This window comes from Symphodus melops (assembly GCF_947650265.1).
Source record: "Symphodus melops genome assembly, chromosome: 1".
NCBI classification, from domain to species: Eukaryota; Metazoa; Chordata; class Actinopteri; order Labriformes; family Labridae; genus Symphodus; species Symphodus melops.
Genome location: NC_136691.1, coordinates 11560787 through 12105786, shown reverse-complemented (window position 1 = coordinate 12105786; position 545000 = coordinate 11560787). Strand labels below are relative to the sequence as shown.

The window sequence follows — 545000 nt, the reverse complement described above, 5'->3', positions numbered from 1 at the left end:
ATAGGCTATCTGACCAGGCCTATCTATCTGTCCGTCAAGTCATTTAATTTCGATTTCTTTTTTTTTTTTTTTTAAACTCTTAACTGATGTATTTTTCTTTGCAGACTTGGCCGTTCATGGTTGCAGGGAAGCCGGAGACCGATTTAAAGGAGATGCTGAACACAACAAGGTTATGTGGAACAACAGCTTCCTGACGAAACCACGCTGACGTCTCTATTTTGTAATAGACCAATGGTTTTCTAAATAAGAAAGAATAAGACTCTCATCTTCGCAGACTTTGACTGGGAATAACGGGGAGTTTCCTCTCTCTTTCGTTCCTATACACGTTTATTTAAATGCTTTTTGTCAATGTTGTCTTTGCTGGTTCAAAGATAAATTGCGTTCTTTTATAGCCTAAATTGCAATTTTTTTTTTTTTTTTTTGTACTTTGCAGATACATTTTTACTCATGGAGGTTTTGGCGGTTGCCTTATGATGATGTCTATTGTTGTACAGATTATGTGTAGGCTTCATAAAATATATTTGTGTAACATCTACAATAGGCTATGTTTATTATTTGTGAAACTCGGTTTTGATCCCGTGTGTGGGCCAGTGCTTTGACCTGTTCACCTTTGTTATCACTGCTCTCCTTCAGAAGAGCAGCACGTGAGCACACCGACGCGTCAGAGCAGATAACTGGCTGTTGTTTCTAGAAGATAGCCTAACTGTGCACGTGGTTGTCATTACATAAACAAACTAATTGCCTTCAAAGATTACTTAGGACTCTAAAAGAAATTCTCTTGTACTTTAAACATGTCAAATTGCAGTTTGTCTTCCTGCCAATACCAATGATAAATTAGCCTAAAGACGACCGTAACGAACATGTGCAATAATACGGATTAATGAGCCTATATAGTTAGTTCATTTTTAGGCCTATAATTCAATAGGCCTAGGCTATCAGAGATAGTTAGCCTATAAACCCTTCAAGAAATCCAAAATGACGTTATTCAATGTAAACAGCACGACCCAATTCATTTTGAGATATCACTCCAATTTGAGTGTCATTGTGTAGCCCTACGTTTGCTTGACAACATTAGGTTCATTAACTATCACGCACCTACCCGAGATCACTGGTTGGTTGGATAAACTTTTTTTTTTTTTTTAAACAGCCAATTAGAACAAGTGTGGATGATTACTGGGGTCAGAGATCATGTAGACATGTTTTACAGGTTTTACAAAACCTATAGGCCTACGCTTTGCTGTAATCCCGCCCACAGTCGTTGTTTTAATTCTCTCGGGTTATGACCGCTGTGTTTACATTATGCGGACAGTTATTTATGCGGTCTGAAACGCCCCCCCCCCCCCCCCCCCTTTCTGTGTAAAGGGGGCTGCTGCTTCACAAGCGTTCACATTGTAAATCACCTTTTCTTTTCTTCTTCTTTTTTTTTTACACGGGATCCCTTCATGTTTATCCTCACTAATAGAATGCTCTGCATAAATGCATAGGCCAGCCCCTCATACTTACTATCTTTTAAAAAGGACTTTCATAAAGTTAGACTAGCCTGCAATAGAATCTATTTGCATTACTGGCAACTTAAAGGAGTGCAAGTGACTAGGACATCATCAGGAGAAATGTGACTGGTTCAAATTTAATGTGCTAATAAATGATCCAATGACCTGAATGGTGAGCACAAAAAAAGAGAGGTTTATTATCACACTGTCAGGGTCACATTTTTGGGAAACAGAAGGAAAAAAGCAATTTTACACATAAAAACATTTTTCAACTTAGAGGATATTAAGTTGTCTCACAGTTGTTTGCATTATTGATAAGGCCAATATTACTGTTCTACTGTACATTCAGAGACTAGTAGTGTTGATATAGTTGAGCGTCATCTCACTTATTACTTCACCTAGTCACTGCAAAAGGACAGTACCAGCTTTCCTTCCACATGAACAATTGAGTGCTTTAGTAATAAAAGAGTCTCACCGACATCTCTTCAAGGACCTTCACCTAATACATCAGTGGTGCTGAGCCAGGGGCCTCGCCGCCACCTCAAAGGGACCACCGTGGAGAAAATAAACTTGGCCGTCCCTCTCCTGGGTCCAGCTGCAGAGAGCGAGCAAGCTGGAGAAGGAGAGAGGAGGGTGGGAGGGGTCTGTATGAGAGCAGGACCGGGATTCCCATAGTGGCTAATTGTTTTGTTGGACCACTGCCCAAACTGCGATGTGAAAAAGGAGGAAATAAATCACATAGAGTTCCAGCTGATCCCATCATGTTTCCAGTCTGCCCAAATGGCTCCCTGAGATCACTTTATATCAGCCTGACTGTTGGAAGAGTTTTCGAAAAATCTAAATCTGTGCAGTTTATGCTTTAGTAACATTTCAAAATCTCCAGCTGTCTATCAATATATAATATATATATATATATATATATATACATAAATGTGAATTTTAGAACAGTCCATCAGTCGATCAAGAGTTCAATATTTAACATATTTATGGGCTTGCTGATGAAAACTTTAAATCTCCTTCTGTGTTACATTACTTCATACATACTGTGCATCTAACTGTATTTCAAGTCTTAAAGGCCCCACAGAGCCTCTCTTGAACACATTTATCTGTATGTCCCAACGCTGCCATCTTATGGACAAAATCAAAAGTCCTCTTAGTAACATCTTTGAATAAGATAATAATAATAATATATATAATATATAATATATATAATAATAATAACATCAGCTCTTAGAATCCCTGGCGTTTTGTCAATTTCAGTTTCAGTCAATACTGTAAAATATGTCCTTCATAAAAGCCTATCTTTGCATGTTTTGTGGAAACACACTGTCTGAAATGAACATGTTTTTGTGAAAACTAAAATAATTATTACATTGGATAAAAGAAATAATGTTTCTTTGCTGAAATCATTATAAAAGGGCCACTCTTTTAAACTGAGTAAAGTATCATGAAATACCGCTAACAGTGACCATTTACTTTAATTTTCCTTTTATTTATTTGTGTGTGTGTTGTTACATATGCCAAAGAACTAATACTTATTGATAACTTCTGGGAGGAATAACTTAATTTGAAAGGTACCCAAAGTACTCACCATGCCTGATTTATATTACATTTTATCGATGCAATAGTTGCACTTCCATGTTGCCTTCATACACATTTTCTGAATCTGAAATTGTTCACAACATGTGTGCAGACTTAATGTTGAAACCTTGATGAATTTGAAGATTGTTGGAGAATGTATGACCCCACACCCTTTGTTTTCGTTAAAGCAGCCTAAAATGCTTTAATGTTTAGAAGAGTATCAGTTCACATTCAAAAACATTCATTCTTTCTATGGACAAAAATATCAGCTGTGTTTTTTTAAGACCAATTCTCAGCTCCATGTTCAATTTAATAGTTTTGCCACTTTTTCAATAGTTCTCCCTATTTTGCTCATGGTAGTGTAAGCCCTCTTTAGCTGTTCCAGCTCACGATAAGCAATGAGATTGAACTTCTGCTTACTGTATCTGTCTTATCTGCTCCTCAGACCCACCATCATTCTGCTCCAAAACACCATCCGTCTCTCTGTATTCTCTCCTTGTTATAAATGTCAGGATTTGAGCTAGTTTATTCCTTGGGCTCAAGTTCACATTTCTGTTGGTTTTTAACGGTTCTGCTTCGAGACTTTGTGCAAGTAGTGTTTGCCGATCAATACTTTTTATACTCCCTTGTCTCTCTTGCTGTGTGATAGTTTTAACTGTTGAAGAACTGTTTCCTCTGACAAAGGCCACACTTGAATCAGAAAACTTGGCCTGATGTTTTGACCAGAAGATGGCAGCATCGCAATACTAATGTGTTACAGTTTGCTGTTTTATTAGTTGGACACCTGCCTGTCCTTGGAGGGATTCAATGTAATTGATTAATGGCTGATTTTTTTTTTGGAAATGAGCCATGGTGGAGTTGGTCGACTCTCAACTGTAAGGTCAGGGAGAAGCTTCTTCAGTCACCCCTGAAAGTTTCCTTAAGCAAGAGACACTAAGTCCAAAAATTCCTGCTGTTGTGAGTGTGTATGAATAGTCAATACTCAGGGCCACTTTACAGTACATAATATACATATGGCGTGAATGGCTGAATGTAACATTATTAACATTCATTAGTCAGATGATTTGAAAAGTGCTATGCAAACTTAAGGCCATTTATAATTTACTATATGTAGCTTTTCAGAATTCCAACCATATTATATTATTATATTCAAGATGTCCTATTAAATGATGTTCTTTAAGGAGAAATAGTGTTTCTCACAATTTTAAAGTTTATGCTTACAGTTTCTATTTCAACCAATAGATGGCAGCAGAGGATCCCCTTTGGTGATATAGTGACTGTCAAAAAGGCAATAAGAAACAAAGACCATATTTTAAAGAAGTAGTAACTGGATAATATTGATATTGGAGAAGTGAGGAAATGTCTTAACAAAAGTCAAAATTATATGCAGATTTTTTGACACATTAGCCTCTTGCCATATAGCACTTGACATCAGTGCATCAGATAAAGTTATGTAAGGCCATACCCTTTCATGGTATGGTGTATTTAAAAAATAGTAAACTATACAACATGACTGAGAGTAGAGAACAGCTGGTGTTGGTGTCAGTTCAATTTGTGTCAAAAGGCATGGCAGCCTGGCACAGCACAGGAGATGCCAAAGATAGCTGGGGCCTGCCCAGATCACCTACCCATGTTTAATGGCATGTGTTTGAGTGTGTGTGTGGTGTGTGTGAGAGAGAGAGTGTGTGATTGTTGGCACCAGTTAGTGATTATTAAAAGGACCACAGCAGGTGTCTGACATGCAACCTTTGGCCTTTTCGTCAATGCTGCAGCAATGTATGCAATTAGAAGCCTTTCTCTCTAGTATTGTTCTTGTCTCAGAAAATCACATCTAGCCACCCAAAACTTGGGGTAAGTTAAGACAAATGATAATACATACTGACCAAATATATGTGTAACACTAATCATTTAAAGTTATGGATCTTAACTTTCTATTGCAGATATTCCAAAATATAAAATTAAAAGCTTTAGAATATCTTTAAACTTAAATTAGATAAAATAAATCCCCCCCCCCCCCCCACACACACACACACCCACACACACACACACACACACCCACAAACACACACACACACACACACACACACTAAACCTGTTAGGTTGAAAAGACATCTATCCACCCCTGCACGAGTGCTTTCGACTTCTTCTCCTTTTTTACAGGACATCAATGAAAAGCTATAAATTCCCCAGTGGAACTGAAACAATAAGTACCTCTTGCTCGAACACACTGATTTATGTAGCCTGAAGTACTTCAGATGCAGCAGACTGCAAAGGAATTTGACATGAGCAGGATGACTGTCACCTTGTGGTTTGTGTTTAGTAATTAGGTTACAGAAAGTTAAATCACTAAAAAAGCTACCCTTTTTGTTTTCCTGCCTGGTGACCTGGTTACATATCCACAGTGCATCAAGCTTGGCAAACGTTAGCATTACTCATTTGGGTGATTTTTTTAAATAATACTGCGGAGACATCTTTTTTTTTTTTTAACTACGTTTACCTATCTGGTTAAACATTGATGCAAGTTCAGTTTAGCTTCGGCCATAATTTACTGATCTACCTTTAGATTTGATGCACAGAAGCAGCAATTTTGAAATAAAAAGCCAATTATACAATTCAATTTTATTGTAAATAACTTTTACACAATCTGTCATCTTCAGTGAAGAGCTGATGTTATCCAACTAGATTAACTCTTTCTTGCACGAAGTGAACAGAGCTAATGTGTAAATACATGTAAATCAAATATTTTTATTACAACAAATGAAAAGGTTTTCCATGCAAATAAAGTTTTTAACATGAACTTATGGGTTCAACAATACCTAGAAAATGCCATGTGGATGGATTCTGCTGGCACTTAAGATGAATAACAGGGGGCGTTTATTTCCCCTGAAGCCTTGAACTGCTAAGCTAATAAAATTCAGTTTTGTAATTGGGTGGTTTAGGGCTTAGAGAGTGTTGATAGTCACATGCAATTTGGGATCAAAAAGCACACAATGAGTAAAAGAGGTCACTCTTACACGCACACTCACAAACACACATCCATGCTGTAGGAGCGTAAGCAGAAGGAAGGGGCGCCTGCCTAAATTATGTTTTCCCAGGTGGGCACAATTACCTGCATGTGGAGTGTGTATGTCCACGAGAGTGTGTCTGTGTGTGCATAAGAATTATCCACATGTTGTTTTTAGGGGATTCAGGTCTATTACTATTAGGAAGGCATGAATCAAAGTCAGACTACCCCAGTTCTCCATAGACCATCCCCAACACAGCTGAGTCCAGACAGTTTCCTGATGATTTTTTTTTTTTTTTAATTTCCACATAGAATTGTGCAGAGCAAGTGTGATACCTAAGCTGTGTCCTGGGTTTGTTAACTAGTAGCTTTTCATTCAGGGCACTCACAAAGCCAGAGGGAGCAGGATGATGATGGGTCACTGCATGTAGGGGCAGAACACAGGCTCTCACTGTTGAGTCATGGAGTTTATGAGGGGCCAAGGTAATCCTCTGTTTGTCTGTCTGTGCGCATGTGTGTGTGTGGATAAGAGGTTAAACACTCATTCAATAGTGTTTTCCAGGGTGCTTTTTGGAAGCATACAGCATGTGCATAATGTCACTGAGGAGTGATACAAACACCTGCGTTAGTGCTCATCTAGTTAGGAGGAAAGTGTGTAAGTGCACATACGGCCTTGTGGCTGTGCACATTTTAACCAGCTAACACGTGTCTCATTATGCACTGAAATCACTCACAGGTGCCTTTGTTTATTTGATCTTAATTAAGAATCTGCCTCTTCCCAGATGGAAATCTGTCCAAAGACTCGGAGAAAAAAAATCCCCTTTTTCGATTAATTCCAAACAACGTTCCAAGCATTGCGGTGAAAACCCCTGAAGAAGAGGAGGAGGAGGAAGAAAGAAAAACAAAACAGATTAGTCAAAGCCATTCCCGCCCTGATGGTTGTAACAACGGGTCGTTCTTATTCACCAAAAAATGGGAACACCTCAGAATACCGAGCACACATGGGCTCAATTATCATCCCATGGAATTCTGCAAAAAAGTAAATTCGGCAATAAGGAAAATATTCCGCTAATCTGGGGTCTTCCTCAAGCTGGGTGTGAAGGAAACTTAGGGGGTCCCTGTTTTAATTGGGTCCAGACTCGACCACCCTATTGAAACAGAGACGGGACAGTTGTTTTAGCGGGGTTATTTTGTTGGAAAAAAAAGGAACTATTTTGGTTGTACGTGAATAAATGTCAGACTTTTTGGAGGGGGTTTCTGCAAACCAGATCAGACTGCCCCAGTGTTATAGGAAGCAGATGGACATGACCAAGGAAAGAAAACATTGACTCCCATTGGAGAGGAAGAGAGAGGTTTACAAAGAAATATAGGGTTATGTGTTATGAGAATATATAAAATGTGAAAGAAAAACAGAACGGTTTAAAATTCAATATAGTATTATGTTAATGCAATAATGAAACCGATGTAAACTAGACAGTAACAGATTACAGGGGATACCAAAATAACCTCATTTTGCAAGACACAAATTTAACACAATGAAAACCCATTAATCTAATCGTGGTCTCACGCACGATCACACACCTGTATTTTGACAGATTTATCTGGTGAGTAAAATGACGCAACTTTTGACAGTACTTTTCTCCAATGACAACTGCGCGCACACACACACACACACACACACACCCACAGACACACACACACACACAGACACACACACACCCACACACACAGACACACACACACCCACAGACACACACACACACACACACAGACACACACAGACCCACACACACACACCTACACACACCCACACACACACACACACACACACAGACACACACCCACACACACAGACACACACACACCCACAGACACACACCCACACACACAGACACACACACACCCACAGACACACACACACACACACAGACACACACAGACCCACACACACACACCTACACACACCCACACACAGGGAAAGAAGGGAAGTGAGAGAAGGAGCATTGTAAATGTACCCAACTGTTTGCAAAATGTAAGATTCTAGTTACATTTGCCAATACAATTTGTTTATTGGCAAATGTTTATTTAAAGTAACAGATGTGATGAGTGACTTCAAAAGGAAAGGACCACAAAATGAGAGGTCTGGGATATATTTATGATAAGGACAGTAACACACTTTCAATAGACCCCACAAGTTGAGTTCTACCAGCATGTTAGGAAAAAAACAACACCCACTAACTCACCCATTGACTTCACCCTCGTTCTCCCTCTCCACTCTGTTCTTTCTCTGTCTTGATGCCATTTGTCCACCTTGGTACTCTGATGCCCTTCCGGAGAGTCAGGTATCACTTTTCTTCCCCAGTGGCCCCCAGCTCCCTTCACCATGCATTTTTAATGGACACACTCGTGCAGCGGACAAATGATTTTTATTTTTGACAGGGGAGGGTTGGCTCTGGTTACATAGGGATGGGGAGTGAGTGAACGTGCACACACTTTAGCGAGCATGGTGGACAATGCACAAACACATATACCAAACCATTGACAACACCAAGAAAGAAAGTCAAGAGTGAAACATCGATCCTTTAAGTGCCATACATTTCCCAAAACAAATCAGAGAGATTCTAACTGTAAATACAATATTTATTTCTAAAGCTCTAAAAACAGATGTAGATCCTAACCGTGACAATAAAGTGGATGATTATTTCACCACTTGGATTATGATGGGCTGAAGTCCAGGATGATGAAAGAAGGCCACCAAGGCCTTCATTAAACCAGGATTAGAGCCAGTCTAAACCCATTAACTCTGGCTTAAAACCACATTAATTCCAATAAAATTAGAATTTAAATTCACACTGTGAGACTGTTTGCACCCTCCACATTATTATAGTATGCTGTGTGCTAACTGTGTGTGTGTGTGTGTGTGTGTGTGTGTGTGTATGGGTGTGTGTGTGTGTGTGTGTGTGTGTGTGTGTGTGTGTGTGTGTGTGTGTGTGTGTGTGTGTGTGTCAGAAAGGTCACTTTACATTATTGTCTCCCGTGGACTGGTTTTACCCCTAGATGTTTAAATCTGTTAATTAAGGTTGGAGAGATTTAACTGAGAATTGAAAAAAAAAGAAGACAATTACCACAACAAGTCTTATTTATGGTGGTGGTGAAGGGGAATATGATTATAAAGATACAAGTCAGCATTTCAAAATTTTATTTGAATCAATACTTGGATTGTTTACTCATCACTAGGAAATCCATTTTAACACAATCAAAAATCTAAAAAACATTGAATTTAGTTTAAAGAACAAACAAACATGAGTTAAGTAAATGTAATTGGCTACTTTCCACCTCTGGAGAGAAAATGATCGAGAGAGAAAATATTAGGAAGGTTGGCTGAGAGAGCATTTGCAGGTGTGACCACAGCATTCCCTCCATACACTTTAGCAAACCACTGTGTGTGCGTGTGCGTGTGCGTGACCACATGTGTGCGTGTGAGCGTGTGTCTGTCTAACTCACTCAGGTTTTTAGCCCGTAGCCAAACTGGAGCTGAAACTCTGTCCTGCGGCCAATATCAACAACATCCAACTTAAGTGCACACACACACATACACACAAACACTGGCTTGGTTAAACACATTTGCACTCAGAGAGGTGACAAGTGAGGCCAAAATCATTTTCATTTGAATGTGCAATTTTTTCTAAAATATTTGATGAAAAAGTTATTTCGTCCAAGGTGACAAAATTACTGTGTCCTTGAAATAACTCTGTCAGAGTACATTGCTGGAGAATGAATGTGTTCTGTGGATTGTGTAAGCAACTGTTGTAATGTGTGAGCGGCCTTAAAGATTTCATGTCCTGCAAGAACATGAGCTCAGTTTCACTTTTTCTCCCTTCCCTTAATCCTCTCTCTCTCTCTGGTTATAAGCCTGTACTGAAAAAGAGTAAAACTCTGTGTGTGTGTGTGTGTAGGTGTACGTGTAGGTGTGTAGGTGTAGGTGTGTGTGTGTGTGTGTGTGTGTGTGTGTGTGTGTGTGTGTGTGTGTGTGTGTGTGTGTGTACGTGTGTGTGTGTCTAAAGTGAGCCTCTTTGTTACTTTGTTACACAGCAGTTGGCAGATAGAGAGGACTTAGTTACCCAAGCCCCCTTGGGGCATCCACATTGTGGAGGGCTGTCTGGGGAACCACAGTGTAGGTGCGGCTGTACCTTTTTGTGTGTGTGTGTGCCTCTTAGTGTGCGTGCGTATGTCCTCTAAAAACAAAAAATAATGGTTCATGGATAACATGAAAAGAAGAGATGTACGTTGAAATTAGGTTGTTTTGTTTTGAAGTGATAAGAATGAGAGGGATGGAGAAACAGTTGAAAAGTTCCTAAAAGATCAGTGACAAAAGTCAACTATGGGAGAGGTTAGAAAAAGATGTGGGATTGAAACAGAAGAGATACATTTGAAAATAAAACTTGACTTTTTAACCACTATTATCTACAACCATTTATAACATCATATAAATATGGAGAGTACTTTATTTTGAAATGAATTCTTGAACTTGTTTGAACTCTTAAATTACACACATTCACTTGAAGCTGTTTTAAAATCTGTCAATCATGACCACTGAGCTTCAACCTTCAAAAGTTGTCGATAAATTAGAATTTAAAGAGGGTAAGTAGACCTGGATGAGGAGTTCAGGTGAGCAGGAGCTGTTTTGTTGCTGTTTAAATGTGGAACAGCTGCTTACAGCATTTGCTGTAATTTGCTGTAAGCAGCAACTGGAAGCCAGTTAAGAACTTGAAGCTCCAGAGTGACATACAGTATGCTTTGGTTGACTAAAGACCAGTCACGCTGCTGCGTTCTGGATCAGCTGCAGATATTTGAATGTTCAAGCTCCAGCAGTCACTGCATCATACTCTGAGGGCCGGTGCCTGGAGTTGTTTTAGATACTCTGACAGGTAGGGTCTGACCTCCTTGATATCAGCCATTTCAACACAACTGAGCTATCAAGTTCATGTCAACCTTAAAGGTAAGCTGGTCATCAAACACAGATTCCAGGTTGAATGATAATGTAAGGAGGTACTTATAGTGACAAACCCCCAAAAAACTATCCCCCAACTCCACTTGAACGCAGCTCTATATTAAAACACCTTTCAGCGTCTAGTTTTGGGCAGAGCGGTCGTTTCAACAAATCAAATGATAGAAAAATAACTATACACTATCTAGTCAGCACCAAGAGAATCACATATTGTGTGATAGGGATTGGTGACTACTTGCTACATTCCTGATTGAAATTTACATCCAGGTTGATAAATAAACTACAAATGGCAAAAAAGGGTTGTTATAGCTAATTTCAAATAAAAAAAGACTTTATTTTAAAGCTCTTAAAACATTTTATTTACTGCCTCCTTTCCATAACTTTAATTATTGTCTATCATACATTTAGTCCTTTTATTCTAAAAAAGTAATCATATCATTATTATATTTTTTCTATTTTTCATAGTGCTTTAGGCCTAATTAAATCACGATTTATGCTAATTTTCTGACAATGTCTTGGTAGAAAGGTAAAGAAAAGGTGAAACTGAAGAGTTGGAAAAGGTCGTTTTTAAGCACCTGGATAATGAGGCACAGGGTTTGTTTTTTGTTGTATTCCATGTGCAGTGTAGAGAGATTTTATAACATGAGCATGTGTAAACTGTAGTCTTGTCAAAAAGTAAATAGCATTCATCAAAAATTATGACACATGGACTGAATTGAGGAATGAAGTGTGCATTGTGTTTGAACTTTATGAAGTGTACTTAAAAAAATAAGCTTATAATGCATTTTGTTATACTAGATTTTTTAAGATAAACTAGCATGAAGCGCTCTTTTTAGGTTGGTCAATATACAACTATATATCGTATAAATAATGTGCTTCATGTCAAACTCGTGATTGAAGACATTTAAAGGGTTTAGTGATACATTGTGTGAGATGATACTTGATGAGTTGATACTTTGCTTTTTTTCAACCAAGGAACATTTTGCAGTTCAGAGTAAGCCCTGTTACTGTTGGTTGAAACAGTAGCAGCTGCAGGATGTGACCAACCAGATCGCACACACAAACACATGATTTATGATGCAAACTTTTTTTTTTTTACGTAAAATATGACTGAACAACGCTTTTTGGCTGTTTTAATGAACCTGTGATCTACTTTCTCTCTCTCCATCCTCTTCCTAAGTCTTCTTCTCTCTGAATCTCCCCCTCTCATCGCCAGCTCCATTCAGCCCGAGCTTGTTGTTTGAATGAGAGGAGCGGACCACCCTTGGGAGAAATGGGGGAGATCACATTACCCCAAAAATGTAGAGGGCCTACAAAAGGGCCATGAGACGTGAGGGTGAGGCGGCGAGGGTGGTGGAGAGAGAGGGAGAAATAGGAGAGCACATGAAAGAGTGCATTAGTGAGGGGGAGGGAGAGATTGATTGGGATGGAGAGATGAGGGAAGGGATAAAGAGAGGCGGAGGTGAAGGAAAGGAGGGGTAGAACTGGCTGAAACACTTTTCTTTCTTATTATAATGATGGAATACAACATTGTGTGCAGTGCTGTATTTATTTCACCAACTTTATAACCTAGGTTCAACATCTCTGTTTTCATTTCACCCACTCCCCTCCCTTTCTCTTTAGGGTTTACCTTTATGTTTAAGAGGGAAAATGGGTTCATGCAATATCAGGTGATCATTTTCTTGCTTTTATAATAATTCCTTCTAAAACTGGTAACAGGGAAGCCACACATTTAGTTGATGAGGAAATGATTGTGGGCACTTTGCTACAGGGAAGTCACATGTCACAAAAAAAAACAGATATTAAAAAGACATATTCATGAAAAATCAGAGTTCAGAGTTTACAGGCTACCTTAATGGTCATATTACGCATAAACAAATAGTGAGGGATGCACTGACCTGACTTTTTAATCCAGAACATTTTTGCAAATTATGATATCAAGAATAGATCTCAAACAGTGTATAATCATTAAACTGCATTGAGTTTCTGTGTGGAAGAGACTCTGATAATTATTTAATCCATAAAGCATCATCAGGCCTGATTTAAACGTTGCTGTCCTAACTTTGTAAGCAAAGAGAAAAAAGTTCATCTGTTCTGAATCGATTCATTTGAAGACTTGAGATTTTCTCATACCCAGGAAGTCAAAGACAGATGCTTTACAACTCTTTCATATTTTCAATGTGTTTCAAAGGTGTCAGGGGAGATAGAGACTGAAAATCTGGGTATGAGTACAGACTACAGACCTTTCATAGAAAATCAGTGTGTACAAAATCAAGCCATTTAATTGGTATACTGTTCTTGTCGTATGTATGCAAAGAATATCCTCATTGTTGAAAAAATGACTCCTTTTAGCTAGAGATTGTCTGACCGTCCTTCAGTTGACCTTGCTTACAAGTTAGCAGACAGCAAAGTGGTGGTTGTTTGTCTGACGGTGAAAATATGGACACATTTAAGATAACTACTAAACTAAATTTGCACATATTTCCTGTCACATCAAATTTGCATATACCAACTGAAATCATGAAAGGACACATAGCTACTGGATGGATTGTTTATGCAAAGGTCTTTTGGTAAGAACAAGGTGTAGGCCTATTCTGTTGGGATTTTATCAATGAAAAGTTTTTTTTATGTGATTTTAGATTTATGTTCATTTCTGTCAGTCCAATTACTATTGAGTCCTGTGGGGTCCTATCTTTTCTTCGATTTAAGTAAGGGGGCTCCCAGTAAAAAAAGGTTGGGAAACATTGCTCCAAACAACCAATATCACTGAATGCTGGAGTATCTATTCAAATGAATCAAATGAGTCTACTTTTTGAATCAGCAAACAGACGTATGTGTATAATGTGTTAACTCTTCTGTATGGATCAGAATTTTTAACGTAGATGGGAAATATCTACATTTAAAGTGTCTCACTTTGCAGGACAATAAAGGGAATTTTGATCTTTAAATAAAAGGGGGATGTAGCAATGAAAAGCCGACTTATTATTCAAGTTACACCTTGTGATTCAAAAGGAAGTGATATACACAAAGTGTTGCTTTTGAAAAATGAAATAAGTAACATTATATGTAACTGAAGTAAATAGATCCTGGACTGGAGCTGTAATTTCCAACAATGTCCTTAGGAGGCGCTTTGAGTCAGGGCTTTGGGGATTTATCTGAAGTCTAGCTCATCTTATCACCTTCATTGACATTTAATGATAATTATAACTTGGGTCACACCAGGGACACACACACACACACACACACACACACACACACACACACACACACACACACACACACTGCCTGGTTAAAAACATGAAGACATTAGCCGTAACTTGATGCTGAGTGAGTATTGATCTACTCTCAGGGGGCTTAGAGAGTGAGAGAACACTAGACAGCACTTTATCACAGCACTTGACCATCGAAGCTGGCCAGGGCGTGTGTGTGTGTGTGTGCATGTGTGTGTGTGTGTGTGTGTGTGTGTGTTAGAGAGAGGAAGCGGGTGCTCTAACAAAAGGCCTCAATTTAGAGATATTTTGTAAAACACAAGAGCAGGTCTCTCAAACCTTCCTTAAAAAAAACGTGTGCACCTCTCAATCTTGAACATCATCCATCACTTCTCTTTTCCTTCCTTCCTTTCTTCCTTCCTTCACCATCTCCTCCTGTGAGGTCCTGACTGACACATTCAATCTGCATCCATAGCATTATACAGACCAGACTGAGTAGCAATCAGGCCTGAGTGTGTGTGTATGTGTGCGTGTGTGTGTGTGAGAGACCAGTAGGGATTTCATGATTATGATTGCCGAGGACACGTGCTGCTCAAATTCTTCAATGATTGCCTCCAAACGAAACATAAATGCCAAACAAAACAATAAACCCTCGGAGAGAGAGAAATGACAACATCATATAGAGTGCTTTGAGTCTGTTTCTTGAAGATATCCAGACCGCAATAATATGCACAAAAAGTGACCAAAAGGGACCTGAAAACAAGGAGCAGATGGAAAAACAAGCACATTAAAGCGCAGATGTGTGTTTCATTGTGTGTGTGTTCTTGCATCTATATATTCACCTTGTTGAATCACTTGACAGTACTAATACAACTAAATTATACTTTTAACAAAGTTCTTTAAATGGCTGGCACCATGGGTTTAATAGTTTCTTTTAAGAAAAAGAAAGGGGGAATACTACATTGTATTGTTGTTTTCACTAATAATAGATACAGTAAAACAAAAAGCTATTCACCATTAAGTCTATACTTAATGACACACTGTTATTTACACCCTTAACATACACATACATCTACAGATACAGACACATATCCTGTCCTCAGAAGCCTCGCCAAGTCTGGTGACAGATGGACCGGTCCAGACAGACAGTGACGTGTACGTCTTCTGTCTCAGAGCTTCAGGCTGTTGGCACATCACTCTTTTCCTGCTGTTTATCGCTCACGTATTGTTTCTAATGGTTTTTTCACTTGATAGCTACTCACTCTTTTGGCTCCAGATCACAGCCATATTGGTAGGCTCTCTGATCTATTTGTTCTGATTTATTCATTTTTGCCTGGTAAAGGTCGAAAAGGCCTACCGAAACGTTTCCCATACATTTTTGTTTGTAAGTGAGACAGTGTGCAGAGTGTACATTTAAGTGTCTTTCTCTTTCACACTTGATTTATGAGTTCCACGCTCACATTAACACACATAAACGTGTGCTACACATAAATAGCTTAATTGAGTCTTTAGTTTATAAAGACATAAAATGACATTACATGATTGACTTTTCTTGTAATGTTTGGGGAGAGAAATAATTTCCCCGAGGTAACAAAAACAATGCCCAGCACTTTGAAATTCCTCAGATTAATGTGTTTATTTCATCTGATTAGTAGAAAAATGGGACTTTTGGTAAAATAACATCTGACGCATTTTACTCCTTTGTGCTCTGAGGACATCATCGAATGATTGATCATTCAAAAGGCTTTTTTTGGGGGGGGGGGCTGGATACACTGCTTGGCCGCCATTCCTTTGAGATAAAGTAATGGTTTATACTGGGAGAATGATGATTTGTTGAGAGAAAAGCTACAAAATAAAACAGCAAAGAAGAAGGTTTTTACTCCAAGATTTAAAATACACACATCATTGCTCAGTTGAGAGAAACATGGCTTAGGATCAGGTTTCCCTTTAGAAATATTTTAAAGTACATAAAAATACACCGCTTTGATTGATCTTTTATTTAACATGCTGTTCTCTAATAAAAAAAACGGTGGTGACCGCTGGTGCTTGCATGTATCCGATGAAAGATACCAACCTTCGCCTACATAGAGTCTCAGTCAGACAGAAAATAATGCTGTCAACATTTTGTAGCGCTGTATTTCAGGTTTGCAGATATATAAACATTGAACATTTATGAACAATAATCAATTCACTGCTTCAAGATTGATCACCAATTTTAAAGTTGATTGTGACCATTATTTTTTAAGTAAAAAAAGCCTATTTGATCATTTGTATTGACTAGCATTGGACAACTATTATTAGAATCCAACCAGTTCCAAACAAGAAGTATTATTTAACTGTACAATGAAGTTGTAAATGCCTAGCTAAGTGTTCCATGTTAGCTAGGAACTGGTCTTTAGCCTACCATTAGCAAAATGTCATAGAAAAATGAATACCGTTTGTTAATGGAAGATATTATCTTATCTGTTCAAATATTACACAGTTTGGTCATAGTTTCAGTGTTAGAAGGAAGGTGTAAGCTCATACAGCCAAAAAAAAAAAAACGGTACCCTTTATCATAGATGTACAAATGCTAACCATTGCTAACAAATTTGCTCTGTATCTGGTGAAGGTAGACAGTGGTTTGAGGTCATTGGATTAAACAGTAGTTGAGGGTTTGTTTGAATCTCAGGTTGAAGGAAAGTGCAAAGACATCTCTCCTTTCAAATCAAAATATTCAACTTCAAGTCAGCATAGATGAGGTGACACTTTAAAGGGTACATAGAATACTTTCTGAGTGTGCTTGAACATTACGTGAACATTATAAAGAAGCCGGATTGTAAATAGATATACTTTATGAAAGATGAAAGTTATCCCATACATTTTCAAAAAAATGTTGAATAGCCTACATGATATTTAAACTTTTGAAAGTGAAACTTACATGTTAAAGCTTAGAAGTTCACAGCCCTTAACGAACAATGGCCTTTCAAACAGGTGACATGCAATTTAAAATTAATCTTTTATTAATTTTATTTTTTTTACAATATTCGAGCCAACACGTTACCCATCTCCATCAGCCTCAACAATTAGAATGAGCATGGTCTTTTTACCTGCTATTTTGTTATATTAATAGACAGAGTAAGATCCTTTACCTGCTGTTTGTAAAGTGTCTTGAGATAACACTTGTTATGAATTGGCGCTAGACAAATAAAGATTGATTGATTGATTGAACAGGACTCTTAAGCAGCCATTATGTAAAAAAAAAAAAAAAGGAGATGATTACAAAATAAATGAAAAACAATCATTTTCTCCTTTCTTCCTCTATTTCCTTTTCTCCCTTAGTGTCTTTTGTGCTCCCAATTTTTTCCCTTTTAATTTTGGCCCCTTCGTTTGTTTTTCTTCATTCTTTCATTAGTTGAAAAAACATAGCAGGAATTCCAGCTGTAATACCGCTGAGATTCAGTGTCAGTGTGGTGACTCAAACTCGTGTGTGAGTGTCAGTGGAGATGGAGAGAAAGAGAGAGAGAGAGAGAGAGAGAGAGAGAGAGAGAGAGCTAGCAGTACACTGAAGGCAAAGCCTCATAATGATTCATCACTATGATATGTATATGCAGAGGAATCAGCTACAATGAGCATTAGAGGAATACAGAACTGTAAAGAAAACTTTTAACAAAATGTAGTCTGCATTTATGTCTATTTTTTCTTAAATAACATTCCTGGACTGATGATTGGTAATTATCTCAAACAGCTCTGCAAATAAGCTGCTTTGACTATTTCCTTCACTGCACAAATGTTAAGCTGATTGATTTTTATTGCAGAAAAAAAAAAAAAAAAAACTTGGGCATAATAAGTTGATTAAAAACATTTGACTTGGCACTGACCTTCCTTTTTGGCTGATATTGAAGCACGCACAAAGGGCTTTTCAGACTTCCAACCTCTGTCAGGTCGAAGTATGAGGTCCCTCTGTGTCTCTAACCCTTTGTTAAAGTCCATACAACAGAATTGATAACCTATGATTCAGACCCCATTCTTTTATGTATGAATTCAGTTTTACAAATTGCTATGCATGGGTTAAGTATTCTAGCATTAGATGCCAAAATTATGCCATTTGGATTGTTTTTCCTAATGCTATCAGTATGCCACCATGAGAAAATTGGAACCAAGCTGAACCAGAGTACAGTATGCGCTCAGTTACATAATCCATGGTCTCACTTCCAGTCCTTACCTTTTCCTTCACTGGTGTAGGGCTGGGGATACTGTTGCGGGGGTGGATTCTTGTGAGACTGTTCCTACACTTAAATATTATGTTCATAACCATAAAACATTCAATCCACATAAAGCCAAGTGTTCTGGATCTGGCCACAGTAGCCTCCCCAGGGTGGTGAAATAAAACCGCCCTGAGACGCCATTAGGTGGAGGGAGCTGGAAGAAATACTGGACAGAGGCTGGGACCGAATGAGAGCCAGAGCACAGCTGATGGTAAACTAATTTTGTCAGCCTGACCTAAAAAAAAAAAAAGAAAAAAAGAAAAGGAAACACACACACACATGCAGTTCATGTTGTGTTCACACAAACAGTGTGCACATCTTTACTTGGCTGGAGTCTCCATAGGACGCTTATTGAGGGACAAGCTCATACCTGTCTCTCTCTATTTTTATCTGCTCTCTTCACTGCTCTCACACACTCAGGCTGCTCACTTGACCACAGACTCACCGTGCAGGGCATCTGCTCCATCAGTTGCCTTGTGGGACAAAAGACTGAAAAGTAATTCAAAGAGACGTAGCAGTTCTGTGCAGAAAGTAGAAATACTGAGGTTCAAATAAGGACTTAAAAGGCAGTGAAAAAACATAGACGCGGAATAGCTGGAGTTTGGTCTGAAATGTGTTGCATGTTAATGCTTAGGCTTAATTTACTATTTAAACATATTTCCTGTCTCATCAAAATTGGATGCCCTTCTATGATAAGTCTTTTCATCCAGAGAATATGGGGAGGATTTGATTTCAGTTTGAGCAGAAGGCCACACAAAAAGCAAATGTTGTAATATATAAATATCATAAATAAAATCTAGCTTTAACTGTCCTTTTTTTACTGTAATATGTTTGTCTTTTTCCATCACTGGAGACTAATAAAGGGTCAGCAGAAAAGAAGGTGTAAGTGTAACCGGAGTGGCAGCTCCTCGGCAGGACATTAGAGGAATTTACGATGTGTTAAATGTTTCCTTTGTTCGTCCCTGTGGCAGCTCGCTCTGGCAATTAGGGGAGGCAGCGGTGTGCAATGAGTTCATTACCCCATCTTTAAGTCATCATATGCCTTATGTTTTTGCAGTTCTATCGTGTTCATTCAAAAATTACTGTAACACGTCCATTTCAGAAAATGAATTATTACGCAGAAACACTTCCATCTTCATTTTAATTGTCGGAAAAGCTGAACTTTTAAGCTTAATGATTTTCAGTTGGTAAATGTGAAACTCAACTAAACTGAGGCACTTTGCCAAAGTCTAAAATGCCAGCAGAGTTTTTGCCTTACAATCAGCCCCTGAAATAAATCCCATGCGCTATTCCATTTGGCAAACCAATTTGGGATGGATGGTGGGGGCAGGAAAGGCAGAGGTATAGGTTAGCTGTAGTAATAATCATAAATCACCTCTGAAATGCTGCCATGTCACATGCCAGACTGGGCCACTAATGACCAGGCCCATCTTTCACTGGGTATTTTTATCTGTGTGCCCTGACACTCGACTTCTGGAAGCGTCCTCTCGTTTTACGTCGTCAGCACCTCGGCCTCGGCCTGAGCACAAGTTCCTCACATATCTATAAATACCAGCCAGCTAAATGGCATTTTCTCTCAGCCACCCCCTCCGCTGGCAAGAACCAGAGGCTCTGTGACTTGGCAAAGAGACGTGAAGTCCTGCACCTCTGAACATCTTAGGTCTTAGCCCCCCATCCAATCCCAGCATCACCCTCCCAACAACAGCTGGCCAAAGAAATAGATTCATCTGCCACTGTCTTCTGATTCCAATGTGGCTCTAGTTTAATTGCACAAGTTGGAAATTGTTTTTCCTATAAGAGAAAGTAAAGGGAAGCAGACATTGGCACCTTTTCTGAGTTAAATACAAGCTCAAGGATTTGTTTCTCACATTGCATGAACAAAGATTATTCAAAGACACATGTACACACACACAAACACCTGTACATGCTTTCTTTGAGCAGAATGTTCTGCCAAGTTTTTGAAGCTGGCTGACATGTGGCACAGAGTCTGCAGGTCAGCCACAGCTTCCTGCTATTTTGAGCTCTGTCACAGCTTGAGGTTTTAATTTATTCTGCCAGAATGTGTCAATCACTGAGCACAGGCCTGTGTATGCTGCGTGAAGGGAGAGGAAAAACAATAGGACACAGCAGGGGGGATCTTTTTGAAAGAGTTAAAGAGGACTCAAAGCATACCAGCACCATGACAGAAAGTAATGAAGCCTCCCTGTCCTTGAGTTCATGCATCACACACATTAGTAAACCCAGAAAAGTTTGTTGTCTACACAAAAAAAATAACTTTCAATGTTGTGTGACCCCAAAGTGGGATTATGCCAAAAAAAAAAAGCCTTTTTAACACCTGTTGGTTGTCTCTGTCTCTCAATTGAAAAAGGGGTATGAAAATGAGGTGTATTGCTATTCCATTTTACAAAGAAATGTGTCCTAGGGTGGGTCACACTGCAACACAGTGATCATGTGACCTCAGGCCTGTGCTGTCCCATTCATTTGGCAGTTAAGGGCTCAGTTTTGTCACTGTGGCTTCATTCTCTGCTCATTCTGTGGTGAAGATAGTCCTCCCTTTTTTTAAATACTTGGGTCTCCTCAAAAAGTCGTTATGTAATGAGAATATTTTCAAATGACTTGTTTTCTTTTTTTTGCTTATGAGACAATATCCTCGTCTGTTGTGCTCCTCTACCCAGGGCTAGAATCAGAAATCACTGTTAATGTTTCTCATGAAAGCTGATACACAAGTGTCCGCTCACATACTTTCTGTGATGACTGCAGAAACAAGTTGCTGTGCTCGCATATTCCAGCTTTATATTTAGAAACAGGCTCCAAAGCAAAAACAGTATGTCCCACATGACGAGATACCTGGGCGGTGGAGTCTATGCCTGGGATGTTAAAGGGTTGACATACTTTAAAAAAATAAAATAAAAATATCTTATTTTAGGGTATATTTTATGATGTGTATTTATATCAAATGTGATTTTTTCTCGTCTAAATTAATTTAGTCTTTGCAACAAACAACTATAGTCTGCTCTTTTCGCATGTGGTCGCATGCTCTTTTGATTTCGCTGATTCTTATCTCTCCACAGGAGTCGTGAGGGAATTTATTTTTAAATGGGAGTTTTGTTTTGTTGCACTCCAGCGTATTCAGGGTCTACTCCGGGGTCTCCTCCCAATTGAGCCTTCACTCTCAGCTCCCTCTTTGCCACAACGGTCCAGCACAACGCCCTGCATTACTGCTGATGCCTAGCCAACCCATCTGTCAATCTCCCATTCCATCCTACCCTCACTCGTGAACAACACCCAGAGACACTTAAACTCATTAACTTGGGGAAAAGACTCACTCCCCAATCCACTGTTTTCTGGCAGAGAACCTCGGACTTGGAGGTGCTAACCCTGATCTCAGCCGCTTTGCACTTGGTCGCAAACCGCCCAAATACCTGCTGGAGATTCCAGCATGAAGAAGCAGACATAACCACATCATCTGCAAAAAGGAGAGATCCTGCTCATGAAAAGCACAAACAGGACCAGTGACATGGGGCAACCCTGGCGAAGGTCAACACAAACTGATAACGTGTCTGACTTTGTGCCGAGGATGCGGACACAGCTCCCACTTTGATCATACAGGGAATGGGTGGATGTACAGACCCGGGGCCCCATATTCCCACAGTGACCCCAACATGATTCTCTGAGGGACACTGTTATAAGCCTTCTCCAAATCCACAAAACACATGAAGACTGAATGAGCAAATTGACATGCCCCCCCTCCCCAACATTAAAATATTAGTCTATATTGAGAAAAGAATTTTGGGTTATATGAACAACCTGAACAATTTCTGGAAATAAAAAAATAAAGTACATTGCACACTGAATTCTGTCACATTATACAAACAAAAGTTGGTGGGAAACCAGAGAAGAATCAGGTCTATATTGCTGTCACTGCCACAGGAAACTACTGCTGCTTGTTTCCTTAGTTTCCAGACTGTAAACAAATATAAACAAATATAATATAATACAATATAAACAAATAAACAAATATATCACAATAGTACGAATAGTTAAGATTTAAGTTGTAGCTGTTGTAGATACTCTGAATTATTTTATTTGTGTGTTTAAAGTTGTGTTTTGTACTGTAGGGCTCTCTAAGGTTCCTTTCCAGCGGAGAACATCTAGCAGCCAAATAAATGTCAGATCCTTATCCAGCCTGAGCATCACCCATTCTTGATTTTCTAGCACCTTGAAACTGACAATAAATGGCAGAACGACAACCCCAAGACTGCATCTCATAAACATGCAGCCACTATTGTGTATGTGACATCACAACGCTGCATTTACATCTCTTTCTGCTGCATCAAAAAACAATAATGGGACTCTTCTTGTTTCTCTCTTTGCTCTCATTCTTTTTGGTTTGTCAGTCTGTCAGTGGCTTTCTCTTTCTTTGTCCGCAACTGCTGTGCCAGCCAATGCCACAAAGACCAGAACTCTTGTTTTTTAATGTTTGTGTGTGGGATGCCAGGAAACTGTGGTTCTTTTAATTCTACATAAAGCGTTTAGAATCATGTAAACAACTTACATTAGTTTGCGTGCAAGGGACGGCAAAGCAGGAAAAATGATGGAAGATGTGTTTGCATGGTTATTGTGTGCTTGTGTTTGTGTATGTGTGTGTGTGTGTGTATATGTGTCCATGTGGAAGTCAGACGAATCTTAAAACCAACAATTAGGGGATCGACAGGCTGCTGACATCATCATCACAAATAAATGACAGCATGGCAAAGGAGCATCTCTCTGATCCAGCAGTCATAGAATCCATAAACCACAACAAACCTCAATTTTTCAAACAAACTTAACTTCATCGCCAAATCTGTCATCTACTTGATGCCACTGTGGAACTCTACAGTCTGATGGGGTTTTTTGTTGTATGCTTTACATGTTTTGTATCTTTTCTTGCAGACTATATCTGCATTCCTCTGTTTTTAATTGTACACAGCAGCATGTTTCCCTCAGTTTGCCTTTGGTTTTTGCATGTCGCTGCTCTTCTATGTATATTATTAAATGTTTCAATAGGTTCACTTAACTCTCTGTTATGAGGGCAGGATTGTCTATGCATCAGGAAATTCTTCTAGCTCAGAAGCTATACTTATATCTAAATCTTTCAAATGTATGATACAAATGACAAAGTCTGACTTATTAACTTGACAAGAATTTAGAAGTACAATCATTTTTGCCTGTATGAAGGCCTAAAACTAATCATTTTTGTTCTATATAACAACAGAACCTTGACACAAAAAAAGAATACTAGAGATTTTACTGTAAATTAAACTTTAACTCTTTATCTCAGTCTTCCTGACATTCTGGTACAGAGCTCTGGTAGCAACCAGACTCGAGAGTGAGAATATTTTTGGTTAAAGTAAATAATAATAATAAAAAAACCTTCAGAAATTACAGCCATTAACAACCATAGAAATGTATTTCTATGGTACATTACTGCTTAAAAGGCAACAGTGAATTAAGAAGCTTCTGGTTCTCAGCATGCATTCAAAAAAAAAAAAAAAAAAGAATCAAGCTGCAAATTGCTGTACTTCACCATCATTGAGGAAAATGCTTTGATCCAGAGAAAGGGGATTACTTTCTTATCTCAAGAAAATACAGTTTTCTTAAGATATGAAGCTAATGACTCTGTAATCAAAATAAAACCAAATGCTAGATAGATAGATAGATAGATAGATAGATAGATAGATAGATAGATAGATAGATAGATAGATAGATAGATAGATAGATAGATAGTCTGGTGCATCGTGCTGTTTTGCTCTGATGGCTTAAATAAAACTGAGCACGTCATTTGTTCAAACTATTAATAAGAATGTCAGTGTGGTATCCCCCTCCCCCCTCTGAACCCCATTAGTCCATTAGAGTCTTGCCCAACACTGTCCACAGCATGGCAGCTGGGCGCATGCGCAGTGGCGCGGTTAGTAATAATGAAGTTTAGTGTAATGCGTGTGAACAGCCTGGTGATCAAAGTTGGACGCGAAGTGAAAATAATACAGTTTCCCGCTGAAGTGAGCGGACAGGTCACCGGGACAGAGACTCGGGACACTTCTTTGAGTTTGTAAACGTGTTAAATCGAGTGTGAATGACTCCTCGGGCTTTGTTTTTGGACTCCGGCTCGTAATGGGCAGCAGTGGCTGAGGTGTTTTGATCCAGTCAGTGACAGGCTGCAGACAGCAGGGAGAGCTGTGCTGAGAGCACTCTGTGTTTGATTATGAAAGTTAGTGAGGAGTGAAGGAAAACTGGGAGCTTTGTTGGGACGAAAATAATCTGATAACAGCAGGTAGGCTATGTTCATTTTGTTTCTCCATTTGCAGACAGATGCAGAGCTGAGCTTTGATATGTCAGCTCAGTAAAGTAAAGGTGGCTGCAGATATCCCTCTGTTATTAACTGTCATGTACTTTGATTCAGTCAAGCAATTAACCGTTTTTCATTCAGGCTATTTAACGCCATGTCCCTAGATGCCTGTTTCATGACACTAAACATAAAGAACATGCAGGTCTCCAGTTTAGTGTCGGTGTTTTCACTAAAAGAGACCCATTATGTATCCCACATATAAGCAGTATGCACCAGGGTCAAGGAACACTTGTTATCAACTGTCAAAAACTTCCACCAGATCTTGATTTATTGTTGCAGCCAGATCTGCCTTAAGAAATCCTGATTCATTTGATTAAATCTTGACATAAAGGAAGCACACTCAATTGAATTATGCTATGGTTATTTTGAGTGATTTATGCTCAGTATGCTTGAGATGATTTATTCAAAATGAAAAGTAATGGTCACCGTTAATATTTGTTGTGTCAATTGTTGTCATCAATGCCATCCCTGCTATATCAGGCCTCCGTTTATAATGGATGTGAAATGCGAATCATTTGTTGATTTGTTCAATGAGCCGGGATAGTGTTCTGTCTGGGTCCCGGTTGTAACCTTAATCATAATAGCCAATTTGTTTTCCTGGTAAATTTACTTTAACAGCAATATTAATGTTATTTTATTGAGGCTTCCAGGGGGAAAAAAACGGTAAATTTATTGACACCATCTATTCTTGTCAAGCTGCTGTGACGTGAAGATTTGTATTGTTTAAAACTTTAAAATGTTTTGATCTTGACGTCTATGAGGATGTCTGAAAGCAGGTCAATCTTTCTTTTCATCACCCCACGTGGAGGCGTTCAGCTGCTCCGGCTTCCTCTCTTTGCTCCGCCAGCATCCCTCCGCGTGTCCACTGTTTTTTCTCCCCATCTCTGCCCTCGTCCCACGTGGAGTTTGTGTTTATATTTGATATGTAGGAAAGGGGGAATCTTAAACCACGGTCAGGCTCTCGGGGTTTGAATGGCCCCTGGTTATTGGCCTGCCCCTTACAACCTGACAAATTACACATGCGACTCAAAATCTGATAGGCCGTCTGCGTCTTAATCCGTGCAGATTACATTTCACATTAAGGGCTCATATTCAACCAACGATTATGAAAGCGATGAGTTTAGATTTAAGGAAAAATAATCATAAACAAAGCACAAAGACAAAAAAAAAGTTCTGTATTAACCCAATTTTTTCAGTTAAATTAAAATCATGCATAGCCTATTGGCACTCTAATGCAACTATTAAATGTGCATGTTTATAAACTTGTCGTCTGGGGGTTTCTTTCCGATATGTTTTCTTTTTTAAATATTTTGAACAGGCTTTATGATTTTCTGTTTTATTCCAGAAATTTCTGTATAGGGCCTACGGCGTTTGTGGGGAATAATGTGTAATTTTAATTAAACACGATGTAGGCCTTTTGTTGTTGTTATGTTTATTTTTATCTTGAACAGTAAGGCCACAAAACACTCCCGAAGAATACGTTAAAAATAAATACAGAAACAAAACCCAGAATGACCCTTGTGATATTAGCAAAGTTTTTTAAATGCCTACCTTGATAAAATAAATAAAATAAGAAAGAACCCTTCACAATGTTATTTTCCTTAAATTGTGGTCGCATACGTTGGATTATAAATAGGCAGGCTATTGTAAAACTCGGAATAATGTGCTCGTCATTTATCTTTCCATCTATTCCATATTGGTTTAATAAATTACTCTGCATGTCCTCAATATTGCTCCTTGATATAAATTCGGTCCATTAAAAGCAGAAATCAGAGTAGTGAGCGTGTCTACATACACACATTTGTAAAAAAAATTATAATTAATGAAAGCATTTCAGGAAGTAGCTTTTTAAAAGTATCACAAAAACCTCGCATGGCATAACTGTTAATAAGAAAATAATGTGACGTTAAATAGCAGTGTGCGGTTTGTTCAGCCTCTTCACTGGAACATTCCCGCGCTGTGTCTGCCCTACTATTCCACTTTGAACCCTCCGTCGTCTCGTGTGTTTCTTACGTCGCCGTCAAAACTCCTGGACTGAAATATAATTCTCTCTGCTGGGATGCTAAAGGAAATGGCAGCATTATTGATTCCCTGCGCAGTGTCAGGTAACTACGGGGTGGATTAAGGGCCACGCGAGGCAACGTGGAGTGGGACGTGGATAAACACGAGGTCGACACTTACATTAATGAAAGGATATTGCAAGCATCATACTGAGGACTAGTTTTCTTATATATTCTCAAGCAAAGGTTGCAACACTTACATTCTTCTAACAAAAAAGTGAAATTAGCTGTAAAGGTTTCACAATTTTTTTTTTATCGTAATAGGTAATGATTGTCCAATAAATATTGGCATATTCTAAAAAAAGATTAAAACATGAATCCCAGTGTACAGACAGGCACCAGGTTGATTCTGTCCTCCACAAAGGTGAGAGGAAGGGAGAGAGAGAGAGAGAGGAGAGGGAGGGCAGGGGGTGAGGGAGGGCAGGGGGTGAGGGAGACTGGTGTACAAATCAATTCACCTGAGAGACGCATTATTGTCTTGGGTTTCAGGCGAGGAGGAGCTGAACGCTATGAAAAATTAAAAGGATGCCAGTTAGTTTAAAGGATCGAGCCAAACAACTCACACGCACACGCACGCACTACACAAACACACACAAATACACTAACAATACTGTAAAAAGTCATATAATGCTTGTACTTGATTTAGACATCTATTTACATTTAACCTTATTTTAGATGAATTTATATGGCGCTATATGAATAAAACTTGATTGACTTTTTAATATATATGTATATTTGTGTGTGTGTGTGTGTGTGTGTGTGTGTGTTTAAAGTTGAAGAGAGTCAGGGGTTGTGGGGAGGGAAGAGTGCAAGAAAGGGCCGATGCCAGGAGTCGGACCTGTACACGATGCGCCAGCGTCTGTAACCCATGCACTGTATATACGTATGGGCGTCTGCTGTACCAACTGAGTTTAACTGGAAAATCTGACTGTTTGCTGATTGAAAACATGCTCAAGGTCAATATAAAACTGCAAGAAGTAGAGCTTTACAACTTCTGTTGAGTAAACTGGAGTTACATGAAGTGTAAAAAAAAAAGCACATCTAGAAGAAGAAGAGCCTAGTTTGTCATTATTAAGATCAGCCCAGCTGCACTCACTCGAGTATCGGGGGGAAAGCCCATCTAATGACAATGAAGTGTTTTCCTTGTGAGTGCAGATTTTCGCAGCCTTCTCTTTTGTTCAACGGTCCAACTCAACAGCAGAGACGAGCCATTTTAAGCCGGGGCGCAGTTGCATTGTTTTCCATTCATTCAGCCTTCCTTTTTTCAACAGCATGACAGTACAACACAAGGTCCGAGAACAACATGCAAATCTCTGTCAACATTTTCTGATCACTGTACGTTCAACCTCACTGGAGTTGTAGACAATCACCTCGGTCGCCGCAGACTCCTGCGCCAACCTGTCTCCTGTCTCGTATTAACAGGGTCACTCTCTGTCTTGGTGAGCTCACCAGCCTCTGTGTCTGTGGTGCAGAGCCAGCCAAGCAGCCGGATCATTTACGCTTCTCCTTTTTCATTGTTGATATTTACTTCTGCAATTATCTCTCAGCTTCACCCTCGGCTGAAGATGATATGGCGAAGTTAGCGCTCCTGCTTCCCTGATTCGGTCTCCTGTTGCTCACACATAAACACACTGACAGGAGGCTGGACAGACAAACGCAGATGTAAAAAAAAAAAGAAAAAAAAAAAGAAAAGAAAAGTACATCATGATTCAAACCACAATAGAGGCTTTCAAGCAACATCCCTGAGATGATTGCCTTTCATAGACCTTTAGTGAGCAGTAAACGTTTTTTTTTAATGACCCACATTTTATTTTTCTCTTTTTGTCCCTAAAGTGTGTGTCGGAGGACAAACCAAACCACCATGGAGGCCTCACAGGACCTCAGCGAACAGATGGTGAGTTAAATGCTACTGTAAGCATTCAATTGTGTGTGTGTGTGTGTGTGTGTGTGTGTGTGTGTGAGAGTATACCTTGTATAGGCCACACAAGTCAGAGGAATGGGTGCATATGAGAGAGATGTGTATATGTGAGTGTAGGTTAACACACAGCAGATGTGGTTCAGTGAGTGTACAGTAACCAGATGGCAGCAGTCAGAGTGAATGAGGCTTCATGAGAAACAATGCTGAACGAGGACTTCAATAGGAACTCTTGTGTTTTCATGCAACATTATCTGTGAATGCGGCTGAGTGTATTCATCACCATTTATCCTTATAACACCCTTTCATACTATGCATCTCAAATAGAAACACACAGATGGACAGGAGGATTTCAAATGTTTTAATCACCGAGCGCTATTTGATTGAATAACTGCTAATTATTAAATAAATTGTTGATTGATTAAACCTTATGTTTTCATGCAGTTGGCTTTTTGCACTCCCATCATCCTGCATGTTCTAGCACATACTGTGCAACTCTATGTCGTGCTTCATTTGTGTTGCAGATAGCTTTGATTTGTGTCATTCATTTTGTCTTATTGAAGTATTTTAACGGCAGAAGCACTTCTTTTTTTTTGCGGCTCTCTATTCTCTCCAAATAAATGTCCTCTTTCTTTAAACTTTGGCATAAAGCTATTTTTGATTAATTTGAGCTGAACCATCGATAAAATGTAACGAGTCAAAAACTAAATTCAGGAATATAGCACAAGCGAAGGCAAAGAGAGAAAGAATTTAAAATGACGGACTTCAGAACCTGCACTTACGCACCCACACATATCACTCACACACTCTCACACACACACACACACACACACACACACACACACACACACACACACACACACACACACACACACACACACTGCGCCTCAGGGTTAGTTAGTGTCTCAGCACAGCATGGCGATTTTGCGTCACATCAGCGCAGCGTCCCGCTCCTGCTTGTTTAAAGATCAGGCAGTATTGTTGGGAAAATGATTTTGGCGGAGAGCGAGGTCCACTCGCATTTCAAAGTTGTTAGTCAGCCACCAGAACAGGTGTAATTTCATCTCCTCCTCCTCCTCCTTCTCCATCAGGCTCCCTCCTCTCTGCCTCACTCTCCCTCTGACCTGCCAGCCTGCTCTGTAATAATAGCGCAAAGTGGGACAGAGCGCATGAACTATGTTGTTTTTCCCCCCACTTTTTGTGTTGCTCTGTCAGACTCGCCTAGGGTTTGAATTACACTCCGGCCCCAGCGGAGCTCTGTCACTCATACATACTGTACAAAACATGAACGCAACACAACCAGAGAGAGGGAGGGAGCGAGAAAGAAAGAAAGAAAGAAAAAATGAAAGGAAGGAAGAAGAAAAGAGGGGCGCATCCATCTTCTCTTTCTGCCATCAAAATATCAAATATTGATGTCCACATCCCACAATTACTTCACCTGCTTTAAATAGGAGCTGATATCATTTATAATGTGAATATGAGCTGCGGCTCAGAGGCATTGATTAATTGTTCAGGTTGGAGATGAGACCTCAGAGCAGGGTCACAGATTGTAATCTTACAGAGCTAAAAGGCTCATAGAGCAACATCACATGACATGTTGACCTTTCTGCTTTAATGTTAGATATTTTGGGAGATGGAAAATGGGGATTTAAAATAGTGTGTCAGTGAAACACTTCTTGTTTTGAGTGTTGTTGTTGTTGTTGCAGCTTTTCAAGTTGGAGGTTGTAGCTTGAGTTGGTATTAAACCATGATGTGTGTCAGCTGTCATTGGTAACAGTTAAGAGGACAAAGTGTAGTTTAGATTAATATTTGGTTTGGAAGAAATCATAATGACAAAAATGTAATGTTGTCCAAGCAGAAACAGCCACCACGTCTGCAATTAACTTTGATTTTTCTAGTTCATTAATAGTGTGATTTATTGATATTTCATTCTTGTCATTTTGAAAAAATAAATTGTGAAAAAACACGCTCCTCCGAAATATCCAAGTTGACCCTTCCTCACCTTGACTTTTGTTCCACTTCAAATATGATATGAGACGTGTTTGTTAAAGTACAATTAATGATAAACTAAACCTGAAACGGTCGCAAGATCAACAGGATGAAATAAATCACTTTAGAAAATTCTGCGTTAAATTGTATTTGAAATGCAGTCATTCAAAATGTATGACAATTGCTGACATTGTCTTTTTGTTTGATCACAAGTCAACACTAAAGAGTGTAAGCTTAAAATGTTTGATTTCAATTTGATGCTCAATAGTTGAATAAAAAGTAAGTTTCCAATATGTTAATATAATCTTAAATTTAAACGGCTGATGTTGCTCCGTCTTCCTTTGACCTGAAAGTGGCTAATTCTTTCTTCTAGTTTAATTGAAATAGGCGTGTCTCGGTTTGCGAACAAAACAGCAAAGACCTCACACATAAAGTTTCGGGGATTTGATACCTGATACCCTGCCCCTCCCCTCTACCCTTTAAAGCCCCCACCCCCACCCCACCTGACCCTTAACTTCTTACCCCCACCTCACACTTTTCCCACCACATCCATCGCGCGTCATCTGGGTTATGGTCAGGCGTCCTCTCTGGCCGCCTGCCTGCCGAGGGCCTGCCTGCCGTCTGGGATCCTCTGGGAGCGCTGGAAGTAGCCCAAGGCAGCAGGGCCAGCAGTGTTAGCCCTTAATGCTACTTTTAGCTTGTTTAAGTGTGTCGCTCCACCTGTTCTCACATACTTGTTTAGCTTGAGAGAGAAGGTGCTAAGTGTTTTTTTGTTCCTGGTTTTAGAGGGATGAGGATTTACAGACAATGATGATTCTATTTTGACCAACTATTTTATTCTTCATTTAATTAAACTCTAGTTTGCTGAAGCATTAAGAAGCTATTTGGTCAAAATAATGCTAAAATCCTAAAGACACACAAACTCACACACAGAGAGCCTAGAGTTCTGATTGGAGTCTCCAGTCTGCTGGCAGTGGAGGAGGTGGAGGGGGAGCAATGGTGTTTGTTGACCCCGGGGAGCCTTGCAGGATTTAAACGTAAGACCACCAGAAGAAAAAAGTGACATGAAGGAGGAGGAAAAAAGAAGAGAAAAAAGGTTCTTTTAGCCATAGCCTTTTCCTCTGGTGCGCTGGGAGAGGCCCAGAGTATGGCAGCTGTCCCAGTCTGTGTGTATGTGTTTGAGTGAGAGACCAACTTAGAGGAGGAAAGGGGGTCAGGTTGCACCCCTCTTTCACCCCTACAACCCCATACAGACACATCCACACAAACTTACATGCAGCAGCAGTAGCTAAATGCGAGCGTGGCCCAGCCCTGATTGCCAAGATTGCATCGTCGTCTTAGACGGTCATTTTGAAATCTGCCCGACGACAACGCCAGTGGACGAATCATTGGAGTGTAGAGTGTAATAGCTACCCTTCCTGGCATCCCTCTACTAGGCTGGCATCCTGGTTTGTGGCACCAAGATGCACTTGAGTTTCAGTGGGGTGTACAGTGATTCTTGTAAGATTTATGTTTGGATGACAGCTGAGTGTTGAGACTGACTTACATGTACCTCCCTATGAGCTCTATAGAGGGAAGAAACATCAAATAAAAACCTTCATTTGTGATTGAAAGCACTGAGATAGGAAGTAGTTTTGGGGGTTTTTTACCACGAAAAAAACGGTGTTTTTACTCTGACTTTTTTCTGTCCTCTCATGCACTCAGGGAAAGTTCAACGTTTTTTATGCCAATGACAATTCCAGTGTTGTTAATAGCATCTGACTAAAAAGTATCTGTGTACTGTATTGAACAGGTTTTCAAGAGGGATAGCCTCAGGACCCTCCACCAATGAATGTATTTAAAAAATCCTGATCCAGGTTTCGGATATTTTCCAACCACTGAAATTTGTGTCATGATAAATGTTGCAATTTGGATCTCAGGTAATAAAAAAAACAACCTGTGACTAATCAAAAGAAAAGGAAAACAGCTTTTCTAAGCACACGTTTGTTTCTTACTATACACTACATTACTCAGTCTGGTGAGGTCACTCATGATGGCGATTTTAGTTTTAGACTGACAAGAGATTTGAGTTAGTTTTGACCGAAAGAACAAACTGCTTTAAGTCTTCACGCTAAGCTATGCTAATTTTGTTTTTACAGACTTAAGGCTGACACCTACATTCAACAAGACAATGAAGAAGCAGGATTTCCCACACACTGAACTATGAGAAATCTTGATGTTAAATCTGAGTTTTAGAGCTGGGGAAACTATTTTGGATAAAGGATCCTTTTATTCATGTGAATGATTTCAAAACAACCTCTACAGCCCCTTCATTTTAGTTCTCTTTAAGATATTTGCCAAAGCTCGAACATCTGTCTTTACCCAAGCTGATTCAGATCTTGCTTTGGTTCAGATAACTAATAATGTATTTACAAGAGAGTTGACAGAGAGGCTGGCTGACCAAAGAAAGCGAGCTAGGTGTGAGGTGAGCAGGTCACAGACAGCCTGTGAGCCAATCACAGTCTGACCGAGTCAAACCCCCCAAACAGACTGGAGAATCAATCTAGAAACCCAGAGCGACCAGCGTGGGCTTTCTACAAGAACGCACCAGACAGGAAACCACATGATGTGTGTGCTTGTGTGTCTGATGTGTGTCCGTGTGAAAGTACATGTAATTGTGTGTGTGTGTGTGTAGGTGTGTCTTTTCTCTGTTATACACATATTCTCTCTGCGGTGTGGGACGGCTGAGGTCATTTGAGTGGAGAGTGTCTCATATTGTGACCATGCTTGTTTAATGTATCAGGCCAAGATTCCTCTCTTTATTGATTATTCAAGAAGTAAAATCGTGTCATAGCCAGATGTTTGATCATTTAACTAACGTAAGACTTGATAAAGTAGCACCATATCTTTATTTCTTTTAAAATAGAGTCCTCCTGATTGCATAGCCCACCGTCTGTTCAGCCTGATCTCCTGGCTAAACACTCATCTGCCATTGGTTACAAAAAAAGGAGCATATTTCCTAGTTTTGCTGGGAAGGAAATGAAATTGCAACAGTTGTGCTTTGGTTTCAGAGGAACCTGCCCGCAGTGAGAACTTCCTCTGCTGCTGCTGCGGGGGGAGATTGTGTTTCTGTCTGTGCACTGAGAAATCAAAGAGGTAGCACAGGGGGCAGGGAGGCTGTGACCTGGGGCTCCAGATCTGAAACTAATGATTATTTCATTATGATTGAATCTCTGGATGAGTTTTATTCTTCCACAACTTGTTGCCTTTGTTTTTCTGTCTTTGACGAGAACTAATGGCGGAACTGACCAATCATGTTTAAGCGGGCTTTGGCGCATGAAGGAAATACAGTTTGTAAAGAGAATGAAGCTACCAAACTGTTGAAAATCAAACAATTTAACTCGCGTAGCTATTCTGATGTGTCGTGAAAGTCAAACGGCGTCTAGATATCCTGACTTTCTATGATGCACCAAAGACCGTGTGACCTCCATTCAACAAACACATCACAACCTATCTGTTCAAGAGGAGAAAAAAATAAACAATATTCAAAATTGTGACCTGTCATTCAGAAATCAATTTATTTTTGCCAATCTGTATTATGATGCAAAATGTAACACCTGCTAATTGAAAGTAGATCTCAAGAAATTTGTTTAGTTTTTCCTCATGCTCATACATCTCCAGTAAGCTGAAAATAAACCCTTTGTGTAACTCGCTAATTACAGTTCAACTGAGACTCACCACATGATGAATGGGAGGGGAAGTAATGAACTAAGGAATGATGTCGTTGAACGTTGCAGATACATCTGGAGGTGAATTTCGCTTCACTTTTGATCCAAACCCATTTGTTGCTTCTCAAGATGCAAGTTGGCCCCGAAACAGTTCAGTTAATGGAAAAGGAAGTCTTTGCTGGAAGTTGTTGAACCCTAAACACTGGTTGCATTGAAGTTACCAAAACAAAGTTCTCAATCATGTGTTCTAAATGAAAATAAATATTTATTTTAGGGATGTCAAGTGATTACATTTTTTATCGCTATTCATCAAATTTCCATTATTTCTCATTCAAAACACTAACTTAGGCTTTTATCTTGCATTTCTGTACCAGCTTAAGATGAAAAGTACTTTTTGTTTGAATTCAACCCTGCTTTTATTTTGAAAGTAAGGATCGAAGGTTACAGCATTAACTTAACTGCAGAAAAAGGAACTCAATACGTATCAAAACTAAATAAAAACGGCGAAACGGAATGATGAACACTGGAAATGTTTTATGTCATGAGGAAAATATAAATTCTTGTTTCTTTAATTGAGCTGTCTGGTTGTTGTTGGGTTTTTTTTAGGTGAAATGAGACATTCAAAGATACAGCAGTGTTTTTCTTGCCATCGTTGTGACTACAGGAGGGAGACACTGTGGAGGCTTATCCATTAGGTGCATATAGAAATAGACAAAATATTATACTATTGAATCGTGATCTAAAAAAAGAAATACGTTAATTTCAGACTGTAATTAATTGTGATTTACTTGTTAATGCTGGCTTCTTTTTTTTTATTGTGTCGGCAGCATGTCAGTTGTACACAGTATAGCATCTTTGGAGGTGGAACAGTGAACGTTTTGAAGCTACATTACACCACGTTTATTTGTAATCTGACTGAAGAAGGCATGCTGCAGACATTATATAAGTAGCTTTTAATGTGTTTCTTGTACATTTTTATATTTGGATGATTTCTAACTCTTGTCAGCATTGAAACGCAAAGACATTTGATTCTGTCTGTCTGTCTGTCTGTCTGTCTGTCTGTCTGTCTGTCTGTCTGTCTGTCTGTCTGTCTGTCTGTCTGTCTGTCTGTCTGTCTGTCTGTCTGTCTGTCTGTCTGTCCCACCCTCTCTTTCTCCTCAGGCCTGCCCGCCTCTCTGTCTCTGGCTGTGTCTCTCTGGCTATATAGTGATGATTCAGGGCCTATTGTGAAGTCAGCAATCCGATACAGAGGCAGCCAGAGAGCAAGGAAGGGAGGTATAGAGGGAGTGAGAAAGAAAGAGAAAGAGGGATAGCGAAAAAACAGAAAGGGACTATGGGTGTTCTCATAGCCAGGTCCATCCTGTCTGCAGCCCCCGGGGCTGTTTTTGGCACTCTAACCTGTCCTCAGCTTTACCTGTTGCTCTCATTCTCTTTTTGTCTTCCTTCATTTTCATCTTCCTCACACCCCCGAGCTTCCTACTGTCCCTTTTTTTAGCCTCCCTCCCCTCCGCCCTTTTCTATTTCACACTTACGTACGTCCTTCTCTCCCTCTCCCTCACCCTGCCTGCTTTCTTTGCAGACATATGGTTTTGTAGGTGATTTTATTAGAAAGATGATATGAAGTGTTTCACGGTCCGGTTTGATGGAACAGCTTGAGACATTCAACTCCTGTTCAGCAGTGACTTCTCTAATAATCATCTGCACAGTCTGACAGCAGATGGCATGTGTGTGTGTGTGTGTGTGTGTGTGTGTGTGTGTGTGTGTGTGTGTGCGCGTGTGTGTGTGTGTGTGTGATAGAGCATACCTGTCTGTGTCTGCATGTGTCTCTTTTTGAAGGATATCTACCTTATGTCGTACCTCTCGCACGCACACACGCTGTGATGTCATGAGCAGCATTATTTAACAGGCAGCTGGGAGGCCATTCATCATTTAATTAAAAGCGTCTGAAAGGGATCTGAGGCCTAATGAGATTAGCTTTAATTATTCATGCTGCTGCTGCAGCCACACACACGCACTTACACACACTTACACACACACTCACTCACTCTAGGTATGACCACCACTCAGACTCTCCTTAGACTCTCTGTAGCAACACAAAGACAATTTCATGTGCTTTTATGCTTTTAAAGTCGTTGCTAACTTGAATTAACTTTTTGTATGACTCACACAAACACACACATCTCATTGATTCAGCTCCGCGGTGGGATGTGGAGCGGGTTTGTGGGGAAAAGATGTGGTATGGGGGCAGAGCAGGGGTGCAGTAGCTGTGGTCAGGTTGGGGGGGGGTTATAGAAGGATGGTGTTGTGTTTCTTCAGAGCTCACAAAGCAGCAGAGAGAAGCTTTTTTACTCTCGCTGTTCAGCCACTTGGATCTTTATTTAATCCAGATAAATTCTGCTGCACAACATGAACTCAACACAACTGTGTTTGGACAACCTGTCTTAAGTATCAGTAAACTCTTTACATCCAAATGATACTTTTTACTTTCATACAGTCGATCCAACAGATCATTTCTACCAACAACACATTCCATGTCTTCCCCCAACTATTAAAGGACACTATCCAGTCTTCTGCACGGGGACTATATACAGTACATGGACATCCATCTCTCTCTCTCTCTCTCTCTCTCTCTCTCTATACACACATGCATACATGTATGCTGTATTTATATTTAAGCGTATTGCTTTTGTCATTATCATATTAAATATAAGCTATAAACACAATTTTTGGCTCTTTGTAAATACTATGACAAAGAGAATACTCAGTCCAGACCTGCACTTTTTGGTGAAGTATCTTGGGGTAACATTTGCTATGAATTGGAGCTCTTCAAAGAAAGATTGATTGATTGGTTCATGTACCTATTGAATATTGAATGCAAATATACAGTTATACCTATTAGTGTGAGGACATGTCTGTGGTATAAAACTGTCTTTATTTCACTGCGTCCTCCTTTATGACTAATCTGTGACTGAGCTCCTGCTGTGACTCACCTACAGGACGTTTCTGGGAGTCACTGACTCATGCATTGAATCATTGTGATCAATTATTTTTGCATACTGATCTTCAATTCGTTGATTAATCGTTTTTTTCTAGAAAAATAAATGTTGTAAACAAAGTGTAGATTAATCAGTTATTTTGAACACATGAATGTCTCCGTTCAGTGATATTTGGGCATTCCGTACTCTATGTGTGTTCTTTGTGTGCTTCTTGGATAGGGTGGCTATAGCATGTGTATACATGTGTGTGTGTGTGTGTGTGTGTGTGCGTGTGTGTGTTTGGTCAGCCGTGGACTGGTTTAGGTTTCTCCCAGTTGTTTTTTTAATCACTCTCATCAGATTAGCTGAGCAGGGGCAGTCAAGGCCAAACGCTTTACAATTAACAGCGCAGAACCAGCCCACACACAAACACACACACACACGCGCGCACATATCCATCAGTGACTTTTCATTTGTGTCCATTGAGTAAAGCTGCATTAAATCACGTCTGTGATCCCCTCACTCTCTGAGACAATGAGGAGCCGATTTGAACTGCAGAAATGAAGACCACCAGGGCGAGGAGGAGGAGAAGGAGAAGGAGGGCGAGGAGGAGAAGGAGGAGGAGGGTGAGGAGGAGGAGGAGGAGGAGGGCGAGGAGGAGAAGGAGGAGGAGGAGGAGGAGGAGAGGAGAAGGAGTAGAAGGAGGAGGAGGAGGAGGAGAAAAGCCACGTTTCCAAGACGAGTTGATTACATTACATTAAATCATATTGGGGATTCTCAACTTTGTTGTGGACATTGACCAATCTTGCAGCTTTATTTGACCAAATTTAAGCAGAGAAGAAAAAAAGATAACAATATACACTGCATGAATGCATTCATTTTTGAAATCATGCCGGGCAGAAATTATTTTCTGGTATTTCTTATCTTCGAATATGGAGAAATGTGTTACTTAATTGTCTTAATTGTGCTGTCAAAAGAAATATGGCTCCACATATCATCCCAGGCATGAGCCCTGTGGTCACAAGCTGGCAAAGGTCATCCTTGGTTTGCAATCCATCAAGCATGTGATTAACTTCGAGGAAATTAATTAGAAAAAACGGTGAGGCCGCATCAGTATATTCAATTTGAAAAGTGCTCTGTGTTAGTTCGTGCAGGGCCACAGGAGAGGTCACACTCTGAGCTACAATGGGTTAATTGACAAGTTGAGTGTTATACTAAAGATATATTGGATTGCTGTCATAATGTATGAACATTTAGTGAGCAGCTATGTATTTATCCTTTAAGGGATGAACTCAGGCAAATAAGGCAATTTCAATTTCACTATCTCTATTGATGCCACAACCTTGTGCTATAAAGCTAGTAGCCTCAATGCTTGAATCTAAATATAGGTTGGTAGGTAGGTATGTTCAGAGGAGACGACAGGCTCAAGTGTTGACTTTATTTTGATATTTCTCTCTCTGTCTGGGCCACTGTGTACACAAACTGTATATTGAAACTTTATATTGCTAGCAACACTAGCAGCTCTTGGAAAATGTGAGCAGGTAAAAGAGTTACACCTGACCAGAGAGAAAGATGTTTTTGGAGTGTACCTTTTTCACGAAACACCTCCTCCTCCTCCTCCTCCTCTCTGCTCCACAAACTCGCCCTATTCTTCTCTTTCACTCCCTCACCCTTTTTTTTTTCTTTTATAGCTTCCTACTACACCTGAAAAAGGGGCATTTTTGGAGGTATAAAGAGAGGGATAGTTTTACATCTCCCCAGGCTGGGGGGGTTGTAGAGGAGGGGTGGGAGGAGGGGGGGGGGGGGGGTGCTCAACACAATGTATTTTACATGAAAGGAAGGGAGTAGAGTTACCACGCTGATAGCCACTCATACAAATGGGGAGAGCAGGGAGCTATGGGCAGGGGACAGGTAAATGTGTGAGACTCTGTGTGTGTGTGTGTGTGTGTGTGTGTGTGTCTGTGTGTGTGTGTGTGTGTGTGTGTGTGTGTGTGTGTGTGTTGGAGAGAGAGAGAGAGAGAGAGAGATGTCAAGCTATAGAGATGGAGGCTGTGTTTGTGTGGTGAGTAACATCCTTCATGAGCTTTGTGGTCGACACGAAGTCACAGACAGGGATAGCTGAATGATCATGTTGCACAGGTGTGTGTGTGTGTGTGTGTGTGTGTGTGTGAGAGAGAGAGAGAGAGAGAAAGATGTGTGTGTACTTGTGTGTGTTTGAAAGTCTTTTTTTTATATTCAATCACTCAATAAATCCGGCAGCAGTGGTTATGAAAGGGAAATTCTTTAAAGACCTTCACATTTTTACATATTTCTGTGAACATATTTTTTTTCTTCTTTTTTTTTTCTAAAATGAGAAGACTGAGACCACTTCTATGTCCGTTAAATAATGCGACACTCACTTAGTTTAACTCAGCACGGCAGAGGGAAAACACCAGCAGTTATTGAGGTTTAAAGAAACACATATGGCACTGTCTCCCCTTGTTTTCCAGTTTTCATCAGCTACGCTAACTTTGTTAAGCTAACCTTGTTAAGCTAACCTCAAGTTTCCTGTTGTAATTGTTCAATTTAAGTCTCAGTCAGACAACAAGTGAACGCATTCCCCCCAAGTTGCGAATTGCTCTTTCACCCCAGACTCAAAACATTTATTACATTGATTAATTAAGAAAGCATAAAACACTTCATAGTAATTTAACCAAGACAATAGATATAATTGCAGGCTTTGAGATATGCAATCAAGAAGCTTTTTAATAGTTCTGCATGAAAATAAAGCAAAACAACGTTATAATTTACACTTTATTAATCCCACGAGGGGAAATTCGGTTTACACTCTGTCTAACACACACATAGGCCGAGATACACACTCATGCACAAACAGGGTTCTAGTGACATGCATTAATGGAAAGATCTCAGAGTGAGGGGGCTGCCCACAGCGAGCGCTCCAGAGCAGTTTTTTGGGGTTCGGTGCCTTGCTCAGGGGCACCTCGGCAGTGCTCAGGAAATGGACTGGCACCTCTCCAGCTACCAGACCAGTTTCCGGACTTGGTCCGTGCCGGGACTTGAACCGGCGACCCTCCGGTTCCCAACCCAAGTCCCTACAGACTGAGCTACTGCCTTAGAGACAAAGAGCAGCAGAGTCTGTCTCCGTCTGTCTCACTGGCTCCTGAAGGGAAGATGAACTACTGTTGTTCCACTTGAAGAACAAAGTTCTTTCTCGAGGGCCTCTTGAAAGGGAGCGAGGCTCCTCCGTCACACATTTAAAACCCTCCTAAAGTCAACAGAAACTCTTTAATACACTACCAGCTTCCTCTCCTCAGTTCACTGCCCTGGAGTGCCTGTGCAACACCGCTCTTGACTTTTCCTGTCTTTTTTTTTTCTTTTTTCTTTTGATTTGTATTTCACCAGGCGTCTTTTAGGACACCTCCCTGGCTCCCTTCTCCGCTTGCTGTGAAAATATTTCATCGGGGATGTTTTTGGACGACCCCCTCCTCATGGGGGTCCTGCCTGGCTAATAATAAAATGCTTGAGTTGTCAAGCGCTTCGGCAACACCCTAATCTGTTCTGACAACTTGTTCTGCACACGCACACACACACACACACACACACACACACACACACACACACACACACACACACAATGCCATGTTGGTATGCAGGTATCACACACTTTAAACAGAGGTTTGCCCCCCCCATGTATGCACACACAGGTCTACAGACAGTCTATCAATCAAGGTGTTTATTAGGGTGGGGGGGGTGGGGGGTAATGCTGTGGGACGGGTCAGCAAGCTGTCACCATGGCGAGTGAGCTAAAGGTGGCTTGTGTACAGCTGGAAACGGTTGCCCTGATCCAAATGAGTCTCTCGGCCTGTATACATTAAGCTCCATCTCAGCTGTTTCTGTACAGTAACATTTAAACAAGTGTGTGTGTGTGTGTGTCGCTAGCTCCACCCTGGTTAGGAAATCTCTTTGGTCCATGTTGGAGTTTCAAGATCTTGGCTGCGAGACTTCCATTAAAATCTGGGACATTTTGTTAATCAACAAAGTTTAACATAGCATTGTGAGTATGAGTTGATATGTAAACTATGTTTTCTTTCTTTATCAGAGAACAAGGCTTTTTTTTAATATCAAAGCCAGCGGGTATTTGTCAATTAAGTTCACCGCATTTCAGCACCATGTTCTATAGTAACACCAGGCTGGACAAACCCAACACTGATTGTAAAAAGAGCTTTCCACTCTTTTTTTTTTTTTTTTTTAATAAGTGGGGCAATTAAACGTTGTCTGCAAACTTACTTTAAATATTTGCTTCACAGCCATTTAGTGTGGTTTCACTCAAAGTCTGGTTCATTTAATCAGTGTAAACGCAAACATACCGTACTCATCTGTGCTTGAACCATGCTGAGTCCGCTTGAAGACGTGGTCTCCGCAGCACGATTCATGTGTACTCGAATATGTCCCATGAGAGATGTGAATGAAACCGTGCTCAAATAAATGGTCCGCTACATGGCGTAACTAGAAATGGCTCACCTTTGTATCCTCACAGCACGAGCACATTTCATCCTCCAGGCTGAACGAGTGATGTGCACGTAGCAAAAGGGACTTTGTTGGCATCTCTGAAATAACAAAAGCATCAACAGTTAGCAGAAAAGGACTCCATGAGTGGTTTTCTGATTTTTGGTGGATTTCCAAACCCACGATGTTCATACTGCCACCTGCTGTATCAAACTGTGTACACGTTCAGTATACTGGAGTACAGAACGATGTTATTAATTTGAACGCAGACCTGCGGGGGAGAGGGGAGCAATCGTGCTTGGGCAGAGGCATTCATTACTTCAAAAAAATAAATATTTGGAACATTAAAAATGTTTGCCCAGTATCCTGATATACCGTCACTGGCCTCTTTATCAAGTAAATCAACTCCTCATTAACCCAAATATCTAATTGGCCAATCATATGGGAGCACCTCAAAGCATTTAGGCATGTAGACATGGTCAAGACGATCTGCTGAAGTTTAAACCGATCGAATAGACTTTGAATGTGGCTGCCCGACGGGCTAGTCTGAGTATTTCAACAACTGCCAATTTACTGGGATCTTTAAGCACAGCCGTCTCAAGTTATTACAGAGTGATCTGAAAAAGACAAAGATTTTCTCTGGGTGAAAATGCTAAATCTAGCCAGACTGGTTCAAGCTGAGAGAATATGACCCCTTTACATTACATTTCCCCCTTTTTGTGTTCTTTTTCTCACGAGCAGGGTCAGAAGCTGGTGATGGCTTACGGCGGTCACTTAAGCCCTTGTGTGTTTGTGGCTGCCCTGCAAAAAATATCCATATTGAAAAAGTGCCATCTTCAGACTGAGGCAGCCCGGTTAGCAGCTACTGCTGCTTCTCCTCCACTGAACTCCCCAAATGACACACATACAGCCAGTGTGGTTCCAATTAACGCAGACTGAGTGTGTGTGTGTGTGTGTGTGTGTGTGTGTGTGTGTGTGTGTGCTCAGGTGTAGATGGAAGTTTCTGTGTGGTTGGTGGTGAGATGGGGGAGGGTGTATGTGAGGAGGAAGGTCAATTTCACGGTGTGAAGTTTATGGTCCTGCCTTTACTTTCTTCTGCACAGCCAGAAGTTGAGATTAAAACCACTCCATGTCTGCGCTTTAGCTACGAGGCAATAATCAAGCCAGAGTTCTTAAATACGGCTGTTTTTAGTTTTAGGGGCTCACTGGTATGATTTGAAGTTTCTCATTTCATTTTTCTTGAAACAGCACAGAGCTTTGTCTCGACCTTCACAGAAAGAAAAACTATCTAGATTTTTATTTTTTTTTTAGATGTAAGCTTGACTGAGTCTGTAGCATCTGACAGCTGAGAGAACGCAAGAGGGGAAAGAGAGAGGGGAGGAGGGGGTGGAGGAGGAGAAGAGAGCGAGGGGGGGAGGAGGAGGCAGAGGAGGTGGGAGATGGGACGACTGAAATGTTCCTCATTACTAGAGTGGAAGAAGACGGGAGCTGTGCATGGATTGACTTCAAGAAAGACAGCAAGAAAGACAGGGAGAGAGAGAGAAAAGGGTAGTGTGTGTGAAGCTTGAGTCGTCTATCTGCTGCTTCATGTTTTATCAGAGTTAGAGACAGAGGCAAAGAAAAGGGAAAAGAGAGAGAGGGGAAAAGACGGGCATTTTTGACGGTAGAGCAAAAAAAGAAGAAAAACTTGACACCTGGAGTACAAAGTGAAAGAGAGGCAGATAAAGGCAAAGTGTCCGTGTTGGAGGAGTGTGTGTTTGTATACGTGAGACCAGTACGGCTTTTATCTGAGGGACAAAAGTGGATCGTACATCTCTGTTTGGCTTTCTGAAGCTGCAGATGAACTGACTGAACAAATTACAGCCTGAGGTAAGACGGCATCTCGAACTCACAGTGTGAGAGAGTGTGTCTTAAATTGTCATAGAGAAAATACCACATTTTATATATTTTTAATATTTTTAAATGTTTATTTTTACTATTAAATAAAACAGTTTTAGCACTATTTATCATGCTAATCCATAATATGTTCTCACAGCTTAATTCATTGTTTCTTTTTACGTCTTTGTAGCGAATGTATTCGTCTTATTTGCTAGCCGCACTTCTGAAAATGCTTGTAGTAATGATGTTTGTAAAGGACAAGTGAAAAGTGTTGTTCAAGATGTTATTCTGCTTGACTCTGGCTGAATAGGTGCAATTAGCTTTTCAAAATAAAACAGGGTTAGTAGGTTACAGTATGTTGACAGCACTGCGGTCCATTCAGAATAAGTTCTGTTAGTTTGTGTTGAATATTTTTCAGAACACTCCATAGAATCTGAAAGGATGTTTTTATGTTGTGTAAATTGAAGGGTTTTTGTTATCCATACTATAATGAATTGTGATTGTTAAGGATTCTTAGATATTCTGCCACTTTTAAAAAGATTTTTTAATTATTTTTTACTACAGGTTTGTTGACATTATGTATGTAAAAAAAATGTCCCTTGTAGTTGGACTATTCATTTTCTTTCATTAATTAGTTTATTTTTAGTTTATAAGTTTATTTGGGGGACAGTGTACCAAAAAAATAAAGTCTAAGAAGAGATGCTTTTACACCAGATTTAGCTATTCGTATTTTTTTTTTATTTTTTTTTCAAAAAATTAAATATTTGAAGAAACGTTTAGGTCTGTGGTTATGTATCAGAATTTCATTTCATTAGTATGTTAAACAGAATTTCTACAAATAGACTTGAGGGTGTCTGTGTGCGGATGAACAAATCCATGGTATCAGATGTCCCAGTGCAGATGGGTTGGGTTATAACCAGAAAGACACAACTATTCTTCTTTCTCTGTCATCAGCCCCCTTTTCACTTCCTGCGTGAGGGTGACACAGTTTAGCCAGGTGGAAAAAAAAACACAAACCTAGTTGGCACACCTTTTACATCAAATTTGAGATATTATATTAACGTCATTAAAAGCACAATATTTTGATTGAGAAACAAAAGAAAGCATACCAGGATTTAAAACAGCATCACCAACTATTTAAATCTGCAACGCTTTAGTATCAAATAAACTGCATGTTAATACACCCATTCGATGATAACTAACATCAATAAGTTACCATACAAATGCAGCATTGTGCAAGTCCCTTAAATAAATAATTGTTATTATTGCTTATCGCTTTAGGTACCTGTGCATTTATCCCTTAGGGAGTCCTCGGCCCGACAGGTTGTGTTTCAGACCGGTCACCCAGCCAACCAGGTCAGAGGTCACCTATTTAAGAGGCTCAGGTGACACAAATGGGTCCTTCAGGCGTTCTGGCCACCTAAGAGTACAAGGAGAGGCTCTTACTTTCATCACTAGAATGAATTACATTGCGATGGAGAGAGAAAAATAGCATTGAATTTTTAAAGCTTTATTCATATTCATAAATTTTAAGTCGGGTGGGTTTAGTACAACATAAGTGTCTTTTAAAACAAAGTGAAACAAGATTTTCAAGCAAAATGTATGGAGTTGAAAATGGAACAAAATCATAAACGTAAAGACATTCTGAGACGTGAGAGACTCCAACAGGTCGACAACAGAGCGAAAGTGTGCAACGGATTAAAGTCTGCTGATAAAAGCTTTTCAGGATCAAAGCCTGTGTGTGCTTGTGTTTTCACAGATCATGTTGAGACAGAAACAGGGACAGGATAGCGTATGTGTGTCACTGTGTGTGTGTGTGTGTGTGTGTGTGTGTGTGTGTGTGTGTGTGTGTGTGTGTGTGTGTGTGTGTGTGTGTGTGTGTACGTGCACATGTCCTGTGTACGCCCTCGCGTCTGTACTTCAGCCTGAGTGTGCGTTACATGTGGATTGCCGTTTCTCACGGCCATGCTGCTGATGTCGTGACTGACAGCCTTGTTAAATTTCAGCAAAGCATGAAACGTGACATGAAAGTGGCTTGTGTGTGTGTGTGTGTGTGTGAGTGTGTGTGTGAGGGCGAGTGTGTGTGTGCTTAAAGTGAGTGTGTGTGTGCGTAAAGTGATCCATACGGAGGGCACTGGCTAACCTTTGAACTCTGTCTTAAACGGCTAAGTGCTGCTTCATATACACTCTCTGCAGGATCCTCTAATCAGAACCATAACACACACACACACACACACACGCACACAATCGTTCCAGTTTCCACATACCTGCAGTTTAGCGTCTGATTTCTTGAGCTGGTCCAGAACTTTCTCCATACACTTACCTGTGATTGCGATAATGTGTAAATGACATGAATATTTGCTGCCTGCGTGAATTTCGAGTGTGTGTGTTTGCATCCGTACGTGCGGTTATGTGTGTGTTTGGCACCTCGCGCGTGCCCTGCACCTCAACAGTGTGTTGACACAGTGATTACAGGGCAGCTGGTACACATTGGCCCTCACTCCGCCCTGCATTTACTGTTCTAATTAGTTCCTGTTCCAAATAAGAGCTAGGAATTTTAATAGGGAACCGCTGCTCTGTAGTCCAGCTCCGCATACCCTCACACACGCATTAAAAAGCAGCCTGTGTGTGTGTGCGGTGAGCAGACCGAGACCGAACTGCTGGAACTTTTGTTCTTGCAATGATGAAGAAAATCTTAAAGCAAGCAGTGATACAACCCAATGTGTCCGAAGAATCAGGGCTCTATTTAGTGTGCCCACAGTGTGGCACAGTGTGACCTGCTTAAAGGTTGAAGACGGAGCGCTGTGACCTAACATGACCCTGCTGTGACTTTTGAACTCTTGAAGGGGTTGAGGAAGGGGTTGGCGCTGGAGCCGCGGAGGGAGTAGGGTCATGGGTGAACAAGAGAAAGTTAATATCTGTCACTTACACGCCAGTTAGCGCTTCTGTCACGGCGGTGGCTACAAGCACAGACATTTCTTTATTTTGATCTGCAAGGTTAAGCAAAACTTCAGGGAAATGAAAACTTTATAAGAAATATCATTTAGCAATTTTCTGTTTACCTTGGGATTATTTCAAATCAGATTTAAATTCTGGCAGCATGTTTCTCTTTCCTCTTCCTTAAACTGTAAAAACCAGGAATTCATTTCGTTGTTATGCACAACATCCATGATGCTAATAGAATTTGTCTCATTCATAAACACTGGTTTATGAGGCTGCTTTATGCCACAAAACTCTGGTTCTTATTAAATGTGTGTGTGCATGTGATTTAATGTGTGTGTAGTAATGTTTAGTTACATTTTCCTCTGCTCTGGTTTCTCTGAAGGTAAAGAAATCACACAGTGAATCTCATGTTCCAGACCCATCGGACACCAGGTATGCTTCACACGTGTCTGTTGGTATAATACGACAAGCGACATTCTCAGAAGAGTTTGTTGTTGTTGTTGTTGTTGTTGTGTGCGTGTGTGTGTGTGTGTGTGTGTGTGTGTGTGTTGTTTCCTGATCATGGCCATGGTGCAGAGAGGTGAGGTTTCACTGCAGATGCAAGTTTTGAGGAGGTCATCAACACTTTCTCAAAACCCGCACACAAAACAATAATAAGATATATATTGATACTGTTGGAGGGCAAGCAAAGGAGTCATGCTGTTCTCTGTCTTTCATTTAGCACACACATTAAGCAAATGAATCATTTTAGACATTTGTGATTTCAAAAAAGTACCCACAGTATTTTATCGGTTCAGCAACTTTAATGAGATGATTTGCTTGGCTCGTAAAATTAGTTCGTCTAGAGTTATTTTGTTTGGGGACTTTTGTTGGGAGCAAACCAGATATTCAAAGCATTCAGTTTTGGCTTGAGAAAAGTGAGGTGTACTTTCTTCAAAACTTCTTTTACGATTCATGAATTTAAAGATAAATTATATTGATGAAAAAGGAAAAGCAGAGAAATAATGCAAGAGGAACAATCCTTCAGCTGCTTATATTTAAATGTGCTTCACACACCACATCACACACTCTTTATTGTAGTAAGATGCAGCATTTTGCAGACATAATGGGAAAACCAGAAAAGAGTTTATGAAACACCAACTCCTGCCATCGCCTCCTGAGAGGAGCGAAACAGAGAGGGATAAAGAAAAAAAAAAAAAAAGAGGCAAGACTGAATCATTTCCTTCTGTGTAGAGACAAAAGAAAATGATGGACCAAGAGTGTTGAAGCACACGATGGAGAAAAAAAGTTTATAATAAAAAAAAGGAGAAGAAAATAATCTGTAAAAACACTTAGCTTTTATTTGCAAAATAACACGATATATTCCCGGCTTTGAAAACGACGCTTGGCTCAATATCTCACCCTGCATGACTTGTTGTTGATGTTTAAACAGCGCTCTGTGTTTTCACTTCAGCAGAGCAGGAGAAGCATTTAGCTGTAATTAGAAAAGAAAGCATCAGGAGAGAGTTCATTTAGTATGTTTATCTCTTCTATGCTCTCGTTTTATCAACCCTGAAGTGGTGTCTGTCCCGTCTACTGAAAGCTATATTTTTATACCTGTCAGTCATGACTGTGGTTTGCAGTCATGTGTGGTGAAGCTATCTGCCCACAGCATTTAGATGGACTGCTTCCAGGCCCTGACACAGATGTATCACGCACATACACACACACACACACACGTGTTCATTCAGAGCAGTAGACCGCGTTTGTTTTACTATCCCTACATCTCTCTCATTTCTCACTTTGATGTCTCACACAAAAGCACAAGCGAGACCAACCTGCGGGCAGCATGAATCAGGACAAACACACACACAAATACACACTTTGAAGAAGGAACTGCTCGTACTCACTGATTCATATGTCATCCACAAAACAACACAGCTAAATATGGGTTAAGTGGCAACAGTACGCTTTTCTCAGCAAGCATTTCTGAAAAGCATAGACGGTGGATGCAGCAACAATGATGTCACTGATTTACCAAACTCGCATAACGACCATTGTGCTCTGACATCACACTCAGACGAGGGAGCTAGAATTGCTAAGTTTTACAACATTTTAAATGAAGAAAAGTTGCCACCAGTTCTGTCTAGGTCTGTTTAACAACAATAGTGAAAACAAAGAAGATAGCATGGCCATATTTATTAAAAAAAAATTTGATAACCAATTTGTTTGCTTCAGAAAACTGCTAATGTGAGCATCGCAACACTTCCTTGCTAATGTTAGCATGAGCTAGGAGTTTGGCCCATCTTGTGATTTCGAACTCCTGCAGTATTGAAGTTAGCTAAAAAGTGGTTGGATGCGAACATTACCTGTTGTCCTACAGCAGCTAAATGGTTATCGGATGTTTGGTGTTACCTTATATGACTCAATCTCCCTTCAACTATCTGTTCTGTCTTTGTCTTTGATTTGCTGATGAACAATAGCATTTTGTCTTTTTCCTTACATTCAGAGCCACAGCAGTAGGACGTTATAACAGCATCTGAGCTTCCAGCCTGACCTTGACACCAAGTCATTATGGTCAAATGCTTTGTTAAAAAACATGGTGAGATTGGAATTTGAGGCCGATGTGATCATATTTGGCTGAGGGGATGTGAAGGCAATGATTTCCCCTCATTGGTGAAAGATTACTTTGGCAGCACCTTGTCAATCACAGGTGGCCTCACCTTAAAGATTTATTATCTATTTTACTGCCCATGGGACCTTCTTTTCCCAAAACTGCCATCATACTGTATTAAAGGTAACTTGAAAAGAGAAATGTAAACTGAGATATTAGGATGGTCATTTTCTATTTTTGTTTTTTACAATCAGATGTATTTTGCAAAAGTGCAGTCTCCTACTGCTGGCTGGTACAAAAAAATCCAGGTTTTAGGAAGTTCGGCATTGGCTAAACTCCAAGGTTTAGCAAGGAGGCTACATCCACGTCTTATATAGCATTAGTGTTGAAGGTGCTATAACTCTATAACCTCCTTATGGTAATGGAAATAGGTACCAAAATACTCAGGCAACAATTTATATTGATGTGCATCTTCACTCTGTTCATGAGAAAACAGATTTATCACCTGGTTTGCTTCTTCAACACAGCAACATATGTGGAACACCTTGTAAAGCTAAATCATGCTGGCAGGCTGTGGGTTTGCATAGAAGTCCTGAAGTGCCCCCACAACACACGCCACACACACTATAAAAGAGCGAGCAGGCCCGCAGACAATGTCTAACGCCTCTGAACACATGCTTGTTTAGGTTAACTGGTATGAACAAGCATGACGTTTATGACTCTGCGTTTGTTTGTGTGTGTGGACATGTCAGATCTCAGTGTAATATATAGAGGTGGGAGATTCTCAGCTGTGAGAACATATTATTGTTGATCTGCTATTTATTCAGCAGAATTTGAAAATCTGAATTCTTCTGATTTTCTTTCCCCTTCCATCCTCCTCCTCCCTCCTCCTCATCTCCCTGCAGGTCTATGGAAATGCAGGACCTAGCCAGTCCTCATAACCGCGTGGAAGGTGGAGATTCAACAGGCTCAAAGCTGGACAAAAACAACATTGGCAGCCCCTCCATTACCACCAATGGGACAGGAGGTGAGGTGTTGTGTGAATGCGATATTGTGTCTAAGAAGGGGGAAGTCAATTTAGTGTTTAAAAATAATTCACAAAATTGGGAAAAAAAAAAAAAAAGACACCAGGGGTTGAATGAAATGTTTTGTTACTCACCCGTTTGGAGAAAGAATGATTCATGCATACTTAAGGGCGTAACTAATATGACTGCAAGCAACTGAGTTGTAGCAGTTTGTCAGGAGGCTTAAGGCCGGCCTCAGCTCCAGCTCATTACCTCACGTTAGGGTGACCAACATTTTGAAAAAGTTAGCATTTCAATATGGTGACTGCTATGGATGAGATTACAAACATTAACGTCACCCACAGGTTTCTTAAGGGGCCGAGACTTTATACAGTCTGCGAGTATTTCACCACCTGTGACGTTTCTGGCCCTTATTGGACATGATGCCTGATAATGGGATACGGCCTGAAACATCAAAGCTGGCCATATGATTAATTAAATGGGATTTGGAGCAGCCTCTGGTGTTCGGACTCCGTTTTAGTTTTGTATTTGTATTTCTGACCAGGATCCAGTACTTAACATGCTAGTATGTTTGTGCGCTTTACTTTTTTTTAATATACTTTTGGCCATAGCCAGGCTAACCATTTCCAAATGTTTTTTTAGCCTTAATTCTAAAATAAGCTAGCTTTCTGCTACAGATTAATTCTTAACCTCCACACTTCAAAGTGGTATCTGTCTTCTTAACATCCTCGCTGAAAAAGAAAATATGGTTTGTGGCCAAAATGTTGTAATATTCTATTTATAGCAAAATAATGAATTAAATTTGCTATTCATCCCTTTGCTTACTAAGGGCCAGATTTACTAAAGGTTTGCGTGTCTTAAAACGTATGCAAACTTGATACCACCAGCAAAAAATGTGCTAACTGATCTACTAACAGCGTGCAGTGAGGATTGCATCTTTCATATGAGCAAAACAACACGTATTTTCCATTTAGTATGTTTGCCTTAATGAATATGCAATATGAGGCGTTTGTCTCCCAGCTTACAAAATACTGGGCGGAGAAAAATGCATTTGCCTCTCCTACTGATACCTATTTTGCGCTTGCAGTTAAAACTTGTCCAAACTCGCCGTAAACCAGTAGAACACGCAAAAGCCTGAATTAAATACTACTGCCTCCACAAGGTTTGCACCTGTTATCATTCAGGCAAATATTCTTAGGAGATCACCTGACAAACACAAACCGAACGTGCAATCTTTTGCAGTGAACATGCGATTTAGTACTCTTTAATTGGGATCTTCTTAAATCAGGCCCAACGTGTTTAAGATTGCACCGTAACTTGTCGTGATGGCGCCTGATTAATGTCTCCTTTAAGCTTAATAAGAACATATGTTAAAGAGCTTACCTGTACAAATTGTGAGATGTTTGCTTCAGAGAGAGTCGTGACATTAAGTTCTCTTTACAGCGAGAGGTTTTACATGAACATTGTAAGCTGCTCTTGAAATGTCATGTAATGAAATGTATTGCAAAGTCATCAGTCAGAAGGTTTTCAACATGCAGAGATAAGTACTTTTTGAGGGATTTATAAAGATGGAAAGTGAACCGCACATGCAGACACACTTACACACATACTCCCCCATGTTGGCGTGAGGACCTGGGTATACCGCCGGAGAATGTGTGTAAACACACGGTGAAGCACTTCTACTCTCCTCCGCTAACCGCTTGGCAAAGTGTGTGTGTGTGTTTGAGTGTATGAGGGAGAGTCCAAAGTCCCACTGGAAACTATTTCCTCTACAAGAGCATTAAAGCATCACTGCACTCTAAGCTGTCAACACCAACAAGCCCTCTCCTCTCTGTCGTCTCCTCTCTTTATATTCTTTTCCTTTCCTTCTTCTCATCTTTTTTTCTTCTTTACCCCTTGGTCTTTCGTCTTTCATCTGCTGTCGACTGCTTTTTTTGGGGGGGGGGCCACATCCATTTTATGTAAAAGATGGATGTCAGTACGTTTGTTGCAGATTTATTATTTATGTAAAGGGCCCATTTTTTATAATAGAAATGTAATTGAAAAAGTAAGATCCTCCATTGTAGTCACATTGATGTGTGGACACTCACACAGTCACAGACACAGCCAGGCTCAGACTGGACTTACCGGAGAGTTCAGACCATATTAGCGCACATGAAATCATTTCTGATGAGCTCACATTTAATGGTTAAAGCAGGCAGAGCTGGGACTACATACGCACAGCCAAAACAAACTACATACCCAGCATTCCCCTCACCTGACATCAGTCGGAGCTCGGGCCCACGGGCCATCTCCATAGCAACTCATTTGTCTTCATTAAGGCTTGTCAGATGAGTTGTATTGCTGCCCGAGGGAGCTAATGAGGTTGTCCTGACTTAATAGAGTTTTCAGATGTTCACTGATGATGAGTTTGAATTATATTGAGAGAAAACAACAAAAGTAACTGAAAAACATGATGTGGGATGTTTACTGTAAATTGTTTGCAGGTCGACTCTCTTTTTTTAAAGGTTTTTTACATGGACACTACTTCAACATCACTTTTAAAACATTATTATACTGTATCTGTTTTTATAACTGAGGATAAATATGACAAGAACGTTTGATTAAATCTAGTTTGTCTCCTATTTGAGCCACAGATAACTTTCATAACCTTCTCTCTCACTCTCCGCTCACTGAAAGCTACAGTACCTGTCCCACACTAAAGTAACAGTTTAACGTTAGCAAGTAGCTCATGAACATAGCAGTTAGCTGCTCAAGGGCCCCAATATACCCATCAGAAGTTGGAGTAGAGAAAATCAGAGACCAAAGTAGAGTATTCACTGGAATATTTATCAGCTGAACAAATGTGTTGTCTCTGAATGAAAGCCTATGTCCTCTGGTTGTGTAAAGAGGGAAACAATGCAAAAAGAAGTCATTCGTTAGAACTTTATCAAACATATTAGCATCGTCTTTGTAGTTCTCTGTCTGAAACAGCCTTTGATGTTTACAGGTTACTTTTAAGCCCCAAAGAGAAATACATTGGTTTGTGTTGAATTTTATTGATAAAACAAAAGCAAAACTTGTGTTTTAGTCATGATAAGATGTAAAAGGAAGATTTAAATCGTAAACTGAGTTTGGTTTGAAAAAATATATTTTTAATTATTGACAATTTTTTTCAAGCCATATCGCCCAGCCATATATCAAACTTGTTCTTCAAAATAAAACAATTCTGCTTTTAAAAAATGATCAACACCATGAACTGCATACCTGAGAATGGTGTTTGGTTCTCAAAACCTTCCATCCTCACCAACCTCCCACCTTGCACCCCTTCAGGTGAAAACATGACAGTTTTAAACACGGCTGATTGGCTGTTGGGCTGCAGCAGCCCGCCTCCTGCCCCGGGCTCCAAGGACTATGGTACAGAGATGCATGTGTGTGAAACTAAGGCCAGAAGCCTTACATTGTTCCCTTAATTGCAAAAACAATGAGTTTCTATAGTTTGGGCTGATCCTAGATCGGATGTCTTGTGTGCTAGAGTTGCAGTGACTTTTATGTGCTGTTCAGTTTACTCTTTGAATGCAATTTTATCCCAGTGTTTGTGGAGTTTTATACCTGCAGGGTTACCACCAGTCAACCATTGGGGGAAAAAAATAAACCAAAAAACCCAAGGAGGACCCTTGGGATTTTGCTGACTTAAAAAAAAATATATAGTGGGAAACCTGCATGCAACATTTGTTCCCATACTCAGACTGCATGGTAGTTTTCTGCTCTTTATTAATAGGATTTTCTTTTTGAGTGTGTGGTGATACGTTCTTACTGCTCACTGCTAACACTGACATTTCTCATCTCCTTTTAGTGAAATCAGAGCCTATGAACAACAGCGATACAGTCACCACAACAGGCGACACAGTATTGGACACATACACAGGCTCAGGTAACACACATCTTCTCACACAAAGAGTGGCACTCATGTACATTTGGAAGGGAAGAAACACAAATGTCTGTGTAACTCCCACACACACACACACACTCACAAACAACATCATCAATTTCAGCCGAGCAGTAGGCTCGCTGAAAGCTTCAATCCCATGAAGCATTGCCTGTCCTTGGATTGCGTCATCAAAGGCTGGCAGAGGAGTGAGAGCGAGGGAGAGACATCTTTACACTTGTCTTTTTTTACACTCACACACTGATGACCTCTGTGCTCCTTTCAAATGTGCACACACTGACACACAAAACCATTAAGCAATGCACACAGCGAAGGTTTAGAAGCAGCAGGCGGTTTGTCAGTGTTGAGCTCTGACATCTCAATGACCACAAACAGACATTGTGTTTTACTAAGAGGCCTGCTGCAAGGGGGAGAAGTTGGCTCGCCTCCATTCAAATAGCTGCAAATTATGTTAACTGTAGCAGCATTTCTACTTAAACATGAAGAGGCCCTGAATTGTGTGGCTCAGTTCTGTTCCATGTGAAGGAGGTAGAAGGTTTAAGTTGTTCACGTTTAACTTTGTTGTGTTCTATTATTGTGCTGTCTCTAGTCATCACCAGCAGCGGATACAGCCCTCGCTCGGCCAGCCAGTACTCCCCCCCGCTCTACCCATCCAAGTGAGTCGGATTTGTTTGACAAAACATATACTGCTTTTCAAGAATCCTCATCTGTAGAACTGTTCCAATCCTTTTTGTATCATTTTGTTCCTGCCATGTCATCACCTGTCACGTATCTCCCATCGCAGGCCATACCCTCACATCCTCTCCACACCGGCAGCTCCTCCCATGCCCACATACGCCGGTCAGTCCCAGTTCAGCGGCATGCAGCAGTCCACCGTCTACACTGCTTACTCGCAGACAGGACAGGCGTATGGACTGTCCACCTATGGTAACAATAAACACACACACACACACACACACACACACACACAGTGACTCACATTTGAGCAGAAGGGGCTTTCAATAATCCACACTAAAAAAAAGAAAAATTCCAGGTGAACCATTATTCCAAAATAGACAACGGCACTGACTCTTTTTATAGATAAAATATGAATGTGGTAGGTATAATAATAAAACAAAACACTGAATCCATAGGTAAAATAAGCATCGTAATATAATTTAAATTGGATTATTTTTCAATGTTATGTTATTGGCCTATTTAAATATACATGTAGTCAGAGGACCTTAAGATGTTGAACAGTTTATAACTTTAAGAATGTCAATTCTTAGAGTTAAAACCATTTTAAAGCTTCTGTGAGGTCATTTTGGCTGTGTTGATTTTGGCGCCCCCCTGTGGAAAGCAGGGGCTCTTAGTTTAATACGTTATTTTAACTTGTACATGTGTAAGTAATGTTGTTTTTTTTTCAAACAAATATCTCATCCTGCCTTCTTTTAAAGGTCAAATGTATAACTCCTTATAAGGACCTTTACTGTGGGGAAAAAAACATGCTGTTTATTAGATATGTAAAGTTTGTTGAAGCTGTAAAACATTTAAAGGCAGGGTAGATCATTTTCTTCAAGATACACTTTTTAAGATTTTGGTTGAAATTGTCTTTAGGTCCTGATAGTAATTAATAATTAATGTGCTCTGAAAAAGAAACAAAAAAAATCTGTCATCTGTGGTTGAGTAAAAACTCAACCACATTTTATTAAACCAATCAAGCCTCTCTACCCCATGCATCCACGAGCCCACTCTAAAAGCACGAGCTGAAATCCGCTTCTGGATCAATGGCGCAAGTGTATGTAAGTGAGGGGCGTGGCTTATGAGGGAGCACAGAGGGGAGAGGATGCTTCCTACAAAATCATGCTAGTTTTTGAAAGTTACCTACCCTGCCTTTAAATGTTGGTGAAGACTTTTTCGTGTCTCGTGTCAGACCTGGGTGTAATGCTGCCGGGCATTAAGACAGAGAGCGGCCTGGCTCAGAGTCAGTCTCCTCTGCAGACGGGCCTCAGCTACAGCCCAGGCTTCACCACACCGCAGCCTGGACAAACTGCATACTCGCCCTACCAGATGCCAGGTCAGTGCAACACAAGTATCCTTCCTATTATGAACTCTAACTGAAGTTAACTGTCTCTCTTTTTTCCTTTTTTTTGTGGCCTAATTCATCGTCCTCTTTGTGTCCCAAGGCTCCAGCTTCACTCCTTCCTCAGGCCTCTACGCCACAAACAACTCAGTGTCCAACCCCGCCAACTACACTGCCACACAGCAGGTAGGTACCTCACAGTCTGTATACTGGTGGAGCCCTCTGCCTAAAGCTGGACCGCTGCTATAGTTGAATTAGAAGTAACATATTTTCCCAGGCTATAAGAAAGATCTTCAGATGAACCATGCTGTATATTTTCTTTGAGTGACCAAGTCAAGTGATTCACTTATTTATGCCTGTTCAAACTAAACAAGACCGTTTAATGTGGTGGTTTTGTAATAGTGTTTGAGAGCAGAAGTGGTTTTACAGTCACTCCCACACACTTCTCCTCATTCAGAGCTGCTCGAAAAATCTCATAAGACCCTGTCGTTGCACCAGAGACGGTATAGACACAGATGATTAGTCTCTGTGAAAGAGTGTTACGTTCCGAAAAATTCTCTTTATGATGAATTGTATTGGGGTATTAAAAGACTTAAAGGGGATTTGAATGTCCTGCAGTGATAGATTTGGCTGTTTACAGGAAGACAGTCAAAGTGTGGCTTGTGTGGGTGGATTAAGGGGAATAAAGTGTGTGTATGAGTGAGTATGAGTTTTAATAGAAAAGACAGAAAAGGGAGAGCGGGATGGATGCACAGCGTGGCTTTGTGTGTGCCGTTTTTTTGTGTGTATGCATTGCAACTACACACAAACTGACTGTGCATTCAGTTTACAAGGACTTCTAGAGATGGAAGTAGTGACAGGTTTAGAGAGCGGACTCGTAAAAGCCCCTCCATCTCCACTGGGTCAGTTAAAAAGCAGAGACACAAGGCTTTAATTGTTTCTGAGGTATAAAATGCAGAATTTGGGAAATAAAAGAAGAAAGAAATGAGAGGGGAACTCTTGTAAAAAGTCATTCTGAATCATTCCAGGAAGTGAAGCATCTTGATTTTTTCCTTTAGTTTTCCGTTTCTTTTTTCTCTGCTTTTACACTGTTTGCCTTTTGCAGGACTATCCCTCATATACAACGTTCGGCCAAAACCAGTATGCCCAGTATTATTCCGCCTCCACTTATGGGACTTATATGAGCTCAAACAGCGTGGACGGCACAGTCTCCACAGCAGCCTATCAGCTGCAAGATCCAGCTCCGGCCATGACCGGACAGGCTGCTGAACTTCACCCAGGTACGTGTTATAAAAACACACACACATGTACTACCACTATACTGCCTTCTTATGTAAATACACCTCAGATGGTTTCATTGATTATTTTTTCCTGAAAACTGTCTCAATCATTTAGTTTTTTTCTTTAGAAAAAAAAAAAAGTCATTTGGATAACTGAGTTCAGAACTCTGTTTCAGCCATGATGAAGCACAGGAAGTAACTTCAGACTGTTGCCATAGTGACCTGGCATGGTGGGAGAATTGGCCCACGTTTACATTATTAGCATCTGAGGCTTTAATAAGACAGAAGTGATGTTACTTTTGATCAAATGTCAAAGAGGGCGATGAAAAATCCTAAAGGCTTGACATCTGCCAACATACAGAAACATCCTTTTTTGTCACTCACATGCTCTTTTTGTGTTCTCATCCTCCCCCTCCACCCGCTGTCTGATTGAGACATAACAATATGCGAGCTGAAGCTTAGCGTCTGGTTCTAGTTACCACACAGCAGTGGGAGCATATGGCATTAAGAGTGTGTGTGTGTGTGTGTGTGTGTCTGCTCCTGCAGAACTCTGTACGTACAGTATATTTGTGTGAAGCATCAGATTTCGTAACTTTCTGTAATTTATTTCACTGCTCCTCTATTAAATCTTGATAGAGTGCGTTATCATGAATCTGTCAGAAAACCAGGGGTACTGTTGTTCATTTTCTTGGTAGTGTTTCAGTTGATCTGCAGTGCCAATTACCTTGACTTATTAAACCTGACAAGATGGCTTATTATTGTGCAGAGTTTGAGTTATTGCTTTTCCTGAGGTGAACATAACTCCAGAGCACCTGTGGGATCAGCTCAAACCACGCCATTACTGATGCCCCAATGCAGAAATTGTATTTTTGAAGAATAATATGTCATCATTTTTTTACCTTTGAATGACTCAAAAAAATCTTTTGCTCGCATGCACTCTCAGGGGACTTTGACACCGTACAGAGCCCCTCCACGCCCATCAAAGAGCTGGACGACCGGGCATGCAGGAGCGGGGGATCCAAGTCTCGAGGCAGGGGTCGCAAGAACAACCCGTCCCCTCCACCTGATAGTGACCTGGAAGTAAGGACACTGAGCACCCACTGAGATGATCAATTCAAATCTCAATGAATATGTGTTATTCTCTTTGAGAGTCTCAGAATTACAGCAGAGAAAAGGCTCAAAGAGAGCAGCAACACACACAGTACCTTTGTCTGTTTGTGAGCAAAAATTGATTCAAAAATGGACATGCTAGTGTTTCTCATTTTTTTCCCTCTTCCCCCCCCTCCAGAGGGTGTTTGTATGGGACCTAGACGAGACGATCATCGTCTTCCATTCACTGCTGACTGGCTCGTACGCACAGAAATACGGAAAGGTAAGATCATCTTCCTGCCTTCACTGGTTGTTTGTCTTCAGTGTGTTTTAAGTCACCTGACATCCTCTTTTTGCCTGCAAAAGTGGAATACCAGATTATTATGGTTTTGATCATGTGGAGGGTGATGAATCTTAAGATCCTGTTCTAACTTTTTTTTTTTAAAGCCAGAGCTGCCAAATGATGGAATGATAAATGAGGCATTGTGTTATTAATAATAAGTATTGCTTCAGTCTCACTGTCGGTACCCTGAATTGGGCTCCATCTAGGAACCTGTGATCAGGGTCTAAGGAGTAGAGCTGCAGACACCATTCAGCTCTATGTTTGATCAGTAAAACATGTTATTATTATTTATTGAGAAAGTATTATTTCATGCAACACCACTTAAAACTGTTCATTAAAGATGCTGCACAAGATCATCTCAATTTATAATGCCATGATGACTAAGTTGAACTGTTTTTTATAAATTTAATATTAAATTTAAAATTGAATGGACCTTATCATTCATACAGGTTTGGTTTTTGCACACATCTATACGAACTTAACATCAAACAACACCAGCAATGGTATGGGCGATTTATATAGATGACCACATACCTAAAAGTGTCTTTAAAAAATATGACACAAAAAAAATAGGTTGTGCGCATATTCGTAAATCACATTGAAATAGAATTATTCCTCACAAAGACGGATGTTTATTCAGATCTGTACTTTTGACTAATATGGTGGTCCTTCTCACATAACAGCCACACAGTTTATAGCTCCCTTTGTTTAATAGCTCTTGACTCTGATCTGAGATCATCATATGTGGCCAAGGCCACAGATTTTTATTAAGTGATGTCGTTTCCTGTGGGCACCACCAGCCTGCCTTGTACGTGCTCTGCATCCCACTCTGCAGCCTGCAGAGTCCATTCTGATACTCTTGTTTGGCAGGCGAACAAGAGCTGGCACTGCACACACACACCACTGTAAGCCCAGGCGTTTTACAGATCGGGTTTGTGGGCACTGATGCACTTCCTATTTGAGCTGCAGTCGTGGAATTTAATGTTTAACAATCAGTATTTAATGGCCATAAGAAAGGCTCTGGTGAGTTGTAAATTTCTCTGTGTGTGAAAACGAGAAAGCAGTCAGCCTTTTTGGTTGGTTTTCTTCACAGTTAAAAAGTACTTAAACAACAATTCTCCAAATTAAGTGAAGAAATTACGGCATTAGTTCTTTTTCTTTTTAAACAAACAATGACATATTTTGCTAAGTGCTCATGTTTCCTGTCTAATAAAATATTTTGGGGGTAATCTGAGGTCGCTTAGGTTTGTGTAATCTGACCAATTACAAGATAAAACGAGCGTAAGAATATCTGCCTCGAAATAATTTTACAAGCATTTTTTCACATCATCTGCCACCGATGCCCTCGAGAAATACAGTGGCAGCTGTTTCTGTTCACACCTTGCCAAAAATAGTGTTTACAATGTTGACATAGCAACCACGAGATGAAGGTACGGCGAGGGTCGGTTTTATATGATGTTCCCTCTTTTTTATTGATAATACTAATCTGTTTCACAGGGAATCTCACCTGTTGCAGTTATCATAATAATCACTATATCATCAGTTCTTAAATTATGTGTAGGAGTTGAATTGTTTCAGGCTTCTATTTTAATATTTGACATTATCTGTGATTGGTTCAAATATGACGTAAAAAAGTTTACCCTTTAAAAAAAGGTCACCCTTTTTTTGGAGCTAAAAGCAGATCCAAATAAAACTAAGCAAAGGGAATTAATAAGTTTCAGGTCACACCGCTCCTCTGGATGTCTGCCAACATAATCATTACCTGACAGACAAACTGTCCGCTCTCAGAGATGGAGAAGGGTTAAAGAGAGAAGAAATGGCTCATTTTTAGTCCTTTTTTTCGGTAATGTTAGGGAGCATTCACTCTCTGATCTTTCTTTCTTTTTTTTCACTGAGGAATGCTGTCACTGTCACTCTCTCACTGTCTCTGCCTTGCTCGCTCACTTTCACTCTCCTTCCTCTTACTTGCTATCTATTCTGGTTGCCTGACGGTGTCAGCGGATTGTGCGGCTAGCTGTCATCCCTCTCTGACCTATCACAGATGATGGTTTTTGCAGCTGAGCCCTTGGCTGGCACCACAAATACACACAGACACATACACACAAACCATTCACATACCACATACACTCCGAGTGTCTGTCTTTGAGGTTACACACTCTCTGTAATACGCACACACGAAGACACACACATACACACACACACACACACACACACACACACACACACACACACCCCAAACACCCACCAATACCAAGCACAAGGAATGTTGATGGGACTGAACAAGTGCAACCTGTCTGTCAGCATCTGTTCTGATGAGCGGAGTGAACCACCGGGCTGTTTGTGGGGGGGGGGGGGGGGGGGGGGGGGGGGGGGGCATATTTAAAAAGAATTGGGATGTTGTATATAAATAAAAATAAAAAACAGAATATGATGAAAAAATATTGAAACCCATATTTTGATTGAAAACAGAACAAAAGCAATCAGCATCAGCTGTGGAAACAATACATGCCCAATTTGAATATGATGCTAACAAAACCTTTCAAAGAAGTTAGGACATTGGAAATAAAAGATGCAAATTGTTTTTAAAGAAATCCTAATGGGATATATCACAATGAATAAAGCAAACTGGCCGCAGAGAAGTAATTTGGTGTAAAAAGAGCATTCCAGAAAGGCAGAGTCCATCTGTAGTAAGGAGTGAGAGAGGGGTTCACCAAAGTGTCACAGCTCAAGGAAACGTTTCTCAATGTAAAATTGCAAAGAATCTAATCACATTACATCATCTACAGTACATAACATCAGTAGGAGATTTAGAGAGAATTGTAAAGAATCTTGGCATTAAGTCAAAGTCATTTTTCAACACATGCTGGACATACATGTAGGCTTACATCGTCTACAGAACAAAATACCAATCAGAGATTTAGAGAGTCGTTCAATGATGTTGTAAGAGGGCTGAGGCCAACAGGAAAACTGTCCTGAGGTCTGACGATGCAAAATTTAAAATTTGAAATAATGTACACCTCGTCCTCTGGAGTAAAAAGGGGAGGGACTCAGTTTAAAAGCTGTGATGGGATGGGGGTGCATTAGTGCACATGGCGCTTAACTGGCCTGCCGGCAATCATGACTTGTCACCCATTAAACATATGGTGCACTAAAAAACTTAAAATACCAAACATAAACTTAAAATACCAAACATAAACTTAAAATACCAAACATCAGAGACGCTTAACTGTTGAAGAGCTGAAATCCTACATAAACCAAGAATCGTACAAGCTGTAATTATTTATTGGGGGAAGGGTGAGGGGCATGCGGGGAAGCAAATCAATTGAGAGTAATTCATGAAAATGACCCGTTATAGCCACGATGTCATGGTGATAACGATGATGTCATCTTCTTCCGTCAGGATCCTCCGATGGCAGTAACGCTGGGTCTGAGGATGGAGGAGATGATCTTCAACTTGGCTGACACACACTTATTCTTTAATGACCTGGAGGTGAGACACAGATCAGACGCACACACACACAAACACACAATGTGAAATGTTCGATTTTAAAAGACTACATGTTAATTCTTCTCAACTGAACTCCATATTTACTTCAGCACTTATCCAGTTAATGGTCACCGTTAGTTCTGGAGCCGATCCCGGCAGTCATTCACAGAACTGAAAAAGTCAACATAAAGACCTTTAAAAGTTTCTTGAGCAAAGCTGTTATTCATTTAAAAAGTACTACTGCCCTCTAGTGGTGACAATTTAAGCTATACACTACTTATTTAAAGAGATTCCACATACTGAATGTTCTAGTTTTTAAATGATGATCTGCTGTTGTTACATTCAATCACATAGAATCAGTGAAGTTTAATATTTTATTCAACCTTTGGTGTGTGTGTCTGTGGGTGTGTGTGTGTGTGTGTGTGTGTGTGTGGGTGTGGGTGTGTGTGGGTGTGTGTGTGTGTGTGTGTGTTGAATAGGAGTGTGATCAAGTACACATCGATGATGTTTCATCTGACGACAATGGCCAGGATTTAGGGTGAGGATTTAACAGTTCAATAAACTTTTGACATGAGAAAGTAAATGTTGATGTTTTGAGGGTAATACCTTTCAAATAAAAAAAGTTTGCTGACCATGGATTTTTTACAAGGTATTTAATATATAAATATATTAGAAACAAACATGGAAATGCATATTGTACAGTGTGATGTGTATTTAAGTTTTCATTTTCAACCTGATTATTATTCTGAATCTTACACATACATCCTTGCAGTTATGTTTCTGGTGCTGAATAAAAAATAAAATTTGACCATTTGATTTATTTGTTTTACCAGAGCAGATTTAAAAGAATAAAACATATCATTATTATTGACAGTACTTACAGTTTTGCAACTGATGGCTTCCATGCAGCTGCAACCAGCGCCAACCTGTGCCTGGCTACGGGCGTCCGCGGCGGGGTCGACTGGATGAGGAAGCTGGCCTTCCGCTACAGACGGGTCAAAGAGTTGTATAGCACGTACAAAAACAATGTGGGGGGTAAGCCAATGTGACGGCTGTTTACTGGAAACAAAGAGTGGGATTATTTGTTCAGTTGTGCTTGTCAATTTACTGTCATTCATTCAAAAAGTAGTAATTGAGAGAAGAAGCTCGTTTCATTGGTCAATAAGAGCAAGCTGCAGCAGAATCGACCAATCATTTTTGACAATTCTAGATATGTAAGTTATTTTAATTTGGCCATAAATAAATCCTCCTGCCTTTGTCTTCACTGGATGTAAAGCTATAATGGAAGGTTGTATTGTTAGGATAACTTTCAATCATTTTTCTTTAATCCCAACATTAGAATGAAACATTTTCTCGTCACCTTGCCTGTTTTCTTCTTTATATGTTATGTCATGAGGGCTCACTAATACCCTGCTGTGTTGTAGGTCTGCTGGGTCCTGCTAAAAGAGACGCCTGGCTGCAGCTCAGAGCCGAGGTGGAGGCTTTGACCGACTCTTGGCTGACCCACGCACTAAAGTCCCTGTCCATTATCAGCTCCAGGTGACGTTTTGTGTTTCGCCTGTTCCTACAAAGCCCTTTCTTAACTGATAGGTTCACTGTCCTGATTTATTGAAGCCTAATCCATATTCAGCATCCATGGGAAATGAATGTACAATTCATTCATTGCCTCTGTCACCCATTCACATGCTCTGTGCCTGTGTCACTCAGGAGTAACTGTGTAAACGTGTTGGTGACCACGACACAGCTCATACCAGCGCTGGCTAAAGTTCTCTTATACAGTCTGGGATCTGTGTTTCCCGTCGAGAACATCTACAGTGCAACAAAAATAGGTATGACATAAACCTTCACACACACCACCTTACACACTTGTCATTAATAAACCATAATATATGGCTTTTTATAATATAGTCTGAAGTACAAGTAATTATAGTCATTTCACCACCAGGTCAGAAGTAGCATTAGTTATCAGTCATGTGTTTTTAATCTAACCCATGTGTGACTTATTTCCTGTTACTTGGTGACGGTAAAATCTTTGCTTTAGTTTGGCTCAGAATCTGAACAATAACTAGAGGACATCTGAGTTACAGTTTGGTTTATTATATTCATCGGTGTGTATGTATTAGAGCCCGACTGATTTATCAGCTAGCCGATAATATCGGCAGATTTTAGCACATTAAGTGGCTATTGGTATTGGCAAATGTTATGCCAGATATATGCCGATATTACCAGATGTATTCACCAGTCTAATAACATTTATTTGGTTATCGTTGAATTACGCACATACTAGAGGTCTGCAACCCGGCCCGAGCCCTACAGAACCCGGTTATGCATTGTTTCTAAATACATAATGCTGCACTCGCATCGGGCCAGTCGCCGTGATTTTTGGGAGGGGTTTGTGTGTCTTTTGATTTTATTTTTTGGGTACTCTTAAATTTTTTCTGCTTGCTGAAGCACTAACCCTGCCAATGTGACACACCTCCCTCGTCAATCCTGACCTGTCAGTCAGGTTGTACACAGCGGAACACTAGACACTCGAGCTGAGCGGACAGAACGAGTGTGTGGAGCGGGAGTAACATGCTACCATGTAGCAGCTGCTAGGGGACATGTTCCACAAAGCAGCAGGTTCGGCAACAGCAGAGCAGTCCGTATCAGCCAAGTACCTGACAGAGAAGGGCAGAAGCCTGGTCGGAACCAGGCGGAGGCTCGGAAAGACAAACACTGTGCAGACATGCTCGGGGAAAAGGGAGTAACAACACAGACAGTCACGGACTGATGGATCAGAATTAACAACTTGGAATTGTAGTTGAAAACAGCAGTTAAAACGGCCCACTTATTAAAAAAATCTCAGTCCTCAACATTATATCAGTCGGGCCCTAGTATGTATAGTTGTCTGAGAGAAATAAAGCAAATGACACTTTAGCCAGTTAAGACAAAATCTTAACTTATTAAAACAGAGTATTTTACATTGTGCAGCGTAAACCGAGACAATTAAATATATAAATATCACATGCACTGCTCTTGACCCCAAACAGACATTATGGCTGCACTATCATTTCTAAACAATTTAACTGCTAGAAAAAGAGTTCAAGCATTAGCTTTGTAACTGAGTCACGCACATACAGTAGTAGGTTCATAAGACCGGCTGCAGGATGTACTGAAATGTAAAAGAAAAGTAAGTATTCTAAAAGAAATCAGGTAACCTCTATAAACCTGAACCACAGCCGTTCACACCGATGTGACTCAATGTGATAGACCACAGGTTTTTTTTTTTTTATGGTTTTGTATGTGTATGTGAAACTTCACTTGAACCTACTCAACACACACAGCTGGTCATGTTTCATTTCCTCCTAAAGAAACGAGTGAAAACTCTGTGAAAGCTGTTTGTTTGTCTCCAGGCAAAGAGAGCTGTTTTGAGCGTATAGTCTCCCGCTTTGGCACTAACATTACATATGTTGTGATTGGCGATGGGAAGGATGAAGAGCATGCGGCTGGCCAGGTAAACAAACATCCCCAGAACTAAAACCCCTCTGACCTTGTGACCCTCCTTCCTCCCCCTGTTTATTTGTTTTTTTGCAGGAAAAGAGAGTTGCTTTGAACGCATAATGCAAAGGTTTGGCAGGAAAGTAGTGTATGTTGTAGTTGGTGACGGTGTGGAAGAGGAGCAGGCGGCCAAAAAGGTAATGGATCCTCAACCTCACTGTGAACCTGCCTCCTCCTCACAGTGTGAGCTCTGATTGGTCGAAGCCTGCCTTTCTTTGCTGTAGAGGTTTTGAGTTGGTCTTTAACTTTTTTTTTCCTGTTCTACTTGCTTTTTCATTTTGAAGTAGAAGCAAGAAACGTTTGATCGCAACTCTGTTGAATTTAAGATTGAAATGTACATTTTGCACCAACTATTAACTCCAAAAGAAACCAAACTTGTGTGCAAACTGCAGCTACATTTTTTTTTAACTGAGCTTCAGTGATTTGGAAAATATGGTTGAAAATAAACCTGATCTCATCAAATGAGAAGTTTTCAAACAAAAAGGCTGCTTAAATGTACACAGTGATAAAGCTTCAAATAATCTTTGTTTAGAGCAACAATGATGGTTTGTATCAAGTTTGCTGTGTGTACTCCTAGTTTTCATTGATTATGTCGTCTTTGCAAAACAAAAAGTAACAATGTAACAAAACAAAAAAAATGACAAGCACTGATCTGCTCCATTTTTACAACAAAGTGTCTATATATCCCCATCTTTTTCCAGATTTGGGTTTCATCCTTAATACTGGGTGCTGGGATAGTCAAAGGAAAATTGACATTTTGAAAAAATCTATTTTTTTGCTTCTTTGCCGAGTTCAATTAGTCGGATTATACCACTCTCTCATCTGTCTGTTAAACATGAAACCAGCTGGTTTAGTTAATAAACTAGAAGCAGTGGGCAACACGTGTAGTCTCTATCCAAAGCTTACAAGACCCCGGGGATCTGGTTACATTTCATACATAAATACATATAAATACATATTGCCTTTAGCTCTAAATGTGCCTTTCCATGCATTTTATCCTCTACTTTTATAGATCAAATCACAAACACTGCAGTGACAACAACAGATACTTCTGGATAGAAAACAGAAATAGCTTAAAACGTAATTAATGAAATGTTAAACCATGGAACTTGTTATATATTTTTTGCTGAAGGAGTCTTGTTATGATAATCTGTTAAACACGATGCTCTACACTTTGTAAAGTGTCTGCTGTCTGTTTCTTAGCTCGCATCTTTTAGCCAAATGTGAAAAACTGCAAAATTTCCCCTCTGGTCTGACTTCACTTGAATGTTCATTTCTTAATAGGCAACATCAGCTAGCTGTTATGCTAACTGGTTATACATCTTGATGTGTCCACAGGTGCAAATGTCAAGTTAAAGAGCACCAGCTCAAAGTGTTAGCCTTGCTCCCCCTCAACTTTTCAGAACTTAACCCAGAGCACACGCATACAAATAAAACTTATTAATTTTCTCTATTTATCTTGCAGTATTTTCTCTGAGCCACTTAATACTTTGTACATGAGGGTCTTTCTGACGAGGAGTTAATGAATATAATAACCAAACTTTTACAACAAGCTAGGCTAACTGCTCATTGGTTCTGCATTATTGAAGCGGTAGATAAGAGAGCGATATCTTCCCACCATAAACATCTCAGCACAGCAGCAGAAAGCTGAATTTTTACAAAATGTTTAACTCTTCTTCAAGCTTAAAGATTGCATGGATTTTGTTTGCAGTGCTTTTGCCAAGCAAGCAAGCAAGCTGCAATCTCCCGTAGTGTAGCTTGCATGACTTGAGGTGGTGGTGTGCAGCATGAAACTGTCCATTTGTGTGTTAACGTGTGTATTTGTTCACTCTGCAGCACAACATGCCTTTCTGGAGGATATCCAGTCACTCTGACCTACTGGCACTTCACCAAGCACTGGAGTTTGAGTACCTGTAACTACTTAAGCAATATGGACTCATGCAATGTTACCCTGGACATGGTCAGAGCCAGGCAGCCCCCTTCTTTTGTATAACTATTTAAGAACAAACAATACACTGCAACTGTTTTTGTGATTTTTTTTTTCTTCTTTTGGTCTTGTTTTTCGAACCTCTGGATTTACAAACCCTGAATGGTCTTAAGAAGCAAAGTAGAGGTGAAAGATGAAGAAAAAGACATTGAGAGGGTAAAAAGATGATTACCTGACTCAGCCCGCCTGGTTTTGATTCTGGGAATGGCCCGCTGTGAAAACGACCGTCCTTGCAGCTGTAGCAGACTGTAAGCCTGAAAGCGGCTGAAGCCCTTCCTGGCCCAGGAGGACGTTTGATTTGTTCTCGAGAACAAATGATCTTCAAAAAAAAAAGAAAGACGGTCTCTCTGTACAGGCAGCATTGTGTGCGAGGAAACGGCTGCTTCTTCTTTTTTTTAGTGTTTTCTTCCTGATGGTATAATCACGACACATCAATGCAGTCTGTGGCAAAACTTGTGTAAATTATTTACAGTAAACTTAAAGGGAAGTGGTGGATATTATGTCCAAGAGGTGGAAAATATACTTTTGGTGTCTTTTTTTTTTTTTGTTCTGATTTTTTTTGTAATTTTGGGTGGGGGGACGGAGAATGTGCATCATGATGTGTTGTGCCTTAATGTGTTTGAATGTCTTTTCTTTAATCAGAAATGTTTATGTAGATATAAAGGAATAATCCTATCCTAACCACATGCTTACTGTCTTCACTGATTATTCAGCTCATCAAACTTCAGATATTAAAACATATCATGCTTCTTATTGAAATTATTTTTTTTAGATTTATCATGTTATTTTATGAGAAAGATCTACAATATCCTCTTATAACTAGCACGACTAATATTCCCTCAGTGCCTTATTACTTGAATTTCCCTCGGGATCAATAATCTATATTATTCCGAAGCAGCAGTTCTTATTATTTTAGTTTACAGGAGCAGATCTAATTAGCATCTAACAAGGTAAATAACCGGTTAAGCTCAAGATCTTTTTTGATAAAGACCGAGCCAAGAGGGCAGAACAAGTCGGTCTTAAATGCAGGGTTCATCATTGTAACTAGCACGACTAGTATTCCCTCAGTGCCATGTGTGCCTCCGCCCCTCTCCCCTCTGTGCTGCCTCAAAAGCGCCATTGGTCCAGAAACAGACCCAACAGTTCCTCCAGGATTTCGCGGACTGTTTGGGGGATCGTTGCGGCCTAAAATGCCTGATTTCGCGGCAGCTTCTCAAAAAAAATTCAATGCATGTTGCGATGTTTGTAGCCGTTTTTGCAATAAAATTGCAGCAGGAAGCAAAAATTGCAAAACCAGTTGCAATTTGTTTCATGTCAATTATTTTCTCTCACTTTGATGGGATCGAGTGATAGTTTGACCATTGTGGCGTATATTCCTCTTCCTCACTCAGTGATGTTTTAAGTACCAGATCAGCTCAGGTTGGTGCTTAGCACCTTTACAAATTTTTGCAAGCCAACTTATTTTACCAGAACATACCACAGGTTGCCAGAAATACCGAACTCTAAATATACCAATATGCTGTGCCCCAACCCTTAGGCCAAAAAATGGGACTAGAATTTCATTTTCCTACATTTGACATTGATCTCCACTTAGTGAACGTCGTACTAAATATTTTTTGTGCTAAATAAATGCGTTAAAAGGACGACAGCAGGATATTAGACTCCTCAAAAAAAAAAAAAAAATTCACACCAAACTTAGGTGAAATAATGAATCCTGCTCTTCATCTTTTTTAGAGGCATGTTGCATCTTTCAGTTTGTTTCATTAGTCTGCATCACAATTGTCTTGCAGAAGTTACTGAATCATTGTCTTATTGAGGGTCATTGTTCGTTTCCCTGCGGTTCCATTTCCTTGAAATCTTAATATTTTATTTACTCAACTCGTGACACAGCTGAAGACAACACAACAGCAGCTTCATTTTCACTTTTTATTGACACCTCATTTCTTGCCCTTGAAGTATTCCTCAATCACATCCTTGGCTTGAGACTCCTTGCCATAGTCCTGTAGAGAGAAGAAACTCATTTGTCAAATCTAATTGATCGTCCAATAGCACAATAACTGATTACAGCCACAGTTTAGTCAAGCAGAAAAATTAATGTCCTCTTCTTGAACAGAGTTTAATCACTTCTGTAAACACTGAGGGGGAATCCTCCTTTAACAGTTTCATAAAAATTAATTAGACCACCAGATTTCTAGTCCCTGCCATTTTCACGATGACTGCAATGTGTAGCCGTTCTTAGGGACCCCAAACACCACAGGTAGGCGATGGGGCTCGTACCCTGGCTGTAATCTTGCCAAGTGTTTTTCAACTACAGCTGCATGGCACAAAGCACAGCAGCTGGACTTGACTGGCAGATCTAGTCGTCCAATTTCTACTCTAACAAGTCGTTTCATCTTTCTATTGTGCTTTAAGAATAAACAAGGACTGACTTGTCGACTTCTTTAGTTTTGATATGAAATTAAAAAGCATAGGGAGCCTGGGTGACGGCGTTTTTTTTTACCTTGACCACGACGCAGCTGCAGCCCACCACCTTGCGTGGTTTGCCCTCACGGTCGATCTTGCACAGACCAACCCACTCGCCCAGCTTCTTGTTGTCGTCAACCTTGAATGAAAATCCAAAGCATCATAAGGTGAGTAATATGTATATACATTGACTACTGTCAGAAGATAATGTTTGTCAACTTGAGAGAAAAAAAAAAAAAAAAAAAAAAAAAAGAGAGTGCTGATAACATGTACCACAGCTCCAAATTTACATTTACATCTTTCAACGACTGAGCCACAGACGTTAAATCTTATCATGGGTGCTGTAGGCTGGATCTCAGACAGAAAATTGGGTAACAATGGCAGTCTCCTCATAATATTCAGTAGAGGGAGCCAAATTATCATCATCGATACAGCAACACATGACCCAACAGAACACTATCCCTTAGCCGTTTAGTTTGTACTTGATCATTCTGATGCATCAGGATTAGTGTTAGCGAACATTTCACTGTTACCTTGATCAGGTTGATCTGATGCTCAGCGCAGAGCGCCTCCACCAGCTTGACGTACATGGGCTCGTCACAGTTCGCTGCGAGGGCGCAGAGATGGGCCTGACGTCTGCAGAAGAACAGACTTTAACTTTCAGGAAGCGCGTACACATTACTTTGCCATTTACAAACGTTAAGGCACATCTCAGACAGAAATTGGGTAACAGTGGCGATCTCCTCAGGGTATTCAGTAGAGGGAGCCAAATTATCATCAGTGATACACCTGCTAATTACTAAAACACTGAAAGAGCAAGATAATTTCACGCACTTGTCCAGGGCTTTGGCGGACTCTCGGATACCACGGGCAAGTCCGTCGTGGATGAGTGCGGTCTTGAGCACTTCAGGGAGTGCGGTGTTAACATCCATGACACCTCCAGCAGCAGTGCTAAAAAAACAGATCGGCAAAATAAAAGAAACCGTTACAGTTTTGTTAAAGGTACACATGACAAATGTGGATTCAAGGAAAGCTTCTGGCATGTCAGAGTACGGATCTCACTCATTGTAGAGTGAAGGGGTATCCGACAAAAGAATTAGAAGTCATCATTCAAACACCAGAGAGCTCACGTGAAAAGAAATGACCCATTTCAAATAGAACAAAAGCTTTTGACATTCATTTCGCGTCACCTGCAGCAGCCAACTCAAATGTTAGGAAGACAACCTGAGCAACATTTTGTAGACTTCAGTGTAACCCTGCTTTCTTGACAGATAGCGGTCCAAGTATAATTTTGGTGAAGTTCACATTCATATATGCAGCTTTTACTCAAAGATTTCAATTCAGCACATTAAACAGCTTTCATATCAAAAGACAATGTTTAACACTCCTGCAGAACCAAATTAGAAACTGTTCCCAGGAGGCACTAAAACCTGACTGACAAAAATCCAAACTAAATTCATATTAGCTACAAGTGAAAAAAAGACTAAAACCTACTCTAAAAAAAGATATTAAAATCCCTTAATTTAAAATGCATTTTCTAATAACTCAGTGATAAGTAAATTCTAACATGCTGTATTTCTACTTCCAGCATTACAGGCACAAAGCAGCATCAATCACTAACTCATAAGTATGGAAAAATGTGTTCACTACATTTCAGTCTAAGAATATATGAAAGTATAATACGTATGAAAATAATGCTCAATATCTGGCCATTTTAACAATATTATTCTCAAATAACGAATGTGTGCGGTTTATAGCGTGCCGTTGCAGCTTTATTTAGAATAATTTAAAATGAATCTACAAAAACACCACAGAGGCTAAATCAGATCTTTCTTCATGTGGGATCTCTCCTGTCCCTCACACTGAGACCAGCATTAGTATTAAAATATATCCCCCTTCAAGGGAGGCAGATATACTAAACACATGTGGGTTCACACCAAATTCGTTTTCACAAATTTTTTGTGCGCCGTATCTGTAATTGTTCCCGGTAAAATGTTGAGTTAGCATGGAGACATGTCGCGGCGTCATGCTCACCCTTCCTCGGCCATCGTTGATTATTGATGGATGTTGGACTTAAAGGTCTGAAATAAAGAACAGATACAAAAGGAGCAATATAATCAACCATAAAACGTAATAATAGTGGATGTAAATATTGAGATGTTTAAAATATCCAGCGGATTGTATGAGAGTTGAAGAAACACACCAAAGCGTCCTCTAGGGCAGCGGATAAAGAGGACGTCATAAGCCTGCGACATTGCTTTAATACCGCCAGGCCCCATCCGCTGCTTAAAGTGTCGTCCAGTGAGCTGCCTGTTGACTAGTTTGTTGCTGTTTTAAAAGTTTATTCCATATCTCTAAGGATATTTCCTGTGTCCCTCTTCCCTTTTTTTACTCATGTTTAGTGTCCATTATGAAAATCCAAAGTGTTCAATCACTAATTGAGTCATCATAAAAGTGTTATAGGTTTACATGAATATTTAAATTAAATGAGTCGGCCTAACATAACTTCTAAAGTTTAGAAAACAATGTTTTTTAATTTAGCCTGAATATACATGTCATTTTATGTAATTACCTTTTTGATATGTCGTAAAGCATCTTCCGTGTCATGTATCATTTCTATTCTGTTCTTATTGTTGCTAAAAGGAAAACATTCATTGAATGCTGACCTTTGAGACACGCACCTTACTGGATGTGCTACGTTTGCTAAAAGGAAAACAAAATCTTATTATGCCATGTCAATTTATTTTTGTATTTCAAATATGCATTTATTGCCTCCCTTGTTCCAGATTTGAAGAACTCCCTATGCAATCAAGTATTCTTTTTACAAGCGTGTTCTAGTCCCTTAGTTATCCAGGGCTTGTCTTTATATTCATTCATCGTTACAGTTGTGTACTATAGGAGAGTGTTTGTAATATAGGGGTTGTTAGAAATTGCCATAAATTCATTATGAGCTTTGTTTAGAATATTATTGAAATAAAAAGCCACCATCTTTGATGTCTTAATTCCCCTTGCTTTATTGGGGATATAATGTTGAATCTGAAAGATATTTAAATGTATGTTCGTACTTTCAGAAAGGTCACTTTGGAGAGCAGTGTACACAATCCTGTCAACAACATGTTGTTAAAAGTATTAACTATTATCATTCATATTTTTTATACCATTTCACCTCTAAGAAGCCTATGCACTGTGGGTACAGGGATAATGTTAGTCTCTCTTTGAGATGTTCGTATTCTACATTGTGTGCTGGTGCGTTCTCATCATTTCATTGTTTTATGTTATGGTCGTTTCAATCTGTGTTGAGGGAAAATATTGTCAGTTGACTGTAAGTGTGATTCTGTTTGGTGACCCTTCATGGTAAACAGGCCATGTTGACTCTGTCATTGATAACACTTCAGATATACATCACATACAAGCCTGTCTCAAATATAACAAATGCAAAAACTGTCATGTATGTCTAAAAGGAAGCGAGATGAGAAAGTTGATTTCGCTGAAATTTTATATTTACTTCTTTTTGAGCAACATTAATCAATCATGAATTAAAAAACAACATTTTAATATAGTAATTTATCAATTCATTCATTTGATTGAATGTCAATTAATTTGTTTTCATTTGTGTCAAATTCAGCTTTCTAATTCTATTCTGTAAATCTGTGCAATACAGCCAATGCTTTTAAGAAAATGCTCCTTTTCAAATGTTTTCAAATCCTGTCTTGAGAGTCGAGGTATCAGTTCTCTTAAAATACCATTAAAAACTCTTCAGAGTAGGATGAACTTGATATGATGATATAGCCGTTAGTGCAGGAATGTGATTTGTGAGATATCCAATAGCTGGTCTCCATTGTTTAAATTTTGAGAAATTCCTCTAATTGTTCCATCTCAATGGCATTCTCAAAAGCAGCAAAGTCCTGAAAGAGAGACAAAAATGTTTTAGTTAAGAGGGCACAGAAAAAACACAGTGAGAGAGAAAGAAAAACAAAAACAGTTATCATACACATTAAAAGAAAAAACAAAACCAATGTTGTATTTTGATATTGCTAGTAGTCAGATGGGGGGGGGGGGGGGCAGAGATTTTGGAATGACAGTAAGGAGCCACTAATGCCTCTGTACATGGGGTGCATCCTAACTGTTTCCATCGACACCCAAAAATGTATACATTTTAAAAATTGATACAGATTTCATTTCCTTTTTTTAATTCACAATGTAACTTATTAATAAGTCCAGTACTAATTGGTTCATTTGAGCATATCCCTGTGTTTACAGGTGATGCAGAGCTATCTTGAGTGATGATGCTAAGCACAGAGTTGTCCTACTCTAAGCATTTAAGGGAAAGTCAGATGAGCATAAAGACATAAGGATGTATCCCTTAATTGTATCAACAAACATTGTAGTAAATCTTGCAAAAAGGTTTTTGAGATATTTCAGCCTGACAAATAAGCTTTGGCGATACCGTTGAGAAAAATGATATAAATGTCACTCCACATAATCAGTAATTAAGAAATAAAATTGGAACGTTGAACTGATGAAATGTAAATGTGAGTGTTCATTCTGTCGAACAGGGTGAGAGCAAGTTTTAAAAAGGTTTCACACTAATACATGTGTTTCTATTGGCTGGTATACTGTTAATATTTATTTTATCTCTGAGTCTACGCCCTTGACCATCAAAGCGTTTTTTTTCTCAGTGACGTGCGGAACAAAAGTGTCAATGATTTACACTGAATAATAACCCACTTTGTTTTGAGGGCGTGTTACATTTTCAACACACATGACACTGTTCATTTTGCAGACATACCCCACAGTAGTTGTCTCCATTGCATATTTGAGGGGGCAATGCAGTCAGGTCTCCTGCTTTCTTTCTCATTAAATCCTTGACATCAGAACACTGAGTGATGTCCAGTTTTTCGTATTGGATGCTCATTGAGTCCAGGACAGAGAAAATTCTCTCCTGGTTTTTCTTCATCTTAAGAGGAGAGATGGTCAAACATCAGTTATGTTTACAAGATTATCTATCTAATCTTTTCCTAGTCCACAATAAAGGCAACAGTTTGCATCAAGAAAAAACAATGTTAACACAGTGCAGACAGTATGATTTTTTGGCACACACATTCCCTTTTAACAGTTTACCAGTATAGAGACAAAAACAAACAAACGGAAAATAAGTACGAAATAAAAAGCATATACTTTACCATCATGTTCCCACTCACGCTGGCATAATACACTTGGAGTGACATATCTGTTATTTAACAATGAAATCTTATTTTAGGCAGAAATACGGCAGTTTATAGAGACAGAGTTTGAGAACAATGGAGGAGCGGTAAAAGTTTCAGTATCCTTGATGCAGGTATGTACCGCACTGCTGGTTTAAAGCAGTAGACAAGGTGAGCAGGTTTGGACAGGGCTGCATGGGCACACCCACTCGTCTGACTGCCATTCCAGTCATAACATGCCTCAGTATGTTGTGAAAGAGCATTCGTACAATATAGTGGTACCTTTCACTTCTTAGTTCAAAGTGCCCCACTGGCCCTGTGCATTCAGGTTCTCCTCAGAATACACTGGCTTTCTCCCACAAACACTAACACAGGTTAGGATAATTGGTGACTCTGAATAGTGATGTTAAAGTGATTGTGAATGCTGGTCTCAATGAACGTTTTTCAACCTGATGTAAGCATGCGTCCTTGGAGGAAATGTGAAAAGCTCTAAGTACAACTAATAAACCTTCTATGAGAATATATCTTCATATGTCCTCCACTTTACCACTCTATTATGCAAAAAGATGCAGAGAAAATCGCACGTGATTGTATAATAATGGGAAATAAAAAACAAAAGACACAGGGTAAGTGTTAGAAATATAAATGTATTGAAGAGCACTTACATTGAGGAAGAAAAAAAAGACAAATGACCATGCAATACAAAGACAGTGTAATCAGTATTTCCCAACATTTCGGGGGACTTAATTTCTCTGTGATTCTTTCAACCTCCCAGGAAAATAAAAAGGCTTTCCCAGATTAGGTGTGGGAAAAAAAGAAAAGGAACTTTTTTTTCTGTTGACATGAGCATCATGTCTGCAACTTAAAATTGAATTATAAACTCCAACTGATCACTTCACAAAATCTTTCAAAGCATGTAAAAACAAATCAGTTTACATTAAAACAGGTGTAAAAACATTGTCACAAGTCCTTCACTTACTGTTTTCTATCTTAAAACATAACTTCAACATATTATTGAAAATATATTGATGCTTTTGATCCTCAAACTTCTCATTGTGTTGCCCTGATGTAGAATTCTTTGTTGGTACATTATTACATCTCTTTTTGGTGTGGTTACAGGGGAGACACCTCTTTTCAGCCCGCTGTTATGTTACTTCTTACATCAAGTGTAATCATGAAAGACAGTCAATTGACCTATCACGAGAAAACAAGTGGTTCAAGCTCATAACACACTCTCCCAGCCAAGTCCTCAGGGACACTCTCGACAGAGTTATCAACCTCCACGTTCTTGTCATCTGGGACTTGACTGTGGGCTGGTTCACTCACTTGGGTGTTGCGGGCTCTGAGAAAGAGAAACAGAGTTGCAATTGAAATCACTATGTTCCTCCACGATTTTCTAAATCCAAAACAAAAGGAATTAAAATAATAATAAATTATTAAAAGACAACATATACAGCTATGTTGTCTTTGTTTTGATTAATACCTTGCATCATATGCTCCATTGATTCTTTCGTCCACATCTTGTTTTATTCCTCCTCCAAACCGGTTAGTGAACTGTACCAAAGTATCTGCAAAAGCCAACATAAAATCACCATGACAACTGCTGTCATACCTCCAATAAAAAGGGTAAAGAGCTTCTTAAATGAAGAAGATAACCAGTACATCTTGGCCTATGTAATATTCAAACTTCAAACAGTTTTTCTCCACTTGGGGGAAGCAAAAACACTATAAAAACAAAGGGGTCATTACTTGCAACTTGCAACTCGCAACTTTCAATGACATTTAAACAACTTTATTAATCCTTTGAAGGGCAATTGGTCTGGACACATGAGAAGGAAACACAAACAGAGACAAGTTGAACAGGTTACACAAGGAGGAGTAAGACCTCAAGGAGACACTGGCTGGATATTAGGCAGACTGATTAAAGGTCAGCCAGGCTGAAAATGAAAACACTGGAGTGATCTGTCAAAAAAAAGGAGTAAAGGATCTGTGGTGCTAAAATAAAAATCGTTAACATAAGGAGAATTCAGTAATGTGATCGCAGAGTGGATGAGCGATTTCGAGTTGTCAAAGTTGAGCTCAAACTTTAGCATTGGAATTCCGTGGAAGTGTTTTTGAGTGTCTTTCAGATATGTTAAATATCCTGTAAGGAGTTTTAGGGTAGTTATAAAACAGACTTAAACTAATATTGATTCCTCTTTTACAGCATCTACAGTAAACTAGAGGATTAGCACAGAGATTGACTATTTTTATGTTGTGATAATATGGTTTGGATGTCAGAAGAAATGATGACAGCACACAGCAAGTCTGTTTGTCTTGAATTTCCCTCGGGATCAATAAAGTATCTATCTATCTATCTATCTATCTATCTATCTATCTATCTATCTATCTAGCATATATTGACTTTTTCTTATTGTGATATTTTTGAAGATTCTGGAGTAATACATACAACTGTTAAGGAAAAGCAGAATGATGTTTTTTTTGTGTTATAACACCACTTTAGGGCATGACTGTATATAGTGGTTAGTGTGTTCACCCCTTGTGTAGAGGCTACAGTCCTTAAGCAGCTAGCATGGGTTCGAATCCAATCTGTGGCTCTTTCCATTCCCTACTCTCTCTTCCTGCTTAATGTCAGTAAAGAAACAAATCATATTTTCCTTTATTTCGCAGAAAAATAATTGTTGAAGCAGTTTTCCTCTCAGTTGTGGATTACGGCCATGTCATTTATAGGCATGCTGCCGCTTTAACTCTGAAGCCTCTGGACGCCATCTTTCACTCCGCTCTCAGGTTTTATCACTGGCACCGGTGACCTGTATGAGAGGGTCGTTTGGCCTTCTCTTGAAGAGAGGTGCAACAAGTAAAGTACCTATTTTTATGTTTGTAGGGCTCTTATTGGATAAAATTCCACCTTACTTATCAGACCTGTACAGACCATGTCCATGGAATGCCCTCCAGCAGACTCTGAGGATCAGAGTCATTTCCTCTCTTCCAGAGTTTAGAAATTTGATTGCAAGCCATTTTGTTTCAAATTGTAACTGGTCTCAGTGGTTTTTGTTACTGATTCTAAGTGTTTGTTGTGTTTTGCTTGTTTTACTGCGTTTGTAATCAAAGAAAAAGTGTGAAGATATGCTGCTTACCAGAAAGCCGCCACTGCCTCCTCCACAGCAGATAACCTGCAACCACAACAAGAAGCACCACCACAAGCCCCACCAAAACTCCTGTGACAACTGCGGAAGATGACGCTGCTGAAGGGATGAAAAGATTGTGCAGTAAAGTTAGCAAAGGAGAAGTCAAGCTTTTATTCCTAAAAAAAAACTAAAGAATCTTGGGGTCTTACCAATGACAGTGATTTGGAGAGACTTTGAGGGAACTGAACAGAAAGATTCGGTAGAGATGTTAACCCCGTAGACACATTTATAGTCTCCTTGGTGTTCATTCTTTATTTCAGGGAATTCAAAGGATGCCAGGTAATAGATGGTGTGGCCAAATGCTGCCTTAGGTTCAGTTGAGTTTGTGTCGGACTTTGTCAGATAGAAGTAACCTCCAGTGTATTTTGAATGAGTAGAGCAAGTGATAGAGAAGCTGCTTCCTTCTTTGACTGATATTTTGTCAGGGCTGTAGACCACCATAGCATGAGGAGACGTCAGGGAGATGCTGGGCGTTTCCAGTTTCACTGCAGAAAGGAGACCGATTTTTACATTCTCACCTAACATTTTGCAATTTTGAATAGTTACATTTCCAAAAGAAATGTTGTTTCTAAGTAGGCTAAAATGTGACTGACCTGTGACAGAGAGCTCAGCAATGTTTCCTTGAGGGTAATTGATGACTTGATTTGACAATCTTTTTTGATATTCACAGAAGTATGACCCCTTGTTTGGAAAGTCCACACTAAGGAAACTAAAGGTTGCAGCTTCATTTTCAGAGTATTTTTCCATTTTAAAAGTTCCTGGGGTCTTTTTCAGAAAAAATGTCCCACCTAAATGTTCTGTCAGTACAGTGCAGGTGATATCAACTCTGTCTCCCCAGTTTACCTCTGAACCTGGACTTAACGTAATTTGGGGCTTTTCTAGGCCACCTGAAACACATAAAACATCAATTTAAGTGTATTCATCCCAAACAGCCTTCAATCACAGGGCAGTTAGGAGATAGAGACTTCAAAAACAGATTTAAATATGCAAGACATCTTACCTAAACAGATCACACCAGCATCTTCACCATGCCCACAGTTATTTTCTCCAAATCCGGGATGCTGACATTGTGTGAGAGCAGACTCTTGCCCATTACAATTCACATTGTCCAGCCATATTGGACCACTGCCTCTACCAAAATGGGCACTTGTTGGAGCAGAAACGGCATGACCACAGCCAAGCTGTTTACATACCACATCAGCATTCTGCATTTCCCATTCATCGTCACAAACAGTTCCCCACTGGCCTTTATAGAGGACCTCCACTCTGCCTGAGCATTGACCTGCGCCACCAACCAACTGAATCTTTGCTGCAAACGAAATCAGAAATAATATGTGCATAAAATTAGTGAAAGGTGCTAAAGATATAATACACATGTATTTTCACTCAAAGCTCACTGATCAACACTTTTATACAGTGAAGTTCAGTCTTCATTACTTGACTATTTACCTTATAAACATGTATATTCTTATAATTCTTGACAACAAAAGTATACTCCTATATTTCTTATTATCTTGAAAGATTTATTTAAGTATGATTGAGCACATGATTGACTATTTAAACCAAATAAAAAATCTAGGCTTTTTGTCATGGTAAGTGTTCACGGAAACACTTGTTAAACAATGAGAGATAATATCATGTTTGCCAAATGCATATGAGAATTTTGATCATAATTTTTGAAATGCAAGAGAGGCAAAAGTGTTACCTGCACAGACAGCTCCAGCATCTTTTTCATGCCCACATGTTGAAGCCCTGAAACCTCTGAGTGAGCATTGTTGAATAGATGTCACATTGTCAAAACATGAATTGCTTGCCTCCACAACGGATCCGTTGCCTTGAGAAAAATGGGCACCAATGGGGGCGTCCACTACATCTCCACATTCCAGCTGACTACACACCACTGCAGCTTTACTTTGAGTCCACTCTGTGTCACACACAGTGGACCACTCCTCACCATAACGGACTTCTACTCTGCCAGAACACTCATCCTTACCATTAGCCAAGCGGACCTCCAAAGCTCCTGTGAGAAAAGTATACGAAAATGAATTTACAGTTTCAATATTTCATCATCACCCTCAAGCAATTTGTACATTTTTCTAAATAAAATGTAGAAACAAGTTGTTTTAAACTTAGCGAAAAGGCGAAGACCGGAAAGACTATGATAAAAGTGAAAATGCAAACAACACTGTAAAATATTTTTTCATTATTTAATTATTCTTCTTACCAGTGCACAAAACACCAGCAACAGAAGTGACGTTGCAAGTTTTGTCTCTGAATGGTCTTTGCGGGCACTGGGTCAGGGTTGACTCCAATCCATTGCATTCAATTTGCTCAATCCAGGTCTCTCCGGTGCCATGGCCATAATCAGCAATGGTGGATATTTTATGTGCACCCCCGCAGTCTAGCTGTCTGCAAACCACCTTTGCGTCGTTTATATCCCAGGCATCACCACATACAGTGCCCCACTGGCCTTTGTCATAGAACTCCACTCTTCCGACGCAACGACTGTGCCCACCAGCCAACCTTACATTGCCTGAAATTGAAAGTTGTTGTGTGAAAGCAAGTTGGGTCAACTTGCTTAGCCTGCTGCCTCCTGGGAAATCTGAAGATCACCCAAAGCCAGAAGGGATAAAAGATTTCTAGCGAGTTCTGGGTCTTTACTGGGGCCTCCTTCCAGTTAGATGTGCCTTGAAGACCTCCACTAAGACCTAACCCTAACCCTAACCCAGTCAACCAGAGGCATCTTAATCAGAGCTACATAACTAGATAAAAAAAATGTCTTCCCATAGAAGTCACCCTGACTGTTAGTTTAAAAGAGAAATTGATTTCAGACTCCTAGTTTCGTCCTGTGTTTCATTATTCTAAACTTCAGACCTAAGGGGAACTTTGTGCTTTATATTCAGAGGATCTCATACCAGTGTCCGGATATGATGATTCAGGGTTACCCAACTATTGGTTACCCAAAATTGGAAACCGTATGGTGAGAATGGGCTTGTTAGATGATGTTACTGATGGGCCTTACAATTAAGTAATTCTCCAGTACAAGAAAAACTTTAGAGGACGAGAGCACGAGAGTCAAGATGTACATTTTTGAGAATTTGTGTCCCTTATGAGTCAGTTTGGCGATTGCAAGTTATTTTCATTCCATGCCGTGATCTGCTTTAAGGTTACATGCCAAATTAAATGTACTGGAGATATCTTTAACATTAAAAGAGACAAAGCTAGAGAAATCACATTTAACTCAAAACTTGATTTGGCAGGTGCTGAAATAAGAGAAATGAATACAAATGCCCTATAGGAATTATGTAACTTTTACAAGTTGGGTCACTGAATCTAACTTGTTACTTTCAATTTTTAAGAACAGATGGTAATGTATGAAGCATACTACTTAATGAAGAATGTTGGAAAGAGACAGATTTGTTTGTAACACATAAATCAGCAACAAGTGGCTTGATGAATTCAATTCTTAGAGATAAAATCTTACCTGAACATTCAACTCCTGCCTCTTCAACACTATCGCTGCTGGTCCTCACATAATCTCTCAGGGTGCACTGTGTGAGAGAGCTCTCTCTACCACTACAGTTGATCTTATATCCTCTTGTTTCTTTGCCACGACCGAATGATCCTGAGACCTTGACAGGATCTCCACAATTCATCATTCTGCACACCACTTCAGCTTCACTTATTCCCCAGTTGATATAGTATGCTGGTGACCAGCGACCAGCATGATAAAACTCTACCCTGCCTGAGCACTGGCCAGTCCCATTAATCAGTCGTATATCGGCTGCAAAGCAAACAAAAGAGAATAAGTTATAAGTTATTTGTAATCAGACACAATTCTTTGAATTGACCTCCGGGGACAAATAACTTCTTTTTTTTTATTTGAATTGAAAGAAAAATGGGTTTGATGGATAAAAAGATACCTGAGCACACAACACCAGCATCTTCGCCATGCCCACAGTTATTTTCTCCAAGAGTTGGATGTCGGCAATGCAACAGGGATGTTTCATTACCAACACAACGAACGTCATCCAGCCAGATGCTTCCTTGGCCTTGACCAAAAAAGGAACCAGATTTGGCTGTCTGGGCTGTTCCACAGTCCATGGCTCTGCACACCACCTGAGCATCTTTGATGTCCCACTCATCATCACAAACTGTTCCCCACTGGCCATCATGCAGAACCTCGACTCTCCCAGAGCAACGGTCGGTACCATTGATGAGCCTGATCTGTGCACTATCTGAAGAAAGGTTCACTCATGTAAAACAATAATGCCAATAAAAGTCGGTGTTTCATAAGGTCTACAGCTATTATAAATCCTGTCAATAGTTAGAGCACAAATTCAAAAAGATAGGACTTTGCTTCATAGCAATGAAGCATGACATGCTTATTGAGGGTGGAAGTAGCTCATTCCCTATAGGACTTGGGTTGGGATCTGAGGTGTCATGAGTTCATGTCCTGGTATGTATTATAGAACTTCTGTAATTACTTAATGTTTAATTTTAATTCACTTTTTGATGTGTTATGCTACACAGATGATTGACATCATTTAAGAATTATTTTTTTGTAACCATGTCAAGGAAAGGTTCAAAACCAATAATTGATCATTTCAATGAGTGCTCACAACCTCATTAAGGAACAATGTTATTTATGATAATTACATACAGTATATACATTTGGTCCACCCTAAATACTAAATATTGGAAAAAAATAAAAAATGCCAATCAGTTTTTTATCATCATATGGCCTTTTCTTTTCTAACAGTGTAGTAATCCATCACTATAATTGGTGTCTTACCTTCACATGTAAGCGAAACACCTGTGCATCTTCCTGCGAAGTCTTGAATCCCACACTGGGCAATAGAGCTCACATTGCCAGAGCATCTACCAGTAAATCCTCTCAGTGCGCTTTCGCCAAAATTGTCTTGATATTTTTTCGGAGTTCCACAATTGATTTCTTTACACACCACTGCAGCCTCTTCAGGGCCCCAGTTATTATTACACATTTTCCCCCATCGACCATCATGGTAGACTTCCAGTCTACCGGAGCAGGGGTTGGTCCCATTGGACAATTTGACTGTTTCTGTAAAGCGAAGAGTTAGAGAGAAAGTATTTTAAATGTGCCAGAAAATGTTACTATTTTGAGCAATGATAAACATTTTTTTTTTTTTTTACTTCATATCATCCTGTTTTTAAGATGGTATGGTATGTGTCGAACAGAACCAAATCTACTTCTTATAAAGACACAACAAGGGATATTGCGTCAAAGAACAGACATAAAAAGGAACAGCCAATGATGATTGTGACATGCTACAGGAGGATTTTCTTACACTGCAGAGATGTGGAAATGGTTCTTCAGCTAGAAATTCAGCATTTATAGGAAGTTAGAGGAAGTAAGTTTATTCCCCAGTAAATACTATAAGCACATATAAACTGCTAAAACTGGAGAGTCATTGTGTCAACTGCAGACATGCTTGGAAAAACAATATATTTTTTTCTTAAGATTTGCTCTAAACACAACATCATTGCACAAACAAAAACATATGGAAATGACTTTTTTAGCGAATAAGCATGGTAGTTCTTGTTCTGCTTTTAATGTCAGTACAAAATCAGTTTGTCGCTAAATTGCTTTGGCCCTAAAAATGTGGGTGTTATTGAAATTTCACAGATATATGGCAACAGTTAAGTTAAGCATGTGTTACCTGAGCAAACAACTCCAGCATCTTCACTGTGGTCACAGTCATGCTCTCCAAAACCTCTGTGAGGGCAATCAGCGATGGACTTCTCATGACCAGTACACTCAACGTCATCTAACCAAACCTGATCGTGACCCACGCCAAAGAAGGCTTTGTACTTCACATATAGAGCATGCCCACAGTTCATCTCACGACACGCCACAGCTGCTTCCGGCATGCCCCATCTGTCGTCACATATAGTCCCCCACTGTCCATCGTGGTAGACCTCAACTCGGCCTGAACATCGATTTGTCCCATTCATGAACCGGATTGGTTTACTATCTGTCGAATGAAGGAAAAAATCAAGGGCATCTTAATCAGCCAGTAAAATAACAGTGTGAGGTTATTTGATATGGTGTGAGAACATGGATGGCTTACGTGTACAGAGAGTTGTAGCGTCAACGCAGTTTTCCTTGACTTGTTCGATTGCACACTTAGAGATAGAGCTCTCATTTCCAAAACAGTGGATTTTTACCCCACCCAAAATGTTTGCTTCTCCAAAATGAGGCACCTCTGTCTGCACAGCAGGAGTGCCGCAGTTAATCTCTCTGCATAGGACTTCAGCTTCTTTCGTTTGCCAATCCATGTTGCACACTCGGTTCCAGCGGCCATCATGGTAGACCTCCACCTTGCCATTACAGCGGTTGCTCCCGTTGATGGCCTTAACATGATCTGCAAAAGTGCAGAGAAATGTCAAATGAAAGGACAAGTATGCAACAAGCCAATTATATTTCAAAAGTAATTCTAATTAGGACACCCAATTGATTAAAGCAACAATGATGTTTTAAAAAGGTAGTTGACGAAAAAGGTTTTCAGAGCCTTTAAATCTTTTAATTGTACATGAGCAAGTCCTAACAAATAAATATCACAAATCTGTCCTATACAAAAATAGTCCTTATTGTATCATTTCAAACTAAGGCTAAAAAACATTAAACAATTTACACAAGTTCAGTTCACAAAGAAAAAATATTCAACCTCTCAAAACAACTTTAAAGATGTTTTTTTTTTATTCTGAGGATGTTATCATGGATATAAAACAAATTTCTACTATGTGTAAACGTTAACCAAACATACAAATGATCAAAATAAGTTCAGCTTAGACTGCAAAAGGCTTTGTTTACATCCCATCTCGGCATGCTGCACTTTGTACTTTACAATTGAGGGAGTTGGTCAGGTGTTGACATGAGCTGTTGTGTCACTGCAACAGTACTACCACAACAGGGGACAACAACTTGTGCATTGGTGGTATTATCTCCAATTGTTTTTAACACAAGATGCAATAATATGATGAATTTCGAACTGAAATGCTGAGTTAGCTGCTTTTGTCCGTACTTCCTTATTTTTCATGACGGTTTCCTGCCATGAGAACAATTTCTGTTCTCAGTATAAATTGAGGAAGGTACTTGCAAAATGGCTAAATCAACAAACACCATTTCAGGAGTCATGTTTAGGAAATCAGGTTCAGAAGTACATAGCTGAACTAGAATTTAGAGAAAAGAGTTTGGCTCGGGCCAAAGGTGGCAAAAAGAAGAAGACCTCTGACTAATTTACACCTTTTATTATGTATTAAAACTTGTCAACAATTTTCATTCCAAATGTTTGCAGTCTTTGAGTTAAGCTATGCTAAGCAACTTTAGCATTATATGAAATTATCAAAAGCTTTATCACACTCGAGGTAGAGATCTTGTTCTGGATATCAGCACTGCTGTGATTGTCTTTGCAGCAGTTCTTACATTCAGTACAACATCTCAACCTTTCTGAGAGATTTCCTTCCAGATATTCAACCTATTGTTGTTTCTGTTGCTGACACTCTCTGAAAGTAAAGCATTTCCCTTTTTTTATGCAATACTATGAAAGAACCCATAACAGCGCGAGACACATTACACCAAAAACAGAACCTCCAACTCTATATTTCTATATTTTTGTTTTGTGTCTTTGTCTAGTTGTACTGTCTTAAGTCTTGCACATGCTTTCCAATGTCTATTTTTTTTTTACTACAAATAAACTGAACTAAACTGAACTGTGTGACATCAGAAGAAAATAGCCACTATATTAATACTCCAAATGATCCTGCAGTGTTTGAAAATGATTAAAAGTAAGCTCATATCACTGTTGTTTCACAGAAGAAAAAAAAAGAACCATTAAAGTAAAACTAAATGAATGAATATGAATGAAATGAATAAACTCCTACCTGAACAAATAACCCCAGCATCTTCGCCATGACCACAGTTATTTTCCCCAATTGGTCTGTGTGTGCACTTAAGGATGGATGCCTCTGTACCAGCACATTGTACATCATCCAACCAGATCTCATTCTTTCCCTCTCCGAAAAAGGCAGATTTTTTGGCCTCAAGGGCCGTCCCACAGTCTAACTCTCGACAAACCACGTCAGCATTGGCAAGGCTCCACTGATCATCACACACTGTCCCCCAACTGTCTCTGTGGAAGACTTCCACTCTGCCCGAGCAACGTGATGGTCCAACCAGCTGGATTTTATCACATTCTGGAAAATAAAAATGAGCACAACAGCTGTGACTGATGCACCATAACCTTTACAATTCATAAGGGCGTAAACATACCTAAATAATGGGTTGATGAAATGAAAAAAACATGAATCTAACTGACCTGTTAGCAGTGAAAGGCTCAGTAGAGCTACAAGAGAAAGATACAATTACACCTTAAAATTATGCCCAGAGAGTTGCCATCAATACCTACAGAATAACAACAGCATAGCAATAATTGCTGTAATTTTTCAGATTTCTTAGAAATAGGACAAGGAACTTCAGATGTACCATTTAATTCAAACATTAACCTTGTCAATAAATACAAAGAATAGCCATTTAGCTCTTTCAGAAATATAATCTAATTAAATAAGATTTTATAAAGCATCTCTTACAGGATTTATTTGAAGTTGAATTGGGAAAAAAAATAACTTACCTATTGAGAGATAAATAAAATGTTGTTTTTCCATGGGAATAAAACTCATAATGTGTGGTGGGAACAGATCAGTGCTGTCAAATAAAAACAAAAGTTAATAAAAAAGCAGTTACTGTGTAATTTCCACCTCTGTCCTCGGGCAGAACATGTAGAGCTTGTCGAGTTTTGGACAACTTTTCTAACCAATATTTGCCAAATGAGACCATGAGAGCATTCTTACCTTTCACATTCAAATATCTTTAGCTAATACAATGAAACTTGAAATTTTAAAGAAGAAATTAATTACAAAAGAAACATCTGAAGGATAGACTCCCCATGTACAGCTCCAGTAATTGTTTTGAATAAAAGGGGCTGCCTGGACTTGGACTGCAACCTGGATGGATGTTGACATTTTGATCAATCATTAAAGGCAGACGATGAGGTGAAATTTTGTTTTACACAATATGTACATCACCATTTCAAAAAGACGGTAACAGTTCAACAGTAAAAACACACCTAAAAGGCATAATACTGGGAAACAGCTATACACACGAGCAACACACGTTTGGACATATGTCTCAGGGGGGTGAAAGAAAAATCCAAGCTATCCAAAACTGAGTTACTGTCAAGAGGTGGACTTGACCATTGACTTCCAATGCCTGAGCTTGCAACGTGTTACCTCCCTCTTCTGGTTATCCAATTTGTTACCAAGTCAGAACAAATTACACATATTGCTTGTGTTTTGTATCACATGTTGTATCTCCAATTTCAAAATATTAATTGAAAATGTATTTTCACTCATTCTCAAGCTTTGCAGTTGACCCAATATTTTGCAGGGTCCAACATTATCCTGGCACTCATTATTCCGCATTAAAGATGAAAAAAACAATTGAGTTTTGGATTTTGAATTTGTTTTTTAAACAAAGAAAGAGTGTTGTTGTGAATAAAGAAGGTATACCACCAAGGATCAGATTTCTCATCTGTTGATACATCAATGTGGCACCCAAAAAATTTATGAATGTGGCTGCCAAAGTTAGCCATGGATGAAATCCCTTTTTAGCATTACGTCTTAAAGATCAGTTGCAAGCAGAAACCAACCTGTTATATTCTATAGAAATAAATCTGTTTCATATCATACAAATATGTGTCTTACCTCAAAGCAGGAACTGGGGAGTTTTTTCCTGATTGAAGCAACAGAACAGCTGTGATAAGAGGCAACAGACCTCAATCCATTAACGTCTGCTCACTCATAAATGCTTGACTTGACAGAACCAGTTTTTATCCTAACCCTCTAAATGTTGACATGACTCACAGGGCCTAGGAGTGATGGACACTTCCTCTTCTCTTTAATTCTGAGCACCTCTTAGGATCAATTGTTTTTTTTTTTTGCCTTTATTCTTTTCCTGTGATTCATCTCTTTTTTTGGGGTATATATTTTTAGCCGAACTCTGTGTGTAGTACTGTTACATTTTAAATTATTGAATGTGATCCGTACTATTGTCTTATATTTATAATTTTAAGTTAGAATAAGTCTGTTCTTTACATTTTTTTGCAGCCAATTTCAGTTTTTGCATCATTAATATCCTTGTTAAATCAAGTATGACAATAGATTACATTTTAAATGTAAAATTCACTTCTCCTTTTGCTCATGGTTGTGCAACTGTTTTTTTTTTTTTTAAATTGAATATAATTGCATTTTTACTGCTTTTGCTTTTGTGATGTTCTGATTGATTTCAGAGATTTTCTAAAAATCAACGCTGTACACCGCTGGCTAAAGTGTTTCTTCTGGTCTGTGACGTTCTTACCTCGTTTGCTGAGTCGCGATCCTTTTTGTTCCTAAGAACAAACTGTCAGATTACATTGAGGCTGTACACGATATTGCATAACTAAACTGTCAATTCAGCATTTTATGGGCGCCTGTTTTGACCATCTGCTTGCAAATGCTGAATTTCCTTAATTTACCTCCGGTTACAGTTGTACACAATTTCACCACACTAAGTTACTTTCTAATAAATGTATTCTACTAAAAACATTTTGCCACAAAAGAGCAAGCACTTGGCAACAGTGGCAGGGGGAAACTTCATTTTAACAGGTGAAGACCTTGAGCAGAACCAGACTCATTAGTGAACAGCCACTTGGGTCATAGAGAAGGTAGAAAGAGAGACAGAAAAACAACAAAAGATGATAGAGATATAATTTGCAACAATTCACAGGAAGCAACGAGAAAAGGGAAGTTAAGAACTCCCAAAAGATGTAGGCCAGAGTTAATAACATGCAATCAATACTGCATGCATCCTGCACCCCAGAGCTCAGCCTTTTTCAGGAAAACTTCAAGTCATCAGGTATTGCATTTATTCATTTTTTTCAGTTTCAGTTTATTTAACATGGACATACAGCAACATTAGTGCTGCAACATTTAACTACGCATGAAATCCAAGATGCACTGCTCTTTTTGTTTATGGCAAAATGCTGATTTGCTACACCTGTCCAAGGGAGGCCTTTAGAAGTAACAGATAAAGAAATAAAAAAGAAAATCAAAACAGTGTAGTTATGAATACAGTGCAGTTATGACTGTGAAAAACAGATAAAATACAGTAACAAAAGAGACGTGAGCTTTTTTTAACTTGTGGGAACACCACTTTTTCTTTGACTTTAAAGCATCAAAGGTCAGGAATCAGTCCTCTTGACTTTTAAAAGTGTGGAATAGACCCACTAACCTCAGTGGTCTCTAATGACAGAACTGGGGAAAGAGAGGTTTGGAGAGGACCGCAGGTTAAACACATATTGATGTCAGGGTAAATCATTACACACAAAGATATGCAACATCTGATGGGAAATGACAGTTACAACTCACTATGGCGGGGCCAAACAGGATGATCACAATAAATAATGATAGTGTGTGCATGCCTAACAACATGACCAAATGCACTGCAATTATAAAGTTTGATATGAAGCGTGATTTGACTGACTTCAAGTATAAAAATAGTTTTTCTAATATCTGTAAATATAATTCTTCCCATGCACCCATAAAGTTAGTAATGGCATACGCCAATCAATACACTGATTTAAACCCCAGTACAATTAGTTTCTCTTTCTGTCTCGCTTTAGTCTTAAAACCCGGAAGTGACCCCACAGCATTTAAACACTGTGGGTCTCTTCTCTAAAAGTCAAGTGCAAATTTGAATGGGTTAGTTAGACTCCCATAATAAGGTGATTACACATAATAAATAATAATAAAGTGTTACTGAGCCGTTTCCAAGCCGGAAAGACCACAATTAATTAGAAAAGAGTCTCAGGCAAAGAGGTGTAACAAACTGCATTTAGTCACTTTGTCCAACGGATTGTCACATGATTTCACAATAAATGAGGATACAACTCAGCAAAAATGTAAAGTGCCTAATTTTGACAGCAACAGATGCATGTTTAATATTTGCCATACATGATAATTGAAATTACATAATGTATCTGTTCACATAGTGGAACTAACTTTAGGAAGGAATTGATACTGCAGGTCAATATGTGTGTTTGTAGTCTTTATTCATCTGGAAACAATTTAAAAATTGAATTTATGAACCGTCAACCCAAAATCATTTCACATGGATTAGATTATTAGGGTTTACAGAGATTCAGTGCTGGTTCAAAGGAGAGAGGACAAAGATTCAAAGATTTGGAAATTAGTTGAGTTAATTAAAGCTACTAAATCATCGGTGTACTACAACAACTTTTGGACGTAAAGTATTAAAAGTGAAAGTGAGAGGCACCGCAGGAAAAGCAGAGGAGCTTCAGCACTAGTTCATCTCTGAGCAATAAACTATTATTTCTTATCCCCCATGCTCTGACGTTTAAAATCTGGATTAATAATCTGTAAAGAGTACTGGCTCTTCTATGAAGTGTTCTCACATAATCCTGATTGTATTTGTGATTTAGTGGTCTTGGTCAGAGGATAAAGTTGGTGATTATTTATATTTTTCATGTTTTCAACAAATCCCATGAAAAGACCAACCAGAAATATCTTAAATCACATTTCTCTGTCACAGGGTTCTATGATTGAACATAAACACATGGACAACTAACAACAATACTCTGGGTGGCTTTTCCCCCCATTATAATAAACCCAGGCAATGTTGTTTATTTTGAGTCAATCCCACAAAAACAGTCCTGCTGCTACACCAACTGTGGATTAATCCACAGCTTAAAATAGTTCCTACAAATGCTCCATTTATTCTCGTTTGAGCTACATTGCACACTAAAATACCATCAGTGCATCCTGATTAGAGTGCTTTGGTGGTTTTGGTCTGTTCTATGACTTTTCAGACGGTAAAAAATATGTAGAAAAACGCCACCTTTGTCGTGTGATTGAACTAGCTTGGCAGTGAGAAAATACAAAAACAAGGTTAGTTGGATTTTTCGTGTCGACTGTCAAACATAAGTGCTGGTGATGTTTTTAGCTCGCATGTGCTGCAGCATTGTTAGCATTTGGTCCCATCTACTTTATGGTGAGCTGCAGTGTCACTATCACCTCGAGGAAAGCTCTCCACCACAATGGTAAATAACAATAACAATAATACACACAAGCACACAAAAACCTAGCCAGGCAATAAGGCTTGTCCTCATGTTGTTTCAGTTTGCGTTAAGTGCTGCCTCTCAGGTCCCCTCTTTTAACACAGCCTTCATTTACAGCTGCTGATTGAACAGACTAACGGCACATTCACACACACACGCATGCCAAACACACACACAGGATACAAATGTGTATTCATTTAGTTTGACCTAAATCAACTGACACAAAAGCTGCTACATACTTCTTTTAGTTTGCACAGAATCGATGCTACGGACAGTGTTTGTCCAAGTGCGTTAAATATGGGTAGGGAACACAAAAAAAGTCAATCTTCTTCTACTTCTTCTCTGATGACGTCACTTCTCTCAAGGATCCACACTTCTGGAGAAGTGGGTGATGGGGTAATGCTGTAAAGTCAGGAGAGGGGGACATCTGTTGGTGTCTGCAGTTTGGCAATATGCTGGCAAGGTAGCAGAAAGAACACAAGAGGTGGGTTTTTTTGGACATCTTGTGCCAGCAGTTTAATCCAGGCTATGATTCAGAGTCCTAGAGATATGGGGAGGACAGATGGAACATATTGTTAATTATATTTTTCTTTTTGGAAAACACATTATGTAACAAAAGGTTACGTGTAAGACGTGATCATTTCAAACTCAATCTATTGGCGATTTACTGCACAATCAGATGTCTTGTAACTTAGTTATCCAATCATACTCTAGCAGAGAGACATGAGAGGGATGTGACTGGAGGAAAATCTAATGAAACTTAATAGTGATCAATGGATACAAGTTCCTTGCTCCCTCCTAATGTTGATCATGAAATGGTCAGTGTATATTTCATTTTTCACCAACACAGACCGAGTCCAGCTTCCATGAGGATATATTATATGGATTTTCTAATTTCTAGGAGGATCTAAGAGGGAGCTAAAGAGCATGAACTACCTTCAAGTTTACATTTCTCAGAGACCTGAGCCGTTTATCCAGCAGAGGGGAGAAGTGATGCAGGGTTTAGAGTTTTAGGAAGTAAGAACAGACAGGAAACCTTGTGGCCCATGTGATGCATGCGGACAAATCAGAGACCGCGGTGGTGTGTTTCTGTCTTTAATCGTCAATGCATTTTTATACAGGAGTGTATGGAGCAACAGCTCTTATAAATTCTCCCTTACTTTGACTGAGTGTTGAGAGCTGAGCCCAAGAAATGCAAACACTGTGTTGTCCTCCTTTGATTGGAAGAAATCTTCATAGTCCTGAGAGAGAGAGAGAGAGAGAGAGAGAGAGAGAGAGAGAGAGAGAGAGAGAGAGAGAGAGAGAGAGAGAGAGAGAGAGAGAGAGAGAGAGAGAGAGAGAGAGAGAGAGAGAGAGAGAGAGAGAGAGAGAGAGAGAGAGAGAGAGAGAGAGAGAGAGAGAGAGAAAAGACGACGTTACACAATCTTTACAAGTTTAAAGGATGGGACTAAACATCTGTGCCACATACTGTTACTTTAAATATAATTCAATGACTTGACTCTGACATTGGGGAGTAATGTTGGATTACCTTGGCCATTGAGAGTGACGGGCAGGAAGAGCAGATAATCTGCCCCATCCATGAAACGGGATTAGGACAGGATTACAGAGGAGCATGCAAACTCACTGGAGAACATTAACTGGCATGCTCTGACTAAATGAACTCATTCAGCAGCATATTTAGGTCCACCTTATGTGACCATACTTCACAATTAGAGCCACACTTGGTGATAAAACTAACAAACATGATCTTAGACATCGTTGTCAGAGTGTATGAATGTACCTAACAGTACTTTTATTAGAAGCCTTCAGAAACAGTTGTCATCGTACCCCACAGTAGTGATCCTCATTGAAGATCTGTGGAGGCAGTGGGTTGCCTTTCTCCGGCTGCTTGTCTTTTGGGATGTTTCGGTACATCCACAGCCTCTGCTCCTCCAGCATTGTGATGTCAACTTCATGGAAACTGATTCGATTGGCCTCCAGGAAACCCACGACTGCCTGCTGGTGCTTTTTGACCTTTAAGAAGGAAAATGCTGTAAACAGTTTTAAAAAAACACAGGCGACCAATCACACTGTACTATGTGAGTTTGCCATATGACGTGTCTGTATACTGTGCATAGCCAATAAGGCTCCTAAATACTCTCATGTAATATTAGACTGTAAACTGATATCCACTGAAGCAGAGAGTCTCTTTCACTCTCACACATGTATAGTGTACTGTATGTATTCTGTGTAGTGCTTCCTTTGGTAATTGTTACAAGGAAGCACTACACAATAATCTTTCTTACATTACATTACGAAGGATTATTGATTAGTGGAGGAGCTTAATCAAAAGGCGGACGTCCTTTAATCTGCACAGACTGCCATGACCCTTCACATCACATCATTACAGTTGATGATGAGATCTCAGACTTCACAAAAATCGTTGGCTGAATCCATCGTTTTTTCTACAGCTTACCTTTCATAAAGAAAAGTAAGGATGCACCAATGTATTGATTCAATATCAGCTGCGTTGACAAATATCGGCCCACAGGCAAACAATGTGGCATGCAGCGTGTCCTCATGTAGCAGATGTGCAACTGCCGTGTTGCACCATCATTTATTGGGGAGAAGGACTGACTCTGATCTGTTTTCATGGTATTGTAGTTGTCTTACCCCGTCTCTGGGGAAGATCAGCAACATGCAGTTTGTAAGACATGTTCACATGATCCTGAGACATTTCAAGAGGGGCGACTACGAACTTTAATTTAAACACATCGAATCTCAAAGCGGATTATGAAAACAAATGTGAAGAATTACAAAGAAGTTGTAAAAAAAACATTCACATTGGAATCCGGCAATTCCTTTTTATTTATTTTTTTAGTAAACATTGTGATCAGGCCTGATTTTCACAATCAGTACATCTCTGTTTTAAAGTAATGAATCATGAGTTTTGGCGTTGTTGTTCCTACTTGTGGTTTCTGGGATGGCTGCAATAGCTCCCTGTAGTATTGTTGTACGTGCTCTTGGACACTGTCTGTGTGTGTGCGTGCATGTGTGAGTTAAAGTGCCTGACAGTGTCTTTAAATGCTGAGAAAAACGAATCGTCCCAGGATAATTTTAGAACACAGAAAAACTCCCATGGATGGGAAGACTGTAAACAACAACACACAGTCCTGTAACTACTGAGTGTCCCCATCTACAGTTTACTGCAGGAACACGTGTTCAAGGATGATTTGCACAGTTTAAAAGGTCAGGTAATGTGTGATTAATTCACTTGTAGCTTTTCATTATCTCTTAATATTTTATTTATTTTTTGCACCAATCAACCACGACAAATTCCTTGTATTTAAATATGTAAAATATTATGTAAAAAAAACATAATTCTGATTCTACTTTTTAAACGTCATGTCATTGTATTGACGCAACAGAAGGCCACAATGGAGCTATTGTTTCACCTTAAAGACAGTAAGGGATTGTTATAGACACACACAAACACACACACCTCTTTCTAACAGTGATTTTCTGTTTGTGTGGCATTATAGGAGCTGTATCTGGACTGTGGACAAGAAAGTAAATGAATTTCAAGGACACTGAGTGGTCAAAAATCCTAAACTCTGCTCAGAATCACTGTAAGAGTCTGTACTGTCCGTCTCATTGCTGTTCTCCAACATACTCTGAACACTACGACCTTCCTCTGAGCTGACTGGCAGGCAGTGGGAGTCTAAATAATGTAATAGGTGCCCCTAGTGAGGGTGAGCCAGAGTGTGTGTCAGGGGATGGATGATTACAGATTTTGTGTGCGTGTGTGTATGTCAGATTAGAGACAATACAAACGCTCATTACAGTATATGATTTTAGAGCACTTTCCAAAATGTAGGGATTCATTTGAGGTTAATCCTTTAGTCTCAGACAGGGATAGAGCGTGTAGAAAGACAGGGCTCGAGATAGGAGATTAAATAAATTACACTTGTCCTGAGGAAAACAATAATGGCAAATTGTTTTTGATGGCACAACAACAGACGAAAATGCTACTCCCACGAAAACCACGACAACCTAATTCCAACTTGTTTTGTTTTCTTTGTCAGGGAGAAAATGACTGTGCCTTTTGAGAATGCGATCATGTCTTAGGTCAGATATTTCAAAGTAAATCTATTGTAAACAATATTTTTAACTAAATGATACCTAGACGGGCATTAAAAGTTGGGGGAAAAAAAGTGAGAACATGTTGAATCTCAACCTACATAACTGATGGGAAAAGGGGGGTTAACCTCATTTTCACTTCATTCATTCTGTGCCGATGATTTCCGCCCCACTAATCTGCTGTTGTTAGGCTGTGAACTGCTCATTTTGGTGGGGACAGTGAAGGTTTTAGATGATTACTCTCCTCCTGACTCTGTCTTTTCCTGCTCACAGTTCTGCTGTATATTTCATTTAGGACATTCTTGAGGCTCCTGTGTTTCGTAGCTGCACACATCATTTAAACTCATAAGCATTCCAGCGCCACCTTTCTTATTTATTTAATCACTTGTAACTCAATTGGATGGATTCAGATTGAATTACATTCACATGAGCTCTACACTCTCATAACTGACCCGAATGATCGGCCCATTCAAGCACGCAGGACTGTGCTCCTTGTGTGTGTGTGTGTGTGCGCGCATTTTAAATGTATGTGTCATGAGTTAAAAATAACTGCTATGTAAACGCTAAAAGATTGAGCAGCTCTTCTCGAGAGCATCATAAAATAAATAAATTACTCATTTGTCCCATTGCCTAAGAGTTTTAGCATCCATGTAGGAGTATTTTGTGATAATACTCATTATGAGCAGGGTCTTTTAAAACATGTGCATCCCAAGAGAAACAGTAGGTCATTAGGTCATTTCACATGTAAATTTATTTAATAGAGCACAAGACAAACAATAACATACCTTACTTACTAATTACTCACACAGAAATATATAAGTATTGTAAGCAGCTCACATAAGAGTGAATTATAGCTTTAAGCTAAAGGAATGGCCCTTCTATTTGAGACAACATTGCTTTTACTGATGTGTACTAATGGAGAATCTCACTGCTGTGAGATAACGTTGATGGTTCTTTATGAATTCTGATTTTACATTTAATAAAGCATAAAAAGCTGTTATTCCGTCCACCTCCTCAGGTCCTTTGGCAACGGATGCAAATGAAAGTCTCATGGCTTCGTTTGCACGCCAAACACTTTTTACTCATTGTTGGCACCATATAAAAGTGATTGAAGGGTGAAAGTGATTGTTAAAGCTTCTAAACAATGAAAACCCATGAGGCGCTTCAGACCAGGTGGTATGTTATCAAACAAAATACAATCCTTAATATGACAATGCATCAACGATTTTCTGGTTTTACCAAAAATAAATAAATAAATACGAAGAAGAAGTCAACCTTTCAAATAAAAAACAGCATCTCAGTCAATGAGTAACTATCCTGCCAGCATGTCTGAGTGATGCTGATTACTTTCACTGCTTAAGAACAGTCCAACAGCCTCACTCACAGTCCAGTTACATAATACGAATAAACACTGTTCGGGTTTTTATGATCATTAAGTGCTTTAAAAAAATATACAATATTTATGCATCATAAATCAAAAGACATTAGGAAAAACTCACCGCGACCGAGGCAGTGGAGGAGGCGATGTAAACCTTGATGACCATTTTAATCCCAATTTTACTGTCAGACTGACTCTCGATAAACAGATTTTTCAGTCACAGAGAGTCCCGTTTTTCCTCGAAAATAAGTCCAGACTTAGAACTTCGGTCTGTGATATTAAACAAGTGAAGAGACGCGTCTCCAGTGTTTAAACTAAGCCATAATAATAAAACAGCGTGAGTCTCTACTGCTGACTGTCGCGCTCAACAAATTCCCATTGCACAGAAGCGCATGACAAAATGTAATCACTGAGCTTCCGCTTGTTATTTTCAAAATAAAAACCACAGTTTGAAAAGCCTAAAACTGAAATTTAGAGCACGAAAAAAAAAACTTAGGTAGCAATAAATATAGAAGCTTAGGCTACGAATTCTGCTGATGCTTTGAGAATTTTTTTCCCCGTCCACATTTCTAAACCAAGGACAATGAATTATCTTTATTAAAGGCCGGCAAAGTTATGAGTAATACGTTTTTATTTTGAAAAAATAAACATGTCTTTCTGTGGTGACGTTCAGTAGCTTGAAACAGGTAACCTCAAACATTTTCAGATCAGGTAGCTGCAAAATATAATAAGAAATAAAATTGATTATATGACAATATAATCAATTTTAATAATATATAAACAATGAGTGCATATATATATATATATATATATATATATATATATATATAATGCGTATTATTTTTCAATATAAATAGGCAGTTTACTGTCACTTAGCAGCATATCTTCATTATTGTTTGATGAATGTGTGGAATCAGTTTTAGTTGCAATGAAAATTATAGTCCTGAAACATTTATCTTTTAGCTCCATATGAAGATGGAAATGCAGATAGGTGTATTATATCATAAAAATGGCCTAATTAGAGGTATATAGCCTCCTTTTGCTCATCATTTAGTACTGCTGTGAATACAATTATTGTCAATTCGTGTATGTATGGGCTTAAAAAAAACAAAAACCTTTTTTTATATGAATTGCTCAGCGTTGAAAATAATAAACTATGCCTTATGGCCAGAAATGACTTGTTAGTCATTTTTTTCTGATTAAACACCATTAACTTAACATTTCAACACGTTTTTATTTATTTATTTATTTCATTTATTATTGTATTTATTAATAGATTTTACATTTACACTTTTTGAAAAGTATTTTTTCATAAACTGTGTAGCATGTACTACAGCGCCCCTCTGGTGGTGGAGTGGAGCTGCAGAAAGAGCGTGAGATGTGGTTGCCATGGTACAGCGTCAGCGGTGTAGTTTTAGAAAACCTCAAGGCGTGGACAAAATAGAATCTGGACGCCCTTAACTGATCTGCGTTGGTTTTTTAAAAGATGTATAGCGACAGGATAACGCAATTTAAATATTAAAAGTTGCTTCTGTTCCCCTAAATGGACGTAGGGCCATGTCGGTGCATATCAAACGATAGCATACTGAGCTTAAGTTCATGCTAGCTTGTGTGCTAGTAGCTTAAGCTAACAGTAGCCGACTAAGTCTGAACCAGAAGCTGCTATTTCTACAAAACGTAGGATCTATAGGACAACGTAGCAAGACGTTGTGGAGTGAAGGCAGGAATCGGACAGGTTAGTGCCAACAGACCACGATGGGTTACGTTGACACACAGCCCCACCTGTTGATTCTGGGATTGTGTTGCTATGTTAGCATAATAAACTGTCATCCATAAGTCAGTCCGTCCATCACCGTTAGCTGTACGCCTCTCGAAGGCTAACATATGCTTATGTAAGTACACTGATGTGCTTTTTGGGACACTATCTGCGCTATTGTTGGCAAAAAAATGATTGTGTGTATGTGGCTATGGCAAACCACACTATGACGTGGCTCGTTCTGCATTTTGCTGTTTTGACTTTGCTGGTTGTCTCCGAACAATACATCTGTCAACAACAGACGGTTCATTGTAATCCAACCTGTTCGTGTCACATAGAGCAGTAATGTAGGCCTTGATTTTCTTTACATATAGAGCTTCCGACCTGACAGTAATAAGATTTAGTGGAGACTCCAGAAACACGAGACACGACGTAGAAGAAGATATGAAGGATGGTGACAGCACAAATCATGTAGATGTGATGGTGAGTGAAAAGATTATTATTCTTTATATTCTGTAGTATGAAGTTTTTTCATGTACGTTTTAATGTATGGTGAAAATGAATTTATTAAAGATTTATTAAAGATAATCCTTTATTTGTCCACTGTTGGGAAATTCAAGTGTTGCAGCTGTAAAGGAGATGAAGAAAGCATGCACAAGAGTGTAAATAAAAAAGAATAGTTTATATAAAATAAAATATACTATTACTATTGACTAGTAAGTATAATGTAATAAATACATTTTTTAGGCATAAACAATCATAATAATCATATAATAACAATAATTGACTGATATTTTGACCTTAATGAGAATAAAAGAACAGCCTCACGATTGTGTTTACTCGTGTATATTCCTGGTCATGATTATGCGTTAGAGACAATAATACTGTGTAAGTCTGCATGTGCAAACCTTTTCAACTACAGAAACACTTGGTTTTCAGATCACTTCTCATCAGGTTCGCTCAGTTAATCGTGACGCTGCTGTGTATTCTCGTGTTGCCACAGAAACATGTTCATCAAGTGCTATTGTCAGGGCGGATTAAAGGACCAGATGACTACTTGACATTTGCATGCCACTAACTATTCTTATTCAGTGTCATTCTTAGAATAAATAAACAATACATGTTTTATATGACACTGATTCTACAACCAGCAGAGCAGAAACATAGTTATTTTTCTTTATTCTGTTTAGATCTGTATGCATATCTCATTGCAATGAGGATGATTATGTGTCAGTTGTTTTTAAGTCATAAGTGCAGATTACTGTTTAACAGCAGTGGGGCAGATTGGTGATATCATTTAGCTCCATGGAAAATTCCATCTCAAGTGTGTTGTTGCTTAGTGACCAAAATACACAAAACGGATGATGTGAGAAAAACCAGTCGTCCTTGCCTTTGCTCACTGTTTTTGAGTTATAAGAATTTTCATCTTGTATTTCCTGCACAGCTATGCCTTTGTTATATTTGACTCGAGACTCTAAGATAAACTTTATGTGATTCAAAGTCTCACGTTTCTTTTCTCAATTTCTTGTTTGAATATTCATCATAGAATTCCTAATCCAGGTGACAAGATGGAATCAGAAAACAAAACAGACTCGTATGAAGACAACAGAAATGTCAACCAAAGTCGCCAGTCGATCCTGAGTACGAAGAAATATTCCCCAGAATCAACCCCCCAAAAACACCAAAAAAACTCGGGAGAGAATCACCAGGATAAGGAAGACAAACATGACAGTGTGGAAAGTCGATCCAAAACCAGAACCTGGCGTTCAGATCCGGATCGGGATGAGATGTCAGACAGAGGAGGACAAAGGAGTAGTCGGTCCTTTTACTCCGAGGACTATGAGAATGACTCTCGTTCAGATGGCTCGCTCTCATCGTACTCCCGGTCCCGGACTCCATCCCCTGCTCATCAAAGAGGTGTGAGGGCAAAGAGGATTACTGGCAGCCATCTCTACAAGACGGGTATGTAGAGCAGGAAAACTTATCGATTGTGGACTGATGAATCCTGATCAAATGTGCTTTACTGTCCAGGTGATGGCAGTGTTAGGCTGTTTTTGTAACAAGCAGATGTACAAACAGATTGACAAATCTGTTTTTAAAAAGCAGAAAAATGTACCTACTGAAGTGATCTTTTAATATGAGCGATATCTTAACAACAAGCTTATTATGTCATGAGTAAGGTTTGATTTTCAGCAGACTAGTTTATACTCACCACTAATGTTCTTCACCACATGTTGCAGTGTTGACCTGTTGAACAGTGTGTTGATGTTTTCTGTACTTCTTGTTTATCTCTTTGTCTAGCAGCTGGCGTGCCTCGCCGGGGTGTGTCTCGCCCACTGCGCCTAGGTGGTCAGCCTCTGACCCAGCAGCATCGCAGGGGAGTGCGTTCACAAAGCAAGGAGTCGACACTACCTAAAGACCTGGACCTGGTGACCAAGAGGATGCTTTCAGCCCGCCTTTTAAAGATCAATGACTTGCGCAACTCGCTAGCTGAGCTTCAACAGCGAACTGACGAGCTGCAGAAGGAGAATCGAACCCTCAGACAGGTAGAGCTGATCCTGAAGTTAAGCTTGGGGTGGACACAGGAATGGGATAAAGTCTTCACTGAACAAAAACAGATTTTAGTCGTCAATACTGATACTTAAAGGACATATACGTGAATCTTTGAAGAATTAATTGAGAAGGGTCTAGCTGCAGCCGCAGTCGCTACAAGCCACGCCCCCTACAAACCACGCCCCCTATCGGTCCCCTCTGATCCAATCCAATCTAATCTAACCCTAACCCATTGGATGGGCGTGGTTTGTACTGCACCCACATTATTGAATTATTATCCTCATAATCTATTACTTTCTTTTAATTTCTTGTAATGAACACGTGTGGCATTCTAAACTTTTGAATTGTTCTTTTTCGGGGGCTGCAGCTTCAGGTGCGCCAAGAGAAAGCCCTGCAGCGCTACGACGACACGGAAAGTGAGATCTCGCAGCTGCTGTCACGCCACTCCAACGAGACTCACGTCCTCCGGGAGCGGCTCAGGCGGACCCAGGAGCGGGAGCGAGCGGTCGAGCGGCGGTTGAAGGACAGCGAGGAGCAGCTGCAAAGGAGCCACGCGACCATTGCAAAACTGAAGAAGCTGGTCAACCAGCGAGAGCTCGGAGCCAGAGACGAGCTGAGCCGCAAGCTAGAAGAAGAGAAGACTCGTGCCCAAGAGGCAGAACGAAAGATAAAAGTACACTTATTTGACATTTTATTTAGAGTTAGATTTGTTGAGAATTAAGCACTTCTATTTGATCTGATTTAACTATAGTTTTAGGTTTTCTTTGCTTGAGATATAGCTTACAGATTTGTCAACTTGGCTGCAGGTTGTTGGTGTCAGGGTACGCTATTGCTTGATAAACAGCGTCACTACTTATTTAAAAACACGCTTATTCTCATACAATTTATACAAAGTTGTACGAATAAATATGTTTCAATCTTCAGACTAGGTTTCCTTTTAGACCTGTTTCAGGAAACTTTGATTGATGGTGTGTGTGTTTTAAGGAGCTGGAGCGTAGCATGGAGCTGAGTAACGGCAGTTTCCAGAGGCAGCTGGCTGCAGAGAGAAAGAAGACCATCAGTGCCCAGGAAGACATCGGGACTTTGCAAGAGGAGCTCGAGCGTTTGACTAACAAACTTAAGGTCTGTTTCCTAAAAAAACAATCAAAACATAGCACTCTTTATGTTCAAGCATAACACAATCTGAGCGCTCATGGTACGCCATTTTAATAATGATTTTTATTTTTATTAACCAGGAGAAGGAGAGAGAACTAGACACTAGGAACATCTATGCAAACCGCATGGTGAAACCCTCACTAAAGAAAGATATGGAGAATGGCTCAAAACGGAAAGGTAAAGTCTTATAGTCTCATTTATTTTTTCTATCAGTCATCGATTAAAGAGCGGTTTGGAGTAGGAGTGGCCTTATGACTCTGCTTTTGTTTCAAACGTTTTAAAAGCACCTAGCAGGAACAGCAGCAAGGTGGCGCAGGCTAGAGACAGGTCGTCCAGTCTGGATTTCCCCACACCTCCCCCTGCGTTCACTGAGGCCAACGAGTGCAGCGAACAAGCACCTGATGACTACATATCCCTCAAGGTAAAGTGACCCTACATCACTTCAAGCGGAATTCTTGATTATTATTATTTTTTAAATCTGGGCCCTTTAGTCACATTTAAAGACAAAAAAAAAAGAAAAGAAAAGAAGAGCTTTCAAATGTATCGATGAGAAAGCTTCCAGCAGCACCGTTTTCAACAGGCTGTAATAGCTCCATTGGATCTTGAAGCCAAGAACAGACTTATTGTTATTCTAAGAGTCTGGCAACAATACAGAAGGGATTCATACAGAGATATACTTTTTTTCCCCTGCAAACAGGAAACAACCTAAACCCTGGAAGCAGTGGTAGGTAACGTTTCAGTTTTGTGACGTTAAAGTGATGTTTTTGTTCATGGAGTCCGGTGGCTTTGAAGAGGGCAATGGAGTGGCTGTCTTTGGTATAGAAATGTGATCTTACTCTTTTCTTTACGACAACAAAAAAAACGAACAGCTTTTCCACTGTAGCATCCCCCTTTGTCTTGTTTATGTATTAACATATCAATATCAGCCGATCAGTTGTGCACACAACAATAAAAAGGCTTTCAGTGCACATGCTTGGATCAGATGTGTTTGCCTCCAAGGATTGCATTGTATACATTATAACCTGTTTTGCTGCTGCCTTTGACTTGATTGAGAAGAGTTTGTATCATTAAGTCATTCAAACGTTAAAAATGTGTGAAAAATACAGCTCAGGTTTAAAATACGGGGATTCCCTTTAGCCAAAATGTCCACACTTCATCATCTGTTAATTGCTCTTATGCCTCTTCCGCTAAATCAATTTATGTCAGCAGGAGCTTGGCAGTGTGGACAGACGGGCAGAAACAGAAGATCATCAAAGTGGTGAACAGCAGAAGGCGAGAGACGTAGGAAAAGAAAGAGACCAGGAGAAGGAGAGAAAGGAGAAACGGCAACTCAACCAGGAGGTAAACGGGCCTGAGGTGAAGTCAGAGAGACTCACAAGAGGGTGGGGAAAAGAAAAAGAGGAGGACGACAGAACAGAGAACTTCCCGGTTAGCGAGAAGGAAGACAGCATCAGGAAGCACGGCCATGTCCAGGAAAAGGTGGACAGATGGAACCACGAGGCTCTGGCCAGTCGGCAAGCGGAAGAAGAAGTGCGGCGCAAAAAAGAAATGCTGCTGGCTAAGATGCATGAAATAGACCGCTCCATAAAAGGAGCCCAGGACGCCATGTTCTCCACCTCTGAATCCAATAGGGGTACCAGTGAACATTCCTCTCCTCATCCTCCTGAAAAGAGGAGCAGTAACTCGTCCATCTTCCAACTTACAGATCCTGATGAGCGTGCTGGAAGCAGGGAAGGAGGAAGGAGAAGATCAGTCGTAGAGGGTGGAGTGGTCACAACAGGAATTGGGAGGAGAGCGCTACGACTCCAAAACTCGGGCGACGACTTAGCATTCGGAAGCTACGCACCTTCTTTTGGAAATCCAGCTTCCAGAGGTTCCTCAGGTTTCCCTCCACCTCCTCCTGCAGAAGAAAGAGACTCCGCATTAGAAGCAATCGGTGTTTTCAGTCTCAGAGGGGTGGACGCCGAGAAGGAGACTGAAAAAGGCATCAGTAGGGATAGAAAGTCTAGCCTGATGCAACAGCTGTTTGGTGCCCTGGCAACACCTGTAGGTGACAGAGTGAGCCCCCCAAATAAAATGGATGTGCTCAGCAGTCCTCCTGCAGCCAATGGGGTGCGTTCAAGAAGGGAAGGACTGTTCAGCTTCAGCTCAGGGTCACCCACTCCTCCAGCCTCCTCTCTGAACACAATACATGTGGCAGAGAGCAGACCTGCAATACGTGCCATCAGCTCCTTTAATGAAGACGACATAGAGGAACTGACCTTATAGGATAAGTGAATTATACTTGATGTCGTCAGTCTCATAGCAGGCCATCGCATCAATCAGTCAGTAACAAAGTCAAGACAGCATGAGGTGTTTTTAAGCTCTCAAAGAGTCACAAACGTTCTTCAGAACATTATAAATGGAAGGAAACAGATGCAATAAAAATAAAAAAAATAAAAAGTATAGGATAGTTTATAGTTTGATGCTAGGTGGAATATTACCTGAGACTGTGGCTTTTATTAGTGACAAATGGCAGGACATTCCTCAGGTGGTATTCCAGTTATTGTGTTAAATCACAGGTGTCAAACTCCAGTCCTCGAGGGTCGGCTTCCTCAGACTTTTAGATGTCTCCCTGCTCTAACACACCTGCTTTAAACCAATGTGTTGTCATCAAGCGCTGCAGAAGCCTGATAACGAGTCACTCATTGGATTCAGCTGCGTCCGAGCAGGGAGACATCTAACATCTAACAGTCTGAGGAAGCCGGCCCTCCAGGACTGGAGTTTGACACTCCTGAATCATTTAACAGTTAAATGATCATCAGACCAAAGGAAGGCTAGCAGAGCCTTAACACAACAACCAGCAAGAAACCAAACTAAGCAACAAAAGTCACATTGAAACAGGTGTCATCACATTCTAAATCCCATTTCTCTGAGATTCACGATTAACCACTTTTTCATACAGCATTTAACGCACAACTAGCATGACATCTCTGTTATTGTTGGTTAGTTTCAGATTCTCTAATTCAATGAATCACAAAACAATGCCACAATCACAATGTGTTTAAACTGCTTGCTGAATGTCTGACACTTAAATACGAGTTGTGGAGAGTACCATTTCACATATCCTGAGTACTGTTGTATTATGGTTATTTATAAAACCCCACTAGATTTCAAAGGGACAAATTGTACTTTTTTTGCCCATCACTTTTTGTGAAACTTTTACAGCATTAGACGTGTGAATGTTAACCACACCAATCAATAACTTTTGGCAGTTAAATATCTTATTGTGATATTGGTCTCTATACAGTGAGCATTTTTCACTTTTAATATAATTTGTTATAGTTGTGTGTTCCTTTTTTTAAAGTAATATTTAAATGCAAGACCTGTATTTGTTTTTAGAGCACTGTTTTGTTGCTTTAACCAAACCAAGTCCAAGCAACTTTTGTTATTAAAAAAATAACTAATTTCTGTATATAGCCTATATAAAAAAAGAAATGCCTGAGTTTAGCTGGTACTGTTTTAATGTTCCATATAAAAATTGCATTTACATCATGAACACCCGTTGAATGCCCAGTAAAAAATATTAATGGAAAATAAATAAAGTAAATGTTCCGTCTGAGCGACTTAGGACAATCAGTGCTAAAACAAACCACTAGGGGCTGCAAAAAGAGTGAACTATTGCAGCTTTTCTATTTCAGTCCCTGTTTATGTTGGGCACACGTTGAGTCGTTATAGACTTCAATCACGTTATAAAAGTTGCATTAAATGAAACCCCTAGTAGGCTAATGATAATGCATTGGTCAGGAAAAAAAAAGTCGTACTTTTTCAGATTTTTATGTTTGAAGAGCTCTTTGTATTTATTCTAGTATATTATTGTAACATTATTGACAGACTGTGTGATGTTAATTAGTCAGCTGGCTGCTTGTGTTTGAAACGTTTTCCACATTTTGTTCTTTTAGACTTAATGTTTTGTTGTTTTTGTTGGATGAAATAAATTATCGCTTTTGTTATCTATGGCGCACTTGCATTATTATTCATGCGGCGGGAAGATAGAGATTCCTGGGGCGTCTCCAAGCAACCACAACCTGACGCAGAGACTCCCCGCCCCTCCTCCGGTGGCTTCCTGCTCAAAAACAAGTGGACAGTGGAGCTGTTTGGGGACGATTTAAGAAGAGGGAGAGGTAGTGGGCTCGCGATGGTGTTCACAGATGCTGCTGCTGCTTGGATTCAGGGTGGTTGACTACAAGTTGGACTGCTGCAGAAAAGTCTCACAAGGTAAATGAGCCGCACGCATTTTGAAATGACGCCAGTTTAAACGTAACACCTTGCTGCATGACAGCAGAGGAGCAAGAGGAACTTAATGTCTACTCACGTGCTGGAGACATCAATTATTGCGCGTGACATCAACTCTGCCCTTTATGTTTATACTGGTGCAGAAATTGTGCTTTTGTTGTGAAGAGAACAAGGGGAAAGACAACTAAGTTAGCTGCATGAACAAATGATTAGAAACTATGAATTAAGACAACTTGAACACAACTTTGGTATATTTTAATGTCAATGTTAATGTTAGAATACGTAAAGTAATAAACCAGATATTTGTAGGAAAGACTGAATTGTGATTATAACTGTATTATTACGCAATCATTATGTTGTGCTCCTTTTGTAAAGTTTTCTTTCTTCAAATATGGTAGTGTAATGTCTGCTAAAAGTTAACCCAACCTACGTGCATTCAAAATGATATTTCAGCTTGTATTTTACAAACATAGAAGACGCCTATTTAACTGTATGTGTAAAATCATTAAATGCATGTGAATGTCAATCCTGATGGCAGACACGGTGTTGTTGGTTTATCTAATCCCCTCTAAATAGGCTCTTTATGTAATGTGTTCCTCTTTCTGAAAATGCAGCCTGGAAAACGAAACCTCTTCATCCTGCAGTCTGTGGTTAGGCTGAAGAATGTATTGAACCAACAGCTGTTTCATTAGGTTTCTGTTGCCATAACAAGGTAGTCCAATCTACCAGGATAATTGGACGTTTTCCTATATCAATAGTGTTTGTGTCAGGCCCCTTAACCTTTGAAGACACTTCAGATCCTTTTGATGACTTGTGTATTATTTATATTCTTGCCCATAATACTGTTAATAATATTACTGTTTATTTTTAAACAGTTATTCCAGTGGTTTAACGTGTACCATCTTTAAATGGAAATGACTCAAAGGTGGGTTATGTTATAGATTGAAGAGATACATGCTCAAGCCTGATTAGTTTCCCTGAAGCTATGTTTGTTATGCAGACATGACTTTATGTCCCAGAGGAGAGCCAGACTTCATAAGTCAGACCAGGTTTTGGCATTTCATAGTCTAACACCACAAAATCAAATCTGTTGGTGTGGCAGCACTGAAACTCAAGTCTCCTGCCTAGAGGAATGTTCTGTTGAGATGCTCGGTGGTTTAGACAAGTTTGAAAATTCAAATAGTCAGTGAATATTTTTGTTTTACCGACAAAATACTTCTTAGTGTTTTTATTTACTTAATAAAAAAAATGAAATCCACAAATGTATCCTGCAGATCTATCTGAAAAAAATGGCAGGGTTCACCAGAAATGCCTCTTTAATGATGAAACAGCCAACAAGAGGCTGGTTTGGTCTTGATGATTTTTAAACTTTTTGTTTGGACGGTAACACCTTGTAAATGTGTATTATATGCGTTAATGCAATTCTCCTAAAAGTTCCTCTTCACCTCTTGGTGCTACTGTTTCTATACACAATTTAAATCACTTCTTTACTCTAAGTACAGGGTCTTCACGGTCTTCACAAAGTCGTTAAAAATGCATGTGCCATGGATTTTTTCTCCTCCTGTATCGGTCTTCTGTGACGATGTGGTCCCTAGAGATACACTGATTCCTTTTAAGAATAAGTAGAGGATTCATTCCACTTTTTTCCTAATTCAGCTCGTATGCACAGTCAGCGCAGAGGTCTTTTTGTACCTTGCATTGCAGCCAAACCTATCATTAAATACAAGGGCAAATACTTCTCTGCTGGCCTGCTGTGCCCATTATGGAATAAATGAGCACTAACCACTTACTGCAGGAAGACTTTTGTAAGAGGATGCTGGAACAGCCCTTTTTTTTTGCTGCTCCTGGTATGAGTGCGTGCTACATCATTAAAGACATGTTTAAGGTTCACATGGTGACTTGGTCTTTATGAAGGGGATTAAAAAAGATAAAGATTAGGATGCTGTCTAATGTCGTTTAACTACAATTGTGTTTGAATTTGCAATAGGATAATAAATTAATTAATTTAGTCCAGATATATAAACAACTTTAAAAACGTTTGGATGGATACCTTAACATTTTCCTAAAACACCTCAAATGAAATGAAATCACTTAGAACCTGCTTAATGACACTATTAATAGAATGAGCTTTTGCTTCTTTAGCTTTAGCGTTTTTGTCAAATTAAAATATGCTACACTAAATAAAGTTCCCGACCTGCTGAGTTCGTCTTTGAGTAGTTTAGCATTCAGATGTTAGCATTGAGCTTGACGCAGTTAGCAACATTCTTCTTGTTTGTGTAAGAAATGTGTACATATCTAATAAGGAACATTTTATCATGACAATAATATAGGCATGATCTGATTCATTATTCTTTTTAGAAATGTGTTTAATCTTTACTGAATGAATGTTGGCGTTTAGAGAAAACATCACTCAACCAGAACTTTAAGAGAAAGTTTGTTAGCTAGCATACTAAATTAAATACTGAGCGACTTTGTTTTCATTCATTCGGCTCCAAGGAGAAACATATTGCACGTCTATATTATCTTTGTAAAATTATGTATGGTTAAAAGTGTCATTATACTTATTATTATTATCATTACTTATTATGAATATGATCAATTAAAGTATGGAACATTTTATTTTATTTTAAAAAATACATCTCTTATGAGTAGGCTGAGCAATTAGAAGTAGGTATACGCAACTGTTAGTTAGCGAGCACACTAAACTAAGATGGGGCCTGTAGTTGTGTTAATTGTGAGTATGTTAGCGTTCATCCCAAAGCAGACTTCGAACATTCTCGGGTTGTGTGTTTGCTCAAAAATATGTAACCAGTTGTGTTGAGGATTCATAAAAAACAAGTCAAAGATGTTTTTGTCCCATTCTGTGTCTTGCTGTGAAAGAGCAAACCTATCTGCCAATCATTTAAGACTGCCAGTAAGAGCAATAAGCCCTGAGGACATGAGGTGGGAAAATTCTGATTCATTGACAGTCCCTGTCGTTGTTTCTATGGTAACAGTTTATTCCTGCTAAATTAAAATCCTGGAGATGTTTCCTCAGTGTGCTGATACTTCATTATTTGATATGACAGAAACCACAGTGTACTGTAAATCTTAATCAGTGTACAGAATAAACTCGTGTGCACAAACTCACCGTTCATTATTACTGTTTAATCTGACCTGTCATTAAAGCTGAAACCATCGTGCCAAATTAGACGTGTCACATTGCTGTCAGATGTCGCGTAACCTTTAGATCTTGTCATTTAGGAAAGGGTTGCCAGTGGTCACTAAATCTATCATGCTTTCCTTCTTCTCTCCTCTGCAGTTCTTAAGAAACTCTTCCTTCAAAACATCAGTGGACCCTTTATAATCCTTTGAAGATCAACGTCCCTGACAATAAAAAAACCCCCAAAAAACTTAACAGCAAATGAGGCCAACAACTAAGAACAGTTATCTATTTTTATTTTGACACATTTATCAGGAATCTGTAAGTGCTTAGCGGATTAAATGGACACCTCCAAAACTCCTGAGATAACACTGGACAGGGCTTGTGTCCTGGAGGAACCAGAATTTGAGGAAGATGTGGACGTGCCTGCAGATGACCATCTCATGAGCCTGAAAGCCTTGACTGAGAAGTTAAGACTGGAGACCAGGAGACCTTCTTACCTTGAGTGGAAGGCCCGGCTTGAGTCAGAAGGCTCGGAAAATGGAAAAGGCCTGAGTGCAGTTGAGCTTGAAAAGGAAGTGGTCACTCCCAAAGAGGCTGTAGTGAACTCTGATGGGATTCAGTGCAAGTTGCCATCAGGTGTCCTGAAGGGATTTGGAAACATTGACGAAGCTCTTAGTTGGCTGAGGAGAGAACTGGTGAGACAATGTTTTAAGTTGTCATCGATGTCTGCTAACAGTTTGCATCTCCAAAATGTTTTATTCTTTACCTTGAAATGTCAACCGATGTTCTCTGCTAATTCAAATGCACACTTTATAACTTGACTAGCTTTTCAATTTAACAAATGACGGCCATAAAAGACAAAACATTTCGCCTACTAAGCTATTAAGAATTTAACAATGAACACAACGTGTAATTACTGGCTGGAAGAAACCCTTTCACATTGGTGAGCGAGATTGATTTGGATTGGGCAATTGCATCAGATGTTCACTTTCTGCAAGTGTAATCATTTGTACTCCAGTCCAGTTGCCTTGAACATTCGCCCACAGTTCACAGGCTATAACTGAGCACGCAATGAGGTGCTGCCACATGCAGAATCACACTCGCACAGTATGTGGGGACAAATGTTACTGCACGAGAACAGAGGACAAGAGAGATGATTATGATCCTTGCAAAATGGGTATCTCAACATGAAGACTGGATTCGGGATTAGAGCGGCTCTGTAACGCACAAAGAAATCTACCTTTAACAGTGAAAAAAAATCTAGCTTTAACAATCTAAAAAACTCATTAACAACAGTAACACCACATCGATCAAACCATTTGTATTGATTTCTTTGTGAAAAATCACAACCAGAGTTTTCTCATAGCATAAGCTTGACGAGGTATAGATCTTTTTGTTATTTTATGGACCAAACATCAATCCATCCATCATGGGGCGGTAGTAGCTCAGTCTGTTGGGACTTGGTAGGAACCAGAGGATCTTCTTCTTCAATGAGCATGTAGTGTCCTTTTTGACAGAAAGAAAATTAAGAAGAGAAATTCATAAATACAGACAAACGACCTGACAGACCAATGTACAGGGAGCAATTACAATATTTACATGAAATAAAAATGACCACAGTTGGAAGAACAAAAACAACCACTTTAAACTTCATCACTGTGAAATTTTGAGTTGATTAACTTACGTATCAGTTAGCTGTAGTTTCAGCTCTACTCTCTTTTGCCTCCCTCAATCAGACAGACATGCGTCTGCAGGATCAGCAGCTGGCGAGGCAGCTCATGCGGCTCCGGAACGACATCAACAAGCTGAAGATAGAGCAGACGTGCCACCTGCATCGGCGGATGCTCAATGATGCTACCTTTGGCATCGAGGAGCGCGACGAGCTGTCTGACCTGCTGTACGAATGTCCCGTCACCCCAGGGCTCGGCCTCTCCGCCCCGCTGAGACTCATTGGTGTTACAAAGATGAACATTAACTCTCGCCGTTTCTCACTCTGCTAGGGGCAGTGGTACGACCTCAGGCAGGAAATATTTCAATCAAAACAGCCTGCCTAATATTATCTTTTCTGCAGTCAGACATTGGTTAAAGTCCTTTGTGTATTTCAGGCTTTGACACAACACTGTAAAAATGACTAAATAATAGTTTTACAGTGTAATGAAAGAGAAAGATTTAGGTCTTGTAAATAATTCAGAAAGACGATTTAGAGTGAAGCGGGGACATTTTTTAGCATACTATAGATGCGTGCTATAAGAAACCTTCCAACAGAGTACTTGCAGTTCCACTCGCAGTAGAAAGTTTTTAAGAAATCTGAAGCTTGTTTTTATTAACTTTTTAAACATTTCAGTTAAATAATTACATTTTATATTACTATATATTCTGTGGTTGTTTGCTGGAGCTTTTGTATCTCCAAGCAAGATCTATCACTTAGCATAGATATTTAAACTGATTTTACTACGCACTCTACTCTGTGATTCAAGGACATCCTTTTACTTGGCCCATATTGTTTTGCTTTTAAAAAAGCCTTTATATTGGGCTACTAGCCTAGTAATGAGTATGTGCGCCTCTTTCCCCACTCTCTCTTTCTTATTCTTTCTGATCTATCAACTGTCTCATCTCTAAAATAAAGCCAAAAAATAAACCTTTCAAAAAAATCCTTAATATTAAAACAAGTGATGCACCATACTATGCGTAAAACATTTTAGATTTAGCATGAAGTAATAGTATCACTTTTTTAAACATTGTTTTTTTTTTATTCATGAATGATTCTTTTAAAATGACTGCACTAGTTTGATTGAATTCCTGCTCTGAAGTTTGCCTGTACAATTAAGGGTATGTTTTACTGTTGGTTGTACCTTTGTACATTTTGTGCTCCAATTGTTGAGTTCCAGCCTGAAAGTAACCTTTGGAGATGACACTGTCTGTTTGAAACAAAAACAAGGTTACATTTCATGAATAAACATCATTATCATTCATGTAGATCTCTGCCTGTACTGACTGATATGATCATGTGGACCTTGTTAGGAGTCTATTGTTATGCAGACAGTTATAATGGTCTTTACCATAAAAGTTAACCTTTTTTTATTGACTTGTTTTTCTTTTGTTTATGACGACAGTCTGTAAAGCAACTTATTACATAATAACCAATGATACAATAATAGGTTGAGATTTGCTTTGACTATACTACCTAGACAGTTTAGCTATATGTACAAATGCAATATTATAACATACCATAAAACTGGTTTGGGTCAATGAAATACAGTAATATCATTTCACAAATGAACTCTAAATAAATCATTCATAAAGAAGATGGATATTTGGCTTTTTGAACTTCAATTTTGCTGGCATCACAACAAAATGTCCCCAATGGTTTCACAGTGCTCATCAAACACCTTGCATGGAAAATGAGTTGAAACATTTAAACTGTTAATTTAACCTCTGGAAATTAACATGAACTTGGTATCTGAAATGACATTCTCTGACACGTTCGTGCCAATGCTTTTGTTCTGTTGAATAGCCGTCTTCTGTTCACAACAACTGTGCAAACACTCAGCCTCTATGGTTTTTGGTACGTGTGAAGACAAGAACATTGGGGTCATAAGGTCTTGCATGTGAGTGTCAATGTAACCCACTCAGTGATCCCTGTGTTCCTCTCCATCTGCAGGGTGGAAGTGGCACCTCATGAATGACTCTGCTGAGCCTGAGATTTTCATGCATGAGCTCCAGCTTTATGTTGGCTTATCGCTGCTGAAAGACCACAACTCCTTTGGACTGAGAGGCTGCCAAAGGGGCCATCGCATAGTCTTTTTCCAACAAGTTATGATCAAGCAGTTTTATTCATTTATTGTTTTGTACGAGAGACATATTACTGTAGAAATAAACCTATGCAACAATTACATTCAAGACAGCATTTGTTCCAGAGAAAATGAAAAACAAAGTACCAGTAGGTTATTTTGTGGTTGACTGGCTTCCATTTCTGCCCAACAGCTGTTTTCAGAGTTTGCAGTTTTTTCATGCCTAAACCATCTCATTAGCATGACAAAATGACTTGACAGGCACAAAATCAGGCCCCATCTCTGCTGCTTAAGTATGATGATAAGATGATGTGTCCAAAGCCATTTTCCTGTTGCAAATATGAGACATCACATTAAGAGCCTAAATAAGCACTTTTGGGTTATTTGTGCAAACATGTAAACAAAAGTACAGCATCCAATTTAACAGAAATTACAACATCGAAGAACTTTCCCACACTTGGATTTTATGGATTCTCAATGAGGGCTGAAATGAATTAGTTGAAATCCTAATCTTTGTCTTCAGGGCACTTCCTGCTTCCACTGTTTTCCAGCAGGGAAATGTAAAAAAATAAAGACCACAGATAAAAAGTTTGTTCTATAACTGGGCTGCAAACTATGGCATGAAAGGCAGTCAGACAGAGACCACCAAGGTGAACCACAGACTGAAACTGGCGAGAATCCCAGATTGTATGTCACGCCGAGCCTTTGTGTTGTAGCCTCTCGGCACATTCTGAACACCCAAGAACTGGGAAAACACATGTCTTGAGTCTTGAGTCCTGTCCTCTGGTGTGTGTGTTTGCAACGCAGCTTAATTTCAAAAGCTTACTATGCTTTTAATTTTAAAAGTTAATTGACGATTTAGTGGAAAACATTTAACCAATAATGATTATTTAAATGTTTACTGCTCTGGTAATAAAAGCCTAATCATCATTTTAAAGGTGACAAAAATGCACTGTGTTGACCACTGAGGCCACACAAATAGACCCTGAGAAGTGTTGAGACTCTGTTTCTGGCTGTTTTAGTTGGTGGAAAATTGATTTATAAGGTCACTTGAACAGTTGGAACAACTCCATGATGCTTATTAAACGTATCTAAGGCCTAAAAATAGCCTTTTCAAACTTCTGGTAAAAGCCACTTGCAATTGCTTATGTGCCATTTGCCTGCTGCTTTGATTCCAACCTGAGCTGACGATCAACTCAAATGCCAACTCACATCGAATTAACTGAGCACACCAGGATTATTATACTTTTGTTCCTTGTTTTAAAGACACAACCTACAAAAATGTGTTTCCTGTTTGTTGCAGTCAAAGCACAAGTGTGTTGTTGTTGACAACAGAACATGTAAGGGTGAACTTAGTATCTCTATAGTGATTTATTTAAGTGTCTATGAGACATAATAATAATGAAGGTAATACATTACAAGATAGAAACAAAGGATTTGTTGGGGGTATTGTAGCTATAGCTCAATATATTTTATACATCTAACTGTATCATAGTGATGTATCTCACATGTGGCAATTAAAACAGATAACAATTTCTCTTTACATTACAGCTTGTCTAATGAATGTAATTCATTTTTGACAAATTAGAGTCTATCATGGCAACCAGCTTTAAAGTTTTGATGATGTTTTGTCACAAATCACTTCAAAGTTTGAACATAAGGAAAAGGCATCTTGATGGATGAGGATGGCGGAGGGTTCTAATTTGATTCTGAAAAACTGTAACCTTTGCAGCTGGTTTCAATGTTTGTGAAGAAACATGCACTCTGACAGGGTCAAGTAGTTTTTAAATATGCATAAGAAAACCTGAACTTTGTTGGACTGTATTCTAGCCGCATAGAACTTGTTGACCATGCGTGTAGTGACTATTCTATTATTACAATGCTTTTGATCAATAATGTAATGGAAAACGAATACAACTGAACAGATGAATGCTGCGAGGAGGCGCGTGAGTGTTGTGGTTAGCACTGCCACTTCACATCAATGCTCTTCTTGGGTTTTAATACCTTTTCTTGTGGAGGACTGAACGTTTTGATATTTTAACCGCACTTTTAAACTAACATTATGTACTGAAAGGTGAATAGACTTGAATAAGCAAGCAGTCCGAGGCAACATATTAGTGCACCAATTTTACTTCCTGACACCCGACTCTTCATGAGCCTCATTCAAGGCGACAGAGTCTCACCATAGAGCCCCCGGGCGGGTCGAAAGGATAACTGGCAAACTCTTTTCAAAACAGCATGAGACCTCTCAATGATTTAATTGAAACAACTGATCTATTTAATAATGACTTGCTGTAATGCGCTATGCTCTTTAATTGGATTAAGGTGAGACGTTTTTATTTAGACGTTTTTATTTGTCCAGGCTTTTGGTTGGTCTCTTTTAGGGCTGCTATGGTCTCTGTACTGTCTGTTTGTTGCTTGTGATGATTTAAACCCTGTTTGTAAAGCACTTTGTGGCCCCTGCCTGTGAAAAGTGCTATATAAATAAATTTTACTTTACTTACTTTACTTACTTTACCTTACAGGAGGCCAATTAGAATTCCACCGAGGAATGTTAGAAAGCAAAAATGACGTTTGCTTTTGTAGCAAAACCGTGAGACAACTTCATCGCACAAGGAGCACAAATAAAAGAAGAGTTTGTTTGTGGGATGAGAGAGAATCAGTGTTTTTGCTGGGTGAGATCATGGACGTCTTGATTATTTCATCCTTTTGTTCAGAGGCAGACAGTGTCTCGAGCCAAAGTTGCCATTTAAACCAAAGGTGTAGTGTTCCAGTCTGCATTCCTTTGCGTCTGCTGCATGTCCACAAACAACCTAAACAAAAAGGCAAACACTTCATTTTGGTTTTTGTTTGTCTTTAAAAACGTGATGACAAATCATTTTTAAATAAGTCTTTAATGAAAATGTTTTGAACGCCTGGTGAGTGATTTGACAGCAAGGAATGTTCTCCACTCAGAAACTGTCCTGCCAGTTTCTCTTCCCTCAGACTCACAAAACTAATCCCTAACTTTGAGCGCTTTGATGAAACTCAGGCTGAAGTTACCCAAGCAGCTTAGGGGCATCCAAGCAGATGATCAGTCAGAGAGGATCACAATCATCACAAACACCCTCACCTCTTGTGTCACTTCTGGTGTATGAAAGTCAGATTAGATAAAACAAACTGCAGTCAGGTGTAAAGGATTATAACCATGTATTTTTAAGAGGTAATACATCTTATAACTTTACAAGAAAAAAAAGGGACAGTTAGTGTAAAGTAGTTGTTATTTAATAACCAACAATTTACTCAACAACTGTAGTTACAGTTCAGAACTTCCTGTCTGTGTGTGCAGACGGTTGGCAGCAGTACTGCAGTGTAAAGGCACAAAGATATATGAATGTAAAGGTCGTGCAGGACAGGACAAAACTCAAATCATAAATTTACATCAGCCGTAATCTAACAGGCTTTGTCAAAGTGTCCACACTCGTTCGCTTAAACTGAGTGAGGATTTTTGTTTTTACAGCATTTTCTTGGTCAGTTAGAATAACGCAAAAACCCCGCACATATACATATGTATATGTATATAAATGAGTAAACACTGATGACAAACGATAGTGTAAAAACAAAGTGGTACACAAATCTTCTTGTAAAAATATTTATAGATATAGTATAGCAAAAATGTTTCACTCTCACAGCAACACACACATTTAAAATATATGATGCAAAGTTGTCCTGGTGGATGAAGCTGGTTGACCAAAAGTTATAAAAAAAAAGAAAAAAAAAAAGAAAGCAGTACAGTCTCATTCTTTACCTTCTAAAGACAAGACTCTGATTGACCCTCCAGAGTCTATGCAGGTATTCTAATCCGCCTGTCAAAGACTCTGGAGATTGTTGCTACATTGGTGACAGCAGTGGCAGATACTGCCAATAAACAAAGTACAAAATTCAAAGCAGTTTAAAAATATATCAGAGGCTATGAATCCCTCGGAGTGTAAAAATAGCCAACTGACTGCGTTTCCTCTCCAGCGTTTGCATAAGTGCATTTTGTTGACTTCATGATGTCTGGGTGATGGGTTGAGGTTTGTAGGGAATATAGAAAAGTCCTCTTGACAATTAGAGGAAAATACAATGAATCAAATCTTCGGTCAGTGCTGAGGACCTCCTTCATCTGGTCCCTTTAAGCTCAGGCCTTCTGTTCAGTTAAGGATCGACTGCCACGCTGCGTCTTTCTCGCCATTAAACGTGTCCCTTCCCTCCTCCTGTCAAGGTGTCACTCCCTCTTGGTCCATACTGCAGCCCAGAGCTTCGATGTCATTGCTGATGTCCGTGATCATGCGGTCCCACTCGTCTCCCTCCGAGGCCTCCTGGCCCTCGTCAGACGCCACGCTCCCTCCGGCTGCTCCGTTGCCGTTGGTGGTAGAATCAGAGGCGGAGCTGGCTGTGCGCTTGTAGCGGCCGAAGCTGTCCGTGATGATGCCGCGGCCGTCCTTCACACCGATGGTCTCGAGGAAATTCTCGAAGTGTTGGCTGTCCTTCTCTGGTATGAAGGGACGCAGGCCTAGAGAAGCAGATTGCAGGGCGTTTTGTGTCACGTGTACCGTCAAAATAAAAGCTGGCCAATTGATTGGCAGGAAGTCGGTCTGAAAGTGTTCTTACAAAAACACTGGAACTAACTGTAAGGTTACGATTTTATGAACAAAGAGAAAGAACGGAAGTGGCATTCAAAACATTTTTTATCTGAAAAACAGCCAACTGTTTCATAATTTATTATTTGTACTTGACCATCGTAATTATTTGTTTAGCTTGATAACAAGGAGTATCACCATAACGGATCTCTAGATTCACTTATGGGGAAATCAAGTAATCATACCAAGTAGAAGGAACTTTCTGCTGTCGCCGTAGAGTTGTCGCAGGTTGATGCAGAACTCATGGATGGAGGCACCGTTGCGGTATTCATGGAGCAGGGTGGCAAACTGCTGGATCTCCTGTGATGATAGCTTTGTCCGCAGCTAGGGGAGAAATAAAAAAAAAAAAAAAATCAAAAATACATATATGTATATATATATATATATATACACACACACACACATACACAGAAAAAGTCTTATCTAGAAATATCAAAACAGGAGGAAGAAGCAGACAGGAAAATGTTCATACTGTGGTCATGTAGTCCTGCAGCAGCTCTGCAGCGGTGGTGCTTAGCTCTCCTTCACTTGCCGTCTTCGTCTGAGGGGATGCTGGGGAGGAAGCTGACTGAGAGTTTTCTTCAGCCTCCAAGGAGCCCTGGAAAGGACTGAGAGAGGAATGCATCTCTTGTAAATGACATGCATAGATTAGATAAAACCACTTTGGGTCAATGTCGGTCTCCCATCACTTTCTTTAAAAACAGAGAAAGCACCATAGAGGTAGAAGTCTTACAATGTGCCAGCTTCAGCGTCAAAGGCCTCCTTAACATCCACTTTGCTTGAGGAGTCATCTGTAAAAAGGTAGCAGAAAAAAAGCGCGTACGTACATCAGGCATTTGAGAATGTATTTACACTTTTTGATACCAACGCGCCCTTTAAAAAACACATTTTCTTAACACGTTTAAAAAGATCAAACAGGCCACATGTAAAAGAGCCGAAGTGTTTTCTCCTCACCACTGTATAAAGAAAGGTGTCTGGTAGGTGTCGTGGCTCCATCAAAGATGGCTCTGTCTAAGAAGTCGATTGTTGATTCTGTGTAAACGATCTGAAAGACCTGACTGAGCAGGAGACACAGCTCCTCTGCTGCAGCCTGCAGAGAGAAATGGCTGTCATCAGTGCACTCTAACCATCATGCTTTCCTGTTAAATAAAGGTGTCATGCATTTTAAAAGAACAAGGCTACAGTTACATAAAGTCAATATTGCCAAAATCAATGAAACTGAAAATGTTGGATTCAACTTCAATATTGACAATAAATCTTTATAGTTAACATTTAAAGGGAGCGCTGAAAGCCTCGTGGTTATGAACACAGAGGCTATACTCCTCATTGCACCGGCTGTGAGTTTGAATCCGAGAGATGATACCTTGTTGTCAACAGCCAGCACGAGCAGACAGCAGACTTCTACAAGCACAGCTCCGCTCTCTGACAAAGAGCTCAGGGTCTGAGACTTGTTGAGGTCAGGACACGAGCTGGGACAAGGAGAACCTCCTGACTCCTGGGCTGAAAAACACAAGCAAATAGAAACCCCTCATATTTCCATTCACAAATGTTGCAGACACACTTTTGGACATTTTATTAGATGAATTAACCCATCATCTTATTTTCTTCATTGAGTCATTATGGGTAGGAGGAAGTCTGTGTAAGCTCTTAACATAGGGATGGATAACGTTAGGATTTTCATCAGTACATTACTGCTTATGGATAACAATGCTTCTCAGTACTTTTAGAGGCAGGGTAGGTCATTTCTTTTAGAAATTTTTTTTAAGATTTTGGGTTGAAATTGTCCTAAAGTAAGTCCTGACAGAAAGTAATAATTCAAGTGCTCTGAAAAAGAAACGCAGCTGTAAACACTTTGACCAATGTCTGCGCTCCATGTACGCCTCCCTCTCTCCCTGCTCGCTCTCTCTCCCCCCTGAATACACACTCAAAAGGATGAGCTGAAATCCGCTTCTGGACCAAAGGTGCAGGTCCATGTAAGTGAGGGGGCTTTTGTGGGAGCACAGAGGGGGAGGGGGGAGGGTGAAGACGGAGCACGGAGAGAATGCTACTTTCAAAATCCCGCTAGTTTTTCGAAAATGACCAACCCTGCCTTTAAACCTATTCTATTTCTACAGATGTGCCTTTTTTATTCACTCCCAGTGCACTTTAAATTATCCTGGAAACTCTGAAGGAAGCAAAGGAACTCCTATGGTTTTACTATTTCGTGTACACAGGGATCGCTACAAAAAGAAAACGCCAATAAATATTCGGGCGGGACGAATATTTTTGGTCACCTGTTTTGATCACCACGAGGTGCAAAGAGTCGTCTCTGATGTAGGAGACAGCAGCAATGTCATGGATGGGCACCCTGAGGATGATGTCTTCTCCGTCGCGCCAAACGAGCTTGATGTTGTACGCCGATAAGCTCACCACTGCGTCCTGCTCCGTGGTCAGCTGGCCCGCCAACTGATGGGACTTCTGACAGTCACAGAAGCACACAGTCAGCTCCTTTTAAATCACTTCATCAGATCACTCCCGACTCCCCAGTGAAAAGCTTTTCATGGAGCTCTTTAGATGAAGCCAACGTGTAAACATACCCTGGCAGAGTCGATGAGCTGCAGCACTTCTGTGCGACTTGAGGGATTCAAGTATCCTGGAACGGATGTCAGCTGCCCCAAGTACTGAACAGAACATGCACCATGATTTTTAAACACTTTACTTCAATGTGACAGCATTTTTTTTTTTTTTAAAAGGAACTCTGCATTTCAGCGTATTGCACTCACTTTGACCTCCTTCTCGATGTAGTCATTGAGGAGGATGTCGGGGTCGATGCGGTGGTCGGGCTGAGAGAGCGAGAAGGTGTGGAGGGCCCTGCGCTCGGTGGCTTTCTCCTGAGCCTTCTTGTCTCTCCCCTTCTCTCCTTTCAGGAAGACTCGCTTGAACGGGGACACGATACCAGGCTGGTGAATGGAGACAAAGGAGAGAAATTAGAAGATCGCCATTCTGGCTTTAAAACACAGCAAGAGACCGAGATCCATTTGTTTGGGTATGTGGCATTCCAGGCTCTAGACCACTTGCAGGCAGATTCAGATCAATGGCACACGTATAGAGGGTTGATGCAATGAACGTTGAAGAAACTGGAATGCTTTTTACCACTATGAAAACCACGTCAGGCTGCGTTTGAATGTGGTTCTTGAACACTCTGATCCGTCTTGCGGATCCTGTAGAGTACGTGCAGGAAGGTGCAGACACAACAGATGGGCTCTGTGACAGTACAGAGTGCAAGCCTTCTGTGTAACCTAATATGTGTTGCTCAAATGTCAACCATTGCACGTCTGAAGGGAAACTCGGCATTTTGCAACACTTGTGCCGTTGCGGTTGAAGTCTGAGTTAAAAAAATTTTTTTTTTAAAAAACCTGCCAAAGAATCCCTTTTATAAGACATCTCGACCCAGCAGCTGCTACAGACTCTCACGGCAGAAAATGACGTTTGTTCTGCACTCAAACAGGTTGAAGCATTCACTTTTATCTTTTCGATTTGGTTTGCTTGCGCACCAGCTGATTTACGTCAAGGGTCTCGAAAAAAGAAAACTGAAAACACAGCACATATTGCTTTAGCATAATACATCGCGCGTCTGTATCTGCAGATCATAATAAAAAGGCCTACCTCGTTCTCCATGAAACCGAGCACTAGAAGAGTTCTCTATTGAACAGCAAGGAGCTGCTCAATCGAAGCGAGGACCGCGGATCCTGCTACACCCAAACTAGTCACCTATCGCCTCCACTCACACACAGCGACAGCTGCCAACCGGTGACAGACAAGCAGCATCAAACACAACCTGTGTGTGTGTGTGTGTGTGTGTGTGTGTGAGGGGTGTGACCCCTAACAGAGGAAGTGTCTGTCTTTGTACTCAGGCCTAAGAACAGGAAGAGGACTAGCCACAATTTCCTGTGATGACACGTGCAGTTAAACTTTCAATTAAGAAGTCGAACAATCTACAGCGGAGTGCTGACATTGTTTTAGAAACAATCTTCAGATGTTGAAGTTCGACGAATGACAGTGACGGGGAGAGTTTAACTTGACTTGTTGGCTGCGACACCTCATCGCTCACTCAGATCTAACACCACATATGCAACATTGCTCTTTCTGCTCTGTGGTTTAGCACTGTTGCATTTAAGCTTTTGGTTGTGGAGTGCTGCTGAGTGAGAGACTGTATTCTTTAATAGCAACCACAGCACTGACAGCTGCAGTATAAACAGCATTCAAAATGTAATGAGATGAAAAGTTGAAGCATTCTTTTTGTGCGTGTGATTATTTTTGTTTTTGTGTGTATGGGACTATTAAAATATGGATGTTTTCTTTTTTAAAGGTAAATTGTATTTCTGTAACTCGAAGTATTGTTTTGTGTTTTTTTCCCATAAAAATATTTTTGAAAAAAAAAACCAAAAACCCAATAATAATAATAATAATAAAAATTAAGGGGCTCCGTACAACACAAACTATAACCAGTGCATTATTTATCTGTACATAGACGGTGAAGACAAGCACATTAACATTTTATGGCTTCTTCTTGTGCAATTTGAGACAAGAACTACTGTAAGTGACCCGAGTGTAAGATGAACTACTGTGGCGGTCTGTTCACTAAGAAACACCACTGGCTTCTGATGCCAAACTGACCGACCCACAACTTAACTGGACTCTCTCTCACTCAAGAATAACGAAGGAAACTTTGAGTGAGAGCGGTCCGAATCATCATCATCACCACAGTTTCACTTACGAATGAGTTATTTATTTATTTACACAGAAACAGAAACACTATCACAACTTTTTCTGCTGTGACCCAGATGTGAGATGCTCGAACCGTCACAGCTGTTATTTTAATATCTGAGATGAACAATTTGGTAATAAAAGGACATTCACTTGGTCTTGCTGCAAGCTAATATTAGGGACATAAGATGTGTCACTTTGTATTGATTTCAGGTAATTAAGATGTAAATTCCTGACACTGTCCAGACTGTCAATAAAGTTTCTGTTAAAAAAAAAATCGACTTTATAGCTGAGCTATATCTTATTACTGCTTGTCTCTATCTTTATATTCTAACCTCTCCTTTTTCTGGGAGCTCCTGAGCTCTCTTAGGTTCCTTGGGACCCCCCCCCCCCAAATCTGTCCTATCCTATTCTTCTTTCTGCATCTTGTCCCATCTCCCCCATCCCATTTTCGAGCCCAGCACAGTTTAGCAGATGGCTGTTCCGTCATGTTCCGGGTCTGCTGAAGATTTCTGCCTGTTAAAAGGAAGTTTTTTCTTGCCACGCTATGACGGATTAAGCTGGGCTCTTGTAATATAGCCATAAGTAAGGTCCTTTACCTGCTTTTGTAAAGTGTCTCGAGATAACGCCTGTTATGAATTGACGCTATATAAATAAAGATTGATTGATTGATTGATTGAGATAATAGAAAATGAGTAAGCAGTAAAAGCATGGGTCGACATTGTTCTTTAAGGGTTCTGAGTCTTTACTTCAGTTGGTACAGGGTCTCTACAGTTTGGCAAAATGCTGTTCAGTGTCACCACCCAGTGGTGCAAACAGAAAATACAAGTCTGTGACAAGTTCATATAAGAAAAGACTGATAAACTAAAGCAACCACAGTGCAAATACATCAATAACACATAAATAACCATTTTCTACACCAGGATATCAATGTAATTTCATCCAAAGATCAAAAGAAGATGGAAGTCGGGAGCAACCTCCGAGTTTTTATCTTAAAAATAAATAAATAAATGAGAGCAAATCTAAGTCATGTCCTGCCCTTCATTTTCCTCATGTGAGCAGGAAGAGAGACACAACCGACATTTGTTTTTATATATTGTCAAGGCACTGACTGGGAACCTTCCACCATACATAGCAGACCCGTCAGAGTGGAGTTCAGGCGCACACATGACTTTTGCTGAACTCTGTAAATCTGCATTTTCTTTCGATGCCTCAAACTAAATGAACACCTTCCACCAAACTCTGAGGATCAGAGTTCTCCTCTCTCTTCCAGAGTTTAGGAAATGGATTTCGAGCCGTTGTGTCTCCAATTGTAACTGTTTTTAATAGATGACAGTGGTTTTCCACTGACTATTTGTTTTGCTTTTTTTTTTACTTGTAATCTCGATTGCATTGGAAATGAGGGAAACCTCAGTGTCCTTTTGAGAATAAATGAAGGTTTTAATTGAATTTAATTGAATGTGCCAACCATAGCAATAGAAGGAAATTATCCCTTGTGTCTGAGAGATGTCTTCATATCAAACAGGATAATATAGTGTGAACAAGCCAGGAGTGACACTGATGACTGCTGCCTCTGAGAGCTGATGTCGACAACACAGATCTCCCATGATCCACAAAACAACCAAAGTTATTAGAGTTTTCACTGTCTCTCTGTCAGACTTAGACTTAGACTGAACTTTATTGATCCTTTTGGGATGACTCCCTCAAGGAAATTTAGGTATAAAACTTGTGTCAGGAGTGGGGTCACTGCAGCAGGGCAACAACAAACCTCACAGATAAAAAAAACAATAACACCAGGTATAACACATTAAAGAAAACAAGACAAGTTTAGTAGAGCTACAGTTATGAGCACACCATGTTATCTGAACACATTGAATTAAGTAAACATGAACATTTGACAGAGCTACAACAGTCAACATATACCCAAACTTCTTACCAACTTTTAACATTTATCATCCTCCTTTTAAATCCTTCCTGGCAACATGAACCTAACTTTATTCTAATTATTTAGATTAACCCAGAGGTAGTACATTAGTGTCTTATACAGTGATTTATCCGGTTAATATTTAATAAACAGTTACCAAAGTTAGCTGGCTAAAAAAAAGCTGGCCTGGATTGTGCAGCTAGTGTGTTAGCATGCTAGCTAGTTTACTTGCAGTTTTAAAGTGATGTCAATTACCCGGCTTACCTTTTTCACTTTTTTCACATCATCCTCCATTTCTATTTGAAGGTCACCTTCTTCATATTCAGGTCACAGCGTGGAGATCCAAGTGAGACAAAGCACAGGTACAGAAACTCTTCAAACCAGCACTCATCTGAAAACTAGTTAGCCTAGCTTAGCCTAAACTAGCATTTGGTAAAGTGATGCCATGAAATGTTAGCAGAGGGGGAAAAACGTCATCCTGATTTTGGTCCAAGCCCACGAAACGTCAATTAAATGCCCGCGTGCCAACGGTGTGTAAACGATACGTCCACGTGCTGCTAAAACAACTAAAAAAGTTATCTGTAAGGAGGACAAACATGGATAAAACTGGGAAAACTTTTCAACCGTGCCGCCATTTTGGGCGTAAAACTGAAGTCCAGCATGCTTTGCTCAAACCAAAACAGTTGCTGCTCTGTAATGATAATAACCTGTAATCATAATAATACTGTCTGTAATCATAATAATACTGTTTGTAATAGAGATATAAATGTGGACACTGATTTCACAGTGAGCTTTAAATGTCATATTACTTCTGTAAGTTTGTTCTTTGTTCTTTTCTCTTTATATATAGTATATATATATATAGTATACAATATTATTACAATGTTATTATGTTACCTTTATTATTATATTATATCTATACTATACTATCTATATTATATATTACATTATTACAATACACTCTTATATTCTTATAACTATATATCTATACTCCAGTCAAACTGCACTATATTTATTATGCTTATAACTTATTACTATAACTGTCAATACTGTTTACATAACCCTCTGATCACAATGCCACTTTAAATTCTTTCACTGGTCACTTTAACTTTAACATGCCATTCACTGCACAGTATTATTAATATCTTTTCCATTGCCCTGCTGAGTCCACCGTGCTATAGTCCTCTGTATATATCCCCCCCTTACTACCTGGATTGTATTTATGTTTATGTTGTTATTTTTTATTCGATTTTTGACTTTTGTTTTTGATTCTGCACTGCTGCTGCTGCTGTAACGCCCGAATTTCCCCATTGGGGATCAATAAAGTTATATCCTATCCTATCCTATCCTATCCTTTATCTGCTCACACGACACACTGTGTTGGATAACTTCGAAAAGGAAGTTGTTATATTTAACATTTCTTTGGAAGTGACTCAGTCATTTTATTTCGGAAAGCAACATATAATATTTTTCTTCACTTAATGCCAAGTCTTGAAACACAACCTTCATTATAGAGCCTCAGCCAGACCCGTCGCCAGACCTTAGTCTGAGGGGGGGCATATGAAATGGGGAGGGGGGAGGTCACAATTATTATCAGCCAGTACGCATATTTTAATAATTCTATACTGTATTCGCGCAGCACGCAAACATCACGTTAAACATAACCAACAGCAATATGACCCGGTACACTAATAAAAGATTATGTAGTCATGTACATTTAACTTAATATGTCTGATAAAATGTATTCAGTGCACCATTGATTTTGTGGCAATTATTTAAGTAACTTTCAAACAAAAATGTTTAAGATAGTATCTGATTATTTTGGTTGCATTGAATATAATCGTTATGTTTATGTAATTCTAAATTAAGAGAATTTTTAATGAATCTAATTCAATAGAATTAGCCAGTTTTTAGCTGACGAGCACATCATATTATTTTGCGCCTTTTTTCTGCTTTTGAATTCAGCAGCCATCGTCTGGTCACAAGACATAAAGAAAGTGCGAATAATTTAACTCAACAATTTCAGTTGGTTGACAAAGGAGAGCTTTTTTTATATTGTAATGTTAATGACAACCTGTGGGTGCATGCTGCGCGTGATACTTACAGTCTATGATGCTACAAAACAAAATTAGGAAGCAAAGTAATCCAGAGAGACAGAGACATGTTATGTTAATGTAGGCTAAAGTGTGATGCTATTGCACCACGATATCAGAAAGATATCTCGAGTATTTGCACTAAGAGAACAATAAGCTTTATTTGAAAGTTGCTCTATTTGAAAGTTGCATTGAAAGCAATTGCTGTTAATCTACGGCCTATTTTCAACAATAAAATACAGTTTTGATCTAAAACAGTTAAGAACCATAGTTAGCAATGCATTGTGATGCTCACCCTGAAGCAAACTGACAAAGGCCATAAACAGTATACTGATGTTTTAAATTACAGGACACTACAGTTTTTTCTTCTTTTTTTCTTAAAGAGGGTGTTGCCTTGAGAACTTGGAGCGTGATCATTAGTGTGTTATGATAGGTTGTTTGTTTCTAAAAATTTGCTACTGCTTATTTTTCTCAGTTTTCTTTATTAAACTACCCAAAGCCATCAATTCCTGAATGGAGAATCTCTGGAGGATCATTTGAATTGCAGTTTTCAGAGAAGGAAAAACAATATGGAGGACATGTGCTTCACACCAACGAGACCTGCTTCATCATCATACATCGGATTTTAAAACTACAAATTAGACTGTTATTGATATCTTATTTCATTGATATTGCAGAGGATACAGACGGATTGTATTGATTTTAACAAGTAATTTATGAGTGAGGCTTAGATTTACATTGTGTAAAAATAGGTCGCCCCAAAAAAAACAGAGGGGTATCATCATTCTTGCCACAATCATCCTTCGACTGGTTGACATCTTTTATCCAGATCAAGACAAATGCATGATATACATGTATTTGTGGCGTCCCTGCTGAAAGCTCTTTACCGTGACATCTACTTAATATTTTTGTTTAAATTTGGTTAGTTTGTTTGTGTTTTATTTTAATCTACTTAATTTAAACAGGTTATTCTTTAGCAACTGATTTGAGTTATATTAACTCAACCTTTAACAAGGTTAGATGTAATTAATAATAATGTGTGCAATCTGCTGCCTCAGTTTTATTGAGTAGTTAATGTGTATCTCTTTTTACATTGTAGCCTAGAGCCTACACCACATAAGCAATGTTATGATGAATATCCATAACACACTTGACTATACAACATATTAGATGTAACACCAGAAGCATCTCTCAAAAATTGCACTTTAAAGCAGTGAACAGAGGGATATGCATTGACATGTGACACATACAAACACGTACACACACACACACACACACACACACACACACACACACACACACACACACACACACACACACACACACACACACACACACAGACTTTGAAACTACCAGTACTTTGAGTGGCAGCAGCACAGCGCTGTCCTCTCGCCAGTCCGCCTGTCAGTACAGCTGGATGCAGCGTTAGAGATCCTTCTCATCCTTCCATCCGGACTTAAACTTGTTTAAGGTTCTTTTTAAAAGAAAGCTGAATCAGCTGGGCCTTGCTTCCGAGCAGCATACTGCGCTGATGCTCTGAGAAGACGCTTTGGAACACGGAAAATGGGTTTTCACACATGACTATAGAAGCTCCTAAAGTTAGGGCAAAGGTGTGTGCTGTGAGAACAGTCGGCATAGCCTGGATTTATACGGATATCCATGGCGAAATTAAGTGAGTAAACCGGCAAAAACTCATCCAGCTTTCAAAAATCTGCGGTAACGTCGAGTGGTTACAGTGACGTAGACTACATCACGTACGTAGCTTAACTGTTGGCTGTTACAGTGTAAATTCCCATCAAACACAATCAGACCTTTGTTTCTTTATATTTTTGATGGTTTACTGATAAAGAATGCAACATCAATGCAACATAATTTGCATCTATGATAATATAAGTTTAAAAATAAAAAGATCTGTGCTTCAAGTGGGGTGGGGTGGGGGGTGGGGACATAACAGTTGTTTGGAAAGGTGTTTTACAAATTGATTTGACTTGTGCACCTAGTTGTAAGCTTTAACATGGCCAGAGTCCAGGGGACTTCGAATTTCTGTTGGGGCCCAATCGGGGCCCCTCAAACCAGCATCCATTGTTATTTCACAGCAATAATGCACGCAACACTTAGCAGGGCATTGAGAGTGAGTGCCTCATGGGGCCTCATTAGGGAGGTTTCCTACTAGCATTGCAAAATGTGTACCGTACATTTTGAACCAATGCTGTGGTTTAAGTTTGCCAGTGTTTCCACTTGTTGTCTTGTATTGATTGTCCTCTGTTTCACTTTACAGTTCAGGTCTAAAACTCTGACCTAACATACTGTATTGTTATATATGTTTTGAAAGATTACATGCAGGTATTCTCCACTACTCAAACACAGAACCTTCACCCTGCATTGATCCAATCAGATTAGAAAACATTGACAGGATTTAGCAAGCATCTGACTATCTCAATTTTAAGATTACTAATAACACACATTTCTAATCTTTTTCCAACAATTAGTCCAACTCTAGTGAGGCATGCATTTGTATATTGAAAATATTGCTAATGCTTTGACATGTGAAACAAGCATGTAAATAGAAGTACTACTAAATTGCACTTTCAAATACTATGTTTATTTTTCTCTTCTGGGATGAACAGTCTGATATATGAATCTACAGTAAGGCTTAACATTACATTTTTAGCATAATATTTCTCTTTTCTTCTAAAAACCAAAACATACAAAAAGAACTTTAGCACCATATGTTATTAATAATATTCATATTGTTCCCCAAAATAGGACATCAGTTTTGCTTTTTTTTTTTGTTTAAAGAAAAGGGATCCCATGGAACAATTTAGTTACATTTTATAGTGAACAGTAACAAACAAAATCATTCCTAATATGTTCTCAGACATAGGTTGTATGAGTACACTTTCGTAAAGATGCTACAGACTGTAGCAGATTTGCTAACTGACATTGTGCCAACTTTTGGAATACCCCAGATAACTCATATACTTTTAGGGAGCATCCTGATAGAGCTGTGTAAATACACCAACAAGCTAACACAATCTAGAAATTGTTTGAATATAAACAAAGCAATATTTCCCAACAACTTTGATAACAATTTCAAACAAATCAGCAGCAATTAATATGACCACCATAGTTGCGTCATTGGAATAACAGTTTCATTTTTAAACAAAATATTACAGCCAATTCCACAATAACAACAAAAGATAGATACACACAGATTTAAGACATATAGATGACAGGAATTACAACACAGCAATCACGTTCTATATATATACTTTTTTTTCTCATTTTCCAGTAGAAGTACATTTGTGCTCCTATGCCCCAAAATGTGCATTTACTCATCCTTCAGCTTCAGTCTCTTAGAGAAAATCATTAAAACAAATCCTAGTGCAGTGTAAATTAAAATGAAAATAAAAAATACTTCATCCTGAATCCAGTATGATAAACATTATACAAGTAGTACTGTTTTGTTTTCTGGTGTGTGTATTGGAAATTAAAATGGCACCATTGAAAGTTGATTTTGGCTGTAAACGGTGTGGATTTAAGGTGTGAGCTCTTGAACATTTTAAGACTGCCAGTTTTCAGTCAACTGAAAGGCTTTGCTCTCACAAAGCCAACAAGTGGACTCTGCAGTCCACAGTGGTAGCACCTATTAAATGTATTTATTCAGCACCAGGTAATAACTAACATTAAAGTAAAGGAAAAATGCACCTTTATCATCTGAACACACTGCTGCAATAGTCAAACAGAAGGACATGACTCCAAGGTACAGACCAAAACCAAGTCAAAATCTACAAAACCTGCTGCTACACATTGTTGCAGAAATTAGAGGGTTAGCTGTGCAGTTGAAAGCACTAACATGCTAAATGTCAAGGGTCACTTCACAATGAGTTCTGAAGGCATGCTGGGAAATAGTGGTAAAACCAGGAAATGAGGTTATCCAATCGATCCGATCATTCCATTGAAAGAAAATGCAGTAGAAGGTTGTTGTTGTTTTTTGTTTTTTTTAGCACATTTTATCATCATTGACACCTTCCATGTTTCATTACAACTGCAGGCATTATTGTTTGGCTAGAGGATGTGTTGTTCACACGAGACTGACAACACAAACATTTTACGTCTTGGCACAACAAATCATTCATCATTGCAAGACAAAGGACAATGTACTGTAAAGGCATAGACAAAAGTAGAAAACAATCATTGAGTAAATCGTTCTGTATCGTGGCTGGCATCTGTTAAGACTATCAATTAAGAAGTCCAAAACTAACATTTTCGAGTTAGTCCAAACTGCTTTTTCTAACTTGCTGAATCATTTTGGGCTTCTGTGATTGAGCTTACTCCAATGTAAATCAGATGAGGTAACCAACGTTCAAGTGATAAAAATGTTCAGTATTGCCTTACTTTCTACTTCGTATTTTTTTAGCAGAACCAATAACTTGGTGTCATGCTCTTAGTCAGTTTGTTTCGAACACTTTATCTAGGAAATGTTACGGTCCTGTAAAGGAAAACTGGAAGAATTATAAGATTCAACATGCTGTTGACTGAGGTGTAAGCTGACAGAATAGAGATCTTGGCTTGATATTGTTTAGGGAAACAGACAGGAAATGCGGTTCCATGTTGTCATAGTCTTGGTGAATGTGCTGGCACGTGAAACAAGTAAATAAAGACCTTGACGTTGTTTGCGGACCTGGCTGCCATGGCTGGATTGAAGCATCCAAAGTAACAAGGCACAACAAGTACTGAGAAGAACAAGCCTTCTGTTCAAGCGCTCTTGCTGTGTGCTGTAGCCTTTTATAATTGTGGAGGTTGGCAGGTAACAGCAGAAATAATTCTCTGTAAGGGATTTCTTGGTGACTTGGTTATAAATTGGGGAAACAGTTTCCTTCTGCGCTCTCGTGTTGTTAGCTTTGAATCCTTGTATAATTTAAAGATAAAACATAAAAACTAAGTTGTTTAACAATCTTGTGGTGGATAATTTTACTAGAAATAGAATGTGGCAAAATGGTAATTGAACTTAAATACTTCGAAAAAAAATATATATACTGATTTTTTTTAAAAAAAAACATAACTAGACAAAAAGACTCTAAAAAAAGATGACTCTTGTATACTGCCATTACTACTACTCTAAAGACAGTTAAGCAAGCATAAATACTCTGCGTTTCACGACATTAAGCACCACTAGATGAAATACACCCCAGTTGTACATAGTCTTGTTTATGTTCAGACCCTCACAGAAATAAAAATGAATGAATCACAGTGTATTTGCACCTGATTTGGACAAGTGTCTGTGTCTGGGAAGGTTCAGCAGAGGTTAGAAAGGATGCAGGATATGCCAGGCAGCCAACTACCACAAAAAACTGCTCCTACTCCCCCCAACCCCCAGTAATAAGAATGACAGAGTATCATTCCCACTAAAAACAAATCATGCAAACAATATTTTAGTGGTCCCAGCCGAGGAGTGGTCCAGAATGCAGTATGTTAAGGAAAAAATGGAGACCCTTGAGGACATGCCTGGGGATGAGAACTGCATTGAGACACCCCTGAGTCAGCTGGTTCAGTGGTCTTGGTTGTTGGTCCTGAGGAACCCCTGTATTGGCTGTTTTGCTTAGGTTTTCTTAAAAAGTTTAACAATACGTATTTATTTATCAACTAACTATTAACATGGCTGTTCATTCACTACAACAGAGAGGAACTATGCTGACTACTATGGTACACGGTTAACAAGTTGTAACAAGTTGGTTGTTTGCATACTCATGTGTATCTATAAATGGTGTGTTGGATGGTTGCTCTACCCTAGCTGACCCAACAGTTCTCAATCACTCAGGGCTGAACATCGCTCTTAAGCTGAAGGGTGGCAGACCCTGGATTTTGAAGCTCTTTGTTATGGCAGTGTACCTCATTGCATGTTCTCATGTCAGGATCTCCAGTTGTTCAGCCTCAACCTTGTTGTTCAGTTACCAGAGAGTATTTATTTGGGAGTGCACCAAGGCCCAGCAACACAGAGACAGGGTAGAGGGTGGAGCAGCAACCAAGGAAGGAGCTGAACAATCGGCAAAAAAACAGAACCATGGGAAAGGGCTGAAGAGAAACACAGACAAGAAAGTAAACTTATCACCGTGTAAGCAATCTTGGATCCTCTAATAACACAAAGTTCTTCTGGGATTGGTATCATTGATTGCATTATTGGTATACCCATACCAGTATTAGGTAAAGGTATACCAAGGGAATAAGATATCCGTCAGTACTGCTTAAAATCCAGTTCATTCTATTTGCAAGTATGGTAGATCTGTCATGACTAATTAGGTAAACAATAGGAAAAAAAAGATCAAGTTACATTGATGCTCAACTGGTTCTAGCAGAGACTTCAATGTCAGTTAAAGCCTGAAAAATGTCGACTATCAGTGTTTTTCAGCAAGTTATTCATGTTGTTTTTAGCTACTATATATGTTTTGCTACTATTGGCCAATACGGAAATCTAGGTGTCAAACTCAGTTTTATCATTTTCTTATTTCATGCCCTTTTCCACATTCTGTCAACATGTTCATTTCCAACCCTAGCAAAACCTCCCTCTTACCTTTAACCTGGACTTACACAGTTCCTGCCATTTTACAGTACGATGTTAGCAGGCACATGTAGCCACAGCTAAGCAAAGAGCCAGTGAGCCAGGAGAAAGGAATCTCTGTTTGATGCAGTGTTCTTGGGCATCCCCTGTTGGACGCATTTGTACTAATGCCTTAAACTAACATCATGCCAAACACTGCAATGTAAAAAAAACACACATTATATATTCAGATGAGTTATTGAGTAAATAGGTAAAAGTGGAGTATGAAATGCATTCATTTTTCTATTGTACTTTTCAGTAGCCCTCTGGAATATTTCATCAAGCTCCTTTGACTTAGAAGGCATGTTGTTGTATTTTCTGTCATGTGTGCAGACGGTGGCTGTCCTGTTGTTGAGATCTTCTGCAGGTTCAGCAGGTAGATGTATCAGTACAACTGTTGCACAGCAGGCCTATAGATGGCACACATTTTGCAGGGTCTTGTTCTACTGGTTCAAAAGGGGGAGATAAATAATGGACACCATACTCTAAGATGTGATTTGGCTTTTTCTCATTTACACTAGCAGGTATTAGAACAGTTGTACACCCTTATAAGAGTATAACCTCTTTGAGGGCACACTGATTTTGAGGAGTTTTACCTTTTAACACTGCACGGCACAACATTTTTGTTATGTAAAAATAATGTGTTCTGACAAAATATCGTTATGTCAAGGACTATAAATAGAGACACAAATATTCACTGAAGTATCATAGAATAGAAATTTCTTGTTAGATTTGAAATCATTTGAGTTTTTTCGAGGGCTTCGTACAAGTCTTTGCACCCAATAAGCATATATTGTTCAAACTAAAAAAATTTCTGACAAGAAAAGAAACTAAGGAGGTTTGATATAGGATTATCTCTTCTTATTTATGGGATTCAGAAGGGAATGGTGGAGGATTCCCTGAAGGCTGTCTTTGCACTTGAAGAAAAGGTTTGTTTTTGCACATTTTTCTTCTGCTTATACATCCTTCATTCAACTTTTTACAAGATGCCTATACAATCTTTCGACTAAGTCTTTGGAATGTTTTTCAAACTATGACTTTCTAACAACCAATTTAGAAAAGTTGTGCTCATTTTAACTACATTCTTTCTTTCATCCATTATTGTGTTTATTAACCTATATATATTTATATTTTGTGCTGTCATACCATTGGGCAAAAATGACCAAGCAAGGCATGCTGTTATAGCTTCCTTCCACTGGAGGGCTCTCTACACTGTACACATTTATTATATGGGTGGAACTGATTGAAGGTCAGTGCTTCTTTTTTCTTCCATACATGATACGATTAAGGATTTTACCAAAAATAGTACAGCCGGGATACAGTTGAGCCATGTAAGCTCATAAAGGGAAAATCCATTTAAAATTGCTTCTCTTGGACAGATGTATGATTGTATTCCTCTATTATAGTATTGTGATATACATTTCAGTGCTTTCTTTCTATTTATGGGCTAGGTTCTTGGTAAACATCATCATTTATTTCAATAATATACATAAGAATGGCAGTAAATGTTTGGATGTGCAAAGACCTCCTCCATCATTCCCATCAGGCTTTGCACCAGTCCCCTGTCACAGGGACATACAATATGCCCTTCACAAGTATTCACAGGTTGAGTCACCAATACAGTATAATGTATTAAACACATTTCATAATGAAACATTCATATGTTATCTACATACTCATACAGAACCATCCTCTATCGATGCAGAGGGATTTATATGAGACTTCTGAATATATCACATAAGATACTGTAGGTTCATGATTTCCTCTCTGTGCTGTATGGTTTTTCAAAAAATAAATCATGACTATGTATTTTGAGTGTCTTGACAGACACAGATTTTTCAGTAGACAAAAAACACTTCTGCTTCAGAGAAACTGAATGGTCAAGTAGGAGAGAAGAGAAGTATGTCAAATGAAGAGGGATAAAATCTTGAGGATAGAGGAAACAGAATGAAAGAAAGGTAATGCAAGTGCATTGCTGTGTCTAAGAGGAGGTTACAGAAGATGCCTTCAGAAGGAGGATTCATACTGCAGGAGCTCAAAAAGAAGAGGACCGTCCCTATACCTGATGCCCACCGCATTCGGGCTAATATACTGTAGCACGTTAATGGTCCTGCGCAAGCGCCGATCCACAAAGTGTGCATCCCAGGCAGGGTATCGTTTTCTGGGCATGTCTATCTTGATGAGAGGACCCTCAGGACGGATGGGTCTTCCAGCTGCATCCACAGGTTCCGTGGACCTCACCTGGAAAACTGGAAGGCAGGTGTCCGTGGCTGTTTCATCTGACTCCACATATTCTGCCAGACCCCGTGTCGGAGTGGCCTGAGAGCCACGAGGACCAGGTGTGGGAGCCATAGGCTCGGCTTCAGGGGGTAATGGAAGACCCCACAGCAACTCAGCACAGCAGGAACTGGCCAGCACCCTCAGCCGGGGGCCCATTGGGTGCAGCACCCCGTAATAGAGAACCATACAGGCCACACCTGAAGCAAAGCACAGGAAGACTCCACAAAGAGCTAAAGAGGCATAGGCGTCGGTGGTGGCTGGGTCTCGATACGCATACCAAAGGGAGCTGAGGATGGCGTTCTCTAACAGTACCACTGTGTAATAGGCCACCATTCTGTACCGCGTCCGGCCCTCACGCACATTGAACCAACAGAAGACGTATACCACCCCGACAACCATGTTGAACAGTACCTCTTCCCATTTGGACATGCAGAAGTCGGTGCCACCATGGATGACCCAGAAAGCCATGGCACACCAATGGAGCACCACAAAAATGCCAAAGTAGATGTGGAAAACAGAGGCAAACAGGGCAAGGGAGAGCACCCGGGACGAAATGGTAAAAAGGCGCCAGAACAGGTGCACCAGGGCACCTCGGTAACTCATGCTCTTCTTATCGTCCCGTGAATCACGCAGTAGTTTGTGATAAGAGGCTAGCACCCAGGCCAGGGACAGTAGGGAGGTCATGGCAGAAAAACCTGAAAAGAAGAGACAAAAGGTAAGTCAGGGAAGAACAAGAATGGCAAGAATGAAAGACACTGCAGAAAATATTAGAAATTAAAAGAAAAATACACTTTCATAGTATAACTGAAAAGAAATGTGGTTTTATCTTGACTTTGCTGCAACTCTACTTGCTACAGTACATACATTCCAGCCAAGCAATCCATCACATATTTGAAAGGAATTTTATTTCAGAGATTATCATGGGTCATTCAGTCAACACAGTCTCCGTTTACTGCAACAATTCAGTTTCCTTAAGACTGGTATTATAGTGGAGACAGCAGATATGTCAGAGCAGCAACTTGCTACATGAAAAATGATACAGAGTAATCTGCAGAGCAGCAGCATGGGGCCTCTCAGCAAATGTATTGATGGCATTTCTTTAGACACCCAGACAGGGGAGGGGATCACTTCTTAGGATTCAATTACCTCATTCCGTTGGGAGCTTTAATAGATGAGGAAACTGCAAGAGTAAAAAAGGGTTTCAAATACAAGAGTGTGACGTGTTAGAAATTGGAAACTGAGGTGGGGGTCCTGCTAAATGTACTGTAAATATGGTGATATGGGAACTTGACAAAAAATGGAAGAAAGCCAATCCAAAAAAAAAAAAAAAGACAACAGAAACAAAATCACACTCTCCAGTTGCATGATAAAGACTTAAAGAGTCCCTTACACTGCAGCCACTCAGCCTTGTTGCTCTGGATCATGATGCAGAGCTGCAGCACCAGCTGAGGGGCACTTTCTAAGAAGGTCTCCAGCAGTCGCAGCATGTTGACATCGGCATACTCGTACATCATGGCCCAGTAAAAGCGCCGCTGGTTCTCCTTCTGCCGGTGACTTTGTATACCGAGGTACATGGTGCGGATGTACCTGCAGAGAGGAAAAAGAAAGACTGTTAGACAACCCTGACATTCTGGAATCCACTAAAGCTGCCTGCATTTACAGAACTAAATCAATTTAGTATCTATGCTCATCAAAGAAATACAAACATTCTCTGTTCAGTGTATCTGAGCATGGAGCTCCAGCAACACTAGAGGGCATACTAAGCTACACTATGTACCCTGCAGTAAAATATTAAAATCTGCATTCATGAGGAGTGAGTCTTGGGATTCTAAATAGTTTCAAGGGACTAGCACTCCTGAACTTATGCTGACATTTGTCAACCCAAACAGTTTGTGCTTTTAGATGCTGTACTGTTCAAAATGACTAGAGAGAGAGTCTCATCATCAAAATCATTGCTTCCCTAGGAACAAGTTAAAAATGATGATTTATATATCTGAGCATCTTTACAGAGTATCACTGCCTTGCCTTAAGAAACAATCTCGGGACCCATTGTCAATTGTGTCATCATTTCTTGTGTGTGTGTGTGTGTGTGTGTGTGTGTGGGGGGTCTTTTGCTTTGTGCGCTACAACTTCAGAGGCAACAATATAGTTGTCGTTAGAACGAACACCTATGACCAGATTGTTAAGTGGCTCATATGCAGATGTGCGTTTTTACTAATTAATTTAAAATGTAATCATTATCAGATCACTCATGGATTCTTCTCTTTACATGGAATGTTTATCTGCATTCAATTAAACTTCCAACACATCAATTACAGTTTTTGTATTTTCTGCAGGATCTCTTCATGCATTACAAATGTAAAAAAAAAAAAGAATGCATTTTGCAGTTGTTTCTTTGGCCTGAGGGTAAGGAAGCCAACGACCGTTTAAATCTTACTGCATTATCATGTTAGACACTGGACTGGCTTTCAATGAATGCTTTATAAGGGTGACATGATTCTTGTGTAGCCAGAGAGATTTTAGGTAATGCAGCTGAGAAGTGGCAGCTAATTCAATCAAGCTCCTGTTACAATCAAGGCCGAACCCCTGCTTTTTTCTTGAAAGAACGAGACATCAGAGGTCTTTAGGCACTGCTGAGCAAAAATGTTACATGCTCAGTTTTGTGATATAGCTAATTAAGATCTTAATCTTCCTTTGGTATGGATCTTAGAATTGGAGTGCAGCAGCTGGAGTTGCCAGTTAATGTTTGCAGGGGATGATGAGTAAGCAACAAAGAAAAAAAACATTCAAAGATTGAAGCCTTGTTACAAAAAAAAAACCTCACGTCCAACAAAAGAAAATCTAGGCAACAAAAAAGGAAAACAGCAGTCTTGTTTGCTAGAATCTCAAAAATCTGTCTTAAATATGTTAACTCATTCTGCCTGTAAGGAATCAATCACTAAAGCCAGCATGACGGTTATATTTGGTTAAAGTTATCTAAACAGAAATTTTATCCCATTGCATATTGCGTGGTGGCTGCAGGGCCTAAGCTGCCAGTGTGGCCAAATAAATCCAGCACTTGATGTGAAGGCAGTCAAGCAAGGACAATAGTGTAGCAAGGACAGAAATAGACTAGACAGTAGCACTCCTCCAACAAATTGAGAGTCCATCGATCTAAATTCAGTCTTCTCAAAGTGAGACACAAATTCACAACAGCATAACAAACAAATCCCAAAAAATGCTTATGAGTGGCTTTCAATATAATTAGCTTCTGCATGAGCTGTTGGGGAAGAGATTACTGCTTAATGTGAAATGAGCTTGACAACAGTGCACTCTAAAGAAAGCAGTGTATAGGTTTTGATTGCTTTTGGTTATTGTTTTGCAAGATTGGAGCATTGAAATTCTCTCTAGTCTCCTTACTTTACAACAAACCAGACCTTTGGTTAAATGTGATTAAAGGGAACATGAAATATGTGTGGTTCATGTTGATGACCTCAGTTTTTGTTTACTTGTGCTCACAAAAGACTTTATTTTCATTCTTCCTTTCCTTCCCTTTTAGACTTAACTTTGATAACAAACTTTGTGTGATCTTCAGGAAATGGATTCAAGGTGATCTTACTTGCATCATTTTTTTGTTCATGCTATTCAGACAATTGTGTTTTAAACACTTTATGGTCATTTCATGGCTATGGACATTTGCATGTGATGATGGGGGGGGGGGGGCTGATTAAAACGCCAATAATTTGAAAAAATGTTACAGAAGCATTACATCTCAAAGAAAATAAAAGAAGTAAAAATGTGAGTAGTCTTTTTTTTCCAGCACTTTTTCTGCTTGACTTTTATTTTTCTGACAGAGTTGGCGAACCTCTGCATGCTGCAGTCTGTCACTTAGTCAGTCGATTAGTCAACCTGAAGAGACAGCCAGTTTCCCAAAAGGTGGGAAAACAACAAAGAAAAAAACAATGGGATAAGAAAACATTCACACAACAATAGAAGACGCAATATTTGTATGAAGACAAAAGCCCTGGAATAAAATTGTTGCAACTGTGTAACATTATAAAAGATCTTACAAAATGTGACCTATGCAGTGATACTTTCAAACCAACATTTTGCAGTCATAGAGTAAACATGTTGTTAACATACTCCATGCTTGTGGGTTATAATGAAGTTCACAAAGTATTGTCTTTTACTCTGGCATCCCATTAATACTGAGTTGAGGCTGCCAATGCATTGCAGTGGCTAAAGAGGTTAATTTTGGAGCATAGGGATGGTGGTCTTTCTTGGGACAGAGGACAGGCGAAACAAGCAGAGGTTCAAAATGTACACGTTTTTTGGGGTTGTTTTTTTTGGGGGGGGGGGATCAATAGCTCTGGGCTATAAGAGTTAGCATTATATCCAACAGTAAAGGCTGGCATTCCGTGACATTTTCAGTCAGACTGGTAAATGTCAGAGGGAACAAGTCAACCCGTCTCCCTCACTAATGACATGCCACCGAGACCTACACAGGCCCTTTGTCTCCATCCCCCAATTTCCATTAGTCTGTGTTCCACTGATCCGTCTCACTGGTCTGTAGAGCCTCCATCAGAAACAGTAATCTTCATCGCCGTCGTGCTCACTTTGAAAAAAACAAAAAAAAACAAGACTCTATCGCCTTGCTACCAACTCTTTGAAGCTGTACACCAGCACAGCAGTGATTTAAGAAAATTCTGATAGAAGCATGCTCACAGTGACAAAACTAACATATTGCAGGTTTTATGTAAGCATTTGTTTGTATAATGCAAAAAAGGCTAAATGGAAATTAGTTGACATGCAAGCAAGGCACGCAAAGTATCACTGAATAAATTTGTGGTTGATTTGTTTTGGGTTTTTTTTGCCCTTTTTAGATTCTATTTTTTGCAATGTAGCCCAGTTTGTATTTAAGCTTCGGGCATTGCAGAAGCATGACGTGTAAAGAAACACCAGGGGCTTTATTAACGCACTCTCGGATATGCACACACTGACTCTGTCAGTACTAGTAATGGGTTACTGTTACTGTGCAAATGTGTTGCTATTATCAAAAAGCAACTGAGTTACAGCATTTTGAAAAAGAAACTACTTACTTGTGACAGTAACCACCTACTACTGCAGTATGTACTGAAAGGTAAAAGTGTGTACTGTATACTGTATACTATGTTCAATAGTAGTATGACTTCCAGTGGGTGGTTATGTTGCAGTATGACAGGCTGGTTTCAGGTCTTGGGATATGTAAACAGCAGCCCAGTTGACGACAAATGCCGCTACAGTATAGTATCCTCTTACAGTCTGGTGACAATTAAGTGTTTCTTCCAGGAAACTTAATGAAAATAATAAAACCTTTTTCAAAAAATGAACATTTCTTCTAAACATGTTGAACTTATAACAACAAATGGAAATCGGTCAGTAGTGGTTGAGATATTTCAGTCTACACCGATGGAATGCAATACCAATAAAAACACCTTTGTTATCTATCTCTGTATCTAGTGCTCCATCCATAATATTGTCTGCCTTCATTGAAAACTGGCAATTCAGCTCTTTCATTAATATAATAAAAGTTCTCACTGTACACACTCACAGCAATCCCTTTCCTCTCAGATAATACACTTTGTTAGCTCATATCCTCCAATTCAGAAAAAAAAAGAACAAAAAAAAACACTTTACAGTTACACACTTTGGGTTTGCCGGCTGTCAGAAGAATCAGATCTTACTCCATCACGTCTCCAGCACAAGCACACGTGCCTTCACGAGTCTCACATACAACCCGGGATTGTGATGCACACTGTTAACTCTCCCACTGTGCCTTTTTCAGATGTAGTAACACAAATGGCTCTCTAAAAATAAACACGCAGACACACACACGAGTGCACAGGCGTACTTGTCAGTGCTGTAGGTAATGGGGGATTTCCTCTCTATTTCAGACACATTTGTCAGATGGATCTCTCTTTCTCTCTCTCTCTCTCTCTCTCTGACTTCCTCCCCTTCACTCCTGCTCTCACTCCACTTAGCCTGTGGTCCACTCCTTGATGCTTCCTTCCTTTCTCATCCCCCCCCACTCTCCTTCCCTTCTAGCTCAATAGCTCCTCTCTTGGACGCCTCATGAATTATTTGCAGCAAGATCATAGCAATCGCTCACAGCTCGTTAGGCAGCGTATGCACGGTCTAACAGCTCGACGCTGTGTCCGGGTCGTGTTCCAAGCTCAGACGTCTGCCCCTATGCCGTCGAGACATGGTCATCCATTAGCATCAAAAACAGCCACAAATGCAATTTTAAACTGTTTCTGACCATGAGAAGCAATGAGACTGAAAGAAACACAAGAGCTGTGTGATATGACAGATGTACTGATCTATATTAAACAACACTTGAATATTTTAAATAAATAAAACATGCACAATTATTTTACTAAAGTAATCGACATACTTTAGGACTGTATTCTTTTTGTCAAAGAAAAAAAAAGGTTAAATTAATGAACTTTGAATCAACTGTTTCATGTTTAATATACATGTTTGTGTTTTTGATGCTCTCCTGTGAAGGGCCAACTTAGATTCAGAATCAGAACTCACTCTGAGTTAGCATTCCTCAAGTCTAAATCAGTCCCAAGGTTGTTTTTTTCTTTTTTCTTTTTTCTTTTTTAACCGGAAGCAAATTATTTCTAGAGTTCATATCAATTTCAAAAAGTAAGTTCCAGGTGGTTTAAAAAGGGTTGAAACAGTTAAAGGTTAAGTCCTCCACCTTCTTCTGCAGGTTCTCGTTGGTTGCCTCTTGTGCTGCCAGTTTGGAGGACGGCTCCTGACACCTGCTCGTCATTTCCTTCAGCTGGTTCTTTAAGGTCAGAGTTTGCGTGGAGGTCTTGATGCCGCTGCTGAAGGATTCTTGCAGCTTTGGGCCACTTGAGTCTTTCTCCTGGAGTGCAGAGATGACACTGATGAGCTCCTCCTTGGTTTTAGAAGAGAAATCAAGCATGTCTGGTTGTATCTCTGAGGACAGCTTCAGGTGCTTCATTTTGTCTTTCAGTGTCCTGTTCTCTCCAGCCGTCGTGACTTCTCCTTTTTCAGATGGGTTTCCATGTGATTCAGTTCGATCTTCAGGTCTGCGACCATCTGCAAGTCTATTGGGTTTCCCAGAATTGATGGGGGATGGGGATCACACTGGTTTTCCCAGCTCTCTCCTTCCCTCCTTTGACGGGAAGTTTGAGCTTCCCTGCGCTGGGATCTGTAGTACTGCATGACTGTTTGTAGGTGAAACAGGGTCTTGGATATAGTACTCTGTAGCTGTTGATGAGTCTATTCGACAATGCTGTGTCTCAGAATGAGTGTGTGAGCTGTTTGTCTCAGAATGAGTGTGTGCACTTTGTCAACAAACTGTTGTCATGGAGACAGGACAGACCTGCAGCACTTCACGCTCACTCTCCTGAGTGCAGATAAACAGGAAGTGAGTTTGGTCCGTGGTCACTAAACTTTGGTGACGTATAGCTCGCTGTTTTTCGCGGGGGACTACTCTGATTGGAAAAGTTGCGGGGTTGCGGGGAAAATTATTTTGATTGTACAAATTTGCAGAAAAGTTGCGGTGATTGGACAAAATTGCACGGTCGCTAAGAAATCACGGGGATTGGTCGAATTTGTGTGAATTGTTGCGATCGCAACATCGCGATTTCCTGGAGGGACTGAATAGTGATTAGCTCATGTCTCCATCCACACACACTGTTTTGTGGAGTATTTAAACAAAGCTCAGCTTCCAAAGATTTTCTGAACAAAGTACTTTCAACATTCTTAGCCAAGCGTTTCCGTGTTTGTCAGAAGGTACTGGACTTATCTTTTAAGCAAAGCAGAAGTAGTCAACACATTTACTTTTCAGTACTGGTTAAATATCTTTCTTTTCTATTTAACAGATGCCATATACGTCTCCATCACAAGCACGTCTTTGAAGCATGTGTACTTGTGCATGTACTTCAAATACAGGCAAACACCTCATACACATACACCATGTGGACTCCTTGTCTATGTTGTTTTGCTTTCTCCTCCAAAGTCATTGACCAGTGAGTCATCAGACCACCCCTACACTAATCCCTCGAGTGGGTGGTTAGAAAGAACACACACCCACACACACACCCACACACACACACACACACACACACACACCGAGCCAAGTTTAACAGCATTTGTCTTCTCATGTCATGTCCGTGGGAGGGCCCAGGGGTTCAGACTGCATTCATCTCGTCATGAGCTGATTCACAAGAACATCATAACTATTACAACAGAGCTTGCGCATCTCATGCTAACAGGTGGAATATAACAAGACGCTAAGCACGGGGGACACATAGCATAGGCAAAGCCTGAGGGTTTTTGAAAAGGTGTGTGTGTGTGTGAGAGAGAGTTTGTGTGGATCTGCGTGTGTGTAAGGTGTAGGCAATGCCAGCTGCAGTGAGTCACCCCCTGAGTCACTCTGAGGGGCCGCCTCTGACTCTCAATGAGGTTTAAACCTCCTTTATCAGGCAGATTGCAATTTCTCCACCTCTTTATCTTTACTTGTCTGTGTCTTTCTCACTTCGTGTAACTCTCACAAACAGCCAAACTTTCTCCTGAGACAATTTCATTTCTATGTGTTCATTTTTGTCCTTTTTTTCAGTGCTAATTATTTCTCATGGAAAGCAGGGGTGGGTGTATGTGGGAGTTGTGGGTATAGCAGGTACTTGCCTATTGATGCTATTGCAGTCTCCTCTCTTCCTGTACAGTTTCAGTTGGTCTCCACTCTTCAGCTGCTTTTCAACTTCACCACTAACTCACTAACCCAGGCCGCCCGCGAAAGGACTATAGCCTCAATATGTGGGGACGCAACACTAGCCACTACGCCACCAGCACCCCCGGAACCTGTGTTGTGATTACTTTCTGAGGCATTTAGCCCCATAATTAGAGTTAGGTGGAGTTCATGTTTACTGATTTTGAATACAATACTTTCAGCGTGTCCATTGCATTTAGAACTGCTCCTTTCATCCTTAAGGATGCAAGTATAAAATTGTTTACAACATACAACGTACATGTCATGCATCAAAATCCATAAAGTGAATGAACCTTTTCCTAAGCTTTTTTTCATTTAATTCTTTTAACTTCTACTGTGAACAAACAAGCACAGCACCATGCATGATTTTAAAGACAGTTTGTCTTATTGCATGCATTCTGGTCTCTGGATTCCAGATCTCATTATTTTAGTTTAAAGTTGGAAACATATAGCATAATATCATGTCTCAAGCTAATGTGCAGCCATTATAGACAACATATTTGTAAAAAAAAAAAAAAAAAAAAAAAAAAACGGTGTTGTTTCCTGTCAAAGTTTGTAAGAGGAAAACTCTTTTATCTCACTTGGACAGCAGCAGAAGCCACACACAGAAAACTGTATGAATGGAAAATAAATGATTTCCAGTGAAACCTTGATTTTCAAAAGGATTAAAGTCATCTTTTCACACAGACAGTGAGTTAGAAAGCACCAGACAAGCATAAAAATAAACAAGGATTCAGTCTCCTGCTCAAGGACACTTAAGAATGCCGACTCACAATGTTTTTACCCTTTACTGTTAAAAAAAAAAAAAAAAAAAGTAACACAGCACAGGCGGGAGACGAGCATTGCGGGTGCTGAGTTATTCATTATCAAGCTATTAAGGGTGTCAGAGAAAACTGTTATAGCAAATGAAATCATGTCATGAAAGACAAAATCTGAAATAGAGATATGTGTTTCTTATGTTGCATTTTATGTATGTCAAGCATAAGGATTTCAACACTTACTCAAAACTTTTTGAAGCTCAATTGAATTCCCCTGTATTAACTGTGTAACGATGCCACATCAGGTATCTCTTTGTCCTCCTTTTTGGGCGAGATGAGCCTCAGATAAATGTCAAGCTGATCTTAGATCTGAGTCCCATGGCCCAGATACACTTATAGACAAACACACACCGCTCTGTGACCAGTACCTTTGGGCAATTTCCTACACAGAGAGCTGCTGGATGTTGAATGGAAAGCGGGTTGACATGATTCAAGCTGAAAGCAAAGGGGAGCAGCAAGCCGAGACGAGTGATGCTGTGTCAGTTACGCTCCATCCTGTCAGTTCTTGGAGCACTTACTGGTTAACCACCTCTGACGTCTTGACTAAATATTATCTCTGTAATTATAACACTTCATTTGTATAAATCACTCCATGCGGACTGTTAAATGAGGTGATTTGTGATGGAGACATTTTTCAACTGTCACTGTGACTGGTGGGAATTTTACTGGTTAAAAATGTTTTATTATAGGTCAAAAGCTTCATACGTCAGCTAACATTAACCTGTTTGCATTCAGCAGCGTTGTCAGCTTACATTTGTAGTTCTATTGAAAAGAGCTTGCAAGGTAAAGTTTATTAATAAGGGTTGAGCACCTCCTTTGTCATTTTGCCATGCAGCTAACATTTTTGTATCCATGCGTTTAATATCCACGTGTGACGATAGCAAATGTTAACATTTTGTTGACTTCCTTCAGAAACCTTCTCAACCACTGACGTTTCTGATTTCCCACAACTGAACCTAACACTATGAGAATGGTTGGATTGATTTAAATTATATTAAAGTTTAAATCTGAACATATTGTAGATTAATCAAACTGATGTCATTTAATATTTCATATGGCACTGTTTATCTTTGCACAGAGCATAAACAGTGACCCCCCCCCCCCCAGTTCCTCTCTCCTCTGCTGTACTCTTTCTCTTTTTCCTATCTGCACAGCCAGTCATTTGTCACCATTAGCAACGGTCCTCAGGTACCCAAACTCATTGCACTGTGATCACGTAACATTATGCCACCACTAACATGGGTGGAAAGCAAAGAGAAAGAGGGGGGAAAGGGAAATGAGAAGACAAGATTGTTGATGAGAGAGCGTTGAATGCATAAGGTTAAGGATGTAAGATAAAGAGATGAAAAAGTGACATGATCAAGGCCTATTTGCCTCCAGATGGACAACAGCCAGAGATTCAGGCTGATTTAAATAATCTGGGGTCATTCTCCAATAATGGACTCCAGCAGATGAGGAGGTGCAGATTCTTTATCAGTGCTAAAGAGATGCCCTGCCTTTTGCTATTGATCAGTTCAGCTGGGCATCAGCAGCTCAACAGCACCAGGGCTGCATTATCCAAAGTCCAGATTCATAGTCCAATGAAGTGCAGGCTTAATTACATAATTAATTTGATTAAATAATAACAATCAGAACTATTATCAAACAGAGAATTAAAGTATGAAACCTGCAGTCACCTTAAAGTGAAGTCTGAACTGAGAGGTTTAACCTGTCAGTCAAACTCGATTTATATCTCAAGCACAATATTACATACAAAAGTTTCTACATTTTATACAGAAATATTTTTTCTTTTTTGAATTTTCTCAAAAGCAGTGTATGTGTTGTTTGCTCATCTTACTCAGTTATGTTGACACTGCTGTTGCTTAGAAGCCTGAGCTGTTGTTTTACTACTGAATCTCCTACTGATACGTATAATATATGATAAAGAAAGAATGCTAAAATGGCTGTCCCAGTTTACTTAAAGCTCCTGTGTAAAGTTTGTAACTTGGTCATGAAACAGACAGATATGAATATGATGCCTCTGGACGACACACCAAAGCAAATGACACCAACAGCATAAAGATAGGCTGGTTGTATAAAGTAATTTTTAATGCCTTTAACCTCTGCCGCAGGGTAGCTGTCAGACAAGACGATTTTTAATATGTTGACAAAGAATGCCTTATTTCAGATTCTACTGCAAGGTTTTACAATGGAGTGGATTTGACATTAAGAAGAGAGCAGGAAGACATTTTTTTCTCAGCAAACTACAAGATGAGCAAACATATACCTCTATCCCCACAGGGGGCGCCATAATCTATCAAAACCGAAAGTGCCTTACAGAAGCTTTAAGTCTTCAAGTATCTTATATCTGACGAAACCTTGAATCCCAAATATATTGAATCGAATATTAACACGTGCATTTCTTTTAGATATCTATAAAGACCTATAACTTGAATTTCCCTCGGGATCAATAAAGTATCTATCTATCTATCTATCTATCTATCTATCTATCTATAAGGAGCATATCCTCACTATTTAACTTTTAAGATTTTCTAAGCTTAAAATCCTCAATTATGATCCTCTGCATGCTTTGTTTTCACACTCAATTTGTATTCCTTTTGATTGTAGTTTCTGGAGGACACAGCTTGCTATATTTTTATGGTTTCTTTGGATTTTTTAAAGGTGAAAATGTCAGATGCAGTGATATTTCCAAATTACCTTCTCACACACGTGACACATCACAGCTGGTTTCCCAGCTCTATATAGGATTATTTTACCCAAGGCACACACACATGAAACATGCTGCTGTATGAACCCTGACGAAAAAAAAATAAAAAATGACAGAATGAGCTTAACTCTTAGGACAGGTGGTTATTACAAAGACAGCAATTTGTTCTCCTGTGGCCTCTGCTACCTTGAAAATATTTTTTCTTTTTTTGGAGAGAAATAACCAGACAGCCTAAAGAGAAATCCTCTTTTTTTCCTCTTGTCTGTCTATCATGTCTCCCTTTTTGCCTCCTCCTCCCCCTTTTGTTGTTTTTGTAGCTGCTCTTCAAATAAAGGAAGGGGCAGATTGTGTCAGGATTAAGAAGAAAAGGCTTGACCCACTTGCTTTTCAAAGAGCAGCAAACCAAAAAGGAGTGTGTGGAGGCTTGCTTCCAACCAGTGTCAGCACTTCTGTTGTTCTGCGTGCACGACACATGAAGCTCATGTTTATTACTCTTAAGACTATAATTAGCAGGGCTGGCTTATGGGGTTTAAACGCTTCCCCGACTGACTGACTGATTGAAAGTTCTCTGTGTAAATCTCCTCTGTGCATGTGAGTTTTTTTACCATCGCATAGCCAACATTTTTTTCCCCCCAAAGCTTTGATGGTTTTGCTTGCAGGTTAGTTAGCATTATGCATAATCAACCTGTGCAGATATCTCAAGGATGGAGGTGAGAGCCAAGTCAGCACAGGAAGAAAGTGTGTGTGTGTGTGTGTGTGTGTGTGTGTGTGTGTTTGTGTGAGGGGGGTAGACAGAAGAGGCAGTGGAGATAACTGCCAAGAAAGTGAATGAGAGGAGAAGTGACAGTGTGATTTAGTGACAGAGGAAACAAAAGAAGGAGGCAGAAGTGTCGAGACTAAAACACAGGGAAGAAAAGCCACGAGAGGTGAAGAAGAAACCCGGGGAGTGAGAGGAGAGTGAGAGGAGGGGAGTGAGACAGAATGAGACCCAGGAGGTAAACTAATCACCGAGCACGCAATGCAATTTTCTGGCTCTGTGCCTCCACTCCACCATACTCCTCCCTCCTTCGCTCTCGCTTCCCTCCCTACACCCCCCCTCCACCACCACCACCACCACCCATCCCTCGTCTCGGGGGCTCTTTTTACTATTCCGCTCACACACACTGTCTCTTGCTCCTCTATCTATCAGGTTGTACCATTTCAGAGAGCCCCTCTCTTGTTTGGTACTGCCCAGTGATCCCCTCTGGCTCCCTGAAATGGATCGAGTCATTCTGGCCATCAGTGTTCAAAAAAACATGATGGAAATGAAGGCAAAGGAAGGGAGAATATAAGGCGTCTTTTAAACTGTGTTGGCAGGTGTTTTTCCTCAGGTGCTCGTATACATGTCTTTGTGATACAGTTTGTGTGTGTGATGAAGTAAATTATGGGAAATAACAGCTCAAGAAAATTATAATTGAACCTTTTTTTTGCATCTATGCTTGTGTCTGTGTGTTTGCCTTTGCCCCGAGGTGAAGGCATTTAGGAAACGTTTTCTAACGCTGCGTTAAAGGTTTGAAAGTGTTCCGTCTCTCTCCCGAGAGCGTCGGCGACGCCTGCCTGCCTGCCTTGCTGTTTTGCAGCGCCTTGATGATGATGATAGATGTTCACTCCAGACATGCAAATAAAGGAGGAAGCTCCCTAGAAGTGTGCACACGCTCCTAACTCACAGTTCCACACAGATACACATACACACAACACCATCAAACTGAGCATGGGTATGTTTGACTATGATCAAGTCATCCATTGATATATTAATCTTCCTCTTTAGGGAATATACCCATGGGAACATGCAGTAAGCTCCCAAACACAGCAGTATGAAGAGTGGCCTATTTTCTCAGACTGGAGAGAGGAAGATCAGTGGCATAACACGCTAATTTGAAAGATAGGAGTTTTTCTCTCAGAGCAAAGTGAGAATGTATGAGAGTGAAAGTGAGCTAGCTCATTATTGACATGCAGTATATGTCACCTCATCCATCATAAGTGACAGTGCTGCTGCAGCTCAAGCTTGAAGGGATACAAATACACACAGACACACACACAGACACACACACACACAGACACACACACACACACACACACACACACACGCACATACACATACAGTGATGCGCGGGCTATCACAATCAGATCCTTTGAGGACTTCATTCTGATATTTACATTATTTATTACAAAATTGGAATCACAAACTCCTATTATTAAGATATTCTAAAAAATACCATCATTCTACTGATGTAGTGCTAAAAATGAAAATAGTAGGTAGATAAACTCAGAAATGCACATTTGTATTTTAAGTTACATCTCAAACAGTTTAGGCAAAGGGTCTTTGAGTGGGCCAAATTAAAAAAAAAAATGTAAATACAAACTTGAAAACCTTTTGTTGTTATTATTTCATAATCAACTTCTGTTTTAGGTTTAAAACGTTGCATGTAAGGTGTATAAATGTCTGCCTTCTTGACCTTTTGTCTTTCAACGATGGCCATTAAGACAATACATTCAAAAGGTCTGTACCATAGGATACATTCAAACAAGCTTTTTCAAATATGACCTCTGATACAACAGTACCGGTGCATATTCTCTCTTTCTTACTCAATGTGAAAAAACACCCATGTTCAAAATATACAGTGGGATGAAACTGGATTAGGCATCAGCCCACTACAGCTATGTCTTTCCCTGAACGACGAATATACTTAAAACTACAAAAAAAAAAAACTTATAATTTACATTATTATTCAATGATATTAATAATTCCCATAGAAATTGTGATATAGACAGATGCAGGTATACACACAATCATATTCACATACCACTCATATTTACACTATCAGGCAGTGTCACTAAAGGAAAGCCCCGAGCCTCATGCTAACCTGAGGGGATCCGTTGACACAAAGCATATGTGTGAGCCTCAAACTGTTAGTCTGTGACAGGCGTGCTGAGCAAAACCTGTTGTGACAGATCAAAATATCAGCCTGGCAGGCGCAGGGAAGAAGAGAAAGACAGACACTGAGAGCGAGCGAGGGAGAGAGGTGGAGAGAAAGAGGAGCACATCAAGTGGGCACCTTTAAAAAACGAATCCAGAGATGCTTCAGCGATGCAGGGTACTTTAAGGTCACAGACGGGCGGTAGTGCAGTCGGGCTGCACAGTAGACTGAGAGAGAGTTACTGACAATGAGGGAAAAAATTAAGAGTCATCATAGTTTCCTCGAGATGCACACAGACACACACTCTGCCTCTCTCTCTTTCTCTCTCTCTCTCTCTCTCTCTCTCTCTTCTGCCCATTGTAGCATTTTTCAGCACCATAAACAGCTTCCTTTCATCACCCACACACCGACTAACACAATGTGATATAAATCCTCTGAGACAGTAGCCTGGAATAATGGTGTCAGCTTTTCCAGCTCTTAAAAACATGCGCACACACACAGACACAACATGCCAGCAGTGCACACGCAGCGAGCAGACACAACACAAGTACAGACTAAGCCAGGCTGAGATCTCCCGCTCTACCTTTCCTGGCTGGGGGATGGTGAGATGGTAGACAGCGAAAGGGGAAAAGAGACGTCGGGGGATGGGGCAAGATCAGATCGATAGAGGTATCCTGGGATCCCTTCCTTTCTTTTATGAATCTGTGCAGGAGAGATCAGATGCTGACAGGGCAAAGCACCACTCTGGACACCTGATCTAGGCTTCTTCCCCTCCTTTGAGGGGGCTTCATCAGTGCTGGAGTAAATGATTGGCTGTAGCTAGGGCATACATCCCTCATGCTACTTGTCCTATCAATAAAAGAAGAAAGTGTATGATAGCTACTATATCTTCTTGTATGTGCCTCAGGGAGATAAGAAAAGGGCTGTGATATGATATATACTGCCTTTTGGAAGAAAATAACGGAGAATAGCGGCGCAGCTGATGTATTGACAATGTGACAAGAGAGGTGTGTGTTTTGATAGAAACGTGTAAGAGAAAGGTGTTATCTTCACAGGCTGTCAGAAAACACTCAGTTTGACAGGTACAAATCTTGAACATTTACAGTTTGAAACATGCTGAACCACAGGCCTGTGATGTCTACATTTAAAGCTGCAGTATTTGAGATTATTGTGTACAGTGTTGGTCTTCCATGATGATATTGAAATCAAAGGGTCTTAATGGGCAAGATAAACCGGTCCAAAGTACATAATGGAGCTCTGCGCAATATCATGAAATCGAGATGAAAGAAAAAGACTCAGCAAAGAAACTTCAATCACCGTATGTATAGGATACAACGCTCACCACTCTTCACAATAAGTTCTGACTTTGGAATAAACAGTTGATATCCTCCAGCCAATTTCAGAGATTTCTTTGTAATGATGGATGCTACAACACCAGGGTTTAAAAAAACAAAAAAACAATTTTTTTTTTAACATACTTGAATAAAACAAGTCTAAAGATGTAGTTTAATTCTGAAGCCACAGGCTGTAGAGTGAAGGATTGCTGAATCTAGCCTAAAAATAGTCTAGCACATAATAAAAATAAACAAAAGAACATGTAAAGATTGATGAAACAGTCTAAGTATAATGTGTTGATTTGTGAGTTCATTAGGCTGGCCGTGTCTTGTAAAATGACTGTAAAGCTTCATATTTTGACTCCAAGTTAAGTTCTTAAAGGGTCGATTAAACATCGACTATTATTATCTTGTTACAGTCTGAACAGAGTTTGTATTTTAAATCTAAGCCCTGTTTTTCAAAGAAATCTATTTTGTTGTACATAGTTGTTAAGGGATTGTAATTTGACAAATATAAATGAGGATTCAGAGAAGCAGTTTGGCAGTTCATTGAAAAGGTTTTAAATTAGAGTTCATTGTTTTGTTTAGCTATTATATCAAAGTCACAAGTCCTCAATATAGTTGAATTTACTTTGATCATACGTTTCCCCAAACTGAGAAGACTACGTACGTCACTTGTGATCCCGGATCGATCTGAGTATGTCTCCATTAGCGCTTGTTCCACTTGTCATGTGACATATTGAAACACAGGTTGGCTATTACTGCTACAAAGCACTTAAAGTTCAGCAGGTGGACAGAGAGAGAGAGAGAGAGAGAGAGAGAGAGAGAGAGAGAGAGAGTAGAGGAAAGAAAGAGGAGATGGACCATGGTTGTTTGGAGGAGAGTTTAAATGAGGTTGTGTTTTATGTGCGTGTGTTTGTCTTTAAATGTGGGCTGAGTAAGTAAATGAATCAGTAAGCAATGGTCAGAGTGGAGAAGATACATCCCAGAAAGAATTGATTTCATATTTTTAAAGCTCAAAATTCACACAATGTGTGTTGCAAAAAACAAATTGAAATAAATATATTCTTCTTTCTTTCTTCTTTGTTTTCAAGGAGACAAAATGCTGTAGAAATATAATGGCTGTATCGACATTACCTCATGTAATGCATAGTGAATACAATATGAAGCAACTAACATATATGACATCCTAAATTATACATAGAGCTAATGTTGAAACACTATTATTTAAAGTCTGTGTACAACAATAAACATGTCTATGTTGGGGTGGTTGTGTTGGGTTGTGTTGTGGTTATGTTGTGAGCACCATGAACAGAGGCTGCAGTCCTCGACACAGCGGCCGTGGGTTCCTTGATTCTGATCTTGGCCCTTCGCTGTATGTCATCCTCCCCTCTCCCTCTCCCAACATTTCCTTTCTTTCTTCAGCTTTCCTATCCATTAAAGGCCAACATGCTATAGTTTAACTCATTATTGATGAGTAAGCACAACATCCAGTACACTGCTTAAACTGAACTGTATCTAAGTGAAGCTGATTTGAAGTGTATTTAGACAAATGGAAAGCAAGTCAGAGCAAGAGAGAGTTGAGCGAGTGAGCATCAGAGGAAGCTGTTGACTCATGGGAGTTGCTAAGTGATGGTAACTGGACTCCAACATGTTGCTGTCTGGGAAGCCTCCTGATGAATAGGGAGGGAGAGAGGACAGCGGATAGGAAGAAAGACGGGAGAAAAGCTAGCTGTGTAATGTACTGGCACAGTGCCAAGGCGTCCATTTCATTCACAAAACCCCTGAGCATGTCCGACTTCAGGCTGAACAACTCGCTCGCACTCAGCCCGGGGGAAAACGACAGGAAGCCTCTCTCCTTCCTCCTCCTCGCTCACTTTGATCCTCTTCTGTTACTCCTCGGCTTCGCTCTTCTTTTTATTTCATGAAAGTCATAAAATATGACTATTAATGTAACATCGCTTTGGATGTATGGACAAGATGAACAAACCATGCCAATGTTCCCCCGGGACTCCCACACTGACTTTCATATGGTGTTTTCCAAATGTGTTTAATGAATCATTTTGCATCTTTTGATTCTTTTAAAACAATGAGATAGAATATTAATATATCCAAAGACAGGCCATCAGTTTAAAACATCGTGTCTCCTTAACACTGCTCTGCTTAAATGCACAAAATGCACAGAGGGTGCATACCAGTATTGATTTCTGCTAAAGTTACACAAGACTCACTGAAGAGGTGAAGATATGGTTTTAAATTTTTCATAAAAAGCATCCCACGTGTAGCAGCTCAACTCAGCCTGACCATGCTGTAATCTGAGCAGCTTCAGTCTGTCTGCTGATCAATTCGACAGAAAAAAAGAAAGAAGTGCACAGATATATGTGACTGGCTAACCCCAAACCAGCAAATAGGTCTAAAGAACTTTCTGTGCTTTTAACTGCAGTATATTATTGGCTTATATTAACATGACTAAAAAAGCTATAACAATTATGTTGGTAGCTGGTCAAGTATAGTTTGAACGGGTGCACCATGTGCAGAGGCATGTGGCTGTCCTGGGTTCAAGTCCACAGGAAAAATTAATACATGGAAATAGAACGATAATCGTCTTTTTAATGATTAATACGTTTGTAGGTGCGTACCTAGATTAACCAGTTTTGGAAAGCAAACCTCGGAAACGTCTGCCCCAAGAGTTACCATAGGTCGGCCTGTGTACATGTAAGTGTTGCTTGTTGATTTTTTTTATACATGCTGAAAATGCTTCAGATCTTCTCAAAGGATCAGAATTTATCAGTTGGGTGTCAACCAAGAGAGGTTTTCAAAAAATTGGAGCAGGGATCAACAACAAATATGGTACGCATAGTGATTTTGTGATTCTTAAGCAGCGGCTTGGAGCATGACTTTTGGAGGTGGTGGTGAGCTGCGCAGAGAGAAAGATCAGGAGGAGACGAAGAGAAAGTAGGACAGAGATGTGTGGGCCTGGGTCTATAAGGACGGTGGCTCTAATCAGGACTGAGCAGCTGCTATTACTCCAGCGCTCTCTCAGGGAGGGAAGGCAAAACCCTACTCATGCTTTAACAGCAAGTGGGGAAAACTAAATCACAAAAGGAACTGTCAGAAGAAGCACACAGCTTTGGGGAAAAAAGGTATTTTCTCTTGTCTTGCTACCTTAAGACATTGGGAAAGAAGTAAATTATTCACTTGAATTGAACTGCAGATGAAAATAATCCAGGAGGGACCTGAGTAACTTTTAGCATGTCTTGAATGCTTCCATAAAGTAGACAATTTTACTGAGTTCTCAAATAAGCCTGTTAAAACAATAAAAGCCAATCAGAGAGGTTTTCCTCGTCAGACAGCATCTCGTAGAGAGAGAAGACGATTTTTCCAGTGTTTCAAAAACCTTTTGGGTTTCATGAGCATATCCTTTTTTATTCAGGGAGGGTGGAGCCCTCACTGAATATGAGAATGAAATAGTTGCACATCTCTTGCTAAAAATACATACATGTCTTCACACACACACACACACACACACACACACACACACACACACACACACACACACACACACACACACACACACACACACACACATAAAAACGCATTTTTCATTCTAACTCTTTCACTCTAACTTTAAACAGCAAACAAATTCTGTATATGCAAGTCACTGACGCCTCAATCCCTGTGGCAGACCCTGTAGCAACAACTCCCAGTAACACCGCACGCTGAAATATTAAATAGAAAATAGGAAGTGACAGTCTCTTGAAATGTTTGCACATTGTGGGGGGGAAAAAACAAACTGTCAATACCAACGCACCCTGGGAACACTTGGAACGTAAAAGAGACAGAGACGGGGATGTGATGGAGATTCAAAAAGAGAAAGGACATGTTGAGGTCTTTTTCTCCTTCATTGTGGGCTAAGGCGCTTGTGTCTGACACCTAGAATGTCATTCTGCATCTTAACAGCTGAACCAAAGAGTATGGTATGGCTTTGAAGGCCATGGATGGTGAATATCCTGCTAAGCTTCGGCCTCTTTGCTCCCGACTAAATATTTGGAAAGTTCAAACAAGTTAATCATGAAGATTTTGAAGCCAATAAATTGTAAATTGTGGCTGTATTGCAAGGTTTCTCTTCCTACCAAGAAGGAAAAAAATGCACTGCCCACAGGAAACAAAGTAAATAACATCCACACACTGTTGTTTAACATACCCAAGCAGCTAACTACTTGAAATTGTGTCATTATTTGCTATCACACTGCAGCCATGTGTTATACAGACAACATTTAGTATGAGTCAGTCTTTTTGTAAAGTTACATGCTCTCGATTTGAGCTGACGACTACTTATGAAGCTGACCAAATTTCAGCCCAATCATACGTCATAAGTCGTGCAGTTTACACAGAGGCATAACGGCCAATCACGGCCTGATCTTCTGCTCCTGATGGGTGATTAATGATTTTCTCGCAGGTTTGATATTTTGGTCATACTACTGCACACACTTGCAGAGTGAGAGCAGAGCCACAAGCCAGTTCCCAGCTCCTTTCTGATTGTGCCTGCACAAACCGTCCAAAATCACCATGGCAGCAGCAAGCATGCCTGTTGAACCTGTCTGCCCCCTCCAATCACAGAAGAAATGATGCTGACAGGGCACTTTGTTGTGAGTTAGTAGCTTGTATAAGTAAGCTTGTGTTTAATAGTGATGCAGATTGTGAGTGTTTTTGCCAACGTGTGTATTTGAGCGGCAACTGAAGTACACATAAATCTGACTCCAACCTTTGTCTTCGTCAACCTTCAGGGGTTTGCTATTGACAATTGTAAATGCTATGTCCTGACTTCACTCGCACAGTGTGAGCACATACATTACGGGTTTTGGTAGGAGGTCGTAAACGATTCAGTCGTACAGTGTGCGCTGAAATTCCACCATAACTTTTCCACAATACTACAGAGTACAAGGGTTTAAGAGAGATAATGGGATTATTTATATCAATAGGCAGAGGGACATCACTCATTTTTCTTGACAGTTGCATTTCATTCATGAAAAACTCCCCGTTTATCAAATTTAACCATTTTCATTCTCTTAATTGCCACTTGAAAATGTTACCAATCACAACATCAGACCAATCCCTGTAGTTTTCTATGAATAGAATAGTGTGATGATATTTAATCACTTCAGTTGGCAGCTCATTAGGTGTGGTTGCATGTTGACAATAGGTCAATGGTAAATGGGCTGCAGCTTGTTAAGCACAGTCTTCTGATTACTTAAAGCATTTTTAACACCACAGGTCACATTTAGCCATTCACACATGTCCATCAGTATTAACTAATCCATTCATACACATTCACACCCCATTAAAGCAGCAGCAGGAACAATTTGGGGTGCAGTGTCTTGCCCAAGGACACTTCAAAATGTAAGTGCAGGAACTGGGATCCAACCCCTGACCTTCTGTTTGAGAAGCGATTGACTCCCAGAGGTGATCATCGAAAATGAATGAATTTACGTATAATTGACAAATTACATTTGAAAGGGGAGAGACAAGGCTATTTTCATAAAAGATGCAACAGTTACAGTAAATGTTAAATGTTGTCTCTACAGTATGAGATGGGCATCTGCAGTTATCTAGATACTTGAGGACCCCCATCACCTGAAGTGCTTGCTGATTACATGCTCTATACCCTAAAAAGTTGGACACAGATCTCTTTGTAGCCTGCTTTGTTTCCTGCAGTGTGTCACTGATCAGTTGTGTTTACACTGGAGGTCTTCAAACCTCAGTCCTGAATAAAATGACAGGGGATGGTAACATCACAGGTTCATCTTCTCTGCTAATGCACATGTGCATGTTGAATAAAGCTGAGGCTGTGGCTGGAGAAGTAATACACTACAGTTAGTGTACCATTCATAATTTGTTTATTATTCACATGTAATGCTAACTGAGTGGAATTATTTAAGTAGAGTACTGATACCTACTATGGTCCAGCTCTTTCCATGTCTTTGTTGTATCTGATTAAATAACCATACAGAAAAGGCCAGGGAGTATTTTGCACTAAACGTATAGATGCAGGAAGGAATTGGAGCAATAGAGAGGCCCAGTTAATGAAAAGGCTAATTCATGTAACCTGATTTCGTTGGTGTTGTCCCGTTAGATGTATTCCCTCTGTGCCATGGTTGCAACACATCCAAAAACTAAACATCTGGGAGTAGATAATTAGCAAGTTTGTGTGTGCATGCTTATCAGTGCACCCAGGTGGCCCTCCTAGTTCACATCGGACCACATCAAACGGCTGCATCTGAAGTCTGTGACACACTTCCATCAAAGGCTGCACACGAGAGAGAGGAACACCCTCAGAAAGGCTCAATATGTCACAGTTGGTTTGCTTCCCTAAAGAAAGCTGGGGTATGAGCAGCTCTATAAAGAACACACCATGGTCACTCACAAGTACAAGCTGTAAATGGAGCCAAGTCTGAAAGAAAAGAAACACATACTCTGCATTCAGTAAACAGTACGGAACACAAAGTAAGTGACACATGGACTTATATACTTAGTCTTAGGCTAAGTATATATGCATCTCAAAATGTACTTGTTTTCAACAGAAATCTTTGCACACATCGGCTCCGTGACAGAATACTCAGCTCAAAGGTGTCTATTTTTACCCCATGCTCCGCTGCGTTCGTCTGTGTCAGAGTGCAAGACAAGGCAGAGTTGACTTCAAACAGTCTTGTCCCATCGAACAACACATCATAGCCCTGCAGCTCTACCTTTGAAGCACCCTCGATGGAGCATGCTCAGTGGCACGCAGTCAATAAGTCATTAGTGGAGGCTTTAATGCCAGTTGCTCACCTTGTAAAGCTGTGCAGTGACCCTGAGTCAGACCAGGGAACACCAATGTACCACCCTGCACACAGTTATCCTATAGATCCGAAGAACAAACAAGAATGAGAAACATATTTGGGGAAATGTGTTGAAGTAATGTTTTGACCTTATGATTGAATAAAGTATGAAGCTGTGATTTACAGCATAAATGAAAATACAATTATAAGATCAACCTATTTTTGGCTAACTCTTAGCTTAGCATCGCATTACGCAACAGTTGCGATTTCCTGAATATAAAACTCTCCAATGATCATTCGATTAAAAAAAGCCCCCCTTGAAGTCGGAATTCAGACTTGGAAATATGGAGGACCTTCAGTAGCCTGAGCTAAAATCCAACATGGCTGCTACATGTATCAACAGTAATGTTTAAACTCTAACTATTGTGTTTAATTAGTTAATCACACCGACAGTTATGACCTACTTCTCTCTGTAGACTTGTCATTTTCACACTTATATTGCATAGTGTGTTATTGCCAAGTATTAGCTAACAAAACAAGTCTACTCCTGGAGGCGTCCATGTTTCTTGTTTGAGTTGTTGCAAATATGCAACAGGAACCCAGTTAACTCGGACATGACGTCATTCCCAGATCCAAGTTCAGAGGTGAATGGAACACTGCATTAGTTTGTGGCTAAATCTGGTTTTATTGTTTAATCTCTCTCAAATCATTTCTAATAATTAGCGTTGTAAACACAGTCTTAACCAAATTTCAAATGATCTGAACACATATGTGATGGAAAACACAAGTTGATTTGCATTTGATATCACTCCGTATGTCTTTTAAATATTAGCCAGCAACAGCTAAACCAAGAAATTCTAACAACAAGCCCCCTTAAAAAACAGGATTGTCATTTTTACACTTGTTTCTTAATGTATTTTGCAGAAAGCATTTTAAACAGGACTAAACCAGCTATTTCCCAATTTATTCGTATGCAAAACTATAAGATATCCTTGATGGCTTGTAGCTTCATAGTTAAGTTTAAGAAAATAGAATCAACATTTAGGTCTGAAAGCAGACTTTCATTTTTTCCTTAATATGTCAAGAAGTTAAAAGTTTTGGTAAGATCAAAAGTCACATCCACAGAGGCATTTGTTGGAAAAGTGCCAACTCATCCTTAACCAGTTACAATATTGCAATGCTTAATCTGCTGCTGTAAAGTCATCCTTTAAGGCTTGAACTACTTCACTACATCGTAGATTTGAAAAGCTTTAACCAGGTCATGTCTTACTGTGTAGACATTGTAAAAGATGTGAAGGCAGGCTTTAAAAGAAAGATCAGCAGTCATTCATGAGCCCTGCAGACAGAGATCAAAACCATTTTGCATAGTATATAGGCAGAGAGGCTTTTCAAAGTCTCTTTCATGGGTCCTTTGGTTGAGACCCACTCAATAGTCATCTCTTTTATTACCTTCAGTTTCTTATTTCATCCCTGTTCACTCTCAGTCTGTGAGTTTTCCTCGTTTTTTAATCTCCTGTGTTGCTCCTTTATCTTTCTTCTCTCAGTCTTTTTAACCACTTTTGTTCACTCTTTTTTATGAAAAACGTTGAAAAAAGAAGCTTCCAGAGTGTTAAAATCTGCTCTGTTACATGACTTTCCTTGATGTTTCGTCAATGGGAAAAAGTCCTTTTTTTGACTGGCACCTGCCTGACGATTTATTCTGCACGCGTCTGGTGGTTGAAATGTGTTATACAGTACAGTGTTAATAAACCTTGAGTTGCTTTGCTGAATGTTTAGCAGGAACAATGTCTGCCATTCTCATCATTTGAGTTCAACCATGCTAGAGTTAGCTAGAGACCTTGCGCAAAGTTTTTAACACGTTCCAATTAGATCTTAACACTGAAAGTATTGCCTGAGAAAAAAAATCCTCTTCACTTTATTTGTGTGCAAATATTAGGTCAGGGTTTTAATTTGTTTTACTTTCAAATAAAGCAGGTGCCAGACATTGTGTCGTAAATCCACCATAATCCCTCCTAATTTTGGATCCTTCCATCCTTTGTCAATTTCCTCTGTCTCCAGCAGGCAGTGTGTGACTGAGAGAATGAGAGAAACTGTAATTTCCTGGCAGAAGAGGAGAACTGGCTCAGTAGCGGCCCCGCCTCGGGCCTTACACACAGCTCCTTTACTCAATTCTCAGAGGAGCTGCCAGCAACCAGAATGATACCTGACAGCCAAGGAGAAGAAAAAAGAGGCCATGAAATGGTGGGAGGAGCCAAAAAGTAAGTGCCTTGTCAGAAGATATGCTCATACACCTTCTGCACTTGAGATCTGTTTGTTGGTACTTTAGGACAATAACACAAGACACAACTGCTTGGATATTTTAAATAAGTAATTAATACAGCCTGCCATCCTCTTTGCGTCGATGTACAAAACAAACACCATTAAGAGGCCATCATCTCAACTTAAAACTTCCTGTATTTTAATTTTTAGGATTTTTAACTCTCCCTGCCACCAACATTCAAAGGAACCATAGTTGGGAATAACTAAGAATTGACAATTGAAATTTAGAGCTTTGTAACTCCATATCTTTCCCATCTTTGCTATCTGTTAAAATGTGAGAAATGTCATACAGAGTAGCAAATAAAATGAGTCCCTGAAAACCACATGACATTGTAATGCAGAGCAAATCTGTAGCCCTCAAGCAGAACACAGAGCAGCTTTGCGGGAGGCTCTTTTCTCTCATCACCCTGCAAAATAGGCAGACTAAGACAAAACATCTTGTGCAAAACCAGGAATCCGCCCACCCCAGATCCAATATGTTGAGTGGACCCCTGCTGTGTGGCGCTTTGGAATGACACAATCTGCAGAGGGTTCGATACGCCCCCACACTTGGACCGCAGCAGGGGGGGGTTTGAGCTTACAAATGGATGCTATGGTAACTAGATGTGACTTTTGTGTAAATGTTTCAACACCCGTATCAAATGATACCTGCAAATGAAATGGAACTGAAGGAAGATTAAGTTTGCTTAAGAAATCCTGGTGTGCACATAGCAAATGTGGAAAACAAACACCGTGTTAAGGCTCTGATTCAAAGGGATTCCCCGTCCACTCCACCACCCACCTTTCTCTTTTCTTCCATGCACAAACATAAGAGCGACGGCTCATATCGCTGTTTGTTCAACAGCTCACACAGATTCTTCACTTTCTGCAAAGCTTGCAAGGAGACAAGTGTCAGAGTGGAGAGAGAAATTCAGAAACAGTAACAATGAGGGATAGGCAGAGGTTCAGTCCAGGCAATATGAGACAGTGTGATTAGTCACTGTACCAAACGAGATCACAGCACAGAGACAAACACCATCTGGGAGTGACACAGTGTTAACTCAACATGTTGCAAGCCTGAACCCAAGACCGACCATAGAACCTTGTTATCAACATCACAGTGCTGCTGAACACTACAGTTCAACTGGGAAAGAAGAAACAATAGTAATGTCACCTCAAATGCTGCTGCAACTTTTGTGCCAGTTCAGTAAAATCTGTAAATTAACATCTGTGAGAAAATTCATCAGAACACAGTGGGAAATATAAATATAAACAAAGGACCATGAAAAATAATTGGATTGATTAGGATAATATAGGAGATTTAATATAAACAAAATCCGTTTTTATTTACCAAAGAATCGTACAAAAAGAGACGGGACCTGAACCACAGTCCAGCAAAACATACTGGAGTTTTTGGTGGTCTTGAAAGACACTGCTAATAAGCTATTTTCTAGAAGAAATTGTGTAATTATAACAACAAGACAGTAAGACATAAAGGTGCATAAACATACAAACATAATAAAGACTTACTGCTACATTTAAATAAAGGCTCGTTAGCTACTCTTCAACGATTTGAACATCTGCATCGGGGTTAACAGGGTACATTTCTGCTCCAGAGTCCAGCTCTAGAAATGTCATAAGGCTTCAATTAGAACCTCTTCAGTCCCTTTCTTTCCTCCTTGCAACCAAGCGACTAAAAGCTCTCGGGAGAGCAGTCGCTCTCGGCCCACTCGTTGCCATGACGATTGAATGTCAATCAAGACACGTAGGGGTCCTCTCCATTAGATTTTTAACTCCCACACGAAGTCTGTCTGTAACCTTAGACAAGCTAAAAGGACAGTAAATAAACATAAACATGCGTAGGTGGAGTTCAGCGATCATGTCACAAAAATCATCCACACCGCAAGGGTTTGGGTTATTTTCTTTCCTTTTTGCACAGTAGGAAATAAAACATTGAGTGCACTTGAGATTAATGTATTCACCTTATTTTACCTCTGGTACCTTCTTCAGATTTGATTTCACTCATAACTCTGTTTCATTACTAGTCCCATTTTTATCCCGTTGTTCTCTCTCTCTTTATATCGAGTATATGATATAATGGTCTCAGTTTACAATATACTACTTTCTCTGTTTTTCAGTATTTTCCATTTACCACCCCCTCTCTCTTTGTTTCTGTGGCTTAGACAGTGCTGTTGAGTCTCAGTGGGGCTGAGCCAAAGTGACCTCGCAATCGACTGTTAATACAACTGTCATCGCCTGCTGCCCGCCGAGGCCCACCGGGGTAAGTCTGGGAAAAAAAAAAAAAAAAACAGCAGAGGAATGGGAGCTAGTGAGAGAAAGAATGACATGACTGTGTGAGCAGAAATGTGAGGGGAAAAACGTCAAAGCTGTAAAGGAAAAAAAACAAAAAAAAAACACAAGATGCCCCAGGGAGGGAAAGCAGCAGAAATGTGAAGAAGAGTGAGAGTGGCGTGGATGAACAGAAGGATTGAAGACAAGCACATTAAGACAAAACTTCACAGAGGCAGACTGCTCAGGCTGGTGTGAGTCACCAAGGTCGCCCTGTGACACGGCTTCCCATGTAGCAGCCGGTTCAGCAGGTCAGACAGGTGGATGTCTGAGAGCACACAAGGTTTTTTACTTGACTGGACACAAGTGCATTGTGTAGAACACATTCACCTGGATGTGTAGATCGATTCATCCTGACCTTGTTTTCACTAACAATTCACATTTTGATACTCTGACAAACTTGAGTGGCTGAGCCCCTGATTCTTAAACTGCTTGTTTTTTTATGGATCTTTATAGTAAAATAGAAAATCATTCTCTGATTCAGAATCACATATCGAGGCATGCAGGTAGTGTTGGTTATATTTGTTTTGGTTTCAGAAAATATTTTTCTGTATTTCAGCTTAGAGTTTAAAATAGCTGCATTTCACACTTTCTCACTCATGACGACACTTTTACCATTGCATACTTTCCCCTAAATTAACTTTTTTTTTTTTTAACAGTCATTCCTGCATCATGCAGGCTTTTTTTTTTGCACATCATTATCTACCTGAAAAACCTATACAATTTCCCTGACCTTTGTTTATTTCTACCAGAATATATTTTAAGTAGTGAGGTAATACTGCAAAAATCTGGGAACATATTCCTGAACAAGACATTTATTCACGTGTTCATAAAGATGTTTTATCAGATATGTATATACCAAGATTTAATTCAACACCTGTAGAGAAATCAATGAGAGCGGCTCAAAGTTGAGATACCTGGCACCTTACTGGTGAACATTTTAAAATTCTAACCTCTGCTTTAGGCAGCTTGTGAGGGGTCCAACTAGTATTTTAATTTCATGATTCTGAATCTATTGCAATTATGTTTCGCACAAAATCCATTACTCCTTTCCTTGGTGGAAAAAAGCCAATGCCTTCTCTTTTTCCCAGCATGGCCAAATATCTGATAAAATTCACTAATTGTCAGCCTGTCCAACCTTTTCTCTTTATATAAACTATCATTGAAGAACCCTTTATTTCTACTCTAATCATTTCTCTGTTGCTACCATCAGTAAATACTCTTGCACGCTTCAAATACGTTTTTCTTATCAAAATATATATTTGAGTTTAAATACAGGCAAAGAAAGGGTTTTTTTTCTCCATTTGCTCTGTATAATTAGAGCTGGAATGATAGCCATGCTCTGCCACTATACAGCAGCAGTGGTTTGACTGGTCAGTGCTGGACTAGACTATAAATCTAGGTCACAGTTTGCAGCAGGGCATTACCTCATTAACAGTTCTCGATACACACGGCTCCCTGACCACAGGCCAAACACAGAGAAGTATCTATGTCAAAACATAGTTGGAAAGATCGAAACTTTTGTCCCAAATCAGATTCTAAAATATGCACATTTTGAGTATGACTATATTTAGGCAGAAAAACTCCACACAAGTAAATATGCACTCTGTAATAACACTCTGGTTTAAATATCTCCTTTTTATGAAGGAATTTCAGGACACGTTTTTTCACTTCTTCACCCAGATCAGTTGTGTTCTTACCCAAACAATTTACAGCCAAACCTCTGTGAGCCAATCATCTTGTTGGTGTCAAACTCAAACAGCTTCTCCATTATCTGCTGCTTTCAGCTGTCGTTGTGACCAAATGATGCAAACCTCATACAACCCTATTCCATCAACAAGATCTGTGCATTGTTTACATCCAGTGAGCCCGACAGGAATCCAGTTTTTGATCACTTCTATTCAGATTCCCGTAAGGACTTGGTCTTTATTTTGTCACATTTCGAATAAAGATTTCCTGTAAACCACTAACTTGGCTTTTCCTGATTCACAACCAAATGCAAAATGGATTGGACTGATGTTACATTTCGTCAATTCACAAGGGCTGTTATTCACAGGAACAGACCAAAGTGGCTGTAGATACGACGATCATTAAAAACAACCATGCTAACAAGCAAACGAGATGTGATGCTGCAGCAGTTCTAACTTTTAGCCAACACTTTTTAACACAATATGAACCATTCCACAGTTTGGGTAAGACCGACCTGTTAGCAGAGCAGTGGTGATTCTCGAGTCTTTAAGGGCCTTAACAAAAATCATTTGGGGGGCCCCACATACAGTGTTCATCACCATTATTTCTGCCAGTGTCCCCACACTTACTCCTCTTCCTCTTTCTTCCTGTTCCTTTTTTCTCTCCTAAAGACAGATAACTTCTCTGTCACGGAGTAGCAGGCAGGAAACAGGGAGGACCCAAGTGCAGAATACATTAATTTATTTTAACAAAAAAAAGGCAAAAACAAAAACTTACTTAGAAAAACCAAAAATCCAAAAACCACGACGAGGAGAAACACATGGAGCAGGGAGAGGAAACAACAGGCCACGACAACTGACATCCGACAAGACAATACACGACAAGAAACTGAGGCAAACACAGAGACTAAATAGATCAGATAGGTAATCAGAAAGGCGGGAAACACAAGGAACAAAGAACACAAGACCAGAACACTGAGGACAAGTACAAAGTAAAACCCAACACTGATACCACCACCAAAACCAGATCTACAAAATATAACAGGAAACACTAAAGACTAGACTTAAAACACAAGACAGGAAATAAACTAACAGGCAACATAGAAGAACACAAGGACACAGGGAAACACACTACGGACTAAAGTAAACACACTAGGAACATACATACACCGAACACTAGGGAAATAATAAACTAAAACAAGATTAAATACAGAACAAAAACCAAACCATGACATTCTCTTCATCTTTCTTTATTGACTTTCATCGACGAAATGTAGTTTTCACCACAATAGTGAGTGTGACGCATGAGACTGAGTGCTGGCAGTTGCCTGCCTTGCCTGTTGACAAGCAGCGCCTCTGTAGCTGAGTCAGCATGTTTCACCGAAGTTGCAGCCGTCTTGCTTGGCCATAACGGTGATAAAACCTGCCCTTTTGGAGATTATAGTAGTGATTGTCTTGATCTACATCTGGTGAACTAGGAATCTGTCTGAATGGGAGGGGCAAGTGGCAGAGCAAATAAAGCTTGCAGACTTGTTTGTTCCCTTAAGTGTAAATCCTCCCAATGTGTCTTAAAGTCCAGATACTTTTTTTCTCAACAGCTTTACTGTATTTACACAACATATGCTTTCCACCAACGCTGATGATGAATTCCACAGCAAGTGCGACACTTGGAAAATGGAGTGCGAGATTTTAATATTGTAATACTGATGGGCAGATGCTGTGCAAAGAGCTAATTAAAACTGTTCAGGGAGTTCAGTGTGAAATAATTAATTGCATTATTACTGTACTGTCAGATGGACTATTAAATAATACTCACTACAGAACAAATGAATTCTCTCTTTAAAAGAAGCACACAGACCACTTTTAAAACTTATAATCAACATCCTCTGCAGCACTGCAGCTCATATGATGTTTTTGTACGTCCATCTTTGCTTCTCTCTCTCAAGTATGCACACATACACACATCGTGTGGTTTGATCTGGAAAAAAAGAAAAAAACTCCCCGAGCTTTGATGCGAAGCATGTTAATGACTGCTCGGACATTTTGAGAAACCTTAGGCAAATTGATGTTTGGCTCAATTACTTTCATTGAGACTCTGTCAAGGACAGGTGTAAATGAAACCTGACACATGAAGTAATCATCAACAACCAGGAACGCACAAACACGTATGCCTGCATGTACGCACGGACACACGCAGTCAGCCGAAGTGTGAAAATGACTGTAACATTTTAACAACATTCGGTATGGTATATTCATGTAATAATGCATATGTTGGAGCCAGCCTCCACTCCTTACACTGATAATTATTCAGGTGATTAGTATGTGCCTTGTAATAGTATACACTGTTATGTAATATAATGGTGTAATTGCAAGTGCAGTTGATTTACAAGGTTGAGATGTTTCTCAGTTAAACTGTGATGACAGATTTTATCAGTTTATAAGTGTATATACAGTATAAAAACCTTCTTGGTTAATTTAATCATGAATTTATTTACTGTGTACTTGCTTTTATGAAAGTAATTCTGTAAGTATGAAATAATGTTTTTTTAAACCTTCAAGCCACCTGAGAATGACATTTGTTGGAATAGAAAAGCCTATTTACTAGTTAGCACAAGCTAATCTTTGGTTTTTGGTAAATGCCTGTCCAACAGAAGAAAAAAGACAAACTCCATATATACAGGTAAAAGCCCACCCAAGGTTCAGCCGTGTTTTTGAACCAGTTTTATCCACGTGGGGTTTTGTCTTACTTATATTTTCTTTCCTCTGCCGCTAGGTCTGCAATCTGTAATACTCACCAGTTTGAATGGCATTCATTCCTGAATTGTATTTCTTCCAATCTCACCTGTACACTGTCATTGGCTGGGAGAACAACATCAACTCCCCAATCCAGAAACATCCCAAAACCAATCAAAACCTCTAAATCCAGTCCAAAGGACACAGTCATTACACACACACACACACGCACACACACACACACACACACACACGCACACACACACACACACACACACACACACACACACAGATGATGATTGAGCGTCATTCTTTCATATAAGTCAATACTTTATTTTAAGTAAAAAAAACAGTGACTCAAATGTTTTGTTGCATTAACTTGTCTTCAAAGAGCAGAGATTGGTGCCCAGTGGGAAGGTGAGAGGGAGGAGAGCTCGACCATGCCAAAAAAGACAAAGACCAGTTTGTAGTCTCTTGTGACTATGAGGCAAAAATGCCAGACAGGACAAAAAAAACCCAAAAACCTTTCTCTCTCTTGGACCTAAACGGTTTTGGACAATCCTCAAAGTATTTTACTGAAATCAGAATATCAAAAAAAGACCAGAATAAATCAATAAACAGACATTGAAACATTTGTCAGTGTTGCTTGATTTTGTGTTATTAAGGACCTTTGTCCTCGGCACACACCAAAAGAATTCCATGCCGGTATTATGCCCAGTACTCAGATACATTTTAAGCTTATTTCAAACGGCTTCATGATTAAACTTCCCACTAATCTTGATCCTTTCTCCATCATAACTTCAGAGAACTTAAATATATTTATTGCCAAATGTGAGGAGAGGCAAATATAGAAAGATTGATTGCCATCCACTTTTGGGTAATTCAATACGAAACATTACATTATTGTCATTACATTTGTGTTTGTGAGAACATTTGTTTGGCAGTCATTATAAATGTACTTGTTTAGGTTAAGATATAATTTCAATGTGCCATATTGATGATAAAGGAAGATGAATGGGTGGTGAGAGAAGACAGACAGATAAAGAAAGAAAGACAAAAACAGTGGGGGGAAAGATGAAGATTATGAGAATGAAATTGTTTGGTTTGTATGTCCTGTCCATGCATGAAGGCTCCATGATATACTGTAAAAAAAATGACAGCTAATTTCCTTTGTTAAATTTGAGATGAGATGCAAGCCATCTGCTCTTTTGTGTTCTTTTTAGTTGTAATGTGTGTGGGAAATAACGAAACAGCCTTTGCTCTGACAGATATTCATGGTCGACTTTTTGCTGTTTCTTCCAAACCTGTAATCCATATGGAGGAAAGGGAGTCACAGTAGCAGTTTTTAAATGTCCCTTAGAGGAATACAGAACTAATCCACTTAGACACAGTGGCTGGAAATATCTCACTGGCTACATTTCATCCTGAAACCACTGCAGTGGAACGATATGTTACAAATCTTGAGCCCAATTTTTTTAAAGGTTGATTTGGTTTTCGAATATGTTTGAATACAAGAAATGTGTTTGGCTTGTATGAATGTATCATGTCATTCAGAACATTTCTTTAATTAGGATGTGTCTGTCTTTGTGCTTAGGCATGCATTCACACATTGCTGCACTGAATCAAAGCAGCAGGCTCATGTGTACAACACTGTTGGGAGTAAGGTCTTATTATAAAGCCACTACTATTTGTGGTAACTTGTCGTGCTTGTAGTTACTTCTCAAATTTATTGAGATAATAAGATAATAAATCTTTAATTTAAGCAGATACAGTACAAACAAGTCTTTGGAAACATAAAAAAAAGTCATCACCTTTACAAAATTCAGTCTATGTAAAGTTGTTTTGTCTCCATCATCTCACTCTTCATTGACATTACCTTGTCATTTCTGTTCTGTTTCCTTGGATTCAATACGTCTGTCCCTTAACACTGTGTTTGACTAACAAGATTCTTAAACTGTAATAATCTAATCAACGGCGTAACATATCGTCTTGCAGAGACAAACTTAACTGCAACGCGTCAGATGTTTTACACTACCATATGAAATGCGTCATGAGCCTCTCAACACTGTAGCATAAGGCTGAAGAACATTCACACCTCCTGTGCTCAAACTCACACATTTGCATACTTTACATGTACACATTTTAACATATGGAGGACGAGCGCAAGGCAGGTGGCTGAAGTCATAAGTGTACTTTCTTTCTTGTGAGTACATCATGTATTTACGAGCGGTGACATAAGAGTGACATCAGTGAGGCCTTTTTACTTTTGCCTGAGCTCATAAGTAAACTTTACAGGGTGTATGTGGACAGGCTCTTGTTAGTGTGCCCACTCGGAGTGCAAAGATCCAGAAAGGGAGGACGGTTAGAAAAAATAAACAGATGTGAGAAGAAAAAGGGGCGATATAGGCAAAAAAAGGGAAGATGCACGGGAAAGGTGGGAAAGGAGAAAGTACCAACAGTAACAGAAGGTGATTGAAGGGGCATGAAGAGGTGCGGGAGTCACAGAGAAAAGAAATAACAAGGAAGCGATAAAAATAGGTCTGAGCAGCATCTCAAGCACACTTGTTGTAGACCCATTCCTTTGCAGGCCTGAAGAAGTGCTGATATTTGACATCAGCTTGATCACTGTTGGACTCTGGAGCTGATGATCTCTTTGCTGTGTTCCTCTCAGGTCAGCCCTCAAGAACCCAATTTAGCTCTCCTGGCATACCATGTTCACCCGTACCAAGGTGAGAGCCACCCTAGCCACAGTTATGAGGAGGAGAGAGGAAGGACAGAGAAAGGACAGTGATGGACTGCTGAGCAGGAGGCCTGAATATGAGCCGTCCTAAATATGATGAGGCTCCTTACACTATATGGGACAGAACACATTTTCTGTGTTGTGTTTAAGTTTTCAAGAGCGTTAGACATTTGTGATATATACTTATAAGTGTTTATGAATGTGAGTTAGATAGAAATAAGAGATCAGTGATGGGCAAGTTACTGAAAATTATAAACTATATACTAATTAGTCTGCTGATAATCAATAGTTGTTAGAGAATCCTGATGTCAACAACATACCTTGCTATCAGTGTCTTTAGTCACAGCTTACAAAGGAGCTGGCAGTGGTTTGAAAATTAAGCCATGTCTGTTTCGATGGAGTGGCTCCGCCTTAATGTCCTGACACACCAAGCAGACAGCAAAGATAAATGCCAACGAAGGCGTTGTGTGGCGTTACCACACAACGTCCTTTGTCTTGGCCAAAAAGTTGCACTAGAACACAGCAAAGACTACAACCAAGGAGAGGCAAAAACTCTCCATGCCAGCAGGCGGCGGCGGTCTGTAATTGTCATTCCAAAAGGGGGAAACCGGAAGAGGACAAGGAAGAATGCGGATAAACTGTTTCGATGCGAGAAAAGGATTTTCTCAGTCGCTCATCACTCGTAATTTACTGCAGGTACTTTTAATCGAGAATAATGTCTGATAAAAAGTTGAAAATTGCATTGCCTTTGTCAGCCCTTGGTCGTCTATTAGTGGAGCAAGCGCAGAAGAGGTGCTTCCGTTATTCCTCTTCTTGTACCATTGGCTCTCTTGTTTTACAAGGCTGAACAGCCAATCAGAGAGATTCCAACCCCCAACCGCGCCGGCAACTGCTGTGCAGATCTCACCGAGCTGGCGACTGCTGGTAGCGACGGAGCAGGACACACTGCAAAAACTAGGGCAACGACCGCTCACCACAGCCTTGGTGTGTCACGGCCTTTAGTCTGCCAAGCTATGTGAGCTGCACCTGGGTCTCTGGTGTTTTAGAAAAATAATCAGGATGCTGACACTTTTCATACAATAGATGTTTTTGAGCATCTTTTAGATTCTGTTTCAGCGGTAACAACTTTGTGTGTTCATGCTTGCATTTAAACACATTTTGGAAACAGTTTTTGGGTGTATTCGACTCTTGAGTGCGATGCAGGATTTTGTTGACATAATTTCTCATTTTCGTGCTAGCACATTGGCACCTTGCTTAGTGAGCTGTGACAGAATGCACACTCTGCACAACAGCACTGATTTGGTGAAAGGATTTTGCTCTTTTGACTTTGCATGCAACGCTCCTACATACAGCTCATTTCTCAGCGTAACAGCACACTAAGCAGGGTATCACCATGCAAATATGAGAGTGAGACGAGATGACTGAGAAACCCTGCTAGTGTGACACCGTGAGAATGAACGGGCCTGTTCAATTATTTATAAGCAGAGATTGTCTGTTTATCAAACTGACGCCTGGAGCATCGACCATGATTAGACTCGAACAATGGTGGTCTTCTCCAAACTCCGCTGATGCAGCTTTCAAGAGACAGCCGAGATATGAATAAGATACTGACAGCATCAAAAGAAACCAGGAAGAGAGAGGGTGTGTGTGCGTTTGCGTGCATGCGTGTGCGTGTATGAAGACATCATAAAAGGAATTCCGTAAAACTTCAAATTTGGACTCCCTTGAAAAAGAGGTTTTTAACCTCAATGGGACTGTCCTGGATAAATTAAGGTTAAATTAAAAAAAATATTCTTGTGTGAAAATAAGACAAAGTAGTTGGAGATCCCTCACTGGCTTCCCACTAACAGCAGCATGGACTTAATCATGAAGCAGCTCGCTAAAGAGTAAATACTGTATAAGCATCAAATCATTTATCCACCATCTTTGATGCAAGTTCTTTTACTTCCTTTACCTCCCCTAAACAGTCCTTAAACGGTTTTACTTGTAATTGCCTCGAACAATCTTGCGTTTAATTCCTTATCCTTATTTCTTTGTTACTTTTGAAATATAATAATGCCATAAAAACAAACTTTCATGTTATCCTTGTTTGTTTTTTTGTAGTTTTCCAACAAATGCCTGCCTCTTTGGCTTTCAACTTGTTGGAGTTTCTTTCCCTGCCACTTGTTTCCTTCCATTTCACACTGCAGGTTGTGTACAACCAGCTTTTATTTAACTCCTGGGCTAAGTGCAGCTTCTCCCAAGTTGTATGTGAACATTGTTTTCACTTGAGCTGACAAGTGTCTGACAGCTGCTCAGCCAAGAGAGGATTCTCGATGAGATCTACACTGCAGACCTTCACAAAAAGACTAATTTGATTCAGTTGTAGTGTCAAAATTGAATTTAAAGCACCTTTGAAGACCAGTTTAGTGCTGGTTACAACCTTCCTGCTTTTACAATGTTTTGTATTGGCTAGCTCTGACTTGTGTTGTCTTTTCAACAGGGCATAAACAAGTTTGACAAGCTGCAAATCCACATAGATGGTATTTAGTGTAAGAGGATAGCACTGAGCCATAGGATGACTCTTCGAGGTGTTGCTATTTCCTAGAGGAAATGCACGCTTTGTCAGAGAGCTAAAGCAGAAATAAAGAACTGAAGGTGCAGAGGTATGTGGGAGTTCTGAAAATTGGCTCTGAGGGGAGTAAACGATGGGTGGTATTGCAAGGTAAAGAAAGTCAGGGAGGGAGAGAGGGAGGGAGGGAGGAGATGTTGAGTTGGGGCAGGAGGCAGATGCTCCAGTTTCCTTGACAGAAATGGAGGTCAAGTGCAGCTTTATGTGAAGGCAACACAGGGAGAGAGGAGCGGACATAAAGAGAAAGATGGAGGGGAGGAAGGGAGCATTATGACTTTAACTTGTGGTGAGGGACACAGGATTTCAGCTCACACTGTAGAAAGTGCAATCCTTCCAACTCAAATAATAATGAGAGGATAAGAGAAACACAGTGTGGTGTCTCCTTTAGGATAGATGGAAGTGGATAAAAGGCTTTGCAAGGAGCCTAAGAACATTAATAGGTGTAAGTGATAGGAGGGATAAAAATAAAAAAACATATGTTAACTTCCCAAGGAGCACAGATGGTAATGTGGTGACTCGAGCATATGAGGACTGCTAATGGATAGAGAGGCTATACAGGGAGAACACATGATGATCTCAAATAGTACATCAGGGAGAATAGACCTCACTATTTCAAGAGGAAGGGAAGCACAATATATATATTAGGGGTTTAACTATTAGGCTGGGGAATCCAGATGAAAAATAGCCTTTGTGTGTGATCTTCTTAACCCCCTCTAGGCACAGGTAATGATAATCTCTGAATGGAGTAATATGAAAAATATACATCACACAACATGCACAATTTGTTTGCTGTGAGTGCTTTTAAATGGGCTCAAAGGAAAACAGTTGCAGCAGGGCAGATTCAGCTTTTAGTCCAGATCCGAGTGGAAATAATAGACAGTTGTAGGGAGGATGGAGAATTAAACTAATGCAGCCAATATGGTTGCTAAACAGAATGACGAACACACACACACACACACACACACACACACACACACACACACACACACAGAGCACCGCACATTGAACAAACAGCAGACTTCAGTCAATAAATCGGACATCATCATCAGCAAGTGCCAAGTTCCACAAGCATGCAAGCTACAACTGTAGCAGGCAGGATAGATGAGTGTAAACATGTTAGCATACACAGAGGCAAACACATGTCTAATTTACAACATAAAGCTTGCTCTGAATGTAAATAACAAAACTAACAATGCCCCTCAATAATTATAGTGTGTGAATTTGCCCTAAGCCCACTGATACATAATAAAGACTGACACATTTAATGCTACCGATGCTAACTGTAGTTTAGCAAACACATTAATGTGCAAATACTGCTTAAATAGTAGACGTCGCGAACATTGCTTTGACTGGTTGTCAAATGTCATTTTGAACCTTTGAGTTAGGCATTTTGAACAAATATTTTCAACACCATAACTTTTGAAGCCAGGCGTTACAATAATGGGGCTGCAGGGTTGGAGCTGAAGAGAAGTTAGATGACACTAAGTTATCGGTGGCTGTTATCTGACTAAAAAACAACAACTAACAAGTTAGAGAACCAGCTAACAAGTTAAATATGGTGAGCAAAAACACTAATACCTGCTACTGTAAGTGCTAACAATAAGTGTAAACATGAATATTATAGTCAGTCTGTCATCAAATTGAAAAAACAAAGAGGACCCAAGTGCAGAACTAACAAAAAAATGTCTTCAAACTCTAAAAGGCAAAACAAGGGTTCCTTGAAAAATGTACAAACTGAAAAACACAGAAAAAATACAAAACACACAGAACCACAAGGACAATGGACACTGAGAAAATGTGACATAGGCTGACAACTAACACCCTACATAGACTGACTTGAGGATACGAAATTGCAAAATAACACAGGAACATTAAAGAGTACACTGGGAAACACACGTGAAACAAACCAGGGAACAATGACACAAAAAACAACAAGACAATCTTAACTCTGAAAATCTACAAAATATAAAACCAAATCACATCACAGCAGAGGTGAAGTTCAATATATGGACTGTGTTGTTTTTTTTTTTCTAATTTGGCTTCAAAATTGGGCGTTTTAACATGAAGCCTGAACAGGAATAGCTCACTTTTGACATCGACCTCAAGCAGCCATCAGTGGATAAATAAGTCAGTATTGTATATAATTGGTAAGTGTTAGATTAATACAATCAAGTTTAGCACTTATAATCTTCAAATTAAAAAAAAAAAATCAGTGCCCTGGTGAACTACTTTTGGTGTTATAATAAAACAAGGGTGCTCTGCTTTTGAAAGCAAGCAGCAGGAGGTTACATTTTTTTAAAGCCAGAGAAGCTTTGGAGGAGTTCATTGTCAACAAGCAGCACCACCTCTCTCTGATCTAAGCGCCTTCAGAAACAGGACATTGAAATGTGTAGTCTGCCAAGGTGTGTGTGTTCTCTATTTCCCTGAGCAAAGGGGAGGCCGTGATGTGAGACTGCATATAAGCAGGTGTTTAAAAAAAGAGCTCCTCTCAACTCCTTGAGGTGTGGTATTATGTATGCGGTTTTACACACCTGCATGTGATGCACATACAAATCCCAGTCAGGTAACCCGCCTGCCTTTGTCTTTATTATTCCTCCATAAGTCCCAGCCTGTTTCTGTCTGGTGACCAGTTTTTAAGAAGCAGGGCCTTCAGGCTTCTATTACAAAATATTGTTTGCTCAGGAGGCAAGCCTAAGGCAGTTAAATCAAGCATCATCATAGCCTCTTTATTCCTAGTCATTCTCTCCACACTGAACTCAACAGCTTTCAGTCGGTGTCATTGGCTGTTGAAATGGGATTGCAATCGGCTCACATGTGAGCTACTGGTTTATTTTAGGTTTTAAAGCTTTATACATGTATACAATCACCTTTTATAATTTCATTAAACTATGGGAGAATATTTACAATTACATTTGAGTATTTTTCAGAAGAACACCATCAAGGAACATGCTAAATAAAACATTTTTACAGCAATACTCTCTAATTCAATAACCCAGCTTGAAAACAAACCATGATGACACTGAACCAAAACAGCAATTCACTCTCTCTTTTTTTTCCTGAACCCGCTCTCTTCCTCTGCTACTTGAAAAACTGAAGCACATATTTCTGCCTCGTTTACGGTTTTCCGTCTCTTTTACCCCCGGCTGTGAAAGTGGGGTCTTTTCTTGCATTTTGACAGGCTCCTCTGTCACGTAATTGGTGGGTTTTCTTGGAGGGCTGGCTTTAAAGGGTTTGTCCCCTGTTATCAGTGCTAATGAGAAAATGAGTAGAGTAACAAGGAGCTATTCCAGAGCAGCAATGGTGGTTTAATGTGCTGTCTGTAAATAAAAAAACACAGCACAGTCAGATGTGTCTTTTAATAAAGAGGAGTATTCCCTCTATAGCTTTCTACTGTTTTCCATTTTTTGTCTCAGCAGAATTAACAGTTTCTTGAAAAATAAAGTGCCATAGTGACAAAACACTTTTCCTTTTACAACAATAGAAACTGTTGATTTTTTTTAAAGCTCATATTTATTTGGACACTGAAAAGACAGGCTAATACTATATGAGCCAGTCATCCTTCAGTCTCTACCCTTCACTCCAAAAATACTCCACTTTCCTCCACTGTGGCGGGTACAAGATGTTCCCATCTTTCGCCATTTTAAACTCCCAATACATCATTATATGGATTGTAACCAATTTATCTGAGCGTTCATCTCTTCCCCTCTTTTACCCCTTCAGCTGTTTTTTTTCTCTTGACAGGGCAGCTGGTTGCATTGTATCATCTCAATGACTTGCTTCGCCACATGTACAAACCTTTTTTGGCAACTACAAGCAGCCCAGCCAGCCAACAGAGGCTTTTGTCGACTCCTTTCCCAGTCTGCATTAATATTTACCAGGATGGGAAACAGAGGCAGATGTCAACCATGAGGCGATTTCTTCGTGTTGCTCGCTGGTGAGCAAACACTTGTTCGGGATTAAAGTGTAATCCAAGCATCAGATTTGTAGTGTTTAAACATTTTGTACAGTTGCAAAGGAAAAGCGGGGAGTACCCACTTCTCTGCCTGTTCCAGAAGCAGAGAGTTCCTGGATGGCAAAAATAAGTGGATAATTTTGTTACCTTTTCAGCACACTTTTCATTCTCGTTGTTCCCTAATTTTATTCTTACACAAGTGTAATAAATTGTATGAATTATGCTATTTTGGGATACTGAACTGGAATGTATAATGTCTATATACACTCTTCACCAAGCAGTGATACAATCCTCACACTCAGTCTACTAGTTCATACCAAAGTAAGTCACACACATCTTTTTCAGTATTTTTCTAAATCACCTCTACCTGCTCCATCTATTGTTTAACGGACATACTGCACTTACTCATGGCCAACATTTCAGCACTGTTTGACACAGCTGTAATGCAAGTCCTTTCTACAGTGTAATTTCAATCTCACATAGCCGAGTCTTCAGCAAGACTAACAAAAATACAGACCCAGAAATCATCTGGGTTTTGGTAAGGATGGTGTGCAACACAATGTTGTCTATTTTTTCATGGTACAAGAAGGGGAAAGAATCAGAATTTAAACATCGGAATTTAAATTTGAAAGGTTATCCAGGGCAAACAGGGGCAACAGAGTTAAATAGGGTATATTTTATTTTGAAAATTCACTGGTGTTTTAAAGGGGACCCGCAACAATCTTGTCACTATACCTCCACTAAACACACAGTCTAAAATCCGCCGCCCAGTACACTTTCTTGACTTTAGCACACTTTGGAGAGGTGTGCTTGGGCACGGCACACTTCATGCATGAGCACAAGCACGCAGGTGAACAACGCTGACAGGCTTCATTATGGAGAAATCCAGAGTTTTATGGCTGTGTCTGACTAAACTGACTCAAATATGTCACCAAGTCGCTGTCATGTTCTCCATGTTGTTCTCCGATGACCAAACAGAGACTCGACCCTGCGTCTCTTTTTTTCTCGTGTCCGTCTGTTTGTAAACTGAGCACGCTTCATAATACATGAAGCATATGTGCTGTTTTAAAACGTTATGTCAGAGAGGGAATCGTGCTTGGGCACGGTTAGTCCTGATGCAGTGTGACCGCGGGCCGTGCTGGCCAGCAGGGGAATTGTGCATCGTATTTGAAAACGATGGCACTGTACGGATGGCCAGTGTCTACGCGCCCTTAGTCAAAACAACAACAAAAGATGACGTTGAGGCTGGTGCGGCATTATGGGCCTATAACTGCCTATTACTAGTTTCTGTTTTCTGTTAGAAGGTTTATTGACGTCTTAAACTCTAAGGCAACCAACACAATGTTTTTCAAATGCTTACTGCTTACTGGGATGGTTTAAATGTTCAGCTTGTGGGGGCGCTGGTGGCACAGTAGTTATTCCGTGCATCCCCATATATGAAGGCTATAGTCGTCAGCGTGGGCGGCCCAGGTTCGACCCCAGCCTGTGGCTCCTTTCCCGCATGTCAATGGGAGCTTGTGGGAAGCAACTGAAAATTGTCCGATATTTCCATCACCAACAATGACAATTTCAGAGAGAAGATAATGACTACACCACACCCTATTCTGCAGGGATTTCCCAGCTACAAAGAGCTCTCAAAACTTCCTTCGTGGATTTCCTAAGGGAGGGCGGGAGATGGATGCACCTCTTTCTCAGTTGGACGCTAATTTGGGTTTACACTGATTAAGCTGTCCATCGTAGAGACAGGAGACTCCTGTGTCTGCTAGATCCTCTGTGTGCTCGAGCGTATGTGAGCAGAATCTCTAAAGCTTAAAGGGACACACTGATGGAGGTGCTGCTGGTGAATCACAGGGAGGACGACATGATAGAGCCGGTGGGAGCGGAACACTCCCTGTTCAGTCAACAATTAACGAGGGGATAACAGCAAAAAAAAACAAGCTTGGAGATTCTGTCATCGTCTTGGTCCTCAGGTGCTCAGAGGGAAAGTGGCTAATTGAATGCAGAGCTGAAAATGGGATCGAGTAATGAGACATGATGAGACAGTGTTTTTGACTCCTGTCAGCATTTCATTTTGTTTTCTCACATTAATGAAGACAAAATATTCCACAAACTGAAACTGTAGCATCTCATTTGGGATGCTTTGATAGCTGCTTTGAAAACCAGTCACATAAAGTTATCATTTACTCAGAATATGATCACAAAATACCAGAATTTCATTGGTTTAGACATAGCCCCATCTATCAGAAGTAAAGCTGAAAATGAGCAATGTCAAGGACAGATTAAAAAGCTTTTCACTCATGGCCAACAATCCAATGTGAAATGCTAACATATGCTACCTATTAGCATGCACTCTGGCCTCTCACATTGGAGAATAATCTCCATATCAAGAGTTAGTCCTGTGGGTGTGAGGTTGTGAACTCACACTAAGCTGACAAGACCAGCTTTTGACCCTCAACGCTCCCTCTCCCCCTACCAAAAAAAGGCAGGCAGATCATGTCCGAGGGGAGACAGTGTCCTGATAAAGATGCCTTGCCCTAGGCTTTGCGCTGTCACATACACACTAACATACTGTTTACTCGAGTTCACTCAAAGCACATCTTGATTTACTATAGATACTTTTGCAGTTGATTTTGTGATTTTACTGATCAATGTTTTTCTTACTGACTATATAACTGAACGTACAAGTGACAACTGAATGGCATCTTTTTAAACAATAAACCCCCTTAAATACTTCAATCTAACCTAAAAATCTCATTTGACCACAGAAATGAATGTGAATTAACATATACAATTTTAAACGGATAATTGATAATAATGTACATTATAAAGTACAATAAGACGCAGATTCTTGCTGGCGGTGAATTAGATGAGATTATTGCTACCACTCTATTCCCATAATAAAGTTAATACAGTTTGCATCTTCTTAACTTTCCACCATTGAAATGTCATTGTCTAGCTTCATTTAAAAAAAATCCTCCCACAAACATCTCTGAAGCTCACAAATGAACATGTTGTATATTGTTTATTTAATATGTACAAAAACATCATGTGCCGGCAGGGCAGGCTATAAACCTCAGGGTCTTTGAATACAGAAACAGGCAATGAGAAAAAATTGAAACTATCATTCAAAAGATATTTGGTAGCAGGCAGACTATAGCATCTTCTAGTCAACCAGCAAAGACTCCAGGGATAAATATTGAGATAACCTTCAGCGAAACAAAAAATTTTGCTCTTGCAAGGATGAAAAACAAGATAAATGTTATTTTTTAGTGACTTTTACAGGTGTTGGTAGAACAAGGCTAGCTGTTACCTTCTATTTTCAGTTTTTGTACTAAACTAGGATAAGTTAGCTGCAGCTTAAGAGTCGGGCTGTTGTACAGGCTCAAGAGTGCTGTCAGTCTTCTCATCTAACTCTTTCCCATAAGCTATTGCTCATTAGTTTTATTTTGTGAGAATGTTGATCCATTTTTATGATCTCTCCAAAACCAGAGTTACACAACAACATTCACTTACACAATGTCATATTTCTTCACTTCCCCAAAGGCACACTTTGTGAGCAAGAAAAGTGACAAAACATTTTGAACTATTTGCCTGACAACACATAGTACAGGGTTTACACATACACCACTGTTACTTACTTGTATAAATAAGGTGAAGCACCTTGAGATGCTCGCAGTCACTTTACTTCTAATGTACTTAACGCTATAACTAAAACTAATGACTTTGACTTTGCAACATCGCCCCCTCTGTGTTTTCTTCCCACTACAGATATGACCAAAACAATCGATTGAAGCGCTCGAGAAGAGTAAATAGAACTGAGCGAACACGTCTGCAGCTAATCAATATAAGAGCCTTTAGGTGTTTCAGGAGCTCAAAATGAGTCTGATGAGGAATACAGAATGCACTGTCTCTGGGAAAACCCATCTTGACAGAAGATGTGCTAGTATATGCACTGAACATAAATGAGGATGTTCTTTTCAGCAACATGAAAAAGAAACAAGGCTTGTTTTTGCACTAATTTGACCAAATTTATGGCTTGTGGCAATATATGATTTCAAAAAGGTCAGTGAGATTCCAATCCGATTTTACTCCCACTCTCAGCATGTGAGTAATTCGGCCTGGAGCACAAATGTTCTCGTGCATTTGATTACAACACATTGGTTTAGACAATTAATTCGTCTGATGAGGAGGGAAGGCAGCTGTCAAACACAAACAGTCTGTCATAATTAATGTTCAAGTTTTGCATTTGATCCACAAAAACACCAAAAGCATTGACAGACAGGCAGAAAGGATTAAATGATTTGACCCTTGCATTGTACATTTTCCCAGCCACTGGCAGACCTCTCAGAGCAGCCGTCATGCGTTACTTTTTTTTTTTTTCTTCCATTAAATGCCAGCCACTGCGTCTGTCTGCACCAAAAACAACTCGCCTCTCACGAGCTCACACTGAATAGCCGAAATAGAGAAGATGTGCGCGCACAAGTGTCAACATTTACTACAACTGAAGCCGCTACTACAGCTCACAGATTACGCACAGAGATGTACACCTTGAGCATTCACGCGTTTCCCCAGACGCGGCATTTTGTGTGGCCAAAAGGCGGATTTGGGGGACCAAAGATGTGGAGCGTCGCAGAGGAATCGATGACATCATGTCTGTGGGGGGAAGAAGATGTAGTTTTGTGAGCAGTGAAACAGATGCTCGTCTGGCCTCTAGTTGCAGAGTTGGAGCTTTTAATGCGGGGAGGGGGGGGGAAGGGTGAATCGAGGCGACGGTGTGTCATGCACTGTGGCGCAAACGGCGCGTCTGACACTCACAGACACACACGCACACATACACATACACGTTTTCGGCTACTAGGCTACCTGTTCGACTTTGAACAAACGGTCCTCCCTTCACACAAGCGAAATGGCGCACTGTGAAGAAATAATCACAGTGGCGCAATGTCTGTGCAGCTGGAGGAGTTGTTGTATTCATTTGGTTAAGCGCAAGATATTTGTGGCGAAAGAGTGCATGACTACATGTATTGGATATGCAAAGTGAGTGCGTAATGGCATCACCACGGTGCTGATTCTCACCCCAGTCATGTACACACGGGTTATACCAGGTGACAGTCAGAGAGGTGAGAAGGAGTGAATAGAGAGCTGGGAGATAGGAGCGCAGGGCTTTGGGGGGGTTTAACTGATTATTTCAAAGGAAAACCTAAAGTTTTTCTTACCGCCACACTTGTCCCATCTGGAAGATGTGGATGATGGTCTGCCAGACCCAGACAGACAGGCGGCAGCACCTGTCCCTCTGCAGACAGGCTGTAGCTCTCCGACTACTCAGCCCCTCCACGGAGCCCAGTCCGCCCCCAGTGAAATCCTGCACAAACCACCTGAAGCTCAGGATCTGGACCAGCACCGAGGGCACCAGCACGAAGAACAGGGTCAGGCCAGACCACAGGAAGTCCTGCTTGTGGTAATAGTCGACAGCCAGCCACAAATCAGTCCCCACATCCCAGAAGAACACCAGCAGCGCCAGGATGATCCACAGGCAGTCCAGCCAGAGGCGCTGCTCCTGCGGTGGCCGCACCGTCTCTCTCCCCTTCCCCTTCCCCCGGAGGTAATGCAGGCACGCGCTCCGGCAGCCCCAGTAGCACGACGAGGTGTTGCAGCAATGGCAGATGTGGAACGAACTGCCATCCCGCGCGTCGTCCTCTCCAGTCCCCACCACCTCGTCCAGGTTGTGCAGCTGGGCGAAACCGGTGACGACCCCGCGACCATCGGATTTCGCTGCCATCTTTCCCTCTGATGTTCCCACCTCCTCCGGCTTCCGGGGTTCGTGACGACACTTCCCTGACACCTGTTTTGCACCCCAAATATTGGAGCCATCTAAAAGCGGGTTGTCAGCGCGTGGCCGTCGTCTGTGTCCCCAGAGAGCGCACGAGAGGCGCCACGAACGCAGCACATCTTTTGTTCCTTTCCCTCCACTTCAAATCCTATCCAAACTGTTTTCAAAAATCTAATCTACAAGTTTGAGCAATTTAATTTGGGCTGCAACGCGAGCATCCAATCGTGGTCTACCGGTTTCTACATGTGCATTAATCTCTCACGCCGCTTTTCAGTTGTTTCCCCTCTCTGCAGCTCTCCTCCAGCTGCAAGCACAGAGCATCCCTCCACTGTCCCACACCGACGTAATTCACCCCCTCCTCCCTTCTCTCTCTCTCTCTCTCTCTCTCTCTCTCTCTCACACACACACACACATACACACACACACGCACGCACACACGTACACTCACCGTTTCTCCCTTTCAACGTGGTTGCCATCTAGTGTCTCATTTAAACCCCCCAAATACGCAGGAGAGGACTGCATGATGTAATTAAATACTGCTGGACACCAAAACTGTTTCCCTGTATTTGAACGATTGAATCAGTCACGGTCGGAGACACAGTTAGGGGGTCATGTTTTCAAGTAGAAAAGGAAGATTTCTTACTAACAAAATAGATGTTTTTTTTTTTTTTGTGAATTTCAGCCTAATTACCTTTTAAAGGGGTTGAAAACCCCTTTAAAAGGTCAAAACCTGACTTATAACATGTAATTCCTTAGATACTCATGATATTGTTTGCTTGTGAAGTTTCTTTATTCTTTTTTTTTGACAAATATTTAGCACCAAGGAAACCATTGACTTATGGGAAAATCAAAGGCATACGTTCATTCATCCTGAGCTGTTGCTTAGAGACATGTAAGGTAGGCCTACCCTATGGTTTTCATGCCTTTTGCAGCATTCCCCCTCTCAGTAGGCTACTGAGTCAGTACTTCTCCTGAAAGTGGTGTTTTCCCCTCTGGTAGCATGTTCAAGCAAAGAGCTGGTGATTCCGCTGTAAGGTCCACGGCCCAGTGATTAGGCTGAGCCCGCTGAGCTGCCTCGCGGGGTCACATTCAGCGCGTGACGCTGATTGGATCTTGGCCGCTTCTACTACTGCCTGCTGCGCGCACGAAGGATTTGGTGGGAGCTGTCCAGTGCTGAAATAGGGCTTAAAAGTCAAAAGTGTCTCTTTCTTTCTCTTTGCTTATTTCTTTAACCCTTAAACACAGTTTTTTTTCTTATTCTCATGAACACACTTCAAGTCATTTCCACGCTAATTTAACCCCAAGTTACTGTATGTGGCATATTTCCTTCAGAGGCCAAATCTTTAAGTTTTCATATGTTAAAATATTTCCAATTAAAACCGTGTTCATAGATTTTTGTTTTGTTTTATGATAGATCATGTGCTTTTTTGCTTGTTTGCTATTGCTGTCCCTTAATTTCGTTGTGCGAATATAGGTAACATCTATCTATCTATCTATCTATCTATCTATCTATCTATCTATCTATCTATCTATCTATCTATCTATCTATCTATCTATCTATATCTTTCTGTCTGTCTGTCTGTCTGCCTGTCTGTCTGTCTGTCTGTCTGTCTGTCTGTCATCTATCTGATTATTTTTTCAATAAAACAATTCTAGTATCAGACAAAAAAAGTTTTAAAAAAGTTCATATATAATGTTTAAGGAAAAGCTCCCTCATTTTGTGGATGAATGTCTAAACAGTCTTCTGCAAAATCATCATCATCTACAGTTCAATCAAAGTCTCTCAAAGACTTGGTTTAATGGTCATATCTATCTATACTGCTCATGTAATCTTGTAGCCCGGGAACTGGATGAGAGTTCACATTGGAACATTACAGAACACGACATAAGTTGCCAGGCTTTTCTCCTTTTGCTTTTTGCTAGACTTGGTGATAACAACAGACCAGTGAGATGGAAAGTGGAGCTACAGTTATTCCTCCAATGAAATCTGATTGGGTAAAACACTCTTTGCATCGTTTGTATTTGTTGAAACAAAACTAGGTCAACTAAAGATTTTGCCATGGAAGGGTTTAATGTGATTGAAAGCCATCATTATTATGACCATATGTTCCAACATGCTTACAAACACACAATTGTTTGTAGTTTACTGGGTGTGTCACACTGGATTGTGACTTTTTAAAATCTATTCCGCATAGGCAATAGAATCAGAATCAGACTTCTCAGGGAGACATTCGGAAAAGAGGAGAGTCCAGTATTTTAGAAAGCAGGAGAGGTCAAAGTGATGTTGCAGTAAAAGCTCCAAGAAATAATCCATTCCTGAGGGTCAAGATAACTTGAGAAAGAATTTCTTTGCATGTGAAAAACTGAACACAAGAGAGTATGATCTTGTGCACATCATGCCATCTGTTCCATCTGAGTAGGCTTCTTCTTCTCCTATTGCTCAGGGCTTTGAGGCCTTCACAATGAGCTGCACACCATTCACACACGCGCGCGCACACACACACACACACACACACACACACACACTGAGTGTTCATGTCCACTGGAATTATGAGGCAGTTAAATGAGGCTATAAAAAAAACAATCAAATTACAGGACATCCATTCAAACTACAAAGTTGTTCTAAACCACAAAGTGCTTAACAGGGCACCAAGCTGGCATATTAAACAAACAAAACAAAAATATAGCCTACATGAGTGTGTTTGAGACAGATATAGTGCATGACCATTAAAGCAGACAAAAAAAAAGAAAAGAAACGAGGCATAGGGAGCCAAAAAAACTGAAGGGCCAATTAATGAAGAAATCCGAGCGAAGGCACGGATGGTCTATGTGCGTGTGTGTTCATGTGGGTGTTAGAAATAACACAGAACTTGAAGAAAGAGCGAGAAGTCATATTTTGTGGCCAGTTGTACTCAGATATACAATCATGCATCTTGGATGTGAAGTGCATGTGGAGAAAATCAATGTGCATTGTGGGATATTGCACCATTTTTTGTGTGTATTATTTTATATGATTTTTTTTGGATTTCTTACTCATTTTTGTTCTTTTGTCCTCAGGGGTGTAAAGCAATGAAAGGATAGACACTGGTGACAGGTCACCTTGGGTGAGTATTCCTGCTGAGGCTGACACATAACATAACATAACACATGACTTACCATGCCACAAAAATGTAGCACTTTTGTAGAATTTTGACTGAAGAGGAAAGAGAATGTCATTTAAGTTTTAAAGCATACCATTTTCAGCTTTCACTAGAGCTTCATTTAAACTAAGAAATGTGTTAAGCTGCTCACGTTACTTTCATCTAATTTATTTCATTGCAATCTGAAAGACTGAGGTCTCTGTTTTCAAATCCTTCTTTGATTTTTGGTGACAATGTGTCATTTAATAATCGCAATATAGGATCTGTTTTGTCATATTGCCATAAACCAAGGAAGCAGGACAAGGAAAAGAAAACAACCAGCTCTCACAGGCATGAACATTTAATGAAAGAAAATCAGGATGCATTGAGTATAGCTCAGGCTTACACAGTTTATACATCAGCATGCATGTAACATGTATTATAGACACTAAATAATGCAAAAAATGCAATGAGAGATGAATCCTCAGGCTGTACAAACCAGGAAAAGCAAGAGCTTTGATTAACCAAAGTTAAAGACAGAGTTTTTTCACAACCAATGCAGCTACTGAACTTTTAAATGCAGAACAATGATTGAAGGCTTTTGATTGGAGACATTTATCACAGAGCTTCAAAAATATCTGATATAAGACTCTGCATCCAAGTCGTCATCATTATCTGCAGTACTGCTCTGATTCACTGGCCATGCCTGAAATAACCAAACAGAATCACCTAGCAGAACAAATACCCCCCATCACCCCAACACCCCCCCCCCCCCCCCCCCAACCCCCTTTTTAAGATATGATAAAAAAAAATGCTTAGCACAGAAGAGAGGAGGAGGCATCTTTATCACACACTGAATAAAAAGCTGAGCAATGGTGTAGGTGTGGGCACAAACAGTCAATCCCTACAATTACCCAGACGATGTTCCAAAAATGTTCCATGTTCATCAATAAATGTCAAAATATGATGCATGCACTGATTCAGTGATAACAACTTGCTCACAGTTTGCCATTTTTATTCAACCCTGTCAATTCATGTTCTTTTAATTAAACATTGTGAGTCAGACAAGTTTATTTAAAAATGCCTTCTTGATTTCTCCAAGGCAGAGCAAGCAAGAAAGTGATTCATCAAGTTTACTGCCTTAAAGTCAACATTTTATGACAGAAGAAAATCAACACCTCTGCACCCACACATTTGTCTGAGCATCCTGTTAAATAAAACATGGAGCCCAGGTTACTCTGTTATATCCTGTAAAGAGCTGTGAAGGGAATATTTGCTTTGAAAGCAATTTTTAACATTTAATAATCTTTCAAAGAAGAAAATCTGCAGTAAAGCATCTTTTTCCTCACAGGAAGAACGGATATTTGGTTTGTAAAGCAACGCTGGGTTTCAAATTCAATTGAGCCTGGGTATCTGTACCAACTACTACCGTGTGATGTTAGCTGGAGGAAACCATCTATCGTAAAAAGACAGAGACAGGCTGCAAGGGAAGCAAATACTGCACTGATTTGAGATGCATCACATACACTCTCACAGAATAAAAAAATACCAACACACGCACATTTTGACACCAACATAGATTGGCCTCTTAACAATGTGTCAAAATGAAACAAGTTTGTTCATTATAACCTCAATTAAACATTTTGTATCTCCCAGCGATGACTTGAGATAACTTCTCTCTTACGATCTTTAAATCTTCATTTGAATTTTATTTATCATTACTGTTTCACGTGGATCAGGATTATAGGATTGTTCTTTTGTTTTCATTGTGAGCTTGACTTCTGTCTTTGCTTCAGTAAGTTGAAAAAAAAAAAACATGTTATATAACACATTCTCCAACGTTTTCCATCAGCTGACCTCCCTATTAACCTACTACACAAGCCTGACGCTGCCTGATGTGGAAAAACTGACCGGACTATTGTCCGTGTGCACTCTTTACTAGAGCCATTCCCTAGGTTGAAGATTTAAGTCTTTGTCACTTCATTGTAATTGCCATTTTTCCATATGGCTCCTAATCAATCCAACAAGGAATGAGTCTGTCTTTGAAACCCCCTCTCTTGGGATTTCTTCTTTTTTTCCCTCCCTCTTGTGTTGATCTGTAATTGCTTGTTAGTCTTGTCATACTGTATAGACAGTATGGATGCCAATTTACTGGCCCTTTTGTAGGATTTTCCAAGCTGCTGTCTTTGAGTTTCTAGCCCTCCTAGATACCAGCTCGCTGCCTCTTCGTTATTAACAGGTTGATATTACCATGTCAGAAATCGAACTGACTGACCATGGTTTACTATCACAATGCTATACATAATAACGTATTTATTTTTTCAGCTATTACAATTGGAATGAATCTTAATAATGCTAAATATAACCTGCAGTGTTCTTAAATCCTGTTTGTATTGAATAATGGGTTAATTCAGTTCAGTTTTCTTTCTCAATGTCACCACCTGGTGTCAATTTCTGATAATGTGGCTGTTTATATAGTTAGGTTTAAGTTTTGTTATTTTGGCTGTTAACCAAAATATATTGAAGTCAAAGTTAAATTATGGATACGTGCTTAAAGTGCAGTCTCTCAGCTTTAATTTGAGTGTATTTACATCCAAATATGAGGAAGGGTTTAGGAATAACAACTCTTTAATAACCGCCTCTTTTTCAAGGGACCAAAAGTAATTGGACAATTGACTCAAAAGCTGTTTCATGGACAGGTGTGTCCTATTCCTTTGTTATTTCTTCATCAATTAGGAAGGTGATCATTATCCAAGTCTACCATAAAATGAAGACTTCACGAGAGCAAACAGATGGGTTCACCAGAAGAAGCAAATCATTCATAAGCCTCAAGAATAGAAAGGCCAGATTTGACTTTGCCAGAAACCATCTAACAAAGCCAGCCCTTAATGGCACTGGGTCACTTGTGTTTATTGATGATGTGACAGAAGACAAAGCAGCCTGATACATTTTCTTAAGTGTATAGTGATATATTGTCTGCTCAGATTCAGCCAAATTCAGCGAAGCTGATAGGACTTACGAGGAAGACGTGGAATATTCTGCAATGGCCAAACCAATCACCTGATCTCAACCCGATCAAGCATGCATTTAACTTGCTGAAGACAAAACTTAAGGCAGAAAGACCCACCAACAAACAACTGAAGACAGCTGCAGTAAAAGCCTGGCAAAGCATCACAAGGACATTTGGTTATGGGTTAGTCTTCGAGCAGTCATTGCTTGCAAAGAATTCTCGACAAAGTATTAAGAATGAACAGGAGGGGACTGTGTATAAAAATGGTTGTAATTCCTAAACGTTTCATGTGATATTGTTGTTCAACCCCTGAAATTAAAGCTGAAAGTCCACACTTAAATTGCATTTCGGTTGTTAATTTCGGTTGGTCATTTCAAATCCATTGTGCTGGGGTACAGAGCCAAAATTGTGTCAGTGTCCAAATATTTGTTAACTATAAATCAAGATTTATCAAGATTTATGACAGATACACAGGTATTCAAAAAGTACTTCATTCAACAGAAATGCTATTTGAGAAATAAGTATATGTTTCTTGTCATCATAATGTAAAAGTAAACAAATAGAAAGGTTTTACCGTTCATCTGCATTTACAGAGACAGGCTGGGCTTTAAAACCTGCAGGATTCATAGTTGTAGTTCTCTGCTTCCTGGTCTTCCTTTAAAAAAAGACCCAAATACAATGACTGCAAAACTAAGCTCTTCGTTGTTTTTGGCCATTTATCTGATATTCCAACTGATTAACCTCTGGAACTTTAGATCTTGGCATTTTTATTATCACTCAAGTAAGAATAAACCACTCCTTTTTTCTTTTCTTTTTTTAACTCCACAACGATGTTTGTCCTCTCGTATTTTCCCGTAGTGTGAAATGTCACTAAGTCCTAAATTGTTAAAGAGTTTTCATATAATTGATAAGAACTATTTTCCGATCAGTGTCCGGAACCAAAATGACCAAGTCTGTTGTTTCCAGTCGGCTTGTTTTTATAAACGCACCAGTCTCGCCCAACAACGAATTCAACGGTAAGAATAATGGGTAGTTGTGTGATAAATTGTTTAAGCACCCATTTCGCTTTAATTATATGTGCTTTAATGGAAGTATGGCGTGTTTATAAAATAATGACTTGACACTTTTTTTTATCGTCTGTCTCGATTAGCTAGTTGAAAAATGTTAGCCACTTCATTTCCTGAATGAAGCTAACGAGCTATCTGATCATACACTGTCGCTGTGTAAGATGCATGACATCGACTTTGTTTCCTTATCTTTATTTAAAAGCAGCACAGCAGAGCGTCAAGACTTAAGTCATTCGAAACTGTGATGTTGTAAACAAACCCCTTAAACCCTGATCTTGAACCCATCTCCGTCTCCTCCTCTTCAGGTCAGGAAGGTGATGGAGTTTGCAGAGTTAATAAAGACCCCCAGGGTGGACGGGGTCGTCTTACATCGTCCCTTTATGCCCACTGTGGAGGGGACCCTGTGTCTGACTGGTCATCACCTGATCCTGTCCTCCAGACAGGACAACACAGAGGAGCTGTGGCTGCTTCACTCAAACATCGACTCCATAGAGAAAAGGTCACCTGCGCTTCTTGTCTGGACCGAGCTTAAAATGCAGCCTCACCTGTGCACCTGTAACTCCACCTTTTTTTTTTTAAGATGCTTGCATTTTTATATGCGTTTGCACGATTGATTGCATCTTAAAATATGAAGGGGATGGTTTCACTATTGCAGCATATTGATGCACTTTGATGGACGTGTGAGTGTGAGTGTTTTTTTTTTTTTGGAAGACAGCTCCCCTGCTCTTGTTGTAACATTCCTGATGGTGGCATTCGATGATAATTCACAGGATTAAAAGTGCGTTCCTTCAGACCACAGTGTTAAATGCAGCTTCTCTCCAGTCGAAAGAATCCACCCTCGCTTTGGTATTACTTTGTAGATATCGATTTCCAAAATGTGCCAGTGTTAATGAAAGAATCGTGGTTATGACTTGCTGATTATAACATATATATATCGCAGAAGCTTTAGTCTTATTAATACTGGTAAGCCTACTAGCACGCCGCCATTGTGAATCAAAGAAACAGCAGAGGAGGTCAGTGCGTTATTCAAATAGCAGCTTCTTGATGACAGTTTAAATGACTATAAATCACACCGAGTTGAGTTCATTATCTCTGACAGCTGTTGATTTGTTAAACACGGCCCAACCCAACTGTAATTAAAAAAAAACGTTGTTTAAAGGAGTCCATTACATGTTAAACGATCAAAGACTTTTGACAGTAGAATTATGAAGTTATGAAGGTCACTGTCGTCTGATAGGGGGAAACTCCTGTTTTTGTGAGAACCAGATGGAAGCGTTTCACTGCCGTGTTTCTGGATCGTTCTCTCACTCTTGTCTTGAGAGTGAAGAGAGGATCTGAAACTGTTTGGCAGGAAGTTGGATTCCGACCGTGCTCTGTTGCAACAGAGTTTTCCCACAGGTCGGGTATCCAAATGTGTTGTGGTTAAGAAGGGTGTGAAAGCAATTGGCAGCTCTGAGAATGCCGCTGTTACGCCACGTGTATTCAAATCTGGGCCGACGATGTTTTCTCACGAGCTCGTCCACTTGCTTATAAAACTGTTATGGAATAGTAGACCGTCTTTACTCGTTGTGTTAAAAACCTTTTTCTGTGTAGTCGTAGGGGGGTCTGGCTGTGCTCTGACGCTTGTGTTTGGCTGAATACAGGCAGGAGGAGCGCTAACAGAAAAGCAACACATGACGTGAACATGCAAAATCCACTGTATAGAAATGTCACCGCAGGAGGCAACAATGAAAACTTATGTTTGACTTCTTTTTTTTTTTCCAGATTTGTTGGCTCTCTGGGAAGCATCATCGTGAAATGCAAAGACCTGAGGGTGATTCAGCTCGACATCCCGGGCATGGAGGAGTGCCTCAACATCGCCAGCTCTATTGAGGTCAGGTTTATGTTTTTTAGTGTCAAAGAATCCTACATGCTTTCAACTGATGTTAATGAATATTTCCTTTCTAGGCTCTATCCACGCTTGATTCAGTCTCCCTGATGTATCCTTTCTTCTACCGGCCCATGTTTGAAGTCATAGAAGATGGCTGGAACTTATTTCTTCCAGAGGACATCTTTAAAGATTTAGAGTCTATGGTACGGACACGGCTAATGAAGAAATAATAATAATAAAAAAACATTCTCTGTGCTCCCTTATCACCCTTTCGCTGAACTGCCTTTATCTCTTTTTTTCAGACAGACGAGTGGAGACTGAGTGACGTCAACAAGGACTTCAGCGTGTGTCCGTCATACCCCCCTCTAGTGGCCGTACCCAAAGATGTTGACGATGAAACGCTGAAGAAAGTAGCTACCTTCCGACATAGTGGCCGTTTTCCAGTCCTGAGCTACTACCACAAGAAGAATGGCATGGTGAGCTCCTTGGAAATTATTTTTTTTATAGTTTGTGGATTAGAATTGTCTTTGTGAAATCAAACTGTGCGTAAATGTGGTCTAGTCATTTTTATGTGAAAGTCGTATTTGAATCACTTTCAGGTAATGATGCGAGCAGGGCAGCCTCTGACCGGCACAAACGGGCGACGGTGTAAGGAAGACGAGAAGCTCATCAACGCCACCCTGCGGCCAGGCAAACGTGGCTACATCATCGACACACGCACCATCAACGTCGCCCAGCAGGCCAAAGCTCGAGGCGGAGGCTTTGAGACCGAGGCAAACTACCCACAGTGGAGGAGGATCCACAAGACGATCGAGAGGTGAGGTCACCGAGGGCTTTCTTAAAATGTGTATACCCGTTAGTTAAAACCTCTTTTAGAAATGATGCCCGAACCTTTCTGTCATTTCAGGTCGAACATCCTTCAGGAAAGTCTGATCAAGCTCGTCGAGGCGTGTAACGACCAGTCGCACAATATGGACCGCTGGTTAAGTAAGCTAGAAGCTTCCAACTGGCAGACTCACGTCAAGGAAATCCTCACAACGGCCTGCCTGGCTGCCCAGTGTATCGACAGGTCAGAGAACACAACGTTTCTTTTTGTCTGCTATGAACTCATTTTCTTTTTTTCTTTTTTTTTTTACTCTGTAAAGTTTTCCGATGTTTGTGAAGCAGTTTTGGTCAGTTCATGTTATTTTAAAAGTACTTTATCAATAAATTTGACGACTTCAGGAATAGTAGTATTAACAGGCAAAGCATCAGATTTTTTTGCTAACGGTAGCAGAGTAACAGTTGGCACTGTGAATGTAATCCTGTGTGTTTGTCGCAGAGAGGGAGCCTCAGTGCTCGTTCATGGCACGGAGGGAACAGACTCCACCTTGCAGGTGACCTCTTTGGCACAGATAATCCTTGATCCTGCCTGCAGGACCATCAGAGGCTTCCAAGGCCTGGTGGAGAGAGAGTGGCTCCAGGTTAGCCTCTAACCTTTGAATCACAGCCCACATGTTAGCAGCTATCATGAATATCTATTTTTTTTCTAAGCTTGAAATGTTCACACACATTAGTTATAAGATTGATATTTAGATGTTGGCCATACAAGGAAAATAATAGTGCATACACTGATACTTAGTAAAGTGCCTCTTTGCATCCCAGGCGGGCCACCCGTTCCAGCAGCGCTGCGCCCAGTCTGCGTACTCCAACAGCAAGCCTCGGCAAGAGGCGCCGGTCTTCCTGCTCTTCTTGGACTGTGTTTGGCAGATCCTTCGGCAGTTCCCTTGCTCCTTTGAATTTACCGAGAGCTTTCTGGTGCTTCTCTTCGAACACGCCTATGCTTCTCAGTTTGGCACCTTCTTGGGCAACGGCACAGCAGAGAGGTAATACGTCTGTCAATGAATTAATAAGATACATCATCTGATGCGCTCAGACTTATTTTGCATACCATGCAAACTTTATAAAGCTACATCACAGTATTTAGGTCATTAGTGTGCCAGCTAAATATGGAGCCTTGTCCTTCACATTCTTAATCACCGCTCTCTAAGCAGCTTTACTACAAACTGGTATGGAAGTGACTTTTCTAAAGTCAATGCTAAAGTTTTAGAGTAAGGAGATATTTTCAATATCAATGACAACATCCAGCTTAGTTTCATTGTAAAGAAGCCTATTTTGACAACCTGTAAGTAACGACCGTTCTGATTGGTTAACCCCACATCATCTCCCATTTCAAAGAACCAAACTGTCTCTGCCTGAGAAGACCGTGTCCCTGTGGTCGTGGGTGAATCGGCCCCAGGAACTGGAGCGATTAACCAACCCGCTGTTCGAGGCCAACAGTCTTGTGATCTGGCCCTCTGTGGCCCCTCAGAGTCTGCTGCTGTGGGAAGGTAAGAGACGCACACACACACGACAACGTGCAGCGTCAGAACTGAAGCATGTACTGCACAGTCAGCGATAACAAAAAGTGTCCGTATCAGAGAGAGGATGGTCAGTGGGTCACATTTCTATCACTCTGTATTGAACAATTCAACCCTAAAAAAAACCCATTAGGTTCAGTTTTAATTAATAGGTAGAAGACTAAATGGTTTTTGATCTACATTATTAAACCCTTAACATCTTTATCCCTCAGTACCTCAGATGAAAAGTCAGCAGGTGATGACAAATAACGTATGAAAATTCATCCGGAGGTGTAAATCAAAACCCATCAGCAACACATACAGTTAACTTTAAAGGTCCCATATTCTTCTTTATCTGGTTTTATTTGCTCTGTATTTGTGTTTTTGTATGTGTCTTTTGCACTTTTCTCCCTTTGACTTTATTTAAAGATCTTCCTCTTCTGATAGATTGCCTCAGCTGACAATTTGCAAAACCGGCTGCGGAGCGGTGGCTTCATCAGAATGTGTCGAATTTAAAGCGCTTGGTTTCTCAATTAGCTTTGGCGTTGTTTTCTGATGAACCCTGAGCTCTTACTCATCATGCCTCTGTCATTTTCCTGGAACACCTCTCATCTCAACTGTGTGATTTCACAATGAGGCTCCTTCACGGAGGGAGATTTTGATCCTGCATTGAATAAGATGGAGCCTGAGAGATATTTATCTGTCGAGAGGTTGCAGCACAGTTGCCTGCAGGCATAACATTGCGACAAATGTGGCTTGTTTCATGGCTTCCTGCAGGCGTCAGGTTAGAAAATAAAGAATCTTCAGCTTTCATTTTGATAGGCTCGCACAGACGAGCAGAGAGTAAATACTGTACATTAGAGGTGCCTTAAAGTGGTGCTCAAAGTCCCACTAAGATGGACATACTCTATTTGAATTCTCAAACACTTAATGTAAGCTTTTTTTTCATCATCATTCAGAAGAATTGGAACGTGTTACTTGTACATACAGTAGTTACATGCTTTTAAGTACCCGAGTATATAAACACTGCATGTGCTGTCAAAGAAACCTGGGCATCGTCTTGAGTCAGTTTTTGACACAGATTGATTTAGCGTGCCTAACCCAGCAGGACTACATGTTTGACTGAAGACAGGCCTGAAACCAGTCCAGCAAGGGTTGGGCAAAGTGCTGTGATGGCCACAGGAATGCAGCCAATTATGGTTTGTTTTATTATCTGCAATTACATTTTTGCCCGGACAGACAATTCATCATGTTACCAGAGGGGGGCGCCATTGATTACAAAGTTTGCTGACCAGATGAACTGAGTGACCCTCGGAGCCTATGCTAAACATTCTAACCCATAGGAATGCAGGGGTGCATACACATATTTCACTAGAAAAAGGTAGCATTACCAGGGAAGCCCATTTAGTGCACTGCTGCCCTCGTGACCAGGTCAGCCTTGTAAAAGAGATCCTGATCTTATTGGGTTAATAACCTGGTTATATAAAGGCAGAACAATTAAATAAATAGAATCCATTTATCTTGATGTTGAGTCCAGTATTCCAAACGCATGACCTTTTGACAAAACATGGCATCATAACCAGAGGAAATGCACATCCCCCCCCCACCCCCCCACCACCAAACAAAACAACACAGGTATAACACATGAATACGAAATAACAAAAAAGCTTAAATCATCAGTGTAAACAAAGCATTGTGTGACCTCCGTCCAGCTCTAACAGCACATTACAAGCACCATGTTACAGGACAGGTCCCTACGCTGTGTTGCCATTGACTCGTGCGACTTGACACGGCACCTTTACATATTCAGCATTCCTTCTTGGGCTACTTCAGGATGTGTTTGGCTGATGTGTCGGTCTTATTTTAGGCTGCACAGAGGGTTCTGTATCTTTACTGAAACTAGAAACCTGCTGCGTGATGGTGACGGTCAACTGTTAGTTAGCAGTTAGCAGTGAGTGCTAACAGAAGTCCCGGGGCTCGCTTTATTCTAGTCGAGAGCGAAGGTCTCTTCTTACGAATGAACACATTGAGAGCTCGAGTTCCACCGCAGAAAATGTAGCAAAATGATCAAATGATGATGAGGAATAATAATAAAACAAACTTGAGCCACTTAATTCAGTTGTCCTTACAATTTATTTTCCTTTGTGTTTATTTGAAACAAGCGGCGTACACAGTGAGCTCTGATTTTATGATCTTGATCAAACCTGTGTGGGTGCATTCTGCTCTTCCAGATGCATTGTGAACGTAGGATTGTATCAGAGTACCTAAAATATGTCAACATGAAACACAGTTCTGTTGTTGAAATGTCATCGTTCTAAATGTGTGAATCAGAAATGCCCATGACTTGATCTAAAGCCACAATAAGTATCTGCTACTGGATGTTTAAGACCCAACATATCGTGAATCCTGGGGATTGACGTGTTGTTTCCACACAGCGGTTCAGTTCGGTTCGTCTCTGGACGGTGCGCATTTTGCATCGTTTCCATTTATTAAAGCCAAGAAAGATTCCCAGCTATTAGCTGCTATCATGTGACTCTATTACATAGCTATATATAAATAAAGTTATTATTATTTTTAGCTGACGTGGCTATCGGCATCCGGCTTACACGCTGCCTACCAAATAGTGCACGGTTGGCTGTGGAAACGGGATCAGACTTTACCGAACCAAACAGTACCAAACTGTACTGATCCGTACCGGACCGCTATGTGGACACGGAGCTTAAGGGCGCGTGACAAAAACATTCAGGTGATAGTCTGAATAGTCTGAGATAGTCAGGCGTTTGGCAAAAATGATGTCTGAGTAATCGTTTCATTGTTTAAAATCAAAACTATTTAAATTTTTGTAGGCTGAGGGACTCGTAAAAACCGGTGTGTGTGTGTGTGTGTGTGTGTGTGTGTGTGTGTGTGTGTGTGTGTGTGTGTGTGTGTGTGTGTGTGTGTGTGTGTGTGTGTGTGTGTGTGTGTGTGTGTGTGTGTGTGTGTGTGTGTGTGTGTGTGTGTGTGTGTGTGTGTGTGTGTGTGTGTGTGTGTGTGTGTGTGTGTGTGTGTGTGTGTGTGTGTGTGTTGGGGAGGGGGATTGTCTGTGTTTGAACTTGCAGACTGTCAAATCAGCTCAAAAGCATTCAGACGCCACGTTAAGTATCTTCTGTTGGATGTTAAATGTCCTGCACAAAGTGAATCCCAGGAATTAAAACGAGCGAGTTAATAGTAACAAACAATTAGTCGCTCTGAGTTGCTTCGGTAAAATAATGTCTCCGAAATTGTCAGAAAAAGTAATAAAAAAAAACGTTATCCCAATAATCGGGGTTTGACTGACTATTAAAAAGTCCCCTGAGGGGGATGGGGAGGGGGATGGGGAGGGGGATTGTCTGTGCTTGAACTTGCAGAGTGTCGAATCAGCTCAAAGCATTCAGATGCCATACATAATGAAAAGTTGGGGGATGGGTCTAGACAAACGAGGGGGTCATTAGGTTTAACGTGGCCTTCCTATGTGATGGGGGGGGGGGGGCGTCCTGCCTGCCTGCCTGCCTGCCTGCCTTTGGCCTCGGAGCCCCTCCCTCTTCCTGTTTGAACGTATGTGAATCAGAGCACGTGACGAGCAGCAGACCTCCCGCTTATGCAACCTTTTCAAAGAGTGACGCAGACTCCTTGGAGCGCTGTAGAGGCCCCCGTGGACGTCCACATCTCGTTGTTGATGTTGACACCAACTGGGACTTACGTGTGTGAATCGTGTCTTTTATAGAACAGCAACCAACATATAAGTTTTGACTTTTAACACCGTGCCAAAAGTTGCTGAGTCACTTGGAATGAAGATCGGCAAGCACGTGTTGGAGGATTTAATCTGTAGCTCAGGAACAAAGAACCTGTCAAAAAAAAAACAACCTTTGATTCAATCTCATCCACCTGCCCCTTCACTCCAGTCATGCAGCACAGCTTGATGGGAACATTTCAAGATTATCAGTCTCATACATACAGTCTGTTTAAGTCCTCCACCCACTTGGAGATTCAAAGAGTGAGAGGGGGGGGGGGGTGTTTCACTGTCAACGCAAACAATCAGGGATCTCTTCAGAACTGTGAAACCTCACAGAGTTTACGTTCAGACTCGTTTTCTGTGCAACGATGACACTCACACTCGTCGCTGCCACAGCCGCAGTGCAGCTTCATTGTCCAGATGTCTTTGTTGCAGTTATGAGCTGCATTAGTAAACGTGTCCGTCCATGGTTCCGACATGGTTTTCTAGGTAGTTTGGGGATTTCCTCTTGAACACTTTGCCACCATGAGGTTAATAAAAGATGATCTATCCGTACAACCACGAGATGTTGGTACGATATGTTTAACAGAAACTGTGATTTGTTCCCCTCAGGTTTAATGACCAAATATACCCCTAAAAGCAAATATCATGCTCATCCGCCTAAAGTTGTTGAAATTAAGCGTCAGGTAGCATGAGGAAATGTCAGGCTTCCAGCATGCTGATTATAAGGCTGACCGTGATTTACATCATTCATGCTGTATCACCATTTTGCAGTGTGATTGGAATCATTTTTGCGCTCGGCTGCTCGCTCGCTATAAAACATTGAGGACAAAAATAGGATGTGGTTTGTTTTGTAATTCCTGTAACTCCTTTGGTTACAGGAGTGTTCCTTCGCTGGAACCGGTCCTCCAAGTGCTTCGATGAGGCCTATGATGAAATGGTCCACATCATCGAATACAACAAGGAACTTCAGAGCAAAGTAAACAGCCTGCGCAGGCAGCTGGCCGAGCTCGAAACCGAAGATCCTCTGCTGCAGGCGCCATAGACGGAGAAAGAGAGAGAGAGAGAGAGAGAGAGAGAGAGAGAGGAAGCTGGGAAAGGAAAGAAGCGGGAAGATCCAGGTAGAACGTGTGACGTTACATAGAAATACACATAAAGATCAACGTCAACCTGATTTGAGGCTTTGCTCCAGTCTGATTTTTTTCTTAAATATACAACACACAGGTTTTTTTTAATTTTTGATTTCCTGCACTGACAAAAAAATGCAAATTGAACGACCATAAGCCCAGTATACCTTCAAAATCGGCCACGCAGCTATCATTCCCATACCTTCAATGCTTAAGATGGTACAACAGTTTACAAAAAGGGGTTAGTTGTGTCCCTACTCTAATATCTGTGTTGCATTCGGACCTTTACCATTAAGCCTCATCTAGTATCACACCGATGTTTTAAAAGTCAGATGATGTGAAATGATTTTCATAGATTACCATAAATGTGGGAGCATTGATCTCGTTTAGAAAAGAAAAACTGCTACTTTGAATCTTAATTTGCATGGTACCACACTTTTCCCTCATACATCCTATATATATGACACAGAAGCACTGCAGAGTAACCATGGCAACATATAGGGTGCTATGAGAAAGCGTGTGACTTTGCTGCACGTTGAGATGACATAATCAGCGTAGGAAGGGTCAGCGCCTACTGTTCTGTAGAATGAGATGGTTTAATAAGAATCTGACCAAAATATCCTGATGTGTATCAGGTGCTAACTTGACATTCCAGTGTGTGATGTAGCCAGAGGCACGAAGCAAGATCTGTAAAACACAACATGATATAAAGAGTCAATGTGCCGGCCCGGTAATCTCTGGTCAAAACAATGTCACTATGTGAAATAGTGAAGGAAAGCTATTTTGTTAGTGACTCAAAAAAAATGCATATCTGCCTTTTTTTTTTAAACGAAAGATTTAAATTCATTGCACTTTGTTATTAAGGCATTATCAATATGAGAAACGTACAAATTGTCATTCTTGTACCACTTTTGCTGTTCATAGTCACCAGCTGCTGCGGGTTAAGACAAAAAAACAGTACACATGTCCCACTGACTGATACTCAGACTAAGTTAGTTCAGTGACACAGACAGTGTGTCATGAGAACGTCGACATCGGTGTCAAAGGACACAAAAACACGTTTGACGTTTCTTTAATAAATCACCCACGTTGTGTTTGCATACTGACAGCACAGGTCGTCTGTAACTATCGGAGCTCTCACAAGCATCATATACTCTTGAGAAAGCACTTTAAATAAATATATATAAATGGAAAGGTGAGGGAAAAAATGAAATCCAGTGTTAATCCTTTGATAATTGTTTGTTTAGCCTGTAAAGCTGCGTTTTCTCTGCTTGTTACAGTGTACTCTAAAACACTTGATCTGCTTCAGAATGACGTCATAATCACACTAAACTAAGCCGAGTTCAGCCACTACAATTAACTTTTCTTAAAGAGATAGTTGCAAACAGCTCTACTATATACATTTGATTTCTTTTTTTTTCCCCCAAAAGGACATCCCGTCTGTTATTGGTGTGCATGATCGACACGATTAGTTGAGTCAGTGTAAAGATGTGAGTTGCAGTAGTACTTGTTTCCTGTATTTGCATAATGCATTAGATTATCGTTATATAAGCGCTGCTGCTGCTGCTGCTGTGTTATGAGCTTTATGCAATGCCTTACAGCATAAAACATGATCAGTTCTACTGTCACTTCAGATGCCTGTAAAGTTACTTCATTGTTAAAAAAAGCAACCTTTTTTTCATGCCAATAAAGATTATAGCACAAAATTCATTTTTTGTAATCATTGATGAACTTGTTCTTCTCGCATAAATGTTACTTTAAATGAATGTCCCCTTTTTTTCCACACATCATATTAATGACCCAACATTTGATTAACTTTGCTTGTGTATAAATAGTCAGTGTTTTAAAAAGAAAATCAATCGATAACATTGCCATATGAAACGAATCACTGGTTTTATTGTCTTTCATCTCATTGTTTTGGTTGTACATTCGGAACTTACATTTTACTGTTTGGATTTTTTTCCCCCCACTGCTCTTGTCAACCCATGTTTTACAGAAAGCTTGAAAACCTCATGCTTCTTTCCCAACACCAACATGGCGGACAGATAGAACAGGTGACTAGCTTGTGTTTAGCAACTAATGAGCTAGATATGCTAAAAGGTTCTCCGTAACATCTCTAAAAGAAGCTAATATGATCGACCTTCTCTGATTTGGCTAACCATAAGTAATCCTGCTGTAAACATATCAGGATTGTTCCCTTTTTATAACAAAAATACATTCTTAAAGGGTTTAACATAGATAGTCAACTTAAAGTCTCCTATTATTGTCCCGGCTCTAGTGACGTCAATCACTGCCCGTGACCAAGGTCAATGTTTCCATTACAATGGCAGGTGACTTTGTTTTCCACTCCTCCCAAACACAACCCCATATAGCTCGTCCAAGGGTTAATAAACATCGTCCTCATGAAGTATGTTACTCGTGGCTGAGGCGAGAGGATCATCTGCTAAGGTGATCGGGGCATAGAGCCAGGGATCAGATGTTTCATAGAGGCATGTTGGCAGCCAAGTCTTTTCAGTGCTCCTGTCCACTCATCGGTCATGTGTGTGTAATAATGTGGCCTTGGATTTGTCACAGTCCTAACTACGTGCGTGAGAGCCTTGCTTAACACAACCCTCCTGGGACAATGGAGGACTGCATGTACCTTCAGTTAGGTGTCATGTGGAAATAAGATTTTCGCTTCGTACGGTTCTTATTTGAATCCAGTCTGTGATATTTGGGAGCGTATTAAATCAGGGTTTCCTGAAAGGTATCCGGGTTTTGTTTTTGGCAGACATGTATCAGTTTACATATTAACTTGTGTTTGTGCAGGTCATTTGCTCACCAGTGTTGACAGACGTTGGGGTGTGCGCCGGTCCTCCACTCACAGTTCAGCACACGGGTCTTTTACACACCCTTTGCTCAGTCCACTCCTACATTTTCAACCTCTTTGGCCCTCCCTCCTTTTACTACAAACAAACCTCAAAGTCAAATAGAGGCTGCTTATATTCTCACATCAAATCTATCCCTTAATAAACATGAATGGATTAGACATTCAAGAGTTTCAACATCCGTGCTAACTTACACGTCACAAAAACCTGAAGTGCAGTGATTTCATCTAAAGCGCCTTCTCAAACAACACGCCAACCTTGTTTGATTACAGAGGTTTGAGACATGTTTGTTTTGTGTCATGTGTAATCAACCTCTTTATATTACTCACAGACCCGTGTTACTTTTTGTATCCTTTATGTCAATAGTTAAGACACGTAAGTTTATTTTGGCCTGTTGTGCGTCAGACATTGTCAAGCTCAGTGTGTGCTGCCAAATAATCAAACCGACAGAAACGTCACGTATACAAGGTAATGTAAGTTACTCATTGTGTTGGACTGTGTTGAACAAGATAAACAAAAGGAATTACTTCCATTATTTCTTGCTGTAGATGAATACATAGAAGCCACCAGTCATAAACATGACATGAACATAAACATGGCTGTCATCTGCATAACAATGAACAATGGTATGACAAGATAAACAGGTTTATATTCTTTCCTTGTTCCTTATTCAAAGCACATGTATTATTAATTTCTGTCAGTACCAGGCCTTCAACATGGATCCATTAAAAAAAATGCAACGCTTGGAGTGATATAGTTTTGTGCTTGTGAAAAAAAAAAAAAAAAGTCTTTTAGTTGAGTTTTGAGCAGACTGATGACAATAGCTGGACTTGTAACCTGAGCCTTGGTAAGAGGAAAGCGTTAATGTGATTATAGTCAACAGGTTTTTTTTTGTTTTCTACAATAGTGTTCAGTTGGAGAAAGCATTGTAACATTTCTGTCGTGATTTGTATGTGAAAGTAACTCTTCGAGTCAAAGATCCCATCCAGATTTCAAGCAGAATGTGCCCTGTTAGAGGAAATGTGTTCTTTTAGACTGAGGTCAGGTTTCAGAATCAGATTTAGATTCAAATCAGGAAGATATTTGAAGAATCCAGCATTTGATAAACAACGACAGATTAAGGAAATTTAAATAAAAAATAAAGATTTGAGAAAAGATGTTTAAATGGTTGTTTAACCTTCTTCAAGTCAACCTGGTTAATACACCTAAACAAGGATGTATTTATATTTTCAAGTTTTTATAATAAATGTTGATGTAGGCTATACAAAATATACTGGAATGATATTTAAATGTGCATGCTGGAGTTTTGGTCTAGAAATGTGAAAGTTGGAGAAGTATACAGATTCTGTGGCATTGTGTTCATAACTCTATACACAATCTGTCCTCAGAGTAAAATGTGGTCCCTGGAACAAAATGTAAAGATAAAAATGATCAGACGTTATGGTGGGGGCCCACACAGAAACTTTAAATCTAGCTTTTCAAACTTTCACATTCCAGTTCCAAATATACATAGTGCACATTTAAGTACAGTGTAATGTCTATGTCATTTGGCAATGTATTGATCAGTTAATGACAGAAATAGATCAGCATTTATTTGTTTCTCACGAGTCTTTTGTAATAGTCAAATATCATCAGAGATGTATAATATGATACACTTAGTGCAGGTTTTTTTATATTGCTATGATATCGTGTCTCCTCTTTAGTCTTGGCCACATCATCAGTGAGTAAATCACAGACTGGTGTTCATCCAATTTGAACGACTGCTGGCACATGGCGCCATTGATGTGCATGTGTAGAGAGTCAGTTTATGGACACGACACGTTGAACTGAGATTTGATCGGCAGTGGGAGTGAATGGACACCGGTCTCCCTGCTGGGTGGAGATGACGATGCAGTAGGGCGTGGTCTGCGAGGGAGGACCGCACCTCCGAGGTTCAGCCAATCCGAGAGACACCCGGCTTCCCCCTTGAAGCCAGATGGCCCCGGATATATAGCTTGAGGAGGCAGCTGATGCAATACTAGACGAAGATAACACACGCATCAAGTCTAAGCTGCAGGCGACAGGACCAGCTCAGAGGACGAAGACTCATCATATTCCCATTTAACTGAGTCACACAGGAGATTTTGCTGCTTTTGTTCCTGTAGATACACCGGTGAGTAACGACCTCCTCCTTGTTTCCTGCTCCTGTTGGAATGTTACATTAGTTTTATATTATATAGCTATTTAATTGTGTTTAGTTTATAACGAACAAGTGGTACTTTTTTATAGTGCACCAGTTAAATTAAATTACACTGAGCTTCTTCAGAAATTATTCACCGTTATTTCTCAATGAATGTGCACATTTGAAGCAATTTAAGGGCCTGTCTTTCAAGTTGCGACTGTTTCTTTTAATTCCTAAAGCCCAGATTCCTTTTTATGAATTAAAGCAGTCTGTCAGTGCCAGGAGGCTGTTACGTATTAGTCTGTGGCTGTGTGCCAGTACAACTCCGCTACAGCGCACTGGCCTGGTTTCATTTGTCTGGTTGGCTGACTGTGTCTCAAAGACCCCCCGCCCTCCCCCTAGTATATCAGTTTTCTGAAAAAGTGTCGTTCACAGCTCTTTGGCGGCCTGTTCTCTGTGGGGAAAAAAACTGCCACACGTGCATTGGTGACTGTTCTTAAAAGGTTCTCCGTGACGCGCGGCATCAGGTCCGAAAGGGAAGGGGTGAAATGTTCCCCCGTTACACAATCCGCACATCCGTGTTGGCACAACAGTAGCGGAGGATAGCACATGTTGTGTGCGTGTGTGCGCGCAAAATAGTGAGCAGCGTTCACTTTTCAAGCTCTCACTTGCACATCTAACTCAACGCTGACAGACAAAAGAAATGGGGGGGAAGGCAAACTAACTAAAGTAAAAAAATAAAATAAAAAAAAAGTCAAATTAAAATTTGTCAGGGTGATGGTCGCCCTGATCTTGGCACTGTTGATGTACGCCCTCTCTCCCTGATTGGCTCTCGGTGTGGGCTGGGGAGTATAAATACTGTCAAGTTACTCTCCTCCTTCCTTTTTTGGGAAGCTTACTGCGCTCTCGGTAAGTACATCTAACTCTAAAAATGATGCAAGAACTGTGAGCGGTTTAGTGATGAACCAACATGAAGAGACGCGCATACAGGTCGCTTTCCATTAAACTAAACTTGCTACGCTGACAACGTCTTCAAAAAAAAAAAAAAAAGGTAGAACAGGCGAGAGGTCTTATTTCACTGAGCTGACTGGTACATTTTTTTTTTGTCGTTTTATAGAAAATTAAATGCATGTTTTAAGACACTCTTGCGTTGTCTTTCACCATTGAGTTTGATGAAAGTTAACTCGATGAACTCGGCTGTTTGAGTTGCTGTGCGCTCTTCTCTCTCCGCTGCGCCTCTTAGGAACAATAGTCTATCATTTGCATTTGAGAGTGGCCGAAATTTCTCCCCTGCTGGCATAGTTTCCCCCAACTCAGACAGTTTTCATGTCCATGCAGCTCTAATTGAATGAGCTTGAATTAACATCACCCCTCTCGGTGCCAGTTTAATAGTTCTCTTTCTGTCTGTCCTTGGGAGCCCAAAGTCTTGAACCAGGACTTCATGCTTTGGCCAAAAAACAAAACCACAAGCCACCAGATGATGGCAGTCAAAGACATTCAAATACTTTAAACTAGTTCTAAAGTGCAGTTTATTTAAGTGGGGAGATTTCTAAAACGAGTAGATTTTTTTTCTGCTGTTAAATCAAAATGTTTTTTGCTGACACATTTGTCTTCTTGACAGATACCAGAATGCCTGTCATCAGAACTCTCAACAAGGTGGCCCAGCAGGTCCTGCTCAGCACCCCAGGGTGCGGCTGCCAGCCCCTTACAGTGGGTGTGCGCAACATCAGCTTCTCGCCTCGTCAGGTGACGTCTGATGCCAGCTTCCACTCTGTGTCCTTCTCTGAAACAGACCACCCCAAGGTGCTCATTACAGGTATGCAGCAGCTCTCTCTTTTTTTTTTTTTTTTTTTTTTTTTTTTTTTTTTTTTTTTTTACTATACATAGAGGAAGAAATCAGAGCAAGATGAGAGTTAAGAACAAAGTGTAGGCGGTCAGTGCTATGACCTTTTTTCTTATGGCCCACTCTCCTTAGTTTTTTCAGTCGCCATAGAAACCAGCTCTGATGATTAGTATGCCTCGCTGATTCAATGTTGCAGCACCCTCTGACATCTTGTGTTTCTGTCCATGTGTTCTAGGTGGACTGGGTCAACTCGGAGTTGGACTTGCCAAAATGTTGAGGTAAGATTTAGTATTTTATTTTTACCCTAAAACTTCACAAAAGTCAGTGATGCATTTTGTAATTTTATAACACTGACTTCTTGCTTCACAGGAAGCGATTCGGAAAGAACAATGTCATCCTGTCTGACATCAGAAAACCACCAAGCAATGTTTTCCACAGCGGTGAGTCAACTTGTATCCCCATTTTTAGAATAGAGTCAGACACAGACATGAACAAGAAAGCTTTTTACAGTGTTTAGATGGTCTTAAACTGTGTGTGTAATTGTCTTCTGGTCTTGCATAGAATGAAATAAACGTTAAAATGTCTTCCATATGAATTTAGTATTACATGTCCGTGTAGGGTGTGGACGCGTATATCACCTTTCAGGGAAAGAAAACAAAACATACCTGCCACTCACACGTTAACCGTAGCTCCTCCCCTCCTTATGTATACAAAAAATTAACAAATGTTTAAATGGATTGACGCTGCTCTGTATCTGGTTTATACTCGTCTGGTGATGTTACTGGCTGTATAAGTACACCAGCTATGCTTGCATTTGTAAAATTCTTAGTTTTTTATGTAAAGATTAATTTAGATCTTACTAATGCATATCTTGGCTTTTAATTCCACACACACATTTATCATCATATTCTTCCTCCTGTTACCATTTATTGCTGCAACTCTGGAATTAAAGGTAATTTTGAGTCTTAGAAAGTCTTGATTTAACTTGGAGAGTCTGTGGAATAGTCTATATTGAATTACAAGACCGATTTAGGTGTGTCTGACAACATTAGTCTTTAGATCCAAACAAGAAACACTAAGTAGATTTAATCAGCAATGAAACAAAATGACATCATCCCTCATAGGTCCACACAGGTTTTTGACTCATCAAAAAGTTGATTGTTAGGTAAGTTACAAGTGTAGCATTGACTAAAAACTCCACCCTTTTTTTGAAAGAAAAAATTCCATTGGCAAAGGAAGTTGGTAATGTCAAATGTACCAGAACTTACAACCAAATAAAGTCAGGTCATTTAGATTTATTATTACAGAGGAAGTTGTGAAGTCTTAAAAAAGCCCTTTTTAACTTAACACAATAGTTAATTAATAAAATCTTCCCTATGTCCTCTCTTAGGCCCATTCATCTACTCGGACATCCTGGACTACAAGAACCTGCGGGAAATTGTGGTAAACAACCGCATCACTTGGCTAGTTCACTACAGCGCCCTCCTCAGTGCTGTTGGAGAGGCGAACGTTTCCCTTGCTCGTTCTGTTAACATCACTGGTAAGGAAAAAGTGTGACCTCTTTGTATCTCTGTGGAATGATGCGTTGGAAACATCACAGCAGCAATAATTTGCCATCCTAACGGTGGGGTTTGTGCTCTGAATCTTAGGGCTTCACAACATCTTGGACATCGCAGCTGAGCACGGCCTGCGTCTGTTCGTCCCCAGTACCATTGGCGCCTTCGGGCCAACTTCTCCTCGTAACCCTACGCCAGATCTGTGTGTGCAGAGACCTCGCACCATCTATGGTGTCTCCAAAGTCCACGCTGAGCTCATGGGAGAGGTAGGAAGGCCGAATTTTTTCTTTCTTGTCATTCCAAAACACAAAAACCATAAAAGCCAGTGGACCACAAATATTCTTCATTTTCAAATTGAAGTTGTATTTTCTTTGCAGTACTACCACCACCGTTATGGACTGGACTTCCGCTGCCTCCGCTACCCAGGAATCATCTCTGCTGACTCAATGCCAGGAGGTGGAACAACAGGTGAGAGAGATGACATTCAATAAACGGTCTCAATTTTAATGAAGGACAGCTCGTGCACTGCCACCGTAATGTCACAAGTTGTTATGTAACTGACTTATACAAGACCAACTGATACCTTCATGCATCACCTCCCTATTTTTACATGTCTGAACAGCTCCCGACACCCTGAGGCTGTCATTTTATAGCTGCAGTATGATTACGGTTTTATTTTTAAACCAAATACTAGATTGCACCCGTCTCATTTGATCGGTGTGGTTGATCAAAATGTTTTCATTTCTGTCTCCGACCAGACTACGCAGTCCAGATTTTTCACGATGCCATTAAAACTGGCAAATTTGAATGCAACCTGAAACCCAACACACGGCTGCCTATGATGTACATCGACGACTGTCTGCGCGCCACGCTGGAGGTGTTGGAGGCGCCGGCTGACACACTGAGCATGAGGACCTACAACATCAATGCCATGAGCTTCACCCCCGAGGAGCTGGCCCAGGAGCTACAGAAACAGATGCCTGAGCTGGAGGTTACTTATGACGTCGACCACGTACGACAGGCTATTGGTATGTAAACATTTCTTAGCGCTGCCACCGTTTTTGATGCTTACTTGTGATTTACTTATTTACAGACGTGTATCACTTTGGACAAAGGCGTCAGCTAAATTAAATAATATCCAAACATGAAAAATGCTCACAAGTACACCTATTAATTTCCTTAATGTAGAATTTGAAGGCCTAACTTGTGCCATGTTAAACTACATGTTAACAGGATTACATGTAGACTGGAAAGTCAACAACCTTTTTCTATTTAAAGTAACAGTATCTGTTTTAAGTGGCCTGACATTAGCCACCATACCAGACCAAGTAGGGCTGCAACAGAACAACCCCTGAGTGTATTCAATGAAGCATGGGTGCTTTTTATTTTTCTCAATTGTAATTATTTGCAATAGAAAAATTGTGATTTTTCTTAACCAAAGAGTTTCATATCTTGCTTTGATTTAAAGAACCTATTTTGAAACAGATTTTAGCCAGTTAAACAACTTGTTAACATCCTTGGGATTAAACACAGAATCACAATCCGATCAAAAGCAACACGATGTTGTTCTTAAAATTAAAGGTTGTCTCTGTTTCTTTTTATTTCAAGCTGACACATGGCCAATGGACTTCGACGACACTAACGCACGGAACGACTGGGGCTGGAAACACGACTACGACCTGCCAGAGCTCGTCCAGACAATGCTCAACTACTTTGGTGCAGAACGGCTCATGGCTCGTGCTAACTGAGGCTGCACAGAATCAGTGCTGTTTGCTGAGCATTCTTTGTACATAGTGTAAAGACTGACCAAAGAGAATAGAGAAACGTGGCCTGTACATAGTCGTTCTCTCACTTCTCTGTAAACTCAAAAGGGCTCTGCTTGCCTGGCACAAGGCTTCCGTGTCTCCAGAATGTAAAGATCGGTGCGGGCCTGACAATCCTCCCCATACCTGTGTTACTACCCCTGCTTTCCCCCTTTTTTTTCTCATGGGAGTTGTGGTGAAGAGTTCAGAAAAGGTTGTCATCAGTATCAGGGATTACATGGTTGGTGAAAAAGATGACTTGCATGTGCAAAATTTTGCAAATTTTTCTTGGCAAAAATGACTTTAACAAATGAGGAATGTTGCATTGTGTAATTGTGAACTTTTCACCCATTATTTTGTTTGAAATCTGTCGGGGTTTCATTTTCTGTAAAAAATCTCCAAGGATTTTCAGAATTCAGGTATTGGGGGCTGAAAGCCTCCAGGGGGTAAAACAAATCAAGTTTCTTTGAGTGTACAAATACACAAGTTGTGTCTTTTGATGCACTTTCGATGCATTCTTTCTTAAAACAACATTAAATGAGCCTAATCATCTGCAGGGGCGATTTCTGATACAGTGCGTCTGTATTTGGAGCAGTGCGGAGCGATAATTCATGAGAATTGTTCTTCTGTTTATTCCACGTTGTGTTATTTATTCTGTCTGTCGGTGTTAAACATATGGAAGCATTAAGAAAATGCTCCCAGGCATTTGTTAATACACTTTATTTCTAAGTGTTCCTTTCCACTTTTATTTTTTTATTTTTTTTTCATCAGTTCTGGGAATTGTATGTCACAGATTCAGTCAGTCATTTTTTTTTTTTTTTCTGTATTTCAATATTTAGCTAAAGCAATGCTGGCCTAGAACTAGTTTATATCCGAAAGTTTTGGCAGGATCTCTTGTCTGTTCTTTCTACCACACATCAAGCTTTGGCAATAAAAGCATTTTCCTAATAACCTGTTTGAAGAGTCAATCAATCAATCAATCAATCTTTATTTATATAGCGTCAATTCATAACAGGCGTTATCTCAAGACACTTTAGAAAAGCAGGTAAAGGACCTTACTGTTTGTCTGTTAACATTAACAAAAGAGCAGGTAACAAGACCATGCTCATTGTTATGTTTACATAAAGCAGGTAAAGGACCTTACTGATGGCTATATTACAAGAGCCCAGCTTAATCCGTCATAGCGTGGCAAGAAAAAACTTCCTTTTAACAGGCAGAAATCTTCAGCAGACCCGGGCTCATGACGGAACAGCCATCTGCTAAACTGTGCTGGGCTTGAAAATGGGATGGGGGAGATGGGACAAGATGCAGAAAGAAGAATAGGATGGGATAGGTTGGGGGGGGGGGGGGGGGGGGGGGGTTGTTTGGGCAGGCCATCCTCACCAACAGTCCCAAGGAACCTAAGAGAGCTCAAGGAACCTAAGAGAGCTCAAAAGGAGAGGTTAGAATACAAAGATAGTGACAAGCTACTGCTTGTCACTATAGCCATATCTTATTACTATAAGATAAGAAAGCTGGGAGAGAAAGAGGGAGAGAGAGATAAGAGATCCTGGTGCCAGTTCCCCCGGTAGTCTAGGCCTATAGCAGCATAACTATGAGCTGGTCCTAAGCCAGCCCTAACTATAAGATTTATCAAAAAGAAAAGTTTTAAGTCTATTCTTAAAAGTACCTAGTGTGTCTGCCTCCCGGACCCCGACTGGCAGACGATTCCAAAGGAGCGGTGCCTGATAACTAAAGGCTCTACCTCCCATAGTACTTTTAGAGACTATAGGCACCACAAGCAGGCCTGCATTCTGGGAACGTAATGTTCTTGTCGGATAGTACGGTACAATTAACTCTTTAAGATACGATGGTGCCTGACCGTTTAGAGCTTTGTAGGTGAGCAGAAGGATTTTAAATTCTATTCTAGATTTTATAGGGAGCCAATGGAGAGAAGCCAATACAGGAGTAATGTGGTCCCTTTTCCTCGTTCTAGTAAGAACACGAGCTGCAGCGTTTTGGACGAGTTGGAGGGTCTTTAGAGATTTACCATAGCACCCTGCTAAAATAGAATTACAGTAATCTAACCTGGAGGTAACAAATGCATGAACTAATTTTTCAGCATCATTTTGTGACAGGATCTGCCTGATCTTAGAGATATTACGAAGGTGAAAATAAGCTGTCCTTGAAATTTGTTTAATGTAGGAATCAAAGGACATATCCTGATCAAACAGAACTCCTAGGTTCCTAACAGTGGTACTAGAGGCTACGCTAATACTACTAAGGGCCGTCATATCGGCAGAGAAAGTCTCTCTAAGGTTCTTAGGACCAATCACTATAACTTCAGTCTTGTCTGAGTTGAGCAGTAAGAAGTTTCTGGTCATCCAGGTCCTGATGTCCTTGACGCAGGCTTCTAGTTTACGAAGCTGGTTGGTGTCTTCTGGCTTCATTGCTATGTAGAGCTGAGTATCGTCTGCATAGCAATGAAAGTTCATGGAGTGTTTTCTCATAATACTACCTAGAGGAAGCATATATAATGTAAATAAAATCGGACCAAGCACTGATCCTTGAGGCACTCCATGGCTAACTTTGGTGTACAAAGAGGACTCATCATGAACATGCACAAACTGAGATCTGTCTGATAAATAGGATCTAAACCAACTTAAAGCAGTCCCTGTAACTCCAAGCAATTGTTCTAGTCTCTGTAACAGAATCTGATGGTCAATTGTGTCAAAAGCAGCACTAAGATCTAACAGGACAAGCACAGATAGAAGTCCCCTGTCTGAGGCTAACAGAAGATCATTTGTTACTCTAACTAGTGCAGTCTCAGTGCTATGGTAAGCTCTAAATCCCGACTGGAACTCCTCAAACAAGCTGTTGTTGTGGAGAAAATCACACAACTGATTAGCTACCACTTTCTCTAAGATCTTGGAGATAAAAGGAAGGTTAGATATAGGTCTATAGTTAGCTAGAGTTCCTGAATCAAGAGTAGGCTTTTTAAGGAGCGGTTTAATTACAGCTACTTTAAATGACTGGGGTACATAACCTGCCGCTAAAGATAAATTGATCATACCTAGTATGGAGCTGCTAACTAGAGGAAAGACTTCCTTAAACAACTTGGTTGGGATTGGATCTAAAAGACAAGTTGACGGTTTAGACGCAGAAATAATCGAATTTAGTTCTGCGAGGTTAATTGGAAAAAAACAATCGAGGTTAGTATCAGAATTTGGAGCCGTTTCTGCCGAATCAAAAATATAGGAGGAATCTGCACTAAGTAAAGGTAGTAAGTTGCTAATTTTGTCTCTAATGTTTAGAATTTTATCATTAAAAAAGCTCATGAAATCATTACTGCTAAGGGCTAAAGGAATAGATGGCTCAAATGAACTATGACTCTCTGTCAGCCTGGCTACAGTGCTGAAGAGGTATCTAGGGTTGTTTTTATTTTCTTCGATAAGAGACGAGTAATAGGCAGTGCGGGCCTGCCGTAGAGCTTTCATATATCTATTATGACTATCTTGCCAAATTAAACGCGATTCTATCGTTTTGGTGGAGCGCCAAATTCCTTCACATTTACGTGACGTTAGTTTTAGAGTACAGGTTTCTAAGTTATACCATGGAGCTGATCTCTGTCGTTTGAAGAGTCAATTTTATCAGAGTTTCTTATCCAAACAAAGTTACGTATGTTCTTGCTGTCAGGGTGGTGGGGAAATGCCACGACAAACATTTGAGAACAGAATGTTCTCACACTCCTGCTGTGATCACTTCATCCCCCCCTGACCATGGATCCGTCTTTTTTAACTAAATAAGCTTCAGGTTTCTTTTTTTTGAAGAAGAAGAAGAAGAAATAGTTGATCCAAAGTAGTAACTGATAGCAGAAATCAAACAGTTGTGAGTTATGTAATTCTATAAGCTTTAGATAAATATCAGTTACATTTCTGGGGTGTGTAACACCACAAATATGATGAGTCAGCCTGCATTAAGATCTGTTGATGGGCACACTAGAGATTTATGCGCAGTAAAGTGCAAAATCACGATGCCGTTTAAACATCCTGCACCTTTTTGACAAGGATGGTTAAAAAAGGACAGTCAAGCTGTATTGTTTAAGAACAGGTTGAAACACGTGTTGTCTGGATGCAGATATTAGCAAAAACGCAGGTATGTAGAGAGACATTTATTTTCAGCTCAGCGTGTGAAGACATGAGCTTCTGCTCCTGGCAGGTAAAACCTCTTAATCTGTTTTAAATATAGCTTTAGCTGAGGTCACAACACGTGACAATATCATGTAACCTGGAGAAGAACCAAAGAGTTGAATGTGAATGTTAGATTTGACTACCAGGTGTCAGAACACCTTGTGAATGCCATAACTCAAATTTATCAATAAAGTGTAAATTTCCCCTTAATACATTTCAAGTACATATCAATATGAAAACCCCTCGAACGCCATCCCAACTGACTGTGTTGTTGTTTAAAAGCTACCATTACACAAGAGGTATTAAAAACCTTATTTTGGGTCTGTTATTTTCTATTAGTCAGTTTACAGAGCAGGGTTTTAAAATTGTAAAGTTTATACAAGTTTTCCAGTCTTGGAACCATTCAGTTATGGTTGGCTTGACATTTGTGGATCAAGCAGTTAAAAACCTTCTGTCATTATTTCCTTTTTGTGTGTCTTTTCCCCCCCAATATCAATTGTTTTCACTGACACACCTGTAAGGGATATTACTACTATAATACTGGTTCCACAAGCAAATCCAGAAGACTTCTAATATCTAAATCTTGTCTCCTGCCCTTATATTATATTTATGCAGAATCTGGAAATAGAAATGGCATGTGTTTGTATGGGATGTAAATAGGGTAATAGCCAGACGTTTCATTCATTGTTTTAATAAGGATTAGGGTATTTAAACCTAACCCAAGAATCATTCAAATGTTAAAATCATGGTAAAGTTGGCCGAAGAGATGCAATAAAACAGACACATTCTTGGCTTTACGTCTTACTGAACCGTCTTTTTGTTCCTTTGTTCACGATTTATACTGACGCGTTTTGGCTTGTGGTCTTCATCATGACACTGATGAAGGCCACCTCTTCTTAGCCTTTCACTCTTTGTACACTTTGTCAGTTGGTAAAACTTGTGCCAGAGAATCCTCTGCTTTTTTGGTTCCTTTGTTAATTTTCTTTTACAGTGTGTAAAATATAAAAAGTGTTTCCCATAAATTATTGAAAACAGTGAAACAGGGTTCATTTTGCAAGTGCGCAGACACTAAATACCGATGACAGTGTTGATGCTGTTGTGTAAAAGCCTTCCTCAGCACATCGATAAATGCAACAAACCGAAGCTGATGGGATCATAAAGTGTAACCACTGACACAGCAGTGTCCTTCACCACACGCCTGATGGCCCTATTTCAATTTCTCTGTAACAGTAATTGTAGCTCTTCCAGGTGACCTTGTTTGGTTTTGTTTTGCAGTCTTGCTGCAGAGAGGGAAAGAACACAGAGGGCAGACACGACCAGCAGACTTCGTTCATCCAGCAAAACTTGAGGGCATTTTCAGGTCAATCTCCGGCACGTGCCTCTGACCAGAGAGAATGCTCGCTTTATCTCTAATCATCATCTGACAATGTATGCGAGTAAAAGTGCTGGTTTACAGTCCAGTTGGAATGAAAAATGATTATCTCTTTGCACACCTAACCAAACCTTTAGACACTGAATGCAGCTGAGCTTCATACAGTAGGAGCGATTTCATACAGTTCTCACAACCAAGAGAAGTTCTGTAAACCATGTCTTTATTTTAAGCAGATTTTACATCTTATATAACAGGAGAAAACCAAACAATGTTCATAGTCCTTAGACATTTCTCAAAAGTATCTTAGCCCAAAAAGAAGAGTGGCCCGTTTGTTTAAATGACAAAAAAGATGCAGTTTTCAGTGTTTTATTAACCATGTAAGCACACAATAATTGCCAAGCAGGTCTTTTTAAGAAAGAAGTTTCTGTATTGCAAATGTAATCATTTCAACAGCTAAACCTGTTTTGAATAGGTCCTAGTAAATTCTCATTGGGAATGCAAGTCCTCCTGTTCATTACCTTTGCAAGCCTGTAACTCTTGAAAGTGAGTGTTTACTCTGGATTCCTTACCAGTGTCAACATGTCACATTTAACATGTACAGTATTTTCATGTTAGATTGTTTCCATTCCAAAATATTGCCACATATGATCACATAACATGTGATTATGTTTTGGGGTTTTTTGAATTCTGTCCAAGCCAAACTGAAACAAAGAGGTCTGTGAAATGTAGCTCCCCCCCCCCACCCATTTTTCTCTGCCTCAATTAAAGGAGCTTTGTTATGTAAGAAGTCTCGATGGGTGTGTTCCCGCACTTGCAGTCCCGCCTCCCATCGACCAATCAGGGAGCTCCCTCAGTGGCCTGGGCCCCAGTGTTTTGTTCGTCCTCGTGTAATAAGATTCACACAGTGTGCAGCAAGCAGCTTACATTAGGTCAGAGTAGAAAGTGAAGGCTGAGACAAGAAAGATAGGGGGGAACAGCGGGTAAGGGGCTAAGGGGGGCTGGGCGGTGCTCCAGAAATGCCACAACACTCTGTCTCACAGCTGTTACTACACATGGAGAGGTGTTGCCATGGCAACAACAAGGCCTCTGACCTTCCTCCTCCCACCTTCTAGCCTCAAGAATAATGTGAGGGTCGTCTCTATATCATTCCTTACAGTAGAAATACTTTTTTTCCTAACTGCTGTTACATAATGACAGAAAAAAAACCACGCCACTTCTTATATGAAGGTTCCAAACTTGAAATATGTACTATTGTAAAATTGGGGTGTCTTTGTTTTTGTTTTTTTTAGATTTTTTGTTTCATGCAGTATAAATGTGTACCTTTTGAAGGACACAAAAAGAAGCTGTTCACCTTCTTTAGTTGAATAATAAATGCTTTTGCATACCATTCAATGGCCTCCAAGATGCTTCAATCGTCAAGAGAAGCTCTTACTGTGCTGGCAGAAAAATCTATTCTAGTCAAAATAATGAGCTTTGAGATTCAATCATCCACAAGCCATTGATCTTGAGTAACATTTGACCTTTACATACGTTGAGTTCAGACCCCTGACCTGTGCATTTTCAATCTGTAATAGCTGTAACTTAAAAAAAAATAAAAAATCAGTCTGTCACGTATGTGAGGTAGAAAACAGGGGAGGAGGACCCAAGTGCACAAATATTTATTAAACAAAAAGGCAAAACAAAACTTACTTAAAATAAATCCAAAACTTTCAAAGAAACCAAGTCAAGCAAAAACAAAGAAAATCCAAAAACGAGGAGCAGAGAGACAAACCACTACAAAAGACAAACGGACGACAAAAGACATTGAACCAACAACAGACTCAGGGAAAACACAGAGACTAAATAGACAAGGGGTAATCAGACGCAGGTGAGACTAACGAGACAGGTGAGGACAATCAGGGTAATCAGACAGGAGGGAAACACAAGGAACAAAGAACACAAGACCATAACACTGAGGACAAGTACAAAGTAAAACCCAACACTGACAACACAACCAAAACCAGATATACAAAATAAAACAAGAAACACCTAAGACTAGACTTAAAACACAACACAGGAAATAACTAACAGGCAACATAGGAGGACACAGGGAAACACAAGACTATGAAACATTAAAGCACACAAGGGAAACAATCAACACTAGGAAAGAAATAGAACACTAAGGGCAGAACGAAAACTAAAACAAGATGAAACAGAACCAAACCATGACATAGTCAGGGCTAGTGAAAAAGAAGATATTGAAAAAAACCTTAATGGCAAGATGATACCAGCCAATATTGTAAACTGTATTGTCAGCGTCTTTCACTGATCCCTCTCAGGCTTCTGACACTGCTACACAACGTCACTTTAATCCCATGCTGCAGGTGGTAACTTTAACCACAGATTTGGGGTCAGATTAGGCTGCTCACAATTCATCCTTTGACTTTTATAGAAACTCACTCTTATCTGACTCTAGGGCAGCAGCTCACTTTAATCCCTTTGGAAAAAGAACAAGACTTAGTGGTGGTGTACAGTCAAAGATTTCAGTGTCTTAGCGTATACGCTTCAGGGTTCCCTGGCATGTGTATGCAAAAAGTGAATAGTGGTTTATATATTCAATGTCTATAGCGGATGGAGGGGTTGACCGCTGTCAATACTTAATAAAACCACACACACATATAAAATGTTACAATTTGGTTCTAACCCTTAAAACCTCCAAGCTGAGAATGGATGTAGCAATTTAAAATGCTTATGATTAGTGTTAAATCCTTTCTGTTATCCCTAACTTGATTTTATGACTTGACTTATTAAACTTTAACCATTTTTTTGGACAACTTGTATATAAATGAAAAATGTCTTCCATGTTTTGGCCATAAGCAAAAACAATTGTAAACTCATAGTCTCATATCAAGTATATTTTTATGTTTGTTTTGATGATGTTTGGATGTAATGTATTTTGCTTAACTTCCTGTACAGCATTTTGGTCCACCTTGGCTGTTATAAATGTGCTATATAAATAAAGTTGACTTCATTGGACTTGACTCTTTTTCTTCCTCTTAATAGAACTGGCAAATGTTCCTGGAATGCTTTTATAACGCATACGCAACTCAAGGACACTCATTCTTACAACTGCAAAACAACCACACATAACCAGAAATGTTCCATTGAACTTTGAACACTTTTACTTATCAAAAATAGAAATTAATTGTTCATTGAAAAACGTGTTGTTACTGGGTCTTTTTAAGTCATGCCACTGTTCCTTATTACTTTAAGTTACATAAGAAGTCTCCAAAAATGATGTTGATCCAGTTGGTCAACATTTCACTGTTCCCTTTGTGGTTGCTGAAGCTTCTGCCTTTGAGTTTTGCACATATGTTTAAGTTTAAAAGTGTATTTTTCTGGGAGTGGAAGAAATACATTTAATTTTAATGTAAGAATTTGGAGCACTAGTTTGAAATGAGCGAAGGATGCTTGTCAATTATTTAATGTAATTAACGTTTCACTTTTCTGCATTATGTAGAGATGTTTTTAAGTAAATGTGTCGCAGCACCTTTTGTCAGTAGAAGGGTTTAAATCTTAAAACTGTTAGACAGCTGGAGGTAGGAGTATTACACGCTCCATGGAAAACGTTCAAAACATTATGACATCGGATTGGAGAAAAGCACAACTTGTGAAATGCCTTGGTTGGGCTGGCTAAATATTTGCTTAGCTTTGGATGAAGACTGATAAGTTAGTGGGCTCACATTTGCTGATAATGGATACATAATAGGTGGAAATGTGAAAATAAACCTCAGGAATTAAACTTGATTTATTCTTTAAATTACATTAAAGTCTACTGTATTATATTTAATTAATATTAAAGTCTATCCTTGTTTCAAAGGTAATACACGTTTTGTAATTTATGTTGTTATACACTATAGGCTTATTGTAATGGCTACATTGCAGATAGATACTTGTTATGTCTTAAAGTGAAAATATAAAATATAACATAGGATTTTATACTCATATAATTCTACAACCTCTCACAACTCAAAATTGTAATAAGGCTGACCCTGTCTTAAGAGTTCATCATATATTTTAAATAGATATGATATTTACTTCACATCAATTCATCAGCATCAAACCTTGTACAGTCGGGATGAAGTGTGGGGTTCATAGATGTATCTATGGTGACCCTGCACGTTTACACGTGTTCAAGCTTTTGTTGTATGGTGAGAGGGCGCCCTCTACTGACGAGTATAATCATTTAATTCAATTTTGAATTCTTTTTTCCAAAATAAATAAATAAAAATAAATAACATAAAGCTGCAAACAAAACAAACACAAATGGCAGAATGATTTCTGCAATAAAGTATCTCGTCTTTCTGAACTCGTTCGAAAAAGGATGTAAGGTGAAGTGAAAACACATTATCCACACATTCTTACCCTTTCTCGCTTTTAAGCTTCCTAAATTAATCCAAGACCGAAGTGTTCAGACTGAAGTCAAATAATATACACAAATTAGAGCCTAGTTACACCACAATAGGCCTAATTACAGCAGTTAACTAAATTATACAATCATGTTGATGGTATACATTTAAAATAATAACACAATACAGCATCCATGTGAATGACTTTTTTTTATTTTTACAAAACATATTTAAAAGCGGCTTTTACGATTAAAACACTCAGGCACTGTTTGGATACCTGTCTCAACTTCCGTCAAGCTGTTTAAGGACCCCAAGATGTCCATGCTTGCTGAACGTGAGTGCATTTGTCGTTTTTATTGTCTAAATATTTCCTTTTTTCACAAATGTTAAAACGTGAATTACTGTGTATTGGCTTCGCAAAGGAACTCCACGGCCAACTGTGAAGAAAGTTTCTCTTGAAGATTTCCAGTTATTTGTAGGTTTTAAAGGTTTTGGTCAGCTAGCAGTAGCATCGTCGTTAGCTCTGTCAGTCGCTAAACACGTGTCGTTGCTTTATTTAACTGCAGTCACTTGACAGGAGTTTACGTTTAGCCTCCTGTTTTGCCCAAAATGTCATCATATGTGTGTATCCAGTGAGCGTCTCTTGTAATAAACTGTTATAGGATTAGATCAATCATATGATTCTTTGGTTTTATTTTATTGTTTGATCTAATCGTGTGATATTATTTGTATATATTCGCATATATATGCCTGTCTACCTACTGTCATTGTTGTGTAGGCCTCCAGAGGATCATTTGAAGTTGATCAATCACATGTAAAGATTTGTGTTTAGAATAACCGTTAAAAGAACATTTTTTAATACTATGTCATTCACATGTTTTGCTGTTTATTAAGTTATAATGTTGATACACTTGTGTATTAAGTAGATTGGTGTTCTTATTTTGAGGTCATAGCTGTAATGAAATGGCTGGCCTCTATAATTAGAGTTATATTTGAGGCTACTAAAAATAACAACGGACACTGAAGCTTGATTAGAGAGACCTGTCCTCATGCTTTACTGATTGGGTGGTGAAAGCTTACATGAATTGTGTAGAGATTTAAATCCAATCAAGTAACAAAGACTGATACATTATTCATCACTTTATTTCACTCTGGATACTGGCACATGTCAACTTGTTAAAAAACAAAACAAAAAAAACCTGAAGTTTGCACAACTTCAAGCTGTGAAATCTTATTGGATCATTTTAACAAGAAAGTCAGACTTTCAGTTTTTTATTTAAAGAAAAGCATCACTCTGCAGGCTAATTCTCATGTGTGTGTCTGCACAGAAGAACCTGAGTAAACTATGGAAATGTAACGACACTGCTGCTCTCTTTCTCCAGCCAAGAGGAAACAGAAGTGGTCTGTGGACCCCAGGAACAGCGCCTGGAGCAAAGATGACTCCAAGTTTGGCCAAAAGATGCTGGAGCGTATGGGCTGGTCAAAGGGCAAAGTAAGTGTGTAACCTCGTCTCTGATATCCAAGTAATCCATGATCCACATCCATGTCATAATGGGGGTTTTTTTCTTTCTCTCTTTTCATTATTCAGGGTCTTGGAAGAAGTGAGCAGGGCTCCACTGACCACATCAAAGTGAAAGTTAAAAACAATAACTATGGTCTTGGGACTAGTGCCAGCTATGAGGTGAGCGCACATTCCTCACAGAGAATTATTTTTGATCCAGAGGTGTTTTTATTTATTCTGTTGTGTTGAGATGTGATGTGTTGACAGGATAACTGGATTGCCCACCAAGATGATTTCAATGAGCTCCTCGCTCAGCTGAACAACTGCCATGGTCAAAACAACAGCCCTGGTATGTACAGACATTTATACAGTGTATTTTGCACTGTTCAATCAGGTTAAGAACTTGTGTGGTAGGTGTTTTAGTATTAGTTTATTTAAAAGGGGACAGTTTCATAAAAAACATGATTACACATGGTTTAAAAAAAAAGACAGAAGGCTAGTTTTCCCTGGTCATGATGTCAAAAAGGCAATAAAATTAGAATTTGAAAAAGAGGAAAAAAAGCACACAATACACTTACGATAGAATACAAAATACATATGCAAACACTTACTATACTTTATTTGAGTGCTATTGTGCCCTGTTAAAGCCCGAAATGTAACAACTACCTGAAATGTTATAAATAATAACAAAACCCAAAATGTAATAACTGGTCGTTAATATAACAAATGCTGACCCCAAAACATAATCATGTTTTGCCCCAAAATGTAACAAGTTGTTCCATGTAAAAAGTGCTTACATTTTGGGTCAGTTATTACATTATGGGGCAGGCAGAATATTTTTCTCCTAATAATGTAACAACTTGTTCAATGTTTTGGGCTCAGGATTCTGTTACATTATCGTCCTGTTATTACATTTTGGGTTTTGTTTTTCTTTTTTTCATAACATTTTGGGTAGATTTTATATTTCGGGCTTTACCAAGCCCTTTAAACGGCATCACAAGAAACTAACCTTACTCGTCATATTTAAGACAATACCTTCATTGATTTAAGTTTGTTGTAAACTGTAACCTTAACAATACTGGTTGATTCTTCTATTGGTCAGTAGAGGGGGCTGCACTGCAACGTTCAGATTCAGTCGCTGCCATACAATAAGCACCTTCATCATCGCTGATCTCAAAGATAACTGTTCTATCTGAGTCAACAAAGAGAAATTCTGAGCATCTATTTTAAGTGACCAAGTTGTGTTACTTGTTCTGTTTTCTTTTTCAGCGAAAGAACCGTCATCAGAGGAGCAGAAAGGATTCAGCCTGGAAGCAAAGTCCAAAACGTCCAAAAAGAGGGTCCATTACATGAAGTTCACTAAAGGTGGGTTCATGTTTTCGGCAGGTTAAACTTTGCCGAGTGTGGCGATAATCATGCACACTGCGCGTTTGCTTTTCCATTTTTATTTCCAGAAAACGTTTTTGCATGGTTCAAGGCTACAAAGAAAAACGTGCATCAAGAGGAAAAGACGCAAACTATATTGCAAATTCAAATCCATATAAGCACTCAGCTTGCATGGTGATATTTTAACATGTCACCAACTGCATGCAGCTCTTCTCCCAGACTTACCCTGCAATCATTCACTCTGAAGCCATGTCAAAAATATCATTTTTTCTTTCTAACATGTGTCCATCTGTTTGAATGAGCTTGTGTCAGGACAGATCACTATTTATTATGCTCTGCACCTTTTGCATGAACAACTCCTGCATGGGCATTCTTCTTTGAAGTGTTGAGGCTTTCATACAGTCCGAAGAGACGGACGGACAGACAGCCTCCCCTTTTGAGCGTTTGGATCAGAAGACAGATGTTGATCAGAGGGTCTGTCAGCCTGCTGGGTCAGTCGGCCCGGTCACTGCCAGGGCAGGTTATTAATAACTCTTCCTTCGGCTTTCATTACTTCTTTAGACGTCATGAACGCCAAGATCTGCTGGTCAAGGTCAAGGCCTTGATAATGAAGCAGGAATTTAGTGTTCAGGACCACTGGATCCAGATGAATAACCAACTAGCTCATATTTTACTGCTGATTTGCTGTGGAACAGAAGCAACGTTAAGTAAATAACAGAACACATTTGAAATACGACCGTTAGATTATTTATTAGGAGAGGTGGGGGAAAAAAACATTATTTATGTAAAAAGAGATTCTTCAGAGGTTTTTTTTTTTTTTTTAACAGATTCACGACTTCCAAAAAGAGTTAGTTTTTTTATGCTAATTAGTCTCTCCGTGCTAAGTGCTAAAGCTAGCTCTTTAAGTAAGTAAGACTGGAGTAGATCCTGAAGTATACAACTGTTCAAAAATAGACTTTGAATCCAGAATCTCAGTCGAATCGCGTCCCCAAGAATCAAATGAGACACCCAAAGATTCCCTGCCCTTTTTATAATTCACTTGGCTTGTTTAAGATTTAGATTTAATCCGATCTTTAGCTTCTCAATTTTTTATAATTAATTTTTTTTTTTTTTAACAAATACAGCAGTTGGAAAGTCGTTTCTTTTTAAGAAAGTTTTGCAATTTGTCAAAGTAATAAATCCATAATAGTTTTAGCGTTTGAGATTAAACGTACTTCTTCAAGTCTGCATACTCTGTAAAAACAACATGTCTTAACTTTTACCTCACCTGGAACAGACTTTGACATTTTACGTCATTCAATAGCAACTTCCCTTTTCCTGTTTGGGGCATCTGGCATGTCCATCTACTGGCCCCCCAAAAATAACAACCTCCCAGTGTCTGTGTGACCCCCCTCAGATGACCTTTTCTGATAAAACGTGTCGTCACGCTCTAACCCAGCTCCTCTCACCGTGTTGTTGTGAGCTTAAATTGGCAGGAGCCAAAAAGAGACACAGTCCCTGATGGATGAGGCGCACCTCACTGCGTACTTAAGACACAAAGTATGGACATGAGGGGTGTGTGATGAGAACTCCTTCCTGCCCTCTCTGTTCACAGTTTATTGAGGCCACACAACTTCAGTGTAACAACACATTTTTACTCGAGTTAAAACTTTTGGCCGCGTTAAGAGTCTGCATCATTTAACCACTTTTATATGAGAGGTTAAATCACACTTGGCTCTCTTTCATACTGTTATCAGGAACATTTACAACACTTGCTTTGGAAAGTTGGATTTGTTTGCCTGCAGAGCAGTTTTGTAAAGTTCATTTCAATAATAGATTTTTTTTCCCAGCTGTGGATCAGTGGTTTAGTTGGATGTCTCTCTAGTACTGGAGTCCATTTATATAGTCATGATGAAAATGTCAAATAAAACTTTACCCTGAATGTGTCAGTATTCTTGAGTGCTTCATAATTCTGACCATGTTTTGGCCATCTTAATGAAGTGACATGAACTTATCTACACCTCATCTATGACCTGTGTATGTCCTTCCTTGAACTTCTAACGTCAGAAACAAAATCAGCTTGATTCATTATTTTATTTAAAAAAAAATTATTTCCTATTGGAGGATCTCAACTTCCCGCGAGCAAGGCAGCGTGATGCAGCACACTTTTTTTTCCTTCTTTTTTTTACCCCGCTTCTATCTTCCTCTCTGTCACTTGCATAGCCGGACGAGGTACAAGGGGGTCTACAACGCCCTGACACTCGCTTGTCTCACTTCAGCTTGTTAAGCACTGTGGGTATAACGGCACATTCTTAATACCCATATCTGTGAATGAAGTCTATGAGCCTCTTGAGTATTATGATTTCATTTGAACAGCTTGTTCACATTCTGTACACGAGCAAATGTGGTGTACTGTTTACAAGGGGCAACTGAAATTCATAATAATTATACATGTAGTTTTATAAAGCACTACATCAAGAAAAGCAGTAAATATATAATGGATGCAGCTTGCGATAATATGAGACGCAATATCTAACACTCGTGTGCAGATAGGACCAGTGTAACAACGCCGCTCCCTTTCAAAACTTCAGCTCAAAATACCTCATTTGTGCAGCCGTGTTGTCTGCTTTACATCTGAGGATGTACTGCATGTGTTGGTCGAGCTGAGGAATTCGAGCCTCTTTTGCCCTCTATGCATTTGGACCTCTGACCTGTACCTTTTGTGGCGTGAACTAATAAGACCTGATCCGGTTGGACTTTAAGTTCTAATCCATTTGAAGAGATCCTTCCCATTATCACCAGCAGCTGCTTAAAGATCAGGGCCGACTAGAAAGAGGGTAGCATCTGATGCTACTTGAGAGGATATGCTCTCTCTCTTCATGTTCAGACTGTGTTTAATGTGTAATGGAATGTTTTGGAGTTGAATCTCAGGACAGTGCGTGATGGTGTTCATGTATCTATTCAACTGTCTTTGGCAACATGACACCGCTGTAACCCTGTTTGTCTTCTTGTTGTCATGTAACTGACACAACGTTGGTACTTTCTGTCTGAACTTAATCGGAAACTTGAGAATAAGTGCTCCTCCTGCCTAAAGTTTTCTGACGGGCCTCGACTTTGCAAACTGTCAGCTCTGAAATATTTAAATTTGGAAACGTTTGTGTCATTTAAAAAAAAAAAGAGATGGACAAACATCGACATGTTTTTTTTGTTTGTTTTTTTCCTCTAATATTGTGTTCATCTTCTCCTCCTGTTGTGTCCAGCTTGTGGTCTGGATTGACATGGGCGAGCGAGGAGTTACCTGGAAACATGTATCCTGCCCCGCCTGTTTGCAGGCTGCCACTGGGCTGCTAGGGAGCAAGTTTCTCTCCCTGTGAAGCCGTTGCCAAGTTAAGGCTTGGTAATAGATTTAGTGTTGCTAAGCTCGTTATATGAGAGTTTGAACAAGTCAGGAACGACTCCCATAACGCGGGATGTCAAGAGTGCAGGCAAAGGTGAACCCTAGGATCGTATAGGAAATAAAGTAATTTAACTTATGCGCCAGATAATCCAAGCGAGAGTTTAGAATGAAATGATTTGATTGGTTATTAGCCCTGAGCGCTCGTGAATGGATTTTTTAATAGTCATTAATTTGAGCTAAATTGCATTATCACGTCAGGAGTCATGGCCACAGGAGCATTTTAAAGAACCTCTGAAACATCTCAGGTCCTCCTTGTTATGCTCCTGCATGCTTCTTTTTAATCGATATCCCGTTCATGCTGGCTCCCTCACTGCCAGCGCTGAGGATTGATGGCCTTTGTTTGTAGGGAAAGGCACCAAAATCTCTGCTGCGTAGGTCCAGAGCCCACAGCATAAACCAGTAACCCAGTTTTAATTGCTGCCGCTATCTATCACCTGTCACTGAAGCAAGGGCGGCTGCTGCAGAATTGAACTACAGCTCCGTCTGCTGCTGTGTGTGGTTGGCTTTGGTGATTTATATAAAAAAAAAAATTATAAATAAAATAAAAACAAATGATAACATTACATTTAGTTCTGTTTTATATTAAAATGTAACTTTTATGAATGTCTTTTCTCCAGAGAATCTCCAGGATTGTTTGTTGTTCTTGTTTTTAATGGTAATTATCTGTACTGACGGTTTGTTGCCATTTCAACTGTGTCCTTGGAAACCGGTGTGTATTCACTAACACGTTAGCCTCACGGTATCCAGGCACCTTTGAAGGTTTATGGGAAAAGTGGCGTTAGGCTCCTTTTTATCACAACCCTGGTGTTTGCACTTTCACCCAAAGGCCTGAGAATTCTGACAGGTACTTCCTCTCACAAACAGAGGAAAGGTCAGTTTGGACATAATTTTACATTTGACCTTAGTTCACTGCTCGATAAACACCACAGACACCCCCCCTCATTTGTTGGAGTTTTGAACATACTTTCTTGGTTTATTTCTTAGACCTGCCCGTGCAGCGACTTTCAAAGCCAAGAGCAGGGGAGATAGAGGTTTAAAAGCAATAAATAACCAAATGTTATCAGAGCCGCGCTGAAGGAAGAGGATGCAGCTGTACGAACAGGACCCAGGCTCGAGACGGGCCACTGTGTGCTGGAGGAGTCTTTGAGGCCGGCTTGAAAATGGGAATCCGGAGGCGTGGTGGACCTTTTAGTCCGTTTATTTATCTTTGCTGTTTTATCCTAGGATCAAGACCCAAACCTCCCTTTTCTTTTACTCAATACACGGTCACCCTTTATCCCCTACCTCAACACACACACAAGCGCACGCATGCAGCTACAACAGGATTCCTGGTCAAAACATTTCTCCATAAGTTTTGTTTATATAAAATCTTGGACAGGAAGTGTCTTAAAGAAGGTGCCTTGGTCACATTTTCGGTACATTTGCAAAAGTAAAGGGCATTAGTGCGACCAAGTAATGAGTGTTTTTATTTGATCTTTTTTAGCATTTTTTCTCTATCTCTGAGAGTAATGAATCCTTAAAGAAATTTGGTGCTTGGTTATAAAAGTAATGTTGTTTTTCTGGTTTTGGTTTGCCTCTTTCAGGAAAGGATCTGTCCTCCCGGACTGAAACAGACCTCAACTGTATCTTTGGGAAGAGGGGAAGATCTGCCAAAGACCAAGAGCAGGTATGAGACCTCTAGTTTCATCAATGAAGAGAAAAGCTTTTACATTTTAAAAAAAACAAAAACATTTTATTGGTCATACATTTTTGTACAAATAAGACTGAAATAATCAGACTGATCCAAAAGACCCTGACATGGACATGTAAAAAAAAAACAAAAAACAACCCCGCATAAGACAATTGGTTTAGAATCTAAACGACAAAAACAGTCTTTCATGTTGGTTAGGAAGGACAGGATGAAAAGCCCTAAAGTGGAACTAATCTCCATATTTCCAGAGTTCTCTTCATAGACAGATTTATAATCAAACTTTAGGACCGTCTATATGATTGTGAGGTAAACGAATATCCGTCATACCACATCAGTTTATCCAGGTACAAAGGATGTGTGCGGTCCATATTTCTGATCAAAGGTTTAAATAAGTCTTTACTCAGTGAAGCAGTGCTTTGATAGACTGAGATAAAGGCCGGTGCTCTGTAATCACCCAGTCAATGTCAAGTTTGCACAGGAGGGGAGGTGACACTCCTCTGGCCATGTGGCTTGAGCTTATCGCCTCTGTGTTGATAATTAAAGATGACCACTTGTGCTGACGCCTCCATCAGTGGCTGCAGCATCATGTGACCCTGCTGCTCCTTCAGGACTCCTACGGTCCTGAGCAGCCCGTGGCCTTAAATTAGCCATGTCACAGCGTGCGGCCTTAACAACGCCAACAGGCAACTGTTGGTGGCAAGAGCACCTAAATCCAGTTAAAGGATTTGCACTCTTACCCTCTCTTTGCACTTCTCCTCCTCTGTACCGGTGTCTCGGAGCGCTCTCATCAGGTAGTTAGGATGCCACAGGGCATTATTAAGGGCAAATCCAAATTGGGGTGAGATGTGCAGAAACTTGAAATGATGACACATGCAGTTAAGTTGTCTTTTTTTTTTTTGCTTTTGGCATCAGCAGTCAGTCACTTCAAACGGCAATGTGCCATTTGGCGTTATGCTGCCTCTCATGCTTTTGTAGCTTCCAGGCCGAGGCAGGTGCAAGCTGTATTTCAGGTCAGCCTAGTTCTTTGGCTTACTTATCCAAAACAAAAACCTGGAAAACTCAAAGTACAGAGTTAGTCTCTGCGCTTTATTTTCTTTTTCTGTAACATGTTTTGGTTGTGATTGATTCATACAACCAGTTCTGATTGTAAATCAGATGAAAATAATGTCAAATCAGGAGTAATGTAATTTTAAGAACTCATTAGTACACACAAGAACATTTTAAGATATCAGAGGTTTTTGAATAACAGATGTTTTCTACATTATCATCGTCATCAACATAATATAAAGACATGGAAGGAAGCACAATGAAACACTATACAATTTGAAAGGCCTTCTTTACAAAGTGTTGTTTTTGGTGTTACAAGTTTTGCTGATCCTACACAGACCTCAGCAGCACAATGATGACTGGACTTTGAGACACAGAAAAACCTCTCGCTGACTTTCTCGGTTTATCTCGAGCATGAAGCTTGAAGAAATTGGCATCTTAAAATCCATAAATTGCACACAAAAAAAAGCTCTCTCTATTCCCCCCAAAGGTGCCGAGCCATAACATCACAATGGCTACTGCTGCTTCCCAGCTGATTAACATTGGAAATGCAAGCAATACACACCGTCATTTTCTCCCTAATCGTTTGGTTATGGGTTGTTATTTTTCAGCCAGGAGGGACACCATTGAGCGTATCGAAAACACTGAACACAATCACAATGGCTTCCCATGAGGCCTTGCTGGGAAGAGGTAAAGAGGGTGATGGACCAATCAAGCTCTATGCATTGAGCGTGATCTCCTGTGTGTGTGTGTGTGTGTGTGTGTGTGTGTGTGTGTGTGTGTGTGTGTGTGTGTGTGTGTGTGTGTGTGTGTGTGTGTGTGTGTGTGTGTGTGTGTGTGTGTGTGTGTGTGTGTGTGTGTGTGTGTGTGTGTGTGTGTGTGTGTGTGTGTGTGTGTGTGTGTGTGTGTGTGTCACACTGGCAGTGACCCTTTGTGCACCCTGATCTGTGCTTACCGTACGGTTATAGCACAATCACACCTTAAGATGCACACATGCAAACATCGCAATACCCAAAAGAGCTGTATTCTTAGCCATTGGCTAAATCGACATTAGGGACTGTACAGGGGTGTACACATGTCCCCTTATCACATATCTGCATCCTGACAAGGTTAGGCCGGGAGACTTGACCAAATCTGGACCTGCTCCTCCTTCCCACTCATGAATCTTCCACCACCCACTGCTGTCTCTCCAGCCTCCCTTCCACTGGTCCCCCTCTGCTGGGGTTTTCCTTCCTCAGCAGTGATGTGCTTCCTGCTCGCCTCTTATCGCTGCTCACAACGCTCCCTGAAACCCAGACAGGCAGAGAGCGCGCACACACACACACACACACACACACACACACACACACTTGTGTCCTACATGCCTCTTTGCATCAAAGGCAGCACGAGATGGTAAAGAGCATATCAGTACATGTGAAATATGATCAACTTCCTAATTAATATGCCATTAAATCTCACCCATTGTGGTTTTACCTAAACAGCTGTCCTTTAGAGATAGCCCTCTTTTCCCAACTTTAGCTGTGTTGCAGGTGGAGCTTCCAAGTAAACATTCCAATGGGGAAAATATATGTAGGATATAAATTGCACTCAAGAAAGTTAAGGTGAAACTAAAATCGATGATAGCTTCAGATGTTTGTTTCATATCAATGTAAAGAAGCCAACCACCATTGAGCAGTAAATGCAAACAAAAGGTTATTTTAAGAACATTTTTTAGATTTTAATCAGAAGTGGGGCTGCCTTCAATCTCAGCTCTGTAAAAGTTAAGCTAAGATGAGACATATGGCATATGGAACCAGAAGCCTCCGTAGCTTCCAAAGATGCGTTTATACTCAGGAGTAAGATAACTAACTGAAGCCTAGAAACAACCTCTGCCACTGAATCCCTGCACATCACAAGAGGATTAAAGACAACACCTCATATTCACTAAACAAAGTTAAACCGGACAACAAAAAAACAACAACATACGGAGTGGGAACGGGGACGATGGTTACGCACTGAAACAGGAACAGCTCCTGATGATCTAAGAGGAATAAAATCACCTGAAACATAATATACAAAGCACTCAATACTGACTGAGTCATAAAGGTCCCATGATGGGAGTTAAGAGTATTGTTCCTGCCAAATGCTCTTCAGTACATGTTGGATCTAATCAAAGGGGGGACAACAGAACCCATGTGCTATTAGGCTACAATATAGAATGTCTGCTCACGATTGGCCGATCATTAATCAATGATTAAAACAGAAAATCAAAGCATTAATTTTACTTGTTCCTTTTTTCCATCTATAATGCAGATGATCCTCTATAAGAGCACATGGTAGGTCTTTGTTAACAGTAGTGTTGTATGATTGTTAAATACAGAACATTATCTACAAACAAATAAATGACCACCATTTCACCTCCAGCCTCATTCCACCTCGCCCTGTCTCCACCTGAAAATGTATGCTTCAACCCATTATTTACACTCCCTGACCAGTGGCGGTTATCAGGTGGTGGTGGAGCACCTGTCCATCTACACGGCTCTCTGTTATCCATCACCCATCCCACGCACTCGGCCCCCCTCCGTCTCCTGCCTCCTCCTGTGCCCCTCAACACAATTACTCACAGCATGACAAACGACAGGCCCTCTCAGCCGACATATCAAAAAGCCCCGGCCACTTCTAAATGAAGGCACTTTGGCAGCCCCGTGCTCCCTGTGCTTATCGGCGGGCGAGCAGTGCCCCTGGCCGTCCTGCGTCCCCCTCCCCTCCCCCTGCTCCTCCACCACCGTGCCCTCCTCAGGGGGTTTAGTTAGGGGAGCCACATGGAGGGCCAGCCCGGCTTGATTTATCTCCCTTGCCCCTCTGCCCGGCCACTCAGGCAGGCTGAAAGAGCCGACGAGGCTCCAACGGGCCTCTGCTCGAAAGCTCGGCATTAGCTGAAATAAACCATTCTGCCGCCCAGTGAAAAATGTCCTCTGATTGGCTAATTAATCAGTCAAAGGGGAGCGACGCGGCTTGTGACTTGAGGGACCCAAGCGGGCGACCGCAGAGGGCCTGCTGATAAATAGACTCCCCGCCGATTCATACATCAACAAAAGTTAGTCATTTTTTAAAGCCGCCAGCCCCGATGAAAGGTGGAAACAAACCGTAGCTGTATTTCTCCACGTTTCCTTCTACATTCCTTTTTGGGCTGTTTGTATAATTTGAAGATACAATTCTTTTGTTCCTTTTTTTTTTTCTTTTTTCTTTACAGTATATAAAGGTCTATTTCAAAACAGTTTTCCTTATATTAGTCTTATGTTATCTTAGTGCTGATATTATGACTATAAAATTAATCGGTGCATGTTAAAATATCACCAAAAAAATCAAAAATCTTTTAATCTTTTATTTTGTTAAGTCTCAGGAATTAATTTATCTTCTTTTTACCTCGGCTTAATGACATCACCTTTGTTTATTTTCAGTTTACCCATTCAGCCTTTTAATCAGCCCTTTAAAATCTTTTAATATCTTAAAACAATTTAGTTTCAGAGCTGTTTCTCATGTATGACGACTTGACAGTTTAAAACATCAATCTCTTTGAATATTTACCTGTTCATTAAATCTTGACTCCTTAAAGTTGTCAGAGAAGAAAAATGGTTGAGTATAATTTGAATCGAGGATTGTTTTGACATCTGAACCCTCCAGTCAGACGGTCGGTATGGCGCACCCTTCTCCTGGGTCAGCGTGACCCCCAGCGCCCTCTCCCACTCCCACTCCCGCTCGGGCACAAAGAGCCGAGGATCAGGCTTCGTCGGATGGCACCTGTTGCGAATGCTTCCTGCCCACGCGTCATCCACATGAAGGATCGCACGTCAGCGGGGGGCTCCCCCGGTGCTATCATCTAAGGAATATGGGACAGGGGCCGTGCAGGTTGGGGGCTCTAGCGATTTACAGATGAGCCTACAAAGGGCTGTGAGCCGATGGGCAGAGTTGAGCGGCGAACTTTGCTGACGGCGCAGAAGCAAAATGTTTTTTCAAAAAAGACATTTTCTGCAACTTTACAATATCTTTGACAGGTTGAAACTGAAGCCTGCATGTGAACGGAGAAGTCAGTGTCAAAATGTAAAAAAAAAAAAACCATGACGTTAATGTGGATAAAGCTCAAATTGTTAACATTGTTCAGGTCTTTAGTTCCTATCATGTAGGAATAGATGTTGATGCTCTTTGGGATGGGAAATCTATTTGATGTAAATGGTTTCCTGTGAGAACAGGGTCAAGATTCAGTCCTATTAAAACACTAACAGGATTTTCTTTCCTCAAAGCTTTGTTCCGTTGCTTTGTTTAACTAACAATATAATTAGATGAGTTTAATACAGCACCAAGGAGAACCAGAGAACGACTCCCTGGCTGGCTTGTCCATCAACTCACGGGGTTGATCTGTTGACAGGGGATGCTGGAGGAGACGTGCGTTGCTGCAGTGTCGATTGCCCTCTGTGTTCTTGCAGGCCGCCGGGCTTATTGTTAAGCTGAAGAGCTGCATTTCATTCTCGGATAACATCTAATTACCTCAACTAAAAGCTCTTCTTTTCTTAAGCACGTTTGTTGACAGGCCCTTTTTGCTTCTACCGCCGAAATTAACAAGACCCGCCAACGTACCCCCCCCCCCCCCCTCCTGCTGAAGACGCATGCACCACACGTCTACCACCTACCTCCCTGGCAGTTGTGTAGGCTGCTCCCTCCCCGCTATGCCAGCTCGCTGACACTTACAGATTAGCGCAGGACAAAAAAGAAAAAGAGGACGTCCGTCTCTTAGTTACTGGCCTAAAGTAGAATACACAGGGCCGGGGTAATTACCGCCCGCTGAAGCTAACCGCCCAAAGATTTCAAGCCTCTCTGCTGTTTATGGCCACAGCCTCTTGTTTAATCACTGCCTCTTTAATCTAATAAATCACAGCTCGGAAAAATAATCACTGTTTCTCCCCTCTGTGGGGTTAGGTGGGAGTAACCCTCTGCTCTTGAGGGGGGCATTGTCGGCAAACGTTAGCAATGTTGAACAAGCACAGGGCCGTCACGCTGCATGCATAATGTTGTCTTCATTTGCTACTTATGATAAACGTTCCTGCATCTGGAACAAAGTGTAATTTTTCAAAACCCATTTTTTCCATGTTTTGTATCAACTACACAGAAAAAGTCGGCCTTTAGCAAAACTAGTGCTCCATGTTAGCTTTCATGTTTAACTGAGATGTGCTTTTATACTTCTTGACTTTGTTACTCTGCTGTATGTAAAGTAATGATTTCTTCAGAGGACACAGATAAATATACATTTCTTTAGAGACTGGGACATTACTTGTAAACTATTGATAGTCAAGCGAAGGGTTTGCTTATTTACTAGGGAATAAAGGTATCCACCTGTTTTTCTGTCCACCCACGTCATGCTCATGAAGGATGGGCTGCTGGACTCTGGTGCTCATCAGGGAGAGACAGCTGGCTAATCAGGGCCTGATCCATAGACCCGGACTATCGCCAAATTTATTATTGTGGCAGGACAATGAGGGCACACTCATGCAATTACAGACCCAACCAATATTGGCTGGAAATTATCGAAAGAGGAAAACTGCAAATAATGCAAACGGGCATTTTTTTTTTAAAGGACAATTAATGAGCAACTGCAGCTTTGTCAAATGCTAATTAACATGTTAGGCTAAAGGAGGTGACTCTATACCTCCTGAAAAATGAATCAATAATACACAACTCATGGTATTAACCAGCTATATTTACTGTATTTAGCAAATCTAAACCAATTAAACTTCCTGACCGCTCTGGTTCAGTCTAGCAGCATAACCTGAAAACATTTTAACGATATCTCCAATATACTATGAATTATCCAACACACTCTGAAGGTCTGAAGAGGCTTGCTACAGTTTGATTTATGTCAGCAGCAATACAAAAAACCCTCATTTTAAAAAGCCACATTTTTAAGCAATACAATTTGATCCAAAACATGTATTGTTAAATCTTTTCAACAAGATGTAATGCGTTACATGTCATTTGGATGATGCACTGGAAACAGATCTGGATGTCCTAGTTAACAAACCTTTAGTATGTAAGCCCCAGCCTTGTCGTATCAGTGATTCAGGGAATTGCTTACAAAGATACTCGTGCACATTTTGGACGTCCTCTGTGTTTGTGATTACAATTGGATTATGTGCGATTAGGAATTGCTGGATTTGTGACGCGATAAATTGAGGTCACACATCGAATGTGTTCTTCATTTCTTCATGTATCTGTTATTGTCAGTGACTCAGTCCACAGGTCTATTGTGTGTCTTTAAAGTCAAACACCACGACGAATGTGTATTAGGAGTCTCTGGATGCCTTAAGATGTCTTATATTTCTGTAACCTTAAAACACCCAACAATGAATGATCGGGTTTTGATGTGAATCAGGGAAGAGAATACATCCTAATATTTAGAAAAGACGTACACAAAGATTCTTTGATGTCCAGCCAAGGAATTTCCTGTGCCAATCTGCCGTGCGGGACAAAGACCAAACCAGACATTGAAAAAGCCTTTTATATATATTTTTTTAACTCGGCACAGCAAATATTCTTAAGCTACAAATGTCTAGTTGCACATCAAAGTATGTGTATAACAGTTCGTCAGACCCATCTGTTTGTTTAAGATCACGGTTTAGTGTCAGATCAGCGAACTTCTAACCACAACAGAGGTGAGAAAATGTAGCAAAGTAACTGGTGAAATCCTCAACTTTTTCGGATGGAAAACTAAAAAATGTACCGTTCTCTGAGAGTCCAGTCATAAGCACATTAAGACAGCTTTTTTTTTTATTATCATATTAGCAATCTGCATTGCTTTGTCGTGACTCCATGTGCTCTGAACCCAGCATGGAAATATTCAACAGAGTTCAGTGATTGACATGTACCGTGTGCTGCTGATTGAGTGCTGTGTCAACACCTTGTGCAAACTGAGCTGTTTGAAGGTTGGTCTTATCTCAAGAGATCTACACATCTTCAGTGCGAATTCACACAACTCCGTAAAGGTTTAAGAGGCATTTAGCAAAGGGCGGTATTTACATAATGCAGATCAATTTAGCTCTGTCGAAATCCTAAACCATTTGATTTAGAATTTAGGGATGGCAACTGTTGCATACTTAAGTACTTCATTGGATTCCAGTGAAATAATGGATGGATTGGGCTTCAGTAATTAGCAGAGGCTTAGACTTCGTCAACAGATTTGAAGAGGGCAACCTTATAAGAATTGGACACAAGGCGTTAAGGTTATTTTCTTGTTCTGTAAAGGTTCAAAATCGACTCTGCATCCAGTGGAATCCATCAGCATTCCTGCTAATCTTGTGTCAGAAAAGTTTCACATGCACTCAGGCGAACCTTTCCCATCATCCCACTGCTGGCTCGACTGACTCTCCTCCTGAATGTGTTGGCCTCGGTATCTCGGCACCTTGGCACACGTCTTCCTGTTGGCTTTCCATTGGCCACATTAGCAGGGACAGATAGAACTGGAGTGTCTTGAAGGAGGCGGCCTGTTGAATGTCTTCCCACCCTCTTCTGTTCTCTGGGACCCTCTGTGGGCCCTCCCTGTGTTCCCTGCCCAGCCCCGGCCCCCGCCAGGGGAGAGCGCGGAGCAGGAAGGGCCCGATAGCCAGCCAGACCGCTCCTCCGCCGAAGGAGCCTTATCTCAAAACTGCACGCAGCGCACTGAGCGCATCCTTTTCCTGGGGTTGTGGGTCCAGGAGGAGGAGGAGGAGTAGACATGGCTACATATAGGTGTGTTCTACAACCCCACGCTGTTTTAGCCTGGGACTGCTGCTGCAATCACTATTGACTTGTTCCAGCAATTATGTAAGCTGATTTTATCGATCATAAATTGAACATGTCCCTTCTGAAGGTGTCTTCTGCATATCTGGCTGAAGGATTCATTTTGTAATTGGTTTTACAGTTATAATTTATAAAATGCATAATTTCCCCTCTGGCGATCTACAAAGTATTATCTTTTTCTTTATCTGTTCTTATAAAAAAAAAAAGAGTGTAGGTTCTCCACTCTTTTATGGATGTCATTACATTGAACTACAGGTAGCATTGATACAAAGACAAATATTGTCATTATAGCATCTTCCCGCAGACTCTGTGGCTTCATCCGCTTCTTCGGCGTTGTTGTTTTTTTTACGTCTTACCTCAGGAGACCCCGCCCCCCCTTCTCGCCGTCAGGAATAGTCTCCCGCTGTGAGGAGCATATGTTAACCGCCAGTTAACGGCTTTAATGTCTGAATACAGTACAAAACAGAGTAGATGAAGTCTGATCAATAATGTATTTATAAGGGTTTACATTTTCATATATTCCAGCTAATTAAATGTTGCTTGTATAGTTAGTCTAATGTTAAAGTGTTATCCTGAAGGCTGAAGCTCTTTTTTCCTGGGTGCCACAGACAGAAAAACAAAACAGTCCAACATAAAATAAAAAAATAAAAAATGTTTGATGTGGAAACAAGATCTCAAACATTGACGTTGAGTTGTTCCTTATCTACATGTTACCCCTCAAAATACACCAACAAAAATCTCCAGGGCTGAGCGGACCTGTTGGTTTTTATCTACATATTCCGTGTGTGAGTGTGAGTATCGGCGTTTTTGTGTGTCCAGTCTTTGCCCAGCACAGCATTTTCCCTCCTGTTGGATCAGGGTCTAATAAAGATCCCCAGGCAGTGAGGACAACCAACTCGCACACCAACTTTGAGCCACTTTCCCTTGATGGAGGAGATGTTTCTCTCTCAGTCACTGTCCTCTCTCTATCTCTATCTCTCCCTCGCTCACTCACTCGCCCACCCTCTCTCCCTCTCCGGAGAGTAATTTCACAGGCAGCTCTAAAGTGGCCCCCAGCCATCTTCCCAAATCCCAGTTACACGTTGTTTGGCGCTGTCAGCTCTAAGCCCCTTCTCCTCTCTCCCAAGAAGCATGGAGGATGCAATTGTGCAGTTACAGGGAGTATAGATTTTCTTTGGGAAGTTAGAAAGTTATTTTTTTTTTTTAATTATTTTTAATGGCACCTCACTTTAAGGGGCTGTATCCCCTTTTGTTAGAAGTTAGGGGTCCCTCTAGTCCAGGTCTTTCTGCTTTGTCATTTAGCATCGATCAGATGCTCTAGACCCGCGTTAGGCTTCTAGAAAAAATTGGCTCGCTGATGGTTAAGGATGAGCATATTACACCATCATTTATATTTCTTTTTGTTTTCTTAAAATTCACTAAATAACATGGTAAGAAGAGCCACGTCTGCAGCAGTGTTTAGCTTTTCCTCCATGCTGAGCTGACCAGCATCTCCTGCTGATAAAATGTTTACCACACAGATTTCCCCGCCATCTTGAATGACCGCATCGCTCCTTCATGACTGCTTGCACTGGGACTAATGACATGTATGAGGGAAACGTGAATGTGTAATTATCCAATAGTGATGTTATCATCATGGTCCAATCACTGTCCATTGAATCATACGTTACGATACCGTGAGATTTCCTCCCATTCCTATTGCTACTTATTTTAATAACCGCACCTTTCATTTTTATCGCGCTATTCTTGACCAGGTTACAAGATTAAAAAGCTTCACATAAAACGGAAAGTATAACAAAAAGATAAACTCTAAACAATGCAACAAAAAAAACCCTCTGCAAATAATTAGGTAATCACAAGAACCTTTGTCTAGAAAAAAAAAGAAAAAGATTACGGAGCAAATCCACATTTGTATAATTTTAAGCCCACGAACGGAACATTTAAAACTTGGGTGTATTTGCTGAGCAATAATTTTGAACAATACACATCAATATACTGTATATAAGTCAAGCAAAGCGCTGGATGTTTCCTTTCTGGAAATGTATTGACTGTGAAGAGCTGAAGACTAATAACATGTAGGGCTTTAAAGGAAGCTTCTTCTCGAACACAAATCTATATACATTTATAAAAAGAAAGCGTAAGCTCCCATAGATGCCCAGCTCATTTGTAGGTCCATATTTCAGTTTATCAGATCCCTTAAGACCCATTTGGATGTCGAGCCGCATCATTTCCCAGCCCATCAGTGAACTCGTCTCAGTCATGAGGTTCAAGCACTGTAATCTGAATTTAAAGGCTCAAAGGTCAAACTATAAGAAGAGCCGACACCGCCCTTTGTTTGCGCTTCATCTCTAATCCTTGTGCTTTAAAAAAAAAAAAAGGCGTCCACTTCCCCCGTCTGAGGTAACCTGCGGAGCGACAGTATTGTTTAGTGCGATCCTCTGGAGGAGCTTCTGTATTCTTCTGGACGAATCATTATGCATTGAGTAGGCCATTAGGAAAATGAAGACGAATGGTTCGCAGGGCTGAGGTGACAAATAGTTTGTGCTGTAGAGGTAAAATGTCGACGGTGTTGTAATTCTCAGATGTAAAGTTTTCTCTGTTTAATAATGTCAGCTAAAGGCTGTAGATGGTAGTTTGTGACACTCTTTTTGCCAGAATTACCAAAACACATCTACACTATCACTCTCTCCATCGTCTTAACTAATAGGATCTGCCCTTCCTGATTCGTGCCCCTTCAGGGTCATAGGATAATACTTTATTGATCCCCAGAGGGGAAATCCAGGTAAATGTATCCCTGGGCACCATTAAGAGTCAGAACCTCATCTCTGCCCTGTGCTCTTATATTGAGAGACACTATACTTTAGGCCTGTAGATGTGAAAGGTGACAACATTTGGGAGATAACAAGCTTGTGTTAGAGTTTCCGTACAGCAGACCAATACAGCCTCAGGAAACCAACATCCAACCCCCCTGAAAGTTTGTTTGACGAGTTTGAGTCCTCCATTCCATGTTTAGACACGGTACGCTTCCTTGGCCCTGGCACAGATGAAAGATTGTTGAGAAAATCCCAGAGTGTTCTGGATGTTTCTGAATAAAATAAGTGAGTGAGTGGGTGAAGTTGCTCTCTTGTTCTCCGTGTTAACTTAACCCAGCGTTCCTTTTTTATTATACTTTATGAGTCCGTCTGTCGCGTAACGTAAACACAGCGAGGGAAAAAAAAAAGACTAATGAAGTTGTTTTTTAATTTTGTGGGAAAAAAGTCAGTTTGCTTTACATAGAAATAATTGTCTCCAGATTAGATAAAACATAAATGTGTTTATACTTCTAGTTGTTGCATAACCCACAGGCCAAACACAAGAAATCTGCATGAGCTCACACACATTATGGATTGTCAGGAGAGGAGAGACGCCTGGCAGATGTTGAAGGTGTCGCTGTGGATTAAAGGCCAAATACAAAGAAAGAGATGAGTAGCACAAAAGACGTGATGTTTTGTTAAAATATCCACTGACACAATGAAGAGAAGTGTTTTAATGCTTTACTTTAAAATCTGAACGATTAAAGTGACAAATGTGTCATTTATTAAAAATAGAGACGGTGCACATAATGAACATGAACGTAAAATATGCCAGATTATAGCCGTTGGTTCATTTCTATCTGTAGGTTGGTGGTAAAATGAAATCATAATTTAAGCCCAAAGAGATGAATCCATATAGTTAAACCAAGGTTAAGACTACTTTCTACAAGTGTTGTGTTAAAGCTTTTTATATCTTTATCGGCCCAGTTTTACACAAACGAGCAGCCAATCATACAAATACATGAAACACACAACTGCTTCATTTCATTTGAATATTCAATGAGTTGAATCACGAGGAACAACTTCCTTCAAATGTTTTGAAAAAATGCGGGGGAAAAAACAATATTATATAATTAGTAGACTTTGCCACTCTTTATTGACATTGATGATGTCTTTTGGTCAGACCATCTTCATCAGGCACAAACACTATTGTTTAAACATTCGAATGTTGTACAACTGAGGAGCTTTTTAAAAAAGGGGGGGCTGTTAAGGAGACGACAGTTCAAGGACACACAGCTGGATGTGAGTAGCTACATATTGTTGTAAGAAAAGGATGATAAATGTCAGATATGTCTTATTTTAAGTCCATCCCTTAACACCTATTGTCACATCAGCATCCTATTTTGGGCTCTTTTCACTCAGCGAGAAATCTGCCTGCTTAATCTCTGTGTGATGATAGACGGTCACTTAAAAATCCTCTGTTCACTATTGTGTCTATTTCTGTGTAGATTGTTTAAATGCTGAATGACATCCTCACCTTCCTCTCCTTTTGTTTTTTTTTGATCTAGGGGAACAGCAGCGATTCTCAGGGCGAGACACAGGAGAGCGTCACTCTTGCACCTTCTGAACTGGATACGGAGTCCATCGCCAACACTGTGACCAGCACTCTCAGTATGCAGGAGTACTTTGCCCAGAGAATGGCTCAGCTGAAAAAGGCTCGAGGACAGGCCCAGATTGCCGAACCTTTAGAAACTGAAGAGGCTAACGAAACGACAAGTCCTTCTGATGAACCAGATCCCATCTTGGGCAGCCACGACGACTCGGAAGAGCCCAAAAAGAAGAAGAAGAAAAAGAAGAAGAGCAAAAAGTCAGATGAGCTAGAGGTGGTGGTGGAAAACTTTTTGCCTCCAATTGTTATAGAGGATGATGTGAGCCAAGAGCAGGAGCATCCAGTGAAAAGTAAGAAGAAGAGGAAAGTGGTAGAAAGCAAAGAAGCTACGAATGAGACCCCCTCTGGTGAGGAACAGAACTGTGAGGAGCTGCCTCCGTCCAAGAAGAAGAAAAAGCATAAAAAACACAGTAAAGATACTGAGCTAACAAACGGACATGCACAAACTGAGGATCCACCTGTAGCGTGCGTCACTGCTCACAAAAAGAAGAGGAAACACAGAGAGGACGAAGACTGTATAATAATAGAAAACAACGAGGAGCTTGTAGAGAAGAAATCCAAAAAGGACAAGAAAAAGAAGAAGAAACATCAAGAATAGGAGCATAATAAGTCGCTCCTTTTACTGGACCTAAAGAGTTTGACATTTCCTGTATTTCCTTGTTGCTCTGAGTTATGAGAAGATGAATCCCACTCAGATGTCTGTACTGTTAAATGACGTTCAGACTCGGTACATAACTTTCCACAGGAAACAATTAAATGTCCTTTTTAAATTCTGTTTAATGTTCACATTAAACAAACAAAATGAAATGTGATAATCTGAGCTAAGCCTGAAGTGTTCTAGTATCAAGGTTACATGCTAAGCTGAATTTACCAGCTGCTAGCATCAAACTATGCATACTGTACATACGAGAGGTTTTGACTCCAGGCCAGACTGTGTCCCTTCGACCTGTTAGATATTTTATTTTCCCTTTTTCTGACTCCAAACTGTCTGAAATGTGTTCGCGGCCATCAAAGCTTACATTTATCTTTTCATGATTCTGTTATTCCTTCAAGTTTTCAGCTGGCACGAGTCGGTCACATGACTTCATTGTTAACTGGAACAAATTCTTGCTCAACTCTTAAATACTAAAACTTGATGGTATTGCAGTTTGTTTCCAAACACATGTCCCCTCCCAATCCTATCTTCATCAGGATTCTTTTTATTTACAGAATATTTTACTCTTCTTCATGCCCATCAAAGTCAATTTTATTTGGCTTGAGAAAAAAAGACGCTCAGATCTGCGTCATCTCTTTCGTGATGTGTGACACGACAAAACTGAACGGAAGCAATGTGATGGTTCGCAAAGAAAATCAATAAAGAAGTCCACACCTTGTATGATAACAATTGTTGACAATTTAATGGATGCAAAAAACACTTCTTGAATAAATCTGATAGTTTTTCAGGAATATTTTGTTTGGCTGTGTTCTTTCTTCATAGGTCAGGTGAAATATGTGAAGAGATTTCTGTCGGGTAATTGTTTCAGAGAACGGTGATCTCATCAGCTCAAAATGATGACAGTCAGCCTTTCCTCCACCAAATCTTGTTCACAAGGTTACAAAAGATGCGACAGTTCGAAGTTCAAACAAGTCGGTCTAGTTCAGCGATGACAGTGGGTGGAATGAGTCAAAGGAGGAAAAAGGAAACTACAGCTGTCCAGTCTCACACGTCAAAACATTGCAGCCTTCCTCATCACTATTCTGGGTTTGTAAGACTCTGAACCTGGATTGGCTCATTTCTTTACATTCTGTTGAGACTGTGAGCACATCCACGGTGCTGCTCTGGTCTTTTCTCTGTTTCCATACATTGCTTACATCGCATCACTATCAAGTTTATATCCAGTTATATTACAAGTCCCCTTATGTCATTTTTAATTTTAATTTAGGAGAGATGAATTAAAATTGCATGTTAAGAAGGTAAAAATATAAGTATATGCTTTAGTATATGCTCTATCATTTTTTGCTAAGTTCCTTTAAGGTTACATGAAAAAAAAAAATTTGAGAACGGATTCTCTCTTTTTTTAAAGGGCTCTCCAAGTTAGAAATACACGTTTAAATAAATGACACCCCCCCCCTTTCAAAAGTCTCACATTAAAGTGTGAAAAAAAACTATACTCTGCCTTTATCAGTTACTGATGTGAACATAATGATGCTGCTCACAATAACTTGGTACAATAGACTAAAAGTTAGGACTTGCCCCCTAATGATCAACAATAGAATTTGTAATTGAACTGTTATTGATGTGTAAATTATATATATAAAAAAAAGTTATGTCACCATGGTGAAATCTGTTTCAGTCCAAACCCCTCCTCAAGTCTCCAGCAGCCACGTCTTTGACTCTGAAAGGGTGAACAACAGCAGGCTGATACTGCTCCCACCCACACAGTGGATTACACACACACAGCCATTACTCATTTCATGAACTAAGAGTGTTCTTAATTTGACTGAATATGTTGTGAAACGGGCGTCTCACACTTTGTCAGTCTGCTGTCTTACACACACGCTGTGTGTCTGATTTTCACTGACTTCACATCAGCGCAGCGTAAATTACAACAGCAGAGTGACTACAGCCCAATATATTACTGATGTGTCTGCGCCGTGCACAATCTGTGGCTTCAGGTGCTGTATCCTGTTCCTGTAAGGGGGTGAAGGGGGGGGGGGGGGGGGGGGGGGGGGGGGGTAAGTTACACATAAAACTAGAGCTGACATGTCAGTTTGATGCTTGAGAAGAACTAGTTCCTATGCAAGAAAAAAAAAAAAGTTGGCGACTTTTAGATTTAAAATTTAAACCACAAAAGATGTTTTGAATTCTGCAAACAAAGATGGATCTAATATTTGTTGAGGTGTGTGTGTGTGTGTGTGTGTGTGTGTGTGTGTGTGTGTGTGTGTGTGTGTGTGTGTGTGTGTGTGTGTGTGTGCTTCCTTGTAGTTGAGTATGAGCCACTTCATGGCTGCAGCCCAAGAGTATCCTGTCAACAGGAACTGCTGGATTTGATATGCACCCGCTCCTGAGCACAGAAGGAAACTGATTTGTTTGTAGTGAGTGTCACTGGTTTTATCACTGCCCTAACACACAGATATGTTGAGTCTTATTCTGCAACCAAACAAAGAAAAGCTTTAGCCTCTCTTGGTGAACAGAAGTGTAATGTTTGCATTTAAATGTATTTGTTGATTAAAATATAGGAAAGGTGGTCTAACGTGACCCTTGTGTGGGATTTTTTTCCCCCAAAGATTTTCACACCTGATTCTTGCATGCTTATAAGGTCAGAGGACATGAAAACATGATTTAACTATTACAGTTATACCTGCATGATGTCTGCGTTTACTGCTGAACAGGTTGGATAAGTTTGCCTGGTGATGGTTTCCTTGTTGACAAGAAAAGTTGCCAAATCCCTGTTTGAGATGACAACAGAGTTGAGGCTAAATAAGAAATATATTTCAAATTTATAAAACGACTTTTTGTCTCATGTGAATAAAAGCCTTTCACATCTGAAAAGAAACAATGAGCTGCACATTTGCTTCATGTTAAGCAAAGCTGAACAGAAAGTACATTAAGTGTCAGTGGAAAGTTGTTTTGTTGTGGGGTCGTTTTTAAGTTGTTAGTGGTGTTGAAATGCTGCTCTCTCCCTCTCTCCTTTTTTTTTTCACGGGGCTCAACATGCAATCAAGGAGGAGCCGAGAGTCCTCCGGGGCTTCTCCTGGAACCTGCTCCTCAAATATAAAGCGCTCCCCCCATCCAGCAGGAAACACGGAATCATAAGTCAGAGGCAGGAGCCGCTGCATGCGCACATCTGTCCTGTCTCCTAAACCTGAAGGGACACCTAACTGCTGTACTGATCTGTCCGAGTGATACACTACAGGAGTTTATTTTTTAAAAGATAGTTTATAGCATTTTTTTTCTCTAGATTTTAAATTCGACAACACAACTTTGAGACGAAGATCTGAAGTTTGGACAGGAGAGCGCGCGCACATGGCAGCCCTCATTAGCGCGTACTCGTCGTGGCCGGAGTCCTTCGAGTGCACTCCAGGAGACGGGGACGTGTCTGACGGACATGGCCCGCACAGGAGCCCCGCGGACAAAGCTCCGGAACCGCGGATCAGACGGCCCATGAACGCATTCATGGTGTGGGCTAAAGATGAGCGCAAACGGCTGGCGGTGCAAAACCCAGACCTGCACAACGCCGAGCTCAGCAAGATGTTAGGTGAGAAAAGAAGAAAAAAAGTTGTTCAAAGTTTTAAGATGTATTGAAAAAATAAATAGCCTATTTTAAATTACATCATGGTTATAATTAAAGCGAGCATACATTTCTTCTTTTACATTCCAAATACTCTCAATTTACTTCAGGCCTCAATTTATTATACGTTTTTTTTTTTCTTTAAAAAGTTGACTCCGAAGGAAAACAAAACTTAAACGGACAGTTATAGTGTTGAAAGAAAACATGACAAAAGGCCCTAATTGAACTTTGGTTCTAGTTTAAAGAGATGAAATAATCACATCACTTTACAGCCGACAGTAAGTTCAAAGCCATTGTTTCCTGCATTTTCACAGGCCTCATTTTCGTTCAGACGACCTGCGCAGAAAAAAAATGGAGACTATTTAGGATGTTCCGTTTAGTGTATTTGTAAAACCCAAAATCTGGCAGCATGGCAAATCGTTTTAACGCCAGTTCGAGACTAGCATTTGTGTTCAATGCTTTCGTAAAATATGGGAAAGTGTTCCCTTTGTGTCTCATATAATGTGCACTTCAATACACTACTGATGCATTTCTTTTAACAAGTAAAAACAAGAGAGGAAGTTGAGTTAAGAGTTGTAATTTAGGGGAGGCGAAATTTCCCACAATTTTTGCCAACAGAAAAAAAAACGATCTGATTTTTCTTTTGAGTGTTAAGTGTTTTTAAACACCTTAAACAATGTTGTTTAAAATGTAATGCATTGATATTTTTATAATAATAATAATAATTATTATTATTATGAATTGTAACATTTAAAACATATTTGTGAAGTATTAATGGCTATTTCAAAAGTTGAAGAAATGATAAGAGTGTGAGAGAACATAATCAGCCTCTTTAATATGGTTAATGTTTCACTTTTACACAACTTGCAATTTTATTACTAAAAAATCAGTTTAACAATTATTCATGATGCATTTATTTGTGAATAATAAAAAAAATAAAAAAATAACTCTTTTTGCAGGAAAGTCCTGGAAGGCCCTGACCCCCCCTCAGAAGAGGCCCTATGTGGAGGAAGCAGAACGGCTCCGGGTGCAGCACATGCAGGACTACCCCAACTACAAGTATCGCCCTCGCCGGAAGAAACAGCTGAAACGCATCTGCAAGCGCGTAGACCCCGGCTTCCTGCTGAGCGGCCTGGCCCCTGATCAGAACGCCCTGCCTGAGCAGAGAGTACTCTGCCATCCCCTCAACAAAGATGAGGGCAGCCCTAACCCTGTCGATGGCAGGTTCTCCAATCCTAGCCCGGCTCTGCCCAGCGTTCGGAGCTTCAGGGACCCAGCTGGATCAAACAGCAGCTTCGACACCTATCCCTATGGCCTGCCCACCCCTCCTGAGATGTCCCCCTTAGACGCCATGGACCATGAGCATGTTCCCCCCTCTTATTATTCTGGTAGCTCCTCTGTCTCCTGCTCCTCCTCAGCTACCGGTCCAGACGACCACCACCAGAATCACACCCACATGGGCAGCCCGCCCCCGTACCACAATGACTACATTCAGACCCAAATCCACTGTGGGGGCTCACACATAGGTCACATCCCCCACATGCCCCAAACCACATCTGGTGCTGGACTCATCCCTGGTCCCCCTCCGCTTTCCTACTACAGTACTTCATCTTTCCCCCAGATCCACCATGGGCTGCACCAGGGCCACCTGGGTCAGCTTTCCCCCCCACCAGAGACTCAGGCTCACCTGGAGACTTTGGACCAGCTGAGTCAGACAGAGCTGCTGGGTGAGGTCGACCGCGATGAGTTTGACCAGTACCTGAACTCAACTGGGAGTGGCTTTCACCCCGAGCACAGCAGCAGCATGACCATCACTGGACACATCCAGGTAGCATCCACCGCTACAAATTCTTCATGTCCCAGCAGCACTGCAGAAACCAGTCTCATTTCAGTACTTGCGGATGCTACAGCGGCCTATTACAACAATTATGGCATCTCATAAGCGAGGTCATTGCACCCATTAGACTTAAGACACTACAAAGTAGGGGAGGAAATGTTAGATGATAACAGATAAGAGATGGGAGTTTGTAAAGAAAAGATTCTGCGGTCTTGTCTGTAATTTTAAATTTCTGTAGCATCTCTCACAGGAGGCTGACTACTATCAAAACCACGACATCTCGTAAGCTAGGTCAAAGCACCCTTTACACTGGGGACTCATCAGAGACACTACAGGGTGAGAACATTTTGAATGATCCTGCATTTGGGTGCTAGTAAGGAAAGATTTCTGCGCTCTCATCTGTCATTTCTAACTCAAATAAGCATCTTAAAACAACCTCGTCCCTGGACTGATAACTGAGCAATATGATTGTCTGGAGCCGAGGGAAGAACAAAGAGGATGGTGAGGAAAGGGAGATGGACAACTCAGGGACAAAAAAAAACTCTAGTGTTCACCACCTCCAGTTGTGATGACATTTCTATACCAGAAGAACAATCGTGAAGGACTTGTTGTCCACTTGTAAATGTTTCTGTAGCCACGGCGGCATGTACAGACGCTCCCTAGAAGCTAATTTAAAAGCCCTTTGATGTTTCACCTAAATGCTAACTGTAATGCTTTCTTGACGCTTTCCATTCAAATGTTTGTATTCTATGTTCTCACTCTCATTAGTTTGGGAGTTTTACCTCAGTAGTTGTAATTGGATGAGGTTTTAGTCGGACATTTCTTATGCAATTTAACAAAAACGGTGTATTATGATGAAAAAAAAAGGCGTTTATACTTCCTCTCACCTACTTAATAATATATAATCATAACCTCTACGATGAAAAATAATAATGGTAACTATAACTGTATGCTGATCTAGGTTTGTGAAAGAATAATTTAAATAAAGTTCAATTTTTATATAAATACAGTTGCCTATTGTTATATACTTTTATCATTTAAAAAAAAGCTGATCTGACACTTTTTAGTAGAAGATTAACACACCATAAGACTAATATATAGCACATTATCGATGTAAGTAGATTCCTGAATAATAAAATAAAAAGACTCCTGTAATGAATTTTTTTGTAACACAAATATTTTCATATTCTGGCGTAAGCCACTTGTCCATCCATCTCCTAATTTTTTCTCATATTGTATTCCATATGTTACGCTCGGTGTAGTTGTTTTAGAACAAGGGTCCTATTCTGACACCCACTTCCCTTCTCGCTTTTTCCAACCCTCCATCTCCTCATGCCTTCGTTTCATCCCAGTTCAGAGGATTAGTGTAAAACAGGCACAGCCGTCGCCACCCGCCTCCATCTCAACCATCCTTTGTTTCCTTGGAGTCTTATTCTTGGTGCCATTCTTAGGCACTCTAGAACCCCCTCCACCCCATCCCCCCACCCCCTCACCACCTATTCTATCTTGCTGATGCAGGCCTTTTCGTAATCTGTGCAAAATAAATAAAAAAAATAAATCCCAGGGCCTCGTTCACTGTTTTACACCCTCCTTGGTTTTTCTCTCCGTTTCTCCCCCTCCCTCTCCCGTTCTCCGCTCACCCTCTGTGTTCTCTTGAATTTTTCTTTTTTCGATAAAAGGAATTCAGGGGGCTTTTGACAAATCCTGGAGTCTGGCTGGTCTTCCTGCATTTTTTGGGAACCGTTGAGTCGTGTTTCTTGTAAAGAGGATGTGGCGGAGAAGCGGTGTTTCCTGACTGATAAGGGAAAAGCCTCTCTCCGTCAGGATGTTTGGGCCTGGCTGGGCCCGGCATTAAAGAGCCAGTGAGAGGGAAGGGAACCCACTGTTCAGCAAGCGGGAGGAAACACTGCTGTGCTGATTAGCATCTTACTTGCCCATCTTTACTTACCCACATTTTCCAGGAGAGGCTTCGTCAACCTGGCCTGTGGTACCTCAGCCATGGAAACATTAAAATATCAATAAAACAAGCATGTCACAGAAAATCTACAGAATAACTATTGTGTTGAACATGTGTACCAATAATGACCTTTTCTCTATATCCATAACTTTTTTTTTGTACCTTTATGGGAGAGTGGATAGAATCTGAAATTTGGGAGGGTGACATGCAGGTAAGGAGCTACAGGTCAGATTCAAATGTGGGCTGCAGCCAACGTACATGGGGCATGCGCACTTACCACTGCACCACCAGCGTCCCCCTACTTTCGCTTTTGACACAATTTACTGTGAATGTGATGAAACTGAAAAGACGGACAACATTTATCAGTGTTCCAGTGTTTGCAGTTCGCCGGTCGTGTGTTTGTTTCTTCAGGGTTAAATCATTACCTTCCATGCTTGCAGTGGCGAGGTCTGCAGAGGGCCCATATGAGGGCAACCATATTTTGGACGGGTGGCGCCCGAGGCATACGGGTTGAGAAAGTAGTCCTTAGTGCAGAATCAGTCCCACAGTTGTCAGGGTCAGCTCAGGGTGCTGCTGCAGACTCCCCTGACAAAGACACCCGGCAATGTTTCAGCAATCACATCCACCACCTCAGGGTAGGACATTGTGACACGCACAAGGACAAAGACTCACACGTCAACAAAGAATTATCACATAACACTCACTGAAAGACTTCTTCAGAAGAGCAGGTTTTCATTAAAAAAATGTCTTCTATAGATTTCCGTATGCTGTGATATTTTTATAATTTAATTGCTACCTAAAGTATCTCACAAAAAAAATCACCTGGAAGAAAATGCAATGAAATTGAAATACAGTTTTGACAAATTCTTCATGGCATATATATTTCACTGTGACTATAAAGATACAATATTTTTTCTGCATTTTGGACTCAGCTATTCACAATACCTAAAAAAAAAGTGTCACCTTACAAGTCCCTGCAGTGATTATTACACAACAGCAGGACAAAAATGCTGAGTCTCAACTTTAGATAATATCAACTATCTTTGACAACAGCACTAAAAAAAAAAATGCGCTGCAGGAAAATACACACAGACCTGGGGATCCTGTGACTTTTAATTTTTCAAGTCGCAAAATACTGAACTTTTTCTGAAACCTTTCCTCTGTTTAGAATTTGCCTTATCGACATATAACCTTTAGTCTAAATATTCTGCTGGAAACCAGAGGCAGCCATCACTGCTGTTTTAGCTGTAATAAATCAACAAAGGGAAAGAGAAAATACAGTGTCAACACCAGTGTGACACTTTTGTTAGCAGCGTTCACTTTGTACTCATTCACTCACATGAACTGTCATTGCTTCTATCTCGTAACTATTTAGGTTATTCTCATAGTTGCAGGATCTTAATATTTAGAATATGTGTAACGTAAGAATAAAAGCTGAACAAACAAGAATCTCCACTTGTTATTTCTCTCTGATTGCTGATTGGCTCAGTTCCAGTCTCAGGTCAAGCCCGTGGAATGAGACTGTCAGGTAGTCTGTTGTGTTTCCTATTTCCTTCACTACCGTCATGTCACTTCCTTGGGCAAACAAACAACTTTTCAGTCTAACTCAACATAAACTGTCAAGGTGACTGCGTATGGCTCAGTATGTGGACCCTGCGTGAAGCTCGCACAGCTGTGTAAAGTATTATCCATCTGCTGGGGCTGAGGTGAGCAGGGATCACTTTAAATATCGTGTCCTCCGGAGGCACGCAGGAGGCTGACTGTCTGGTTGGTCCAGCAGTCTATTGTGTTTTCAGCAAGGGAGCATCCAATCAGGTTTGAGCTATATGACGTACTTTGTGTATTAACTGTAGGTCAAGAGGAAGTGGCTGATTTGAACTACGTGACTAAGGTATATCGTTCGTCTGAGAATGAGATGACATACAAACCCTGTAATTATAGATTGATTATGACATGTTTGAGTTTGAATTTGCACTGCATGCCGAAAGTTTCAACAAGACCGGCATCTCCTCTATGCAACTATATATCATTAATTTATTGTAGTCACAGGCTGCCATTTTCCTCTGACTGAATGTGCAAAGCTCAATTACTACTAGCGCTGAGTTTGGTAGAATCGTCATGTAACTCCTTCATGCTAATAAATACACAATGGATATAAAAAAAAAAAGTGACCACATCTCACCATATTTAAGAACCCCTTAGCAACATACAAAAGCTACGTAATATGACAAACTTCCTAACATTAACAGTCACAAGAAATGTCGACCCTTCCTCTGATATTGTGGAATATGTCTATATGGACATGCTAGCTATAGTAAGTGGTTGAATACAACTGATGCTAATAACTTTTCAAACGTGGGTTTACATTGAAATATAGCCTGATATCCCTTTCAAATTTCCAACATATCTTGCCCTTTTTATATGCTTATTAATTCTCAAAGCAGTGAAACGATAAGGAGCTTTTTCCTACCCTGAGTGTGATGTCAGAGGAAAATGGCCGGCGTGTGAATTCTGCCAATTATTTGCAATAATTGAATGAGACAAAGTTTCTATTCTAAGAGATTCTGTTGGAATAATTATGTCGTTCCTGTTAAGCCTTGCAAACGGAAAACAACAAACCCATTACAACATCCTCATCACAGTAAACACAGTGAACTCTACACCAAATTAAACTTGTCTGTGCGATGGATAAAGACACACTTCCATCAGTAAACACAAAATGTTGACAGAGTGCATTTCCAGTTGGAGTGTGTTACAGCAGAATAATAACCTGTTTACAATTTGTACTTGGCCCTAAATCTGGCCAAAGGAGGAAAAGAAGGAAGAAAAAAAAAAAACAGACACACACATCTCACAGCAAGGGATTATGGGTGCAGCTATTCTTCATCTCATTGTGGCTCAACAACAGGCGGAGTGTGGGGTGGCAGGCAGGCGTGTACATCGCCGGACGAAGAATGGACCAGACTCGTCGAGGGACAGGTGCCATGTGGCAGAGGATGTGCGGGGACACAGATGGGGACCCCTGGAAAACTTGGGGGACTGTACGAGCAGCCAAGGGCCTCCCACCCGTACCTGCGCTGTGAATGCTGCAGCTGAACAGGATCCGGCACCTGTTCTAAGCAGATACAGGCACAGAGGGAGGCCAGCACATGGCTGCCAACCCAGGAAAGGAGAAGGCTAGATTTCCATTTACCCATAAACGCGGCCTGATTAGCAAATCGGCACAGGCTCTGCTGCAGAATGTGCGAGAAAGGATAGAGAAATGTGGTCTCCCAAAACTATGTGCAAAGTCTAGACTTTAATATTAGCATTCATGTAAATTCTGCAGCATCTTTGTAATGCTGCTGCTGTAAATATTCGTAATTTGCTATGGATGCGATTTGGCTTCGTCCTCCCCCACCTTCATATGTATCTATATCTTTAAATGTATCAGTTTTCTTTTGTAAGATAGTTTTTATTTATTGTTGAGCTTTTTTCTTCTTCTTCTTCAGTTCCTATTATAGTTATATTTTTTATTAGTGCTTTCTTTTTGTCCATGACTTGAGTCATTTCCTGGAATATTTACCCGAGATAGAGATGGGAATAAAAGTCAAAACTTATGATGCAAAGATTTATGATTTTTTTTTAACTCAATGCTGTGGATGTCCAACTTTCTCCGCCTGGCCTGCATTGGTCTCTCCCTCTCTCTCTTCACATGCATGGCTCTCACTGGTCTGTGTATGCTGCAGCGCTATCTGGCTTGTTTTTGACGCTGCAGATTGTCCCAGGGGTGGTGTAACTCTTCACCTCAATGTGAAGGAGGATGTTCCTATTGTGCTTCCTAATTGCAATGTGGTTGTTCCATTTAAGGGATAGAACATCCTTATCTGATTAGTGTGTGATCTCCTATTGTGGAGATTTATCTCAATATATTCCTATAAATGGAAGAAACTTCACGTATTGATTGATGTTTTAATGTAGATGAATATGACAGTCTAAAAGGCTAAACCTAATCTAGACCTCTGGCGTGATTTGCAGTTTAACACAAAGTGAGGCAACTCTTTCCTGCAAATCTCACTATTGGTTGTTTTTGCATGTTATTGGCTTTAAAAACACAAATCAGCAAATACCATGACTAAACATTCAATAAATTCAAACTAAAAACTGCATTTCTTTGATCTCAGTCAACTCATGTATTTTCCATGTTATAGGGCTCACACTGAACTCTGCCATCGTGGCTGGTGCCCTGTTATCCTACAGCAACAGAGCTTACTCAGACTGCATCCTGCAGAGCAGACGCTCTAATGATTTAGATGAGTGATGTTATAAGTTCAGCAGTGTGAGGGAGCCCCTTTTAACAGCTACTGGGGAGGATAGACAAAGCAAACCAGCAGCTTGCCTGATGACAGCTGGCAAGATACAATGAGGACCTGCTAGTTTAAAATGTTTCAAAGATTTTATTTTAAACAGTTACAAATGACACATTGTGTTTGAATGATGATTTGATTTGAAATATTAACTTAGAAAGCTTTAAACGTTTATCATTCATGAAATACCTCATCAATTTTAGATTTAAACAGTATTTTTGAAATATAAGAGTATTTATTTGTTTAAAGAATATTGATTGATTATATAGATACGTCTTCAATTAAGACAACATCTGTTTTTAAATAATTTTGTTTCTCTTTTCTTTAATCAAAAGAATATATAATACATATAAATCATAATTATTCATCATATAATAATAATAATAATGTTTTTTAAGTTTCGAGGGAGGGCTTTAGTGCCTACCTTCGATTAAAAAAAAAAAAAGACAGCCACACGAATCTTAGATTACAAGGAAAAACTCCTTGAAGGAAAAACCTTCGGAGGGTCTCCTCAAAGAGGAATACCTCTCGGTGATCAGCTGGTGGGTGTCTGGAGTGGTGATCACAAGGCGCCCTCATACTAGGCCCAGTTTTCCCGTTTTGGGCTGAAGCTTGATTGCCCCAATCCCCTGTTGGCCTGCACTCACATTGCTCCAGGCCTATACATATATATATATAAAATCTCTGTATCTGTAAATCTTGATACACTGTGTAATCCCACCAGTCACTGTTGTTTCCATCAACATGTTTACTCATTCTGTGAACAGGTCAGCCATGTGTTGCCTCTGAAGAAAGTTGGTGCTCACCGGTTCAAGGACAAGGAAATGCTTGATGCCTGAAGAGGAAGAAATGTGGCATGACATTTTGTCGGTCTTCTCGTCTGATCATCTTTTCTGGGAAGTGACGGAAACAAATAGCTGATAAGAGGCATACGTTTAATCTGTTAAGAAAAGAAATTGGGTTGTACATATAAACATTCGAGTTAGAATCTTTAACATTATTCATCGCTACCAACAACATATCAAAGGAAATCAAATAAAAAGCTAATATCAAGGTGGGGTTATGTACATTCGGAAGGCAGGAGGAGGCAACAACCTGTATTGATTATTAACAGCTTTAGAAAAAGTAATCTCCACGGCCAGTGAACTAAAAACACATACCTGAGTGGAAAAATCTGAAAAAGATCTGATATCATTAGACAGAATGAATTTAAGGTTGTTAAAATAAAAAGCAACTTGCAGATTTTTGACAAAATGATTCAATGATAGCACATCACATTTTTTGCTACAGCCGAAATTAATATCAAATGTGATATTAGTTAAGACAGTACTTTATGTTTAAAGAACGTTCACCCAATGCGTAATATAATAACTGTAGTCTCCATCATCCAGGGGCCTATAAGTACAGGAACAACAAACATCAGGTAATGCTGCTCATTTGGAGATGAAGTGCGTCAGTCATGACACATGGCATTTCCTTTACCTTGATGTGGAACATTTACACTCAGATTTTCAGGGTAAGCGAGCTCCTAACTGGCCTTGACTAAGGGTTACTCCAGCATCATCCTCACTCCCACTCCTCCGACCTTACGTTATGGCTGTAATACTCGGGATGTTGTTGATGTCTGAAGTTGTAGGAATCCCTTCCTGCTGGATGCTCGGCCTCATTTCCTTTAAGACTCAACATCAAAAATGAGACACATGGAAATGACTCACACAGTTGTCCCCAGAGTTCAGTCACATCAACTAAAGTACCAAGTTGACAGGTTCAAAGCAGAAAACAGGATATGAGCTATAGGTCTATGTTTATTACAGATGGCAGTTAAGGGCATTGATAACAGATAGCTCTGATAAGTCAATACAGCAACAGTCATGCATCTACCGTATCCAACAAGTGGTAGACTGCATACAGTTTATGGCTCACACATAGACCAAGCTCTGAACGCAATGTAAAGACTACCGGGTACTTTTCCAACATGCAAAGACGCCATCATAAAACACCTTATCACTGCAACACGATTGATATAACTAAGGGTATAGTATTTATGCGTTTTGTTTTCTGGGGCACGAAGAAATATACACAGCAATACATTGGATAAGGCAAACAAAGTGATATCGAGGTGTGAGGTCTAAACCTCACTCTGACTTGATCCAGAATTTTCTAAATTCTGCTTCTGCAAAAATAACATTTGGGCATGACGATAAATCAAAACAGTTTAATAGAATAGTCAATTATTTTATAGACAATTGATTATCTTCTGTATAGTAGGATAATAGCCTAATTCTACAGGTGAAGGTGCTTCAATAGTCAGTTATCAGGGGACATGTGGGCAACAAATGAACAATAGGCTAACATTACTTTTAATACACTCTTTTTTCTCCAAAAGCAAAACGCCAAAGCAAGTCTAATAAATCCATGTAAAAGGTCGCTTCAGTGTCTCTTAACTGCTTTAAGAAAACAAACAGGAATTCACTGACTGTCGTTTACCAGCTTTTCATATCGCTAGTTTAGATTAAATTACTTTAACTGTTCCAATCGTTGGCTTGGGTGCATCTCTAATAATCTAATAATCTGTCGATAACTATGTATGTTACGTCAGGATGGCCGAGCGGTCTAAGGCGCTGCGTTCAGGTCGCAGTCTCCCCTGGAGGCGTGGGTTCGAATCCCACTTCTGACATCAACATTTTCTCCTGGGAAAAACATTCAGCCACTTATTCTATTATAAACAAACCAAGTGCAAATATTACATTTCATTGTAATATTTCACCGCGCATAAACAGTTTTAGTTTTATGATATTAAGTAATTCTCAATCCCAGACATTAAAATGAATTATGTGGCATGTAGTATTTTTTATAATACAATTTTAAATATATATCCTTTTTTTAAAACCACATTAAGATGATGGAAGAAAAAATGCTGACAGCTTACAGCTTTGTTAATCTTTATGTTATTTAAGGCTGTATGTTTTTATGTTGACCATCTGCAAAAATAAATTAAAAAAAACACTGGTGATGAACATTTCCATGCCGTGTATTTCTGGTGGTGAGGTATAAAGGGCTGAAGAACACTACATTAACCTTTTTCCTCTTGAGATAAGTCAAATAGTGAATCTGTGACTCCTGCTTTTCAGAACGCAAAACACGTTTTTTGAACATCTTTGAAATACAAGCAAAACTACAGAGGGATACATGCAGCCAAGTTAAAATTAACATTCTCCAGAGGTTTTCTTTAAGTACCGATGCAGGATTTGTCCACTGTGTGAGCCTGCTGTGTAGGATTCTGTAAAGTGCTTTGAGTCTGAATGTGCAGCCAAGGCTGCTTCTCGTGGATATATTTATACTCCCTGCCTGTGATCCTCACTGTGACCTTACTGCGACCTGTAAAGGTTAAAGTGTGAACAGGGCCTGTCTCGTCACTTGTTATCATGAGACTGACACAGCTTCTTAATCGTATAGATTAAACTCTCTTGACAAAGGCTTGTTTCCTGACATCGTCTCTCGGTTAACTTAAATGTATTATCCTCTTATATTAACAGGGTTTGGCAGGTGACCCTTTCTGGGTGTGTTCTTGTTCGTCCTCGGGCTGGAGGGATAGATGAAGGTATAGAGGAATAAATAGATTGACAGCTGTCATGTTCACAAGAGTTGCAATTCTTGATCGTCTCATTAATATCAAATAGATACCTACACAAAACTTAGAAAATTCATTTCATATACATTTTAACTACTTTTTAGAAATCATCCCCATCCAAGAAACTTTAACTGCTTGTATTTATTTGTATTATTCTATTTTAAAAAATCCTGAATTTAATGATGCCTTTATATTCTGAATGCCTTTGTTTTATCCTTATCCAAATCTTAACATTGAAATATAAGATTTTAATTTAAGCACAACATTTGTCCTTTTAACTGAAGAAATTACAGTTGATCTGAATGTAATAACTTTACATGTTTGTATTTGTTAACATCAGTTTATTATTTTGCTAAAAGTATTCATTACACTCTTGATTCAACAACCTGAGTTCAAACCTGCAAGTGTAAGGCTTTTCAAAGGGTCATTTCCCAAGGCTTTACATTTGTGGATGTATAACTTTCTTAGGACTGTGACTTTACCTACTAGGACTCCTGCTGCACAGCAGGTTGTACACTAATTAGACCTGATATTTAAACTGGATCTAGGACAGTGGAGGGCTAAGCCTTAGAGTCAGTGCACACGTGCAGGCTTGCTGGTTGTTGGCCGGATACAAAATGCATCTGCGTCTGCAAAACAGCTAAAGGATTGCTAATTATATTTAATTCAAATTAATTCGGACTACAGGTTCTCGGTATTGATTTCTTTGTGGTGTTTAAACTGTTAAGATTGTGTGCGGGAGGAGTTAGATTCACTCATCCTAGAACCATACAGCGCCCATCTGAGGGAGAAAGAATCAGACATTTAATGAAAAGATAAATCATATCTTCACAATGACTCCTTACAGACCTGCTTCATAAAACTTAGAACTGAGGGGAAGTGCCTTCCTCGCACAGGAAAGCGCACAGTTAAGATGACTAAACCTGGTTCTCGGCAGTTCTCCAGAATCACTCACTCACTGTCATGACTCAGCAGGGGGCTCTTTTAGCTGTTTTCTCCCATGAGTCAGGATACAATAAATCCCACCCAACCCATCAAGCTCCTTAAGACCAGAGACAGATGGCAGCACAAGAGCTTGCCCTTCTGTATGTGTTCTTGTGTACGCTTTGTGGGAGTGGGTGCTCCTGTGATGAAGCACTTCTTGACACTACCGGCATCACAGGGAGGGGTCGGCACGCCGCCTGTGGACCTCTGATAAGGGTTACCCCTCACGTATTCTGTGGCAGTTCCTTTGTTCTTGAAAAGCGTGAGCTGACCCCCGTTGATATTTAGACAAGGAAAGTGTGCTCTCAAAAATAGATTCAGGCACTTTAACCTTTTACACATATGAAGTGAAACATGTAAACATGTTCAGTCACAGCAGTCTGTCAGGACACTGTGCCAACCAGGCAGCTGGGTTTAAGGAGGCCCATTAGACTTCAGCTAAGATTTCAGTGCAATGGAAAGACAATGGTTATATAAATGACAACATTTGTCTTGGTATGAACCTTGACGCTGCTCTTCTCATTGATGATGATTACAGAGCTCGCACTTTAGTGGAGCTGGTGCCAATAGGGGAAAGGGCATTTTAGCTGAGTATCACTTAAAATGTCAGGTTACCAACTGAAGCACACAAAGAAAGACATGAGGAAGGAGGGCAACAATTCAACAACCAAATCAGTTTACATCACTTGAAATAGCTATTTTCAAATAAAAATTCATTTAACAATTAAAATACTAAAAGAAAAAATACACATGCAGTATTTTCTAATTGACACTTATAAAAATAGCTACTTCCGAAGTTTGAAACTGGAAACACAACATCTCTCTTATGTGCTCTTCAAAATAAGAGAAATCATCAAAGAGAGGACGTTAAACACAAAGCTGATGTTTTTATTTATTTATTTATTTATTTTTAAATGTATTATAGGAATACAACTTATTGCCTTCCTGTAACGCTTTAAGTTAGGCATGGTTTAAATGTAAATATGAAGTATTGACCTTAAAGCCTTCCCAGTCAATCTGAAGAAATATTCCTTCTTCATGATATTTTAGCTTTGTTCTAAATGTTAGTCTTATTTATATGTTGAATCGTGTCTATTTTACACAGGTCTAACAAATAATCCAGTGTTTAAAATAATATATGTTGCTAAAGAAAAATCATGTAATCTGCATCCACTGAAGGGTGACAGAGGGCAAAAGTTGTCAGATAAAGACGGGAACATTATGCCTAGTCATTGTCACTGAGCCTTCAGCTGCTTTCTTAAGGCGTGTTAAACTCCCTTTATGCAATGGTGAAGTACAAGTCATGTGTCCAAAGCCTCAGCAGATTTCAGTCCAATCTCAGAGTGATTAGCAAGGCTTTTCATTCTATCCTTAGCGTCCCATAGATGTGATTAGCAGGTAGGCCCGCTTCTGGAGGGAGGCTTTTGAACTGGTTTCTTGTTCTCTCTGCGTGCATGAGCTTGGTTGTTTCTTTGGGAGTTTACATCTTACACGCTGCAGCTTTGGAACTATTTACTTTCAGTTTGGTCCTTTCAAGATGGTGGATCCTGTGAGTATATAAGTACTTTATTTGTATATTATATTCTGTCTTGAATTTAGCAAATATGCATTAAATTGTTTAAGTGTAATACCTTCCAATAATAAAAAATAAACCTATGACTGTACTTGCAAAATGAATATAATATCAAATTTTTGTAGGGTATAGGCCTAGTACTTTGTTTGAGTTTCACAAAGACCAAACACACTACTTTGTGTTCAACTGGATGAACCCAGGTCGAATCTGTGTGGAGGATGGGATTTGGATTTTTCTTGTTTGAACTTTCTGAGGTGCCTCAGTATGCGAACACAACACCTTAGGAATAAAACAGTATGAGTGTGGGGATACCAGCCATACATATGTATAAAGATAAATACTTTTTGCATTTGTAATCCTACAATTCTACAATTTTACAATTCACTTAGCAGATGCTTTTGTCCAAAGTGACGTAGATCAGGCAGTAGGTACAACAAAAGCAAGGACAAAGAAAAGAGGAAGTGATCAGCAGCTCAGCAAAACACAGCATAAAAAAAGTTTGTATGTTTTATAATCATACATCAAATAACTCCTATGTACCTTTGTTGTTACAGTGTCTTGCTGCACTTACAAACATGTCTGTGAATGTTGACATCATGCATAATGGATCTTTAAACTTTAATTTTTTCAAAAAAAAATTCTATCAGGTCTATTCTGAAATACTCTGCTTGTTCTCAAAAGTCATGAAACATGATTAGTAATATCAGCATTCTTTACTGTAGGAGACATATTATGTTGTCGATATTATAACTGCACCGCCTGTGGTAAAAATAAGTCCAATACAACCAGCAGAAATAGAGTTGGCCTTCATAATCCTGGATTATAGAGGACAGACAAAAGCATCTACTCAGCTTATATATTAAGAGGACCAAAATTGTCTTTTTGGGGCTGAAAACGACAATATTGTAGGTTCAACCTCAAGACTGTAAAGCTAATGTTGGCAACAGGACATGCAAGATTATTTACAACAATTAATCACTTCTTCCTGCCAACATTTGGAGCCTGCAGAATCACTTGCTACTTCAGCCGGCATCTACAACATTGCTAATACAAGAACAAGGACAACGGCCAAACCTGTTCTTTCTGTGTGTCAGTCAAGCTTAGCCAGTTTTTGAGTCACACAATTTGATTCATTTAGAAAAAAAACCCACACTTTTATTTCATACACATTCCTTTCCATCACGCATCAATGAATTGTCTCTGCTTGCTGTGTTGTCACTGTATAAATACATAGTGCTTATTGCAGATATTGCTTTTTATAGGTAATCCTTTATATTTCTGAGAGCAGATCAAGCTAGCTGAGATTGTATTGTTGTTGCATATATTCTTTAATGACAATCACAGTGACAATCACTGAGGTGATGTCCACTTTTACCCCTCACAGAGACTTAAGCATGTTATTTAAAGTCACTTTGTGGGATTTATTTGTGGTTCCATCCTCATTATCCCTGTCTCTATTTACTCTTTGATCCTCTGAGCAGTCTGTACATATCGTTTTAAACAACTGTGTCACGTGCACCCTGCTCTATGTTGGGAGATATTTGCAATGGTTAGAGATTTTCAACATGCTACACTGTGAAGACACCATTTCTTGTTCTTTATTTAGTGTTTTGAGTTAAAAAAAAAAAAATGTAAAAAATATATATACATACAGCATAAAATATAGAGGAAGTTTAGAAAGTAAATTAAAATGTGTTGGAGAGTATGTTAAGTGTGTCACCATATCTCAACAATTGAACCTACATCAGGATATATGTTCCACAAAGATTCCCAGAAGATGTAAGACCGCATTAGGCTGCTTACTCCCTCAGCCAGAAGTGTTTCTTTGCAGGGATTTTCAGATTCAGGTGAGCCTGAAGTAAACCCAGAGAAAACATGTTTACAAACTACTTGAGATTTAAAGACTTTAGCCACATTGGATTACCAAGAAACACTAAAATGGGCACATAAGTGAAAGAGCAAATTCATGGTATGCACACAGATTAACGAAAGTAAAAAAAAAAAAACTGCACGGGAGGAAAGCAGGTTGTCTAACATGTATTTGTTTCTCTGCTTTGCAAAATGCAGTAATTTCTTGTTAATCACCCTCTATTTGAATTTCTCTTTCAGCCTGCGACGCGTGGGAACCATGCAGAGGTGGAGTGCAAGCACGAGAAACATGCTAACCCCTTTTAGCTGTTTACCCAAGCTTACCTGCCATTTCCTTCTGCTCACCTAAGACCATCCTTCATCCAGAGCAAAAGGACCACCGTCCAAAATGCCTTCCCACAAACGCAACTTCCAATGCTTCAATGCTTTAGGAAGCGAAGGCTCTCATATGTCCTCTCTTCCCTTTAAACATCACACCACCCGCCTGCCCAGGATCTCCCACCATGGCATGGTGGCCCGCCAGGACCATCTGGAGGAATGCTACCTTTGCTCTGACTACAGACACGCCCAAGCGCTAGAGACTCAGGTCCCACCTTTTTGTCACACTCACCACCCCTATCCACACCACCATCCACACCAGTATGCTCTCAGGGGGCCCACCAGGCCAGAGGAGCACCCCTTGGCCCATTCAGGCCATGACCACCACATTCATCACAGCAGACACAAGAGGGTTATTCTGGTGAAGAACAGTGATCCTGCATTCAGGAAAACCATCGTCCTGCACCGCAGGAGTCTACGCAGCTTTGGGCTTTTCTTAGAGGAAGTTTCTGAGCTTATGCAGTACCACGTCAGGAAGCTATACACGCAAGAGGGACGCAAGGTAAGAACACCAACACCTGAAAGTCAAGATTATTTAAAGATTATTTCAAGTTTTCTCTAACACAACCTGTAGAGAACTATAGAGTTTATTAATAGTTTATTGATTATGTTTAGGAAGGCTGAATGAATCATTAATTGACAAAGGTCAAAAGGTTTAGATTATTGTTGCTTTGTTTTATTAACTTGACTTTTAAAAATCCATCAAAAAGTAAGTTGATTTGAATGCTGTCATTCAGGCGTCAGATTCATAAAAAGAGTGAAAGAGAGGCCTCTAGTGACAGGAATGACTTTGCTCTAAATCCCAGCTGAGAGCTCTGTAAACTATCAGACAGACTGCAAACGTTGAAAAAAAAAGGATTTATAACACCATGAACTGGTGCTGTACTATAGCTTATCAAGCATTACAAATTGTGATATGGTTTGCAGAAAATCAATGGCAAAAGCAACGTCCATGTTGACAAATCCAAAAGCATCAAACAACCAAACTAGATTTGTTTATTGCTTTTACACAAATCCCTTGTCATGCAAATAAAAATGTATGCAAATTGCTCTTCTGGCTTTATATTAAGAACAACCCTTAATTCAAACCTTTCATCTACACTGTCATATTTTGTCATGTACATTTTTTATTTGTGACCAACTACTCAGTTGGCTCTTACAGGATGGTACTTTGTAAGGTAAAATAATCCCTACTATCACCATGTAAATTTATCGACATTTATATTAGTTTCAATTACTCTGCACTTGTTTTTATAATCTAGGTTTACAGGGGCAAATACTTTGAGGTTGTGTATAAAGGAGGAAAAACAGGGATATTCCCTCACACACACAGTACGATTGTGGGTTTCTCTCCAAACCCCATTAATCTTGTTCAAATCAGAGCTATTTTTGAGAAAGGAAAACAGGTCAATGTTGAAACTCTACTCCCGCCACTTTGATACCAGAGGTATCTCAGAAATGTGTCTTCCACAGGGGCAATAAATTATCTTCACTTTGGCTTCGTGTGACTGCAGAGGAAGCCATTCATCTGCCTTTACCAACGGCAGATTTCAAATTGTAAACTGCAAACTCATCAAACTGAGTGTTCACAAGCAGATAAAATCAACAAAAGTCTCAATATTAAAGTCTACCTGTTCTCTTTTGAAGCTTTCAGACGTAAACAGTAGAGCAGCAGCACTTGATATGAGGGGTTTTAAAATTGTTAAAGTGCAATTGCATAATATTAAATATATCTAGACATCGCAGTATAGCATCAAATCCATTAGATCAGTGTATCCCAACCTTTTTTTTCCAGAAGTCCCCACTAATTGTATATTCAGAAAAACCCACCAGGATCCACACACAAAAGTAGTACATAATAGAAAGACAAAAGTTGATAAAAATCCTAACACAATACAGGCCCACACACTTTTTCTTATCAAAAGACTGAGAAACTATCCTGTAAAATATTATTGTGTTTTTAGTAAACAAATCCGACTTTGACAACCCCGGAGGAGACAAAGCCCAGATGCTATGTCATTGGATTAAATTATGCTTATTTGATCTACAACTTTCACACACTCAGCAACCATGTACAACTGCAGATCAATTCAATGGCTATTAAAAGTGGCAGTCGCAGCTCAATAATTCAAGAACCCATCATCTGTCATTTATGTGAGATCATCCTGGATTAAGATTTCTAACCAGTGACTCACTGCTCAACTAAGAGCCTTCTGTTAAAGGATTTGGATCGTTCCGTGGCATAAAGAGGAAACCAGTGGATTCAATCAGATGTTCTCTTTCTCCTTACACTTGCTTCTCGAATGTAAGCCCATATTTTTTCCCTAGTTTTATATATTATCAAAAAACAGAAAAATACTAAACCCTGAAAACCAAGTGGCATGAAATTCACATTTTAGTAACATAAAACCCTGACTTGACTTTTGAATAATAAAGAATTAATATAGAGATTGACCTCAGAAGCCTCATTCCTCATCAAACAAGAGCTTTGTTTAACCGTTTCATAGCTTAGTGGGTAGGATTGTTTTTATGACATTAACCTTAATAGGGTTCAGCAATATAAATTAATCTGTAGTAATACTTTTTTCCCCTCTATTTCAGATTGACACTGTTCAGAGTCTCATTCAGTGCCCTAGTGTCATTGTCTGTGTAGGACGTGAGCCCTCTCACTCTTCCATCATAGACAACTTCCGGAAAACTTCGGATGACAAACTCCCAAAGCTGAGGTCGCACATCAGTGGCTGCAATGACCGACATCAGGGTAAGAGGACAATTTATATACATTTTATCCACTACCTTCTACAATATGATGGAAAGATCAAGTGAAAAATACTAATTTCATCCCCCCCTTTATTTATTTTTTCTGTCTTTTTTTCTGGTCATGATGGTAAACCAAGAACCGCCAACAACGCAAAGTGTCACCAGTCCAAAACTGGAATCTGTCAACACACCTACCAGGCATTCAGAGTCATCTGACAAGTCCTTGCCAGATGGAACTGACTCAGGAGATAATGTGGATTCTGGCCAATTTACTGGTGAAGGAATAAGGGAGGATGATATTGAGAAAAGCGTTCATGTGAATGAAGATGGCAGTTTGTCTATGGAAATGAAAGTACGCTTCCGTCTACAAAATGACGACACTTTACATTGGTCGACGCAAGTTAGAAAGACAACAGGCAGGAGCTGTGATTACCTCCAAGGACATAACAATCCTTATTTTGTTAGTGATAGAAACTATTCAGAATCTGAAATCATCTCTGCTGATGAACAAGAAGAGGCGTACATCCACAGACACCATCAAAGACATGTAGAGGAACCTCACTGTCCTCAGTGCTGCAGTCACTGTCAGGATTATGACATCTGGAAAAACACTAAAGGAGCAAATCGCCACATTCAAACCTCCAGCTCAAGTGCATCCTCACATACAGTGGTCTCTAGAAAGACTGTGGTCGAAAGACAAACTACGTCAAGGTCAAGTGATGAAAATTCCGAACAATTTGTGGAGAGAGAAACTTGTGTGAAGCAGACTGTTGAGGAAGCTGAAACTATAGAGTATTGCACTACCAGAAGTCAAACTTGCTCACCAAAATGCAAGGCGCAATCCCCTGAACTGGAAAACTCTGAGATATGTGTTGACAGTTCTCCAAATGATCAGGCCAATGACAAAACTGCTACTTCTGAAGTTTTAACTGGCATTGAGGAGGATGAAAATGACGATGTCTCACTTAGTGTTTCAAGAGCATCTTCTCAGAGAAGTAGACCTGGCGGGGAAGAGAGAATTGGGAGTGCAGAGATGGAAACAGGATCACCATTGCATCATTCATCCTTGAGCTCGACCAGTAAGGCATCAAATGTCTCAGGGATTTCGAGCAGGTCAAAAAGATCCAAGAAATCCTACACTTGTAAATGTGTAGTGTCTAGTGATCCTGAGGGTGATATTAAAGGAAATGTCCATGCTGAAGAAGAACAAGAGATTCAAAGAGATCGATCAAGTGCCATGTCTGTCAATTCAAATGCCACTGGCAGATCAGATAAGTCTGACATACAGATTACAAATTCTGAAGACCCAGAGGAGAAAAGACCCAAAAGTGCCACATCAGTTCATTCAAATGCCTCTACAAAATCTAATTCTGATGTTCTGGAGGTTACAGCTGAAGAATTGCAAACATTTGACAACGAAGAAACCCCAAAAAGGCTATTAAGTAACATGTCAGTTAAATCCTCTCAATCTGAGAAATCAGTGAAGTCAGAAGTAGCAGCTGAACAACATGAATCAGAGAAGGAGGTTGCCGAAGAAAGAGTCTTAAGCTCAATGTCTTCAAAATCCAAATCATCAATTAAGTCAAAGGGATCAAGAGTTTTGTCTTGCATAGATACAGAACAAGATGAGAAGGAAACAGAACAAAGGACACCTAGCTCAATGTCAGCTACATCAGTATCTGCACAAGAAAGCATTCAGAATCCAGCTCAAGAAAGTGACACAGAGGCCGAGCAGAGAGCACAAAGCTCAATGTCTGTGAGGTCAAATGTGTCTGTAAAATCAACAACATCTGAATCTCCACCTCAAGAAACATCAGAGGAAAAAAGTGCAGCATTAGAGTCACAAACTGCTGATGAAAATGTTGAGCAAGAAGAATCTGAAGAGTCTGGAGAAAATCCGAATAGAGTGCCAAGTGTTATGTCAACTAAATCCAATACCTCTGGAAGATCAAATCGTTCAAATGTGTCTAATATTCAAGATGAAGAACAGGCTAATGGATCTACTCAAGAGAGAGCATCTACTGCCATGTCAGCAAAATCATCAAAGTCTAAAGCCTCTGAAATTGAATTGCAACAACATTCTGACGAAGTGCAAGATATCAACGCAAGACCGCCCAGTGCTTTGTCAGATGTGACATCAGATAAAGCTGACAGTGAAGAGGAGGAAGTGGCTACTGTTGAAAGGGCTGCAAGTATCAAGTCAGTAAAATCAGCATCTGAAGAATCAAGAGGCTCTGAGGGCTCTGATGGCGCTGAGGATAAAGAGGCTGAAAATGACGAAAGTAGAAGAGCATCTAGTGCCATGTCAACAAGGTCTATCAAATCAGATGCATCTGCGACCTCCAGAAAGTCCAAATGCTGTGATGATATTAAAGGAAATGCAGAGGAAGAACAAACGGAGAGAACAACTAGTGCTATGTCAGTTAAATCTGAAGCATCTGTAAGATCAAGACAATCAAAGATGTCTGACCGTCACGCTACAACAGGCCTTGACATTTCGGATGATGGGATTGTCGAAGGGGAAAGTGAAGAAAGACCACAAAGTAAAATGTCAATTAAATCAGAAAAGTCAAATATTTCTGCAAAATCTGGCAAATCTAAATCATCCGAAATCCCTAATGAGGAAAGTCCCGAAGAGCAAACTGGAGACAATGGAGCAAGTTGCAAAGATGATGTAGAGGAAACAGTAAGCTCCTGTGATGTTTCCGCTGAGGAAAATCCTGTTGAACATGATGAAACTGAAGAGAGAGCATCGAGTGTGATTTCAGAAAAATCATGTAAATCAAAATCCTCTCATGTATCTAGTAAGTCTGAACAGTCTAAAGGCAAGTCTGAGGAAAACAGTGATGATGAGGAGATTACAGAAAGACCGCAAAGTGAAATGTCAGCACAAAGTGCAAAGTCAAAAGCTTCTGCAGTGTCTACAAAATCTAAGGCTTCCGATATTCCTCCCCAACATGATGATGACGTTTGTGGTGAAGGAGATACTGAACAGAAAAACAGTGATCACCAAAGATCGGTGAGTTGCATGTCAGATAAATCTCACAAATCAACCATTTCAGCAAGATCAAGTAGGTCAAAATGCTGCAGTGTTTCAGACAGAGAAAATGTAACTAAAAATGAGGAAGACAGAGTACCTAGTGCAATGTCAATAAAGTCAAATGTGTCAGCCCGATCAACACATTCAATTATTTCTGCCAAGTCGGACACGTCAAAACACAGCTGTGTTTTAGCTGAAGAAAATTCTGCTGCTCATACAGAACATGGCGACATACCTTCCAGCAATATGTCAACTGCCTCTGCAAAATCTATGAAGTCCAATGCTTCAATATCTGGGAAATCAAGAAGCTCTGCAAAACCTTCTGACAAGTGTAGTGAGGCTTCTGAAGAAGTTATTGAAGAAGACACTGAAGGAAGATCAATGAGCTCAATGTCAATACGTTCAGTTCAGTCAAGCGTTTCTATAAGATCCAATAGGTCAAAATGTTCTGCTCGAGTCCTAGCTGAAGACAGCACTGAAAGCCCTAATGATGAAAATGACAAAGAGCAACCTGAAGGAAGAGCACCAAGCTGCATTTCTGCCAAGTCAGTCCTGTCACGTGTTTCAGAAATATCGTCAGCCAAATCAGGAAAGTCAAATGCTTCTATCAAATCAATTAAATCTGAAGGTTCAGAAATGTGTTCTGACAATCATACTAATATTCCAGATGAAGAGAAAGCCCAAGAGAGAACACAGAGTGCCATGTCATCCAAAACGGCAAAGTCAAATATATCTTCAAAATCTTCTAAGTTAAAAAGGGTTGATGGTACAGCTGAAGAAAATACAGCTGACAACAAGGAAGATGCAGAGAGGACTCCCAGTAATATGTCAGTCAGATCATGCAAATCAGTTAAATCAAATGTTTCCCAGACATCTAAAAAATCCAAAGTTTCTGAAGTGCCCTTGGAGGACTGTGCTGACAATCCTGAGGAAGAAATTGCTGAAGGGGAAGTCGAAGGGAGAGTAATGAGCTCAATGTCAGCCCGGTCAGTGCAGTCTAATGCTTCAGCACTTTCAAAAAAGTCAAAGTGTTCTGCTAATGCTTCAGAAGGGAAAAGTTGTCCCAATGAAGTAAGCCCCGAAAGTCCCGATGAAGTAAATGACAATGAGCAAATTGAAGAAAGAGCGCCAAGCTGCATGTCTGCCAAATCGGTCCAATCACATGTTTCTGAAATGTCTAGTAAGTCTAAAGAGAGAGTCCCGAGTGCTTTGTCTGAAAAATCAGCAAAGTCAAAAGCTTCTGCAAAATCTATCAGATCAGAAGCTCCTGAAGATCACTGTGACCAAACTTCTGACATTTCTAATGCAGAAGCTGAAGAAAAAACTCAAGAGAGAACACCAAGCTCTCTGTCAGCTAAGTCAGCAAAGTCACACGCATCAAAGAAATCAATCAAATCAAATGCTTCTGATGTATGTTCTGGCAAAGCTACTCCAACTCCAGACAGAGGAGACGATGAAGAGCAAACTCAGGAGAGGGTACAAAGCGCACTGTCAGACAAAACTGAGCGGTCAGCTATCTCTGCAAAATCCCGTAGTTCAAAAGGGGTTGATGGTCCAGCTGAAGAAAATCAGTGTGATCATGAGGAAGATGCAGTGAGGACTCCCAGTAATTTGTCTGTCAGATCATGCAAATCAGTCAAATCAAATGTTTCAAAGGCATCAAAGAGATCCAAAGTTTCAGAAGTGAACTTGGAAGACTGTGTTGACAATCGTGAAGAAAGAATAGCTGAGCCTGAGGCTGATGGAAGATCCATGACCCCAATGTCAGCTCGATCAGCACAGTCAAATATTTCCACAAGATCAAATAAGTCAAAATGTTCTGCTGGTCAGCCAGCAGAGGAGCATTTTGAGAGTCATGATGAGGTAAATGACCCACAGCAAAATGAGGAAAGAGCAGCAAGCTGCATGTCATCCAAATCAGATCAGTCACATGTTTCTGAAATGTCTATTAAGTCTGGCGAGAGAGCACAAAGTGCTTTGTCAACTAAATCTGTAAAGTCCCATGCTTCCACAAAATCAATCAAATTAGAAGCTTCTGAAGTTTGTTCAGACCAAACTACTGACATTCCCGATGAAGTAGATGCTGAAGAGGAAACTGAAGAGAGAGCACCTAGTGCTTTGTCAGCTAAATCAGCAAAGTCACGCGGATCCACAAAATCAATCAAATCACACGCTTCGGAAGTTTGTTCTGGCAAAGCTGCATCTGATCCTGGTGAAATAGATGATGGAGACCAAACTCAGGAGAGAGCGCAGAGCACCATGTCAGCCAAAAGCAGAATGTCAACTAGATCTTCAAAAGCTTCTACATCAAAAGGGATGGATGAGCCAGCTGAAGAAAATACAGCTGATTCTGAGAGGACTCCAAGTAATATGTCAGTCAGATCAAGAAGATCTGTGAAGTCAAATGTTTCATCGGTATCTAACAGATCCAAAGTTTCAGAGGCACCCTTAGAAGGTTGTGTTGACAATCCAGAGGAAGGAATTGCTGAAGGGGAGGCTGAGGGGAGAGCGGCAAGCTCAATGTCAGCCCACTCAGTGCAGTCAAATGTTTCTGCAGGATCGAAAAAGTCAGAATGTACTGATATGCCAGCAGAAGTAAATCTTGAAAGTCCAAATGAAAGAAAAGACAATGAGCAAATAGAGGAAAGAGCACCGAGCTGCATGTCAGGCAAATCTGTCCAATCACATGTTTCTAAAATTTCTAGTAAGTATGAAGAGAGAGCACCTAGTGCTTTGTCAGCAAAATCAGCGAAGTCACAGGCTTCTACAAAATCTATCAGATCAGAACCCGTAGAAGTAAGATTGAAAAAACCCACTCATGTTTCTAATGCAGAAGATGGTGACGAAGGAACTGAAGAGAGAACACAGAGTGCCATGTCATCCAAAACTGCAAAGTCAACTATTTCTAAAAAATCAAGCAATTCAAAAGATATAGATTTTTCAGCAGAAGAAAACACAGAAGATCATGAACAGGATACAGAGAGCGCTTCTTGCAATCTGTCAATCAGATCAGCAAAGTCAAATATGTCAGCAGTATCGAAGAAATCAACAGCCTCAAAAAAAAGCCATCACAATGCTGATACCTTTGCAAATGCCGATGATGACGAGCAAAGCAGATCAAAAAGTTCACTATCAGTACACTCAGTCAAGTCAAATGGTTCTGCTTCAAAGGATGCATACCTTGATATTCCTAATGGTAGAAATGATGAAGAGGAAGGTCAGGATAGGGCAGAAAGTGCAATGTCTATGAAGTCAAATATTTCTGCCAAAACAAACAAATCAAAATTATCAGTTTCCTTTTATGATGTGAATACCGTTGCAGAAAATGAAGGGAGAGTGAGTTCAATGTCAACTCAGTCTGTCAAGTCAGGTCTTTCAGACAAATCAAAAAAGGCCAAATGCTCTGACGGTCCAGCAAATGAAAGCATGGAGGATCCAAATGAAGATGAACAGAAAATTGAAGAAAGATCATCAAGCTCCAAATCAGTCACATCAATACAGTCTCATGTTTCTGAAAGATCTAGTAAGTCACAAACCTCTGGTGCTTCCACTCATAATGAGGATGAACATGACGAAATTACAAGAAGAGCCCCTAGTGCACGTTCAGCTAAATCAGCACAGTCCAAAGCTTCGGCACAATCCAAAAAATCCAATGTTTCTGAGGTATGTTCAGCCAAATCTACTGACATTTCAGGTGAAGAAGATACTCAAGAGAGAGCACAAAGTGCAATGTCAGCTATATCCACCATGTCATTAAAATCAAATATGTCAACAGTTATGGTTGAGGAATATGTTGCAGAAGATGACGAAACTGTCGAGAGAACAGGCAGTGCTTTGTCACAAAGATCTTCAAAGTCAGATGATTCCATACAACATGAAGAAAGTAAAGATAGAGCACCGAGCTGCATGTCCATTAAATCAGTCAAATCCAATGTATCTGGGAAATCTCTGACTGTCAAAGAAGAAACTGCAAATGCCGAAGAAACAGTTGAGCGAGTATCAAGTGCAATGTCTGAGAAATCAAATGCTGAAAAGGATCCAGAGGAACCTGCTAAGGCAGAAACTGAGGAGAGATCCCCAAGTAACATGTCTTCCAAATCAGGCAGATCAAATATTTCTGTATCGTCAAATAGTACCAAATCCTGTGAAGTCCCTTCTGAAAAAAACACCACAAATGATAGACAGGAATCAGAACAGAGACCACGAAGCACCCTTTCAGCTAAATCAGCTAGCTCTGCCAAATCAATACAGTCAAATGTTTCAGCTAAGTCTAGTAATTCAAACATGTCTATTGCCCCCAAAGAAGATCATGAGGAGCCAGTGAAGCGGGCACCAAGCACTACTTCAGTCAGATCAGCCAAATCAGATGCTTCAGCAGTTTCAAAGAAATCAAAGGCTTCTGATGTACCTGCAGAAGATGGTGCGAACACTCCTAATGAAAACATGGAGGAAGATGCTGAGACAACAGCAGGTAGCGCAGTGTCTGTGAAATCTGGGAAGTCAAATTTAACATCTGCATCTACAAAATCTAAAGCATCTAAAAATTCTCATAATTTATTCAATGAGGATGATGATGGAAATGACACTGACAGAAGAGCACAAAGTGATGTGTCCAATACTTCACTGGTGTCCACTGGAAAGTCAAGTCAAAAAAACACTGACATTTCAGCAGAAGAAAGTGTAGTCGATTTTGAGAAGATTGACGATAGAGCACCAAGTACCATGTCAATTCAATCAACAAAGTCAAATACATCTAGAAAATCTGAGAAATCAAAGGCATCTGGGAAGGAGAAGAGAACACTTACCCCTGTGTCAGCAAAATCAGATAATTCTGAAATGTTAGTCAGGTCTGAAGTCCCAGAAGTGACTGTTGAGGAAATCGAAGACCGAGCACCAACTGGGATGTCCTCGAAGTCTAAGGTTTCAGCACGTTCAAATAAGTCAACAACTTCAATGACTAAAGAAAGCACTAAAGAAGCCCGGCCAAAAAGTTCTCTATCTGTCAAGTCAAATCTGTCTATGAAATCTCGAAAATCAAAAGGCACAGACAATTTAATGAATGCAAACGAGGACACAGGTATTAATATTCTGGCAACAATTGAAGCAGTGAACAATGAAGATGACAGTAAACCCACATCTAGTTTGCATGAAGAGGAAGAACAGCAAGATACTACTGATAAGAGAAGTTATAATTCTAAAAAGTCAAGCAGGAAAGAAATACAAAATACAATTTCAGAGGTTATTTCCAAGCCAAATTCTGGGGCAAATTCTTCTGTTTCAGAAACATGCCAGAGTGCACAACAACCAAAAGGTAACAAACATCATGTGATTAGTCACAGAGAGTCACATGAAAGTGATATGTCACAAACGCTTTCCAGTTCAGATGTGGTCAAAGACGTCTGTGAGACTCCAGCGGACTCCAATGGAGGAAATAGTGTTTCTAAGAGGAAAACAAACACTTCATTGAAAGCTGCAGAAATCAGTGAAAGTGTTACTGGTAACAAAAGTGACAAAAGCAGCAAATGCATACACAAGGCCACAAATATGGATGAATTAGAGCTGGTCCCCTCTAGCCTACCAAATTCATCTCCTACAGAGGTTGTGAATGAATGGCTGAAAACAATACCTGCAGATAGTAATATGTATGACATGGATGAATTTCCTGAAAACTGTGATGAACAAAAAAATGGCCACACAACAGAGGATTTTATCAGAAGTGAAGATAATGAAAATAATGCCAAATCTGCAGCTGAAAATGTAAATGACACAAATGAAGGAGATGTGATGAGCTGCATTGCTGATGATAACTGCCAACAAAGTAAAGATATGACAAATGCTGATACTACCTGTCCTCAGAGAGATGATGCCTCAAAAATATTTTCCTCCTCTGTTCAAGTGATGAAAGTACTACTTAGTCCAAAGCTTGACAGATGTAACAGTTTACCAGAAATTTCTCAAGTGTATGGGCGTAAACTCAGCACTTCAGCCAGAGGTCTTCTGGATTGCCTAGTGAAGTTGCAGTTAATCGACCATAATCCTCAAAATGCAGATGAAAATGATGAAAGATACCAAGAGCTTATGAATATTCTTAAGTCTCTTTGGCTTTGTGATCTTCCTGAACATAAACATGTGTTAAAGAAGAATGATCATCAATCTGTGGATGGAGATTTCAATCATACATCGTCCTCTGGCGTTGACGTGAACAGTGGCTCCACAGGCTCTGGGAAGAGTAGTGATGGTGTGAATGGGGATGTCTCCAAACCACATACCACTGCAGATATGTTAAACAAAGTACAAGAAGTCTGTGAAGATGAAGCAAATGAAGATGCTCAATGTACATGTGAGAAAGAGGAAGAACTGTGTGAGGAGCAACAACATGATGATGGCCCAGCAACAGATGAAACCATCAGAAGCAATGATAGTCCAAGGGAACTACCTGAAACACCACCCTCCTCAAACAAGAGTTCAGGACATGACAGCAATGGCCCAAAACTTCCAGAAGACGTTGAAATCCAAGCAGACATTAAGTCTAACTCTCCTCCCCTTATTCAAAGGGCACAGTTAGCCAAAAGGATTTCTCAAGATCCGGATCCTGTCTGGGTCTTACACTTACTGACAAAAATTGAAAAGCAGTTCATGGCTCATTATATCAATGCCATGAATGAGTTCAAAGTTAAATGGAACTTGGATGATAATGAACAGCTTGACATGATGATAAGTGAACTTAAAATTGAGGTCCAAAAAAGAATCCAAACCAGCATAGATAGAGAACTGAGAAAAATTCAAGGTCGAGCAGGTCTACCGAGACCTCCTAGAGAAGCGATGACCCGTGCTTCAACAACACAAACTGAAGAGAGAAGAATGAGGCTGAAGGTAATGCTCAAGCAATCAATTGATCCCCAAGCAGAAAAAAGTTATGACAGCTATGAATCATTTAGTGACCAGCGCAGTGAAAATGATGATTACTGTCCATGTGAAACATGTGTAAAGAAAAAAATAGCATCTCGGCCAGATCCTACACATACGAGTACTGCACCTGTTGTAATGGCCTTCGATCTGAAAAGAATTTTACTGATGAAGAATGAAGACCCTTGCAATACACAGGAAAATGACAACACAAAGATGGCAGAAACACTAGTAGGAGAAGTCATTGTCAACGCTGTAAGAGAAGTGGAAGGGGATGAAGTACACTTAAATGATTATGATCTTGATGTTGCAGAAGATAAAAAAGAAGAGACTGTTGCTGATCAATCAGGTGATGAAGAAGCTTCAAAGGAGAATGATGCCACCACCACATGCCAGGAAAGTCAGGAAGACATTTCAGTTGAGGATTTGGATGAGTGTAAGGAACAGACCTGTACAGCCTTCACTGCTGAACATATCAATGGGGCTGAAGAGAATTATGGGGACGCCACACTTGAAAACAAATCTGGTGAAGATGAGACTTTGGAAATAGGGACAGTTGATATGGAAGAAGTGATTGCTGCCACCAGTAAAGAAGAAACGAAAGAAGAGATTTCTGAAGACGAAATAGCAATGGAAGATAATCCTGTGCTGACTCTAGCTAAGCATGAGACAGACAAAGATGAAGGTGTACAAGAAGGGTCATTCTGTGATGAGGAGATTGCTGCCACAACTGCTGATGACTTTGCAAATGAAGACGACAACCTAGCTTCAGCTGATGGATCATCAAATGAGCAGGTTGAAGAAACAACAATTGAAGACAAGAGTGCTGTAGAAGAGATTGATGTCACCAACGAAAATGACTCAACAGCAGAGGCAGCTTTGGAAGCCATAACTGACCATGAATCAGACAAAGCTGAGGATATGGAGACAGAGGCAGTTGAACAAGAAGAAGAGATTTCTGCAACTAGTGAAAATGAAATGGAGGATGAGCCCTGTGAAGCCACCATGACAAAATGTGATCTCGTATCCACTGCAACACATGACACTGATACAGAAATGGCTGAAAATGTAGATGCAATTTATGATGAAGAAGGGCTTGCTTCCACTGTTGCAGATGAATCTACCAATGAGAAAAATGCGACAACAGCTGAAGATTCATTGAATGAAGAAACTGATAAGACAACTGAATTTGAAATTGCTGTAGATAATGAGATTAAATGTGAAGATGAATCAAAGGAAGACACAACTGAGGATGAAAATGCAGCAGAAATTGTGGCAGACACAACAGAACATGAATCCAAAGGAGAAGGAGAATCTGTAGAGGAAGAGGCTATGGAAGCAAAGGCAGCTGAGGACCTTGGCGAGACTGCGCCAACCAGTCCTAATGGGTCTGCTGATAGTCCACATGAAACCAGAAATGAAGAAGAAACAGCAGAGGAAAATGATGCCACCTCTGTTAAAGTGTCAAGTAAAGGTTCTGAAGAAGCAACACTAGAAGATGAGCTTGAAAATACACCTGCTGATACTAATGAGAATAAACTTGAGGAAAAGGCAGCTGAAACCACTACAGCTGAAGATGACAATGCAGAGGTCGCAATTACAGGTGAACATGAATCAGACAAAGAGGCTTCTGAAGAAGGGATAAGCAATGACCAAGGTACGCTTGCCTCCCTCAGTTTAGATGAATGTGAAGATGATAATGATGAGGCCATAGCCAAAGAATCATCAGACCTGGCAGACGAAGACACATCAAACGCAGATGTTGGAGCTACATCTGGAGAAGAATCTGAAAAAGATACGTTGGAAAACACCAGTGCAGATGAGTCTGGCGCTAATGACACAGAAACATTTGAAAAAGCCACAACTGAAGATGAGGTTATTGAAGGTAAGGAGATTGCTGCCACCAGCTATGTTGAAGTCACCCCAGCTGCAGTGGAAAGTGAAGAAGAAGGGGTAGCTACAACTGAAAATGAGTCAGATGTAGAGGAAGCTCCAGAAGCAGGGATGGCTGACGATAATGAAGAGACCGCTGCCACCAGTGATAATGATTCAACTGAAGCAGCAACAACAGATGGTGAGACTGCTACAGAAAACGAGATGGATGTCACAAGTGAAGATGACTTAAAAGAAGAAACAGCAGAAGTCACCAAAGTTGAAGAAGGAAACACTGCAGAGGAGTCTGATGTGGCAGCCAAAACTCAAGGTGAATCAAGCAATGATGAGGTTGCTGAGGAAGGGTTTGGCGAGGATGTTGCCACTAATGATGAAAGTGAAACTGCCGATAAAGATAATGCATCAACAGCAGGAGATGAAAGTGCTGTGGAAAAGGGTATTAGTGCTACAAGTGAAGATGAAACTGAAAATAATAGTGCTTCAGAGGAGGCTGATGCTGGAACTACTGAACAGGAATCTGAAAAAGATTCTGCTGTGGATGGAACCAGTGCAGATGAGTCTGCGGCAAATGACTTAGAATCTGAAAAAGCCACAACTGAAGATGATGTTACTGAAAGTAAAGAGATTACCTCCACCAGTGAAGATGAAATTGGAGAAAACAGTGCAGAAGATGAGGATGAGGTTGGAGATACAACTGAACAGGAATCTGAGAAAGATGCTGCAGTGGAAGGCACCAGTGCAGATGAGTCTGGGGCAGAGGACATTGAAACATCTGAAAAAGCCACAGCTGAAGATGAAATTGCTGAATGTAAGGAGATTGCTGATGAAGCTGGAGAGAACAGTGGAGGAGAGGGGGCTGAAGTTGTAGCTACATCTGAACAGGAATCTGAAGAAGATGTGTTGGAAAACACCATTGCAGATAATTCTGGCGCAAAAGCCACAACTGAAGATGAGGTTACTGAAGATAAGGAGTTTGCTGGCACCAGCGAAGATGAGTCTGGGGCAGATGACATAGAAACATCTGAAAAAGCCACAACTGAAGATGAGACTGCTGAATGTAAGGAGGTAGCTGCCACCAGTGAAAATGAAACCAGAGATAACAGTGTTGCAGAAGATGAGGCTGATGTTACAGCTACATCTGAACAGGAATCTAAAAAAGATTCTGCTTTGGAAGGTACCAGTGCAGATGAGTCTGAGGCAAATTATATAGAATCTTCTGAAAAAGCCACAACTGAAGATGATGTTCCCAAAATCAAAGAGATTTCTGCCATCAGTGAAGATGAAATTGGAGAAAACACTGCAGAAGAGCAGACTGATGATGTTACATCTGAAGATGATGCTACTGTGGATGGACCCAGTGCTGATGAGCCTGAGGCAAATGACATAGGAATATCTGAAAAAGCCACATCTGAAGAAGAAACTGCTGAATGTAAGGAGACTGCTGATGAAGCTGGAGAAGAAAGTGCAGCAGAGGAGGCTGATGTTGGAGGAGCATCTGAACAAGAATCTGAAAAAGATGCGTTGGAAAACACCAGTGCAGATGAGTCTGGCACAAATGACATAGAAACTACTGAAAAAGCCACAAATGAAGATGAGGTTATTGAAGAGATGGCTGCCACCAGCGAAGATCAAGCTGCTGTAGAAGGCACAAGTGCAGATGAGTCTGGGGCAGATGAGGCCCTGGAAACCGGGACAACTGAAGATGAGACTGCTGGGGGTGAGGAGATTGCTGCCACAAGCGAAGGAGAAATGGAAGAAGGAGATGTTGAAGCCACCCAAGCTGGGGAAAGTGAAGAAGATGTTGCAGAAACAACTGAACATGGATCTGATGAAGAGGAGGCCCTGGAAGAAGGGACAGTTGCAGACGATAAGGAGATATCTGCCATAAGTGAAGAGGAACTGAAGGAAGAAGATGGTGAGGCCATTGCAGCTGGAATGGAAGGTGAAGGAGAACATTTGGCAGAAACAACTGACCAAGAATCGGAAAAGGCAGAGATAACTGAAGATTTGGAAGAAACTGCTGCTAGCACAGATGATGATTCAGCAGAAGGCACTGATGCCACCACAAATAATGGAGAAACCACAGAGGAGAATGATCACACAGACGAAGCTAGCCATTTTTCACAAGAAAAATCTGAGGAGGCAGCAACTGAAGATGAGGTTTCTATGGAAAAAGCTGTAAGCTCTGAAGAGGACAACTCCAAGGAAGATACTGATGAGGTTAGTCCGGTCGCAGAAAAAGAAAATTCAGCTGAAGAGGAAATCAATACGCCTGAAAATGAAGCATGTGAAGATGACATAACCACAGATGGAGAAGTACTTATGGAAAAGGGAGCTAATGTAAAAGTGGTTCCTGAATTAGCAATAGAAGAAAGCTCCAAAGCTGCCACTGAAAATGAATCAGCAGATGAGAAGGACGAATCAGATGAAAATGATTCTGAAAACAATGCAACAACAGACGCAAAAGACACTGCAGGAGAAGTGGATTCTTCACAATATACAAATGATGATGAGGGAGAGGGATTGGTGGAAGCTGAAAATGATCAGGAGGAATCTGCAGAAAATGAAAGCGATGGGGAGTCAGATGAAGATTGCACAGAGTCTGCAACAACAGGAGATGAGACTGAAGAGAGAAAAATAGCACAAGAAACATCTGTAGGATCTGAAATGACAGGAAATGAGGTAACTGAAGGGGAAGACTCCAGTGATAACCCAGGAGATGAATCTGCAGAAGATAGCAGACAGAAACTTTCTGATGGGGAGGATGAAAAGGTTGTTGAGAATGCTGTAAGTGAATCAGAGACTGATCCTGACCAAACTGACCAAAAATACGAAGAAAGCGATATTATTGACAAACATGAAGAAGATGCTTTGCTTGAGACAAACAATGAAACTGAAGGCCCTGATGATGTGGTGGAGCTTAAACCAGATAACGATGAGGAAGATGAGGGGGAAGCATCAGAAAGTAATGAAGAAATAAGTGATAACGTACCAATGGGAGATGGAGATACTGGGACAAATGTAACACAATGTGAATATATTTCCATTCCAAATGGAACCCATGATAATGATGAAGATACTGAAGCCTCTAAAATAGAGGAGGACACTAAGACATCCACTGAAGGCTGGCATGGAAACCAGGGAGAGTCAGCTGATGGAGAAGATGAGGCAGAGGAAGATTCAGAAGAACTAGAGGACGAAACGGATGATGGAGAGAAAGAGTTTGTTCCGAGAAAGACTGATACTCAAGAAGCAGCTATAAAAGCAGCAAAAATGACAACATTGATCCCACTTGATTTAATACAAAAAGTAAATGAGGAATCTGAGGAAGGTGCTTATGCTGATGTTGAAGACTCTGAGACCGACGTCAACAGCCAAGAAGAAGCTTCAAGCCTTGAGTCCAGAAGTTTGCAAAAGTCAGAAAACTGATTGACTCTGCAAAGGTTCTAGGCATTTTTTCAGACTGAAGTCACCCTTGTCATTTTAAGTTACAATGTCAAGTTTCCAAGATGTGAAAAAAACAAGAACTGTTAAGAAAAAAGATAGATTTTTGTCTTCTCATTTTAAGTTTGTTAAACTAGCACTACAGAAATGCACTTTCTCCTGGCATTGAATGCTGATATTGTACACAAGAACAAACAGTACTGTTCATACAGTTGTATGAAAAGATAATCTTTAATACTTGAATGTATATATTTTATGTAGGTGGTTTGAATTTGTTCATGATTTATTTTTATGCAATATAGGTCATAGGGTATTGGTTACATGTTACCTGATTCAACACTGTAGTACTGTAGTTTTTCTTCCAAATTACTTACTTATTAACACCTTTTGTGCTGCCCAAAATTGTTTTGCAGGACTAAGCCAGTCTGTGAATGTATTGTATTTAATCAAAAGCATTATTTAAAGACTCTTGGTTCTCAGGGTAAAGTTAAAAATAATATATTTTTTGAGTTAATATTGTCTTATTTCTTCAAAGTTAGAAAATGCTGATATTATTGTGCAGAAACCATGTTTGTCATGACTGATTTAAGTGCTGGATCTAAAGAGCGAAACTGGTTGATGGTTACCATCATTGTATGCGCGCTTATATTTCCATCAGTTAGCGTAATAGAGTAATTTGTTTCTATAGCAGGTTACAAACATCTCTGAAAGGCTTAAAGCCTTTGCTGAATGTACTGTACTTATTTCTCTGTTATTAAACTAACTTTAAACCAGTTCTTGTTTTCATGGACAAATTATGAATGCAAATCAAAACAGTACAGGTACAGTTTGTGATCAATATGTGCCACATAGGTGACACTGAACACTTCCTCTACTGTCTGACAGTGTCTTCTTAAAGAGTTTCTTCTGCTTAAATTACTGAAAATCAGAAGGTTTCTGGCCAATAATGGCTTTTTTAAAGGACTACGTAACATCACATACACAGTTTTAAGCTGTTTTGAATACACACATCTTTGATTATTTCCATCTTAATCACAAACTCTAGTTTGATTAGTCTGAGTGTAAAGTTATAGTGAATGAGTGTGCTAGTCTATTGAGAATTAATTCATTCTCTACTCACTCTACTGTGAACCTCCTTACACCGAGCTGATGGATGTCCCTCTCTATGACTTTCCATTTGTGGTCTCTTGTGCTCATGTGACATACATAATTGGTGTCACTCTGATTGACTGCGTTACATCAGTGTGGGGAGCAGAGGCCTACAGCGCCACTTTCTCAACTTCTGTTATTGAGACATGAAAAAATCATACAACCTTTAATTTTTCTTGACTATAATTTATGCAAAAGTAGGCTACACTCCACTTATATTGAGTAGGCTTATTTTGGATAGCATGGTTATTTATTCTTATGTTAAGTTTAGCTTCACAAAAACATGTAGTGGGGAAAAGAAATTAACAATATGAAGCTTTAAATATGATGAAGCTTTACAAAGATGTAATTCTGTCTCACAGTTATGATCTAACCTCTTTGCCAGCAAGATACCAATGGAAATATGTAAGTTCTATTCTAGAGGCTAAAAATGGTGGTTTGAAATGGTTGGTTGAAAATGTGGATCCTCTAGGACTGCTCGATTAGTCACTAAGCTAAAATGCTAGCTTTAACAACTGTGCTGGCTATAGCTAAAACGTTTTTTCATTAACCTCCCCCCTTGCGGAAAAATCCCACACAAGCACATTTTGGGGATTTAAAAAAAAAAAGTATTTAGTCACTGTCTCACAGCTTGTTCTCTACCCCTTGTGTGCGTTAGCCCATACTCAAAGTGCGTTACTGATAACAGAGTTTATACTTGGAGTTTGTTTTTGGTCGTTGTGAGTCGTAGTCATGCAATATGAGCTGAGGTTAGCTTCTGGAGCAACAGAGCTTGTGCATGTAAGTGATGGGTGTGGCTTTTGATGGAGCACAGAGAGGAGGGGGGCAGTGTAGATGGAGCACTAAGTGAATGATACTTTGAACATTATGCTAGTCTTTTTAAAAATGACCAACACTGCCTTGAAGGAATAAAATCAAAAATAGGATATTGACGAAGTCTTATCAGACAATATGACTGATACCTGTATAAGTCAGGTCAGGCCAAGATGCTGGCTGATCACAATCATGTTAAAGTAGATCTACCATGAACAGATTTAATATTTTGCTCAACAAAAAGATGTGCACACTGTGCTTAGGCCATTAATATATATATATATATATATATGTTTTTTTTTTTTATTAAATATGTATAACTCCTCTAATGAACTCTCTAGCACAACTGTTTTAATAAAGCAGCAATGATATTTTGTGGAATTAAATCTTCTGGAGAAGGCAAGAATGTTAGAGGAAGCACCTGCCTGCTGGCACAGAGCTATTTCCACAGTAAACACTGGAGGAGTGAGGAACGTCATCCGGAGCACAATAATAAGGGGCTTTCCCACAACCATGTTTACCTCATTGCAACTTGCCCCTGGAACAGCTGCATAACATTGCTCTGAGATACATTTCTTTACAACCAACTGCAGGAATCCTTTTTACTGCAATTTTGTGTTACTCAAAATAACATTGTTATCGATCAAAACTATGATTGATTATGGAGTTGTCATCTTTGTTTGTAATGAAATACATATAAATGAAAACAGGCACTCCAAAACAACAACACTGTGTTCGCATACAGTAATTCATTTCAAGGCGTGTTTGAAGTCTGCTGTGTTGAGGAAAAGAAGCTCATAAAACATATGAACATCTCAGGGACCGGCAGCAGTGCTCGCTGAATGAATTGGAGAGTTCAATTGTTCCTTGTTTATTGACAGTCACTTTGTCTTTTAATGCTAATCCAGAAGCAAGTCCTTCTCTCAATCCATGTGTGACAAAGGACAGAAATGGTTCCCACACGGACAGGAAGCTATACAGGGTCCTCTTGTGATGAAGGGGAGGGGTTGGGGGAATCAAAAATTGAGGAACGTGTGTGTCTGTGTTTTAATTTGTGCCTGTGCTACCTCATCACATCAGAGATTTGTTGTGTTTGACGGTACACATTTATGTCTCTACTATATTTGTAATTTGATTTCAAATAATGAATTCACAATTTTAATCAAAAGCACACATTAGCACGTAATGAGACATTTTGAACACCCAGATTGATGAAGAAAGTTCAAAGCGCTCTTTGGCAGCATGTATGCTTTTTAGCACAGTGGTGGTCAGGACTGGGTTTCTTAACAGGATTAGACCCACGCTCCTGGTCTTTCCCACCGTTGTTCAGGTTATCCTGTGGGGCCACTTATGACCCTCATGCAGGCAGGATGCAATGTCTGGGGACCCCAACAGAGCTGTACACAAGCATCCGCCGAGGCCCTGGGAAGAAAACAAGAGGCTGATGGAAAACCAGGAGAAGGGGAGTATAAAGAGAAACAGCAGTTAGTAACCAGGACGCACTCAATAACACTCACTGTGCACCTGCAGCCTCTGTGTGTGTTTGTGTGTGTTAGTGTCTGTGAAGTGTGGTTGCTCGTTCAGAGAAATACAGCACAGTCCCCACACACAGCACAGGTGGTCCAAACAAAAACCTGTGAAGTGTTGCCCAGAGAGTAATATCCCCACGTTGCGTGTTGTATAAAGCCCCCCATAGGAAACAAACACTTCCGGTGCTGTAAGATTTATTGTTCACTGCCTACATCACACTCTGAATGATACCTTCCTTACAAGATTTTTTTTTTTTTTTTTTTTTTCAAATCCTTTTTAATAATATTTAATCATAAGTTATCATGCAGCCTAGAAACAAAAGGGTGACAATAAATGCTAGGTAACTCAAGTACACATTGTTTTTTGTTCATGGTTCCCATCGCTGAAGAAGAGAGGTGAACTCCCTCCTCAGCGCATTGTGCGGTGAGAATAGGAAAGAGCTGGTTAACTGTAGTGTATGGTGTGAAAAACCAGAGCATTGTTACACTTTGATAGATTGACCGCACATCAGCATGCATTTTTTTTTTTTCTTTCAATGTGACTGACTTTGCATCTGTATTCACATCCGCACAATGCCCCTCTGCACCAGTTACAGATATACAAGCATTACGCAACAGAAAGCCCCGAAAGTTCAACACTCAGCTGAATCATTTCAATGTAAGGGTTATCTTAAGTCATGTATTTAGGGAAAGGCTGACAGTATCTTCAAATGGACCCACATGAGGAGAAACAGGTTTAAAACGTGCCTTTCTATGCCCTCTAGTGTTGACATGGAACAGCAGCAAGCAGGCCACAGGACAACTAACCTCAGCTATAGAAAGTAAATTCGAGGTGAATACAAAATCACTTCAAAGACCTTCAATACATGCCTGATACAATTGTAATGTTAGCTGAATAAGAAAAGAACATATACCTAAAACACACACCTTGGCAAATTGTGTGATTACAGCAAATACTGTATTATCCGTTGCATCTATATAATAATGCATTTGTTTAAATAGCATTTAGACAAATATAAAAAAATATTTATTTGAGATATTTATTTTATATTTTAAAGGGAGCACAAGAAGAAAAAGAAAAAAAGCAGGCCTACAGTAGCTGTGTTTTACAGTAATATATTTACCTGCCAGTATTAAACGTAAAAGGATGGTTAAAAGGATCTATCTGTCTATCTATCTATCTATCTATCTATCTATCTATCTATCTATCTACAGAGATAGAGCTCGAAATCTGATTTCTAACCAGCTCAGAGGTCCATCTTGTGGTAAAAATGTGTACTGCAAACAGTAAATGTGTTCCACACTTGGTTGTGTTGCTTTGTTGAATTGTATACTGATACATCAACTTAGCTGTGTTGTACACCACAAGAGGAACTGAGAATTGTGTCATGAAAACCAAACGCTTTAGCATGAGTACCCAATACTCAAGCACTTAAAATTAACCCTGGAAAGAGAAGATAATACTTTCTTTATTTTAGAAGGGATATTTTTCACACTGTCGTGTAATCATTTTGCACACACTCTCTCACTCTCACTATGCCACTATGGATCTCATTTGATTGTGACTTGAGAAATTTTTGTGACATTGCAGTAACATTTTAACATTAATCTTTTTTTTATTTGAGCAATAAACCTGTCCTCGTTTAGCATACAAATCTAGAAAGAGTTGCACTTCCCAACTTTTATCCCTCATTGAGTAAAGTTTACTTATTGAGGCTTCACAAGCATTTGAGATTTTCTTTGTACTGTTTTTAGAAAATCTGCCAAAGAGGCAACAGGGGGACAAAAATAAACAGACAAACTGTTATCTGTTACAGTAAACTGTTTGTGGTCCCAGAGGGGAGACCGTGGTCTTTACAGAGTGGAAAAAGAAAGCAAGAGAGAGAGAGTGAGAGAGAGAGAGAGAGAGAGAGAGAGCGGCTTTTAGAAACACAATGGGCGAGTGAGAGTGACACACTGACAAGCTGTCAGTTCTCAATGAGGAAATTGAAACATTTTTCATCTGGAGGACCTCTGAAGACACAAGCCTTGGAGACAAGTTCAAGGTATTATCTGCTGTTATTTAACATGACAATACTGACACAATTGTTCGCACTGTATCAAAATGATCATTGAAATAACAATGTATATATAAAAATGAAGTGCCAATTTGACAAAGGTCAGTCAACATAGTTTTCTTTAAAGCTGTCAGTTTTCTACTCATGTAAACAGATTTGCGACAAACTTAAGCTTAGAAGGGTTGTCTAAAATACTAGCATAGTATTGGTAAGGCAAGTTTATTTATATAGCACATTTTAATTCAAAGTGCTTCACACAAGAAATCAGAAGTATCACGACGGGGGAAAAAAGAAACTTTAAAATAAAAAATAAAAAATCAGTAATTTACTGTATTTTAAAATAAAACTAAAATCATTTCAATAAAATGAATTGAAATAAATAGCATGTAAAGATAAATACAGTTATACACTAAGTGTAAAAGTTAGAGTGCAGAGTTAAAGTTTAAAAGCATATTGTTTGATGAAAAGGCAGCTGGAAACAGGTGAGTCTTAGTACGAGCTCCACAGCTTGTATTATACATCGAAGGATATTTTGAAGTAAAGAAAAACTTCAAAGATTGTATTAAAACATTTTATGCCACAATTTAATATTTTATTTCTGGTAAACTACTAGCAAAAAGCTGAATTACCTCAAAACGCATAAAATTAGTCGCATATATATATATATATATATATATATAAAACTCTGAACTCTAAATTCCCATGCTTCAAGGCTTTTGAGTGTGAAGGACACTGTCAGTGTAAAGGTATTGCACTTGATCAACAATAAACTCCATAAACTCCACCATAAGCTTTAGTGATACGCAAAGTTCATAAATTCACTTTGACATCATTTGTAATGTAGGCTTAACTTGCCTTTCTACTGCTCTTACGTCTTTGGTCTCTTCATTTTTAAAAATCTATCCTGTAGTTTGAATATACACATCTCGTAATGTTTTCTCGAAAGACGCTCAGAAGCAGCAGCAAAGATACACCAGAAAATAAAAACATGCTAAACAGGGAGAGGTCAGTTTTCTTTTCTGCTCGTTTCTCTAATCAGCTATTTATGGATTTTTTTCCCCCTGACACTACAGCTATATCTCAGCTGTAAATGCAAATACTGATATAGACGACGGAAATATGTTTTACATTTCCTCCTATGAGGATTAATTCATTTTAAGATTGTTTGTAACGAAGATAAAACACTGAATAGAGTTCTTAAGTGATGGAAATTACAAGGTTTTTTTTTTGGTTGTTGTTTTAGATTTGGGCATGAAGTCACAGAGAAGGCCGATCAGCAGGGGGAGTGGAGACTAAAAACATCTTCAGTAAAGCTCATCTGCTTTATCAGGTAGGACTATAGAATAAACGTACCCTGACTGTAAGATGATTGGTGGTATTTGATGAAGTATTCCTGTTGGTTACAAACAGTATGGCTGAAGGAGGTTTCACTTGTTCACGCAGGATGGGCTGTGTTTGCAGTGACCAGAAACAAGTGAGTGAAGAGTTCTATAAAGGAAAGCAAAACGCTTACTCCTCCAAGCCCTCCAATCAGGTAAGTACACAGCTGAGAGGAAAATACTATACGTTTAACTTACTATAGTGGTGTACTTTTGATTCCTTACATGAATATTTCAAATTGAGCCGTGAATGATTGACAGTTATTTACAGATCGATTACTTATACATATTGTTCCATCCTCTAGGGGCTGAGTGGAGACTTAGATAACGGTAATTACTGAATTAAACCCGTACATCAAACACTATAAAAAATATATCTATATTGTTTTCTTTGATGTAGTCATGCGTAATATGAATCCAGTCATTTAATTGTGTCCTCTGTGGGAGACATGCATCTCCAAAGGATATCTATAAAACCCGGTGTGCCATGTAGCGGACATCCTGGCCTTTCCAATGAGCTGTCAATCAAAACAGCTTCATGAGTGCGAGAGAGATTAAATAAGCTGTTTTCATAGCTGTTCTTGGATTTTAGATGTAACTTGTAAACTAGCTTTTAGAGCTTTTTGTTGAGGTGCACTACAATATAACCACATTAGTGTGTCCTCCTGTGTGACATTAGTACTCACTTATAGCATACAGTACCCGTGTGCTATTAAAATGGCACTTGTATTGCTTTCTTTTTTTGTTTTCTTTTTGCTTTCTCTTATGGTTGTTGTTGATTTATTTTCTGAAATTTTCTGTATTTAAGCCCATATAGGGTTTTTTAACTTCTCCTGCACTAATTGTTTAATGTTTTTTTTTTGTGTGTTTTCATATGGCGGCTTTCTATATTTTTTGAAGCAAAACTCCTGAGCACCTGTAACAGAGGAATTTGTACATTTTAAATCACAGAGAAAAATGCTTTCGTAGTTGCAATATCATAGAATTAATTTATCTTGAATGACTGAAATTCTTGAACTTATAATTTGAGGCGAGGACGATATATTGACTTGAAAGGCCGGAATGGCAAAATGTCACCTGTTGAACATCTGCAATCGCTGATTCTAACTGTTACCATGGGTGATCAATCTGTTCTGACTAACTCTACATGTACGAAGATGAAGCTGTGTTTGTGGCACTGCACGACTTCAAAGGGACCAATAACAGCGATCTACCTTTCAAAACGGGCGACAAACTGAAGATTTTGCAGGCGTAAGTAACCTCGTCTTATCCTCAAGTGCACAGCAATGTATTCAACAAATGACCCAGGGCTTCTAACCTGACAATTGATCTGGCATGTTTGTAGAAACGGTGAATGGTGGGTGGCTCAGTCGTTGAAAACTGGTGACGAAGGCTTCATACCGTGTAACTATATAGCCCGAGCAGATACACTGGAGGTGGAGAAGTGAGAGAAAATTACATGCTTATTACAAACTACATTACTGAAAGTCTGCTGAATTAACTGTACTTTTTTTTTTTTTTTTTACAAAGCCGTGTTTTTTGTTTTCTTCAGGTGGTTTTTCAAGGACTTGAGTAGGAGGGAAACTGAGCGGCTGCTTTTAGCCCCTGGAAATAAAGCGGGTGCCTTTCTTGTCCGAGAGAGCGAGACCAGTAAAGGTGACCACTGCACCAACAGAACCTCTTTATGATCGCAGCTGAAAAAAAAAAAAAAGTCGGAGTTTTCTGTGTCGTGTTTATGAGGAAGCACATTCAGAAATGTATCAGGGCGTTGTCATATCTATTTGTTTTTCCTTTCAGGGTCTTTCTCGTTGTCAATCAGGGATTATGAATCAGAACAGGGAGATGTGGTGAAACACTATAAAATCCGCTGTCTAGACAAAGGAGGCTACTACATCTCGCCCTCCAAAACATTCCCATCCCTACAGGACCTGGTTAAATACTACAGCCGTAAGCTCAACACTGCACACATTTTAAACATTCAACATTGTATTGATTGATTTGATCTAAACAGATTTATCATTTCAAAAAGTTACGACTCTGTGAGGGTCTCCAAATGCTTCACAACTCAACCTTATTCAGATTTGTTACCTGTTTTGTATTACATTTGCACTGATGTTGACTGAGAGGAAGAAGTCAGACCCTCTGTGGTGCATTATGCATTTCCTGTTTGAGAGACTTGATAGTCTTTCCCCTCCTCTGACAAAACCACAAGATAAGCAGCAAAATGTCTAACATCATGGCTGCCAACGCACGGAAACCAAAAAGACAAGTTTTAACAAACAAGCATACACAAACCCGCTTACAATAAGATTTAAAAGAGCAAAACTCATTAACCCTGCAATGTCTTAGTAAGTACTCTGAAAAATCATTTGTTTGGGTGCAGGGACATCAGACGGCTTGTGTCAGCGGCTCTACGCTCCCTGTAAGCCCAAAGCCCCGCTGCAGCCATGGGCACAGGACGAATGGGAGATTCCCAGAGAGACCCTGAAAATGGTGAAGAAACTTGGGGCCGGGCAGTTTGGAGAAGTATGGATGGGTAAGAGAAAGATAATCCTACTATTGGCCACATTTTATATGCTTAGGGTACCAGAGAACGCTAAATGAGGCCGTTGTTTAAATACCTAGGTTTTTACAAGAACACACAGAAAGTTGCTGTTAAGACGTTAAAGGAGGGAACGATGGAGCCTGAGGCCTTCCTCCAGGAGGCTAACCTGATGAAGAAGCTGCAGCACGAGCGACTTGTGCGCCTCCACGCCGTGGTCACAAGGGAGCCCATTCTCATCGTCACTGAGTTCATGATCAATGGTAAGACACAGAGAGTGATGGACGGAGATTGTTGGTAAATATAGACTCTCAAAGAAGAGGCAATAATTAGTGCTATACATGGCTGTGAGAAAGGGAAATATGGATGACTGTTAAATTTGGCAGTGATTTTTTATTTATTTTTTTACTTTCAGTTTCTTTTATTAAGAAATTGTCAAAAATTTAAAAACAGAAATGATCATATTCTTTGTTCAAAAGAGACGTTATCAATTCTTTTTTTTTTTGGTCCGATCAAATCCTTAATACTGCAAATAATATTCACAGTGATATTATGAACACAGAGAAGGAGACAAGATCACGATTTGAGGAGCTAAAATAAGCATGATTGTCATCTTTGGTGAAAAATAAATGATGAATTTGTCATCCTTTCAGGTCAATAAAATAATCACAAATGGTGACCTCGCAAGTCATCTCTTAATATACGTTTTACCTGTAGATGTTTTTCATATATTTTAAAACAAAATCATGACTTCTCATTTCATACAAATTTGAAGACGCATGAAAATAATCGTGTTGCCTCCAAAGACAGCTGCTTTGGTTTATGGTGATGACACAGTTGTACTTCTTATTTACAGGATGTCTTCTGGAGTTTCTTAAAACAGATGAAGGGAGAAAGCAGAATCTACATAAACTAATCGACATGTCAGCGCAGGTAAAAAAATTGTTTAAAAAAAGTTTACAGTATAACCTCTTTGCATATTCTGAATCCGAACCTCTATGTTACAGTGTATCCCATTAAAAACTCAATTCTCTTCATTTAAGGTTTTTCATTGAACTAAGTTGAATGCAGACGGGGCTCTGATGGCCTAGCTGTTAGCTAGCGCCCCATGAACTCAAACTGTAGTCCTCCAAACTAGCAGGCCAGGTTCAAGTCTGACCTGAGGTTCCATTCCTGCAAGTCATTCCCCATTTTGTCATGATATCCTCCTATATCTATTGTCCATTTTAAGATGAAGGCACTTCTGTTCCCTTCGCCTCACTCTGCACTTTTACAAATATCTTACTGCTGAAGCTTTTGTTTACAACAAACAATGTGTGTTTACAGAGTATGTCATCCTCTGCTACAAACGGACACACTGGCCTTTAAACGAGACCTCAGAGTCTATTTATACACACGAGCTGCTCCTCAGTGGCACTTTGTATGTCTGTTAATGCTGGAATGTGCTTTAACACCACGGTTGACAAAAATGTGAAGACACGTGGAAACTGTCAGCAGTAGCTGTGTGGTTTCTGTGGTGGAGCTTTTGCTCAGCAGGCCCAACCCTACGTCAATTATTAACATCCGGACAGGAAGTAGTGTTATTTTCCATCCAAAGTCTCCACCCCCCCCCCCCCCCCCCCCACCCACCCACCCGCCCACCCACTTACACACACACACACACACACACACACACACACACACACACACACACACACCCGCCGAAAGAAGCTTTTTTTCACTTCCTGAGAATTTGGCACATCCTGGTTTTAACCCCCTTTGCTGCTGATATCATACACGGAAACACAAGTTTACACACTTACTGCAGCTTCACATTTGCATATGCTCCACCAAAACAACTGTACCCATTAACAGGGGAAACAAACCCATACTGTCTGTCTGAACATTTTCAATTAATGCTATTGATTCATGGATTCATTTATATGGTAAAAGAAAAAGGAACTAGTAGATTCGGATTCAGTTTCCAATAATCTACTTCCCTTTTTTATCTGGCAGATCGCTGAAGGCATGGCGTACATCGAAAAGAACAACTACATCCACAGAGACCTGCGTGCGGCCAACATCCTGGTCAATGAGACGCTGCATTGTAAAATAGCAGACTTTGGCCTGGCAAGGATCATCGAGTCAGAATACACAGCTCAGGAAGGTGCAGTATGAGCAGTGTTCGTCCATACCAGAGAATACAGGCCTTTAGGGCTGCAGCCAGGACTAATCATAGTTTACTTCCCCTAACAAATCCCATAACTGCCCCTAAATGTCTGCAGACTTAATCTTATCTGATATCTTTCTGCTTAATGTATTAAGTCAAAATTGACTTTTCTACAATATTGTTCGTTTCTAGCAACCTGGAAGTTAACATTACGTTTATAAAAGTGCCTTTAAATTAAAGGGAACAAAAGATGTATGCCTGAAGTGCAAATGATTAACAATTATTTTTTTCTAAGTAATATAGCACTAGCACAAGGCAAAATAAGGCATCTTATGTCTTAAAATACCAATCAATAAAACAACCCTTTTATCTAATAGCCAATATGTTCCAAAAAGGGAAAAAGAAACCAGAAAAATAACTTTAATGCAGGAGGCTGTGGCCCTGAACGCATCATTTCTCATTTTAGAGGCACATCATCTCTAACACTATCTCTAACATATTTCCACAGTAAACATTAGTAACAATTGAGAGCCCATTTTTAAATGCATCTTTTTTACGTGATATTTGAATTGTCTGCTGCTGAAGCAGCGGCACTAAAAAAGAAGATACTTTTAGAAGTGTTTTTTTTAAACAGTTACTGGGAAAGTGACAGGTACAACCACAGATATCAAAATAAGTGCAGAGTTGCTAGGAACGCCTATCTGCCACACAAATCTCTTTCACCTCCGGACTCATGCTGTCATATCACGCCACGTTGAGAGGAATTATCAAACACAAATAGCAACACACTCACAAATTCTCAGTAGTCACCACCCATCGTAACAAAGCTCAATAACATCACCTCTTTTTTTTTTTTTTTCCTCGCCCATTCTCTGAATACTAGGTGCAAAATTCCCCATTAAATGGACAGCTCCAGAGGCCATTAACTTTGGCACTTTCAGCATCAAATCCGATGTGTGGTCCTTTGGGATCCTGCTCACGGAGATATGCACTTATGGAAGAATCCCCTACCCAGGTATGGAAATAAATAAAAAGGACAGCAAACATACTTAAGCCCACTACACTTAATCTCACACTGTCTGCTTTGCACTCCTCAACAGGGATGACTAATCCAGAGGTGATCAGGTGTCTGGACAGGATGTACAGGATGCCATGTCCTGATGGATGCCCTGAGGAACTTTTTGAAATTATGATGATGTGCTGGAGGCAGAGGCCTGAGGACCGGCCGACTTTTGAATTCCTTCAGAACACTCTTAATGACTTCTTTATCGCCACGGAGGGACAATATGAGATGCAGCCGTGAATAAAGAAAACATTTCCTGTCGATAGCACGGTATGTGCCTTGAATGGAAGAGGCACAAGACCAACAAGATACCCTCTTTATGAACTGTTTAATCTCTTTTTTTATAAATATATATTTTATATGGAAACATTTTTACACCTATCCTCTGGAATGTAGAAGACATTCATGACTGCAGCAGTCGAAGCGCAAGCATGACGTTTAAAAAGCCTTTGGACCGAGAGAAGTCTACAGAGGTAATGTAACATTTTCTTGGTACAGAAACAAGCATCCTGAGATTTTATGCACAATATTTTTGCACTAATTCACATTCACTGGAATGAATAGGTGCGCTTCCTAAAAATAATTAACATATGCACAAATGTTTTTCTGTAAATAAATGTCTGCATTACTCAAAACGTTGTTTTGTGCCTGTGCTTCTTTAAAGTTAGTTTGAGTGCAGGACCTTACGTAGGCTATTATTATTTCAAGTCAGAGATTAATTTGTTAAATAAAAAATGGTTGCCATTTACACCTGAGACTGACAAGACAAAACATGACAAAACAGGAAAGTACACCGATCATCTTTGAAGGTGTTCATCAGGTTTGTCTTTAAAAGCAGAGCGTTTCATTCATTCTTTCTTAATCCTTCTTAATCATTCTTAAGCTTCAGTTTAATGGCTTCATGGGTGTCAGCACTTTGCTGCACAAAACACATTGAGGTTTTTTCAACATTTTTGTCCTTGATGTCCGAAAACTCAACTTCTTATATTCAACGTCGAATTTGCATTTCATGGCAGGTGATAACAAAGTGCATTATTCATACCCTACAGCTGTACTGAATCAGTCTTTTTTCCAAGGCACAATATTGAGATATGGCATTACTTATATTGTAGATCTCATAAGCAAGCTTTACATAAAGCTTTACATAAAGGCCTCTTGCTCCACAGCTTTTTTGTGTTAACAAGTTAGACGTTAAAATGCAGATGGCACTCCGATTGAAAGAATAATGAGAGTTTGTACAAACAGGACGTCCAATACAAACCTAACAAGTTCACTACTTGACCCAACCCTAACGCACTAACTTTACATGGTGAAATTCTCCCCCAGTATGTGATTCTGTAAGACAACAGTAGCCTACAGGAAGCCTTTAAAGACACAGACTGAACTAAATTGCTCTGGTTTTGATCCTTGAGCTAAATGGCTCCTGGGGGGCCCAGACAGAATCAGGAAGATAAGAGTGAAATGGCCATGACAGTCAGGGGTTAAACCCTGCCACTTCCTGAGTGGACAGGAAAAAGGAAGTGTGAGTAAGCATTCCTCAAATGCCACACAGCTAGCACAATTCCATGGGGCAGATTGTTTAAATACATTATTTTTCTGCTTATAAAAATGTGTTTGGATCTGGGTGTTTGAAAAAAAAACTTCCTGAGAAGAGATTTTTTTTTTCATTACACTAATTATATTCTGCCATACATCTCACAGTGATGATCAGGTACTGGATTTTTTTTTATGTTTATGGACCACTTGCCAGATATTTCCTGTTACATCATCAAAACAGCCAGTAACAGCGATTGATTGGATGTTATATCAGTGGGCTCAGCGCTTTCTCTACAAGCAGAGATTGACATCAATTTTGGCAGGTTTCCATATGGCACACAATTAGATTACAGAAACAACAGCATCTTCAATTTCCCACCAAAAATCACATATTCCATTCAAATGTATCAAATGAATATTTAAAGGCTTACACGTGTTCATTGGCTGCCAAAATTAGGAGATGATATCCATATTTTTACAAATACTAGAAAAGTCAGCTTCACTTCAATTTACTGCATGCAAACATCTAAGACACTATAGAGAGCATGTCAAACGTACCGTACGTGATGCCCAGAGACACCCTGGCCTGCGGAGGAGTCAGGATGGAGGACCTCATTGAGTCATCATCAAAGACGGCCTCACCGTTTCATAGGGCAAATTGTTTAGGAATGTAAGCTGGTCACTATAGTGTCTTAGATGTTTATTCAATTATTCAATGTGGAAATGAAAAATCCTCAGAAATCAGCCTTTGCTGACAATTAAAATCAAATGTAAATCATTAAATGTTAGTTAAAAAATACTGAAGTAGTTTCAAATGGATATGACTGAAAAGGTGAACAAAGCTCATTGACAGCAGTCACAATACTCTTGTTATCCTACAGGGGTCAGTGTCATACAATTTTTATTGCTGTACTGCTTTAAACTGCCATCAATAATGACAGCATAATACTGGAGCTCTATATCAAATTAGACCAGAAGATACCATTTGGATTACATTCAAGAAAGGGGAACTGAAAAATGTTCTTAAACCTTCCCCCATTTGTGAAATCCACTTTGATGTCTGATAATGAAAAAAAATAAAATAATAATAATAAAGTGAAAGAAAGATGATGATTCAAATATTATTACAGTAAGGGGGGAGTTTAAATGCTGTTAAACAGAGTTGGCTCAAAGAGATGATCCAGGGGCTGACCAGCAATTATAGCCATGGCCTCCCATAAAATCTCAGTTGCCACCCAAAAGTTCTTAATGATTTGCCTTGCCAGGCGGTGGGATTTATGTTGCCATCAACTAATTGGGCTTTGTTGCAGGTTACAAGTAGCTTTCTTTACATTTCTGTGTGACACATTTCTTTTATTAGTATTTGGGGTTTTGACTTTGGACACACAAAAAATCATGAAGTAAAAAACCTTTGAAACTCAGTTGCTTTACTTCAAAGAAAAAAAAAAGTAATATCTTCATGATACTGTAATGTTAGTAGATAAAGTAGAGGTGAAAAATGTAAATGTAATAATGATGGGTCAACAAATAGCTATGCAGTACCATTATAATGCTTTCCAGTAGCTCAGCTACAAAATAGAAAGGTTAGTGAATTCCAGACAGACAACAGTAACAAAGTAAACACGTGGCCACCTATTAGCTGTGACACAAAAACTAACTAACTAATTAACATCAATTACCAGTTACAATGAGTTGGTGTTAAAAAAAAATAATGTCAGACCTATGTTAAATAGATGACAACAGACAGACAACGGTGTTCACTCAAATGTTAGATCAAGGTAATGTAAGCTTGGTAACTCTGTTTGCAAACAGTAACTTAAGCTGGTAAATATTAATTTTAACCAACAAAAATATGATCTAGTAAAATAAATCTTAGCCACGTTTGAGCTTGGTAAAGGGGAAGTTAGTCAAGCTATCTAAACGTTAGCAAACAGCTACGTGAGCTTTAACTGTAGTTTTAGCTAAAAGTAACATTGGATATGGATTTGTTTCAAACTTATGCTAGCTCTTTTGACTGCGCTGTCAGTACTGAGTCATTTTCAATGAATTAATTTCAAATTCCCTACATTTCCAAAGATTTCCAACACAGCACAGCAGTATGACATTAAAACAACATTTGAGCTTACTATCTCAATCAGGGAGGGGAAAATGGCTTATCTTCAATTGTTCTGTGCAGAAGCAGACTCACTTTTTTTTTAAAGCTATATCACAACATTAATCCCAATAACACCAATCTTTCAGCTGATGAAGCAAGTTAACTACCATTAATAATTCTCACACTTTAGTATGATTGATAAGCAGCCTCACCTTTAAGTGAGCCATGATGTTAACACAAGATGACAAGACATGTGGGGTAAAGGTTGGCAGGCCTAATCACCCTCTCCCCTCCTCCTGTTCATCACTGCAGCCTTTCATGGATAATGACGGGAAACGGCAGCTCAGACACAGATTGATGACTGATCAGTGCAGAAGGCAACATCACGTCATTAGCATTTTGTAGTATAACCCTGCTCTGTCCTGTGGGATGATAAAACAAAGAGCATAACCACAGATGAAAAGAGATGTGCTTTCATCCTACAATAATGTTGCTGTTGTCAATGGCAAATTTGGATTGTGCTCCTTATAAACATGCTTTTTTTCTGGGCTTTGATGTCCATTAAATGGATTAATGGAGTCCATCAATCAAAAGTGTTTGGTCCATTGGTTCTGAGGGCCCTTGAAACGGTGACAAAAGAGGTGTAAAGAACATTTTGCTAAATGAAAAAAAGAAGAAAAAGAACAGAAAAAAAGACGGATTATTGGAGAGGGAAACTATACTGTAATGTTCATATAGCCTACATAATCAATTCGTTTTTTTTAAATAGTCTTTCAATACTTTTTGGGGCCTTTTATCTCCTTATATTGAATATATATATCAGTCCCAGCACTTTTTCAAGGCAACGCACCAAGCAGCTAGCAGAGGTAGCTAGGCCTACTGGCCAGGGAACACTTGCTGCTAAATAATTCAGCATTAAATTGACAGGAGTTGGTTAAGACAAAATAATTAAAAGCAGTATTATTATAATGTATTGCAATATTGTAGTTATCTTTGCAAAAAAAACTAACCCCTTTTTTAAAAAAAAGGCATTGCAAACATTCCTCTCTAAAGTAAATTATTATCATATCATCAATTGATCACAAGGTCAGATTCAGCGCTTTACATGAACGCTACCTGAACTCTATTGTTGCTCCCTTGAGATCTAAATGTATCTAATTCTTAAAGCACGGTACCTAAATGTCACTGCATAATAAGATAACCATCACAGAGTTGCATATACAGTGCATGTTTGCAGATGTCAATTGGCTCAAAAAAATTAATTGATAACTTCCTCATCAATTTGAGAAGAAGCCACCTCTCTTACTGCTAGTGCATTCTAGCCCCAACATATATCCACATTTTTAGGTTGAGATCAATAAAGAAGAATTTCATCCATCCGAAGAAAAAAAAGATAAATACAAAAAAAGAAGAAAGAAAGCACTTCCTTCTTGGCATTAGTTGTAGATGTAGATCTATACAGTAGGAAGATTATACTCGCTATTTTCTGACCAAAATCAAGTCTTATTCAGACGCCTTTCTTGCTAATGGAATTTTCTTTGATGAAGCCAATACAAAAGAATTGTGCATACAGGGCACTTTTTACAGAAGCCTGCTTCCTTTGCTCAGGTTGATTGGGTAGGATTTAAGAAACCATCTGCTCGATTGATATTTCCTCTTGATATATGAGTCTATATCCATTCATTTACCGCAGGATGCCTTAAAGACCTGAGTAGCAGAAACCAACCCCCACACACACACTCACCCGACCCCTCACAAATGTATCTGGTGATTGAACACCTCCGTTGTGCGCAATGATGAGTCAAGGGCACCAGTAACTACAAGGAAATTTAATTATATGTGCTCTAGTGCAGTAAAAAGTACTGATGGCCTACATGCAATGTTGGCTCAGAAGTGACCATTCAAGATTATGTACTGTAGATTTTATATCCCAACATTGATGCATTGAGCAACAAAGATATGTGTTTAAAAGAATAATGAAGAATCTGACTGATTAGTGAATTGTAGTTTTCGAGCAAGAGTCCATCTTTCAGCTAAATGTAACACATACAATCACAAAAACCTTTCAGTGGACAGTAAAACACAAGGCTACAGCTGCAGACTTACATAACAGTGTCATGGAGTCTTTTGTTAGCTCAAAAACAAGACGGCTGATCATTCGTGATCAGTATGCAGTACCACCTCTACATGTTTTAAGATCCCTGCTGTCACCATCTCCCTTCACCTAGTGGTTTGTGCAGCAAATGTCAAAGTAAATATTCATATGTGTGGCTTTGACCTTGGATGTTCATCTGCTCAACTATATGTTGTCGACGATGCTCTTTACTCCTTTTTTTCTTTAAATTCAATGTCAAAAAGATAAAAATCAAGAACAGTTAAAGTGGAGATAAAGTGGAACCTGTTTTATTTCTGGCTTTGATGGGACATTAAGGTACCTAAAACCAAATAACTGATTATTGCCTGAATCATTCACGTGTACAGGGCACGTGGACATGCATTAGTGGAGAGATGTCAGAGTGGGGCTGCTACAGGGAGCACACCAGAGTGGTTAGGGGTTTGGTATCTTGCCCAAGGGCACCTCGGCAATTTAAAGTTTTTAGACATTTTATTACAGGTGAATTGTGGCGGTTGCCATGAGAAAATCCTTTTTGTTATACCAGAATATAAAATGTATCTGTCATACAAAAGCAATCATGCCCTCTGCAAGAGTATTAGACAGTTATGACATTGTCAGGACTGATCGCCCTAAACTGTTATCCAGTTTGTTTACAAATCATTTTATCCATATTAACATAGCTAATTTGTTGTCCGTAGTAATGTGTTTTTATACCTTTATGCACAAGCGGCTCGAGCCAATTGCCCTTGGTTGGATTAATGAAGTGGATTAGGGGTTTGATTGATTTATTTGATTGATTGACTTTCAGTGTAGAGAGAAACACAGAAAGAACTTGACGTTTATGCCATTTGTGTAACTCCTGAGGACAATTTCTGTATCGTAATCAAAGATAGTAAACAATGGGAGGTACATACACAAAGTTTATTTATGCCATTTTACCGAACAGTGACTGATACGAGCCAAAACACTCCTCCAGCATATTGTTTCCGACTTCAAAACGTTAATCACCTGAGTCATCAAGAGGATGGACAATAATGAACCATAAAACAGTCTGCAGTCACTTATTAAATCTCTGCCATCCTCCTCCCTTCTCATTTCATATAAAGTTCCTTTACTGGGCACTGAACACCAAGCAATTAACATTTTGAGTCTGTCCTCCAGCCAGGGGAAGTTCTTTTAGGTATTTTTAACCCTGTCCTCCTGAGATCTGGTTAGAAAGTTTTCGAAGTGAACGAAGTGATGACGAAGCATTACGGGGGAGAATGAGAAGTAAAGAAAGGTAATTGGTGTAAATTGGGTTCAAAACCCAGAAGAGATTTGAAGGTGACCCTCGTCACTGCATGCCTTTTAGCGGTCTTTTGCACTTTTACTTTTTAAATGTATTCATTTAAACAAGCTCTTTAGGCTACCACCTGTATGCCTACAATTACCCAATATAAGATTGTTTGACGTTAATTCAACAGTCCAATAATGTGAAGGTGACATTGTTTAATGTAGGCAAACACACACACACACACACACACACACACACACACACACACACACACACACACACACACTATCACAGCATCACTGTCTATGTGTTTAATGTAAGAATAACTCTTTAACATAATTAATTAAACCAATAAATACATGACAGATACTATGAATGGGTTCCTTACATTTACCGTATAATGAGCAACACCATTTCTGTGGCAGTCTGTTTAAAGTGTTTGTTTCAATTCTGAAATTCTGCAGAGGTGTGTGCATAATAACTTTGACTGAGCGTCCCACAATTCATCAGTCATAAGTGGCGCTCCTACACTGAGAGCAATAATTCAAGCCATTCTGGTGAACTGTGTATTTTTGAAAAGAGCTTTACTTAATCACGACCCCAGTTACACACAAAACAATAAGTACTCGGATATATACTGCTTAATGCTATCGCAACTGAGCGAGAGGGGCTTCTTTTGCAATCACACAATTATGTTAAAAACAAACAACTCTGCATTGAATTAGGAGCTATATATGTGCCAATACTGTCAAACGTGTCAAAGAATGGTGAAAACTCAGCACCGTCTTCGTAGATCAGACATTACTGTTAAATATTCGAGTCTCATGCTGACACAAGCTCATCATATCTCAATACTCTAATATGTTATTTTGCAATGAAAAAAGGCTCTGAACCCTTGCAACTGCTCTGACATGTACTGTTTTTACTGTTAGAAACTATTTGATTTTGTTGGGCTCAATAAATTACTGGGGGAGTGTGTGTGTGGGGGGGGGGGGGTGAGCAAGCTGAGAAGAAAAAGAGTCTGAATCACTTAAAAACCAGAGTGCTTACTACACGTTTCGTTAAAAAAAGCTTGGATTGAGTTAAATACCATCAGCTACAAATAGACAGCTGTCATGGTAACTCCAACATCTCATATACGTGTATACAAAAGCTCCCTCTCTCTACTTCAGCTCACTAAAGGACCGCATGAGCTCATAGAAACAATGGCAACACCTGAGACAGAACAATTTCGGAGCACTAAAAGCTTTCAAGAGGTTAATTTAGACGACAAAGATGTAGACATAAAGTTTGAAAGGACACACAGGCACATCTGTCTTTGGAGGGTTTTTTTTCCTATTTAAAAATTGGAATTGAAAATTTGGTCTGATCGGATTTCCCCCATAAGACGTAATAACCCCTCCGAACAACCACACACAGATGAATGTCTTTTTATGTGCCTTCATGATGATAAAGACTGGCCTGCATGTGCTGGTAGCGGATTTTTTTTTTTTTTTTTTTGAGCATCTAACGTGAACCGTTTGTCCCACGAGGCAATGCACTCATCTTATCAACGTGATCTATCGCTCTGATAACGTGCAGTGCGTCTACAAGGTGCTGCATGCGCGCGCGGTGTGCTGGATGACAAGCATAGTATATGTCGACCTCCTGCTACTGCTGGGGGTGACAGCACGAGGGACTTAAAGAAAAGCCTACAACACTTCAGGCTTATTAAGTTTCTCACAAAGTTCAGTGTAGGAAAACTAAGTTGGGGCGTCTTTTTTACGTTGTGTCATATAGGCTACTTTAAGGAACGTCAGTGAACAAAACATAAACACTCTAAAAATAGCCTCCTAGGAGGTTAATATTAGCTTTTAGTATTGCTACTGAAATATTTAAAGAGTAGAAGTATGCTGTAGTGTGAGTGGCGGCTGTATCACAGGTAGGCGTATTTTTACCTGGCACACGGATGATTAATCATGTTGTGCTGCGCGTGCACTTGAGTTGAAACGCTAACTGTTCTGGACCTGGGGGGTGTACTTTCGATTAGCTTTAAACCGGTGAGGACTGCAGGGATGATCGACACCGTGTCCGTGAATGTTAAAGCATCCTTCAGGTCTGAGCCGTATAATCAGTGAGCCTCGGACTGATCGCGAGGACGTTCCGAAAACTTACAGGCGCTGCCCATGGCGTCTCCTCTGTGCGCGAGGGAACCAACGAGCCGACTGTGAGCGTCATCATTTTCTTTTCCCCACGACCTGTTAATACCTGAGCGCTTGTGCCAGCCCAGAAATAATGGAAGATTCACTGGGACGTCAGGTTGGATCAATCTGCACGAGGACATGGATGAAGGACTCGTGGATTTAAACCCTAAATGGAGAAAAGCCGCTCGGCAAAATGTTTCTGAAGACAACATTTGATACGTGCTTTCACTGGCTATCGACGTATTGACCAGCTTGAGACCGATTGAAGCAGTCAAATACAATTATTGATTCATTAGAGGAATTCCAACAAAACAAACAAAAATGAACCGCTGTGTTTTAGTTACCCTTGAAGCATAGGAGATCCGCGTTTTAACCTGAGACGATCATCGATACCCACTGAGAAATGGCTCGTCTGATGTTTTTGGTCAACTCCGTCGTCCTGTTGCTTTTGGGCAGCGACATGTTCCTAGTAGGGGCAAGTAAGTATAAACCTTTACAGCAAAGGAGTCGCATCAATTAAGCTATTCTGTGCACAAGTAGCCTTGTAAAATGCACCATTACGCACCTTTGTATTACAAAGGTAGTAGTATTTCAACCTGATCTTGCACATTCCACATTAAAATCAGGTTCACTAAATAAGCATTTTGTGTGTATGATAAAAAAAAAAACACTCAGCACCTGTTTGACAAGACATAGAACATTTTGCAACCATGTTAAAAAGGTTGTTAAAGGCTCGTCACTATTTTAAATCATTCATGAAACAATACAAATATTTAGGTTTTACGTTCACAGTTTCATATATTGTTGTAAGAATATCCTTGTCATTTCATCCTGTGATGTCAATAAATGTTTGCATTTATTGTTGACAGTTTTTTTTTTTAGTAATTCACCTGCAGGTTACTAAAGAAAAGAGGACTGTGAATCTGCAGCCATACTCAGCTTTGACTTTGAGCATGCTATTTGGAATGCACTATATCGCTTACAACTTCAGTTGGCCAATCCTTCTTAAATCAGCGAATTACAAAATATCCAAGGGAGTTAAAGAGTCTACAGGTACATTGCTTCCAATCAAGATTAACACTTCTATTCTAAAATGGTGCATTTACAGCTCGTATGTAATATCCATTTTTTCCAATGCGAGCAGCATCTTATATGAATTTTTAAGTCTGTGACGTGTGCATCTACAGTATCTCTCTCCACCTGTCTCACTTCATCACTTCCTCCCTTGCCTTTCAAGGGGACTGAGTCCTATATGCGATAGCGCCTTGAGACAATCAGATTGACACCACAGCGTTTCTGTGCGTGTCTGCCTGATACAGATATCCAGAGCTTTTGCTGTGCTCTGCACTGACATGTGGAGCGCAGGGGCAGCTCAGATCTTAGTGGAGTTGTGAGGGGTCTCTCAGGAGCAGGAAAATCCTTCTATTAAAATAAGGAATGCAGCACTCAGAAATATAAACTTGGCTCCTGCAAATGAGCTTCAAAGTGAATGAAAATAAAAGTGGAATTCATTACTGCCTGCCCTTTGCATGCCAGGAGACTGTGGGAATTACTGTGACACGTCATTCAGAGGACGGTTTAAATTAGTTGTGAGCCTCTTTATTCTACACGGTAGTTCCTATAAAAAATTAAACAATAACAACATAGGAAAGGGAGCATTTCAGGTTCTACAAGGAGTAAGATCTAGAACCAGAGTGATGCAATCTCCCAAAGCAAAACAAATATTCGTCTAAACTGACAAAAAAAGAAATAAAATAGAATGCCCGTACCCATATTTACACAGTCTGAAAAACAAGCAAGCTACAAAATGAATCCTACAGTACATAAGGCTCAGCTGGGGCTGTAATCCCTCTACAAACGTGAATTAAAATGAATTGGTTTTATTTAGAGCACCAGGCTCATATCGTTCTTCAAATTGGCAATCTGTTCACAAATCTGGTGACACATTCCTGACAAATAGATATTCTTTATTAGAGCTGAATCCATCACAGCGAAGGCCGAGGTTTGATTCACTGGCAAGGACCACGCCACAACCATATACGTTTTAGATATTTAGTGATAGATCATATGAACGATGAGGCAAATGAATATATGCTAAGGTAATGATTTTGATGGAGTGTAATTCTGCCCAAGCTGATCATGGCCCAGACTAGATTTAGATGAACAAGATAGAGGGATGAGGAAAGAGGTGAGATGGATGGAATGGACAACAAAGTGGAAGGGAGGGTGGGTCATCGAAGAACTGAGACAAACGGGATGGAGTAGGATGGCTCTTGTCATGTGACTAGAGGTGTGTTTTGGGTGTAGTTCCCGAACCTAATTTAATAGTTAACTTTATTTATTTTGTTATTGTCACATCTGCTGTTGGATAGTGAACATTTAAAGGGATACTTCACCCATTTACATGAAGCTGTGTATCATTAGAAACATGGCAGTAGTGTTGAATGGTTGTGAATCCAACCCTCATTTTGCCCTGAGACGAGAAAAATGTGTTTTTCTTTGCTTGAAAGTTTTCTTCATGTGATGCAAAAAGCATCATATTGCATCACATGAAGAAAACGTTCATAGATTTTATGTCAGTGTTTTTTTCCGTATCATTCACACTTGTTCCCAGCTAATAGCTGGCTAAATGAAGCCAGGAAACTTGGCGGCAAAACAAATTGAGCTACAAACTCTGATTCTGTTCACACCACCGTATGGTAGCCTTTACAGTTTTTTTTTTAATGAAGTAGTGTTCACTCCCAGCATAAAGATCACTGATCACTGATTCTCAAAGTGGGGTCCCAGGACCCCCAGTGGCCCGCAAACCATAGCTTGGGGGTCTGCAGAATAATTTACAAAAATGCACTATTGTAAAAGCATATCTACAAACTAGGACCTCTTGCACCAATAAAATCCACTATTTTGTCCAATACTCCTGTCCACTTTAGTTGTGTGCCACTAGCCAGTGGATAGAACTCTGATATGATTCTGACATGTCTGTCACTTCATAGTGTGCAACAATAAAAATAAAAAAAAACTCTAAATGAAAAACACCTTGGAGCCAACATTTTCTAAAGGTTTATAAAATAAATTACTCTGGTATATAAGTATAAATGTAGCCTAATTCTATCGTTGAAAAGTGCTCCATTGTACATGAATGCTTTATATTAATATAATTACGCTTATCAACTTTACAATAATAAGGGGGTCCTTGGAAACATTTCTCACATAAAAAGGGTCTATGAGCTAAAAAAGTTTGATAAGTTATTACATTTAACTTAGACTGACACCTGCTCTCATACGGTCCTATAGTCTGTCACAGGCTCAAAGGGTGAGTGGGGAGGAGAGAAGATAGTGAGCTCCTAACTATTTCAAGGCTTGAAAATATAGGAAAAGCTGAGGACTAGGCCTGGCCTGACTAGTGTTTCCATCTGTTGACAGCTAAACCCCTTCATGATGTGAAGAGATTTAAGCAAACAGCAAAAACAGCCACTCCACCCACATGACATTAAATGTAAAATCAGGAGGGAATGGTGTTTGGAGATGAAACAAGAAAATGGTCTCAAATGGTTATACAGTATGTAGGCTGGCCGAGACAGCGGCTTAAGAGCTCAACGAGCAGGTGATTTGCAACATGAGCTGTGTGACAAACTCTCGTGGTGCAGAGAAGTAGACTCCCACGACACATCCAGATAAAGCTGTTTGGCGAGTGCCCGGGCAATGCATCAAAATTTAAGGCACCTGTTATGAGCCATTTCCTTTATTTATGAGAGGTTGGCGATTCTGTTATCTCACCAGGGAACAAGACTTTATTAGAATTATAACAGGATTACATTTTAAACAGCACTTCATCCTGTCACTTGCTGAGAGGCAAAAATATGATTGACAACACAACGGGTCGATAACCACAGTAAACCAAAGTGTTTGCTTTGTGAATGAGGTCAAAGCCATATGAATTATGTAGCTTTGGGTGTTTTATGTAGCTAATGCATCCATCAATCCATCTGAAGGTTAATATTAAGTCTTATTCATATCTGACTTGATAGTGTTTGTAAAACCGACTAATAGTAACTTTTTAGTTTATGGGAGTTCTTCTGAATGTAATACGAAGTTCTCTCTTTTTTATTTGGATAAACTGACAACAGAAACAAAGAGGTTATAGAAGTACAGTGGCCTTTTCAAAGAAGTTCGGATTGACCTCAAGATTTAACTTGAATAGCTTTAAAATGTTAAGGCTTTCAATCAGCCATTTCAATTAGAATTATATCATGAGGCTCAATCATTGCTTTTTTCCAGGGAGATCAGCTGAACACAGAATTTGCTCCTAAAAAACCAAAATGAAAATGCCATGTCACCTGTCAAATTATGTTTCCAGGTAATCCGACAGGAATTATAACCTCCATTTTTTTTTCATTTTTGGTCTTATTTTTCCATTTCATTTTAATCATGGTTAGGAAAGGTGATTGGTTGTCATGAATCTCTACGTTCTTATTCTATGACTACAATAAAGATCCCCCATACATGTAGTGATGATGTATAGTATGAACAACCATAAACAAAAGCCAGGTGTAAATCAAGATTAGTCACGTGCTTTTGCACGGAAATATAGAGGACAAAAGTTAAGATGCTATGTCCGTCCCTCGCTCTAACAAATCCAAACTGGGCTCCTTTCCACGTGGCTCCTAAGCCATTCAGATGCCGGGCTGCATTTTCACTATCTCTGTGTGCACTCAGGTTTGATGGCGAGTAGCTAATGTGCTTGGCTTTGTCTTTACACTTTGATTCATGCTGGCAGTGGGCCCACATCCCAAGAGGGTCTTACCATTTGTTTGCACTGACACACGCCTCGGACATTGTGACCTTTTACTGTTTGATTTTGCATCTGACGTAACCCGTTAGATGGAGTGGGGCTTGCTCAGGACACGTAGCCAACAACAAATATTGAAGTGTCCACAATGACACCTACAGTACGGTTGTCGAGGGGAAAGTCAAATAAACTGAACATGCACATTTTGAAGGTGATTGGAGCATCAGACTTGTATTTGTAGTAGAAAATCATCTGAGCCAACTCATGAGCCAACAGTGGTTCCAAACATTTGGAACTTGTTCTCTTATTCATCACAAGTTTCTTCAACATCAATAGGATAAATACAACAGTGTTAGTTTGCGGTACAGAAGCATATTCCTCCCAGAAGAAAAGAAGTAAATAATGGATCAGTAACATGTCATAAAAGAGTGTATTTCCCTCAAGCATGAGGTTGGTGTGAGGCGAACTGATACATATTCGGTCAGTTTTCCTACCAAGTTTGCCATTATATTAATATTAATGACATTATAAGGTGAAACGTTTAAAGTCACAAAAAAATTACTGAAAATAAAGGGAAACAATGAGTAACCTGAAACCTAGAAATGACACATCTTTTGAATAGATCGTTAAAATCTGCTTAAAATGCCTTGAATTAAAAATAGAATCCTGTTATGTGATAACATTTTGTGAGGATGTGGAAAACATCTTGCATCGATCAACTTCTTGCATAACAATGTGATACTGATGAGGTTTTGTTTCTCTGTAATGGCAACAGCAATCCTCCCACCAAGACCCTTCGTATTGAAAATGAACTTGTCCTGTTAGACCTGCTGGAATAGAAACAACATGTAGAAAGAGAGAACATATACATCAGTGATGATTCATGGCCTACTTCAACCAAAGTGTCACTTGCTCCATCGCCAGTAAACGACCTGCAGACGATACATCATGGTTACTGGCTGCTTTTCTGCCCATGCGTGTCTCCCTGTAACCCCCATTACCTAAAGGACAATGAGCTGCAAGAGGAATGAAAGTGTCCCGTTTCAGATAAATGCTGTAGCGTGTGAGCTGTACAACACACACTGACAGCAATGAAGCCCAATGGATTAGCTTGCTAACTAATAAGATTCATCCTATCCAAGCAATTAAATATGCCTGTTGTTTTTGCCAAGCTGTTTTATTTATTTATTTATATAAATAAAACAGGAGGGGTTGCAGCTGCTAGAGTATTATCTTCTGTACGGCTTTTGAATTTCTAAAGATTATGAGAAGATATTTAGAAGAATCATTCTCTCGCATGTAACATCTGAGGGTTTGTCATGAGCATTGTCCCAGCGTGTTGTGATACTGATAACACATCCAATTACAATCTCATTGGCATAACTATAAAACGTTCGTGACATGAAATTAGGAGTCATTTAGACACGAGACAGAAGGACACAGAAACCATTATTGTAAATATATGTATGACTCATTCGCCACAGCTCTCCAAAGATCAAGGACAAAATATACGATCTGTAACTTGCCCTCGCTCTTAACCTATACCTTACGTCTATCTTTACACATTACAGCACCCGCGTCCATAAAAAGATCCTCATTAAATAGATAAAATGACATAGAGGAACCTCTTAACCTCTTGATACCAACGTGATCAACAGCAGAGCCCACTTTTCTCTCTGCTCTCTACAGTGCCATCAGCATCCATTAGAAAAGGCCTGGCGTTAGCCTGCGCTCTCGTTCATCTCGTGCACTCTCCTCTGCAGCCTTTTAGCAAGCAAGTGAACGCCATGCCTGTGTTCGACCTCGACCCCCCTGTGGTTTATAATGCCTGTACCAGGGCTCAGAGAAAGAGACCAATAGCCTTGTGTGTGACCCGAGGGGTCTTGGGCTCCACCCCGGTGTCATCCTATGCTCCCAACACGAAGGCCATCATTGATTGTCTGAGTGATAAAACAGAGAGAAGTGCACAAGGCAAAGAGAGAGTAGAAGAGAGAGAGACAAGAGTGAGGGAGGGATAAAAGGGGAGATTTGGGCAGATGATAGAAGAGGGGATGTGAGAGGGACAGATATAGAAAACAGCAAATCATTTGAAATCGCTCCCAATTGCACCATTTTGTCGTTCATCTTTCTCTCTCAAGAGCAATTTTTGGATGAAATATTGTCGTTCTGTAGCACAAGGCCTTTGGCTGTTATCTCAACAAAACTGTGTTATGTCTTATTAGATCCATGCCCTGTGAGTTAATAAAAATGTTTAAGATTCAAATGGACTGTACAACTGTCAATTAGTACTTTATATCTTTCAAATGAAGTGCTACAGAGAGCTTTATGTAGAAATCCTTGATAGAGACATGTTTGTCTTTTCAGATGTAACACACATCAGAAACTAGTTCTAAATAATTACCTTCCTTTCCTTTATCTCTGTTGAACACTCCTCATTGGTCCGTTACTGCACTTTAACTCTGCTTTTTATCTAGAAGTAGCAAAGCTCTGATCAGAGCCTTTAGAGGGTAAACTTTATATACAGTACGTCTGTAGAAAATTAATTTGAATCGGTTTGGTATGTAATGTGACAAAAAAAAATAATTAAAAAGTGGAACTAAAGAAATGGGAAAGACCAAAAGAAAATACCACTAAACTTTGACAGTAACAAGGAAGATAATCGGTGTCTCTGCTGTGCACAAATTTTAAGTACAGGTTAAAGGGACTACTTTTTAAGCCAAAGACTTCAGAAATATTTTAAAAAGGTTAGTCATTTTCAAGTTAAATGTCCTGCCACATGATTCTCTCTCTCAAATTTATATTTGACAATTTTCGAATTCTATTTCATATATTGGTAATTTCTTCTATTTTATTTTATTTAAGTACTTCTTATTTTATTTTGCACCAAAACACCAAGACAAATTCATGTAAATGTGTCCATGTAAATGTACTTGGCAATAAAAAAACGATTCTGATTCCGTAATAATGGACGAAGCCTGTGTGACATCAGCCATCTGTTACTGCAGGGGGCTCGTCTTGACGAACCATTACATCGCTCCCACCTAATGTCAGCTAAATATGGATGACAAGTATCATTTTCAAATTCAAAACGGAGCTGTTTTATTTTTTAAAATTCATCCCCGTACAGTGTTTGCCAGTAATAATGACAAGAACTAATCAGACCTATTTGGTCCACTCCACGAACTGCAGAATTTTACACTTCCACATTGGCTTCATTATTTCATGAATGGCGGTTGCTGCTTGATCATAACCTCTATATTGTGAGATAACCTGCATTACATAAATTTCATTATGCTTTAAAAAAAAAAAAAAAAACACCTCACTTTACGTTATCCCACACATATCATGAGGCTGAAGACAATTTCCACTCTCTTTACCTGCCCAACATTGCATCTGTGACTTTCTCTAACAACACAAAAGTCCATTAGACCCCTCTGCCCAGACAATCCCATCTTACCTTTCATTTGGACAGAGCGATTGCTTCAGTGTGACGGTGAAGCCGTTCAGGACCCTCTATTAGGTCTGTCGCCTTCTTTTTATTTTCCTGGCTTTTCGCCTCCCAAGCTTGTGTCTCCATTTTGCAATCAATGTGTCCACCAGCAACAAAATCATGATAGATGGCTGCAAAGATACAGGGTGATGAGATGTAACCCTGTCAGAGTGAGGAGGACAAGAAATAGACAGTGTGGTTATTTTAAAAGGACAGACTGTCAGGTTGACACGGCTGTTATAGCGAAAGAGGAAAAATCTAAAACATGCATGGTTGAAAAAAAAAAGTTTTTTTATACAGTTACTAAGTAGATGAATTGGCTGGTCAATACAGTATCACATGTCAGAAACGCACATTGTACATGCTGCAGGTCTAGTTGTTGAGGCTGTGTTTCATTTTGTGTTTTTCACCCCTTGGGACACCAAACCTACATCCCTGTTTAGACAAGAATTGTTTTGTAGTTCAAAGTACTGAATTAATCTTAAAGTAATGAGTGATAGAAAGTATTCAAAAACACTATTGTAATTGTGTTATATGGCAGTTGAGATGGCAGGGATTATTTTTTTTATTTGACTGAGTAAAGTAAATCAGAAAACAGTCATGAAAGAAGAGCTGAAGTGCATATGCGAATGTCTAATTCAAAGTAAAAGAAATGAGAGAGTAAACCTTACTAATTCACTTTCAGCAAAAAACAAACGTGTGGTGTGTTCAAGGTGCAAACACTGAGCTTCGAACTTTCCAGGTGAATACAGAAGGTGTAGTTCATTTAAAATCAAGAGAAGAAAAAAAAAAAGTTTTCTGTTTCCTCTTTTCCAGATCGTCCACCAGCTCCTGTCAACGTGTCTGTCATGCACCTGCGTGCTGACTCGGCTACTGTATCCTGGGAGGTTCCTGAGGGAGATATCATTATTGGCTTCTCAATCTCGCAACAGGTAAGTTCTGAACTTCAGAGAGGCCATGGGAAGGTATACAAGTACATAAAACCCTGGCAATCAGGAGGAGAAGTTCAGAAAATAATTTCACAAGTATAGGAACTTTAATTCAGAGTTCTGCTTTGTTATCTGTTAGACTTTACGCACACAAAAACCATGAACACAAATCAAATAGGGAACTTACTTGAAAGAGTGATCCAAAGCCAACTGAAAAAAAGACTGTGAGGGTCAAACAATTGTGGATACTTCCTGGTAGAACCACATTTCTAAAAGCAAAGGTAAAATCTAACAGACTCTTAAGGATGAAAGAAATCATTAACATTTTATTCAGGGATTAGAATTTACAGTGACTATTGACAGTTTACACAAAGTTCATTTTACTATGGTGATTGCATTTATTTTTTCAAAGGAAAGAAAGAAATCCCCCCACCTTCTCCCTTCATTTCTTTATTAATAAATACTAAGATAGAAATGAATTCTTAGATTTTGGCTGGTTATAACGTCACTTTAAAATCAACTAAATATTCAATTGTTAATAAATATAAAGAGTAATGATCACAGCTGGAATAGCTCAGCAGAACACAAAAAAACCCAAAACTTTTTTTGGAGGGACACACACATACATACATACAATGTGTGTGTGTGTGTGTGTGTGTGTGTGTGTGTGTGTGTGTGTGTGTGTGTGTGTGTGTGTGTGTGTGTGTGTGTGTGTCTGTCTGTCCAACACTGTAATGATAACATCCTCCCTAACAGGAGTCCATACCCTACATTTTGTGTATCAAGCTAAAAGGTTCAAGCTATATTCTTCAGAACCTCCTGAAAGCTTTGCTGAGCATGCGGGAGGCTGACTAAGTCTTTCTTCAAGCCTCAAGTAAGAAATTAAACCTGGCATGGATGATGTATCAAGAGACAAGAAGGATACAACATGAATTGGCCCTACATAAGTGCGTGAAGCTGCCAAACAGCATTTCTTCGGATGAAAAGATTTCAATGACTTAAAATAAGAAAACCATTGAATGTTAAAACGAACTGACAGGGTGCCATATGCTGCTGTAATCATGTTTATGCTTTTGCAAATCCCAACGTTATGCAAGCATTTAACTTTGCTTTTCACTCTGAGTGGCTGCAAAACGCCTGAAGGCCTCTTCTCCGGGTTTGTCATCATGTTTTGCTACTAAAATTAAACATGAATGGTAATTACTTTGAGTGAATATGGCTGTTAAATCACTACATTATTCATTGTTTACAAAGAGTTACAAGCTGATTTTAAGTCAGCTCCAGTCAGGCAGGGCCATAAAAACACAGAAGACGACGCGTCCTAAAGCAGGTCCATATGTAGACCTACATGATAAAAGGAACGCCCTGCATGAAAGAACAATGAATAGATCCCACAATCGTCCTGGTCTTGATTTCTCCAATAACATTCTGAATTTTCAAAACAAGTGTGAGACTTTGAAAGCTTGTATCTCTACGCTCGTGGTCTAAATTAATCACACTTCAACAACTTTTCAATTTGCAGACAAGACTCCATATGGTGAAAATTAAGTGCCAACTGTTAACGAAATAAAGTCCTCAGCATGACACTTCCAACCACCTTGAATATTTTCTGGTTGGTCACCTCCGTCTCACATAGAGCAACATTATTGACTTTCACTGTTTTTAAAGCCTTGAGAGTAAAACAAATATTTTTGTATTGCACTGGAAAGACAGAGTTCCTTAAGTAAAAAGACTATCTGTTTATAGAGTGTCTTCCTAAGGGAAACATTTGCAGGTGTGGTATTACTGTTCTGTCATCATGATCACCTCTGTGTCCGCCATATTGATTATTGTGTTATTTATTGACTTGTTTATCGAAGTCAAAGATCCATTCTGTGGTTTTCTGTCCCTCCCAGAGGCAGGAGGGACACATGCAGCGATTCATTCGGGAGGTCAACACCACCAGCCGCTCATGTGTCCTTTGGGACCTTGAGGAGGAGACAGACTACATCATCCAGGTCCAGTCCATTGGCCTCTATGGGGAAAGCCAAGCCAGTAAGAAGGTCCATTTTCGCACCCTTAAGAAGACTGACCGCTTCCCCTCCAACAGCTCCAATCAAGGTAAGCGGCTCTGAGGTCTTATTAGGATAGTATCAACTGTGTTAGCACAATTTAAAGCTCCCTGTTCTCAAAGATGAAGCATTTACTACATAAGGTGTACGAAGGTCAGCATCCTTACTCAAAATGGCAATGCTAACACGCCAGTGTTAAGAGGATACTGCAGATTAGGCTTATTTCTCTATGAAATAAGATTAGACTTTTCCTTTGAAAATAACACTTTCATGTAAAGTCAGGGAAACACTAGGTCATTTGGACCAATAATAATTGTGTCCAGGCTCATGACAATCCATTGTTGAGATATTTTAATCTGTGCCTAAATGGTGAACCAGCTAAAAGATAGACCAACATGTCAGACTTCGTGAGGCCTAATTAGTACAGCAGAGCCAACAAGGAATTTGTGATAATGAATGTTCGAGCCGTATGGATTTGTCATTAGAAATATTAAAATGTATTTGCATTGTTTCAAAATGAACACTCACTGTAATGAAGACAAATTGTGTCCCGTTAAGTGCTTTGAATACTTTTGGAGTGATAATTCAGCTCTATGGGTTAGGGTACGAATAAAGAAGACGACTTAGATCAGTGTTTGTTTTGGTGTTACTATTGGAGCTGGTGAAATTCACAACATGATCACTCAACTGTTAGGTATTGTGTAAATTCAAAATCTCTCTTCAAGTCTACAAGATGCTATAAAGTTTGTCAAAATGCAGTAAAAAAAAAAAGATTAGGTCACCATAGCTCAATGCAGCAAGACTTTCATCTCACTCTGTTATATAACCTCAAGTTCTGCTTTACACTTTACAGTATAGGATCTGACACAGGCCTTTTTCCCCAAGGCACGGACAAGAGCAAAAACATTACAGATACTTTTCCTGTTTTTGCTCTGAAGAATCCTCTGGCTGTTGAATGCTTTTAAGCCTGATGTTAAAAATGAGGTATAGAGTAAGGCCAGAGCCGACATAAGTGGAAGTAACCTGAAGCCTCCTCTTGGAGCGTCTCTCTGGGGGGGGCGCGCTTCTTACGGGTTTATTTTCTCCTTGGAAACCAATTCATTATTGACAGACTCTTCAAGCATGGCTGCAAGCAAGTTCCTCTGAATTTATGCAACTCTATATCACTCCGGGTGTCTGATCAGGATTCTGACATGCACTCTGAAACACATTGGATTCACTGTCTGGGCTCAGCTCATTGGCTGGAAGAATTATGAAGAGTGTGACCAACAAAGAATGGGTTCAGTAGCTCTCAATTTTCTGCAGCACAGATGAAGAGGAAAACCTATCTGGTTTATATAACAAGCCAAATCTGCATATTAGAAGTAACCATTCTGCTAATCTTCTCTGCATTAGTTTTGCTCTGCTTTGGGGAGGAGGCAATATGGTAACTCTTAAAATGAAGTCCCCTTGCATTTGACATTGGTCTAAGACACAGGCCTCATAGCTCAAATTAATTTCCTCTCTTATCTTGTGGTCTGGTTAAGGTTGTTATTGCAGAAATTGCTGATGCAAGTGAATCATAGACATTTCTCTTTTGCTGACTCAGTTTTGGTACCATAATTCAAGGTGGGAAGATCAGTGAAAGAGAAGAAATAACCATGCTCAAGTTCAACTCAAGGGCCCCACTGATGTCCGTTTTGTCATTTTAGGACGGGCCATTAAACTCTTTGCATGTTTCCGAAAATCAAAACCCCAGGAAACCATTTTATGTGCTAATGTTCAAAGTTTAAAGCAATGGATTTACTGTAAGAGAGTTAGCCTAATATTATAAAAGCAAAGCACTGAGCATGACAAGGCTTAAAGCCAGTGATGTGCTACTTTTTCAAGGCTCATGGAAAAGTTTTGCTGTGCAACATTAATTCTCTTTCAGTCGTCCAAGTGGGTCAGAAAAAAAAGCCCATTCAGTGGATGGACTTCATTTGTGAGAGTTTGTTTTTTGTAAGTGTAGAGCCAATCAGTGTCAGCTCTCTGTAAATCTATTGCTGTCTGATGCTGACTTCTCCTGCCCCAGATTCAAAGTCCAATCACTTCTGTTTAGTCCACTACTCAGCTTGTCTTTTTCTGTTTAGCCCTGTGGCATTGTATATTTGAACTGTGATATTAACGATTTATTGTGGACTGTTCACATTGGACAACGACACAACCTCAATAAGCTGGCAAAAAAAAAAAACATTCATAGCAATAATACTAATACTGACAGATTCTAAAAAAGGATTCACCACAAACAAAAACCTAATTAGCTTTGCTGGTGAAATCAGTGCAAACACTGATGAAAAACAACTCAAATGAGTCACATTTGCCCTCAAAGCAGAATTACATAACTTTATCTTTAAAAGAGCAGCGTCCAAATGATGGTGTAGTTGGGAGAAGTGTGGCCTTTTCCCTGCCACTTCTCTTGTTCTTTTTATTGGCTGTTTTTGAGCCTGATCGTGGTTGATCTCTCAAGAGAAGGGGGTTAACGGTTTACAACTTCGCATTCGGGAACAAAATCTTAACAGTAAAACTTTCATGTCTTAGCTCATAATTCATACAGACATTCTTGCCAAGGCTAAAAGATTGAGTGACTGAGAAAGAATTTGGACAGAATTTCACCCTGACTGGTACTGGTCATCGTTGACAATTATAAATCAGAACAAGATCTCCTATATATTCTGAAAGGATGTCTATGATGCTTCCTCTGAAAATAACATGTACATCCTTTATAAAACTTGCACCATAATCTAATGTGACGTTTTTTGTATAGGATCTTGTAGATAACCCTTTTTCCCTAAAAGCCTTTTTTAATCTAGCTGACTCCTCCCTCACAGAGCCATTTCAGAGATCTTTTGTCACAGCCAAGTGCCTCCTATTGAAACTAAATTGATTTGCGGTCTATACTTGCAGCTATTTCTCAAAGCCGCAGCTTTGATATCCATGAATCAATAATGCTTTTATTTTTTTTTTCCTTCAATGCATTTCCCTTTGATAATGTAATTACATATCAGTGCTACTGAATGTACACCTGGTCCAGCCTGATTTAGATTCCATGTATTTCATATAAAGCAATCCTGGCAGTATACATGCCACGTGATTCAGATGAATTTGAATTTAAATAGGCTTTAGTGGATTCTTTCTTCCTCGGATCAATACCAAAGTCTATTCCATTAGCTCCATGGAAAGCTTTTAATCAGAGTCTATGTTTGTGTGCTTTACCTGTCATTCAAAAGTGATGCATGTGTTGTGATAAGGTTCTGAGTTTAAGATTGTTGTATAGGTTGTTTTTTGAGCATTACCTTTAATTCCTCCATTATGAATGTGAGATATACCACACTTTAGGAGATTCTCTTCTGGCATACATTTTACGTTTGTTAACATGCCCGGAGATGCTCGATTAAATAAGAAAAGAAATGATATTATGTCATCAAAATAATTTCCAGACAAATTAACACACTGACAGTGTTACCTGAGCCACTTCAAGTGTATCACGGTGGCAGCTGTCAAAGTCTTTTACACTCGGAAGAAACAAAAGAATCATTTCAAAGGATAAACGCTTGAGCGGCGAAACCTAACGAGGGAGGAGGTCCCTTTAGACACAATTACTGCGTGATACTTCAAAGACACGTCAAGCTGTCTTTGCTGAGTCAGAAAACACACCTCAACTCTCTCATTAACAGAATGAGACAAAGAGATACCACACATTGCTTGATGTCTGTTAAATATCCTTTGAGCTTTATCACAACTGCTCACTTTATAAACTTGAAGGCCTTGAGTTCATTCACTTTAGATCATGTTGGTTTGCTGATAGTGTGGTATGTGTTGTTTTTAATGGATATATATATATATTTTTTATTACAACTATAAAGTTGTCAGTCAGTGGTGTATGAACCCCTCCAACACACACACTTAGACGTCCTTTATTATCAGTCAAATTTGAACTTAACAGTACAGATAAGAATGACATTTCATTGCATTAGCTCGTTGTAGTGCAGGATAGAAGAGCAGCATCAAGTATTTACATAATTATATGTGTGAGTGTGTGCTATGGTGTCTCCCTGCCTGTACAGCTGTGAAAATCAATATCCCCACGGGGACAATAAAGTACCTAACTAACGAACATAAAGAATGTTGTATTTACAACATGCAGAACTCTTCATGTTAATGTTGGAATGTAATCTGCTTAAGTCCAAGGGCGTAGCCTTGTATTATTTTGTACAAATTCTGGTGCTTAATGTGTCATCAACGCTGTTCTTTCTTTGTGGGAATTAAAGAACTAAATTATCAAAATAAACTAATACTTCCACTTCCGCCTCTTTATGCATTCAGCGACCTCCAGCCCCATGTATTGTGATATTTCCTTCCAGGAATTATTCACCATTTGGCAGTCATTATAGTGTTTTGATGATGAGTTACGGAGATGGTTGTATTTTCTGACCTCTTCGATTACTCGTTTTGTTGTGACTGGAAAGCAACTGCCGGAAATGACATTCGGAGTGGACCAATCACAGTCCTTGCGGTCCGCGTCAACGCGACGGGGAAGCATGAACTAGGCTTAAGTGTGACTGAACAGTTGAATGTAAACCCTAGTTCAGTAAACATAACCCAGCTGGTTTTACATTTCCAATGATTTATGTGAAGTCTTAAATATACTGTAATTCAAGGGTATTACTCAAATTACTCATTACTCATTACTTTAAATGGTCCAACTTTCAGAATTGTTTTTATTCCTTAAAGGTTTTGAAGATTTGTATTTGGTCTCAAAACCCAGAATACACTGCTTAGACGTATAACTTATATGATAACTATAATATAATAAATAGTAACATTAGCTAACATCATCTGAAGTCATTTTATGAGATTTGTGATCAATGCAACATACTGTTCTCAAAATTCACTTAACAAATCATGAATCAAACACATTTCAAGCTACGCAGATCATCAACAGAAAATGAAAACTCTACAATGTACACAACAACTCCCATGATTTCTATCTCCTGGACAAAGTCAACAAACTGTGTGTTTTATATCAGAGCTCCCATATGACAAATATCTTCTCTTGTTTGATACGCAGCAGGGATAATAGTTGATTCAGTTAAAAATGTTTTACAGTGTAATGAAACCTAAAACAACACAATTTGTCCGTCTCAAGGAGAACTGAATGTGTCTTTATGGCCTCAGTGCAGCAGCCCTGGTGAGTTGTTAAATGGTTTCTCGACACGGTTCACAGCCACAAACAACAACATGGGATGTGGAGAGTAGAGGGAAGGTCGACTAATTATCTTAAAACTTTGCTGTTCTGTGCAGGAAAGAAATACAATCTGCTCATTCTCCTCCAGCAGAGAATCACACAGCATATTGGAGTGGGTTAACAGCATGAAATATGTATGAAACAGAAGAGCAGGACATATATCCAGGTCAACATATATCCAGGTCACTCGCTCTGAGCTGTTGAATCACTGCGTCAAATTTGAACATACACATCTTGTTTATCAGCACGCTGCACAGTCGGCATAAACACAAAACATTCTTAAAAATGTAGTTTCAATAGATCGAATCTTGTACCAATCTGTTTGAAAGTCGAAGAAACTAGGATACAAAAGCCTCTAAGAATGTATTCATAACTGACAGATCCTGTCATGTGCTGTCATCATTCCAACACTTCTCACTTCAGTTTTTCAATACCTAGATATAACTTACACAACAAGAAGGAAAACAACCGTTCCTCAAAGATGAAAAATGTAGTTACAAGTTTGTTACAGGAGCAGTAACACACAAAGAGGAAATAAGGCTCGGCTATCTGGGAAGACCAAAATAAAGCGTGTTTTTCATATATGCAGCAGACAAAAGTTTATTGTTGAGTGGGTTGGGTTCAGACAGAAAACCGCAGTTGTGGGATTAATAAACTGGAGGAAAACTCACAGCAGCTCTGACCTGAGTCTTGACTTGACATTTTAGTTTGCATCCTGATATCACAGCCATGGCTCACTGATTGATGATGGTGACATATCTTATTTGCTGGGAGATATTCCTTTGTCTGGAAAAGAATACATTATATGTTAAGTTTCAGAGTTGTAATCATTTATTGTTCTAAAACTGGTTTTAAAGAGATACCAAACCAAATGTTCATCACACCAAACTTCTAACGTTTAAATTCCACTTTTTATTCTGTTACCACTTCCATCTCTCCCCTGACATGCTCTGAAAACATTACTCTGGTGACTAAAAACAGTGGTATCATAGTTGACTGCCCACGGCTTTCATGTAAAGAGACAGTCTGGTGTAAGGGGCCAGTTTCTTGACAACTTGATTCACTAAAAGAGGCAATTGGGATGAGTGGTGCGTTGGAAGAGTTCCATCTATGCGGGTAAAGAGAGATAGTTTGAAGAGTGGAAATCAGTCCAATATTCAATTCACTTAAAAGAGGATTAATGCTTCAGGGTCAGGCAGGAAGGCCCACCACATTTTCTTTCTATGCCAGTTTTTTTTTTTTTTTTCTTTTTTTTTTTAATGGCAAAAAAGTCACAGGAGAAATATTGAACATCCAAAGTTATAGATCTCACTACTTCCTTTGTAGGTTTTTACAGCGACTTGTTAATGTCATTTATACTCCATGCCAATGATTTAGTGCTATGTTTTAATTTCATCTCAATGTCTTATGTTCCGATATTTTCTGCTTTTCATGTCGGCTAAATAAAAAAAGGAAGGCCATACTATCCAGGATTTTGTCCTCAGTGTTTTCTAGTTTATATTTACAGCATGATAACTGTCCTCTCTGTTCTCTGTCCTAGATGACCCCACTGTGCAGGGCCTGGATAAATCCCGGCACCTACAAACAGGAGAGATGATCATAATCGTGGTGGTCCTGCTCATGTGGGCAGGTAGGTTTGTAAATCTTTGTGTGGACTGGATGTGGTTTAGAAGATTAGAAAAGAAGCAGATAACCATGGAGTAGGAAAAACGTCATAAAGGCTCAACAGATATTTCAATCATAGTCTTACTTTTGAGCGATGCCATACATGACCTCAGTATTTTATAATTGGACAGTTTAAATATCTCTAATCACAGATTTCAGGGTTCTTTTTTTGAACTGGTCACATATTCCCATGCAACAATACTAATCCAGCAACGATTCATTAAAATGCCAAAACAGTTAAGGTTTTCATTTTTTGAGCTTATGTGGACGAGCCGCTGTTGAAAAAATATGAGTTATGAGTGTCAAAAACAAACAGGAATCATATGCAGAAAAACTAGATTTTTGAATTAAACAAAAAGGCAAAAACCAGGCTTACGTCTTGAAAGTCTGAAAAGAACAACAACAAGGAGTCACAAGAAAAAGAGTGGACTTACTGTGAGTTTAGATTTATGGACCGACGACAAGAAGGAAGGACCACTGAGACTAACTAGACACTGAGATATTCTGACTAACGACACAGGTGAAGACAATCAGGGAAATCAACATGGAGTAAAAAGAAGACAAAGGGAGGAAGTAAGACAAGACAGGAAACAGTGGGGACAAAAACTACAAAATAAAACAGGAAACAGTAAAGACACAGAGAACTCAAGAACGAACGAGGATAAGGCATTTCAAAATGAAACAGGAAACAGTAAAGATTAAACTTGAAAATAAAGCAATACAAAATACACACTAGGGAGTTTATTTTACACTGAAGAAGCTTTGAGCACAGAACAGTTTAGTCTATAAATATTAATGTGATATTATCTAAATAACAACCACAACCTCCTGGTCATTCAGCTTAACACAATGTCATCCTTTAAAGGTAACTAATAGGCAAAGTGTGAATCCAGTTAAGTCTCATATCTATAAATCTAATGCCAAGTGTCAGATGCTATTGATGAGTCGTTACTTTTAGTGAAATTAGATTTAGATCCTGCCCAACAAGCTGAATGATTGTTGGACTTATTCCATGGTTCTGCAAAATGTTCAAGATTTCCTGTCAGCCTCAATGCAGAGTAATGGTGCACATCTAAATGGTTTTTCACACCTTACACTGTCTTGTAGCTGTATGATCAATACATCGACACACCAATCAATATGCCACTAATCAATACACCGTCTTCCAGCAAACGACCCGCAGGTTTAGGATCCCTATTAAGGTGACGTTACAAGTCTATAAAACTAAGTTACACACACTCAAAAATAAATCAATGTCTGACATCCTGTCCCTTTAAGGCTTATTTCAAAACGACACGCTCCTCTGAGCTATTCTCTGCCAGGAAGCCCCTCTACTCATAGGAGCACAAGTTTCCTTTGAAGAAATGTGCGGATTAATGAAGTGTTGAGGCACAATGAGAGGTGGCACATCTGACGGGCTGCCAAGAGCAGGGCTTCCCTCCCACGAGCACCAGAGTGAGATGTTAAATAATACTAATGAGAGAAACTGAAGTAAGACGGAGGCTGCACGGAGTGGGAGTGAAAGATTAAAAATAGCTCACGCTGCTTTTCCACAATGAACTTTTCAATTAGGGCCAACCTAGTGTTGTGCATCAAACACCTCCACAAGTGAATAATCTGCATAACATCATTGTGTCGTTGAAGATCTGCAAACATATAAAAGGAACACACTGACACACATGAAAATCCATTAAAGTTTGCTTTTCTGATCAGTTACATGCTGTTCTCTGTTTAACTGTAGTTCAGTTGACCTTTTAACTGCTGCATCTCTGGAAATACAACAGAAAATAACATGTACAGTGTAATTTAGAAAAAACATTTTGTTAAAAACACTCCATTATCTGTCCTCCCTGCATTTCTCTGAGTAATGTAGGCCTTAGAGTGTAACATGTGTTTCTTCCACTTCTACAGGGCCAACATAAGGGACATTAGTTATAGAGTAAGTGGGTTATTTTTAAAAAAAAGATGCTCATTGCTATGGGGATTGTTAGCTCCTTCTTTGGAATTTGAGAAATAGTTTTCTTTGAACTGAAAAAGTCTCTGATTACCTTATGATGTCCATTTGGCTGCACAGAAGAAAGTGGGTTAAAAAAAACAAACAAAAAAAAAACGTAGAAAGTGGGTAAAATGAGATTAAAAGGAAGATTGTGCTTCATTCTAAACATAAATGTAGCAGAAATCAAGAACATCCTATCTAAATATCTTTCCCAGTCATGAGTCCAATGAGTGAGAAGCTTGAGTCCCGCTCGGCTATGTTTTTGTAGGAGCTTTGTTTATGGGATGGACGTCTACTGCCCCTGCAGATAAAAGCTGTTTTAGTCGAGGACTGGAGAAAAGAAGCATCGATTACTCACTGCTTTTTTTGAATGTCAAGCACGTGTTTTTAGATCACAGCCATCCTGTGTAAATTTACATGAAATGTGAAGCTACGAGCTGACAAAAGTATGCTAACAAGCCACGGGCAATTGCAGCACGAGTCGAGGACAATTTAGTCTGCTGCCTGCGCTTGACTCCTTTGTACGAATGCGAGAGGAGATGGTTTGGAGGGGTGTTGCCGGAGGAGAGTGGAGCCTTCTATAGTGGAGGAGCTTTGTTTTGGTTTCATGCTATCGCTCAAGGGCGACATCTTCTGGATCAAAAAGTCAAACTTTCTTCCTTTAATGTAGTAAAGACTTAAAAAAAAACAACATTTTAAATCTACAGAGCTAACTTTTTTATTGACCACCTGAGGAAAGTTGAACAATTTCTTTGAACTGAACTGTGAAAGTTCCTGCTATGAAAGTGCTTCTGCTAGAATGCAGAGCACAAACACCGCGTACGGATAATAATTTGTAAATTAAATGAATTAGGCCATGCATCTGAGTATTTCTCTGAGCTCTGTGCCTGTCATTACCAGGACAGTTTTTGAATATCAAATGATATCATTCTCATAGAAATTCATAACTTCAGTGAAGCAGGGAAGTTAATTGTAAGCTCAGAGCATTCATCCAAACTTGAAGCGGTACTGATTCTGGCAAATTGCAAATGCTAACAAAGCAAATCCCACAGAGAATTACTGTCTCCAGGCTTGCAGATGAAGGCTCTGCCACCACACTCTCATGGGAGCAGAATTCCATTATCCACATGGCCTTTCAATGTGCGCTCTGAGAGGAAGCTGTGACATGATCAGAGATTGACAGTGACTGAATTCCTGTCCTCTCTTGTGTGTGTGTGTGTGTGTGTGTGTGTGTGTGTGTGTGTGTGTCACCTTCTGCCAGCTGTTATTGCCCTGTTCTGTCGGCAGTATGACATCATCAAGGACAACGACTCGAGCAACAACAAGGAGAAGGCCAAGCCGTCGTCGGAGAGGAGCACGCCAGAGCACCACAGCGGAGGGCTGCTGAGGAGCAAGGTGAGCTGTAACAATGACTCCCTCTGAATACACACAGGCCTATGTCGCCATCACTTTGAATGGATGATTCTCTTGCTGAAAAACCCCCCGAAAAAAAACATTGTCGCTGTCTGTGTGACACAAGATCCTGTGCTTCTTTTAATCCTCCTCGAAGAATCCTTTCAGCAGCTGTTTGTGAACACAAACACAGACAGATGTGTCACCATCCATTTCGATCACTCTGCTGTGTTGTTCTCACCAAACAGGCATCTAACAGAGGAAAAAAACAAACAGATGCTTTAACAATGCAGCAATCCCAAAAATAGTAAAACGACAACACTGAAGCTGAAATTTTAGGATGTATTTGTTTTATTTACCAGGGCAGCTGTACATCAAAGATACGTACACAAATGTTTTTATTAGCACTGTACAGTGATTATGTGATAATGCAAATCTCTTCCTCCAGTGACTGTACTGTGGACTTAATGTGAAACAAAGCTTCATGACTAACACAGAAAAACAAAAACAAAAAAAAAGGATGTTGGCCTTAGGCTTAGCCTCAGGAGAAACTACATGAATCCTCTCTCCTGTGATCCATGTTTATTGTCTCATTTAAAAAGATTATCAGCAAGTAAGTGACAGTGGTAAGACAGTGTCTATACCATAGCTTTCAGCGACATTGCTCTACGTTCTGTCATGCTTTGTCTTCCGCACTTTTTGCCTCTCCATACTGCCCTTTAAAGACATTTCTGAGGCTGAAAGTGTACAAAGTTCAGTATCAGAGGCCATGACTAATCTATGATTGAGTTCATTTACAATGAGCTTTGACCTCTTGCTATGATCTCATACAGCGACATATGGCGTTCTTTTTCTTTTTTTCTAGTGTCTCTCAGCAGTATCAGCGCTGGTGTTTGTTGGTCAAAAGTATGTCTTTGATCCTGATCTTCATTCATCTTGTTGCAGTTTCATCCCTCTGTGCCGTCCATCAACATCATTGAAGTTTGACAGGATGGAAGCTGAAGTCTAACCCCCTCCCTCTGTCTCCTACCATCAGTTCCCCCCGACCTTTCTCACCGATGAAGAAGCGAGATAAAAGGATTTAAAGTTTCTGTGGGTTATCATCAGAGAATAAGGTCGATCGATGCTGTCTTTAAGACACACATGCATGCAACCAGTATTCGAAGGGAAACACAGAACTTCAGGATGAGTCAAGAGAGCATTAGCTTAGTGTTGAACTCAGTCAGCTGTGAATTGACATTGTAAATCAAACCTAGAAGTTAAATCGGTTGCACCATCTGGGTTTAAGCCTTGTTCTTGCAAAAACTTGACACTAAATCAGGATCAGGTAAAAGTTGCTGACTTCTATAAAACATCCCTCTTTGAATTGGAAAGCCTTTTCCCCGTTGTGTCAACCATCTCTGAGTAAGGCGACTAAATTGGGAAGAATCATGTATGGGATAAAGTAGTTCTCTCCAAGTTGTTCGCTTACTCCTGTTTGATTTTATTGTTTACTTTGTTGGTAACCAGTGTTTAAACGTGCTGGCTGGACATGTCTGCGTATTCTCTCCTAAAGTTGCCTTTCTTTAAAGGCCCGCCGTAATGCCAAAAATGTAAGATTACCTCCAAATTAGCAACGCAGCAAAGGATTAAACACTGTATTCTAGCTTCATTGCAGGCAGAGAAAAGCTAAAGTGGTGTTTGAGTTCACATGTAAACACAAATCTGAGTGGAGTGAAGTTAAAATGAAGGTTGCACAATAAACCTCAGTTTCATTTCTGCTGCAATTTGAACTTACACGATGCACATACTGCTTAAAACTGCACGACTCACCGTTAACGGAAGAAAATAAAAGCGAAAGTTTCATGCATTTACACTCGTCAATGTTTGGCCAATCAAAGGAAACCTGCTGGCTATTCTCCAGCCTCAGAGTAGTTAATGACAGTATTGTGAGGTTCCCTGCAAGCTAGCTGGGAAAGAAGAACAAATATGGTGGTCAATATGTGGTGTGGTGAATATGAACAGCAACTTTCTTGGATGCAGGTCTGAACAGCAGAAAGTTCCAGCTGATATTTACGGTTCAGTATTTTTGTTTTTGCTCACCCTAATTATCGCCATATTGTGCAGCCTTACATAGGACTAGGCTAGATTTTGGTTAGTGCAATTGAAGTGACGTCTCGTCCAAAGACTAGTCTTAACCCACATTGATGTTACGCGCAGACTTGACCAGTTTGAGCGTTTCAGTCAAGATCCATGAGCCCGAACACTTCTACATGTACACACCTTGATCCCCCACAATCCCTTCTTACAGTACAGTAGCTCCTGCAGGTTTAATTGAACATGAATTAATGTTAACATGTGCTGCAGTTAACATTGAGGGGTTTGCCAGGTGCTTGGTATGTTATTGCAATACAGAAAACACACAATACAACATATCATCTCTGGGAATCCTGTCTTCATGGCTTTAAATAGGCAGTGTATTTTTGATATCAGCATGTGCAGTTAGACACTACGTTCACCTGTTGTAGAAAACTCGGCTTTACAATCAATCTACATCTCTTCACTGCAGCTAGTGTTCACATATTGTCTCATCATCCTCGTGTATTATTATGTGACAGCTGCGGGCAGATTGTTAATAAGCAGAGAAGAGAATACATGAATACAAACTTTATTTGTAAGAAAACACTTTCCTATAGTTACTCATACTAAAATGCCATTCTCTGCCTAACTCCACATTGTATTTTTTCACATTTCATACATTAAAAAAACGTGTGTGTAGATATTTCATGCATTTGCTACATGAAGTTGCATGCAGGTCATTTGCCTGTAGAATAACATTTGATGTGCAATCAAAGTTAGATGCCAAAAATAGAGAAATAAAGATATTTGAAGTACTGTGAAGATGTGTTTTCTGCTGTTTTACCTGCTTTAGATCAGGACACTTCATATTAGATCTTGTAAATATCCTGATGATTGTAACTCCTGCCATGTAAAATAAACCTTCTTTTGAATGTCCCAACTTAGTTACACATGTGATGGGTTTTCTCTCACTGAAAGATTTCGATTTTCTTCTCTGGGGACAAAAGCGCACATCAACTGTCACGCAGGTGCATTTGTGTATTAAACTCTGGCTGTGACTTATGGTAGGATAGAAAACTGCTTGCCAAAAAAAAAATGTTTGCCAAGGCGCATCACAAAAAGTATTTTAACCACGGTAACACATTCCAAATGCTACAAATTTACCTGGAAGTGATAGTGCTTGAGTTAGTGTAAAGTCACAGCACTTCATTAAGAGATACAAAATGCGTATAGTGCATGAAGGTGGTTCATTAAACCCTGACATCAACAGTATTTTCTGCACAGCTGCCTCTTTAACTCGGACTGTATTTTGTACATGTGACACTTCCCATAAAGAACTTTATGAGGAACATTTTTTAAAAATATATTCCCACTATGGTGAACACATCAGCAAAATGTATATCTCAAACAATAAAACCACAACGTGCATTAAATAAATCGAAATTTCTACCAATGTCACATCATGCTTCAGTCTATTTAAAATGTAGGGAAAAAAATATGCTTTTAATATTTGGCTAATTTAAACTAGCTTAGGACTGACTTTACCATGTAGATTCAAAATCTTAAATGTTCTTATTCATTAAGGAACAAAATGGGAAATTTCTTGATAAGAAAATCTGAATTGTGTTATAATAGTTATAATAAGTAATAATAGTTAGACACCAATTTCGAGACGATAGGCTCATGTCTTGTGGAAGCCCTTGACGCTAAGGGCTTCCAAGATGTGTGGCAAGCTGAATGCTTTGAGTAATGACACTATGACAGATTATTTGACCAGGAGAAAGCTGAATACACTACCAGACAATGTATCCTAGAGTGTACAAAACTCTACTCTACCTTAACTATCTGCAGAACTTATCAGGGCACATTCGCATTCCCCACAATCAAGAGTAATCACTGTAAAGCATCTAAGAACAAAGCTCATCTCAGAATAGAAAGTGATTACAGCGTTCCTGTGATTAATAATTAATATCTTGTTTCTAAGTCGCCCTCAGCAGCACTGCAGCCCTTTTCCCATTAGTTGTTCGGGTGATTTATTGTCTGTTGTTGTGGCAGAGATAAGATTTGGTTTGATCTAAGATGTGTTTCAGAGATCCAAGTGTATATTGCAACTATAAATAAATAAGTAGAATTGTATATGGTCTTGGCATGGAAGCCTGCTTTCATTATTGTAGCACTTGGTCCCTTGTTTCCATTTGCAGGAATATATTAGGAGCCTCTGTTTTCCATTTGATTAAATGCATTTCCATTTGAAAATGGAGCAGAACTACATGGAAAAGAAGACCAGACATGTCAATTGAAAGTTCAAAAGTGTAACTATTAAAACACAAGGCTTCTTTACTCTGTTTTTAAGAGATAAAGGCTGAGGATGGAAAAAAGATGCCGCCTATTCAGAAATCCCACTTTTTTGTAAATAAATATAATAAATATATAATAAACCTATAGAACATAGAGCATGTTTAATATTAATTTGACAATGCAAATAAAACGTAACCCTGCAGAAATGAACATGAACATGCGTTACTACTCATTCAAAAAGTAACCTTCACAGTGACATTTCTGAGTACAATTTGAAACATTGGAATTGATGTCTATTATCTTTTCTAAATCCCAGTAGTTCATGCTAATCTTTCCTCCACACGCCCATCTCAATACATTCTCAATATCAAACTGTAAAGCCATTATTAACACACCATTAAGCCATCAGTGCAATGTGAAACATTTTATCAGCAGCTAATTAGCCTTTCTTGAATTACATCTGATAGCCTGTTAGCAATTAATGACACACTGATGAATACAGAAAGAGCTTCATTAGCAGATTGAAGGACAGCAAGGCGATAATAGACATTGTTTAATGTACACGACACAAAGCGATTCCTAAAATATGATAAAGTGACAAATTAGTCCTTCTACTTGTGTGGGTTCTATTCTCCATCTATCAAACCTAAATGTAATGTCTCAAAGTGGTTTGTTTCACTGCCACACAGTAACAGTGCAGCCTGTAACCGCTAATTATACCATCCGCTGTTCTAACAATATTTTATACATTGAACCACAATATGTTCTACAAAGCAGGATTAACTCAAGTCCCGCTTTATTAAAGGTGTACTAGGAGTGTTGGTAGAGAAATGTAAAAGTCGGTGAAGTGTCCAGATTCTGTGGTAAATTTTCAGAACTCTACACACAAGCTATCCTCAGAGGAAAATGTGGTTGCTGGAACAAAGTTTGAAAATAAAATGCTACATGAGAAGTTATGGTGGTGGGCCCACAACAGTGAAAGTGTAACAGCTTTTCAGCACCAATCTTATTTTTTTTCTTTACATAAAGTTTGTGTATTAAGTTCAGAAAATATAGCAGAGCATTGTTTCATTTCACCAACTTTCAAATGTCCCTGATTCCCTTTAAAGGCAGATCAAGATGTTATTCAGTTTCATTTAAAAAGGCCCAGAGAGTTCGCTGGTCTGATGTCAAGGGCCAGTGAGTTCCAAACTTTAGGAAAATAAAAACAAAAACAAACTGTCCAAAATAAACAAGGACACATTATGGTGTTCACTATATGGGGAGACGAGCAGAAGGCATTTTTATCTTTCACTCTGAAGATTTAGTGTGGGTCTCCTACAGATTTTTCCGAATAAAGAAATAGATTAAAAACTAACTTTGCAAATCCTAAAACGTGTTAATTGATTTACAAAGCTGCTTAGGTAACAACAGCTTACTGTGATGTTGATCATTTTAAAGCGCTTTAATTGAGAATTGTCATCACACTATCGTAAAGCAGAAGAAGAGTGAAAGTAGCAACAACGGCATAAATGTGAATGAACATGGAGGAGCCTCTTGGTCTCCAGTGAGTTCTCTGAAAATATCAAAGTACAGATTTCTTGCAGCTTTTCTTTGATGCTCCCTGCAGGCCTGATCCCAGAGAGACTGCTGCACCACAGTCTTTGATACGTGACAGGACGGTCACATTGAGTTTTTCTGGACGGTCCTCCAGGATTAGAGACCAAACTTCTGAGGGCAGGAGAGCTGCTGAAGCTGCAGCTCACCTCTCTTCCACCCTCAGGCTGCTTAAAGTGCAAGGGATGATAAAAACTGAACAAAAAAACTACTGTATTATAAAACTTTCTATTTGAATAGTTATTTCATAATTCTGACTCTGCAGGATCCCTAAATGTAATCTTACAAAGGCAGTGTTTTGTTTTTCTCCTCTGTTGGTGCTGCACCATCTGATGAGTTTGGAAACACCCTGCAGCGATGCACCCACTCACATCTTTAGAAATTAAAATGATATTTGCATAGCTCCTCAAACAGTCATCAGACTGAACAAACACTCACATGTGGCATTGCCAACTCTGATCTGTGCACAGGATTTGATCAGATCAGATTCAAGCAAGAAAAAAAAATGGAGGAAAGACAACCTCATCTGAACCAGAATCATAGAAAATGAAGTGATCCAGGATCCAGGATTTGTTAAAAAATAAATAATTCAGTTCCTTCTTCCGAAAAATGCTTGCTTTTTGAAAATTCTTTATCCCTGTCTCAGTCACGTCCCTCGTCCTCTGGGCCATGCTCGTTGTCTACAGATCAAAGATTTATTAGGCTCACACTGATCAATATTTCAAACAAGTAACAGGTGCAGCAACACAAACATTCTTCCCACAAGCTTCCCTCAGTGTGCAAATGTGAGATCGCTTGTATAAATACAACTATTTCATATCATTTCTCTAGATAGCGTTCAAATACTGTACTGGATTCTGGAATTAAAGTGTGCAAGGACTTTTTCAAACAATAACAGTGTGCTGCATTTGTTTTCTGCACTTGGTACACCACACTATGAGGTTTACATCACGAGCAGAGGGCTGGATGAACACACATCGATGTGATTGTGTCAGTTCGAGAGACAAACAACAGAGTGACCTTGCCTTGCATCGACAACAGAGCGCTGCAAAATGTTGGAGAGAAAAAGAGTTATGGATTAGTTCAATTGGAATGTCTGAAAGGACCATGATAGATCAAATTCAGGCACAGTGAAGTGTTTGATTTTTTCAGAGGTGAGGTTGTTTTAACTGAAGATTTGTTCAAACTCTTTCTGATCAAAAGGTGGAACAATTTTGGATTTAAATCAAATTTTCAACAAAAACAAATACTGCATTTTATTGTCTGACTTTTCTTAATTCTAAACTGTATGTTTACAATAAACTGTTTGAAAAAGACACTTTCTTGGAGTTCAACTAAACCAGATCTTTGTGATCTACAGAGATTGAAATCATTCCAGTTGAGTGCAGTAAAAGTTTAGTACAAACTCTTTTATTATGCATAAATACATTACAAACCAGAACGGTTTACAAATTCTGTACACTTTTTATTACGCTTATGACGATCACTTGTGGTTTCTATATCAATTGCTTTTATAATAACATCACAACACTGTTGGAAACCCACCGATTGCATAGATAAAACAAATAAGCACCTTGATTGAAAAGCAAACCTACAGTGTAAACGTTAGTATGTTTAAGGTAATGACAGCTCATCTGACAATTCTCCATTTTTTTTTTTTTTCAGTTGAATTCGCGCCTCAGTTGGTTTCTAGCCTCAAACCCCGCACACACTCATTTGTATTCAGTTCACTCCAGATTCCAATTGGCATGTTGTACCTTCGAGTGCAGGTCTGACACCCTCTCCCAGAAGGAAAACTGTCAGCTGCTCCCAAGAGCTGCAACTACAGTACTGGAGATATGCAGGGAATCTGAAAGTGCTGCATACAGTAAGGTGGCTACATAAGCAGAAACTATCTGTGTCGTTTTGAAGACTGAAAGGTGCCATAATGTCATTAAAAGACGCATTGATTTTTCTAAATTGAGATCGACAGAGGTTGCAGAATCAAATTAGACCTTGACTTTTTTTTTTTGCTTGAAAATCAACTTAAAATGCGAAAAGTCTGGATGAAGACTAAATTCACGAGTATTAACCTTCAGTACCATGTAGACATCTCTGCATTTCATCCGAATCCAGTTTGTTGTAAGCTGTTAAGAAATTCCTGCATTAATCTCAAGATGAAATGTATTTCAATAATGCTTTTTTGTTGCATTAACACGTCTCCAAAATACCACTCAATATCTCTGATTCAGCAGATGCTTCAGTATCTTCACATGAATAAATTGCTCAGTCAATGATGGAGCAAAAAAGGTGAGAAAATGTTCGGTCGGTCACACATCTTCACTCGTGAAAAGATGCTGAGAGAGGAAAGGAAGGCAGAACAAACAATAGACTGTAGTTTGACCTTGAACTTCACAGTCAATGTTAAAAAACAAAAACTGGCTAACAGACACACTGGGAGCTATCTATGATATCCCCAGAGAGGATGTAGCACTGTCTTTTAAATATGCAGCAGAGCGGGTATTTCAGCCAGGCAGAGAGAAAACAATGCAATTAAGCTTCATGGCGTAACCTGATAAGCCTACCAATTATTTGGCAGTGGGTGTCATGACAACACAGACCCCACATGATGCTAAGTCTGCAGAGAGAGGGACCTTTCAGACGGATGGGTGGGACAATATAATATCCTCTTGATGGTGAATGTTATCATAGTGGGGGATAAAATCATTTGCTGAGTCGGAGCAGCATTTGGTCTGTAATGAGATTTTAGACAAAAGATGTAGTTCTACACATTACAGTGTTACAGAACATTAAAGGAATAGCGGAGCTGGGTCAGTCCATGTAAAGTCAAATGCATTTGTCCTATTCTCTCTGCATGGGATGATAATTAGTAAAAAAAAAAAAAAATAAATAAATCCTTAATATAAAACATACTATTATATTTGTACAAACTGTCTAACCATAATGCAAAACATACAAGCATCGACACAATCATAAATCAATTCTAAGAGTCATAGTTATTTAATACAACCTGTGTGACGCCCTGATCTATTCCTCCTCCTCCTGATTTTATAATGATACAATCTACACACATAAATGGCACAGCTTTGACATTGAAAAAATACGGCGTATGGAAATATCTTTCTTTACTCTAATAGTATGGCCTTACTCTACAGTCATGGTTATAACCTCACATCATTATTTTCTCAGAGTAACATCATCTCTATGTACAGTGACAGCTGGCTGCATGAGGAGGTGACTGAGTGGAGAGTGGTTGTTACAGTATGTTACGTGAGCTACGTTCAAGTATGACAGTGAAAGTGATTGTTACAGAAATATCAGGGTGGTTCTGTGAAAGAAAGGTTTGCCGTTGTGCTCGGGGAGGAAGGGTTGTGTTTTCCTTCATATTATAATCACAATGCTGCATAAAAGTGGGTCTTATTCACAAAAAGCAGGCGAGTTCAGGGTTAGCAATTTCTTCACATTTTGAAAACAGATTCTATTATTGGCTCGGAGAATTGTGTGGAGTATTTATCACACACCTATTTTGCTGTGTGAATTGTTTTTCCATTCCAGAGTTGATATATAAATCGTATCCATGGCAAAAATATAAAACATTTTAAAACCTTAAATATAACCTTAATAATGTCATAGTGATATTAGGTTTCTTTATCTTATTTGTGCTAAAATCATGCTTAATACAAAAGCTGACATAAAAATCTAAGAGGATGGAGCTTGAGATACAGATATGTTGGATGAGGTCAGTCAATGTCCAACAAAAGACACCATCAAGTTGCATAATGGGAAATGTAGGAACCTGTGGATTTATTGTTTTGGGTTGCTTTTTTGCAGGCGAGCATGCGTTACCACTAGAGTTTGTCCAGTCAAATAGATTAAGTGCACACTTAACCATGTGGGTTTTTAAAAAAAAAACATGTGTCCCTAGCCTGTCTACAAACCTACCTAATGATAAGATTTCCATCCTGTTTTCACATGCGCCACTTTTCAGAAAAAATGTGCTCAAACAGGCAGATTTTTGCCTTCATGACATCACAAAGGGCAGTCACCCCTCTTTCAGGTGGGTGACACTCCCACAGCTAGTTTTGTTCTCCCCTCTGCCTTCTCACCTTAAACAATTGGACATGGTGGAAGAAAGCCCGAGCCAACCAAGCCCTTCCAGAGGAGCGTGGTCACAACCAGCTCATCTACATTTAAAGCTACAGAAACAGCCTGTTCTGAGCAAGGGCTGAAATAGAGCCGTATATAGGCATGATGAAACACAGAATGGGATTTTTAGTAAGAAACTTCATGTACGCATTTGCTCTGAGACTTATTTAAACTGGTTAAAAAAGGAGGATAACATGTGACCTTTAAGGTGTATGATTAACTCAGAGGAGTACTGCCTTGAACGTGTAATTCTAGCTAAGCTTTTGAAGTAATATTGAACAGGTATTGGTGAAGTCTTTGAGTCACAAAAAGAAAGCTGTCCTTGTAGTTATGCATATTGTCTTGGCTAAGAAAAAACAAGCGTTTGTATGCTTTCTTACACGATCTATGCCATCATCTTTTGGAAACCTCACTGTAGTGTTGAGCCTCGCCTGTGACACAGTTATGGCTCAGTCAATAAAAAAATGACAAACACATGCAATATGACTGTAGGACTTTCATTTCTTATCACCATCATGATTGATCAAAGTTTCCAGATCTTTTTGAAGACTTTCCAGTGAATGGATGGCAGCTGTTTCTCCATCAAGCAAAACACGAAACGAGACAACTCTTGGGATTTCAGGAGGGAATGACTTATTTACACACAAGTTGATATCCTGATGTACATAAACAGGGAATATTTTTGTACAAACTTTGTGTTATTGGTTATGGTCTGCTGTCGCTCTCCTCCATCTCTGTTGCAGGTTGGTGCCGTGACTGGGTACATTGGTCTTACCTGCGTTAATCAGGCTGCAGGAGTATAAGTGCAGTGTAGCTGGTGTTAGAGGGAGAGGACTTGTTTCGTGCGCTGGAGCTGGAGGCTACAAGACAGAAAGCTGCTCAGTGTGTTGTGAATTGACAGTGCTTTATTGAAGAGTTGTTTCTTTGTTTAGTTTTAACAGTTTTTTTCTCGAATCATCTTTCTTGTTGTTTTTTTTGTTAGTTATTCATTATTATAAATAAATCCATACTTTATTTTTGTTACAATATCAAGTCTCCATTCTTCAAATGCTCCTGATTTACTGATTATCGTTCGTCCCCGCATCCCCTAGAGATTTGGGGAACGTGAACATTTGATTAAAGAAGGATATTCTAAAGTCGGCATTCGTCCTGGTCTTTACATCTCTGAGTAGACGTATGCATTTCTTCTTGTCTTGCAGTGTTGTTGTCACAAATGATTCATCTTTCATCAGGCAGTTTTTGGGTATGTGAAAATGGCAGGAGACGGCTGTCGACTCTGAATGGAGTGTGTGTGTTGACAAGAAGGCATTCACAGAGAAAGCAGTTTATAATATCAGGGTTTCCATTCGGGCTCCTCTGTAGCAGCCACAGAATATCAAACAGCCTCTCTGGTTCAGGTTTGTGCACAGGGGAGTGTGATGTGTTTCCTCCTTGTTACAGTGTTGAATGTTTTTTTCTGATTTTTCTTGCTGATCTTGGGACCTGTGCTAGATTTCTGTCTAATTTCAGTGGTGCTGTAAGTTGGGCAGTCATTGCTGGCTTCTGTTATTCCAAGTCTTTGCTGTGGTTTGACAAAGGACTGTAATTGGAGAACTCCTGAGGGGCTCATAGCTGCATTGTCAGAGACGGGTTCGGCGCAGGACTTGGCCAGTCTGAAAAAAAAAAAAAAAAAAAAAAGAGGAAGAGAGAAAAGTCACATTTCGACAGAGGTCATAGACAGTAAGTACTGAGTTGTTATAAAAAAGGGCAAAACGTTGCATGAGCTGTGAGGATTACATTCATCATATTTTCTGAAATGACTGAACATGTTGCAGGCTAATGTGACGAGCGGAGCAGGCGCAAAGAAACTTTCAAAGGTAGGCAAGGTTTAAAAATCAGTTTCTCCCTCACAGAAACCACATTAGATTATAATGTAAATATTCTGTTTATTTAAAGTCTGCCTTCTATCATCTAAAGAATCATGTTCAGACAACAGAGACATCTCAGCCTTTCTGTGCATTTAAAGCATCTGGCCTGTTTTGTTGATATTCTAAGTATATTTGAAAGGCTTAATAACTTGGATGTGTATTTAAAAAAAAAAAACGGTTTCTAAAGATGATGCACTTCAGACATCAACACAATGTGCTTTTTCTTATTCGTCAGTTTCATTGATGAGATGGGACTGTACAGGACTGAGTGTTGTTGTTTTTAATCAGGCCTCAGGCAACATGCAGTGCAAAGCATGACAATAAGACTTTGATTGTGTCGACTTACCAGTGTCCATCTCTTCTACCTCCATGTTGCTGCATTTCAGATAGAGAAAGAGGACATCATGACTGGAGAAAACACAGTTAAACTGCAAAGGTGTGATTATTTGGAAATACTCAGCTTCGGGGCGTAATAGAGGAAAGACACAAAGAACGGTCAGAGTGTGCAGTCCGTGTCTCCATATCGGGCATACAGAAGCACTCAGAGAAGGTTAAAATGACAAAAAAAAAAGAACTCATAACATTTAGATGAGGTTAAATTATTTAAACACCTCAGCACCGAGCTGCCACTTACATAATAGTCCTCTTTCCTCAAAGGTCTCCTTTGATTTAGAAATCCATAATACAAATCAACCGTTTAATTAAGTCCAGGTGTAAAGGTTGTTCTCACAGAGCTTCTGTTTGAATCATTTTCTACTACTCTTACAATTACATTCCTCACAAAGGCCTAAACCCTGACCCATGCTCAAAGTCCTCATTAAAAATGAGTCTACTGTTGCGGTTTGACTGCTTTTGTTCAAGCTCAATTCAGGAACCAATATAAGAGCAGCTATTTTCCAAAGAAGAAGATCCGTAAAGAAATTCAGTTAACACCCACGCAAGGCAATGAGAATTGGCCAATGAGGGAACTTTAAATTCACACACTTCATTAAGCTAAAACAAAGCAGGAGAGAGAGAAAGGCGTACACATAATTTTACATTTTCTCTCCAAAAATAGGACACAGTAAATATCAGGTAGTGAGAGAAGAATCCGACAATTCTTCCTTTGGTAGAAAGAGGTAATTATTTTAGCTCCCTTCTTAGAACCAAATAATTATTTTATTTTGCTTTGCATTTTAGCTTTTTCTTTGAATCTGTTATCAAGTTGTCAAAGATGTTTCCGACCGACTACTGGGAAAGGTTTCCTGGGACAAAGACTGAAAACTGAAAGCGCTCCCAAATGTATTATGCAACACCAAAGGAGTGTCACAGCGAGCCATGACAACTCAATGTCATCCTGAGTCTATGTTGCTTCAGGACGGATCTTCTCTAACACTTGTGCATCTTCACAGCTGAGCTTCACATCATGCTGACCTCTGCAGAGCAACTCTGCTCTAACACGTCTCGAGCACTTCCGAAATCGACTTTCTCTTCAGCGTTCCACAAATCCACAACTATCCACACTCCTGACTCGAGGTCAGCATCTCCTAGTCCCTGCTGAGAACATTGCGGGTGATGATTGGCCTTTCTCGTTTGATCTCCATTTTTAATCTCTGCCTCTCATTTACTTTAACTTAAGTGTTTATACTCCAGGCTAACACCACGATCAGTGAGCCTCAGACAAGACAAGCTAATGAACATCCCACTGCGGCTCTTCCCTCTTCTTTTCGATGGGATAATACTGCTCTGCAGGAGACACACACACACACACACACACACACCAGGTCTTATTAAGACACTACAGGGCCGTGGAGAAGGCTCACACACTCTTTATAAGTCTCGTGTTTGTCTGTGTTAGAAATAAACTACACCACAAAACACTTCCTCTAACTGCTCGTGTGTGTGTGCATGAGAAGCTAAAATGCAAAAGGAGTTGTTGTCATCACACCTTTATGAGTCGAGTCTCGCACTGCAGCCTCTCTCTGCAGGAATCTCACAGTCATGAAATGACAATTTCACACACAGTCACACTTGAAAAGAAAATGGAAGTTGTTGCACTGTGATATCAGTTCTGTGATCAAGTGTTGATGCAGTGAGCTTCATGGCTTCTCCGTCAGGAGAGGTGGCCATCATGTCGGCAGCGACGGGAAGGGCGCGTCGCGTCCATTTCCTTCACTGGTTCAAAGTGTTAGAGTGAGTTAACGAGAGTCCAGACTCTGTAAATTAGCTTAGCTTAGGTGTGCTAGCTTGTGTTCATTGTTTTGTAACGCAGCCAAATTTAACAACCTAAACTAACTCATGAATAAACGAGCCTTGTAAAGAAAAGAGGTAAGTCGAGAGCATCATGAAAAAAAACACAAGTGTGCACCAGAAAATGCTGCAGCAAGAGTTCACTGAAAAGGATTACAGCAATCTCAATTAATTCATGGAATATCAACTATTTGATAAAATACAGACAGAATAATGATCTTTGCCACATGATTCTGTTCTCAGCTTATTTTTCCACATTCTCTCTTTTTAACTCCAAAATCTGTCCACAGAAAGTAACACACTCATCACTTTTTAATCAATCATTTCTTTCAAATTATTCTTACTACTCAATCAGTCGTTGATGAATTCGTTTTTACCATCATCAAATTAAGTTACCCAATCAATAATAGAGTGTTGATTCATCTGTAACCTTCAGACAGTTTCCATGTTCATGGATTACTCTGAGAAATGGAGACTGCTGCATGTCCCTGTGTGTCTGTTTCTAAGTGTGAATTTTAATAAAAAATACTGTCAGTCACTGTGTCCAATGTCGGTTCTGTTATTCAAAATAGTGTGAAAGGTTTCTGACAGCTGACCATCACCCTCAGTGTGACTGACAGCCAATCAAAGTGCTTGACAGGACACAAACAGTGGGGCAGTCCTCTACTTGAGTCAATTCTAACATAAATGTGTTTATTTGTTTTGAAGGAAATATTTGAGAATTCAGTGCACAGTAAAAATCTGGTTTTACATTAAAGAGTGAATTCCCAAAGTTCAGCAGACATGCAGTCATTTGTAAAGGTTACCTCGAGAAGGCATCATCCAGTCCATCATCCACGTCCTGTTGGGATATAAACAATAAAAATCAATGCATGCATAAATTATTTTAAATTACAAACTTGACGTATAGTGCCATTTCAGCCGAATCAGCTGTTTCTCACGACTAATTTAATCAAAGCAGCAGACAGATTACTTAATGAGCTGAAGGGTCAGACATTTCAAAATGTATTTATGATGTGTTCACGGTTTAGATGAAAAGGTAAAAAAATGGTAAAAATGGTGAAAGACTTACATTACATGGGAGGTGTTTGAAAAAATAAGAATTAGGATTTTTCTTTTCTTGGAGCAGTAAATCCCAGCAAATCAGCCCAATTTAACTCTTTGTGCAATGTCCTAATGTATGACTTTAATCTGTCCAGTGTATTCTTGAACTACCATGTCACTGAATCTGTTCTCCAGCTCTCTGTAAGGCTAACACGACAAGCTAAGTCAAAGAGGTGAGCATTTAGAATCAACAGACAAGCTGATGATATCTGATCTAAAAAAGCTTAATTCCAATCATATCAGGGAAAACTATGTAAAAAACAAAACAAAAAAAAAGGTCGATGAATGGGTGTGAGATTGTTCTTTAGGAAAGGTATTCTTAATGACAAGGCGACATCTAGTGTTAGGTTTATGTATTTGCACACCATGCTGGAGAATGAGAAGACTGGGCAGTGCAAACATTTTAGATTCCTACAATAGAATGAAAGTTGTAGTGTAGACGTTTCTTATAATCAAAACTTCCTGCATCATGTGCTTGTGAGACTCTGTGTCTAATTAAATCTGACTTCTTTCATCACTGTAAGAAATCTGTCAACACAATAAAGGTCTAACTCTTCTTTTGGTCAATATTGGCTTGAAGTGAAAATGACAACCAGATTATATATAATGTCCTAAATTCCTCAAACGACGAGCTGTGCAGGTTTCATTTAACTTACAACTTAAAAATTCACTTTGTGTTTTAATTATTGTTGAAGATACTATACTTCTTATCTGTGTTTGTATTATTGCATTTTAACTTTTTCAATAAATAAATAAAAAAAAAAAGATAATGTGATAGTTGTATTTTGATAGAAAACAAAGTAAAATAAGAGCATGAAGGCTTTTCCATACAAAGAGAAAGACAAAAATAGTGTGATTTATAAAATAATACAAAAACCCTAAAACGGGTTTGAGAACACAATTTTGAATCCAGTCAGCAGTTTGAATGCAGATGGCGCGACGTACCCAGGAGTCGTGCTTGATCGGTCTCCTTCTTGTCGGGTTACTTCGAGGTGAAGGCGAGCTGAGGGAGGCGGAGAAGAAGGGCCTCCGCAGCTTCTCCTCCATCCCGACAGGCTTGTGCGTTTCTGGATCTGACCGAGTTGTCGGGGTTGCAGGCGAGTTGACGGAGGAGTGAGGTAACACAGAACGGAGACGAGAAAAGAGGAGACGTGTCAGTTTTCAACCTGTTGCACTCCCTGCTTCTCTGAATGTAAATCTTTTCATCCATCCCTCAGTGTGGGATTACTCCTGAGGTCCTCGAGGGTTTCACATCTTTCTGTCCCTTTCACTCCACTGCAGGAAGCGGAGTACAGTTTCATGGGAAGAATTAGGAAAAGACAGCTAATAACTAACAACAACCTGAGTGGTTGATTAAGCCCCATTTTGTGGAGCCTTTGACACCAAAAAGGAGCAGAAAAACATTTTGACCTATAAATGTCAGGCCATTGGAGGGTGCTTAAAAAAACTCCTGCTCCCCTGAATGACTAATGAGTGGTGAATAATTGCCCGATTTGTCCTCGACGTGATTGACAACCGTTTAATTGTTGTGTCAGAGGGTTCAGAGTCAAACTATAAAATGACTGGTCTGGCTGTGGAGTGCACACAAGGGCCAGAAAGGTCACTTAAATGATTATCATTATGCAGATGAATACAGAAGCTTTAATTTAGCATGCTTGTGTAAAACTATTAAAGAGGATTATTACATCTGGAGAAATTTAGAAGAAACTGCAAGTACATACTCTAAATGTGCAGCAGATAACCGTTCACATTTTGAAACCTATAGAACCAGTTTAACTTGATTTCTTTATTTATTAGTATCTAACTAATTATTTTAGAAACTATTGTGGTCAAGAGTTTTTGGTCACAGTATTGATTGTAACCAAGACATCCACCTAGCTACAGTTACACAGGATTAGCTGGGGAATGTCAGATTTTGATCTTGAACCATCTTTCAACATGTTTGCTAACAACCAGCACCATAACCTTCATGTCAGTGGATATATAAAACATACTGTGGCACACTGTGGTTAAACACAATCAGACATACACACCTGCTGGAACACACTGAGCGTCAGTCGTCTCCGTCTGCCCGTTGTTTGTAGCACAAGAACAGCAGGTCCGAGCCTTCTTACTTTTGTCTGTAAACATGGAAAAAAAACCCCTCTAGTAAGAACAGGTTTCATCTTTGTTATCCGTCACCCTTTCTTTGTTGACTCACCTTCCTGAGCAACCTCCCACAGATCAAGGGCTACTTTAAATGCCTGAGCTACAGTTAACGTCACAGCCTGAGCCTGCAGGGGAAAAGGGGAAATAAACACAAAGGGGCAACATTTAAAACATGACATTTGGTCAAGAATGTTTGCTTCAATGTCTCGCACGGATTATTTGACCATTTACTGTGATAATGACACAAGTCAATGAAAAACGAACGGTATTTAATCTCTTTTGGTTAGTATTCATGTAGATTATCGACAAAGCTTACACTAACATACAGATCAATCATGTGCGCTGTGGGATAATCAGCCACAAGATGGAGCCACACACCATCTACAGTCAGGCATGTTGCAGGTACCATTCCTTGTATTGTATGCACACAGTCCAAAAAAATAAAAAAGGCGAGCTTTTACTCCCCATATTAAGAAAATAAAAACATGAATACATGCATTTTAAAGTGTCTGATCACATACCATCTTCTTCTTCTGGCAGAGGAACGCGTGGCACTCCAGGGTCTCATTGAACTGACTCTGGGAGACGTAGGCGAAGACCTTGTCCTGAGTTTTATCTGCTGTGCAGTACGAGATTCTGGAAAAGCAAACAGGGTAAAAACAAAGAAGCATTATTGCATTCAGCAACACTATTAATCCCACTGACATAATTATGTTTAGGATGATAAATGAGACTCTGCAGCGGACAGAAACCAATTTATGACATAAACATCTTAAGGCAAACCTCCTATTTATACATGTGACATGCATGCAAACAAAGACAAATCCTGTTCTGTGCATTAGCTGGCTGCCTGCGCTCTCCATCATCAAAAGGAAGCAACACAGCGTATATGTCAATACAGGGCCATAACTTTTCAACCCCCAACCTCTTGCATATGCATAAGCTAACTAATCATGGCTGGATGAAAGCAGTTGTTATGAGTATTATGCTGATGAAGTCCCACAGCTGGGGATGGTGGAGAAAGAGACACAAGAGCGACGGTGACATCCATGAGAGATGTTTGAAGCTTTGACTGGGCTCTTCAGTCTTCCATTTTTCCCACATAAAGTGTATTTGATACTACATTTTTCACAAATGCAGACGCAATTTCTGTGTGGATTGGAGTTCTCAACATAGTCATCTGATCTGAAACGTCCAAGTGTTGTGATATTGGAGGACAATGCCAAAGAACTAAAGATGCTTCCTTTGGAATGTGGCATTCAAATGCTCTCTCGCCATCAAATAATCAAATATAAACACAATTTGTGATTGGGCTATGCTAAATTTTGTTTCATTTATTAACTTTTTTTCACTTGCAACATCTACACAAAGTCCTTTGATACTGCAGGAAATCAGATGTCTGAAATAAACTCCCTGATAGTCACGTAATATATTGCTACTCGTGCTGAAATGTCCGCATTTCTTGTGTCGACAGGAAATGAAAAAATCTTTGAGCTACAAATCGATCTCCGCTGTGACTTCAAAGCACTTCAGAAATCATTCTAAGCAGTCACACTGAATCTCACCTGGATCTTATTTCCAGTTTCAAGAGACCTGAATGACTGCCTTCCATACCCTATTACATTCAATGTTTATCCCTCGAAAAAAAAGGACCGTGTGGGTTTGCTGAAGCGACAGGCATAGATCCGCCGGATTTGTTTTGCCAGATTTTATCCAAGCTGTTAGAAGCCGTATTGATCTGGAGTCAGCCTGTGTGTCAGTCTGAGGCTGCTACCTGAACCAGCAGAGCGCATCATGTTTGTGGCTTTAAATAGACATGTGAATGAGCCACAGACTGACACCTTTGTCACTCTAATTAAACACACAACCTTTATAATGAACAAGGACAAAAACAAGATTGGGTGCATTTGACCCTCATTTCGTTTGGTATAAAATTCTGCTGCACTGACATAAGTCATTGTTTGTCTCTTAATCACCTGGTATCGATTGGATTCAGACACCTATTGCATGTGATCGGCAGTGATTGAAGACTCCACAGGACTGCTATAACTGTCATGTTGACGTCTAAACTGTCTTTCAAAATTCTAGGCTGTATCCCAAAATAAATAAATAAATAAATCTGCAGCTGGCAGCCACTCATCAGCAGCCCCGCTTCAATGACGAGCACTAAAAAGTGCAGCAATTTATTCCATCAAAAAAGCATGAAAATACAAGCCTTCACATTTTCCTCTCAGAGTGTTTGCTGGCTGATGCATGACCCACATTGTAATGCCCCTGACACCAGCCTCTGCATTACCCCCTTATTTCCTCCCTGATACAGCTTCTATATGGACCTTAATTGCAGAGAAATGAGCGGAGAAAAGTTGAAAGGGTTGGCCTATTTAACTTCAGACAACAAATGTGATATAACCAAGGTGCTTAATATAAACTTAATTATCCTCTTATTGAGATTTTTCATTTACTTTCTCTCCATTATATCCTTCAAAAACTTGAAACTGAGTTCTCCCTGTGGATAGTCAAAGATTTTCATCTTTGCAGAGATTATGCACTAAATTGATTGATTTTGTGCTTGCATTGTTATAATAAGATAACAATTTATATACAGTACAACAGTTCAGTCTCATTGGGAGCAGCACAATTTCTATCAAAATGAAGTCAGATACTGAAGCAGTGGTTAAGCATTTGTGGGCTTGTCCCAAAGATTATAGAGCGATGATGGGCAAAAAGTTAATATGTTTTGGGCTCAGCATTTTGTTACAATATCGATCAGTTATTACATTTTGGGTTTTGTTACATTTTTTAAGTGTATTTTTTTTATAACATTTCAGGTCGTTGTTACATTTCGGGCTTAAACAGGGATAATCAATGCTTTGGGACGTAAAAATAAAGAATATCTGTTTTTTCAGTTGTTAAAAAAGTTACACTGATGACATTTTTTTATCTTCTATTCAAAAGTTCCATCTTTCAACATTTTCTGCAAAGTTAGTTTAAAGTATCCATAAAGGTTTTTACTAGTAATCACAGACAGATGAACAATGCAGCCAAAAGAGCTGGGTATGAGTTTTGGAATGAGCAGACTCTTCCCTCTTATTCTCAATAAAGAGACACAAGAGAGTTCTGAGGCAGAGTTATACTTATGCATCCATCCATTCTCCACTCAATGTTGTTAGATGTCCCACAACATACAGCAGCAGGCAGAAGATAAATAGGCAAATAGGTCAGTGCACTTCAGCGCCTGTGAGGATAAAACTTCAACAGGAATTGTCTTCATTGAACTGTGTTTACATCAAACAATTACATGTGAAAATGATGTTTCCTCCTTTCAGCAGGAGCTGGAATGTCAATGGCATTAAAGGGTCATACAGTATTGGATTGTTTTTAGGAATCCATGTGACAATTATTTTACCCTGAATGAATGTTTCATTGGGGTGAATTCACATACAAGATTTTATTCAAGAACTGCTATAGACTCACAAGATTTTTCATTGAGAGAGAAAGTGTGTGTTTCTGTGTGTGTGTGTGTGTGTGTGTGTGTATGTGTGTAAAGAACTCATCAAAACCCCTGTTTTTGCAGATTCAACTCCTCACAAGACAATTAGAATACAAGAAAAAAAAATTGACTGCCAACCAAACAATGGATCATATTCACGAAACAATCCTCAAGCTCGAAACAAAAGCCGAAGAAAATAATTGACAGCGTGGCGACGTTTTCACAAAGCATGAACAACAGAAGCTGAGCTGTCAGTCTGCATCATATCTCCAAAAAGGCTCTGTGGACTCGAGCCTTTGATCTCCTCCCTGTGTCGAGCACCGCTGTTTGTGCAGCAGCGAGGGAATATCAATGGAAATATTTAAATATTTACAGTACAAAGCCTCAGTGGAACGTCGCACATCAAAGCCTGTGCGAACATTGAATAAAGCAGGTATATGCTGTTTAACAGTGCACTATGTTTGTTTAACTTTTCTCTCTATCTTAAGTTCAAATATGGAAAAGAACCATGAGAACAATTAGAAAAATTCAAACGGAATATTTTCCATTCATGTTCAGAAACACTGTTGAAGAATCTGCTGGACACATCTCACAGATCTAACAAAGTGTCAGAACATGGAGCCTCATTACCAGGTGGACTGTCAGTTATCTTTGAGCTGTTTGCGTTACTCGGATTGAAATGCTGTTTGGACTCTCAGAGCTCCCGTCAGAAAATGAGTTAGTAACACGAGTCCAGATGGAGACGTGCTGCTGATAGGGATAGGTAAAGATCACTGCATCTATGGTTATTCAGGATGAAGAAATAGTTAAACTAACCATGAGCCTTATGAGATGAGTTATTTTCAACTTAAAAATCCAGTCAATATTGAAAACCAAACAAATCACTGTCTACTGATCCAGTTAGTCGCAAATCTATGAATATATATTATTACCAAAAAACTATATATTATATATTCAGAGCTAAGACATGTTGAGATTGTTCATATACACTTAAACACTCATTAGTAAAAGATAAATGAGACAATACCACTATCATGTCCGTGAGTGGAGCTAGTGCTATGGGCGAGCTTAGCTTTAATAGCTTAGCTTAAAGAATGGCAGAAGTGGGGAAACAGCGTGCCTAAGTCCATGACAAAAATACAGCTACAGTAGCACAAGCTGTAACAAAAATGGGTAAATCTCTTTTTTAAGGAATGCACCCATTTTTGATTGGATAACACAAACATAATCTCACCTATTCTTTTTTGGCCCATACCAATACTTATTCAAGAATTTACAAATATTTGTTTACATACAGGATGATAAGAAGGCTGAGATGTAGGGAGGAATGGTGATGAGACTTCTTGCCAAAGCATTGCTTTCAATAACGTCTAAGCAAACAACAATTTTCTCAATACTCCAATTCCTCAAGCATCTTTTTTTATGAAGTCAACATATAGATATATAGATGTTTATTTTTTCCATAACAAGTCTAAATGTCACTTTCCGTGTGTTATAACTTAACTACATGTGCCAGCTCTGACATATTTCCACTCTTTTTTGTGTTTTGCCACCCTGTGAGTAAAAACATCTCTTGATGTAGCTCTGAGGTTAATCCCTGCCAACAGTTTGACCTGCAGCAGTGCTACAAGGAAGCGACGCTTATGTTGGAAGGTCAAGCTGATAATACAACTATTTCAAAGTCTGTTGCTGCAAACTGTAAACTGAAGTGTGCTGTCTGGAGCATAGTGGTTTTAAAGTCTGCTGATGATATAAAAGTGTGAAAACTTTAATGTTAATAACAGGATCATAATGCAGTGTGGGAGTATGCATGTGTGTGTGTGGTTGAGGATGGAGGGGGGGTGGGGGGGTCATGCCTGAGAGGATCCCATTCCCAATACGACTCAAAAAATCTTCTGACTGTTTTCTATCCTCACTAAGCTTCCCCCTGAGGGAAACAGCCCGACCTCCACTGACTGTGTATCCACAATTAACTCGACAATAACACACATTTACATACACACTCTGTGTGTGAGGTCCCCACTTAGAAGCTCATGAGTCCATCCATGTATGGACAGGCAGAATGTGCAAACAGAAGCACACACACCTTTTGTGTCTCTCTTTTATTTGTCATGCACAATCAGCAGTCCAGTTGATCCATTCTCCGAGAATCCACAGTCTTTCACACTTCACTTGTTTTCTTGGCCAATAAACGGATTATGTGCAACTAAAATAAGACACGAGAAAGGAGGGGCAAAAGGGGAGACGGTCTACAAGGAGGGTGGGGGTGGGGTCTCATAAAAGGAGAAAAAAAAAATCAATCCTCAGTAAACCCAAGCTCTGCATGTGGCCCCTCAATCTCTCCACTACCAGTGCTCTGGAGTATATACGGCACAAGTTTTAAAGTGGCCAATTAGTGGCGGGTATTCCTGGGTTCATAACTCTGTTTATGTTAATAGGAGCAGAAAAGAAAGATCTATTATAGTACGTAAAAATGAAAGGGGGTTAGGAGATGAGGGGAAGCGAAGGCGAGAAGAGGAGGAGATCAAAGACGAGGCAGATTCCTCTTCGCCTGTGGCCTGTAAGCACTGATAAGGTGGATCAGAAGAGGATGTGAACAAATGCACACACACCGATTCACTCAAATGACTTATCCCTGTTTATATCACAGCCTGTTTGGTAATCAGAGTCCAGCCATATGATATTTGGACTGTAATCCTCGATGACAAGACGCCAGGGCAAAATAAGAGGATGCTTTCCACGGAGAGGAAAGCAGCCAAACGTATCCCAATCAAAACACACTTCACTGATTTGGAAGCGAGAGCTGAGCATGTAACTGAAGGGGGTTAGCTTTCATTGACGCTGAGAGACAATAACAGATCCCCCCCGCCACACACACACACACACACACACACACACACACACACACACACACACACACACACACACACACACACACACACACACACACACACACACACACACACACACACACACACACACACACACACACACACACACACACACACACACACACACACACACACACACACACACACACACACACACACACACACACACACACACACACACACACACACACACACACACGACGAACCCCTCCTGCCCTAACATTATTGTCTCCCAGTGAATTGATCGAACATGAGACTCACAACAGCTCTGAGCTGATCGTTGTTTAATCGCGCCAAGGGAGCCGAAGCGATGGACAGAGGGGAGAGTGACCTAGATAGAGGATATCATGCATCAGATGAAGCTGATTTCTTAGTTTTAAGGACTTCAGGCATAGGTGATGACCGTTTCAATCAAAAAAATAAATAAATAAAAATGAATAGAATAGTAATACATGTTTCTGGAACAACCCATTTAATCAACTCACGTTGACTGACTATGATTGGCTCAACCATTTTTAAATTTAAAATGAAAATTTTTAATAAAAGTAACTTTAATAACACTTTGAGTTACACTGAATTCCGTGAATGGAATTCTTAATGTTCTGCAATAAAATGTTCAATTATCTGCATGAAGCCAGCGCTCCTCTGTAAACGAGGTCAGTGGGACTCTCACTGTGACATACTAAGAACACTCTTTTTTTATAATAGACTATCTATCGAGTAACAATGAGCTTGAAATCACATTTCGAAAAAGACTTCTTGAAATGGAGTGAACTGTGAGCATTAAAAATGGAGATGTAATTGACAGCATAGCTTTTCCATATTGGGCTACAATATTTCCAATATCAAGGTCAATAATTACTCTATTATCAGAAGCACTGTTACTTTCTAACTTGGTTGTTACAGTGTGATGTTGCAGTTTCCCAAATACTATCGTCACTTTACTTTATCATTGAAAATGTTGTTCAATATCATATATCAAACATTCACTGGATCTGGTGGAATCATTGTTTCATACCTTTGAATATCACTATCAATACAACAGCATTACATTTGAACTAAACATACTTTGCTACTTCACTTTTACATCAGGCATGGTCTCAATTAACAATCCAATCAACACTTGTATATCTCTTGTATTTGATGCTCTTTTGTGTTACTACTATTAATCGTGTTGTTCTGTAATGTTGGAGCAAATTGGCACCAGAATTTCCTTTACAATGAATAAAGTTATGTCTAACCTTATCTTATCGGAAGTCATTCACATCTGCAACATAAAAAAGTCTAATAAGTGCCCCCACATTGCATGCTTCCCTGTCAGCCTTATAAAAAGGTCATAGTGACAATGCTAACATGCTAATGTTAAGCAAGAGTGATGTGACCATGGGCAACATACTCTGACTTTTTGCCAACAGTACATTTAAACCCAATCTTGGTGCTGGAGAAATGGGTCAGTGGGCCGTCGACTTGAGAGATTTTTAATTTGGAACAGACATGAATGCCTGTTCCAAAATTGTATAATCTAGCCAAGCCATACCAAGATTTTTCACCTAAAATAAAAACAGTGACCTTTAACTGGTTTTAACATGAGAACAGAAGATCTTAAAATGTCAGTAGGATTCATCGTCTGGGAACAATGAGTGTCTGCATATAATTTTCATCCTGTTCATAATGAGTTACTTTATTCAGACCAACAATACTGGCAGACTGAAAGACAGCAGGACAGATGGAGCAATGAACAGAATGCTTCTCTGTAACATGGTACTATGCAAATGGCATGTCAAAAAAATATCTCAATTCAACCAGAATCTGAGCGCAGTCTGGTAAGGTACAAATTCTTTGTCTGGTCAACTTTGCACTCTGCTGGAGTGTTAGTCCCAATCAGAAAAAAACCACTGTGCAAGTTTCCATTTGAAATTTGTTCTAATTTAGCACTTTTATTCACCTGTATATGGAGACATTCTCTATGAGGTCTGTCGTCTCCGAGTCTGTGATGATGATGCCTTTCGGTGAGACCGTCAAAGTTACTTTCCGAAACTTTTTTGCACTGGCTCTGGCCTGTGGAAAGGAAATACAAAAGAGAACACACACACACAAATCAGACTGAGAAAATGTTGCCACAGGTGAAGTCAGATCTTGCCCGTCACTCTGACATAAATAAAAGATTATCTTACATCTGATTAAACACCAAGAGCCCTCAAGGTTGACAGTTTGCTGTGCAGAACTAAGCAGCTTGAATGAGTTCTCCACAGAAATGTGGGGAATTTATAAAAGGTGACAGAACAGAATGGAGGGTGGGGGGGGGGCTGCTATGTGTAGGCCAGAATGAGTCCTTGAGGTCGGGTTGGCAGCCATTCACTCCCCCTGCAGCTCTGCTCCATCTGGAGTTTCAGAAAAAAGGGCCATATAGTGCTGAGCTTGCGGACTGCGAGAGCGCCCGTTGACAATGACAATGACCTCCTTACTGTGCAATTAGCTGGCAAATGAGAGCTGTTTAGTTTCACAGCCAGATGATACCAGGTTAAGAATCAATAGAGTGACGGTGAGAGAAAAGCAGAGGGGAAAGACGAGATGGGGAATATAGAAAGCAAATATTGCATCATCTATTTCTACATTCGTGTTGCATCAGAGCCCTTATATTTTGACGGAGGAGGTGAACTAAAAGCTAAGAGTGAAGAGGCTTTGAAGATGAAAAGGAGAGTGGTCTGTGCTGAAACAAAAGCTAAAGGACTTTTGAAGGACAACAGGTAAAGTGCTGAGAATGTGTCGCAGCCTAAACGCCCAGGATAACAACACACACTCACTACATGGAAAACCATCATTATGATAAGAGGGGCAGAGTGTGCGGTGGATGACGGTGGCAGCTCATTCATGTAGGAAGTGCTAACAATCACATTTTCTTCTGTCATGTTACTCGTGTTGTGCCACAAGGCAAAAGGCAATCTGTCAGCCTGAGATACGCCAAGTTCAGCGTCTCACATATACAGTACGTACATCAGGTCCCCTCTGGTCTTGTCTTATCATTTACTGACTGAAGCATGTCGGAAATGGAAAAATTCATAAATGTATTCAGTAATCCCATTCAGGTTGATTGGTTTCCAAGGGAACAGACAGAGACAACAGTGTCTTTTTTTCCCCCTGTTGTAAATCAAGTGAATCTTAATCTTGCCATTAGGTTTAGTCCAGTTTGTAATGAAGAAGCAGGAGATTTGTGATTATCTGCCCGTGCCACGCTTTTCTTTCTGCAGAAAAAGCCAAGCGAATAGACTTTTATTGTTGGCAGGATTCACTGAAAAGGGGTGTGCATGTGTGTGAGAATGTAAGCATGAAAATGTCTCAATTAATTGGAGTTTTTGTTCATCTAGAATCTGAAGGGTTTCAGAAAACTGTCAATCGATTTCAATCTAAGCTGGAAAAAATGTGCAGCATTCTGATTGGATGCAGAAAACTGTGTTCAGTTAAATCCCGTTTGGCTCCTTGTTGTTAAGTAAACCTCGTATGTGATTCAATTGATAATCCTGGATTTAACAGCTGGGTTTTAATAACAACTTAAAGTAAGGCAGGAAGTGGAGTGGTTTAGGAGTCTAAACTTTTTCCTTGGACTGAAGTGTTTGTCCTGCATGCTACAGCACAACTTTAAAGTACACACTGACACACCGACATGAACACTAAACTGGATTATTCGACAATCATTTTCAGCCCTTGAGAATACTTTTTCTGAGCGTAAGTAAATGAGCCATAAACAACATTATATGAAAATTCAGGCATAGGTAGGTAAGGTTAGGTAAGGTTGCAATGTACATATTCATGTGGGAAGATACACGTTTTCCTGGTTCAAAAGAAAAAAGTATTGAAATCTTTTTGATAATGTGCACTCTCGTTTGAGGCGTTAATTTCCCAAATCCACAGGAGAATTTCTATAAAAAGCCTCACAGTAATTGAAAGCGTCACAATGTCACTTGTGTCTTGAAATTTCACGCTGCAACACAGACGCTGACCTTGCAGACTGAAATGTATGCAATGTTGCTAACATCACTATTCACACATACAAGTTCAAGTTCATTATGCAAAACTTGTCAAACAGTCTTTCTCAAATGTCGGTTAATGTATTTCCCATTTTATTAGGCTGTGTGAGTCTTAAGCGGACCTGACTGTGACTCACCGTGGCAACGATTCTGCGAATAGCAGCTGAGGCCATATCCTCTCCTTTAGGCTGGCCCACCAGAGTCATACCCAGGTACTTCACGTTGAACACCATCCCCTCCAGCAGGGTCTCCTTCGTGTCTGTCCAGTTCTCTGGCAGCTCTGCTCACACAAAAGACAGGAGATAGGAAAGATAGAAAATCACCCAAATGCTCCAGGTGTGGCAGAACAAAAGGTCCATATCATTTTTTTTATTTGCGAAAAGGTTTGAACTTCCTACAATAAGAGCCCAAGGTATTCAAGACGACTAGCATCTAGTCTATATTGTGAATGATTTCTTGTATGATGAATAAAAATGCAACAAAAATGTCGATTAAAGCACAACATCCTGTGGCGCCGGCCGTGTAGTGGTTAGTGCGTGTGCCCAATATACAGAGGCTGTAGTCCGTCTTGCCGGCAGCCCAACAGGAGCCACATGTTTGAATCCAACATGTGGCTCCTGTCTTGCATGTCATTACGTACAGTCTCTGCTGTCCAATCTAAAAAAAACAAAAAAGTACAAAAATTCCCAAAATAAAACCATAAAAAACCCACCCATCCTACTCTAATGTTACCCTCAAAAGCTATGACAATGTCTGCTGCAGTGTCCCAGTTTTGCTAATATTCAAGATGAAAGGAGTGTGACAAACTGGGATCATTTCAACACCTGATAGTGGATTAGATACTAACAATAGCTGGATGGACCGCAGACCACATATTCTGTGAAAATATAAGATTCCCACTCGACCCGAAGACAATAGCTGATATTAGCATTCAACCACGGCTGTATTATAAAAGTTTCACATTGACAGGCATGTGATAGCAAGATGAAAATTCCTTGCTAATGGCATTGGTAGCTAATCACATTTAGTTTGCTAAAAAGGAAAATTGATACAGTAATGTAAACAAACTTTTATAATTGATTTAGTTGACAGTCAAAAATGATTGTCAAATTTTCCTCTATCCCTTACATTTCGAAAAGCTGTTAAAAATCGAGAATGTTGATGCAATTTTTAATCGCAACATCAACTTTCTCCTCCTCAGCATGACTTCAGAAAACAATGGCCACTGAGTAAATAGGATGGTTAGTGTTCTGCTCCTTGCAGAGACATTTCTGTTCATTACATATACACTGAAATAAGAGGTTTAGATTGAAAAGAGTATGGAAAAAGAAGAGCATGTGAGAAACAATCAGTGTCCAACACTCTGCAATACTGGCACCAAACTCTCCACATGGGCTGATGGAGCCATCTGTCGCTGGCAGGCCCCATGCAGCTGTGAAGGCGACCAGCAGAGAACACCATCCCCTCACGACGCTTCCAACAACTCTGAATTATTAACTATCTCTAGTCGGACTGAAGGGGCTGCTTTAAATCCAATGAATACATTTGATTATATTAAATGTGACTGCTGAAGTTCATGGTGAACAGTAAGGTTATTTCTTTTTTGGTCAAAGAGCAGCGCTATGTGAGGGTAAAGATTAAAGATGTAATTTTAAGAGTGATTGAGAGTGCTTCTCTAAAGGTTTATTGATCCAGGAGGAAGAAACTCATTATTTTATTTTCCATCTGAGGCCAGAGGTCAAGTTCAGTCACAGACCAGCACACATGGTGTCTGTCTTTGGCACTGAACCCTAAAAGAACACAAATAAAAGGCTATGATTTCTAAAGGGGGTTATACTGTTGAATGTATCTTAAGGATTTTAAGTTTTAATGTTTAAGATTTATTTTAGGGATTTTTGTGCAGGATAGGACAGTGGATAGAGTCAGAAATCAGAGAGCGAGTAAGAAAGGAGTCACAGGTCGGATTCAAACCTGGGCTGCCTGCTTGGAGGACTAAAGTCTCCTTACATACAGTACATGGGGGGCGCAAACTAACAACCAGGTTCCACCAGTACCCCTAGGTACTGATCCCACCCTATGTATCAGGGTGGGATTGGGTTTACATCACTTACAGGACATGAGCTTACAAATCAAGAAAACAATTTTTTTTGTCCAATACCACCCTTTTAAAAACAGTCAATTCTTACCTTCAAAGGATGATGCAAACATAACCTTATCATCCAAAAATGACTTATGTGGAGCTCAAGCACCTGGTGACACAAGCCAGAGTTCAGCCTTCACAAAACCGGAATAGTTAGGGGGAAATTTTACTAACTGAAATTTTTTTGTATCATTTTTTTAATTCACTTTAAGATATTTGCTACTCTCAGACTAACAAGCTTACAATCAACTGCTATGGCCAAGGAGCAGTGTACAGTAGCTGATATTGCTACACTATTCAGCCTTTTGGTATCACATTAGATTTGATGGTTTGTGGAGAGCATACTGCACCACGTCGAAGCCAGGATGCTTCTTACTGCACAGAGCTTACTGGAGTATAGCAGCTACTTAGCAGCTGTTCATTATTTAGTTTACAGAAGTTTCATGCTAGCAATCAGAGGTCAAATGTTCCTTGAGGTTGTGTTACTCATGGCTAGCGGTTTAATTTTATGATAAGTGGTGATAACTTTTTACTTTTTACCTGGGAAAACTTTTCACAAGGTTTGAAAACCAACTTGTTGAACTACAACTTAGCTAGGAAGTTGCAGCTTAGAAAATCTATTGTCAGCATTCATCTTCTCAGTTGACTTCACTGATGATTATTATCATTATCCCTGAAGTGATTGTTTTCTACAACGTCACATCAAAGACCCATTCAGATCCATTAGGGCTGGCTGTGGTTCAGTGGTAGAGTCGGTGGACTCTGGAGTTCGATCACCAGCTCCTGCAGTCTCATGTGGAGGCGTCCTTGGTCAAGACACTAAACCCTAAATTGCTCCCACTGATGCGTCAGCGTCATGTAAATGTGTGTGAATGGATTAATGTGTGAATGGGTAGGAGTGGCATGCGGTGTAAAAAACACTATACAAGGCTCAAATCTATTTAACCTTGAAATTAAGTTTTATTTGAGCCGTAGGTCTTCTGTTGGAGAATCAAAATCAATGTAGTGACTGGACTTACCAAAGAGTGAACTCTTAACAACAAAAATATAGTGTGCTTAACCCTGAACCAGTATGGTCTTGGTCATCCAAAGATTTACTGCATGGGTGCACCCTTCAAAATGTCACAGCACCACAAAGCCGAAGTGTTACAGACCATGTCTTCAGTCGGCCGCACACTTGAATTATTAAAGAGCTTCATGTTGATGCTGTAGGGTTTCCAATATATTATCCCCCTAAAAGAGGAGCGCTTAAATTTTTAATAAATCCTGTGCGTGTGTCTTCAGAGTGGCTGGGACTGATAAGAGTGACAGGAACAAGCAGAGGGAGGCTAATTGGATTTTAACATGTTGAGGGAAATACTGAGGAAGAATGAAATTGTGCAATATGAGCTTTTATTATTAGTATCCTGTGTGTTTGAGTGTGTACCAGGGTGATCTCATTTAAAATTGCACAAAACAAGATTAGGAAAGGCCGGGACGTTTGCATCTTTATTAAACTGATGCCTGGCAACACTTTGACACACTGGCTGTTGCAGCAAGTGCTCTGATTCCATTATGTTCACACAAGAGCCTCACAGTCGGGAGTCGGGACGCACTAAAGGAATCAATGCAATGAAACAAACGAACAGAGCAATTGAACATTCTGCTGCACTGGGCCTCTAGCAAGACACATCATAATACCATTGCCCTGAGATGTTAAGCATTGTAAAATATTTGAAGTCTGTTGAATGAGCATTTGTTAAGTGTAGCACTTCACAGTTGCTGATCCGGGCTGTTGTAGTTAAACAAGTACCATGTGCTCTGCACGCCTTCAGCTACATGCAGCGTTCACCAGCTGTCTCTTTGAGCTCCATGCTCAGTAATTGAATTTGCACTAAGACGTCAAAAACATACCCGGGTGAATTGTGCTCCAGCTGAACACCTCCATCGACTGTTAATTAATAAAACAAACACGAGCGGGCAGATGAACACAAGCAAGTCAGGGCATATGCGCTGTGGGCACACATGATTATTCCCAGGATAATCGCAGACACTGTTTGAGCTTCAGGGTCAAACTGCAAAAGAATTTAGAATTTGCTCTCAGATCAGTGAATATTTTTACAAGGCGGTTTCACACTCTATCTTTAGATCTAATGAAATAAAAAGAGCATCAATATGTCAGTATAAGGACACACTCAGCCTGCTTTTAAGACCCAAGTGACGCCCCCATCCTCCACCATCCTTCTTGATCTAATCTCTGTGCCATACTTTTTTACTCATCCGATAGAACTTTGAATCTAGGACACCACCTTGACAGAGAAAATAGGCCGCACATTCAGGGATGATAGGCTAGCATGGTGTGTGTGTGTGTGTGTGCGCGCGCGTATGTATACGTGTGTGTGTGAGTATATCTGCTTTACTGATTCTGCCCTGGTTGGGGGTTGGGGGGCACGTAAAGCCTACCTCTCAAGCTTTTTCTTCTTCTTCCATTCTCCAAATTCTATCCCTCCGCTCAACTCACTCACCTCACTTCGTCTGGCTCAGATTGATCATCAAAAATAGCAAAGATGGAGTCCAAATGACTTTGTTACTAAGCAACCACAGATTCACTAACAGCCCAGCAGCAGCCAGAAGGCGGTCCCTGATAATGACGATACTGAACACCTTGGCTAGGCATCAAAAGAAGTGTACAAACCATAGAAAGGAATCTGATAACAGAGGAATTACCCTGAAGTACCAAATAATGCTCCCACCTCTGAAATCCAATAAACCTCCAATGAGCAAGAATACAAAAGCTGTGTCGTGATTTTACCATACACCACTTCGCCTTAACACAGTCCTCTCAGTGATTGTAATCTTTTGCAGCACTCTGTTAAGGTGGCACACTTTCAAAGCAAGTTTTATAGTGATAAACTGCAGCAATGCTTTTTCTGTCCAGTACTTGTGCACCATTAATCACACTTTGAATGTTATTGCAATATGAGCATTTACATGAAACTCACCACTGATGGAATTTTTGTAACGCATAAGGAAAATAATGTATGTAAAGAAGCAATGATTCCTCATTCGGTATGTGTACATTTTATCCACTGGATGACAGCTTGAGTATAACAGCCACACCGTCACACCATTTTGGTGCAGTCAGAGCTGAAGCTAGCTCTCAGGCAGCTTGACTCAAAATTATATGGTGCCAATTTAGTGGTGAACCACAGGCTGCTTTGATTTATTTTGGATTCAGGAGAAACAAGTTGCTAACAGAGGTACTGTTTAAACATGATGCACAGCATATTAGCAGAGGAACACCGGAGTTACAGCGAATGTCTACTGTTTTTGTTCATAGCGCTTCATAACCTCATATTGACCAATGTAATTAAATATTTTACTCATGTTGTGCGATCCAAAGATCTCCAAATTATACAGTAAGTTTAAAAAAATAGCAAATCCTTCAAATGTATCAGGCTAAACAGAGGAAGTTTTGCTTAAAAAGAAAAATTACAAAAGACAACTTTCCGCCTATCTGCGAATCAGGTCAGCTTAATTGTTTTAGTGACAATTAATATATTAGTATGACAATTTCATAGAAAGGGAGAATGTTAAAATGAAAATGTGATTAATTCAGGTCCCTTCCTTCATTATGATCACTAACCCCAGAGCAGCCATCTGCTTTTTTACCATTGAACTTCTATTAACTATATTTCCTGTATGGTTTGAAGCTCATTTTAAATGGAGATTTCACTGAGCTCAATGTGACATTTTCATTTTCTGCTGCCAAAATCTGTCAGACATAAGACGCATTTGCAAAATCAATAACATAGATAGATTAATATGCGTCTACTCACAAAAAAAACATTCAAAGCACATTGGAGTCGTCAGGGCTCTGCACACAGAAAACAATTTCCTTCAGGGTTTTATTTCATTTTCACTGACAGGAAAATACCTCATGGGTAAAACAATCCAGATTTATAAATGAACTGTTTGCACCAGAGACTCCCAATGAATCAGTTCTTATGTCAATGTTTCAGCATTATCCCCTTTTCACTGATTTGCTTTCCATTCTCATTTCATATCTGCCGTTAATCAGAATGATGATGATTTGGGTTATCAGTCTGAGTAAATGAAGACAATGGGAGCTGTTTAGGACAGTCTTGGAATATGAAGAAAGAAAGAAAAATGTCTAACGACCACATTGGGTCCCTTTATACTTCATGTTAACAAGTCAATCAAAAGCTAGCTTTAATAGGCTAACTGTAGCCAATAATTATCCTTTTTTTTTTTTTACAGGGACAGTGCATATTAATAAACATTTCTGTAAATATGCCAGAGTTAGCCAAAAGGCTAATTTTCATCTGTTGTCCCTGGCCAGATTTAACATAAACATTTCTCAGTAAAAGAAGTTGTTTTTTTTAATTTGCCTTTGTAAAGAGATCAGTTCATACAGCCTTATAGAGATAACCCAACAAATCAAGTTTTAATTTAACTTAGGAATGTCATACACTGATATTTGGGGTAAAAAATGCAATTCTTATTGACACTTGTATCAAGTACAAACATAATGATCTTATGCGCACCAGATATAATCTTTTTACTTTTTGGGACTAAAGGGGCTCCGTAGATACTAAACTTGGTATTGTATCAAAGTCAAATAATTGGTATCATGACGACACTACTGTTTAATTATTCATTAACAAAACTGCATTTACATATTAAGTGTAGCTTGAAGCATAAAAGATAAACCGTATGATAACCAAAGTATTAAAAAAGATAATAAAGAACACAATTACAACTTGATGAAAGACTGTCTTATAATGGTCTTGAATGCAAATTGCCCTTGACAGCAGTTATGATGCAAAACATAAACATAAACCCCCGCCCCCAACCTCCCTTCAAACAGGAAGTGTCCTCCATGGACTCCTTAATTAGAGAGGATCAAACCCATTTTTATATTCCATACTAAACGGTCTTATCTTCTTGAATCTATAAGAAACATGTTTTGTCCTCAGAAGTGTTCAAAGAATGAAATGTGATTAGCACCGGGGTTATTATGTGGACAGCCATTATTACATACATCAAATTAAAAAGTCAACACAGACACTGAGTTATGTTTCTAAATGACTTCCTGTACTCTATCTATAGCAGGCACCCGACAGGGGATAATTGTGTTAACATTTGCTCGACAGTCAGTGACAGTTGGTCGTTAGATATTGGCAGGAGGACTGAGCCCAATAAACAATCTTTGTTTTTAGTGTCCAGGATGCAAAATTCACATTAAACGGTGGTCCCACAGTTACATTCACTTTAAGCCAGAAATGTCGCCCCCCCCCCCACTGAATTTGAACGGTTAATAGCCTCTAAATCCAATGTTTAAAATTCCTTATTTGACATTTCAAACAGTTAAGTCAAGCCAATATTAACTATGTAAAGGAATTATTACCAGTGTTTTGATTAGAGGCTAAATGAAATCTTAAAGAAATGTACTTTAAGATGATACACTAGTCAGAAACTTTTTACAAAATGACTCACTGAGGTTTAATGAGTCTTAGTTATTATGACTGTAATTTTTCCAGGAGTTCCACTGAAGTGTCTTGCTTTGATTAATACAGGTCCTGTATGTCTGAAACTACTTTCCCTGGGATGGCGAGGAATAAAACTGGTCACAATATGCATCTTGAGGGACTTGGACTGTAGCTGATCTTTTCGATTTAGTTTCATCCACAGCTCTATAAGAGAGCTCTTCTGGATTTAGTGATGTGGTAGCTTGCTGTCATCAGTCTGATAAGCTGTACATTTAGCTGGTAGCTTAAACTTTAAATGACTTAAGTAATATTTCAATTTCCAACACAAAGTGAATAACAGTGTTGACTTATTGGTCTGGAAGTAAAATGAAACATGCAACTGTTCAGTGGTATTGTTATTTCTAATCACTGCAGCTGCAAGAAGACGAGAAGTTTGTGACATGTTCAATGTTGTGTCTGAGCTCGTTGCAGTGGCCAAAAGATCAACTGCATTTTTAAAAGTAGTGAGTAAAACTTCCCAGCAAGGAGCCTCTTAAATGATGACTGCTCTCCAAAGATCCAAAATTACAAGTTATGCGACATTACTTAGCTGTGTTGGTGGCTTGCAGGTTTTGTTTTGGTTAAGTAGACCAGATCTGTCCTTACACCAGTCACTTCAGACTGCCTTAACACCTGACCATGATAACATGCTTTTATTAACCACATAACCCGTTTAAAGGCAACTACTAAGAACTATAATAAATCATTTTTGAATGATTCTTCATTCGGGAGTGTTTGAATAACACTATGAGAACAAGTTTACCCCGTTCTCGTTAAGCCATTTAAATGCTCAGGTATCTGCTTCAACATGTGCCAATTAATCAAACAGCAGTGCAGGAAGGCAGATTGTGTGTTACAGGCGGTTTGTAATCTACTGACAGTTGTAGTTTATCATTGACTAAAGGGCATTAAAAATGGAGAGTCACACAGTAAATGTCCACTGAAGGAGCTTTGGATCAGTTTCATTGGATCAGCATCCACTGTTTGTCTACACTAACATGCTGTCAGTTAAATTAAGATTTTCAAAGGTCAAATAAAGCAATAAAGGATACATAGGTATAATTCATCAGAGAATAAATAATTCAGGTTTCAAATACGCGTCTATAATGTGTATTTTTAATATCCATTTGTTTAATATTAGAAGGGGGGGGGGATTAAAGTGTCAATTCAAAAAATACATGGGGAAAAAGATTACTAAGACATATGAAAGGAACAGTCAAGTTCACTTGGGGATAAAATTCAAGCCAAAAATAATATAACATCATCTACAATGCAGACAGAGAGGGAAATCTTTCCTCACATATTTCTTCATAAAGAATAATCGCTGAACTCCGTGGAAGGATTGTTTCCATTAGCAATTCAAACAGGGTATGATTTTCTCTTTACTGATACTGATCTGTTCTCCCTGGAGTCTTTTGGCTCCCATTTCAGCATCTTCATCATCTATAAATAGCTCTCATGACAGGGATCCACCCATTGAAGAAAAGAAAAAAAACACTGTATTTTTAATAGTTTATTTTTCATTCAAGTGTAAAACTGTGGCTAACAAAACCCCGCAGAAACCTCAGGTGTCCCAATCCCAATTTCCCATCCATTATCACACTGGAGCAAAACAAGTGACCTTGGAGAGAAGCTGCTGATCTAATCTGAGACAGTGTATCTCGGCAAACCTTTATCAGCTGAGGGCTTCCCACAGGAATCCCCTCTAATGCAGTAAAACACTTTAGACCCTTCCAGCTGAGTGATGGAAGGGGGTCTGACACAGGCGGATACCATACCAGACTCTCAGGGGAATCACAGCGATTAGAGGAGGAATCAATGTTAGTGCTTGAGCTGAGATGTACAGTTTAAAAACGACTCGCTCAAAATAAATGATACCTACAGTATTTTCTTGGTAACTTTTTCATTCACTTCCTTTAAAAATGATATGGTGTGCATTATGAGATTCTGGGTTGCTTTTGGTTTGAGAAAGTTGCTCTACAGCTCTATTGATCTACAGTCAGTGATTAAACAAATAAGCTATGCTACCAGGGTTTCAAGGCTAAACGTTAACATTCTCACAATGACAATGTTGCTGTTGTTTCCAACATATATCATGGTGAATGGCATCTATAGTGCAAGAATGTCCCCATAAACCAAATTATTAGACACGGCTGTATTTTGATAGAATGATCAAATGTAGATAAAAAGTGAAATATTTAACTAAATGCTGCAGTGGCCATAAAGAACAACTGTTCAATATGTAATGGACTACCAACCAGAAGTTGTCATAGAAACTTCTTGTTGGTGTAAGAGGAAAGAATATAGATATAAGTAGTATGAGAGCAATAAAGTAAGCTTCAACCTGTGAGCATTTCTGTTCAAATCTGATAAGCAAAAGGTGGACTGGTTAACATGCTGTTGTAAATGCACCTTTTGTTTAATTATCAAAAGAGACTTCATACCTTATAAGAACTCTTCATTTGCATGCTGCTTACTGAGATACGCACTGTGAATATATTATAAGTAACCACAGGTCAAATTAGTTTGAGCCTTTTCTTCCAGCATGTCAGAGGTGGACTGACAGATGAAAAAAAATATATAAACAAGACATCTCTTATTACTTATTTGAAGATAGAACGTTACAGCTGATTGCTTTACTCAGATGGACATCTACAGTCAGCATTTATCACCTTAAAGGCTTTTTTTCCCCCTGACGTTTTCAAAAGCTTGACTAAAACTGGACACGAGAGGAATCAACAGTGGAAATGAGGTCTTTGTCCTCACAGTCTGAGCCCATTTAGCCCCACAAAAAAAATAAACACTTGAAGCAATAAGATGTGAATGATTAAGACAAATATGGAGCAGAAAGCTGCACCTTCTGACATTTTCATCTGATTTCATGTCACTCATCTTGCTCAATAATGTATCTTGATAATCAGAGGAACGTGTTAAAGCTCATTCAAATATTGTGGTTATCAGACGCAGCTCTGCTCCTGCTCTTTGACAGCCATGAACCCCACTGCAGCTTCTTAAGTGAATGTGTCTGCTTTGTTTTTCACCAGAATTCACACAAACCCTGTTTTTATAAAAGACCTTACAGTAACAGCACAAGTTTTCCATTCTACCTGAGTGATATAAAGTTATTTTTAGGAGTAGGGGCTCCTCGGTGCTCGAGATGCTGAGCTCAGATTGGGACATGATGTGTCACAGACTGTGAGTGGAGTCTGAATTTTTCAGGAGTACAGAACAGGGAGATGGGATTTAGCTCTCCAGTGGAGGAGGAGGTTCAGATGATATGCACACACACACACGACACACACATATTCACAGGCATCTGCAGTGAAAAAAATCTGCCTCTCACACAGTGACAGAATAATGATGGATAAGAAGCTCAAAAACAGTCTTACACCTCAATGACAGCATCAGTCTAACAGACAGCTGGCAGATATCAGACAGTCAAAGTACCTGGATGGTAGGACCTCACTACCCACTAAACAAGAGGGGTGTCTAAGCGCGTGTACGTGTGTGTGTGTGTGTGTGTGTGTGTGTGTGTGGGATGCTGCAGCTGTACAAAGATAGGGCCCCTCCGTTTCCTGGTGTTGCATAATTCACTTCACTCCAGGCCAGGGGAACTTGTTGGTGCTAAAAACAGCCCAGAGAGAGAGAGCCTGCACAGAGCAGCAGAATAATGATGAGCAGTATATAAGTTGGAGTCATGTGTTTATAGAAGTGAAACAGGGAGCCAGACAGGTTTACATCTGAGTTAGGCTGTCAGAGTGAACGTTGCCTTCGTGGCGTTCAAATCCATATCCGCGTCACGTGATCAAAATTAAACGCAGATATCCTGGACGGCTTCAAGAACATAAACGTAACCACACGTTGAACCACTTACAGCAAACACTACGTATGTTGTTCATGACAACATTTTACACACTTCCCATAAAAAGAGCTCACAGGAGTCTCACAAAGACAATCGATATAAAATATGATGTGTGGAGCAGTTTTCTTTTAATAACATGAGGCCAAGGCTGAAAAATCAATATTTGTGGAGTGCAGCGATGAAGAAAATCGCTCGCAGTTGCAAATGTTACAAGCATAAGACAGCATGTGGAAAGAAGAAAAAGGTACCCTTGTGAAAAACTGCATTCAGAATGTGAATTTCGAGTTCAAACGAAGATGCGACTAAAATCAATACGTGAGTTAATTATTGCCCCAGGAGGGACACCAACATTTACCAAGCAAAACAGAAAAGGGATATTAAAAGTTTTAACATAACCCTGATACTCCAGCAGTAGCAACACAAACATCAACGCGATCCATAACATCCTTTGTTCTGACTACAGAGCAATGTAGGAGCCACAGTTTCTAAATATCTTTGGCTTAAACATCTCCTGTTTACCTTAAAGCACGTGGAAGAATTAAGGTGAATCTCCTCAACACTTTGAGGATATTTAATACCAAAATGTGAGCCGTGGAATAAAGGACAGATACGCACCCCGCCAAGTTTCAACTACACCAAGACCTAGGACAGAAAAACAAATTAAAGCATTATAACGTTTCAAAACAGCGATGGCAACCGCAGGATTATAGCACAAGACGACAAGTGCAACAAGAAGAGCGTTTAGTAGAGTGGAGTACTCGCTGTCCCAGCGTGGGTCATAGTGCTGTGTTCACCTGCTCAGACAAACTATAAACAATGTTAATGAGTTTCATGTAACCTAATCCAAACAAGGTTTGTCTGACAACATCCGAAATACACATGTTCTATATATTTACACAAACAGAATCGGAATACGTTTTTACATCATCTCTCTCTCTCTGATGATTCTGCTCGAGGTTGCTGTGGACGAATCATGTGGACGGCTCCGAGAGTACTTTTATTTTGTGAGCTAAAAACCACAGTACTTGTTTGTGAGCGAAATACAATGTTTTGCGTGTGATTGATTTAACCACACTAAAAGACGACAAAGGTTTACAGCTTCAAGTATTGGTGCCCATAGCCGCCATGTTGGATTTTAACTGGTACTACAGACGTTGATTTGAGTTTCTGAAAAAAAAAATTCAGACTTCAGGAGGGCTGATGACGTGACAGACAGGGAAGTCAAAATTTCCGACTTTCTTGATCAAATGGAACACGTCATAATATTACTGTTTAGGCAATATGATTTAAAAAGAGGGGTGTACATTTTTGGCCGACCCTTACTTTACTTTCTAGCCAACATAAAACAGTAAGTATGGTTCAATGTCAATCCAGATTTTCACCATCAGGTTACTCGTGTTTACTTGACCTGCAAACCTGCAGTTCAATGCTAAGACTTTAGCTTCCAAACCAAAGCGATATCAGAAGAAAACTGCTGCTATACTATTATACTGAACTGGAGGATTACATATATTGTATGTCAGAGTAATCAATTCATTAATTACCTACATGTTTCAGTCTGAACAGCATTGTTCAGTAAAACCCACTTTGTGAGCCCTTATTCTAGCATGGCTCAAAACGACACAATATGCTTTATATGGGACAGGCATAACGCTTCATCTGATGTCACAAACAGTGGGAAGAAGACTGTCATCTAAAGTACATAAAGTTCCCCAGACAAGAAAACTTATTGGAGAAAAGTGGGAAGGCCGTCTGTGCAGAGCTGTCACAGAGTTAGTGCTTTTGACAGTAATCCAACTAATCACACTGTCGGAGGATTTAGCTCATGTAGTTTGTTTTTGACAAACTTGAAAGAGATAAAAAAAAAGTCATACACTCAAACATAAACCCTTCTTGGTGTTACTCTTTATGCTAAATAACATTAGAAGGTAATACTTCTGTGTTCCTGGTTATTTATTGATAAATTCATTAAACTATTCACTGTCCATGAAATGGACAATCCTTAAGGAGTGCTTTTCCGAGCTGAAAATACAAAATCTGTTTCAGGCAAATTAACCACGAACACAGAATGCAGAGGAGTTAATGTTTCCTCTCTGGTCAATAGTAGGCTGCAGAAATCCTGATAATCTAATCTGAAATGGGAGCTTTTTGAATCTGTGAAATGAGAAACCCTGAGGGCTACACGATGGGTTTTAATAACTCAAATCATAAATCTGATGCAAGCAGAACCTCACAACTTTGGACAGCCTCTGATCTTAGAATTACAAAATCCATTAGACAGGTAACTTTCCTCAAAGCACGTTCCATGAAAGCTCATTAGTAGCACTTTATCATCTTATCTGTGCTCAGACTGTGACTGCAGTGTGCCAGCGTGAATTATGCAGACTATAGGTTGGAAATCTGCTCGCTTAAATCATTGGATGACACACTGAGCACATATTGGCTTGACAGGTTTTTATGAATGACTTGATTGTGTTAGATATCAGATCTGGATCTGTGTAAGTGCAAGGTTAAATAAATGGACTTCTACTTTAAACAACAATAGATGATGGACCATGAAGTGATAAAAACAACTAAAAGTATTTCTTTGAAAATACTCACTAACCCCCGATACGCACATACTCCCTGCACGCTGCAGTTTTGCTCCGTCGGACGGCGCGTGACCGTCCTCAACTGCAAGATCACACAGCAATAAAGAGAAAAGCGTGCAAACATGTTGCTTCGTCTCTCTGACGATGACGATGATGTTGTTCATTCTGTGCCGTTCAACGTAATGTTGAAAAATACGATCATGTTGAAATTAATCGGACGCTCTGTGCGTTTCCTTGTCCGACTTTGCACAGAGCATGTGTGAATAAGGGGTTAGGGTTCAAAGTGTGGCATCATGCTTTGATCATTTACGTAGGACCATCCAGCTTTAAAGCTAAAAGTGAAACCTCAAACAGTTGTCTGAACTATTTATCAGGGACCGTAGAACGCAGGCTCCTCAAGCAAACAAAAGATTAAAGCTTGCTCTCTTTAAATACATCAGATGTTCTCTGAAAACCATTTCTAAAAATAAAACACTAAGAACACTTTATATCTAAAGAACACTTCCTGTATCTTCAGCCCTGCTGAAGTTGTGTTCTCTCTTATTCTAATTCTTGGTGCTTCAGTGTGTGTGTGTGTGTGTGTGTGTGTGTGTGTGCGTGAGTTTCTTTAAACAGAAGCTTGCTGTAAAGGTCATTTACTAACCTTTACTGTAGACATCATCTTAGATAAATCATGCCCTTAACCCCTGGAGAGAGAGCATTCAGACACTGTAAAGGTTTAGCGAACTAGTCCCACTAGTTTCATAAAGTTTACTGAGGTGTAAATTAGGGCTGCAAAAAAACGGGGAAAAAAAAAACGAAAAAAAAAAAACGCAACGTCATCGTTTTTCTCAAACACAGAAAAGTCTGAAATAATGTGACAAAGAAAATAATTTCACCACAAACTGAATTTTACAATACATGATACAAACATTTTATATCAAAAAGAAATATGTCAACTGTTGGAAGCAGAAATGAGTATTATGAACCATGCTTTCACTACATGTTCATTCTGTCAGATGAAGTTCAAGCTAGCTATCAGCTACCCTTAGATTAATTGCTGCCAATTGTGTGATACAAAACACGAATGACAGCAGAGAGGCACAGAAACTGAGGTCATAGCTAACATGCAATCTTGTACATTTCTTTATTTTCTACACTTCATTTGGTCATTGACATATTGAACACAATATGTGTGTATTTTTTACGGTTCTGGTTCCATTTTTTACATTTTTTTTAAAAATCCTGTCAGTAATATGGTGAGCGTCAGCAGCTAGAGCAGAGGTGGTTGGTTGTAACAAGCAGGCGTTACCATGGTACCTACAAAGACTACAAGCAGGTTTGTAGCCCCACTCACCCAAACTAGTTTAAGAGCCAAAGAGATTACGAGGTGGACTGGTGTTTTCATTAAAAATTAGAGGAATCTTTTTTTAGTCATAATTTTTCTTCAGAAAGAAGAATCGTATCGTGAACCCAGTATCGTGTATCGCAAGTTGAGTGAATTGTTACATCCCTACTTCTCACATCAAATCTGCATCATAACACAGAAAACGCATCTCCATCAGACCCCAATTATCAACTCCTCATGTGGAAGCAAATGATCCCAAATTAATTTTTCAAACACTAATCCTCGTCTTCGTCCCTCTCTATTACACTGTACTGCTGACAGTCGCGTGATCATCACCCTGTACGTTCCCATCATGTCCTCCCTTAGCCTCTGCACATCCCCTTCACTGCTTATCCCCTGACTCATGGGTAACTGAGTCTTAACGAGCCATTGAGAGATAATTGCTCCTCCAGGGTCAGTGCGAACTGACACCACTGCCTCCTGAATGCCATTCAGACGAGACCCTGTCAGCTGTAATACGAGTGCAGGCCTGGACTCACTGCCTTGTTTGTGCAGTTCACTTGTTTCAAATGAAGCGCTTTAAAAAAAAAAAAAAAAAAAAAAAAAAAAAAAAAAAAAAAAGGACTGCAGAGCGCACCATCAAAAACTACATGTTCGGATTTACCTCAGAGCTTAGAAGCTTTCAAAGAAAACCAGTCTTTTTTCTATTTTCCTTTGCTATTGATCAAAGTGTGGTGCAGCTGAAGCCAGGTCTGATGTTTACAACCGTAACAACATTAAAGAAAACAAGGACAAACTCTTACTGGATTTAATGGAGTCTGTCCCAAAGCTACAGCGTGAACGTCCTTGGGCCAAGGGCAAGTGTGTGTGACTTCTGAGATACGGAAAGGTCTTTTCTGCTTCTTCGTGACGTGATCCAAAGGGGCGGCTTGTACTCCAGGCACATGCTGTGTTCTCTGCCATTCTGCCAGGAGCTCTGACCTCAACAGACGATGACTAGCGGCCACGAGGGGCAACGGGAAAGGGCTGTACATGTCAGTGCTGTGCTGGCAAGGGAACTGAAGACTGGCTACGTACCAGTCCAGAAATAGTTTATTTTATGGTAGTAAGCAGGGAAGAAAATTCGATAAACTAATTGAAAGAGTGACTCCTTACGCTGCTGGTGTAACTCGCTACAGTATCCGATCATCCTGGACTCGACTTGATTATTATGCAGACACAGTAGTTCATGTGACTTTAAAAAAATAGGGCACTCCCCAGTTATGCTCCAACACACTTTATTTGGCAAAAAATGCAGGATAATAATAAAAAATAATTACACTCCAAACACCGGAATACAGTAGAAAGTTCTTAAAGAAGCAACATCACAGCTCACAGACTCTACCATATAGGCTTCGGCCAGCATGTTCACATTGTCCAACTGCAATGCAACAGATAATTTCTTGATCTCCCATACATTCACATCTTCTGGTGGGAGATTATAAGCACTTTCCTCTTCAATCTCCCCGCATTCCCGAGAACTCCTCTGAGAACACCTGCACCCCCCCTTTATGCAAATGTCGTCCACACGTCGTGCTTCACCAATGTCTCACATCGGTTTGTAAAGTGTGACTCTATTTGATATCTTTTGTATCATATATAGTGAAATATTTACCCGCTTATCAAAGGTACAGATGAAGTAGTGACTGCGTGCGTTTTTGTTAGGCTTGTTAGACTTTACAGGACCATTATGAGAGGATCTACAATACTTGTGCTGAGTTTGGCACATGATACAACAGACGGGGAACAGTCACAATAGAACAATGTCTTTTGTTCTCTGAAATCACAAGGTGTTTTTTTTTATTTCTTTCTTGTTGTAGCTGTTGGTTTCAACCTCTCTTTTGATAGTTAGCTCTAACTCTATATAGAATACATGTGGCATGATTCAAATAATACAATTAGAAGGGAGAACTGGTGCAGATAACATCAGAGGTTGTCGGTTTCTTTTGGGTAATTGACTTGCAAAGAACCTTCTTAATAACTCTAAATTGTCTTATTAAAAGTGTTCAACCACAGTCTGCAGAAGAACAAGTTAAAGCAGGTACAATATGCTTTTAGCCCTTTTTTTCCCCTCAAGATTTCCTCTTCCTGCTGCAGCCTGAGCGTTGACCTCACCAGACTATTACTTTATAGGTATGTTCCTTTATCTTTCCCAGTGAGATGGCTCTCACGACTTCTACGTGTGGCTCATTCAGTCATCGTCTAGGCATTAAACTGACGGCTAAATTGCAAATAAAATGAGAAGCCGTTAAACTGGTGTTTAAGGCCAAGCGCTAAAACAAAATGTATCTAACCCGAGTGTTTAGCAAAGGTTTTTTTTATTTTTTTTATTGTGCTTCCCTGTCTGCACCTTTCTATTCAATCAAATACTTCTGTCTCACCTCACCGTTAAAACAATGTGAATTTATAGTGATATTGATTTTCCATTCAATTACACAGTACTTTCAATAAGCGAGGTTACTGAACTAATTCCACTTTACAATGTGCTTGAAATGGACCTCAGCCAGTAGACAGGACACAAAGACTGAATCCTCTTTATTACACTTTACTCACACCTCATTTGCAGCTGCACTGTTGCCTTATTTGCATTCCTTCAGCCAGCTTTGTCGCATTGCCACATGCTGGCATACAGATGCTGTCCTCTCTCCAAATTGCCTGCACAGTAGCTTCTGGACATCAGCAGCCTCCCCGTCTGTGCATGCCCTTTGTGACTGCTGTGTTCACGTTTTTCCAGCCTGATTCCTCTGGTGTCTCTCAGACACAAACTGCTTCTGTCATCAGGCAGCTGGATTCTGCTGTGATCATCCTGCTCTTTTGTTCCTCCCCTACGTTTGTCTTTCTGACATCAACAACAGTCAACGAAGAAGAACACGAAGCAGAGACTCTTGCTAACAATCTGATTCAACAATCTGTTAAGGGTTTGTTTGTCAGCTTTTGTTATCGTGAATGTTCCCATGCCCAAAACAGAAAGCAGAAAGTTTACTGGAAAAAATATCAGAAGATTAGGTTTGTCAACCATCAATCTCATAAATCATTTAAGATAATTTGTCCTTTAACGCTCACATTTCCTTCTAAAAAGGTAGAAGTTGTGACATTTGACGTATAAAACCAGCAGAAATCCAGTACTGTATATCCTCAGTAAATACCTCTCAGAGTCATCACCGTCTACAATAAGTGAGAAGCTCGACTCCCACCAGTTGTATTGTTGTCGGAGCCATGTTTACATGGATGGGCAATTTAAATGAATGACTGTAGAGAAAAGAAGAACAGTTTACTCACTGCTTATTTGGATGTCACACAAGTGTTTTTAGATCACGATCATTCCATGTCAATTTATGTGCCATATGAAGCTACGAGTAAACCAAAGTGTGCTAACGCAACAACTCAGGCCACAGGCGATTTCAGCTCGAGCAAATGATCATTTCGTCCGCTTGCTGCGCTTAATGGCGCTTCATTAAAGTGCGTTCTATTTGATAACTCCTTCTTGCGAACGCGAGTGGAGAGGAGTTAGTGGTGGTGGAGGAGAGCGGAGGCTACAGAATGGCGATGGCGTCGCCAAAAACAGCAGTTTGTTTTGGTTTTGTTCTGGTGCTCAAAGGCGACATCTACTGGGTCAAAATGTCACACACTGTGCCTTTAAATTCAGAAACATAGCATCTTCACTAATCCAGGAGGGATATTCAGTAAAAAATGCATCAACGCCACTTTTAGAGACTCATTAAATTCACAATCCTGGAGAAAACTTTAGAGTCCCACAGCCTAAAACTCTTTCCTACTCACATTCATAAAGTATGAAATTATTTCAGATTCAATATAATTTATGTAGAACATTTCTTAAAGAGAGTGAAGACACGGAGCACACTCTCCCGGCTGTGAAATTAATCAGTCATGTTTAATGGAAGCTGGCATGGACGTCTGATTACTCGCTAAGCAGGAATCCAGGATGAGGCAAAAGCAGCATGCTAGCATTTAAGGCAGTGAAGGGCTCACGGGCAAAGTAGCTGCAGGGAGGGAGCGTTCAAGACGACGCTTCACACATCGGTGAGACAGCAGAGCTGCAGGCAGCAGGGCAGCCCCACGCTCTCTGCTGTCACTGAGGGTGTGACAAGGTTCAATGCTCTGACCCTTCAGTCAGCGCTCACAGCCTCCTGTACTTCACTAGTTACCCAGGAGCAAGCATGCACATATCATATGACACAGCTTCCATTATTTGAATAACCAGGAACAAAAGATACAGTCCTTTCAAGTATGGCTACTGACAGTGTTTTTTTAATTCATTGACAGTTCTCTTTAAGGTCATTTGAATTGTCTTCTGAGGATATTAACAGTCAGCTGCACCATGTCAACCCGGACATGAAAAATACTGGGAATATAAATTAAATAGTTGATTTGGTAGCACTACAGAAGGCACGCATCAGGCTTGAGTGGCATCACTGTATTAAGGCATACCAGAGTATTTGGAAATCCTGATGATATGGCTTTTCAAAGCGTTGAAAATACAAACGCTACTTTTTCCGTTAAACTGATGCAAATACAGATTAATGTTTCGAGGTGAGGGGTTGTAGGTCACAGCACGCTAGCAAAGGTCAGCTCCGATGTAGACTGCTGTTACCATGGCTGCACAGCTGACAGCCCTGGGAAGGTAACCGGCAATCACAGTGAAGGAGGGAGACTTTTTCACATCTTTTCTTCCTCATGAGATCACAATCGTGTGTTTACAGAAACGGGGGTATTCTGTTAGATTAAGAAACTTTGTCGAGTGTTTTACTATATTAAAGTTAAAGAGTGGCCAACAGAGTGGGGAAGAGAGCTTGTAAACTAGGAGTCTGTGCTTTACAACTTTCACTGAAGTTCAACTGCAGTATAAACTCCCGAAAGTGAAAACAAACAAAACTAAAAGAGCAACACAAACTGCACATTGTTGATGTTACTGAACAAAATAGAAATCATCACGCAGGAAGACAGGAAGTTTAAACTTGTTTTTCTCTCTGATAGACCTTCAAAAAGAAGGTGTGTCTAATATACCGATGCAACTTAGATTCCAGATTTCATAATAAATAAACTCACCTACCGTTGTTGTGGTGTCAGCGCTACAAATAAAGTATAATTGCAAGACAGTGTGAAGATGTGAAGAAATTGATACATCCCAAGCCTAACACACAACAATATTTTAATTCAACATAAACTATATCAATATTCAATTATTTTATCTTCCCTTATACATCTTGTTTTAAAATATATTGACAAATCATAAAAGCTCGATCTATCACCCAACCCTAAATAACATGGAGAGTTCATCTTAAGGTACAGTGTTATGTTTTAATCTACCTCATGTTTATGTATCATGAGATAAAAAAGTAACTAACCTGTCAATAATTACTTAAGAGCTATGTGATTTGTTTTTATTCAACCAAAGTTATTTCAATCCCCTGTATTCATCTTTCATTACTTAAAGATGTGATTGCACAACTCGAATTGTACAGTAATTAGCAGGGCATTACAAATAATGGCGTCATCTTTGATGGATTGTTTTTTCGCATATATACCCTTGTTTATGCTATATACACGTTAGATGTGGAAGTAATACAATTATTCAAATACAGCCAGATCTAAACGTTTCTTGTTTTTGTTTTTTTTAAACAGTAAAAATGCGTTTGCTTTTTCAAATTAGAAATTCTACTACAACACATATCAATCTCTCTGGAAAGTTCACATTTTATTGGAATTTTCCTAAATAAACAATTAGAGCTGTTTAAAAAAAAAAAAAAAAAAAAAAAACCTAGTCTTAGTTTTATGCCATAGCTGTTGAAATTGTAATGGAACAACCTAGAGTGGGAACAGCTCACATGGAAGTAAAATAAACCATTAGCAATGGAGACAAAACTACACAACACACCAGAAGAAGACACAGCTTGTAATTGTACTGTTTGTTACTGATACATTGTAGGTCCACATGGAGCTTGGACAGATTTGGCAACAGGACAAACAAAAGCTCTCGAGGAAGAAAACACCAACAGCCCGTGAGCAGCCAGAGGCACAGAGTGTCCTTCTTTTCGCTCTCTACATTTTACTGCCTCTGTTTCATCGCCAAATTCACAACAACACTGTAACAAATCCAAACATTACCACACTTGTCGTCTTACTCACTTTCGTGCTTTGAAGTTCCCCATGTGTGCCGCGGGACTCCGGGGCTCTTGATAATCGCTCTGCCGGCTGATTTGAGGGCATCCATCCCCGAGGTGTGTCTGCTCTCCGGCAGGTGAATTCCCCAGTCTCCGGACCACGAGGAGTGCAGATACAGCAAGCTGAAATCGACGGTCGATGCACCAACAGAGAGGAAAAGACTAAAAAGGAAGCTCCAATAATACAAGTTCCCACCCTGGATGACTGTCGTTTGCTCTCCACGCACAGGACTGAGGAGCCCAGCACGTGCACCTTACTGCACCGCTGCCAAAGTTAAGGGCGTGTCCTTCCAACCTTGATCAGCTCATAGTCACCGAGAGCCCTTTAAAGTGCTCCAGTCTGAAGTCCTGAGGGAAAAATCATTGGAGATTCACTGAATGGTTAATGAGTTCATTGTTTTTAATTTCACAGGAGTTCTGTGTGGTTTATTCACTATTAAGGGATACACTGTCTTTCGCTAAGTTTTGATCTAACAAATGCTGCACTATCCCTTTAAGTGACCTGCACCAGAAACAATACACTGTTGTTGTTGTTTTTTTATTAAGTTATTATGAAGTAGGTTAAGCTTTTCCCTGCCATTTTCTCCAACATTCCCCTGGTTGTTAAGGTGGGTGAAAAATGTCGGCTAAAAACACATGGTGAGAATATTTAATCAAGTAGCTTGTTTCCAATTTTATGTTATATGGTACTATAGGGATATAGTCATATAATGTCTATACCTCTAAACTACATTTCAATGGCTGGAAGAGAACTGCATATGCCTTTTGGCTTCTAGTTAGTTCAAACTCTCCAGTGAATCTTACAATACATAAGGGTGTATTATTATGAGGTAAAATAGTGTTAAGAAATCAAACTTGGGACCAGCTTCTCTAGTTCAAAAAATAAAGTGATGTTTACTTTTTCTCAATGGGTACCTTGATTTAAATTTAAGCCCAGTAACAAATGATACAGTAAGAATGAAAAATAATGCTTTAAACTCTTGTATGTTGGCGCCCTCTTTTGATTAAAGCTTGTCATTACAAGCTTGTTTTCCCCCCTAATCTTTTCAGTACACACTCGTAATATTTAAAATACGTTACGTGTACTGTTCCAAAAGAATGCGGTGAATTACTTTTGTTAATAAATGATCCCTGAAATAGTACAAACACATGTTTGAGCATCATTGTCAACCTCATGTGTTTTTTGTAATGGATCATTGTAGTTATTTATGTTACAAGTAACAGGTGGTTAACATTTTTTGAATTTGACATTTGATTGTAAAGATTTCAAATCATTTAAAAAAAAAATAGTCTGCAACATCTCCAGATCTGTTTCCAAGAGAAAATAAGTTCATGACAGACACAAAACATGCATTGCAATTTGGTCCTTCATGGTGAAATCTTTATTTAAATTCTCTCCACAACTCAGCTTGTGTTCTCAAGTCACGTCCGAGTTCAGATCCTACAAATATTTCACACTCAGGAAGCTAAGCAGCACATGTAAAGTCATGTATTTCTCATAAATCATCTAAAAGGGGTTGTTAGAGTTTAGCCCGAGGTGGCATGCTGCTGTTGTAATTTGGTGCTCTGTGATCATTTCAGAGGGTCTTGAGTTTATATTTAATGCTCTTAGCTGCACACACTACTGCAACTACGCTGACTGCTGTGCATGTGGGCATATACAGTATGTGGGTGTGAGTGTGCATGTTTGAATCTGCTTCTGTGTGTTTATCCTGCACACACAGCAAGTAGCAGAATCATGCAGCCACTTTTGGATTTAAAATTGCCAGAAAAACACTGCAGTATTGCTGCCCTGTTGTTGCCTTAACTGCAATAGAAAAAACATTTTAACAATCTATAGCAATGTCTCCCTCTTTCTTACAGCTGCACTAAAACAATGCAAATGTGTCATTTCCCTCTGACTGCGCCCTTGGAAGACTGTGGATCTGAAATTAAATGTTATCATTTATGGTGTTTATAAACCTTCTAGTTATTTAAAAAAAAAAAACTTCCATAATGTCACAGAGCACTTTTTACTCTAAAAGAAAACAACAGGTTCGGGCTTCAACAGTTCCAGATGTCATTGTCAACTGGAATGAACAGACAGTGAAGCATGCGTCATTTGTTTATGGTTCCCCAATTTAGGTTTAACCACTACATCGTAAAATCCTTGGAGGGAGGTGAGGTCACTAAAATAAGTGTAAGAGTGGACAGAAAGAGGGCTTCATGTAGTAGATGTATGACAGAGGGGGAGTAAAATAGATCCTAGCAGATCAGACAACATGGAAAAACAAAAGCGTGGACTAGTCAGCTAACATGCTCTCAGCCACTTCTGTTTTAGATGCTATCGGGATGTCTGCAAAACAGATTTTCCCTTCTCAATATTTCTGTCATTGTCTCATGCTTTATGTCTCATACAAACACTCTCACACCCTCATGTTTTCATTTGCTTTCTCTTATCTGCATCTTTCTTATAGGCTGGAGCGTGAAGGCATCTGGTGGGAGGGCCTGTCTTAGAAGCAGGAAGTGGCCTTGGACAACAATTCTCAGGTCAATCCAGCTGAAATGTCAGCTTATGGACTTGTTTTTATCCACAACACCTGCCTAATCTTCAACCAAGCACAAAGCCAGCATCAGAGGACCTCATACACCATCTATTTGAAAGACTGGATAAACTGTCCCTTCAGATGCTTCTCCTTCATCCCCTCCTGGTTTCTCTCTTCCCTCCTGCTCCTCTCCTCCTCCCTCTTGTCTTTCTTCTGGTTCAGAGGCACACAGGTAGTCTTGGGACTGGGACTGGGACTGGGACTGCGAGTGTCCCAGGGACTCCGCTGACAAGCTTCGGCTAGACAGGATGCTACTGAGGCTGGACTGGCGGGCGCCTCTTGGATGGGTCTCAATTTCAACACGGACCTCAATATTGGTTCCTTCCCTGCAGGGACATAAAAACACAAAATAACATCCATCTAAAGCTGCCTGGCAATCATAATGTTAATTACTTAAGTAGGTTTATGTAATAAAAATGACATTTAATAAATATCTGCCACAGTCACATGCAAAAGAAACAACAGGCTTATACACTAACAGTATCTCTTAGGATATGAACTACAGTTTTAGATGATGTCTCTTTCTAAAAGCACCAAAAGAAAAAATAATGGATGCCCAAAGTTATTACGGTACAAATTATCTTTAGGAAACACTTTCGCAATCCATCCAAAAGTGATTAAGTTATTTCAAACTTGACCCAAAGTGTCGGATGGAATAACACTGCACTCTCCAAAGCAATGCTTTAGCAAGGCTAAAACTTGCCCAAACCAAATTTACCTTAAAGCAAGCGCTTGCGTGGCATCGAGCGTTCCATCAGGCACAATTACAACCTCACAGTCTGATTGGCTGTTCTGCTGGGTGTACTGGGATTTAGAGGCGTCCTCAAACACCTCATAGCTATCTAAATCTGGGGGTGTGATGCTCGTACTGGGGAGAACACCAACTTCCTGTACGCTGACTCTGACTTCCTGGACACTAGTGTCACTGGACGTTGGGTTGTTGTGACCTGTCCAGTGGTCGCTGACCACATGAGAGAATAGTAGATCTATAAGAGAAGGTGAGAGTTCATCAGATCAAGCTGCACAACAACATTAAAATGTACAAGTTACTTGTGTTAAGAGTTCTTCACCTAGTTTAACAAGCAAAAGCCTGGAGACAATTCATTTAGCTGAACAAAGAGATAAAGAGATGGAAAAATCAAAAAAAAAATGCCTTACAGCAATTCCAAGGCACAAGGGTGTTTGTTTGAACCTAAAACAGCATGTTTCTTAAATCTCATTGTTGTTGCTAGGCAACCAGCAAGATGACAGGCATTTGCAGTGCCTTGTTGTTGCTCATCAATAAATATTTCCAGCACTCAAGTCCCCATAAAATCCTAGCTTGTAGTTTTTATAGTACTGTTTGTGTACTTATAATTCAACCAAGATGTCACTAAATCATCACTAAGTTTTATTGGTCCTGGATGTTTTTTTTAGCCAAAAGTCAGGTTAACTGCTTCATGCTGCTTCCAGTCTTGTTGCTAAGCTAGGCTAGTAATCTCCTGGAATCAACTCCATAACTTATATTGAAATCCGGCTGGTAGAAATATCCTCATTTAACTGTTGAAATGAAAGCGAGTAAATCATTTCTAAAAGTATTTCTTAAAAATTTGTAGACATACTCACAGCTGGCTAAATCCTCTAGTTGGATTTTGTGTGTTTCAGGGGGCTCGCTCTGCGGTCGACACCATCCATTTCTACAAAGCGACATGGGGACCACCCCATAGACATAAGTCAACATTAGCGGCACCCCAACACCTGCAGTGAAACAGGAACGTATGAGAATTAAAAAAGCATTTCTTGCAAACATATTGCTAGGGTTTCGGACAAAAAGTTCCTTCCAACAATTTGATTTCAGACACTGGTATCTGACAGACTCCTTACACACTGGATTATAGGCTTCCCATAATTCAAGAGCACATCATCTATTCCTAGACCATCCATGCCTGAACGATTCTTTCACCTTTTAATAGCTTTCATCTTCAATTTCCACTACAATGCAAATTTGAAAAAAGCTTTTTCACATTACTGTCTAATTCAAATGAGCCACAAGAGGGCGCCCCTTCTGCTTCACTGGGGACCCCAAACAGAACACATTATGCTGAGACAAACTTGTTGACAATTTAGACTTCATAGTTTTGCAATTTTGTTGTTACGAATAATGTCGATACAATTTTTGTATGCAACCTTTTGTAATTGGGGGACACCTGGAGGAACATTAATTATCACTTGTACACATGTATTTACATTTTCTGAAATGATTTCTGTTCATATTAGTTGCAATAATATATCAATTGCTATTACTTCACCAATCTAATTTAATCAGCCTGATCTTTCTGTGCTTTGGAAATTTGTTATGCTATTCATTTTTGATTTAAATCATTGGAAGTCTGTTGATTTGTTTTTCCATTCATCAACCGATGCTGCTGTGTTATCCATTTTTTAAATTTCACTTAGGATATCTCCTGGTTGATTAAAGTATATAAATACATGTAGTGTATTATAATGGCAGATGGAAAGACAAGGTCTTCCGAGTACAGTTTTGACAATACATGCAAGTATACAATACAATAAATAAAGTAAAATATGAAGTAGTCACTGATAAATCATCTGCTTTAATGTAAACTCTACTATACATAATAAGCACATTTTTATTTCTCCCCGCTTTCCTTCATAATCTTCCAAAAACGCTTTTGAAAAGGTCACCAAGGACGATGGGCAACAGCCCCCCTGTGCTGTGTGATTATGCAACCTGTGATTGAGATAGGAATTTGGGAACACAAAGCAGAGTGACGACCAAACAAAGGGACATCATTAACACAGCGGGAACTTGGACGCTATTGACACAGCGACAGGGTGAAACCAGGGCAAGAGGATGAGCCTGCCAGCCTGTGAGAGCCTGTGTGTGTATGTTTGTGTGTGTCTGAAACGACAGGGCAGTGAGCTCAGCTGTGATGGAACAATGAGAAACTAAATCTCAACTGTAGGATGGTGAAAGCACCAAAAATAACCCAACATATTATAACGAAAGTGATTCCAAAATAGCAAACAGTGAAACATGAAAATGGGGATTATGATGTTAGCAGCAAGCAGTGGTGATTCTAGAGTCTGTTGGCTCGAGGCAAAAATCAATTGGGGGGCCTGCAGCCAGCGTTCATACAGTAAGCATCATGTCTGCCAGCCAATGCTTACTCCTCTTCCTCTTATTTTTTCCATTTTGTTCTTTGTCTCCTGTAGACAGTTACTTGTTCTTCGTTTTACTCTGTTGACTTCCATTGAAAAACTTGACAAAAGTACGCTAAATTAAGCTGCTTGGATCTAAGAAAAGATACATTCAAATTATACATGCAGCTACAAGAGTTGTGTCAATTTTCTGGTAATAAAATATAACTATGCAGAACTGCTTTTGATGTTCCGGTTTAACATTTGTGTGTAAAATTGTTTTGTTTTTTTCCCTCATAACCATGAAAGGAATGACTGTATCTTAGACACTCTGCTGAGCAAAACCAAATGGATCACCTTTATCTTGGATGACTTTTTTTTTTTTTTTTTATCCAGATGAGTTCTCGGCTGAGATATTAAAACAGAGCTCTATAATTAAAGCTATGTTTCAGGAAGAACTGGTGGTTTTAACTACTGATTTGTTTAAAAAAGATGTGTTACACAAAACAGTTTATCATTTTAATTATCAGACTGAAGGACTGAGGGCAGCCATATTGTTGGTCGTTTCTTACCCACAGTGACAGCTGCTATGACCGGCGACACAAACACTGACATCATCACTCCGCTCGCTACAGTCAAGTAGTGCTTACTTCCTGAGATACTGTTTTTCTTGCAGCGACCATGGACCTGTAAGGTAAGTTAAACATAAATTAGATCATAGAGTGTGATTTTTTTCTTTTAAAGTGTAACTTTACTTGTTGTTGTTGTTGTTGTTGTTGTTGTATATGCTAGTTGTTTCCCGTGTGCGTTTCCTAGTTTAATCTTTGGTGTTTGGTGTGATCTGTTTTCCTTGTGATTCTCTATGTTCTAGTGTGTATTGTTATTGTTACATTCCTAAATTCTCTGTCTTTAGTGTTTTTTTAAGTTACAGTATGTTCTAGTTCGAGTCCTTAGTGTCTCTTGTGTTCATTGCTGCCTCTGTGTTTCCCTCCATGGAGATTGCCCTCATTGTCTTTGCCTGTCTCTTTAGTCTCGCCTGTGTTTGATTACCCCATGTCTAGCTAGTCTCAGTGTTCCTTCCCTCTCGTCGTCAGTTCATTGTCTTACGTTGGATGTTAGTTGTTGTCAGAGTTCCCCAGTGTTAGTTATTCTTGTGCGATCCCTCGTGGCTTTTTCTTTTCCTTTTTTGGTTTGAACAAAGTAGGTTTTTGTTTTTTACCATTTTTTTGTAAAATGAATTTACTTTGTTTTTCATCTGTACTTGGGTTCAATTCCCTTTTTCATTAGGAATGAAACGTCCCCATTGTTGTTTCCTACTCTGCAGCCACTTATCCATGTCCATCAGTGAATGTGTTCTGGCTCGACAAGGGGGAATGAGGATGTGTCCAAGTTATCACAGAGCAATCACATTTGGATGGGTTTTTTTTTCATTAACGTTTTAACATTGTTTTTAGTATAATTTTTTTTTTTTCAATTTAAACTGTTTATTTAGCTCATAGTTCCAAATGAAACACCCAGGAGATTCAGGATTTACATGCTGTTTTGTACCTTTCGGCCCATGTAGATTGGTATGCCCACAATGATGACTGGAATGGCGATGCCCGCTATAAGGGAAATAACCACAGGTGCTCCAAGCAACATGCCCACCTGCCACAGAACCTTGCGGGTTTGAGACCATGGCTTCTTCCCCCAGAAAGTACATCCTGAGGGACTGAGACACACAGAAGACACAGCAGAGGGGAAACTCTTATCATGCAAAGTGTTTAGAAAATAAAACCCAGAGCCTTTTGAAACCTGTAATCTCCTGACTCTTCCTCTAGTTCACCAAGAGGTGGACATTGTTTTTATTTGAATCTTGCATCGTAATCATGTGAGTTACTGTGTGATTTAAGTTTCCAAGGAAAATATCTTCATCTTAAAGCAACATTTTGGTGACCCCTGTGGATAAAGTGGTATCAGTCTTCTTTTTGCTGATTTTACTCTATTCATATAAAACAACATCATTAAATGGGTTAAGGTTAGGATTATTTCTTTTTCATAAATAAAATAATTTTTACTTTTTTATCCAGTAAAATGTATTAAACAGAGATAATCTTTTTATGGAGAAAAAAATAATAGATTTTCAGCAGTGTGCTGCAGAAGCTGTTATTCATTGTTTGTGCTAATTAAGTACTGTTAGCGTGTCAACATGTTACCTAAGGATAAGGAGGCCTGTTGAATGGCATCCAAACAAATTTAGCCCATAGCACTGCTGTACCTTTAAGTCCCTCAGAGCCCCGAGCATGACCATCCTCTTATTTGTTAGGCCCTTATGTTTCAATGTTCCTAAATGCTTAAATTGTTGCTGCTCAAAATGCATGGAAATATGAGGATGGAGGTTGAAAAAGCAGTTTGAGTGGTAAATAAGCGTACTATGACTATGTTCTTTTCTAAAGTAAATCCTTCTGTCTGCAATATTCAGCAGAGAAAGTTTAAAAAGCATAATCTAAATGCAACATTTAAGGAAAGTGCATCAAAGAGAACATATACATGTACCTAGTAGCTCCTAAATATTTGAAATTAAGTAGATTTTGAAATGGGAACATAAATGAATTATTGTTTGTTAAGAAACAGCTGAAATGAATGTGCAGTGACAACAACACAACACTATTATCTGTCTGTCTGATAGCTGTCATTGCATCATTAGCCAAAATCGATGACCTCATCTGCCTTGTCTCTTCTCCTCATATTACTATTGTTTACAGCTACCAATCAAATCTTACAAACTGCTATTAGATAAATAGAAAGGCAGGTTATTTACGTCGGTTTATGTGAAGTCAAATATCCTTCACTAACTTATTGCACCAAACAATGCAGTGTCGCCTTAATGTTCTTCTTTCATCTAATGTTGGACTTTGTATTGTAATTGTAACTGCCAACTAACGCATTACAACGCTGACTGATGCTGTTTGCTCCTAATGAAGCAGCAATTACATTGTAGGAGCAGCAGTGACAGTAAACAACACAAATAGCACCTGAGGTCTATTCAAGTTTTCAAAGCATGCATTTATTTTACCACAGCAAATGTCACCTTGAGGTTGTGAAAGCCTGAGTGTGGGGAATTATATGGAGATATTAAGGTTGCGCTCTGTTGCTCTGACATGGTAGATTTGCAGTCAGATGCTAAAAGCTTTGTCCTTCTGTAGGACACTCAAGTGTAATATTTAGTGTGAAAGACACACAGGGATTAGAGGAGGGGAAAATTGCAGAGTCAGGGGGGCTGTAAAAAGACATAAAAGATGGGAAAAAAAACACATTTACAGCCACCCGTTCGGTAGTTACACTTTCCTCAAACAGAGGAGGGGTTAAACTTTGACATAAATTTGAACATTAATAGATCACATTCTGCTGCGTGAAAACACAGAGGCAGATAAAAATGATATATTGATGACAAGACAGTACTGACTCCCTTTCAGGACTGAATGAATCAATGAAACCCCAGATGGACAGTTTGAAGCCATGCAGCTTGTAATCAATGACATAATGCCTGAGTCTTCCTGAGTGACATCGGAAAATTAAATATACAAATTAAATATTAGTATGCATGAAAGTGCCTTTACAATGATGCTAGTATATTATGTGTTTTTTTTTCCTCTGGAGGAACTGAAGAAAATGTTCAGTGGCTTGCATTTCAAACTTTTGCCACCAAGCATTTTCTGTGCTAAAAGCTGCTGCTACACTAGGATCAAATTCTGCTTCTCTTTCTTTTGTATTTACGTGCAGCACTTGCCCTGTAGACACAAGTACCTACATATATTATTACAGGATTCCAATTATTGATTTTTAATTCCTGTACATTGTAATTACACATCCTAATTGCTATTCATAATCCAGCCACAATAATCCAACAGTGTTGTCGGCACTTTCAATTGATTTCTATTGCAGAGCACTGAAGGTAAGGTAAACAGCACGTTAAGCCCTTCTTTACAGGTGAGCTGAGTGTGGGCTGAGTACCTGAGGTAGTGCACGTCGGTGATCTCCTGCATACACAGCCAGCAGAACTGACAGGCACACACAGTGCAGTTCATACGGTTACAGCTGCCATCATTAGTCTTCATGATGTAGGCACCACAGCGAGGACATGCTTTGATCTCCTCTGCATCTTCGGCAACAGAGTAAATATGTAAGCAGTGGTGACATTGTCTTGCAATATTTACATTGCACTTTCTTATATGTGATAAGAAATCCAGGAAAAAAAAGTGAGAAAGAAAAACAGGGATTTTTTGGCACTTAGCGGTTTGAAAGAAGGACAAAAAGGAGGCAACAAGAGCTTCTGCTGGTCTCACCTCCTCCAGGTTCTTCATTGAAGACGTACAGTGTGGAGGCATCATTGCTTCCCGAGGTGTGGCGTGCTCGCTGACGACGGGCCTGGTCACACGTCTGGTTTGGGTGCCACAGCTGCCGACAGTGGTAGCAGAACTCGGTGTCACATCCCTCACGGCCACAGCTCAGCTTGGGACACTCTGCACAGCCGTAGGCAATGACTGCATAGCTGAAAAGAGAGCAAAAATGCAGATGAACATGAAGTTAATTGATCCCTACGGAGAATCCACTGCTGTTAGTGTACTGCAACATCTTAAACATGCTACAGTAAGTTCTGATATTGCATGATTGCCCTGTAACATCATCTGTTCAGCATGGTGAAGCACACTGAATTATTCATTGTCGTCTTTCTTCTTAAACATTTCTTTTGCATTGTGCCTCAAGAATCACTTTTCAGCGAGCGATACTGTACGACCATCAGTGGGATACGAGTTCAACACCTGACGCTGCAAAAATCCTATCCCAGATCTTGAACAGTCATTATGATGATAACAAGGAAAACTGACGCACATGGACCTAATCCTTATGCCTCAGAACTGACATTAAAATATTTAATATTTAAAAGATCATGTGATTTCCATTAAACACAACTGCAAGTGATTCATGGGGCCTTGGGGATTAAGGCAGTGCTGCTTGACTGTAAAGTGCTTAAAAAAAGCTCCTTCAAACCTTTCCATTCAGCATCTCAAGCCCTGTGTTGTTATCAAATCGATCAGAAAGGTAAAAGAATCAGACAGACTGAAGGCTACACAAAAGAAGATAATTAGGCTGCTGCCTGGTTCCCACTCAAGTGTCAGTCTAGATTTTAAATGGTGTCTGATTCTGTGTCAACACTTTTGACTGAACAACAAAGATAGCGGGGACCAGCTTTCAAAACATTCCCAGGTACCTACCTTTTTTTTTTAAAAACCTGCAGTTACTTGACTATTTTGCCTTAAAGCTCTGCCCTGCTATAACTTGTATACTAAACACATTGCTAAAAACATACAGCACCAGAGTGGACAGCTTTGGAAGGCTCACATTAAAAGCATGCAATATAACACCATACATTTAATCAGCAACACTATAATACATCCACTGATACTTCTGTTTTAGTATGCGTTTTGTATCTTGTGCACAAGAATGCATGTGCATGGAAAACTTGGGTATAGGCGTACAGACAGTTTTACTGATTCCATTAATTAAGTTGGTTAGTGTGCCAAGAAACACAATATTGTGTTGAAATTTTAGGTAGCCTACACATTATACCCAAAAAATCAAACCAAAAACATTTCATGTCAGAGAATAAGAGTCCTCTCAAGCTCATCAAACTCTACACATGATGAACATTATAGTAATTTCATATCAAAACAGACACTCACTGTGGATTCTGTTTGTGTGCAGTTTCTTTTGAAACCATCGACAGTAGAACCAATCGCAAAAAAAACATGACCAAATGTGCACACGTAGATACAAGTGTGTAGACACAGAGCACACTTTCTCAGAGCCGACATAATCTCTCACTAAGCTTCTGTCACTAAGACCTCAAGGAATGTGTGTATGTTGGGAACATAAGAATACACAAACCATAACGGCAAATGACCAGTTTACATAATGGGTCAACTCTTCTAAGGCTCTTTTGTGGGAACCAATACAATTTAGAACACGCTGACCTCTACTTGTAAACATTTTTTAACGGTTACTTTATACAATTTTACTGATTTGTTTCGGATACTTTTAAAAGCTAAACTCTAGTTTCCCTGTGTTACATTTCATTCACCACAGCAGCAGACAGATTGGCGTATTGATTTTTGCTCCAGTCGTTCATCATGGCCAGGCTGTGAGCACTGACAGTCAGGGAGACAGACAGTCTACCAGTCCTTGTGCATGTGCATGTGCTTTTCACCACAGATATTCACCCAACACCCAGAACAACGTGTACACACACTTTATTATTTCCCAACAGCAGCCCTATCATATTACTCATCCATGAATGTTAAGCCAAGGATCATTGTCTGTACTTGTTGCAAACAGCAGCAGAAACACGAGAGTTAACTCAGAACATGTTTTGTGGTTGTGTTTCATTGTGGTCTACCAATGCCGCTAACTCTCATTCACTGTATTTAATCAGAAGCTGTCCGAAATGCTCAAGGTACAGCTCAAATGCTTTCATGATGTTGTACAGCTTAAACTTCTATGTCATTGTTGCCTGTTTGATCCATATCTGAAAACATAATGGATGTTTGGAGACATAGAGCTATAGCTTTACCTCCGCTTCCTCATAACTACCTTATAGTTAGCCTAATGGTAGTGCCAGCTTATCGACAGTAGTGTTAGCTAGGAGTTAGTTAAATAGTGTAGCTGTTTGGACCTTGATGGTGGTTTTGAGTGACCAAAACAACATACAGTATTAAACTCATTAGGACAGCTAAATCACAACAACTAACATTGTCATATATCCAGTTTCTGGCTAATATCTTCAGCAGAAAACATTGTTGTCTTGGAATCCTTGCAATTGTAATTATTAAACTTTAATTGCAAGTAAGTACTTGGTAACAATCAAATTATAATTTAATGGACTCCGTGGTATCATGCAGAATCCAAAGAAAGTACTGGAGCACAATAATTACTTATTTGTTTTGGTGCAAAGAGCTAGCATGTCGACACATTGTGTCTTATTCAAGAGTCAAAGACAAACAACACTTCTCCTTTTCTATTTGAAAACAATGTTCCTAACAGTGCCTGATACAATCTATCATCAACAAAACCTCATTATGATGATTTGTTAATATGTATAACATGTTATATATTATAAGTCTTTTTTGTTTTACTACATTTAGCTAAAACAGTTCCTAGCTAACGTAACCGAACTGTTATTTTCTTCCTTACACCAACAAGATTGATTGTGCAATGAAACCTGAAATACTAAATATAATCCCAAATATATCAGGCACACCAAATGACAAACTGATTAACAGCGATTCTTCTTTAAAATCCCAACACAACAAGGTTGGTGTGTACTTCATACCCAGATTAGCCTTACAAGAACGAGTATTTCTTTATTATTCACTTGAGTCTGTTCTCTTTCAGGATCTAAAAAATGTGTTGGTTGCAACTCAATTTTACAATGATTTCAGCCTTGAGATTTATGCAGACTTAAAAGGAGTTATCGCTCGCTGACAGTTCATCCTTTGAAAGCTCTGTCAGTCATTCTGACAGGGGAAAACTGCACCAGTTGTGTCTTCAGCCAGCTGGTTGTGGGTTTGACAGGAGCTGCCATATTGTAACACAGGAATACAGTAGGGTTCTTTTAAGGGGCGACAGAACTGTTAATTATTACTATGTGACTTGAGATGTCGGTAAATGTTATTGTTATTTTAAACATGAAAATCTAGAGATGCTGTTATTTGCATGATTTCTGCCGTTCCTTTTCTTTCCTTTCCTCTAATCAATGATTTTCTACTTAATTGTTATAATAAAGCTTTTTTACAACAAGGGAGGTAAGAAACCTTTTTTTTAAATAAGTCTGATTCTCACCTGCAGTCAGGAGCAGGACACCAGCGAGTATCTGGATCAGAAGCCAGGAAACGTCTCAGCTGGTACTCCTCAAACCTCTCCAGCAGTGCCTGATCATCCAGGATGGCCCGAACATCCAGTGGCGCGAGTGTCTCAGGGCACTGCGGGCACGCAATGCATACCCTGCTCTCTGATATTTCTATGCGCAGGTACTGGCGGAGACAGTCGGAGCATGTTCGGTGAGAGCAGGAAGAAAGACGTGGAAAGTGGCAGCGTGGTTGGCTGAGCAGGCACAGAGGGCACTCTTCCAGGTGTTCATCCAGGAGTTGCTCTTGGGAAGAGGAGGAGAGTGACAAGACGCCAGTGGAGCCACTGCCGGCCCCACCCACGCACTCAGCTGTAGCAGCACCATCCTCGCCGGCTTCAGCAGCTGCTGCTGCTGCTGCTGACTGACCTCCTCCTTCTCCTCTTTCTCCTCCAGAAGCTCCTGATTCTCCAGCCTCCTCTGCTGTGAGTTCTAGTTCCTTTTGATTGAACAATTACAAAGATCCAAACATGCATTAGAAATGTCTCTATACATTTGAAAAAGTTAACCCTGTGAAAAGAGAAATGCTCTCTCAATTGGAGCATCACAACTAAAGATCAGTGAAGGGGAGTGTGTATGTTGCCAGATACTTCTTCTATTTGGTATAACTTGGTTTCTTGGCAACATAATTTACCAATGTATTAAATAAACACTTTAATGGATTTGGGCTATAACAGTATGTGAGTTGGAGGAAGCAAGCAGGCACTAATACATCAGGAGTTAATCATCGACAGCCTCTCCTCAGGTTCTTTTTTCCTTACGCAACATAACTGTTTGGACATCTGGATTTTTGCAACGGAACAAGACAACTATGTTTCAGTCTTAACAGTAACCAGAATAAGAATTACAACTGAATGACAAAAAAGTCAGTTTTTATTCTCTGACTTTATATATGGAAGGCTTAAAACTAGCAATATTCTTACTCCTAAATTTCAAAAGAGGATCACTGGTTGAGAATATAATGTTTAAACTCATGAAACATGAAACTGAGAAAAAGTCCTAAAAATGTGTTTGACCGGTTGAAATATTTTGGAATAAATATAATTTAGATTGACACTGACATCATTTTTTGTGACCTTAAAAAAAAAAAAAAAAAAGTGAAAGAAAAATTGCTGCAGAAGCTTTCCAAATCCAGACATCTCGTTTCTCAGTGTTATTTTTAATTCCCCCACTTCTGTACAATATCAATTCATTGAACTCTTTTAAAAGACACAGGAGTTTAGGCAACAGCTTACCTAAAAATAAGTCAAAAAGGATTGTGAAAAAAACCCCCAGAATGGCACTATGTTTACAAAAGTCATGGACACGCCAAAAACACCGAACAGTGCTATTAAAAGACTTGACTGAAACATTACATTGAAACTACTAAACCTATTTGACTAGATGCAAAAACAAAACAAGGAGAAAAAATACAATATGGACATTCTCCCGGGCTCCGACTACTTCTCAGTCAACAAAAACAGACAGAATCCTTCTGTGTTACCTGCTCTGGGTGCTCGCTCGGGGTCAGGGTGATGGCCACCTCCTCTCTGGGCCGGGCCTCCACAGACTTCTCGGGCATTGCCTCTGATTTGGGCTTTCTGCTGAAGAAGCTGAGGAAGCTGAGTGGCCCCGTCTGCTGCTTGGGCCTTTTCATGGTGTTGGAGTGGAGTGGGAGCAGCAGCTGAGGAGGGCAGGCCAACGACCATGAGCAGGATGCAAAAGTGTGTGTGTTTGAGTTTGTGTGTACGTGTGGGCGGGTGAATTCAGCGAGCTCTCACAAGCTGGGCGGCTGCTCTGCTGAATGTAGGAGAAAGAGCGGGAGAGATGGACGAGTAGACAGCGGAGAGGAGGAGGTAATCCCTGCCTGAGGGGGGCATCGCCGATATGGAGCCTGTCCGAGGCTGGGTCATGTGACAAACACTCTCTTCTGTGCCTTATGTCCCTCCTCCTCTTCCTCCTCCACCTCTTACTGCAGTTCCCTCAGTCCGAGCTAGTCCTTGACAGGCCAACAGTGCTTCATCTTTTTTGGGCCTTTTTCTTCAGTCCTTTACCCTGAAACCAAACATCACAATCATGACTAAATGACCGTGAAACAGAAATGAAAGGATGTGGAATTGGCCGAATATTTTGTTCTACAGAAGTCTACTCTTGAAAAGTGGGGCTTATGAATACATCACAGGCTGTGGAGGTGATACAATAGATATGGGAAACAAAACAATTTTTTACAATTTTTTACAATTGTCAGCGTTTGGTTTAAATACAATATAATGAACATGAAACAAATACTGTGTTCACAACTATGATTTAAGTTTATACTCAAAATGTTGAGGAGTGTTTATTCTCCTTCAAAACAAATTTTAAGAAAGCAATAAAAGGGAAATTCTTTCTGCTAGACAAATGCACCCAGTGACAAACAGTTGCAAGAAGCAAGCAGATAATTATTTGTTTTAAAAGGTTAAAATATTCCCCTGCCCTTCATGGATGCCATACACATTATCAGATGGATTTAGTTTAAGCTAAAGCAACAAAATAAATAATAAAAACAAAACTGCTTCAGCCATGGCTTGCTCAAAACGTATTCTATTCTAGTCCTATTTCTTTTCTTCTGGATGTTTATGATGTAAGAAAACCTCTCCGTAAACCTCTCATAGATAAATAAAAATGTGTTATAAATTAATGTTTTCTTTCATGGAGTTGCATTACACAGAACAAAAGACGTCGACACATCAACGGCTTAATCAGCTCTGTTTCTGGCTTGTTTTACTTCATCATCATTAGCAACTTATTAATATTTAACTACTGCAGAACAACTGCACGTAAATACAAGATATATTATGTATGAAATTGTGTGCTCAGTCTCCTACATTAAATGGAAACCTGAGCGGACACAAAACCAGAACCTTCAAACCTGACCTTTTAAAAAAACGTTCCAAAAACAGACAGAAAAAAAACAAAAAAACAAAAACACATTTTTCCTCATGAATCTTTTTTTTTATCCATAACACAAACCGAGGGTGTTTAAGTCCCTGCGACCTGGCTGCAGATATGAGCAGTAAGGTCACAGCCGTAAAACACAGCCAGCAGATGGATGAGGGAGTTGTGACTGTTTGGGGGAGACAGAGGGTGAGGAAAAAGAGAGGCAGTGAATGACAGCACAGACGACTCATTCTGTCTCTATTAGGTCTCAGCCAGATTTCATAATCAGACCCAGAGAGCAAAGAGAGCGCAACAGGATGCATGCAGGCCTAAACCAATTAAAAAATCTGTCTCCATATTGCCACTACTTCAAATTGGACCATGGAAACCACATCAGGTACACTATCATGATGAATAATCTTTCTAAGTATGAAAAAGACTTCATAATAATATCCCATATTTCAGAGGTAGGCAGTAACTACTGTATACACTCCTATTTCTTTAAACAGACATTGTAGAGTCTAACCTGCCTTCTTACACAGAGAAGCGGAGTTAGAGTTGGAGTTATACTCCAGTCCGGTGGATATGTACAAATCGATATGAATAGCATGCTGTCCTTCCAGTAGCACATCATTATATATAATAATTTGAGAGTATAGAAAATACATCCTCTGCCCTTTGGCAGCATAAACTGATAATTAGTGTAGATATTCTGGATGCGAGTTCGTTTTTTTTCATTGTTGAGCAGCTGGAAGTTCTGTAGCTGTGCATTCAGCTGAAAAAACATGAAGTCCAGCACACATCAAGAACAAATCAGAACTACTGAAACCAAGGCGTGTTTGGTGTACAGTTTCTGCTGTTGTGTTAAATGCAACGATTATCTGTTCAAAGTGGCCTCCACATTTGGTGTCAACAAATAACTCTTAAATGCAATCAGTGAAACATGAAACTACTTCTCCAACAGAAAGGCATACTCATTAATTTCATTATCTACATATTGTTATAATATGATTGTTGTTTTGGTTTAGAAAATGTAGGAGAATAATGTAAAACATCTAATCCAGTTTCTTGAGAGTCCAATAGGAAGTCTTTGAAATAATAAGTCCTGTTTTTTTTCAGTCCAAACCCCAAAAAATTCAGTTTCAGATCTAAAACAGATCTCAACAGTTTAGATACAGAAAGTAATACTTTTGGGATTAAGCGATTATTTAACAGGCTGTTGATTGTGTTTTAGTTAATCGATGAATCGGTTGGTAAGTTGTTGCAGCTAAATTCCTTACAACATATTTACTGAGTTTTGCTCAAACAAATTTGTTAACAAGTCTCAAAGGGTGAGATAACACTCCTGACAGATAATCTGCTCCTGACAATACAAAAAAAAGACCAAACTTTTATTTTTCCAAAGTTTAATTTAAGATCAAATAGTTACATTTGGAAAGAGTTCAGTCCTGCTGTTTCTGCATTTAGGTCATTTTCGATCCATGATCATAAAATCTTGATTTGGTATTTGCTCATTTCAGAAGGAGCTTTCAGACTTTTACATTCCCATTCTTTTCAAGGGAAACCTTTTTTGCAGACAGGAAAGGAGCATGTGTTGAGTAAGTCATCCCTTTCATAAATGGAAAAACTTAATTCCCAGTTTGTTATTTTTTGGGGTTTTTAGCAAGAGTATCTTTTCTGCATCCAATTCCCAGTATCTGTTTCTGCAACAACCATATCCCATTGGGACTGACTTACTTAGCCAAAGCACACAAAAGCACTTCCAAAGCAGCAAACTCTGTGATGAACACATCACTGTGCTGCTGCTTATTTATAGAAATTATTCCCACACATGAAGACATTAAACACACATATAACACATTCAAAGGAGCTTTGCTTGCATGCAGCATATATATATATATACCATCTCTACATTCAAATAGACACGCTCAAAAACAGACACGCACACCGATGCATGTACAGGGAAACACTCTCAAGACTGAGTGTTTTTTTTATGTTTTTGATTGCTCATCACTGTACTCTAAAAACACAGATATAATTCACTGTTTTTATTTCAGCGAGAAATGTTCCATCACCATGTTCATTATAAAAAATGTTGATCTGCACAAACCTTGTTGTAGTTGTTGTTTTTAACAGTAAAGATGAACTATAAGAAGACAGATTGAATGCTGAGAAAAATCAAGTGCTGCATGGGTAAAGAACTTTTGTATAGCTTTATTTTTTTTCTCTCTCTTCCACATTTGTCTAAATCTTGTTTTTATAATAGATCCTATTCTTTCTCCACATGAATCCTGTGCAAAGCGGCTTTTGCATTTTTAAAAATCATCGTCTCGAATCAGATCATCCATCAATCAAAGATCCTGACATGCAAACGCACATTGTAAATATGTGGATGAACAGACAGGAATAACAGAAAAGGGTCTCGGTAATGATATGCTGTTTTTTTTTACCTTTGGATTTTCAAAAATGTAATTGAAGTTAAAGTAGGCTGACTCAAAGTGAAAAGGACTGAATATAACAAGCAAAAATGTACAAAAATAACAAGTGGTCTGGAAACATCAATAGTTTTCATTTAACATTTTTAAAACTAAATGTCCCAGCACAATGTTTTAATCAAAAATGTGATTTCAATAAAAACATGTTTTTGTTTGACTGTTCATGATAGAAACCAAATATAGTGCAAACATATTTGAAAATGAGGATAACATTTTTTGGAAGTAATGGTGGAGCATTTAAAAGTAGTTTTTCCTCACAGATTTAGCTTTTTACCTTCAACCCTTCAACCCTCAGAAGTGGGCCTCCGCTTTTAAGTGAAGCCAATATGAACTTTATTATTTGACTTGTTTATTTGGTGCAGAGGATCCTGAGGGTCCTGTTTATTTTTGCTTTGTTTGTGCCTTCTTTATTTCTTATAAGGAATAAAATATTATATATATTATAACCACAAAATATTAAGTGCAATATTTTGTGGTTGTATTATTTTAACATGTCCAATAAATGATATATCTATATCAATCAATCTGTCGACAGATACACTCATTAAAGGGTTATTTACCAGCCATGCAAAGAGGAACTACAGAGGATGTGCCAATAAGGCATTTAGGCTAGCTGAGCTAAAAAGAAACATCCTCTTGTGTAATGCATCATGCACGATTAGATTTTTTTCTTTGAAACTGTAATGTTAAACAAAATTCATGACCGCTCTTTAAAAAACGTGATAATGAGACGAGGGGACTCCCGCACTAAACTCAAGAGACAACACATCTTACATCACGAGGCCTGGACACAGATGTTGCTGGGAAAGAGAGGGAGCACATCTTCAGTTTACAGTTTAATGCCTTTCTTCTCTTGAATGTGTGTGTGTGTGTGTGTGTGTGTGTGTGTGTGTGTGTGTGTGTGTGTGTGTGTGTGTGTGTGTACAGTATGCTGTAAAATGCTCCAGAGGCTAAAGAAACTTGAAGACTTGACCTCTCTCTTTCCACTGTATCCCTTGCTTTGGTGTTTCACTTGACTCACTCACACAGAATGAACAGTAGCGACACTAACAGTTTACACACAAAGTCAAATTCTTAAGGCATCATTGGGGATTATGGGGAAATACAAAATCTGGCATACAACTTGTTTTGTGTGCTCAGAGTACAAAGAACTCAAACACTGATTTTTTTTTTTTCCTTTTTCAATTACCGTAAATTCCGGACTATAAGCCGCTACTTTTTTCCCACACTTCGAGCACTGCGGCTTCTACTCCGGTGCGGCTAATGCATGGATTTTTTATGGGGGACAATGAGCTTCTGCCGCAAAAACATTTGACTTCGTCACGTCGGATCTTAATATCAGTCATTTTGCGCTTCATGCACGCACCCTCATGATGGAAAACACACGGAGAAATGCATATGATGCAGCTTTCAAGTTAAAGGCGATCGAGCTGGCTGTCAAAGAAGCTAACAGAGCTGCTGCACGTTAAGATGACACTGACAGCGACAACAGAGACTGAGGAAGTGAGTAATGAAGTCATTCTGAGGCAGTGAATGGATGGACTTTTTCTTGTGAAATATATTACGGTCATCTTTTTCATCAGCCGTGTTACAGACACCGTCGGCTAGGCTTCGTATTGTAACGGTTCATGTTTAAAGTCAGTAGTTGATAATGTGTTCATAATTCCGATTATGTGGAGAGTCAGTGAATGCAACAGCGAGAACGTGTTGAGTGGCTGTATGAGAGAACGCTGGGGGAGAGAGTTGGATTGTTACAGCAAGTTATGTGTTGCTCTCTGCTGTAAACGGCGTGGTCACGGCCGACAGTGATCGGGTGAAATAGCTTTTGTTATAGCGTGGACACCTGCGGCTTATAATCAAGTGCGGCTTATATATGTACAAATACATTTATTTACTTATTTTTAGCCGGTGCGGCTTATATCCAGGTGCGCTCAATAGTACGGAATTTACGGTACATGTTTTTGGCCAAGTCATGTGTCACATGAGACCTGCTTTGTATGTGCATAACTGCAACATGGATAATAACCTGCTACTACATGCTTGAGAAACTCCTATAGTTCTTCTGAGAGTTAAGTTGCACCACTGCAGAGGGGAAAAAAAATCAATACTGTTGAAGTGAGCCTCATGGGAGACAAATAACCCACTTTAGTCCTGAAAGAGAAATCCTCAGTAGAGTAACTCTCACTGCAGTGTTTCCAGTGAAGGAGCTAATTCTTAACAGATGTAATCATTATAAATTAAAGTAATACAGACCATCCTTTCTGAATTTGCCCACTGAATTTAAAATAACATTAAACTTAACAGTGGCTTTTTTTTCTCACTAAGGCAATCTATCCAAATGTTCAGATTCTGTTTCCGTCAGCAGGAAGTGGATGCTCCCTGTCTACCTATGGGGGACTTGAACAAGATGGCTGCTTGACCTTGTGACCTTACAAGTGAATGACACCATCTTGCAGCATCAGCTTGAAAAAAAAAAACCGAAGCTTCAGCCCCACACCTCAGTCTTAATTTACGGCAGCGCACCCTCATTTTTAATTCATTTCTAACAGGCAGAAGGAAAGTGATCCTTTGGCCAGCAGCTTCACCACAGATCATTACATAATGCACTAAGCCTTTGGCTGGAGTCGTGTTTTCTTTCACTAACATGATTCAGCAGGCTAATTCACATTTATTTCAATCAAACAACAAATGCAGCAGCAGCAGCACACATTTTAACACACTTCATCATAGAATAACATTCAGGTAAAAAGTTCAGGCGTTTTTAAACTTTCAAGGAGAATTACACCTGTTTTCCCATGAAATAGGCCTAATGATGTCACCAAGGTTATCGAAGTTCAACATGAGCAGATGAGTCAATTGTCCATTGAGCACAGACATATAAAAGACCCCCGGGCCCGCAGCCCTGCTACATAACAGAGGATGACTTACAGATGCTTTAGTTAGGCATGTTTCAAAAGATAAATAGGTTTTCATTTGAGGTTTCTTTTACATAGTATGTGACTTTAAGTATGTTTACAATCTTCAGTATCTTCTTCACATCCATTTATCTCTCTCTTTGTAGTTGTATACATCTCTCCATTCAATCTGTCTATTCGTAGCCGTTTCATCTTTACGTATACTCTTTATGTCTCTCCTATAGTCGAAATCTGTCTCTTTGTAGCTGTCTGCATCTCTCTGTAGCCATTCTGTGTCTCAGTGAAGCTGCAGCGTCTCGTTCTGTTGTCAGTCTGAGGCTCCTTGCGGTCTTCCACGTCTTTTTATACCGTCTCTAACACAATTATCAAGAGTCTCTTTGTTTCTCCCTTTAATATTTTGTTATCATTATCTGTCACATATGTCTCTCGGTTCTCAAACTGGACATGTCTCTAGTTGTTTAGTGTCTCTCTGTTGTTGTTTTCTTCTGTGTATTTCTGATAAGAAATGTAGGCAGAAGCTTTAAGCTGAAGTCTAAGTCTAAGGCACTCTGATCTATTTGATCCCTGGGCCCGTGTCCATTGTAGGAGTTGTTGGAATAAACAAAAAAGTCTCTAAATTGCGAGATAAGCTACGTGTGTGTTCGAAAAGTCACGTCAAAGGTTTGAGAAAACTTGGACATTTCCCAGGCAAAAAGGTCAAATAAAATGAGGCTATAGGTTTCAAAGGTTGTATTTAGTGGTTGACCCACACGTGTGACAGACGTGTTTATCTTTGCCTCTAAAGGTTAACAATTCCTTTTTCTACTTTTCTACTATAGTGCTCTGATCACGATCTTATTGGTTCCCAAATAGCTTGTAACACTTTCAGTGGATGAGTGAGGAGCTGTTACTTTTACATTTGACCTGCACAGATGGTTGGCTTTGTATCAACACAATATTTTATGGAAATTTAAATCATTTTCAAATCGCTAAAGGCAGCTCTGAATGTTTTCTTCCCCCAGCACATTCCTCTACTGCATTCAATAAATCTGGACAAAATGTTCAGCAAGTAATCCATTGCATGCTGAATTATTTTTGATTAAATTGCTTCCTGCGAGATGTCAGACAACATTGTCAATGTGTTTAAACAAATCGTGGGACATCAGATCTGCCTCTTGATGAGTGATGACAGATAGAATGACAATGACAGATGGGTTTATTACACAACCAGCAACATCTGCCTGAATCATTTCCCCTCATTTTGAAAAAAAAACAAACAAAAACAAACAGAAAAGAAATAGGACACACTTTCCCCTAAATTGTGTCCTTGGCATGAACCATATTATAATTTCATTACTTAACTTTAGGGTGTTGGAGGACACTTGTTAAGAAGCTGTTGCTATGCACTCAGTGAACAGAGAAGGAGGTCAGTTTTCTAGTCTGATGAGCTGAGTTGTGCCTTTAGCGGAGGGAAACCTGATGATACACCCTATTAAATATCTGTTCATTGGACACAAGCCCACATCAGCAATGCGGGTTTCAGAGTCATAGAGTGACCTCAGCACAGACACAAACACACACGCACACGCACACACACACACACACACACACGCACGCACCCACACACACCTGTACTCCGCCATCCTTCACCAAATGATGCTGTTACCATGTGGCGCTTAACACTAAGTCTTATTGACCTCTTATTTATCCTACTTAATTCAATAACCACGATATGAATGATCCAACTTCACACGACATTTTATCATTGCAACTAGTCTCAGCTTGGCATGTTATTACCGTGCATATCTTCTGAGTGAATTGTCCTGACGTAAAGATAAAATAAAAGGCGTGTTATTTAACCGAATATTCGATGAGGGCAGGCCTGCAGGTTACACACTGTGTAGGGATGATGCATTTGTACAATTTAAAGCGCTATAATGCGCTAAAGAAATGCAGCTTTGCATAAGCTCCACTAAAATAAAACACAATATTTCAATTCCTTTAAACAAAATTAAAGACAGGTCTGTCTAGGTCGGACATCAGTGTGCTATTACAGGGAGTGGCATGTTAAATAGACTACGTATTCGAATAGAACTCCATCTCGTTATATCATCAGAGACGCGAGAACATTAGAGGTCAACATGCGCGTTTAAAAGTCTGCGGATAAAACACAATCATTTCTATTACGTAAACGGTGTCTTACCTATGTGTGCGGCGCCTTCTCTTTGCAGCGTAGAAATCAACAACTGGCTCCTCCCCTCACACTAAAGAGTAGCAGAGAAATCTCCTCCTCTTAAATGCCGCACAGACAACACGCCGTTATGTCGCCGTCAAAGCTGCACAGAGGATGGGAATGAGTGGTCCATGCAGGTCTGGTTTTGGCGCAGGGGTAGACCCGGGCTGACGCTGAGGAGAGTCCTCCTCAAGGTTCACAGCTGCTGACTGACGGCCGAGCTGTGCGGCGGCCTGAGGGGAGGCACACTGCAGTGACACGAACCAATGAGATGACGCAGAGACCCAGGATCTCCTATTCATAAATGCCCAGTCCCATAAAAAAACAAACAAACAGGGGCTTTCACATATTGTCAATGCCAAATGTTCACACTTGTGATACTATTTATTGCAACACAATTTTTTGTTTAATTCAGGGGTTTCCTCCTAAAGCTCCTTAACAAATCTTTGGTATAAACACAGACTCTGTGTACACACATTTTTAGACACAAATTTAAGAAGCTTGGATAATTTTTGGAAATAAATATGATGTTTGTGTTAAGAAATGAACAATTAAAACATGTTGTGTGTTTTAAGTTAGAATTTCCTGCACTTGCTTGTGCACTTTTACATGGCAAAGCAAAACTATCAGATAGGAAGCTATTGTGTTTTGTTTCAGGAAGATAGACTGGATAGAGTTTGCGCTACATGAATACTCACAATGTCCTTTTTAAAAAGGTCAACCACTATCTATTTTCTACTTGGCTATTATAATGTATATGTTTTGTATGGGAAGGTGAAGTTGGGGAAGTTAAAGGGGATGAATTCATTATGCTGTTTGAGCAGAGCAATGGAAAAGGTCAGTTCCTATCATGACAAATCCTCTGAAATGTACTCAACGAAATGGGCTAAAACATTTTTTGAAAGAATTTAAAAACAAAGCAGGACCTTAAAATGTAGAAATTTAAAATAAATGTAAAAAGCTAAAACTACTGAACTAAACAGCAGTGCAGAAGCTTTCTTAGAGGGGAAAAATGTAGCACCAGCAAGTTGAAATATTTATATCAGCCAGAAGCTAAACTGAAATACTGTAATGTTAAGTTTACTGCCATTAAAGACTGAAAAGAGGACAGTTCGTTTAATACCAGAGGAGTGAATTATTGCTTTGATTGCAATTAGAAATCCTTTAATTGTTTTAGAAATTTTGTCCAGTTTAAATTTGTCCATGACATTAACAACTTACAACTAACTATTTTAGCTTATTATGAGGCTGACATCAATATATCCAACCCCTAGAGATCTATTTTTTGAGTTGAGACACTGAGTCAGAAATGCCTAATTTTTAATCTTCTATAAATTAAGGGGCAAATTAAAGTCGTAAGAATGCTTCAAGAGGAATATAATAAGGTAAAACGTATAGTTCATATAGTTCGTATTTCCGGAAACGGAAATACGAACTATACGTAAATGGTAAAGGTGCATGCGATGCATCTCTATGAGACATCCGGTATGCACAAACTCGCCTTCAAAATAGAGGCACATAATTAAAATAATTTATAAAAGGGTAGATGAATTTTTTTGTCTGTGGCGTATGCTGTTCAGTGTATACAGCATAAATCATAATTACATTTTTAAAAATGAATGTTCTACCTGGAATAGGCCACACAAAGCACACAGTAGTGTTTTGAGATGATAACCTGTGTCATTGCAGACTTGCATTAGGGATGTAAGGATCTATTGTTTGAAAATTAATTATATCGGCTGACATTGGCACTCTTGTCAAACATCAGCCTACCTGCGAAATAATAAAGAACGCACCATTGTTAGTAGCTGATTTGTATCACTATCTGTTGTGTCACGTTAAGTTAATGATGGCCAGCAATAATATAAACTACCAAAACTCTGATTCAGATAATAGTTTTTTATTTGGAAGAAGAAGTCGGCTGTTCATCAAATCATGTTTGTACCTACTGGGGAAATGTGAAACAATATGTTGGCAGTGCAGGAATCTTAAATAATCTGTGATATATATCCACAACATGATCCAGTTACATTTCAAGAGGAGTGACTACTAACTACAATTCAAATGCATCCAGCACAAACAATTTCTAACAAAGAGTGAAACAAACACTGGGATCAGCCCTGATTTTCATAATCATCTCCATGATGTATAAATTTGAACTCAGACAAATGTTACATACATCTTACTATGATAAAGCCATCCAACAAAGTAAAGCTGAATCAAATATTCCTTTTACAGAGCAAACATTTTGTTCATTCAACTTCACTTTTAGAGAGATTACACGTATTGTTTTTAATCTGAAGGTTTCGGACCGGAAGTAGTGTTGTTGTTGCTGCTGTCGAATCTCAGACGGATCAGAAAAATCAATTAAGTTATGAAAAATACCATTAATTGCCTTTCTTTGTCGCCGCAGCTCAAGAGGAAATGGCGGATCTCTAGACTTTGTACATTTGCTGCGTCTAATGGCTCATTTACGCGCGAAAGAGACCTTCTCAATCGACAGGAACATTTACGTCTTTCAGGTAAGTTAGCTTGACAGCTACTCGGCTAGTTTAGCTTCAGGCTGTAGGTTAACATGTTTATCTACGGATACTATGTACTGAAGATGGCACCTGCCCATCATTAGCTATGAACGTGTCTGTGAGGAGGCGTTTTGTTTCGCTTCTTCTTTTGAAGGGGGGGCAGCTTCGGTCACCAAACATGTTACAGACAGTTCTTCTTGTTGTTACAGTGACAACATGAGCTAACTGTGTATGCTATGAGGACATGTTTCTGTTTAAGAAGCTGACTCGGTTCATTGCTCTCTTATCGGATTGCAGTACGAGAGCTAATGTGTTAGCCTGCCATGTCGCTTCAGTAAGGATAGATAGTGAAGTGTACATGTTGTGTTTGTTAAAACATCATCGATTCATCACTTACTCTCCTGTGACTTAAATGTTTCACCAACCTCTTCGTGAGTTAGAAAGTGAGGGGAAAAAACTGCTCAGCTGCAGTGTGTCATCCTCCAGCCTGCTTCACCTGGAGATCTAAAGAATATAAGAGATAAAAAAAAGACTTTAAAGAGGTGAAGCAGCTCGAAAACTTACCTTTAGTTACTATAACTATCTAACAGTGACAACACTATGAAGGTTTCTGTTGAGTAAGGTTAGATCCTCCATGCTCTCTGAAGAGCAGAAGACCAAATGTTGCAAATGTTTCATGTGAGCCCTTTATTTGAATAAAAAATTTACTGATCCAAGCTTGTTAAATGTAATGATCTTCATACTGATGTCTGTGCGGAGTTTTGACTGGAGGGAGACACATTACACATAAAATAATTAGGACACTTATCAGATGCCTTTTTAAAATGGTTTTTCCATCTTTAACAAACATCACAAATTTACAAATCATGAACACATATCAAAGCAAGTCAAAAGAAACAAGACAAAAAACAAAAGCAAGACAACAAAACCTAAAAACAAATAACGAAAAAATAACAAAACATATATAGATGTATGAAAAAGTTAGAAAAATGAAAGAAAGGTATTCACATAAATGTTATCAATTGTACCGTACTTATTACAGATTGTTCTCTCAAAATGATATTTCATAGTCCTTCACTAAGCATGCAGTATGTTATGGAAACAGAAGAGGACTAGCATTAAACATCAAATAATAATAATACCACTATGATCATCTCTGCCAATCATTTCCAGGTAGGGACCCCAAACAGATCTAAAAACCTTTGTATTACTGTAAATGTTGTATATTAGCTGTTCAAAGGAAGCCATAGCCATCTCATCTCTCCACTCCCTGAAGCTGACTTTCTCTTTTGACTTCCAGTGCGTTAACACAATCCTACACCCACACGATAATTGATTTAGATTTGTTTCTTTTGTCTTACATGTAAAGAAATACTGAAGACTATCTTTCTGTCCAACAAGAATGAGCTGATGGTTGTGGAAGTCTGCAAGAAGACGTTCCAAAAAAGAGAGAGGCTGACCGGAAGATGCCAAGAAAAAAACAACAGAATCCACAGCCAGTCAAGTGTAAGTACCAGGACTTCAAGGCCCTGTTCTAGTGTCCACAGCTACACACGCCAGTTTCCTGCATCTGTATTCAAACTACAAGCAGTTACCGTGGCGTGGCTTTGTAGTTCAAATTCTTTAAAAAAAAAGAAAAGAAAAAAGTCCTCCAGATGCGAGGGTCGTTCGCTACATGCGTCCTGTTTCTGTGCTCACATCTGAACACAGGGTGCTGCTTATGTTTCACATCCATCATACTGACCTTCATTTCTGTGACAAGCAATGTTGTTTGAGCCAACATTAAATCTCACGTTTATCAGATTAAATGTAAACGTGGAATCTTGTGGTTACTCCAAAAAATGTTAAAGACATGACAGTGAGAAGCGTTCACGTCCACGACATTCATTTAGAATCTGTCGTATGAACCTGACGTCATACGAAACCTTTGTTCTCATCTATTCTTCCACATTTAGATATGAAAGCTTGATTATTATTGGCATTATGTCAAACCCTTTAATGACCAGCAGATGGCAGCATTGATGGGTTTCTTGAGGATTTCTCATTAAGGGCTTAAAGAGCACAATGTCCTTGAGTTGGCCTCTTGGTAGTTTCTCTGAACAGTGACATCTGTGTGATAGTTGTTTTAGATTCCATCAAGCTTGAGGAGCCAAGAGCAAAACTTTCAGGCATCATTAGCTGTGACTGCAGCATCTGTCAACTCCTAGCGTTTCACTTTAGTTTAGAAAATGACATTTTCTCTACTTTACCAGAGTACATTTTACCATCACGCTCGATAATGTTGGACTTTTAATTTTTCCTGCCACATTAAAACTGAATGGAAACTGTTGCGAAGGATTGAAGGAACTTAAGGCCGCTCTGAAACTTGTTTTTACCTGCAGAAATACCAACTCAGAACTGACGCAAACTTTACATGTAAGAGTAACATGTTAAGAGTCTGTTTGTTTTGATTTTTTAAATTTAAGTCAAATTGTGTGACGTGTTTTAATGCATCGTTTTGAAATCCTCCAAACAAAGTTGTATAATGAATTAAGTTATTTTCTTGCTGATTTCATTGTGATTGGAGCTTATAATAGCAGCTAATTAATATTTCTGAATGGAGAGGCAGATATTTATGGATACACTCGTGCTGTTCTGAGACATTAGTTAAATGATAGTAGTTAAATGTTGTCCATTTTCTCCTCTCTGCAGTGGATTCTGAAGATGGTGTAGCATTTGAAGCTCCAGAGAACCTCATCTTAGACACTGACTTCCTTCTAGGAGAAAACATTGAGTTTGATGATCCTGATCATGAAGACAGGATTCTAGCCCTGGAAAAGTTTTCCGGTATGTAACCCCCTCTATAAACTCATGCTCTAGTATTCAATTTCTCGACTGTATAAGAGTTCAGTTAAGGTTGATTGGGCAACATCAGAAATCAGCATTGTTACAGCCACTGTTTGAGTAACGACAGCAGGAGAAGAAGCCGGTTTATCAGTCAACAGGGATCGCAGCCGTCATCTGATTTTCATGCTAACTTGTTTGCATGCTGATCAGTAATGCTGAAAAAGACCACTGAACTTATTGTGACCCATAATATTATTTCTGCATTGGTTGTAGATATGTAAGTCTTTGTCAAGGTACTTTTTGTCTCCTGTGGTTGCGTCACAATTAAAGGTTTCATGATAGCCTCCTTTTCAACAAGTTTAAAAAAGTCTTAGAGCACGCCAGAACATCTCTGTAAAGTTTCTTCTTCTAAATCCACTCTGATCCTGGATTTGATCGTGCCCATAAAGCCCTCTATTTCAGCCCTGCTCAGAACAGGCTGTTTCCGTTCCTGTAGCTTTAAATCTAAGCGAGCCGTGTCTGACCACGCCTCTCCCTGGAAGGCAACGTAGCTCGGATTTTCACGCATTATTCTTTCTTGTTTACGGTGAGGAGGCAGACTCAGTCCGCTCCGTTTCGTTCACATGGCTGCGATACACCCCCCCGTATCAGTTTCGCTCCACCCTGGAGGTCGAATTCAAAAGCTTGCGTTGCGTGAAACACCGACGCCGCGTGAACGAAAGGCCAATCCGCTACTCAACGGTTTCGTTTTACTGTCACAGCGTCTCCGTGTAAACGGGGCCTCAGAGGGCAGAACAAACACCTAGCTGTGGGAGTGTCACCCACTTGGGGGGATGGTTTAACCCTAACCCTAATAAAGAGAAACTTTGGGATGCTATTGCAGGAAAAAGCTAATTTAAATAAGCATAATAATCTGTTTAAAGTCTTAATGGGAGTATTTTAAGAGGTTGCCTTTTAAACAGTCTTCTCATCTACTTCTATGTTTCTCTTTTTTTTAAGTGTCTCACTGCTTTCAAATGTTGTGTGTTTGTGTTCTGTGTTCGGAAAACTCACGAGCGTCTTATCCCACATCCTGCAAATGTGTCTGTTGATGACATAATTAAGATAGCAGGAGGAACACACTGTTATCATCAGAGTGCTTTTTTTTTTTTTGAATGGATTCCACAGATGGGTCTGCATGTGTTCAGTGAAAGGATGATGGAATCGTTTTCATTCCTTGCCAATCGAACGCAGAATGAAGATGTGATGTTGAGTTATTTTTGATGGTTTCACCTCTGAAGGACTTGTAGCAGCAGAGGGGGTTTCATCAGTACCACAAAGAAGGACTGGTAGGTTTGTTTTTGAGGATGAAGAGTGCCCCCCCCCCTTGCCACAGTAAGAGAAATGGAACTAGCAGCTCATATTTCCCAGCATGCCTCTTTGTCAGAGAGAGTGGTCTGAAAAATGGGAAAGTAGAGAAAGGAGCTGAGACGCCATTATTATATAATGGTCATAAAAATAGGACTATTACCATCAAGGACACCATTATAAGAGGGTATGTATTCATCATCATCATCATCATCATCATCATCATCATCAGCCCTGGCTCCCACCACCATTACCGTTTCCCCCTCCTCCTCATCATCATCATCATCATCATCATCATCATCATCATCATCATTATCATCATCATCAGCTGCAGCCTCACCATTATAGTCATTATCATTAGGCTGGTAATCATCCGCAAGGGGTTTCCAGGGGGCAGATAAAAGGGCGACGTCGACCCTCGCCTTCCTCACATCCCGCCTCAGCGTTTGAGGAGCGAGGCGCTTTTCTTTGAGCTCCCCGGCTCTCACTCGAGCCGACCGAAAAACAGAGTGAACATGGTCCGAGGTCCCCTTCAGGGAAAAGCATCGCTCCCTTTTTTTTTTGTTTTTTTTGTTTTTTTCCCCCCTTTCTTTTTTGTCTGAAAGCTTCGGATGGCACGTGATCTTGCTGGCAGCTCTGTGAGTATCAAATGTTTCTCTCTGAACGGTTACCTTTCCCTTTCCTGTGGCGAGAGATCACATCTGGGCTGAGAGCCACTTTGCTCGGGCTGCTTGTTCTTCCTTGATCAGAGAGTGTTGATCCGTTCAGCAGGAGAAGCGTTTGGATCGGACCTGTTACCTTCAGGTGTCTCGTCTTTTTAAAGCGTCTTTCATGAAGACAAAGTGTGTAAGAAGTTTCTTTGGAAGTCTCGGGTTTTTTTCCCCTCTTTTTAAGCTCTCTCTCTCTTTTTTTTTTTTTTTTTTTTTTTTTTTTTCTCTCGGATGTTCTTTTATCTTTGTATAGATGAGTCTGCTTCCGCTCCAGGATACGGGGCTTTCTAACTGGTGGATAAAGTTGGGTCTCTACAAATAATATAGCAAAGACCTGTCTAGACCTGCACTGTATGTTACATTTAAAATTATGAAATTACAGTTTATCATTGTATTTGGGGTATTGAATTTGTCCACAATGCATTGCTTCAGGGATATATTTACATCAGAAAACACACACGAGGTAGTTCTAAGGTGTTGTACATTTAATAATAGCAGGACAGATATATTCTGGAGTGACGTACAGACTGTCTTACTGCTCGCGTTAGGTACGTTTACCATTGTGTAGTGCTGTCTGAAGGATGAGTTAGATAAGAAGAAAAGTATGGCACAATGCATGGTGTAAAGAAGTATTCATCCGCTGGTGATGTATCCAGTTCAATATCACCTACCCTCACTCATTGTGCTCATGTTCATCTATCAGACAGGAGTAGTGACAGAGGTAGATTTGGGACACAACCTGAGACTGCGTTTTTTTTTTTTTTAGATCAAATGTGCAGTGTTTGAAAACGTCCTTTGCCTTCTGTGCAGAAGTAGCAGCAGAGATCGGTTTCTCCGTGTATCCTCTGGCTGATGAAGAGAGCCCTGCCTACAGCCAGCTCAGCATGGAGAGTGATCCAGAAAACTCACAAGGTGCCACCGACAACGGGAGGGAAGACGATGGCAGATCGTCCCAGTCAGAGTCCGGCTTTCCTCCCTACCTGTCTTGCAGGGGCTGCGGTCAGCTCCGCGACGAACCTTTAGGACCGGGCATAGACCTTTTGGGTCCGTACTGCCTCAGGTGCTGCAAAGCCTCAAGGGAAGCCAAGAGCGCGGACTTCTGCTCACCTTTTGGGAGCATGAGCGGGATTCGCTCAGGTTTGCAGCTGGACGGCGACGGCGTGGGGAACGGCATGGTCGACAAAGAGCTGACGGGCGACGACAAGTTCCCCAAGCTGCACTCGTGTCACATCTGCGGCTTCGCGTCGCGCTACGCCAACCACGTGAAGCGTCACATGAAGACGCACAACGGGGAGAAGCCGTATAACTGCCCTCTGTGCACGTACGCCTCGGCCCAGCTGGTGAACCTGCAGAGACACCTGCGCATTCATACCGGCGAGAAACCGTACAAGTGCGACAGCTGCACCTTTGCCTGCAGTTCTCTGGGCAACCTGAAGAGGCACCAGCGCATGCATGTTCCCACTTTGGGAGCGGTACAGGAAGCGCCACAACAAGCTGCCAGTGGACAGAACATCCTCAAGAGGCATTTGGCCGGGCAGAGAGCCAACGAGGAAGTGTCTGGTGTTTCGACCAAGGGTAAGAACCATTTCCTCAAACACTCATGAAATTCCTCTGGTCTAAAAAGATGCGTTTTTCAGAACTATTCTTTGTATACATAATGTGATCTGTCTTGCTCTTTTTTTTTTGTGAATTCTCAGAAGTTGTGAGGCCGACTTCCAACCTAAGTCTGGGCACCCAAAACGACTACATGCCAGCCTTTGATGGCCTAAAGGGTGCGTCACCACCACCCGTACCGGCGTCTAATCCGGCACCGAGCCACCAACCTCCGTCCCTGCTGGAGAACATGGGAAGTATAGGCAGCCGAGTGAGCAGAGGGGGCGTAGCAGACAACGCTCCCCTCCCCTCTTCACTTTTCCCTTTCACCTGCCGGTTGTGCGGCGTCGTCCTTGAGGACGAGGACGGCTCCTCGGCACAGATCTGCGCCAAGTGCACCCTCGAAATGCTGACTAAAGACTCCTCCTCGTCTCCCAACAGCCCAGGAGAGCGCAGCGACAAGGTTTACACCTGCGCCTCGTGCCCTTTCCTCACACACTACCCCAATCACCTGGCACGCCACATGAAAACACACAGCGGTGAGAAACCGTACAAGTGCCCTCAGTGCGACTACGCCTCGGCGCACTTCGACAACCTCAAGCGGCACCACAGGGTGCACACAGGAGAGAAACCTTACAAGTGCCATTTGTGCGACTATGCCTGCGGGAACCTGGCCAACCTTAAGCGCCACCAGCGTGTGCACTCGGGCCTCAAGCCATTCCAGTGCGCCGTGTGCAGCTACAGCTGCAACCAGAGTATGAATCTGAAGCGCCACATGCTGCGGCACACGGGAGAGAAACCGTACAAATGCGCCGAGTGCGGCTACACCACGGGCCACTGGGACAACTACAAGAGACACCAGAAGAAGCACGGCCTGGCCACAGACGGCTGGGTCAAAGTCCCGGCGACGGGCAATGATGAAGAACAGGAAGCGAGGAAAGGGATGGGAGCAGTCAGTCAGACTCACAGAAAAGAAACGGGGGTTGATATGCAGTTCATGTCCAGAGAGGGAGGACAGACGATGCCGTCGTGTTACAAACTGGAGATTGTATAAAAGGAAAAACTCAGCAAAACTAAGCTACCAGCAACTTGTTTTATTTTTGTTTACTTCACAGAGCCTTTATATTGTTTCATTGTGTGTCATTCTTTAAGTGTATGTCAGATGTCTTCAATGGCTGCTAATTGTTTATTTGTAGAATCTCGCACATTATGAAAAACTATTATTCTGAATCTCAACATCCCTTTTCTGGTTAAGAAAGGTGGATGGGCGTGTTCGAGTCAAGATAAAGGGAATTTTTCTTCTTTACCAGTTGACTGTCTCATTGTGTAAGTTAGCCCACACTAGTCTATTACAACATGTATCCCTCATTTTAACACATATATGCCACTTTTCATCCCATGACAGAGAACACTACCAAATACACCTCCGTTAAAGGCAGGGTTGGTCGTTTTTTAAAAGCTAGCTTGATTTGGAAAGTCGCATTCCCTCAGTGCCCCATAAACACCCACCCCCTTCCCCCAAAAGCCCCGCCCCTTTTCTTGCATGCACCAGCGCCTTGAACTAGACGCTAAGCTCAGCTCATTGCGTGCGTTGTGTTTAAATTACGTCGTCTCATTCAGCGGTAAATAAACGCCTTAATAAAAGGCCTGTTTTACGACTCACAGCAGCCAACGACTAATCTTAATGGCCGTCATCGGTGACGTTGAGTGAGTGACGCGAGTGTGGGCTCGAGCAGGGAGACGTGATTGGTTCATCAGATTGGTACCTCCTTCAGTTTTTTTTACAGGCTTATAACCGCTACAGATGACGGATTTTCTTTGTTCTGTTTTCAGAGCACATGAATTTTTACTTTCTGTCAGGATCCAAAGACAAATTCAACCAACATCTTAAAAAGTGCATCCAGAGAAAATGACCAGCCCTACCTTTAACTGAACTAGTGCACAATTGTTGCTGAGCTGTTGAGTTGCACTGTGTAGTTTGTTTGAGTTTTTACTTTTACATAAAGACAGACCTGCCGTCCTTTTTGTGTACCAATAAATACCATGATTTATTACTCAGCCGTCGTCTCTCCTCCACCACATTATTTACCCCTGTCAGGTATTTTAAAGACAGAGTTTGATTACATTTTCCGGCAAGTTCTCCGGAACTACACAGTGCAGCAGTAAAGTAAGTAAAGATGAACGATATAGTGTTCTGTTTGCATTGGAGCATGTGCCTGTATACTGTATGAACTACTAGCAAAGTGCTATTCAGTAGTACTGGAAATGTTTTACACTTATTGTTATTGTTTCATTTGTTTGTGTTTGCGAGTCAAAAAAAATCTGCAGTGTCTTCAAATATAAAGTCACTTTTGCCAAATCCCTCAGGATTACAAAATGTGGTGTGGCCCTCTTAACATTGTAAAGAAAGGTGGGGAAAAAAAAAAAAAAAAAAAAAAAGTCCTGTTTAAAGTCTTAGATTGCATGCGTAGCATTTTGAAAGACCCAAGTCTTCTTTGTTTTTGTTTAAAGAAAAAGCACAGTGATTCATTTACAGGTGTGTTTGGAAAGTTTACAAAAAAAGCTGTAAAGGGAATCATGTGTTGACATCACTTATGTGTGATTTGGCGTGTGGCCAATTTGTGTCCTCAATCTTTTTTTTTTGTTACGTCTACATACAAACATTACAATTTAAATGTGCAAGACATTAATGTGTTCATTTCGCTGCCTTACGCAAACCACCTTTTATTTTGAACACTGCTGACTGTGAAAGGACACCCTTTCTTGTGTTTTTACTTTGAGAAAATAAGATGACATTAGTGAGCATCATTCTCTTATTCTTCTAATACGACTGTAACACACTGCACACTAGACGTTCATCCTTAAATATATAGATTTGTCTTTTTCGTTTTCAATGTGTGATGTGTCATTTATGTATCATGGGAAATAATAGGGACTGATTTATTTGGAGTCTTTCTGAATTATTATATGCAAGTGAGAGATTTTTTTTCAGGTCGCCAACTTCCTGTGACACGGTGGAGCACCCGTTAATTAGTACAGACACCCCCTCCTTAAGTGTCCATTTTCTGTCATTATGCAGTGTCTCATAAATGCCTTAAGCGAGGGTTTTGAAATAAACGTGGAATTTATGTCATTGAATGTCAGAGCAGACTGAATCTTGTGTTTTTCTTAAAACCAGCATGTTTTGTTAGCATACTGACGTTAGCATTAAGCTCAGTGTTCATGGCTGCAGCAGTCAGATCAGCAACTGTGGATCTCATACTAAAGATTGTTAACAGTGTAATTACTGGAGTCAGATTAAATCATTGGTGAAGCAAAAATATTGGCTCATTTGCTTTGCACGGACAACTCACTTATCACTTTACGATGTCAAATGTCTAAATTCAAAATTGTCACGAGATATTAAGTTCCATCTAACTACTGTTTCAGGTAAGTTCTTGTTCACGTGTACACATGCAGTGAGGCTTTCCTACAACTGCTGAGATGATCTGGTTTTATTGCTGTTTGCAGAATAAGAGTCATTGCATGACACATCTGAAAACCAAAGCTTCATAATGATGAAAAGAAAACATGGACCATAAACAAAGCAAAGACCGCAGTATGATCAAATTTCAGAGTTTATTGTAGCATCATCATTCCCGTCTCGGACCTGAACACTTCAAATTAAAATGAAACAGCGAAATGAATGAAGTCGATACAACCTTCGTAAAATCGGACATTTGTTGTTAAAAGTGATGCTGGTGAGAAATGCACTTTAAATTTGGCACCTAACGCATTAGTGGACAAGCTGGACCGTGCAGCTTCCACATACATGGAATTAGACATATTAAAAAATAAAAAAAAAAGATTGAAAATGTCAGAACGAGACAATATTGAGAACATTTTGACCGACAGTTCAGGCTACCAGTGAGATTAAAGCTGCTGATAGGTTGGTATCCATTTACATGCAGAGGCTTCAAAAACACAGATGTCAGATGCTAACAGTTAGAAAAATGGAATGATGTTTTAAAAAAAAAAAAAAAACAGCGGGAAATGTTCATTTTGTTGCTTGCTCACTAAAAACTTTGTTCTCCAGCACTTGTGATCACATGAGCATCTTCATCGAAGCGCCTCATCTTCTATATCCTCTGAGATGATTGGCACAATGTACAAACTAATTACAAAGAAATGAAGCCTGCAGGAACGCTCCTACGACACCATCACTCGCCCAAAGACAAGACAAAGAAAGTCTGAATTCGTAAACACTTTACATTTTACCTAAAAAAAAAAAAAAAAAAGCCTCTACACATTATGTAAACAATGATATATGTTAGTCCATCTCAACTTTCTGTGCTCTAGACAGCTTAGATTACATTTGATCTATTGGATTACAACAAGCTATTGATGAGAAAGATATTAGTAAATGTTCAGAATACTTAATTGCATGTACATAATATAAAAAGTGACATTGTCATAATTTTCTGTTTATTTTGTGCAAAATGCTTTAGTAAACTATAATTTGGCATTTATGAGAAACCTTTAAAAAATGGTCTTTAAAAAAAAAAAAAAAAAAAAAAAAAAAAGATTCGATGGAATTCGAGAGCCACACACAATGTTTAAAGTCAACGCCCAAGCTTTCGCTCAAACATTCATCTCCACCTGTAATACTGTGCAAAATGATGGCTTCAGCAAGTGCAAGCAGCTCCCTCCCAAATCCACCATCCAACAAGTCCTGCGAGACTTAGGAAACACTGGCTGACACTGGCGCTTATTTGTGGTTTCAACCAATGTCTTGTTGAATGATACGGTGGCCCGCGAGGCAAAATTAAAAGTACAAGTTAAGGCTTAAAGACTATTTCTGAAGGCAGTATGAGTGACCGTGCCTCTACAAACATTACTCTTTATCATCTGCTGAGATATTTACCGACTTGGCACATGAAGAGCATGACACACTAGCAGTATAAAAACATGACATTTTGGTATTTAGCCAAGCCAAACGTTGATCGTACATAGAAGTAAGCGGTTGCTGTGAAACGTCTACAGTTTTAAAGTCAATTTCAACACATTCACTGGACTTGTGATTATCTGGAGAGACCCCAAACACCCAGCTCTGCTGTTTTCTCACTAGTGCCAGGTCCTACTCAAAGTTTGGATTTCTGCTTCAAAAGGGAACATGCAGCCACTAAGAGATGATCTAGGTTTTGTTTTTCTTCATGTGGTTTATATTTTAAATAGATGTTGTACCTTAAGAATGTAACTGCCTAAGAGAACTTCTGTTCTGCTGTAAATGACGTCAATGAATCTGAAGTGAGACATTTTCAGACCTTAATGTACTGGAAGCGTCCCTATGCCAGGATCTGTAACTTTACATGCTAGTTATTATATGGCCACAAGTTCAACAACAAAGGGACTTTAAAATGAAACGATTGAAGCTGGAATTTAAATCTAGAGTAATATAAATGAATCTGTTAAAGATTAAATGAGAGCTTAAGGCTGCAAATTTTCCAGGAAGAAGCTACAATCTCGCAGACTTGGACACCTGTGTGGTTCACATGGCTCGGCTCAGCTCAGCTTGTAATCTTTGTCGTCCCAGTTTGCTGAGAGTGGGAAGAAGAGGGGCGCAGGGCGGATCGTGGGTTACAGGTCATCGTCCCCGATTCCCTCGAAAGCGTAGTTTCCATGGAAGTCATTGCCGCTGATGTCGTTGGCGGAGTTGGAGGCGCTGATCCCTCGGAGCGACACCGAGCTCAGCTTGGTCTAAAGAAAAAAACAAACAAACAAACAATGATTTATTTCATGGTGACGGTGATGTATTCGAGCTTCTGTCAATAGATTCTGTCACACCATCAAAAAAAAGTAAGAATCGAAAAGCTACTCACTGAGAGTTTAACAATTTGTTCCCGGTTCTGGTCAGGAGATTCCTGCAGCAAAAGAACAACAGAAGTAAAATTATTCTGTACTTAAAAATCTATCAAAAGTCAAAAAGTTAGAGCATGCAGTTCCTGTTCTCACCAGTAGAGGGGGGGATTTCACAGCTTGCTGACTGTCTGTCCTGTGGATGGAGCCATTGTGTCTTTTCCTCAGCATCTAGAGGATGGAGACAGCAGCAGAAGTGACCAAGTAGAAAAAAAAAAAAAGAGTTAAGTTTAGTTATTTTAGCACTATAAAACAATGACCTACTATTCCCATAATCACCCCATTTAAAAAAAGAAAGACATAATCCTAATTTTTTCTGCTTAAAAATAGGCTCCATGTGTTACCATTAGCAAATCTATCATAAAAAAGTCACATCTAATGGAAGGAAGCACGTGTAACATACTATGCAGATAAGAGTATCTTGATATACAGAAGGACGTGGACCTGAACTTTTTAAATAGATATGTTCTAAGTACCTTTTTTATGCTGCCGCCTGACTTCTTCACCATTAATTCGTCCACCATCGACTGAAGACAGATACTCATCATGATGGCCTGAAATCACACAATTAACAAAGAAACTGTGATTTGATGAGGAGAGTTCATTTCAGTGTGCTTTGACATCTTTTTGAAAATACATAGCGGCCTAGTTTGGAGTGCGGCTTCAATGCATGGACCGTAACAGTCACAGCAACTTCATGCTCTCCTTAGCTCCACGCTGGTCGCCGCGCACGCTGACCCCGTGTGACTGTTCACCTGTTGACTGGTGATGGTGACCCACTGCAGGCGGTCCTTGCTCATCAGATACTCGAAGGCCAGCTCCAGCTTGACTTCACACTTGGATGAGCTGCAGGGATTTGTCGTGCCGTTTGTCGTCGGGACTTGCTGCAGAGCGGGACGCAAAGATAAAGATGGGAGAGTGAGGATTCGGTCATCATCATTATCATCTTTTTTAATTTCACAAATGCAACTGCTGACATCAACAGCTTGAGATTTAATATTTCATTTTTATTCTACAATTTCCAGTCTTTATTTCAGTCAAATATATCTTAATGTGCGTTTTCCCCAGCTTGAATTCTAAAGCTTGCAATTCAACATCACGACCAGAGGGGTTGTGTAAGCAGCTCGATCACATCTGCTACCCTTTATCTCAAGGTGTAAGCTGCCATTCTTAAGCTGCTGCATCACCAACCGCAGGCACCCAGATCTAAAGGAGACGAGGCGTAACGTGGGTGCCAAGAGAGAAAGACAGAAGTATGTAGAATCTGAAATGCTTCCACGAAAATGTTAGACACACACACACACACACACACACACACACACACACACACACACACACACACACACACACACACACACACACACACACACACACACACACACACACACACACACACACACACACACACACACACACACACACACACACACACACACACACACACACACACACACGGAGCCTCTGGGTTTCCTCTGGGTCAGAGACCGTCTGCCCCTCCCGTAGTTACAACACACACGAGGAAAACATGCGAAATCAAAGCTCTGACACGCTCACTGTTTATACTGTGCACGATCTGCCGGATGCAATTTGAGATGAGTATGGAGGAGGGGGGGGGGGCTATGGCACTGCCATGAACATGATGTTTTGAATAGTTAGTCGGAGAGGAAAGGCCTCATTAAAATGACTTTGACCTCTTACAGTAGAATGTGTTCAGAATTTAAACGCAGCGAGCGCGCTCAGTCCATAATCAGGCGAGCCAAGATGTATTCTCATTTCAGATGTGCTGCCGTGTGTCCACGTCTCAGTGCCAACGTACTTCTGGAGAAGCACACGAGCTTCTGGGAATCACAGAACGACTCTGCTGCGCTCTCCCACCTCCATTTAAATGAGGTCTTACGACTGTAAATGTTCGTCTTTCTTTCAGGCTGGCTGGAATGATGTGGCACGCCGCGCTCGTCTCAGCGTTTTAACAGTGGTGAAAACAGACGATCACGCTGCCTCTTTTTAAGATTAACTGTCTGGAAGCAGGAGAGAAACGTGCAGATTAAAGATGGGTCGGGTGTGTGGTGCATGATGGAAATTTAAATTGAATCTGTAATTATAGAGATTTATAAGAAGACGTGTGTTGTTGAAAAGGCATTAAAACAAGGCAACAGAGGAGTTAAAGTGGGAATCGCTCATGACAAAAAAGATGGATCTGTAATTGTCATTTCTTTTAAATGTGCCCGTTCTTAACATAGTATGGACTTTTTACAGTCAAATGACTTCCTGTGTGGCACGTTTTTCTCACCATCAGCCTCCAACAATTCTTGAAAAATAACAAAAAAAAAAAAAGGATTCATCTCTCGCTCAGTGACTTGCATTGACGAATTACAGTGAAGCAGTCCTGATGAATCAATCAGTGTCCAACAGCATCTCATGTGCACGGATCAATTGGAACGCAGCCTCTTGTGTTTTCATCCTCTGGTCGATTTAGCGTCCGTCTTTCTCTAAAGGGTTGTTAGCGCAGGATGTAAACAGCGAAGCATCGTAGCTGTTCGCACTACAGACTGAATGCCAGCACTATTCCTTCTCACAGACAGACAATTATCAGCTGTGTGTGTGTGTGTGTGTGTGTGTGTGCGCATGTGTGTGCGTGGTTGCTGGTGGATCGATGCAGCACCATCCCGTGTGTGTGGGTCATTGGGCTGATGAGGACGGATGGTGTGGAGGTCAGCACTTTAGCGAGAAGTAGGAGTAAAAACTACTGCTTGGCAGAACTGAAGACATTTGTTACTGCAGCAGCGGCGAGAGGAGCTTTGTGAACAAACAGCCAGAAGCATCTCATACTCAGCCAGCTCACAGTTTCATAACAGTATGGAGAGACTCCGGTTGGATTATCACTGCTATTGATGAGATACACACAAGCCTTAAGGCGAGCCCACTCCCCCCTCCCTCCCCCCCCCCCGCCCCCCCGTTCATGCTTCCACTTACAGACGACGTGACTCGCCAACACCTCATGCGCGTGACCTTGAAGCTCCCCTCCTTCATCTGTTCGTTGGGCAGCTTGACGTGGAAGTTGAGCTCGTTGTTGCCGGCGCTGACGATGACTTGGCAGCCCTTCTCCGGGAAGTCGGTGACACAAGGGTCAAACTTTATAAAGCCGTAATATTTGAGAGTCTGACCCAGGTGGATAAACTGGGAGAAGAAAAAAAAAAACATTATTCAATGAAATGACAAAAAAAATAATAATAATAAAAAAAAAAATCTGTCTTCGTGTAATCCCCAGTGAGAATATGTTTGAATTCTCAGCTGAATTATTTAAAATTCTCATCAGGGGGAAAAGAGGCTAACGGCATCACACATCGCACTTGAGGCTGAGAATTGTCCTCTGTGTAACAGCTGTATCCATGACAGTGTGAAGAGGCTAAATCATCTGGAAGAGATGCCCTTCCTTACTTCTTTCTTGGAGCCTTTCTCCTGCAGTGATTTGAGCTGCCTGTGCTGGTCTTTGTTGACGAGTATCCAGCCTCTCTCAATGTCAGATACTGTCTGAAAATACAAAAAAAAAAAAAAAGGAAGAAAGAAAGGAGGAGATCATCTTTCTGCAAGGGCTGACGAAACAAAGCAGGTTTGTGTGTTTCTTTAGGTACACATGGGAGACATCACACCCTCAAGCTTTGATGTGAACAGTGCAAGGTCAGCGAATAATTACGCAGAAACATGCACACCCCTGCACACTCTGTTTATTTGTCTTTGATTTTCCTTTAAGAAACCTTTCCCATTAGACGTGCAGGAGGCAATTTTCAGATTTTAAATCGAGCTTGCGGCCCTGAAAAGAAGTGCTCGACGCGTCAGATCACCGTTGTGGCGTTGAAAGCGATGTGCTGCTAACAGGATCACAGAGGAGCACACAGACGAAGGAGAGTCGAGGTGCTGCAAAGTGAGAACAAGCTGACATCGCAAACGGAGAACAGAGGGACTCAGGGGACGGACAAAAGCGTTTGGAGGCTCGGAGCGATGCTTGGTTTTCGGCTCTCTTCTTGTTGCTGCCGAGGCGAACGCGCAATAAAAATCGACAGAAGCTAAATGAAAACAAATGCAATCACGCCTAGGAGTGATTTCGATTTGGTTCCACGTCCCGAGGTGACACTCATCTTAAAAAAATAAAAAAAAGAAGGTATTTTTGAGTGCACTTTAGCTGCTGAAAATAAACAGTGTCTGGATCAGCTCAGTCATGTAGTCTGTTACCTGGGCATAGAGCAGATTCAGGCCCACTCTGTTGTCCATGACGTCGCCATCGTACGCCATGTCCCAGTAGCTGCAGAACAAAAAAAAAAAGGACACAATCTTTATTCATCTGTTTTCCATCATAAATTACATTCAACAAAGAGGCAACAGCTACAATTCCACATTTATTTAAAAAGTCTCAAACAGCTTCTTGTCACTATATATATATATATATATATATATATATATATATATATATCTCTTCTGCTGTGATCGTCTGCATACATGAGAGAAACGATGACTCTGCAGATGTGCTGCTAATCACACACACACCTCAAAGAAATCCTCATCTTCTAATGAGTTTTCATCAAGGTCACAATGCATTTTTTTTTAATAAGAAGTTACAGAATCATCTGAACTCATGAGATGAGAAACACGCTCCTTTCCACGTGACTGTGGTGTAAACATCTGTCGTTTCTCCTCCACCCTTGGTGATCTGAAGGGCAGCACTGTGGATGTATTAGAGAGGTTGTTTTCTTTTTTTCTTTCCTTCTGTTAAATCTGTGCACAGGGAGAGATGTGTGGGTGCTGAAGGGCACTCTGAAGAGTGGAGCGTGACGTTAGGAAAACGCATCAATTCAGTTTAAGGAGAGAGAATCACATCTGTGATTACATATGAACACGGCCAAAAAAATTATAATGTGCTAAAAAAAGAAGAAGAGAGGAACCAAAAAAAAAAAAAAAAAACCCAGCAAGCCAAACACTTTTTCGACTTTGAATTTAAAATGCTCACGGGCAAAAATCTCATTACACTTAAGTGTACACCACTTCGCTGGGAGGCATGGAACATTTGACATGTTGTAGCTTCAGGACTCAAGAGCTGCTAGTGAAAGGAGAAGTAGTCGAAGCAGACGACGAGCATGATGCCCGACTACTTCAGCTATTCAAAGCAGGTTAGAGAGGAGACGAGGAAGTAGAGAGGAGACGAGGACAGAGAGGAAGAAGAGAACAGAGGCGGTGGATTCTGTAAGAAACTCTGCATTTGATTTATTGGATTTTTTTCCTTTAAGCATGCTGATGTATTAGATCTCAACTCATTTCATGTTTTCATTTCTTGAATTCTGCGAGTAAATAATTACAGTTCAGGGGGAAGGTTTCACTGGACATGTGACGACAATCGCTCCCACTTTTTCCAGCGTTCTCAGTTAGCCAGAAAACAGCCTTTCACTTCTTTTGGACCAGATCCTCCTCTGGAGCTCGTACACTCGGGGGTTTGTTTTTCCTCCACCTCCACTTGTTAGTTCTACATTCATTCTTCCCTCGCTGCTCTACACTCCTCAGAGAAACTAGGTCAGAAGGACTAAGACTCTCCTTGAGGCAGAAAGAAAGTAAACATCCTGTGTACCTCAGTCAGCAGGGGGCAGGGTGACGACGTGTGACGAAGGAGAGAATTGAGGAGAGGGGGAGGCAACATCCTTTTTTTTTTTTCTTTTTCCAGGGGTTTGAAATTATTTGGGTGGCCCACCCAGCAAGATTTTTCATATGAAAAAAAAAAAGGATTTCCTTGCACAAGCAGCCCTGACCCTCTGCACTCTCATTTTACGACTGTTTCAATAAAGATAAATGAACTATAAATAGCCCAGAACCAGACGAGTGTTTGACTACAACTCATGAGCTCTTCTGTTTCCAGGGGGTGTGAAGTTTAAGGGTATGGGGTAAGGTTCTGTTTTTCTGTAGCTGGGGTGTTTTTTTTGTTTTTGTTTTTTTGGTCTGAGTTGGTAGAACAGCCACAGAGACGCAGGAAATGTGGGGGATGACATGCACCAAGCAGCATCAGGATCTGGAGTCTGACATGCCATCAGTGAATCGAGGACAGCAGCCTCTGTATATGGGGCGCATGTTCCACCAATCACGGTAAACAGGGGCCCAATGTGGATGCTTTGATAAAAAAAAAAAAAAAAAAGAAAAAAAAGAAAAATTCTTTGTTTCCTGCACAAAGAATTTTGTGCAGGAAAAATGCACAAAAGTAGAATAACTTATTGATGCTGAGCGGAACAGTCCTCCTCTCTCTCTCTCTTGTGCCAATTTAAATCCCTTTAAAAAGACACTGAAGATATTCCCCTTTATGTTCACACATGAAAGATTGAATACTGCACAGAGATCAGGCCTTGGTCTCATCCCTCCTCCTTCCTGCTCTTGATAACAATCATGATCAGCCAGATAAATTGTCAAACGAATCAATCTGGTGACTTTTTTTTTTTTTTTAAATTAAACTGCTTTTTGTAGACGATGGTGAAGTCAGATAAGACGCATTAAGAGTGAACGCTTCACTGAAGATAAGGGATTTAAAGGAGCAACACCCAGAATGACACATTTTAACCGCTCCACTGAAATAAATGATACCACATTGAGCAGTTCAGTTCGTTTGCTGTGTGCCAACTCCCTTTATACAGTACAGACCATCAGTGCGTGAGATCACTTTGGAGAGAATTTGATGCGATTCATCCAAAGTCATAATGTGAGCAGGTGGTGGGTACCTCTTCCGCAGGATTATGTGAAATTCAGAACTCCGCAGGCTGGTGATGGAAACATAAGGCAGCTCAAACTCCTGCAGCTTCCGAACAACTGAGAGAGAGAGAGAGAGAGAGAGAGAGAGAGAGAGACACAGAGAGAGAGACAGAGAGAGAGAGAGAGAGAGAGAGATAACTTGAGTTAAGTCCCAAGGACATGTGGATAATGATGGAAACAACAAACAATGAAGGATCGGAGAAGTCCATCTGGACAGGTCCCAGGAGGCTAAGACTTTTCATGTGTGTGAGTTTTATAATGTAGGAAAGATAATGGGCTCTGTGCGTGCGTGTGTGCGTGTGTGTGTGTGTGTGTGTGTGTGTGTGTGTTTGTCCCTAATCTGCAGCTGTTTCACTGCATCCTGTTCCCTGAGGAGAGTGGAGGAGAGCTCAGGTGCTTAGCCATGCTGCTGCTGGGTTTCCAGGCATCAACAAATGAGCACAACACCTCAAATCCGACGACTTAACGGCCCCCTTTCAGTTTGCAATTATGTTTGTTCAAGGATTTCTTTCCCCCCCCCCCTTTTTTTTTTTCCTTCTTTATCAGCGAAGATGCTTAGAGGAGGCAGGAAAGTGTTTGAGAATCTCTGCAGATGCAAACTGAAGACTTCAGATATTTTTTAACCTTTTTTTCTTTAAATCAATCCGTATTAAAGAAAGTTGGAAAAATCGGGAGAACAACAACAGCACAAGTATTTCTTTTTTTGTCTTTGCATATTTCACTTCACACTTTGATACACACACACACACACACACAGACTCGTAGAGAACGTAGTGCTGGTCAGAGAGGGAGCGACTCCTCACAGCTGCCCTCGTCGTCTCCACACTCCCACCGGCTCTGTTTGAATGGCGGCCTGCTGCGCTGGATTAATTCGAGTAGCCGAGTCAGATTCAACACATGGCCGCTCTCTTTCAAACAGCTCAGACGTTTCAGATTTAAGCTCTGCCAAGAATATACAACATGCCTGCAATATTTTAACGGATCCCTCCAAGTTGGCCTGGCAGGGTTTCGAGCCTGCCTGGAAAGGATTTGGCGTGAGGAGACCGGGGGGAGATTTTTTTTGGGTAGGTGGAAAACGGGAGACGAGGGGACTGAATGGATTTTAACCTGAGAGGGCTGTGAGGAACGGAAAACTGAAACATGTGACCTTGACTGTGTTGTACTCATTATACATAACATGTGGGTGAAAATAGGATTGTTCACAAATTCATAAAGCAATGTGTACAAACAAAGGTGTCAGCAGCTCCTGGGAAGCTCCTCTGTGGAGGATTACAGAGCATGATAGAAATCTGAGCCTTTAAAAACAGTACAACACTTTAACTGCTGCGTCTCCAAAACATGTGGGACAACTAACGAGTATTAAAGACGGCAAAGAATTTGTGACGACGCAGCTGAGGCACGGCTCAGAAAAACTGCCACTAACAGTCAAAGTGAAAGAAAATTCTCCGAATCCAAGATTGTGAAATAAGAAAAGAGTCTCAACGCGTCAAGTTCAGATATTCATTATTTATGTTCGGAGTGTTCTTCTGATGACTTCACAGTCTGACAACGGGACTGATAAATACCGCGCCTCTTTATCCATTTATTTCATGTTGTCGACAACAGACTTCACATATCAGCAGTGAAGGACTTTGGGGATGCAGTGTTGTTGGAAACATTTTTCATTTATGCACAAACATGACCAAAACACACTGAAAAGATTAGAATTATAAACAAATGTTGTTGTTTTTTTTTTTTTACGTTTGACTTTCTTCCAAACAACTAAAGTTTGTACTCCTCTCTCAAATATATTCAGACTGTTTGCAGAAGTTGTCGACTCCTCTTGTATTTTAATCATTCAAAGTTGCTGTTGAATGCCGCCGATCTGAAACAAGCTTCTTGTTTTCTGGGTTTTTTTTTTATTTTTTAGAATTCCAACTGCAACAATGGTTTCTCGCCCTGATGAGTCTATTGTGCGAGCTCATGCCAGTCTAAACACGGGCTGCCATTACTGTGCTGTATGACCACAGACACACAGGCTGATTCTAACTGACACTCTGGCTTTAATGCATCATTCATGTGTTCAGAGCATCACAAAGCTCGAGGACACAACCCTCACAGGCCGTGCATTTTCTTTTTCTATCAAATAAACGACAGTGAATATCCAAACAGAGGCTCAGATTCAGAGAGCTGCTGGCCTGCAGCCAGAGACGACTCTGTACGCTTCATCGAGGGGCGTTAAGAGTGGAAGATGAGTTTACAGTCTGTGAGTGTCCACGTCTGACCGATCTGTACTCTGAGTTTTATTTTGTGTGTTTACAGAGGATCTGATAAAGTAGCACACTTATGATGATTTCATGAAGTCTCAGATATTTGATCAACATAACTTCCTTTTTGACGGTTTCCAGCTGGAAGGATTTCTTCTTAAGACGCTTTTAGAAATTCCAGACTGACTGTAAATAATCAGAAAAATCAAACTGAAGATTTCCTCCCTGTCTTCTCCCATTTCTCTTAATAATAATAATAATAATAATATATGTGGACAGTGGTGTAAGGCAGTCACGACGGGCCCTGGTGCACATGTACACAATTAGGCTATACAGTATATGTAGCAAGAATATGTTAGACTGTAACAAATTCAAAGTATAACTGGTCTTGACATGTATCTAGCCTGATGTTAAGATCGTTTCGGGCTGAGGTCACAGCTTCTATCTGCTGCATGGTCACATGATCCAATATTACCCAGCAACCATCACTGCACATTTGGATATGATGAAAACACTAAAGAAAATATCAAAGTATTCATGTAATGGAACTGTTTCAACAGTTTGTTCACAGTTTCTGTGGAGCATATCCTCGTGTTTTAGATTGTGACTGTAACGCACACAAAAAGGAAACCATGATGGCGATGGGTCTGCCTCTTCAAGCAATACATAGCTAACGGCATCACTGACTTACTGGCGTGTGCTTCTCTGAACACAAATCTATCTCTGACAATCAGTGTCTTTGACGATCATTAGGCTCGACAGCCAATCACACAGGCTGCACTATTTCTATTCACGCCGTTACACGTGGAGATGAAACTCGGCTAGAGCTACAGAAGACGTTTTCTATGCGCCGATTCTTTTGGAAACTTGTTCTGCGACTTACATGTTAAACCTCCGTCCGCACCTTCCCGGACGAGGAAGAGGCTGAAGTAACCGACGAGGTCGTCTGGAAGGTCAAGCTTGGTTGCCACAGTCTGCAGAGAGATGAGACAGAAAGGAAGGGTCGCCTTCAAGGTCAAATGCAATCAAGTTATTCGCACTGTAAAGCAGCGACTGTGTTTGAAGAACAGATGAGATGAACAATGGATTTTTCATTTAACTGGAGATTGTACTGCGTCAGCTGGAAATAACCAGCACCGTGCTGCAGTATTGTAACGGCCTCACACAGAACGACGACTTTATCCGCGAGAGAAAAAAATGATTAATCAAAGCCTAAGGCCTTTGCACACTGATTCTGTTGTTTAGATGCACACTGAGTCCAAGACGTTTATTTTTCTCTCATTGAGAAAGTTCACAGTGTGACACAAAATGAGTCCGAGTCATCGCACAGTGAAGCAGATTCTGTGTCTCTGTGTCTGTCGACACGAAACCAAGACGAGATCGAGGAGAGACTCGACTGTTGATGAAGTGGCTGCAGAATGCTTCCATGTGTATATCAGGAAACATCAGCTGGCAGTATGTTTAAGATAAGAAGCCCCCTCCACCCCACCCCCACTGCGTTTAATCATGCTTCAATTATGGATGGGGGGGGGGGGGGGGGGGGGGGGGGGGAGACAGAGCCAGTGTTCAAAGGCCTTCACGGTCATCTGTGGTGCTTTCTTCTCTTTTCTCTGAACTTAAACTACACTTGTTGCTTTCAGAGACAACACAGACCTCCTGATTTTTTTTTTTTGTTTGTTTATTTTTTTCTACCCCAATGTGACTGAGAAATACTCGGACACCTGCTGAGCCGAACAGAGGTTAACTAACGTTGGTTAAACTTTCATAAGAGCGAACGAACGGGCTTGATTTACAGCCAGGCTCGATGATGAAACATCAACATGTTTACTGCAGGGATCCTCTTCATAGTGTGTGTGTGTGTGTGTGTGTGTGTGTGTGTGTGTGTGTGTGTGTGTGTGTGTGTGTGTGTGTGTGTGCGTGTGTGTGTGTGTGTGGTGACGGTCAGTCAAAGAAGAGTTTTCATTCATCATAATCTGGAGTTTGGTTGTTGGTCCCACCTACTTCATTCCAACGTCTCCTCTGTGCGAGGTTTCATTTGTTTAGCTAATAAGTCGGCCTTCCTGAATGAACGTGAACAATATTAGTTTCAATGTTCAGAAAAGCCTGACACATTAAAGCTAACTGAAGGACATCCAGGAAGCCTTCTATGAACAGCAGTCTACTTAAAGTGTCATAAACCCTGAGGAGGTTGTAAATGAACTCAGAGATGTTAAGCTTATCGGGACTTCTGACCACTTATCAGCACTCCTCCTGTCATTTCCAGCCATAAACACAAGTTCAAGATCGATAAACACCAGATGATATGACCTACTCTAGGCAGAGCACCAGTTACTGGATTTACACCCGTCCTTAAAAAAACATCTTCAGCCTGACTATTTTTACGACCAGCCCGCGTGATAGTGAGAAGGTCTCCTGTTGTGTTTATGTGCTTTCGAACGACTGTAGAGCGCTCACATCGAGGACGTCCTCCGTCTGGTCCGAAGTCAGGATGTTGACTGTGACCTTCTGACCGTTGGAGAGGCAGATGTCTAGAGCGACTTCTTCTGTGGGAATCTGCTGCGTCTCCTGAGGGAACAACACAAAAAAAACAAAAAAACATGACAGGCTCTCCTTTAGTTTTATGGGGAAGTGAAGCTGAAGCTTCTCATTCTTAGCAGGTCGATAAAATAAAAAATGTAACTGAGGGATATCAGTGGACAGAAATGTGTGATGGTCAGAGGAGGGGTAAGTCAACCTTATATAAACCCCTAATGCAAGGGCACGTTACATATAGCTGTGATTTATCTCCTCTTCTGCTACAGTGAGTCGAATACGCTTTACACGAGTACAGCTGTGTATATTCTAAAGGCCAAGACTGGAACCAGTCGTACCCAGTTCAGTGAAAAAACAGAATTAAGTACACAATGGTGCATCTTTATAACTTACAAGAGCAAACAAGACTATCAGGAATCAAATGGACGATACAACGGACTGAAACTGCTCCTGCATGCTAAGTCTCAGAAGAAGTGATTCTGCAGAAACAGCCTGTTATTCACAGGAACACATCATCCACCGTTAGCTCAAAAAAACTTTTACACTGGCCATGATCAAACAGTCCACGTCTACAGCTGAGATTGTCAATTAGTAATACATTTGATTGTTAAGAGACCGATTTTTTTCATAAACCCCTCTCCACCATACACACATTTAATTTGTGTTGGATAAAAATCGGCAAAGAAAATGTGGTACCACTTTTGTCCACAGGCGGCGCCAAAATCCACATGAACATAAACGCTCCTCCAAGAGCTTCAAGATTTGATTGAGACAGAGAAGCAGCGAAGCCCCGACACTGATAACTTGATTATTTTATAGATGGTTTTCTATTAACTAATCTGCAGACTTTGACTTCCTTGATTGATTTATTTTAGCGTCAATACAACATCAAAGCAAGGAAAGGAGAAGCCTCTCCCAGTATTTTAAAGTCCAAAGTGATGTCTCCCTTTTGTACCAACACAAAGAGATGTTCACCAGTAAATGCTGACAATGGGAAGCTGGGAAGAATGAATGATAACATAACGAGGTAAAACAAGAAGATCTAGATGGCTACAGATTCATTTTCCTTCAATCAGCCGCTTCAACAACTGATAAAGTGTTGCAACTCTAGCTCTCCCTTCCAGTTGTGTAACCATGTCAACTCAAAGAGATGGAAAACGCTGTTTTTTTTTTTATAAATCAGTAATGCTGCGTTCATCTTTTCAGTTTTTTCTTCACTCGACGAGGCAGGCGATGAAACAAAAACACAAAATGAATAAATAATAAATAAGGAAGATAAACCAACTGTCAAAAAGGGACTAATATTTTTACAACTGACAGCTGATTTTAAGTAGTCTAAATCTTAAGCTCGGCGTCTCCTGCCTTCAGGCACTCTGGCACCACGCCTGTTAAATCATCTCTGATCATGCTTGCTCTCTCAGCAGGAGGTCTCTGACAACATACTACTGAAAGTGCAGATGAAAATGACGAGGCGGGGGGGGGGGGGGGTGGTAACTCATCTCCCATTCTGCACCTGCTGTCCTCGCAGTACATGGTGAGCTGCAGGGGGGGGGGGGGAGGGGAGAGAAGAAGAAGCTGTGACGTGGCTGCAGACGGATGAATCTGTCTGTGAAGGTTATTGGTGTTTCAGCCCTCCTGGCAATGCGGGTCACAGCTTGAACGCTGAAGACTGGAGCTCTCTCGCTGGTCTGAATAAGTCATCAACACTCCGACCTGTTTCAAATGGTCTTTAATGTCAGGCAGCAGCAACAACGGCGGGAGTTTGTTCTCTCACAGCAACGTCCGCTTTGTTTTACATTTCAGTTCTGCAGAAAGAACTTTTTGGCTAAATGAGGTAGAATGAATCATCTTTTCCATTATTTATTTTTTTTAAATGGCATAATGGTTCAAGAGAGACCCAGCTCCCACACACAATGTGACTTTACTGCTGCTGAATGCTGCTCTCCTTTCAGTTTTCATATTTCTAATTTCTCACATTTTCTGCGCGCAGAGCAAAACATAAATCTGACAAAAATAAAATAAAATAAAAAAATCACATTTTCAGAATGTACAGATGACATAACCCAAGAAAAAAAAAAAACGGTGACAAGAGACGCTGAATGCTGAATGACGCAGGAGAAAGAAGATGGCTGCCTCTTCACTGGACAGCCCTGCCAAAAGTAATAACTGAGTGTGCAGAAATGAGTGCATACGCCTTTTTGGTTTTAAAGGATCATCCCTGCTGACCGTACAGTGACACAGCAGAAAACAGGTGAATGCAGGTACAGGACTTCACTAACCTGCTGTGCTTTCCTTAAGAAGCTGTTGAACATCTCGCTGGCTCCAAGTAAAGGATCCTGACGCACTGTAGATAGATAGAGAGATGCTATATGAATCCCAGGGGAAATTCAAGGCATCCAGTAGCAGTATACAAGACATACAGGCTGTCCCCCCCCTTACATATATAATGAGCCGAAAAAGAAGATTTAGAAGGCCCCCTATCTGACTAAGAATACAACATTTAAAATTAAACCTGTGCAACTGAAAATATATTTAAAAATAAAAAATAAAAAAAACCCACAAAGGTGGAATAAGAGAGGTCAGTCAGGAGAAAGACTCATGTTAAGATAAGAATAGAGAAAATCATGAAAACATGTTTGGCTTTGAATTCCTCATGCAGCAATAGGTTAAAGGTCTTTAACAGGATGTAAACAAAGACCTCATCAGACAGAGATATTCGTGTGTTTTCTTCTTGTCGAAGTTTTTAATTTTACCGCTTTAAAAAAAAAAACAGGTGTGAATGATGACTGTCGCTTAACTCGCAACAAAGCGCTGTTTGTGAAGTCAGCCCAGTATATAAAAGGCATCACTTGTTATCTGTTAAAGATTAAAATAAACAGTTAATTATTACTAAGCAGTTGTTATTCATTATTTATTATCAACTTTATTTGTAAATCACGCTGTGGTGTCCTCTGTGCTGACATGTCTTTTTTTTTTTGCTCTTGTCCTTTGTTTTCTAATGAGGTAGTTTTCAGCTGCAGAGCCGTGCGTTTAATTATCTGCATGACTACAACATGACCGAGTGTGTGTGCGCGTGTGCGTGTACACTGTAAACTGTTGTCCTTTTACAAATGAGTCTAACCCTCTGACAAAATGTCAAACTTGTAAGCCATCTGCGTCAGAGCAGATTGTGTTTGGTGCCTGTTCATTTTCCATAACTATGTAAAAAGCTGTGATGTAACCGAGCGCGCTCGTAGCCAAGAACACCCTGTGTGCGTTTGCTCCCGGACTATGAGCAAATACACACGAGAACAACGCTTCCTTGTTCTGCTGTAACTGCCAGTGCTTGAGAGGATTAAAACAAACCCCTTTGCGTTGTTGACTGCTCCACTTCTTCATGTGCGTTTACTGGAAAGTTTACCGGCCAGTGGGGTTTGCGAAATTTGAGAAAATATGCAGAAAATTCCCCCAAATCCGACATCAAATCGAGCGCTAAACATGATTTATATTTCCTTTCTAATCGGTCATGAGGAATTTAAAGTAAAAAGAAAAAGTAGTAGTTCTCCGTTTTTACATCCAATAAATATCAAAAAAATTCCAGGTCTGAAATCCTGGCGAGAGGTTAAATTTTTTTGTTTTCACTTCAGGTGTGTCAGCATAACACTGTCTAGTGAGGCTTTGGCTCAGTCTGTGCTCACATCATCAGTTCTTCAGTGGGACACTTTTATGTCTTCATGTGGCATCAAGAGACCTGTGTGCGTGTGTGCGTGCGTGCGTGTGTGTGTGTGTGTCTGGGCTCCACGCAGATACCAAGCCAACTCATTCCTGTGATTGTTGTGGAGAAGAAAACAAAGTCTTAGTCTGATCTTTTTTTTTTTTCTTTTTGGCTCTCCACTTAAAGAACAAATACTCGCTCACTTAAAAATGGAAGAAAAAAAACAAAAAAAAACCTTCTGGGATTTGAGTTCTGCAATTCAGGGAAGAATTGTATCCAATTTAAACCCCTGACAAAAACAACAACGTTGAATAGAATTGAGACAGAAATAAGAGGGGAATGCGAGACGAGTCATTCAGCATGAAGAACCTACCGGCCTGCATGTATTTCTCCAGCTGCTCTCGTCTCTGCTCCACCTCGGCAGGAGTCAGCGTGAAGATCTTCTTTGGGGGGAACGCAGGCACCACATTGCTGCCGTATTCTTTCTTTATCTGTCGGTTCAAAACGCGAGGAGCGAAGGTGAGTTTGCAGGATGGCTCAATTCATTCTTTAAATCAATTTTTAGAACATGTGTGGAATTCACTTCAGCACAGAGCAGCCTCTCAAAGACACTTGTGGATTCCTTTTTTTTTTTTTTAAAGAGGTTTATTCATGCCGTTCAAGATGAATCACGGGTTTATTTTAAGGTTTGTTTCATCGACTTAGTTAGAGCGAGTGAAGTTTCCATGCCTAACATACAAGGAAACACACACACATCTGGAAGCCTGAATGTCTAGTCAGTCCAAGTTTACTTTGTCTTCCAGCTTCTTGACTCATTTCTTCCCATTTTCTGTCATTAGCCTGCAGGCTGCTTTGAACTGTGCCCGTCTCAAACTATCTCACCCTCGCACATAAAGAAATCACAAATTAAATGTGCTTTAATTTAACAGAAAACATTTTTTGAGGTGCACTCATCATGAGGAAATTCACTGATGTGTCCCCCCCACCTATTGTAAAACTACTCATGCTCTGCACATATGGTGTAAAGAAGGCGGCCAGAGAGAGAGAGAGAGAGAGAGAGAGAGAGCGAGCGAGCGAGCGAGAGAGAGAGAGGTGATTTTCACCTCAGTGTTCTGCCCTTTGGTATTTTCCGTACGTCAGAGCGCTGCACTGGTCACACATACCAATAAGCTCCCACAGCCACACGTGCTGAAGCACAGGTTCAGGATGGAACTGAAACGGCTGCGTTTTAACCAAACCGTTCCTTACTTTCACTCTTGTATTAAAAACAAGCTCTGGATTTTAGAGATGATTGACTTTGCTAAAAAAAAAAAAAGAAAACAATCACACGTTCCCTGCATGAAGCGCGTGTGCCCAGTTATCATGAATGTTTCAGGGTCAGCCATTCGCCACCGTGGGGTTGGTCCTTAAAGATTCAAGTGTGTCGTCCCCACACCCTGTTGCCTGGCAACACCGGCAACTGTCAGCCTGGATAACACAGACTATGTGAGGGAGATAGCAAAGTTTGGCCCCTTGCTTGCTTATTTATTAATGTGTGAAAGCAGGAGAGCAGGAGCGTCTATATGGCTGCCTTATATACTGCAGTGTACATTTTATAGTGCATAGAGCTCAAATAAATCTCCCTTTTCAGAGCTATGCAACACAATGTGTTTCTAAATATGTGCATGAAGACATTTCACAAGTTAGTTCCCAATCAGCCATGGCTCTTCAAGAAAAGGTGAATTGTGATTGTGAGTGTCTGATAAAGACACTGAGGCCGAGGCTCTGTGTGACGCTTCAGTAACGCAGAGACGAGGCAGCCAAACACTTTCCATCAACATCTCTTTCGCCCATTTGGTTCTGTTTTTTCTCCCCCAGCAGGTGAAGCGAAAGAAAGGCCAGCAGCGTTCCTTCCATGCCACCCTCCTCCTCCTCCTCTAACCTCTTCCACACACACACGCACACACACCACCTCCTATTAACATGCAACAGTCGGAAATCTGGGAGGAATAACAGCCCCCCCCCCCGCCCCCAAACTTCAAGCTGACGTGGCCATGATTCAAAGTGATTGGGGGGGCGGCGTATCGACCGTGCGACACAGAGAGACGAGTGAAAAGGTCACGTTGGGTGGATGTGGTGGCATTTAAACGGCTCTCGGTGAAGCTGACGTGCAGGCCGGACTCTTACGGTCCAAATCCCAACAGCAGCAGCAGCACTGCGTTTATTATCATGGCGGAAGGCTTACCTGCTCATGGAGGCCCAGAAGTTGACTGTAGCGTACCCGACAGTGCAGCACGCCGTTGACGTGAATGTTGTAGGCCTGCGAGGGAGAAAAAAAGGGAGGGACAAAGTTAACTTTAAGCCAATGGGCTTGGATCAGTGACATCATGGGTTTGTGATATCACACAAACAAAGAAAGGGGGGGGGGCAGAGCGTTACATGCAGCTATTGCTACTTCTAACAGAAGAAGAGGACTTAACTAAACACGCACCAGACACCTGGAAACACACAATAAAGAGCATCTAAGACCAGAAAAAAAAACAGACTATGGGACCTTTAAAATAAAACTATAGCATATATAAATATTAAGTAGTCTGACTTCTACAGTATTATTTCGCTCCAAATCTCAATCCATCTCATAAATCTCATCACAGAGTTTCCTCAATCGTCACATCTATTAAGGAGCGCCAAAAAAATGAAAAAAAAACTAATTGGATTTGATCAAACGCTGCTGATCTCCTCAGAGGAAAACAGAACGCGCCGCACAGTTTTCAAATCACGACGACGCCTTGTTGAATTATGCAGAGGCTCAGGAGGCACGAGTCAGGAGAGGAATCTTCAGCTCCCTCTCACAGGCGCCCCTCACTTTGTTTTGACAAGAAGATAAAGACGTATCACTGGATACTTCTGTGCAAAAAAACAACAACAACAGTTGGAATCAGTCATCCAAAAGATCTGCTTTCCATCATGGTTGGAGCCGATTTGACCGAGAACATCCTTCTCTTTTTTTTTTTTTCTTCCTTGTCAGATTCTTCATGAAGTGTTAGAGATGACTGTAGGCCGAACCCTTCATGTTTGCTCAAACACAGCCAGAGGACAGCACGCTTGAACTGGACACTATTCTGTTTTTATTTTCTCAAGGTCATCGCTTCCACTCTAACCACAAACTGTAGTCAGGTCGACACAGACAAAAAAAAAAAAAAAAAGAAAATCTAACACATACTGAATTCAGAAGAAGTCATGGTTCAAGGCAGCTGAAAGTGCTGTGTTGTAATGAAACACTATTGGTCAGAATAATTACAGGACGTTCTACAGATATGCCATGAGTGACTTGTGGGAATAATGATCAGAAGAATACTCGCTCGCCTTCATCAGGCTGCGTACGGCTTCTAGGCCGAGGATAACAGGAAGTGCTTCTGTCTGCTCGTTCAAAGATTTCCCTTTTCGGCATCAGTATTAAAAAAAACGGTTGGCTCTTTAATGTCCTTCAGATCAGTGGATCTCTGGTCATCTGTCAAAGTTGCAAAGACTGCAGACAAGCCTGTTTCGTGTAGTTGCAACCGTCACTGATGATCTAGAGAGGATCTGCAGTCAACAGAAGAAGTGAAAAGATCAACAAAAAAGCTGAAAGAAACGAAGAATGAAGAAGAAGGCCAGTGAATGAAGTGAAAGCTGCACGTCAGGAGGATCCAGGCAGGAAGGAAGAGTGAGTATGCAGAATGACGAGTGTGTGGGTTTATTTATTTTTTTTCTCTATTTTTATTGACAGGACACAAAATAAAACAGTTCAGAGTTTTCTACATAATATGAGCAGTTTAAGTATGGACGTACAGATCACTGCAGGTTTTTGAATCCCAGCACATAAACATGTGTTTCTAAGTCTAATGGGTTTATATAAGCTGCTACGGTATTTTAACTAATGGATTAGTAAATGAAAAATGTTCACAGCAAATCTCAGCCTATAAAAAAAAGAGAAAAAAGATCTGCATAGAGAAGAAGAACTGTTCCCTTTACGTGATGTCTGAAATGACGTTGGAAAGAATTTGGGAGTGTGCTTTAAATGTAGAAATTCTCGTTCCATCATCCAGGAACATCCAGCGTAACGTGTCACATTTGTCGAGATACAAAGAATAGAGCCGTTTATCTAAATAAAGGTGTGAAAGTTCAGGAGGCTGTGTTGTCTCAAGTGAAAGTGGCGAGCTGGATGAGTAAATGGGTGCGAGCAGAACTTAGCGAGGTCAACGTAAACGCGGGTGACGGGGGTTCAAACGTGGGAGGAAAAAGCACGGCTGGGATGAAGGTGAAAGATGGATCCAAACTAAAGTCAGGAGAGAGAAAGTCAACGACAGGACGAGCGGCATCAACCACCATGATCCACACACACACACACACACACACACACACACACTTCTTTCATCAAAATGTGGACGAACATAAACGAGGAGTCAGCACTTATTCTGTTTCTGTTGGATGGAGGAAAAAAAAAAAAAAAGGACGCAAGTTAAAGAAATCATGTCGGACAAGCAGATAGTTAACAGTTTCAGAAAGACTATGAAGCCGAGGATTATTCCTTAAATAACTTTATTCTGAAAACACTTTCTTATAGCAGCTCGGCTTAACGAATGTCTGACTTTGAAATTAACATTGCTTTGAAAATAAACGCGTAGTTTGTTGTCAGGTGCCAACATGTGACGTACGTACATGTGACGTACGTACGTGTGTGTGTGTGTGTGTGTGTGTGTGTGTGTGTGTGTGTGTGTGTGTGTGTGTGTGTGTGCTGAGATCAAGTCAGAGGAACACTAAGATAGTTTATCTTTGTGTCCCTAACAGTGAACATACGTGTGCCTGCTGGATTAGATACAGACGTGCTGTTATTACCACTAACGTGATTGACCAAACTCTAAACAGCTGATTTACCTGCTGCTTTTTTTTTTTTTTTTTTTTTTTTTTTTTAAATATGTCCCAACATGATCCTTAAGCAAAGTAAATGAGTCACTGTCACTTAGCAGCAAAGGCTCGCCCTCGCTCTTACAGTACATATCCTGTGAAGCAGAGAGGAAGCTACGAGTCAACAAATCAAGAGGAAGTGTGATTGAGCTCTTGATTTGTCTTTGCCTGCACAGGAACGCCACCATATTAACAAAAAAAAAACAAAACTGTAACACTTGTTATTCTAAAAAGCTCTGTGCAAACTCGGCAGATTCTGTGGTCTGCTGGTTCAAAGGTACGCAGCCCATCTCGCAGCATTACAATCAAGCAAAGTCCCTTCCTGTTGGCCGGTTAAGGGAAGGTCACAATGACAGTCACACGACTGCCAGGCAGCGAGGTGAAAAGCAGGCGCTCTAAAGCTCCCACTGCAGTACAGGCGAGAGAGTGAGCTCAGCCAAGAGGAAACAAGTGCAACATGGCACCCATTCAGAGACTACTTTGTTTTCTACAACAAGACTTATGTATGGGGAATTAAAAATTAAAGTACAATCAATCAAATTCCAGCAAATAAAACATCAAAACTTCTGGAAATATATGACAAAGTTTGAAAGTTAAGCGACTCTGCTGCGTCGGCGTGACACAATGAAATGTAAATGAGTAAACTCCAGGATAGTTACGTCTCCCATCTCTGGAGCACATGGAGTCCAGATGAAGAATAGCTGTTTGCAGGTGTACCACGTAGAGAGCAGCCATTAGTGTGTCCACATGGAAATCAGACACTGCAGATGCTATTTTCTCAACATCTGCAGATTAAGAGAGCAACAGCTCCCTTCCTTAAAACATTGCACATTCTTCCAATGAAAACTATTTATGATGCTCTTTACGATTTGTTTTCACTTCATGGTGTCTTCTTATATTTATATATATATATACAGATTAATAACTAACTGGGAAAAGGAAGTCAAACTGTTTCCTAGCAACACAATGTTGAAGAAGAAAAAGAAGAAGAAGAAGAAGAAGAAGAAGAAGAAGAAGCTATTTGGGGTTGTCAGTAATTCTGCCTCTGTCAAGTATTGTGTCCTGACTGTTTCTGTCGCAGGTATTTCTAGTTCAAGAGGAAAACGTCAGAGTCGTCTCCTCAAGCTCAGAAACAACTTCATGGTGCTTCAGCGCAGCTGTCCTTGACTACAGCCTCTCTGACCAATGTGTAAAGTCAATGCAAGGTGGAGCACGTTAACACAGTGGCAACTGAAGGTGCTATAAATATGGAATAAAATAACCAAAAAAAACAGGAACACAGAATAGAAGCAAAGATAACACGAAGTGAGGCTGCTATAATAAAACCATGTCAGCTGATGGAGCCACTACTGCTCTTCATGACTGCTGTTTTATATTTAACTGTTAGTTGTTAGAGCACTAAACAATAGGGTTGAGCAATGCTGCATTGGTTGTGTTTGTTTTTGTCTCTAAATAGACAGGAGGATTGCCTATTACAGGAGCAAATCTGAGAAAGAAGTAAAGGAGTTAGAAAGTGCTGACTCAAACCTTTATCAACAAAAAAGGAAGTGTGCTGGGTGGCCTTACACTAAATACGAGTTAATAACACAACAAGTATGACAACAGTGTAACACCAATCTGATCTAATTCATCATAAAACCATCATGAGGACTTGAAGGTTTCTTTCCTGATGACGCATTCAATGGCCTTAAAAGTTAAAATTGTGATTGTTTTTTTTATCATTGTGAAATGCAGAAGGCCTACCTGCATGTTATATTTTTAAAAAAGTGATCTGGTTCTGTTGATGCATTATGTAGTAGTTTGCTCGATGCTTGCTCTTGCAGTTCGATCGTTTTTTAACAGCACACGGAGTGAAACCAGGTAAAAAACACACAAAATGATCACGCTCACCACGTAGGTTGATCCATTTTCTCCTGAACGAACCTCCGTTTCGGGGACGGAGAAATGCATTTTTCGCTCGAACGACACCGCTGCCCAAACGAGACTTCCTTGAAGGCCACCGCAGCTCACGATGGAGAAGAAGACGCCACAGTTTCTCTCCACAAAGTCCACCACTGCAGTGACTACAGAGGAGGGAGGACGGAAGGAAGCGGGTCTCTCACACGATACATCCACTGAGACTGCACGGTGCCAGGCCAGGGGAGACTGTTGACGACTTTAAAAATATGCCCATGTACAAACTAGCACTGGCATTAAAACTTCTCCCACGTCAGTGTCAAACTTTTCTCACTGCAGTTCCCGCAGCAGCCATGTTGCAAGTGTTAAGTAATTATACCTTCACTACAGACGATAAAATGTTCCTTCAACCCACTTTAAAGTGATATATTATCTGTTTAAATCCCCTACTGTCACGTTTTGAGTTTTCAGCGTACACAGGTAGCTCCGTTCATTGGCGTTACCAGATGAAGTTCCCCAGATAATAAAAGGTGCAGTTGATTTCTCCAAACGACACAGCGTCGCAGAAAGACGCTGGCGAACCTTTTCGTATTAACAAGGGAGACACTTGTACTTGTGTCGGGTTTTTTTTTTTTACTGGGGGAGGGGGGGGTTCCTCTCTCTCCTAGGTTTGCTGAAGAAGAAAAAAAAATCCGCAAAGTGACGGAGAAAAACTCAGATAAAATGTGACAAAATAGCAGAGAGCACACGTAGCTGTACCGTCACCGTCAGACCTGCTGTGTGTTCAGTGAGCACCTAGCGGCACATCAAGAGACACTGCAACAATAGCCCCTCCCCCCCTGGGCGAAACCATCTAGCTGTCAGCCGGGGGTGATACATGTTAGTACTGTTAAACAATAAGACTACACAAGCATCAGACAGGTTTATTTATCGCACCGGGTGACTAAGTGTGTTCATTAAATTAAATTCAATAAGCCATAAAATGTGTAGATCTATTTTTCTATCTGGTAAAATTGTTCAAACCTGAAGTCACCACTGTATTTGGTGAAACCCAATGTGACAGTGAAAGCGTAGTCAAGATTCATTACGATCACAAAAGTGCGTATACATTTCGTAAACATTTGCAGAAAAATACTAAAAGGATAATTTTAACATTTTTTTGTTAACCTCTCTCATTCTACAAAAGGCAGGTTCATACGGTTAATTTTGCCTCCGCCTGCATCTTTTCATTGTTTTAAAGGCAAAAAAGTATTTCTTTACATTGTAGGGCTTAGAAAAATAAAACAAATGAAGTGAAAATAAAATATCACGCTTAAATGTTGGGGCCAATTGGATTTGTACGTTTTTATTTCACAACCTAAAAGTCAGACAGAAGAAGTGTATTCCCCACATTAAAACCTATGATTAAAACAGGTAGACGTGGATTACCTGTAAAATGATTTGGATATAAAACTAACATTTCACACGCTTATAAACCATAATTAAAGGTTTTTCATTCTATTCACAAAAATCGTAGACACTACTGTACATGTTGTTATTATGCGTAATTGTTGCGCAGCATGTAGCGCAGACATTTAGACAATAACGTGCAAAGAGTAACTTCCTGTCACATGTCCTCTTCCGTAAGATCCAGATCATATGACTTTAGCCTAAGAAAATGAAAGCTTGGTGCAGCCAGCTGAAACCGGTGGTGCTTATTTTGATCTTTAATCTCTGTAATTACGCAAGTTTTCAGTTGACTGAGCAGCAGGTAGGCCTAAACTTTTAATCAGCCAACAGAACAGCTGTCGTCTTTACTCCGATGAGCAAATCAGATTGTATCCACGTAGTTCTGAAAAATGTCTTGTTTTGGTGTTTGCGCAGCCATTGGTGGGAGTGCTGTTTACAGTTGTACTTGTATGTCTTTGTGATGGTCTGTGATCCAGGTATGTGAGCTCTGCGGCGGCACGGTGCGCCATGGCTCCGCTGTGGGTCAGTTTTGCGCCTCATCAGCTGGACGGGTTAACAGGCGCTGCTGCTTCTCAAATGACAACACAAGTGACCATCAACGCATCATTGGGTAGGATATGATGCCTTTGTGGTTTATCTGAAAGTTAGAGGTTACATCTTATTATGTTGGGTAAAATATAGCCTGGGAACAGAAACATGCAAAAGTAAGAACACTTAAACATACCATACACAACTGGATAAAGAAATAAATCCGTTAGTATATCAAAAAACGTGAAATGTTTTCTGTGTGCAATTGTATTTAATGACCGTTTCTATTCCTTTTCTTTGGAGCTGAACATTATGAATTTAATAGACGGGTAAGCCAGGCCTAGTTTTGTAAATAATTTTCTTTTTGTGCAGATTGGATCTGTCCAATTGTTCACTTGCTCGGGTGGAGGATCTGCAGGGGGCGGCAGAGGCATTAATGATGTATGTACAGTAAAATCCATTGCAGACTTGGTGAAACTGTGTAGAAACTGATGTGATGGAGTGTTACTTAATAATTTGAAGACAACAGGTATTTGCACAGCGTGAAAATAGTGCTGACAGTGTTGATTATGGATTGTTTATTTGCTTCACAAACAAACAACAAAGGTGCAGAAGGTGCAGTCTGCCCTTCAATTTTACTGCTTGAATTATACACATTTCAATTTTCTTTGCAATACAGAATATGTTGTCTAATGAAATGCCAGTTTGCATTTGAAAACACACATATCATTCATCACCTTGTTTTTTACTTTGACAATTTCACATTACAATTTGGGAGAAACAACCCCTCTGGCAAGGACTAAAATCCTTCAACTTAGCCTAAAGTGGACAAAATAAATAGATCTGAAAATACTAATTATATAATAAGAGCACTCTTAATATACAGTGAATGTCTTCTTTAATTTTAATAACCATTTCTCCCAATTTGTTGATAAAATGTTGCTTTGCAGAGACCTCTCACTGAATCCCATAGTCAACATCAGTGACACAGTCTTTCAAGGATTTAGTGAGTTAAATCATGTGTAAGTATTCTGTTTAATAAATCAATTAAATCTAAGTATGATGCTGCGGTAAGTTTAAAATCATTGTAACTCTATTTTTGGGTCATCATAGGATTTTGCCACAAGAAATAGATTGTCCTGGAGGCAACTCCTCCTGGGAAAAAGTCGAGGTTAAAATGGGAAATCGTCTTTGCGAAGGCCAGAAAGATTTCTGCAATCAGACTGGACAGCTGTGTAAGTTTCCATCTTGTAATTTTCCACTGGGACATAAATCTTTACTACAGTGGCCTTCTGGTGATATGTGACATCTGTTTGTCTCATAATTGTTGACAACCCACAGCCATTGAATGCCCGGAGAACTCCCTGTGCGCCCCCTACGGCCCTGGCTTCTTCCAGTGCAGCTGTGCTGACAACTATCACGGGTACAAGTGTCTCAGAGAGGTCAGCTCTGTTCTCATCTTTCACTTCATTCTTGGTGCACTTGGATTTTTAAAATAATTTAAAGTCATATTTTTATTTTTCCTTGTGATTAGGGGACGTTCCCGACTCTGCAGGTGTTTGGGCCTCTTGGAGCATCTACAGTTGTGCTGTCTGTCCTGCTGTGGGTCACCCAGAGGCGTAAAGTCAAGTCACTGTAAAGTCTGAACTGCAGTCGTTTTATTCATCTGCAATGATCCACCTTGCTGAAACTGACTGTCCTGAAAAGGGACAACTGACACAAAGTGCGGTGTACCCCCAGGTTTCTATTTATTATTGTACTTTTATTTTACTTCAACACATTCTGTTGGGGAAGCTACATTTTTACTTTGGACATTTTTAAAACAATATTGACTGCATTATCATATCGTTTTAGTAAAAAAGACACGTTTTTAACACGTTACCCCAAGTTCGGAATTCTTTCTATTTATTGACATTACTGTTGATTAAAATAGTATTTTAAGCACAGTAAACTGAGGCAAGATGTTACATTTTGTTTCAGATCATTCCTCAGTTTTTTGTACCGTTTACTGTGTCAAATATGCACTGAATAGGTCTGAATTTACACAACTGACCTTGAATGTACTTTGCCACATTTAAGAAAACCCGGTAGTTTGCCGGGTTGTGTATTGCATGATTAACATGTACTGAACTCGAATGGAAAATCGAGTCAGGTTTCTGTACACGCGTCATGATGTCAACCACTGAAAACTGAAGTTTAACTAGGATCTATGCTTTCAATCTTTTACATGATTAATATTCAAATAAGTTTGACAAAAAGGGAAACATTGAGTTGAACTACGTAGGTAATTCATGTACCGGTAGTTGTCGCCTGCTGTTGCAGTGTCTTGCTTGTTAAACTCCACAATCTGCTATAATGTACATTATGCCGTAGTCATTTTCTTCTTCATTTATCTGTTACCCTTGGCAAACCGTTTATTAGTTTGCAGTTTATTTACTTCCTCCCAATGACATGGAGAGAAGTAATAAGGAATAGTAAAGATCCTGTTTTGCTTGACTTTCATTTTAAACAGTCATGGACCTGAATCAATATCGACTGATGCATCGACTGCTGGCTAACTACTGTTAAAGAAAACACTGTTTGTAGCTGTGGATAAAACTCCTTCCCCCGAATTTGTGCCAAAATGTAATTTAAAGCATTTAAGTATTATGTGTTGACTTTTTGATCAAAACAATAAATGAGCTGAGCTCTTTTGACAAAAAATATTTTACTATCTGTGTTGCACTTTCTTTTTATCGTTCAATGGATTAGGTCGTTCACTAGAGGAATTTACCTGTACGTGGAGGTCACAGTAACTGTAACAATTTTCTGGCTCGTTTGAAATTGCATCTTGTGGTTAATGCAGGGTGAGTGTTGATAACTGAAATCACATTTTATCCTCTACATAATAGTCCATGACAGATCCATTGAGACATCTTACCATCTAGCAAACATAAAAGCCAAAGTACCTGACAAACCTATGTAATTTGGGAATTTCCCATTAATACACACATGGACTCCGTTTAAAAAAGCGTATGCCATTTCAGATATATATTTATTGCATGCTAAAAGCACGATATTTTGTGTTTGTGTGTAGACATCCAAGCACACAAACTCCTCCATAGAAACAGCCTCCGGGCTCAGCTGCAGCAGCAGGTCGTTCACTGGTCCACGTTTTTGACTCGCAGCACAACAGGGACCGAAGTGCACGGGATCATTCCTAGATCTGTGATGACTAGGTCCACAAAATCAGGCGGAGTCACATCATACACCAGGTTGAGCAGGCCGAGTGAAGGAACCTGCTGCCAGTGCTCCAGCTGGGTCTTCCCTTTCCGTGTCACAATGAGGTCATCGGGGTCATCTGGAAAGCACAGACGAGGAAGATAAAGTTTGGAAGTGATACAATCAAACATTAGCCCATTTCAGACTGGCAGTTCAGGGCGATATATTTACGCCCCTGTGACGTCTCGCCTTCAACATGAATGTCACAGAGGCGTACTAGGGCGGACATAATGGCCCCAGTGGAGTTAGTAACAGGGGTGAGAACATAATATGAAATCAAACCTCTGGACACCAATATGCCCTCGTTGAAGCAATATCAAAGAACAAAGACGTAGCGACCGCAGAGCATCTTTATGGCATTGTTGTAGTATCACAATCTGGAAAGACTACAGAGAAACTCTATAGAACAGCACATAACAAAACACGTAAAAAAACAAGCTAGTGTCATCATTTCCCCTTACCTAGTTCATTGGACACAAATGAGTCTGTCTGCACCCTCTCGCAAAACTTGTAAGTCTCACAACACACCAACACAGGCACGTTAAAGGCTTTGGCCACCAGAGCTATTTGTGACGTCCCCACACGAGACATGACATAGCCGTTGGCCAACAGGGCGTGAGCACCGAGGAACACCTTTGAAACCTATGAGATCAATGTTCAATACAATATTACAACATGTACAAATTTACAGGGGAGTAAAAAGTGTAAGAATTTAACTTATTATTAAAAAAAAAAAAAAGCGTATGATTCTTTGTGGGAGATGTGAACACCTTGTTACCTCTGGCAGGATGTAGGAGACAGCCGATATGAGGACATAGGTGCAGCTGATGCCTCTCTGGACCAGACGCCTCAGAGCCTCCCGGCCCTCCAGCCGAGGCCGGCTGTCCACCACGATGACACGGAACTTCCTGTTCTTCTCAAAGGCCTCGCACAAAATGTGGTTGACCAGTGATGAGCTGAGAAGACGGAGATGGACGCAGACGAAAAAAGGGAGAAGGAAGTTTTTAAGGGTGGTGAAAAGTAGGACTTGAATCTGTTCCGAACATGCAAGTGTGGCATTTGTTTGACACAACGACAAATCACACTATGAATAGCTAACTAGAGGGCAACAGAATGTGAAACTAACCAAAAATAAGGCACACAGACATGTTCATGAACTTCTCCTGGCTTACCATCCGTAAACTAGGATGACATCCCCATCACTGATTTTTTCTATGGAGTACTTGGCAATAGCTTTAGCAGCGAGGACGATCTTCTCATTAATGTAGCACTCGATACAGTTCAGCAGTTTGCTTTTAGCCTTAACAGACAAGGGAGGAAAGGTGGAAGGGTGAGAAGAGTCAATCAAATCTATTGAATGAAAACAATAAGTTATAGGTTAATATCTTACATTTATGACTTCTGGCAAAATCATTAAAAAGAGAAAGTTTGATATTCACCTCTTCTTCTTTGCACTGACTGGGGATATTTGAGATCTCTTTTTTGATGTATTTGATTGCATTACCCATGCTGGCTGACAGAGGGCGACATTGATTCAGAAAACTGTAAGAAAAAGGATGAAAATCTAAACATCTGTAGTATTGTTGAATTTCCCATCTGTTACAAACCTAAAATTAGGAGAAACAGATTATAAAAGAGTAGAACTGATAAATGAAAAACGTTGCAGCAGTTTTTTTTATACCTGATATAAGGCTTCAGTTTGTTGACCAAGTCTCTTGACAGCTCCTCATTTGGAGGTGTAGTATAGTCCCTAATGACCTGAGCACAAAGAAATGTGACTTTTTAAAACTTTAAATACATCCACAATGTAACATAAAAGTCCAGCACACACGATATCTAAACACACTGTGGTGATGTTGACGAATGCTTTAAAAAAATGTTTTTTTAAAATCGACCTCTAAGCTGCATCACAGCTCGGACAGGTAGGCGGTATAAGAGTATGGAAAAGTTGGCTGTATGTATAGCTGAGAGAGAAACAACATTTCTGGTTTAACGTTGCTTTAAAGCGGAAACATTAGAACCTTTTTTTCCCCGGTGCTTTAACATGAATCAAGCACCAGAGGAGGTTTGTGACCCTGCAGAAACCAGCTCTCTTAGAACGCTCCGTTTTGGTGTGTGTGTCTCTTTAAATGTAAGAGACCCCCTTGAGTTTTCCCAGTAGACATCACTCCTCTGATGAGACAATAAAAGTGGCAGACCTGCGCAAAACTCTTGCTCTAGGCTGGAGGTGGAGTCCATGGGTGGTGAAAACAGGGGAGGGGATTTTCTAACTAGAAGTAGAACCCAACTTGTGATGTCACAAACTGAGAACATTTGAAACGGAGCATTTTTCTCTGTGTAGTAAGATTTATGCAGACCAGAAACAAAAGACTAGATGGATTTATTTCAAATTTTGAGGGTCGATAGACACTCAGGTTACCCAGATAAATGTTCAAAAACACTGTAGAAGTGAATTAATCATAATATGTCCCCTTTAACGAACAGCAGAGAGAGTAAACAGCCAGTTTAGTGACTGAACAGTTCTGGGGACTTTTTGAACAGGGATTCTCCACGAGGGAGTTCTCCTAAGAACTTCACACCATGGTAATTTGTCTGCATTCACACTGCCACGGCACCTACTCCGAAGCAGAAGCTTCCTCTTAAAAACTAGCTGAAACTAGTTCATAGTTCCTGGGGCAGAGAATGAATTTTAAAAAAAAAAAAAAAAAAAAAAAAAAAAAGGAGGAGAGCAGTTCCTAGAACTATGAGGAAGTTTGTCTGTTATCATCTTCCACTGTCATGACAGAAACCCTTCTACATATGAAACCTCCAGTTGTCCTTGTTGCTGTGTACGCCGTGCTCTGTACCTGTTTGAAGGCATGCAGCAGGGCGACAGAGCGAGCGTTGGATCCTGCAACTATTCCCTGTGAATACTGGAGACCAAGTCGAACAATCACAGGATGAATGACTGTGGAGGGGATGCTGCAACAAACAAACAACCAATAATAATCTGTGAGATTAAAGAGTGGAGACTGAGTGGAATTAATCAAACTCTGCTCAGCCAACACAAACGACCTACTGCACTGCACAGTTTGTCAGTTTACCCAAGTTGCTGTGTTAGAGGGGCTTTCCGGCTGTACTGGTGGAGATGAGAAAACAGGCTGACTTTGTATCCGTAGTCTGACCGGAGAGGGATCTGTTTAAAAAATAAAATAAAAATTACATGAGGAACCATTAATATCAAGTCATTCATAAGAACGCAGAGATTATGAGGAAAGGAACGCAGACGTCAGACGCACAGGAAAGCCATAAAGAAAACAAGCAGATGAGTCTGGAAGTTAAAGTGAAGGGCTCAGAGTGACAGAAAATAAACATCAGAAGTGTGTTCATATAAAAAAGAAAAACAACTCTTTCCAAACAGAGCACAACCAGCACAGCAACCAGAACAGCAACCAGCACAGTGTTTCAAAACAGAAAGGAACAACTCCTCAAACAGACACATCCCATCGAACGATCGAACGGACCGCTTCTATGTCGACGAACTGAACTAACTGATGAGCATCCTGAACCAGAAACAACAACAACAAGGAGTTAGTAAACAAAACAATGTTAGACAAATCTAAATGGCACACTTTAGAAAACGAGACCTCTGAATCAGCATTGCACCCTGATGTCTGAAGATAGATAGATAGATAGATAGATACTTTATTGATCCCGAGGGAAATTCAAGCAGCAAAGAAATGTAAGTACAAGCACATGCATTTAGGACTCTTTTCCACACTCTGTATTAAAGCAACTTGCTCCCATAAAATCAGCAACAAGTCATGGCAAAGTTGTTTGTTAATTTTTATATTAAGCATTTTATACAATATTGTATCTGCAATGCGTGCGTTATTAAAACAACTCAGACCCATCCACTCTCACATTAGTTTGTGTTATTCACCAAAGCCCCCAGCATCCCTTATTTCCTTTTAAACATTCCTAACTCATTCTTTCTTATACCAAGCTGTGCCCAGTCAACCTTACAGTGTTCCTGATCAAGGTTCAACAACATTTCTTCAACATCGGGTGCACGAGCAGAACTCACAGCTCATGATGACACGTCAAGCTGCACCAGACTCGCTGCTTTCACACTGATCTTTAAATCAAGAAGCTCACCTGTTGTCTTTCCAATTTCTTTGCCAGCTTCCTTAAAACCTCCGGGTTGTCCACCTGCACATGTTCTGGAAGCCTCTTTACCACTGAAAACACAAGAGAGGTGTCACCCCTTCCACTCCACATAAAGTGTTTCTTCAGATTGTCGATGAATTGTATGATTAGGATGCAGTACCCGGCTGCAGCTCACTAGGCGCTGCTTTCGGCTTCCCCGTGGGCGCCTGCTGCCCGGCGTCTCCCTTCTTGCCCTGCTTGGAGGCCCTCTCAGCCTCCTGCCGAGCTCTCCTCTCAGCTTTTAATTCCCCTTTGCTCTTAGCTGGCTTGTCTGCCGGGGCGGGAGTTTCTGGTGCAGGCACAGGAACAGGAGCAGGCACTGCTGAGGAGGCTGAAAGACAAAGAGAGCAGAGTTCTTAAAGTGATGAACCAGAGCTGAGAAAGAATGTATCCAAGTATCCCAACTCTTACAAGCATTAGTGCTGTCAATATAATAGTCACCTTTTTGGGTCGTGGTATGTGTTGTGGGCTGGGCTGATGGAGGATCTGAACTGCTTTGCTTCTTTTCTTTCCCCCCTTCCTGTGAGCCCTTGCCATCTTTCTTCTCTTTGCTTTTCTTCTGGTGTTTCTTCTCTTTCCTCAGACGCTGCTTCTCCTCTTTGGTCAACTCTCTGCCTTCAGTCTAATAAGCAAACATGTTAAAAAGAGTCAGCAACTATAACACAAGAGGGCCTTATGTGTTAAGGTTGGACAATGCCTACCCACTTGGTAGTAGACTATGTCCAGCTACAATCATAGCAATGAATAATGAGTGTTTACTTCTTCTTTTTTTTGTAATGGCACAAGGTGTCGCATTAGGGTAAATCTTATGCATCAATCAAGCACTGATCTCATCAGCTGTGAGAAAACCCACCTTCTTTAAACAGTATCCATGACTATTTTTTTTTCAAATAGTCAAATATACATACATGAGTACAAGTACACATGAACAGACTTTACTTTTTAAAAAGCTGAGATAATCAAATAATAACCAACTTCATATTTGGGATTTTCTAAAGGTATGTACAGGGAAATACAGTCATTAAAAATACATAAATAAAAACGTAAAGAATGAGGTGTTAAACTGAAGGTTAGGATGGCTGCTTGTCAGTCATTGGTTATGGATGATGGAACAGTCAATCTCCTTTTAAATATGAAGTCTCAAGGCAAAGGCAACACTCAAGGGAAGAGAAGCAACCTTTGCTCGATCAACTTCATCCTTCGGACCGGCTCCCTCTGTAAAACAAAGATAATATATGAATACATGTATACTTCTAGTCCATCTGTGATAACAGGCAGCACTGACAGGATCAATCTCTCCTTCAGCTGTCAGCGGACTGGATGACTCTGGACTTGATATGTTTGCATCAAACTAAAGACACCAGTCTCAGACCATCAGCTGTATAACACAGAGACAACTTAACACAACAACATAACTTGTTCTGTTGATTTTAAAAAAACAAATCAGGACAAGATGATGCAATAACATCGCGATGTCAAGCCACTCATGCCTAACGCACTGATGGGGCTGGAGCTAAGGGAAACAACTTTCCTACAAGCCAGTCCAAAACACCGAAAACAGGAGGAATAAGTGGAAGCTATCTTGTATCTGTGTTTGCGGACAAACATAAGAAACTACCAGGAAAATATCCATAAAGTCCAGCTGTTTCAGCCTCTCAAACTCACCTGTGTCTCCACTGTCAGCCATGTTTACGCCGCCGCTTCACTTCCGGCTGCTGGTGGAAGAACTCCTGCCTCCTAAAAATTACACTGACACCTGGTGGACAAATGAAGAACTGTCATCACTTCTCTTACTTTTTATTGCTTATAAGGAATGTGATATATCTTTGGATTGATATCTCAAGGTAAATCATAATTAACTGGGGGTTTTTTTAGCATGTTTCGAGCTATCACCTCATGAGTGTAATGTTGCCTTATTACAATACATGTGCCCAACTTTCAGACTTATAAGCATTATTTATTTGTTGCTCAATACTCTATGGACAGATGATTTATATATATATATATAGAGATGATTTCACAATATATTTAAACTGGAATCCCTTCAGGCTTAATTGATTACTGAATTTTATTTTATGTAAATAAAGCACTCATTTAGTCTTGAAATTTTGATTCATTATTGTTTGATTATGCCAATTATGTAGCCATTTATTCTCTTTTATGCTTACAACGTTGAAATAGGCCTACTTCACAATATAATATACTGTGACTCAACATGTTTCTTAAGCAAAGCAAATGATAGGCAGAGGTGTCATCTATTTCACATGGATCTTTATTTAATTGTTGTTTTGTTGGGGGATGTTAATTGACAAATAGAGGGTTTAAGCATGGGACTATAACGATCTAAGGAAGATTATTTAAATACCAACAACTGGAGTGTGGAGCATTATCATAAACAGCCACCAAAACATTTTGAACATCATAATCATTTGAGGAATCACAGCTTTTGCTCAGTAATCTGACTGCTAATGGCTCTTTTCAGCTTGATGTAAAACAAATAAAACAAAACAAGGGATAACATCTGTTTCAGTTGAAATTAGATTGTCCATTATGTATGGTGTTAAAGATATCAAAAGTAATGAACAATATTAGGCCTTGTGCTGATGTTCTTGCGATACAGTTTTAGGGACTTTTTTTTAAAACATAAAGAAAATGTTCTCTAACAAGGTACACAACTACTGATAAGTGCTCTAAAGTGCTTTATGAATAAAGAGTTGAGTTGATCTAACAGTGAGACTAAAGATCAGAGTTTCACTTTTGGGTGGATTTTAGTAAGCAATAGTTACAATTTTATGTTAATGGAATATTAAGCAAGCTTATGTCAGAGGCCTACTTATTGTATTCATGAGACGTTATCTGTTCATAATGATAATAATATAGTCTTAAAAAAATACTTAGAAACAGTAAGATGGGAAATAATAATCATAAACCAGGTTGAGATAAGCATTTTTTACTTTAAAAATTACTTGGATTTCTTCACATTTAGAAAAAAAAATCACCTTTTTTCACATCTTTTATTTCTTTTTTTTAATCATCCATTTCCATACAAGAAACAATCAACACCAAAAAACTAAAATAAAATATGATTTGTCATTATCAGTTGACTAAAACCATATAAGTAAACGGTATTTACATCATACGGCCTCTGTGTCTTTGCTTCTTTCACGCTGGTGTCTGCTGACTGAATTCACGACGCAGTAGCTGGTTGAAGGGGACCAAACCTCACAGAAACACCTGACTTGGTTCCGTTTGACCAGCCACAGCAAGGCGTGTTGCATCAGCGAGACAGAGGGAAAGTAAGGGAGGAGGAGGTGGAGGAGAGAAAAGGAAGGATATGAGAGAGGAGAAGGAACAAAAATAGAAGCAGGACATCATCTTCTGGAGCGGTTAGGCCATCGTGTCCTCTTCAGCCTTACCTGATGAAACACACAGAGAGAAATATCATCAGTGACTCACAAAATACTCTGCATAGCTACAGAATAGCAACAAGCGCTGCCATGTTACCGAGCAGACAGTTCCTATTTAGAGACATGGAAACCCTGACAGCTGGTGACATCGCCCTACTTCCATCCAAATCCGGCCTACAGGAGCGAAACCTCACTGACAGCTCTCTCCCTCCCTCCAACTCCCTCCCTCCCTCCTCATCCCTTCCTTTTTTGAGGGTCCTGTGGGTGCTATAATGGGTGACAGCTGTGCTCTGTCAATCCCCCTTGACTGTCAGGCCGGTGGGGATGGGCAGGAATTTTTTTCAAGAAGTCCCTGAGATCTGATGAGCTACCCGGCGAGTAACACTAAACTGCACACGCGTGCCTGAGTTGAAGGAAAGGGAGCGGGCCTTTTCACCTGTTGTCCTGACAGACACACACACACACACACACACACACACACACACGCACACACACACACACACACACACACACACACACACGTTCATGAACCCTGACCTCCCCCTCCCATCTCATAAAACAGACAATGGCGAACTCCAACATTTGTGCTGATAAAATAAAGATTAAATATTGAATATGTCGTCTTCCGGTGTGGTTGGCGCTCTTGTCCCCTTGAAACCACACACTTCCTTACATTCCATAAGTGCTGTATTAATATGGGGATATAAGGAAGCATGTCCTCTCAAGGGGCAACAACTGGATTCCACGCTCTGCTCCTCGGGGCACAAAGCAGCCTTTCATAGTCACACAGATGCAGAGAAGCAGGAACAACCCGGCTCAACAATGGTTAACTGTGACAGAGCAAGATGGTGGGAAGGGGGGGGGTTGATGATGGCGGCAAAGACTTTTTTCCTCTAAAAGATAAGAAATATTTGTTTACATTTGTCAAAAAGCGGCTTATTTGAGGCTTTGCTGTTTTCTTATATTTCCAGATTATTTTTTTCTTTTAGAAATCTCACCATCTCTCATAACTTCTCGAAAAAAGATTTGTGTTTTGCTCTTAAATGAAATGCCAACCCCTGCGTCTCTTTGAAGGGTAATGCCGATGTGGTGATGCTGAGCTCCCTCATGCTTAAATAACTGTGGAGGGTGAGGTAAACATTGACTTTCAGCACACAAAGGTCACAAATCTAAACATAATGCCATACCAAGTCTTTACGATTTGCTGTGGGAAAATGTAGTCTATACAACTTTTTAATGATCAGAAACCAGTGGATAAATATGAGCGCAATTTAGCACAGATGGTTTGAAAATCTTAACTCACCTTGAGGTCTCTTGTGTCTCCTCTTGAGCTCTTCCTGCAAGAGGCTGGAGTTGAGCTGGAGGCCTCTACAGTCTGGCTACACGTTCTCCTTGTGACTAGCCTACTTTGAGACATCTAAGCACTCCACTGCCAACCAAATGGCCAAATAAAGACTAACCTTTGACTTTGATAAAACTGTGAAAAACAAATGTCGGCTCAATAAAATATCCTGATTCTTTCCTGTATCACACCTCAGCTTCCTCTCACCTGTCAGAAGTGTCGGGCTCCTCCACTGCAGCCTGAGTCCAGCGTAAAACTTGCAGAAAGACTAAAACTACAAGTTTGACGCCTGAATTTTACTCAAAGTGAGGTTAAAATAAATAAAAAAAACTGTAGGACAACAAGTGTAAATGTATTAACAGATAGGAACAATAACCAACATAAAGAACTTGACAGAGTTGCTGGATAAACAACAGAAATTTCAAAAGAAAAGTGATCAAAAACACCTGAAAAAAAGTCCTGAAAATCAGAACAACTTTGTACCTCGTGCCTAAAGAGGCCTTTTACACCGATTATAAGCCCTAACTCCTCTCAAAGGTTCCCTCTTCCTCCTTTAAACCATTCAACAACTCCCTCCTGTCCCTCTCTTCCCTACATTTCAGCTCTCCTTGTGAATGACCATCCTTCTTCGTATCTGACCTGGTGGATTGTGCCCACAGCAGGCCTTGCAGATCGGCCTTTTCTATCCCGCTCGGGAGCGCCCCCCTCCAAAGCGGCCTCCCACCTGTTGGTGTCCTTTAGAAGCCCGGGCCTCTCCTGCGCCTCCTGTCCGGCCCAATCAGGGTCCTGACAGGGGGGAGCCAGCCTGTGAAATCACACCTCTCAGCTGTTCACACTGGGCTCGAGACACCCTACACCCCTGCCGTTCCTCTGTTCAACCCCCCCCCCCCCCCCCCCCCCAACCCCATGGACCCCACCACAACCCCACCCTGCATGTATTTTACACAGTATGTCTATCGCTGCTCCTGAGATTTAAAAAAAAAAAAAAAAAGGAGGAAAGAGAGGGATACAAGGAAACAAGGAAGCAACTGCAGGATGGGCGGGTTTTATTGGGTTTGGGGGTACAGTTGAAGCAGCAGTTACAACAGGCCGGGAGTCACAGCTGAAGACAAGGTTAAGTTTCAATAGTTTGGTTTTTTATGTTTAACTTAATGTCATTGTATCATTTACAGTGAAAGAAAGAATGACTGTTATCACGCTAACCTTTGACAGAAGCTGTTTTTACGTGACATCATGAAGTCTTGTGTTTCCTTCTTTAGGGAGAAAGCCAAGTGAAATCAATCAATCTTCTGTAATTTAAACCTCTGTTAATGAAGCTCAGTCAATGATATATGAGGAGTGTGAAAACGTTATATGGGTGTTCTCGGGGCCCTATAAAACCTGAGCAATAAATTCTCCAGTGGCTACAAGGTGACCATCCTGCCGCCTTGACACTTCGATACAACACTGGATGAAACAAAAGCTGCATTTGCGCTGCCGGTGATGGTGGGAAACTGACAGGAATGGGCAACACTGTATAAAAAAAACTATTTCTGCTCAACCGTTTCAACCGAGTGTTCAATTTCTTTCCCTTTACTTTCTATTATTACTTGGTGAGTGATCATAAAGACTCAGTAGTTCCTTATATGACTGTTTTGGAGCATCTGTGCAACCACACAGTGACCAATACTGAAGAGGCCGGGGCTCAGGGGTTCATTTTCCTCTGCTGCAAGCACAAGCCGCTCCGCTAAGGTCAACACCTGTGTTCTAAAATCAGCGCTGGGTTGGGTGTGATAGGAACCCGGGCCTCATTCACAGAAAGCTCCAGCTCTGAAAGGGGGGCTTATATTGAAACCAAATAGTCTCGCTATTTTCGAGGCACTCGCCGTCCACAAATAGCCCCCCATTGCATCTTTGTAGCTCCTGTTTTTTTTTTTTTTTGTCTCTCTCCCCTAGCATACAGGATGTTGTCTAAATTGGACAGTTGTTCTATATTTCCCATGGCTTCAAGCCAGGGTGTATCACAAATGCAACATTTCCACTAATGTCAGCTATGCACCAAGGCCCGGCCAGATATATCTCGGTGCTGAGAATATCAGATGGCTTTTGTTGTTGAGTGGATTCTTTGGTCGCTCATACCGGACACAATGGTAAAGACACAAATCATAATCCTGCTGTTCCTCCTAACAGCTGATCACTGCCACTTATGGCGGAGGACAAGCCAACAAAAAGATCAGATGAGGAGCGTCTCATCTAATCATCTGTTCCTCTTTTATCATGAGTCACACATGATGCAAATACATCTCATCTTACTCAATTCTTCTTGCATCTGTCAACCCCTCTACTGTTTTATTTATTTTAAGGTCCAATCAGTGGTCTGGTCATCAGTTCTAAGTCGGTTAAATCCTATAAAAACGTTACTTGAGAAAGGGATAGCTCTTGGCCCTCATTTAACTTGAATTTCCCTCAGGATCAATAAAGTATCTATCTATCTATCTTTAAGGGAAAAACTATTTCCTGAGTTCATGATTCATCATTTTTTTGTTTTGTTTATTTTAATCAAATATTCTGCAGCATTTTTCATTAAATTTGAGCTGCTGATTTTCAAGGAGTACTGAGCTTTATAAGAAGCCAAAAGGGTTTCACATTGAAAGGTTTAAAAAACTAAAACAGTATTTGCTTGAGTTCTGCCCGATAAGACAGGGTGCGCAATGATACGATATGGTACCTACGGTATACGATACAATACCTAACGATACTTAACAATAAGGTACAGCATCGCACATGATACGATGTGATATGATACAACACAAAACAATAAGATACAATACCATACAATATGATGTGATACAATATGATGAGATATGATACGATACAAAGGGAACCATACAAATCTATCGTGACAAAACACGGTACAAAATAAAATAAGATACAACACATCACAACATGATCCAGTGATTGAAAAAGATTCGATATGATGCATTTTATGTCCCTTCATGAAAATCGATTGCTTATCACAGAAACTGTGATATACTGGAGAAAGAGGATTTAATCCCAAACTTTTAAACTATAAAGAACCCCTCTGGGCACCATCGTTTCTGAGAGAAACTTAGAATTCATGAAGCACCTTTCTTATTCCTTTTTTGTTAGAATAAGAAAAAATGGGGGTACATTTTCAAATCTTTTTTCAACTCTGTGGTTTCTTTTGCTCTGTGGTATGAAAGATAAAAGGACTGTGCTGTCGCTTGTGTTGTGGAAATGAATAATGTCACCTGAACTTGAAATAATGCCAAGTTTTAAATTCAATGTTTGATTCAAGATTTCAACTTGAAGTAATTTTTTGACGAACAATTATTGATCTAAAATTGGAAGAAGATGGTGTGGAGGCTCTGCAGTTGTGTTGCATGTAATTTACAAATTAGGTCAGTGAGGTTATTTATAACCCATGTTCACATACCGGGGCCCCCGTTTGCTAATCACTTTGTTCTCCCCTCTGTCAGAGCCATCTAACCCCAATGCCAACGTCCCAGCACTGCTTCAGTGGAGGTCACAACACTCTTTTCTTGGCAGGAGGAAATAATTTCCCTCGGGACAGCAGGTAGGAGTTTAGCCTGACTAACCCTAGAGCAGTTCCTCCTGCAGTAGATAGCATGGATTTCCATTGGTATAAATAAAGCTGCAGCTGACACCAGATCAGGTCATGCACATGCACAAGATGGGACGACCTGGCAGATTTAGAACTGTTCTTCAGAGGAAAGTCTAAACAGGAAGTATGGAGCATGTGGGGTTTGACTAAACCAAACCCTTTCCCCCAGTTACTTAAAATCCTTCACAATAAAATAAAAAATCTGCAGTGTCCTGCCAGAAATTAGTTTGAGTGCAGTGCCCCAAATAGTGTTTGGATAATCATCTAAGATAACCTGCTTGTTGTGCTTTTCTTCAACATTTTTCAAATATGAGGACTGGAAACCGTGCTTCAATGACAAACCAACATGCAACCATGATCTGCATGATCCTGACACAGATAAAACAGTCCCATGTTGCTGACTCATTAAGTGTTCTGACATTAATGCCTGCTCTGCGTCCTTCTCTGGGCACACCAGTTGCCCGGCCTGAGGTTGACACAGCTGTCACAGAGAGAGCTGGTCCCGTGTGTTGGAGCAACGGTGCAGAAACGTCAAAGGTCAGCGGCATTTAGGCTAAAAGAGGGAACAGGTGAGGGAGAGGTGAAGGCAGCTCGCTCCTGAGAGAGAATTTAGACAGATGCTTTGAGATCATTAGATCTTAGAACGAGGCAGTGAAAAAAAAAAAAACTTATTCTAATGATGCAGATGGAGAAGCTAGTTGAAGTGTTTGACTGGAGTCTTACAGACACAAAGAGAAAAAAAAAATACAAACAACTCTCAACATATTTGAGTGAATTGCATTTAATAAAATCTGGTAAGCAAATAAAAACTGGTGCTGTGTCGAACTACGGTGAAACATCAGAGAATTACAGAGTGGTGGCCGCACTTAATTACATCAAAGTTTCAATCATACAGATTTCTTGAAATATGGCACTCTCATTAGCCTCTGAACTGTCACCAAAGGTGCAATGACAGGAAACAAATCCCTACATTTTCTCACCAACCGAACAAACAGGACATAAAAGGTTTCTGGGTGTCACACTTCGGCCTGTGTTTCCATTAGTGTGTGTGTGTGTGTGTGTGTGTGTGTGTGTGTGTGTGTGTGTGTGTGTGTGTGTGTATGTTAGTGTGTGTGTGTGTGCGTAACGGTGAGGCGACCTCTGAGTGACCGGATGACATATAAAAAACTATGTGGAGGATCAATGTGCAATAGAATTGACCAAAAATGTACAAATCTGCCTATTTGCAATCAAAATCTTCTTACAGCAAAAAAAACAGCAGCAAAAATCACATTTATGGATGTGACACAGCAGATGAACAATACTATATGCTGATGATTGTCTGGTAACATCTAAATGTCTCACTATAAGGTAATATACAGTACAGTCCCATCTTTCCATGCTTTACTTTACTCGTCCTTATTTGTCTAAATATTTCGAGGAAAGTTATCCTAAAATAATAAATAAATCAACAAAATGAAAGAAATAATGTCATACCTTTTCTGAACTGTTTTGAAACTGTGTCACATTGTGACTTAAAATACAAGTCTTATACTATGTCACAATGTATTTCTGTGACCGTGGTATGCAGTGTAACTTTCAATGTCTCAAAAATGTGTCAGCCATCACAGGAAAATACTGTCCTTCATACTGCTGTACACGGACATGATCCTGTCTTTACTGTGGCTCTTGCTGCCTGGCTGAATGTGGAGGAGCCTGTGGACACCCAGGAGTCTGTGGTGGTCACCAGTCAGCTGCCGGGCTCCCACCAAAAGGGGACGACAACTGCAGGAGAGTCAGCAGCAGCAGCAGCAGCAGAAACAGCAGCAGATAAAACAGAGATGTGGGAGTTTATGGAGGCCCAGAGTGGGGGATCAGCTGAATCAGACGCCCTGCTGAGGACGTTTAACACAGGAGTCAGCAGGGATCAAGGCCGGTGGCTGTTCTGTTCAACTTAACTGACGTCCATCCTAAAGGCTGCCAAAAAACCATGGTTTTAGTGTTTTTGATCCCATACATGTCCTGACATTAGTGGTGGTCTTATGAGTCTACAGAAGGGACATTGATTAAAAAGAGGGAGAGGAAGATTGTGAAAACAGGTATGATTTCCTTCTAAGAAGGTTTCATCCCAGTTGAATTGTTGTTGCTTATGAGTCCTAAACAGAGGAAACATGAGCTCTTTAAAGAAGTAACAGGTAAAGCTCATTTGTTGCAGCTGTAAGATAAGAAGGTGTGTCATGTATCTAGTTCACATTTCATAAAAATAAAAGCTTTACTTCTATTGAGCAAGAAGTATTTATTTATTTATTTTTGCTCTGGATATTTTTATAGACACATTAACATATTTAGGTAAAATGCAGTAATAGTTAAATAATGGCAAAATAATTCCACCAAGAGCACGGTGCAAAAGATAATGATTTGAATAAAGGTTAAACATTCTTCATAAACGTGAATATTACTCTACAGTGAGGCGTCCACTGTGAAATAAAACTACAGTCCCCATCAGCTTAATGTTTTATAGAATATCCAAAGTTAAGGGATGACAGACTTGGAATCAATACGCCCCCACAACATAGAAGTAAACTTGATGAGTCAGAACCCTCTGTTACATGATTTAATTATTGTAGATTTGTTTTTTTGAGCTTATATCTATGAATTACTGTAGTTGTTTATATCTTTATCAACATTTGTCTGTTGCACATTCTCAGTCACCTCTCTGGGTTCAGGGCAAACAATGAGGCTTCTGTTTGAAACAGCCAGTGAGTAACTGCAGTCATAATCTTCACCACCAACATGTGTTACACTCTGTTTCTATAAGGCTTTACAAATCATCGTCTACATGCACGTCCCCTTTGTACTCCTGTTCATCTGCTTAAATAGAACAAGGTAAAATAGCACACAATGGAATGTAACTGAGTATATTTACACAAGTATTTGAGGTACAATTTAAGACAATTTTGAGCTGCATGAGTCTATTTCATGCCACTTGATACTTCCTCTATACTACAGTTTTGAAATGTACCTTTTACTCATTTATCTGCAAGGTTAGAAATTTGAATTCAAATTATAAATCACTTATATGAAACGCTTTAAAAGTACAACAGATTGTACATTTAATCATTAGGTCCCTCTCATGTTTTCTGGTGTGTCTGAGTTGTAAGAAGCTTCAACAGAGAGACTTTAACTCTGCAAACGTCTTGTGTTTTATTCTTTGCAACTTATGATCTACTGTGGGCACTGGTGGCCTAGTGGTTTTTTTGTGCGCACCATGTATATAGGCTGCAGTCATGGAAGGACAGTTGGCTCAACCTGTGGCGCCTTGTCACTCCCTCTTCTCTCTAACCCAAATGTTTAACTCTATCCACTGTCCTGTCTCTCCAATAAACCCTAACCCCAAAAGCCCAAAAACAAATCTTTGAAAAAAGAAAGAAGAACTAGTTATTCTTCTTAAAAAGTAAAGATAAGGATAAGGGCCAGTACAGTTATCTGATTTTAGAGGCAGGAATTATGTTACTCCAATTAAACATCTGCTGACCTCTCTGCTTCATTTCATGACCCTTTGGATTGACAGGAACCTCAGGTTACAAACCTTGAACTGGCCAGCTGTTACAGTAAATTCAATATCAATATATCTGGTTTTATGAAATGTAAGTCACAACGGCCCACTATAACAATATATTATTTTTCTTTGAATGTTTTTTTTTCTCAGTACATTAATGACAATATCTTTTACCTTTACTTAAGGAGGATTTCAATTAAGTTTCTGTTTTTAACGGGGGTATTTTCTCATTAGGGTTTTTATTATCTTTACAAACTGAATGATCTAAGATCTTCTCTGATATGATTTGATAGTAATAGAAATAGTAATACTAAACACGCTACATTGTTTGTGTTTACTTTATGTACATAGATTTGTGTGCTATATCTTTGGAAATGACTCCATTGAACCCCTCACCCAGCCAACACCTCCTCTCGTCCTCTCCATCCCCTTCATGGGTGGTAACAGCTGTGGTGTCACCCCGAGTCACATGACATGGGCAGGTGGGAGAAAACCTATGTGGGACACCCACCCCCCACTTTCTTCCCTCCTATTCTCTCTCTGAATGTCAAACCTCGCACACATGGACATAACCACACAACTACGTCTTTTCAAGGGTGTGGCCATTTTACATTGCTGGAATGTGCTCTATGTTTGTAACTCATACTGTATGTCTGATCTCTCACATTAATGAAATTCCACTGAGTGAAATCTCCCTCGACAGTCTCTGCTTGTGGCAGTGTAAACTACCAGAGAGCATCATTAGTCATCATAGCCTAAACATAAATAATCTGTGACTGTTTTATCAAGACATTCAAACAGACAACCTGTTGGCTTTATAAAAGTGAAACTCAGAAGCTGTCATTATTTCGTTACATTTTTAGTTTTAGTATTTTTTTAAAATATTAAAACAAGATTTTTTATTTTTTTGCACGATTCATAGTACATGAACATGACAAGATACATGTTCTAAATGAGTAAACGGCTCTGGTAGAGAAACATGGAGGAGTGGAGTATCAAAAATATCCGATACAATCATTTATCACAAAGTCTTGATAAAAACAACAGTTCTTGATTAAGCTAATGAGCACGAGTAGAGTTGAAGTAATTCGAATTTAAAAAACCCAATAATAATAACAAATATGTATACTGTATATAGAAATTAGGCTATAAAACGTGATTTGTTGATGTGTATTTATTTATTTAATTGCTACCTTTCACGCGGGGAACGAATGAGTCAGATTAGTTTCCGGGGACAGTATTAAAGAACGGACTGACCCGTAAAGCGAGCAGAAAATATCGAACATTCAATTTGAAATACTCTTTAAAAATTTTGCATGCAAATATATCAACCGAATAAATGAAGACGTTTTTTCTGACACGAGTAGGAGGCTTCATGTGACAGTGAAGAGGACATGTTCAGCTCGCTCCTTCTCTTTACACTGACCTTTATTTTGGAAACCAGGTTAGTATCTGTGAATGTGGATGGGAAGTAATATCAAGCTTCAACAGTGTCGTTTAATTTAAGACCCCCATGAATAGGAATATGATAAGAACATGTGTTGTTTACAGCTGTTTGTGTCAGCCGTGAGTTTAGTGTTTCATCGATGTATCTGACTGAAGTGAAACCAGTAACTTCTATGAAACCAGTTACTTCTGTGGACTTGACATTTCTGTGTCTCTCTGTAGATAATGTTGCTGACAGCTCGCAGCATGTCCAAAGTGCTGCAGCTCACCCTGGCGGTCATTAAACCTGATGCTGCAGCTCATCCTCTCATGTTAGAGGTGAGCTCATAACATAACACTGTCTGCTGGGTATCCTTTTACTTCTAGACTATAAACAAATAAACATCTGTGATACATATTCTGTTTGCTGTGTCCTTTTGTTACTTCACTAGTTAAAGTTATTCTTTGATTTTATTTTGAAAGCTAATAATAATTGATAAAGCTTACCTAAATTTCCTTGAGGGACTCATCCCAAAAGGATCAATAAAGTTCAGTCTAAGTCTAAGGAAAGAAGGGTTAAGATGTAATATTTAGAGTCTAAGGTTAGGACTAGATGAGTTTTTTTCTGTTTTTGAACAGGGACTGTTGAAAAATAATAATGGAGACATAACAGAAAGTATACTTTCTGTTATTTGCTTTTGTCTGTATATGACATTATTTTTAATGGGCTTTAATTTCTGTTTTTTTTCTCATTGTAATTGCTGTTTGTATGTTGTGAGTGTAACTTCTGCAGTACTCCCTTTGTTGTTGTTTTTTTTTTCACCTCAGTGGGACTTTTCCTGGTTAAATAAAAAAACATAATTGCAGAAATGAACTTCTACTCACCATGAATGTTTTCAGACTGTATTCAGTTCAGATACACCACTAAGCAGTTAGATCAAGCTCTTTTAAAGAACCATCAATTTGAGCAGGATAAACACATGATGCCACCCTTTTGTGACATTCACTTAAAGAAAAGAAAAAAACCCTGACATATAATGTTCCTCTTAAAAAAGCCAAATGAAAGACAAGTTATCTAGCAATTTTCTAAAATAATCTGCTTAGAATGCCTCCACCATGGACGAAAGATACACAACCAGCGAAAACCTGCCCTTAAATCAGACAAATATGTATTCATTTGAACACAGGCGTTTTAATATTTAAATGCTGCCTTTTTTTCCCTCTCAGGCACTTCACCAGAGAATCCTGGACAACAACTTTGTGATCGTTCGATACAAAGATCTTGTTTGGAGGAGACGGGACTCTGAGAGGTTTTACGCTGAACATTCAGGTGAGTACACGACGAACCTGGTTTCAAAATGAACAAAAAGGAAAAAAGAAGTTCTGCTGCAGTCATTCTGATTGACCAAACAAGTGAGTCATTCCCTCCCTGTATTACATAACCACGCTTTGAAAGGAAGAAAAGAATGCCTTGTGTAAGGAGCAGTATTAAAACACGTTGTCCTCTAAAAAGTGGTATTTGTTGTGTTTGTTTTGATTTTAGGGCGGTTCTTCTACCAAAGACTTGTTGAATTTATGTCGAGGTAAGCCTTCAAAAAGAAACCACCGAGTGTGAAATAAATGAGTAGTGCTTTGCTGGATTTGGTTCCTGTTTGCAATGATTTAGCAGTGAAACTTTACCATTCACATGACCCACCTCACCTGATATGATGCTCGACTTTCCTGCTCACTGAGTCTCCAAAGAGTCTGTTTCTGATTTATCATGAGAGGGCATGGAATCATCAGCTGCTACATATAGCCGAGCTCCCCTGAAGCATTAGCTCCACATGGTCACAGGAGATAGGAAAACATGCTTGTGTTCCCATTGGTGGATTTTGTCTCCTTACAACGGTGAATCAGGAGTTGCCAGGAGAACCCCTCTTCTTTTGATGCTTTCAGTGTTTGAATAGAATCTGTTAAAAAAATATCTAACAGCTACACATCTGCGCTTACGTAGCTGTTTTTACACCTCATCAAACTGTGATTGAATCCTTCCCACAGTGGTCCCATGCGGGCATATATTTTAGCCAGAGAGGATTCCATTCGGCACTGGAGGGAGCTCATGGGGCCGACCAAAGTCTTCAGAGCCAGATTCACCTCGCCTGCCTCCATCAGAGCTCAGTTTGGACTCACAGACACTCGAAACACCACTCACGGCTCAGGTAGGAAGTTCACTGAAGGTCATGTTTTTACATGTCAGATTGCTCACTGTTTAATATGCAGGACAGCCGATCTGTCCTACCCACATGCAGCATCACGTGGGCTGTGAGATCATGGAACAGTTTTTTTCACCAGGGTTAACTTTTGAAGACAGTGAAGATGAAAACAGCTGTATTATTTAAACCTCATGTCTGGGGTCCTCATCTCATCGGCCGTGGGTTTGAACCCAAGCTCGACCCTGAGCTGCATGTCCTCCCCCACTCTCTCCTCTCCGCGTTTCCTGTCTCTTTTTAGCTCATCTGTCAAATTAAGGCAAAAAAAGGCCCAAAAAAATCTCTGAGGCAAGTTGCATTGTTAAGTATTGGATTCACTTTTTTTCCCACCATGGTGCCTTATAACATCTGCCCTTTTTTGCATTTAAAACTTGTGTGATCAAACATTTAATAAGACACTTTTGACCTCCGTAAACACCCATGGACTGATAAAAAGAGGATAGACCATTCTATCAGGTCAAGTTGCTGTAAATTTCATGGAAATCAAATCTTGATTGAACTGGCTAGATAAGGATGACATTAACAGATCATTTTGCCTTGGTGCCTTTAATGTCACATTTACTTTATAGAGCTCGATATTCACCCTCTGCCCTGATAGGGTCTTTGAAGGCTGATATAAATGAAGATGATTCATAAGTATCTGAAATCTTTCTGTGTTTCGTAAAATAATTAACAAAGGAATCACTTTTGACTCTGTAGCTTTAGAAACCCCGTAGGTCTATGAATCAGCTAGATCAGGCCTCAAGTTGTGTGTTTGGTGAACTGACAGCTGACTAAACGCTTGAAATTGTCATTTCTCAATGTCTACTTCTCTGCAGATTCTGTTGAGTCAGCACGAAGAGAAATCCTTTTCTTCTTCCCTGACTTCTGCACAGAGGAGTGGATGGAGAAGGAAGAGCCATCATTCAGATCGGGACAAATTCATTATGACGACCAAAAACAGATTCACACACTTTTAGAGCAAAGCTGACCCTAGAGCTGTTGTTTCACCCCTGAAGGACCACTTAGTAGCTATGCAGTCATTGTTCATACTACAAAGAGCAAGCTGCAACAGAAAATGCTACAATGCTAATTGCTATATAAGATGCTAACTGGGACAACCTAAAAACCAAAAAAACAAGTGCATGTGTAAGGTTTTTATTTGCAATCAGTGTTCCAAGTGCCAACACGTCTATCTCATGTTTCTGTCACTGAACATGTTGTTGTATAACTCTGTAGGTTATAGGACCTTTGTAAAGAAATATTAAAAAAAAGCACTGATGATGTTTGGGTTGAGTTTATTGTTATTATAAAACACAAATGACCAGATGTTAAAATGTCACACTGTTTGGTACAAAACAACATGATGAAGTAAGACCATTTTTCTCACATTGTCATTACTAAATCCCATCAGGCTTCACTGTAAATAGTGCAATCTTCACCCTCACTTTCACCTTTCCTGAGCCATACGGATTGTAGCACAGCACACGCCGTGCTTCAATTATAAAGAGCTGCAAATCCTTCCTGTGGTGTCGAATAATTCTTTTGTAATAGCTTTAAAAATATTGATCACAACATGTCTTACGTGTGTTTAGATGCTGTACAGTTTCACTGCAGGAATTTGAAATCAGCTTTTCTTCGATGCTTTTAGACATTCTGCTGTGCTTCACCCTGAAGTCTTTCATTTTGGCTTGATCCTTCATGTTATAAATGTTGTGTTTTGAAACGTTCTCTGATCCACAGTTTAACATGTCGATGTCTTCGATGTGTCAAAGTACGGTTCAACATTTTAACAGGCACCATAGAAATACATTAGACAGATTAAAGTAACAACACATCCTCGTTCATCTATTGTATTCGAAGAAAAGGAACCATCCAATCATCACTGTCCTTTCATCAGCCAGCCGCCGCCAAGGAGTTTTTCACAATAAAAACTCCATCAGGTCTCTTATTTCCATGCGTCTTGTTTTCAGTTTGTCCCGCTCTCAGGTGTTCTGTGTGGTCACCTGTTTGAGGGCCTCCACAGGTTTCATGACCTCATAGGTGGTGAGGGACTTCTTCACCTTCCCGTTCTTGTCAACCTGATGGATGCTCTGTGTCACAGTGATGGTGACCTGTTTGGTCGACATCCGATTGTCCTGCCATTTTGTCTGAAAATGAGGAAGAATGGTATATGGGGAATAAAAGAAGCGCAAAAGTAACTTTGTGAAGATGATCGGTTAATAAGAAGTGAAGGAAGCCTCTTGGTATCTGAAGATAATCCCCCCTCGTGCCTGAAACATTCTATTTTTTTTAATACTTTTTATTTGATATTCTTGAACGAAAAGAAAACAGAAAATAAAACATAACTGCATTTCGTGCCTGAAACGTTCTTTCTAATGGGCGGTAGTTTGCAACTCTACTAGTTGCCAAAAGAGGTTTGTGAAGTTATGACGACTACATTGTTTTCTAGAATCTGAATAAAGACCTTAAAAAGAGTGATCTTAGAGCTTGGACGTGGTGAAAAACCTGACTGGAAAACTTCAAAGCAGTTCAGTACCAAGAAGTAATTTAACTGTTGAGAAACAACTTTTTCTGATATTTTACTTAAAAAGGGAAATTTAATAAAAGGCTACTTGTTCACTAAAGTCTTATGCAGATTGAAATGTTTGAAGAAACAACAATTGGGTAGAATATCAAGAGGAGGAATGTAAGTGTTTTATAATGTCCTCAAGACTTGTATCGTTGAATTTAAAAAGGTGTCGCAATAAATTTGGAGATTGCCAGGCATCAAAGGAAACCTTTTTTTTTTATTGCCAGAGAAAACCTTACTGGGAGCAATGGTTTTAAAAACATTTGCAACTTGGAATTGAAGCTATCTACCAACTCACTGACTGAAGCCCAGGCTGGGACAGGTTTCATTGTTGTCTTTAATGTTACACCGTTTTGTGATCACTTCTCTTTGACTACTTGTGTGCTCAGACGGTGTGTGAAAACACCGGAGTGATTGGACAGGGTGACATCAGTCACGACAACCTTGCAAATGATCTGACCTTCACAGTTGAAGAAGTACAGAGTGTGTTTGACTCCAACCCTCAGCACTTTGCCGCATATCGTTCCGCACTCTCTCACCTCGATTTCCTACTCCATGCATTCTCATAATTACACAGCAATCTAAAAAATGATATCTCACACCTACAAGAACAACTCTCTGCAATCATAACATCATTATTTGTTGGAACATTTACAGAAATTCTTTATTGTCTCAGTATTTAAAGAAAATTGTCTTACAATCTCTTCTGTGTGTAGGACACTTCTACGTTGCACTGTGGTGCCAGGTGACGTTGTCTCTTTAGGGGGAGAGCCCAGGATAGCCGGGGGGCTGCTGGGCTTCACTTCATTCAGGCTGGCTTCAGACACAGCTGAACACACCTTCAGGTAAGCCTGAGCAGGCAGAGGGAGGCTGTCCTCGAAGAAATCTGGAACTGATTAAAAAGCAAAACAGCTTCAGAATCAGAATCGGTTTTATACCTGGAATTTGTAGAAAAGAGAAAAAACAAGTACTTAAATTAAATAAAGTATGAGAAGCAATTAATAGTGTATAAAATAGAATTTAAAAAATGTCAAATAATAAAAAAAGTACAATGGGTGCATGAAAAATATAAACTGAAAGTCCAGCGAGTGTTAATATAATGCATAAAGAAATAGTTTCAGCCTTCACATTACTGTGATGTTGTCTTGACATTAAAACAAACACCAAGACGACTGTCCGTGGCACCATCTTGATGTGAACGAATTCAAACATCAGACTCTTACAAATGAACTTCAAAATGATATGGCTTCTTTAAAAATCGCTTCGGCCCATGTTTCTAGGATGAACACACACGAGTGCAGCAGGTTTTGTTTTGGCTGAATTTGACTGTGAAACTGAAGCTTATTGATATATAATGGATCCATAAAGTAAGTAAATATGAAGCTAAAATCTAAATATTACAGCCCTTCTTACAAATTTATGGACAGCATTATTATCAGATGTGAGCTTTGATGAGGACTACTTACAGTGTTTATTTCACTGAGCATTTTTCTTTTTAAATTTCCATAAAAAGGTACATTCCAGTCCTGAAAATAGTACAATTACTATGTCATTTATGAATTGCATCGTGTAGAATTAGTGTGTCACTCAAACAGCATTAGTCACAGGTCAGACAATGCAGTAAGCTTATGGGAGCATGACTACCACCACCGAGCTAATGTGAGTGCAGAGCGAGCAGTGGAGTGTGATGAATAATAAGAATGCTCTGAAAATCACTCTGAAGCTGCATAACAGGCGCGGCGTAAGTCAACAGGATGTTGTTGTTTTACACAAAGAGATGTTGTGGTATTACTTTTTGCTTCAATCTTCGGGGTTGTCGGAAGCTGATCGATTTCTGCCAATTCTCGTCCTGTCTCATCTCTACAAAGTGTAAGCTTCAGTGAATTTGTTCTAACAATCACATCAAGGCTCCTCCTCCGCATGCGTACTATCACAGCTCTATCTGTTGCCATGAGAGACGAGTACTGTGTGAGCACTGCAGCGTTTGATGTGGCCGCCTTGATGTGATTATCCCTGCAAACCGCTTCATGTCCTCCTGGCTTTAACAGAAAAGCGCATACGGTTCAAGGCAAAAGATGAATTAGCGAGGAACAACATAATTATGGGCAGAGTGTCTGCCCTGTAGGTGGTGACTAACTACACATCTAAAAGAACAAAGGCTTTTAGAGCATCCTTATTTCACACAGCATGAGGGCTCTCATTCAATTTTCCTTTTCAATCTTCAAAAAATTTCACTTTTAAACTGGTAAAATAGATTTCTCTTTGGATCAAACAAGCAAAATATCGAGAAATAAATATTGAATTTCACTTATAAAATAATGTCTTCAGGGAAAAGCAGACTGGTTCATGGGTTGCTGATTTCAATTTGATTTAAGAGAAGTTAAAAAAAGGACCTCTCATTGCCAATCCATTGTAATAACTAATTACAACTAATATTGCACATCCAACATTTGGTATATCTGAAACACTGGCATACATATGAATATGACCCAATTCATACAACCATAAGTATGCAACCCCCTTTTTGTCAGAGGTCGACAAAATATCCACTCATCCATTATTGTTTCCTCTTACCGGGACTGATGGTTTTCTCAGAAGTGAAGCAGGTCTCCGAGCCCTCAGAAGGAATGCTCTGGATGGACGACAACGGGATGTCGGTGTCCGTGCTAGTCAGCCATGTGGACTCTGTCTCTTTGGTCCAGCTCTCTAGGTATCGAGGCTCCAGAGCATCGGTCCTGCTCCCCCCACAGCCCATAGCTCTGCCTCAGGACACCTTCACTCTCCTACTGGACCTTTCTTCAGAGAAAGTCAAGTCAGTCAAGTCTGCATTTCAGTGTCAAAGCAAGCTGTGAGGCTGATCAGCCAGGCAATTTATTTTAGTCCGTTTTTGATAACATTTTTCCCCTCAACAGATATGCTGTCATGTTATTATTAATATAACATTAACTCCTTAACTCTCCTTAACATCAGGTTAATTGACACCTTTTTTTGTTTTTTAAATGGAACAGGTTGCAAATGGGAGCTTCAAAGTTAAAATATTTTTCAGGACAGGTTACATGGATCGGGAGGATCTCTTACACTCCTCTGTCTTATATGATAGTACACTAACTGCCTCTGAATTTTGGAATGTTGTGGGGAAAAATAAAAACAATTGGCAATCTCAATTTGGGTTTAGGAGATTTAGATCTGCCTTTTTTTTTTTTTTTTTTTTTTTTAATTTTGGGCGCTTTTCACAGAAAATAAACAACAAACTGAAGAATGAATGTTTCAAACCTACAATAATAAACACTTGACTTTTTCTCACTGGACACCAAAACAAACACTTACAACACAGCTCACAGCTGCACCAGAAGCTGAGTGTCCTCATAAGATCAAATCTTGTCTATCCTTCAGTTCATCAGTCTGTCTGTGTTCACTTTGTCTGTCTCATTTACACCTTTCTAATTAGCACCTGAAGGCATCTTCTGGAGATCAATTAGGTCAAGCAGACCATGTGACACTGGAGCCGGAAGATCACCCAAGACAGCCTCTCACCTTAGAGAAGAGGAAGGAGAAAAGTTAACAATAGTAATGTTTCCTTAATGAACAAAACATTAATGGCATAGGGAATTGGTATTTTGATCAAAAAGCATTGCCTGATTAAAAAAAATTAAAAAAACTACTCCAAGATGTTATAGATTAAATTATATTTGGAGAAAGGGGAAAGAGATACAACCCACCTACGTTTTGCATGTCTTTATTTGAAAGTTGTCACACTGCCATTCTTTAATGGCGGTCAGATAGTTAAGTAATGTCAAAAGTCTGTCAGCATCATTATAGGCTTAAAAGATACATATCATGGGCTAGTCAAAAGTATAAAGGGAAAAACAAAACAGGACCTAAAAGGCATCCTTGAGGTACACCGCTGGATAGAGCAGCTGTTTCCAAGATGTAAGGACTAATTGACACAGAAAAAAACATCTATTTCAGGTAGCTGGAGAACCAATCAAAGGCACTCCAGAGACACAGACACAATGATGAAACAGTATCTTTGGTAACCTCTATTTTCACCATTAACACAGCTCTTTTTACTCACTAATTGGTGAGTGCTTTTGACCTTATTATTCTGCCTGTTTGTGGGATCATACAGTCTATTATTTTGTGTTGTTGCAGACACATCAGGTGGATCAGTTTATTGTATTACATGTGCAACACCACTCCAACTACCTATCTTTCTGTCTAGGCTATAGAAAATGTACATCTCTTGGAAAAATAAGGTTGCAGAAAGCCTTGATTCCCACTTTTTACGCTTGTAGGACCTAACTGAATAAAGTCGTTTTGTAATTCTACACAATCACATCCACATATATACACACCCTATTGATAAATATTGCCAGTTTTAGGCCTAATTATTTTAGACTCCTTGTCAGTGGCAGTGCCAATACACATCCATGTCGTCGCCTGCAGGGTGAAAGTGAAGCGATGCTTAAAGCGCAGTAAACGCACACTATGTGTTTTTTAAGCATTATGGTTTAGTGGCTTATATCATCGCTAACGGACCAAGATGAAAATAACGATGACATTTATCAAAACAGCGATTTTAGATCAAATGCAGAATCGCAAACGATGATGAACGCCGCAGCCTGCAGAAGGCTAAATGATTATTAAAGGCTTACTAATGCTGAGGTGTCCGTCTTTCGGTGTCGCCCCGGTGCTCCTCCGTGTCTTCTGCAATCTGAAGGACCTGTAACATGTTGTCAATAATGAAACTCCCCCCGATCGGTGACAGTATGTGCGTCGTTCCGCTCCTTCATCCATCCTCATCCTCTCTTCATGCATCTGCCTTCATCCAGCAGCTTTTCAATAAGACCAGCTGAGGCTGTCTATAGAATTAAAGGTGTTTGACCAAAAATGTTTTGCCATAAAAAAACAAACAAACAACAACAGCAACAACAACAACAACAACAACAACAACAAAAAACAGCAATCGAGACCTTAAATGATCATCATTGTGTGCCCTCTCATTTGAATTTGTACATTTAAACCAATAAGCATTCAATTAATGGAGACCAAATTTAAACTAAATAAAACATGATCTACAATAATCAGCTCTAATCAGATGGAATAGCCCTACTCACTTTTTAGAGCTTAATAAGCTTGACTGAAAATATAAAACGTTTTACTATTCTGCCCACAAGGGGGCAGTCAAGACTAGTAAAGTAAAGACGATCTCCTTTCATCAAAAGTATTATTCACATATTAAAGCGATGTGATATATGTGTAATTGGAAGTTATTTTGTTGGGATCTACACTTATGAATTTGGACCCAAATTTATGTATGCAAATGTAGCCTTTTAAAAACATTACGTTAAAATCTTTATAGCACCTTCAATATCTAATTGTGTGGGGGGTTTTATTCATCGTTTGCTTGAAGTCATTCATTCAGATTAAAGGTTTTTTTTTTTTCACAGCACACATTTTGACTTGTCACACAAGCAAAACCTCAGAGATAACTTAAAAACTCTGCAATGACTGTTGTGTTCAAGAGTATCAGTAAGCTACGGTGGTGAGTCAGCAAGCACAATCCTGAGAATTAATTGTATCAGTAGTATTAATTACACATGCTTTTCCTTCTATGACATTTCCAATGTCCAATAATCCTTTAAGAGAACTGTCATTTATCGGGAAATGTACTGGAACACATTGGCACGACATTTAACCCAGATCACTAATAAGATGAGCTTTAATAAGAGGTTATGGAATGTAGTTATAATAAAATAAATCAGTTTGGCCTTCGTGTGACTTGTATGAATGTGATTGATTTGTTTGACAAACGTAGAAAGAGCTAAGTTTGAATGCTTATTAGGTGAACTTTGGTTTAAATTATGTGCTCATGACATGATGAATTGTAGCCTATCAGTCCTTGGTTTGTCCGTGACTGTAGTCAATTTTATTTTTTCGACACAAATGTTGAGTTTTTCATCGATCATGTTTTTGTGTTGTTGGTTTTTCTGTCTCATTTGTATGGACCCCAAGAAGAATTAGTTGTTTTTGCGGTAACAACAAATGGGAATCCAATGTGAATAAATAAATGTCAAAATGCACTGTGTGGGGAAAAAAAAGACTTATTTACATCTTGTAAAAGTTATGCCATTCTGTAATATCCGCTTCAGCTTGTAGTAATCGATTCTTTCCTCAAAGCTGCTCATTTACTTCTAATGAAACTTCTCACTTGGCAGCCACATAAACATTGATCAAATTTATTTTCTTGGGAGTTCTGATTTCCACAATAAACTGAACCAACATTAAACAATATCTCACATCCCCCTTTATTTAAGGGATTACATTTGAAAGCTTCAGAAGGAGTGATCCACTTCAGCTCATTTACTTCTGAGGTGTCAGCTGTCATTGAATCACACTGAAGAAGAATGGAGCTCCGACTCTAATATCAATTCAGTGATGAGGGCGCTTGCTGGTTATTTCTTTTTCTGTCACACAGCTGCCTTAATAAGCATCGACTTGCATACATGAGTTTATGAACTGTCTTTTTCTGTGCTGGTCTCACTTTACTTGATGCAATTCAAAATCAAAGTGCAAATTCTGTGCACTCTGTGAGCATTTTCACTTTGTGAGCTCTACCCTCTATGTTAGATTTTAGTCACAATGGAGACATGCACAGACACCTCATTTATGTAGACACCAAGCGGGGATTGTCAAAAACGACTATTTTCTAATTAGAGTCTTGCCCTTTTCCTTCATGACTCCGTGCAGGTCTGGCAGCATCTGAGCTCAATAAAATCCCTGTGACTTCCTGTGCTCATTCCTTGTCTGCTTCCCCTGTCAACCCAGCCAATGAATTTGCTTTCTGTGGACGGTATGGTCAATATTAGGCTGGACAGCTTTGATTTGTATGTCCTGCCCTTCTGTCCTATTGGACTGCTGGTTCAATAGGCCTGTCTTCCCATTACCTGGCGATTAATGTGGCGCACTGCCAAACGCTACACTGGAGTGAATCATGGGTAAGAGCTCTCAGCAGTTTAACCAATGCAGGTTTAACCAATGCAACTGCCTTTTCTGTCTGTGATACATTTAGACTTAGCTTTGATTGTAGTGCCATGGCCTTATCATCTGACTGATGGTTCGGTTTAAGACAAGATTAACAGTTCTCATATTTAAAGCAAAACTTCCTTTATAGGAATATATCGATTTATTTTTTGTAGTAGTTGAATAAAACATTCAACTCTCATAACTGCCATTAAAACAAACTTCTTGAATATGAAGCAACATCCGTATACCCTTTAGCTTAGCATAAAAAACTGCTGTTCATGAGTAACCAAATCTGTCTTTAATTCTCACAAATGAACAAGCTTATTCCCTTTTTCTTTTCATCTGTATAAAGAGCATTGAAAACAGCAATTTTGGGGGTTTATGTGCCTCACAAGTTCATTGCCACAACAACACTGCTTCCAAGTCCCTGCTAACGCTTTAGAAAGTGTCTTACTAAGCAATTGAGTAAGTAAGCAAGCAATCAGGTAAAGTTTATTAGGTAAAGTTTATTTATCTAGAGTAGCACATTTCAAGAGCAGACATCACAAAGTGCTTCACGATCAAACCAAAACAAAGTTCATTCAAGCAGTCACATCAAAACAAATACAGACAGATCCCTTTGTCTCTTTCACAATGACGAGCAGTGTTTTGTTTACAAGTCAGCCTTCCTGTTTCTGAAACAGAAGTTGTCCATTCATTCACTTCAAAACAGGCATGTGTGACTGTGCATGTGTTAACTTTACAGATAAGAAATTGATGGCAAACCCGGTGATCTTTTCCTCTCTCCGTGACCAAGGCAGCGTCATAATTAGTTTTCCAATGATGTAACTGAAATGCATTGAAAGTTTGGATATGGCTGCTTCACTGCTGCACATTGGCTCATTCAATCCCCTTCCTGGCAGAATTTGACGGAATAGATTTCTTTCTCAGGCCAGGAAAACTTTGCAAATCTATGGAGAGCCCGTTTTGTTTGCTATCAACTTTTACCAGCTGCCTAAAATAAAGACGTGATGGGTGAAGGTGAATAGAAAAAAAGTTTAAGTCGTGTTAAAGTTGCAGCTATTTTGTTTGCCAACTGTCTCAAATTCAAAAATATTTCCTGCATTCATATAACAATCCAACGTTTTAATAAAGATTTCATACTTAAAAAAAAAAAAAGTTATTTCCAGAAATTTTTTTTTTACTGTGAAGGAAGCAAACATCTCCATAAATGCTACTCAGACGTTATCGTGTTTTCCCTTGTCCATCAGATTCCATCAGCAAATTGTCAATATCGAAGCTTCCAGCGAGCGAACAAGCGGCTTATCCAGATTGAGCGTTGCCTGGAGGTTGTGGTTCAACGCCATCAATCACATCTTTGGTTCTTTATCTGGCAGAGACGCGCCTCCTCTTTCCTTCTCCCAGACTGGAAACAGCAATCTCCCCCGTCTGTGAAGAGCCAAGCCAGAGATCTCTCAGGAGCTGTGTTCCTTCAATCCATCATGGTGTGAGCAAACATGACACCTTTTCATTAGTGCAAAGTGCTACAGAGGAGAGGCAACCTCTACTACCTAAAATCAGCACCAGGAGTAAACACAAAAGTATTTTATAGCCAAAAGGGATAATGGGAGATATGGATGGTTAAGGCTTTATTGCTCTTAAATTTATTAAGCTCTCAGGCGAACAAAAAGATTTGTGGAATTAGGCGTCAAGTTTTATTGCTCAGACTTGCCGTTAATAAGTACATTCAAAGAGCTTTGTTCTACATTTTCTTGTTAATTTTTCACAAATCTGCTTACAGCTTTATGTTGCAAAAATAAGTGGTACATTTCTCAGGACTCATAGGGAGCTGGATTAAGAAAACGCACAGCACAGCATCATTGAGTTTAAATTGTATTAATTCTCTTTCATGTTAAAGAGCCAATATTTTAGAACGTTTACATTGATGCATTTCATCATATCTTAATGACAAAGCCTTTTATTTCCATAAATGACCGTAGATAAATTGGCAAAAACTCAAGACATACTTGGAGTTTAAAGTCTTAAGCATGAGAAGTCGCCTTTGGCCTACAAATATTAATATTGCCACCATAACATTGTCATTCTCCATGACTGATTTATGTAATTTTCCTCACTGTCATCAGAGGAAGTGCTAGAAATTGATCTGTAGCCCCTCTCTTGCCCTCAATTGATATTTCCGCCTTTTTAAATTCTGGCGAAGGCTGGCTGATAAATGCTGCCTTTGCACTTTCTGTGCTTCATTCATTTCATCCATCTAAACACAAAACTCTAATCCTATCAAAGGCGGGGAATATTCCAGAAAGGGGCATAAGAGGGGATCATAGCAAGCAAGAGAGCGGAGCATTAGTATTCATCGAATTTCTAGGGACAGACTCTTATTTTAAGTGAAATAATCTTGAGAAACTCGTTCACATAAACATGTACTTTGAGCAAGCATAAATAGGCATGCTGAAAGGTTTGAGATAAGGAATTCAAAAGGTCATGAAGTTTGGGGATTTTATTAAAAAAAAAATGGATTCCAATTATTTGGAATTTCAAAGGTCATCAATTTAGTCATACAGTAAACGTTTCTTCTCTTTATGAGGCAGTGTAATTAGCAGCAGCATTTACATTTCTACAACTCACCATCCTCTCGTTTGCTCCTTTTCAGTGCAGCCTACTTTCTGTTCACAATGTTTCACTACAGCAGTCTTTCTCTGTCATGCCCCCACCACCTTGGACGAGGAAAAGTTGCTCTTGCCCACCCTCACGTGAAAAAACAAACAGGGAACTAAAACAAGGGCGAAGTTCAAATGTATTAAGATGTCATCTAGAATCTAGATTGTTTATTCAGCATGCCTATTTATGCTTGCTCAAAGTACACGTTTATGTGAACGAGTTTCTCAAGATTATTTCACTTAAAACAAGAGTCTGTCCCCAGAAATTCGATGAATATTGATAACCAACATAAATAAATGTGCATCATAGCGTCAATAATGCAGCTTGGGAAACAGCTGTGACCTTCTTCATTCAGGCATGTTTCAGACAAACATCAACAACTGCAGGGCGTCATGTATAAATGGACCAAAGAGTGTCTGGTCCTTGTGAATGTACAAGTACAAGTTCCCCTTTCTGAGTGTGGAGGTGAAAAATTGGTCAGGTTGATGGGCTGCACATTTTTTCGTTGATTTAACAACAATGTGTTTATATTACCTAAGGGTGTTCTGCAATATTTTAGAAGCCCCCGTCCCCACTATATCTGACCTTCTTCCCCCATATAGTGCTCAAATAAGCACTTCAAACATGCATTTGTCAAGTGGGAAATTAAACAGGTTTTGTTGAAAGTCTGTAGAATATGATCTGAGAAAATCCTACACACAGTGTACATCCTGATTCAGTTCCTGTTAAGGGGGCAAACTTTTTTGTATTTTTTAATGATCAGAATTAAACAATGAAGGTAACAAGAATCTTTTACCGTAAACGTTAAGTGAGGCTTTGGATCTTCTTTTCTCTGAGAGCTGTGTTTTAGTGTGCCTAGAGGGTGAAACCACAAGAAGACTGAGATCAGTGTTCAAATCTTCACATGATGGATAATTTGAGAGCCAAAACATAAAGATTCTCTCAAGTCTCAGAGTGATAATCCTAATGTCTCCTGAAGTACAGGGGCTTTTCATGTGCGTATAGCAGTGATACATCCATGAAATTATGCTGTTATGTATCCCATAATATCTGTGATAAAGGCCACATGGAAACCAGAATAAATTAGAATGATGTTGCTCGTAGTTAAAGGTCTGCCCCCAAGACAGTAGAGCTTTAGGAAAGCCCTTTTGAGTTGACCAACGATCAAAGTTTTATACTTTACAGGTTGCCTGATTCTTAGAACTGGAGTTTCTGTTGTCGGCTGTCGGATTCCATGCAGATCAGAATTTTGCAACATCTACAAGCTGTGCAAATGAAAACAAATTCCAGGATCCAAGTCAAGGTACTGTACACCAATAAATCAGTATGCCTTGACAAAATACAATCCAATAGTATACCATAAGACATTCAATAAGACACAAAAGTTTACTATACAAAAAGACACAATATGTTTAGACATGGTCTGATACATAAGGGTGATAGAAAATAATACAATACCATATTGACCATTTGATACAATGTCATATGGTACAATACAATAAAATACAAAAATATGCAATACCAAATGTTTACGGGGGTAAAATAAAACACCATTTAGACATAACGAGAAACAAATGGTGATACACACATGCTCCGTATGAGTGTCACTAATTGCACAGCTACTTTACAGCATTAGTGACATTTTGACAGTTTCATTCTGAGCGCTGATGGAAAGAGGGAGCCATGTCAACTGCCATCAGAAGCCAATGAGCCTGTGAGATCATTTGTGTAATTAGTCACTCAGTGCTCATTTAGGAATCATAACATTTTTTCTCCAGGGGAGAAGTGAGACATTTATAAAGTCAATCAGAGCAATCAAAGAAACACTTTAGATTCATCGCTTGCTATTTTTATCGGAAGTCGTCAATGGACTGTGGATCCACAAACAGCCACTCTGTTTTAATTTACCTTTCAAATGCTTGTTAAGATGCTTTAATGAGAATCTCTTGATCTACACAAAGTAGGAACGCTTTTGCTGACAGACAGCATATTCAAGACCTCTCTACGTTTTTTGTCATTCTGTATGTCTTCATAAAATATTTATGACGTGAAACCATACAGACTCAACAATAACACCTTGGAGGTGCTAAACAGAGATTAACATCTGACTCCAGACTCTTCACTATCTAGTCCCTCTAATTAAACTGTGAGTGGTGTTGCTAGGATACAGTCAGACAGGGCACAATCTGGCAACACTTAAGTGTGTCGAGTCATCTTTTGCTATGGTTTGTTTGGATCCTTGTGCAACACGTACTGATGTTATTTCTTGCAAGTGATTGTTTGAGTCAAAAAAAATCTATTGAAACACAGTTTTAGAACATGTCCCGATTTCGATCCTGAGGTGAAACTGCAATGGGAACAGGGAGCATCCGCAGCTTATAGCCTCTCACAACTCAAACAGACAGAAGATGTGCAGGCTACAGGTAAAACACCAACTAAACTAATGTTATATCAGTGAAATCAGTGAAGTTTGGGGCGCTTGTGTTAAATAGAAAAAACTCAAGGCACTTGCTGTAATGTCTTACTTATTTTTTTTGGTTTTACACAAAGTATGCAAACAAACCCTGATGAAAGGAATATATCTTCGGTAGACGACACAAAATCAAAAGAAAGCAGGATTGATTTTATTTCATTCATCAGTAACAACTTGTTATAAGTCAATGCTGATCTTAATAAGCGTGAATGAAGTGCATTTTTGGAGAGATGTGGAAATACAGATAACACAAAAAAAAAACTAAAATGTAAATCAATGACTCAAGCTTCCAACAGGTGGTTCACCTAAGAATTAAAACAACAAGGTAAATTATACCTATTCAAAACCTTTCAAGTGTTCTCTGTACATTCTGCTTCCTAAAAGGCGTCAATACAAAGACGATGAATCACCTCCTCTAAGTGCTACATCTCAGAATAATTGCCTCACATTGCACTGGCAGCATGTGCAGTGACATATTTTAACTGATTTCAAAAGCCTTCAAATTATTTATGAAACCAATTAAAAACCCCTCTGTATGTTTACCTGTGTATTTGGGAAGCACAGAGAAAAAATAAATGCTCCTGCATAACCTAAGCGCCACTTTGATTAAAGAAACAACAAAACAAACTCAGATGCCAAAATGTGACGTCGTCTTGCTGATTGCTAATGGCTGTTCCCACCCAACATTCATCAGATGGGAGACAAGTGTCAACTTTGGGCAGCTTTATTTTACAGTGTCATTGAGTGACTTTGTCATTCATCTTGGCAAACACTATATCGCTGATTCATGTCTTTCTATCAAGCAGTTTGCACCTGCTGATAAAATCACATTTCACTCATCAGGTCAACAGACACTGCTTTGAATCTTCATTTTGATGATGATCCAAGCTGCAGGTGATCATGCTAATTAACCTGCTGCTGACACAGTTAACCAACTGGGAATGAATTAGCTCCAAGTTGATAATTACAACAGTTATTATTCTATTGGAGAGTTATCAATTTTGTTTTGCTTATTTCATATAAATGATTAAAGACAGAATATCATATTGTTGAGTTAAATCATCCTCACTTTCTTTATGTCTTTAGCTGCTGAATTCAAAAGCAGAAAAAAGGCGCAAAATAACAGGAAGTGCTTGTCAAAAAAAAAAAAAGGCTAATTCTATTGAGTTGGATTCATTAAACATAAAGATTATATTTAATGCAACCAAAATTAGCAGATACTATCTCAACAATTTTTGTTTGAAGGTTACTTAAATAATTGCCACAAAATCAAGGATGCATTTATATTGAATACATTTTATCAGATATATTAAGTTAAATATACATACATCTAACTGAGTATTTATTGCAGATGGGGTTTCTGCATCCTCCTCTAACTTAATATAAAAGAACTACATACAGTGGACTCAATAAAGGTAATAATGGTTTGGTTAATACAGAAAGTTGATCTACCCTGCAGAATATGATTCCTGATGCAGACAGTCTCCTTTCAAACTTACAAAAACAGTTCACCAGTTTCTATTGGTTTGGCAGCAATGAAACTTCTGAGGAGCAAAAAATGGAAAGCCGCAGAAAGAACGAATACAGCCCATTATATGAAAGATAGATGGTGTGTCAGAGCTGAGGATGTGATTAGTGCGAGCATGCAACACAGGGGGTGGAAACAGTGTAGAAGACCTTCAGACCTCACCTCGAACTCGGCTGTCCATCATACTTCAGAAACCATGGAAACGCTCCAGTGAGGGGTCATTGGTCAGCTTAGTCTCCCTACTGTTTGTCTCCTGTGAAGAAAAGTGTGCGCCACATTCAGGCTTCTCCAACATGAATGATGAGGACATCTAAATGCTGAAACAGTTAGCCAGAGCACAATAATAACCAGATACAACATTTATAATGAAGTGATTTACAGTATTTAGCAAAAGTGTTAATGTTTATATATTTACTTAATCTGGATCCTAAATGGGGACGTCTCTGGCTTTTGTTGCTCTTATGTGTAATTAAACTGAATATATTTGGGTTTTGAACAGTTGATTGGATGACACAGGACACTTAAAAATATTTCCTAAACAATTCAGTGAGCAAACTTTGAAGTGAGATATCTGCTGATTATTTGAAACAAATAAAGATACAACTGTAACAAATTTGATTAAACTGTGTGTAGCAGTTATTATATTATTATATATAAGATCACAATCTTAACAGTGACGTTTGCAAGCTTGATTAACAGTGAAAAGGGAAGCTATGTTCTGATTGGTGCAAAGAGCACAAATCAAATTTAAAAGAAAATCCCACAAGTAAAGGAAGCAAAACAGGGCTAACTTTGGCAGGAAATGTTCACTTATGGTAAGATGTCTATCAAAGTGCTTTAGGGGATTTACCTTGAATGCATCCTTCGCTTGTTGTATTTATCAACTTTATTTTAAAGGGAAGCTTTGTACAACAGTTTCCAGAGCGCTGCTGACTTCTGATAAATGAGCTTTGTGTTCTGTTCTGCATGAGTATACATTTCTCTCTGCACCGACAGCGTGCACCAGAGGTAAAGATTTACACAGAGAAAGTCTGCGTGTTGTGTTTGTAAAGTTAGGCCTGATATATCCGGGGGGGGGGGGGGGGGGGGGGGGGGGGGGAGAGAGTCCTGTTCATATATTCATCTGTACTTGAAAATGTCCCTTTACATTCAGTGTACAAGAAAGATTTCAGCTCAGTGGCTATTCTGTCATTTTAACCAACAGTTTAAAACATCCTGGGTAGTATTTTTTCAGACCACTTGGTGGCAACAGTGTCTCATTGTGTTAAGGCCAACTTTAAATACGTTTGATTAGATGTAACTCAGTGAGAGGAAAAGCCAGCTAAAATTAGGCACCACTTTATTGTTTAACTTTTTTCTTGTTTTTTTTTGTTTTTTTTTCAAAAGTGGGTGAATGTGAGTGAAACTACAGAACCAGAAATGTTTTCTGATGAGCCATTTAAATTAGAGGTCTTTATTTTAAACAGAGCAAATATAATATATATACTTGATTCAAACTATGTAAATCAGTCTCCATTGTACGAGAGTGGAACCACAAAACATGTAAGATTAAAGTTGAGAGCTTTCCACGACCCTCCAGAGCTTTAAAAATGGGTTATACAGTTTGGTCAGGAACTGTGATTTTCCTTTCCGATTTGTCTGAGGTCTGAATGTGACCATGGAAAGTGAAAAGTGCTGAAAGCATTCCTGTTTCCTGATTCCTGTGGTTACTGGTGACAACTGGAACATTTTCACATGTTCTTGGTTTTCAAAGACGTTTTTTTTCTGAGAAAATTATCCATTAAAAATGTCACTGGATCCTCAACAGTCTGATTGCTTTATTTATTCTCCTTACAATGAAAAAAGTTTAATCTGTATTTTCACATAAAAAGGTGAATTTGTGTGTTTAGAATGATGTTGAATTCCTTTGTGTTAGGATTGATTTTGTTCTTTTTTTTTACGAGACTGAAACTAACAAAGTCATCACACAAAGCACAAGAGTCATACTGTTGACACAATCAAAGGCTGAACTCTTACTGTACCATTTGTAAACTGGGTCAACAGGCTGATGAAAATGGAAGAATAGAGGTTTTGGAAATGACTTAATGGTCTTATCTTGAACCCATCATTGAGCCCCTGCAGTTCACGCTTAAAAAAATAACATTGTGCTAATAATAGAGCTCAAAGAGCTACAGGCTCTCACGATGTGAGTAATTAACAGCCTGTGGATGCAAACAATTCAACCATTCTCTGTTTCAATTAATGCCCCCAACCTCTCTGACTCGGTTTCCAGGAACGTCTCTGTTGTTAATGTGGCCTACTTAAATGTCAGCTCTTGACACTTTATTTACACTTCTCTACACATCTATGACACATGGCAACTGTATTATCCAGTTAAATGTCAAGGTCTTAGTATTCAATCCTCTTTGACTTCTGCTGGTTCTTCCCAAGCCATGAGTCACTGTTATTTTTCACGTTGGTCCTGTTGATCTTTATGTAGTCAATCATTTTAATTTGTAATTACGTTATTATGCCAACATGCTCAAAAGACGGCGAAACAGACACACAGCTTTGTTTGTGTCGTGTCTTCCTGTCAGTCAATACACAACTTCTTTAAAAATCTGGAAGTAAATTAGGTGAAGATACTGAATATAGAGTATGAATACATATAACTACATCAAATACAGAATCAATCAAACTGTCAGTCTAATAGATATTCACGATTGATAGCTTCTAACATTCAAAGTTGTGTTGTTTTTAACCCTAACAAAAGCTTTTAAGGTGAAAATTTTATGAAATATAGTCCTATGTATTTTCATAGTTCAAATATGGTTGCGAGATGTTTGATGTCAAGGAATATTATGTTTGTACCTTTCCTTGCTTGCATTTCAATTTAAATACCAAAGAACATCTGCCATGTCTATTATGAAGATACAGGCAGCTACCAGTTAGCTTAAATTGTTCAGAACCAAATTGTGTATTCTGATATATTTCTTGTACTTCAGGGTGTTCAGGTTACAAGTGGGTGTAATTATTACTACTGTGATCGACAATGGCTGAGGGGCTCCAGTGGCCCAAAAGATTTACATAAGGGGTGGGAGTTGATAAAAAAAAAAATCTAATTAACTCAGGGCTTTCTAATTAGTTCATCGAAATGAATCACATTTTAAGTGCATTTCAGTATTTGCCCTAAAAAGCAACACCTCTCAATCTAAATGGATTTTGGTGGATGAATGAAGACAATGCATGCAATTTGCTTCTCAGTCTCATAAAGCTGTTGGATCTTGTTTGATCCAATGATGAATATTATTGATGATTAGTTTTTCTGCACAGCAGCTTGAAAGTTGGATCACACGTTATCTCTAACACATTTTCTAACCCCATATCTTCTACTACTAAAAGTGGTCTACAGTCCAGAGCAACCAATTTAGCGAGTGAATTTGTAAGTTTATCAGACGTTGAATTACTAATTTTGGTCCTGAAGGCAGTCATTTGGTCTAGTTTGGGCTGCAAACACTTCTTGTTTGTACTTGTGGCGGAGCTAGCGCGGACAGTCACAAACAGTTCCGTGCTGTTTATGAGCCAAACTGTGATTAAATGTGTTAAAGTGCATTATTTTTGTAATTAATTAATCGTAATTAACGCGTTAAAGTCCCACCCCTAATTTACATCTAACAAACAGCTTGCTGGTGCAAATACATTCACTACAATCCCGCTGCAAATGCACAAACAATTAAAAGCAGAGATGACAATGCAAAACACAGAATACAAAAGAAGGACCCAAGACTTTGCAGCTTTTTTTGTTTTTAACCCACCGGATTGGATTCATTGATTTGCATCATATCTGTAGCTCCTGTCTATATTTTCTGTGTGGACTTTGGTGAACCCTGTGGAGCCCATCTCATGGCAGATTATGACCTGTGCATAGTGCAAGAAGTCACTTCTGAAAGACAATCTCATCCTGCAACATTCAAAAGTGTCCCTTTCTATGACTCTTACTTTCTATGAATGATACTTGCCTTGATATTGGCAATATTACTATATGCTAAAAACTGATTTTTCCAGTCTGCATTTTATGATCATAAAGTGTCATTCTGTTTCATAACCAGTTAAAAAAGTCAGCACAGGATCTTAATACGCAACCTGGGAAGGATCTATTAGGCCGAGTTTTTACTTCAATTTAATTTGTTTGTCCCTCTCCGCTTGCTCAAAACGTAAACTATAATTACATAATTTTGCTTCTACACTTAACTAAATCAAATCACAAATTGGTTAACACAAAATGATGTCCTTAGTGCAATCCAACGCTGCGAGCTCATAACTGGAAATAAGCTGTTTTTTCAGTTGTGCTTTGTTTAAGCAAGAGAACATTTTAGAGCGAGAGGATGTGAGAGAGAGAGACAGAGAGACAGAGAGAGAGAGAGAGAGAGAGAGAGAGAGAGAGAGAGACAGAGAGACAGAGAGAGAGAGAGAGAGAGACAGAGAGAGAGAGAGAGAGAGAGAGAGAGAGAGAGAGAGGACATGCTAAAGCGCAACACAAGGTTATTCCACAAAATTATCAATCAGTATCAGGATCAGTTGTAATCAGTTCACTTGGCCCCAGTTTCAACTTCCTTTAAGCTAGAAAGTATCTGTTATAAAGGATTTCTTGACGTTTATCGACGCAGATTTAGGAACATCCCTGCAGACTGTTGCGCTTTATCCCAACTTGAAAAAGAGTAGCAACTTTGTTCTGCTGTAACTTTTAAAACCTTATCAGAGAAGAGCGGGGAAGATCAGACATGGAAATAACAGCAGCTGATTACAAACCTCCCTCCCTCCTCTTTTCTTATTAAAGTTCACGCTTCCCACCAGAGAGTATAACTTTTGTGAAGTTGTTCGTGTGAATGTGAACTTGTGTGGGGAGATGCCTCTTATTTATTCAAGGCCCGCTGCGGAAGATCCTTTTTCTTAGTCAGCTGTATTGATTAAAACTTGAATCAGGAGGCGAGTCTGGATCATTTTGACTAGGAGGGGCAAAGGTGGGGCAGAAACTCAAACAATGACGGCAATGCAGAGTCACCACACACAAGCTTCTGGCTGGAAGCCGGCAGTGGTGGAAGGTCCTGAACTTAAACATGAAGTTAGTCGATTACACAGTAACAGGCTGCGTTTGTACCAATAACTTAATACCAACAACAATAACTGTGAAGACCACCTGCAAGAACACAGAGTGTTACTTTTAGTTGTTTCAAAACCTGTCACCTCTCCCTGGGTCAGATTTGAACACAGCCATTTCAAGAGTTTCACAGTGACTCCATTCATCACTGTAAATCAAGCGGGACAAGCTTTTAATTCAGATAAAACTAAACATGTAAAAACAACGAGAGCATTAAAGGGATAAGACATAATTCATTGTTTACATTATGAATTATTTGTATTTTATTGTTCCAGCTTGTGGATTTGAAAACGTGCATCGAATCCAGTCTGGAAGTGAAGTCCAACAGTTTAGGGGTCAAAAGGTCAAAAGATAACTCTGAGGGTTCGTGAGTTGATTAACAAGAGAGGGTAGAAAAAAAAAAGAAGCTCAGAGATACCAATGGACATCATCTTTTCTCTCCGAAACTCTTTTTCTTGCATTATCGGATATTTGATAACGAGGTGACAAAGAGATGTAAAGGAGCAATACTTAACGCTGACACATAGTGTTTAAAATTGATACTGCAGTCCAAACTGCATTAGCGAGCGCTGTCTCCTTCGCCTTCCTAGAATCGCTACTTAGCTGGTTGCCATGTTGCGTTGTTTTTTGCATATCATACTAATGTCAAATCTCAAGGGCCTTTCAGATGCGATGTTGTCGGCCCTACAAACTGCTCTCAGATAAATTTTGTGTCTATGCAGGAGCATATCCGTGCCCCCGTTGCCGTTCTCGCACTAAAGGTAAACACAAATCAACTTGGGAGCAGCGCTCTGTGACGTCACCTCCGAGAACGGTATTCTATGTTAATGAGTTCTAGTTTACAAACCCGGGCCATCAGAGAAAAAACTCTAGTTTGTAAAGAAATGTCCAACAGTTAATTTGGTGTATCAGATGTGTTTTAAACAGCAACACAAATGTGTGTTGTGCTTGTGAAGGGGCCTTTATAAAGCTGCAGCCCCTGAGAAGAGCCAAAACTCCTCCAAGCCCGAAAGAATTATGTTCACACCCTCTTCTTCTTCTTTGCTGCTCGTCTTCTACCACTCAGCAGAAGAAAGGTCCGGGCTTTTTACTGAATAGTGGACGGATACTATACTATTCTGTGCATCAAAAAAGTAGCTATTTTCCTGACTGTTTGTTTTCTTCCCCTTCCCCTCGGGGCCCCACAGTACTTAAAAAAAAAAAAGAAAAGTAAATGGGTAAATGTAGAGGAAAAAGTCAAACCATAGCTTTTGAAAGGTCTTCAAAAGTTCAAATTTGTAGTATCAGAAAACAACAAACGCTTCCCCTATATCAGTAGCTGATGCAGGTAACTTCAACATGTTTTGAAACACATCCTGATTGAGCCTTTTGGTGATATTTTGTATTTCATCAGCGTGTGCTTTTCATGCATCACCAACAGACTTTAAATTGATTTCTGTCTGAAGCTGCAATCGACAAACATCTTCTCATCATATTGGCATTGAATTACTCACGGGGTAATAGCAGAATTATAAAGTTAAACAGATGTATTGTTGAACGAGAGAACTGCAGGCACATTTGAGACACTTCAGCGGGAGTTTAATGCATGCTAATTTCTTGAGAGCGTAAAAAAAGTTTTATTTCTCTGTGTAGATCAGCAGATACTGCATGATGTGGGACGTGCTCCTGCTATGGTTTAATGAGACTGCTTTAGATGACTCAGAAGATAATTTAGTGCAACGCATCACTGATGGTAATAGGGATGAATTACATCCCAGAATTGTTTCAATGCGTCTTGGTATCAAAACCTGGAGTCGCCTTTAAGCTCTTTGACACAGTAACACAAGGTTATAAAGCATCTTAACCTTCTCACACTGCGACTCAATCTGTCGGGATTTCTTTTTCAGTTTTGTATTTGTTTTTTTTTTGTTGCAGTATTTACATTTTCTTTTCTGTTTGGTCTTCTCTGGTGTTGCTTGATTCCCTTCTGTGTTTTTTTTGGTATAATTTCCAAGCTTAGTTTTTAGTATTTCCTGTTTTATTTTGTAGGTTTCTGCGCCTTTGTATCCATTCTAGTTTCTTCCTACCCTTGTGCGCGTCGCCTCATTTTTGATTGACCTCATTATCCTCACCTGTGTCTTGTTAGTCTCCCTGGTGTTGATTACAATGTTAGTCTCTGCGTTTCTTTACTTCTGTGTCAGTTCACACTCTACCTCATTTAGTTGGTTTTCCTGGTCGCTCCTTTTATTTTCTAACCTGTTTCATGGACTTTACAGTTTGGATCTTGTTGTTTCTTTAAGAGTTTGAACGAATGTTTTTGTTTCATTTTATGGTTTTCCCCATTTGTTGAACTTTGTTTTGTTTCTTTACTTCTATTGTTTGTTTAATATTTTATTCCTTTGCTAAAAATAAATGCTTTTGGTTCCTTTCCACTACTTTTTGATTGTTTCTACTCGCTCTGTTGACAAAGAAAAGACTCACTTCAAAGTAAATGTGTATTTCTGGGTCAAAATGGGATTTAAAGCATCTACATCCTGAACAATATATTGGTGCTAGTTGATTATGTTGTTAGTGTGCAATAGAAATAAAAAATAGACGATTGAATGTTTTCACAGGAGAATTTGTTTTTACGTTTTTTTCTCTAAAGGCAACATAACAAACTTTACCTGCATATACAATGTGAAAGGTTAGCTAAACTTGGGAATTGCCAGCCTCACAGTTATATCGCTCACCCATTGTATGACAGAGATAGTCGAAATAGAAGTGGCTGTGGGTTTCCAACCGCACTGTGAAACTCAAATGTCCGAGACGGTCACAGCTGCTCGTCATTGGAGAACAAAGTCTTTCAAAATGTAACATTTTCTCTTAAGGGCAACACAATCACACATCCAGTTCATCAAAAGTGCTCCTTGTGAACTCTGGAGAAAAATGTTAAAAAGAAATACCACCATCATCACATTTCTCTCCACTCTGGCTTTTTCTACTTTTTTTTAATTTCTTTTCAAACTTTCAGAGCACAGCTGGCCCCGTTGAATGTTTTATATTTGAAATAGCCATGAACAAAGAAATTGTCACACAGCAGACAGAGGATGTTCACGCTTACTGCATTACAAATTTCATAATCCTGTTGGCTCAGCTTTGACTCGAAGGCAGAGAAGTGCAGCAAATTTTAAAACAGTGAACATTAAACAGTTTGTTTTTATACATCTTGCCCCCAATCACAAGGAATCTGAAAGACCAAAATAGTTAAAAATGACATCTCATGAAATGTTTGGAACCTGCAAAGGAAACAAAATAACAAGAATAGTGATACAGTATCTTGTACATGAGGTTTCATAATGAGACAGAGAAGGCTCGTTGTGTTAAGTTAACTCCTTTTCACTCTTGTGTTGTGGAAAACCACAGGAAAATGTCCCAAAGCTGCGCATAGTAGGACGTGCCACCAAAAGAGAACTAGGTGAAAGTAAGGATATAAATGAAAAATCTTCACCACAATGAGGACAAAGTTCACAGACCGTACAACGTGAGGCTCCAGCAGTAATATTGAAAGAGAAACAAGGTAAAGAGAGGGGATATGGAGATAGACTTCCATTATTGATGTTTGTCAATTTATTTTTTTCTCTCTTAGGCTAATCAATAGTGGTGAAATAATCCTTTGTCATGCTGATCATTTGTGATTTTTTATTTTAGCGTTTCAGTATTAGGAAGCTGATATTTTCACCTCCTGGTTCACCAGCAATCAGTCTAAGTGATTAACTCACACAAATCTCTGTTGGTCCAGGTCCAGCACTTTGGTCATCTGTTGCTGTTTTTAAAAGGGCTTCATCTATAAATTTGATTGATTGACAAATATTGATACAACTGAAAAAAAAAAAAAAGAATGCGTTTACCCGAGAGGAAATGTTGACTTATTACAGTATCTATCAGCTGCATCACAAGTCAATCTTTTTAAATACTTAGTTCTCTAAGCAGAGCATATAAAGACTAATTGAGATTGATTATAAATTAAACAGTCATGTGTCATAACGTAAAGGACTTAGATGTGTGCTGTGTCATTCAGAGGGAATGATTAAATGCCAAGGGCTTGTAATGCTGATTTATGAAGTTTACCTGCTCATAGATTATGTCTACATTCTGTGTCATCGCACATTTTATCTACATCAGTGAGGGGATATACTCTTATATAAATGTGACCAAGTGCATGCCTGTATGCCCTCAACTGTGAATTATTCAGCCATCCTCAATGATGGGATCCTGACAATATTACCTTTCTCACCCTTGTTGTCGTTCGTGGAGCAAGGATAGTTTGTTTAGTTTGTCTAAACCTAAACACAGGCGACACACAGGAATAAAGAAAGAAAAATAAGCATGTTTAAAGAAACTAAATAGACGCTATCATGCGCATGGGTTAGACAAAGTTTTAATATGGGCAGAAATGAAACAATGTCAAACCAAAACAATGTTGAGGAGCAGCTGAGTGAGCTAAACATAGCATTCATTTCAAGTCCCTCAATGTTAGACTCAGCTATCAGCTTCTCGTGGTTTTGTATAACTGTGGCACTGCTAGATCAATAGAGATCTTTTCTTTATTATCTTTCTCAAACAGACTTATCTCAGGCCGTCATTTAAAAAGCTAGATGATAATGGCTCCATTTGTGGGTGAGCACTGGGTTGGAAACAGAAAAGTCTGTTAGCCATCAGACGGTATAAAGAGTCGCTCTGAAGTCACTATATCTACTGAGGCAATATCTGCTCGATATCTCTTCTTTATCTCCGCTGCTCTGTATCCAGTGACCACTAGCAAAATGTTGGAGCCAACATTTCATTTTCCATTAGAAGGAAATGATGGGGAAAGCAAACACTACTCTGCTCAAAGACATTTCATTTACTTTGTGCGGATTACTGGCTTTACAGCAGTCCAGTCATCCTTTGGTGAAAAGTTAAGATTGCAGAAAGGTCACTGGGGTATTTAACTTAAAGACAGAGCACTTCATATAACATTGAAGCAAGTCTATCATAGGTTATCTTTCAGTATGGTTGATAAAAATGACTACTTCACCAGTTTTCCAGAGTGAAAAAATGCAGAATGTGACCACAACACCAGCTTCTTTGTAGGACATTTTCCCCCAAATCACTGCCAGGTTTGAATCAAAACACAAAAGCTGGTTCATTGTGGCAACAGAAACATTTGTTTTCTCTTCCATTCAAACATCTTGTGGTTATCTTTCCCAAACACAACAGAGCAGAGGACATATTGTGTTCGTGCTGCACTGGCTCTCATGGCAAGTCGGAGGATTGCATGTTTGCTCGGCCAAATAAACACAAAAAAAAACTCTCTTTGGAAAAAGAGCAGCTTGCAGACCAGAAGACTAATGTCTCAGGAAGACTCAGTGCAGGGAGAGAGATGAAATAAACCTCAGAGAAAAACGAGACAAATGACTCCTGAAATGCTTCAATATGTTGTGAGACTCCAGTCGTTATGGCCATTCTAAAGTAATCTTTTTGCATTCATAATAATGTACAAACATTTGTATCATAAATTCCCTGTAAATATTTCCGGAGGGGAAGAAAGTGAAGCTTTAAAGGTTTATAGATAGAGATGCTGCTTGTCAACAGGCAAGGCAGGCATCTGCTTAGGACCCCAGGCCAGTAGGGGCCCCCGAGGGCTGACAAACGCGCAAAAATATGCAAATCTTGTAATGACAGTAAGAAGCCTCCCATCTGACAGCACTCACTCTAGTTGCCCTACTGAGCGTTGTGTGTATTACTGCTCTACAAACCGAAGTTTTCAATGAGTCTGTAGGAGAGAAAAACAAAACAGGAAGAAGAGAGGAAGAGGAGTAAGCATCGGGACACTGACACAATGGGTCCCTCCCATTATAGATTTGGCCCAAGACGTTAGACTTGCCAATGATTATTTGAATGCATCTTTGTTAATCATTTGTAAGAAAGTAGCAGGTTCACACATTCAGTGAGGAGAAGGTAACAATTGAAAATGAGGCCAGTCATCCAACATCACATGACTTTTGCTGCCTTTGGGCAAAGTTATAATTCTTACAGCTGTGAGCAGTATGTATGTAGCAGTATGGGAATTTTGTTAAAACATCCATTTCTGTAAAAATATATATTTTCAAAACTTACAACTAAAAGATCAGAGACAACTATACGATAATTTCCCCTTTAGAGCAACTACACATGCTCACGACTTGACTATCCCACATACAGCAGAGAAAAATGTGATTTACTGTATTAATGTCCTGGTTCTTATGCCTGATATCTGTTATCCACAAAATAATCCCACCACCTTCGCACTGTGGCTCTTTGTAATGGATGCCCAAAGTACTGGGCATGAATAAAAGGCCGCACTCAGTCTTCAAACCTGGAATGAAAGCACTTGAGTGTGCATAAATAAATTCAGGCCGTCTGGCTGGCTGCTCTGTGTGCAGCAAAAGCCAAGAGCGTCCGTTTTCAGTAATGAACAAAGGTGAGGCAGAAACGAGCCGTGCCAAGATGTGTCGGCACATTTGTTGCAACTCTAATGGCAACACTTAAACTAAATGCAGAGTCATTTCAGACTGCTGACTCTAAAAATAGCTCATGGAGGTTTCAGAAAGACGAAGTGCTTACCTCTGCTGCTTCTGACAGAAAGAAATACATCTATGGTTAAAACACGAAATCCTAAAGCTGAAAATGTAATGGTCTGGATTTGATTGGACTCAAGAGATCATGTGCCAATTGTATATAAAGTTTTTCCCCCCTCTTCCGTCCCAACAAGCCTGTTTATAAAGAAATCTAAAATGATCTTCAAGATGCCACACAGATAGAGTACAGGTACGCAAGCTAATTCATAAAAGAACATCAACACAAAGAATGAAAAACTCTATCTAACTATAAATAAAAAACTCTCTTTTTCAAAGTGTGCAGGAAAGAAGCAAAGAGGCAGAAACTGTAAAAGGAGTCCAAAACGTGATGAAGTATCCAGCGAGCAACAGAATGGATTTTGATGAACAGAGAATGAACACTAATGTCCTGAGGTTTCTTTATGTGGTAGGTATAATAGTGACTGATGTATTATGATGGTGTATATTTTCCAACTCAATCAGCTTTGATATGTCAAGAGGATCAATACTCAGCCTTTATTCAAATGCTTCTGCTCTCTGTTTACTGTGAAACAGCTTACACACTTATTTTCACCTCAGGGGTTATTTTGATCACTTCGCAGAAATTCTCTTCTTTTATTATTTTGTTGCCCCAGAAAAAAACTGTCATGAAATGAATGTTTTGAACTTGTTATGTACTTTACTGGCATATCGGTGTTTGTCTTACATTTTCAGGAGTGGTATGTACAGTATTTTTTGTTTAAAGATTTGTTGTTGTTGGCTTTTCGTGCCTTTATTGCAGAGACAGGAGAGTGGATAGAGGAAACTCGGGAGAGCGATAGTAAGGAATGAAATGTGGGAAAGGAGTCACAGGTCAGATTTGATTCCGGGCTGCCCGCTTCAAGGACAACACCCTCTGTCACCCTCTGTCTCACAAACTAACCACTCGGTGCCACGGTATGTACATACTTTATATTCAAAATGTTTTATGTCCAAGCTATTAACACTGTTATTGCACATTTCAAGTCAATGCCTGTGGATTACTTGTTGGGCTTTTGTTTGACAGGACATCTAAAGATAGACAGGACATGAGGGGGGAGATACCAGGAAGAACAGGGCTGTTAGCCTATATTCTTCGGGCGCTGCTCTACCAACCAAGCTAAACCAGCGACCGATTTCTCATTGGAGAGTATGTGACATTCTACAGACATAGCTGTTTAACTCACAATGTCAATATAATGAAAGACATGTCCTTCATTTAGAAATGTCATGCATGAAAAAGTCCCAGAATGCCTCACTGTAAGCTGAGTGTCAGATTAGGTTATAATGAGATTGTTACCTTTCCACGGGTCATGCTGTATTTGTACATTATGTTTTCATTTCTGTGATGAAAGGTTTAAATGGTCCCCTGAGGAATTGTGAGGCTCTCTCCATTATTGAGTGCAAAAATGAATAGCTGAAAAACAATAGCTCATAAATATACCAATATATGCACAATCCATTCACTGATACATTTCCAGATAGGCAATTATGCCCAACAGTGATGTTAAATGTTATTTTATAAGAGGACAGAAATAGATTCTTAAACATTTTAAAAAATGTGTAAACTGAGTACAGTTAAAATGATTTGAAGGTGTGTGCTAATCCCTCAGTCTGTACTAAAGTGTGTTACAGGGAAAAAAATCTGAATAATAATTGAACCTGCTCTCTGAAAGCCCGTGGGAGTGCTTAATAAATGCAAATGACTTGAGAGCGTGTGAGTGGCCAAAGACTGTCACTTCATTGGTTAACTGCTCCACAATTACACAGCTCTATGAAAAACAGAGTTCACTCACCTGTGACATGAACGCTCTTATAAAGTTGCCATGTGACCATGAATTATGACCCTTTTGCGCGCAGATCTGAAAAGAGCCATCGCTCAGTGTGCTTCAATTAACCCACGCAGGGTGGGGGAGGGGCCAGGCGAGAGGGGTACAGGACACCCTTAAAGATGGAGAGCAATTAACCAGACGTGTGCACATAAGAGGTGGCGTTTCCTTGGTATCCATGCACATAAACCCTTACACCAGCTGTGATCTGTGGAGACCTTCACAAGGATAACAGGTTATTGCATAAAAGATAACATTTGGCGCCAGTGGTTCAGGATGTAATCAATATTTCTTACAAGACCTACAAATTGAAACATTTCTGATAACACATAATATGATATAACTAACAAAGTCAACAGAAGATATTTAATTGTTACTGCTGAGTTATAAAGCAGTGGAAAGTGTGTTCACAGAGCAGTCACATCTTTTACTTTAAGTCTGGAAGGTGACACATGGAGGAACGCAATGTGTACAAGTGTTTCATCACCAGCGACCACGTCCTGAAAATACAGTAGATGCAGATGCAAGTATAGGTATGGTGGCTGTCAAGGTCAAAACGCTTAAAAGCCAAGAAAATGTTCCAAAAGAAGAAGCTGTGAATCAGCAACACTTACAAGAAAATAAAACAAACATTAACATGCAGAAAATACACAAACACTTCAAAGTGAACTTCATCCAAACCAAGAACAAGTCCAACAGACAGATGCTAAATATTACTTCCTTACATCTGAAGAGCTCTTTGCTTACAGTGGTGTTCATTCGGATTTTTTTGTTAATTTTTTGACTTTGCATATTTTCTGAAATCACAGCTCCTTTCTTTCAATAAAACACTTTGGACCATTGCAACCAGGGCTGTCAGCGTTTAACATGTTAATTGTCAAGTGAATCATCACGGTTTTAAGTTAACAAAATGAATTTATTTTTTAAGACTTTTTTAAGAAGAACACAAACTATGTTGTCCTTCTCTGTGCACTGTGGTCACAGTCAGCTGCAGCATTGTCTTCCTGCAGCCTCAGCGATGGGCAAATAAAGAAATAAGAAGTTAACTATAGCGCTTGCTAAATGGGTGAAAACTGACACTCACCCTGAAACGTCTCTCTGTCAGGATGCTTGTGTTGTGCTTGAGGTGCTCCATATCTGACGGAGCTGTAAAATATTCCCCTCTAGTGTAACCGGGAGTGACAAAATGCAAACAGCACGTCCAGATTGAAGGTTCTGATAGGAGAATACGACAGGGAATCACACATCACTCATACTGCTTATTCCTATCTTAGACTTACTTCATGAATAAAATGTGACGACTTGATTTATTTGCTCTAGTTTTACGATTAAAAAAGGCGTGAGGAGCTCCTTTAAACTTAAGGATTGTTTTTTGTTTTTTTTCTGAACAATGTGTGCCCAATCATAGCAGAAACATGAATAATTGTATCCAGAAAATTATTTGCTGCCTGCTTGAAAGGTGCAAAGACTCTTTGGTCTGCTACAAAATCATTTTTGGCCAAACTACACTAATCACAGAGAATCTGTGCACTGTTGAGCAATCAGTGTGATGCAATCAGAAGGAAATCAAGTGTATTGAAGCTCATCATGTCTCATCCTAAGACTCAAATTACACATGGGTGTGAAGAGAGGGTCTAATAACCTTATTTTTTCTGAGGTTTATTAAGGAAGAATTTCTAGACAGTTGGAATATCTCTGCTGCAGAGACTGTGATCAGATCTTTCCGTGCAGGCCTATAAATTAAGAGCTGGAGATTTGGGGTTTGTTGAAATTGACAATGAACATCTGTATCTTACGCAGCCATTTTCATTAAATGTAATTTAGATACTTTTACAGGAAATGTTTACAAGATATCTGCAGAAAAAAAGTTACAAGCAATCCTAAATTCTTTGAATTAATTTGTAGTTATTCATCAGAAATACTCGTGGCAACTTAAACTACAGCTCGGGTTGTTTAAATCTTACAAGTTCAACTTTTTTCATATCTTTTGGGAAAAGACAGAACATTTTCTGAGCCACGCCCAGCTGCCCAATCTGCTGGCACAAACCACAAGATAAAATATGTTCATACTTAATAACCAACATACTCAATAAACATTTCTGAAGCACTAGCCTCAATGCATTTGTTTTCCACAAAGTAGCATCATTGCTAAAGGGAAGAACAGACCTCTTGCTGTAATTTATAAATAATTCATCAAACTCATTTCACAGGTAATCAAAAACACAGGTAGTTTAAAAACTGAATAATTCAAAATGGAACTCCCAAGAAAGGCCTCGCACCTCAACAAGAGAAAGAGATTATTAAAGGTTCACTCAAACCCTTCACATTGGTCCCTGAGTAAACCAAATATTTTACTTTGATATTTATGTAAGAACTTGACAATTAAAATTTTTACACTTGAGTTTTTACACTTGAAAGAACACACACACGTCAATCCAGTTAGCAATAGTGCTCGTAACAGTTTGCTCACCAATATCACAAAGTAAACTTAAAAGGAGTTGAGAAGTCACAACAAAACACACAGGAGAACAGGAGTAATACACGACAGAGCTTAAGACTCTCCTGCTTCTTAAGATCAGTTATTTGGGGAAAAGTCGGGTTCACAGTACAGTTTTTCATTGGAAGCATGTTGACAACACAAATAAACATTTTTGATGGCATCACCCACAGGTGCCAATCGCTGAAGCTCTATTACAGCGAACTCCAATTGACTGCACTCTTCATAAACCTCGGCGTGATCATTGTAAACCATTTAGAGGTGCACAATAACCAAAAAGACTCACAAGTTCATCGTCAATGCGGTATATCGCTCCTAAAGGCAATTTCCCACCATTAAATATTGAAAAGAAATATGTTATGACAAATAATGTAGGTTTATTATTTACAGTATATAATTAGTCTCATAATCTTTGGATGTAACAAGCTCTGAAATGTTAGAAGCCATTCCTGTGGTTCACAATGGAAGAGCATATAATCTACAGGCTTAGAGTCACTCTCACAAAAGTTCAATGTAAATGTGCTGTTAAATTAGCAGGACACAGAAAAAATGTTCTAATGCTCTAAAGCTTATCATGTTGTAAATATTGGGCACTACACTTTATTCATACATTTTTTAAATAAACTGACACAACTAAAAATCCAAATGGTCAGTGTCAACCCATTTATGAGCAATCAGTCTGAGTTTATTTACAATTTACAGTGTTGTTAAGCCTGAAACTGACAGAAATAAAAGTCAGACAGAGCATCCAACCCAACAAATATAGCAACAAAGTGTGTTATTACATCTTTATTATACCATAACCCCAAGGCCGAGAAGGGACGCCACTCCTGCTGCTGCTTTCACTGTTTGCCCACAAAGCTGTAACTCTCAGAAAAGGCTGGTTTTATTTCGGAGAAACGAGAATAACATCTAATTCCCCTCCATTGCCCAGTGGGAGCGAACGAAAGCTGCTTTGAAAGGGCACTGATCTAAAAAGCCTGGGTGATAAACATGCTCTGGCTTATTTCCTGGTTATGATCTATCTGTCGCTCACAGAGGGTCTCTGTGAGGGATTTTGTTCATTGTTTGACTTGACTGACCAAACACTCTGCCCCAAAGGTATTGTAGCACGCTTTGCTGGAGATTGAAAAGCCGCAATTTCTCTTCTTGACTTTTCGCATTAGAGCTATTGAATTCTCCACTTTAGTATAAATTTGTCCCTAAAGAAAAAAAACAACAAAAAAACAGCATAATTATTTTCTGGGTTTACCCATGTGGTGTTAGGTAGTTTTCTCTATTTTGTATATGATTATTTTGGCTGCTACTGTACATTGGAGAGAATCATCTCATTGGAAATCCCTGCTAAAATAATAGTAAATGAATAAAATAACCTATACAAAAATGTGTTTATGTCTGTTTCAAATGGGGTATTTACTTATTCAGGAGTGGCATTGAGTAAATGTGCAAAAAAAGATATGGTAAAATATATTCTTTTTTAATCAACATTGCCTACATTAATGTAACTTACTTTAACCACTGACATTAATCATTCAATCTTTATTTATATTGGGCCAATTCATAACACATGTTATCTTAGGACACTTTACAAAAGAGCAGACAAAAAGACCCTACTCATTGTAAATCCCAATGGCCAGATTGCCAGTAATATGGGGATGGCAACTGGGGTGGACAATCAGGTGTAAGTGCACGCCATACCATCCCACGCTACCTCGTGGAAACGCCCCTGCGCCGATGAATCTGAGCTAAACTCAGGCATCATCCTGACCACCCACATTAACACTTGTGCATTGGCAGCAGAAACAAAACAAGCTGTAAAGTTTTCTAAGACTTGATGGCTTTCCTTCCCAATTATATTATGTCTAACTTGTAATCAATAATGAGTACAGGGTGTTGAGATGAATGCCCCTTGTGCCCATTCATTCTTAAACTTCAAAGTGGATTATCCTGAGGAGACTGTTCCCCAAGTTCAATGGCAAGTCTGATGCAGTCAGTCCTTAGTTTGACTCTTTGAGTTTAAAGTTGTGGGCAGAGTCAGCCAAACATCAAAAGACTTCTGATTCTTAACTGTTAAGATGTTGTGAATTCAAAACTGCTAAGCTATGGTGAGATAATTGTGTACACTTGTGGAAGGATACAATACATAAAGGGCCTGATTCACTGATGGTGTGTGTGTGTGTATAAACCTAATATCAGCAGCAATCAGGCGCACTGAGGATTGAGTCTTTCAAATATACAATAGGCAACACGTGTCGTCCAATTACAAGGTTTGCATGAATAAATATGCAATATGGGGCATTTCTGACCTATAGAGAAGAAAAGAAGTAAATCTAGTACACGTATTGTGATTTACCAAGCCTTAACACAATTATTGTGACCGTGTCTGTATTTAACACCTTTAAAAGGAAGGTGCTATTTCAGAAGCTCAGTGGTACGAATAGATGGCTGCTGTTATTTTAGAAAGTAAGAGACAGGCACAGTAAAATAAGGTGTAAAGATAGCCCTTACCATAAGTGTAAACAAAATCTGTGCAACAAAGGCCAGAGTTTCACACAAGCACCACCACAATGACTGACACAGTTTGCACCTCCGGTGCAATGTTTGACAAGAGAGGAGAGGCTCTTTTCTGCAGAGGCTTTATTAGAAGCCTAATTGTCTTTTGGTCTGCGCCTTATATCTCCATCTTCTCTCAATGTTATCTGTTGTACTGTTATCTTGTTTTACCAATGGCACAGACGTTCTAACTAAAACTCTCCTACATCACATCTCTTTTTACAATATTCAGATTTCTTTGCTGTAAATCAAACGTTTTTTGCCTTTTCCACAAAGACTTCTAATTACATGGTGCTGAGTTTCCTTTTACACTTGCAGTCATGACGTAATGCAGTAAAACATGCATAAGCAGTATTTCTTTCCGATCACCTCGACAAGTTTTTGTTGCAATTCATTTAATTTTTCTTAGCTGATCACCTGCAAGGCGCACACCAACCAAATGCGCAATTTGTTGGAGTGAACATGTACCACTCTTTACTTGAGATCTTAGTAAATCAGGCCCAAAGAGTAAGTCTACATTTGTAGATCAGTTTGAGGGTCAGATATAGTCACTGTTTGCATAGACTTGAGAGGGCTAGTTTTTTTTATTAAATACAAACATTTAGCACCTTACTTGCATGATAAATGACTGAACAATTCTTTCTTTGGATCAATTTCATATTTTCTCCCAAATGGTGCAAGCAAGAAACAAAGTGTGGTCTACATTGTATTTTCCACTGCTTTGGATTTGCTCAGAAAACCAATGCGTGAAGAGCAAAAGGTTCTGAACACATTGGCTATAATGAACTCTTGGCATCCATTGAATACGTTCTACATAGATGTGTATGTTGATGAAGATTCTGTTTTTAAATCCTAATTAATTTTCAAGTTTCAAGTTGCTGTCAACAATGACCAAGCTTGACATCATGCAGATGCCCAAAAATCATAGCTGTCCCCTCCAGATGCTTTAATGGGATCAGACAATAGCCAATAGGTTTCAAATGTGGGCTTTGAAGGGCATTGAGATGTGTCAACATAGTCTTGCTCTATTAAAAAATGGTGCTTGAGACAGAAAATGAATTACAAAAACGCTACCTGAAGGACGGGCTACCTTTTATATCACTCGGATTGTTGTCTGACATACAAACATGTCCTGTTCAATTTGAGTCTTTTGTATATTTGATCCATTTAGTAGTTGATATTGTTGATGATCACTTAAATGGTACACCTATACTCATTTTAAAAAATGAAACCATTGATGGGTTTGCTATCTTTTTTCTTTGACAAAATGTGAAGCTGCTGTGCCTGTAGGGCATGATCAAAGCCTGAGCCTATCAAAGACCAATTAGAGTGCCTGTTGCAAATCCGGGTCTTAGATCAAAGCTGGGGCTGCATTACAAGACAGCCACTAGGATAAGAGTAACTTGATGCCATTATTAGTATGAGCACATCCACTAATGGGGCTTTGCATGAAGCAATCCATTCTTATTGTGTGTGTGTGCCGGTGTGTGTCTAGGTGTCGTCGCCAATCTCTCAGATTAGTGAAACAGGTAGTCGGTCCTTACTTTTCTCTTTTGAAGAAGTCGTTTAAACTTTTCGTCGTCACTATTTTCAATGAGTCATACAAGGTGGAGCTGTGATACAACCTAAACTATAAACATTGCCACTACATTGAAAGTCAAAGCAGACAGGCTTTTTACTATTGCAGTGACACCACCTGTCCCATCTAATCCAGACATGCTTTATTTGATGGATGAAGCACATTTTGTAAAGAGTGTGCGATGTTGTGAATGAGAGTGATGTAAGACCAAGGGGAACAAAATGTAAGCAAAATGGATTACAGTCTGTTGTGTGCCCTTGTTCCAGACCAACCCCCCCCCCCCCCCCAACACACACACACACACACACACACACACACACACACACACACACACACACACACACACACACACACCTAATAAGGAAATAGAGGAAAGAACAATATGACATTCACTGTAATGCAACACTGCCTTCCCTGTTTTCTCTGAACCAGGTGTGCAGGTGAGATGTGATGCAAAATCTTAAGAGTTTTTTGGTTTGCCTTCTTGGTTTGTACAGTTTGGCTGAAGATGTTCTACGACCACAAAACATTGGCCTTATAGATCTTGCAAATAGCTATAGAAGATGTTGGTGTGATAGTCCTGAATTACACCCAACCTGCTTAGCCAGTACTGGAGTAATAGTTGATATCAGGATCAGATTGGTGCGTCTCTAACAGAAGTACTAAAGCTGTTAGCTGCATAGTGTGGAAGATCAGACCACAAAGTGAAGGTCGAAACACATCCATTGAACCAAATCCAAATGCTACCAAGGATCCCATTGGCCAACTTGAACAACATTTTAGCTTTTAATAATCTCCAAACATATATCCACATAGCTATCTATCTGCTTTCTTGAAAGCAAACCAAACCAGATATCACCCTATGCCCTACTGAGTTCACGAGTGTAGTATTATTAACACATTCTATCGTTTGGTTGGCTGAGATTTTCAAAATAAAGCAATGAGTATAATGCATAATGCATATTTCAATTGCTTGGAAAATGTTTGGTCAAAGTAGATAGCAAGTTTGTATATTGACTGATCTATTTTGACTTTTGTTTTTGATTCTGCACTGCTGCTGCTGCTGTAACGCCCGAATTTCCCCATTGGGGATCAATAAAGTTATATCCTATCCTATCCTATCCTATTTTACTCAAACAACACCCTATGGATTTCTCTCAAATCGAAATAATCCTCAACAGATGGTAATTACTACCAAAGCTGCTGCTCTGATACAACTCATTGGTTCTTTGAAATTAACATCTGGCTTAATCCTCAGCTGTTATCCACAAGTGACAGAGAGAACAAAGTAAGTCAGCAAAAGCGTTACTGCCGAGTCATGTTCCATTTCAAATATCTAGGCCGTGTCAAAGGCAAAGCATCTTTCCCAAGAGTCTGACCGGCATAAACAATGTGACGATGACTCACTGAAAAAGAAACTCATCCATCATGTTAACTATGACAGTTGGTTCGATCATTGCATTAAAAACATATACAGAAGACATGCAGGTCAGTTCATCAGGGTGAAACACTTTACAGCTGTATTCTGGTCCAATTCAATTAACAGGAAGTCATTGAGCGTATCCTCATGACTTAAGCAGTTGATACAGTAAGGTGTAATAACCCTCTGTTAAAACAATTCCCCTCATTTAGGAATGAGGCATGGAGGCGAAATCGCCTTTCAACAGTGTTAATTAATTTTGTTTATACCACCACAAATGCACAAGCAAAACTTCATAGACTTCTTTCTTGAACAAACCCTGTCGTACGACACACATATTTGTGAAGTTGTGTAGAGTGTTTTAACAGCCTCGACTTGTGCTGTTTATCAACCAAACAATTGCGAGTTCCAACCAAGTGACTTGTTTGGAAAATAAATCTTCTATGTGCACTGGTATAAAGTACAAAACCACTGGAACATAAAACCGTGTTTAGCAATCAACTTCAGGTTTTCTGAACACTATTAATGAACATTATAAAGCATCTTTGTCTAGATTGATCATACTTGTTCCTCAGAATCTCACACAGCACCAAAGACACATGCTATATAACATACAATGAATGTTCATAATGTTAAGTAGCAGTTCTATTGAAGTGTCCGAGTGTCTGCTTCACACTTACACAAGAATCAGTCCTCAGCAGAGTGTGCCGACCTCAGAGATCTATGCACTGTTGTCTGTAAGTTAAAGGTGTTTGGTTATCAGAAGGGTCAGGCCATCGATATCCTGGCTCCACCAGCTAAACACACTCTGGCTCCAAAATTACGTTAGCATCACAATATTCCTCACCAAGTGTCCGTTGCTGGGGCGTTTTCTTATCACTTTTGTTGTGGTTGTGTTGATGCAACTTTGAAAAGGAAACAGCTATGAAGAATGATTCTTCAATGTGTCAACACAGGTAAGAAGCTCTGTCAGAGCCACTGACTAGTCCCCACCTCCAGCACATCAGCTTGGCATGAAACACATCGGCCACACTTAACGCACCAATGATAACGGCTGTCAGGCAGCTGCCTTTCAGTCTGCCAGGTCCCAGGAATCCATGAAATCTGAACCCTTCCAAGTTGCACAGACAGACGATAATTAATAATGAGGTCCCAGGGGAAATGGGCTCTTTCAATCAACCTCAGTAATTATGCTGGTTTGTTCAGGTTTGGTCATCAACTTAGTGTGACTGATCATGCAAAGAGCATAATTACCATCAGGGGAAAACGACTGCTTGTTTTGTTTTGTTCCACTCCTAAACCGCACCTTGAACCAACTTCACTTTCAGTGAATTTATTTTCTTATTTCTACTGATATAAAAACAAGTTCAGTGGGACATGACACTGCATCATCATAATTAAGAGTTAGCTGCTTCGTTTAAGCAGCAGTAAATAAATAAGTACAAAGTCTCACACATAATTACTTGACAGTGTTTTCAAAATGTATCACCCTGCGTGGTTCGATGCTATTCATTTTGAGTTGTCATGTAATGCAACTTAAATACTGTGCATAGGCCATTTGGATGATTAAAGGTTCAGGAGGTCCAACTCACGACTCTGTTGATAAAAAAAACACGATTTAACATGATGTTAAAATGACAGCCAAAATCGAAAACTGTTGACTCATCCTAAACTGTTATTGGAGAGCCAAAAAGTCAAACAAATCAGATTTGTCCTGTAACTAGCCAGGAATTGCATCAGTTTTGTAAAATGATTGCTGTCTGTATGACACTTTGTGCCTAAGCTATAGTCTCAGACAAGGCAAGTTTATTTCTATAGCACATTTCAACAACAAGGCAATTCAAAGTGCTTGATTCTAAGCACTGATACTAAGGGATTTCTGTGCTGTCTTAAAATGTAGAAAACAAAACATCTCTTAAAAGCACAGCATTGTCTGCATTACAGAGACCGGTGTGTTGCATCATTTTGTTCATTGTTGCCGTGTTATTTTGGAATGAAGAACATGAATATGGTCCTTTTACGACGTCTACAAGTTTGTAGATACAGATAACGTGTCCTACAAAGGGAGAATAAGATTAAAGTAACAGCTCCACCGCCCTTGTTACCTAAAAATAGCTGCAAACGCAGGAATATGAATGAATTGTGACTGCAGCCAATCCTTTTGCCACTCTCTGATAATCAAGGAGGATCGGTGGCTCAGCTGTGCAATAAAAGAGCTGAATTAAGTTCATCTCTTTCCCATTGTACTTGTATTAAGCAGTGTCTGAAGCAGTCACCTCTCAGGAACACACCGTCTATCAAAGGTGAGAGGATAAGCCATGTTTAACAATGCAAAGTATCACCTGCCACCGTGTTACGATTGCAGCCAATAAAACTGTCTCCAATGAAACGTTATCATTAAAGGAGGCATTATTGTAGGTTTACCTGTGAACATATTGAAAGCACAGGGATGTGGATCAGGGTTAAATAAGCCTAAACTGACAGAAGATTTGTAAGAAGGTTGTTCCGACAGCAATCTGCTATGAGACTTGTTCACTCAGTTATGATCAATTATCAAAAAAAACTGCTAATTTCTATCATAAATGTGGCTCCCCAGATCCAATCAAACAATCGTTTTTGGAAGATAATAAGTGTAGAGTGAGTAAGTGATATTAGTTTTAATACATAACGGAATACATTTCCTATTATATTTATTTTTGGAGTAGTTGTTAATAATATTCATCAAAGAAACATACAGTACAATAGAATAACAAGAGATGAAACGATTGCAATATCGAGGACAGAAATAACATGACTTCTCATCTGAAACAGTGCTGAGCAGCAACCTGCTTAAATTAATTACTTCAACACTGCAGTAGCGATGAATATTACAGCCGCGCTCTCTCTGCGTATTTACGGCTCAGCAGACTTTGCTTTTTCAATGCAGAACTATTTTCATTGAACAATAAAAGTCATATCATCCTCCGGGTAGAAATATAATTCAATCCAGGTAATTGGATTCTAATAGTGTTATTACCTAATTTAGAGGACGATGAAGCAACATTATTTGTTTGGGAAATTGCCATCCGCTGTATGCTTACAAAAGCAGATCTGCAGCCTTTAACTCTTTCCCCGCCAGAGAATTCTAGAATTGTTGCCAGCCAGCGCCAGCCTTTTTCACCCTTTTCACCAATCTTTCAAGACCCACAGAATATTTTCTTCTTTGAATATGTAAATAGTGAATACATCAAAAGAAAGATCAGAGCCTCTGCTTTCATATACAAAAAACAGTTTTATTCAAGCTTCATTCATTCTTTTTTTATCAGCACTTGAACATCGTCAATTTTCACAAAAAAACAACATTCCGGACAAAAAGCTGAGAAAACAGCACTTTTGTGAAACACACTTATTTTCAAGAAAAAAATGATTTTGAGTTTACATTTTGATTCTTCTTGCTTTCATTTCACAGTTATATTTTAAAATAAAGTTATATTATATAAAATAAGTTATATTTTAAAATAAATAAATAAAAAATGTTACATAAAATGACATTCTCTTTGAATAGTGTAGCATGACAACATTTACAATCGTGAGATAACTCACTAACTTTATACATTTTTCTTCTCATATACACTCAGAAACACTTTCTTTAAAGTCTTTTTTTTTTACAAACTTAAATATTGGTTATTTTAAATAAAACATTTGTTAAACAAAAACCTGAGAAAACTGCATCTTCAAAAGCAGAGCTAACTTCATATTTACATTTGTTTGCATTGCCAACAGCCATATGAAAACGAAAAATGAAGCAAAAAATAAAATTAGGCATTGTAATGTGCCTTTGAGTGGTACACTGTGTAACACTCCCCAAAATGTAAGGGGACACCACAACCTTTGCAGTAGTATGTCGTCTCTTTCCGCAACCCCTTACGTGAACAAACCCTGCACCTTCTAGTTGGGTGCTGCTTATTGGCTGTTGGCAGGATCGGAACAAGTGCATGAGTTGCAAAATTGTCCAGCATCCTTCTCCCTGGGTCACTGTTGTACGGTGCTCTGGGTGTTTTTTGAGGTGGAGAGTCAGCTCTTCCTTCCTCACTACTAGCATGTCTCAAAGGCTCTTGGTTCGTCCATGCTTTTACAACACTCTGGATAAACGAGAGCAGAGTGCTGAATTTGCCCTGTGGGTTTTTAGCTTTGTAAATGACAAAAGCATTGAAGATACTGATTTCGAGGAGATACGTTACAAATTTCTTCGTCCACTTGTGTGACTTCCTGACAAATGGGTAGTACACAATGTTTTGATCTAATTTGTCGACTCCATTCATTGAATTGTTGTACTCAACAATGCAGGCTGGCTTTTGCTTTTGAATTTTGTCTTTGTGACCTCTTTGCCAGACCTCTATGTTTTCCATGTTGTTGGGATGGAATGTAGACACCATTTTCACTATTTTTTTGTCCCGCCAAGCCAAAACCATTACATTGTCACTGTGACGCATGATTTTTTCCCCAATCCTAAGGTCAGCATTTCCAACATCTCGAATAACTGGTGGTTCGCCTGTTTTTCCTAAGTGTACCACAGACGTGGGTTTTCAGATCAAGTAGGCGCTCACACAAGTCTACAGAATTGTAAAAGTTATCCATAAACAATCTGTAGCCATGACCTGCTAAACCATCAAGAAGAGAGACAACTGTGTCTCCCAGGGATGCGCCTGCTCCGCAATAGGGTTTCATGTTGTAACAGTACCCTGTGTCAGAATCGCAAAGGATGTAGGATTTGAACCCATATTTGACAGGTTTTTTGGGGATTGTACACCTTGAACGCTAGCCGTCCACGCCACAGAAGCATACCCTCATCAATGCAAATGTTGGTGTTAGGTTGATACATTTCACTGAATTTAGATACGAGGTAATCTAAGACAGGGCGGACTTTGTACAACCTGTCAGTGCTATTTGCTGGCCTTGAGTCATTATCATTGAAGTGCAGAAACCTCCATATGATTTCAAACCGGTTGCGGGACATGACCTTGTTGAAGTAGGGGGTGGCCAAAATGTCATCTGTAGACCAGTACATTTCAAGGTCAGGCTTACGAATGATACCCGTTAAAAAAAACAGCCCCAAGAAGGTTTTCATTTCTGAAACTGTGACCGGTTTCCATGCATGAATTCTAGCATGTGCAGAAGCACCATTCTCAGCTTGAATACACTGATCTGCATACAAGTTGGTCTGATCAACAATGTTCTGTATCAGTTCATCAGACAAGAACAACTCAATAAAGTCAACCGGTTGTTCTGAATCAAGAGCAGCAGCATCATTTAGAGGTCCAGGATTCTCAGTGAAAGGAAAGTCTTTTGGTTGCCAGTTCATTTCTTTCCACATCAGATTACCTGGACCAGGACCTGCACCTGGCTGGTTTACAGACCCTCTTGCTTGGTCACCAGGTACTTGACCACCACGGCCATAAGATCCACAGGTCCGACCTCTGCCTCTTTGCTGTGTTCGACCTGTAAATAATTAGAATGACAATTTTTTTTATTCAACAGTGTGATGTGCACAAGAGAGGAACGTTATTTTTCGGCCTCTTCATATCATATCTTACCTCTTTCACCTTGAGTAGTTCTGTATAAAGGAGACCTGGGCCTTGAATCCCTGGACTCTGCATCTGGAAAATGACAGTAAAATGTCATACAAATATTCATTTGATAAATAGTTTGTGTAAAAAATGAAAGATAAATTATTTCTTCTTCATCTCCTCTCACAAATTAGCAGATGCTCTCATATAGTATCTTATAATCATACAATCCAAGTAACATACTATCAAACTAAAAAAAACATGTCATCAAATCTCACCTCTTGCACCTCGGGAATGTCTGGACCTCGGAGACCTGGATCTTGGGAACCTGGACTCTGTGTCTAGAAAATGACAGTAAAATGTCACAAACATTCATTTGGTAAATAGTGTACAAAATGAAAGATTCATTTGTTTTTCATCTCCTCTCACAAAATAGCAGACACTCTTGTCTTGTATCGTGTCATAATCGTCTTAGTAACTTACTATCAAACTAAATAAAACACCATGTTATTATAACTCACCTCTTCCACTTCCGGTGGGTCTGTAAGAAGGAGACCTGGACCTCGGAGACCTGGATCTTGGGAACCTGGACTCTGTGTCTAGAAAATGACAGTAAAACGTCATATAAACATTCATTTGGTAAATAGTTTGTGTACAAATTGAGATGCAAATTATTTCTTCTTCATCTCCTCTCACAAATTAGCAGATGCTCTTGTCGTGTAGTGTCTAATAATCATACAATCTAAATAACATACTGTCAAACTAAATAAAACACCATGTTATTATAACTCACCTCTTGCACCTCCGGTGGGTCTGTAAGAAGGAGACCTGGACCTCGTAGACCTGGACCTCGTAGACCTGGATCTTGGAAACCTGGACTCTGTGTCTCAACAGTAAAATGTCATATAATCAGTCATTTGGCAAACGGTTTGTGTACAAATAGAGATAAATTATTTCTTCTTCATCTCCTCTCACAAATTAGCAGATGCTCTTGTCGTGTAGTGTCTAATAATCATACAATCTAAATAACATACCATCAAACTAAATAAAACACCATGTTATTATAACTCACCTCTTGCACCTCGGGAATGTCTGGACCTTGGAGACCTGGGCCTTGAATCCCTGGACTCTGTGTCTGGAAAATGACAGTAAAATGTCATATAAACATTCATTTGGTAAATAGTGTACAAAATGAAAGATTCATTTGTTTTTCATCTCCTCTCACAAAATAGCAGACACTCTTGTCTTGTATCGTGTAATAATCGTCTTAGTAACTTACTATCAAACTAAATAAAATACCATGTTATCATAACTCACCTCTTCCACTTCCGGTGGGTCTGTAAGAAGGAGACCTGGACCTCGGAGACCTGGATCTTGGGAACCTGGACTCTGTGTCTCAACAGTAAAATGTCATATAGTCAGTCATTTGACAAACGGTTTGTGTACAAATTGAGATAAAGTATTTCTTCTTCATCTCCTCTCACAAATTAGCAGATGCTCTTGTCGTGTAGTGTCTAATAATTACACAATCTAAATAACATACCATCAAACTAAATAAAACACCATGTTATTATAACTCACCTCTTCCACTTCCGGTGGGTCTGTAAGAAGGAGACCTGGACCTCGGAGACCTGGATCTTGGGAACCTGGACTCTGTGTTTAGAAAATGACAGTAAAATGTCATATAAACATTCATTTGGTAAATAGTTTGTACAGAATGAAAGATAAATTATTTATTTTTCATCTCCTCTCACAAATTAGCAGATGCTCTCGTCGTGTAGTGTCTAATAATCATGCAATCTAAATAACATACTGTCAAACTAAATAAAACACCCTTATCATAACTCACCTCTTGCACCTCGGGAATGTCTGGACCTTGGAGACCTGGGCCTTGAATCCCTGGACTCTGTGTTTAGAAAATGACAGTAAAATGTCATATAAACATTCATTTGATAAACTTTGTACAGAATGAAAGATAAATGATTTTTTTTTCATCTCCTCTCCCAAGTTAGCAGATGCTCTCGTCGTGTAGTGTCTAATAATCATGCAATCTAAGTAACATACTGTCAAACTAAATAAAACACCCTTATCATAACTCACCTCTTGCACCTCGGGTATGTCGGTGTAAAGGAGACCTGGACCTTGGAGACCTGGACTCTGTGTCTGGACAATAACAATAAAATGTCCTTCAAAAATTCGTTTGGTACATAGTTTATGTACAGAAATGAGAGACATGTTATTTCGACGTCACGTTATCTCATGAATTATCAGATGCGTATGCTATCACGGTGAATCAAAAAAAATAATGTGATCATATCTTACCTCTTACACGTCCTGAAGGTCTGAATGTAGGTCCTGAATCCCTCCACTCGATGTCGCCACTGCTGTCTTCATCCAAATCAGTTTCACGAACGTCAAAAAATGAATTATCAGAGTCTGAATCGATAACTAACTCTAAAGCTTGGGCAGCCGAATATCTCCTCGCTGGCGCCGGCATGTTTGTACTATTCAAGAGCTTATCTTTTAGACGCGCGTCAAACTCATAGACTGATAGAACGCCACTGGCGCGAAAATAAGAACAAAGGAGATGGATTTTTTTTTTTTTTACTTTCCCGCGGGTGGTCTTGTTTGTTTGTTTTTGACCCCACAGTCCTGTAACTTTTTCACAATGTCCGCCAGAGCGCCCCCTATCGTATTACACTGAAAACACCAATTGACGGAATATTCCGTCAATGGCGGGGAACGGTTGGGTTCCAATTGACGGAATATTCCGTCAATGGCGGAGAATGAGTTAAGTGTGAATCTCTTTTCTTTTTGTAGCTGTCAACGAATAAGAAAAAACACATTTGGGAGCTTACCTTTGTTAGAATTATTTTTCCTTTTTTTTTTTGATCCAGGAAACCTGTCATTAATATTTTATTTTTCATAAATCTGTATACTCCTTCACTTAAGATTTCCTATGCTTAGGGTCATCTAAACATGGCAGTGGAATTAAATCAGAAAAAAGAGAATATTGAATGTCTCAGCTGACGAATAAAATAGCACTTTACAACTATCTTCCTCCAGGCATTTATTCATCTAGTAAATATTTAGTGAAACATATTCAAGCTGTGAGGAACTTTTAGTCATTTCAACGAATCCCAAAGTGGCTCTTCTGATGTCTACTCTGATCTATACCTGTAAATGCTTAGTGGTATTCTGAAACTATATAAGTCATCCTGCTGTCTCTTTTAACCATAAAAAAACATCACTCAGTGTGAATCTTTTCTATACAAATGCAATTAAAGACTTCCTTGGTGTACTGTTAATCCCCTCTTCTAAAGTCTATAGCAGGCTGCCAAGTTTAAAGGCATTAAATATAAAGAAGTAGTATATGGAAATACTGAATCTCTTTCCTGATTAAATTAAAGCCAAGAGTATGGAAATGTTCGTAGAAAAGATTTCCACTGAAGAAGATACTACCTTTACCAATAAACTTTCAACTGTAAAGTTGGACCACTTATACAGAAATTAGACTGATTAGACATAAATACCAAGTGTGCAGAAAGGAGGTAAGCTGCTGATAGGAAAGGTGTTTAAAGAATGATCAAACTGGAGGTTGTGCTGTGTGAGAGTCGTGCTGTCATTTAGTACAGCAGCACTCCAGCATGTATGATCAGTCCCGCAGCTCCTCTCATTCCTCTCTCTCCTAATGTTGTAATCTACCGGCCTACCTGAATACAGCCCTAATCCCAGAAATACATCTTAAAAACACATTTTTCTTCAAAAGATCATGTACTTAAATCCTAAGAGAAATTGCAACACCTTGATCTATTTTTTCCCCCGCGCAGACAAACTACAGACTACTGTACAGTTCTAGTCCTAGTCCATGATTCACGGCTGTTGTCATGCAGTTTATAAACAGAAATAACAAGATCAATGTCTGTAGGGATTTTAACAAATGAATCCGTTGATAACTGGAACCCTGTGGAGTCTGAAACATTATAGAGCCATTTCGTTGAATGTCATTATTGACCTTCAACCGTCATGTATAGGCTTACAACATTCATCAGGTAGCCCAGAGATCAATACATAGATTACCCCCAGAAACACTAAACTGAGTGACACACGGCAAGGTCAAACTATTTTTACTAGTATGTCATGGAGGACACACAGGATAAGGCGACATGCATTTGACTGACATGTTAAATGATATATGTAGGAGCTACATACATGTAATATGTGCGCCTCTAATGATGATAAAAATCACAACTGAAGTTTCTATTTAATTTGAATATAAAACAGACAAATGGAGGGCAGGAGGGTGACGTTCATGGTTGCATCAGTTCGTAGAGTAAATACACAGTTTCAGTGAAAGAAGAGGGGAAAATAAAAAAATAAGGTTTAGGTCCCATCTGTCATCCAATCAGGGGCCTCTGCCATTTCAGCACCAGTCTCATTTGCCAGTTTCAGATTCAATCCAAGCGCGGTCGCTGCATTCAGACACCAGCAAGCCTTAGGTTGTCACTTTGAATATGTTTATTTATTCTCATTTCAGGAAGTCTGCTGGAACATGAAGACAGCTGCTTCAAATTGATTCTCCTCTACAAATAAGTTGGGAGACAGAATGGGAATGAAGCATCAAGAATAAGTGTGGAGGCTGCATGCTCTGTGCCTTTTCTGCTGTTGCTTAAAAATATGCATCCTGGAAGGAAAATAATACAACTTCAAGAAGGGTTTTTTTTCTATCGTGCAACAACATAAATGTAGAAAATAAGTAAAGAACTACAGACAAACAAAGTCTGCATTTTATAAATGTGATGATATATATTCGAGTAAAAAAACATGAACAAAGTTTGATTTTCTAAAGGGTTTTCTGAAATATAGGTTTGGCAGAATAAGGAGAAATAAATAAAGAGGTTCAAACATCTCTTCAAAAATAAACTTTCTCTGTGTTTCTGTTGGTCTTTGGTATTTGCATGCTTAATTGACTAAATGATTAAACATTGAAGCCCTCGCTGGTTGGCACCAGAATAACTCGTCAGTTAAATACATTAATAATAGTACTGATGACAGAGATCAACTATGTACATTAGAAGCATGCCTTAAAGGGATAGACTTGTAAAACATGAATCTGTATTGACATTGGGTCATATATGTAGTATAAATGTGAAATTAATTTTGAAGTTGATGCCTTCTTGACCGAGAAAAGGCAGAAAGATTCTTTTTGGCTTATGTGGATGAAAGAACAACTGCACGGCACTGCAAAATGAAAATGTTTGCGTCATTGGAGACTCCTTTTCAGACAAGATATGCAGACATTTTCTATCTCAGGGGGTCATGAGGGATGGATGCACGACCATTTTAAAATATTACTTGATTTGTAATGATACACAGTTGAATGCAAATGGGTGAAGTATCCCTTTCAGGATATTAGGATCTGGATGACCAGCGGTTTTTTTTTTGTTTATGTTTACCTAAGACAAGACTGTACTTACTGTGCTTGGCTCCAAACAGCTGAGACAGACTGACGCTGTAATGATATAACTGACAGATTGCGATAACTGTTGGCACAATGATTGGCCATACGGTCTGATATATTTTGCGATTACAGTGATTTCCACACTTACTATACTATATGTTGGTAAAAACAGCCAGCAGTTTACCCAAATAGAGACTTATGAATACATGTATTTATGTTTGATCCAAACATTATGTTTGAAACTTGTTACCTCCAGATCATCTGATACTGCTGCCCTCTGCTGTTTGCTGATTGAGACCTTGGTCACATAAACACAGAAAGAGGGACTTTCTGCATGTCTGGACTGTAATGCTGAAGGATCCCCTTGAGGGCTTTCCATTTGTGAAATAAGCTTCTCAGTGTTGTTGCATTTTGTTGGCTGACAGCTGAAATCCACTCTCTTTCATGACCACAACCATATCAGCACATGCCATTAATAACACTGATGCTTTGTCTTCTTGGCATTGATGTGATGTCGCCATTGAACAGCTGTCAGCACGGACAAATGAGAGGATGCTTCTTATTGGATCTTCCGAGTAATGACAGAAACAGAATGACTGAAGTTCTGTATTGTAAATGATAGATATTGCTATTTCTCAACATATAGACACACAGTGATACTGTCCTTAGTTTTCCACTCATGTTGTGGGGAAAGATATAGCTTTTCACAAGCAGAACAAATTAATCATTTAGGATTGAAAATGTGCATTTTTATTGTTCAGGATTTTCAGTTTGTGCTGCTGAGATAATTTATTTGCTATGAATTTATAGCAGGCAGCGTAACGTCAGGACTGGAGAACAGAAGTGTGCAGATACAGACTTTCAGGTTAGATTGAGCTTTTAATAGACCCCATAGGTAAATGTATCCAATATATGAAAGAACAGACTTCTTGCAGGTTCTTTCATCCCTCAAAAATATCAACATTTACACCATCACTTTATACAACAAAGTGGATCCACAACCAACAATGAGACTTTTCAGCAACAAGTGAAAAGAGAAAAAGGTGAAACTGTTAAAAATTTGATTTAATGAGTTCAGCACTGGAGGAACTCCTTCTCCGCCTGTTTGACATTGTCGGCTTGGCAGTCCTAATAGACTTCTGGAAAGATTGCCATGTCAAATGACTCAGCACGGTGGCTCCAGCTTTAGGGTGTGTGTGTGTGTGTGTGTGTGTGTGTGTGTGTGAGTAAGGGCTTATTAGAGTACAGAGAATGAGCACCTCAGATAGAGAAAGGAAAAACAATAAATCAATAGCAGCTATTGATGCAGAGGGGTCCATTTTAATTCAGGTGCACTCAGTCTTTAAAGAAGCTTTTGTAGCTGCAGGCAATCATTGACACACTCAGTAATCACTGATTGGAAAAGACTCATTAGAACCTGTCTATACATTCACACCAACAGAGAGACCTCAAATGTGACTTTTATATTTCTAAAGGCGAATTTCAAAAACTATATTCGAGTCAAACATTAAAATTGTTGGGGTTTCAGCCTAGTTTTATCCGCTGGGTTCGTATCCGGCATTTCCTTTCTCTCTTAAGCTCTACTATCCAATAAATGATTAAAAAAAAAAAAAAAACATCCCCCCAACAAAAAGTATAACTATTTTTGAATCATGTTCCTTGCATATAAAATTCTGCCCACAGTATTTGGATTAAAATAAGTTTTTATGTGGAGCTCTGCCCTAATTGTAATTTCTCAGTAAAAAATATTATATCCGAGCACATGTGCAGAATATTATCTGCCAACATTTTCAACTGGGCCTTTCTCCAGTATTGCATGCTCCTACCAAAATATGGCTATTGTATATGGATACAAACAACATTTTTCCATCATGATCGGATACAATGTATGCATGCAGTGGTTTGATTGACTATGTAAGTGGAAGAAGGATCTATATATCCTATTAAAGTTTGTTCTTCTATTAAAGTTTCACTATTTCACTCTCCATCGCACTTCAGTGTGTATTGGACATCAACGTGGTTTCATATGACATCAGCACAAACCTTACATGATTAAAAATACATGAATGTTTGCATAAACTGTCTCGGTCTCTCTCTTGTGCGTGATTTTCAGTGGACAAGTTCTTGACAGCAGAACAAAGAAAAAGTATACATGGGGAGATTCTGTTTTTCATAAATAAATAATTCTCAAACGGGCTGAGGACATGTACGTGAGTGTGTTGGCTTGTATTGACCAACCAACCCTTCATAAATCTAAATGTGCAGTAGTCCTCATGCATTGGTTTATTGTTACCGAAACAGAGCTAAAAAAAAAAGAGAGTGAATATTTGACAGCAGAGGAAAGTCTCAAAACCTGCATAAAAGCAGTTTGCAGCTCTGTTTGTGTAAACTTTTCTTCAAAATGTGGCTTGATGAGTCCAATTCTGTCTTATGATTCCCATCATAAATGCAGATGGCATAAATTAAACAGCTATAATATCTGCCCTGATTACATGCCATTGCTCATCTCTGCTGTGTTTCCAAACAGCTTGTTTCAATAGCAGTCATTTCCATCACTGTGACCTCAAATTATCTTTAACACAACGTGCATGGTCTAATTACTCGTTGTACTGGCCTGCAATTTTTGTGAAAGATATGCAAATACTTTTATGATCGTCAACATTTATGCTACATACTGATTTTGTGCCACAAATGTTGACCGTTTGATTACAGGGTTTTGTGTGTGAGCTCTAATATCTGGCGCTTGTGATTGTGGGCTATTCAAATACAAGTAGGCAATGGCTGGTGCTCAAAAGGACTTTGAATATTTAATAAGATCTACGGATGAACTTAAGGATGACCCTTAGAGAGATGATGACTGGCTGCTGTCATGGTTACAAGGTTGCTAATTTATCTTCGTAGACATCCCCAGACAAGCAGGTCATACAAAGACAAGGACATGGACACATGCATGAACACTCACAATTGTCAACATTATTAACATATTCCAAATTCAAGTCTTTGTACATGTTCACAGTTGTGTTATGGCGTACTTTTGTTCTAACCCAACTCGACTTGCTTTGAGAATTTTGCACCTTTTTCTACAAACAAAGGCTCAGCATCTACCGTGGTCCCAACTGTTTATGGTACTTCTTCTTGAATTGACAGTTTGGTCTTGAATCACAGCTCCTGGCAGAAGAATATTAAGTGCTTGTTGGAGAGGCTGCAGAGGTGACTCAAAGCTGAAGTCTGACCTTGAGGCTAAGCAGTACTCTTGTGTACATGTCTCCAAGGCATTACTGATGTGACGGGTCGTTTGTGTGCGGTGTGTGATTTGTGAAGACAGGTCAGGTCGTGACACCCATTTCTCACCCTGGAAAGCTTTGACCTGTTTGTGGAATTTATTGTATCTCAAAAAGGACAGTATTTTGTGATGCCAGCATTTTGTTTTTGAGATGATCCACATAAAACAGCACCAGTGTTGGGCCTATTAAAGAAAAAAAGTAATATCTTTACTTTACTTATAACTCCCTGCCAACATATTGGCATATTACTTTTCATAAAAGTTTCATGAGTTCTTTTTTGCTTGTAGCTGTCCATGATTAAAATCCAGTCTTGGTTGTTTTGTAGGCATTGCAGGACTACAGTTTGTTACAGTAAGCTACCTTCTAGCTTGGCTTATGTGCGTAATGAAATCAATCAGGGGGTTGTTTAGTTTTTTAATCAGAAGTAGGGCAACAACAGTAAGGTTGAATGGATTTTTTGCGTGGGTAACTGTAATATTATGACGTGAACTTCATGATTTATTGGTTACACTACTTATTAAGAGAAAAAACTATTTTATTGTATTACTGCCCAACAGTTAACAGGACAAAGATATTCACAATAAGTATGAAATTTGAACCTCATTCATTTATGAATACATGACACAGATTCGTCCTTGTTCTGTCAAGTGGTGTCAAAATAAATAGAATTTTTATCTGTTTGTAGTAAGAATATGAGTTCTGATTTCATTTGACAGACCTCAGGAGCTTTGCTGCTAAAGTTGATGACATATTTCAATCCCTTTGGCAAGGTTAGAAGTATACCAGTGTCTGTGAAGTGTATCACATATTGGATGATGCTTCTGACAAGGCAGTTGGGAATACAGATGACTTCTGCGTCTGTCAGCCTGGACCTGTGATTGATTCTGACGATACAGTTCCATGGTGTTAAAGAAATTGGGCACAACATGTTTCATCTGTTAAGTGAATGACAGCAGTAGAGAGGTTAGCTCATTTAGATGTTGTCATACAGAGAGGTTGAGATTAACACACACGTGAGTCACACATATCAAAAACCAGTTTCCCAAATGAGGAGAAGAAAAACAAAATGGAAAGATGTGAATACCTGTTTGGTGTAGATGTCATGAAAGCCACTGTGGTTTGTATATTTGGGACTCTACCTGTCTGGAATATATTACTTTGAGTGATTCTGAATCAAGGAACAAGCTCATTGATTGGCATGTAACAAATGACTCATCTGGTTATGACATTGATTACAGTCAGCAGAAAGGTAAAATATGCCACATTGAAAATAATGATTATACTTCATCCAGAATTGTCCTCTTCTTGTTCAAACACCGCATTGGGCTCACCACAACACCAGAAAGTATACAATGTTGCAGCATTGATCAGTAACACCAAACAGCGACTGATATTAGAGTTGTTCTGATACCTGTACCGGCATCAATACAATACTGGTCGCAAATCTACTGATTTCAGGCACATTGCCATGTGACTTTGTCAAAAATAAACAGCAGGATGTTCATTAGTTTATCGAGCACTGACAGTGCGTTTACAGAAATTGATAAGAAAAAATGCTTAAATGGTCGTCAATTATACTTGAGCAACCACAAATACATTGGTGGGCAGCCCCGTTGTAGTCCATACAGTGGTGTTGGGGAGAGGGCGATAGCAGGTGCGCAAGTAATTCAGACTAATGCGGCGTCTCCTGCTAGCATTCACACAACTGTGCAAACATTTTCAATGTAGCATATGCTAAAATTGCAAATGTTGATAATTTGTGATTCTCCAAACTTTCAGGACTATCACTGTGCGCGCACTTCCCTGTTCCTACTGCACAACTCATAATTGGCAATGGCTCATTAGAAGAAGGGTCACTGCCTAAATGAATGTCCTAATTTCATCATGACAGAATTAAAGGCACGAGCTGTGTTTGGCTGGTTTTAGCAGGTGAAGTATTCACTTACTAACTTTCCCATCTGTGAACTTTATTCCCCTTGTCAGCATTGCAAACAAAATGACAGCCGAGCACCTCGCAAACCTGCAGCAAACTGCAAACTGCAGCATTTTATTATTCAAACAGCCTTCAGTCGAGGGCATTTTTGACGTTGGTCTGTTGCTAGGATACCAGTCACCTCACTGACTGGCTGTGATGTAGCACTGATGAAACGTCTTATGGTCAATATCTAAAGCTTCGCACATTAATTGTGAAATATCTAATTGCCTGTAATTGTAATCAGATGTTTGACGAACGCACAAGAAGAAACTAGGAGCTAGGGACTTGAGGTTTTTTAATTATCAGCAACTCAAGCCTTAAAGTTAAAAGGCAGAAGTTTACAAACAGGTTGGATGAATTATTCAGATTAAGAGAAAACCTTGTCCCAGGTGAAGAGAAGGGCTGGACTCTTCATCAATCATGTATCTGTCTAGAGCTGACAAATGTGTTTAGGACTAGATTTAAGATATCAGAGGTAGCTGTTGGTTGGTGGTGTGTATTGCAGGTAGCCAAGTGTAAAACGGTTGAAAGTGGGAGGGAGGAATAATTGACATGTCACCCATGAGAAAGTACCTCATCCTCCTTCGTCCCTTTGAAGTTCAGAGATTTATGACGCAGTGATTCACAGGCATTTACAGGTCGGCCATCAAGCACTTATTTTGCCTCGAGGCTCGACAGTCCGACGAGAATAAAACAAATATTCTGCATCGCTTTTTTGTTGTCGTCTTCCTTTTTGTCATATTGTTAATGGTCATTAACAAGCTTTATATTAATGGCACACTTTGACTTTATCCCCCGTGATAGTCAAAACACCCCCAGTGTCCTTTGACCTCTTTCTCTCTTTCACAACATGAGCTTGAAAAGTGTCCCAACCGTACAGCGGTTTTAATTTGATGAGTAGACTTTGCCAGCTACACATCCGCTGACACTCTCTCCTTGTTTGAAATGCAAAATTAATGCGTTATTGATCAGTGGGACAAGACACATATTTGCAAGCTAGCATCCTGTGCACTGTTTAAAGCGAGAAGTCCATTTGATAAAAGCTATTACAACCTTCAAGGCCCGACAAGCCAGAATGATGGCTAAACTCCTCCGTGTTGACTTCCACCATAAAAATCAATCGAGAAATGTCATTTGGCCATACGAGTGGAAAATATGGCCTTTTTTAATAGCTCTGAATATTACAGGGAAGGAAGAACATTGTCTATTTCAGATGAACGGCTTTGATAATTAATAGCAGATTTGCATGAAGAACTCATTCTGGATGAAGTCAAATTAGCCGTAAGTCATTTGTTCCTGTCAAATATAGGTCTAAATATTGACTGTCCTTACAGCTCAGCTTTCATTCACAAACAGAACTAAAGGGTTCATGGTTGGTTTTAAATCCATTCAATTAAAGAGACAAATTCAAAAAACAGTGTCAATTGAGGATTGGGAAAATATTATTAGTGAAAAAGATTTTTCATATGGAATTGCTTTTTTCCAATAGAGATGATATAGATGGACACTCAGCTTTTGCAATATGTTAGTGCTCTTTATGCATACATTTAATTGAGCACTCTATAGGGGAAATCCATGTTTGCCCAATTTTTAATACACAGTGGAGAAAGACATGAATTAAATGATATGGACTTATTTTCCGTACACAGTGCAGATCCCAGATCAACAATTACTATCACTCATGTGAGACTTTCTGGCATGAATTCATCCTTTGCAGAGGCTCAACATCCAATAACTATAAATTTTATTCTACACCATCATTGCTTGTCTTATGAGGTTAGTTATAACTGCGACTATTCCCTTTCAATAATGGATGTCATTGATCAGCCGAGAACCAATAACGTTGTATCATCAAAGGAGACGCAGGCTGCACAGATGAGGTCCACTCATCAAAGTAAGACATGGACTCAAGTTTTTTTTTTTTCTAAAAGATTACAAATGTCTTCATCCACATGCTATATTGGATTTCAACATACCAGCACATTTCAAAGTGCAGTCTTTGAAAGTGTGAGGAGTCAGACTACAGAGAACACGTTCTGTGAAGTAGAATATGACTGATGTGTATGAATTAAAGTTGTTATACTGAGGTCTACTTTCTTAGAATTAAAGACTCTATTTGGCTTGCTGCAAACTGCCATTTATTCAAACAGGCATTATTATTATTTATTAATTTATTTCTGAAATACGTATAGATTAAAAATAATGGAATCCTAAACTAGGACACAGTTGATGAGGTTGTGAACCTATTTCTAAAAATACTGCATTCATGGTCTGCGTCATTAAACTATGGCTCACTGGCAAACAGAGATACAATACTGAGAAAACAAATTTCCATTTCAGCTTCTCATTATTATTTTTATCATTTTTTTTCCTCTCTCAATAGTGTTTCGTATTTACATATTAACTGACCACCTAGCTAATGAGAAACTGCTTGCCATTCTCCGTCACAACTGCTCGAGGCCAGGTTTAGATTGGCTGAGTAAAACTAGAAAAATACACAGAAGCTTTCTCTTATTTGCATTTGTCATTGTTTTCACCCCATTATTATGTACATATCCTAGACTCATACCATATCATCATATCATACTTTATATTTATAGCACAGAACACCTCCACATAAATGAACTCTACACTATAATGGCAGGCCAGAGCTGACTGTTCCTCCCTACGCATATTCCATAATGTTCATTTGTGTCTAACAAGCATTCATTTTTATGATCTTAGTTGTGCATCTGAAGCATGGATTTGTTCAAGACATATCATCGAAAAACAATTGAAAATGCAGTCCATGGAACATTTATCGCCCCGTCAGTAACAAACCTGGCTTAAAACACTGCTCGCACTGCAATGTACTGACTTTGTATTGATGATTGAGTAAAACAGACAATATAAATTGTGCATTTTATTTCAAATGAAATTGGATTCTTATTCATAGCGAGCAATGAGAGCTGGAACGTTGGCTCGTCAGCAGCCCAGACAGTTGGTGTTGAGCTTGTATTATACACATCTGATTGGTACGATCACTCTTCTGCTCCAGTATAAACACTGCGAAGAGATCGGTCCAGCACAGCAATGTTGAATTTACAGTAATAGTGCCAAAACTGCATCAGCAGGAGGGAGCCCATTGTGTGTGTTTTGTGTCTTTTTAGCAGAGTTGACTGAGTTACAGGAGACCGTAAATAACTTCTCCCCAATGACGGACTGTTTGTACAGCTTTCACTCCCATGTGCACCTGAAGTACACACAAATATGTTGTCATGCTGTTCAGGAGACAACTTTCAGAAAAAATGTGAGAACATCTATGATTACATGAGTGACATTGAGAGGTCGACAGTATGCAGAGCAAAATATAGAACGATAAAAAACACAGGGTCATATTTAGAGCGAGGCAGCTCGTCGCACATTTGAGCAAAGTTTCTTAGAAGTAGTTTGTAAGCTCTCTGAGATGTAATGTATTCAGGAATTCAGATCAACATTCTTCATGGGTGTACTGTACTACCAGCTGTGATTTTTGACAGATGTGTATATTCAAAGAAGCCTTGATTGCAGTGATGCAGCTTCAGATGACATGCAGCTGTAGCTGTTACAGGTAAACACAACTCTCTATCTTCTTCATCGCTACACTGACAGCACAGACCAATTCGGAGTAGACGTCAAGGTTAAATCACAGCACTCGTGCGTGCATTGAGAGAAACAGAGAAGTTGGCCAGGTCCCTGATATGAGAAAAAAAAAACAGCTTGTTGTGCAGTTGGTTGTAGATGAGGACCCTCTTAGAAGCCACATGTCCTTGCAGCTGGCTCTGCAGAACATTTGTCCTAAATGCACAAAAAACATACGACAAATCACAGTGTGCAATGTCCTAGACATGATGGAATGTCACAAATATATCTGTATGAGTCAAGTGATTTCGAAGTTCTTTAGTATAGATGCTTGGTTTCTCCACAAGGTTTACGAAGATGTCCAGTGTCACGGATTAACTGTGTTGAATTAACTGGTGATACTCTTTTTTAATGTCTTCTTTAAACATTCACTCTACTTCCAGATGAATGTTCAAAACAGAACGGTGGTGACTGGTTAGGAAAAACGTTTTGTCTGTCTATTAATATCCAATCTGATGAAAACACAACAAAGAGATGTCATGTTCCCTGGACATGTATAAACTGTTACCTTCAATCTGACATATAAGCAAGTACAGATTGTGTCATCGGTTAACACAACAAGCACCTCTTTCTTCTCTACTTTCAAACTGCATTTAAACACATCCATTAGACTGTGTGAAGACAGATACATGCAGTGGACTTTTAAGATCCTCATCTTATTAGCTGGGCTATTAACACTGGCTAATTTCAGTAGCACTGACAGTTGGACAGACCACACCGGTGTGCTCCTCATCTACAGAGAGGTAATGTGAAGTGGCATCTTTACTCACAGGACACAGGAGAGATGTGAAATCAGCCACACCACCTGCCCATGGACTTTGCCACGCTTGCTTTCAAGATAATGAATTTCTGACTCATGGATGGGAGCTCCACTTCGCCACACTGCACAGCTGCAGCACTTCAGCAGCAGGCATTTTTCTAAATAGGCTCATTTGGCAGAGGCTCTGTCACAGGGAATTTCATCATTTTCCCAAACTGCAAGAGTCCGGAGTCATCTTGTAAAAGCAATAGAAATAAAAAAAATAAGAAGCACAGAAAGTAACTTCTTCCACTAGGGGGCTCTCAATCTAAACAAATAACAAAAGATGACACTGAGAATAGTGGGGGATCATAGGAGTGATTTTATCTGCTACTTCACATCCCACCCTGGTTTCTTGAATGGGCGAAACCTACCTGAGGAAGAGAATATGTTTACCGACGTAGTAATGTAGCCAAGTCAAATTTAGCATTTTATCACAGCAGCACATACAGCAGTACGGCAGCTTTCAGGAAAATGTATTTCTGCTCGTATTGAGCGGTGAAATATTGTCATCCAATACATCATAGTTCAACATGTTAACATGCTAGCATTTGCTAATTGCAATGGAGGCTGATGGAACTTTAGTTCTTTTAACAAGTATTCGGTGTAGGATTAAATTTGATGGTAGCACAGGGCGACAAAATCAAGTGAACGGCACCGTCACCAAATCTTTACATCAATTGCTGAGACCAAAACCATGGCGGTTAACGTTATAATGATTCTGGATAAAAACTATACAAAACTGGCCTTAAAAATTTCTAAAATCTAAGACCTAAACATCTGGAGCATGACATAGAGGTCAAGTCAGAAGAGACCACAAATATCTGTTTGAAATGGCTTGCCAAAAAATCTCTTGCTGCCAGGTCATTGTACAAAATGATCAGAAAACCAGGATGGATTGAGTTTGTGCAAAGTATCAGATGTGAAAGCAAATACGTTTCATCCACATTCTATCAGTCTTAGAGCTGCCTCGAGCCTCAAATAAAGACATGGCTGAGCAAGCTTAAGCGTGCTTAGTTATTACATTAGTGAAACAGAAACAGAGAAGTGTTCAAGGGTTCGCTCTCTGAGTTTAATCTATTTGTCAGCCTTGGGGGAAATTACCTCCATGGGGTGTTGGGAAACATCTCCATTGAAGTTGAACACTAGAGGCTATCAAGACTGTCAGTCAGAAGTAAGACTTCAGGACCAAAACATTATTAGTTATGCCCCCTGTTTCTTCTCACAGTGGAAGTACATCTCTCACTCTGTCACTGCTTTCCATCACTTTAATCTAGACCTAATTAGAACCTAATCGGTCTATTTGTCACACTACAGGAGCATTAAGACTTTTGATGGAGCGCTGTTAATCAGTTTTTAAAAAACATTTGTTGGTTGTTTATAATCTAGTCTATTCTGATACAAATCATATCTTGGTTTGGCAGCAAACAGAGGCGATATAAAACTGTGTAAATTCAAGACTCATCAACTTGCATATAAAATGTTATGTATGCAGAGACAAAAGAAGGGGGAGTCTGCTGGGAAATATGAACGGCCTGGTGTTCCTGGTTAAATGTAGAGCTCAGGCCAGAGTGTGAGCTGCCAGTACACCGAGTGGTGACAGAACATAAACTGCTCATTTAACCACCACATTTAGTGTGGCAAAATAAAAGTCTCTGATAATAGATTTTAGCTGTGAGTATTTTGGAGTTCTATGGGCTAAAAGTTAGGATATGGTGGATCTGCTTTTTGAATGTAAATTCTTTTGTTTTTGTCCCTTGTTAGTTCATACTAAGATACAAAGAAAGGTATGAGCTCACACAGTTAGCAGTTCTGTTGCTGTCGAACTATCAACTAAATCTTTCAATATGCACAAAGTAAAGAAATGACTTCATTCTTAATTTATTTTTGAGCTATATCTATGCAGTTACTGTATGACTACACTTTTCTATGGTAACATGGACATTTAAAAATTTGACTGATGCATAAACCCTAACTACCATCTGCATCTGACCTGTTTGCTTCAAACTCACTGTTTCAGTATGAAATCTCTATTAACAGTTCAGTTATTTCAGTCTTTGGAATAATATTTGCATGCAAGAGCAGTGAGTAGCACGTGTGCTTTAGCTAAGCCTCTTACTTTATTTACCCTGCGGTTCATTTGTCACATTGTCTCAGACACATTTTCATGTGATCAAAATGTTTTCTTTGCCAAAGACAAATGAGATGGAAGGTTTATATTCCACTCAAATATTGAAAAGGTATCATAAATCTATGTTTTATGGTGTCACAAGCTTCTTTAAGTGGGGGTGATGAGACTTACACAAGAGTACCGAGCCGCAGCATTTTCAGCATGATAAAACCTATAGACTTAATTAAAATAAGTTGTAAAATTGGTGTCAAATGAGAGGAAGAAAATGTATTTGTAGCAAACAATAAATCATCCAGGACTCCCTAATTGACTTTCCATTTAAGGAACTTAAATGTCTTTTCACTTTCACTTACTGTGATGAGAATGAATTAAGGAATTGCACTGAGCTGAGGAGTGCTTCTTAAAGTCCTCTATAAAGTTTGTGATTAAAAACGCTGATATACGAAGTAATCAGCAAAGCACCAGTTCAAATATGCTAAGCTAAATAAAATGTTTTTAAGAAACAGCCATGTGTTTTTTTTGTGTGTTTGAGATGTGATGAACTGTTCAAGCAATAACATGGCACATCATTGCTGATTGCAATTTCCCTAAGCTCTACTTCTTGTCTCACAAATGTTCTGTCAAATACTGTCTTTCATATCTTCCAAATTTAGATAATAATAGAGCGACTTGGATGCAGATTCCTCTTCTATTGTGGGACTTATTAAAAAAATAAATCATGGAAATCAATTTATTGTACATCTACTGAACAATGGCAGAAAAGTTAACAAGAGACTACCAACCTCTTCAAAACCTAATAGGCAGTGACTTTGTTTCTTCTCTGTAGTGGACCGCACTAGACTCTTTATCATTCCTTTACATCCATAGAAATTTATTTAAAGACAATAGTGGAACTCAAATGATCAACAAAAGAGTAAATGAATCTGAAGGCCTTATCAGCCCTTTCAAGAAAGTCACTAAAACACTAGTCAGATTAAAAACATTTCAACCTGATTCAGCCACTTTGTTATTAAAGATAATTGCCAACAAGCTAATAGTCCTCTTTCCAGCCCATTGTCTGCGTATTTGTTATTCTACAAACAAACCCAGTCCATACCCTTCAAAACTAATAAGCTTGTATCCTATTTGCATAATTGGAACGTTTCCTGTGACTCCAACTTAGAGCTGAAAGCAGTGAAAAAGTATTTGTAAACAAAAATGACACTGAACAAAGCGTGGTAACCTTGCCAGCTTGAACACCGATCAGCCGTGAATTGAAACAGCTCCTGCCAAAAGATTGAACAGAGTTTTGTATTCCACACAGTTAAACATTTTTGTTTGTTTGTTTTTGTTTTTTTACAAGACTGCATGCTGTTTGTTTCTGTTGTTGAATCTGTGCTGTTATTAGAGGCAGGCACCTTTGTAAAGCATTACAATAAATCATTTGTGGATGTGTTCTTCTCTTTCTTGGATAAATACTGTTTAATATGCTATAAGACACAATATGAAACAAATCAAGAAGACTGATCTTCAGAAAAGATTGATCAATTGTTCTATGAAGTCCAAGCTTCAAGAAAATCATTGAATTCTGTTGGTTGAACAAATACATTGATAATCATTTATGATATCATCTTGTGTTCTGTCGAGATTTTTATGTAGAATTCACCTAATTATGCATCAAATATCTATGGTGTTTATAGTGTTCTACTTTTGAGTGGGGAAAGATATGTCTTGGTTCCTTGGATCAACATATTGAAGCCTGATGAAAGGGGAACTGGATTGCCTGGCATGTCCCCCCACAATTTCCTGTCTCTTTTTAGCTGTCCTATCCATAAAGTCAATTCAAAAATAATCTAACCTGGAAGTCTACAACAGGTTGAAGTCATAGTTTCTGCAGCACAGAAACAATCACGACTTTAGACGATGAGATGTGCATCATTTCTAAAGTCATCCATCCTAAATCATCCATTTACCACACCAAAGTCTGCCAGTACACTCAGTCCCAATAATCCCGATAACAGAGGAGCGGGTCTAAGGTACAGAGTGTCAGCAGGAGCCATTAGTGGATGTAATCTGCCAGTGTGGGGAATGTGAACAGAAATCCCTGACAAAAACCAAACCACCTCTTTTTAACCTTCTTCATACTAACCAAGCCCTTCCTCATATACATACAGAGAAATACTGAGACTTTGACAAGTCCAATACTTGCAAAAACATACTTTCAAACAGTCACTGAAGGCTGATCACTAAATGTATTTTCCACCAGTAAAGAGCCACAATGTGAGCTTAATTATACTTCTCTGCAGTCAACATGGAATCTGATATAAAGAGATGGACGACAGTCTTTGACCCTGACTAAAGCCGTGCCATCAGCGTGTTTTGAAACTAAGCACAGTAATGTGAGAGGAGCACGACAGCATTGTCCCGAACTGAGCCCTTGACCCAGAACAGTACACATAGGCAGACAGACCACACTGTTTCATTGTATAACTGTCATCAATGAACAAGGGTATCAAGGAGGAGAATGCAGGGCAGGGGAGAGTCCTTGTGTGAAATACAAGTGAACAAAACCTTCCTCTGACACATTTCTTTGTGAAAAATATCACATCGAAGGTCGAGTTTTCACCTTCTTTTTCGAAGAGCTATTCCTTGATTATTATTTTTTTCTCCAGTTATATTATTCAGCTAGGTCTTGAATACTTGCAAAAACATGGCATTGCTGCCTTCTCAACTCCTGTTATGTAACAGTGTTCACTACTCAAAGATCATGTTGATTTACAATGATAAATGTGTCGATTGATGAGTGCAGTGCTGCAGCTGCTTAAACAGCTCAACAAATAAATGTCTCCATTCTTTGAAGTCAGGCAGAAGGCTAACCTTGTGAGGAAGAATGATCGACTTGACAAACACCTCCTCTGAGAGTTGTTGAGCTACAGCCGAGACTTTAAAGAAAAGGGAGAAGCATAGGGAGCTTTATACAACTTCTTATCACTCATTGAACAGTGAATGTTTTCTCCCTTATGGTCCTGACTGTAGCAGCTTGTAAGGCTAACTTCTTACCTCTCTGCGGCATTGACAAACAAATAAACACTTTCTTACGTCTATACCAGCCACACTGCTGCTGAAGTCAGACACACACAACTTGACATAAGACCAATATCCAATCCATGAAGCAGGGTAGTACTTTTTTTCCCCCTATCAATTCAAAAGCTATCTCCAGCTTGAAGGTTCATTATGTTTCCTGAAAACAGAAGTTTGAAAACAATGAGACCAAAAGTTAAAGGAACGTTCAAAACAACAACCTTCTCTAAATTTGTAATTTTTAGAGCCTCAACAGTGTTTCGGCTAAAATTACATTCGTCCATGATCGTTCAGGTGGTTGGCTGAGGTGTCCTGTCAGTGCATTACTTTCAGTATATTGAGGCTGGCTCGAGTACTTTCAGGAAAGCTAAACCATACACAGCTGTGGACCGGGTTCAAATACAAATTTAACCATCTAAAAAAGTCCCAACTAAATGTCATCATATCTGCAGAGGGAATTTCTTCTAGCGTCTTATAAAATTGTTACTTCTGTATTAGAGGCCAATTTGTTTTTTCCTGACACGTGTAAGTACTTAGCTCCACCCATAACACAAAATATGCTCAAATAAATCTAATTTTGAACATAATTGTACAATACAATTGTAAATGACATATCCATTAATAAATTTCTATTCAAATACATACTTTATAAGCGCAAACTTAAATCGGACGTCTCAAACTAAATTACCTGTGATTAAAATAACTTCTACAATAGCAATAACACTTTTAAGCCTTTAAAACATGATTTTTGTAAAGTGTTTTCAAGACGTCACCTGTCAGACAGCTTTTATTTTGACTTTATATATTAATTTACTAAACGGATCTGAAATCCTATACATGTGCAGCACACAGTCATTACTAAATGATGTTTACCTTCATAGTGGAGATACTGTCTAGCTTGATACGTGTCTGCAGCGTACTCTGTCATGAATGAACTTGCAGCGTATTTGAAAAAGAGCAGACCGATGTGACGCTGGCAGCACGCTCCACAGACGGACTGCAGCGGCCGTTTTGTGAACACAATGACTAACTAGAGTGGCGGTTAAGTATGGCGTAGTGCGCTGCGCTGAAGGGCCGCGGCACGCACAGAGTATGTGTGAATGTGTCTTATTTCCCAAAAAAACTGCAGAGCTGGAAACATATGACGCTTACTCCACAAAAAACTCCAGTCCGTCAATTCAATACATTATTGAAAGTTTTGTCTTGTTAAAACAGATACAAAGTAAAATAAAACTAAATGAAAAGCAGTCAGAGACCAGCGTGCTACTGTGACTCCATAGATTTTCATAAAACAGTGAAGCTAGCACAGGCCGCGTGCTATGAGCCTAAACCAATCAGCTTCCAGAGTTGACTGGGGCCTTAATTGCCTTCAATTAAGCATGCTGCACAGGCATGAACTGAAGCCCACAAGAGAGTCTGTATATACTAAACTTTTATGAATCCAAACCCACAGATGATCGACTTCTGCAGGGAGAGAAGGCGGCCCGCAAGTTTCCTGAAACGTGGGGAACTGATGGCCATTTACTGAACATAATGTAAAAACACACACTGCCATTTCACAAATCCCCAACTATCCCTTTCATTTTGCAAGTCAGCAAGGATGCAATCAGCAAACTTAGGAACAGTCCAACACTTATACGACACATTTTATGGTCACATTAAAGTTTTTATCTGACAGTGAATGCAAATAGAAGATCAGGCAGTCAGCAAAATGACGAGAATCTTTCTTGTCGAACAATAAATGTTTTATACAGTTTCTCACGTTTTTTTGGTCAGTTTGAAGTACAGAGCATTTAGGCAGAACCTGGGGATATAAATGTCTAGCAACTCATCATCTAAATTACTATTTGCAAACGTTTTAATTTTGGATTTTCTTCTCATCACATAAAATCATTAACACTTTCTTTATAATGCTTCTGTTATATAAAATATTTCAAGGTATCATAGTGGAAAGATGATTAAACTGAGACGCTATAACCATCTTAACCAAATCAGCTCCGCCCCGGAGAGATCACGTTAAGGCTCCCCATTTCTCGAAATAATGTTTGATCTTGACAAATAATGGGTCATAATTTAAAGCATCCATTTCATTCTGACTGTTTGATCCCAAGTAATTCCAACTGGCACCCATCAAAATCTCTTTAGTGTTTGGATATGCGCTGATCATATTTGCCAATGGTCTCCAAAAAATCATGAAGAGCAGTGGAGAGAGGGCCTTTGGAGACTCTGGAAAAAGAGCATTCATGCCTCTTTATAACAGAAGCCATAGGATATTTATAGTGTACAGATCACTGGGCCTTCCATTGAAAGAGTTTTTGTTTGACTGTCCCGCCCCTTTAAATAAACGGAAGAGTTTTGTGCAAATCAAAATGACGTTTCATTTTTAATGAAATGTGCTGATGTGCCAAGTGGCTGTTTACAATGTGAGTAATAGAATATATCGATGCATAAAAGCATGTACAGATTGTTGTTTAAAAACTATAACGGGCAGCCACAATGTCTCATCCTCCAGTAATGGCCTGCAGAGTGATAGCTCAGCAGTTCAGGCTGATACACATACACATCATCACACACACACACACACACACACAGACACACACAGAAATGCACTGACATCATCAATATATGCTCTCTCTTTCCCCATAAAACATATCTTACTTGACTAGCGGGTTGCCAGTTTGTCTCCTGTTACCTCCCGACCACATAGTAAACAAATAAATCCTCTCAGCAGGGGTTTCTCCCCAAACAAAGAGCAGGTGGAGGTGTCTGGACACGACTCCGCATCCCATCTGCTCATATGTAAACCACAATATTTAGGCAGGAAAACTGCACTGAAATCTGCAAGAAAGGCATTACAGAGACACATAATCATGAAATGCACATAAAAAGCTACAGACAGAAATTGCTTACGGATATTTGTTCTCTCAGACAAAAAGGGGGGGGGGGGGGGGTGGGGGTGCTGCTGCTTTATCAGCGATTTGAATAAGTAATATCCATGCTGATTTATTTTTCAAGATTCAGGAAATAGTTCCCTCCACCTTCAGGGATCAAGTATACCACTAAAATAAGACGGCTAAATTTGATGCACACATTTCTGTGATGCTTTTAGACAGATCTTTGTCGACAGGTAATGTCCATGTGCAAATGCAATATCTGAGCACATTCAGGCATTGCCAAATGTAATCAAATATTGGGTCAATGATGATTATGCCTGTCTTTTCATGTGTGTGTGCAAAGGTGAGAGAACAGGAAACATGGAAGAAATGATTAACAAAAAGCCCAAACAGCACACATTCCAGACACAGTGTGAATCTGGATTTTCACACTAAAAGTGTTTTGACTGCAACATATTTACAGTAAACAGAGCAGCTAAAATCGGTGTTTAATGTTTGAACTTTAATCCAGCAGTGTGTGTTAAATCCAGAGCAGCAGCATTTCATCCTCCGCTCGGTGCTTTGCTGCTCGGCGGAGCAAACGGTTATTTCCTGGGCATTACACGAGCCACGGCCTCTTTTTAAAGTCAATGTAACGTTTTAAATTCAATTTGGGACTCGAGTGCACCCTTTTCCTGGAAATATTATTCCCCCACATTAGCGCCCACTGAGTTCGGATGTAATGTGTGGAAATCCCATTATTAAGGCAGACTGACGAGAGCCCGAAGGACAGTCCGATTTCCTCAGAGCTATCAAGAGTGCACTTGGCAGCTGTGTGATGTGAATGCCAATGTCACAGGCAGAGGAGTGTGGGCTGTCTGAAAACCAAAAAATCAAGACAGGATGAAGGGAGTTTGATTATTTACCTTAACCCATGTCTGCTCTGTCCAATCAAATCCAGGGACAAACCAACACTGCTGTGGTGAGAGAATACAAATCTAAAACTTGAATTACTTGTTTCTGTCTAAAACTTGAAGCCACATCTTACAGAGCTACAGTGAAGAAATACAATTGATTCTTTCAACTGTTCTTCATTCAACCCTGGAATCTCAGCGTTCAATTTGGCACACCGGACCAGCTTGATATTTGTGACCCTGACCCTCACTATTCTTGACATGCCACTTTTGGCTGCCTGGTATTGATTAAGAGTCCCTGTCTGGCTGAGGGCGCAGCTGGGGTCTTGATTGTCATGTTCCTGCCGCTGACCTCGCTCCATTACTGACCAGGGAGGCTCAGAGGAGGCGGAAGATACTGGTGGGAGTACCTCAGCTGACCTGCAAACAACTTTTCCTGTTAGCCTTTCTGTCAAACATTTGGAAATTTCCACATAACTTTTTATATTTAAAGTCAATTTTGTAATAAGTACACTGAAGAAATAATTCATCACATCTGTGCTCCGGTCTAATATAAAGTACAGGTCTTACATTTGATTCATGTACAATAGATGTACTGAAAAGATCAAATTAACCACAGTGTGTCTAAACTAAATCAAACAACCTCGTCTGGTGAATCTCCGACTGTGACTTCCATGGTATAACACATTAATCCTTTCTTTATTGAGTTAATCAAAGCCTTAAGGTGCCTTATCTCGTTTCTAGCCATTCTTAACTTTAAGGATATTTATAAGGAAAGGGGAATACAAGACAAGACTGATTAGCAAATCGGAGACTTAAAAAGCAGGAAGCAGAAAAGAACAGTGGAAATCAATGATCGAAAGTTTGATGTTGCTGCTTGAGGTTTGTACAGGCTGGACTTTGGAGAATAAACAGAGATATCTATCCACATTCTCTTCTTTAAAAATCCTACAGTCTTCAAGGAATACAGCGACATACGTTTCCACGTTTCTTTATTACTGACACAAAGAAAAGACTCCTTCATGAGGTCAGAGAGAAAGGCTTAGAAAAAGCCCATTAAAGCAAGGCCAGAATTTGACACAGAATTCGGGTGTGTTGGTGTTGGAGAACCTTTTGAAACATTGCAGAGATACCTGCACACCAATTCCACTGGGCTTGAAAACTAAGTCCAACAGGCCAAACATAAAGGTGTGAAAAGGTGAACAAGAGCAGCAGCAAACATTTCAGCCTAAGAGTATCATCGATGTCTTCATTTAACAGACTAGTTTGACTTGAGGACTTTTTGTGGCTTTTTAGCGCACTGTTGTATTAGTATTGGCTTGACAACATCTTGTTGAAGGACAGTAGTACATCAGTGAGCAGGCGATCACAGCCACATTTATAGACATTTGGATAAATATGGATTGTCCTTATGAATAAATAAAACTACACCAGGCATTACTTCACAGTAAAAGTTGAAAGATGGCTGCTCTACAGTAAAAGTAAAGGTATGTGAGTGAAACCATTTTTGTACTACGAGGGACGAAAAACTATCCAGTGCCAGCTTCCAAGGCTTTCATTTCCAGACAAAATACATATTCCATCAGAGAAATTCCTTTTATTTCCCCTCCTCTGATGATTGCAGGTTCAGCTCCTTTAAATTGGCAAAGCATGCAAGGTTTATATTTATATCCACAGATTCACAGCGAATGAGTCCGACAGTCACATAAAAGTCCACACGCAGGTGGACACAGCATGATAATGAGAAGAAGTCCAACACAATGCTGCTTTTGTGAAACGTTGATGAAAGAGTGTTGAATGCTATACCACGTGGTGATGATTTTTTCCGGACATGTTGGATTGCTTCATATGTTGATTGTCCTTTTCCATGTTATTATATTTCTTATTTTCCTTGACGTTTTGCATCTTGCTTCAGGCAAAATTGATGCCAAATTCTTCAAAACATTTACATGAGCTAACTTGACCCGCCTGCTCTGCATTTCTCCTCTGCAGTGCAGGATGCTGGTGAATATAAATCACCGATCCTTCTCCACTTTCTCTAAGGTGCTGAGGGTTTTTTTTTGAACATCTCGTACCAATGACTTGTAAAGTCAATATAAACAAAGCATACCACACCTCAACATGCATGTTAATTTGCAGTCAAGTTTTTGTTTCTTGCGTTGCCGCACTTTCTTTTTCAAGCAGCAGCAAGTGATAATGAAAATAAATTAAAGTGTATTTTAAGAGTGGGTCCATCTTATAGATCTTTACTACATTATTGTGCCTCTCAATACTACAAAAGCACATAAAAAACTGTTTCAATTCCATTTTTAATTTTAAAATAAATCTGTTAGACTAGAAACTTTCTCCAGCTGGAGAGCCTATGATGTTCTATTTTTTTTTTTTTTTTCAGATTTGATACCAACACACTGCAGATAGGTCCCTTTGTGTTGAAGTTTTTGGAAACTTTGCCTCCTGTCTTCTTCTTTTTTTACAGCTTCTTTGTTACAAACTCCAGATCCACTATAATCACATAAGATCTGCTGATCTTTGACATGTTCAATTCTATAGAATAAGCCATTGCCAGTCAGCCCATTGGACAGAGGTCCAGTCATTTGGAACATTTTTCTCACGTCACTTTAAGGAGTGTAGTCATTAAATGTTAAACAACTTTAATGACTACAGTATATTTTGAATAAAGTATGTCACTGTGTATAAAAACATCTGATTATTTGTGAATTCATTTTCCACTCCTCCTGCTTTTAGACTTCATGTTAACGTCACATTGAGATATTCATCTCTAATTGCATTTTAATGTCATTCATTTCAATCTTGCTTGTTTCTTCAAGTAAAGAACTCTATGGAATTTCTTCTTGTTTCTTGCACAGCTGTGTGAAATACTTCATTAGAGCAATTGTCTGCAATCCCTGGGTAGCACACCATTGCCAAGAAGAAGAGCAGACAGTTGCTGCAAGCATGTATTCTGATTTATGAACTGTTTCAGATCAACCTGCGGACAGACGTTTTGTTCATTTGACTTTGGTTTGTTTACAGTGGGGGAAGGAGAAACATGAAGAAAACAGTTGGAAAAATAGGTTAAAAGAAGCAAAACTGCGGCTGGCGCATTATAACTCGTAAAGGATCATGATATGGGATGCTACAACATTTCAAGACTATTAAATGGAAAAGAAAATGCCACAGATTGACAGTTATGAGGCAGAAAAACTTAATCAGGCACTGCTGATTCATGCAAAGCTGCTCCCCTCCTCTCACGTCACCATCAGTGAAAATGTTCATATGAGTGAGTAACGGAGAGTTCTTTTTGTGGATTATTTGAAATCAATCAAATCATTTCAAAACCAACGTGTTGTGTCAAACTAGTGACCTCTGAAGTAAGTGGCTGTGTAACAAGCAGGACAATAATGTGCAGAGAGTGTTATCAGTGGGCCTCTTCTGGGTGAGACAAGACCCGTCCTCTTCAGGACAAAGTCACCGTACCGTGGTTCCACTACTTTTAAATAAAAGACTACTGCTTCGAAGAACACACTTTTGTGGAGGCAGTTTAATGTGCAGAATCCTTGTGGCAAAGAGAACTTTTTACCCAAGAGCTCAAAGTGTATCACATCGTATGCCGTACAGAATATCGTTTTCTACAGTTTTAATGGAAACTTTTGATTGATAATGAACAACATATGTTGTTATAGTGGGAAGTCAACAGGCCTTCACTTATTCCTCACATTATCTGTCTAAATAATGGAGCAGAAACACGCTGGTCTAATTTGTCAATAAAGTTGATCTTCATACTAAAAGCATTGCTGGAGCTTTTTGACCCCTTCAAGCATTTTACTCTTCATGCATCTTGCTAGATGGTGGAATTGCACCAGCAAATCCCCCTCTGCTTCTTAAAAATATAAATGTTTTCCCAGTAGATATCACTCCTCTGTAGCAAGAAAACAAATGACAGACCTGCATAAACTTTTTGCTCTGGGCTGGGAGTGGATACATGGAGTACATACATACCAGGGGAGGGTTTCTTTTTCTTTTTTTTCTCTGCCACAATCCAACTTGTGATGTCACAAGCTGAGAACGTTTTAAGCTGAATTGTAAGACTCAGTATAGATTCAGTATTTCTGTCTATCATGACATCTACACTTGTACTTTCAATTTGTTTCGGCTCATTTGTCTTATTTAATTTTTTATTTTTATGTCTAATTTTTTTGTACCAGGATTACCACATCTTGAATGCTGTGTATTGTCTTGATTATGTATTGTTGTCACATGTTTTAAAAACAAAATCACAAGAAGAGATTTTTTAGTTAATCGCTGTAAAGAGGATGAAGTCACCCATTGACGTCCATTATGAAGTCATCTATTTTGTCCCTGTGGTCTCCAGGAACTATCCAAACAGGCTAATTATGTTTACCTTATTACATTTTGGCTTGCCCTCAAACCATTTATCTTGTATTTATCAAGGGATGTTTAATTACATTACAACTCTGAGAGATCTGGGATGTAGCACGAGCACTGTTTTTGATATGTGCAGACGCTTGTGTGTATTTTCATTGGTCTAAATCAATGTCATTCTGATTGATCAGCATTCACAATACCCTCAGGCTGTCTCATTTCCTGCTGCTTGACTTTTATAATGAGGTCTGGATGGAGGTCTGTGTTTTGTTTTTCTAAGAAATATATGTTGTTGCCCACACAGCTCGTGCAGATCAGAGAGACCTTCTGCTCTTGGGGTTGCATTTGCAGCCTCTCAGTTTCCAGTTAAATGCCTTTGTGGCTTTTTATGTGGGTCTTATTTGTGGAAAAAAAAGAGTGCAGCATTAAGTGTGGTCAAGTGTGCAGTTTGCAGAGGGCATCGCAGCACTTTTAGTGTCTTGTTGACCTATGGCCCTCTTGGAAATTGGCTCAAAAAGGACCAGTAATAGAGCAGCAGTGTGAGGAGACTACAGCAATCATAGCCAATCAAAACTCAACCTTAAAAGCGCCACTTGTGCTACCGTGAAAATAGTCATTTGGTATTGCACCATCAACTTGCCATCTTTATGAAAAAAAACAAGCAAATGTGTTCATTCAGAATGGGAACTGTAATGATTCAGCAGCTGTTTATTCACATTGAAAGCAATAAATAAGATGCCACATGTTTCTTATTGCTCGTCGCTGCTCCTCGACAGCGCTGCAAACAGATTGAAGCAGCTTCCTGGTGATGTTAAACGAGACTAAACCCTCACCAATTTTAAATTTGAGCCATGAACTCTGGTTGTTTTTTTGTTTTATTTCAGTAACGTTTTCCTCTATTGCAGTTTTATTTCCCATGTTGCACTTGAGGCAACAAAGAACTTATTACTAAACTCTAATCAGCACTTTTCTAATTGTATCTCATTTGAAACAGATTATTTTAGAAATCTTTGTTCATGTCCAATGTTTCATGCGGTTTCTGTGCCAATGTAAATCTATGAATTGGAATCAGTGTTGACATTTTCAATACAATAAAGCATTAAAGCTGTCTTGCTTTGCCTAAAGGAAAATTGTTTTATTCCAAGTCAGACGCACAATGGTGCATAAAATGGCATGAAGATATTGGTAGAAAGATTAGAATTTAAATCTACCTTAAAGAAGAAAATTATGGAAAATACCAGTGATATTACTAAACTCAACACGAGTAGGAATTTCAAGAACAGAGAAGCTGTGTGAAAGGAAAAAAAAGTTTTTGGGGTTGTTTAGCAACGAACTGATGCACAAGATTTAAACACGGTCAGGCTGTTTATTACAATGCCCTTGAGTGATGTGTAACACACAAACTAGAGCCTCTGTGTTCTGTTGCCTTGAGAGTCAATCTATTGATTTGAAGTCTTTATCCTGTTATAGCTGTTCACTGACTTGCTTGACCTTAAACATGGTTCATATCAAACTGAGTAGATAATGCTGAACCAATCTCCAATTTTTTTATTGAAACACTTGTTGCCTTTAACCATACCAGCAGATTTAACTGTAAAGGTGCACTATTCAGTGTTGGTAGAGAAATGCTAAAGTTGGAGAAGTGTACAAATTCTGTCACACCTGTCCTCAGAGGAAAATGTGGTCGCTGTAACAGTGAAACCGTAACTCTCCTGGTAGCTTTTTAGCTCCAAACAGTGTCCGGGGAACCATTTATTACTTTGAATAACGTTTGTGTATTTAGTTCAGAAAATATAGCAGAGCACTGTTTCACTTCTCCAACTTTCAAATTTCACTATCAGATCTACATAGTGTACCTTCAATATACAGTATATCCTATATTTCCCATCATGTAGATAGTGCAGACATTTCAGAATGTGTATGTCTACTGACTGTCAGCTGCTACATGGTGTGTTCAAGTGCAACTTCCTCAGTGGGCATTTGTGTGTGCTTGTTATTTGAGGTCAATCTGGTGTGTCAGAGCCTGAAGGAACATGACTTTGTCACTCTTACAGAGAACCCTCAGGCAACAGCCCTACATTTCACACAAAATTTCCGATGGCAGATTTATTTATCGTCACGCACAATTTGACGTTATAGATTTTTACAAAATGAATGTTATCACAAATCCCTGCCTGTTTACTCCTAAAGTAGCCCAATCTCCGTGCTTAAAGGGAACATGGATAAAGTGGCAGAGCACGCTAGTCCTTAGCAATGGAAGTACTTTGAACTGAGCATCTCCCAGAGTGGATTAACAGAGTTTATCAGCCTTGGCACACTGTGGCACTCGTTGCTCATGCGCTGCTGTGGATAAGTGTCTGCAGAGAGTGCAGAGTCCTTGGCTTTGGTCAATAACAGCCCTCAGGGTACACAAGGCGATGGTCAATTAGAAAACGCTGAGCCAGTTTCTCCGTCAATATATTCATGGTCACAGTGTGATCCACTATGTACTTTGTAAACACTCCAGTGGATCACCTTGTAAATTCATATTTTGCTTTCATTTATTTTTCACACATTTTCACATACTTTCTATGGATAACCATCATATATATATATATATATATAATTTTTTTTTTTTTTTTTTTTTCCATGGTGTGATATGTTTTTTCCATGGTGTGATATGTTTTTTCCATGGTGTGATTTCTTTTCAATGAATCAGTTCATGAAAAGTTTAAACCTCAACCCTCTGCACCTGGATGAAATTTCAATCCAGTTCAATGTGTTCAATACTCACTGACGTGTTTTATTTTGCATTTTGATTTTTTTGTGGGCTTTTAAACTAATAATAATGTCAGTATACTGGACTTTAAGTTTCCATGGCGATATAACAGTGTTGGATGACATCATTCAACAAGCAGACTTAATGATACAGAGTCTTAAATAATAACATACGAGCCAATGACGCCTAAAGAAATTCACTAAAGTGTGTTATCGTATTTATCAGCCTGTTTAAAGGTTTAAAGGATATCGAGTTCTTTCTCTGTAGAAAAACATCCTCTCTCATTTATGGAGGACTTGCTATTTCAAACTGCGATCACTAAAACATTTTTTTCCCTGCCCATGTAATGGAAGCTGCTGCATTTCATGCAACATTCATGGCAGATGTCAAGGATATTGCGATCAGTTATGTGACATAGATTATACTGAGGATGAAAAGCAGCTCCCATGTGGAGCCTGAAGGCAGAGTGAAGCTTCTTTGGACATGCTACATGCATGTACAAGCAACACACTGCAATGTTTGACAATGACCATGAGGCCCAAAGCAGCACGAGGAGAACATGCGGTGGAAAGGTGTTCCCATCAAGTCCTATTCAAGAATAACAACATGTGCATAAATTGCTCTTTGCTACATTGCAGAGATAGCCACAAACATCTGAATCGAGCAAAGACCTTCATTATCCCCTTTTTCCATATCAGTTTGAAGTTGAAACACACTTTGTCCGGCATTGTCAGTGCTTCTCAGCTTTCTTCAAAAAGCCTGTTGGCATACATTCCAAGCAAGATGATGGACGTTGCTTTTAGATTCTGGGAGTGAGGTCCCACCCACTGATCTGTAATAGGTCTGTAGCGTCAGTGGGTTGAAAACATGAGGAAGTAGTGATGTAGTTTCATTCCCTCTAACCAAAGCAACATCTGATAATGGAAAATGACGATTTTCCGGCAACAAATACAGAGCTCGGGGAAAAATTGGGGCAGGATGCACGACTATTCAAAACTACCATCAGGTTACTAATGATATCAAGATTGGGTGAAGTATCCCTTTGGTCAATAACAGCCCTCAGGGTACACAAGGCGATGGTCAATTAGAAAACGCTGAGCCAGTTTCTCCGTCAATATATTCATGGTCACAGTGTGATCCACTATGTACTTTGTAAACACTCCAGTGGATCACCTTGTAAATTCATATTTTGCTTTCATTTATTTTTCACACATTTTCACATACTTTCTATGGATAACCATCATATATATATATATATATATATATATATATATATATATATATATATATATATATATATATATATATATATATATATATATATATAATTTTTATTTTTTTCCATGGTGTGATATGTTTTTTCCATGGTGTGATATGTTTTTTCCATGGTGTGATATGTTTTTTCCATGGTGTGATTTTAAGACAAAAGTTGTGGCATCTAAAACGTTTGTTTTGTGTAGAATACAACTGAATCTTGACCTTTCTAAAAATACAGTGTGTCTAACCTCTATACATAAACTGATGAGTATACGTGACATATTTATGCAAGTAATGTTTAAATCTGGCAAAACATCTGTATCAGCCCATGAATGCAGTGAGTCTTTAAACTCAAAATACATTGTTTACTGTGTTGTGAATTTTGGTATTCATTTAAAAAAGAGAGAAACAAATCTAGATCAGTTGTGTTATAGCTCAATTAACCTCTATAACTCCTACTAAACTCTTTAACTCCTACTCCATTTTACCTCACTCAGAAAACTCGGAAAAGCTGTGACGAAGGTGAAAATCCCTTCCTGCTGAGCTCTCTGTGTCACCTCATAAAGGGTCAAAGGCAAGCTAATAAGTAAACAAGTCTTTGCACAACAAAAGCTCTGACACCGCACTGATACACAACTTTATCAGATGTCTGATTATCCATGATGTAAAATGTGTTTAATCCTCTTTCTAGATAAATTCAACTGTGCCAGAGACCTGCCAATGTTGCTGATTGGAGGTCGATAAAAAATCATGGACTCCTACAACTTCCCTTTAAATTCAGCCTCTGGGGAAACATTGTTTTGCAGCAGGTATCATGAATCATTCAACACAAATCTGATCTGGATTATTGGATGCCATCAGCAGCTGTCATGGATATGTACCTCTAAGATTAAGAGTTGAATTTATTTATGTATTCCCCTCAGTGAACCCACAGGCCTGTGGCACTACGAGACGTTGGCACTACGAGACGTTGCTTTCTAGCAGTCTGCATTAAAGAGATGAGAATGTGTGCGAAGGGATGCTGAGTTGAAATAAAAAACATCTCTTTTACAAGCAGTTCTTAATAAACGCACAGTATGTAAAATCCGCCGCCAGGGCACTGTTAATCTAAACAATAACAAAATATGAAGTCAAGGCTCGTGGGTAATCATGGGGCTGATTCTCTGTGCTACCCCCATTTTTCAAACACAAAAATTCAGAAACCTTATCGACGATGTTGAAAGCTTGTTTATGTGCCTTTGTTTTTTGCACATTTTGCAACCATAGTATGTTTACAAGTTGGCCGAGATTCTGGTTAATATGTTTACAACAAATCTATGGAAAAGGTTTAATTCAGGTTTCATGTAACCATTTCTAAAGACTCAGTTAAGGAAAGATTAAAACAAACGTATTAATTACATGTCTACAACAGACACCTTGAAACCATACTCATTGATTGAAGGATGGTATATTAGACCTCACTTGGCATTAAATGTTGTTGTTAGGTTAAAATTGCAGAATGTCCAGTCAACCAAACCCATGGCACTCACCTCTGCAGTGTGTCATTAATCTGTCATTACTGTACACTGCCCTAGTTTGAAAAACATAACATATGTTCAGGAAAGCAGCTTGGAGTGTTTTTCAACCACATTTCACACTGTCTAAGGACACACTTCAGACATATTTAATTGGACCATTCCTTAAATAAACAAGAAATCTACATCCAGCATGGTCTTGAAGACATTTCCCCCATACTATAGAAATCCTTATGCTTCCTCTGTCCCCCTACCAGAGCCCACAGACAGATGTGAAATAGATTACGCCCCCTCTTCACCCCTCCTTCAGCCAGCCCCTCTTTCCACCGCAAAGAAAGAAATCATTCACTTTCAGCCTTTTTTTTTCACCCCCCCCTTCCCCTCTCTTTCCCTCCCTGCAGAAAACAGGGGCACACAGACATACACACTCTGCAGCCAAACCCTAATTGTGTGTGTGTGTGTGTGTGTGTGTGTGTGTGTGTGTGTGTAATTTTTCCTCCTGACATGAAGAAGGAAAGCAAGCGAGTATTTGTTCTCCGAGCTTGTGAATGGCTGTCCTGAGCTGTTTGAGACATTTTGCTTGACTGAAAAGTGGAGGTGGAGGTGAATTTAGCTGTAAAGAATCACAGGATTTTGGTAAGTTTGGGGTTTTGATTTTGTTAAACTTGATGGATGATGTTAGGATGTTAGGAGTTGATTTTTTTTTTACTGCAGGTACTTTACTGGTTTAAGTGGAAAAGTATGACTTAAACAATGTGTTTACATTTTTACAGCTTGATTGTAAAATACATTGATTGATTTTGAGTTTTATATAAGTTTATATAAGACCACCACAGATAATTACCAAATCGAGACCCTTCCTCTATGTCAGATGCTGCTAATGAGCATGTTGACATGTGTGAATATGCATAGGTGTGTGTGTGTGTGTGTGTGTGTGTGTGTGTGTGTGTGTGTGTGCAAACACTTCTGTACTTGTCTCTCTAATTACTATGCTGCCAAGGATGTTTCTACCTTACATGATTACCTTCGAGGCCCATGAACCTGCAAGGCCTCTCTATGCTCTTCTGACTTATTGCCAAAGACCTAGTTGTCATAGCAACACAGAAGCAGTTGATTGTTGTGACACCTGTGCAACACACCTGTTCAGGATTTGACAAGAGGGGCCAGAGGGCTGAGTGTTGGATTCACAGAAAGCACTCAGGCTCGCTCCGAGCAACAGCTAAGGATGTGAGCGAAGATCTAATTCACAACTACAGGGCTGGAAAACTAACATTTTGTAAATAAATGTGGAAATGTTAAAGTATGTAAACGATGAAAACCATGTCATTTCTGCTAATAAAACTATTTAATATGAATTCTAATCGTCAAACAAATATCAAAACACCCACACACGTAGTTTAAAAAGGTGACCATGGGATTTAAGAACATTTGCAAGGATTCTTTTATCTTTCTTAGGCCCTCATGTCCACCACATTTTGAATGAAATCGTTGGCAACAAAAAGTGGCCGCTGAGAGACAAAAGCGCAGAGTTTTTTTCTTCCAAGCGCTCCATTTTTTTTGTGCGGCCACACCGAGTGCTTAAGTTGAATATCTTTCAACATTTCAGAAAAGGCACTGTTGACGTCACCGGCGCTCTTTTCCAAATGTATGATATTCCCCGTATCACGTCTTGTAGCCACATCCTCTTTGTCTGATTCGCAAATAAAATATGTCAAATATCAAACATGAAGTAAAAAGTAGCTGAGCAGTGTCGGTCATACAGCAGCCATTGTCAACAGACTGTTGTCATAGAGACAGGATGGACATGCAGCACTTTTCTTCTCAGCGCTTCTCAACATTTCATGCCAGAATCCCCGAGCGCACAGCCAACACTTTTCTGCACACCCAAAAACTTACTGGGGGGACAGGGGGCCTTATGCAGCTTTTCAGCTGAACAATCAATTGTTATTCTGAGAAAGCAAACTGCAAATGTATTGATAACCAGTTCGGTACCGTTTTTCAATCAAGCTGCAAATATAATTCCTAATTTCTTCAGCTTTAGCATATTTTAAGTGTCATTTCACAACTAACACTACAGGAGCATCATTTTCTAAATTGTCTAAGCTAGCAGTAGGACTTTGTTGTGGAAGTCTGGTTTACAGCATGTATAATAGAATACATTTGATTCATAATTTAGTTAAGCATAAAACAATTGATACCTGATATTAACTGTCAGGAGAAGCACTAAATGAGTGTGCATGAAGGTGGCAAACATGAACTTAGCTATCTGAATGTTCCTCTGATCTGATTGGTCATGAACTGGTTTTATTAATGCACGAAAGCATCTGCTATTTTCAGCCCAAAGAAAAAGTCAGCTTGTAAAAGAAACCTCACAATGACAGCTCCTTCATGGTGAGGCCAAGAAAGGTCAAAACGGGCCACAGAGCGTCTAGCATTAAAACTGTTTGAGCTGAAGCAGAAGACGTCAGTGGTGAGATTATGCAGACGTTCTCGAAAGACAAAGGCAACCTCTGCCAGTCTCTGACATAAAGAGGAGCATGTGTGGATTCAGTTAGAGACTGAATTAATGTCACTAAATGTCCTTTGACTTGTGCCTTTTACTGCTGCAGAAGGGATTGAATACAGAGACAATAAAGCTCTATTTTAAGATGGATTACATCTCCATTTGGCTGTCTGTTGTCATTTAGCTGAAACTGTTGTCACCCCACGCCATGAGGTTTTGATTTATGAAAGTCCAAACGAGTTCAGAGTAATACTGAAGTTTTGGACATGCAGTTCTGCAGCTATTAATGACATTCAATTGTCTTTGAAGTCTATTCTAGTGGCACCTAATATCAGGTTACAGTTCATTTAACTCAAAGTGTGTTTTCCTAATGTTATTCCACAAAATGTGGATTTTTCTACTGGTTTCCCCAATGATTTGATCACTGACATTTTATCAACATTGATTAGGTACAGGAAATGAGCAGTTATCGATTATAGTAAGGATGTAGTAAGGACAGAAAGACAGACAGACAGACAGACAGACAGACAGACAGACAGACAGACAGACAGACAGACAGACAGACAGACAGACAGACAGACAGACAGATGCCAAGAGTTGCTTGTTTTACCGCTTAAGGCCAGACCACAACTCATCTTAAAATAAATAGACAATTTTACGGTGTCCGCTCTAGTGAGCATGACTTGGCATTCAGTCTGAGCTTCTCCACAAAACCATGGCGATAGGTGCACGTCAACAAACTCTAACGCTGACATTGGCTATGAGAGATTGAAGTAAGAAAAGAACGGCTGCAGTAAAAGCCTAAACCGAATGTGCCCTGGCAGCAGAAAAAGCTGTGCAATTACTCAGCTCAGATGTTTAAATGCATATCCAGATGCAGAGGAGAGAGGCAGAAATAGCACAAGTCTGCAGTGTAATAAAGTAACACATTTTGCTGTTAAACAGATAAAAAAGGGCAAACAAACCCTTTAGCAAACTGTGTCACTTGTGAAAAAAAAAACAAGCAAACTAAAAAACATTCACATATGAGCAGACAACACCAAAGTCCCCCTCTCTGTTTTCTCAGGTGTTGTGAGGATTTACGAGGCGAGTAATGTGGAGGAAGAACTCCAGGAAGCAGCTGTTTACCAAAAACCAACACAAACACTGCAGCAAAGGGGGCTACGTCAATTTAGAGCGAGTGACACAATTCATACCACTGCTTAGTCATGGAGCCTCAACAGCTTTAGGCAGCCCACAACTTCGTAAAACTTTTTTTTTTTTTTACGGCAACAGTGTTAGAAAACGATTTAGAGATGTTTGTGAGCTACAGTTAAAAACTGAATATGCATGTTCAATAATTAAACATTATTGAACCACAAATACAACAGAGCTTCCTACTCCCCAAGTTGAAACTATTTTAAGAATTAAAGTGTCTCTAAAAATGTATAGAATTATTCAAATTTGGATCAAATTGGGATCTTAGAAGTTAAGTTGCTCATTTTGGATTAGAGAGATTAGAAAATGGATTTGTTTTTATTAATTGTGACTAGATAGGATTGAAGTCTGAATGGCCTTTTTGTGAATGATGAGATGTGAATTTTTATTTTTTTGTATTACGCAACTCAATTTCTCACTAAGGTGTTCAGTTGCTCTTCAAGCTTCATCGCAGACGTGCAAATCATATATTCACTCAATTATTACTGCTGGCTTCTTCTTTAAAGGTCACATATTATGCAAAATACACTTCACGATGGTTTTCAAGCACGAATATGTGTCACTAGTATGTCTTCACCACCCCCAACGATAAGCCCATCCTCTTCTTCTTTTGCCTGCTTCACTTTTCAGAAAAAGTGTGCTCAAACAGGCTGTTTGGAGGTTTTCCCCTCATGACATCACAAAGGGCAGTAACCCCTCCCCCAGGTGGGTGACACTCCCACAGCAATTTGCTGTGCCGTCTCCGTCGGCCTTCTCACCCTAAACAATGGGGCATGGTGCAAGAAAGCTCAAACTACCCAAGCCCGAGGGAGGGGCGTGGTCAAACACAGCTCATTTGCATTTAAAGCCACAGACACAGCCTGTGCTGAGCAGGGCTGAAAGAGTGGATTTTTAAAAATAATTTCACATACATGTTATGGGAAGCTCTGAGACTTATTTGAACTGGTTGAAAGGGAGAATAATAGTTGACCTTTAAATATTTACAACATTTCTCACCATATATAATGTGCCAGTGACATATCCTTCAAGTTCAACAAAAAGGTAAATGTTAGCTGATAGCTGATGTGTTGGTTTAAATTGATCTCTGTTAAAATATGCAGTGTGACATTCAGAGTGTCACATTTTGAGCCACAATAACATAAAAGACTAAATAGAGTCCATTTCTATATTACTGAAAGGTACAGATTGAGTCTGAGAGTGACGACTTGGAAATGTATACAATAAACACTGAAAGGTCAAGAGACAAGTTTAGACCCCTGCATATGCTTTTGCACCTTCAAGGGCAGAAAAAGCCATTTTTCTTTGGCATAAACCTCTACACATTTCAGTTTGATTAAAATCAAGCCGTTATAAACAAATAAAGACACTAAGTACCATGGGAAACTTCCAGTTAAGGCTTACAGCTGTGCTGATGTATCTCATAATCAGCCTGTGTTTGTCTTGACTCACAGCTGGAGTATGTTCAAATTAATGTGTTTATGCCTGATGATGGCTGAGAGAGATTTGACTTGAAAAGGTGATGATGGGCAAATCGCGGTCATTACGAAATATTCACTATTCCGCAGAGATATTGACTTTAATTTACAGATGTTTTTTTTTTTAAATGAAGACATTCTCCATTTTATAGCTAAAAAACCCATTTGAGACTGACAAATCCTAGAAACAACAACAGAAAAAAAAGAAGAAAGTGTTGAAAGTTCTGATGTTGATCATCTATATATTGTCTTAAATGCACTAACTGGTTCTGTTGAGATAAACTCATAAACAGGCAGCATCGTGTGCCACTCTCTCTCTCTCATTAGAAGTCAATATACAATAGATCGCCAGCTGACAATATCTCCACATACTCTGCTCTCTAAGCTTTCCACCTGCTTGTTAAAAAACTGAAGCTTCTTTTTTTTTTTTTTTTTAAAGCTCCTCATCTCATCTTCCTCCAGGTTACCATGAGATGTTGTTGGACGCCCTTCATCCTGGCCTGGTTTTCTTTGGCAACCCCAACGCTCTGCCAAAGTGGCGATTGGGGTTCGGGCTTTAACATCTTCTCTGAGATAGTGGCCAGCAATGGCACATCACAGGAAGCAGGTGATGAGCCCGTGAGGATGAGAAACAACCTGGACTGGATCTCATCTGCTGCTTTCTCACCATCACCATCACCATCACCCTCACCTTCAGCTACACTACAGTTCGAGCATCAAGCGGATAAGTGCTCAGTGTACTTTAACACTGACCCAGCTGTAGCCCGAAGGCTCAAGGCCCAGAAAGAGCAGCTGGCCTATCTGCAGGCTATCCAGCATGGTAACAAGGCAGTGATAGAGAACCTGGAGCAGTTTGTTGGCGCAGAGCTGGGAGATCAGAACTATGAAGACATAATAAAGGAGAATATCATCGGCATACAAGAGGACCAGAAGAGCTGCCACGAGGCGGTAGAGAAAGCTGAAGAAGATCTAGAAAAACAGCTGGAGGGGGAGGAGTCAGGAGCTCTCACAGGCATGCAGAAGTGAGTGAAATGTATCAAATGTATATGAAATGTGGATTTGAAAGTTGCAACAAGTTCAATATACTAAATCCATTGATTTTTCTTCCTTGAATTCACTTACAGCTGAGGATTAAACTTGACACCTCACAAAAGGGGAAGGGGGGGCGGGGGTCTTTGCAGCTTACAACTACACTCAACAAAAATATAAACGCAACACTTTTGTTTTTGCTCCCATTTGTCATGAGATGGACTCAAAGATCTAAAATTCATTCCAGATACACAATATTACCATTTCTCTCAAACATTGTTCATAAATCTGTCTAAATGTGTGATAGTGAGCACTTTTGCTTTGCTGAGACAATCCATCCCACCTCACAGGTGTGCCACATCAAGATGCTCATCAGACACCATGATTAGTGCACAGGTGTACCTTATACTGCCCACAATAAAAGGCCACTCTGAAATGTGCAGTTTTGTCTCACAGCAAAATGCCACAGATGGCGCAAGCATTGAGGGAGCGTGCAATTGGCATGCTGACAGCAGGAATGTCAACCAGATCTGTTGCTCGGGCATTGAATGTTCATTTCTCCACCATAAGCCGTCTCCAAAGGCGTTTCAGAGAATATGGCAGTACATCCAACCGGCCTCACAACCGCAGACCACGTGTAACCACACCAGCCCAGGACCTCCACATCCAGCAGGTTCACCTCCAAGATCGTCTGAGACCAGCTACTCAGACAGCTGCTGAAACAATTGGTTTGCATAACCAAAGAATTTCTGCACAAACTGTCAGAAACCGTCTCAGGGAAGCTCAACTGCATGCTCGTCGTCCTCATCGGGGTCTTAACCTGACTCCAGATCGTCGCCGTAACAGACTTGAGTGGGCAAATGCTCACATTCGATGGCGTCTGGCACGTTGGAGAGGTGTTCTCTTCACGGATGAATCTCGGTTTACATTGTTCAGGGCAGATGGCAGACAGCGTGTGTGGCGTCGTGTGGGTGAGCGCTTTGCTGATGTCAATGTTGTGGATCGAGTGGCCCATGGTGGTGGTGGGGTTATGGTATGGGCAGGCATCTGT

The 545000-nt window shown here is 39.7% G+C and overlaps 27 protein-coding genes and 2 long non-coding RNA genes across 39 annotated transcripts in view; 16 read left to right on the top strand and 13 right to left on the bottom strand.

The window, feature by feature from the left end:
* tcf21 (transcription factor 21) overlaps positions 1-538 on the top strand; it is a 1783-nt gene extending 1245 nt beyond the window's left edge. The window contains exon 2 of the mRNA XM_079356200.1: positions 105-538. Within this exon, the coding sequence (XP_079212326.1) occupies positions 105-194 (90 nt within the window). The 3' untranslated portion in view covers positions 195-538. The remainder of the gene's footprint in view (positions 1-104) is intronic.
* A 23949-nt stretch (positions 539-24487) lies between these two features.
* Positions 24488-68912, top strand: eya4 (EYA transcriptional coactivator and phosphatase 4). 2 transcript variants are annotated; one of them, XM_079358025.1, is made up of 20 exons: positions 24488-24849; positions 28818-28878; positions 47280-47329; positions 50396-50517; positions 53828-53911; positions 54351-54428; positions 55033-55099; positions 55228-55370; positions 56356-56499; positions 56609-56691; positions 57611-57785; positions 58729-58865; positions 59074-59157; positions 62618-62707; positions 63184-63242; positions 63579-63739; positions 64129-64243; positions 64412-64533; positions 66281-66381; positions 68081-68912. In XM_079358025.1, the coding sequence occupies exons 2-20, from the start codon at positions 28846-28848 to the stop codon at positions 68159-68161; spliced, it is 1929 nt and encodes a 642-aa protein (XP_079214151.1). In that variant the 5' UTR covers positions 24488-24849; positions 28818-28845; the 3' UTR covers positions 68162-68912. The 2 variants fall into 2 exon arrangements, with proteins under 2 accessions (XP_079214151.1, XP_079214152.1); XM_079358026.1 differs by lacking the exon at positions 66281-66381 and adding an exon at positions 66100-66200.
* A 1231-nt stretch (positions 68913-70143) lies between these two features.
* On the bottom strand, positions 70144-72990 carry rps12 (ribosomal protein S12). Its single transcript, XM_079355969.1, has 6 exons — positions 72898-72990; positions 72729-72775; positions 71529-71645; positions 71228-71330; positions 70732-70833; positions 70144-70231 (listed from the first exon to the last, which is right to left on the bottom strand). The coding sequence occupies exons 2-6, from the start codon at positions 72740-72742 to the stop codon at positions 70169-70171; spliced, it is 399 nt and encodes a 132-aa protein (XP_079212095.1). The 5' UTR covers positions 72743-72775; positions 72898-72990; the 3' UTR covers positions 70144-70168.
* Positions 72991-74172: 1182 nt separating this feature from the next.
* LOC306831977 (SH3 domain-binding glutamic acid-rich-like protein 3) lies at positions 74173-76020 on the bottom strand. Its single transcript, XM_079356303.1, has 3 exons — positions 75878-76020; positions 75484-75651; positions 74173-74599 (listed from the first exon to the last, which is right to left on the bottom strand). The coding sequence occupies exons 1-3, from the start codon at positions 75920-75922 to the stop codon at positions 74537-74539; spliced, it is 276 nt and encodes a 91-aa protein (XP_079212429.1). The 5' UTR covers positions 75923-76020; the 3' UTR covers positions 74173-74536.
* Positions 76021-76525: 505 nt separating this feature from the next.
* On the bottom strand, positions 76526-88983 carry LOC306818555 (scavenger receptor cysteine-rich type 1 protein M130-like). 2 transcript variants are annotated; one of them, XM_079336217.1, is made up of 17 exons: positions 88888-88983; positions 87756-87829; positions 87444-87470; positions 87010-87321; positions 85197-85490; positions 84786-85100; positions 83882-84166; positions 83010-83324; positions 82571-82870; positions 81311-81619; positions 80792-81106; positions 80087-80395; positions 79680-79973; positions 79236-79571; positions 79036-79143; positions 77382-77466; positions 76526-77240 (listed from the first exon to the last, which is right to left on the bottom strand). In XM_079336217.1, exons 2-17 carry the CDS (start codon positions 87802-87804, stop codon positions 77096-77098), a joined length of 3798 nt encoding a protein of 1265 aa, XP_079192343.1. In that variant the 5' UTR covers positions 87805-87829; positions 88888-88983; the 3' UTR covers positions 76526-77095. The 2 variants fall into 2 exon arrangements, with proteins under 2 accessions (XP_079192343.1, XP_079192344.1); XM_079336218.1 differs by lacking the exon at positions 88888-88983 and adding an exon at positions 87976-88330.
* Positions 88984-91252: 2269 nt separating this feature from the next.
* Positions 91253-98200, bottom strand: sh3bgrl2 (SH3 domain binding glutamate-rich protein like 2). The gene is made up of 4 exons (XM_079363071.1): positions 97916-98200; positions 94125-94310; positions 93458-93538; positions 91253-92838 (listed from the first exon to the last, which is right to left on the bottom strand). Exons 1-4 carry the CDS (start codon positions 97958-97960, stop codon positions 92824-92826), a joined length of 327 nt encoding a protein of 108 aa, XP_079219197.1. The 5' UTR covers positions 97961-98200; the 3' UTR covers positions 91253-92823.
* A 953-nt stretch (positions 98201-99153) lies between these two features.
* On the top strand, positions 99154-107250 carry lca5 (lebercilin LCA5). 5 transcript variants are annotated; one of them, XM_079341152.1, is made up of 9 exons: positions 99154-99529; positions 99925-100033; positions 101111-101512; positions 101852-102096; positions 102471-102776; positions 103088-103225; positions 103339-103435; positions 103543-103679; positions 104465-107250. In XM_079341152.1, exons 3-9 carry the CDS (start codon positions 101119-101121, stop codon positions 105524-105526), a joined length of 2379 nt encoding a protein of 792 aa, XP_079197278.1. In that variant the 5' UTR covers positions 99154-99529; positions 99925-100033; positions 101111-101118; the 3' UTR covers positions 105527-107250. The 5 variants fall into 5 exon arrangements, with proteins under 5 accessions (XP_079197278.1, XP_079197281.1, XP_079197280.1 ...); XM_079341155.1 differs by having other exon boundaries at positions 101097-101512; positions 101855-102096; positions 104468-107250; XM_079341154.1 differs by having other exon boundaries at positions 101097-101512; positions 101855-102096.
* Positions 107251-110901: 3651 nt separating this feature from the next.
* On the top strand, positions 110902-113989 carry fam167ab (family with sequence similarity 167 member Ab). Its single transcript, XM_079341196.1, has 2 exons — positions 110902-111373; positions 112415-113989. The coding sequence occupies exons 1-2, from the start codon at positions 111017-111019 to the stop codon at positions 112676-112678; spliced, it is 621 nt and encodes a 206-aa protein (XP_079197322.1). The 5' UTR covers positions 110902-111016; the 3' UTR covers positions 112679-113989.
* Positions 113990-117641: 3652 nt separating this feature from the next.
* ccm2 (CCM2 scaffold protein) lies at positions 117642-126575 on the bottom strand. Its single transcript, XM_079348464.1, has 10 exons — positions 126065-126575; positions 121893-122069; positions 121707-121790; positions 121404-121587; positions 120494-120630; positions 120085-120220; positions 119864-119921; positions 119603-119738; positions 119316-119454; positions 117642-119003 (listed from the first exon to the last, which is right to left on the bottom strand). The coding sequence occupies exons 1-10, from the start codon at positions 126092-126094 to the stop codon at positions 118708-118710; spliced, it is 1377 nt and encodes a 458-aa protein (XP_079204590.1). The 5' UTR covers positions 126095-126575; the 3' UTR covers positions 117642-118707.
* A 4134-nt stretch (positions 126576-130709) lies between these two features.
* On the bottom strand, positions 130710-184670 carry xkr6b (XK, Kell blood group complex subunit-related family, member 6b). Its single transcript, XM_079336854.1, has 3 exons — positions 183760-184670; positions 138162-138358; positions 130710-137466 (listed from the first exon to the last, which is right to left on the bottom strand). Exons 1-3 carry the CDS (start codon positions 184320-184322, stop codon positions 136499-136501), a joined length of 1728 nt encoding a protein of 575 aa, XP_079192980.1. The 5' UTR covers positions 184323-184670; the 3' UTR covers positions 130710-136498.
* Positions 162185-172221, top strand: LOC306819654. Its single transcript, XR_013778590.1, has 3 exons — positions 162185-162430; positions 164654-164751; positions 171912-172221. It is a non-coding gene; the product is annotated as an uncharacterized lncRNA (long non-coding RNA).
* Positions 184671-191418: 6748 nt separating the features above from the next.
* mtmr9 (myotubularin related protein 9) lies at positions 191419-202405 on the top strand. The gene is made up of 11 exons (XM_079371527.1): positions 191419-191518; positions 191875-192068; positions 193334-193442; positions 193517-193642; positions 193742-193915; positions 194039-194256; positions 194347-194508; positions 194761-194902; positions 195084-195304; positions 195657-195808; positions 200450-202405. Exons 2-11 carry the CDS (start codon positions 191887-191889, stop codon positions 200611-200613), a joined length of 1650 nt encoding a protein of 549 aa, XP_079227653.1. The 5' UTR covers positions 191419-191518; positions 191875-191886; the 3' UTR covers positions 200614-202405.
* Positions 202406-205500: 3095 nt separating this feature from the next.
* tdh (L-threonine dehydrogenase) lies at positions 205501-211875 on the top strand. Its single transcript, XM_079348444.1, has 9 exons — positions 205501-205714; positions 207345-207539; positions 207802-207844; positions 207936-208006; positions 208957-209106; positions 209216-209388; positions 209500-209590; positions 209881-210150; positions 210731-211875. The coding sequence occupies exons 2-9, from the start codon at positions 207353-207355 to the stop codon at positions 210868-210870; spliced, it is 1125 nt and encodes a 374-aa protein (XP_079204570.1). The 5' UTR covers positions 205501-205714; positions 207345-207352; the 3' UTR covers positions 210871-211875.
* A 9210-nt stretch (positions 211876-221085) lies between these two features.
* Positions 221086-243626, top strand: pinx1 (PIN2 (TERF1) interacting telomerase inhibitor 1). The gene is made up of 7 exons (XM_079336974.1): positions 221086-221187; positions 222236-222345; positions 222442-222534; positions 222622-222703; positions 223624-223719; positions 228760-228842; positions 242080-243626. The coding sequence occupies exons 1-7, from the start codon at positions 221169-221171 to the stop codon at positions 242776-242778; spliced, it is 1182 nt and encodes a 393-aa protein (XP_079193100.1). The 5' UTR covers positions 221086-221168; the 3' UTR covers positions 242779-243626.
* A 2345-nt stretch (positions 243627-245971) lies between these two features.
* On the top strand, positions 245972-249293 carry sox7 (SRY-box transcription factor 7). Its single transcript, XM_079341796.1, has 2 exons — positions 245972-246418; positions 247411-249293. The coding sequence occupies exons 1-2, from the start codon at positions 246187-246189 to the stop codon at positions 248391-248393; spliced, it is 1215 nt and encodes a 404-aa protein (XP_079197922.1). The 5' UTR covers positions 245972-246186; the 3' UTR covers positions 248394-249293.
* An 11369-nt stretch (positions 249294-260662) lies between these two features.
* rp1l1b (rp1 like 1b) lies at positions 260663-281741 on the top strand. Its single transcript, XM_079358682.1, has 6 exons — positions 260663-260755; positions 262889-263528; positions 265628-265787; positions 265924-268329; positions 268592-268805; positions 271253-281741. Exons 2-6 carry the CDS (start codon positions 263037-263039, stop codon positions 281052-281054), a joined length of 13074 nt encoding a protein of 4357 aa, XP_079214808.1. The 5' UTR covers positions 260663-260755; positions 262889-263036; the 3' UTR covers positions 281055-281741.
* Positions 281742-286570: 4829 nt separating this feature from the next.
* On the top strand, positions 286571-294379 carry blk (BLK proto-oncogene, Src family tyrosine kinase). Its single transcript, XM_079336907.1, has 14 exons — positions 286571-286605; positions 287861-287947; positions 288061-288151; positions 288302-288326; positions 289154-289247; positions 289342-289440; positions 289549-289652; positions 289794-289943; positions 290380-290532; positions 290622-290801; positions 291395-291471; positions 292534-292684; positions 293571-293702; positions 293788-294379. Exons 3-14 carry the CDS (start codon positions 288062-288064, stop codon positions 293988-293990), a joined length of 1458 nt encoding a protein of 485 aa, XP_079193033.1. The 5' UTR covers positions 286571-286605; positions 287861-287947; position 288061; the 3' UTR covers positions 293991-294379.
* Positions 291059-322055, bottom strand: LOC306819647. The gene is made up of 3 exons (XR_013778587.1): positions 321578-322055; positions 311200-311394; positions 291059-291411 (listed from the first exon to the last, which is right to left on the bottom strand). It is a non-coding gene; the product is annotated as an uncharacterized lncRNA (long non-coding RNA).
* fndc4a (fibronectin type III domain containing 4a) lies at positions 302610-327529 on the top strand. The gene is made up of 6 exons (XM_079337018.1): positions 302610-303432; positions 312049-312164; positions 314057-314261; positions 321019-321108; positions 324401-324534; positions 325477-327529. The coding sequence occupies exons 1-6, from the start codon at positions 303357-303359 to the stop codon at positions 325516-325518; spliced, it is 663 nt and encodes a 220-aa protein (XP_079193144.1). The 5' UTR covers positions 302610-303356; the 3' UTR covers positions 325519-327529.
* Positions 327530-335140: 7611 nt separating this feature from the next.
* Positions 335141-374416, bottom strand: LOC306819603 (low density lipoprotein receptor adapter protein 1). The gene is made up of 10 exons (XM_079336993.1): positions 374061-374416; positions 352561-352703; positions 350344-350456; positions 342539-342653; positions 342070-342142; positions 341903-341989; positions 340815-340942; positions 339572-339606; positions 336883-336911; positions 335141-336281 (listed from the first exon to the last, which is right to left on the bottom strand). Exons 1-10 carry the CDS (start codon positions 374143-374145, stop codon positions 336235-336237), a joined length of 855 nt encoding a protein of 284 aa, XP_079193119.1. The 5' UTR covers positions 374146-374416; the 3' UTR covers positions 335141-336234.
* A 1677-nt stretch (positions 374417-376093) lies between these two features.
* LOC306823744 (E3 ubiquitin-protein ligase RNF19B) lies at positions 376094-401446 on the bottom strand. 2 transcript variants are annotated; one of them, XM_079343544.1, is made up of 11 exons: positions 401203-401446; positions 398254-398577; positions 389247-389797; positions 387700-388202; positions 384147-384352; positions 383815-383962; positions 381370-381532; positions 380394-380508; positions 378286-378417; positions 377399-377666; positions 376094-377006 (listed from the first exon to the last, which is right to left on the bottom strand). In XM_079343544.1, exons 3-11 carry the CDS (start codon positions 389397-389399, stop codon positions 376718-376720), a joined length of 1977 nt encoding a protein of 658 aa, XP_079199670.1. In that variant the 5' UTR covers positions 389400-389797; positions 398254-398577; positions 401203-401446; the 3' UTR covers positions 376094-376717. The 2 variants fall into 2 exon arrangements, with proteins under 2 accessions (XP_079199670.1, XP_079199671.1); XM_079343545.1 differs by having other exon boundaries at positions 383815-383956; positions 401203-401445.
* Positions 400712-410424, top strand: znf513a (zinc finger protein 513a). 2 transcript variants are annotated; one of them, XM_079343560.1, is made up of 5 exons: positions 400712-400805; positions 402175-402311; positions 403497-403631; positions 406499-407263; positions 407386-410424. In XM_079343560.1, the coding sequence occupies exons 2-5, from the start codon at positions 402272-402274 to the stop codon at positions 408333-408335; spliced, it is 1890 nt and encodes a 629-aa protein (XP_079199686.1). In that variant the 5' UTR covers positions 400712-400805; positions 402175-402271; the 3' UTR covers positions 408336-410424. The 2 variants fall into 2 exon arrangements, with proteins under 2 accessions (XP_079199686.1, XP_079199687.1); XM_079343561.1 differs by having other exon boundaries at positions 400716-400805; positions 402207-402311.
* An 872-nt stretch (positions 410425-411296) lies between these two features.
* snx17 (sorting nexin 17) lies at positions 411297-436054 on the bottom strand. Its single transcript, XM_079348178.1, has 15 exons — positions 435242-436054; positions 430650-430724; positions 428799-428916; positions 427011-427075; positions 424654-424764; positions 423083-423173; positions 419923-420010; positions 417407-417476; positions 416615-416707; positions 416150-416353; positions 413932-414060; positions 413653-413730; positions 413273-413347; positions 413140-413181; positions 411297-413017 (listed from the first exon to the last, which is right to left on the bottom strand). Exons 1-15 carry the CDS (start codon positions 435299-435301, stop codon positions 412898-412900), a joined length of 1419 nt encoding a protein of 472 aa, XP_079204304.1. The 5' UTR covers positions 435302-436054; the 3' UTR covers positions 411297-412897.
* Positions 436055-436841: 787 nt separating this feature from the next.
* atraid (all-trans retinoic acid-induced differentiation factor) lies at positions 436842-439929 on the top strand. Its single transcript, XM_079346683.1, has 7 exons — positions 436842-436997; positions 437173-437306; positions 437597-437665; positions 438175-438246; positions 438338-438459; positions 438566-438666; positions 438759-439929. Exons 1-7 carry the CDS (start codon positions 436905-436907, stop codon positions 438861-438863), a joined length of 696 nt encoding a protein of 231 aa, XP_079202809.1. The 5' UTR covers positions 436842-436904; the 3' UTR covers positions 438864-439929.
* A 296-nt stretch (positions 439930-440225) lies between these two features.
* eif2b4 (eukaryotic translation initiation factor 2B, subunit 4 delta) lies at positions 440226-447825 on the bottom strand. Its single transcript, XM_079346673.1, has 14 exons — positions 447807-447825; positions 446339-446429; positions 445851-445888; positions 445115-445295; positions 444795-445004; positions 444623-444705; positions 443569-443660; positions 443332-443446; positions 442167-442243; positions 441925-442027; positions 441658-441785; positions 441264-441441; positions 440947-441127; positions 440226-440564 (listed from the first exon to the last, which is right to left on the bottom strand). Exons 2-14 carry the CDS (start codon positions 446358-446360, stop codon positions 440365-440367), a joined length of 1608 nt encoding a protein of 535 aa, XP_079202799.1. The 5' UTR covers positions 446361-446429; positions 447807-447825; the 3' UTR covers positions 440226-440364.
* An 8379-nt stretch (positions 447826-456204) lies between these two features.
* On the top strand, positions 456205-462192 carry nme6 (NME/NM23 nucleoside diphosphate kinase 6). The gene is made up of 6 exons (XM_079350419.1): positions 456205-458029; positions 458254-458349; positions 459238-459340; positions 459554-459593; positions 460051-460211; positions 461081-462192. The coding sequence occupies exons 2-6, from the start codon at positions 458257-458259 to the stop codon at positions 461230-461232; spliced, it is 549 nt and encodes a 182-aa protein (XP_079206545.1). The 5' UTR covers positions 456205-458029; positions 458254-458256; the 3' UTR covers positions 461233-462192.
* On the bottom strand, positions 461397-467648 carry baalcb (BAALC binder of MAP3K1 and KLF4 b). Of its 2 annotated transcripts, none has more exons than XM_079350429.1 (5): positions 467469-467648; positions 466141-466347; positions 465388-465609; positions 463512-463705; positions 461397-462391 (listed from the first exon to the last, which is right to left on the bottom strand). In XM_079350429.1, the coding sequence occupies exons 3-5, from the start codon at positions 465566-465568 to the stop codon at positions 462227-462229; spliced, it is 540 nt and encodes a 179-aa protein (XP_079206555.1). In that variant the 5' UTR covers positions 465569-465609; positions 466141-466347; positions 467469-467648; the 3' UTR covers positions 461397-462226. The 2 variants fall into 2 exon arrangements, with proteins under 2 accessions (XP_079206555.1, XP_079206556.1); XM_079350430.1 differs by having other exon boundaries at positions 465388-465605.
* A 35752-nt stretch (positions 467649-503400) lies between these two features.
* On the bottom strand, positions 503401-524038 carry LOC306836174 (uncharacterized protein; the record flags this gene model as incomplete). The annotated part of the gene is made up of 12 exons (XM_079363133.1): positions 503401-503608; positions 503704-503766; positions 503955-504017; positions 504198-504275; positions 504470-504556; positions 504749-504811; positions 504994-505071; positions 505258-505329; positions 505526-505582; positions 505777-505839; positions 523843-523907; positions 524026-524038. The coding sequence occupies 12 exons, from the start codon at positions 524036-524038 to the stop codon at positions 503519-503521; spliced, it is 792 nt and encodes a 263-aa protein (XP_079219259.1). The 3' UTR covers positions 503401-503518.
* A 14176-nt stretch (positions 524039-538214) lies between these two features.
* Positions 538215-545000, top strand: part of LOC306829936 (uncharacterized protein) — a 9608-nt gene continuing 2822 nt past the window's right edge. The window contains exons 1-2 of one of the 2 annotated variants that reach the window (XM_079353155.1): positions 538215-538381; positions 543383-543942. In XM_079353155.1, the coding sequence (XP_079209281.1) occupies positions 543389-543942 (554 nt within the window). In that variant the 5' untranslated portion in view covers positions 538215-538381; positions 543383-543388. Of the gene's footprint in view, positions 538382-543359; positions 543943-545000 lie in introns of both variants that reach the window. The other variant, XM_079353154.1, reaches the window with a different exon arrangement.

Excerpts from the sequence above, each read along its gene's own strand:
- eya4 (XM_079358025.1), top strand. The coding sequence starts at position 28,846 with ATGGAGGCCTCACAGGACCTCAGCGAACAGATG. Across the intron at positions 57,786-58,728 it reads GGCTGCTGAACTTCACCCAG|GGGACTTTGACACCGTACAG; the intron begins GTACGTGTTATA and ends ATGCACTCTCAG. Across the intron at positions 59,158-62,617 it reads ACGCACAGAAATACGGAAAG|GATCCTCCGATGGCAGTAAC; the intron begins GTAAGATCATCT and ends TTCTTCCGTCAG.
- rps12 (XM_079355969.1), bottom strand. Across the intron at positions 71,331-71,528 it reads TCCGCCAAAGCCCTGGACAA|ACGTCAGGCCCATCTCTGCG; the intron begins GTGCGTGAAATT and ends GTTCTTCTGCAG. Across the intron at positions 70,232-70,731 it reads GCAGCTGCGTCGTGGTCAAG|GACTATGGCAAGGAGTCTCA; the intron begins GTAAAAAAAAAC and ends TTCTCTCTACAG.
- LOC306831977 (XM_079356303.1), bottom strand. The coding sequence starts at position 75,922 with ATGTCACTCCAAGTGTATTATGCCAGCGTGAGTGGGAACATGATG. Across the intron at positions 75,652-75,877 it reads GCGTGAGTGGGAACATGATG|ATGAAGAAAAACCAGGAGAG; the intron begins GTAAAGTATATG and ends TCTCCTCTTAAG. Across the intron at positions 74,600-75,483 it reads ATGGAGACAACTACTGTGGG|GACTTTGCTGCTTTTGAGAA; the intron begins GTATGTCTGCAA and ends TCTCTCTTTCAG.
- LOC306818555 (XM_079336217.1), bottom strand. The coding sequence starts at position 87,804 with ATGAGTTTTATTCCCATGGAAAAACAACATTTTATTTATCTCTCAATA. Across the intron at positions 82,871-83,009 it reads TGCTGGTGTTGTGTGCTCAG|CCGATATACGACTGATTAAT; the intron begins GTATCTTTTTAT and ends TTTGCTTTGCAG. Across the intron at positions 79,144-79,235 it reads TCTCCAAATCACTGTCATTG|CAGCGTCATCTTCCGCAGTT; the intron begins GTAAGACCCCAA and ends TCATCCCTTCAG.
- sh3bgrl2 (XM_079363071.1), bottom strand. The coding sequence starts at position 97,960 with ATGGTCATCAAGGTTTACATCGCCTCCTCCACTGCCTCGGTCGCG. Across the intron at positions 94,311-97,915 it reads CCTCCACTGCCTCGGTCGCG|GTCAAAAAGCACCAGCAGGC; the intron begins GTGAGTTTTTCC and ends TCCTTCTTAAAG. Across the intron at positions 93,539-94,124 it reads ATGAGGATCACTACTGTGGG|GACTATGAAGATTTCTTCCA; the intron begins GTACGATGACAA and ends TCTCTCTCTCAG.
- lca5 (XM_079341152.1), top strand. The coding sequence starts at position 101,119 with ATGGAATCAGAAAACAAAACAGACTCGTATGAAGACAACAGAAATGTC. Across the intron at positions 103,436-103,542 it reads GAATGGCTCAAAACGGAAAG|CACCTAGCAGGAACAGCAGC; the intron begins GTAAAGTCTTAT and ends ACGTTTTAAAAG. Across the intron at positions 103,680-104,464 it reads ATGACTACATATCCCTCAAG|CAGGAGCTTGGCAGTGTGGA; the intron begins GTAAAGTGACCC and ends AATTTATGTCAG.
- fam167ab (XM_079341196.1), top strand. The coding sequence starts at position 111,017 with ATGGACACCTCCAAAACTCCTGAGATAACACTGGACAGGGCTTGTGTC. Across the intron at positions 111,374-112,414 it reads GTTGGCTGAGGAGAGAACTG|ACAGACATGCGTCTGCAGGA; the intron begins GTGAGACAATGT and ends TCCCTCAATCAG.
- ccm2 (XM_079348464.1), bottom strand. The coding sequence starts at position 126,094 with ATGGAGGATGATGTGAAAAAAGTGAAAAAG. Across the intron at positions 122,070-126,064 it reads ATGTGAAAAAAGTGAAAAAG|CCTGGTATCGTGTCCCCGTT; the intron begins GTAAGCCGGGTA and ends TCCATTCACCAG. Across the intron at positions 121,588-121,706 it reads AGCTCATCGACTCTGCCAGG|AAGTCCCATCAGTTGGCGGG; the intron begins GTATGTTTACAC and ends TGTGACTGTCAG.
- xkr6b (XM_079336854.1), bottom strand. The coding sequence starts at position 184,322 with ATGGCAGCGAAATCCGATGGTCGCGGGGTCGTCACCGGTTTCGCCCAG. Across the intron at positions 138,359-183,759 it reads CAGATGGGACAAGTGTGGCG|GTACATCCGCACCATGTACC; the intron begins GTAAGAAAAACT and ends TCCTCTCTGCAG. Across the intron at positions 137,467-138,161 it reads CAAGGCTGAGTGGCTGCAGT|GTTTTTCTGCCATGACCTCC; the intron begins GTAAGGGACTCT and ends TCTTCTTTTCAG.
- mtmr9 (XM_079371527.1), top strand. The coding sequence starts at position 191,887 with ATGGAGTTTGCAGAGTTAATAAAGACCCCCAGGGTGGACGGGGTCGTC. Across the intron at positions 192,069-193,333 it reads ATCGACTCCATAGAGAAAAG|ATTTGTTGGCTCTCTGGGAA; the intron begins GTCACCTGCGCT and ends TTTTTTTTCCAG. Across the intron at positions 194,903-195,083 it reads TGGAGAGAGAGTGGCTCCAG|GCGGGCCACCCGTTCCAGCA; the intron begins GTTAGCCTCTAA and ends TTTGCATCCCAG.
- tdh (XM_079348444.1), top strand. The coding sequence starts at position 207,353 with ATGCCTGTCATCAGAACTCTCAACAAGGTGGCCCAGCAGGTCCTGCTC. Across the intron at positions 207,845-207,935 it reads GGACTTGCCAAAATGTTGAG|GAAGCGATTCGGAAAGAACA; the intron begins GTAAGATTTAGT and ends CTTGCTTCACAG. Across the intron at positions 209,389-209,499 it reads ACGCTGAGCTCATGGGAGAG|TACTACCACCACCGTTATGG; the intron begins GTAGGAAGGCCG and ends TTTTCTTTGCAG.
- pinx1 (XM_079336974.1), top strand. Across the intron at positions 222,346-222,441 it reads TGGGCTGGTCAAAGGGCAAA|GGTCTTGGAAGAAGTGAGCA; the intron begins GTAAGTGTGTAA and ends TTCATTATTCAG. Across the intron at positions 222,535-222,621 it reads GGACTAGTGCCAGCTATGAG|GATAACTGGATTGCCCACCA; the intron begins GTGAGCGCACAT and ends ATGTGTTGACAG.
- sox7 (XM_079341796.1), top strand. The coding sequence starts at position 246,187 with ATGGCAGCCCTCATTAGCGCGTACTCGTCGTGGCCGGAGTCCTTCGAG. Across the intron at positions 246,419-247,410 it reads CGAGCTCAGCAAGATGTTAG|GAAAGTCCTGGAAGGCCCTG; the intron begins GTGAGAAAAGAA and ends CTCTTTTTGCAG.
- rp1l1b (XM_079358682.1), top strand. The coding sequence starts at position 263,037 with ATGCCTTCCCACAAACGCAACTTCCAATGCTTCAATGCTTTAGGAAGC. Across the intron at positions 265,788-265,923 it reads CTGCAATGACCGACATCAGG|AACCGCCAACAACGCAAAGT; the intron begins GTAAGAGGACAA and ends TGGTAAACCAAG. Across the intron at positions 268,806-271,252 it reads ACAGTGATCACCAAAGATCG|ATCCAAAGTTTCAGAGGCAC; the intron begins GTGAGTTGCATG and ends GGTATCTAACAG.
- blk (XM_079336907.1), top strand. The coding sequence starts at position 288,062 with ATGGGCTGTGTTTGCAGTGACCAGAAACAAGTGAGTGAAGAGTTCTAT. Across the intron at positions 289,248-289,341 it reads AAACTGAAGATTTTGCAGGC|AAACGGTGAATGGTGGGTGG; the intron begins GTAAGTAACCTC and ends GCATGTTTGTAG. Across the intron at positions 289,653-289,793 it reads AGAGAGCGAGACCAGTAAAG|GGTCTTTCTCGTTGTCAATC; the intron begins GTGACCACTGCA and ends TTTTCCTTTCAG.
- fndc4a (XM_079337018.1), top strand. The coding sequence starts at position 303,357 with ATGGCTCGTCTGATGTTTTTGGTCAACTCCGTCGTCCTGTTGCTTTTG. Across the intron at positions 303,433-312,048 it reads CATGTTCCTAGTAGGGGCAA|ATCGTCCACCAGCTCCTGTC; the intron begins GTAAGTATAAAC and ends CCTCTTTTCCAG. Across the intron at positions 314,262-321,018 it reads CTCCAACAGCTCCAATCAAG|ATGACCCCACTGTGCAGGGC; the intron begins GTAAGCGGCTCT and ends TCTCTGTCCTAG.
- LOC306819603 (XM_079336993.1), bottom strand. The coding sequence starts at position 374,145 with ATGGATGCCCTCAAATCAGCCGGCAGAGCGATTATCAAGAGCCCCGGA. Across the intron at positions 342,654-350,343 it reads GAGAATGTCTCCATATACAG|AATCTCGTACTGCACAGCAG; the intron begins GTGAATAAAAGT and ends TTGCTTTTCCAG. Across the intron at positions 340,943-341,902 it reads CGCTCAGTGTGTTCCAGCAG|ATCCAGAAACGCACAAGCCT; the intron begins GTGTGTATGTCT and ends CAACTCGGTCAG.
- LOC306823744 (XM_079343544.1), bottom strand. The coding sequence starts at position 389,399 with ATGAAAAGGCCCAAGCAGCAGACGGGGCCACTCAGCTTCCTCAGCTTC. Across the intron at positions 384,353-387,699 it reads TGTCCTGCTCCTGACTGCAG|CTATGCAGTCATTGCCTACG; the intron begins GTGAGAATCAGA and ends CTCTCTTTTCAG. Across the intron at positions 377,007-377,398 it reads ACGCAAGCGCTTGCTTTAAG|GGAAGGAACCAATATTGAGG; the intron begins GTAAATTTGGTT and ends ATGTCCCTGCAG.
- znf513a (XM_079343560.1), top strand. The coding sequence starts at position 402,272 with ATGCCAAGAAAAAAACAACAGAATCCACAGCCAGTCAAGT. Across the intron at positions 403,632-406,498 it reads AGCCCTGGAAAAGTTTTCCG|AAGTAGCAGCAGAGATCGGT; the intron begins GTATGTAACCCC and ends CCTTCTGTGCAG. Across the intron at positions 407,264-407,385 it reads GTCTGGTGTTTCGACCAAGG|AAGTTGTGAGGCCGACTTCC; the intron begins GTAAGAACCATT and ends GTGAATTCTCAG.
- snx17 (XM_079348178.1), bottom strand. The coding sequence starts at position 435,301 with ATGCATTTCTCCGTCCCCGAAACGGAGGTTCGTTCAGGAGAAAATGGA. Across the intron at positions 416,354-416,614 it reads AGAAAGGCTCCAAGAAAGAA|TTTATCCACCTGGGTCAGAC; the intron begins GTAAGGAAGGGC and ends TTCTTCTCCCAG. Across the intron at positions 413,018-413,139 it reads AACAAATTGTTAAACTCTCA|ACCAAGCTGAGCTCGGTGTC; the intron begins GTGAGTAGCTTT and ends TTTTTTCTTTAG.
- atraid (XM_079346683.1), top strand. The coding sequence starts at position 436,905 with ATGAAAGCTTGGTGCAGCCAGCTGAAACCGGTGGTGCTTATTTTGATC. Across the intron at positions 436,998-437,172 it reads TTCAGTTGACTGAGCAGCAG|GTATGTGAGCTCTGCGGCGG; the intron begins GTAGGCCTAAAC and ends TCTGTGATCCAG. Across the intron at positions 437,666-438,174 it reads GCGGCAGAGGCATTAATGAT|AGACCTCTCACTGAATCCCA; the intron begins GTATGTACAGTA and ends GTTGCTTTGCAG.
- eif2b4 (XM_079346673.1), bottom strand. The coding sequence starts at position 446,360 with ATGGCTGACAGTGGAGACACAG. Across the intron at positions 445,296-445,850 it reads ATGAAGTTGATCGAGCAAAG|ACTGAAGGCAGAGAGTTGAC; the intron begins GTTGCTTCTCTT and ends TTTGCTTATTAG. Across the intron at positions 440,565-440,946 it reads ATTTGTGTCCAATGAACTAG|ATGACCCCGATGACCTCATT; the intron begins GTAAGGGGAAAT and ends TGTGCTTTCCAG.
- nme6 (XM_079350419.1), top strand. The coding sequence starts at position 458,257 with ATGTTGCTGACAGCTCGCAGCATGTCCAAAGTGCTGCAGCTCACCCTG. Across the intron at positions 458,350-459,237 it reads CTCATCCTCTCATGTTAGAG|GCACTTCACCAGAGAATCCT; the intron begins GTGAGCTCATAA and ends TTTCCCTCTCAG. Across the intron at positions 460,212-461,080 it reads AAACACCACTCACGGCTCAG|ATTCTGTTGAGTCAGCACGA; the intron begins GTAGGAAGTTCA and ends ACTTCTCTGCAG.
- baalcb (XM_079350429.1), bottom strand. The coding sequence starts at position 465,568 with ATGGGCTGTGGGGGGAGCAGGACCGATGCTCTGGAGCCTCGATACCTA. Across the intron at positions 463,706-465,387 it reads TGAGAAAACCATCAGTCCCG|TTCCAGATTTCTTCGAGGAC; the intron begins GTAAGAGGAAAC and ends CTTTTTAATCAG. Across the intron at positions 462,392-463,511 it reads TCCTACACACAGAAGAGATT|ACAAAATGGCAGGACAATCG; the intron begins GTAAGACAATTT and ends CCTCATTTTCAG.